At 41.8% G+C, this 576,716-nt stretch overlaps 1 protein-coding gene and 16 non-coding genes across 26 annotated transcripts; 1 reads left to right on the top strand and 16 right to left on the bottom strand.

The window, feature by feature from the left end:
- Window positions 1–7,870: 7,870 nt before the first annotated feature.
- On the bottom strand, window positions 7,871–7,943 carry TRNAV-CAC (transfer RNA valine (anticodon CAC)). The gene has a single exon. It is a non-coding gene; the product is annotated as a tRNA-Val (tRNA).
- Window positions 7,944–11,391: 3,448 nt separating this feature from the next.
- Window positions 11,392–11,464, bottom strand: TRNAV-CAC (transfer RNA valine (anticodon CAC)). Its single transcript has one exon. It is a non-coding gene; the product is annotated as a tRNA-Val (tRNA).
- A 3,456-nt stretch (window positions 11,465–14,920) lies between these two features.
- On the bottom strand, window positions 14,921–14,993 carry TRNAV-CAC (transfer RNA valine (anticodon CAC)). Its single transcript has one exon. It is a non-coding gene; the product is annotated as a tRNA-Val (tRNA).
- Window positions 14,994–18,446: 3,453 nt separating this feature from the next.
- On the bottom strand, window positions 18,447–18,519 carry TRNAV-CAC (transfer RNA valine (anticodon CAC)). Its single transcript has one exon. It is a non-coding gene; the product is annotated as a tRNA-Val (tRNA).
- Window positions 18,520–21,997: 3,478 nt separating this feature from the next.
- On the bottom strand, window positions 21,998–22,070 carry TRNAV-CAC (transfer RNA valine (anticodon CAC)). The gene has a single exon. It is a non-coding gene; the product is annotated as a tRNA-Val (tRNA).
- Window positions 22,071–25,533: 3,463 nt separating this feature from the next.
- Window positions 25,534–25,606, bottom strand: TRNAV-CAC (transfer RNA valine (anticodon CAC)). The gene has a single exon. It is a non-coding gene; the product is annotated as a tRNA-Val (tRNA).
- A 3,457-nt stretch (window positions 25,607–29,063) lies between these two features.
- TRNAV-CAC (transfer RNA valine (anticodon CAC)) lies at window positions 29,064–29,136 on the bottom strand. Its single transcript has one exon. It is a non-coding gene; the product is annotated as a tRNA-Val (tRNA).
- A 7,021-nt stretch (window positions 29,137–36,157) lies between these two features.
- Window positions 36,158–36,230, bottom strand: TRNAV-CAC (transfer RNA valine (anticodon CAC)). Its single transcript has one exon. It is a non-coding gene; the product is annotated as a tRNA-Val (tRNA).
- A 3,474-nt stretch (window positions 36,231–39,704) lies between these two features.
- TRNAV-CAC (transfer RNA valine (anticodon CAC)) lies at window positions 39,705–39,777 on the bottom strand. The gene has a single exon. It is a non-coding gene; the product is annotated as a tRNA-Val (tRNA).
- Window positions 39,778–43,258: 3,481 nt separating this feature from the next.
- Window positions 43,259–43,331, bottom strand: TRNAV-CAC (transfer RNA valine (anticodon CAC)). Its single transcript has one exon. It is a non-coding gene; the product is annotated as a tRNA-Val (tRNA).
- Window positions 43,332–46,804: 3,473 nt separating this feature from the next.
- TRNAV-CAC (transfer RNA valine (anticodon CAC)) lies at window positions 46,805–46,877 on the bottom strand. The gene has a single exon. It is a non-coding gene; the product is annotated as a tRNA-Val (tRNA).
- Window positions 46,878–50,335: 3,458 nt separating this feature from the next.
- Window positions 50,336–50,408, bottom strand: TRNAV-CAC (transfer RNA valine (anticodon CAC)). The gene has a single exon. It is a non-coding gene; the product is annotated as a tRNA-Val (tRNA).
- A 3,457-nt stretch (window positions 50,409–53,865) lies between these two features.
- On the bottom strand, window positions 53,866–53,938 carry TRNAV-CAC (transfer RNA valine (anticodon CAC)). The gene has a single exon. It is a non-coding gene; the product is annotated as a tRNA-Val (tRNA).
- Window positions 53,939–57,390: 3,452 nt separating this feature from the next.
- TRNAV-CAC (transfer RNA valine (anticodon CAC)) lies at window positions 57,391–57,463 on the bottom strand. The gene has a single exon. It is a non-coding gene; the product is annotated as a tRNA-Val (tRNA).
- A 3,451-nt stretch (window positions 57,464–60,914) lies between these two features.
- On the bottom strand, window positions 60,915–60,987 carry TRNAV-CAC (transfer RNA valine (anticodon CAC)). The gene has a single exon. It is a non-coding gene; the product is annotated as a tRNA-Val (tRNA).
- Window positions 60,988–63,696: 2,709 nt separating this feature from the next.
- On the bottom strand, window positions 63,697–63,769 carry TRNAV-UAC (transfer RNA valine (anticodon UAC)). The gene has a single exon. It is a non-coding gene; the product is annotated as a tRNA-Val (tRNA).
- A 43,884-nt stretch (window positions 63,770–107,653) lies between these two features.
- MAMLD1 (mastermind like domain containing 1) lies at window positions 107,654–574,948 on the top strand. 10 transcript variants are annotated; one of them, XM_074278505.1, is made up of 8 exons: window positions 444,082–444,295; window positions 476,264–476,582; window positions 479,613–479,866; window positions 481,800–481,904; window positions 527,325–529,067; window positions 569,809–569,964; window positions 571,862–571,946; window positions 572,754–574,948. In XM_074278505.1, the coding sequence occupies exons 5-8, from the start codon at window positions 527,442–527,444 to the stop codon at window positions 573,770–573,772; spliced, it is 2,886 nt and encodes a 961-aa protein (XP_074134606.1). In that variant the 5' UTR covers window positions 444,082–444,295; window positions 476,264–476,582; window positions 479,613–479,866; window positions 481,800–481,904; window positions 527,325–527,441; the 3' UTR covers window positions 573,773–574,948. The 10 variants fall into 10 exon arrangements, with proteins under 10 accessions (XP_074134598.1, XP_074134597.1, XP_074134603.1 ...); XM_074278506.1 differs by lacking the exon at window positions 479,613–479,866; XM_074278502.1 differs by lacking the exons at window positions 444,082–444,295; window positions 479,613–479,866; window positions 481,800–481,904 and adding an exon at window positions 107,712–107,729.
- Window positions 574,949–576,716: the final 1,768 nt, after the last annotated feature.

The raw sequence follows: 576,716 nt of genomic DNA, 5'->3' as shown, positions 1-576,716 counted from the left end.
TTAGAACTCAAACATAGCTTTTTTTTTAAACTCTATCTCAGATATTTGTAGGCCCAAATGCCAAAAATTAAGAAGTCTTGGGTTAGAAAACCATAGAGACATAGACTTTGTTTTCTTCACTGTGATCCACTGAACACAAGGGATATAGAAAAGAAAAACTAATTCAGGAAAACACATCCATCTTTTAAACCCTCTGAAATCTTCTCTCCTAAAATAAAAAGTAGACAGAAAGGGAATTGAAGTAAAGGACCTCATGGATTACATTAGCCCAGGAAGGATGAAATTCTTGAAGACACAAAGATAAACAGTTCTGTTCAGGAGTAAAAATGGGATTTGTCTGAAGAGATAAATGTGGATGTACAGGGAGCCCATTATCTAGCTTACATTTTTAAAAGACGTATGCAGAGAATGGAAGCAAGGACAGGTAACCAGCGTGGTATGATCTTATAAAAATGCTGTTGGAAATGCTGACGTTCAGAATGAGCTTTAACCATCAAGAAAAGCTAAGTACAATAAAAAAGCGATTAACCCTCTCCCAAAATTATATTGGGAAAATGAGGATTGACAATCATTGTAAAATGATGTTAATTGATGACTGAGAAAAGGCAGAACTCATTAATTCTGTTTTGCTTCTGTTTGCTCCGCCAAAGAATATGATGTAGGCATTGGAAGTGCTAGAACAAAATCATCTACAAAGAAATCAATACCCAAGATAAGTAAGATGGTAAGAGAGTACCCAGCTGCCCTTCTTGAGTTTAGATCACTTGGCCCAGATGAACTACATCCTCAGAGACTGAAAGAACTAGAAAATGTGATTGTGAAAAGGTGCTTCAAGATCACTGAAAAGCAAATGGTGCCCTTGTAAGAGTGGGGTCAAAATTACACCATCTTATTTTAGTTTTTATACTTTAATTAGGTGAGAATGTCTGTATCAGTCATAGGCTTGAGATTAAATGTGAAAAGTCCTTCAAATTGAAGTAATATGTAAAATTATGTTAAGATCTGCTGAGGAAATTTGGCCACATCTCAAGAATTGTCTATAAATTATTAAGGAAGTTGAAAGGGGAGTTATTCAGAAGTTTGGATCAAGCATGGCATTCAGCTAACCTGGGTCAAAGCCAAAATCAAGTTGTTGTTTTTTTTAATTTGGCAGAGTGGATACATGATGGTACTATTGAGAGAAATAGTTAAGTCAGAAGGCGGATCTGGTTTGGGAGATAGTAAACTCAGTTTGGATATTTATTTTGAGGTGCCTGTAGCACATTTTTGTGAAGATATCTGTAGACAGTTGAAGAGAGAGCTCTGATGGTAGAAAGAGAACTCAGGGGTTGGGACATTTGGGAGTCTTTCTATTAATAGATATGATAAAGGTATAAGAATGAATGAATGAAATTGCTAAAGGAAGTGGTGTAGAGAGAAAAGAAAGCCAAAGAAAGAATTTCAGAATTAGGGAAATTGGGATTGGGAAAGGATAAAGGTGTTGAATGAGACAGAGGACTTAGTGACTCTGAAGTCATTGAGAGGGAATGTGTCTAAATGGAAGAGGAGGTTGGTAGTGTCAGTGCAGATCAAGGAAGATGAGGATTAGGGGGAAAAGCTCATTGGATATGATTAGCACTTCACTGATGACCTTTGAGAGACTACGTTAGTAGAACGGTAAAGTCAGAAGCCAGACAAGCAAGGGGGAGAGATGGATGAGTATGGTGAGGAAATAGAGGCATCATGTGTAGAATTTCACAAAATTTTGCAATAAAAGGGAGGAAAAAAGTGGACTGGTAGCTAAATGAGGTAAAAGAGTCAAAGGAAGCCTTTTTTCTTTAAAAAAAAATATTATGGATACACCACATATGTAAATTAGTGAATAATTGCTTATATATATGGCAGATCAGGCAGGAGATGGTGAGGGCCTGATCTAGAGTGGTGGCCATATGAGTGGAGAGGAAAGGAGATAAATGCGAAAGATCAGGAGATGAAATTAACATAACTGGGTATTTGATTAGATATGAACTGTGAATGGATACTTAAGGAATGACTCCAAGGCTATGAGTCATAGCCTGGGTAGCTGGGAGCAGGGGCATATTGAGGGGTGTGTGGAAAATGAAGATTTCTATTTTGGATTTGTTGAATTTTAGGTATGGATAGGACATAGGTACAGATGATCAGCTGGAAATTGGAATGTGGAATTAAATTACAAAATGGAAATTAAATCTTAATATATGTATATATTTGGAGGAGTCATTTGATTAGAGATAATTGAACACATGAGAATGAGTAAGATCACCAAGAGAGTATAGGGAGAAACAAAGAGATAGAAGGTGGATAAAGATCCTGTAAAGGAGACTGAGAAGAAGCAACAAGAATAAAAGAGAACCAGGAGAGACTATCATTGGAAGTTAAGAGAGGCATGGGCAATAAAACTCAAGAATGGCTGTTCCAAAATGTCAGAAGCTTTAGTAAAGGTACAGGAGGATGAGGATTAAGAAAAGGCCATTGATGAGAGAGATAAAGAGACAGGCAGAAACAGAGATAGAAAGAGACAGAGAGAAAAACTACTATAGCAAAGAAGGAAGAATGGAATCAAGGGTGAAGGCAGAGATCAATCAAGAATCAACATGTTACTCTGAATTCAGTTCCTCTAGGTCTTAGTTAAACGGGGATAGCTTCTCTTCCAATTCATTAATGGATAGAGGCTGATGGAACTGGTGGGCACATTATTGGATTTGGAGTTAGGAAAACCTGAGTTCCTATTCTGTCCCTGAGACTTAATAGCTATGCAACCATGGGCAGAGTACTTCATTTCAATTTAAATATCAAGACTAGAAATTATTTTAAATGACTTAGAATATTCTTATTATTTTTCATTTACATTTTATTTTTTGAGACAGAGTTGGAGGGTGATTATGAAGGTATTAAGGGAAAAAGGAAAACTCGTGATTTTTCTTATTCTTCTTAAATGATTGCTTTTTGCAAGGGCCAATGTTGAAAATTTACCCATGCATAGGTTTTGTATATGAAAAGCTATAATAAAAAATAATTTTCTTTAAAAAAGAAAATAAACCATATTTGGGTTGAATTAGGATAGTTTTTTTAAGTTTATTTACATTTATTTTGTACTCAATAATTGGTTTTGTGAATTCTGAATAATACATTTTAATTTTACCAAGCCAAGGAACTGTGGCATTATATATTATATTTGGAAGAGTTTTGGGATGTTTACTTACAGTGGTGGATCACTAGAGATGACTTCTTGCCTGGCCAATTCAATTACCTGATATATTTCCATCAGTGTTTTTTTTGGTGAGGTCTTGTCAAAACTGCCTTGTATAAATTAAAACCTCATTTTTTTTGGATAATGTTAAGGCTAGGATTACAAATGTAATGCATTCAGTCACAACAACCTGATAAAAGTTCTTGCAAGGTTTCAAAATTGATTAGAGGGATATAGAACACTTGATGAATTTTAGTAAAAAACATCACTATATTTGCCATTTAAATAATCAGTTTTAAAAGTTTCATTGGTGTTCAGTTCTGCTTCAGCAAAACAAACAAATGATGGGGGATTTGAGTGGATGTTTCAGTCCATTGAAAAGAGGCTCCATGTCCCATAGGGGAAAAAAATCCTAGTAAAATGCAGAACTTCTGGGTGCTTAAAATTAAATATTTGGTACTTCGTAATTATACTACCCAGTTTGTTTAAAAAGAAAAAGCCTGTACCCCAAACACCCTATCAATGCTGGGTAACGGTAATGGAACACAGGACCTATTGCAGGTAGCATTCTGTGATCAAGGTTCTTTTCTGTTTCATGTTCAGCTTATTCATTGTTTTTTATAGAACAATAATATTCCACTGTTTTTATATCCCACAACTTATTCAGCCATTTCCTAGTTGATGGGCATCCACTCATTTTCCCATTCTTTCCTATGACAAAAAGGGCTGGTTAAAATATTTTTGTACATGTGGGTCCTTTACTCTACTGTATGGTTTCCTTAGGATACAGACCCAACAGCAGCACTGCTGGATCAAAGGGTATGCACAGTTTGATAGCCCTATGGATATAGTTCCTAATAGTTCTCCAGAATGGTTGCATCATTTCATAACTCCTCCAACAATGCATTAGTGTCACAGATTTCCCACATCCCCTGCCACATTTATCATTAACTTTTTCTGTCATCTGAGCTAACCTGAGAGGTGTGCAGTGGTACCTCAGAGTTCCCTTAATCTTTATTTCTCTGATCAATAGTGATTTAGAACATTTTTTTCATATGACTATTAATGGATTTAATTTCTCCTGAAAATTCTCTTTAAGTATCCTTTGATAATAAAATAGATGGCTTTGAGTACATGAAATTGAAAAGCTTTTACACTCACAAAAAAATGAATGCATATAGGAAAAGAAGGGGAGTGGAGAGCTGAGGAAAAAATCTCTGTACACAACGTTCATAAGGGGTAAATAAATAATAGGAAAAAAATCTCTGTACACAACGTTCATAAGGGTTAAATAAGTAATAGGAAAAAAATCTCTGTACACAACGTTCATAAGGGTTAAATAAGTAATAGGAAAAAAAGTCAGACCATTGGTCCCACTGGGACTCGAACCCAGGACCTACTGCATACTAAGCAGATGTGCCAACCACTACACTCCGGACCGTGGTGCGATGCTTATGCCTATCTTAGGTCCTTAAGAGGAAATGACCATTGGTGACCAACGTTCCATATCGTTATCGTCAGTGGACGTTCCAAAACTGCTGCTTCGGGCATGCCTTTCAGTGCTTGCTAATCAAGCAGGAAACATTTATTAAGCACCTAGTATATGCTAGGTACTGTCGGAAGGCTGAAGATACACAAAGAGGAAAAAGATAGTCCCCAAACCCAGGGAACTAACAATCTAACAGGCAAGATTATGCAAATAGATATATACAAAGGAGTCTGTCTGCCCCTTGAGTCATAAATAAATAACAGGGAACACACTTGAATTAAAGGGCATAGGGAAGGCTTCCTGTGCAAGGTGGGATCTTGGATGGGGATTAAAAGAAGGCCAGGGAGGTCAGAGGTCAGAGCAGAGCAGACAGAGCCTTCAAGGCCCATGAGAGCTATGAAAAAGGTAGGACCTCTTTCAGAGCAGTCACACATGTGGAGCGCACAATCACTCATTTCCATGATGTTTTTTGACCCCATCCAGGGTTTCTAGGAAGAGATGCTTGTCATGTCAAACTCTAGGCCATTTAACAGATGAGGAAGCTGAGGCACAGGTCACATTATCAGATTCAGAAAACTATTGAGTATCTGGGCTGGATCTACCCTCAGGAAGAGGAGTGCTTCTGACTCCAGGCTATCCACAGCCCCAGGAATTGCCTCCTCGGTCTAATACAATATACACAATATTTGTACAGATAAATTGATTAAATTACTTTAAAAAATAAAGGACAGAATAAATATCTAGAGTTCAGGATAATAAAAACAACATTTATTTAATATTTAAATGATCTAACATTTAAAATATGAAAATAATGCTTCCAGAACACGAAAATTCATTTGGAAGAACACAAGATAGCAAAGGAAGTAAAGAAAAGAGGTAGGAATGAAGGGATGCAAATACCTCCAGGTTTCAAACTGCATTATGGAGCAGGAGTCATCCAAAACATTTGACATTGGTTGAAGTGATAGAAAAATAGATCAGTCAAATAGAGTAAAAGGTATTAGAAATCATGCCATTCTGTAATACAGTGCTTGATAATCAAAAACCTTCCATTTGAAAACATTTTCCTATCTGATGCAAATTGCCGGCAAATCTGAAAACCAACAGGGAAAAAATTAGGCTCCGACTAAGATTACAAATTCAATCATTGTTAAACATGAACAAATGCCCGGAATATTGAAGGTTATACCGTAAAAATTAGAAGAGAAGGAAATCATGTACTTGTCACTGTTTTATCTTCTGCAAGAAAGTCATTCTTAAGCAAACAAGGGATTGAGTGATTACAAAATAAAATAGATTTTTAAAAAAGGTTTCAAGTCCCTTATTTGTAAAGAGGATTAGCAGTTTGGGATAATTTTATCTATCCCACAGAGGTGCTTTAATGAAGGATTGAAATAAGGCTAAAATTTATATATATTTTTTCAATCTTAGGTTGTTTTTTTGTATTTTCCGTTCTGAAGTTGATTGATGCATCCTTTCATTGCTCTTTCTCCATCTGGTTCCAGCGTATCAGGAGAGTTGGTGATCTCTGGAGGAATGCTATTCAGGCTCTTTTTTTGATCATTGCCTTGAGGTAGACCTATAATTTTTAAATCATCTCTTGTGTATCTATACTCTAGGTTGGCTTTTTTTCCAATGAGATATTTTTCGTTTTCTCCCATTAGGTTCATCCTTTGTAGTTTGTTTGACTGATTCTTGATATCCTGAGAAATGAATTAGCTTCCATTTGCCCTATTCTAGTGCTGAAGGTGGGATTTTCTGCAGTTAGCTTTGGTTTCTCCTTTACTAATTAATTACTTCTACTTTTCAGGGTGATGTTTTCTTCAGGGGATTGTTTGACATTTGCTCTATTGTGTTTCTTAAGGGATTGATTTGATCAGTGCATGGTTTGTCCCTTTGGCTGATTGTGTTTTTCTTTCTCCCGGAATTGCCTTCCTTTTCCAAACCGTGGAGGGTCTCCTGCATCCCTCTCATTTGTTTTCTGATTGTTTCTTGTACCTCTCTTATTTGCCTTTTTGCAATCTCTTCACAGCACGTCCAAGAAGCTTCTTTCGTTTGGAGACCTCTTCACAGCTCACTCTCTGAGAGTTCTTCTGAGGATGTTGTCCCTCTCTGAGTAGTTTGTTTCTTCCCTGCCACCCCAGGAGGTTTCCCCCGGCCCAGGCACATTTCCGTTTCTTGCTCCTTTTCTCTCCTTTTCTTTGGGCATTTCTTCTTTTTGTGCTATTCTGGTCCACTGTTGCTCTTGGGGAAAGGGGTCCCTGTCCTAAGCTTCCTGTGAAGTTGGCTTAGCCTCAAGCACAGGTGGCTTTGTGCTTAGTGTTTTCCTCCCAGCAGGGGGTAGTGCTCCTTGCTCTTTGCAGGAATCAGGCTGCTGTCCCAGAATTTGCCTTCGGGCCTAAAACTGGCGCCTGCCCCACTGGTGTGCTGTGCTGCTGCTGATCAGTCCTTGTAAATCTTTCCAGGCCTTTGTAAAATCAGCTTGTGCCTCATTTTTATAGAACAATAAGATTCCGATACTTTCACATCCTACAACTTATTCAGTCATTGTCTAAGTGACGAGCATCTACTCATTTTCCCATTCTTTGCCATGACCAAAAGGGCTGCTGCAAATATCTTTGGCACCTGTGTGTGCTTTTCCCTCCTCCATGATTTCCTTGGGGTCCAGACCCAGTAATGGCACCGCTGGCTTAAAGAGTCTGCATGATTTGATAGCACTTTGGATGTACTGGCCAATTGCTCTCCAGAATGGTGGATTGAGTTAGACACCAACTCCACCAGCAATTTACTAATGTCGCAGGTTTCCCACATCCGCTCCAACATTCATCATAAAGTTTTTTTCTGTCATCCGAGCTAATCTGAGAGATGTGCTGTGGTACCTCAGAGTTGCCTTAATCTTTCGTTCTCTGGTCAGTAGTGATGTGCAACATGTTTTGCATATGACTAGAAATGGATTTAATTTCTCCTGAAAAGTCTCTCTTGGTATCCTTGGATAATTAATGAGATGATTTTGATTCTATGACATGGAACAACTTTGACACAAACAAAAGGAATGCAGGTAGGAAAAGACGGGGTGTGGTTAGTTGAGGAAAACCAATCTTTGGAGAAAAAGTTTAGAGAGATTCCATAGCCACGTTGCAATTTAGAGTAATGGGCGAAAAATGTATGACCCTTGGCCCCACTGGGAATCGAACCCAGGACCTACTGTGCGTGAAACAGACGTGATAACCACTACACTATGGAACCTGGTCTGGCGGGGGGGCATCCATTCGGTCTTATGGAACTTATGCAGATTCAGGCCAGCCATTACATATTCCTTGTCCGTGGCCGTTATACTTGGGCGTTCCAGAGGGACGTGGAGTGTTTGTTAAAGAAGCAGGAAACAGTTATTTGGCGCCTACTCCATGCTGGGCTCTCTGGCTGAGCCTGGGGATACACAAAGAGGAAAAGCACAGTCCCCCATCAGAGGGAGCTCACACTCTCACACTCTAACGTGGGAGACAATACGGAAACCGTTATGTACAAAGCAGTCTGTGTGCCAGTTGAGGGGGACATAATCAACAGAGGGAATACACTGAAATTAAGGGCCTTAGGGAAGGCTTCCTGTGGAAGGTGCGGTTTTGGTTGGGGAGGCCAGGGAGGTGAGAGGTCAGAGCAGAGGAGGGAGAGCCTTGCAGGCACCTGACAGGCTAGGAATAAGGCAGGATTCCTTTCAGAGCTGTCACTCATTTCGGGTGCTGAATCAGTCATTTGCGTGGTGCTTTTTGACCCCATGCGGGCTTTCTCGGCAGAGATACTGGAGTGCTTGTCACGTCCTTCTTCAGCCCCCTTGGCAGATGAGGAAGCTGAGGCACACAGGCTCAGGTCACAGGACCAGTGTCAATCAGCTAGTAAGAGTCTGAGCTGGAGCTGCTCTCAGGAAGAGGAGTGCTTCTGACTCCAGGCTATCCCCTGCCCCCAGGGGTTGCCCCCTCTGTCCAGTAAAGCATACACACACAATACTTGTAGAGACACAGTTGCCACATTCCCTCAAAAAATACAGGACACTTTAAATGTTTGGAGTTCATGGTAACAGAACCAACATTTATTCCACATTTTAATGCTCTACCATTAGGGGTTCTCAAAGGACGGCCCGCCGGCCAGATGTGGCCCGCTGAGGATGCTTCTGCGGCCCTCCGGCTTACGGCAAATGGGCTGAGGGGCGCACACAGACTGTGACTTTTTGTTTGTCCTCTAGTCCGGCCCTCCAACAGTCTGAGGGACAGTGAACTGGCCCCCTATTTAAAAAGTTTGAGGACCACGGAATTTATTAGTCTATGAAAAGAATGCTTCCAGAACATGTGATAGCAAAGGAAGTAAGAAAAGAGGTAGGAATGAAGGGTTGCAAGGACCTCCAGGTTTCAGACTGCATTATGGAAACAGGAGTCATCAAAAACATTTGATATTGGTTGAAGTGATAGAAGAGAGATCAGCAAATAGACTCACGACCAGGCATTAGAAATCGTGCCATTCGTCACACAGTGCTTGATAAATCAAAAACCTTCCATTTGAAAACATTTTCCTGTCTGAGCAAAGGCAATCTGAAAACCAACAGGGAAAAAATTAGGCTCCGACTAAGATTTCAAATTCAATCCATTGTTAAACATGAACAAATGCCCGGAATATTGAAGGTTATACCGTAAAATTTAGAAGAGAAGGAAATCATGTACTTGTCACTGTTGTATCTTCTGCAAGAAAGTCATTCTTAAGCAAACAAGGGATTGAGTGATTACAAAATAAAATAGAGTTTTTTAAAAAATGTTTCAAGTCTTTATTTGTAAAGAGGATTAGCGGTGTGGGATAATTTTATATATCCACAGTGGTGCTTTAGACAGTGGTGTTTTGATTGTAGGATTAAATAAGGCTAAAATTTATGTATTTTTTTTTTTCAATAGTGGTTTTTTTTTTTTTTTTTTGTATTTTCTCGTTCTGATGTTGATTGATGCATCCTTCCATTGCTACTTCTCCATCTGGTTCCAGCATATCAGGAGAGTTTTCCTTGGTGATCTGTGCAGGGATGCTATTCAGGCTCTTTTTTTGATCATTGCCTTGAGGAAGACCTATAATTTTTAAATCATCTCTTGTGTATCTATACTCTAGGTTGGCTTTTTTTCCAATGAGATATTTTTCGTTTTCTCCCATTAGGTTCATCCTTTGTAGTTTGTTTGACTGATTCTTGATATCCTGAGAAATGAACTAGCTTCCATTTGCCCTATTCTAGTGCTGAAGGTGGGATTTTCTGCAGTTAGCTTTGGTTTCTCCTTTACTAATTAATTACTTCTACTTTTCAGGGTGATGTTTTCTTCAGGGGATTGTTTGACATTTGCTCTATTGTGTTTCTTAAGGGATTGATTTGATCAGTGCATGGTTTGTCCCTTTGGCTGATTGTGTTTTTCTTTCTCCCGGAATTGCCTTCCTTTTCCAAACCGTGGAGGGTCTCCTGCATCCCTCTCATTTGTTTTCTGATTGTTTCTTGTACCTCTCTTATTTGCCTTTTTGCAATCTCTTCACAGCACGTCCAAGAAGCTTCTTTCGTTTGGAGACCTCTTCACAGCTCACTCTCTGAGAGTTCTTCTGAGGATGTTGTCCCTCTCTGAGTAGTTTGTTTCTTCCCTGCCACCCCAGGAGGTTTCCCCCGGCCCAGGCACATTTCCGTTTCTTGCTCCTTTTCTCTCCTTTTCTTTGGGCATTTCTTCTTTTTGTGCTATTCTGGTCCACTGTTGCTCTTGGGGAAAGGGGTCCCTGTCCTAAGCTTCCTGTGAAGTTGGCTTAGCCTCAAGCACAGGTGGCTTTGTGCTTAGTGTTTTCCTCCCAGCAGGGGGTAGTGCTCCTTGCTCTTTGCAGGAATCAGGCTGCTGTCCCAGAATTTGCCTTCGGGCCTAAAACTGGCGCCTGCCCCACTGGTGTGCTGTGCTGCTGCTGATCAGTCCTTGTAAATCTTTCCAGGCCTTTGTAAAATCAGCTTGTGCCTCATTTTTATAGAACAATAAGATTCCGATACTTTCACATCCTACAACTTATTCAGTCATTGTCTAAGTGACGAGCATCTACTCATTTTCCCATTCTTTGCCATGACCAAAAGGGCTGCTGCAAATATCTTTGGCACCTGTGTGTGCTTTTCCCTCCTCCATGATTTCCTTGGGGTCCAGACCCAGTAATGGCACCGCTGGCTTAAAGAGTCTGCATGATTTGATAGCACTTTGGATGTACTGGCCAATTGCTCTCCAGAATGGTGGATTGAGTTAGACACCAACTCCACCAGCAATTTACTAATGTCGCAGGTTTCCCACATCCGCTCCAACATTCATCATAAAGTTTTTTTTCTGTCATCCGAGCTAATCTGAGAGATGTGCTGTGGTACCTCAGAGTTGCCTTAATCTTTCGTTCTCTGGTCAGTAGTGATGTGCAACATGTTTTGCATATGACTAGAGATGGATTTAATTTCTCCTGAAAAGTCTCTCTTGGTATCCTTGGATAATTAATGAGATGATTTTGATTCTATGACATGGAACAACTTTGACACAAACAAAAGGAATGCAGGTAGGAAAAGACGGGGTGTGGTTAGTTGAGGAAAACCAATCTTTGGAGAAAAAGTTTAGAGAGATTCCATAGCCACGTTGCAATTTAGAGTAATGGGCGAAAAATGTATGACCCTTGGCCCCACTGGGAATCGAACCCAGGACCTACTGTGCGTGAAACAGACGTGATAACCACTACACTATGGAACCTGGTCTGGCGGGGGGGCATCCATTCGGTCTTATGGAACTTATGCAGATTCAGGCCAGCCATTACATATTCCTTGTCCGTGGCCGTTATACTTGGGCGTTCCAGAGGGACGTGGAGTGTTTGTTAAAGAAGCAGGAAACAGTTATTTGGCGCCTACTCCATGCTGGGCTCTCTGGCTGAGCCTGGGGATACACAAAGAGGAAAAGCACAGTCCCCCATCAGAGGGAGCTCACACTCTCACACTCTAACGTGGGAGACAATACGGAAACCGTTATGTACAAAGCAGTCTGTGTGCCAGTTGAGGGGGACATAATCAACAGAGGGAATACACTGAAATTAAGGGCCTTAGGGAAGGCTTCCTGTGGAAGGTGCGGTTTTAGTTGGGGAGGCCAGGGAGGTGAGAGGTCAGAGCAGAGGAGGGAGAGCCTTGCAGGCACCTGACAGGCTAGGAATAAGGCAGGATTCCTTTCAGAGCTGTCACTCATTTCGGGTGCTGAATCAGTCATTTGCGTGGTGCTTTTTGACCCCATGCGGGCTTTCTCGGCAGAGATACTGGAGTGCTTGTCACGTCCTTCTTCAGCCCCCTTGGCAGATGAGGAAGCTGAGGCACACAGGCTCAGGTCACAGGACCAGTGTCAATCAGCTAGTAAGAGTCTGAGCTGGAGCTGCTCTCAGGAAGAGGAGTGCTTCTGACTCCAGGCTATCCCCTGCCCCCAGGGGTTGCCCCCTCTGTCCAGTAAAGCATACACACACAATACTTGTAGAGACACAGTTGCCACATTCCCTCAAAAAATACAGGACTCTTTAAATGTTTGGAGTTCATGGTAACAGAACCAACATTTATTCCACATTTTAATGCTCTACCATTAGGGGTTCTCAAAGGACGGCCCGCCGGCCAGATGTGGCCCGCTGAGGATGCTTCTGCGGCCCTCCGGCTTACGGCAAATGGGCTGAGGGGCGCACACAGACTGTGACTTTTTGTTTGTCCTCTAGTCCGGCCCTCCAACAGTCTGAGGGACAGTGAACTGGCCCCCTATTTAAAAAGTTTGAGGACCACGGAATTTATTAGTCTATGAAAAGAATGCTTCCAGAACATGAGATAGCAAAGGAAGTAAAGAAAAGAGGTAGGAATGAAGGGTTGCAAGGACCTCCAGGTTTCAGACTGCATTATGGAACAGGAGTCATCCAAAACATTTGATATTGGTTGAAGTGATAGAAGAAGAGATCAGTCAAACAGACTCAACGACCAGGCATTAGAAATCGTGCCATTCCGTCACACAGTGCTTGATAAATCAAAAACCTTCCATTTGAAAACATTTTCCTGTCTGATGCAAAGGCAAATCTGAAAACCAACAGGGAAAAAATTAGGCTCCGACTAAGATTACAAATTCAATCATTGTTAAACATGAACAAATGCCCGGAATATTGAAGGTTATACCGTAAAATTTAGAAGAGAAGGAAATCATGTACTTGTCACTGTTGTATCTTCTGCAAGAAAGTCATTCTTAAGCAAACAAGGGATTGAGTGATTACAAAATAAAATAGAGTTTTTAAAAAATGTTTCAAGTCCTTTATTTGTAAAGAGGATTAGCGGTGTGGGATAATTTTATATATCCCACAGTGGTGCTTTAAGACAGTGGTGTTTTGATGTAGGATTAAAATAAGGCTAAAATTTATGTATTTTTTTTTTTCAATAGTGTTTTTTTTTTTTTTTTTTTTGTATTTTCTCGTTCTGATGTTGATTGATGCATCCTTCCATTGCTACTTCTCCATCTGGTTCCAGCATATCAGGAGAGTTTTCCTTGGTGATCTGTGCAGGGATGCTATTCAGGCTCTTTTTTTGATCATTGCCTTGAGGAAGACCTATAATTTTTAAATCATCTCTTGTGTATCTATACTCTAGGTTGGCTTTTTTTCCAATGAGATATTTTTCGTTTTCTCCCATTAGGTTCATCCTTTGTAGTTTGTTTGACTGATTCTTGATATCCTGAGAAATGAACTAGCTTCCATTTGCCCTATTCTAGTGCTGAAGGTGGGATTTTCTGCAGTTAGCTTTGGTTTCTCCTTTACTAATTAATTACTTCTACTTTTCAGGGTGATGTTTTCTTCAGGGGATTGTTTGACATTTGCTCTATTGTGTTTCTTAAGGGATTGATTTGATCAGTGCATGGTTTGTCCCTTTGGCTGATTGTGTTTTTCTTTCTCCCGGAATTGCCTTCCTTTTCCAAACCGTGGAGGGTCTCCTGCATCCCTCTCATTTGTTTTCTGATTGTTTCTTGTACCTCTCTTATTTGCCTTTTTGCAATCTCTTCACAGCACGTCCAAGAAGCTTCTTTCGTTTGGAGACCTCTTCACAGCTCACTCTCTGAGAGTTCTTCTGAGGATGTTGTCCCTCTCTGAGTAGTTTGTTTCTTCCCTGCCACCCCAGGAGGTTTCCCCCGGCCCAGGCACATTTCCGTTTCTTGCTCCTTTTCTCTCCTTTTCTTTGGGCATTTCTTCTTTTTGTGCTATTCTGGTCCACTGTTGCTCTTGGGGAAAGGGGTCCCTGTCCTAAGCTTCCTGTGAAGTTGGCTTAGCCTCAAGCACAGGTGGCTTTGTGCTTAGTGTTTTCCTCCCAGCAGGGGGTAGTGCTCCTTGCTCTTTGCAGGAATCAGGCTGCTGTCCCAGAATTTGCCTTCGGGCCTAAAACTGGCGCCTGCCCCACTGGTGTGCTGTGCTGCTGCTGATCAGTCCTTGTAAATCTTTCCAGGCCTTTGTAAAATCAGCTTGTGCCTCATTTTTATAGAACAATAAGATTCCGATACTTTCACATCCTACAACTTATTCAGTCATTGTCTAAGTGACGAGCATCTACTCATTTTCCCATTCTTTGCCATGACCAAAAGGGCTGCTGCAAATATCTTTGGCACCTGTGTGTGCTTTTCCCTCCTCCATGATTTCCTTGGGGTCCAGACCCAGTAATGGCACCGCTGGCTTAAAGAGTCTGCATGATTTGATAGCACTTTGGATGTACTGGCCAATTGCTCTCCAGAATGGTGGATTGAGTTAGACACCAACTCCACCAGCAATTTACTAATGTCGCAGGTTTCCCACATCCGCTCCAACATTCATCATAAAGTTTTTTTTCTGTCATCCGAGCTAATCTGAGAGATGTGCTGTGGTACCTCAGAGTTGCCTTAATCTTTCGTTCTCTGGTCAGTAGTGATGTGCAACATGTTTTGCATATGACTAGAGATGGATTTAATTTCTCCTGAAAAGTCTCTCTTGGTATCCTTGGATAATTAATGAGATGATTTTGATTCTATGACATGGAACAACTTTGACACAAACAAAAGGAATGCAGGTAGGAAAAGACGGGGTGTGGTTAGTTGAGGAAAACCAATCTTTGGAGAAAAAGTTTAGAGAGATTCCATAGCCACATTGCAATTTAGAGTAATGGGCGAAAAATGTATGACCCTTGGCCCCACTGGGAATCGAACCCAGGACCTACTGTGCGTGAAACAGACGTGATAACCACTACACTATGGAACCTGGTCTGGTGGGGGGGGCATCCATTCGGTCTTATGGAACTTATGCAGATTCAGGCCAGCCATTACATATTCCTTGTCCGTGGCCGTTATACTTGGGCGTTCCAGAGGGACGTGGAGTGTTTGTTAAAGAAGCAGGAAACAGTTATTTGGCGCCTACTCCATGCTGGGCTCTCTGGCTGAGCCTGGGGATACACAAAGAGGAAAAGCACAGTCCCCCATCAGAGGGAGCTCACACTCTCACACTCTAACGTGGGAGACAATACGGAAACCGTTATGTACAAAGCAGTCTGTGTGCCAGTTGAGGGGGACATAATCAACAGAGGGAATACACTGAAATTAAGGGCCTTAGGGAAGGCTTCCTGTGGAAGGTGCGGTTTTAGTTGGGGAGGCCAGGGAGGTGAGAGGTCAGAGCAGAGGAGGGAGAGCCTTGCAGGCACCTGACAGGCTAGGAATAAGGCAGGATTCCTTTCAGAGCTGTCACTCATTTCGGGTGCTGAATCAGTCATTTGCGTGGTGCTTTTTGACCCCATGCGGGCTTTCTCGGCAGAGATACTGGAGTGCTTGTCACGTCCTTCTTCAGCCCCCTTGGCAGATGAGGAAGCTGAGGCACACAGGCTCAGGTCACAGGACCAGTGTCAATCAGCTAGTAAGAGTCTGAGCTGGAGCTGCTCTCAGGAAGAGGAGTGCTTCTGACTCCAGGCTATCCCCTGCCCCCAGGGGTTGCCCCCTCTGTCCAGTAAAGCATACACACACAATACTTGTAGAGACACAGTTGCCACATTCCCTCAAAAAATACAGGACTCTTTAAATGTTTGGAGTTCATGGTAACAGAACCAACATTTATTCCACATTTTAATGCTCTACCATTAGGGGTTCTCAAAGGACGGCCCGCCGGCCAGATGTGGCCCGCTGAGGATGCTTCTGCGGCCCTCCGGCTTACGGCAAATGGGCTGAGGGGCGCACACAGACTGTGACTTTTTGTTTGTCCTCTAGTCCGGCCCTCCAACAGTCTGAGGGACAGTGAACTGGCCCCCTATTTAAAAAGTTTGAGGACCACGGAATTTATTAGTCTATGAAAAGAATGCTTCCAGAACATGAGATAGCAAAGGAAGTAAAGAAAAGAGGTAGGAATGAAGGGTTGCAAGGACCTCCAGGTTTCAGACTGCATTATGGAACAGGAGTCATCCAAAACATTTGATATTGGTTGAAGTGATAGAAGAAGAGATCAGTCAAATAGACTCAACGACCAGGCATTAGAAATCGTGCCATTCCGTCACACAGTGCTTGATAAATCAAAAACCTTCCATTTGAAAACATTTTCCTGTCTGATGCAAAGGCAAATCTGAAAACCAACAGGGAAAAAATTAGGCTCCAACTAAGATTACAAATTCAATCATTGTTAAACATGAACAAATGCCCGGAATATTGAAGGTTATACCGTAAAATTTAGAAGAGAAGGAAATCATGTACTTGTCACTGTTGTATCTTCTGCAAGAAAGTCATTCTTAAGCAAACAAGGGATTGAGTGATTACAAAATAAAATAGAGTTTTTAAAAAATGTTTCAAGTCCTTTATTTGTAAAGAGGATTAGCGGTGTGGGATAATTTTATATATCCCACAGTGGTGCTTTAAGACAGTGGTGTTTTGATGTAGGATTAAAATAAGGCTAAAATTTATGTATTTTTTTTTTCAATAGTGGTTTTTTTTTTTTTTTTTGTATTTTCTCGTTCTGATGTTGATTGATGCATCCTTCCATTGCTACTTCTCCATCTGGTTCCAGCATATCAGGAGAGTTTTCCTTGGTGATCTGTGCAGGGATGCTATTCAGGCTCTTTTTTTGATCATTGCCTTGAGGTAGACCTATAATTTTTAAATCATCTCTTGTGTATCTATACTCTAGGTTGGCTTTTTTTCCAATGAGATATTTTTCGTTTTCTCCCATTAGGTTCATCCTTTGTAGTTTGTTTGACTGATTCTTGATATCCTGAGAAATGAATTAGCTTCCATTTGCCCTATTCTAGTGCTGAAGGTGGGATTTTCTGCAGTTAGCTTTGGTTTCTCCTTTACTAATTAATTACTTCTACTTTTCAGGGTGATGTTTTCTTCAGGGGATTGTTTGACATTTGCTCTATTGTGTTTCTTAAGGGATTGATTTGATCAGTGCATGGTTTGTCCCTTTGGCTGATTGTGTTTTTCTTTCTCCCGGAATTGCCTTCCTTTTCCAAACCGTGGAGGGTCTCCTGCATCCCTCTCATTTGTTTTCTGATTGTTTCTTGTACCTCTCTTATTTGCCTTTTTGCAATCTCTTCACAGCACGTCCAAGAAGCTTCTTTCTTTTGGAGACCTCTTCACAGCTCACTCTCTGAGAGTTCTTCTGAGGATGTTGTCCCTCTCTGAGTAGTTTGTTTCTTCCCTGCCACCCCAGGAGGTTTCCCCGGCCCAGGCACATTTCCGTTTCTTGCTCCTTTTCTCTCCTTTTCTTTGGGCATTTCTTCTTTTTGTGCTATTCTGGTCCACTGTTGCTCTTGGGGAAAGGGGTCCCTGTCCTAAGCTTCCTGTGAAGTTGGCTTAGCCTCAAGCACAGGTGGCTTTGTGTTTAGTGTTTTCCTCCCAGCAGTGGGTAGTGCTCCTTGCTCTTTGCAGGAATCAGGCTGCTGTCCCAGAATTTGCCTTCGGGCCTAAAACTGGCGCCTGCCCCACTGGTGTGCTGTGCTGCTGCTGATCAGTCCTTGTAAATCTTTCCAGGCCTTTGTAAAATCAGCTTGTGCCTCATTTTTATAGAACAATAAGATTCCGATACTTTCACATCCTACAACTTATTCAGTCATTGTCTAAGTGACGAGCATCTACTCATTTTCCCATTCTTTGCCATGACCAAAAGGGCTGCTGCAAATATCTTTGGCACCTGTGTGTGCTTTTCCCTCCTCCATGATTTCCTTGGGGTCCAGACCCAGTAATGGCACCGCTGGCTTAAAGAGTCTGCATGATTTGATAGCACTTTGGATGTACTGGCCAATTGCTCTCCAGAATGGTGGATTGAGTTAGACACCAACTCCACCAGCAATTTACTAATGTCGCAGGTTTCCCACATCCGCTCCAACATTCATCATAAAGTTTTTTTTCTGTCATCCGAGCTAATCTGAGAGATGTGCTGTGGTACCTCAGAGTTGCCTTAATCTTTCGTTCTCTGGTCAGTAGTGATGTGCAACATGTTTTGCATATGACTAGAGATGGATTTAATTTCTCCTGAAAAGTCTCTCTTGGTATCCTTGGATAATTAATGAGATGATTTTGATTCTATGACATGGAACAACTTTGACACAAACAAAAGGAATGCAGGTAGGAAAAGACGGGGTGTGGTTAGTTGAGGAAAACCAATCTTTGGAGAAAAAGTTTAGAGAGATTCCATAGCCACGTTGCAATTTAGAGTAATGGGCGAAAAATGTATGACCCTTGGCCCCACTGGGAATCGAACCCAGGACCTACTGTGCGTGAAACAGACGTGATAACCACTACACTATGGAACCTGGTCTGGCGGGGGGGCATCCATTCGGTCTTATGGAACTTATGCAGATTCAGGCCAGCCATTACATATTCCTTGTCCGTGGCCGTTATACTTGGGCGTTCCAGAGGGACGTGGAGTGTTTGTTAAAGAAGCAGGAAACAGTTATTTGGCGCCTACTCCATGCTGGGCTCTCTGGCTGAGCCTGGGGATACACAAAGAGGAAAAGCACAGTCCCCCATCAGAGGGAGCTCACACTCTCACACTCTAACGTGGGAGACAATACGGAAACCGTTATGTACAAAGCAGTCTGTGTGCCAGTTGAGGGGGACATAATCAACAGAGGGAATACACTGAAATTAAGGGCCTTAGGGAAGGCTTCCTGTGGAAGGTGCGGTTTTAGTTGGGGAGGTCAGGGAGGTGAGAGGTCAGAGCAGAGGAGGGAGAGCCTTGCAGGCACCTGACAGACTAGGAATAAGGCAGGATTCCTTTCAGAGCTGTCACTCATTTCGGGTGCTGAATCAGTCATTTGCGTGGTGCTTTTTGACCCCATGCGGGCTTTCTCGGCAGAGATACTGGAGTGCTTGTCACGTCCTTCTTCAGCCCCCTTGGCAGATGAGGAAGCTGAGGCACACAGGCTCAGGTCACAGGACCAGTGTCAATCAGCTAGTAAGAGTCTGAGCTGGAGCTGCTCTCAGGAAGAGGAGTGCTTCTGACTCCAGGCTATCCCCTGCCCCCAGGGGTTGCCCCCTCTGTCCAGTAAAGCATACACACACAATACTTGTAGAGACACAGTTGCCACATTCCCTCAAAAAATACAGGACTCTTTAAATGTTTGGAGTTCATGGTAACAGAACCAACATTTATTCCACATTTTAATGCTCTACCATTAGGGGTTCTCAAAGGACGGCCCGCCGGCCAGATGTGGCCCGCTGAGGATGCTTCTGCGGCCCTCCGGCTTACGGCAAATGGGCTGAGGGGCGCACACAGACTGTGACTTTTTGTTTGTCCTCTAGTCCGGCCCTCCAACAGTCTGAGGGACAGTGAACTGGCCCCCTATTTAAAAAGTTTGAGGACCACGGAATTTATTAGTCTATGAAAAGAATGCTTCCAGAACATGAGATAGCAAAGGAAGTAAAGAAAAGAGGTAGGAATGAAGGGTTGCAAGGACCTCCAGGTTTCAGACTGCATTATGGAACAGGAGTCATCCAAAACATTTGATATTGGTTGAAGTGATAGAAGAAGAGATCAGTCAAATAGACTCAACGACCAGGCATTAGAAATCGTGCCATTCCGTCACACAGTGCTTGATAAATCAAAAACCTTCCATTTGAAAACATTTTCCTGTCTGATGCAAAGGCAAATCTGAAAACCAACAGGGAAAAAATTAGGCTCCGACTAAGATTACAAATTCAATCATTGTTAAACATGAACAAATGCCCGGAATATTGAAGGTTATACCGTAAAATTTAGAAGAGAAGGAAATCATGTACTTGTCACTGTTGTATCTTCTGCAAGAAAGTCATTCTTAAGCAAACAAGGGATTGAGTGATTACAAAATAAAATAGAGTTTTTAAAAAATGTTTCAAGTCCTTTATTTGTAAAGAGGATTAGCGGTGTGGGATAATTTTATATATCCCACAGTGGTGCTTTAAGACAGTGGTGTTTTGATGTAGGATTAAAATAAGGCTAAAATTTATGTATTTTTTTTTTTCAATAGTGGTTTTTTTTTTTTTTTTTTTTTTTTTTTTTTTTTTTTTTTTTTGTATTTTCTCGTTCTGATGTTGATTGATGCATCCTTCCATTGCTACTTCTCCATCTGGTTCCAGCATATCAGGAGAGTTTTCCTTGGTGATCTGTGCAGGGATGCTATTCAGGCTCTTTTTTTGATCATTGCCTTGAGGTAGACCTATAATTTTTAAATCATCTCTTGTGTATCTATACTCTAGGTTGGCTTTTTTTCCAATGAGATATTTTTCGTTTTCTCCCATTAGGTTCATCCTTTGTAGTTTGTTTGACTGATTCTTGATATCCTGAGAAATGAATTAGCTTCCATTTGCCCTATTCTAGTGCTGAAGGTGGGATTTTCTGCTGTTAGCTTTGGTTTCTCCTTTACTAATTAATTACTTCTACTTTTCAGGGTGATGTTTTCTTCAGGGGATTGTTTGACATTTGCTCTATTGTGTTTCTTAAGGGATTGATTTGATCAGTGCATGGTTTGTCCCTTTGGCTGATTGTGTTTTTCTTTCTCCCGGAATTGCCTTCCTTTTCCAAACCGTGGAGGGTCTCCTGCATCCCTCTCATTTGTTTTCTGATTGTTTCTTGTACCTCTCTTATTTGCCTTTTTGCAATCTCTTCACAGCACGTCCAAGAAGCTTCTTTCTTTTGGAGACCTCTTCACAGCTCACTCTCTGAGAGTTCTTCTGAGGATGTTGTCCCTCTCTGAGTAGTTTGTTTCTTCCCTGCCACCCCAGGAGGTTTCCCCGGCCCAGGCACATTTCCGTTTCTTGCTCCTTTTCTCTCCTTTTCTTTGGGCATTTCTTCTTTTTGTGCTATTCTGGTCCACTGTTGCTCTTGGGGAAAGGGGTCCCTGTCCTAAGCTTCCTGTGAAGTTGGCTTAGCCTCAAGCACAGGTGGCTTTGTGTTTAGTGTTTTCCTCCCAGCAGTGGGTAGTGCTCCTTGCTCTTTGCAGGAATCAGGCTGCTGTCCCAGAATTTGCCTTCGGGCCTAAAACTGGCGCCTGCCCCACTGGTGTGCTGTGCTGCTGCTGATCAGTCCTTGTAAATCTTTCCAGGCCTTTGTAAAATCAGCTTGTGCCTCATTTTTATAGAACAATAAGATTCCGATACTTTCACATCCTACAACTTATTCAGTCATTGTCTAAGTGACGAGCATCTACTCATTTTCCCATTCTTTGCCATGACCAAAAGGGCTGCTGCAAATATCTTTGGCACCTGTGTGTGCTTTTCCCTCCTCCATGATTTCCTTGGGGTCCAGACCCAGTAATGGCACCGCTGGCTTAAAGAGTCTGCATGATTTGATAGCACTTTGGATGTACTGGCCAATTGCTCTCCAGAATGGTGGATTGAGTTAGACACCAACTCCACCAGCAATTTACTAATGTCGCAGGTTTCCCACATCCGCTCCAACATTCATCATAAAGTTTTTTTTCTGTCATCCGAGCTAATCTGAGAGATGTGCTGTGGTACCTCAGAGTTGCCTTAATCTTTCGTTCTCTGGTCAGTAGTGATGTGCAACATGTTTTGCATATGACTAGAGATGGATTTAATTTCTCCTGAAAAGTCTCTCTTGGTATCCTTGGATAATTAATGAGATGATTTTGATTCTATGACATGGAACAACTTTGACACAAACAAAAGGAATGCAGGTAGGAAAAGACGGGGTGTGGTTAGTTGAGGAAAACCAATCTTTGGAGAAAAAGTTTAGAGAGATTCCATAGCCACGTTGCAATTTAGAGTAATGGGCGAAAAATGTATGACCCTTGGCCCCACTGGGAATCGAACCCAGGACCTACTGTGCGTGAAACAGACGTGATAACCACTACACTATGGAACCTGGTCTGGCGGGGGGGCATCCATTCGGTCTTATGGAACTTATGCAGATTCAGGCCAGCCATTACATATTCCTTGTCCGTGGCCGTTATACTTGGGCGTTCCAGAGGGACGTGGAGTGTTTGTTAAAGAAGCAGGAAACAGTTATTTGGCGCCTACTCCATGCTGGGCTCTCTGGCTGAGCCTGGGGATACACAAAGAGGAAAAGCACAGTCCCCCATCAGAGGGAGCTCACACTCTCACACTCTAACGTGGGAGACAATACAGAAACCGTTATGTACAAAGCAGTCTGTGTGCCAGTTGAGGGGGACATAATCAACAGAGGGAATACACTGAAATTAAGGGCCTTAGGGAAGGCTTCCTGTGGAAGGTGCGGTTTTAGTTGGGGAGGTCAGGGAGGTGAGAGGTCAGAGCAGAGGAGGGAGAGCCTTGCAGGCACCTGACAGACTAGGAATAAGGCAGGATTCCTTTCAGAGCTGTCACTCATTTCGGGTGCTGAATCAGTCATTTGCGTGGTGCTTTTTGACCCCATGCGGGCTTTCTCGGCAGAGATACTGGAGTGCTTGTCACGTCCTTCTTCAGCCCCCTTGGCAGATGAGGAAGCTGAGGCACACAGGCTCAGGTCACAGGACCAGTGTCAATCAGCTAGTAAGAGTCTGAGCTGGAGCTGCTCTCAGGAAGAGGAGTGCTTCTGACTCCAGGCTATCCCCTGCCCCCAGGGGTTGCCCCCTCTGTCCAGTAAAGCATACACACACAATACTTGTAGAGACACAGTTGCCACATTCCCTCAAAAAATACAGGACTCTTTAAATGTTTGGAGTTCATGGTAACAGAACCAACATTTATTCCACATTTTAATGCTCTACCATTAGGGGTTCTCAAAGGACGGCCCGCCGGCCAGATGTGGCCCGCTGAGGATGCTTCTGCGGCCCTCCGGCTTACGGCAAATGGGCTGAGGGGCGCACACAGACTGTGACTTTTTGTTTGTCCTCTAGTCCGGCCCTCCAACAGTCTGAGGGACAGTGAACTGGCCCCCTATTTAAAAAGTTTGAGGACCACGGAATTTATTAGTCTATGAAAAGAATGCTTCCAGAACATGAGATAGCAAAGGAAGTAAAGAAAAGAGGTAGGAATGAAGGGTTGCAAGGACCTCCAGGTTTCAGACTGCATTATGGAACAGGAGTCATCCAAAACATTTGATATTGGTTGAAGTGATAGAAGAAGAGATCAGTCAAATAGACTCAACGACCAGGCATTAGAAATCGTGCCATTCCGTCACACAGTGCTTGATAAATCAAAAACCTTCCATTTGAAAACATTTTCCTGTCTGATGCAAAGGCAAATCTGAAAACCAACAGGGAAAAAATTAGGCTCCGACTAAGATTACAAATTCAATCATTGTTAAACATGAACAAATGCCCGGAATATTGAAGGTTATACCGTAAAATTTAGAAGAGAAGGAAATCATGTACTTGTCACTGTTGTATCTTCTGCAAGAAAGTCATTCTTAAGCAAACAAGGGATTGAGTGATTACAAAATAAAATAGAGTTTTTAAAAAATGTTTCAAGTCCTTTATTTGTAAAGAGGATTAGCGGTGTGGGATAATTTTATATATCCCACAGTGGTGCTTTAAGACAGTGGTGTTTTGATGTAGGATTAAAATAAGGCTAAAATTTATGTATTTTTTTTTTTCAATAGTGGTTTTTTTTTTTTTTTTTTTTTTTTTTTGTATTTTCTCGTTCTGATGTTGATTGATGCATCCTTCCATTGCTACTTCTCCATCTGGTTCCAGCATATCAGGAGAGTTTTCCTTGGTGATCTGTGCAGGGATGCTATTCAGGCTCTTTTTTTGATCATTGCCTTGAGGTAGACCTATAATTTTTAAATCATCTCTTGTGTATCTATACTCTAGGTTGGCTTTTTTTCCAATGAGATATTTTTCGTTTTCTCCCATTAGGTTCATCCTTTGTAGTTTGTTTGACTGATTCTTGATATCCTGAGAAATGAATTAGCTTCCATTTGCCCTATTCTAGTGCTGAAGGTGGGATTTTCTGCTGTTAGCTTTGGTTTCTCCTTTACTAATTAATTACTTCTACTTTTCAGGGTGATGTTTTCTTCAGGGGATTGTTTGACATTTGCTCTATTGTGTTTCTTAAGGGATTGATTTGATCAGTGCATGGTTTGTCCCTTTGGCTGATTGTGTTTTTCTTTCTCCCGGAATTGCCTTCCTTTTCCAAACCGTGGAGGGTCTCCTGCATCCCTCTCATTTGTTTTCTGATTGTTTCTTGTACCTCTCTTATTTGCCTTTTTGCAATCTCTTCACAGCACGTCCAAGAAGCTTCTTTCTTTTGGAGACCTCTTCACAGCTCACTCTCTGAGAGTTCTTCTGAGGATGTTGTCCCTCTCTGAGTAGTTTGTTTCTTCCCTGCCACCCCAGGAGGTTTCCCCGGCCCAGGCACATTTCCGTTTCTTGCTCCTTTTCTCTCCTTTTCTTTGGGCATTTCTTCTTTTTGTGCTATTCTGGTCCACTGTTGCTCTTGGGGAAAGGGGTCCCTGTCCTAAGCTTCCTGTGAAGTTGGCTTAGCCTCAAGCACAGGTGGCTTTGTGTTTAGTGTTTTCCTCCCAGCAGTGGGTAGTGCTCCTTGCTCTTTGCAGGAATCAGGCTGCTGTCCCAGAATTTGCCTTCGGGCCTAAAACTGGCGCCTGCCCCACTGGTGTGCTGTGCTGCTGCTGATCAGTCCTTGTAAATCTTTCCAGGCCTTTGTAAAATCAGCTTGTGCCTCATTTTTATAGAACAATAAGATTCCGATACTTTCACATCCTACAACTTATTCAGTCATTGTCTAAGTGACGAGCATCTACTCATTTTCCCATTCTTTGCCATGACCAAAAGGGCTGCTGCAAATATCTTTGGCACCTGTGTGTGCTTTTCCCTCCTCCATGATTTCCTTGGGGTCCAGACCCAGTAATGGCACCGCTGGCTTAAAGAGTCTGCATGATTTGATAGCACTTTGGATGTACTGGCCAATTGCTCTCCAGAATGGTGGATTGAGTTAGACACCAACTCCACCAGCAATTTACTAATGTCGCAGGTTTCCCACATCCGCTCCAACATTCATCATAAAGTTTTTTTTCTGTCATCCGAGCTAATCTGAGAGATGTGCTGTGGTACCTCAGAGTTGCCTTAATCTTTCGTTCTCTGGTCAGTAGTGATGTGCAACATGTTTTGCATATGACTAGAGATGGATTTAATTTCTCCTGAAAAGTCTCTCTTGGTATCCTTGGATAATTAATGAGATGATTTTGATTCTATGACATGGAACAACTTTGACACAAACAAAAGGAATGCAGGTAGGAAAAGACGGGGTGTGGTTAGTTGAGGAAAACCAATCTTTGGAGAAAAAGTTTAGAGAGATTCCATAGCCACGTTGCAATTTAGAGTAATGGGCGAAAAATGTATGACCCTTGGCCCCACTGGGAATCGAACCCAGGACCTACTGTGCGTGAAACAGACGTGATAACCACTACACTATGGAACCTGGTCTGGTGGGGGGGCATCCATTCGGTCTTATGGAACTTATGCAGATTCAGGCCAGCCATTACATATTCCTTGTCCGTGGCCGTTATACTTGGGCGTTCCAGAGGGACGTGGAGTGTTTGTTAAAGAAGCAGGAAACAGTTATTTGGCGCCTACTCCATGCTGGGCTCTCTGGCTGAGCCTGGGGATACACAAAGAGGAAAAGCACAGTCCCCCATCAGAGGGAGCTCACACTCTCACACTCTAACGTGGGAGACAATACGGAAACCGTTATGTACAAAGCAGTCTGTGTGCCAGTTGAGGGGGACATAATCAACAGAGGGAATACACTGAAATTAAGGGCCTTAGGGAAGGCTTCCTGTGGAAGGTGCGGTTTTAGTTGGAGAGGTCAGGGAGGTGAGAGGTCAGAGCAGAGGAGGGAGAGCCTTGCAGGCACCTGACAGACTAGGAATAAGGCAGGATTCCTTTCAGAGCTGTCACTCATTTCGGGTGCTGAATCAGTCATTTGCGTGGTGCTTTTTGACCCCATGCGGGCTTTCTCGGCAGAGATACTGGAGTGCTTGTCACGTCCTTCTTCAGCCCCCTTGGCAGATGAGGAAGCTGAGGCACACAGGCTCAGGTCACAGGACCAGTGTCAATCAGCTAGTAAGAGTCTGAGCTGGAGCTGCTCTCAGGAAGAGGAGTGCTTCTGACTCCAGGCTATCCCCTGCCCCCAGGGGTTGCCCCCTCTGTCCAGTAAAGCATACACACACAATACTTGTAGAGACACAGTTGCCACATTCCCTCAAAAAATACAGGACTCTTTAAATGTTTGGAGTTCATGGTAACAGAACCAACATTTATTCCACATTTTAATGCTCTACCATTAGGGGTTCTCAAAGGACGGCCCGCCGGCCAGATGTGGCCCGCTGAGGATGCTTCTGCGGCCCTCCGGCTTACGGCAAATGGGCTGAGGGGCGCACACAGACTGTGACTTTTTGTTTGTCCTCTAGTCCGGCCCTCCAACAGTCTGAGGGACAGTGAACTGGCCCCCTATTTAAAAAGTTTGAGGACCACGGAATTTATTAGTCTATGAAAAGAATGCTTCCAGAACATGAGATAGCAAAGGAAGTAAAGAAAAGAGGTAGGAATGAAGGGTTGCAAGGACCTCCAGGTTTCAGACTGCATTATGGAACAGGAGTCATCCAAAACATTTGATATTGGTTGAAGTGATAGAAGAAGAGATCAGTCAAACAGACTCAACGACCAGGCATTAGAAATCGTGCCATTCCGTCACACAGTGCTTGATAAATCAAAAACCTTCCATTTGAAAACATTTTCCTGTCTGATGCAAAGGCAAATCTGAAAACCAACAGGGAAAAAATTAGGCTCCGACTAAGATTACAAATTCAATCATTGTTAAACATGAACAAATGCCCGGAATATTGAAGGTTATACCGTAAAATTTAGAAGAGAAGGAAATCATGTACTTGTCACTGTTGTATCTTCTGCAAGAAAGTCATTCTTAAGCAAACAAGGGATTGAGTGATTACAAAATAAAATAGAGTTTTTAAAAAATGTTTCAAGTCCTTTATTTGTAAAGAGGATTAGCGGTGTGGGATAATTTTATATATCCCACAGTGGTGCTTTAAGACAGTGGTGTTTTGATGTAGGATTAAAATAAGGCTAAAATTTATGTATTTTTTTTTTTCAATAGTGGTTTTTTTTTTTTTTTTTTTTTGTATTTTCTCGTTCTGATGTTGATTGATGCATCCTTCCATTGCTACTTCTCCATCTGGTTCCAGCATATCAGGAGAGTTTTCCTTGGTGATCTGTGCAGGGATGCTATTCAGGCTCTTTTTTTGATCATTGCCTTGAGGTAGACCTATAATTTTTAAATCATCTCTTGTGTATCTATACTCTAGGTTGGCTTTTTTTCCAATGAGGTATTTTTCGTTTTCTCCCATTAGGTTCATCCTTTGTAGTTTGTTTGACTGATTCTTGATATCCTGAGAAATGAATTAGCTTCCATTTGCCCTATTCTAGTGCTGAAGGTGGGATTTTCTGCAATTAGCTTTGGTTTCTCCTTTACTAATTAATTACTTCTACTTTTCAGGGTGATGTTTTCTTCAGGGGATTGTTTGACATTTGCTCTATTGTGTTTCTTAAGGGATTGATTTGATCAGTGCATGGTTTGTCCCTTTGGCTGATTGTGTTTTTCTTTCTCCCGGAATTGCCTTCCTTTTCCAAACCGTGGAGGGTCTCCTGCATCCCTCTCATTTGTATTCTGATTGTTTCTTGTACCTCTCTTATTTGCCTTTTTGCAATCTCTTCACAGCACGTCCAAGAAGCTTCTTTCGTTTGGAGACCTCTTCACAGCTCACTCTCTGAGAGTTCTTCTGAGGATGTTGTCCCTCTCTGAGTAGTTTGTTTCTTCCCTGCCACCCCAGGAGGTTTCCCCGGCCCAGGCACATTTCCGTTTCTTGCTCCTTTTCTCTCCTTTTCTTTGGGCATTTCTTCTTTTTGTGCTATTCTGGTCCACTGTTGCTCTTGGGGAAAGGGGTCCCTGTCCTAAGCTTCCTGTGAAGTTGGCTTAGCCTCAAGCACAGGTGGCTTTGTGCTTAGTGTTTTCCTCCCAGCAGGGGGTAGTGCTCCTTGCTCTTTGCAGGAATCAGGCTGCTGTCCCAGAATTTGCCTTCGGGCCTAAAACTGGCGCCTGCCCCACTGGTGTGCTGTGCTGCTGCTGATCAGTCCTTGTAAATCTTTCCAGGCCTTTGTAAAATCAGCTTGTGCCTCATTTTTATAGAACAATAAGATTCCGATACTTTCACATCCTACAACTTATTCAGTCATTGTCTAAGTGACGAGCATCTACTCATTTTCCCATTCTTTGCCATGACCAAAAGGGCTGCTGCAAATATCTTTGGCACCTGTGTGTGCTTTTCCCTCCTCCATGATTTCCTTGGGGTCCAGACCCAGTAATGGCACTGCTGGCTTAAAGAGTCTGCATGATTTGATAGCACTTTGGATGTACTGGCCAATTGCTCTCCAGAATGGTGGATTGAGTTAGACACCAACTCCACCAGCAATTTACTAATGTCGCAGGTTTCCCACATCCGCTCCAACATTCATCATAAAGTTTTTTTTCTGTCATCCGAGCTAATCTGAGAGATGTGCTGTGGTACCTCAGAGTTGCCTTAATCTTTCGTTCTCTGGTCAGTAGTGATGTGCAACATGTTTTGCATATGACTAGAGATGGATTTAATTTCTCCTGAAAAGTCTCTCTTGGTATCCTTGGATAATTAATGAGATGATTTTGATTCTATGACATGGAACAACTTTGACACAAACAAAAGGAATACAGGTAGGAAAAGACGGGGTGTGGTTAGTTGAGGAAAACCAATCTTTGGAGAAAAAGTTTAGAGAGATTCCATAGCCACATTGCAATTTAGAGTAATGGGCGAAAAATGTATGACCCTTGGCCCCACTGGGAATCGAACCCAGGACCTACTGTGCGTGAAACAGACGTGATAACCACTACACTATGGAACCTGGTCTGGCGGGGGGGGCATCCATTCGGTCTTATGGAACTTATGCAGATTCAGGCCAGCCATTACATATTCCTTGTCCGTGGCCGTTATACTCGGGCGTTCCAGAGGGACGTGGAGTGTTTGTTAAAGAAGCAGGAAACAGTTATTTGGCGCCTACTCCATGCTGGGCTCTCTGGCTGAGCCTGGGGATACACAAAGAGGAAAAGCACAGTCCCCCATCAGAGGGAGCTCACACTCTCACACTCTAACGTGGGAGACAATACGGAAACCGTTATGTACAAAGCAGTCTGTGTGCCAGTTGAGGGGGACATAATCAACAGAGGGAATACACTGAAATTAAGGGCCTTAGGGAAGGCTTCCTGTGGAAGGTGCGGTTTTGGTTGGGGAGGCCAGGGAGGTGAGAGGTCAGAGCAGAGGAGGGAGAGCCTTGCAGGCACCTGACAGGCTAGGAATAAGGCAGGATTCCTTTCAGAGCTGTCACTCATTTCGGGTGCTGAATCAGTCATTTGCGTGGTGCTTTTTGACCCCATGCGGGCTTTCTCGGCAGAGATACTGGAGTGCTTGTCACGTCCTTCTTCAGCCCCCTTGGCAGATGAGGAAGCTGAGGCACACAGGCTCAGGTCACAGGACCAGTGTCAATCAGCTAGTAAGAGTCTGAGCTGGAGCTGCTCTCAGGAAGAGGAGTGCTTCTGACTCCAGGCTATCCCCTGCCCCCAGGGGTTGCCCCCTCTGTCCAGTAAAGCATACACACACAATACTTGTAGAGACACAGTTGCCACATTCCCTCAAAAAATACAGGACACTTTAAATGTTTGGAGTTCATGGTAACAGAACCAACATTTATTCCACATTTTAATGCTCTACCATTAGGGGTTCTCAAAGGACGGCCCGCCGGCCAGATGTGGCCCGCTGAGGATGCTTCTGCGGCCGTCCGGCTTACGGCAAATGGGCTGAGGGGCGCACACAGACTGTGACTTTTTGTTTGTCCTCTAGTCCGGCCCTCCAACAGTCTGAGGGACAGTGAACTGGCCCCCTATTTAAAAAGTTTGAGGACCACGGAATTTATTAGTCTATGAAAAGAATGCTTCCAGAACATGTGATAGCAAAGGAAGTAAAGAAAAGAGGTAGGAATGAAGGGTTGCAAGGACCTCCAGGTTTCAGACTGCATTATGGAACAGGAGTCATCCAAAACATTTGATATTGGTTGAAGTGATAGAAGAAGAGATCAGTCAAATAGACTCAACGACCAGGCATTAGAAATCGTGCCATTCCGTCACACAGTGCTTGATAAATCAAAAACCTTCCATTTGAAAACATTTTCCTGCCTGATGCAAAGGCAAATCTGAAAACCAACAGGGAAAAAATTAGGCTCCGACTAAGATTTCAAATTCAATCATTGTTAAACATGAACAAATGCCCGGAATATTGAAGGTTATACCGTAAAATTTAGAAGAGAAGGAAATCATGTACTTGTCACTGTTGTATCTTCTGCAAGAAAGTCATTCTTAAGCAAACAAGGGATTGAGTGATTACAAAATAAAATAGAGTTTTTAAAAAATGTTTCAAGTCCTTTATTTGTAAAGAGGATTAGCGGTGTGGGATAATTTTATATATCCCACAGTGGTGCTTTAAGACAGTGGTGTTTTGATGTAGGATTAAAATAAGGCTAAAATTTATGTATTTTTTTTTCAATAGTGGTTTTTTTTTTTTTTTTTTTTTTTTTTTTTTTTTTTTTTTTTTTTTTTTTTTTGTATTTTCTCGTTCTGATGTTGATTGATGCATCCTTCCATTGCTACTTCTCCATCTGGTTCCAGCATATCAGGAGAGTTTTCCTTGGTGATCTGTGCAGGGATGCTATTCAGGCTCTTTTTTTGATCATTGCCTTGAGGTAGACCTATAATTTTTAAATCATCTCTTGTGTATCTATACTCTAGGTTGGCTTTTTTTCCAATGAGGTATTTTTCGTTTTCTCCCATTAGGTTCATCCTTTGTAGTTTGTTTGACTGATTCTTGATATCCTGAGAAATGAATTAGCTTCCATTTGCCCTATTCTAGTGCTGAAGGTGGGATTTTCTGCAATTAGCTTTGGTTTCTCCTTTACTAATTAATTACTTCTACTTTTCAGGGTGATGTTTTCTTCAGGGGATTGTTTGACATTTGCTCTATTGTGTTTCTTAAGGGATTGATTTGATCAGTGCATGGTTTGTCCCTTTGGCTGATTGTGTTTTTCTTTCTCCCGGAATTGCCTTCCTTTTCCAAACCGTGGAGGGTCTCCTGCATCCCTCTCATTTGTATTCTGATTGTTTCTTGTACCTCTCTTATTTGCCTTTTTGCAATCTCTTCACAGCACGTCCAAGAAGCTTCTTTCGTTTGGAGACCTCTTCACAGCTCACTCTCTGAGAGTTCTTCTGAGGATGTTGTCCCTCTCTGAGTAGTTTGTTTCTTCCCTGCCACCCCAGGAGGTTTCCCCGGCCCAGGCACATTTCCGTTTCTTGCTCCTTTTCTCTCCTTTTCTTTGGGCATTTCTTCTTTTTGTGCTATTCTGGTCCACTGTTGCTCTTGGGGAAAGGGGTCCCTGTCCTAAGCTTCCTGTGAAGTTGGCTTAGCCTCAAGCACAGGTGGCTTTGTGCTTAGTGTTTTCCTCCCAGCAGGGGGTAGTGCTCCTTGCTCTTTGCAGGAATCAGGCTGCTGTCCCAGAATTTGCCTTCGGGCCTAAAACTGGCGCCTGCCCCACTGGTGTGCTGTGCTGCTGCTGATCAGTCCTTGTAAATCTTTCCAGGCCTTTGTAAAATCAGCTTGTGCCTCATTTTTATAGAACAATAAGATTCCGATACTTTCACATCCTACAACTTATTCAGTCATTGTCTAAGTGACGAGCATCTACTCATTTTCCCATTCTTTGCCATGACCAAAAGGGCTGCTGCAAATATCTTTGGCACCTGTGTGTGCTTTTCCCTCCTCCATGATTTCCTTGGGGTCCAGACCCAGTAATGGCACTGCTGGCTTAAAGAGTCTGCATGATTTGATAGCACTTTGGATGTACTGGCCAATTGCTCTCCAGAATGGTGGATTGAGTTAGACACCAACTCCACCAGCAATTTACTAATGTCGCAGGTTTCCCACATCCGCTCCAACATTCATCATAAAGTTTTTTTTCTGTCATCCGAGCTAATCTGAGAGATGTGCTGTGGTACCTCAGAGTTGCCTTAATCTTTCGTTCTCTGGTCAGTAGTGATGTGCAACATGTTTTGCATATGACTAGAGATGGATTTAATTTCTCCTGAAAAGTCTCTCTTGGTATCCTTGGATAATTAATGAGATGATTTTGATTCTATGACATGGAACAACTTTGACACAAACAAAAGGAATACAGGTAGGAAAAGACGGGGTGTGGTTAGTTGAGGAAAACCAATCTTTGGAGAAAAAGTTTAGAAGAGATTCCATAGCCACATTGCAATTTAGAGTAATGGGCGAAAAATGTATGACCCTTGGCCCCACTGGGAATCGAACCCAGGACCCTACTGTGCGTGAAACAGACGTGATAACTCACTACACTATGGAACCTGGTCTGGCGGGGGGGGGCATCCATTCGGTCTTATGGAACTTATGCAGATTCAGGCCAGCCATTACATATTCCTTGTCCGTGGCCGTTATACTCGGGCGTTCCAGAGGGACGTGGAGTGTTTGTTAAAGAAGCAGGAAACAGTTATTTGGCGCCTACTCCATGCTGGGCTCTCTGGCTGAGCCTGGGATACACAAAGAGGAAAAGCACAGTCCCCCATCAGAGGGAGCTCACACTCTCACACTCTAACGTGGGAGACAATACGGAAACCGTTATGTACAAAGCAGTCTGTGTGCCAGTTGAGGGGGACATAATCAACAGAGGGAATACACTGAAATTAAGGGCCTTAGGGAAGGCTTCCTGTGGAAGGTGCGGTTTTGGTTGGGGAGGCCAGGGAGGTGAGAGGTCAGAGCAGAGGAGGGAGAGCCTTGCAGGCACCTGACAGGCTAGGAATAAGGCAGGATTCCTTTCAGAGCTGTCACTCATTTCGGGTGCTGAATCAGTCATTTGCGTGGTGCTTTTTGACCCCATGCGGGCTTTCTCGGCAGAGATACTGGAGTGCTTGTCACGTCCTTCTTCAGCCCCCTTGGCAGATGAGGAAGCTGAGGCACACAGGCTCAGGTCACAGGACCAGTGTCAATCAGCTAGTAAGAGTCTGAGCTGGAGCTGCTCTCAGGAAGAGGAGTGCTTCTGACTCCAGGCTATCCCCTGCCCCCAGGGGTTGCCCCCTCTGTCCAGTAAAGCATACACACACAATACTTGTAGAGACACAGTTGCCACATTCCCTCAAAAAATACAGGACACTTTAAATGTTTGGAGTTCATGGTAACAGAACCAACATTTATTCCACATTTTAATGCTCTACCATTAGGGGTTCTCAAAGGACGGCCCGCCGGCCAGATGTGGCCCGCTGAGGATGCTTCTGCGGCCGTCCGGCTTACGGCAAATGGGCTGAGGGGCGCACACAGACTGTGACTTTTTGTTTGTCCTCTAGTCCGGCCCTCCAACAGTCTGAGGGACAGTGAACTGGCCCCCTATTTAAAAAGTTTGAGGACCACGGAATTTATTAGTCTATGAAAAGAATGCTTCCAGAACATGTGATAGCAAAGGAAGTAAAGAAAAGAGGTAGGAATGAAGGGTTGCAAGGACCTCCAGGTTTCAGACTGCATTATGGAACAGGAGTCATCCAAAACATTTGATATTGGTTGAAGTGATAGAAGAAGAGATCAGTCAAATAGACTCAACGACCAGGCATTAGAAATCGTGCCATTCCGTCACACAGTGCTTGATAAATCAAAAACCTTCCATTTGAAAACATTTTCCTGCCTGATGCAAAGGCAAATCTGAAAACCAACAGGGAAAAAATTAGGCTCCGACTAAGATTTCAAATTCAATCATTGTTAAACATGAACAAATGCCCGGAATATTGAAGGTTATACCGTAAAATTTAGAAGAGAAGGAAATCATGTACTTGTCACTGTTGTATCTTCTGCAAGAAAGTCATTCTTAAGCAAACAAGGGATTGAGTGATTACAAAATAAAATAGAGTTTTTAAAAAATGTTTCAAGTCCTTTATTTGTAAAGAGGATTAGCGGTGTGGGATAATTTTATATATCCCACAGTGGTGCTTTAAGACAGTGGTGTTTTGATGTAGGATTAAAATAAGGCTAAAATTTATGTATTTTTTTTTTTCAATAGTGGTTTTTTTTTTTTTTTTTTTTTGTATTTTCTCGTTCTGATGTTGATTGATGCATCCTTCCATTGCTACTTCTCCATCTGGTTCCAGCATATCAGGAGAGTTTTCCTTGGTGATCTGTGCAGGGATGCTATTCAGGCTCTTTTTTTGATCATTGCCTTGAGGTAGACCTATAATTTTTAAATCATCTCTTGTGTATCTATACTCTAGGTTGGCTTTTTTTCCAATGAGGTATTTTTCGTTTTCTCCCATTAGGTTCATCCTTTGTAGTTTGTTTGACTGATTCTTGATATCCTGAGAAATGAATTAGCTTCCATTTGCCCTATTCTAGTGCTGAAGGTGGGATTTTCTGCAATTAGCTTTGGTTTCTCCTTTACTAATTAATTACTTCTACTTTTCAGGGTGATGTTTTCTTCAGGGGATTGTTTGACATTTGCTCTATTGTGTTTCTTAAGGGATTGATTTGATCAGTGCATGGTTTGTCCCTTTGGCTGATTGTGTTTTTCTTTCTCCCGGAATTGCCTTCCTTTTCCAAACCGTGGAGGGTCTCCTGCATCCCTCTCATTTGTATTCTGATTGTTTCTTGTACCTCTCTTATTTGCCTTTTTGCAATCTCTTCACAGCACGTCCAAGAAGCTTCTTTCGTTTGGAGACCTCTTCACAGCTCACTCTCTGAGAGTTCTTCTGAGGATGTTGTCCCTCTCTGAGTAGTTTGTTTCTTCCCTGCCACCCCAGGAGGTTTCCCCGGCCCAGGCACATTTCCGTTTCTTGCTCCTTTTCTCTCCTTTTCTTTGGGCATTTCTTCTTTTTGTGCTATTCTGGTCCACTGTTGCTCTTGGGGAAAGGGGTCCCTGTCCTAAGCTTCCTGTGAAGTTGGCTTAGCCTCAAGCACAGGTGGCTTTGTGCTTAGTGTTTTCCTCCCAGCAGGGGGTAGTGCTCCTTGCTCTTTGCAGGAATCAGGCTGCTGTCCCAGAATTTGCCTTCGGGCCTAAAACTGGCGCCTGCCCCACTGGTGTGCTGTGCTGCTGCTGATCAGTCCTTGTAAATCTTTCCAGGCCTTTGTAAAATCAGCTTGTGCCTCATTTTTATAGAACAATAAGATTCCGATACTTTCACATCCTACAACTTATTCAGTCATTGTCTAAGTGACGAGCATCTACTCATTTTCCCATTCTTTGCCATGACCAAAAGGGCTGCTGCAAATATCTTTGGCACCTGTGTGTGCTTTTCCCTCCTCCATGATTTCCTTGGGGTCCAGACCCAGTAATGGCACTGCTGGCTTAAAGAGTCTGCATGATTTGATAGCACTTTGGATGTACTGGCCAATTGCTCTCCAGAATGGTGGATTGAGTTAGACACCAACTCCACCAGCAATTTACTAATGTCGCAGGTTTCCCACATCCGCTCCAACATTCATCATAAAGTTTTTTTTCTGTCATCCGAGCTAATCTGAGAGATGTGCTGTGGTACCTCAGAGTTGCCTTAATCTTTCGTTCTCTGGTCAGTAGTGATGTGCAACATGTTTTGCATATGACTAGAGATGGATTTAATTTCTCCTGAAAAGTCTCTCTTGGTATCCTTGGATAATTAATGAGATGATTTTGATTCTATGACATGGAACAACTTTGACACAAACAAAAGGAATACAGGTAGGAAAAGACGGGGTGTGGTTAGTTGAGGAAAACCAATCTTTGGAGAAAAAGTTTAGAGAGATTCCATAGCCACATTGCAATTTAGAGTAATGGGCGAAAAATGTATGACCCTTGGCCCCACTGGGAATCGAACCCAGGACCTACTGTGCGTGAAACAGACGTGATAACCACTACACTATGGAACCTGGTCTGGCGGGGGGGGCATCCATTCGGTCTTATGGAACTTATGCAGATTCAGGCCAGCCATTACATATTCCTTGTCCGTGGCCGTTATACTCGGGCGTTCCAGAGGGACGTGGAGTGTTTGTTAAAGAAGCAGGAAACAGTTATTTGGCGCCTACTCCATGCTGGGCTCTCTGGCTGAGCCTGGGGATACACAAAGAGGAAAAGCACAGTCCCCCATCAGAGGGAGCTCACACTCTCACACTCTAACGTGGGAGACAATACGGAAACCGTTATGTACAAAGCAGTCTGTGTGCCAGTTGAGGGGGACATAATCAACAGAGGGAATACACTGAAATTAAGGGCCTTAGGGAAGGCTTCCTGTGGAAGGTGCGGTTTTGGTTGGGGAGGCCAGGGAGGTGAGAGGTCAGAGCAGAGGAGGGAGAGCCTTGCAGGCACCTGACAGGCTAGGAATAAGGCAGGATTCCTTTCAGAGCTGTCACTCATTTCGGGTGCTGAATCAGTCATTTGCGTGGTGCTTTTTGACCCCATGCGGGCTTTCTCGGCAGAGATACTGGAGTGCTTGTCACGTCCTTCTTCAGCCCCCTTGGCAGATGAGGAAGCTGAGGCACACAGGCTCAGGTCACAGGACCAGTGTCAATCAGCTAGTAAGAGTCTGAGCTGGAGCTGCTCTCAGGAAGAGGAGTGCTTCTGACTCCAGGCTATCCCCTGCCCCCAGGGGTTGCCCCCTCTGTCCAGTAAAGCATACACACACAATACTTGTAGAGACACAGTTGCCACATTCCCTCAAAAAATACAGGACACTTTAAATGTTTGGAGTTCATGGTAACAGAACCAACATTTATTCCACATTTTAATGCTCTACCATTAGGGGTTCTCAAAGGACGGCCCGCCGGCCAGATGTGGCCCGCTGAGGATGCTTCTGCGGCCGTCCGGCTTACGGCAAATGGGCTGAGGGGCGCACACAGACTGTGACTTTTTGTTTGTCCTCTAGTCCGGCCCTCCAACAGTCTGAGGGACAGTGAACTGGCCCCCTATTTAAAAAGTTTGAGGACCACGGAATTTATTAGTCTATGAAAAGAATGCTTCCAGAACATGTGATAGCAAAGGAAGTAAAGAAAAGAGGTAGGAATGAAGGGTTGCAAGGACCTCCAGGTTTCAGACTGCATTATGGAACAGGAGTCATCCAAAACATTTGATATTGGTTGAAGTGATAGAAGAAGAGATCAGTCAAATAGACTCAACGACCAGGCATTAGAAATCGTGCCATTCCGTCACACAGTGCTTGATAAATCAAAAACCTTCCATTTGAAAACATTTTCCTGCCTGATGCAAAGGCAAATCTGAAAACCAACAGGGAAAAAATTAGGCTCCGACTAAGATTTCAAATTCAATCATTGTTAAACATGAACAAATGCCCGGAATATTGAAGGTTATACCGTAAAATTTAGAAGAGAAGGAAATCATGTACTTGTCACTGTTGTATCTTCTGCAAGAAAGTCATTCTTAAGCAAACAAGGGATTGAGTGATTACAAAATAAAATAGAGTTTTTAAAAAATGTTTCAAGTCCTTTATTTGTAAAGAGGATTAGCGGTGTGGGATAATTTTATATATCCCACAGTGGTGCTTTAAGACAGTGGTGTTTTGATGTAGGATTAAAATAAGGCTAAAATTTATGTATTTTTTTTTCAATAGTGGTTTTTTTTTTTTTTTTTTTTTTTTTTTTTTTTTTTTTTTTGTATTTTCTCGTTCTGATGTTGATTGATGCATCCTTCCATTGCTACTTCTCCATCTGGTTCCAGCATATCAGGAGAGTTTTCCTTGGTGATCTGTGCAGGGATGCTATTCAGGCTCTTTTTTTGATCATTGCCTTGAGGTAGACCTATAATTTTTAAATCATCTCTTGTGTATCTATACTCTAGGTTGGCTTTTTTTCCAATGAGGTATTTTTCGTTTTCTCCCATTAGGTTCATCCTTTGTAGTTTGTTTGACTGATTCTTGATATCCTGAGAAATGAATTAGCTTCCATTTGCCCTATTCTAGTGCTGAAGGTGGGATTTTCTGCAATTAGCTTTGGTTTCTCCTTTACTAATTAATTACTTCTACTTTTCAGGGTGATGTTTTCTTCAGGGGATTGTTTGACATTTGCTCTATTGTGTTTCTTAAGGGATTGATTTGATCAGTGCATGGTTTGTCCCTTTGGCTGATTGTGTTTTTCTTTCTCCCGGAATTGCCTTCCTTTTCCAAACCGTGGAGGGTCTCCTGCATCCCTCTCATTTGTATTCTGATTGTTTCTTGTACCTCTCTTATTTGCCTTTTTGCAATCTCTTCACAGCACGTCCAAGAAGCTTCTTTCGTTTGGAGACCTCTTCACAGCTCACTCTCTGAGAGTTCTTCTGAGGATGTTGTCCCTCTCTGAGTAGTTTGTTTCTTCCCTGCCACCCCAGGAGGTTTCCCCGGCCCAGGCACATTTCCGTTTCTTGCTCCTTTTCTCTCCTTTTCTTTGGGCATTTCTTCTTTTTGTGCTATTCTGGTCCACTGTTGCTCTTGGGGAAAGGGGTCCCTGTCCTAAGCTTCCTGTGAAGTTGGCTTAGCCTCAAGCACAGGTGGCTTTGTGCTTAGTGTTTTCCTCCCAGCAGGGGGTAGTGCTCCTTGCTCTTTGCAGGAATCAGGCTGCTGTCCCAGAATTTGCCTTCGGGCCTAAAACTGGCGCCTGCCCCACTGGTGTGCTGTGCTGCTGCTGATCAGTCCTTGTAAATCTTTCCAGGCCTTTGTAAAATCAGCTTGTGCCTCATTTTTATAGAACAATAAGATTCCGATACTTTCACATCCTACAACTTATTCAGTCATTGTCTAAGTGACGAGCATCTACTCATTTTCCCATTCTTTGCCATGACCAAAAGGGCTGCTGCAAATATCTTTGGCACCTGTGTGTGCTTTTCCCTCCTCCATGATTTCCTTGGGGTCCAGACCCAGTAATGGCACCGCTGGCTTAAAGAGTCTGCATGATTTGATAGCACTTTGGATGTACTGGCCAATTGCTCTCCAGAATGGTGGATTGAGTTAGACACCAACTCCACCAGCAATTTACTAATGTCGCAGGTTTTCCACATCCGCTCCAACATTCATCATAAAGTTTTTTTCTGTCATCCGAGCTAATCTGAGAGATGTGCTGTGGTACCTCAGAGTTGCCTTAATCTTTCGTTCTCTGGTCAGTAGTGATGTGCAACATGTTTTGCATATGACTAGAAATGGATTTAATTTCTCCTGAAAAGTCTCTCTTGGTATCCTTGGATAATTAATGAGATGATTTTGATTCTATGACATGGAACAACTTTGACACAAACAAAAGGAATGCAGGTAGGAAAAGACGGGGTGTGGTTAGTTGAGGAAAACCAATCTTTGGAGAAAAAGTTTAGAGAGATTCCATAGCCACGTTGCAATTTAGAGTAATGGGCGAAAAATGTATGACCCTTGGCCCCACTGGGAATCGAACCCAGGACCTACTGTGCGTGAAACAGACGTGATAACCACTACACTATGGAACCTGGTCTGGCGGGGGGGCATCCATTCGGTCTTATGGAACTTATGCAGATTCAGGCCAGCCATTACATATTCCTTGTCCGTGGCCGTTATACTTGGGCGTTCCAGAGGGACGTGGAGTGTTTGTTAAAGAAGCAGGAAACAGTTATTTGGCGCCTACTCCATGCTGGGCTCTCTGGCTGAGCCTGGGGATACACAAAGAGGAAAAGCACAGTCCCCCATCAGAGGGAGCTCACACTCTCACACTCTAACGTGGGAGACAATACGGAAACCGTTATGTACAAAGCAGTCTGTGTGCCAGTTGAGGGGGACATAATCAACAGAGGGAATACACTGAAATTAAGGGCCTTAGGGAAGGCTTCCTGTGGAAGGTGCGGTTTTGGTTGGGGAGGCCAGGGAGGTGAGAGGTCAGAGCAGAGGAGGGAGAGCCTTGCAGGCACCTGACAGGCTAGGAATAAGGCAGGATTCCTTTCAGAGCTGTCACTCATTTCGGGTGCTGAATCAGTCATTTGCGTGGTGCTTTTTGACCCCATGCGGGCTTTCTCGGCAGAGATACTGGAGTGCTTGTCACGTCCTTCTTCAGCCCCCTTGGCAGATGAGGAAGCTGAGGCACACAGGCTCAGGTCACAGGACCAGTGTCAATCAGCTAGTAAGAGTCTGAGCTGGAGCTGCTCTCAGGAAGAGGAGTGCTTCTGACTCCAGGCTATCCCCTGCCCCCAGGGGTTGCCCCCTCTGTCTAGTAAAGCATACACACACAATACTTGTAGAGACACAGTTGCCACATTCCCTCAAAAAATACAGGACACTTTAAATGTTTGGAGTTCATGGTAACAGAACCAACATTTATTCCACATTTTAATGCTCTACCATTAGGGGTTCTCAAAGGACGGCCCGCCGGCCAGATGTGGCCCGCTGAGGATGCTTCTGCGGCCGTCCGGCTTACGGCAAATGGGCTGAGGGGCGCACACAGACTGTGACTTTTTGTTTGTCCTCTAGTCCGGCCCTCCAACAGTCTGAGGGACAGTGAACTGGCCCCCTATTTAAAAAGTTTGAGGACCACGGAATTTATTAGTCTATGAAAAGAATGCTTCCAGAACATGAGATAGCAAAGGAAGTAAAGAAAAGAGGTAGGAATGAAGGGTTGCAAGGACCTCCAGGTTTCAGACTGCATTATGGAACAGGAGTCATCCAAAACATTTGATATTGGTTGAAGTGATAGAAGAAGAGATCAGTCAAATAGACTCAACGACCAGGCATTAGAAATCGTGCCATTCCGTCACACAGTGCTTGATAAATCAAAAACCTTCCATTTGAAAACATTTTCCTGCCTGATGCAAAGGCAAATCTGAAAACCAACAGGGAAAAAATTAGGCTCCGACTAAGATTTCAAATTCAATCATTGTTAAACATGAACAAATGCCCGGAATATTGAAGGTTATACCATAAAATTTAGAAGAGAAGGAAATCATGTACTTGTCACTGTTGTATCTTCTGCAAGAAAGTCATTCTTAAGCAAACAAGGGATTGAGTGATTACAAAATAAAATAGAGTTTTAAAAAAATGTTTCAAGTCCTTTATTTGTAAAGAGGATTAGCGGTGTGGGATAATTTTATATATCCCACAGTGGTGCTTTAAGACAGTGGTGTTTTGATGTAGGATTAAAATAAGGCTAAAATTTATGTATTTTTTTTTCAATAGTGGTTTTTTTTTTTTTTTTTTTTTTTTTTTTTTTTTTTTTTTTTTTTTTTTGTATTTTCTCGTTCTGATGTTGATTGATGCATCCTTCCATTGCTACTTCTCCATCTGGTTCCAGCATATCAGGAGAGTTTTCCTTGGTGATCTGTGCAGGGATGCTATTCAGGCTCTTTTTTTGATCATTGCCTTGAGGTAGACCTATAATTTTTAAATCATCTCTTGTGTATCTATACTCTAGGTTGGCTTTTTTTCCAATGAGGTATTTTTCGTTTTCTCCCATTAGGTTCATCCTTTGTAGTTTGTTTGACTGATTCTTGATATCCTGAGAAATGAATTAGCTTCCATTTGCCCTATTCTAGTGCTGAAGGTGGGATTTTCTGCAGTTAGCTTTGGTTTCTCCTTTACTAATTAATTACTTCTACTTTTCAGGGTGATGTTTTCTTCAGGGGATTGTTTGACATTTGCTCTATTGTGTTTCTTAAGGGATTGATTTGATCAGTGCATGGTTTGTCCCTTTGGCTGATTGTGTTTTTCTTTCTCCCGGAATTGCCTTCCTTTTCCAAACCGTGGAGGGTCTCCTGCATCCCTCTCATTTGTATTCTGATTGTTTCTTGTACCTCTCTTATTTGCCTTTTTGCAATCTCTTCACAGCACGTCCAAGAAGCTTCTTTCGTTTGGAGACCTCTTCACAGCTCACTCTCTGAGAGTTCTTCTGAGGATGTTGTCCCTCTCTGAGTAGTTTGTTTCTTCCCTGCCACCCCAGGAGGTTTCCCCGGCCTAGGCACATTTCCGTTTCTTGCTCCTTTTCTCTCCTTTTCTTTGGGCATTTCTTCTTTTTGTGCTATTCTGGTCCACTGTTGCTCTTGGGGAAAGGGGTCCCTGTCCTAAGCTTCCTGTGAAGTTGGCTTAGCCTCAAGCACAGGTGGCTTTGTGCTTAGTGTTTTCCTCCCAGCAGGGGGTAGTGCTCCTTGCTCTTTGCAGGAATCAGGCTGCTGTCCCAGAATTTGCCTTCGGGCCTAAAACTGGCGCCTGCCCCACTGGTGTGCTGTGCTGCTGCTGATCAGTCCTTGTAAATCTTTCCAGGCCTTTGTAAAATCAGCTTGTGCCTCATTTTTATAGAACAATAAGATTCCGATACTTTCACATCCTACAACTTATTCAGTCATTGTCTAAGTGACGAGCATCTACTCATTTTCCCATTCTTTGCCATGACCAAAAGGGCTGCTGCAAATATCTTTGGCACCTGTGTGTGCTTTTCCCTCCTCCATGATTTCCTTGGGGTCCAGACCCAGTAATGGCACTGCTGGCTTAAAGAGTCTGCATGATTTGATAGCACTTTGGATGTACTGGCCAATTGCTCTCCAGAATGGTGGATTGAGTTAGACACCAACTCCACCAGCAATTTACTAATGTCGCAGGTTTCCCACATCCGCTCCAACATTCATCATAAAGTTTTTTTCTGTCATCCGAGCTAATCTGAGAGATGTGCTGTGGTACCTCAGAGTTGCCTTAATCTTTCGTTCTCTGGTCAGTAGTGATGTGCAACATGTTTTGCATATGACTAGAAATGGATTTAATTTCTCCTGAAAAGTCTCTCTTGGTATCCTTGGATAATTAATGAGATGATTTTGATTCTATGACATGGAACAACTTTGACACAAACAAAAGGAATGCAGGTAGGAAAAGACGGGGTGTGGTTAGTTGAGGAAAACCAATCTTTGGAGAAAAAGTTTAGAGAGATTCCATAGCCACGTTGCAATTTAGAGTAATGGGCGAAAAATGTATGACCCTTGGCCCCACTGGGAATCGAACCCAGGACCTACTGTGCGTGAAACAGACGTGATAACCACTACACTATGGAACCTGGTCTGGCGGGGGGGCATCCATTCGGTCTTATGGAACTTATGCAGATTCAGGCCAGCCATTACATATTCCTTGTCCGTGGCCGTTATACTTGGGCGTTCCAGAGGGACGTGGAGTGTTTGTTAAAGAAGCAGGAAACAGTTATTTGGCGCCTACTCCATGCTGGGCTCTCTGGCTGAGCCTGGGGATACACAAAGAGGAAAAGCACAGTCCCCCATCAGAGGGAGCTCACACTCTCACACTCTAACGTGGGAGACAATACGGAAACCGTTATGTACAAAGCAGTCTGTGTGCCAGTTGAGGGGGACATAATCAACAGAGGGAATACACTGAAATTAAGGGCCTTAGGGAAGGCTTCCTGTGGAAGGTGCGGTTTTGGTTGGGGAGGCCATGGAGGTGAGAGGTCAGAGCAGAGGAGGGAGAGCCTTGCAGGCACCTGACAGGCTAGGAATAAGGCAGGATTCCTTTCAGAGCTGTCACTCATTTCGGGTGCTGAATCAGTCATTTGCGTGGTGCTTTTTGACCCCATGCGGGCTTTCTCGGCAGAGATACTGGAGTGCTTGTCACGTCCTTCTTCAGCCCCCTTGGCAGATGAGGAAGCTGAGGCACACAGGCTCAGGTCACAGGACCAGTGTCAATCAGCTAGTAAGAGTCTGAGCTGGAGCTGCTCTCAGGAAGAGGAGTGCTTCTGACTCCAGGCTATCCCCTGCCCCCAGGGGTTGCCCCCTCTGTCTAGTAAAGCATACACACACAATACTTGTAGAGACACAGTTGCCACATTCCCTCAAAAAATACAGGACACTTTAAATGTTTGGAGTTCATGGTAACAGAACCAACATTTATTCCACATTTTAATGCTCTACCATTAGGGGTTCTCAAAGGACGGCCCGCCGGCCAGATGTGGCCCGCTGAGGATGCTTCTGCGGCCGTCCGGCTTACGGCAAATGGGCTGAGGGGCGCACACAGACTGTGACTTTTTGTTTGTCCTCTAGTCCGGCCCTCCAACAGTCTGAGGGACAGTGAACTGGCCCCCTATTTAAAAAGTTTGAGGACCACGGAATTTATTAGTCTATGAAAAGAATGCTTCCAGAACATGAGATAGCAAAGGAAGTAAAGAAAAGAGGTAGGAATGAAGGGTTGCAAGGACCTCCAGGTTTCAGACTGCATTATGGAACAGGAGTCATCCAAAACATTTGATATTGGTTGAAGTGATAGAAGAAGAGATCAGTCAAATAGACTCAACGACCAGGCATTAGAAATCGTGCCATTCCGTCACACAGTGCTTGATAAATCAAAAACCTTCCATTTGAAAACATTTTCCTGCCTGATGCAAAGGCAAATCTGAAAACCAACAGGGAAAAAATTAGGCTCCGACTAAGATTTCAAATTCAATCATTGTTAAACATGAACAAATGCCCGGAATATTGAAGGTTATACCATAAAATTTAGAAGAGAAGGAAATCATGTACTTGTCACTGTTGTATCTTCTGCAAGAAAGTCATTCTTAAGCAAACAAGGGATTGAGTGATTACAAAATAAAATAGAGTTTTAAAAAAATGTTTCAAGTCCTTTATTTGTAAAGAGGATTAGCGGTGTGGGATAATTTTATATATCCCACAGTGGTGCTTTAAGACAGTGGTGTTTTGATGTAGGATTAAAATAAGGCTAAAATTTATGTATTTTTTTTTCAATAGTGGTTTTTTTTTTTTTTTTTTTTTTTTTTTTTTTTTTTTTTTTGTATTTTCTCGTTCTGATGTTGATTGATGCATCCTTCCATTGCTACTTCTCCATCTGGTTCCAGCATATCAGGAGAGTTTTCCTTGGTGATCTGTGCAGGGATGCTATTCAGGCTCTTTTTTTGATCATTGCCTTGAGGTAGACCTATAATTTTTAAATCATCTCTTGTGTATCTATACTCTAGGTTGGCTTTTTTTCCAATGAGATATTTTTCGTTTTCTCCCATTAGGTTCATCCTTTGTAGTTTGTTTGACTGATTCTTGATATCCTGAGAAATGAATTAGCTTCCATTTGCCCTATTCTAGTGCTGAAGGTGGGATTTTCTGCTGTTAGCTTTGGTTTCTCCTTTACTAATTAATTACTTCTACTTTTCAGGGTGATGTTTTCTTCAGGGGATTGTTTGACATTTGCTCTATTGTGTTTCTTAAGGGATTGATTTGATCAGTGCATGGTTTGTCCCTTTGGCTGATTGTGTTTTTCTTTCTCCCGGAATTGCCTTCCTTTTCCAAACCGTGGAGGGTCTCCTGCATCCCTCTCATTTGTTTTCTGATTGTTTCTTGTACCTCTCTTATTTGCCTTTTTGCAATCTCTTCACAGCACGTCCAAGAAGCTTCTTTCGTTTGGAGACCTCTTCACAGCTCACTCTCTGAGAGTTCTTCTGAGGATGTTGTCCCTCTCTGAGTAGTTTGTTTCTTCCCTGCCACCCCAGGAGGTTTCCCCGGCCCAGGCACATTTCCGTTTCTTGCTCCTTTTCTCTCCTTTTCTTTGGGCATTTCTTCTTTTTGTGCTATTCTGGTCCACTGTTGCTCTTGGGGAAAGGGGTCCCTGTCCTAAGCTTCCTGTGAAGTTGGCTTAGCCTCAAGCACAGGTGGCTTTGTGCTTAGTGTTTTCCTCCCAGCAGGGGGTAGTGCTCCTTGCTCTTTGCAGGAATCAGGCTGCTGTCCCAGAATTTGCCTTCGGGCCTAAAACTGGCGCCTGCCCCACTGGTGTGCTGTGCTGCTGCTGATCAGTCCTTGTAAATCTTTCCAGGCCTTTGTAAAATCAGCTTGTGCCTCATTTTTATAGAACAATAAGATTCCGATACTTTCACATCCTACAACTTATTCAGTCATTGTCTAAGTGACGAGCATCTACTCATTTTCCCATTCTTTGCCATGACCAAAAGGGCTGCTGCAAATATCTTTGGCACCTGTGTGTGCTTTTCCCTCCTCCATGATTTCCTTGGGGTCCAGACCCAGTAATGGCACTGCTGGCTTAAAGAGTCTGCATGATTTGATAGCACTTTGGATGTACTGGCCAATTGCTCTCCAGAATGGTGGATTGAGTTAGACACCAACTCCACCAGCAATTTACTAATGTCGCAGGTTTTGCACATCCGCTCCAACATTCATCATAAAGTTTTTTTCTGTCATCCGAGCTAATCTGAGAGATGTGCTGTGGTACCTCAGAGTTGCCTTAATCTTTCGTTCTCTGGTCAGTAGTGATGTGCAACATGTTTTGCATATGACTAGAAATGGATTTAATTTCTCCTGAAAAGTCTCTCTTGGTATCCTTGGATAATTAATGAGATGATTTTGATTCTATGACATGGAACAACTTTGACACAAACAAAAGGAATGCAGGTAGGAAAAGACGGGGTGTGGTTAGTTGAGGAAAACCAATCTTTGGAGAAAAAGTTTAGAGAGATTCCATAGCCACGTTGCAATTTAGAGTAATGGGCGAAAAATGCATGACCCTTGGCCCCACTGGGAATCGAACCCAGGACCTACTGTGCGTGAAACAGCCGTGATAACCACTACACTATGGAACCTGGTCTGGCGGGGGGGCATCCATTCGGTCTTATGGAACTTATGCAGATTCAGGCCAGCCATTACATATTCCTTGTCCGTGGCCGTTATACTTGGGCGTTCCAGAGGGACGTGGAGTGTTTGTTAAAGAAGCAGGAAACAGTTATTTGGCGCCTACTCCATGCTGGGCTCTCTGGCTGAGCCTGGGGATACACAAAGAGGAAAAGCACAGTCCCCCATCAGAGGGAGCTCACACTCTCACACTCTAACGTGGGAGACAATACGGAAACCGTTATGTACAAAGCAGTCTGTGTGCCAGTTGAGGGGGACATAATCAACAGAGGGAATACACTGAAATTAAGGGCCTTAGGGAAGGCTTCCTGTGGAAGGTGCGGTTTTAGTTGGGGAGGTCAGGGAGGTGAGAGGTCAGAGCAGAGGAGGGAGAGCCTTGCAGGCACCTGACAGACTAGGAATAAGGCAGGATTCCTTTCAGAGCTGTCACTCATTTCGGGTGCTGAATCAGTCATTTGCGTGGTGCTTTTTGACCCCATGCGGGCTTTCTCGGCAGAGATACTGGAGTGCTTGTCACGTCCTTCTTCAGCCCCCTTGGCAGATGAGGAAGCTGAGGCACACAGGCTCAGGTCACAGGACCAGTGTCAATCAGCTAGTAAGAGTCTGAGCTGGAGCTGCTCTCAGGAAGAGGAGTGCTTCTGACTCCAGGCTATCCCCTGCCCCCAGGGGTTGCCCCCTCTGTCCAGTAAAGCATACACACACAATAATTGTAGAGACACAGTTGCCACATTCCCTCAAAAAATACAGGACTCTTTAAATGTTTGGAGTTCATGGTAACAGAACCAACATTTATTCCACATTTTAATGCTCTACCATTAGGGGTTCTCAAAGGACGGCCCGCCGGCCAGATGTGGCCCGCTGAGGATGCTTCTGCGGCCGTCCGGCTTACGGCAAATGGGCTGAGGGGCGCACACAGACTGTGACTTTTTGTTTGTCCTCTAGTCCGGCCCTCCAACAGTCTGAGGGACAGTGAACTGGCCCCCTATTTAAAAAGTTTGAGGACCACGGAATTTATTAGTCTATGAAAAGAATGCTTCCAGAACATGAGATAGCAAAGGAAGTAAAGAAAAGAGGTAGGAATGAAGGGTTGCAAGGACCTCCAGGTTTCAGACTGCATTATGGAACAGGAGTCATCCAAAACATTTGATATTGGTTGAAGTGATAGAAGAAGAGATCAGTCAAATAGACTCAACGACCAGGCATTAGAAATCGTGCCATTCCGTCACACAGTGCTTGATAAATCAAAAACCTTCCATTTGAAAACATTTTCCTGTCTGATGCAAAGGCAAATCTGAAAACCAACAGGGAAAAAATTAGGCTCCGACTAAGATTACAAATTCAATCATTGTTAAACATGAACAAATGCCCGGAATATTGAAGGTTATACCGTAAAATTTAGAAGAGAAGGAAATCATGTACTTGTCACTGTTGTATCTTCTGCAAGAAAGTCATTCTTAAGCAAACAAGGGATTGAGTGATTACAAAATAAAATAGAGTTTTTAAAAAATGTTTCAAGTCCTTTATTTGTAAAGAGGATTAGCGGTGTGGGATAATTTTATATATCCCACAGTGGTGCTTTAAGACAGTGGTGTTTTGATGTAGGATTAAAATAAGGCTAAAATTTATGTATTTTTTTTTTTTCAATAGTGGTTTTTTTTTTTTTTTTTTTTTGTATTTTCTCGTTCTGATGTTGATTGATGCATCCTTCCATTGCTACTTCTCCATCTGGTTCCAGCATATCAGGAGAGTTTTCCTTGGTGATCTGTGCAGGGATGCTATTCAGGCTCTTTTTTTGATCATTGCCTTGAGGTAGACCTATAATTTTTAAATCATCTCTTGTGTATCTATACTCTAGGTTGGCTTTTTTTCCAATGAGATATTTTTCGTTTTCTCCCATTAGGTTCATCCTTTGTAGTTTGTTTGACTGATTCTTGATATCCTGAGAAATGAATTAGCTTCCATTTGCCCTATTCTAGTGCTGAAGGTGGGATTTTCTGCAGTTAGCTTTGGTTTCTCCTTTACTAATTAATTACTTCTACTTTTCAGGGTGATGTTTTCTTCAGGGGATTGTTTGACATTTGCTCTATTGTGTTTCTTAAGGGATTGATTTGATCAGTGCATGGTTTGTCCCTTTGGCTGATTGTGTTTTTCTTTCTCCCGGAATTGCCTTCCTTTTCCAAACCGTGGAGGGTCTCCTGCATCCCTCTCATTTGTTTTCTGATTGTTTCTTGTACCTCTCTTATTTGCCTTTTTGCAATCTCTTCACAGCACGTCCAAGAAGCTTCTTTCGTTTGGAGACCTCTTCACAGCTCACTCTCTGAGAGTTCTTCTGAGGATGTTGTCCCTCTCTGAGTAGTTTGTTTCTTCCCTGCCACCCCAGGAGGTTTCCCCCGGCCCAGGCACATTTCCGTTTCTTGCTCCTTTTCTCTCCTTTTCTTTGGGCATTTCTTCTTTTTGTGCTATTCTGGTCCACTGTTGCTCTTGGGGAAAGGGGTCCCTGTCCTAAGCTTCCTGTGAAGTTGGCTTAGCCTCAAGCACAGGTGGCTTTGTGCTTAGTGTTTTCCTCCCAGCAGGGGGTAGTGCTCCTTGCTCTTTGCAGGAATCAGGCTGCTGTCCCAGAATTTGCCTTCGGGCCTAAAACTGGCGCCTGCCCCACTGGTGTGCTGTGCTGCTGCTGATCAGTCCTTGTAAATCTTTCCAGGCCTTTGTAAAATCAGCTTGTGCCTCATTTTTATAGAACAATAAGATTCCGATACTTTCACATCCTACAACTTATTCAGTCATTGTCTAAGTGACGAGCATCTACTCATTTTCCCATTCTTTGCCATGACCAAAAGGGCTGCTGCAAATATCTTTGGCACCTGTGTGTGCTTTTCCCTCCTCCATGATTTCCTTGGGGTCCAGACCCAGTAATGGCACTGCTGGCTTAAAGAGTCTGCATGATTTGATAGCACTTTGGATGTACTGGCCAATTGCTCTCCAGAATGGTGGATTGAGTTAGACACCAACTCCACCAGCAATTTACTAATGTCGCAGGTTTTGCACATCCGCTCCAACATTCATCATAAAGTTTTTTTCTGTCATCCGAGCTAATCTGAGAGATGTGCTGTGGTACCTCAGAGTTGCCTTAATCTTTCGTTCTCTGGTCAGTAGTGATGTGCAACATGTTTTGCATATGACTAGAGATGGAAGTAATTTCTCCTGAAAAGTCTCTCTTGGTATCCTTGGATAATTAATGAGATGATTTTGATTCTATGACATGGAACAACTTTGACACAAACAAAAGGAATGCAGGTAGGAAAAGACGGGGTGTGGTTAGTTGAGGAAATCCAATCTTTGGAGAAAAAGTTTAGAGAGATTCCATAGCCACATTGCAATTTAGAGTAATGGGCGAAAAATGTATGACCCTTGGCCCCACTGGGAATCGAACCCAGGACCTACTGTGCGTGAAACAGACGTGATAACCACTACACTATGGAACCTGGTCTGGCGGGGGGGCATCCATTCGGTCTTATGGAACTTATGCAGATTCAGGCCAGCCATTACATATTCCTTGTCCGTGGCCGTTATACTTGGGCGTTCCAGAGGGACGTGGAGTGTTTGTTAAAGAAGCAGGAAACAGTTATTTGGCGCCTACTCCATGCTGGGCTCTCTGGCTGAGCCTGGGGATACACAAAGAGGAAAAGCACAGTCCCCCATCAGAGGGAGCTCACACTCTCACACTCTAACGTGGGAGACAATACGGAAACCGTTATGTACAAAGCAGTCTGTGTGCCAGTTGAGGGGGACATAATCAACAGAGGGAATACACTGAAATTAAGGGCCTTAGGGAAGGCTTCCTGTGGAAGGTGCGGTTTTAGTTGGGGAGGTCAGGGAGGTGAGAGGTCAGAGCAGAGGAGGGAGAGCCTTGCAGGCACCTGACAGACTAGGAATAAGGCAGGATTCCTTTCAGAGCTGTCACTCATTTCGGGTGCTGAATCAGTCATTTGCGTGGTGCTTTTTGACCCCATGCGGGCTTTCTCGGCAGAGATACTGGAGTGCTTGTCACGTCCTTCTTCAGCCCCCTTGGCAGATGAGGAAGCTGAGGCACACAGGCTCAGGTCACAGGACCAGTGTCAATCAGCTAGTAAGAGTCTGAGCTGGAGCTGCTCTCAGGAAGAGGAGTGCTTCTGACTCCAGGCTATCCCCTGCCCCCAGGGGTTGCCCCCTCTGTCCAGTAAAGCATACACACACAATACTTGTAGAGACACAGTTGCCACATTCCCTCAAAAAATACAGGACTCTTTAAATGTTTGGAGTTCATGGTAACAGAACCAACATTTATTCCACATTTTAATGCTCTACCATTAGGGGTTCTCAAAGGACGGCCCGCCGGCCAGATGTGGCCCGCTGAGGATGCTTCTGCGGCCGTCCGGCTTACGGCAAATGGGCTGAGGGGCGCACACAGACTGTGACTTTTTGTTTGTCCTCTAGTCCGGCCCTCCAACAGTCTGAGGGACAGTGAACTGGCCCCCTATTTAAAAAGTTTGAGGACCACGGAATTTATTAGTCTATGAAAAGAATGCTTCCAGAACATGAGATAGCAAAGGAAGTAAAGAAAAGAGGTAGGAATGAAGGGTTGCAAGGACCTCCAGGTTTCAGACTGCATTATGGAACAGGAGTCATCCAAAACATTTGATATTGGTTGAAGTGATAGAAGAAGAGATCAGTCAAATAGACTCAACGACCAGGCATTAGAAATCGTGCCATTCCGTCACACAGTGCTTGATAAATCAAAAACCTTCCATTTGAAAACATTTTCCTGTCTGATGCAAAGGCAAATCTGAAAACCAACAGGGAAAAAATTAGGCTCCGACTAAGATTACAAATTCAATCATTGTTAAACATGAACAAATGCCGGAATATTGAAGGTTATACCGTAAAATTTAGAAGAGAAGGAAATCATGTACTTGTCACTGTTGTATCTTCTGCAAGAAAGTCATTCTTAAGCAAACAAGGGATTGAGTGATTACAAAATAAAATAGAGTTTTTAAAAAATGTTTCAAGTCCTTTATTTGTAAAGAGGATTAGCGGTGTGGGATAATTTTATATATCCCACAGTGGTGCTTTAAGACAGTGGTGTTTTGATGTAGGATTAAAATAAGGCTAAAATTTATGTATTTTTTTTTTTCAATAGTGGTTTTTTTTTTTTTTTTTTTTTGTATTTTCTCGTTCTGATGTTGATTGATGCATCCTTCCATTGCTACTTCTCCATCTGGTTCCAGCATATCAGGAGAGTTTTCCTTGGTGATCTGTGCAGGGATGCTATTCAGGCTCTTTTTTTGATCATTGCCTTGAGGTAGACCTATAATTTTTAAATCATCTCTTGTGTATCTATACTCTAGGTTGGCTTTTTTTCCAATGAGATATTTTTCGTTTTCTCCCATTAGGTTCATCCTTTGTAGTTTGTTTGACTGATTCTTGATATCCTGAGAAATGAATTAGCTTCCATTTGCCCTATTCTAGTGCTGAAGGTGGGATTTTCTGCAGTTAGCTTTGGTTTCTCCTTTACTAATTAATTACTTCTACTTTTCAGGGTGATGTTTTCTTCAGGGGATTGTTTGACATTTGCTCTATTGTGTTTCTTAAGGGATTGATTTGATCAGTGCATGGTTTGTCCCTTTGGCTGATTGTGTTTTTCTTTCTCCCGGAATTGCCTTCCTTTTCCAAACCGTGGAGGGTCTCCTGCATCCCTCTCATTTGTTTTCTGATTGTTTCTTGTACCTCTCTTATTTGCCTTTTTGCAATCTCTTCACAGCACGTCCAAGAAGCTTCTTTCGTTTGGAGACCTCTTCACAGCTCACTCTCTGAGAGTTCTTCTGAGGATGTTGTCCCTCTCTGAGTAGTTTGTTTCTTCCCTGCCACCCCAGGAGGTTTCCCCCGGCCCAGGCACATTTCCGTTTCTTGCTCCTTTTCTCTCCTTTTCTTTGGGCATTTCTTCTTTTTGTGCTATTCTGGTCCACTGTTGCTCTTGGGGAAAGGGGTCCCTGTCCTAAGCTTCCTGTGAAGTTGGCTTAGCCTCAAGCACAGGTGGCTTTGTGCTTAGTGTTTTCCTCCCAGCAGGGGGTAGTGCTCCTTGCTCTTTGCAGGAATCAGGCTGCTGTCCCAGAATTTGCCTTCGGGCCTAAAACTGGCGCCTGCCCCACTGGTGTGCTGTGCTGCTGCTGATCAGTCCTTGTAAATCTTTCCAGGCCTTTGTAAAATCAGCTTGTGCCTCATTTTTATAGAACAATAAGATTCCGATACTTTCACATCCTACAACTTATTCAGTCATTGTCTAAGTGACGAGCATCTACTCATTTTCCCATTCTTTGCCATGACCAAAAGGGCTGCTGCAAATATCTTTGGCACCTGTGTGTGCTTTTCCCTCCTCCATGATTTCCTTGGGGTCCAGACCCAGTAATGGCACTGCTGGCTTAAAGAGTCTGCATGATTTGATAGCACTTTGGATGTACTGGCCAATTGCTCTCCAGAATGGTGGATTGAGTTAGACACCAACTCCACCAGCAATTTACTAATGTCGCAGGTTTCCCACATCCGCTCCAACATTCATCATAAAGTTTTTTTTCTGTCATCCGAGCTAATCTGAGAGATGTGCTGTGGTACCTCAGAGTTGCCTTAATCTTTCGTTCTCTGGTCAGTAGTGATGTGCAACATGTTTTGCATATGACTAGAGATGGAAGTAATTTCTCCTGAAAAGTCTCTCTTGGTATCCTTGGATAATTAATGAGATGATTTTGATTCTATGACATGGAACAACTTTGACACAAACAAAAGGAATGCAGGTAGGAAAAGACGGGGTGTGGTTAGTTGAGGAAATCCAATCTTTGGAGAAAAAGTTTAGAGAGATTCCATAGCCACATTGCAATTTAGAGTAATGGGCGAAAAATGTATGACCCTTGGCCCCACTGGGAATCGAACCCAGGACCTACTGTGCGTGAAACAGACGTGATAACCACTACACTATGGAACCTGGTCTGGCGGGGGGGCATCCATTCGGTCTTATGGAACTTATGCAGATTCAGGCCAGCCATTACATATTCCTTGTCCGTGGCCGTTATACTTGGGCGTTCCAGAGGGACGTGGAGTGTTTGTTAAAGAAGCAGGAAACAGTTATTTGGCGCCTACTCCATGCTGGGCTCTCTGGCTGAGCCTGGGGATACACAAAGAGGAAAAGCACAGTCCCCCATCAGAGGGAGCTCACACTCTCACACTCTAACGTGGGAGACAATACGGAAACCGTTATGTACAAAGCAGTCTGTGTGCCAGTTGAGGGGGACATAATCAACAGAGGGAATACACTGAAATTAAGGGCCTTAGGGAAGGCTTCCTGTGGAAGGTGCGGTTTTGGTTGGGGAGGCCAGGGAGGTGAGAGGTCAGAGCAGAGGAGGGAGAGCCTTGCAGGCACCTGACAGGCTAGGAATAAGGCAGGATTCCTTTCAGAGCTGTCACTCATTTCGGGTGCTGAATCAGTCATTTGCGTGGTGCTTTTTGACCCCATGCGGGCTTTCTCGGCAGAGATACTGGAGTGCTTGTCACGTCCTTCTTCAGCCCCCTTGGCAGATGAGGAAGCTGAGGCACACAGGCTCAGGTCACAGGACCAGTGTCAATCAGCTAGTAAGAGTCTGAGCTGGAGCTGCTCTCAGGAAGAGGAGTGCTTCTGACTCCAGGCTATCCCCTGCCCCCAGGGGTTGCCCCCTCTGTCTAGTAAAGCATACACACACAATACTTGTAGAGACACAGTTGCCACATTCCCTCAAAAAATACAGGACACTTTAAATGTTTGGAGTTCATGGTAACAGAACCAACATTTATTCCACATTTTAATGCTCTACCATTAGGGGTTCTCAAAGGACGGCCCGCCGGCCAGATGTGGCCCGCTGAGGATGCTTCTGCGGCCGTCCGGCTTACGGCAAATGGGCTGAGGGGCGCACACAGACTGTGACTTTTTGTTTGTCCTCTAGTCCGGCCCTCCAACAGTCTGAGGGACAGTGAACTGGCCCCCTATTTAAAAAGTTTGAGGACCACGGAATTTATTAGTCTATGAAAAGAATGCTTCCAGAACATGAGATAGCAAAGGAAGTAAAGAAAAGAGGTAGGAATGAAGGGTTGCAAGGACCTCCAGGTTTCAGACTGCATTATGGAACAGGAGTCATCCAAAACATTTGATATTGGTTGAAGTGATAGAAGAAGAGATCAGTCAAACAGACTCAACGACCAGGCATTAGAAATCGTGCCATTCCGTCACACAGTGCTTGATAAATCAAAAACCTTCCATTTGAAAACATTTTCCTGCCTGATGCAAAGGCAAATCTGAAAACCAACAGGGAAAAAATTAGGCTCCGACTAAGATTTCAAATTCAATCATTGTTAAACATGAACAAATGCCCGGAATATTGAAGGTTATACCATAAAATTTAGAAGAGAAGGAAATCATGTACTTGTCACTGTTGTATCTTCTGCAAGAAAGTCATTCTTAAGCAAACAAGGGATTGAGTGATTACAAAATAAAATAGAGTTTTTAAAAAATGTTTCAAGTCCTTTATTTGTAAAGAGGATTAGCGGTGTGGGATAATTTTATATATCCCACAGTGGTGCTTTAAGACAGTGGTGTTTTGATGTAGGATTAAAATAAGGCTAAAATTTATGTATTTTTTTTTCAATAGTGGTTTTTTTTTTTTTTTTTTTGTATTTTCTCGTTCTGATGTTGATTGATGCATCCTTCCATTGCTACTTCTCCATCTGGTTCCAGCATATCAGGAGAGTTTTCCTTGGTGATCTGTGCAGGGATGCTATTCAGGCTCTTTTTTTGATCATTGCCTTGAGGTAGACCTATAATTTTTAAATCATCTCTTGTGTATCTATACTCTAGGTTGGCTTTTTTTCCAATGAGGTATTTTTCGTTTTCTCCCATTAGGTTCATCCTTTGTAGTTTGTTTGACTGATTCTTGATATCCTGAGAAATGAATTAGCTTCCATTTGCCCTATTCTAGTGCGGAAGGTGGGATTTTCTGCAGTTAGCTTTGGTTTCTCCTTTACTAATTAATTACTTCTACTTTTCAGGGTGATGTTTTCTTCAGGGGATTGTTTGACATTTGCTCTATTGTGTTTCTTAAGGGATTGATTTGATCAGTGCATGGTTTGTCCCTTTGGCTGATTGTGTTTTTCTTTCTCCCGGAATTGCCTTCCTTTTCCAAACCGTGGAGGGTCTCCTGCATCCCTCTCATTTGTTTTCTGATTGTTTCTTGTACCTCTCTTATTTGCCTTTTTGCAATCTCTTCACAGCACGTCCAAGAAGCTTCTTTCGTTTGGAGACCTCTTCACAGCTCACTCTCTGAGAGTTCTTCTGAGGATGTTGTCCCTCTCTGAGTAGTTTGTTTCTTCCCTGCCACCCCAGGAGGTTTCCCCGGCCCAGGCACATTTCCGTTTCTTGCTCCTTTTCTCTCCTTTTCTTTGGGCATTTCTTCTTTTTGTGCTATTCTGGTCCACTGTTGCTCTTGGGGAAAGGGGTCCCTGTCCTAAGCTTCCTGTGAAGTTGGCTTAGCCTCAAGCACAGGTGGCTTTGTGCTTAGTGTTTTCCTCCCAGCAGGGGGTAGTGCTCCTTGCTCTTTGCAGGAATCAGGCTGCTGTCCCAGAATTTGCCTTCGGGCCTAAAACTGGCGCCTGCCCCACTGGTGTGCTGTGCTGCTGCTGATCAGTCCTTGTAAATCTTTCCAGGCCTTTGTAAAATCAGCTTGTGCCTCATTTTTATAGAACAATAAGATTCCGATACTTTCACATCCTACAACTTATTCAGTCATTGTCTAAGTGACGAGCATCTACTCATTTTCCCATTCTTTGCCATGACCAAAAGGGCTGCTGCAAATATCTTTGGCACCTGTGTGTGCTTTTCCCTCCTCCATGATTTCCTTGGGGTCCAGACCCAGTAATGGCACTGCTGGCTTAAAGAGTCTGCATGATTTGATAGCACTTTGGATGTACTGGCCAATTGCTCTCCAGAATGGTGGATTGAGTTAGACACCAACTCCACCAGCAATTTACTAATGTCGCAGGTTTCCCACATCCGCTCCAACATTCATCATAAAGTTTTTTTCTGTCATCCGAGCTAATCTGAGAGATGTGCTGTGGTACCTCAGAGTTGCCTTAATCTTTCGTTCTCTGGTCAGTAGTGATGTGCAACATGTTTTGCATATGACTAGAAATGGATTTAATTTCTCCTGAAAAGTCTCTCTTGGTATCCTTGGATAATTAATGAGATGATTTTGATTCTATGACATGGAACAACTTTGACACAAACAAAAGGAATGCAGGTAGGAAAAGACGGGGTGTGGTTAGTTGAGGAAAACCAATCTTTGGAGAAAAAGTTTAGAGAGATTCCATAGCCACGTTGCAATTTAGAGTAATGGGCGAAAAATGTATGACCCTTGGCCCCACTGGGAATCGAACCCAGGACCTACTGTGCGTGAAACAGACGTGATAACCACTACACTATGGAACCTGGTCTGGCGGGGGGGCATCCATTCGGTCTTATGGAACTTATGCAGATTCAGGCCAGCCATTACATATTCCTTGTCCGTGGCCGTTATACTTGGGCGTTCCAGAGGGACGTGGAGTGTTTGTTAAAGAAGCAGGAAACAGTTATTTGGCGCCTACTCCATGCTGGGCTCTCTGGCTGAGCCTGGGGATACACAAAGAGGAAAAGCACAGTCCCCCATCAGAGGGAGCTCACACTCTCACACTCTAACGTGGGAGACAATACGGAAACCGTTATGTACAAAGCAGTCTGTGTGCCAGTTGAGGGGGACATAATCAACAGAGGGAATACACTGAAATTAAGGGCCTTAGGGAAGGCTTCCTGTGGAAGGTGCGGTTTTAGTTGGGGAGGCCAGGGAGGTGAGAGGTCAGAGCAGAGGAGGGAGAGCCTTGCAGGCACCTGACAGGCTAGGAATAAGGCAGGATTCCTTTCAGAGCTGTCACTCATTTCGGGTGCTGAATCAGTCATTTGCGTGGTGCTTTTTGACCCCATGCGGGCTTTCTCGGCAGAGATACTGGAGTGCTTGTCACGTCCTTCTTCAGCCCCCTTGGCAGATGAGGAAGCTGAGGCACACAGGCTCAGGTCACAGGACCAGTGTCAATCAGCTAGTAAGAGTCTGAGCTGGAGCTGCTCTCAGGAAGAGGAGTGCTTCTGACTCCAGGCTATCCCCTGCCCCCAGGGGTTGCCCCCTCTGTCTAGTAAAGCATACACACACAATACTTGTAGAGACACAGTTGCCACATTCCCTCAAAAAATACAGGACACTTTAAATGTTTGGAGTTCATGGTAACAGAACCAACATTTATTCCACATTTTAATGCTCTACCATTAGGGGTTCTCAAAGGACGGCCCGCCGGCCAGATGTGGCCCGCTGAGGATGCTTCTGCGGCCCTCCGGCTTACGGCAAATGGGCTGAGGGGCGCACACAGACTGTGACTTTTTGTTTGTCCTCTAGTCCGGCCCTCCAACAGTCTGAGGGACAGTGAACTGGCCCCCTATTTAAAAAGTTTGAGGACTACGGAATTTATTAGTCTATGAAAAGAATGCTTCCAGAACATGAGATAGCAAAGGAAGTAAAGAAAAGAGGTAGGAATGAAGGGTTGCAAGGACCTCCAGGTTTCAGACTGCATTATGGAACAGGAGTCATCCAAAACATTTGATATTGGTTGAAGTGATAGAAGAAGAGATCAGTCAAATAGACTCAACGACCAGGCATTAGAAATCGTGCCATTCCGTCACACAGTGCTTGATAAATCAAAAACCTTCCATTTGAAAACATTTTCCTGTCTGATGCAAAGGCAAATCTGAAAACCAACAGGGAAAAAATTAGGCTTCGACTAAGATTCCAAATTCAGTCATTGTTAAACATGAACAAATGCCCGGAATATTGAAGGTTATACCATAAAATTTAGAAGAGAAGGAAATCATGTACTTGTCACTGTTGTATCTTCTGCAAGAAAGTCATTCTTAAGCAAACAAGGGATTGAGTGATTACAAAATAAAATAGAGTTTTTAAAAAATGTTTCAAGTCCTTTATTTGTAAAGAGGATTAGCGGTGTGGGATAATTTTATATATCCCACAGTGGTGCTTTAAGACAGTGGTGTTTTGATGTAGGATTAAAATAAGGCTAAAATTTATGTATTTTTTTTTCAATAGTGGTTTTTTTTTTTTTTTTTTGTATTTTCTCGTTCTGATGTTGATTGATGCATCCTTCCATTGCTACTTCTCCATCTGGTTCCAGCATATCAGGAGAGTTTTCCTTGGTGATCTGTGCAGGGATGCTATTCAGGCTCTTTTTTTGATCATTGCCTTGAGGTAGACCTATAATTTTTAAATCATCTCTTGTGTATCTATACTCTAGGTTGGCTTTTTTTCCAATGAGGTATTTTTCGTTTTCTCCCATTAGGTTCATCCTTTGTAGTTTGTTTGACTGATTCTTGATATCCTGAGAAATGAATTAGCTTCCATTTGCCCTATTCTAGTGCTGAAGGTGGGATTTTCTGCAGTTAGCTTTGGTTTCTCCTTTACTAATTAATTACTTCTACTTTTCAGGGTGATGTTTTCTTCAGGGGATTGTTTGACATTTGCTCTATTGTGTTTCTTAAGGGATTGATTTGATCAGTGCATGGTTTGTCCCTTTGGCTGATTGTGTTTTTCTTTCTCCCGGAATTGCCTTCCTTTTCCAAACCGTGGAGGGTCTCCTGCATCCCTCTCATTTGTTTTCTGATTGTTTCTTGTACCTCTCTTATTTGCCTTTTTGCAATCTCTTCACAGCACGTCCAAGAAGCTTCTTTCGTTTGGAGACCTCTTCACAGCTCACTCTCTGAGAGTTCTTCTGAGGATGTTGTCCCTCTCTGAGTAGTTTGTTTCTTCCCTGCCACCCCAGGAGGTTTCCCCGGCCCAGGCACATTTCCGTTTCTTGCTCCTTTTCTCTCCTTTTCTTTGGGCATTTCTTCTTTTTGTGCTATTCTGGTCCACTGTTGCTCTTGGGGAAAGGGGTCCCTGTCCTAAGCTTCCTGTGAAGTTGGCTTAGCCTCAAGCACAGGTGGCTTTGTGCTTAGTGTTTTCCTCCCAGCAGGGGGTAGTGCTCCTTGCTCTTTGCAGGAATCAGGCTGCTGTCCCAGAATTTGCCTTTGGGCCTAAAACTGGCGCCTGCCCCACTGGTGTGCTGTGCTGCTGCTGATCAGTCCTTGTAAATCTTTCCAGGCCTTTGTAAAATCAGCTTGTGCCTCATTTTTATAGAACAATAAGATTCCGATACTTTCACATCCTACAACTTATTCAGTCATTGTCTAAGTGACGAGCATCTACTCATTTTCCCATTCTTTGCCATGACCAAAAGGGCTGCTGCAAATATCTTTGGCACCTGTGTGTGCTTTTCCCTCCTCCATGATTTCCTTGGGGTCCAGACCCAGTAATGGCACTGCTGGCTTAAAGAGTCTGCATGATTTGATAGCACTTTGGATGTACTGGCCAATTGCTCTCCAGAATGGTGGATTGAGTTAGACACCAACTCCACCAGCAATTTACTAATGTCGCAGGTTTTCCACATCCGCTCCAACATTCATCATAAAGTTTTTTTCTGTCATCCGAGCTAATCTGAGAGATGTGCTGTGGTACCTCAGAGTTGCCTTAATCTTTCATTCTCTGGTCAGTAGTGATGTGCAACATGTTTTGCATATGACTAGAAATGGATTTAATTTCTCCTGAAAAGTCTCTCTTGGTATCCTTGGATAATTAATGAGATGATTTTGATTCTATGACATGGAACAACTTTGACACAAACAAAAGGAATGCAGGTAGGAAAAGATGGGGTGTGGTTAGTTGAGGAAAACCAATCTTTGGAGAAAAAGTTTAGAGAGATTCCATAGCCACGTTGCAATTTAGAGTAATGGGCGAAAAATGTATGACCCTTGGCCCCACTGGGAATCGAACCCAGGACCTACTGTGCGTGAAACAGACGTGATAACCACTACACTATGGAACCTGGTCTGGCGGGGGGGCATCCATTCGGTCTTATGGAACTTATGCAGATTCAGGCCAGCCATTACATATTCCTTGTCCGTGGCCGTTATACTTGGGCGTTCCAGAGGGACGTGGAGTGTTTGTTAAAGAAGCAGGAAACAGTTATTTGGCGCCTACTCCATGCTGGGCTCTCTGGCTGAGCCTGGGGATACACAAAGAGGAAAAGCACAGTCCCCCATCAGAAGGAGCTCACACTCTCACACTCCAACAAGGAAGACAATATGGAAACCATTATGTACAAATAGTCTGCCATTTGAGTCTGAAATAACACAGGGAAAACACCGGAATTGAAAAGATATTCGGAAGGCTTCCTCTTGGAGGTTGGATTTTTGTATGACCTTAAAGGGGGCCAGGGAAGTTAGAGGTCAGAGTCGTGCAGGGAGAGCCTTGCAGGCACCTGACAGGCTATGAATAAGGAAGAATCCCTTTCGGAACTGTCACTAATTTTGGGGGCTGGTCAGTCATTTCGGTGGGATTCCTTGAGAGAGATACTGGAGTGTTTATCATGTTCATCTCTAGCCCATTTGATCGTTGTATCCTGAGGCATTCAGGGTCAGGTCACATGACCAGGGTCAGTCCCTTAGTATGTATCTGAGCTGGATCTGCTCTCAGGAAGAGGAATGCTCTAACAATGCATATTTTGGGTCACTCTGACCTCTTTGAATCAGCAACCTCAGCAGCCCCTGTATCTCATAGTTATCAGGGGAACTGCAGAAAATACTTTCCTGTTCTTAATTCAGCACATATTTCTGACCTCTGTGTCCTAGACCTCTTGGCCCCCAACAGTTGGAAAACAAACAAAAAAAAAACAGCAAACAAGGGATTGAGGTGGTTACAAAATAAAAATAGATTGTTTTTATGATTTCTGTTTGTTTATTGAAAAGATACTTAACTGTTTGGGCTAAATTTTATACATACCACAGTTTTGCTTTAAGAGTGTAATGAGTATGTGTCATTAAAATAAACTAAAATGTATTTTCTTTTCTTTCAAGAATATCTTTTTTATTTTCCTTTTCTGAAATTAAATGATGGATTCTTTTGCGGACCATTTCTCTGTCTGGTTCCAGAATATCAGGGCAGTTTTTAGGTAGATTTATAATTTTTAAATCATCTCTCTGGGATCTATTTTCTGGATTGATTGTTTTTCCAATGAGGTATTTTTCATTTTCTTCAATTTGATTCATCCTTTGTAATTTGTTTGACTGATCCTTGAATTCTCATAAAGGCGATAGCTTCAATTTGCCCAATTCTAGTTTTTAAAGTGTGATTTTCTTCAGTTAACTTTGGTTTCTCCTTTACCATTTCTTTAATTCTACTTTTCAAAATGTGGTTTTCTTCATTGAATATTTAAATACATTTGGCCTATTGTGTTTTTTTTAAGGGTTTGATATGTTTTTGCATTTGGTGATTTGTAATTACGTTCCTATTGCAAGGTGTTGACTATGTCCTGCACACTTCATTTCTTTTTCTCATTTTCTCTTCTGCCTCTCTTATTTACCTTTTCACAATCTCTTATTAGTACTTCCAAGGGCTTCTTTGACCTTAAGACTAATTCCTTTTAATCTCTGAGTTTCCTCTGTGAGCATTTTCCCCTCATCTGAGTTGGTGGCTTTGATTTTCCCTGTCACCATAGCAGCTTTCAATCAGTAAAGGTTCTTTTCTGCTTCTTGTTCAATTTCTTTCCCTTTCTTTTTCCCATTTCTTCTTTTTTAAATTTTATGATCCAGCTCTGCTCTTGGAATAAAGGGCTCTTTATCTTAATCTTCCTATGAGGTTCTGAGCCTCAGCCTTAAGGACAGGTGTGTGTTTGCCATTAGTGTTTTGCTCACAGCATGGGCTAATGCTCCATGCTCTTTTCAGGAAACAGACCGGTCTCCCAGAATTTGCCTTCAGGCCTAGAACTGGAGCCTGCATCACTGGTCTGCTCTGCTCCTGAGCATCAGTTTGTGTATATCTTTCTAGGGTATTCTATTATCAGCTTCTTTACAATGTTTTATGGACCCCAATATTGCCTTACTTTCATATCTCACAATTTATTCCGCCATATCTTAGTTGATGGCATGTACACATTTTGCCACTCTTTGCCACTACAAAAAGGGCTGCTACAAACCTTTGTGCACGTGTGTGTGCTTTTCCGTGTTGTATGATCTCTTGGGGTCACAGACCCAGCAGGAGCACGGCTGGATCAAAGGGCCTGCACAATTTGATAGCACTTCACCATAATTCTCTCTACAATGGTTGGCACATTGCCCTCCAGAATGGTTGGATCATTTCACACCTCCACCAAGAACGCATTATGTCCCAGTTTTCCCGTATCCCCTGCCACATTTATCATGAACGTTCCCTGTCTTCTCAGCCAATCTGTGAGGTGTGGAGTGGTACCTTAGGGCGTTCTTAATCTGCATTTCTCTAATTAGTAGTGATGTAGAGCATTTTTTCCTATGAAGAGAAATGGTCTTAATGTCTTCTGAAAATCGTTCATCTCATTTGACAATAAAATAGTTGCTTTTGATTACATTAAATTGAAGGACTTTTATAGAAACCAAACAAATGAATGTAGTAAAAGCAGGGGACTGGTTATCCGAGGAAAAAAATAGTCTTTGTAGAAAATGTTTATAAGTGTTTGCAATCCAGTGTAGTCAGACAAGTAACAGGGAAAAAATGTGAACCTTGGTCCCACCGGGGATCGAACCCAGGACCTACTGCGTGTAAAGCAGCTGTGATAACCACTACACCATGGAACCCAGGTGAAATCCTTGCTTGGCTTTGACTCTTTAATAGGATCTGCGCCTCCTTGCCGGACGTTCCATACCGTTATTGTCAGTGGACGTTCCAAAGCTGTGCTTCGGGCATGACTTTGAGAGCTTGTTAATCAAGCAGGAAACATTTATTAAGCACCTGTGTACTATGTACTAGGTACTGCCGAAAGGCTGAGGATACACAAAGAGGAAAAAGATAGTCCCTGATCCCAGGGAGCTCGTAATCTAACAGGCAAGACAACAGGCAAACAGATATATACAAAGCAGTCTGTCTGCCCATTGAGTCACAAATAATTAACAGAGGGAACACACTGGAATTAAGGGGCTGAGGGAATGCTTCCTGTGCAAGGTGGGGTCTTGGTTGGGGCTTAAAGGAGGACAGGGAGGTCAGAGGTCAGGGCAGAGCAGGCAGAATCTTCCAGGCTGCTCACAGCTTGGAATAAGGCAGGATCACTTTCAGAGTTGTTACTCATTTGGGGTACTGAATCAGTCATGTCCATGAGGCTTTTTTGGCCCCATCTGCGGTTTTCATGGGGGACATACTGGAGTGCTTGTCACGTCCTTCTCCAGCTCCTTTGATAGATGAGGAAGCTGAGGCACATAGGGTCAGATCACATGACCAGTGACAATCAGCTAGTAAGGGTCTGGCCTGGATCTGCTCTCAGGAAGAGGAGTGCTCCTGACTCCAGGCTATCCCCTGCCCCCAGGGGTTGCCTCCTCAGTCTAATAAAGCATACACAATCCTTGTAGAGATACATTGACCAAATTCTCTGAAAAAATAGAGAACAGTGTCACTATCTGGAGGACAGGCCAACAGAACCAAAATGGATTTATCATTTTAATGCTCTCCCAATCAAACTACAAAAGTAATACTTTCCAGAACTTGATCCATTAAGATGAAAATTCATTTGCGAGAACAAAAGATAGCAAAGAAAATAACCAAACAAGGGGAGGAATAATGTGGGCAAGTACTTCTAGTTTTCAAACTACATGATGAGGCAGCAGTCATCCAAACCATTTGATACAGGTTAAAAAATAGAAAAACAAGTTATTAAAATAAACTAAATAAGGAAGAATTAGAAATAGTGAAAGTCAGTAACCTAGTGTTTGATAAATCAGTCAACTTACAATACTTTGGAAACAACTTTCCATTTGATAGAAATTGCTGGGAAAACGGAAAAAGCAGTGGGGTCAAAATTAGGTTTAGGCTAATATGGTATAAGATGTTCTGCAATTAATTCCTAATGGATGCATGACCTGAGTATTAAAGATTATACCATAAAAATTAGAACAGAACCAAATCATGTACTTTCACAGTCTTGGATTGCACAGGAGATAAATTCTTAAGCAAGGCGGGGATTGGGATGAGTACAAAAAAACAGAATAGATGATTTTTTTATTTAAACTTTTCTGTTCTTTTAGTGAAAGGGTGCGTAACTGTTTGTGGTGATTTTATACATACCACAGTATTGCTTTAAGACCAATGAATGTCACATTAAAATAAGACTGAAATGTATTACTTTTTAAATGTTTTTAATAACAGCTTTCTATTTTCCTTTGTGGAGGTGATGATGGATTCTTTCAGGGACTATTTTACCATCTCGCTTCAGTATATCTGGGCAGTTGTCCTTGACGTTCTCTGCAGCAATGCCATTCCAGGTATTTTTTTTTCAGGACCTTCAGGTAGACAAATAATTTGAAATTGTGTCTCCTGGATCCGTTTTCTAGGTTGGCGGTTTCTCCAGTGAGGTATTTCTCATTCTCTTCCATGTTTTTTCATTCTTTCTGGTTGGTTTGACTGATTCTTAATGTCTCATAGTCATTAGCTTCCCTTCACCATTTCTAGTTTTTAATGTGTCATTTTGTTCAGTTAGCTTTTCTGTCTCCTTTACCATGTGATTAATTCTGCTGTTGTTCAAGGTGTTGCTTTCTTGTTTAGATTTGGGCAATTTTTTTAAAGGATTGATTTCTTCTTTGGATTTCTTTGCATTTGGCTGGTTGTATTATTTTTTTCAGCAATAGCCCTTTTGTTTGAAGCTCTTGACTCTCTCTTGCGTACTTCTCAGGTCTTTTCCCATTTTTTCAACTTGTGTTAATTGCCTTTTTACGGTCTTTTTGGTGCACTTAGAAGAAGCCTCTTTACAGTAAAATTCATCTAATTCTCTGAGATTTCCTTTATGGGCAGTTTATCCTGGTCTGAGTTGATGTTTTGTTCTTCCCTGTCACCATAGTAGCTTTCTATGGTCAAGGTTCTTTTTTGTTTTTTTGCTCATTTTCTTCCTCTTTCTTTTGGTATTTCATCTTCTTTTTACTTTTATGGCCCAGCCCTGCTTTTGGGGTAAAGGGGTACCTGTCCTCAACTTCCTGAGTAGCTCTGAGCCTTAGCTTTGAGAACATGGGCCTTCAAACAAAGTATTTGGTTTTTGGCTCACAGCAGAGTTAGTGCTCCTTACTCTTTCCAGGAAACAGACTGGTCTCCCACATGTTGCCTTATGGGCTTGACCTGGAGTCTGACCCTCTGATCTGCTCTGCTACTCTACAGAAATTCAAGTCAATCCTTCCAGGCCTTTCTTAAATCAGCTTATTCACAATGTTTTGTGGACCATAATATTCCATTACTTTCATATCCCACACCTTATTTGGCCATTGCCTAGTTGTTGAGCATCTACTCATTTTCCCATTCTGTGCCACTACAAAAAGGGCTGCTACACACATTTTTTCATGGGTATCCTTTTTACTCTTCTATGATTTCCTTAGCATAATGACCCAATAGAAACATTTTTGATCAAAGGTCTTCACAGTTTGATAGTCTTTTGGCATTGTTCCAAGTAGCTCTTTAGAATGGTTGGATCATTTCACAACTTCACCAACAATGAATTAATGCTCCAGTTTTCCCACATCTCCTGCTACTTTTGTTATGAACTTTTTCTGTAATCTTAGCCAGTCTGTGACATTTATAGTGGTAACTCAGAGTGGCCTTAACTTGCATTTCTCTAAACAATAGTAATTTAGAACATTTTTTCCTATGACTAGAAAGTCTTAATTTCTATTGAAAATTGCCTGTTCATATCATTTTTCAATAAAATAGATGATTTTGATTACTTGAAATTGAACAAGTTTTACAGGAACTAAATGAAAGCATCTAGCAAAAGCAGAGGATTGATTAGCTGAGGAAAAATCTCTGTAGAAAACCTTTGTAAGGATTTGATAAGGTCGTTACAGTTTAGACAGAGAAAATTTAGACCAGTGGTCCCACTGGGAATCAAACCCAGGACCTACTGGGGGTAAAGCAGATGTGATAGTCACTACACCATGAAATCCAGTACCATGTTGCACCCTGCTTTAGCTCCTTAAGAGGACGTGCATATTCGTGCAGGCCATTCCATTGTTGGTTGTTGTCAGTGGACAGATATTACTGGTTATTTGGACATTACTTTGAGTCCTTGTTTATCAACTAGAAAACATTTATTAAGTGCCTACTATGTGGTCAAATGAGGAACTGCATATGATTGATCACTGTATGAAAGAATGTTCAAAACCACAATCTTTTTTTAAAAAAAAATTATAACTTTTTATTGACAGAATCTTTGCCTGGGTATCCCTTGCACTCACTTCTCTTCTGACATTTCCTTTCCCTCCCTCCACCCTCTCCCCTAGATGACTGGCAGTCTTATACATGTTAAACATGTTATAATATATCCTAGATACAATATATGTGTGCAGATCAGTACAGTTCTCTTGTTGTACAAAAGAATTGGATTCAGAAGGTAAAAATAACCTGGGAAGAAAAACAATAATGCAAACAGTTCACACTCATTTCCCAGTGTTCCTTTTCTGGGTGTAGCTGATTCTGTCCATCATTGATCAGTTGGAACTGGATTAGAGCTTCTCTTTGTCGAAGATATCCACTTCCATCAGAATAGATCCTCATACAGTATTGTTGTTAAAGTGTATAATGATCTCCTAGTTCTGCTCACAAAATCACAATTTTGACGATTTCCCTCATACCTAATAAATTGGCAAAGATGCAAAAGATGGGAATAATCATTTTTGGAGTGGTTATATAAAGACAAGACAACAATGCTTTGTTGATGGAGGTAAAAATGAGTATAGCCATTCTTGAAAGCAACTTAGAGTTATGCAAATAAAGTGGCTAAGATGTCCATAACCTTTGATTCAGATATTTTACCCCTGGGCATATACCTCACAAAAGTCAATGTTAAATAAAAAAGCTTAGTTTAATACCAGAGTATTTTTATATTATCGTAGCATAGCATAGTATAGCATCATATTACATGCACACATCCCACTTTTTGTGGTAGCAAAAAACTAGAATAAAAATAATGGAACATTATTTAACATAATGGAGTTTTACTGTGGTATAAACATACAAAGACTTAATTGGGCTGATATAAAGTTAAGAGCATGAAGAAAATATTCACAATAATTACGGAAACATGAATGGAAGGAACAACAATCACAATCAATAGAAAATGAATGCTGCAGAATCACAAAGAACAAGCTGGCCCTAAAGATGAGCTGTGAATAAACGCATCCCCTGATCCCTCCCCAGCACAGGTAGTAAGAGGTCCCAAAGATGTGAAACATTTTATGGGCTGTTCACTTGTTTCAATTTGTTGATCAGTTTTGATTATTTTAAAAAAATTCCTTAAAAGGGATGCTTGGCTCTTTTGGAGATGGGGGTGGGTGTAGATGGCAGTTATGTAAAAATAAAATAAATAAAAATTTATCTTTTCTTAAGATATATTTTATTTATTTTATTTTTACATATCTTAAGAAAAGATAACTAGGACTGCTGTGTTTCGTGTTCAGTTTACATTTCTGTTGCTATAGCTGCACAACCCTGTGAAGAATGTATCACAAAGAAAAAGACCAGACCCCCCCCAAAAAAAAAAACTAGTCAAAAGAGTTCAATCATTTATTAATGCAGAAATATTTATTAAGTGCCTTCTATGTTGTAGGTATTGTGCTAAGGATTGAGAGTATAAAGACAAAAATGAGACAATCTCATTGGAAGGGAAATCACATAAATCATGTGATATTACACAAACTTGCCCAGTTTGGAGGACTAGGGAAGGATTACCTGAACTGAGACCTGAAATTCCAAGAGGTAGAGAGAAGGAAGAAGTACAACAGAGGGGTAGAGAAAAGCCAATATAAAGCTACAGGGAGGGAAGGTGGAGGCCACTGCAATCCTCTAGCTGATAAGGTGTTAAACTTTAGGGGTGGTTGTGTGAGTGGAGAGAAAAGTACCTTTTATTTCATGCCATTTGTTTTTAATAATACAGTAGTTGTTTTTATATCACAGTGTTTTCAATAAACCTTTTCCCCAAAAGAGCCTTTCTTTGTAACAAAGAAAAAAATGGTAAGCAAAACCAATGGCCATAGTACACGTGTAGGACACTGTATTTTAATACCCTTAATATTATCGTTGTTAATACCCATAGCCTCAGTTGTCCTACCTTTCCTTTCTTGGACCAAGATTGGTCATTACAGTTACTGAGTGGATTTCTAAAAATGATGATCAAATCACCTAATCATTTTTTTCCTTTTTTTCTCCCTTTTCAAAAAGTTTGGGCATGAGTATGTAGATGCAGCTAAGTTTCCATTAGAATGTGCTATGGAATACCACATATTCATGTATTTTAAAATATTCAGATCTACCACTTATCTTTTCAGCCAGATGTCACATTATATAGTCAAAATTTAAGCTTCATATTCCAGCCAGTGATTCCCTGCTTTTGACCACATAAAATAACACAAAACTTATATACTACACATTTCACTAATAAATAGGTTTACATTTATGACAATCTGTATTCTGGAAGATAAGAAACCTTAATGAAGTATTTTTTTATTTTCAAAACACATGCATAAATAATTTTCTTGAGTTCCAAATCTTTTTCTCCCTCCCTTCATCCCAACTCCTTCCCCTAGACAGCAAGTAACCTAATATATGTTAAACATGTACAATTCTTCTATACATATTCTTTTTAAAATAATTTTTATTTATCAGATATATGCACGGGCAATTTTACAACATTGACAATTGCCAAACCTTTTGTTCTAATTTTTCCCCTCTTCTCCGCCCCCCCCCCCCGCAGATGAGAGGTTGACCAATACATTTTAAGTATGTTAAAATATAAATTAAATACAATATATGTAAACATGTCCAAACATTTGTTTTGCTGTCTATACATATTCTTAAAGAAGTATTTTAACAAATTACTCTGTTTCAAAACAAAATGTCCAAAGTTGGTAGTCTCAGTAATATGGAATTGTAAAGCACTCAGACTGTATTTTTGTCTTGGCTCATCTTAGACAAGTTGACGGGTCACTTTAGTCTGCCAGTAAACTGAGTCAGCCACATTGACTGGTTAATTCAGTCAAAATGATAAACCCTTTGCTTCTGCACTTAAGGTCTCAGAGGTCCATAAGTAGTCCAAGGACATTTTTCAACTTTCCCCCTAAAGCTGCAGCTTTCCTGACCCCTACCAGGGATTACATTTACATATTGAAGGGAAGCAGGACAATAGAAGAACTCTTTTTTTTTTTTTTTTTCTCCCTGACTCAGCAAGAGTCAAACAAGGAATTATAACACTAGTGAAAGGAATTGCTGGTGCTGATGGTCCCTAGACACTCCCAATTGCTCTGGGGAGATTTTCCAAAAGAGATCTAAGTGTACACAATTATCCTACCCTTAGTCAGTGCCCCTGGGTAGCGTGAAATGGACAGCAAAGGAATGGCACTACAAAGATAAAGTGGGATTCTTCTTGGCTCAAAACAGTCTTTTATGTAGTATGAAGCCAGAGATGCAAAGGCACCAATGACTAACGCTATTAGGCAGAGTAATTTCTCTTAGGGTGAACAGTCCTTCCATTCTGGTCAACTGTTTAAATCATGTTGAACTCTTGTAGGCCGTTAATTAAACTTTCATTGACTATCACTTAACAGGGCATGTGGCTTGGATGAAAAGTTTTGTTTTTAAAATTTTCAGATTTAAGTGTTGGTTTTACTACAGTCAAATTGCTTCCCATTTTTCATCACCTGGTATACGGGCTTTATTCTTTGTATAACAGGATCATTTTAATATGCAGTCAAAACAAAACCCCATGCTCATTCATTCGTTTAGCAGATATTTAGCATAACCTTACTGTATAAAAGATAGTGTGGCAGGAAGGCGAAGGATACATGGGGGTAGACCCACATATTAAGGATGGCTATGTGGTCTAGTGGGTAGAAGATGGGACTGAGTTCCAGTGCTGCCTCAGGTACTTATTAGCTATGTGCTCATGAACATGCAAAATGAGCTTACAATTCTTGTACTATCTACCTTGCAGAATGATTGGAAGGAAAGCACTAATTTAAATGTGGGCTGAAAAGTTCAAACAGAAGGAGAGAGATCACTTAGGATGAGGGAATGAGAGAAGCCTTGGGGGGGGGGAGGTAGCCTTGGAGCTCTACTTCTAAGAATGGAAAAGACTTTGATGGATAGAGAAGAGAAAGGACATTCCTAGAACAAGAAACAGTATCAGTAAAAGTACCAGGATAACTGCTAAATAGATATAAAAGGTGACATCATAATTAGATTAGAGGAACAAGGAAGAAACTCCCTGCCAGTCTATGGATAGGGAAGAATTCATGACCAAAGGATAGAAAGAATTGTGGGGGGAAATGGAAAATTTTGATTATATGAAATTTAAAGGATTTTACACAAACAAAACCAGACAGTGAAAACTAGAAGGGGAACAATTTGGAAATAATCTCTGTAGCAAATTTCTCTAACAAAGGTTTAATATTCAAGATATGTGAGGAACTGATTAAAATTTATAATAATAAGAGACATTCTCCAATAGGTAAATGGTGAAAGGATTTTTTTTGGAATGAAAATAAGTATATTTTATTGATGACTTATTCCCACTTCTCATTGACAATGAAGTGACTGAGACCATAGGCTATTTATGTAAGACAAAACTCTGCATGCTCTTTATTACATTAAACCATTTAAGAGATTAGGTTTTTTTCTTCCACGAAGTGTAGAAGCCTTGTTTCCACTGTAAAAAGAAAAAGTTGTAACATCACATTTTACAAGTTTTAAATCTGTCAATAGTATATATTCTACTACAAACATGGCACTTGCACATTCCATACTTTTTAAATGAAATCATATAATTAAAAATCCTAATGAAACAATTGGTGGCCTTAAAAATATTTGGATTAAAAAAATGATAGTAACTTAACATTTATTTTTTTTAAAAAGGCCACCACAACTTAAACTAACCATTTGCTTTGTATTTTTTCTTTAGCATTATACATCTTTAAGCAATTTAGCAAAATTGGCTAAAAAAAAGGTTTCATAAAAGAACAAAACAAAAACAACAAGCAAAAAAGGATAAACAACTGAGAGTAATGATATCTTATAGACTATTGGGTTATCTCTAAGTAAATTAGTTTTCAAAGGAAGAAATCCAAGCTATCAATAGGCCGAGTACCACAAATCAGCCATTCTGGAAAGCAATTTGGAACTTTACACTCAAAGTCACTAAACTGGACATAACTTGTGACCTAGTGATTTCACCATCAGGCCTATATCCCCAAAGTTCAAAGAAAGAACAAAAGGATTCATATGTACAAAAAAATCAATAGCATCTCTTTTGTAATAGCAAAAAACTAGAAACTGAGTGGATGCCCTCCTATGAGGGAGTTTCTAGGCAAATTACCATACATCATTTGCATCACTATGCAGCCTATGAAATGATGAAATGTATTATTTCAGAAGAAGCTTAGAAACTTTTATGAACTGATGTATAGTGAAGTAAACAGAACAAGTTATATAACATTATAAAGAAAAAATAACTTTGAAAGATTTAAGAACTCGTCGATTCAATGACAAATTTTGGTTCTAGAGGACCAAAGACAAAATATGCTACTCACTTCCTGATAGAGAGGTGATAGGCACAAAACGCAGAATGAGACACATATTTTTGAACATAATGTGAGAATTTGTTTTGCTTGACTGTACATATTTATCATGAGGATTTTCCTTTTCCTTTGCTCAGTTGCAGAGGGTGGAGGAAAGAAGAAGGGGAGTGACAAGGAGAGAAAAAATAAACAATTTTTTAAAGAAAAAAATTATAACTACAATTCCTTTCCACAGTTATTTGGCTGAGGACAAGTTATTTAGAATTTAATGCTTTTACTCTACCCCTAATACTTCTCCACACATCTTAAACACTAATTTAGGAAATAAAAATCATGGGCAACATTCTTCTAAGGCATTTCTGCACCGATGGAGTGGGTAATGATAAAGTGCTAGAAGGAAATGCCTTTGATAGTTTGTCAGTGTGGTCATCTTGTTTAATTTGGCTGTATCTCCCCAAATTCCCCATTCTATTTGTCTAGTGATGGTTATTACACCAGGGGCACGGAGGCAAGAGTCAGGTCCTCCAGCATAATACTGGAATGATCATAGAGAAAAATGAGAAATCAGATGAGATTTCTGGCAGTCTTACAGAACCTCATTTGACCTCAGAATGAATATACACTTGGAAGGTGTTAGAGGTATAATGTTCCATACAAACACTTCACTTCCTCCTAGTGTAAATAGTTTATCCCAACAGAGAAGAGATTTGGAAAATGATACAATTCAAATTCATTTATAATATTTCAACTGTTGAATCTAAAAAACTAGGAATATTGTGATAGAGACAGTCTATTCAATCTAAACAGGCAACTGTGAAATGAAACCAAATTCCCCACCACCCCTTCTGCCTTTAGGTGTTGCAGGTATTGTGGAGAGGAAGGTGTATTGGATTAGAAATCAGAACATGTGGGTTTCAGCCCCAGCTCTATCACTCATTAGCTGTATGATCTTAGGGAAATTTCTTTACTACTCTGGCCTTCTACTTTCTTTCTGTAAAATGGAGATAGTATTTATACTGCCTATTTCAAAGGGTTGTTATGAGGATCAAAATTTAAAGCACTTGGCAAACCTTTAAGTGCTATATGAATGGCTTAGCAGCCTTTATTGTTGTTGCTGTTGCATCCACCAACATCAATTTACCAAGTTCAATAAGCTTTGTTAAATATCTAAGGGCGAATCACGGTGTCCGATGCTGGGGATTCCAAAGCTAAGGTGAACCAGTATCTGCCTTTAAACTTCTATTCTCCATATATTCTAATTGAGTGCCTCATCATGGCATGGAGATGATCCTGGGTGCTCAAATGTGATGACTGCAGAGTGTAAGTTTTGACACATTCATCAACGAACCTGCAAAAACTTGAGAGTATGGGCCATTTGGTTGGCTCCTCATTTAAAGATGAACCTAGCCAAATAAATCAGAGCAGACTGGCCAAAGGGTTAGAAATCTTTCAGATCCACCAGCTCTCCAAGAATATCTAATAACTCAGAGAGGTCAAAGTCTGAACTTATGGAGAGATCACTGCAGGAAAGAAATTACAGATTTGTTTGTTTACTATTGAGGAATATGCATCCTGGGGAAATGGTTCACACTGCACTTTTAATTTGCAAGTTGTCCTTCTCGATGGTCTAGAATAATTCCTTCCCAGAAAGGGTTTGGGGGACCCTGGGCTAGAATTAAAGGGTATTCTTCATCAAACACAGAAAGGTGGTAGTCCCTGAGAAGGTATCTTTAAAGGTGCCAAAATTGATAGGATCTACTCAACGGAGCCCTAAGGAGAAGCAGCTTGTGGCTATTGGACCTGGAAACAACAAATGATGGCAATGTGACGTGAGTCCTCTTTACATCTTTGACCCCAGAGTAGGCTGCATGCAAGAGTCCTTTTTCCTATTAACTGTGTTAATGCTAATGGCTCAGATTTATTATGGGGACCAGTGATAGTGTTGAACATATTATCATTCAATTGATGAACATGATGTTCCTAATGCTGCTCAACTAGTCGCTATTCTCTATATTCCTTAAGGGGGTCATCACTTCCAAGACATCCATTCTAAGCTCTCCCTTTTTGGCAGTTTCTGCCACTGTTTTGTCGAGCTTGCCCCAAGGAGACAGAGAGGATGCTGCCTTATGGTAGGACTCACCCCTTTGTCCCTAATTATGAGGCTCACTGTTGATTTATACCTCTCTCTTGGTTATCTTCTTTTTTCCATTTGCCTCAAAATCTCTTCCCTAGGTCCATGTCTTCTCAGTCTCCCAGGTGCCTGTTGTTCCAATAACATCTAACTTCCTCTTGATGTAAAACAAGGGATCTTTTAAAGTACCAAATACCCCAGATAAGACCCAGCATAAGATTCCTATATCCTTTCACAGAACATTTCTTTCCACCCATAGAAGCCTTTATCACTAGAACCCACTTCCACTATTAAAGCCTGGCCTTCCTCCTTTTCCTCCTCCTCTTCAATACTTCTTCCCATCTTTTCACCCATTCCCCTGAAAGTTCTTCCCTTCCTGAAACAACTAGGGTCACCTTCCCCTCATTCTAACCCTTCATTAACCTCATGCCGATCACAATTTTATTTCTCTCCTTTCCTCCTTCCTTTCTTCCTTCCTTCCTTTCTTCCCTCCTTCCTTCCTTCTATTCTTCCTTCCCTCACTCTTTTTTTCTTCCTTCCTTCCTTCACCCCCTCTCACATTCTCTCTGTGTCTCTGTCTCTGTCTCTCTCACACACATACACTCTCTGTCTCTGTCTTTTTCTCTCTCACACATTTCACTTTCTGTCTTTGTATGTCTTTTTCTGGTCTTCCCTCTAAGAATGTTTCACATGCCATTTTATTATTAAACCTTCATCTCTTTTCTTTTATGGCTAAACTCAGATTTTTAGAATGAGTCATCTTGGTCTGTATGCAGAGCTCCATTGCTCTTCTGAACCCATCATTCCAATCCCTTTTTTAGTTTCGGTAGATTCATAATAGTCTTGTGTTATTTAAATTTTCTTTTCTTTGTATTTGAAGTCTGTCCTAATTGCTTGCAGAAACTTGTTTCTGAACTGAATTGTTAAATTTAACTGCTATGTGTTTTAGAGTTTGCAGCCTTGAGCTTTTTCCCAGAAGAGATCAATACCTTTTTGCAATTGGTATTTCATTCTTGATGTTAAGTACTGGGCAGTTATCCTTTATTATTTCCTGCATTATAGTATTAAGGGTTTTTTTGTCCTGTCATATTCTTTTGGGAGACCTATCATCCTTATATTCTCTCTTTGAATCCTGTCTTCAAGATCAGTATGGTTTGCTTGCGTTAATATTATTTTTTAGACTTCCTTTTCTTTTGTATATTTGTACTCCCAAACTATCGTTCTGTCTTTGCTGTTTTGTTTTTTTTTTGTTTGTTTGTTTTTGTTTTGTTTTGTTTTTGGTGAAACTTGTTATTACAGATTCTAGGTTTTCTTTTCTGCCCATTATTTTGCTGTGCACAACATAAATTTTGCTCTCATAATTCTCATTTCTCTTTCAAATCACTCAGAAACTGTGTTATGATTGCATGTTCTCCTCAGATTCCACAGGGTCTTCTGTCTGAACATCAGATCATTTTCCTTTGTTTTTCAGTATTTATTATTCAAAGATGCTTGAACTCTACTTGTGTCCAAAGTCTTTGAATCTTCTTACTCCTGAGATCTTTGACAATTTTAAGTTCCTTCCCCCCCTTTTTTCCCCCAGTCATTCACTTTTAACTCTTTAACTCCTTCCCCTCCAATGTTGCTTTTCTTGGGGATGAATATCAAAATTTCTTAGTCTTCTCTGTGTAATTCTTGCTATACCAGCCTAGAACATTGAAGAGGCTATCAGTTATCTGTCAGCCTAGAGCTGGATCTCTGCTGTACAGTAAAGAGGGAGGGGAGAAGGGCTGTGGGGTTGGATTTACTTGTGAGTTAATATGGGTCAGCTAGTGCTGCCTCCCTGCTAGGATGGGATGTGGGCAAAGAGTGCTGAGTTTGCTCACTGTAGATGTCAGTTCACATTATTTTTGTTTTGTTTGCTTTTGTTTTTAACCTTCTTTTGGATTCTGAGTGTCCTGAATCATAGAGATATCTGAAGTTTATCTTTGGTACATAATTTCTGTTTTGGAGAGATTTGGGAAGTAGAGAGAATAGAAAAAATCTCTAGGACTCCATCTTGTTTATTTCATGACCCAGAAGACCTTACATATGTTTTTCTTGAGTAATTATGAAATTTCTTCATTCTTCCTGTTTTGTGGCTATCAGTCTTTTGTTATGCTTTTTATAATAATGATCATTGACTTGGCTCATTTGGCTACTCTTCGTTAAAATATTGGCATTTCCAGGATGTCATTAGTATTCATTATAATTTTTATTAAAATCTTGACATTGTAATAGTTTACAATATTGCCATTGTAATTGCAGTGGAATAGAAGATTTGAATTCAAGACTGTCTTTGATAACAAGGAATGTGTGGTCACTATATATGTAGATATTTTCCAAATTAAATGGCTCATCTGGATCACCAGTGAGTATTGAAAACTTAGAATAGGAAAAATATAAGAATGCTAGCAGGCTCTTGTGGAGAAATACTGATTCTAATAAGCCAAGAACCAAAGGAAATCTCTTTACTCAAAGAAGAGCTAAAACATGGGAAAAATTACCAAAGGCAATAATAGAAACAAATGGGATGAATAGGGTGGGTTTTTTTTTTTTTTGCTTTTTTTAAAAATAGTTAGACAAGCATTTGGAAGAAAATTATACTGTGCCAGGACTAGCAGCTCTGAGAGGAGGAGACAACTCTCAGCGGGCTCTCTGGCCTTGTTCCATCCTAAAATGTCCTATTTTTTCCCTTCAGAATAAGTTAATGCACTTGCTCACTCTTTCTCACCCTGCCTTTGTTCTAATTTCATAAACCCAGTGTAAAGGAAAAGTTTTCCTTAGACTTTTGAAATGATTTTCAGACTATCACTCTTTCATCATTCAATCAGCAAAGATTTATTAAGCTCTTCATATGTACCAGGTTCTGTGTGTGCTAAATTCTAAGGATACAATTGCAAATAAATAACATGGCCCCTGCCCTCAAGGAGATTATATTTTATTGGAAATGATAATGCATAAGTGATGTTGGAAAAAAAAAGTGGATAGGGAAGATGGTACATTCCTGTACATGGCCAGAAAGTAAAGTGGAGGCTTGGGCCCTTATTTGATAAGGCAAAAACTTACCTATCCATGCTGGGAAAGAAATGAAGATGGTGGTCTGTGTTGGGGGCGGTAACCCCCTTTGATATTTCTTGTTTAATCTCCAACTTCCTTTGGGCTAGTGTTGGTGTTCAGTCCCCATTCTAATGATCTGAAATTCCTTTCTGGGGAGAGACTGAAGGAGATAACAATAGAGAATTTTTGTCTTATTTACAACAACAGAGAATTCTTGTATTATTGACAAATATCTTCGAAACCTCTTGATAACATCTCTGTGCAAACATTGTTTTGATGACTCTAGTCATCATGTATGTATATAAGGAAGGCTGAAAAATGAAATATTTGCATTTGGTATATACCAGCCAAATGCCGGTCAACTGACGTCCCCCTTTTCAGGCATTTTGGGTCTTCCTGAAGGCCAAATGCCTGTCTATCCCTTTACTATCAATAAAGACTTTGTTTCCATACAGCAATAAGTAGCGAATTCCTTTGCTGCCGAATCAGCCCTTGGTTACTTTGGGGAAAGGAAGGAGAGAGAGAAAAGGAACTGACCCATGTCGGTTTAGAACCTCAGTTTACTCCTCATCAGTCTGGACTGAGAAAACGTGATGAAGAGCTGTACAGAAAGTGGTGTGGAGACCTAGACCTTTATTTTGTTGTTGTTCAGTTATTTTTCAATCATGTTAGATTCTCCGTGACCCCATTTGCAGTTTCCTTGGCAAAGGTCCTGGAATGGTTTCCCATTTCTTTCTCTATTTCATTTTATAGATGAGGAAACTGAGGCAGACTGGATGAAGTGATTTGCCCAGAGTTACCGAGATAGTAAGTGTCTAAGGCTAGATTTGAACTTGGGACTTCGACTCCAGGCCCAGAACTCTATCCAACATAGGTGGCAACCTAGCTGCCCTGAACCCTGATAAGATAAACGAAAATTAATCTATTGGATCTAGTACACCCATTTCTGGTACCAAATTGCTCTTCAATTTGTTTAGTTATTCTTGTCATATAAAGAATCTGTTTCCCAGCAGTTAGTGTTCTTGAATATATGGAACCACAAACCCATTTTAAATGTTTGGCTCCAGGTCTTGTTGGTCTAATATATTCCACTGATTACTTTTCTATTATTTAACATAGAACCAGATAGTGTAGATATAGTTTTGTAAGGTAATTTGAGATCAGATGTCTAGGGCCTCCTTTCTTCTTCTTTTTTTTTTTTTTTTTACATTTTCCCTTGATGTTCTTGAGTTTTTATTCTTTCACTCATTATGATTTATTCATTCAGTTAATTGTCTCAATTAATATCCTCTTGATTCCCTGGGGTTTTCTTTGTAAACTAGCATATTGTTTGCAAATAGGGATTATTTTTTCCTTTCTGTGTCCTTAATTTTTTTTAACTTATTGCTATAGCAAATAGTAATTGGGCATGTTTGTTCTACCTACTTGATTGGGAAGGATTCGTTTATTCATTAGAGATATTAGTTTTAGGTAAATTAACCTAGCCATATATAAGAAATATGGTGTTACTTATTTACTTTTTAATTGGTCTGTTTGTTTTATAATAAAGGACTTGTATTTTTGGAGCCTTTTCTCACACCCATTGATAACAGCATAATAAGTAACATTGATATTATACTTTGAGATTTGCAAAGTGTTTTACACAAATCCCTCCAAACAGCCTTGTATATTGGGGCTATTATTATATTATCCCATTTTACAGATGAGGAAACTGAAGCTCAGAGAGTTACCTAGATACTAAGTGGAAGCTGAGATTTGAATTTCGAACTTCCTGATTCAAAGTAATTTGTTTTTATGTAATTTTGCTAGCAGTTTTTCAAATCTTTGCATTCCTGTGACAAATATAACTTGTATTTATATATATATTCAGAATGATTATTTTGACATCACTGTAGCTTTATTGCTCATGATATATTTAATATTTTTTGAAATAACTTGTATCAGTAATATTGCTGTGTAGTTTCTTTTTTGCTTTTTTATTCCTACCTGGCTTGGGTATTAGGACTATATTTGTCTCATAGAAGGGTTTTGGTAGAATAACTTTTTGTGTTTTTTAAGGCAGTTTATATAGCAAAGAGATTATTTGTTTTTTAAATGTCTGATAGAATTCACTTGTATATCCATCTGGACCAGATTTTGTTGTTGTTTTAGAGTTCACTCATGACTTGCTCTTTTTATCTTTTTGATATGGGATTGTTTAGGTTCTTTATTTCCTGTATGGTTAACTGGGGTATTTTCTATTTTTGTAAGCATTCATCCATTTCATTAAAGTTTCCAGTGTCTTTAGTATGTAATTGTGTATGATACTTTCTGAGAGTTTTATTTATTTCATTTCCTTTAGGAGGCCCATATCTCCTTTTAAAATGTTATTAGTTTGATCTTCCTTCTGTTTCTCTTTCTGTCTCTATTCCCCTCCATCTTTCTCACAAAAGTGTCTTTGTAATATTCCGAAGCCCTTTCTTGACTCTGATAGATCACTGTAGTGCAGTGGTGGGAGTGTGGTAGTTGGAGTCAGGGCCCTGCCTATGTTTAAATCCTGGTTCTAACCTTTATGAGCTATGTGACTACAGGGAAGTTACTTATCTTTTGTGATCCTCAGCTTCTCCTTCCTGTAAAATAGTCTCAGTGTGAACTGAAGAACCTGGCTCCCTTGGGTTATTTTAAGTGTCAAATAGAGATAATGTATGTAAAGTACTTTGTAAACCTTAAGTGCTTATAAACACAAGCTATTATTATTATTAAAATGAAGAGAATACCTAGAATTATGGGATTTTAGAGCTCAGAGGGACCTTCAATACCATTTAGTCCAAACCTCTCATTTTTATACATGAGAAAATTGTGATCCTGACCTCACAGTGTTATTGTAAGCAAAGGGCTTCCTAAGTGTGAGCTATTATTATCCTCATTCTCTTCCTATTATCTCAGTTTTACAAACAGAGTAAGGAAAGACCATGAAAATAAAAAAAAAAAAACCACAACAACCTAAAACTTTAAAGGTATAGGATCCTAGCTTTAGAAATGGAAGGAACTTCAGACGCTATCAAATCCAACTCCCTCATTTTTCAAATGAGAAAACAGAATTCTTCAAGGTTACACAGAGAGTAAATAAATGAACTGGTATTTGAATCCTGATCCTGTGAATCCAAGTTTAACTCTCTTTTCTGCAGTAGGATCACCATTCTGTATGTCAATAATGTTTGATCATCATTCTCACCCAAAATTTGTTATTGAGTATCTAACATTGTATACTAAGCTTAATAGTCTTGAGATGTGACAAATATCAGTAAATGATTTTAAATATTCCTAGAGAGCAATTAATAATAATAATAGCTAGCATTTATATACATGTAAGGTTTTATAAAAACATATTATAAATAATATCTCTCTTTCTCCTCACAGTAATCCTGGGAAATAATTGCTATTATGATCCTCATTTTAAAGGTGAGAGAACTGAAGTGAACAGAGGCTTGGTTATTTGCTCATCATCACACAGCTAGTAAGTGTTAAAGTCAAGATCTGAATTCAGGTCTTCTTGACTCCAGACCCAGTGTGTACCACCAGCAAAAGTAAGGAGTAGATAATGGAATATTGACTAGACTGAAAGTAATATATCCAAATGAATCCTTGTACCATTTTAAAGCGTTTTATAACTATTGATAAACACTGTGGTGTAATGATGAGAGTATAGTACTTAGAGTCAGATGGCCTACTGATGTTTAAATCCTGGTCCAACTGTGTAGACTGTGGGCAAACCACTTAATTTCTTACTTCAAAATTAGCTACCATGGGAGAAAACCCACTTATTTCAATTCAACATCTTGTGGTTGTTTAGTCATTTCAGTCATGCCCGATTCTCTCTGAACCTCTTTGGGGTTTTCTTGGAAAAGATACTGGAGTGATTTGCCATTTCTTTCTCCAGATCATTTTATACATGAGGAAATTGAGGCACACAGACTTGTGACTTGTTCAGGGTCTAGTAAATGTCTGTGACTGGATTTGACTCTAGACCTGTTGCTCTATCCACTGAACCACCTTGCTGTTCCTTCAATTCAGCTAGCAATTATTAAATGCCTACGTGTGCAAGGCACTGGGATCAATTTTGGGGATAGAAAAACAAAAAAGAAACCAACCAACCAAAAGAATTGCTGCTCTTAGGTAGCTCTGCAGTCTTATTACAAGATTGTCCCAAACAAATATATTTCTGAAACTTTTCTTTGAAAATGACCCTTGAAATCTGTAGCATGTTCTTGCCTTGTATACCAGCCATTGAAAAAGAGAAGTTTCGGAATTATTTTGAGGAGTCACATTATCATTGTCATAAGGATACACCGTCCAAGGGCATTGAGAAGGCCCTGGATTTAGAGTTGTACAAACTAGATCTGAGTTTCCCTTCTGTTTCTTAGTTTTTCCTGTTACCTTGAACAACTTACTTTGCCACTCTGGGTTCCAGCGAAATGGGAATATGTGGGGGAAGACTCCATAACCACCTCTGATATTGTATCATATATGTATATATTGTATCATATGGTACATTGAATGTCAACACTCATTTGGATAGTAAGTTCTAGTCTGTTTTTTTTTTAAAGGCTTGGTGCATCTGTTTATGTGAACAACAAGATGGACAATAAGATATTTTCTCCAGTCCTCATTGACTACAAAATCCCCAAAGAGGAAGTATGTGCCAGTATTAGAGCAGTAATAGTGAAATCCACAGTCCATGAAGGCAAGAAGCCCAAAAGAGAGACCATGGGCTACGTAGGAAGGGCAAACTGGCCTAGTTCAGAAACAGAGCAATTTAAAGCTTCTCTGCTAATTAAAAGTGGGATTGCACCTATAACTTGAATGAAATATGAAAATCTACTCTTGAAAAACAATATGATGCACCCAAACACAAATACAAAAAACTGAGCAACAAAAGAACAAATATATGGAAAAAAGCTGAAAGTACCAAAGGGATAACTCTTAACTGGGACAGGAATCAGGAAGACCTGAGTTCAAATTCACTCACTTACTGGCTGTGTGATCCTGAACAATTTACTTAATTTATGTGTAATCCTAGGCCCAAAGCCCATTGATATGGGACCCTCTCTTTAATGGTAGAGATCAGTGTCCCAGGTCAGGAGCCAGGTGGAGTTGGCAAGAGGGGAGCACAGAGGAGGGGTCTTCAGTTCTTGTTCACTTCTCTTCAAGTCACTTTGGACCCTGCAATCAGGCTTCCTGGCTTCCAGTTATGAAACCTGATTGAGACTGTCAGCTCCTCTCATCCTTTCTCAGAATCCTCTCCTTCAACAAGCTGAAGTGAGGCTGGCCTTCTCAATCTTTCAAAGGTGGAAGTCAGAATATTCTAGAATGGCTGCAGGGCATGCAGTGACTCGAACTTGAAGTGAATTAAGGAGAGTATTCCATACTAATGAGTTTTGGCTCTGGAATTATATGTTTGCCTCAGTTTCCTCAGCTATAAAATGAGACTAATAATCCTTGTCTGGCAAGGTTGTTGTGAGTATCAAATGAGATGATATTTTTAAAAGGCTTAGCACAGTGCCTGATGCTTATTATATATATTATTATATATCTATTATATTATATTATATTATATTATATTATATTATATTATATTATATTATATTATATTATATTATATTATATTATATTATATATCTTATTATATATCTATTATATTATATATATATATCTTATTATATATCTTATTATATATCTATAAATGCTTATTCTCTCCCCCCTCGCTCCCCAAGATTTCAAGAAGGATAAAACTTCATAGAAATAAAATTTGAATATCTGGAAAGTATTCTATGCCCACTAGAGATCTCAGAAGAGAATGGGAATAATGTAATCTGAAAAGCAAAGAAGCTCAAGGTGCAACCCAAAATGACATATCCTGCAAACCTGAGGCTATTGATGATTTTTTAAAAAAGATGAATATTAAATAAAAGAGAAACATTTAAAACATTCCTTAAAAAGAAAACAAGTTTGATCAGATTATTCGAGGAATAAATACCCCCAAACAACAGAAATATAAAAATGTTAAATAAATATAGACATCAAGGGAAGAACAAGAAATGAAACAAATTACCATAACTCTGAGACAGTAAAAGTAAAGTAAAAGTAAAAAAAAATTAGAAAGATAAAAACATCTCTTGAGTTAAAAAACTGAGACAGCAGCCAGCCCTTTTAAGAGATTTATTTTTAAAAGTATAAAAGAGATCATGATGGAAATGGAACTTAAAGAAATAAATATGACAGTAAAGAGGAAAAGGCCTAAAACACCATAGACTAAACCCTAAAGCTCCTTAACAGGTAAATCATTGTATTTTGTGAGACTAAATTTCAGGTTGGAAGGGTGCATAAAGGGGAGAGGAGAAGTGAAGGGGAGAATAGAGGGGAAATGTATCATGTACCCTAATTGAGTCTTTGAATAAACACCAAAGGGAAAAAATAGCTCTTGTAATCTCTCAGAAAGAAGAATCACAAGAGATGGCAAAATGAGGAATTTATTTATTTGTTTCACTTAATGAGTTTTATATTTTTTTTCAATTACATGTAAAGATAATTTCCAACATTCCCTTTTATAAGATTTTGAGTTCCAAGTTTTTCCCCTTTCTTCCTTCCCTCCCTAAGACATCAAACAATCTTAGATTATACATGTACAATCATTTTAAATATATTTCCATATTAATATAATGAAAGAAAAAATCAAAACAAAAGGGAAAATCTACAAGAAAGAAAAAACAAAAAAGGTAAAAATAGTATGCTTTGATCCATAATCAGTCTCCATAGTTCTTTCTCTTAATGTAGATGGCATTTTCTATTCCAAGTCTAATGGATCATTGCATTGAAAATTATACAATCTTACTGTGACTATATATATATATATATATATATATATATATATATATATATGTAGTGTTCTCCTGGTTCTCTCACTTCACTCAGCATCAGTTCATGTAACTCATTCCAAGCTTTCCTGAAATCAACCTGCTTATCAGTTTTTATAGAACAATAGTATTCCATTATATTAAAATGCCACATCTTATTCAGCCATTCCCCAATTGAAGGGAGTCCTCTCAGTTTCCAGTTCCTTTTCTGGAACTGACAAAAAGGATGCGACAAACATTTTTGCACATGTGGATCCTTTTCTCATTTTAATGATCTCTTTGGGATACAGGCCCAGTAGAGATCACTGATGGATGAAAGGGCTTGCACAGTTTGCTAGGCCTTTGGGCATAGTTCCAAATTGTTCTCCAGAATGGCTGAATCAGTTCACAATACCATCAACAATGCATTAGTGTCTCAGTTTTCTCACATCTCCTCCAACAATTATCATTATCTTTTCCTGTCATCTTATAGGTGTTAGATGGTATCTCAGTTGTTTTAATTTGCATTTCTCTAATCAGTAGTGATTTAGAGTGATTTTCATATGATTATAGATGGCTTTAATTTCTTCTTCTGAAAATTGTTCATATGCTTTGACTATTATCAATTGGGGAATAACTTGTATCCTTTTAAATTTGACTCAGTTCTCTATATATTTTAGATATTAAGCCTTTTTCAGAAATGCTGCATATAAAAATTGTTTCCCAGCTTTCTGCTTCAAAGGAAGGAATTTAAATAGGTACAAAGGGGGATGTCTTGACCCAATGCAGGGCAGAAATCCTATTGAAGCACACTCTCATGGAGAAAGAGATATATTTTGTAATGGGAAATGGGGACCTAGCAGTATGTCTAATCTGCAGGGAGTTGGTACATAGGGAGATTCTGTTCTCTAAGATAGTCTCCTGTGCCTTTATGACTGACATCCTGCACTAGGAGAAAAGAAATCAGAGCTCTTAGGAACAACTGGCATCCCCAAGGGTTGGGGGACATAGACCCAGAGAAGAGACTACATTGTAGATTGGAAAGAGATCAGTCATGGGGAGGGTAGGGGATAGAAATGGACTCTACAATTTGGGACACAGGGAAATTTTAACCATAGGCAATGCTTCTATCCTCATTATTTCCTGCATGAATTTATATTCTTAAGAGAGAAAAATGGCCCCGGGGGGAAGATCTACAAAGGCAATAAATCAACAAGCATTTATTAAGCATGTACTATGTGCCAGGAAGCTAGGTGGTATAGTAGATAGCATGCTGGGACCATAGTCAGAAAGACTCGAATTCAAATGTGCCCTCAGACCCTTACTAGCTGTGTGAATCTGGGCAAGTCACTTAACCCCTATTTGCCTTAATCCTCTAGAAAAAAAAATGGCAAATATCTCTGGTATTTGCCAAGAAAAACTCCACAGACAACATTGGTATGCTATTATCCAGGGGAGTCATGAAGAATCCGACATGACTGAAGAACAACAATATGCCTGGCATTGTGAAATAATATAAATAGAATTGGTTTGAAGAAGGAGCTCAAACTTGGTACTTTAAAAGCTTCAATTCCATAAAGAACACAAAATAAAAAACAAACAAACAAACAAATAAGTATATAGACCGTGCAGTGGAGAATAAAAATTCATAATAGATAAGAAAAGAGAATTAATGAAGAGAACCATGTAAAGAAATTCTTATAATAAGGTACAGAAAAAAGAAAAAAAACCAACAAAAGTAGTTGGACAGGAGATATAGAATTAATCATATAATCTAGAGGGGGAAAAAGAAGGAAAAGGGAGAGGAGAAGAACTAGATAAATGGATAAAAGGGAAAAAAAAGAAAAATCAGTAAGTAAAACTAAAACCAGTGGTGGTGGTGGTGGTGGTGAGGACATTGAGGGAAAAGTAAGAGTTTATAGGTATAGGATTACTTTAAAATAGTTTAAATAAAACTTCCATAGGAAAATAATACTGAGTTAAAATGAGTACACCCCCCAAAAAAAACCAAACAACTGCAGACACCAATGGAGGAAAATTTAAATTAGGTTTTATTTTAAATGTTGATTATTAAATAACCCATTAAAAAAAAGAGTAATAGATGAGAGAAGAAAACAAAACATCACAATCTGACACTTACACAAAACATCTAAAAAGCAAAGACATACATAAAATAAAAATGAGAGATTGGAACAAAATTTACTATTCCTCAGATAAATTCAAAAAAGCAGAAGTCACAATTATGCTATTAAGCAAAGCAAAAAACCAAAAATTCACAATATAAATAGAGATAAACAAGGAAATAGCATTATACTAAAAGAAACCATAGGTTTTTTTTTAAAGCATTATCAGTATTAAACATGTATGCCAACTGGCATTGCATTTAAATTCATAAAAAATTCTAAAAGACATAGATAGTAACATAATTGTAGTAGAAAAGTTGAATATTCTTCTTGGAAAACCTAAGAGAAATTTAAACAAAAAGAAAAATATAGAATTGAACAAATTATTGGAGAAAATAGAATTAAAATTTTTATTTTACTTTTTGAATGAGACCACTAAAGATATACATACATATGCATATATATGTACATATATATGTATGTATAAATGCACTGCCTGTCAGTTTAAAAAATGATCATGCATCCAGGCATATAGAAATTACAAATAAATGTTAATAGGTGGAAATACTAAATATGCACTTTATAGACCATAACACATTAAAAAGAATAGTAAATTTAGGTAACAAATAAAAGCAGAAACTTAAATTCCCATTTAGAAAATCCTAAATAAGGTCAAAGAACAAATCACAGAAACAGTAATGGTGAAGTCATAGATAATGATAATGATAAGACAACTTTTCATAGTTTTGGGGGTGTGCAGGTAAAGCAATGTTCTGAGGAAAATTTATATCCCTAAAATGTACTTTAATAGAATAGAAAAGTAGATTAATTTGTTTTTTAAAAATTCAAAAGTCAACAAATATACCAAAATAAGCCCAAAAGAGGAAATCTTGAAAATAAGATTAGCAGTAGATTAATTGGAAACCAATCCATTATAGAACTGATAAATAAAACAAAAAGCTGTTTCTTTGGAAAAAAACTAATAAGATTCATAAACCATCAACCAACCTGAACAAAAGAAGAGGTGGCAAATCAGTGAAACAAAAAAGGGAAGATGAAACAACCATAAAACTAAAAGCAAGAAGAATCATCAGAACCTGCTATGCATAGTTATATGCCAGTATAACTGCTCTCACAAAAGAGATAGAAGAATAACTTAGAAAATACAAAGTACTGAAAGTACCTATAGGGCAAATAGAGATCTTAAGTGATTTAATCTTGGAAAAGGAAAGAGAACAAATTGTAAAGGAACTACCATGGGAGGAAAAAAATCTTGAACCTAATGGATTTATGGGAAATTTCTATCAAAAAATTTAAAGAACAATTAATAACAATACTACACAAATGATTCTCAAAAATTGAAAAAGAAAATACTCTACTAAACTTTTTAAAAAGATAAATAAAATCCTTATACCTAATCTATATACAAAACACAGAAGAACTATAGACCAAGATCATTAATGAATATGATAAAAATTTTTAAAATAAAATCTTATCAAACAGACTAGAACAGTTGATCCAGAAAATCGTTCTTTATGACCAATCTGAATTATATCCGGGATGCAAAGAAGTTTCAATATTAGCAAATCAATCAGTTAACCTAATTAATGATATTTGTAAAATTCCTAAACCACATGATTATATCAATAGATTCAGAAAAAGGCTTTGACTAAGCACAACATTCATATGTGTTAAAAAAAAAAAGAAAAGAAAAGCCTTACAAAGTACAGGAATAGAAGTATCTTTTATAATATCACACAAGTCTCTATTTAAAACCAAATGCAAGAATTATTTATAATGAGAAGGTACTAGAAGCTTTTCCAATAAAGGCAGCAAATAAAGTGTGCCTTTTCTTCCCCAAATAATTTGACACAGTTCTAAAAATGCTAGCAATAGTAATAAGACAAGAGAAAGAAATTAAAGACATAAATATAGGCTAAGAAGAGACAAAACTATCCCTCTTTGTTGATGACTTGACAATTTACTTGGAAAATCCTAGGGATTCAGCATAAAAGATTAATTGATGCAATTGATAGCTTCAGCAAAGTTGCAGGCTTCAAAATAAAACTATAAAAATCAAAAGCATTCTCCTATAATAAAAACCAAATCCAAGAGTCAGTAATAGAGAGAGAAATACCATTTAAAATAACTACAAAATACATCAGATATCTGCAAGCCAGTCTACTAAAGCACACTCAATATTTGTATGGATTCAGTTATAAATGCTCTTTAGTAAAAACAAACACACAAACCCAACTTAAGAAGCTGGACCATGGTAATAGGATAAAAATGATGATGCTACTGAAGTTATTTTTTAGCTTTAGTGCTATAAACTAGAGAGAAAAGTGCATTTACAACAAATTATGATCAAATGAGGAAATTTCAGAGTTCGTGAACATGAATGTGGAATATTTGGGGGTGAAGGCAACATCTAGGGTATAACCATATTTGTGTGTAGCTGTGGTGAGCTGGTCGAATAGGTCATGAGAAATGAATAGGTTTGGAGGTTAGGGTATTTTTGAAGTCCTCTAGGATGAGGATGTGATTTAGAGAGACTGAGTCAGTCACTGAGCTCATTGATAAAGGAAGGAGTGTGTTTTGGAGTCTCTGTAGACAATAGCAACCACAATCTTGACTGGACGTAATGAATGGACCTCAAAGGAGGAGAGCTTAGAGTGATATTGGTAGAGGAAGAGCTTGGACATGGCAGTGGGGAAGCGAGGAATAATCTAACTACCCCCCCTCCCTTACCCCAACCAGTAAATCTGAATGAATGAAATGATAACCAGTGCTAGAATGGGTAATTAAGGAAACTGTGATATCAGGGAGGAAGCCACATCTCAATGAGTGCTTACAAGAAAGAGGGAGTGGAAAATGAAATGGTTGAAGATGAAATCTAGTTTGTTACCTATGGAGCAGGCATTCTAGAGAGCATGGAGGAAAATGTAGGTAGATTTTGTGTGTGTGTGTGTGTGTGTGTGTGTGTGTGTGTGTGTGTGTGTGTATGTGTGTGTGATGGGGAATGAGTTAAAGGGCATGGGAATAAAGGAGCAGTCAAAGCAGGATGGAGAATGCAGGAGTTTGAACAGTTGAAACTGGTATTCAGAATCACTGGGATGTGGGTATGACTGGATGAAAGTATGTTGATCATTGAGGAATGACTTCAGACAAGTTATCAGCTTGCATATGGCAGGCTGTATGTGGTTGGAAAGGGAGTGGGTTGAGACTATGTGGAGGGTGTCCAAGCCTTGGCAAAGTAGGCTCTGAAAACTTGCAGGTGGCTGAAAATAATGTCAGTCTGGAGAGGGCAAAGCAAACCTGCAGACTGCCTTCTGTAAGCATTATAGGGGTCCAAGCAAGGCAGGTCCTGGGGAGATTTCATGCATTTCTAACTCTAATTCCAAGAGCAGGGAATTAATACAACCATTCTGGAAAGCAGTTTGGAATTGGCAAATTGGCTAAAATATCCGTACTCTTTAATTTCGAGATTCCTCTGCTGGGCATATACTCTAAGGAGGTCATTGACCAAAAAGGAAGTCTACACTATGGTATTGTATGCCAGAATATTCATAGAAGCACTTTTTGTGGTAGTAAAGACCTGGAATTGTGGCACATGAATGTATTGTAAGAAACAATAAAGACAAAGCAAAACAATATACACAATATGAATGAAAAGAACAGTCCCAGAAAAATTGAAAACGAACGTTGTATGTAACCTTATAAAGAGCAAGCTTGGCTCCGAGACAGAGATGTGAGATGCTTTTCTCCTGCCCCCCAAACCCCTCCCACTCCTTTTCCAAGGTAGGGGCAAGGTCCGTAGGTATGGAATATTACATATTATGTCAGATTCGGGAGTAAACGTCTTGACCGGTTTTGCTGATCTTTTTCTTTTCCTCTTTTACATTTTTAATAAACTACATATACCTTTTGACCCAGCAGTGCTACTATCAGGCCTATATCCTAAAGAGACCAAAGAAAGAAAAAAAGAACCCACATGTACAAAACGATTTATGGCAGTTGTCTTTTCAGGATCAAACTAGAAACCAAGAGGGCATCCATCTATTGGGGAATGGCTAGACGGAGAAAACTGGGAATGCTTGTATCACCTGAAAGTAAAATGGGAACGATTTATACCATAGCACCAGCATTCTAAAGAAAAATAAATTTCAAAAAGTTAATAACTCCAATCAAGGAAATGAAAAACCAGAGGTTTCCAGAGGGCAAAGATAAGATGTTCTATTTATCTCTTGACTAAGACATACATTTGCTTGACTATCATATTAGTTATGATGGTTCAATTGAGGGAGATTTTGGGATGTGGTGAGATGGAATGAAACAAATGCTTGTTAATTTAAAAGACAGAGTAAAATTTCGAAAAATCCTTGTTATAAGGGATAGTTCTCTGAGAGAGGCAGGGGGAAGTCTTCAAGGGGGAATCTAGGTTCTTTAAAAATAAAAGACATTAAAAAAAACCAAAAGACATGAATAAAATCTGTTAAAACAAAAAAAAAAAAAACCCCTGCTTTATAAATTGTACCTCACATATACTGATATACATTTTCATCTTTTTGTTTTAAAATTTTAATAGTATTTTATTTTTTTTCCAAATACATAGTTTTCAGCATTCACCTTTGCAAAACTTTGTGTTCCACATTTTTCTCCCTTCCCCCTCCCCAAGGCAGCAAGCAATCCAATATAGGTTAATTCTTCTAAACAGATTTCCATATTTGATAATGACATACACAAATTAATATTGGCAAGCAACTAGTAGTGATGGACCCCTACCAAACTGCTGTCACAGTGCCTCCTGGAATGGAGATAAACTAGCGTCTTAAAGGCTGTATCATTGGGATCCAAACTCTAGCATGTGCTTCTATGCTCGAAAAGCTTCAAGCCCAGACTAACTAACTGATGGATTGCATACCTCCTTTTGTGGTCCAGCTTAGCTATGTTTACAGAAACTTATCACTGGGCTGGTCAGAGTATGATGACTTTTTTTTAAACACAGAAACTCTCAAAGACCATCTACTAAATCTGTAATAGAGAAATTGTGGGTCAGCATTGGAGAAGAAAGTCAGTCAACAAGCATTGAGCTCACTGTGTCAGACATATGACTACATATATTATTATGTGCAAAGACAGTGCCTGTCTTCAAAGAGCTAATATTCAAATGGGGAGACAGACAACATGTGAATAATTACGCTATAATACTGTATATGTCTTGTATACACTTGATAAATATAGAAAGAAGGAAAGCATTCTGAAAAGTGAGGCGCTGGAAGGAGGGGGACTGGGAAATTCTGAGATCCTTCAGAAGGCTCTTTTTGAGTCAAGTCTTCACAAAATCCAGGAAACTTAGAGATAAAGATGCAGGTAATTCCAAGGACAGTCAGTAAAAAGTCTTGGAGATGGCAATCTTGTGTAGCTGCATGATGGAGTCTGTGTATAATAAAGTGAGAGAAGACTGGAACAATAGAGGAGGAACTTAGGTTTGATCCTGGAGAAAACAGGGAGCCCCTGGAGTGAGCTCACTGAACATGGGGATGACGCTAGAAAAATCATCACAACTCAATGAAGGAAGAGTTGGAGTAGGGAGAGACTTGAGGCAGGAAAACCAGTTATAAGGCCATTGAAGTAGCCCAGCTGGGAGGATTTGAGGGAAAAGATAATGACTTCTGCTTTAGCTCTGCAGAACTTAAGATGCCTACAGGACATCCAGTTTGAGATTTCTAAGAAGCACTTATGACTATAACTCCAGAAAAGGATTAGGGCTGGATATGTAGATCTGAGAATAAAATAAGAAATAAGCATTTATTAGGCACCTACTATGTGCAAGGCACTGAGCTAAGTGCTTTACAAATATCTCATTTGATTCTTATAACAACCCTATCATATTATTATGCTCATTTTGCAATTGAGGAAAAGGAGGCAGATAGCAATTAATTGACTTGCCCACGGTCACAGAACTAGCATCTTAGGCCAGATTTGAACTAGATTTTCCTGACTCTAGGTTTAATCCATTGTGCCACCCACCACAATTGAACCCATGGGAGTTGATAAGCTCACCCAAAAAGATAGTATAAAGTGAAAAGAAAAGAGAGCCCAGGGCAGCCCCTTGGAGTATACCCCAAATTAGTGGGCTTGACTAGATTCAGCAAAGGAGTCTGAAAAGGGAATGGTCAAACACATAGGAGGAGAATCAGTAGAGAGAAATGTCATGAAAACTTAGATTGTTGTTGTTGGTCCTTTGTCACCGAAGAGCACCATGCCATCAGGGAGGTGATACCATGACAGGCAAATGAATTGGACTGAAGTGAGGGAGGCTGGGCAAGGTCACCTGCCTCACTTTCCCCTCCAAAGTCCTCGGTGTCCAGTGGCCAGATAGAGATCAGGATGACTGGCGATGGCCCCGGAGACAGTGGGAGACCTGGGCCTTTTTAAGCTAAGGTCTTTAACAGGTCTCAGTTTGTCTGAGTCAATGCCCATTCAGTGATGAAGGCTTGGTAAGAACTGAGGCAAAGAATCTCTTTCACCTAGTCCAAAAATATTTATGTATAACACACACACACACACACACATATAGGATGGGGCTTGACCTGGGACCTCTTGGTGGCCTATCAAGGAGAATCGGAGTCCTCTTGGTTTGAGGCTGTTAAGGTTTGTCCTTTGTTCTCAGAGACAACCATGACATCAGGGAGGTGATGCATGGCATGCAAGTGAGTTGGATTTGAAAAAGTTTTATACAACAGTGTCAAAGACTGAAGAGAAATCATCTGAAGAAGGATCAGGAATGAAGAAAAGTCATTGCATTTGGAAATTGTGAGATCACAGGTAACTTTGCAAAGGGCAATCTCTGTTGAATGATGAGGTCAAGTCAGATTGCAGAGGGTATAGAGGAGAGAGCAGAATAAATAGAGGTACCTAGTGTATGCAACTTTTTCAATGAGTTTAATCAAGAAGAGTAAGAGAGACATAGGACAGAGAAGCTAGCCAGAATGGGAGGATCAAAGTAGGATCTTTTTGAAAAATGTGGGAGACATAGGTATGTTTAGAGACATGAAGGAAAGAACCAGAAGATGGGCAAAGATTGAAGATAAGAGGGTGGAGGATAGTCTAGAGTTGAGTTGGTTCACCAAGGGGTTGAGAAGAGAGCTGAAGAAAGAAGAGCATAGCTAGTGTAGGGATGATGACCTGGGAAAGAACTGAGAAGAGGAGAAAGAATGGAGGTTATAGTGAGTACAAAGATCAAGATTAAGGGTTGTAAGGCACAGGGAAAGATGAAAGCACACAGGATAACGAAATCAGATTGTTAAAGTAGTCATCATATAATCCTGTCTATGGTTAAGAATCATGGGAGCATGATTAGAGCAGCTAGTGTTTTAAGCTGCATTTTCATAAATGAGCATGTGATGATATCCATTGACCAGAAAAAGAAAGATAAATCCTCAGATTGGAGCCCAGGCTCCAAATGAGTAAGGATGACATCGGCTGAAATCCAAGGATTTTAGAAATGCCAAGTGAGTGTGGGGCAAGAGCAATTGCACAACATAGCATGAATTTCTTATGGCATTTCTTAGGTTCTTTGGGGTTTGTGCTTGATCTGGAGCAAAGTGGATATAGCATTGCCTAGTTTGGAATGGCATGATTTTAGCACTGTGCATGTAAGATAATTTTACCCATTGCAGTAAGATAGATGGGAGGGAAAGGAGCTGGAAGACCACTGAGAAAAGAGTAGTGTTTGAATTCCTAGATGACTTGAATGAGGGATTTGACTTTGGGGATGACAGAGAAGTAATATATAAATGAGTTCATTGTGAAATGAGGGATTTAGAGAGAAATTAAAGTTTTCCCTAAAGTTTTTTTTTTACTAAAGGTGTTTTTCTCTCTCTTCACAGTGGAATTTTCTCCACTTACTCCATCTCTTCATATTATATAGAACCCCATGTGGAGAAGTTGCCATAGGGAGCTCCCTTCTTTGATTGTGGGCGGCTTCCCCTAGGAAGGTTTTTCTAGCGCCTTTAGTCACTAATTTTTTTTTATCAAACTCCCAAGCTCACAGAAAAGTTAAAACTAGAGTCTGGGTCCAATTTAGAAACATGCTCCTGGGAGAACTCATAGCCCACACTTTGTCCATTAATTTGTAGTTAATTTCTTGATTTGTAGTTAATACTTAGAAAAGAGAATGAATGTGATCTAGGGTAAGTAGCTGAGAAAGGGGTTCTTTGGGATGGGAGGATGGACAAGAGGAAAGAACTTAATGGTGGGTGTGGGCCAAAGCAAGAACTCCATAGTTTTGTTGAGTGGCTCTTAGGAGCAACTTTTTCAGACCAGCCCTTTCTCTTCTTCTAAAGTATTGAAGTAGATATTTAAAAGACAGCATTTTTTTTTCAGGAGATGTCAATGCTCAAATCATCTTTGGATCTCGTCTTTGCCTTTGAGGGCACTTTATGATGTCCACAAAATGAAACAAAAAATACTGGTCTCATGAGTTTGGAGTTCAAATGGCATTGGTAATCCAGTGTTATCACTCATCTAATTTACCAGATGTGATTCTAAGTGATTTTTGGATGTTTCTCAAAGGCTGTGGCATCTGAAGTCCCTTCCAACTCTGAAAGGCTGTGATACTTCAATACACAGGTTACTAAATCTCCATTTTTAGTATATTTCAGATACTAAAGTATTATACTTAAAATATCCATCATGGAATACATAATTTTAAAAAACCCTTACCTTTCCATCTCCATTTAGTCTGTGAAGTTTCGAGTACTTTGTTCAGGAAAACAAAAACATGTTGCTTCATGTATTCCCTCATCTCATTTTACATCTTGCCAGTGTTTCTGTATTGAAGAATTTCTTATCTATTGATAAGAGAGGCAGTGTAATATAGTGGATAAAGTTTGGGGTTGGAGTCAGGAAGAATTGGTTTCAATTCTTTTCTCTGTTCCTTACTAGCTGTGTGACTGACTGTGGGTCTAAGATAACTCTCTGCAACTAGAAGTCATAGAAATGTCAGGGCTTGAGGGATTTACTGATAAAACACTCACCACTCTGTAGACTCTTTTACAATTTACAGTCTTCACTAAACTGTTGATGGGGTGTACTGGCAATGAATAGAGTAACAACAGTTTTAATAAAGAAAAAAATCTCTTTCAAGCAGCAAAAGCTAGGATTTGAGGGAGTTGGTAAAGTTTGTGAGCACTTCTTAGACTTTGTAAACATCTAAAGGATTTTAAAATGGGTTCTTATTATTAGGACAGGAATTTTGTTCTGGGCTCACTTTCTGAGGATAGGAAAGAATAAAGCAGGGTGAGAAGGAAAGCCAACAGGGAGGTTGTTTTGGTCTAAGTAAGAGCCTCAGTTTTCTATTGTGTCTAATGAGGCTGTTGGAAGAAAAACTGGACTTTTCATTTCTGACATCTGTGAGTCTATGACTCATTGATCTATCTATTTAAGGAAAAGTAGCACTTCAAGGTCTGAGAATGCTACCCACTCCAAACCAAACTGCACTAAGTGTTCATTTTCTCTTTTATGCCAATATTTGTCATTGATGTATTCTTTTTTCTTCTTGAAAAATAAGATTTGATTTTATTTTCAGATTTGAATTCTCTCCTTCTCCCCTGCCATTCCCATCTCAATTGAGAAAACAGAGACTCCTGTTCCAAACACACCTAGTCAGACAAAACAAATTCCCATACCAACTGTCCGTCCTCCTACCCCCCCCCAATGCCTCAGTCCATACTCTGAGTATATCACTTCTCTTTTAGGAAGTGAGTAGTGTATTTTATCATTAGTCCTCTGGAATTGTGGTTGGTCATGGTGTTAATATTGATGGATTTTAAAAACTTAGATCCATAAAACTTAGAGCTGACAAGGGCACTTTCGAGGCCATCTATTTCAAGTTCCCTCTTTTTGTTCATGAGGCCGGAGGAAGGCAAGTGATTTCTCGAAAGTCATCCAGGTAAGTCAGTAGCAAAATTTAGATTGTCTGAATTCAAATCCATTGCTTTTTCCTGTTATAGGAGTCTCCCTTCCACCTCCTTTCTCCTGGCCTCAGTCTTTACATCTGCAGTGAGGGATAATGGAGGCTTTTGTGTTTAAGATCCAATAGCTGGCAACAACCATTGACTTTCTAAAAATTACATGGAAGCAGAGACGTTCTCAATTTGGCTTCCTCTGTGCCTCTGAATTCCTCCTGGGTAAGCAATTAGAACCGAGGGGTTACATAAATCTTGTTCTGACAAAAGAGGCTTCAAACTCCAAAGTGGGACCGGTAGATGGCGCCATTTGGTAATCAGAATCGGGTGTGTCTTCACTGGCTAGCTATTCTTCTCCAACCCTTTCTTGTGGTGGTCAGCTTGAATCTCATTATGCACAAGAAATAGGCAATAAATTTAAGCCAGAGGGATTTTCCCCCCTTTTGTTTCTGTGAAAAGACTAAGCTGCAGCACAAGAGAAAATTTAGAACCAGACAGAGAAGGCAGGCAAGAACTGGACCAATTCATTGCCCCCCTCCCAATGGAAAGGATTTCCATGTTCCTTAGTTGGGAGGGGGGGGTTATCTCCCAGCTTATCACTCACCTCAAATGTCAGCATAGTACAGTGCCCGGCAGGGTAAACTGACAGACCCTCACCAGTTGCTGCTCAGAAGCAAAAACTGGTCAATTATTTAATTTTCACTTTTCATTTACTGCTCAGGGCTGAAAAAGGAAACATAGAGACTGTGCAAAATGAAAACAAAAAGCAAGTCTGGCCAGGGCAGACACCCCCACTGTACTGCTGTGATCAGCTGGGACTCAGGTATCAGCTTGTTGTTGTGATTATTATCGATCACCGGCTCAATCTCTTCCTGCAAGAGACCCCAGGCCAAGAGCAGCACACCTTCTTCCTTCTTGTCTCCCCGGCAGCAGTACGAAAGCGGTCCTGGGATTTACTCTGGCCTTTGCTGGCAGAATTTCTGTGAGGGGGGAATAATCTGTAGGTAAAGGGCCTGGCGACCTATCTGTGATGACTTTGGTCAACTTTCGGGGCAGTTCTCTATAATGTTTTCCGGGACCATTTGCTCCAATATCCTTTTGCAGTTCATGGAATTTCCGGATATGTCTTTTTGTGATTATACCTGTCCGAGAGGTGAATGTGATTAAGTCTCAAACCTATTTCCTTGACTTGAGATAGGAAAGAATCATGGTAGGTTGGGTTTATATAGAGCTTTAAGATATACTCACCACAGAAAGAACTATTGTGTGTAGTGGAAAGTGCAAGGGTTTGAGGGACCTTCCTCCTGCTAGACTTGCTATGAGACCTCATCTGTAAAATGAAAGAGTTCATTAAGATTTGTAAAATGAAGTGCATCAAATGTGCATTGCAAGCCTTAAAGTGCTATATAAATGTGATGTTTTCATTAACATTACATTCCAGGGTTAGACACATATTTAGTACCTACACTGTGCAAGGCACAAGTCCATAGTCTTAATAATGAGGGCCTGAATTGATTTAATTAAGCTTCATCTGCTTTTGCCTCTTCCTCTCCCTTTGGGAGGCGAAATGATGAACCCACAGTACTCTATGGAGTCAGACCTCTTTTTGCCAACAGTGTCACCTTCCCAATCAATAACTGTTGTTTTAGGAGCCTCTGTATTTTGTGATTTTTTTCTCCCTTTCATTTCTAAACCATATATCCCATAAGCTCAGTCTAAGATCCTGAGAAGGGATAGCCAAAGGCAGGCCTATCCCACTCTCATTTCCCACCTGACTGGGGAGAATGAGTTGCCACCTTAGTAGCATGGGGAGGTTATCCCCTCCTCGTGAGTGGATGGGACTCCTGAGGAGAAGGTTGCAAGTAACCCAGTGATGATCCACCTAATATAGCCTTTCCAACTTCTTACCAAACAAAAAGCCTATTCAGGACAGTTAAATTAGGGAAACCAAAGGGTTGAATCCTGACAACCTTTTAAACTGATCTTGACAGGCAAAATGTTGACAGGTTAGAATATCGGACTAAATATAAGAGTAAATGTCATTTTATTTGGAGGTCCAAAAGTTAATATTACCAATATAAACTTAGGGGGGAAAGGTCATGCTGACTACATAAATAATAGCTTGGGGGGTGGGTTAGTAGTTTCAATATTGAAATCAAAAGCTGCATTAAGAGAGACATAATAAAGGGAACTAATGGGATGGCAGTTCCCCCTCCTTCATCCTAGTCAGACCACATCTGGAGTACTGCGTTCCCTATCTAGTATCACATTTTAGGGATGACTCTGATAAGCTTCAGACTGTCAAAAGGAGGACAACCAGGATAATGCAGAGCCTTGTGTTTAGGCCATATGTGGCTGCTGTTGTTTATCCTTCATTCTCGAAAAGGACCTTGGCATCAGGGAGGCCATGCTGTGATGTGCCAGTGAAGTGAAAGTTCGAGGTCACCTGCCTCACTTGCCCTTCCAGAGCCATCTGGGGCCAGATAGAGATCAGGACAACTGGAGATGGCCCCAGATGCAGTAGGAGATGCCATATTGGGGGATCAGTCGCAGGAACTGGAGGTATTCTTTCTTGGAAGGAGAGGTACATGATAGTGATTTCCCAGTCTTTGAAAGGTTGTTATATGACAATCTTTGTTCTGCTTGCCCCAGGGGCAGTGGATTGAAGTTGTGAAGAGGCAGATTTAGACTCCATGTAAATGAAAACTTCCTAAGAATTGGGACTGTCCAAAAGTGGGACAGTCAGCCTCTGGAGGAACTTTCTACCTGTTACTACTGGTATTCAGGCAGATGCTAGATGACTATGTGTCGGGTATGTTGCAAAAGGGACTTGTCTTCAGTTAAGAATTGAACTCAGCCTCTAAGTTACCTGGGGACCCAGAGATTCTTAGAAATTTTAGTGAGCAATCTTATCCTCTCTGTCCCTATTTCTTCAGTAGGCCTTGGGCCTTCTGGTTGTAGTGGGATAGGTCGGGCCACACACAATGACAGGATAAAGCCAGACAGAGACCTAACGCTGTGCCCTCGTACCAGAATCACTCGAAGCTCAGTATGTACTCAAAGAGTATGTGAAGAGAACACCGAAAAACACCTCAAATGTAATGCCGTTGAAAAGGCTGTCCTCAGGGACCCATCTAATATGCCTGGAAGAAATTATTTTCTTTAAAATATGTTTTAGAACTGTTGGAACTCCCCAGGGGCCCTCCTTTTGTTTAGGTTGTAATCACCAACCACAAGCACCTGTGGAGGCCTGCCTTACTCCAAGGAACAGCAACCCCTCTCTGTGGGCACTTAGAAGGGCACTAGAGTCAAGGCCAAGGGTGTACCTCATCCCCGGTCAGGGAGCAACCCTTAAACTTCCATGATGCTGTTCTGGCTGGCATCCATAGATGCATTTGCCAGTCTCCTAGTCCAGAGACAGACTCTTCCTAGTTTGATGCTGGATGGTGACTTGGGCCTAAGTCTACAGTCAGGGTTTTTGTCTCTGTCTGCCTATCTAATCTAAAGCTCTGGATACTGCTCTTCCTCTTGCCTGCCTACTCTAGCTTTGAACCATGGCCATTTTGGCCTGAGGCCGTAAGTCTGTCCCGGAGAATCACTTTTTCAATTTGTGAACTGAACTCCAGATTCTGACAGCTATAGGATTGTTGATCTCTAACGAGAGACTGTACCCTCTAGACCAGAAGGCCGCCATTATTTTTGTGTCGTGAACACCTTGGGCAGTGTCTAGTGAAGCCCCTGGAGTCCTTCTGAGAACCATGTTTGTACATGCATAAAATAAAATGCAGAAGATTGTAAAGGAAATCAATACCGAGCTAAGAATCCCCGGTCTGGAATGCTTCATTGTAGGACCTCTCCCAAGTCTACGACCTCACAGATGATATTCTTCTTACTTTTACTTTTACCCAGGCTTCTTCACCCTACCCCACAGGTTGAGCCTGGCTTTGGGCACGGCCTCTCATGACCAGCTCATGGTTTGTCTTCATGATATGATAGCATTTTACTTCCAAAAGGATGAATGTATTTAACTCAGTTTATTCCATCCAACTACGTTGCAGTTAGAATAGGTGTTTTGTTGGCAATTTTAATGAGTTGGAGTAGATTGACTGGCTTTGGAAACTCTGACAAGTGGTGATTTAGGACCCTGTTATTTCAGGTATTATTTTTTTGTCTGCTACCAAAGTTATATTGCTTTCTTCTTTACCTGGGGAATACTGATGGCTAAACATTGAAGGAGGGGCTAGACGGAGCTGCCATGAGGAAGGAGGTAGAGAAGTTGAACATCAGTTCAATTATAGTTCATTTATTCATTAAATATTTATGGAGTACTTAGTGTATAGAAGTCACTGAGTTCGATGCTCCGTGGGATACAGTGAAATATCAGATAGGGGCCTTGCCCTTGTGAAGGTCGGTCAATATTGGCTGGTCATATATCACAGATCTGTGATTTGACTAGTAGGTTAACTCTCTCCTAACACTTGGCTATGACTTAATAATTAGTCAACAAGTGTTGAAGAACTACTGTGTGCCAGGCTAAAATACTGGGGATATAAAAAAAAGGTGACATTCTCTGCTCTCAAAAAGCTTTTGTTCTAATGGGAGGGGAGATAACATATAAAGAGGTTGGTATGAAGATCTCTACAGAGTAGGTGGGAGATGATCTCAGAGGGAAGTGACTGGCAGGAGGAGAGAGGAATGCAGAAAAGGCATCTCCTGTAGGCCTCATTTGAGCTGTGTCTTGAAAGAAGGGGCAGAAGTGACACGCTTTCCCACGTGACATGGGAATGGAGGAGTATTGTGAAGAATCCAAGTAAGCCAGTGCTGCTGGATTATATAGTGTGGAAACAGAGTTAAGTGGAAGAGAGCTGATTAGAAAGGTGGGAAAAGGCCAGCTTGTAAAGGGCTTTAAATGGCAAACAAAAGACTTTTATTTGACCCTGGAGGTAATGGGAAGCCACGGGGAGCTCATTGACCAAGGGAAATCACGTGGCCAGACTCATACTTTGGCAATTGAGTAGAAGATGGATTAGACTGGGATGAGACTTGAGGCAGAATTTTGAGTCTGGATGACTGATGCCATTAAAGGAATAGGAAAGTTGGCGACATGGCAGAGTTTAGGAGGAAGAGCTTGCTGTGCAACTGGAATTTAGTATTTTATATTAAAGAGGTTCCTGAGGGACAGAGTCATTAGATACCCAGGATCACATAGCTGGTGTCAGAGGCAGGAATTGAACTCACCTCTGGCGTTCTTTTCACTGTTCTCTATCTAATGCCTTTGGATCTGGTAGAGGATAAAGTATTTACACACATAATTATAGGACAAAACAAAAGACAGAATTTAGGAAGGACTCCGTGAGTTTTATGAGCAAAGCGCTCTAAGAGCTGGAAAGAGGAAGAGGTCATTTGGAGGCCAGAACAAATAGAGAAGACTTCATGGAAGAGGGGACATTTTTACTGGGTGGGACTTGAAGAATGGATGGCATTTTGACAGATGGAGTCGGAGGCAGAGATTCCAAGGTCGTTCTTTGAAATGGAAGGCAGCAACTGCTTTAGTCTCAGAAAAGAGCTGCCGTGGGTGTCATCTCTGTGTCAGGGCCTGAAAATCCTATTCAGGGCTACAGTGCCCAAAGTGGCTCAGCTCCACCTGCCTTGGGCTTAGGGCTTGATGGCAGAAGGCAGGAGAAGGAGAACCAACCCCACAATAAAGTGGAAGCAGAGACATAAAACGGGAGCAGGTACTGTGGCATCTTACTTTGGAAGGAATCTTCTAAAATGGATGCAAATGACAGCTCCAGCTGCCACAGTATCCTAAAAGACAGACGCTTGGGAAGAACTTTGGAAATAGCAGGGGTGTATTGGTTCCCTCAAATGACAGGCACGAGAATTGATTTTTTGCTCTATGTTATTTATGGTAGAAGTTGGGCCCCACAGGTAGATATATGGAGATAAAAGCAATTAAAAAGGCTTTCAGAGGCAACATTTCCCACAAAGAGAAGAATGATGTGGATCTGAAGAAACTCTGAGGATGGCCCCACAGCAGTGAAGTGGCAACCATAAGGGATGTTTCCAGAAGGAAGGGAGAAGTCTATCTGACACAGAAAGCAGATCCCTGAAGTGTGGCAACTGGAACCTATCAATTCTGTTCACTTCAAACACATTTATGATGTGCTAGGAAAGTTCATTAAGTGCCCAGTCAGGTACGAGAAGTGCAGAGAGAACAATTAACTAGTCCTTTACCTCAAGGAGGTCACATTCTATTAGGGAGTGGGGGATAGTGTGTGTCTAGGTAATTAGAAAATCCATAAAAAGTAAATACAAAATAATTTCAGGGGAGAGAAGAGCACTAACTATGGAAAGTTAAATCAGGGAAAGCCTCATACAAGACTCATACCTGAGCTGAGACTTGGAAAAAGTAAAGTTGAGAAAGAAACATTCAGGCATAAAAAGGTCAACTGGTGCAAAGATTTCAAGGTGAGATCTGGGATATTGCATTTAGGGAACGTCAAGCTGTTTTGGTTGGAACATAGAGTGCACGAAGAAAAGTGTGAAATTGGTTTGAAAAGATAGGCCGGAGCCTAACTGTGAAGAGTTTTAAATGCCAAATTGGAATTTGTATTTTCCTCTCTGGAGAATATAAACTCCTTGAGGGTGCAGATTGTTTTGTTCTTATCTTTTTCTCTCTAATGGGGAGCCATGGAAGCTTCTTGAGCGGGGACTAATAGAGCATTTTGCTTTAGGAAAATCAATTTTGAACACATGTGGAAAATGGATTAAAGAATAGTGAGCCTGGGAGCAGGGGGACAGATTAAGAGGCTATTGCAGTAGTCTGGCTAAAAAGTTCTGAGGGTCTAAACTTGGGTAGTGACCATTTGAGTGGAGAGAAGGAGCCAGATATGACAGATGTCATGAAGAGAGAATTTATAAGACTGGGAAACTGTTTAGATCGGAGGGATGAGAGAAAGGGGAGAAGCTAATGGAGAGAGATGAGGGGGAACTCTGCTGACCCCAGCAGAGAATGGATATTGTCATTAACTAGTTCGTGATTAGCAAACTGTAGGACTTGGAAAAGTTCCCTGCTTTCTTACACCTGAGTGATGGTTAGGATCAGTTCTCACAGATAAAGTTATCAATGGCTATATTTTGAGGATATGTCTGCAGACTGTAGGCTGGTCACAGAAATGTTTGCCCAGTCACATGACATCCTGGCCACTTGGTAAATATTACATGCAAGTAACATTCCTTGAAAATAGTTCCAGGATAAGGAATAAATTCATTTAAGGACTTTGTGCATTGGAACTTGCATATCTGATGAGTCAATATTCATACAGCAGACCCTTGCTGAATGGCCCATGGTAGAAAAATGCTGAGGGGTCTACAAAGGTGCATAAAACATGATTTCTGACCTTAAAGAGTTTAAAACCCAATAGTGGAGGTAAGATGGACATAGATAGCTATAATAAAAATCAGGATGTATTAAGCACCATCAGAGAGTCAGGTGCTTTGGAAGTCAAACAGGGAGAGAGAGACAGAAACAGAGACAGAGACAGAGACAGAGCAAACAGGAAGAGAGAGCAGGACAAGGGAGAGACAAAGCAAACAGGAAGACAGACAGAGATAGAGGGAACATTTTGAATTGGGCCTTAGAGCGTGGGCAGGGATTCAGGTGAGGAGCGCTTTCTGGGTGGAGATGACAGACGGGGAAGGGTAGAGAGGTGGGAAAGCATAAAATGTTTTTTGGAAATCAAATGGTCCTGTGTGAAAGCAGGATCGTGTCTCTATGTGGGAGGAGATGATACAAAGGGGAAAGAGAATCTGGCACCAGAAAATGCGAGACCTTGAGCACCAACTGAAAGAATTTAGACTTTATTTGGGAGGCATCACACATTTGTTAAGCTTTCCCAAGATGACTCCAGAGTAATAGGCCAGGGTAAGTGAGAGAATCGGCACTGCCATTGACAAAAAAGGGAATCGGGAAAAGAAGCTGGCTTTGGCAGGTAGATGAGCTTTATGGCATGTTGATTTTGAGGTACCCTTGGCACATATAGGTAGAGACAGCCAGGAAGTGATTGAAAACACAGAGTTCTGGGGTCTGTTTTACCCTCACAACAAAAATAGTGTGGGCAGCAGCAATGAAAGCTTCCTTGAAGGCCGCTGCCCATAGTTCAGAATTTGCCACTTTTTCCCAGAAAAGTTCAAGGATTATGCCAGTTGTGATGTAGGAAGGAAATAATTGTCAGAGCTTGCTTTTCTAGAACACTTTGAGATCTGCAGAGTTCTCCACAAACTTGATTTCATCTGGACCCCATGGTAATCCTGAGAAGTAGACACTGTACTCTATCATACTCTACATACATACATACATATCTACTCAATCATACCCTACATCTGATTATCCCTATCTCACAGAGGAGGCAACAGGTCCAAAGATCCTTGTTTTGGGCTTCCCAGAATTTTGCTTTCTCTATTTCTCCTTAAAAATAGTGCATTGATTTCTATGCGTTTTGTAGACATTCCCACCGGGTGCCTGCAGTGGAGCACCTGGGGAAAGGAGGGACATCTGTTCCCAACTTCTCCGACACTGGCATCCCTTGAAGCTCATTCCACAGTTGTTGACCTTCAGCTGCTGGCTCTCTGAGAAGATTCCATGCTGGGGTTCCTTTTTCAAAACACGTTTGTATTGTTTTGAAACCATGGTATATGGTGCCAGGAGAGCAAAGAGAAGCTGATCCCCACACAACAGGCAAGAGCCGAAAACTGGGCTCCCATGAGTCAGCTTTCTGGGACTCCAAGGCAGGAAGTTGAAAGCGAGGAGACGAGTAGTGAGTGGATTTCTGAAAAGGGTAGGAAGAGAAACTGGAATATTAGTTTCTTTCCAAGGCTAGAAACTGTTTGCAGCAGATTTCCATTTAGAGTTAATAATAGGAAAAATCTAAGGGAGACACCGATAGGAAGAAACAGGTGCTGAAACCATTTGATGTATGAACAAGACCATGACATGATCTCAAAAACTCTGGGTGTTTATGGGTTATGGGTTAAAAAACCTGCTACAGCTGGCTATTCATAGTCGTTTTGAAATGTATAAGGCTACAGCATCTGGTCCATTGTTGTCATTCTTAGATTCTGAGCCAGCCACAGTCTTAAGTCTCTATGCAATTGTTTCCTGCCGATCACTGAAAAGGCTTTGGGTGTTGCCAGACTCTCTAAGGACCTTTTTTTTATTATTATTTTTTTCCCAGAACACTTTTTCCCAGCTAAATCAAAGGGGGCAGGGACCCCGAAATGATATAAAGAGGAACCATCAATGGTGGAGCCTGTAGTTGCCCTGCCAGAAGGGGCATAGGAAATGAGAGCATGGATTTCACTCCCCACCTCCCCTAATCTATCTGACTTTCTTAGCCTTAGTCACCTTTTGGCTTTGCAGCTTTGGGAGGCAGGTTTTTTTTCCAGAACAATCAGGCTTCCCAGAGTCTCAGAGTTGGACTCCCATCTTTATAAATGGCATTCTGCTGGAGGATGCTTACAGCGACTTGATTTCACTAGATATTGATCTAGATGAAGTCCAGTGAGGACTCTGGGTGTTGTGGAAAGCAATTAGCAGAGGGTGTAGCGTATGCTCAAGGTGAACAGTGTGTACTTCAGGGTGGTCAGGCGCTTAGGAGCCAAAGGGGAAAGGAGAGACACAGATCCTTGGGCATTGGTAAAGGGATACAAATGCTTACAATTCTGCTGGATTGTTAAAGAAAAACAACAAGTTTCCTTTGGGCTGCTGGTGGTTAATAGAAAAATTCTCCACTGAGGGTCCATTAACTTGTTTTTTTTTTAAGACTATATTGATAACTATTTCAGTATAATTAGTTTCCTTTGTAATGCTGTGTATTTCATTTCATATGTTAAAAAACATCATTCTGAGAAGGGCTCTGTAGATGTCAACTAGACTGCCTGAGAGGCTCATGACAAAAAAAGTTAGAAAGATCTGGTGTCTTTCAAACCAGCTATGGAAAGACCAATGAACAAGGGATGATGGTTACAGAGTGTGCCTTCTGGACACATGTTGCTGTGCGATGGAGAATAAAGGAGTTAAGTGCCTGAGAAGTGCGTTGGGTGTGAGGGTGTTTTTAGTGGTCGTGTGCCAAACAATGGAGGGGTATTTGAGGAGAACTGTATAAGGAAGTGGTGCTGTGTCCCGATTGCTATTCTTCCATCACTTGGCCAAGCAGCATATACTAGCCGGGCGAGAGCTTTGATGAAAACTTTGTCAAATCCAATTCTGCCATGTATATGGTATCCCAGTTGTGTGGTTTGAGCTCTTCCTAGTTTCTGCTGAAAAATACAGTTTCCGGAGTGGGAGGAGGACACATGATTACCCTGGGCACTAGTCATTATGATGTGATGCTGTGAAATATGGCAGTATATACGCCCTTCATTACTGGCCCCTTTTCAGTCAGTTTCTGGTGTCATGCTATTTTTTTTCTGAGTGGTACTTTGTAGTGCCAATTAACTAGTTAAGTGAAACAGTTTGTCTGCTGATTTGAAGTCCTTGTGGCCTAGAGAGATTTTGAGAGAGCTTCAAGGGCAAACTGTGGTAAGTAAAGTGATAAGAGGCAAATATGTTGGCTCATCTCTCAAGGCTTCCTCTGAATGCCAAGGGAGCCCCTTTATGGTTCTGTTATCTCATTATCCTTCACTGGCTAGAGCATAGAGCCAGAACAAGGTGCCTCAAGTAGTCCTCTGCCAATCTGGATGGAGAAAGAAAACTAACAGCACATGTCAGGCATGAAAGAAGTCCCAGGACCTCTCAGGGTCACAAAACTCTGCACATGCAAGGTATGTGTGTGTGTGTGTGTGTGTGTGTGTGTGTGTGTGTGTGTGTGTGTGTGCGCGCGCCTTTTAATAGTTCTCCATGTAGATCTACTAATAGTTTGGGATCTGAGCAAAGCAGACTTGGCAAGCTGTGTGCTTTTGAGATTCATTTTTTTCTCCATGCCAGATTTCTATAACTATCTCAGCTGAGGAAGCAGCAGAGAAATGAACAAATAATGTCTTAGCTGTTGGATATTGTGTGGATTCAGTAGGAAATTCCCTATACTTTGCCAGGTCAGGTAGTTTGGGTTTTTTGGTTTTTACTTTTTTCTGGCATTCTTTTCCTTGTATACAGGAGACTTCTATAAGCATCCCTCTTTTAAAGGGGAATTGGTTCCCAAGGGGGAGAAAATTAGTTCCTTCTTACTAATGTGGGAGTAATGTGTGTTTCAGGTTCCCTGCAAATTGCCAGGGAGTACCAGCAGTTTGTGCCTAAGGCCAGCCGGGGAGTCTGGGACTGAAACACTCCTCTGTAAAGAAGACAGCAGTCCATAGAACAATGGATCATGCTAGAAAGAGGGCCAAAGCTGGGGAAGTGATGCGCCGAACCAAATACCAGCAGCATTTGAAGACTGTTATAACAAAGGCAGACTGGGCATTCCGATGGTCCTGTAGGGCTTATAGGATCATCAACAAAGCAATCAACAAACAGGGATCAACACCTGCTATGTGTTAGGCTCTGTGTTGGGTGCTGGGGATGCCAAGGGAAAACAAAATGATCCCTGTCCTCAAGGAACTTTTGTTCAATTGAGGTATACATTTAAGTGTATTATATGCAAAATATCTATAAAGCAAATGGAAGATGATTTGGATGGGGCCGAGGCACTAATGGCTGGGGGGATTGAGAAAGGTATCGTGGAAGAGGTGGTATCTGAGCTGAACTTTGAAAGAAGTTGGGGATTCTAAGAGGTCTACGTTCTAGACATGGGGAGTGGCCGGGGCAAGAGAGATGGGAGATGGCCCATAAAGCCTGTGAAGATGGCTAAATCATAGGATTTAGTAGTGGAAAGGATTCTGGAGATTCCCTAGTTCAACCTTCTCATTTAAAGTGGCTGCCCCAAGGTCACATATCTAGTACGTAGAAGAGTCTGGATTTGTAATTACGTCCCCGACCTTAAACACAGTGCAAGGACATAAGTGTAAATGGGGAGCTGCTGGGGAGGGGACGTCCTTTTTTGTGTAATTTTACTTAGGGAACCCAAACTTGGACACTTAGTGCACTGGTTCTATCTCCGCCCCCCTCCACACTCAGCTATCTGCTCACAAAAGAAGCCATGATTTCTAGAAAACCGGGAGATCCCAGAAGCTCATGGCACACTAGCAGCTTTCACATTGCTGCCCTCTACTTTAGTACACCTTTGAGAGCCTACGTAATTGCACTGGGTTTTCTTTCTTTCTTTTTTTTTCAGTCAAGGAGGTAAAAATCACATCAGAGCTCTATGTTTGATAATGATGTGCAGAGTCAGCAAGGGAGGCCTTTGCTTCCCCAAGGCAACTAAAGCCAGCAGTGTCGTGGGGGCATATTTTAGAAACCTTTCAGGTTAGATTGAAAATTGCTGCAGAGCCTTTGGATGGAAGTCAGGGGAGACTGACTGGTCTATAGCCAGAATGGGCATCTCATTCACTGTCACAGAGTCACCATTTGCCCAGCTCCTCAGCTCAGGAAAGCGTCAGCATTTCCATGAACATCTTGGGGTCTATAAAGACTATGAGGGTCTTTATAGCTTGAACGTGAACGTTTGGTTGGGACTGGGCTCGGGCCGAGGATCGTGTCAGCATGGACAGTTTGAAACGACTGATGAGTTTAAATAAAAAGAAAAATCGCTCAGCCCATTGGAAGTTTTAAGGCATTCTAGAATCACTTCTTAGAAAGTTAGAGTTTGAAGAGACCCTCTAGTTTAACTCTCTTTCTTTATATGTGGGGAAACTAAGACCAAGAGAGGAGAAAGCTCCTGTTTCCTATCCTGGTGCTTTCCAATGTATTGCTCGCCTAGGCAGGTCTGGGTTGTGACTCTAGTCTATTAGTTGCCTCTCCTTACAGTAGGAGCACATGTGCTAGAATGTATGGAGGTACAGAATGGAGGTTGGTTTTGGCCACGAAACATACTGATAGTGAACGGGCAACGTAAAGATATGCAATCAATCACTCAAGAGCATGTCTTAAGAGCTCAGCACCATGCTAAGTACTTGGGACACAAAGAAAAGGAAACAAAGTTCCAGCCCTCAAGGAGCCCACACTCTAATGGAAGAGACAAGTAAGGGATGAGAGGAAGTGATAGGATTCTGGTGAGCCATCTGGGAATATCTTTTTCTCTCAAGCTTCTTTGGTTAGGAGAAATCTAAAATGAGAGAGAGAGAGAGAGAGAGAGAGAGAGAGAGAGAGAGAGAGAGAGAGAGAGAGAGAGAGAGAGAGAGAGAGAGAGAGAGAGAGAGAGAGAGAGAGAGAGATTGAGAGAGATTGAGAGAGAGATTGAGATTGTAGCTGGTCAGCTTGGAGTACGTACTGGAAAAGAGACTTCATCCTCACCACGTGTCCCCACTGTTGGGGACTAGAAAAGGCAGCCATATACCAAGCTAGGGAAAGGAGACTGGTTTGGAGAGAGTCTGGTCATCCATATCTACTTTTGGAGTCAAATTGATCTAGTTACCTTAAGGTACAGCCCTCTAACTTTAAGGTTCTTGCCCAAACCAAGAGTGTTGTAGGATCCCAGAATTATACCTGTAGAGCTGGAAGGAATCTCAGAAGATCATCTGGTCCCACCCATGATCTTACAGGTGAAGAAACTGAGGCTGGCAGAGTTGTGTATGTGATCTTATATATTGGTTAAGTGGGGATTCGGGTTCAGAATCCGCTGGCTGTGAAGTCAGTGTTCTTCTCCCAAGCAGACATGAGTAGAATATTAGCAGCTCTCTTGGAGATTGCCCCAAGACATGGCAATGGAGGAAAACCAGGCTTGGTGGCGGCGGCGGTGGTGCATGCATAGGTACGTGTACGTGCATGTATTCTGCAGACACGCTTACGTCAAGTTCCAGAATCCCCGTCATCTTAGGACCCTTTCGGGGTCATCTAGTCCAAGTGCAGACCGGATACCCAAATCCTTTCTATGGCCTCACCACTGTGGTCATTCTGCCCGAATACCTCCAGGGACAGGAAATTCCCCAGCTCACTAGGCAGGCAGTTAGTTCCATTGTTGGAAAATCATAATTGTTAGGAAGTTCCTTATATTGAGCTGAAACCTACCTCTTTGTTACTTCTGCCAATTGATTCTAGTTCTCCCTCTGGAGCCGAGCAGAATAAGGCTAAAAATAAGTCAATAAATGGGAGCTAGCCTGGTGTGGGGGAAAGAGCACTGGAGTTGGGCTCCAACCAACCTGGGCTCAGCTAGTTAGTAGGGTGACCTTGGGCAAGGCGCTTCTCCATTCGGGTGCCTTCCGGGACTAAATCCCCTGATTCTTTGTCTTCGTGGCTCTCTCTCCCACTTCAGGATTGCATGTTCTCCAGCATTGTCAGAAACATAACCCTTTCTTTACAGGCTGATTTAACCTCATCAGAATCTTTCACACATCCTATTTCTCCAACTTATGTGTGGGAGGACAGACTGTCTTAAGCTTATGGCAAGGAAGCTCACTGTGGTTTTAGATAGGGTTAGGAGAATCCCTTTCCTTCCCATTTCCGAGAAGGAAAAGGGCAAGTTTTCTCCCCGTGGCAGCTTCTGCACATATCTTGACTCACTCCACTGGGTCGGGGCGGGAGAATCTGGCCTTTCATCAAAGGAAAATCTCCCACATTAGCGATCGACTAAAAGATGTGCATATTGATCCGTTCAGCCATACCAGAAGAGGAAGTACGACCAGGCAGGCCCAGCTGAGAGAATCCAGTAGGCTGTTTGGCTCTCGAAATGCTGAGCCACAGAGACAGTTAGGTCAGCGATGACGGCCACGAGCGTGCTGCTCCGAACATCACTCCTCCCCTTCCTAACGTGTTCTTTCTGGGGACGGCCAGAGACAAGATCATCTGTGAAGAGTTAAACCCCAGTGACTGTGGGCTCTCACCACATGACAGGACCACAGCAACAGATGAAGCAGAGACTCCATCATTTCCTAAAACTGCTCCCTTTGTTATTTCAGGAGGTTTGGATTCCCTTTGAAGGAGGCCTGTGGGCCCCCTTTTGGGGCCTCTTTCCCTTAGTCTTTGTAATACAGGCATTTTCTCTCTGTGGGATGAGATCTCTCAGAGGGGAGCAGAGAAGTACCTCTCCTTTCACAGGGAGGCTTTTCTCGCCCCTATTTGGACGTGTCCTTAGTGGGCTCTGGCCTCCTCTCATTAGCCACAGGATTTGGAGCTGGAAGAGATCAGTGAGACGATCTAGAGCAGGGGTTCTTCACCTTTTGTGTGTGTCCCAGCCTCCCGGGGCAGAGCAGTGAAGCCTGCTGACCCCTGCTCACAATCCTGCTTATAAATACATGAAATAAGATACAGAGGATCGCAAAGGAAACCAAGGGCGAGTGAAAATAAAGATGTCATTTTTCCTCATCCAAGTTCACAGACCCCATGAAATCCATCCATGTGGCCTGCGGAGGTCAGGGACACCAGGTTAAGAAGCCTTGATCTAGTCCAATACCCTCACTCCACACACTAAACAGGGGCCCCAGAAGGACAGTTGACTTGTGGGAAGTCACACAGGTACAAACAGAGCTGAGCTTTGAGCACACGCTGCCTGCCTTCAAATTCCCAGCCCTCACCATTGCAGCACACTGCTTTCAAAGGTCTTGTGCTTTTGCAACATGGCTAATATGGAAATAGGTTTTGCATGACTGCACGTGTATAATCTCTAGCAAAGTACTCGCCTCCTCGAGGAAGGGGAAGGGAGGAGAGGCAACGGAGGGAGGGAGGGAAGAAAAGAATTTGGAATCACAATTTTTAAAAAGTGTTAAAAACCTTTGTACATGTAATCGAAAAGAAAAGAAAATCAGAGACAGAGACAGACCCAGAGACGGAGAAAGAGATGGAGAGAAGGGGACCAGAGACAGAGACAGAGACAGGGACAGAAGGCGGGAACAGAAATAGAGAAAAAGCATACAAAGAAAGAAACAAAATAAGGGAGTGATAGAGATAGAGACAGAGAAGAGAAGGGGACCTGAGAGAGACAGACAGACAGATAGACCCATACACACACACACACAGACATGCACAGAGACAACAAGAGAGACAGAGAAAGACAGAAAGAGTCATAGCGGCAATATATAGAAAGAGAGACAGAGGAAAAGGGAATGAAAAAGAGTGAGTAAGAGAGAGGCAGAGAGACAGAATCAGACAATGAGAGACAGAGAAAGGAAGAGACACAGAAACATACACACACACACAGACAGAGAGAGTCAGAATCAGAGAGAGAGACGAGAAAGACAGAGACAGAAACAGAGACAGAGACAGAGAGACAAATAGAGAGAGATACACAGAAACTGAGAGAGAAAAAGTCACAGAGGCAAGAGAGAGAGAGAGAGAGAGAGAGAGAGAGAGAGAGAGAGAGAGAGAGAGAGAGAGAGAGAAGAAGAGAAGAGAAGAGAAGAGAAGAGAAGAGAGGGGAAGAGAGGGGAAGAGAGGGGAATGAGAGACAGAGATAGAAAGAGAAAGAGACAGAGAGAGACAGCAAGAGACAACAAGACAGAGACAGAAACAGAGAGACAGTCACAGAGACAAGTTAGAGATGGAGGAAAGGGGGATGAGAAAGAGCAAGCAAGAGACAGAGAAACAGAGAGAGTGAGAGACAGAGTCAGAAAGTTATATCCATAGAGAGAGACAAAAACAGGAAAAGGGAGAGAGTCAGAGAGACAGAGACAAAATGAAAGAGACAGAGAAAGAGAGGAGAGAAGGACCAGAGAAGAGACAGGGACACATGGAGACTGAGAAAGAGACAGAGAAAAAAAATTAAGAGACAAGACAGAGAGAAATAGACAGACAGAGAGATAAGGCAGACAGAGATAGACAAAGAAAGGGAGAGAGGCAAAGCAAGAGAGTCAGAGAAAGGGAGAAAGACACAGAAAGAGACAGAGACACAGAGAGACTGAGAAAGACACAGAGAAAAAGTTACAGAGACGAGACAGAGAAAAAGACAGAAAGAGGGAAAGGGAGAGGGGGAGAAAGACAGAGACAGAGACAGGGACAGAAAAGAAGACAGAGACAGGGAAACAGACAGAAAGAAGGGAGAGAGAGACAGAGAGAGGAAAAAGGGAGAAAGACGGAGTGAGAAAGAGACAGAGATAAGAGACAGAAACAGAAAAGAAGAGAGAGAGACAGAGAAAGAGAGAGAGAGACAGAAAAAGAGAGAGACAGAGAAATGGAAAGACAAAGAAAGGGAGTGGGAGACAGACAGAGGTAGAGTTAGTGAAAAAGAGACAGAAAGAGATGAGAAGAGAGTTAGAGAAAGAGGTAGCAACAGGGAGAAAGAGAAAGAGATAAAGTGAGTGAGACAGACACACACAGAGACACTCACAGAGACAGTGAGACAGAGACATACACAGAGACAGAAAGATAGAGACAGAGATAGAAAAAGAGACAGAAAGAGACAAGATAAAGAAATCAAGACAGAGGAAAAGGGGATGAGAGAGAAAGAGAGAGAAAGAGAGAGAGAGAAACAGAATGAGAGACTGAGAGTAAGAGACAATGAGAGGTAGAGAGACACAGACATACAGACACAGAGAGAAAGAGACAGAGACAAAGACACGAGTGAGAGACAGAAAAAGAAAGAGATGAGAGGGGCACCAGAGAGAGACAGAGATAAAGAGAGATAGAGTCTGAGTAAGAATGAGACACAGAGAGAGAGAGACTGAGAAAAAGACAGAGACAGAGATAAAAAGTCACAGAGACAAGACAGAGAAAGAGAGGGAGAGAGGAGAGGGGTATGAGAGACAGAGACAAAGTGAGTGAGAGAGATGAGTGAGAGAGACAGAGACAGAGACAGAGTAAGAGAGTGAAAGAGACAAAGACAGACAAAAACAGGAGAGGGGGACCAGAAAGAGACAGAGAGAGATATAGACAAAGACAAAAAAGGGGGACCAGAGACAGAAACAAAATAAGTGAGTGAGAGAGACAGAAAAGAGAGGGGAACCAGAGAGGGAAAAAAGAAACACACACACAGAGACACACACAAAGACACACAGACAGAGTCACAAAGATGAGGGAGAGCGAAAGACAAAGAGAGACTGAGACAGAAACAGAGACAGCCCGAAAGAGACAGAAAGGAAGAGAGACACACAGAGAGATAGAGAGACAGAAACATAGTGAGTGAGTGAGAAAGAACGAGAGAAGGGGATGAGAAAGAGACAGAGAGACAGAGTGAGTGAGAGAGACAGAGACAGAGACACAATGAATGAGAGAGATAAAATGAGAGAGACAGAAAGAGAGACTCAGAGAGTGAGACAGAGACAGAGAGGAGAAGGAGACTAGAGACAGACAGAGAAAGGGAGAGATACAGAGACAGAGAAAAACACAGAGAGACAAAGTCAGAAAGAAAGAGTCATAGAGAAAAAGAGAGACAAAGACACGAGTGAGACAGAGAAAAAAGAGAGGGGGACCAGAGAGAGAGTCATAGATAAGAGAGAAAAAGACAGAATGAGAAGAGAGGGGGGTGAGAGAGAGACACAGAAATGGAGAGACAAAGAGACAGAGGGAGACAGAGATGTGGGGAAGGTGGGAGGGAGTGAAATGGTAGGGGAGGGATGGAGGGAAAGACAGAAAAGGGAGAGAGAGAGAGAGAGAGAGAGAGAGAGAGAGAGAGAGAGAGAGAGAGAGAGAGAGAGAGAGAGAGAGAGAGAGAGAGAGAGAGAGAGAGAGAGAGAGAGAGATACACGCAGAAACACAGAGACAAAGAAAGAGACAGAATGAGTCATAGAGCCACGACAGAGAGGAGAAGGGGATGACAGAGACTGAGACAGAGACAGAGGAAGGGAAGAGAGAAACAGTGACAGAGAAAGAGGGGAGAAGAGAACCAGAGACAGAGAGAAAGAGACAGAGACAAAGTAAGTGATAGATAAAGAGACAGAAAAGAGAGTGAGACCAGAGAGAGAGATAGAGACAGAGAGATGCACAGAAAGACAGAGCAAAAAATAGATAGAGTGAGAGGAAGGTGGACCACAGAGAGACACAGAGAGAGATAGAACCAAAGAGACAGAGTCAGTGAGTAAGAGAGACAGAGAAGAGAGAGGAACCAGAGACAAAGAGACAGACAAAGGGAGAGCCAGAGACGAAGTAAGTGAGAGAAACAGAGAAGAAAGGGGGACCAGAGAGAGACAGAAATAGACAGACACAAACACAGACACAGAGACTGAGAGACACACACAGAAACAAAGTCAGAGACAGAAAAAGAGACAGTCAGAAAAAGAGACAGAAAGTGTCACAGAGACAAGATAGAGAAAGACGAGACAGAGAGGAGAGAGGGATAAAAGAAAGCAAGCAAGAGAGAGAAATGAAATGAGAGAGATAGAGAAGCAGAGATAGAATGAGAGGGGGAGAGAGACAGACAGAGACAGAGAAGAGAGGGGAACCAGAGAGAGAGAGAGAGACAGAGACAGAGAAAGAGAGAGTGAGAGAGAGACAAAGACAGAGACAGAGACACAGAGAGACAGAGAGAAAGAGAGAAACAGAGACAGAGAAAGGGAGAACCAGAGAGAGCCAGAGACGAGAGACAAAGTAAGTGAGAAAGAGACAGAAACACACAAAGAGGCAGAGGGAGAGACAGAGAGACAGAGATAGACAGAGAAAAATACAGAGAGTCAGAAAGAGTCATGGAAAGAGAAAAAGAGAAACAGAGAGGCAAAGACATGAGTGAGAGAGACAGAGACAGAGAGGAGAGTGGGACGAGAGAGAGAGAGAGAGAGAGAGAGAGAGAGAGAGAGAGAGAGAGAGAGAGAGAGAGAGAGAGAGAATTATAGAGAAAAGATAACAAAAAGGGAGTTAGAATCAAAAGTATCAGTGAGATTTACAGGAGGAGAGGGTAGTTTTGCCCATCAGCTACAGTGTGATTCTCCCTACAAATTTTTTTATTATAATTTTTTTTGACAGAACCTATGCCTGCGTAATTTTTAACAGTATTGTCCCTTGCACTCACTTCTGTTCCGACTTTTCCCTTCCCTTCCTCCACGCCCTCCCCTAGATGGCAAGCAATCTTATACATGTTAGATATGTTATAGTATATCCCATATACAATATATGTGTGCAGAACCGAACAATTCTCTTGTTGCACAGGAAGAATTAGATTCAGAAGGTAAAAAAATAACCTGGGAAGAAAAACAAAAGTGCAAACAGTTCACACTCATTTGCCAGTGTTCCTTCTCTGGGTGTGGCTGATCCTGTCCATCATTGATCAACTGGAACTGAATTAGATCTTCTCTTTGTCGAAGATTTCCACGTCCATCAGAATACATCCTCATACAGTATTGTTGTTGAAGGGTATAATGATCTCCTGGTTCTGCTCCTTTCACTCAGCATCAGTTGATGCAAGTCTCTCCAGGCCTCTCTGTATTCATCATGTTTCTCCCTACAATTTTAAGAGAGAGCCTGCATCTGCTCATACTTTGTCCGGTTCCCTAGGCCCACACTCCCGCAATCTGCCCTACTGGGCCCTACTTAATGCCATATAGGGGCCTGGCAACACTTAGGGTTCTGGGGCTGATTTAGCCCTTCAGGCACAGAAAATCAAAGTTCTCGATCCTCATTCTAAGGTAGTCTTAGAATTGTGAGTAAAACCTAGAGATCATGTGCCTCCCCTTTTTTTACAGATGCAAAGACTCGAGTTTTACGTGATTTGCCCAGGTTTATAAAGAGTCACTTTTGGATCTCAGCTCTTATCGGCTCCTTGATTCAGCGCTCTTGCCATGCTGTCTCCTCATAGCCTAATGAGTTGGGATCCCATCGGCTTTGCTGCTGGCTTTCCTTTGTGTGGATGGTCTAATTCCAACAAGTGAGCCTTTGCTTTGTTTCCCCCAAATGAGCCCTTACTTTGGCTTTTTCCTTCAATTCCTGGGTTCGCATGATTATAGAATTAGAGAGTTGGAAGGGACCTTAGGAGCCATGAACTGTACTCAGCAAGGACTCGCCATGATGATGCACACAGCAAATGGTTATTTAGCCTTTTTGGAAGACTTCTACAGAGGGGGGAAGCCTCCACCTCTCCGGGAAGTCCATCCCACTTAGCCATAGCTCTCATCGTTAGGAAGTTTTTCTAAGTTTTTAGTAAGGCTCCATTTCTCCTCTTTGCAGTTTTGTAAAGGCTCTGTCTGGCTTCCCTTACTCCTCCTGGGACCGGAGTCCCATCTTGGAATTCAGCCCTCCTAGTTCTTCCTGCCAAATCCCTCAGATACAGCCATTTCTGCCCACGTTCTTCATTTGTTAGCTCCTTTCAGTCTTCCTTTACACCTACTGCCTACTTACTTCTTCCTGTCATGGCTGACTGTTGGGATTTGCCTCAGTGGGTCCGCCAAACTCTGGGCTCTGGCCACCCACAATTTTGACTATAATACAGTATAGGCTGAGGCCTGACACGTGTTGTCAACTTTATAGTATTTCCTCTGTTTTCTCATGAGCAGGAAGAACTAGTGCTGAAATGGGACAGGTGCCGGGGTGGGGCAGAGGAAGAGTTTGGCCTCGCACAGTGAGACAGTACACGATCCCACAGATACGGAAGAACCCGCTTCTCATTTGAAGAATCTCAGAGCTTCAAGGGCCCTCAGGGTCATGTTTTCCAATCCTCAGGTGACAGAGAAGAGACGATCCCCATCAAAGGCACAGAAACGATTCCAACAGATACTCCTGTATTGGGATGTTGGGGGTGGAGAAGCTGTTTCCTTGAACCAGTAGCTCTTTTTTACTTCTTTTTCATGCTACACATCTAAGGGATGTGTTGAGATATGTCCTTCAATGGAAGAAACTGAAATGAGCGTCAAGTGCGTAGGCGACATTCACCTTGTGTGCACATATAGAAACACCCCAAATGTCTTCCCGGTACTCTTCCAACACCCCCCCACTTTTTTTTAGCCAAGTTGCCCCAGGAGCTTCCAGTTAGCTCTGAGAACTTCAGACACCCCTTTGAAATTGGGCATCTATCCCTCTCCAAGTATCTGAGCTCCACAGCATGGAGCAAATAGGAGCCTGCTGCTTGTTCCCTAACAAATGATTACTGCCACCTCTTGGGCTTTGGTGTTTACTGTGATGTTGATGCTGTTATTTTATTCCTTGGTGTCCAACGTCCTCATTAATATACTGCTTTGTGCTTCCCTGTGGAAATGAAGGCAAGTATGCTCTGTGCATATGCATTCACAAAGCTTTATTTAGCCTGGCACCTGCCCCCTTCCCCAGCATGTGAGTTTAGCATCCATGCTGTTCGTTTGCAACTCTCTAGAGCTGAAAATTCTTAGAGGGAATGCTCTCTCTCTCTCTCATCTCTCTCTCTCTCTCTCTCTCTCTCTCTCTCTCTCTCTCTCTCTCTCTCTCATCTCTCTGTCTTCCTCATCTCTCTCTTCTTAATCTCTCTCTTCCTCATCACTTTCTTCCTCAGCTCTCTCTCTTCCTTATCTCCCTCTTCATCTCTTTCATCTCTGTTCCTCATCTCTGATCCTCATCTCTGTTCCTCATCTCTTACTTCCTCATCTCTTTCTTCCTCAGCTCTCTCTTCCTCATCTCTCTCTTCCTCATCACTTTCTTCTTCATCTCTCTTCCTTATTTCTCTCTTCATCTCTTTCATCTCTCTCTTCCTCATCTTTCTCTTCATCTCTTTCTTCATCTCTCTTCCTCATCTCTCTTCTTCATCTCTCTTCCTCATTTCTCTCTTCTTCACCTCTCTTCCTCATCTCTTACTTCATCATCTCTTTCTTCCTCAGCTCTCTCTTCCTCATCTCTCTCTTCATCTCTCTTCCTCATCTTTCTCTTCTTAATCTCTCTTCTTCATCTTTCTCTTCCTCATCTCCCTCTTCCTCATCTCTCTCTTCATTTCTCTCTTCATCTCTCTTCCTCATCTTTCTCTTCTTAATCTCTCTTCCTCATTTTTCTCTTCCTCATCTCTTTCTTCATCTCTCTTCCTCATCTCTTTCTTCTTCATCTCTCTCTTCCTCACCTCTCTTCCTCATCTCTCACTTCCTCATCTTTCTTCCTCAGCTCTCTCTTCCTCATCTCTCTCTTCATCTCTCTTCCTCATCTTTCTCTTCTTAATCTCTCTTCCACATCTTTCTCTTCCTCATCTCCCTCTATTCATCTCTCTCTTCATCTCTCTTCCTCAACTTTCTCTTCTTAATCTCTCTTCCTCATATTTCTCTTCCTCATCTCCCTCTTCCTCATTTCTTTCTCTTCCTCATCTTTTTCTTCCTCAGCTCTCTCTTCCTCAGCTCTCTCTCTTCCTCATCTCTCTTTTCCTCATCTCTGTCTTCCTCATCTCTTTCCTCCTCATCTCTCACCCTTATCTATTTCTTCCTCATCTCTCTCTCTCTCTCTCTCTCTCTCTCTCTCTCTCTCTCTCTCTCTCTCTCTCTCTCTCTCTCTCTCTCTCTCTCTCTCTCTCTCTCTCTCTCTCTCTCCCATTCCCTTTTGTACTGAAATAGCCTATAAGTCCTGGAAGCAGCAAGCACAATCAAGTACCTGAAAAAAGGTGTCTACCTGGCTAGGGTTGGGCCACCCCAGTCCTCCCCCCCTTCCCATAAAGGAGTAGTGGCTTCTTGGGCCATAAGTCTTTCATTGTAGGTCAAACCAGAAAGAGTTCCAACTGGTGACTCACCAGTAAGGGATCCCATCAGCATGCCACCCATGGCGGGTAGTTGGAAGGCGTGTGAAAGCCAAAGCCAGAATCACACTCGGGGAGAGTGCAGATGTCCTCGTTCTGCCGCTGAGCAAAACAGTGAGCTCCATTGCTTTCCCTGCCCACGCGCTCCTAGCAGGAGCTGCTTCTTGGGCTTAATGAGTTATGAGAAGGGTGTGGTACCATCCAGAAATAGCATTCAGACAGCTGTGTCCATGAGCCAAGTAACTCAATGGGGGAATTGTTGGGCTGCAGATTTTGAGATAGGAGATAAGAGTTCTAATCCTACCTTCTTCTAGCCTCGAACCAGATAGCCTCAAAGTACATTGTCCATCCGCCTTTTAGGCAGGTTAAGTGTCAGGGCCCAGTCAGGTAGGAGAAAAGGGCCCTAAAAGTACTCTGGGCCTATCAAAAGGAAGTTGGGGCAATCAGAGGATGTCAGCCTTACTTGGTCTCTGACCAATCTGTACCTTGGACCCTCTTCACTCTGGCCCATTCTGTGATTAACCCTGACCCAAGAAAGCAACGACCCCCCACGTAGCCTCAGCCCCTTGTTCATGCCTATCCCTATCACCCTACAAAGAGACTGCGTGATGTAGTGGAGAGCATGACTGAGAGTTAAGAGACCTATATTCAAGTCTTATCTCTGCTGCCAGATCACCAGCAGGTGACTTATGGGATAGTGGAAAGAACACCGGACTTGGCGTTGGGAGGTCTGAGGTTGGATCTGTTGCTTTCTATTTATGAGACTCTGGACAAGTCACTTGAGCATCCTGGCTTTAGTTTATCTCCTCTATAAGATGAGAAGGTTACTTCTAGCTCTCAATCTTGGAACAAGACTTTGCCCTAAATTGCAATGCCCTCTGCTTCTGGTTTTTTATTGTCTTGACTGGACCCCAGCTATTATGATTTTCTTTGAGTGGTTTCTTATGCCATGGTTAACCTTTACCTTCTAAGCCTCAGAGAAATGGCAGTCATTCTCAGGAGCTTCAGTTGTCTCCCTAACATCATGGCGATGATCCACAAATCAAACCAGTGGAGGAGAAAAAAATCAGTTTTCATTTCCTGAAAGAGTCCAGAAGATGAAAGGACAATTAAATCGATGGTCATTAGATTTAGAGGGAAAAGGGACCTTTAAGATCATCTAGTCCAAGACTATCATTTTATAGGCCCAGAGAGGTGGCCACCATAATTTCCAAAGAGCTCTGTCAAGCCCTCAAGAGCATTGAGAGGAGGCCGGCTGGCTCGGTGAAGGGTGAAGAATCTATGTTCCAAGAAGATTGGAGGAACTGGGATTGGGTACAGAGATCTAACAGCTGTCTTCATGAGGGCTGACATGAGAATGAGGGCCTGAGATGTTTCTGCTTGCCCTCACAGGAGAGAACTAGGAACCATGAGTAGAAGTTGCTTGATGCTGGGGAAAAAAAGTCTCCCTCTGTCCACAAAGTGATCAGGCTGCTTTAGGAGGCCATGGTGTTTATCCCACACAGAAGATTTTCAAGCAGCCACCCATTAGGTGTGTTGTTTGGTTGTTTTTTTTTTGGGGGGGGAGACAATACAACTTGGTGTCATTGGCCCCCAGTATCCCTTCAGACTCCAACAGTCTGTGATTGTGTGACTCAAAGCTAGGTACTCTGACTCCAGGTCTCCGTCTGCCCTGTGGTGCCCGCCCAAAGAGCAGAAATCCTATGCAACAGCTTTGGAACAAATTTAACAGCCCTTGACAAAGGAGAGAATGTCACGTCACATACCACAGCACTCAAGATTTCTATTTCAATTATAGACCCCATTCCTGCCCTGCACCCCTGCAACCTTAAACGAGCGGGGAAGCAGGTCTGCTGTCTGGAGTTGGTTCACAAATAGAAGTCCTAATGCCTTCGAGTTGAGTAAGTGTGGGGCCAAGCCAAGGCCAATGACAGAAAAAGGAGCCTTTAATCCACATGGCCATATGTCTGCGTCCCTGAAGATTACACGTGTGCAGATATAGACACATGTGCAGATCCACACATCCGCACACTTTAGCTGTGTGTACAAATAGCTAACAATGTTCATTTTAAAACCAAACTGTAAGTCGTTTTAAACCCAGACTAACATTTTGCATCCACAGAGCTTTGGCTGTGCTCTGTCTCCTCGAGAATCCCCCTCTCTCTCCGTCCCCCCCCCCCAACATCAGCCGCGTTACAGGCATGGAAAAAGTGTCTTTGTGCAAGCTGGGAGTGGGAGGGGGAAGGGGGAATGCACAATATTTAAATGACCACCCATGCTCATCTGCTCTGCAACTAACCAAGCAAACAAAGGCCCAGCTGTTATGATAGTTGGGCAGAGTTGGACCATGGGCCTCAGAAACTTCCTTCAATTCCCATTGCAACAGCCCTGCCATTGTATGAGGTTGGCCCTGCAGCCTGGCGTTCAGGGAGGGAAGGGGGTTTCTGAGAATAGCCTCGGCCTACCTGACAGGGGTGCTGGGAGGATTAATGAGAGAATGACTGGAGAGCTCATTGTCCTCTTTGGAGAAAGTCTTCAGATCAATTCAGAACATGACTGTTGTGATTGTCCACTTTCTCTGGGCTGCTCTTTAAAAGCAGCCTTTCCCATGTGTGCCAGCTTGCCTGTTTGAAGAGCAGTCTTGAGCCTAGTTGCTCACGCTCTCCCAAAGCTCTCTGACTTGATGTTAGGCAGAGGTGCAATGGTTTCTCACTGTCTTTCCCTATCCCTCTCCCCTCTTCTCTTTTCTCCTCCCCTCCCCTCCCCTCATTAATAAAAGCAAACATTTTATTATACACAATATAAGACCAAGAAGATAGTAATATAAAGCCATTAACTTGTTGCATGTAGTTTAAAAAATATTCAATACGCTCGTTTTGTCTTTAAACTTTTGTTCTCTGAGGTATTTTTTGTTTGGTTGTTGCATTTTTCTTGTTCGCATCTCTATTCACAACCTACTAGAGTCAACCCCCTCTCCCCAAAAGAATCCTTCCCTGGTTCATGTAAATCGCATCAACATATTGGGCCTGTCTGAAAATGGATGTCTTGATTCTGCACCTCTCGTCTATCACTTCATCATCATCTGAAGTCATAATTGGTCAGTGCTTTGATTAAAGCTGTAAAGCCTTTTAGAGTTGTTTTCCTTTATATTATCGTGGTCTTCTTGCAATTGTACAATAACAATCCATAGTATTCACATCACAATTTGTTCAGTCGTTCCCCAGCTGATCAGCGCCTACTTCGGTTCCAATTCCTTGCTGCTATAAATATATTTTTGTACATATGGGTCCATTCCCTCTGTCATTGGCCTCCCTGTATTATATGCCTGGCAGTGGTTTTGCTGGATCAAAGTTAAGTAACTTTGGGGGCATATTTCCAGATCTTTTCCCAGAAGGTTTGGATCGATTCATGTTCCACCAACAGTGCATCAGTGTAGCTGTTCCTCCCAAAATGGCTATTTTCTTCTTTCGTCATCTTTGGCCAGGCTGATGTGTATAAAGCAGAATGTCAGAGTGTATTTCACTTATTATTAGGGATCTGGAGGATCATTTCATATGGTTATCAATAACTTGCATTTCTTCATTTGCAAAATGCCTGTTCCTATCTTTTAACCATTCTTATATATCTATATGAATATGTAAACTCTTTTTTGATACTAAAACTTTATCAAGGATATCTGCTGCAAACTTTTCCCCCCTGGTTCACTGTTTATCTTTTACTTTTTAACAGAATTTACTTTTTTTTCTGCAAAAAATTTAAAATTTTGTATACTCAAAATTGTCCATTTCATCTTTTCTGATTACAACTCTAATTGTTTAGTTAGGAAATCTCTCCCAGTCCATAGTGATCAAAGGCGAAATTTCTATTTTTTTGTCATGTGAATTTTAAAATTTAGGTTGTATAGCCAGTAGAAGTTTAATTTAGCATGTATATATATGTGTGTGTGTGTGTGTGTGTGTGTGTGTGTGTGTGTGTGTGTGTGTGTGTGTGTGTGTGTACGTGTATATAGGCATATATATTTGTCTAAACCTACTTTCAACCCAACTCCTTTCTAGTTTTCCCAGTAGTTTTTGTTAATTGGGGAGTTCCTACTCCTGTAAGTTAGTGTTCTTCAATTTTGCTATTGAATACGATCTATAGGCAGATGCTGTGTTAGTCACTGGAGCTATAAGGACAAAGAATGAAGTTCAATTGCTTCTGGGTCACCTATACCTAATTTGTTCCATTGATCATCTTAATGATTTTTCAAACCAGTGCTCAATAGTTTTTAAAGTTGATTTCTTTGTAATATACATTACTTTATGAATTATGTTGGGAGAGAAAAATCAGAGCAAAAGGGGAAAAAACCCTGGAAGGGGAAAAAAACAGATGAAAGAAGTGAACGTAGCATGTGTTGATTTGCATTCCATCTCCATAGTTCTTTTTCTGGAAGCCGATGGCATTTTCTGTCCAAAATCTATTGGGATTGCTTTGGATCACTGAACCAACGAGAAGAACCAAGTCTTTTGTGGTTGATCATCACACTTTCTTGCTGTTACTGTGTGCAATATATTTCTGCTTCTGCTTGCTTCACTCAGCATCAGTTCATGTAAATCTCTCCAGGCCTTTCTAAAATCAGTTTATTTGTCATTTTTTACAGAACAATAATATTCCATTATCTTCATATACCACAACTTGTTCAACCATTCCCTAATTGATGGGCACCTCCTCATTTTCCAATTCTTTGCTACCACAAAAAGATTTTTTGCAAATGTGGGTCCTTTTCCCTTCTTTATGATTTCCTTGGGATACAGACCTAGTAGTGGCAGTGCTCAATAATTTTGATGATTCCTACTTTGTAGTCTATAGTTTGAATTCTGGTACTGTTACATCATCTTCATTCTTACTTTTTTCATTATTTCTCATGAGATTCTCAACATTTTGTTCCTCCAGATGAATTGTATTATTTCTTCTGTTGCTGTAAAATAACACCTTGGTAGCTTGGTATGTTACAAAATCTATAAATTAATTTAGGTTCTGTTATCTGTCACCTTTATTATACTGGCACAGACCAACTGTAAGCAATTGATGTATCTCTAATTATATAAGTCTGTTTTAATTTTTAAAAAATTCTTGTTGTGATATATTCATATTAGTCCTGAGTATGTCTTGCTTTATTGACTTCAGATAATTATACTTTTTAGCTGATTTGCATTAATTTTTACCTCAATATCCTTTTTCTGGGTTTTTTGGTGAGAGAAAAACTGACCATTTTTATGTTTTTATTTTCTGTCTACTTTACTGAAGTTATTAATTGCTTCAATTACATTTGAGTTGAATCCCTAGGGTCCTCAAAATAAGCTATTCTTATCTGCAAATAGACATAATTTTACCCCAATTTTATTTTTCTTTATTTGTTGCTATAGCTAGCATTTTTAGAATTGTAGAAAATAATAGTGGTAACAGTAGACATGCTTGTTGTGTCTCCATTTCAGTTAATTTTAGCTCTTAGTTTTAGACAGATAGCAAAATTCATTTATTCCTATGTTTTTTGGTTTTTTAAATGTACATAAGTGTTATATTTTGTCAAAAGCTTTTAATATACGTACTGATGTAATCATGCTTTTCATTTTTGTTATTACTATATTATGTTTATGGTTTATCTAATTTTGAATCATCCCTGCATTCTTGGCATAAATCAAATCATCTTGTGAATAATCTTTTTTAATATGTTGCTGCCACCTCTTTGTTGACAATTTAGCAAATAGAACAAATAGTTCAATAGATAGAATGCTGGATCTTCAGTCAGGAAAACTTGAATTCAAATCTGACTTCAGACACTTAGCTAGCAGTATGAGCTTAGACAGATCCGTCAGTCAATTAAAAAGCATTTATTATGTACTTCCTTTGTACCAGGCACTGCGCTAAATTCTTGGAATACAGGCAAAAATAAAGACATATTTTAATGAGGGAAGACACATAAAAGGAAGCAGAAAATTAGAAAACACAGTGATGGGGGGTCGAGTGTATGTGTTACATGGGTTACGTGATATTGGGAAGAGACTTCTCTAAGGCAGAGACTTGGTGAAGAAGTCCAAAGAATCAGAGGTGGAATCCAGAAAGGAACGAAGATGTGAGTATGGTTGACCTGGGTGCTATCCTTAAAATGGAAGATCTGAATAGAACAGACCTATCAGAAACAGAATGAATTTCCAGAGTGAGAAGCTGCTGTGATATGGTGGAGAAAATAGTCTAGAAAGTTAGAAGTAGAGACTGTAGAGATCATCTAATCTCTGTCTGCCTCAGTTTCCTTATATGTAAAATAGATATAACAATAGTACTTACCTTCCAGGGTCATAATTGCAAAGCATTTTGAAAACCCTGAAGCACTATATACATGCTAGCTATTATTCAGATTATTTTTTCATCACTATTTTTGCATCAGTATTCATTAGAGCTAGATAGTGGTTTATTTTTTCTGTTTCTTTTTTTACCTCTCTTTGGCTTGGGTATCAGAAGCATAGTTGTCTCATAGATGGAGTTTGGTAAGATGTCTTCTCTATTTTTGAGCAGTTTGGGGGAGAGATTGGTGGTGTTCCTGCCTTTACTTATCCATCTTTGCTCCACCTCTCCCTTTCCCCATTTTTGAAAACAACTTATATAATATTGGAGCTAATTTTTCTTAGAATATTTGATAGAATTCACTTGTAAATCCAGGACTGAATTTTTACCTTTTGGTGGTTAGTTATTTTATGGCTTGTTCAATTTGTTTTTCTTAGATTAAATTATTTAAAATCTTTATCATTGTCTTGTTAATCTTGGTAGTTTATACTTTTGTAATATTCATCAATTGTATTTGTTATCAATTATTTTGGCATGTATGTGGGCAAAATAGTTTCCAAAAATTATTTTCTATCCTATTCATCTATTGTGACTTCTTTTTCATTTTGGTTTTCCTTTTAATTATAATAGCTTGTTTTATTTTTTTAGTCTATCAAAAGAGCAGTTCCTAGTTTTATTTATAATTTTTTTGTTTTCATTTTATCACTTATTTGGTTTTCAGAATTTCTATTCTTGTGTTTATTTAGTTTTTTGATGTTTTCTAGTTTTCTTTTTTCTTTTTCTTTTTTTTTTGTCATATGCTTAGTTCATTGATCTTTTCTTTCTCTCTTATGTTGATGAAAGGGTTTAGAGATGGACATTTTCCCCTAAGGACTGTTTTGGCTGTCTTCCCAACGTTTTACTATGTTGTCTTATTGCTATAATTTTCTTTGGTAAAATTATTTATTGTGTCTGATTTATCCTTTGTGCTATTTCATTCTTTAAAATTATATTGGTAGTCTCTATTGAAGTCTGAATACTCTCTCTAGATTGCCCTCATTGACTATAATTTAAATTGTACTGTGGTCAGTAAAGGATGTGTTTAAGACTTCTGCTTTTCTGTATTTGTTTGAATTTTTATGCCTTAATACAGGGTAAGTTTTAAAAGGTACCATATAAAGCCAAGAAACATGTGTGCATGTGTATATGTGTGTGTGTATACACACGAACATATATTCCCTATAATTCTTATTTATTAGTTGCTAGAGTTTACCATTTCTACCTTTTCTAAAAGACCTCCATTTCTTGTTTAACTTTTTGTTAATTTGTCTAGGTCTGATCAGGATCTCCTTTAAGTCTCTAACTATTGCCTTACTTTTTGTTTCTCCCTATAGTAATATTCACTTGTCCTTTAATTACTTGCATACTATGTGGTTTGGTGCATACATATGCATGTATGTATATTATATGTATATATATATATGTACATACATACACACACATATATAAAATATAAGCTCATTATCTCTGGTCTCTATAAACAAAATGTAATCTCTCTGTTTATATCTCTTAACTATGTATGTCTATTTTTACTGGTGCCTTGTCTGAGATCATGTTTGCCACCCCCTGCTTTTGTTTTGCTTCACCTGAGGCACAATAAATTTTATTCCAGCTGCTCATTTTTTAAACCCTGTGAGTCTTTGTTCCTAATGTACTGCTTGGTGACTTCCAGTTGAGGTGGTGATGTGAAATGCAGTAGTAGAGCTCAGGTTTCTCACACATATCCAGAAAATATCTAAAAAGGGTCCTAGATGAAGCATAGATAAAGAAAACTAATGAGAAGTAAAAGGAATTTCTTCTAGGCTTTTAGGATTGCAAAGAAAAGATGACCAGAAGCTGGTAGAATCTGGGAGAGGGATTACATTAGGCTAATTTGTATAAGTCTTGATGGAAATTACAAGGCAGCATAAACTACAATAATCAAGACCTGAAGTTGGATCCCAGCCTTGGCCTTTCAGAACAGAAATGAGGGACAGATCCTTTCTCATAGATCACTGCATAGTCTAGAGTACTGGAAATCACAATGATAAGAGAGAAGTATAGACAGATTACTCCATTCAAAAGATATTAGTGTTGTTAGATTTCTTCTTTTTTCTATCATTTTCTTACTCTTTGCCAAGAGGTGTATTAGAGGGAAAGAGAAGAAGAATATGAGAGCATATGATGGAGGAAACCACAGAAATAAGAGTCATAACACCAGATATGAATGGAATGGGCTCAGCTATAAAACAGGAGAGCACAAGATTGGATTAGAAAGCATAATCCAACTGTATGTTGCTTAACAATTAACATCAGTGACTCAGTCAGAATTTGTTATGCTTCAGACCTATTAAAAAAGTAGGAGTAACATTCATGTTTTCAGACAAGCAAACAGTAAAAATAGACATGACTAAAAGAGAGAGAGATTATAGAGATATTATACTTAAAGACAACAGGTAATGAAATAATATCAGTACTTAATGTATGCAATGAATGGTATAACATCTCAGTACTTTATAGAAAAAGCTAATTGAATAATGGAGAGAAATAAGCAGCAACACTGTAATAGTTGAGGAACTTAATGTGTCTCCTTCACAGATAGACAAATCTAATGAAAAGATAAACAACAAAGTGATATATAAGAAGTCTTGGGAAATTACTGTATAAATATGGGAACAAATATACACATTTTAAGCTATGCATGTCACCTTTACAAAAAGTCACCATTTATGATTGCATATCACAAACAAATGCAGAAAAGCAGAAATATTAAACCCATACTTCAGTGACCATATAACTCAATAAAAATTAAAACCAGGAAAGATCCTTTAAAGAGAAGATTCCAACGTAAATGGATACTCAATCATTTAATTTTAAGAACAATCATAGAAATGATAATTTCATCAAATTAAATTATATCAATGATGCAATATGCCAAAGCCAATATCAGAAAAAAATTATATCTCTAAATATTTTCATTAACAAAGGAAAAAAAAAGAACAAATTGGGCATAGAACTTAAAAAGAGCCTAGAAAAGCAACAAACAACTCCAAATAAATGACTGAACACCCCCTCCAAATGGAAATTCAGAAAATTAAAGAAGAGCTAAATAGAATTCATAATAAAAATTCATAGAATGTATAAGTAAAACTAAGATCTGTTTTGTAAACAAATGAAATATATAAGCTAGTAGTTAATTTGATCTTTAAAAAGAGAGGAACACCAAATTGCCAATTTCAGAAATGAGAAAAAGAATTCACAACAAGTGAGAAGGAATCATTAGATACAATTTTGTTCAAATATAATATGCCAACAAACCTGAAAAATGGATGAATATTTACAAAAGCAAAAAATACTCTGATTAACAGAATGAGAAATAGAGAATTTAAATAAACTAACCTCTTTTGCATGGCTGCGCATGTATAACTTATATTAAATTGTTTGCCTTTTCAATAAGAGTGGGGGAAGGAGAGAATTTGAAACTCAGAATTTAAAAAATTGAATATTTTCCTTTCTCTCAATTATATGTAAAAACAAACTTTTACATATAATTGGGAAAAATGAAAATATTAAATCACTAAAAGTAAACTAACTTTAGAAAAAGAAATTGAGCAAGCCATAAAATACCAAAGGGGGTGGGGGGTAAATCCCAGGACCATGCTGATGTACAAGTGAATTTTTTTGAATAAAGAACAATTAAGTCTAATATTGTATAATTTGTTGCAAAGCTAGAATAAGAGAAGATCCTACCAAATTCCTTCTGTAAAACGAATGACTAAATTAATTTATAAAAATAATATCTTAGCAATCAAACTACTTAGCGCTTATTTTATATACCTAAACAAAATTAATAACAATTAATTTGGAAAAACAAAAAGTCAAGAATCTCAAGAGAAACAGTGGGGGGGGGGAAGTGAGAAAGAAGTAGACTTTGAGGAACTATATCTTAAATTATACCAAGAAGCATTGGTCATCAAAACTATATAGTATTGGTTAAAAAATAGGAAAGTTGATCTGTGAAACAAATTAGTTGCAATCCAGCATAGTGGCATGTAATTCAATAAACCCACAGATTTAGGTAAAGATTCACTGCTTATGGCCAATGTAGAAATTTGTTTTGTGTGACTTTCTATTTGTAATGGGCTTTATATTTCTTGCCTCCCCAGTGGCTGGTTGGGGATGAGGGAGGGAGAGAATTTAGAACTTAAAGTAAAATTGAATTAAAAAATTCTTCTGGAAAACTGAAAAGAAGTTTAGTAGAAATTAGATTTAGACTAACATCTCACATTATACACCAGAAAAATTCCAAATGAATACTTGGTCTACATATAAAAAGTCATATTATAAATAATCATGATCTATTAATATAATATTAGTGTCCTTTAAGAAACCACAAAAAAAAAAACTTTCAGAGAAACCTGAGGGGGCTTGTATGAATGGATATGGAGTCAAATGAATAGTAGTGGAAGAACGATTTGTAGAGTGACTACAGCATTGTAAATGGAAACAAATATGAAAGATTTAAGAACTCTGATTGATGGAATGAGCAGTCACAACTACTGAAGACTGATGGTGAATTATACTTTCTGCTTCTTAGCAGTAAAGTGTTAGACTAGAGATACAGATTGGAACACTTTCAAACATAGTCACTGGGTGGATTCATATTACCTAATTATAATTGTTACAAGAGAGGATTGGTTTTGTTTTTTTTGGTGGAGGATAACGCTGTGGGGATGATAATCAAGGGCTAGAGTGTTAGTGATACCAAAAAGCATCAGTGAAAATAACTAGGTGAGAAAAGAAAGGTCAGAACAGAACATAGACAAACTTGGAAGTGTTGGAGCTATGTTACATTAAAGATTTATCTAAAAATTAAGTGATAAGTAGTAGAGAATCCATAACATATACATTTCTCAAGTTATGTTCTTTTTCTAATCAAATAGTCATTTTTGATATTTATAAGTTCCTAATAAAAAGAAAAGCCAGTTTAAAAGTAAAGTCTACTGCTTGCAAACCTGTTTTCTAATCCAGTTGATTATCCTCTTTTATTTTATGGGTTAGTTCATCCCTTTCACATTCATGGTTTTGATTACCTAACAATCACATTTATCCCCCCTACTATATTATTCTATTTGGATGTGTCTGCTCTTCATACCTCCCTCATTTTCTCACCTCCTGACAAAAGTAATTGCTCTCCATGTGTCTTAAGGCACCTTGTCTACGCCTGTTCTTGGCACAGGATGCCCTATGACCTCGGAGTTCATCTAGCTCCACCCATCCATAATCAATAATTCACTGTACAATATATCTGAGGTGTAGTCTCAGCTTTAACTTTAAGGCCCCTAGTGAAAGAGAAATCCGGTACCTTGCATGGCAGGCCATTCCACTTTGTTGTTAGGTAGTTTTTATTACATTGAGCCGTTGCTTATGTAATAATAGTTATTCATCTGCATTTGTCTGTATTCATCTATACCTCTCCAGAGAAGGGTATATTTGATCTGTCTTTGCATTCCTAGCGCCTAGTATTCAACAAACATCCTAAATGTTTGTTAGGTGTCTTCTGTATGCAAAGATCTTGTACACAGATGCTTAGTAAATGTTTGTAGAATTGAATAAATCCTACAAATGGGAAACATTCTTTATTTTCATTTATTTTTGTGCAAGAACTTAGAGAAAACACAGCTTCACCTTTCTGGTCACAATTCCCCATTTGAACAAAATGGCTTTTTGGATTAGCTAAGTTCTAAAGTTCCAACTCTAATTCTATCTTTCTGATATTAAAAAAACAACAACTTAAGGTTTCCCACTTTACTTGTAGTGTAGAATATACAAAACTAAATGCAAACCATGTTATTATCTGTCTTCTTAAATTAACATATTTTTACAAGAATGAAATGATGCATGTGTTAAAAAGTTGGCATTTTGTTTCTAGTCTTGGCTGCATAATTTGGTCACAAGACAAATTGCACAGTATCTTGGCATAAGCTAAAGCACTCTAGGTGTGTTAGAGGCACATTTTCCCTTTAATTCAACGGAAGACTCGATTGCCCTTTCCTTTTAAAAGGCCAGCATTTTGCTGCTACTGAGGAATGGGGACATCCACCCATCTTGGGATCCACAGCTAGAGACTTCCTGCAAATATCAGCCAGTCAGGGCTTGCTCAAGGAGGACCATTCTGACCTCTGAACATCCTCTACAAACACAAAGGCGTACAGGAATACACAGATGCAGAGGTTAATCACCTATTCAGCTCCATAATGTGATTTCCTGTTTCCAGCTGCCCTGTGAGATGGAGCTGGCCATTAGAAACATCGATGCCAGGTGGGCCCCTTCCTTTAGGCCAAATTACTGTTAACTACATTTCAGAAAATGTGGCCTTTTTAGGAGAGAGCTAACGGCTCTCTGACTCATCCCTAGTATTTCCAAAATTGTAGCCTGAGAACCTTTGGGGGTCTTATTTGTTTCATATGGAAATCCATAGTGCGCAATATAGTAATAAATGGGTAAATAGGGCCAATCTACTGGTAATGAGCCTTTCTGTTTTTTACGTGACTGATCTTCGGACAGCAGACGCAATTTATTCCTAGGATTGTACTCAAAGCCCTTCTAGGTTGGTAGGAGCTGCCACATTCTTTGCTTCCATAGTTTTTGAAATGCCAAGGTCACTTTCCAGCCACCATGAGGCATTGAAGGGGAACTTACATCATAACTGAAAGCTTAAATTCATATAGCACTTCAGCATTTACAAATCCCTCTATATACATCAACAGAAATATCATCATCATCATCATCATCATCATCATCATCATCATTATTGCTGTTGTTGTTATTTCATACAGGCTGGGGTCAGTGGGATGGAACAAACAGCTTCATCATTTAAGTGAAAGTGCTCTCTCCAAAGTTACCAATGATCTCTTTTTTTAAAAAAATATTTTTGCAAGCATTTTAATCTATCCCACTGCCCTCTCCTCTTTAAGCAAATAAAAAATGAAAACTAAAGCCCTCATTATAAACAGGCAGAGTTTAACAAAACAAATTCCCACATTGACCATGCCTGAAAATGTTCATCTCCTTCTGCTTTACCTGCTTCACCTCTCTGGTAATAGCTGGTCCATCAGAGTTTATGGTCTGCCAGCCTCCAATAGTCTCTCAGCTACCGGAGTAGGCCAGCAAAGGACCAAGGTCAAACAGACCTGTGGAGCTCTGAGTGGTATCTTACTCAGTCACAGTGATGGAAATTTGGGAACTGTTCATCGGGTTTCTTCTTCTACCACTGTTATTAAGGATAATTTTGGCCTTTGGTAAGCATTTCTTTAGTGCCTACTGTGTGCTGGGATATTGTGCTAAACACTGAGGATATGAAGAAAGGGAAAAGATGGTCTCTGCTCTCAGGGAGGCCTGGCTAATGAAGATAAAAGCTAACTTTTGTAGAGCACTCATTCAATCCTCACAACAGCCCTACGACGTGTGTACTGTTTTATGTAGATAGATCAGCTGAGTCTGAATCTTCATGACCCTATTTGTGGTTTTCTTGGCAGAGATCCTGAAGTGGTTTGCCCTTTCCTTCTCAAGATCATTTTTCCAATGAGGAAACTGAGGCAAACAGGGTGAAGTGATCTGCTCGGGGTCACATAGCTAGGAAGTGTCTGAGGCCAGATGTAAATTCAGGTCTTTCTGACTTCAGGCCCAGAATTCTATCATTTTATTGTTTTTCAGTCATATTATAAACATATACCTGCATGTTGACCAATATAGTTATATTACATATGTTTCCAGTTTCCAGAGGGGACTCTAAGGTACCGAGAGATTAAAGTGATTCACTCAAAGTCACATGACTAATTCAGCATCTGAGGCAGGATTTCCTGCATGCATTCTATCTACTTTGCCATCAAGCTATCCATGTAGAGATGAAACTCAGCAATATGGTGAACATATTGTTCCTCAACCTGGAATCAAAGACACTTGTGACGTCATTGCTGGGTATTGGAGCCTGCTGACTTTTGCAATCTAGTCTGAGAACCCAGTCCATTCTTAGTGGCTTTGTCAATGTTACAGTGGATATTCTGATTTTCTTCCCATTCCTTGTGAAGGAAATGGAGTCCAATATTAGAATGTATGTAGAATGAGCAAGAAAAACCAAGTGGGACCAGCATATGAGTAGACCATAGATCCCATCTTCCCCATCAATGAATACAATTCATAGGATTCTTATCCACAGGTCCTGGGTCACATGTATATAGATGAGGCAGAGGGACACACATTTGCTCAGAGATTAGACTGACGTCAGCAAACTGTAGCTAGCCCGCAGAGCTAAGCAGGTTTTTCATATTTTAAATAAAGTTTGGTTATATTGAAAAATATAAACACTTTACATTTTAGAATGTAAAGTTTTATCATATTTAAAATTGTAAACATTGTTTATAAAAATGTAAATTCTTAGGTCTGGGTGTCCAAAAACAGATGGCAGGCTAGAGCTGCTCTTCAGGCCACAGTTTGCCAAAGCCTAGATGAGAATATCAACCTCTGCCCTGATATCTCTGCTTTGGGCGTTACATATTTATGATAAGATAGTGAAGTCCAGAGAACCAACGTCATTATCCTCATTTTATAGATTGGAAAGGTGGGGAGGGCCTTGAAAGTGAAATGACTTGTGTAAGATCACACACCTCCAAGGTGTCAGCAGCATTCAAATATGGGTCTCCTGACTCCAGGTTCAATATCTGGCCCACTCTACTTGAAATACTATGGAGGCTTCTGCCTATGTTGAATTCAAGTAAAGCCAAAATATAAGCAACCCACAAGTAGAACTGAGTCTAGGTGGAGTCTTTCCTTTTTATACTTTACAAGGTTCAGAAAAATGGGAAGAGGTAAACTCATGCACAACACCCAGTAATCCTCCCATGATTCAGATTGTCAATTCTGAACCATTTTGATTTGTTGTCAGATTTTAGGGTTCTTCAGATAGTGCCATTCTCGTTAGCACCGATGTCCTCTGCTTTTCACCTGTCACTGAGGTGAGGTGACAGCACAAAGGAGCCCTCGGGCCTCATGAAGGACCCGGCACCAAAGAGCATGGTTTCCCAAGGTGAAAGAAAAGGACGATTGCAGGTGTGACCAAAGAGGAAGAATCTTCCAGGCAGGTCACATGTGTCTAAAAGTACCTGGCTGAGGCCTTGCCTGAAATTAGCAAAAGCTGAGGGATTGAGCTGAAGAGGTCAGCTTCTACAGGGCCTTCAGTCTTAGGCTGTGAATTGGGGGTGGGGGGAGGCTTCATGCTTTCATTCCAAACTTCCCTTTGGTAAATGTTAATGTCTCATGGGCAGCTGTTTAATTGGGCAGGGTACATGCAGGCATTTCATCAGTGCCATGTGATGACAATAAAGGTGCCCCCCAGAGATGTTGGAATTTGAGAGGAGAGGAGAAAAACACTCCTTGTGGCTCTCTCCGTGACCTTATTGTCTGGCACCTCCAGTTAGCCTATTAAAGTCGAACTGGAATTCTCTGCCTTCTTATCACTCAGGGTTTGGTTACAACAGTGGGCTTCAAATCTCTTAACCTCACTTCCTCCCCTTCTTCCCCTCTCATTGTTAATATTCAGGGCTCACTTTTCCTCTAGCCTTCAGAATGTCCTGCAACCGTGCTTGCAATGAATTTTTTTTAATCAATAAGGGCCATAAGTGAATGGACTTTTAAAGGGAAAGACTCCTTTGGCTTCCATCCCCGGGTTCAGATTTATATTCTGTATTTTCAGTGTGCATCCTAAAACACGCCAAAGCCCCCCAAATCATTGCTGTGAATAGTTAATGAAGTTTTAGGGGTGCCAGGCTCTCTATTGAGCAGTGTGCAACCTGTGAAAACGAAGCTACATTTGGGTCTCAACCAAATCCTTACATGTCTAATAAGAACAAACACATTAGTGGCATTTTCAGAAAGGCAGATGCAAGGCTGCATCTGTTGCTGGAGAGATAAGGTTATATTTCTCCAGATTCAAAGATTATTTTTCTATGTTTTGAATGACTTGGAATGGAGTTGAAGATTATGCTATCAATAACATTGAAATTCATCTTCATCAAGAATATTATTTTACATAGAGTAGACAGACAATGAAAAAAACACCACAGGGAGAGGGTTTGCAGCATTCTGGAAGAACACTAAGCTAGGAGTCTGAGGAGCTCAGTTCTGGGCCTCCCTTGGCCGGTCTTTGACTCTGGGTAAGTCATCTGACTTCTGTGAGCCTCAGTTTTCTTATCTGTAAAGTCTCTAAAATATCTTCCACGTCTAAGTCCTGTGAAGTTCAAGGCGCCATGGAGAGGTCAAGAGGCAAGTGTGAGTAGAGTTTGAGTGGTGGATTTGGTGCCCGAAATATTCGGGTTTAGATTCCACATTAGATACTCATTAATTATATGCCCTTTGGCAGATAAGCCATTCAGACTCTCTGAGCCTTAGAATCCTGCTTAGGGCAACGAGGATGACAATAAAAGTGGTAGGAGCAAATGGAAAAGGTGTGGGGCTATACCAATGGCAGCCGGTATTATTATTATCATCTCTATGATGTCGGAGCTTTTCTCTAACCCAGTTGACAGTGCACACACACTACTGTTGGGATCTTTCTTTCACCTCATACCAACTAGTGTGCCTCCAACTTCGGTTGACTCCCTCTGGAGTAGCTTGCTGTAGTTATGCTATATGAAGGTCAGGTTTTGAAACGAGAGAGCCTTGGGCTCCCATCCTCATTTGGCCATTTACTCTATCTGTGTCTCTGAACCAGTTAACTTTTGGGTGTCGATTTTTTCCACTTGACACTAAAGATGGGGCCAATAATATTTGTAGTCTCTACCTATCAGGAACGTTGTGTGATAAAAACATTTTGGAAACCTGAAGGTTAAAATGAGAAAAAGCGCTTCTTGAGCACTAATTATATGCCGGGGACTGTGCTAAGCTCCAGGAACAGAAAAAAAAAAAAAAGCAAGATGGCCTCTATTGACAAGGAGTTTTCATTCCAATAGGGGAAAAGAAAACAACACATAAAAGGGTGGGTGGGAGGGGGGGAGCCTACATGGTGCAAGGCAGCTCAGTATGGAGTATTTGGAGCAGAGTAAGTAAAGCAGAGGAAGTAAACCCTGGGGCTGGGACTTGGGATGAGATGGTGGATCCCGGCAAGGACTTCCCAGGCATCGTCAGCTTCAGGGTGGAGTCGGCCTTCAAAATCTTAAAGTGTTTAGAAATCAGAGTTGTTATTATTATGAAGGGGTTTTTCCTGGCCTTTTTGTGTGTTTTGTTTTTCTTTGCAGTTTGTTTTTGCTTCTTACTTCCAGTTGGGAAGTCAGAGAAATACTCAATTCTGGGAAGCTTTAGGGGACTGCTCTGCAAATTAAGCTCCCTGGGCCTCCTGTAAAGGGTCCCTTTAAAAAGAAGAGACACAAAAGAACTGTTTCATTTGAGTGAATTTCCCACTACTTTGTGAAACTCATAGAGAAATGAGTCCCAGATCAATACTCAGACAGCAACAATAGGGCTCCCTCTCCCCCCTCCGACAGATCAGAAACTATATTTTTGCCTGAATGTCTCTTAAACGCTACTGTCTGATATCATGAACTCCAATCAACATGTAAGTATTTTGGAATTTGAAAGAAAATAAAGATCAGACCTGACAGTTGAGAGCTGAAATTTGATACTTTGGTCTTTCTGATAAACTGACAGGCAGTGAAAATTGCCCCCCCCCCCTCCTTTCCCCCCTTCAGGGAGCTGGGAGAGGAGAGGAGCGAGAGACTGTTTTTGGTAGCAAGTCAGAGTATGATTCACAAAGGCGTGTGCTTTATCCAAATGGATTGCTTTGCCCACTGTATGGCACTTAGCTTTCCTTTCTGGCAGGGGTTTTGTCGTTTGTAAATGGCTGGGTTTTGTGTACCTGAAGACTATACTACGGCTTTTATTAGCGTTCCTTTTCTTTCCTTTCTCATTCTTGGGAGAAAGGGGGATCTGGAGGAAAACTAACCAGAGAGAAGATTAGAGACTTGGCTCAGAAATCAAATTATAGAAATCCTATGCAAAAGTCCATCTCTGATGCCTCATCATGATGTGGCGGTGACCCCCAGGCTCTGGAAGGCCGTGCCAATGGCCCTCCAACTCTGACGGGGCTTATGAAGCTGAAAAGGCTTCACAGAGACCCAGCAGCACACTGTGTGTCTGTGGTCCGAGGAGCCAGCCTTGCAAGGGCACAGAGGCTCATCACCCGGTCGGCCATCATCAGTGGCCATGAGGGGACCAACGGACTTTTTCCCCCTAAAGAAGCAGCTCATTAAGATTGTCTATTAAGCCCTGGAAGAGTCATCATTTTCCTCAATGGTGGGATTATGGGTAGAAAAGAACAACTTTTGCTACTAAAATGGCAGTTTTCTGATCTATGTCTATGTGATCATAATAATAGCAATACTAGCAAGCTTTTATGCAGTACCCCCCTGTGCGCCAGCAACTGTGCTAAGCCCTTTACAAATAGTATCTCATTTGATACTTCTTGTGAGGGAGGTGCTGTTATTATCTCCATTTTACAGTTGAGGAAACGGAGTCTCTAGACCTAGTTCTTTGTATATGTTAAATGTAATGGAGTAATTATCAGGAACTACTGGATTGCGGTACTTCTCGTGGAGCCCCCTCGTCCCATACTTGGGGTCTTGGCTCAAGGACCTCCATGACCAATCCACATTACTGGCATCTACATTGGAGACGACCGCTGAGTGAGCAAGAATAACCACCCGCTCAGTGGGCTTTAAAAGGACAAATGACTTCCACTATTGCTGTTTCTTCTACTATTTCAAATGTATGACTTGTCACTCTAACAGCTCTCTGTTGAACTTCCTGATGGTGGGGGTGGGGTGGGAGAGAGAGATTTTTTTTTCCCTCTCCCTCCCCAGAACTAGCTATGCTGACTATACACACAAGGCATTAAGTATATGTGTTTGCTTAGGTGAGCCTACAGCTGGATCTCCAGTGCCTAGCTTCCTCTTCTATTTGTATTTCTTTCCCTGAGCGTGTGACCAAATAGCAATTTGGAGATGGACATCTGAGCTTTGGATGTTTGGGAATCTCAGCGCCGACCTGAAGCAAGTGGGCCTTTTGAGGGAGGATCGCTCATGGGATCATCTTAAAACCTGAAAGCCCAAGCCATGACTTGACCGTCCAGAAGACCTGGCCCCGGAATTGCTGCTCAGATGGAAGTGCAAGCCTCCTGAAAATCTTTCTGGGAGAGTACAATGGAGGTAACAGCTAACGTGGGTTTCTGTATCTATGGCCTTCTCTGAGTCCACTGAGCTCTCATAAGAGGGGAGCGTTTTTTCCTTAAAGTTAGCAAAATAGGTGTTGTTTCTGCTTAATCAACATAGATGCTGGTCCTGGAGCTCAAGGGGACCAACTGGGAGCATCTGGTCAGACGTGTCCTTTAGTAAGGGGTGGCGGTATGAGGCTAAGCAGAATGGGCCGGGACGGAGATTCAGCTCCCTGGGAAGTACCCCAGCCTGATCCGGGGCTCCCTGGGTTACGCCCATCACATATAGAGATTCTATCGCATTGAATAAGTTTAACTTTATAAAACAACAAGCTTTCTAATAGCTGATGTGAGAAGATTTCAATGGCACTTAAGACAAAATTGAGAAAAGCACCTTGACCTCACAGGAAGGGGTCCTTGAACTCAGCTAGACCAATACCCTTACAGATGGGGAAACTGAGGGCCAGGAGGGTAAAACGACTTATGTAATCTCAGCATGCCGGAACCCAAGCCCAGCTCTTGGCTAGCAAGAGAAAAACATGCAGAAGGAATATGTGCTGAGACTAACACTATTTTTAATGCCCTCGGGGACAACATTTTAAAAATTAGTTGTTATGACTTTTTTTTTATGTTTTACATCACCAGCATTTTCCTTCTTCCCACCACAGGGATACATTTTCAGTATATCTCAAAGAAGAGAAAATTTGAAAAGAATTGAAAAGATCACTCATAAAAAGATAACTTTAGAAAGTACTAGCAGCTTCCTCATCCTTATAAAAATCTTTGAGACTGGTTTAAATGGGTATTGAGGGTATCCTTGATGAAAATATGAGAATAGAGCTGTAGTTTTTTCATGGTTTATTTTCTATAGAAGGCCATATCTTTAGAGTCACACAGATGACTGAAGTGGAAATAATATACTATTCCACTGTGTTGATTGTCCATTTTTTAAAAAGTATTTGACTCCGTAAAATAAAATGCAGCTTGATGGGCTTTTGTCAAACCAGGACTCTCTCCTACATGTTCTATTGTTTTAAGACTTGGTGAGAAAAGGAACGGTCATTTTCTTTAATAGCTTAAGTTTTCTTTGGTGACCTGATGAGCAATAAGATGAAATGAAATGGGAAATGTGGAGATAAATGCTTTCGTGAGGTATTCCCCAATATCATAGAGTATGTCTTGCAAAAACTCCAACTGATAGAAGGATTCCCTGTGCGGGGCAAGTTTCTCCAAATGCTCTAATTGGTACATGATATGTTTTCAAGGTCCAGAATGCCATAAGTTTCCTCAGTGAATTTCACAATATTCAGAATATATCGATTCATTTGCTTGCACTAGAAAAATAAAGTGGATGAAAAACATCTGGGCTGAAATCCAGTTACTGTTATCAACAGATAGAGGGATAAGGAGGCCCATAAAAGAGCAGTGGTTGAGTATCACACTAGCAATGAAACCCCATAAAATTTTTCAGGACCATAAGAGCAGGGGAAGGAGAAAATATCATAATGTCTGGTACTTAGTAGATGTTTAATAAAAGTTTGTTGGGGTAGTTAAGTGGGGTAGTGGATAGAGCGCTGGCCCTGGAGGCAGGAGGACCTGAATTCAAATGTGGTCTCAGACACTTAGTACTTACTAGCTGTGTGACCCTGGGCAAGTCATTCAACTCTGGTTGCCTTGCCCCCTCCCTCAAAAATAAAGGAAAAAAGTTTATTGAATTGAATAAAAGACTTCTTCAGGGAGGCAAGCTGGTCATGTTTTGAGATTGTAAGAAAACTGATGGATAATCTGAATACTCCAGTGATACTTTCTAAACATTAAATGAACCAAAGGAAGATTTCTGGTGCATTATGCAAATTTTCTCTGGCTATTTATAGAAATACATTGATGAGAATTTCCCAGGACAAGAAGGCAAGAGGGGGTTGGTTTAGCCATTTTGCATCAACTAGTTGGTAAAAGCATGGATCCATTAATATATTGGAAGGAAGGAAAGAAGGAAAGGAGGGAGGGAGGGAGGAAGGGAAGAAGGAAGGAAGGAAGGAAGGAAGGAAGGAAGGAAGGAAGGAAGGAAGGAAGGAAGGAAGGAAGGAAGGAAGGAAGGAAGGAAGGAAGGAAGGAAGGAAGGAAGGAAGGAAGGAAGGAAGGAAGGAAGGAAGGAAAGATAAAAGAAAGTATTTGTTGTCATTGTTCAGGCATGTCTGGCTCTGTGATGCTGTGGATCCTGCCATCCATAGGTTTGGCGGTTTGGGGGCAAAAATACTACACTGGATTTTCCTTTCCTTCTTCAGTGGATTAAAGCAAAAAGAGGTCAATTGACTTGCCCACGATTGCACGGCACAGCTAATAAGTGTCTGAGGTCACATTTGAACTCAGGTCTTCCTGACTCTGGGCCCAGTGATGACTCTATCCACTGCAATGCCACCTAGCTGCCTCCTAAAAAAGGCATTTATTAAGTACTTGCTGTGTGCCTGGCCCACCGTGTTACATTTAATAATAAAAGAAAGGCAAAACCAGTTCTTGCTCAGGGAGCTTACATTCAAATAGAGGAAGACAGTACCTAAAAGAGAGAGGCAGCCAGAGAAGAGAGTTTTGTTCTAGGGAGATAGAAGGATGAGAGGGTGGATTACTGAGCATGATATGGAGCTGAAGCATAATCTGCCATTCGGGGCAGTAGCTACCGGGGGCTAAGTAGGCTTGTTTGTTAGCACCAAGGCAACAATCAACTGGATAGTGCCCCAGATCAGGAGCCTCAAAAATATGTGGATTAACTTGGCCACATACTGGGGCAGGTATTCAAGAAAACCTGGGAATGAAGGTCCAAGTGTGTCAAGCAAGTCTAGTGTGAGGGTTCTGATCCAGATGTGGAGGACCAGAGCAGCAGCAGCAGGAGCAGGAGCAGCAGCAGCAGGCATTGGATGAGCCAGCCAGAGTGGTTAACTGGATGGGATGTGAACCTGAAGGAGGAAACCATTGATAGATGTAGGTATGAGGCAGGTAATGGGAATGAGGTGGTAGTGAGGCTGTGCGGGAGGGAGGCATGGAGGAGAATGAAATGCTGTTAGAACCAGACTGATAATGGGTTGGAGTGAGGAGGAGCCCAGAGGGAGAAGAAAGCTCCCCACAAATATGCCTGGGTCTAAATAAAACCATAGTGATGACTTTCACTTCACTGGTTTGTAACTTTCAGAAGCCGAAAGTCCCTTAGGCCCCAGTCTTATTGGAAACAGATTTAGCGTGCCCTACATCCTAGATCCAGGAAGTGGAAAGAATGCCTGCTATATCATAAGTGAAGCTACTAGAGTCAGCACCCAGGGAAAACCTCCAGTCGAGGGGGTTTTGCAGCTTGTACCACCTATTAGCCTGGCTCTGGCTTCATGCCTTCGGAAAGTCAGAGCAAATTTACGTTTCCAGACTCCGTTACACAAATCAAGTCTCGTTGTGGCTGAAACGGTTTTTGGTCGGGGCCGATCCGGACCTCTGCTCCTTGGATGACACCGGGGAGTAAGCAGGGACTGTGTTTATGGAACCGGTGAACCTCTGGCTTTTTGGGTTCCTTCCGTCTCTAGCACAGCAGAGCATAATCCAAATAGAATGTTCTGTTCTATACAGGCCATCTATGTGGAAGAATCAATAATGGGAATGTAAGCATTGTGTTATCAAACTGGGAAGACTGTCATTTCTCTGCGGTAACACTGTCGCACAGTGTGCTGATGTGTCACCAGAGATATAAGCCACCTCCGCAGACTACAAGCAAACACAAAAGCTGATCTGCGTGCTGCTAGATTTCTTCTTCTTTTTTAAACAAAAGCTTGTCTTGTCTGGTGTCTCTCCCTTCTAATGTATATTTTCACCTTGGGGAGCTCCCAATATTGATTTATCAAGAAAAACCATAACCCAGAATATATTAAACATGGTACTTTCTTTCTGAACTGGCAGCGAATGTATTTTTAGCTCTTTAGTGAAAGATAAAGAGCCAGCAACCCTCACTCCTCCTTTTACAGATAGATTTCTTGAAAAAACAAAGACAATACTATATGACTGTTGATTTCCCACCGTGTTAGCAGTTGTGCCAGTAACATAAGGTCGGAGCATTTACATGTGGAAGGGCCCTTAGAGACCGGAAAATCCAGCCCTTTCGTTTTACAGAGGAGGACACTGAGACCTGGAGAGGAGAAGGGACTTGGTCAAGGTCACACACGACACGAGAAGCAAAAGTATTTTTCGTAGCTGGGGCTGTGGAATTCCCACCCAGTCCCCCTTTTTCCTGTACTCAGATGCTTCTCCCTCTCTCCTGTCTTGGCTTTTTTCCTAAGCGAATCTGAAACGGTCATGCAAAATTGCAGACTCAGACACTAAAGATGGCATGTTGTTTTATGAAACGAGTTAGAAATGTAGTTATTCAATTCCAAGGGAATCTAAGGGAAAAGTGAATGTGAAATGACTCCCACCTGCATCGATTGTCACCGAAGAGGCTGCTGCTCCAATTCTGGCCAGCCCGATGAGTGAAAAATAGATGGCTGTCATAGGACCAGTTTCTCAATATAAACCCTGGGAGTTCCTGAGAGTGAGAAGAAAGGCCTGTGTGTGTGTGCATGTGCATGCATACCCAAGTGCACATGCATGCATGTGGACACACATGTGAACACACGTACATTCTGAGTGTACACTTGTGTGTGCCTTGTGTGTGTGTGTGTGTGTGTGTGTGTGTGTGTGTGTGTGTGTGTTTTCAGGGTGGGGAGGAAGGAAGAGGCCGGAGATGACACTACTGAAAACAAAGAAAAGCCATGGACAGACTCTTGAGTGGCAGAGATGGTCCAGCTTCAGGCTACCCCCTCTCCCTTTTCCTTATTACTAGATGCAGCTGCACACACCTGCTGCATGAGGATAGACAGTCAGGCCCAGGTAACTCAATAAGAAGCCCCGTGTATACATCTATACACGCAGATTCAAAGACCAAGTTTATAGTTTTTAAAGCTTTTCTTTGACATGATAGGCATATTGGAATTTAGGTAATAGGAGACATTTCTCTTTTAAAAAAAGGAGATGCCCAGTCCACTGAGGACAAAATGATCTCATACTCTCCTTTCCCGGGGGACCTTTCACACTTTCTGGTTATTTGTGAGATCTGCGGGAGATGGGCACCTGGTTCAGTCACATACTGCACAGAGGCCCAGCTCACTGAAGTTGTTCATCCTTACCTATTAATGTGGCTACTGATACACCAACTGGAACTGCTTTCTCTCTAGAACCCTAGGGCCAACCTCCTTAGTGTTTGTTTAGAGTATAGGGGAGTGCCCATCTTCAAACTAGAACCTCCGACTCTTTCCGGGATCTTAGTAAATAGAAGAAGTACCAGTAGGTCTGGGTCTGGCCAGGAGACATCCTGAAATCCTGTCTGACTCATGAAACTTTTCACATGGCCAAGAGCCTACAGATTTGAGTATAGCCTATTACTAATTTATGAGCCTTAAATCCCACCGTGGTACCTTTAAAAGAAAAGATCTCTGGTTTCCTTTAAGGCAGCCTGGACTACATGAAAAACTACTAGAGTCCAGATGAAAGGGCAAAAGAGAATTTGTTGACTAGCTCTCCCCAAGAAGCCTTTGAAAGGTCAGTTTTTACCAAGCTGCAAAACGATGAGTTCAAATGGATGGGGGAAATACGCATCATCCCCCACAACACTGGCTGTGGGATTGTCATCATTTGCTGGGATATTCAGGCTGCGCCGCTGAGATTTGCTAATACTTATTAGTTCTGAGTTTGTCATACTGTTCCACCGGATGTGGGTGCTTGGAGTATATTACGTTAAATATTTCTCACATTGGTTGGAAAGGGTGGAAGCTGGGGTAGGGATGGGGAAGGTTGGTCCTTAAAGTGGTGATCCACAAATACTCTCCCCCCCCCACCACTATATTTCAGAAGACAACATTATCCTAAGGGAAGTGTTTCTTTTACTCATGATCTGTGGAGTTTCATTTGCTTCTCACTGTTAAAATACCTTTAGCCACATATTAACATCTGGAGGAGCTGGGAGATGGAAAAGGAACAGGGGAAGAGCGGAATGTTTTTTGACATTGTTTATGTGAATTTTCTAGTTTTTTTCAAGAGGAGACAAATGAAATTAGTATAGTTAAAACACTCCATCATTAAAAAACAAACAAAAAATAAAAGAAAAACCTCCTAAAACCACATGGTGATCAACAGAATCAAGTCCTTCCATTTCCCCCGTAGCATAATCGAGATTATCTGTGACTAGAAGAGTAGAAGGGTCAACATAGAGAAAACCAGATTTATCTAAGTGAACAGGAACTGGCTTGAAGCCGGGTAGATATTAGTGCTCATTGCTGATTCTTAGCATTTGAATCCAAGCTAGTATCCGAGGTCTTGATTGAAAGTCCAGCAAATGCTTGGCGGTGACTTCGATTTGAACAGACTGTTTAATGGAGTTTCTCATGCTCTTATAGACAAGATAACAAGAAATGGGTTAAATAATAGTTCAGTTAGGTGGATTCAGAAATGGCTATGTTAGACTCAGAGAGTTGCCAAAATGGTTGAGTAGTAACGTGAAGAAAAGTCTCTAGTGGAGTGCTTTAGGGTTCTGGTTGACATTTTTGTTAATAATATAGCTAGAGGGATAGACGACATCGTTATCAGATTTGGATATAGTGTAAAACTATCAAGGATGGCTTGCGTGTTGGTTGTAGAGCAAAGATCTTAAGGGTTAGAGTGGTCGACTGAATCTACTGGGATGAACCAGGGATAAATGAAAATCTTCTCTTTGTGTTCAAAAATTAAGTTCGAAAGCATAAGGTCGGAGAGGTATAGCTAGATGGCAGAGATTCTGAAAAAATCTTGGGGTTTCAATGGACTAAAAAACTCAACTTGGGTCAGCAGAGTGGTATGAGTGGCATTGAGGTCTGGCTCTGTGTTTTTATTGATGTAGGGCAGGATTTCTTCAATTTTTTCCACTCACAACCCCTTTTCTCCCAAGAAATTTTTATGTAATCCCGGGTATATAGGTATATCAAATCGGTACTCAAATCCAAATTTACTGATAATAAATCATAAACAAATTTATTTTCAAACAATTCTTTGGTATACATATAATTTTACAATGTATTAAAGACAAAAGCAAATGTGCCTACTGACGAGATGGCTGTGCTTGTTTACTTTTACATAAAATATTAAACCTAAGAGGAATATTTGATACCTTTTACTGTTGCCAATTTTTTTGTCACTGCACATGGGGTTGTGACCCACAGTGTAGAGAAGTCCTAGGGAAGGAGATTCTCTGCACTAAAGCAAAGTTGGCACTTTGTCTGCAACTTCGAGTCTTCGAATGAGTGAATGATTTGTGAAGTGTTGACTTTATGCAAAGCACTGTGCTGAGGTCTGGGAATACACATAGAAAAGAAAGAGCGAAAGGAAGGCAAATAAGCTGCAAGTCAGATAGGGAGGTCTCATGGTCCTCAGCATAGAGCAGAAAATACCTCTTCTTTAGTGTCCTTTCTATGCGTAGGGATACGGCTGTTTTCGCCATCGACTCACTGAGAGTGCCGTGGACTTTAGTGACAAGAATCTTTATTCTGGGCCTTTGGAAGCTGTGGCTGCCTGGTGGCACACCTGCAGGAGCAGCTGCCAGGCTGCATCCCTCCCAAGGGTGCTTTTCAGAAAAATGGCTGAGGCCTGGGAGATCAGAAGCATTGCTACTCCAAAGGGACTTAGATTCAGGGTCCTGTTAGGTCTAGGGTCACCTAGAACTCAGAGAAGTTGTTTATATGCCCAAGATCCTGCAGTCGATAGGGGCCACCAGCTGGGCTTGAACCCAGTTTTCCTAGCTCCCCTCTTTTCTCCCTCCCCTACATCATATTGCCTCTTCCAGTGTCATGTGATAAAAATTAAGAGAGACAAAAATTTCCAAGACTAGGGAAGTCCCAGTCCATCTGTGTTTTGACCTGGTCTGAGAACCTTAGGAATATGATGTTCATTTTGGGTGTAACATTTAATGAAGGACACTGCTAAGCCAGAGACCCCCCCCCCACCTCCAAGGCAGCTCACGCAGGGATTTGGGCTTCTGATTGGTGAGAGTTGTCCATATTTATCCCAAACCCGGACCTTCCAAACTGTTCTGGCCCCCTGCATCCAACACCACTGCTTATATTCTTCCAGCCTCCCCACTATCCCCTCCCCCGGTTTTCCTCCTCTCACTCGTGATGCAATATCAAGCCAACGCTACCCATCTTGGAAAGGCAAGCCAGTATGTTGCCCTGTGGCTCTAGTCACCATCCTTGTGACTTTCCACAACAAACAGCCCTCCCTGGCCACCAGTCCCCTACATAGGCTGTCTTCCTCTGTTAGAATGTCAGCTCTTTGAGAGCAGAGACTGCCTTGTTTGCATGAATTTGTATCTCTAGCACTTAGCACAGTTCCTGGCACATAAGCACTTAGTAAATTTCTTTTCATTAATTTTCATTGACTGTATTAAGTGGAAGAGAGATTGTTCTCCTTGACTCCAGAGGACAGAATGAAGTGCAATGGCTGGAAGTCATCCTGAAGTGGATTTTCTATCTGAAGGAAAACTTTCCTGACATTTGGAGCCATCCCAGAGTGGAATGGAGAGTCTAGGGATGTAGAAGGTTAACACTCACTGAAGATCATCAAACGTAATTTGCATGACCATTTCTGGAGGAGATTCTTGTTCATAGATTGGGGTCCCTTCTTACTGAAATTCTTTGATTCTAAGATAATAATTGGAGAGTTCAGATTAATCTCCCAAGATTTTAGGCTGTTACCAACTACACGAGAGCTGCAGCAGCATCAGTTTGACTCATCCAAGAGGGCTTCATTACTAATGTAACGGGATGTCATCACAATGCTATCTCACCAACAACAGTTCCAGAACATGGACTCTGTGGGGAGCATTATAATGAATTGGAGTGGAAGCTTCCTGTGAATACAGACTGTGCTCTCTCGTGATTTCCGCCAGTTCCTGGTACATGGCTGCTAATTTTAGGAAGGAAAGTGGGACAAGATTGGTGGGGCATATAAGCCACGAATGAAATCAGGAAGTCCTGGGGCTAGGCATGGTCATAACAGAGATGATACATAGAGGGAAATGCAGTTAGGTAAACAGAAGTCAGAATCTTGTGGGAGTAATGGCAGACATGAATATGTAGGTGATGGGCAACCTAGGGAAGGAGCTTAGCAGAGATAAGAGTCAGAAGGCAATCAAGAAGCACTTTCTAAATGGGCTCAGCAGAGTAGCAGGCTTGAGCCGCCTGGCAGATGGAAAGCCAAGGTGAGAGGCAAGCACCGTGGATAGTTCCAAAGGTAGCTACTCTTGGGTCAGAGAGCTTAAGTAAATGCGACTCTTTTATCTGGGAATAGACCAAGAATTTGTTCTCTCTTAGAGACAGCTACTTTTTGATCTTAAAGAGCCAGTGTCTTTAAAACTAGGTGCCATTTTCCAGTCAGACTAAATTCTTACCTGGTTGTCTGTGTCAGTGAGAAATGTCACAGTGAGGTCGATTTGATTTTACTCTGTAGCATTTGGATCTCATAGCTCCAAAGCCTACCCTCCTGGTGTAATATCCGGGCTAGCTTTCTGGAGGGCCTTGGAACTAGCCTTGGTCTCAGCAGAATAATCACCATGAGAATAGTCAGGAATAAAAGTCTTTATTGTCCCCTTCACAGTCTGTGTCTGTCATAGTCTGACCCAGTCTCCTCTGCCAGCCTGACTTCTTAGTCTGATTTTGTCCCCAGTTTAAATACCCTATTACAATGACATCAATTCCTGTCATCGGGGGGAGGGATTGGAGGGAGGGGGGGATAATTTGGAAAAATGAATACAAGGGATAATATTATAAAAAAAATTACTCATGCATATATACTGTGGAAAAAAAATTCTAAAAAAAACAAAAAACAAAAAAAAATGACACAAATTGTAGAACTATTACATCACCATGCTAACTACTAAGTATATGTAAATTAGATAACCATTGTCTCATCAATTCACTGAGTTAACACCTTGTTTCAAGCCTACTTCTTTCAAGTTCCACGCTCTACATCCTGGGATCCCGAGGTCTCACCTCATTGGAATCTCTCTTCTCTCGAGACTATTGCTGTGGAACAGGTATTAGAACTTCTTTGTTCAGTCAACCTCTGAATGCCTCAAGTACCAACTCTGGGTTGGATGCCATGGGTATTATAGGCAAGAATAAAATATGATTCATATCCTCAGGGAATGTATAATGAGGCACATATAGCAGCGATTACAGAATGTGGCATTAGAGGAAAATGTAATGAGCGTAACAGGTAGTTGTGAGTGCTCCTTAACATGGGCCGTCCTCACCTCAAGCCCAGACTACTAGAATTACCTCCTAACTGATCTTCCTCAGCACCAGTCTTTACGCCAATCCATTTTGTCAGATTTACCTATAAATGAAACATTGCAAGTCCCTTCACCTATGACATGATTTTCAGACCCCTCACTAGGTTGGTCACCCTCCTCCTGATGAACTCCGGCTTGCCAGCGTCCCTCTTAAAATGCTCCACGCTTTCAACTGGTGGCAAGACAGGAAGCCTTTAAACAAAGGAACTCTTCAAGTTTTGTCATGGTTTAAGGCTCGTGCTCCTTTGTCATTGATATATGAACAGATTTCTATCAAGTAGCTATTATGTGTTTTGCCGACCATTTTTGAGCAATCTAGAAAAACTGAGAGACAAGCTTCTTGCCTTCACGGTGTTTCAAATCTAACTGAGAGGATTAGATTAATGTATACAAAAGAATCTGAGAATAGTTAAATTGCATAGTACCAAATCTAGGCATCAAGTTTATGATTTTCACCAAAATTTGAGGTATATCAGACAAGAGTCTACCTAGCCTGCTATATGTACCATGATTCCCCATAGCAATTAAGATACTGTGCTTGTCTGGGCTCCCTGACAAATTAGAATGCAATCAATACACTTATAGCTTTCAAAGCTCAGGTGCTCAGTGGGTGGAAAAAAGTTAGTGATTCCAGGCTGGTGTTTGGCATACTTGCTGAGCAAAAGTAATAGACCTTTATGTCCACTATATCCCATTCCTGCAGGAGCCAATCACTTTTAGCATCACTGGAAACATGTACACTGCGATTCCCCGTGACAATCCACCAATCTGTCCCTTTGGGGACCTGTGGGAGAATGGTGGCATACGCCACACCAAACCATCAGCCTTTAGAATCACAGACTTTCCATCTTCTAACATGGCTTGGAGAGCCAAGCTTCTCCCTCACATCAGATTTGGCTCCTTGAGTAACTTCAACAAAGTCATCTGTGATCCTCATTGAGCTTCAGAGGGTAGGGCAACAATGGCTTGGAATGCATTCTGGGCAGCAATACTGAAAAAAGATATTTTTTGTCTTCTACCTCTTTGGGACTAGACCCATGCCTAAAGAAAGGACCTCAAAAGGCTGAGCAGCTATTGTAATGATGGGTTGAAGTGCTTGGGATTCCAAGGCAGAAAGGGCTGAAGAAATATTCTAATAACTTATGTTGAAGGAGATTATGAAAACACAGATTTAGCCAGTACAGTCTAATTATGGATAACTCAGGAATTATAGCATCTGATAATTCAGCCTGACCTGCATTGCTAAAGAATCCCAGAGTCAAATTACCTCAAAGTTGGAAGGGACTTTAGAAGCTGTCTAATTCCAATCTTTACCCAGGGCGGGAAGGCTTGTCTCTACCATCTCCTGATGCTTAATTCTCCAGCATATGCTTGAACTTCCCAATTGATGGGGAACTTTGTTTCACAAGGCAGCTCATCCCCCTTTTAGATGGCTAATTGTTAGAAAATTGTGCCTTAACTTGAGCCAAAACCTGCCTCTCTGGAACTTCACCCCCCCCCCCACCAATGGTCTAGGTTCTGCCCTCTGTACCCATTCAGAACAAATGTATTCCTTCTTCCATGTGACAGCCCTTTACATATTTGAAGATGGTAATCATGTCCTCTCCACAAGTCTTCTCTTGTCCCAACGAAATGGAATTACTTTCATTTGAACTGAGACCATGAGTTTCAAATAGTGACAGGCTCTTTTGGAGAACAGCTGCTGATGCTAATCAAGGGAACATTTCAAGGGAACTCAGTGTGGGAAGAACTGTCCACTCTGAATTGGTCTTTTCAGCCACACCTGCACACACAGATTATAATCACTGTTAGTAGTATCATCCTTCAAAGGGAATACTGAATAAAATCTCTCTCGCCCTCCTCTTCCCCTCCCCACTGAGGAAGACCGAGTTCTCAATCCCATAACACTTTATGGCTGCATTTCCACATAATGACAGAATAGATTCAGAGCTGTCCCCTCTGTAACTTTCGAGGAAATTGATTGGCCACGATCTGCCTATACGATGGCATGATTGGTAGGCTTGATACTTCCCCGTCTCTGCCAATCTCATCTCTGTGTAGGCAGGCTACTGTGGATTGATTAGACTGGAGGTTACAGTCAGAGCTGATTCAGTTCAATGAATTTATGGGCATCCACAAGGTGCAGGATACATGGTAGTGAAGCGTTTCTGCTGTTGTGCATGTGGACAAGTCTGAAAAACAAGGCTTTGACTTTCCAAGTGCACATTTAGCCTAGATAGCTAGTGATCAAAATAAGTTTGACGCTCGAGACGTCGCCAAATTCTCCTTTGCGGGGACATGTGATGTGCCGTTGAGGCAATGGATCCGGTTTCATGTTTTCAAGTGCTGGGGAAAACTCACAGATCGGAAGTAGATTATGGGTCCTTTAAAGAATCCAGCCACATATGCAAAAGCCTGCAGTGCTTTGTAGTGTAAGATCCTAGGTCTTGCTGTCATTGAAAGAGTCTGAAAGTGTCTTAGTAAATAGCATCGATTAATTAATGAGTACAACAACAACAGAAAAAATTTCAGTTATCGATTTCCCATACTTTTATCTTCAAGGCTCTTAAGAAAGAACTGTAATTACAAAGGGGGTTGCTTCACCTTGCAGTAAACTTGCAACAAACCCAAGGCAATATAGTCTCAAAGATAGACCTTTGAGCTGAAGACCTGGATCAGGGAAAGTCCTCAGAGTCACTGCTCTAGCAAAGGAGAAACACCCCTCCCTTACATCTCTTTTAATGAACCATGTTTCTAACACTATTTTAGAGCAATGTCCCCAATTTAGAAGAGGTGAGAACTGTGCCTTCAGATGCTTGAGCAGGCTATTTTTATGGCAGTGAGAATGTCTTTGCAAAGTCACATGGATGCCATGTGGTTCATTTAATCCGATAGGAGGAATGGGAGTGTTGTTGATGAGGTCCATAGTTTGGTGCAAAATGAAACACTATATTTAAAAGAAAATATGTACCTATGACCCTAGGAGTGGGGCAGAGATTCCTTGCACTGGTCAGGTGGGTGTAGCAAAGGACTTAAAGATTTAAGCAGGATCAGATTGGCATGTGTGCAGAACTTACTCAAGTTTATATATGTTCATATGGCCAAAATATGGGGCTTGGAGAATATTTTCTCTATCTACAAAAGAGCCAATCCCACAGTTGTTGCTGGAAATAGTGTGGCTTCTGATTTAAGTTGCCTTCATTAGCTACCATTTGCCTACCCCTTCCAGCAAACATCTGAACAGGAGCCCTGGGCGAGGTGAGGAGAAAAAAAATACTTTATATCATATAGATCTTAGCTTTAGCAAAAAAAAAAAAAAAAAAAAAAAAAAAAAAAAAAAGAAAGAAGAAAGAAATTTTAATAGAGATCGTGAAAAATCCTTATCTTCCAGCTCTGTGGAAGGCAAACACCTTTTAACTTTGCCATTTTTACGTGAAAAGCAATCAAACTCTTATCCTACTATTTGCGTTGCCATGTGTATTGTATAGAGAGGAAAGCAAGGAAGAAATATTGTTCTGTGTTGAAGCATGTTGACTAAAGATTAATTCAGTTTTAACTAAATAGGGGGCAAGGGACTCTCCATGTTATACGTCTTCCAAATTTGATCCAGAGTGGCTCTTTTTCCTCACTTAACTCATTTTGGGACAGGACTGGTCACATAATTTCTCTGATCTGAAATTTCTTTTTCCTTTCCAAACAAATGCTTCAGGACTTTTAACTTACTTAATTATTAGTTACAAGCTATGATGAACAATTCTTTAATCACGAATGTGTGTGCCTTTTATAATGAAAAGACAATGGTTTTATGGCTAGGCTTAAGTATTTAGTTGTACAGCATAAAAAAGTAATACTAATACGGGGGGTGACTTACAGAGACTGCTAGGACTTTGACCTTGGTAGAGGCTCAGATGTGTTTGCTAGCTAGTCCTATGTGATGTGCTAGGCACACAGCAGGAGGGGGGGGCACTGACTTCAGAAATGCTTATGGACTGAACAATAATGGCAGCTGACATTTATATTCAAACCTTCGATTCAATAAATATTTATTAAAGACCTAGGTGCAAGGCTTGAACATCTTCAAAGCACTTTACATTCTCTGGTTTTATCTTCATAATAAGTCTGTGACATCTTATTATCCTTATTTCAGAGGTGAGGAAATTGGAGATCAGAAAAGTTCAGTGATTTCTCCATGATCACAAGAAGTGAGATTTGAACCTTTTGGGGGCTCCATGTCCAGTACTTGGTGACTTGGCTTGACTAGCTAATTTTTTATAATAGCTTTTCCCCCCAGATACATGCAAAGATAGTTTGTTTTTTTGTTTGTTTGTCTGTTTTTGTTTTTTGCTGAGGCAATTCAGGTTAAGTGACTTGCCTAGGTTCACACAGCCAGCAAGTGTTATGTGTCTGAGGCCAGATTTGAACTCAGGTCCTCTTGTGTTCAGGGCTGGTGCTCTCTCTACTACACCAATGCAAAGATAGTTTTAAAAATTCACCTTTGCAAACCCTTGTTTTCCAAAATTTTCTCTCTCCCTCCACCCTCCCCAGGACAGCAAACAATCTGATATAGGTTAAACACGTGCAATTGTTCTAACCATATGTCCATATTTATTAAACCGTGTGAGAAAAATAAGATCAAAAGGGGAAAAAAAGCACGAGGAAGAAAAAACAACAAATGACAACAACAAAAGGTGAAAAGACTATGTTGTGATCCACATTCAGTCCCTACAATCCTCTCTCTGGATGCAGGTGGCTCTCTCCAATCCAAGTCTATTCATCTACTTATTGAAAAGAGCCACGTTCATCAGAATTGATCATCACATAATCTTGTTGTGCTGTGTATGATGTTGTCTGGGTTCTGTTCCCTTCACTCAGCATCAGTTCATAGAAGTCTCCACAGGCTTTTCTGAAATCAGTCTGCTTGTCATTTCTTATAGAACTATACTATTCCTTTGCATTCTTGACTAACTTATTTTTAAAAAAATGTTAGTTTCCCTGCTCCCTTTTGGTCAAAAATTGAGTTTCCCCCTTTGAAACTTAAATAAGAAATTGACCCTGTCTTAAATTCTTTATTTTCTGTTATATCTTACAGTTATGTTCACTCCCATGGTTTTTGCATGTCTCTGTGTTAGTATTCCACATGGACTCTCATATTAGATCATAAGATCTTAGGAAGTAGTGGGATGGTACATTAGGTAGAGGGCCAGGCCTAGAGTCAGGAAGACCCAAGTTCACTTAGTAGTAGTATGATACTGGACAAGTCACTTCACCTTTGTTTGCCTCTATTTCCTCAACTATAAAATGGGAGTAATTACAGCCCTTTCTTCCCAAGGTTGTTGTAAGAATCAACTGAAATAATATTCGGAAATCACTTAATGTAGTATCTGCCATAGAGTAGGCTCTATAGAAATGTTAGCTACTATAATGGTTATTTTTGTTATTATGCTCCATGAAGTCAGCTATGAAACTATAATTTAATCACCTCTCTTTCCTCTTTGCACTAAGCCCAATGTATTACACACAGTAGGAAGACAAATGGTTGTCGAATACCTGAATGAGTGTATGTAATGACATGATCCCATCATTCCCCCCCCCCATAAAATCTAGTCTATTCAACAGGCTCATGTATTTTCCCTCAGAGAAATCCATCTGGTAAACACAACCTTTCTCAAGAAGAACAAGAAGCCATGTGCTTGGCTTTGCGTATGTACCGAACAGAATAAGACCACATGTTTGTTTGTGACTAGGTGGAACAAATGATCTAGATGACATATAAAGCTTGTCACCCAGTCATTTCTGCTTGCTCTTTCAAAGCTTGCCAGGCTCTGGGTTGTTGCAAAGAGCTTGCCCATGGAGTTTGCCCACAGAGAAATTTTTTCTTTTATATGGACCACAAAAAATGAGGCTAAAAGGTTTTGCTGTCTCCATGAATGAGAGATGACTTTGATTCTCATGACATCATTGTGTGAAAAATGACATCCTGCCTACTACAGTTTTTCCTCCACTTTCCAGAGTCTTCCTCATGTCCTTTTCTCATGGGTCCATGATTCCTTTCCCTGCTCTGTTCTTTCCCAGACCATGACCTCTTCCCTGACTATCCTTTTGCCCCAAACTGAACTCCACACAAAATTCTTCTCTCAAATCTTTTGCCCCCTTGTCCTCTCTCAGATTATGTCTCAGCAAAGCCCAAACCTGGATCACTCTCACCATCTGCTTCCTTGCCTTCTATTCACATGTGGCCAAATGGAACTGAAGGAAATCATGGGTCAACTATAAATTTATATTATCTAATCTCAACCGGACCCTCACTGCAGCAAGGCAGACATTCTGTTCCTCCCTGATCTGTTCCATAGCAGCTGTTGCAAACCTTTTCATCCTTCTTTAAGTCTCCTAGAGGACCCCCTCCTTTCACTCCCTCAGCTGAGGACCTTGCCTCATAATTCACTGAAAAAATTAAGTCCAGTTGTTAAGAGCTCTCCCTTCTCCCTTCCTCCTCATCTCACATCATTCATACATCTTTCCACAATTATCTTCTCCTATACTCTAGTTTCTGAATTAGAGGTGGCTCTTCTCCTTGCCAAGGTCAGCCCTTCTCTACATGTGCCTTTGATCTCATCCCATCCTATCTTTTCAGTAAACTGCCTCCACAATTCCTTCCTCATTCTTTCAGTCTCTATTTCTGTCTCTCTGTCTCCTACTCTTTCTCCCTCCCTCTCCCTCTTCCCCCTCTCTGTTTCTGTCTGTCTGTCTGTTTCTTTCTCCCTGTATCTCTCTGTCTCTGTGTGTCTGAATCTGCTCTCCGTTTCTCTGTCAGTCTGTCTGCCTCTGTCTCTGTCTCTGTGTGTGTATGTGTTTTTCTCTCTCTTTCTCTCTGTGTGTCTCTCTGTCTCTGTCTCTTTCTGTGTCTGTGTCTCTGTCTCTGTTGAGTCTGCTCTCTGTGTCTGTCCCTGATTTTGCTCCTTTGATCTCATCCCATCCTATCTTTTCAGTAAACTGCCCCCATAATTCCTTTTTCATTCTCTTTCTGTCTCTCTGTCTCCCTCTTTTTCTCTCTGCTTCCCTCCCCCTCCTCCCCCTGTTTCTGTCTGTCTTTCTCTCTGTATGTTTCTCTGTCTCTGTCTTTCTATGTCTCTATCTGTGTCTATTTTCTGTCTCTGTTTCTTTGTCTCTCTTTTTCTATTTCTTTCTCTGTCTCTGTTTCTCTCTGTGTATTTCTATCTCTCCCTCTTTTGTCTCTCTCTGTCTTTATCTCTGTGTCTCTTTGTGTGTGTATGTATGTGTGTGTGTGTGCGTTCCTTTCATCTCTCTCTGTCTTCCTTCTAGCTGTCCCATCACTCCTTAGTTCCCTTGCTGGTTCCTACTAATTGTGAGTGTCCCTCAAGGCTCTGTTGCTGATATGTCTCTGTTTTAACTCTATGCTATCTTCTTGATGACCTCGTCAGGTCCCATGGGCTCAACTATCAACTCTATTCAAATGACTTCCAGATCTATAATCTCTTTGCTGATCTTCAGTCATACAGCTTCAGCTGCTTTTTGGATATCTTGAATTGGTTGTCCTGTAGGTATCACTTTGTCTAAAAAACAACTGATTGATTTGGCGATTTGATTATTTCATGTAAAGCACTGGTCCTTTTGACATAGTGGATACAGCCCTGGGCTTGGAGTCAGGAAAACCAAGATTCAAATCCTGCCTGACACACTTATCATCTGTTTGACCCAGCATATTCCACTTAGCCCTCTGGCCTCATCTGTAAAATGGGAATAATAGCCCCTACCCAGCAGCATTGTTGGGAAGAGCAAATAAGAAAATGGATATAAATAGATGAAAGGTTTTTTGCAGATCCCCAAAATCTATATAAAGTTGAGCATCAATGTGGTTTAATAGATGGAGATCTGGCCTTGGAGGTAGTAGTGTCTGTTTCAAGTGCTGCTTCTGACAAATAGAGACTGTGTAACTCAGGGCAAATTAATTGCTTAATCTCTCAATGCCCCCAGAAAACTTTCTTGGACCACAAGTTGCAAAATAGGTGCTGGGACATATTGCTAAAAGGATTTTCCACAGTGGAACTTAACCTATACCCATGTAAGGGCAGATCTGTGTAACTAAAAAATGAGCTGTTATCATTAGTATGCTTTTTTTTCTTTACAGTAACACTGAGATGGGTGCTATTTTTTCATTTACCGTGTGCATTTTTTATTTATTTGAAATTTAAATACGAAATAGCCAAAGAAAAAAGACATGGCCACGTATGTACACAGAAGAACATTAGAGAGGACTCAAATTAAACAATAAATTTCCATGTCAAGAAAGCGAATATGATAAATACTGTACATTATGTTCAGAGCTGTCCATCTTTTCTTTGATTTTTCATTGATTTTATCTTATTCTTTGCTGTGCACTTTTTGCTTTATTTTCCCCCCTTCCTTTTTACCTCTCCTCCAAGAAGGCTGAAATTAAACATAGATATATGTATATGTGTATCTATACACATACACATATACATATAGATACGCTTATACATACAAACATATATATACATACATACAAATATAACTAAATAGATATTTATAGTACACGCACATATTTACATATATTCATATGTATCTGTGTTAGGCTGTACTCCACTTGTTTGTCCTCTTGTTTCTCTGAAGGTGGATAACATCTTCCTTCATAAGTCCAAATCTTTCCATATTTTTCTAAATCAACCAATTTATCATTTCCCATACCACAGTGATATTCCAGCCTTACATTGTCTAATTATTTTAGTCTAAAACAAAATTGATTCATTTGGCTGGCATATAATTTCCCTCTTTTTCTCCTTTGTCTATTTTATCTTTAACTTTGAGATCATGATTATTACCCCTGCTTTTTTTAACCTAATAAATTCTACTCCTGATCTTTAGTTTATGCTTGTGTCCTGTCCCTCATGACTCCTCTGCTTTACTTCTACATACTATTTTGTTCTCCTATTACTTAACTTCCCCCCTCCAAGGATCCTTCCCTTATCCTCTCACCACACTTTCCCCCTTCACTCTTATTTATGTCTGAATTTAGAAATTTTTAAGCCTCCCAAATATATATGTTGTTCCTACTTCACCCCATTCCCATTAATCTACACACCTTATCATCTTCCCATTAATCTATACATCCTTCTTTATCCCCCCCCACTTTATCCTATTCCCTCATCCTCTTCTTTATGAATTTAGATTTTTTTATTCCCTTCTAAATGTATGTGTTGTTCTCTATTTAACCCTGATCTGGTGTGAGTAGGGGTCCCTCTAAAAATCCCTCCCTTATCCTCTCTCTTCCTCCCTATCACCTTACTCTCTTATTTCTTTCTAAAATGAGAAGGTTTTTTTTTAATTTTTTATTATATATTTTTTAATAATATTATCCCTTGTATTCCTTTTTCCAAATTATCCCCCCCTCCCTCTACTCCCTCCCCCCGATGACAGGCTATCCCATACATTTTACTTGTGTTACAATATAACCTAGATACAATACATGTGTGTAAATACCATTTTCTTGTTGCACAATAAGCATTAGATTCCGAAGGTACATGTAACCTGGGTAGATAGACAGTAGTGCTAACAATTTACATTCATTTCCCAGTGTTTCTTCTCTGGGTGTAGCTACCTCTGTCCATCATTGATCAACTGGAAGTGAGTTGGCTCTTCTTTATGTTGAAGATTTCCCCTTCCATCAGAATACATCCTCATACAGCATTGTTGTTGAAGTGTACAGTGATCTTCTGGTTCTGCTCATTTCACTCAGCAACAGTTGATGTAAGTCAAATGAGAAGTTTTTTATACTAGATATGTGTGTGTATGTGTGTGTGTGGTAAAAATTGGTCCTTTCTCTCCCAATTTTTCCTCTACCTCTTTTAATTGATTTTTAAAAATCTTTTTTGCCCTTTTCCAAGAATTCTTTTTTTTTTTGGGGGGGGGAGGGAGGAAACTGAAACCAATTCACAATTTTCTTTGAGGTTTTGCATGTAGCTGTTATAACTTTGTTGTCTTCTTTTGAGTTTCTGTTTTGACCTTCCCTGTCACCCTTTTAGCTTTCCATGGGCAGGTCAATTTTTGTTGTCTGCTCATTATCCTGCCTGTTTCTTAACTTTTAACTTCATGTTAAAGTTGGGCCCTGCTTCTGGGGTAGAGTGGGACACTTTCTCAAACTTCAAGTTTTTTGTGCTGCTGTTTTCAGATCTAGTTCTGGGGGTCTGTAAGTTTTTAATTTTTCCAAAGTGGTATGATGTATGGCCAGCTGTGGTCACTGCTATTCAGATCTGTTCTCTAATCTGTGAACAACCAGAAGCATTTTTTTATACCCTGGAATTGTGGCCAAGGTTCCTACTCCTGCTATTGCGTCTCCTTCCCTTAGGACTGTAACTCAGAACTGGGTATGAACAATACAAGAGTCTTGCTTCTAGTTCCAACAAAGGGTTCCCAATAATCTCCTTCTCTCCCTTATGTTCTGTGGGCTAAGAGCTCTGGAAGGCTTGATTCAGTCACTCCCAAGCACTGCTGGCTTACCAGGCCCAGCCTGCACTGGTATAACCTGTGCTGGGCTGTGCTCCTCTCACTCCAGTGAGACAAATCTTTCCTGCTGACCTTCTGAATTGTCTTGGGCAAGAAAATTGTTGTACCCCCTTCTTTTGTTGGTTCTGTTGCTCTAGAATTTATTGTAAGACTTTATTTTAACACTGTTTGGAGGGGAATTTGGGAGAACAAGATGAGTCCCTGCCTCTTTACTCTGACATCTTGGCTCTGTTTCTCCTCTGAAATATTTTGGAGGGAAGAAAAATGAAAAGAAACAAAAAAATCAGCAAAACTGATCACTGCATTAAAAGTCTGATAATGTATGCCATGTGTTATATTCATATACTTCCCACCTCTGCAGTGAAGTAGGATGGAAGCATCTTTTCCTATCTCTTCTTTGGGAACTACGCTTTTTCTTTGTAATTTTGTCATATTCACTTTCAATTGCTGTATGGTTTTTCCCCATTTACTGTGATCAGGAAGGGAGAAGAGGGACTAGTGTTCATGATATCCTCAAAAGAGGGAAAAGAAGGTCATTGAATTATTTTTAATATGCACAGAAGAAACAGAAGGAAGTTCAGAGAAAGATACAATCACAATAGCTTTGAAACTAGTGCATTGAATTGATTCAATATATTAAAAAATTAGCAAGGTCTACATACTAGATAGCCACAGTTTTCATATGTATTCTGATATTTCCATCTATGCTCTCAGAGAGTCGGTTCCCTTTCCTGGGCCCCATTTCCTTTATCTGGAAAATGATGGGGTTAAACTAAATAATCTCTCTTTTCCATCTCTTCTAGCCTGAAATCCTGTTTCTATAACAATTAGTCTCTGAATGTCATCCATACTAGATAGAGTTCCTTATTTGGGCAGGCTTATGAAGCTAGCTCTCCATTTTCCTCTGTCCCCACTGTACCAAATTTACATATAAACCCTCTGCTGAAAACTGAGTCCCTGCTCTGTCAGTTTCCTCCTCCAGTGGAGACCATTATCTAATGCCATCTGATGGGGGTGGGGAAGCAATTCAATGTAATTGCAATGTGTCCCTGAGTTATTAGGAGAAAGGGACATCAGGGACCTCCCAGAATACAGGAGGAAACCAATAATGTGTTTACCTTGGCCACACAAAGTACATTTTTGCCCCCCAAAAAAGGCAAAAAAGAGAGATATATTTCCCTGATAGGCTGAGATCCTATTCACAGTGAAGCTCTTGGAGAGTTGCTCATGAAGGTTCCATTTGATCTAAAATGCTGCTCTTATAAGGCTTGCTGTGTGCCCTAAAAATATTGCCCAGGGAATCCCAGTGAAGTAGATGAACAGAGGGAGGTCAGAGGTAAGGTAAAATTTAACAATATCATGGAGTCCAGCCCTGCTTCCATTTTAGTGAGGGGGAAACTGAAGCACTAGAGACAGATTTTTCTAAGCACATGCATGGGTAGAGCCAAGACCACTGCTTAGGCCTCTTAACTCCTGCTCCAGTATTTCTTGGGCAAGCGACAGTTTATAAAACAATTGTCAGAGTCTGAATTTGTAAGAGTGATAGATTCAAATACCCAAAGACAGGCGAAGGTGAGACAAGACCACTTACGGCCATGGAGTGCAGCGATGGTAGATGGTCTGAGACTCATCTCCCCATAGTGAATTTGATATGTGGATATGGGGTTTAGCTTTGCTGCCCCACATTTCCCCCTTCTTGTTCCATTCTTTCTAACAGTGGATAGCCTGCTGCATTGGGGAGGGATATATCTGGAAATGAAAATGATGAAAAAAATCACCATAAAAGTGAAACAAAGAAATCAAATGAAGGCTTAGAACCATTAAAAATAAAACATATCCAACCATCTCTTTAAACAATACCATCTGTGCGACCTCTTTCATGATTGCCAACTTTGGTTTATTGTACTATGCAGTGATAAAAGAAAGCAACCCAGTGAGGTAAGGAGTATTATCCTCATTCGAATAATAAAGAAAACTAGGACAGATTGAGATTATATGACTTGCCCAAGGTCACACAGTTCATTTTCTAAGGCAGGAGTCAAACTGTGGTCTTCCTCTTCTTGGCCATGTGGATTTCAGCCTTTGCCATGGTACCTGCTCTGGTGCAAGATACCAGGAGCGAGGCCAAGAAAGAAACTGGAGTCCAATTGTGAATAGCCTTGAATGCCAAGAAAAGAAATGAGCATTTTATCTTAATGATGGAGACCCAGCAAAAATTTTCTAAGGGACAAAATGACATGATCAGTTCTGACTTCCCTTATACAACAGATTTGAGAGGGGGACAATTAAAGGACAAGGTGATCGATTCGAAGGTTACTTACATTTGTGCAGGTAATGTGTGTTGTGGTATTTTTCTTTTCCCTTTTGAGATGTGCTGCTGATGCTTTGGGCATCTTTTGAACATTACTCTCATTTCCTGGTAACTTCTCCCACACTGTTCCCCTCTCCTCCCCCAGACTCATTAAAGCCTCTCATGACAAAGGTAAATACTTTTAAGGAAAACAAATTGATAAGTCTCCTAGTAGCTGCATTCATTGCCTAGCACAGCTGTATCAAAAGGAAGGAAATGCGTTTTATCATTGCCCCTCTTGGTACTCTGAAATCAAGACTGATCATTGAATGAATCTGAATTCTGATGTTGTTAATATTATTATCCTTTCCATCATTGTGGTCATTGTATAGTTTATTCTCTTGGCTCTGCTTACTGAACCATCTAAATTTATTCAGATTTTCCCATGTTTTTCTGAATCCTTCGTATTCATCCTTGCAATATTTCCACACATTCACACGCCCAGTTTATTGCCCAATTGATGTGCACTCATTTTGTTTACAATTTTCTGTTTCCCCCAAAGTGCTGCCAGTATATATGGAACTTTTTCCTTTTGTTTGTTTGTTGTTGTTTTTGTGTGTCATAAGGGATGACTCGCTGGGTAGAAGTAGAGTTACATTCAGAAATGAAGATGATAAAGAAACAAAAGATATGAATACAAATGAGATAAAAATTTTTTAAAAAACTGTATTTGCCTGAGGTCCTGCAAGTCTAATGAAAAGGGCTTTAAACTGAAAAGGAAAGGGAAAGGAGAAAATTGCATTTGTATATGAACCAAACTATGCTACCAGAATTATAATGTAGGAGGCATAGCAATGGACATCCAGAAATTTGCCGGAGTTCCAAGAGAGGAGATCGCAGGAAAAGCCAGGGCATCAAAGGCCTATATATAAATGCACCCAATGCAGTGAACAGCCTAAGACAAGGAGACAAGCTGAACATCATAGCCGTCACTGAGACTTGGGGATAGACCGTGGCCGGAATGCATCTTTGGATGGGTGTATTTCATTCCAAAATGACAGTGTAGGTAAGAAAAGAGGGGACATGGAGTAGCATTGGCTACTAAGAAGAGGCATTTGAGGAAATCCAGGACCCAGGAGGAGAGGTGCAGAGCATTTGGCTGAGGATTAATGGAGATAGAAACAACACGGAGAGTCATCAGAGTTTACTATAGAGCCTGGCTTCTTAAACTGTGGGTTGCAACCCCCCATGGGATTTAGTATATTCAGTATAACTTAATGTGGGAGTTGTGAAATGATGATTTACTCTCAGTAAGTATTTGATTTGCCTACTTATTTTATATGCCTATAGACATAGAATCCCATAAAAATGTCTTGGTGCCAAGGGGGTTATGAGTGGAAAAAGTTGAAGAAGCTCGCTCCCCTCCCCTCCTCTTCCCATAAACCATCTGGTCAGCAAGATCATGCCTTGTGAGGATCAGCCAGAAGGAGAAATTGAAAATGTTTGGCCCAAAGCATAGAAAACCTAGGGAGGGGGTGCCCTGGGGGTAGGGAAGAGCAGAAATGGGACATGAGAGCGGCCTTCAGATATTTCAAACTGTCCCATGGCAGAGCACGAGACTGGTTTGGCTTTGCCCCGAAAGGCAGGAGTAAGACCAGCAGACATGGAAACTTCATGAAATTAGGTTTCAGACTCATCTAAGCAGATGCTCCCCAACAATGAGAGCTAGCTCAGAGTGGAAAGGGATGGATGCCGTGGGATGAAATGGCTTTCCCATCACTGGAAGGCTAAATGACTACTTGTTGGAAATTGGGTAAGGGGATTTCTCGTTCAGGTGGAGGTTGGACTCGATGGCCTCTGGGGTCCCTTCCGGCTCAATGTTTCAGGTCATGGATAGCATGGAGAAGGCTTTCTGGTGTCCTGAGGCTCACTTCAATGAGTACAATATGATTTGTATATGGGCACATTTGTAGAACCTGCCTATCAATGGGGAACCCTCCTGTCTGAATACCGCATATGCCACATCTTTCTTGACAAACACCTCAGATGAACATATGTCTCTCTGCTTTATGCCCCACCTGATAATAGTACTCAGCAGGTCATTGCCAAAAGTTATCTCCATAGTTGCAGCTGTCATAGGATCTTGTAACAGATGCCTGGAATACGATTTGTTTGAAGAGAGCCTTTAAAGTCGAGATTTGTTCTACCGAGTCTAATGGTTTAAAAAGAAATCAACAAACAATAGAAATCAGGGAATCCTTTATTCTCTGTACTTCTCCATCAGTTGTGCAACTGCAATTGTTGTGTTCTGTAAAAGTCAGCTGCAAAAACCTTGTTCTCTTCTCATGTTTTTTTTTTCCTCCTTAAGGATATCCTTGATGTGTATACAGAGCATTCTTTTTTAGATATGCATTTTCTTTTTTGGTATGAACATCAACAAACATATAAAAAAAAACCCTAAACCGGAAACGAGGATTGTATGTGAATTTGTGAACTGAGTAGACATGAAATTTATCATGGTAGTAACAAAACTACCTTTATCTGTAGTGCCTTGATTCTGCTTTCTTCTTTATATTTTATTTCTTTCTTCTCTATATTTTCAAAAGTTTAATTGATGATCTTTCTTCTGGTTTTTTTTTCTGTATGACCCCTATACACTAACTCCCCTTACCCTGCCAAACAGGACCTTTTTATAAAGATTTCATACAAATTAAAATGGATTCATAACAATTGCCAGTTGATAGTGTCTTTTTGGTTACTTTTTTTTTTTAAATAAAAGTAACCTCCCCCTTTTTGAAATATCTTGAGTAACTTGAAGATGGTGTTGTGTCCAGTCTGAATGATCTTTTTTCCTGTTTGCATTTCATTGGAGAAGGCAGTATGATGTAGTAGACAAAGAACTGGCCTTGGAATCAGGAATACCAGTTCCAGCTCCAACACAAAAAGTCTGTGTTCCCCTGGACAAGTACAGTTATTTCTCAGTGCCTCAGGCAACTCTCTAAAATACTGAGAATATACCATTCTGCACTGGTAGAAGAAATGTCCTCTGCAATGGGAGTTGTTTATACTGATCAAATCACGAATCTAGGGGGAAAAACATGTATCTAGTGAGATCTAATTGTTTTTTCCCAACTTCATCTTTGATTAGTCTAAGCAGCATAGTGTCCGATAGTACATTCTATATTCATCTAAAGTATTTGCATAGTCAGTCACATATTGAAGACTCTAAAAGGGGACTCAAATTCTTTCCTATTTATCGTGTATATGTAGCTTGTTTCTACATAGTTATTTACATTTTGCCTTTCACATTAGACTGTGAACACCCTGAGGTCAAGGGACTGTCTTTTTCTTCTCTTTGGATCGTCAGAACTTAGCCCAGTGCCTGACACACAGGAGGTGCTTAACATGCACTTATTGTCTGATTTGACTGGATGAGAATGGAGCTTTAGAAATTCTGGCAGATCTTTTCCATTTGGTGTCTTTTTTGTGTCCTTCGTCTTCGCTTATGAATGCTTTTTGGGTGATTTAGTGTAGCTGGATCTCATATTTTGTTTATTTGCTATCTTGAAAGGTGATTTTTACTCTTAATCTTCTTTTACCCCCTGATGTAATGTTTTGCATCTGAGCTTTTAGTCCAGAAATTGGGATAGTTCTGAGGAGATAGACTGTATTGCCTCTCTGCTTTCCATGATCTTTAATTAGGGCTTCCAGGCCTGAAATCCCATGGGATGTATTCCTTGAAACCCCCTTCCTATGTCCAGGCACACATTTTGTGGGATTTTAGCCCTGAAATACAACTTAGGAGGCAGTTACTCTGTGGAATTGGAGACTCAAGCAAAGAGAAGAGACTGAGTGAATGTGTAATTGTACCATCCTGAAGCACAGGAGCAAATAGCAGCCAGTAGCCTTCATCTGGGCTACTGATAGAAGACTGAGAGGAGAAGGAGGCAGAATAATTGGGTCTTTTCCACTTTCTGCTCCCAAAAGGAACAACATATGTCTTTCTGTAGATTGTGTTTCCTTCTTGCCTATTCTTTCAGAATGGCTGGTTACCTGACTGTCCTGAACATGGGTACATCAAGTATTTCTTTTAATCATTTGTTTCCATCATGGTTAAATGTTTTACTTTAAAAGGTACACTCTTCCTGTGCTCTGCTAGCTTGGTACAGTGTTCAGATAAATTGTGAAGGATTCAAGAAGGATTTTGTTTGGTAGGTTTAGATGGCTGAGGTCCACTGTGATCTGTGAATCTAAGAATGCAATGAAGCTGCTGATTGTCTACCTTCCCTCCCACCCCAAGGCCAGGGTCAACCTACCCCTGTAGTTCTCCTTTCCAAAATTCCCTGGTTCCACCATCAAGTAGCCTCCTGATGGAGCTTTTTTGTATATAGGCAAATACTTCACAGAATTTCAGCTCTTGCCCTGCTTATCAAGCATTATGGGAAGTATATTTGGATCAATAGTGTATTCATTTGCACACATCCTGTATTTACTTCTCTGTGAACATGTGAACACCCTTCCCAGAGAAACAGAAGCTCCTGGAGGGCAGAAACTGTCTTGCTTTTGTATTTGTATCCCCGGCACTGGACACTATAAATATTTGTCGATCGATTCTCTCAGGCTCGCCACTCTTGCTTCCCTTGACTGCTCTTTGTCTCGGTACAGAGATTAAAAGGCCATTGGCAGTGGGGGGGGGGATCTTTGGGATTGCTACTTACAGTGACTATTTCACATGGTGACTATTTTGCATCAATTACATTTTCCTAAGAAATGATTATAGAGCCAATAACTTTACTTTTCCTTTTGCCATCTCTAATTTTTTAGTGTCAATGGCTTGTTTAAACAAGTTGAGTTCGAGCAGCTGTAATCACATGAAGTGTTGTCTTCTCATCCATATCCTTTCTTCCAATATGGTATTTACTTTGACCTTTCCCCCTACCACTTGATGATCTGACTTCACATAGACAGCTGTTTCTAAAATGACCGCTACATCTGTAATCAGTTTCCTGTCTGTTAGGATAGAGCCAATTTCATTTTTCCGATGTTGTTAGATACTCGCCACATCCAGTCAGTGTCTTCTACTTTTATGTAATTCAACAAACAATGAATGCCTGTTATTTTCAGGGCACTGTTTTGGCATCATGGGTGCAAAAACAAAAGTGAAAAAGACCCTGTTCTCTCAGAACTTACATTCTCTTCCTCAAGAAAGTATTCATGATGTACAGTTCTGAGGCACATTGCAAATAGCCTGAATAGTTTCTTGATCCCCAAACATATTTTTACAACATAGTTTTCTCTGTTTTCCCTAGGGCCCATTTGCTCTTTGAAGTCACCCAGTATCAAAGAATATGTTTACTTCATGGTGAGACCGGGTTGGGGGGGGGGGATTTTCATATTCTTTATAGAGATTCTCTGCTTCTTCATCTTCTGCAATGGATGTTAATGAGTAAACTGCAGTTATCTTTTGGAAAGTCTGTTTACTTATGCTTCTTTTAACCACTCCAAAGCCAGAAGTTCAAATGTCCTATGACATGATATTTCTCGTTGCTTTTGAGATAATGGCAAAACCCAACTCTGTCAATGTCTTTATTCATTTCTCTGAGGAGAACCTGCGAGGTGTCTCTGAGCACCTAGCTGCAACTCCATCATTTCTTCTGATTTCATTTATAACAGGAATAGAGCCGCTATGTAGGCTAGGTCTTTCAGTAATAAGCCACTTCTTTGGTCTGTACTCAATTTTATATTGCATTCAACTTATGATTAAGACTACCAGCAGTTAAATTAAATGAAAGTCTGTAGATGGTCTAGTGATGCCTTTGTGATTCTTAGTACCTTTTGCCCCCTTTAAAGTGGAAAACAATTTTAATAATTTATTTTAACATGTTTATTTCTCAGTAGCCATATTACCTTCCCTTGAAAACAGTTAAGCAAGATTTGCTTCTATAGTGATTGCAACTGATACTTGTAATTGAATGCTTTCTTAGTTTAACTTTTCTTAACAGAAGGGAAGGAAATACTTCATACCATTAGTCATCTGGAGCCAATATTGGCTATTGTACTTGACCTGAAAGCTGTTCTCTTCGTTTACATCATTGTACACATCGTATATATTATTCATTTCGATTCTTCGTTTTTTTAGCTCTCTATAGTTTCATATAATCTTTGCCATACTTCTCTGAATTCTTCATATTTGCAGTTCTAAATGGTACCATTCTATTCCTTTATAGGCAGATGCTATAGTTTATTTTCCCCAAATCCCCCTTTCATCACTGCAGAAGCAAAAAGGGGCTGCCCAGAATTTAGAGCTACCTTGTATTTTTATCTGTTTCATGGCTTACTACATCCAAAAAAATAAGCCTTTGGTAGTCAGCCTCTGCTTGCACCGATAGGTAGGTAGGTGGGCAGGTCCTCAAATAATACAGTCTGGCACTAAGTCTATAGTTAAAGCTTTTTCCAGCTGAAGAGGGTCTGGTGGAAGATGTACTCCACTAGTATGGCCTTTGAGAATCCACCTTCTTGCTCCCCTGAGGAAGCAAGTTTGGACTTTAGAAAAGTAAGTACTTTGAAACTTGAAAATTTTTCTTCATGCAAGTTGCTGTTGCTATCTTATTCTTCTTGTCTTTTTTGATGGTCCTTGTAGAAGTGGTCTGTGGACAGGTTGCTGTTATGCAACTGTGAATTCTTACATTTGAAATGTTCTCCTAATGCTTGCTCACGTGAATAAGATAATGGATTTTAGCCATCAAACCGGACCATTGAGATGCGTATTTATCTTCTGTAAACTTGCTGAAAGTATTTTGGGGTCACTTCAACAGAAGAGAGGATGATAAGAATAACGTGTACCTTGTCCTGTTCTGACATGATTTTTAATTTCTTTCACCAGGTCTCTATATTTTTTAAGCTTTTCAATTTCTTTTAGAGTTGGGGGTTATATATATTTACTATGGCAACATCTATTAAAAATGTTGTTCTTAAATTTATGCCTGGAAAGTTGTGGATAATAGTTCTGCCTTCAGTGATATTTCAGTTCCAGAACAGTTGGGTTTTTTTGGCTGAATTTTCAGTATTTCTTTGGAATCTGTATTTGTAGTATGGGGATGTGTTGTCTGTTATCATCACCACCATTTTATCCTCATATTTTTCCTTTCTAAAAACAAATTTTATTTTTTTCTTGCATCTTGTATAAATTGCTCTCATTACCTCTTCTCTTTTCCCCCACCCAGAGAGCATTACTATGTTACAGATGATATTTTTAAGAAAAGAAAAAGAAGAAGAAAAGGGGGGGAGAAATCACACAAATTATTGTGTATAATATATTGAAAAAGTCTGAAAGTATATACCATGTTTCACACTTGTGGACATTTCACCTCTGCAGTGAGGGGAGGTGTCTTCTCATAGTGCCTTCTTTGGGATCATACTCATTTTTTTGTAATCCTGAAACATTCACTTTTAATTATTTTGTGGTTATTATGCTTTCTTTTCACATTGTTGTAGTTATTATATGTGTATATTTCACTAGTCATCAGTTCATTTAAGTCTTTTCATGCTTTTCTGTATTTATTATTTTCATTATTTCTTAACAGCATAGCAATTCTCCATCCATATACCACAATTTGTTTAACCATTCCCCAATCGATGAGTTTTGTTTTCAGTTTTTTACTATCATAAAAAAGTAAACTTTCTTCATATTAATTACCTTCTTGGGATATGTGCCTAGTACTGGAAGCTGTGGATCAAAGGATATGGACATTTTCATTACCTTATTTGCATCATTCCAAATTTATTACAAAAATGATTATACTCTTAATTTCTACAAGGTACTATAGTGTCCATCTTCCCACAATGCCTACAATACTATTTCCAACTTTTGTTATCTTTCTTATCTTTTTGAATGAAGTTCAGATTGGATAATCCTGGAGCAAGCCACTATCCTACCATTGTTCCTGTATATTTAATGTTCTATGGATTATCAACTATGTGAAGATAACTGACTTTTGTAGTTGAATAAAATCATTAAGATGTAAGCTCATCCTTTGTAGAATGACTTAAAACATGTAAAGGACAGGGCAAAAAGAATGGTATACATTGTACCCTTTGCTTTTCTGGTTTTTATTTCATTTGCTACATCACTTTATGTTGAAAGCTTTTGTTACATGTAGTTTGGAGATGAAGAATATATACATTGTACTCTTTGATCTTCTGATGTTCATTTCCTTTGCTAGTATATTGAAAACTTTTTGTTACATGTAGCTTGGAGGAGAGGAATATATACATCGTACCCTTTGCTCTTCTGATTTTTATTTGCTTTGCTATGACTCTATATATTGAAAGTTTACATAGTACCCTTTACTCCTTGGATTTTTATTTCCTTTGCTACTATGTTGAAAGCTTTTTGTTTGATGTAGCTTGGAGATGAGGAACATTGGCTATGGTGATATCTATTAAAATGTCATTCTGAAGTTTTTATGGATCAACATTAAATTGTCCACAAGATCGTGGGAAACAGGTTGGTCTGTGATGATGTTTTACTTCCAGTGCAATTTTTCAGTTGAGTTTTCTTGAACATTTTCAGGTCTATATTTGTAGTATAAGTCTTTATTTACTGTTAGTCCATGAAGTAAAGCATGGTTTTGATATAAAATTATACTTATCAAGTCATATCTTGTAAAGTGTGTGGTAAGTGCTAAATTTTTCTAGCTTTCAGTGATGTTATACATTTTCTTTCATTTCCTTGTACAATCTACTTTGATCATAATCTCAGAACTCTTTGAAGATGATAATTTTTCTGTATTTCTTGTAGCAATGACTTGGTCTCCTCTCTCCATAAACAAATCCAACCCTTTTTAAAAATACTTCTTTGTTGACATATTGTTGACTTTTTACTCCAATGGAGCATTGAGTGATTCATTTATTGAATATTTACTGTTTATAGGCTTTATCTGGAGGTAAACCACTTTTTATTAGATTCGACAAATCCAAAGAGATTTTGTACTTGTCATGAACCTTTACTATTGCTTGTTAATATGATTTTTGCTTGTTATTTCTGTAGCTTTCTGGCCTTTTTGACCTATGCCCTAAGAATATCTATTAATCCCCTTTATTTGGGGGGTGGGGAGTAGTGGTGGTGAGGAAGCGTTTATCTTTTATGTTGCCTTAGGTTGATGGATCCTTATTATTATTATTATTGTTGTTGACAGATAAATCTACATGCTCAGATAAGCCCTTGAGTCAGCATCATATTTAGGCTCATGACAATAACACAGCTCCTTTGATGCTTTAGAAGCAAATGATTCTTTAGTTCTGATTCAAATCCTGTAGGATTTGAGACTGGAAGGGACTTCCTGGCTTCTTGTTATTGTTATCAGTGGTGGTGGTAATTAGGAGAAGTATCATGGGACAGTGGCTGGAAGACTGGGCCTGAAATCAAAGAAATATGGGTTCCAATCCCATTGCTGGCACTTAGGCAAATCATGGAAGTTTTCTATATCCAGCTTTTTCACCTGTAGAGCCAGGCAGTAGGACTAAATGAGCTATAGCTCTATAGCTATAATCCTTTGAATTCTAAGTGAAACCTCGAAAGGGAATCAAACAAGCATTAATGGTACTTTATGATTTGAAATAAATTAATTTAAATGTAAATAATTAATAAGAAATTTTAGTTATTTGTACTATTATCTAACTTTTTAAAAGAAGGCATAAAAGTGTCATACATTTTTGAAAGATTTACTTACAGAATGGTAAAAATAAGGGAAAAATTAAGTGTAGGCAGTTAAAAATCAGTTATAATAAATCAGAAAAATAATTATATGAAAAGTTCATTCCTTATTATGCTCAAAAAGTTATCGCACTGTCCATACCAACAATGTTTCTACTGGGCTTATAATTCAAAGAGATCTTAAAGGAGAGAAAGGGACCCACATGTACAAAAATGTTTGTGGCAGTCCTTTATGTGGGAGCAAGGAACTGGCTACTGAGTGGATATCCGTCAGATGGGGGATGGCTGAATAAGTTACGGTATATGAAGGCATTAGAATATGATTGTTCTATAAGAAACTATTGGCAGGATGATTTCAGAGAGGCCTGGAGAGACTTACATGGACTGATGCTGAGTGAAATGAGCAGAGCCAGCAGATCATTGTACACGGCAACAACAAGATTATATGATGATCTATTCTGATGGACGAGGCTCTTTCTAACAATGAGATGATTGAGGACAGTTCCAATGATGTTGTGATGAAGAGAGCCATCAGCACTCAGAGAGAGGACTGGAAGAACTAAGTGTGGACCACAACATAGCATTTTCACTCTTTTTGTTGTTGTTTGCTTGCTTTTTGTTTTCTTTCTCATTTTTTCCCCTTTTTGATCTGATTTTTCTTGTGCAGCAAGATTATTGTATAAACATGTATACATATATTGAATTTAACATATATTTTAATATGTTTACCATATTTTGGATTACTTACCATCTAGGGGAGGGGGTAGGGGAAAGGAGGGGAAAATTTAAAACAGAAGGTTTTGTAAGGGTCAATGTTGAAAAATTATCCATGTATAGATATTGTAAACAAAAGGCTTTAATAAAAAAAGAAAAGTTCATTCTTTGAGGAAACAGTCCAAATGAGTTTATTATTATGTAGGTGCTTATGTGTGTTTGTATATATCTCTCTATATATACACACACATATACATAAAATGTGTACACACAAATACACACATATACATATTTATCAGTTACAGATCTTTTGAATTTTTGTAATAATGTGATTTTGCACATATATGAAGGTGGAGGATCTAATCATTTCCTATCATCATGGAAGAAGCTGATATATCATCTGTGTCAATAGGGAGGCCAGATAGTGTATAGGAAAGAGCCTTGGAATTAGGAGAGCTGCTTTATAATCCTGGCTCTTTGGGCAAGTCATACAAGTTCCTTTGCATAAACCTTTGTGAATTGACAAAGGACCTGACTCTTGATTCTTTGCCACTTCTGCAATTTTATAGTTTTGTGGTTCACTTTGAATTATTTTACAATAGAGATAGTTTTGAATAGACATGTCATATTACCTTAGGGGGACACCCCCCCCAACCAGCATCATCTTGGCTGAGTTAGTGATGCACTTTGTGGCTGGCTACAGAACCATTAGAACTGTCCCTGCCTCCAATGGAGACAGGACTCCTCTGCAAGGTCCTTGACCTACCAGATATAATCTATGGGGGCTAGGTCCACATCCAACCAGCAGGGAGTCTAAAAAATGGCAGAAAGAAATTAACCTCCTCCCTGGGATCAGAGCTCACCTACTCTGTTTGCTCTTGCTGACTCCCTGACCTCCATAACCTTTGACTCACACTGCCCGCCTTATACCTATGGTATCTGACTCTGCCCTACTTTCACCCCCCCCCCCCGCCTCGACCTTGACTTCTGTTGGAATAGATCTTTAGTATGTGACAGACCCCTCTCATTTAGCTGTACTTGCAGCCTTTACACCTGATGGCCAGCCTGTTGCTTTGGACCTTCTATCCCTTTCCCATATGGTGGCTACTAGTATGGCTGAAACTGAGAAAAAATGACCAGGTCTAGGAAAGAAATACATCCTATGATGCATGTAACATCCTAGTGTTGTGCCAAGAGCAACTCGGCTAACTGCTAACTAGCTTTCACTGTGTTTTTTAACCAACCCCCAGAAAGTCTCCAGGTCCTCCACTAAAATCCCACAAGCTGATGACCAAGGATCCACCCTCTCCCATTTAGTCCCAGCATCCATGACTCATCTATCATCTGGTATATTGCTGCTTCTGAGAAAGTTTCCAGGGGGGCTACGTAGGTGAAAGAGAGTTTCTCGCTCAGCATATTCCTAATGAGCTGGGTGATTCAGAGGTTCAAACAACCGGTGTGCCTGTATTCAGCACTGCAGGTATCAAATGAGAAAATGGAAAACAGCAACATTTCTGTGGCTGCAACAGATCAGAAGCAAAGGACATTGGAAGGGGAAAAAAGAGAATATTGGAAGCACTTGTCATGAGCTGGATAATAGATCTTGTGAGCGTAGCATGACTAAGATAAACAAACAAGGTCACCCAGGGGTTGATCTGACTCTTTGTGAAACCAAATGCCACAAAAAGCAAGACTGCTGGGAGACTTCTGAAAGAAGAGAGGAAGTCGAGGAGACAGAGAGTGAGTGACGTGCTATAACCAAACAGAGTTTTCTGATGGCAGAGGAGATTGCATTCCTTGGCTTGGTGGTTATGGGTAGTGCTGACTCTACATTAAGTGACTTACTTGACAGGGAGGATGGTATGAAGCCAGTGCCAGCCTCACTGTGGATGACTTTGGTAAGCAGCTGCCATTATGACAATGTCCACTGGCAGAGAGACCAGATGTCCTTGACTATTTAAGGAGCTTCCAAATGAGGAATGATGGTGTTTGGGCTAATCAGGAAACAGCGGACGTGAGAAAAAAAATGTGTTTTCAATAGGCCCAGGGTTCTAATTGAGTTTTCTGCTCTTCACATCTTCTTGAATTTTTTTTGTTATTCTGAACTTGAGAAAAACCAGTAAACACGAACTTCTTCACATATATATACAAAACTGCAGCTTTCTCTTGCATAACAGCTTGGGTTGTTTTTTTTAAAGGTATATAATAAATTCATGTTAGTTTCAAAGCTGTCCTGTTTATCTGTGTCTCCCTCTGAAATTTCTTCTGTTTTTTTTCTGTGTATTTTAAAAATGCTTCAGTGCTTGTCTTTTCTCTCTTTCCTTTTTTTTTGAGGTATCACTGTTTTATACCCTTATACCCTATACCCTATCCATTTTCCCCACCTAAAATAAAATTTTTATTCTCCTTTATACCAAATAAGTATAGTCAAGTAAAATATATAATGTAATACATATTCAGTCCCATGGAATTTTATTTTTTATAAGGTTGCACTTACTGTATAAATTGATCTTCCAGTTCTGCTTAATTCACTTTGAATCATTTGATATAGATCTTTCTAAGTTTCTCTGAAACCATTTTATCATTTTTATGACACAACAGTATTCCATTGCCTTCATCAACCATAACTTGTTCAGCCATTCCCCAATAGATGGGCATCATCTTGGTATCCAATTCTTTGTTACTATGAATATTTTTATACATATGAGTCCTTTCCTTCTCTCTTGGATAAACTAGGACAATCCTAGAAATGATATCAAAGTAAGTATGAATCTTTTAGTGACTTTTGGGGCACAGTTCCTAAAAGCTTTCTAAGCTAGCTCAATCTATTCACAACTCCACAAATGGTACACCAGTTGCCTATTTTCCCACAGCTCTTCCAACAATTGTAATTTTCTTTTTTTATATTTCTATTTTTTTAATTTTTCCCCCAAATTTATTTTATTTAAAGAAACAGAATAAGAAAAAAACAGAAAAGGAATACAAAACAAAAGAGAACATTGTCATGTGCCCAGCAGAATATCAGGAAGGATTCAAAATATGTAACAAGAAATAATAGTTCAAGAGGGGAAATATATATATATATATATATATATATATATATATATACATATATATATATATATTACTAGAAGAAATTATAGTCTTGAGTGTACATCTTTTCTTTACTTCCTTTTAAATTATTCTCTGCTTTTTTTTTACTTTATTCTTTTTCTCCCCTTTCATCTCCCCCATCCCTAAGCAGGCCATAGTTAAGAAGGGATATATTTAATATACATATGTAGACATGTACATATACATACACACACATACCCATCACGTAGACACACACATACCCATCACGTAGACACACACGTCTTTTCTATTCCTGCTGATTTTTTAATTAAATTTTGTTCCATAAGTTGCCTTGCTGTTATCTAATCTCCCTCCACACAAAGATCTCTCCCCTGTCTTCTTCCTTCACCCTTTGTTTTCCCATCCACCCATCCCTCCTCCCTTATTTCTTTATAGATTTTGGAGGGTTCTATCCCCATCTTAATATATGTTCAGTGTTGCCTATTTAACCCATTCCCAGTGTGAGTAGGTTTGGGGAACTATGAGCCCAGCTCCCCTCTCTAACATCTCTATATCTATTCTTCCTCTTCACCTCATTGGTATGACATAATTACTGTTTTTACCTTAACTCTGTCCCAGTCTTTCCTTTGAGTTGCCCTATTATTGATGTCAATCTGAAACATATGCTATACATTTCCCATGTTAAAAAAAAACAAAACAAAACATAAAACATTTGTCCATGTTACGTTCCTTGAAATTGATGTTTGTTATTGGCTCTTATATGCTAAATTTTCTATTAAGTTCGGGTTTGGTTGATAGAAAGTCCTGAAAATCTGCAAGTTCACTGAATGGACTTATTCTCATTCCATATCATAGATAATTTAGCAGGAAATGATATTTTTGGCCCCAGGCTTAGTTCTTTTGATTGTCAGTACATATGATTCCAGGACCTGCGGTCTTTTATTGTGGCTGCTGATAAGTCCTGTTCAATTCTAATTGTAGCTCCATTTGAAATTTTTTTTTTGTTTCTGGCAAAATTTTTTCTTTGATCTGAGGGTTTCGAAATTTGGCCATAATGTTACTATGTGTTTTCCACAAAAGATCTTGGTGAGTTGGTGATAGTGGATTTTTTTCTCTTTTTATATTCCCCTCATGTCCTATCCCTTCCACACAATTTTCTTGATGTATTTCTTGCATTATTGTATTAAGATCCTTTTTTTGATTACAACTTTCAGACAATCTACTAGTTCTTATATTTTCTCTTCTTCATCTGTTCTCCAGATCTGTCATTTTTCTTCTAAGATATTTCATACTCTGTCTATTTTTTCATTCTTTGTAATCTGTTTTGTTATTTCTTGATCATCAAGGTCTTATATTAGAGAAACCCAATGTAAAGATTTTTTCCCTATATCTGCTATAACAATCTTGGACAAAACCATTCTCCCATAATACATGTCATAGTATAAAAACATTTCAAGACCTGTACATAACAATATATATTCTTACCACTGGTCAGCTAAGGACTATAGGAGAAATTGTGAAAATGACTTGATTCATATGAAGGCATAAAATACTGTCATATAAGGAGTTTAAAGAAATCATTAAAGACCTAAAGAAAGGTCTTTATTATATCAATATCTAGATGGCATATATAGTAGAAAACTTGAACCTCGTATTGCCCAAAGATAACATAAAACAAAAATGGAATAGAATCTAGAAAACAAAAGTATACCAGAAGTTCTTTATACTTTTAAACAGTAACTGAAAGCAAAAACCAGAACAATAAGGCTATGATCAAAACAATAGAAAGGATAAAATAAACAGCATCAATCTAGAAGCAAAAAGCAAAGAAATTAGAAGAAAAAGACATTTCTGAAAAAAGAGGGTCTCAAGAAATTATGACCGTCTCTATGATCACAAGATTCAAACACAAGCAAAATGGAAGCTAGATCAAATGTGAAGTACAGTACTTATACTCTCTTAATCTAATGAAATATGGAACAACTATAGCTCATAAGGTAATGGAAACTTTAGTTTCTCTACATAACTGGAAAGTGACTAGTATGAATAAAAGCCATAATTATTGGCTCAAATGCTTCACTCAGGTACAATATTTATTAGCAAAACATGTTACCATTTTTCTCTTTGATGAAAGCCTGATCCTGTCTTTCTTAACAGAGGGCAATCCATATTTATTACCAAAAGATGAAAACATCAGTGACCTCTCCAAATACAGACTTAATTGTATGTTTAAGTACTTCATACAAAGCATTCATAAATTGTTGTACTCAAAAAATCTATAAACGTGAGAAAACAACATATTGGCCAAGGAGCAAAAACTATATGCCAAAAAGTCCCTTGAGAGTAAAGAGCAAACACATTTGTCACGTTGGTGATTATTGAACCAGGTTGCCCCAAAGTGCTATAACATTTATACTGCATTTATTGATTTCTATAAAACCTTTGACTCAGTTCTATACTCATGGCTTAGTCATATACTTCAAACAGGAAAAAAAATTCAGCTCTTAAAATGGAGAAGTTTATGATAGCACTTCAGCACAGGTAATTGCCATTAGAAATTACACTTAGTCAATTCTGATGGACGTGGCCCTCTCCAACAATTAGATGAACCAAATCAGTTCCAATAGAGCAGTAATGAACTGAGCCAGTTACACCCAGCGAAAGAACTCTGGGAGATGACTGTGAACCACTACATAGAATTCCCAATCCCTCTATTTTTGTCCGCCTACATTTTTTACTTCCTTCACAGACTAATTGTCCGATTCTTTTTGTACAGCAAAATAACTATTTGGACATGTATGTATACATATATTGTATTTAACTTAAACTTTAACAAATTTAACATGTAGTGGTCAACCTGCCATCTGGGGGAAAGGGTAGGGGGAAGGAGGGGAAAAGTTGAAAGAAAAGGTTTTGCAATTGTCAATGCTGGAAAATTACCTATGCATAAAATTTTTGTAAAAATAAATAAATATTTTTTAAAATACACTTAGGTTATTATTATTATTATTATTATTTTCTTGAGGCAATTGGAGTTAAGTGACTTGCCCAGGGTCACACAGCTAGGAAGTGTTAAGTGTCTGAGATCAGATTTGAATTCAGGTCCTCCTGACTTCAGGACTGGTACTCTATCTACTGCACCATCTAGCTGTTCCCACTTAGGTTATTTGTGATGTCCTAGAACTTATTTATCAATGCAGATTAGTGAGATGATTGAAAATGTGTAATATCAGTCAGTAAGTCAGGGGTTCTCAAGCTACATCCCGTGGGCCAGATGTGGCCCTGTGAGGACGTTCATGTTATGGCAAATGGGCTGAGGGGCGGAGACAGAGTGTGAGGTTTTGTTTTTACTATGGTCCCGCCCTCCAACAGTCTGAGGGACAGTGAACTGGCCCCTTATTTAAAAAGTTTGAGGACCACTGCTATGTCAACAAGAATTTATTAAACACTTTCTGTGTGCCAGGAATTATGTGAAGTTCTGGGGATATAAATGAAAGGGAAAAAAAGATAGCTTCTGCCCTCATGGAGCTTATCTTCTAATTGGGAAAAACAGAATATAAAAGAAGAGTAGAAAATCAGGGAATAAGACCAAGGTATCCAGGCTAAGGACAGATGGTTAGGTCCAAGGAATCAGGGAAGGTGTCTGGGACCTTTATTCAAAAGGGAAGTTTCTAGGGGGAATTAACCAATAGGAGATGGAGCCCACAGGAGCAGAAACTGTCCATTTTGTCATTTCTTATGACACAATAGCATTCCATTACCTTGATATACCATGATATTTTTTTGCCATTCTCCAACTGATGGACACTCCTTTGATTTCTACTTCTTTGCTGATGCTAAAAAGAGCTGCCATGAGCATTTTTAAACACATGGAGTTATTTCATTTTCCATGATCTTTTGTGGGGCTATAAGCTTAGTAATGGTATCGTCGGAACAAAAGATATGCACAATTATTCTTTGGATATTATGACTCTGCCATTCCTACTTTTTTCTTTTATTGCTCTTGAGATTCTTGACTTTTTATTCTTCTAGATGATATTTTAAATGATTCCTTTAATTATATAAAATCTAGTTCCTCAGTAGTTTGATATGACACTAAGTCTATAAATTAATTTAGATAGTATCAAAATTTGTCTTTATGCAGGGCAGCCAGGCGGCGCAGTGAATAGAGCACCAGCCCTGAAATCAGGAGGACCTGAGTTCAAATCTGATCTCAGACACTTAACACTTCCTAGCTGTGTGACCCTGGGCAAGTCACTTAACCCCAACTGCCTAAAAAAATTGTCTTTATGGGCCTGATATTTTAACAATTTTACTAGTTATTTTGATTAATATCGTTGTTGAATTTGTAAGTCCTCTAAAACATTACATCGCCTGCACATAAAAATCATTTTGCCTCCTCATTGCCTCTACTCATCTCACTTTCTTGTCTTACTACTATAACTAGCATTCTAGCTTTTTATCAAATAACTTTCCACAAATACAGTAGACATCCTTGCTTTATCCTTGCTTATGCTGAAAAAGCTTTTAATGTTTTCCCCATTGAAGATAAATGAAGATTCCTCATTGGCTTTAAACAAAATTACTTTTATCTAGATGAACCCGGGTCGATTTATATTTCTTTTAAACGGGTTTTCATATAAGTTTGTGCCTTTTTGTTATAGTCTTTTTTGTATGTTTAATGGCTGATTCTAGCAGTTGAGTACTGAAATTCCAAAGTAGATTAGGACACACGCCTGTTGCTTTGTCTCAAACCCACGTTGGGAACTTACAGAGCTCAGATCAGAAGATCATCATATATATATATATATATATATGTATATATATATATATATATATATATATATATATACATATATATATATATATATATGTATATATGTATTCTCTGTATCACACCATTGGGGAACACAGACAACTTGCAGGTCCTCAGCCTGAGTTATATCTGGGAGTTTATAATAATACAACACTCAATATTTCAAGAAATTAGTAGCAGTGACTAACCCCCCCCCCTAGACATTGTATGTCAATTGTAAAACAAATCTGATCAGATCACTTAGAAGAAGAGGGCAAAGTGGGAATAGGGGGCAGGGGGGGAATCTATCAGTTATCTCCTGAAAGAACACCTTAAATGAAAACTCCCAGGAATATACTAGCCAAAGTCCAGAGCTTCCAGGGCAGAGAACAAATATTGTAGGCCTCCAGAAAGGAAGATCAAATACCAAGGAACACACATAATTTAGCAGCCACTCCTATGGAGGAGTAGAGAGCTTGGAATACAACATTCCAGAAGGCAAAGGATACGACTTACAGCTAAGAATAGCTTTTCCAGTGAAACTGAGTATAATCCCACAAGATAAAAAAAAAATGGATCTTTAATAAAAGAGAGCAGAGGGGTGAAACATACAGTCCATGGGCTTCGTTGAAGCTTGCCACATTCTGGAGTAGATTAAAATGTAATCGGGAAATATGTAACAAAATAAATAAAAATAAAATAGAACATAGATAATGTCAATATGTGGTTTTCTAAGCCACAATGCAGTCCACAGGGATCCTTTCCTATGTTTTAGTGTTCCCGATTTCTATTTGGGTTTAACGCCACTGAAATAGAAGCATTCCTTATGAAAAGACCAGAGCCACACTGAAACTTTGAAGTGCAAATTCAGGAGTCAGAAAAAACATAGAAAAGAAAACATGAAAGAACAATTATAAGACTCCAAACAAGAAAAAATGACTTACATTCTAACGGGGAGATGATACATGTGTTTTCTCTGAACTTTATATCATCAAGGGTCAAGAGAGAGTCAGTCTACTGTTTCAGAAGGCTTGGGAGTGATTTATGTCTTGATCTTAAAAGAGAAATAGAAAGGGAAGGGAAAGGAAATATACTAGGGAACAGAGAGGAAGGTAAAAAAAACCATCATAAACATTTGAGTTGTATAAGTAAAAGTCCATACAAATAAGGGGAATGAGAAGGGGAGAGCATATGACTCTTAAAACTTCATTCTCAGCTGAACTGGTCAAAGCCTGGAATTCACATACACACAGTTAACTACAGAAATACATTTTACTCAGTAGAATGATAGAAAGGAGAAGGGGGGAAAAGAGGGAAGGTAGATTAAGGAAAGTAAGATTAAGTCCTAAGAAAAATAAATTCTATCTCTGGATATACAAAAATATTAGTAGCAGCTTTTTTTGAGGTGACAAAGAATTGGAAACTAAGAAGTTATCCATCAATTGGGGAAGAGCTGAACAAATTATGATATAAATATGATGGGAAAGTATTGCGCAGTAAGAAATTATGAAGATGGGTTCAGAGAAACTTGGGAAAACTTTTGTGAATTGATTGAGAGTTAAGCGTGCAGAACCAGGAGAACAATTTATATACTGACAATATTGTAAAGTCAAACAACTTTGAGAGGCTTAGAAACTCTAATCAGCATACTGGCCAACCAAGATTCCTTAGAACTAACAAACGTGCTACCCATCTCCTGATATAAAGGACTCCAAAGTGCCAAATGAGTGCCGCTTTCTTTTTTGAACATGGCCAATGTTTTACATGACTGTATATTTGTGACAGGGCTTTTGTTTTTCATTCTTTCTCAGTTAGGGGCTAGGAGAAAGAGGTGGGTGAGAGAGGCTGATTTTTGCTAATTGAAAAAAATAAAATTTAGTAAAAAAAAAAAAATACAGTTATCAAACTATTAGAATAAACAAGTTCACAAACCTCAGTTTAGGAAGTCCTGCTTTGCACGTTGTTCAGTTGCTATTTCCAGGATTGAGTTATTTAGATTCTCTATTTCTTGTGTTCTTAGCCTATTTTGAATTTTTGTAAATAATCCTCAATTTTGGTTAACTTTTCAGTTTTGCTGGCATATAATTAGGCATAAAAGTTTCAGACAGTATCCTTTATTTCCTTTTCCCTGTCATGGAGTCCCTTTCATTTTTGATTTTAGTAATTTAGTTCTCCCCTTAGTTAAAAAAAAAAAAGTTAAATAAACTATTGGTTTATTTCTTTAGCTGTAAAAATAGCTCTTATCTTTATTATCTGAATAGTTTTAAATTTTTTGTTTGTCTCTATTTTATAATTTACATTTTAAAATTCATTTGTTGATTTTTCTAGGTCTTTTTTAGTTGCATGTTCATTTCATTGATCTCTCTGTTTTGTTGATTAAAGTATTTAAAGAAAAACATTTCCCCCCAAGGACAGCTTTTTTTTGTATCCAAGGAGTTTGAGTATGTTTTCTTAATCCTATCATTTTCTCTCATGTTATTATTTATTGTTTTTATGATTTGTTCTTTGACCCACTCATTTTTTAGAATTACATTTTTGAGTCTCCTTTTAAAATTAAATCCTTCAAACTCTCCTTGTTAATTTTTATGGAATTAACACATAAAGAATGTGTTAATATTTCTCCTTTTCTGTTTGTGAGCTCTTCGTGATCTAAAACATCATTTTCTGTAAAGATGCCACATAAAGCTGAAAAATCACTCAGTAGTTGGCAAAGTGTAATTGTATCTAATTTTTGTAAAATTTTATTCAGCCCTTTAACATCTTTATACACATAACATTTTTATACACATATATGTATATAAATATATGTATAAATGTAGATATATGTATATGTATAATTTTTATCAGATTTATATAGGTCCAAGAGGGGTAACGTTGAAGTCCTTAGTAATTATTGTTTAGTTTTTGTCTAACGTATTATTATTATATTAGACAATTATTGCTTAGCTTTTCTTCTGCTTTGACTTTCTTTTCTACCTTATATCTCTTTCCTTTTATGGCCAAACTCCTAGAAAAAGCCTTCTGTACTGATTGCCTTCCTTTCCTTTCCTTCCATTCACTGCTCAACAACTTCCAGTCTGGTTTCTGACCTCACCGCTCACCTGATACTGTCAAGTATCTCTCCAAAGTTACCTGTGCTCTCTAAACTACCAAACAAGATGAGATTCCCTCAATATTCATTCTTCTTGACCTCTCTGCAGCATTTGATATGACTACCCACCTTTTCCTTTAAATATTCTCTCTTCTCAGGGTTTTGATGAAACTGCTCTCTGGGTTCTCCTTCTTCCTGTCCATGTGTTCCTTGTCAATATGTTTTGCTAGAATATCGTCTGAACCCTACTCATTGATTATGGGTGTACCCCAGACCTCTCCTGTGCTCTCTGTTCTTTTCTGACCATTCTTTCAAATCCGCTGATCACATCAGACCCCCTGGGTTCAATTATCATCTTCATATTAATGATTCCCATGTAGACATATCCATCCCTAGATTCTCTCCTGAACCCTAGTGCTACATCACCTTGATGTGGAGCAGAACTTTTAACCACCCCATCGGTTGTCAAGAATGACGTAGAACTCGAGCCCACCCCGTTCCCATCGTCACACGCTGAGCTAGGCCGGATTCCTAGCACTGTCTTGTCAACATATCTAAATGCACACCCACCTCCTCCTGCCCTATGGGGCAGCTGCTCACACGGACACGACGTGCATTTGAGTTTGTTCTAAACTAGGATCCTCCCTATCTTCTTCCTAACTCTCTACATCCTGCCCTTCCTTCCTTTTCCCTCTGACTTTTAAAAAGCCCCCTTTACTCCCTCTCAGTCCATTGCTGAATCATTTTTGATTTTGCCCATGACCCTTTCCATGTCAATAAAAAGCCTCTGTGCCTAATAACATCTGATGTGAATCCTTCACCTTCTGAACCGCTTTGCCACAAGCTGTTACTTCTTCAACCTGGTGGACATTTTCAGGTGCATGCCCCGTAGCATCTCCAAAACATTCTCTTTCCCCACCAGGCTCATCCCTCTGTAGAACTTTCCTATTTGCATCCTTCCCTCTCCCTGCCCTTCATAGTCATCCAATCCATTGCCTAGTCTTGTCAGTTTCACTTCTACAGCTCTACGACATCTCCCAGATGTCCCCTGTTTACTACTGCTTCCTTCGGCACCACCCCAGTTCAGGCCATTAGCATTTTGACTATTGAAATAGTTTGCAGATAGTCTTCCTGCCTCAAGTGTCTTCTCTCTCCTAGTTATCCTCCACACAGCTGTTAGAGTAATATTCCTAAAGAAAATGTTTGACCATGCCACTTCCCCATTCGATAAACCTCAGCCACTTCCTATTGCCTCCAGGATCAAATGCACACTTCTCTGTTCAGCACTGAAATCCCTTCACAACTTGTTTTCAATGTACCTTTCCAGGCTTATTAGAAATTATTCTCCTTAACACATCTGATGATCCGATCAAATCTTCTTTTCTGATTTTCGCCCCTAATTCCGTCTCTATCTCTGTACTCTTGTTTCCTTCGTGCCTGGAATGCCCTCCTCATCTTCATTCTCCTTCAAAGCACAGAGTAGGTATTTAACAATGCTTGTGGATCGGTGGATGGATTTTCTTTTAAGTCTCTGACAGTATGCTAGCATATAAAACAGAGTAAACTAATATGTTTGGGATTGCTGTTGTTTCGCTTTCTATGGCACCTTGAAACATAAGGTCTGAGATCATGATTGCCACCCCGGTACCGCTGCTGTTGTAGTTTTTGGATTCAGCCAAGAAATGATGGCTTCTACTCTAATCCTTCATTCTTAACTCTTTGCAGATCTTTAGATGGAAGTGTTTTTCTTGTAAATGGCATATTATCGAGTCTTGCTTTCTGATCCATTCTGCTAACATTCTTCATTTTGGGGGCAAGTTCACCACCTGTCTTATTTGACAGAAGAGGCGCCCCCGACTCTCTGGCTTTCTATGTGAGCACTCAAACCACTGCACCATGCTGCCTAGACATTTTACACTGTCTTTCTGAGACAGCCAGTTTTCTTCAAAGCACTATCCTCAAAATAACTTGGAAAAGAAACTCAGATTTCACGATGGTTTCCCTGGCACGTTAAATGTGGCCACAAGGCGTGGCTTCATCTTGACATCTGTGGCTGCTATCAGGAAGCTGCTTGCTTACAGAGAGGCAGGCCTGCCTTGGCCTGCCGAGCCACTGTAACTGATAGAGGGTTGCAAGCTGACAGCTGCAGGCCTGATGTGTCCTGGGCTAGACATGCTGACAGCAGTGGAAACAGTTTTAAATTAAGCATCCTTTCAAAATAAGAAAGTTTTCAAAGCATCGGGACACATTTTCACCCATTTTTTAAGGGACGAGATAAGGTTGGGGAAGGCCGCTGGGGTCAGTGGGAAGGTATTACTGCAGCTCACAAATCGGAGTTCTGTGGTTTTCCCATAATGTCTGTGGTTTTCCCATAATGCCTCAGGAACATAGGCCAAACATTCTCCAATTCCTCTTTTACAAAGTCCATTGTAGACCCGGGGTTTAATGTATAGGTGGGGGCAGGGATAGTGTTGTGGTGATCATATATATCAGAGATGACGCTCAAACCCTAAATTTTGGAATGAGAGAGCTTTCCCGAACAAAACTGCCAAGCAGCTCGTCACCAGTGGCCGCCTGACAGACGTGTGGCCCGGGAGAGGCCAGGGATCTCTAGGGAGTGAGAGGTGGGTGGAACGCTGCCTTATGATCAACACCCTGGCTGAATGTTTTCTCTCCAATCCCCTTTGGCTCAAAGGAAGGCACTGAGTGTGCTGATTATCCTTGGATTCTTGGAAGGCTGGCTCTGCACCTGGGATGTGAGGGACAGGAAACAGGAGGTGAGCTCACAGAGATGGGCCAACACACACAGCCTTGTGTAGAGGCTAGGACATTGTTTGACAGTTCCTGTGTGTTGGCTCTTGAACTAGCCTTTATAAAGGATCCCAAGATCCCTGCCCCCAAGGAGCTTTCCCGGTGGGGAAAATCTCACACACACACACACACACACACACACAGAGTCATGCCATGTAAGGAAGTGCTAACAACTGCTGTTTATACAAGGTGTCCCCCAAATTTTAGTGCAGTTTTCAATTCTACAAAGCTTAATATTATAGGAAGGCTTCTAGGACATCCCACATACCGCTGTAAGGTTTACAGAACACTTGACATGCATCACGCTATCCCTGTGAGCTCGCCAACACAGGTGTTATTTTTATTCTCATTTTAATCATAATAATCATAGCTAACATCTATATAATACCTCCCGTGTGTCAGGTACCATGTTCAATGCTTTATAATCACTACCTCATTATTATTTCCATTGTACAGCTGGGGAAACTAAGGCTTGGAGAGATGCAGTGTCTTGTTCCTAGGCCCACAGCTCACAACTGTCAGGGGCAGGATTTGAACCTGGTTGTTTTTCCTTGCAGTATTGCATCCGTCACATTGCCACACTGGCACGGGGCAGAATCTCCTTAGCTGCAGTCAGCACTAGAAATCCTCTGTGTCTGACTCGCTCAAGTCAGATTCCCTGCAGATTTACCCCCGTGCTGTTTGGCTTTTTCTCAATCCTCAGTCCCCCTGCAGCTTCTGGATACTTCTCCATGGCTCTTCGTGACTTGCTTTCTCTTGGTTTTCCTCGTGACCTGTCTGAGGGTTCCTCCTCTGTCTCCTTTGCTGGCTTATCGTTTGTATTTGTCCCAATTGTGAGTATACCCCAAAGCTGTATCCTGGGCCCTCATGTCTTTTTTTTTCCTATTCTTTCTCACTTTGTGATCTCATCTGGTGCCCAGAATTCAATTATCAAGCCAGCCCCGCTGTCCTGCCTCCATCCATCCAACAAGCGGTTCGGTAACATCACCGACACTCCATCTCTATGACTCATTGGTTGAGCTTCTGAGAATGAAACAGACTGAGAGGAAATTGATCTGGTCTCAGTTTCCTTCTGAAGTTTGGGTTCCCATCCTGCTAGAGTCCAATTCAGGAGAGCCTCTTCTCCCAATCTTGGACCCTTTAAGAAAGGGCAGGAAATCAGCTACCAGGACCTTAGAATATCAGGAGGCCAGAGAAGGCATTGGAGATGGGCTGAGGGTGTGGTCTCTGGCCCAGGGACTGTATAGATGGAGGTGGAAGACCAAAAGATGGCGAAAGGTGGGAGGAGGCCAAAGCCATGACCTCGATTTTTTTCCTCATGTCACTGGAGCTGTCCCACCTGACCCATGATCCAAACAGTTTCGTTACAGGGGCTACTTCAAAAAGCTTTTATTCAGGTTGATGGTGACAGCTCTCAACAGATGATATCTAGATTGTAGGATTTAGAAGTAGAAAGGACCTTAGATATCATTTAGTTCACACTTCTTACTATTCAGAGGGGAACCCGAGTGTTAGAAAGGGGAAATGATTTGCCCAGGGATACGCAGCGGCCAAGTTGGCATTCAGATTCCCCACCTCTGTTAAAATAAAAACGAGAAGAAATCCTGTTCCTCTGAGGGCTGGCTGGCAGGAAGCCAGGGGGCTGTGAACAACAACCAGCTTCCCTTCCAAAATGGCTTCCCCAAATATCCCAGAAGGGCAAAGACAGTAATAAATGCCAGCTTCTTTTGCTCTTTCTCCGATCTGTATCAGGACTGCCCTCTCAGCTTAACACCAGGTTACAGGACAAGAACTAGAGGACAGTGCTTTGGCTCTGAACAGTTGCCAAGCTCATCCTCTTCCATATCTCCCTGATCCTTTCCAAGCCTTCTGGAAAGGAGACTTATCTAGAGAGAGTGTAAGTCTTGTCTCCCAGTCAGGTAAGGAAATTGATGACTCAGCGGCCATTCTGAGGCCTTGGCTGGCCACTGCTGCCAAGTGCCAAGTCATCGATTTGATTTGACCTCCCTGCCAGACCAGCAACTGTTCTATTTTCTCCACCCACAAACTTGTTTTCGCCCCTTCTGCAGGCATCCTGACAGCTGGAGATGCCAGGCATTTAGTCTGTTGGAGCCCTTCCCTTTCAGTGGGGACCCTGGATGCTGCAATAAGACATAGGTATGTGGATGGAACAGGAATTCCAAACAGCACGGGCTTCTCCCGAGTCAGCTGGGATGCCTCTATCCTTTTAGAAGAGAGCTTAACACCCACCAGACAGAACTATCCATCTTGAGCTATGGAAACGTTGACCCGTATTTTCCAAAACAGCTTCTAGATGATCTGGGGCTTAGTTTTCCCATCTGTAGGGTGAAAGGGTTGGATTAGTTGATCCAGACAGTCCCTTCCAGTCCCGACACTGTTCCGTAATCCCTCGGGCCACAGCAGTCCACCTTCAGAAAGGAAAAAAGGAGCATTTATTCAACCCTTCATGATCCTTAACCAATCCTGACTTTTTTCCTAATTTTAAGGATGTGTCATTGTATCGTCTTCAAAAGTCACCGTGGTCAAAAACTGCATCTCTTTCTGGCCAAGGTGGCAATGAGCTTTTCTATACTTGGCTAAGTTAGCTCTCCGAACAACAGATCTATAGTCTGTTGCTGGGCCCCGAGCCTTCCCAGTTTAATTAGGAACTGCCAGAGCTGATGATGTCCTGACAGGGTCTGGTAGAAACCGGGGTCATCTTCATGCCATGGTTCAGGGATTTGCTGAAGAGTTTGTAGATTTCTTTTAGATGAACGGACCCTTCAGGAATGAGGCCTGAGGGCCATTCCTAGATTTAGCCCATTTCCAGAATCGTTCCTCCTAGCTTCTACTTGGAGGGCTACCGAAATCCTCTGATTTCTGAAGAAATTCTTTTGAAAATTTGCTGTTGGATCTCTTTGTGTGTGTACACATCTCTATTTGTATATGCACAGATGCACACACGCGCACACACACATACCTACCTACCTACCTACTTACTAACGGATGCATACTGAAGCTCAGAATACCAAAGCTTGAGAGATCTGCCAGCCTTGGCTTCCCCAGGAGCAGGGATTACAGGCCTGTGGGTCACCACCCCTGGCTCCCTTGTCTATATTTTTAAGCATTTTAATAGTCTAATACTGCACAATTTATCAGCTTTCTGCCCTGCAGTTGATCCACTTGAGCAGAAAACACCAGACAAGCCATTTTTTACTGGGGCCAATGTCATATGTTTAAATTCTAGGCCCCCAAAGAAAACCTGTCAGTGTGGCAGATCTCGTTATTTCAGCCACAGTCTTCTCTATATTAACAGTCTGATCCCTGCACAGTTGAATGCATTTGTGCCCTGCAGTTGATTCAATCTTATAGAAACACCAGATAGACCATTTTTTTTATTTTCTAAAAATACAATTTCGTTTTTAATTAACAAAAATTCATTTTCAGATAGACCATTTTTACTGAGGTCAGTGTCATATGTTTAAATCCCAGGCCCCCAAAGAAAACCTGTCAGCGTGGTAGATATTTTAGCTACAGAGTCAGTCTGCTTGATCACCACACAATCAATTGTTAAGACAGTGCAGAGTAGTGAACAAATCATTGTGTACAGTGCAATGAGTTTTCACTTTATAAATTGTGCCAACGAGCTGAGGAGGGAACCAATTTTCTGTTGAAAATAGATGTCTTTAAAAGAAAGAAGAAGAAGAAAAAACGATCATTGGCCACACAAAATTAACAAATAGCTGAACTTATTTTCTAAGAAATAAAAAGCTTTTGCCTAACCTGCTTTTCAAATTAAGAACAGGGAACACAAACTCTCGACTTCACCAAATACAGCAAAAAAAATTTCAAAAGCCTCAGCTCTGTTGCACATTAAGGGAGAGAGCATAAAGACAGGAAAGAGCAAGTATTATGAGGAAATGGGAGAGATGGGAAAAAGGGAGGGAAATAAGATGAGAAGGGGGAAGGAGGGAGAAAGGGAGGGAAACAGAGACAGAGAAAAAGAGAGAAGGACAGGAGAGAGACAGAGGGGAAAAAAAGAAAGATACAGAAAGAAAAAGAGGAGAGAAAGAGACAGAAAAAGAAAGAGGCAGAGAGGATCAGACAGAGAGAGGATAGGAGAGAAAGAGACACACATAGAGAGACAGACAGAGACACAAAGAGACAGAGATGGAGAGAGAGAAAGACAGAGAGAAAGAAAGAGCAAGAGAGGAGAGAGACAGAGAAAGAGACAGGAGAGAAAGAGACCCAGAGACAGATAGATAGGGACAGAGAGAGAAGGACAAGAGAAAGAGACAGAGAAAAATGGGAGAAAGAGACAGACAGAGAATGATAGAAGAGAGAGACAGAAAGAAAAAGAGACACAGAGGGGGGTGAGGAAGAGAGGGAGAGAGAAGGAGAGAGAGGGAAGACACAAATAGATGGACATATGAAAAGATTAAATGAGAAGAGAGACTTGAGGGAGATAATCTCAGTAGAGCTGAGATAAAGGAATATATGAGTAAACTGCTTTTTCATACCCTCCTATTGGTTGTATTGGTTGTGGCTGTGGGCTTTTGGATCCTGTTAGCACCGAGTTTTGACCTCTGATTCTTTGAGCAGATGTTTTTGGTTGCAGTCTACCAAAAGAGGCATAGTCCCCAAATACTAGCCAGAACATGATTATGGCCAGAACAATTCCAAGAGCCAAAAAAATCCATTTTTATGAAATTGATTGACATCTTGTAGACACCCAACTTCTGCTATAAGGAAAAGTTCTACATCAGGAAATTTCTTCACGTGTGGAATTTTTAGTGAAATATTTATTTATTATCTCCTGTGTGTACAGAGTTGAGGATACAAAGCCAAAAATAAAAGTCATCACACCCATGCAACTTTCATCATTTGGAGATATCTTCAAAATGATGAGGCGTATATAATTAAGTTTAAGTGACTTGCTCAGGATCACACATAGTTTGTAAGTGTCTTTGAGGTCTTCCTGACTCCAAACCCAATTGGGTCGTAAACTCATTTTTCTGTGTGCTCCATGAAAGCATCCTTAGAATAACAGCAACAATAACTAGCATCTTTATATTGCACCTACTGTGTGCTAGGTGCCGTGCTAAGCGTTACAAGATGAATATTCTCATTTGATCCTCCCGACAACTCTGAGTGGTAAGTGCTATTATCACCCCCATTTTACAGTTGAGGGAACCGAGGCAGACAGGTGAAAATGACTCAGCTAGGAAATATTTGAATCCAGATCCTCCTCATCCAGGCCTTAGCACTCTGTCTTCTGTACTATTTGCTTGCCTGTAATTCATGTAGCACACAGGACCACAGCTATACAGAATGTACCTCAATCCATTCCCATGGGGTTTTTATTTCTTCTGACAATCTCTATGTTGTGGAATCTTTTTGTCCATATAGGTTGGAGATTGAGTTCTTAGCATGGCAGCATCGATTAAAAATGTTGCTCTTAAGTTTTTATGGGTCCCTGTTGTGACTGAGTGGTTGTGGGCAGCAGTTTGGTCTGTGAGGATGTTCTGGTTCCAGCAGTTTATTGGTTGGTTTCTCCACATTTAACATCTGTATTGTAATGTAGGGATATGATATCGATCAGTCCCCAAGAGGCAACTTCTTGCTACCAGGTCACATCTTCCTAAGTTTCTGATAAGTGTGCAATTTTTTACAGCCCATTCTTGAAGCAATTTAGAGCAGGCCCTGTCCGTGTTTGTCCTGAGGGCCTCAGGATGTGCTAAGAAAAGAAGGCATGAAATGTTTCTGTGACCTGGGTTAGTCCAGAATCCTAGCCTAGTGTCAAGTAAGAGCAAGTCTCGGGGGTGGCAAATATCCTCCCCAAACCCCTTCAACAAGTGCTTGGAGCTTATTGTGGCATACAGTATGAGATATTGATCTAGATCCCTAGTTTCTGCCAGACCACGTTCCAGTTTTCCCAGCAGTTTTTATCACATAGGGAGATCTTACGTCAATAGTTGGCATCCTTGGGTTTATTGAACTGTGCTACCATGTTTAGTTGCCTCTGAGTCTTGTTCAATAGGGTCCATTCCATTCATTTTTAACCAGTATCAAATTGGATGAGTATTACTTTTTAGCATAATGGTCTGTCCAGGTTAAAAAAAAAAACACCTTCATTCCTACTTTTTAAATCATCTCCCTTGAGATTCTTGGTCTTTTATTCCTCTAGAAGAATTTTGTTATCATCTTTGTCTAGATCTAGAAAATAAACACTTAATAATTTGATTGATGTGGCACTAAATCTGTAAATAATATGTCAGATCATCATTTTATTATATTGGCACAGCAGAGCCACAAACAATTCATTTCTCTCTATTTATTTGTCTTCCTTTATTTCTGTAAAAAGTGTTTCGTGGTAGTATTCATAAATCCTCTGTATGTGTCCAGGTAGATAATTAAAGTAATTGATAAGACACTAACAAATACCTTTATGAGGTGAGAATACATCTCAACCAAAACATTCATCAGAGGTGTGAATTGTGGACCAAGACATTTCAACTGAGTTTGTTTCAATTAGTTGAGGTTTGATCATGTCCTATGGGGCTCCGATAAAGCCAGGAAGCTAGTTTTGAATCAAAGGTTTCAAGCTTCTACCAGGTGAGTGGTAGAAGTCTCCACTTGAACTCCTTTTAGAAACAGTTTTTCCCATTAGAGGCCAACAAAACTTATAACTTAAAAAAAGACGAGTACTTACAAGAAGATAAAATACCCAAATTAGCAAGAATAAGAAATAGAAACTTTTAGGAACACAGTCTCAGACAAAGAAATTGACTGTGTCATCATTGATGAATTTGCAAAGGGGAAAAAACACCACATCTAGGCCCAGATAACTTTATAAGTAAATTCTTTCAAACAAAGAACAATTAACTACAATATTGCTTAAGTTGTTTGAAAAAATTAGGCAAGATATTCTCCTAAATTCCATTTGTGAAACAAATATGATCTTAATAACTAAAAGGAAAATTATAAATCAAGAGCACTAATCAATAGCAATACAAAATATTGAATAAAATATCAGCAAAGAGGCTACAGCATATTCAAAAGATGATTCACTATAATCAAGTTAAATTTATCCTGGAAAGCAGGGCTGGTTCAGCTTTAAGAAACCTCAAAATGTGATAGGCCACAGTAATAAGAAAAACAACAGAAATCACACGATGATATCAATAGATATAAGCTTTTGACAAAGTACAACACTCATTTATGTTAAAAAAAAATACTAGAAGCCAAAGAAGTTGGTGGGAAAAAAGGGATTAAAATCAATACTAGCAATAATATACTTGGTGTGGTCCGATCCTTCTCTGTTCCTGTGCCCTTTACCCAACTCACAGCTAAGTGACTAAGTCTTACCCTTCCTTTGTTGTTGAATTTTGTTTTGCTTTTGACTATTTCTTCTCAATTCTTTTTCTAAATTTTTTCTAAATTCTCTTCCTCTTTTCCTTATTTCCCTCTGGGTTTTGAAATATTTCTATACTGAACTCTCTATGTATATGTATACATATGTTCAATCATCCTTCTTCTAGTACAGTTAAGAATGACATTCATTGGAAATATGTTTGGAAGAATTGCACATGTTTAACCTATATTGGATTGCTGCTATCTTGGGAAGGGGTGGGGAGAGGGAGAAAAATTTGGAACACAAGGTTTTGCAGATTTGAATGTTGAAAACTATCTTTGCATGTATTTGGAAAAATAAAATACTATATAAAAAAAGAGTGATATTCATGAGAAGATCCAACTTCCAGTTTTGCACGTTCTTCTGGTGGTCCCAATTATAAGAATTAATAAATTCTTTCTTCTTCTTTCTTGTTTCTTCCCTTGTGTGTGTGTGGGGGGCATGCACCTCCCCCCCCCATAATATCACCTTGGTTTTTTATTTGTTCAATTCTATTTGGACTCTGAATTTGTATTTCTTTGCTCTTTCCCTCTTCAAGATAGTGGGGTTTAGAAGGGACAGGGAACTCCTTCCCCTCTATTAGGATGTTAACACTTGATCCTTTTTAGCCCATTCAAATTGCTTATTTCCTGTCATCTTTTTCCAAGATTCTTCCAAGCTCTGGTTTTCTCAACAGGAATGTTTATATGTCTTCTATTCTATTAAAGATACATTTTCCCCTATAGAATTATACTCAGTTTTATAGCACAGCTTTCTTGATTATAAACCTTTTTTGCCTTTTGATGTATAATATTACTTATTTCCTTTGAAATTCTCGATCTTTTGTTCATTCTGATGGATTTTGTGAAATTTCTTTAACTCTAAAAAAGTAATCCTTTAGTAGCTTGGTGTTTAACCTGGGTTTTCCAGGATCCTAAGGCGGCTATATGTATAGATTTCAGAGGATCTATGGACTTGGGGAAAATCACATCTGTATTTCAATATAATTTGTTTCCTTTGTAATCCTATATATTTTACTTTAGGCATTTTAAAAACATTCTGAGGAGAAGTCCATAGGCCAGAAGGATTAAGTTCAGGGAGCTAAAAAAGGGCCATTGGATCTGACATATTATATTGGTCAGTGGAGAAAGTGGTGTTCTATTTGAGGAAAGAAATCAGAAGCCACATTACATGAGGCTGAGAAGTGAGAAGAAAGGGAGGATAGTAGAAATGGCTTTTTTCTGGAAGTTTGATTGCATAAAGGAGAAGAGATTATCAAATAAAAGATTGAGGAAGCATAAGGTCAAATGAAGACTATTTTAAGGATGGAGGAAACTTGGGCATGTTTGTAGATTCTAGCAAAAGAGTCAGAAGAGAAATTGAAAAGTTGAGAAAGGTAATGATTGGGGAGGCAAACTTCTGGAGGGAATGGAAAAGGATGGCAGTAAAGGGACAAGTGAAAGCCTTGACTTTGGCCAACCTCTTCAGCAGAGATTGGGGCAGATATTGAGGGGGGGATGATGTCAAGGAGTTTTTAGGTATAGGGCAGGGGAGCTCACTGTAGTAGAATGGCATTGTTTTTCATTAAATTATGAGATGAGGTCCTCTGCTGAGAAGGAGAGAGAAGGGGGTATTGTGGGAGGTTTGAGGAGAGAAGGAAAAGTTTGGAACAGCTGCTCTGGGGAATGTGACAGTCCATTAGGAAAGGCATGAACTGCACCTGTTTTCAGGACTAGCTAATTCCTGGCTTTACCATCCCGTATGAAAGTTTTTTGTGTCCTGAAACTTAAATCCCATCTCCACCTAGGCTCAACATCTCAGTATTTTAAGATTACTAGATTGCCAGCAGGGATAGCAAGTCAGCCTAGCCCCTCTGAAGCAATAACCTTGTTCCTCAATCTTTGCTGTGTACTTGAGAATGCATTTCGCCTTTAAGTCACATGCCATGTAACAACCCAGGAGTCACCTGGGGGGAGAAAAGCACCATCCTGAAATAGTCTCTGTGAGTGCCAAAGATTTCTCTAAGTCTGGGACTTATCCCCTGGAGAGCTTACCATTGATCAAAATGTTTGTGATGAGACCTGGAGTGATGTGGGTACGCCAGGAGGATCATGACCATTAGCCTCTAGCTAATACTAGTGAGACACTAAGGACCTCAGTTTACCTTGAGGGTCAAGTGAAAAAACTAGATACAGGTCCAGGTATATCCTGTAACCTCTTTGTGACTTCCTTCCTGAGAATGAAGGTACTGGTGCTGCCCAGATTTTCCAGATTTCACACCCTCAAAAAGAATAGGATCCAGCCAAACAGGACCACTAGCTGTCTCTCAAATCAGACATTCTATCTAGTCCTAGATAGGTACTATCTAGTACCTCCAGAAAGTCTTGGGAACTAGCCATCTCTTATGCCTGAAATAGGTCTCTTCCTCTCTTTCTCTCTGAACCCCTACTTCTACCATGATTCTGCTCTCAGTTAGGCCTTCTGCAATTGTCCCGGTTTATGTTCCTCTCCTCGGACTACTCTGTATTATTCTTACTGGTGAAGATGATGTTATCTTACTAGTAGAACGTAAGCTCCTCAAGGGCAGGACCTGCTTAGTTTTTCTCTGTCTACTTGGGGCCTGATGCAGTGCCTTGAACAGAGTAGACACTGAACGAATGTTTATTATCATTGAATCTCCCGCCCTTCGTGCAACTTGATGTCAGAGATTTGAGACTCGGTTATTTGGGGGTGCCCTGACAGTAGCATCTGCCCCAATCACCAGTTTCCCTAATGTCCACCACCCTTCTGTCAGTCCCTATTTGTCCTTGCCATCAGGGCATATAAGACAAAAGGCAGTTCAGAACCTGTTGTATAATTTAGCATGGACCTCCTCAGGTGTAACAGGATCTCACTTCCCGCCTCTCCATGATACTTGCCTGACTTGAGTCCCTGGATGCTAGCATTTATTTGTTCAACTATCAAGCATCTATTGAGTACTTATTGTATGCAAAACCATGTGCCGGGTGTCAGAGAAGATTTGATATTAATTAAGACACAACCCTTACCCTCATAGAGCTCATGGATGTGATCCAAACAGATAACTACAATTCATAATGTCAATGTAGATGAGTGCTTTAGAGAGTTACAAAACAAAGTGTTATGTTAGATCTAGTGGGAAGAAAATGACTGTGTGTGTGTGTGGGGGGGGGGAAATCAGGGAAGGCTTCATAGAGAAGGTGGTGTTTGGTTGGGCTTTAAAAAATAAATGGGAGTTCAGTAGATGGAAAGACCATTAGAGGCGTGGGAACTAGTCTGAGAAAGGACACAAAGATGGACCGGTACCATACATGTTCAATGGAAAAGAACTTGATGACTTGTGGAGAAAAATAGGGTGGGGATAGAGGAATTGAACTTGACGCAGGAGGCCAGAAGGAGCCCCTGAAGGTCTTGGAGCATAGAAGTGACAGACCAGAGGCATAAGAAAATAGCTTCAATGGGAAGGGTGGGTAACACAGTTAATTAAACTGTGGGTTGTGGCCCCTGAGGGAGTCTTGTAAGTGAATGTGTGGGGGTCACAAAATTATGCCTTATTATCAGTAAATGTTTGATTTGTATACCTGTTTCCTATACCTGGAATCACATAAAAATTTTCTTGGGCAAAAAAGGAAGGAGAAGGAAAAGGGATGGCTCCGGGAGACATTTTTGTACAAATGAGGAATTCATAAGACTCGGTGACTGGCTATGTATGAGGGAGGTAGAAGGATCAAAGATAGCGGGGTTGTTATAAATCTGGGAAACTGGGTGAATATTTGTGTTACTGAGAGAGGTCTGAAGGAGAAGCCAATCTGGGGGAATGGTGTTCTTCCTTGAACTTCCCTTTGAGCTTGCCATGTTCTGTTTGTTTTGGATTCCTGCATACTGCTATCACACAATCAAAGAAACAAAATTGGAGAGCTTGCAGAGACCTCGCTTTCTCGTCTCTTCCCTCTGTTTTGCTTTGAATCCGTCCCCCTTCGCCAGTTTACTTGGATGTTCTATCCCGTCTGTCCCCTTCCTGTTGCTCCCTCCAGTTCACTCTGTAGCTCGCCCACCCCCTAATTAGGAGGAGTCCCACACCTTTCCCTGTGCTCAGCTCCTCCTCAGTCCTGTCCTACTTTCTCCCACAGCCATGCAGGCCATCTCCCCCATGCCTGGAATTCATTCCTCCTCCTCTCCACCTGTCAATCCTTCTCTTTCTTCATGTTTGAGCTCACATTCTACCTCCTCTAGGAAGCTTTCCCTGGTTCCCCACTCCACCCCCGATACCGAGGGGAGAGTCATCTCTCCCTCCAAAAATTGTCTTACAGCACTCGGTTTGGATCACTCCTTTGTCCTTATCACAATATCCTTCACTTGAGTCATACTTTATTTGTGGTTTTGGCACAGTGGAGACTTTCTGAGGACAGAGGCTGGGGTGTTCTTAATCTTTGCATTCTCAGGACCGAGTCTCGTCCGTGAGTTAAATGATTGTTCTTTTGGCCTTGCCCTTGTGCCTAGCAGACATTTACTATCTCCTAGGCCCCTGGCTCTAATAGACTCCCTAGTCCTGCTTTCACACCCACCTTTCTTCAGGGAAATATGTGCTTTTCTCGGTCAGCTTCTCCTTAAAAAGAGCATATCGGTATTTCCTAAATCTGAGGTGTTGGGAAAGGTCGATAGGAATGAGAGCTGATATTTCAAAGTACTTTACATCTCTTATCTCTCCAGAACCATGGGAGGTAGAGGGCCACTTTACAAGTGAGGTACTCAAATGATACGACTTGCTTGTGTAGCTTGTCAAGTCCCCCCATTCCCTCCCTCGTCGGGTCCTCTTGGCATTCCGTCAGATGCCCCCTTCTGGAAAAACTAATTCCCTAAGGGAGCTCGACTAACTTGAGGGTCATTGAGAAAGAGGGTAAATAAAAAACACGAAGAGGTCATTTCATGATGGTTGTTTAGTGGTAACCTTTCCAACTCTCAGCCTGCTTCAGAGCCCTAAACTTGAGTAGAATAAACACCATCAAGGAGCCTCTTGGGACAAGAGGAGGAGACCAATTCGGTTCAGTTCAGTTCAACCAATATTGATCGGGGCACACCGGGTACCGAGGGTACAAAGATACAGATAAAACAATCTTGGCTTTCCATAGGGAAAAAAAAAGATAAGTATAGTAGGGCGACTAATGAGGCAAAAAGCACTGACATCTAAGAATGGGGAAGGATTTCTGGAGGAGGGGCCATCTGGGCTGAGCCTTGAGTGAAGACAAGGATTCTAAGAGCTAGAGATGAAGAGTTTGTTCCAAGTGTGGGGAATGTTTTGTGCTAATGCATAGAGGTGGGAGATAGCATGTTGAAGTCGGGGAATGCCTGGTAGGTCAGTTGGGGTGGAATACAGAATGGGTGAAGGGAACTCATGAAATAAAACTGTAAAGGGTTTGTGGAGGGCCCTAAATGCCAGCTTAAAGAATTTATATGATTCTCAAGGCAATGGGGAGCCATGGAAGTTTGGTGGGGAGGGCAAGGGAATGAGAGATCTCTGTTTTAGGAAGGTAATTTTGACAGCTGTGAGGATGATAGATTGGAGAGGGGGAGACTAGAAGCAAGAAGATCAAGCCAGAAGACCAGTCATTTAGTCAAGCAGTGGCGGTTCTTCCCACCATTTGGCAACTTCAACCTACATTGTGGAACACAGAGAGATTCACACGGACATCTGTCACCATTATCACATGAGAATCACTGCTAGGATTCAAGAGTCCCTCACTTACCTTGTGTTCCCCACACTTCGAACTTCATTGAACGTCAAACATCTCATCTTCTTGATCTCTTCCCCGAGGAAGACAACCATTTGAATCTGGAGGCCCACCCTCTGTCGGATGTCGGGCCACGATCACTCTGAGCTTCACTCAGCAGTTTGGCAGCACTGGGGCTCTGAACAGACCGTGTAGGCGTGAATGCTTTGCCCATAATGGCAGGCAGGCTCAGTGTCTGTTCTTAGATCAGGGAGCACAGAAAACTAGAGAATGCTCAGCCAGAAATTGGCTCATGAGCCCCGACTAGCCTTTTGAGCCCCCCTCCCCGAGGCTTTCATTTAAGTAGGGAAAGAGCCCCGTAATGATACCAAAACATGTGGCCCAGCGTCTTCACTGCATCGCCAACCTTGGGAATAAAATATTTTGAGTAATTGGAAGAGGAGTTGTCATAACAAAGATAATTATAATGAGGCTTAATGCAGCGACTTTGTACTGGGGCACATCAGTAGAGAGCATTACGAAGGATGTGGAACAGCTAAGAAAACAGCAGCCCATCTTGGAACCTTCATTCCCTGCTGTTGAGGGAGATGCTCAAGTGGTGTACTTCCCAACAAACACATATCCTTGTGGCAAATATTTCTCCCTCTCATAGATCTCCCATTCCCATTTGTAGATCTTCTCAAGTGCTGACATTGCTGTCGACCTGAGTTCAGATGGAAGAAGCTGGTGTCCCAGCGCTTGCCCTGGAGCTGCCGGAGGGAACATCTGCTGCTAATTGAAAACAAGCTAGGGGCAGTGGAAAGAACATAAGATTGGGAATCAGGAGACCTTGGCTGTGGTCCTGCCTCTGTCACTGGGGGACTTTGGGCGATTCATTTAACCCATGTGGTGGAAAGGACTCTCTGCTCAGTCACAAGAAGCTTGCTTCTAGTCCCAGCTCTGCTTCTGCTTGTGAGACTTTGAGTGGGGGGAGACCTTTCCCTCTCTCTACCTCAGTTTTGCCTCATCTGTATAAAGGGATTTTTACAAGAGCCCGGTCCCTTTTCAGAGCTAACATCCAGCAGTTGAAGTCTTTATTGTTGTTTCTCTTCTATTTGGATTTGGATTTTATAGCTCAGGTAAAAAAAAAAGTCTTAACTTGCCCACAGAAGCAGGATAGCATAAATAACTACCCTTTTGTTTGTCCAGAAAGCAGCCTTTTTCCCTCAGTGTTAATGGATTTTAGACCTAGCCTGGAAATACTCAGGAGAGAGAGAAATTACGGGGTCAACCTATTCCAGAAAACATTTAGGTTTGTTCTGTGGCCTGTATTTTTCTGGAGAGTAGCACTCCAAAAAGGAGCAAGGAAGAGAAGAAAACCAACTTAATTTTGGACTCAATGGTGACCCCCCCCAACTGCCCTCTAGTCACATTGTACTAGATGCAAGACAGCCCCCAGAATCTCTATCCCCGGTAGCCTTATGGTACTTCCCATGCTGGGAATATATGGTACAGTAGAAAGTACACACGTTTTAAGGGGGGGGGGGTGGAGCTCTAGATTCAAGCATCGCCTTTATCATTTATTTCCTGTATGATTTTGGGCAAGTCATTTAAACTCTAGGAACTTCAGTTTCCTCATCTATAAAATGAGGCCATTGGACTAAGTGACTCCTGAGGGCTCTTCCAGCTCTAAATCTATGGTCTTATAATCTTTTCGTCATTTACTTAGTTTTTTTTTCTTTTTTTTTTTAGAACTAGATTCTATGGCACTTGGTGCATAGATACATCATGTTATTTTTTTCTTTGTCTATGGTGCCTTTAAGCAGAATGTAATTTCCCTGTTTGTCTCTTGACGTTATCCATTTGTATTATTGTCTTGTCTGAAATCATGATTGTAATGCTTGCTTTTTCAGAGTTGTTTAAAGTATAATATATTGTCTTCTGTGCTCCCATTTCCTCTGTGTTATGTGCAAGGCCCTGTTTTAGGTGGTGGGAGAAAGAGGGAATGCAAATATAAACAAAACATAGACCCTAACCCAGCCCAGAATCTAGGAGGTGGAAGAAGACTTGGCCATAAATAACCACACCCTCATGACCATAGGATAGAATTTCTACCTTGCACTGGTTGAAAACTGAATCTTAATAGAGCCAGAGTATCCACAAAGAAGAAGCAGGAAGGAAGGAAGTAGAATGTCCCTTCTAAAGGGCAGAGGCCATTTCTCCTTTTAATTCCCATGTGCTTTTGTCCTTAGTGAGTACTGAATAATTGAATTGAACTTCATTAAGAAAATGACATCTCAGAATGCTGGGAAAAACTGATGTTGGGTGCCAAGGCTCAAGACTTGATTCTTACAAGGAAATCATTCACACTCTAGCTAATCCAGTCATTTTCATAAGTTCTTAAGCATTAGAGAAATTAAAATTTAAGATCGGATTCACCTGGTTCTAAAACTGTATGCAAAGCTTCCACAAATAAATAGTGAGTAGGGATTTAATAACATCATAGCTACCCAGTTCTAACACGTATTTGATAAAGGAAGTTGGCTGGTTATGTAGCCAGAGCAAGTACTCTAGGTCTCGGGTTTAGGCTGTGGGCTTTTTTGTTCTTTCTCTTTTGGCCAGAGACATGCGATTTATAGAAGAGACCTAGGGAGTAGATGCTGTTTGTGGAAGTTCCTGGGGACCTCAGTCACATAGGGTTTGACTCCACAAGTGGCAGGTGGCGTCCACCAGCTGTGGAGTCAGAGATCTCTTCCCCCAGTGGGAAGGTTCTTTTTCATAGTTAAAAGAGGTAGAAAATGGACAAGTTGATGTCTCAAAAATGGGTTAGGAAGCTGGGCAGCCAGCCTATGCTGATTTCCCCCACCACCACCAAAGCAAAAAAATAAAATGCCTGCCTCCTCCTGAAAGGAAATTTCTACTCAAGAAGTACCATCGGGTCATGATGTCTTCCTTAGAAGCATCACGATCCCAGCTCTTCTTCATTGAGGGATCTGTGAACTCAATACTGAGACTAGTTTTCACGATGCAGATCACAACCAGATCTGTGTTTTCTCATCCTTAACTATGCTTACACATAAATCCTTCACAGAAGGTCCACCTGATGTACCAAGAGCCTTTCTCATGATCACTTGATATGTTGTGGTTACCAAAGGGCAAAGGGGCGTCCATTGCATGGCTAGATTTCCTGCTCCTCTTTTTTCCCTTGTGGCATCCTTTGTGCTGTTATTCCTTCTTTCTGGTAATCTGTTGCTGCCATAGTTAAGACGACTGGTTCCTGTCGTGTGCCTCTCCTTTGGGTGCCCACCACGTTAATTCTTGGAACACGGCGGTATTCCAGTATTCCATGACTCATAGCCATTCTGCAGCACCAGAAGACTTTTACTCATAATGGAGAATCATTTCTTGATCCACGGTTACTCTGTAATTGCTACATTTGTTCAATAAATGAATGAAATGTCTGCTGTGTATAGAACGATCTCTGTTCCAGGCAGAGTTGGAGATAGAGAGATGAATAAGACATGGCCACAGCCTTCAAATTTACAGACTGATAGGCGTACCAGGAACGACACCCCCATGTAATTTATTTTATACATTTAGTGAGTATCAGCTGTATGCTGAACACAGTGTTGTGGAGTTAGAGAGATATATTTAGGTATATACACATATATGTTATATATGTGTGTGTGTATATTATATATCAATCTATCTATCTATCTATCTATATATATATATATATATATGCACAGACACAACATACTTTCTTATTCTTCTTCTTTATATATTATTGTTCAGGCTTCTCCAACTCTACCTGACCCATGGACAATTTTCTTGGCAAAGCTACAGGAGTGATTTGCCATTTCCTTCTCCAATATGTCCCCATTCTATAGATGAGGAACTGAGGCAAATAGGGGTAAAATGACTTGCCTAGGGTCACACAGCTGGTAAGTGTCTGAGGCTAGATTTAGACTCATATCTTCCTAGCTCTAAGCCTGGCACTCTGTCCATAGCATCACCTAGTTGTCCTTCTGAAACTTAAAGTCTAAGACAATCAAAAAATAAAATTGTGTATGTTTCCAGGAGGGCAGCTAGGTGGCACTGCAGTGGATCGAGTCTGGATCTGGAGAATGAAGATACTTCTTTCTGAATTCAAATCCAGCCTCAGAAAATGATTAGCTGTGTGATCCTGGGCAAGTCACTTCACCCTGTTTGCCTCAGTTTCCTCATATGTAAAATGAGCAGGAAAAGGAAATGGCTAACCACACCAGTAGCTTTGCCAAGGAAACCCCAAATGGGGTTATAAAGAGTCAGATGTGACTGAAAATGACTGAACAATAAAAATGATTCCATGAGAAACAAGTAGAAACAGACAGTATCTGAACAATGTCTTATGAAAGAACTCTGAACCTAGAATCACCGAACCTGAATTTGAATCCCGGCTCTGCCACTCTTGTGCTGTGTAAACTTTGGCTAGTCCCTTTATTTTTCCCGGTCCCAGTTTCTTCATGTGAAATTGAAGGAGTTGGATTAAATAATCCTACAAGTCAATAAGCCCACATCTAATGTCTCTTATTATTCCCTTGTAAAGTTTGATTAATACCTTATATTTTGAATGCTTATCTATTTAAAGCTATGCCATCCATTTGCCCCAACCCAGTGAGCCTTGTTGTGAGAAAGATTTAAACAAAACCTACCAATGCAGCCACTAGGCCTGCCAGTATGTGTACCATTTTGCCTTCATAGACCTCCACTTGGCCAAGGAAAGGAGAGAGGTATATTTCTTCACCTTTTTTTTGCAAAGCCAAGGCTGATCCTTATGATTTCATAGCCTTCAACCTTACTTTTGTTTCCATTGCGGTAATCGCTGGGTATATTGTTTTCCTAGTTCTGCTTATTTCACGTGGTGTCACTTCATATGTCTGCTTAGCTTTGGATCACTTTTTGATTGACAAACATAGTGAATAGAGATGAGACCTCTGTTCCTCCTCACATTGCTCCTAGGCCAGCCTTTTACTGAGGATGATTTACCTCTTCTTTTTGAAACCAGTTTAGAGTTAAACATGCGACCCCTGCACAAACACATTAGCTTAATTGAGATGAAAATGACTGCTCTTTAAAGAACTGTATTCTAATAAGACAATGTTTTCTAGTTTGCATTGTTGTGGGACTTCAGGCTGGGGAGACCTTAAAGATCACCTCGTTTAATCCCATTACCTTTCACACGAGAAACTATGGAACTCGGGAGGCAAGAGACTTACTTGTCCAAGATCACACAGTTAGCCAATGACACAGTCAGGATTTCAACCCAGGTCTTTGAACTCCAGCTTCAGGCCTCTTTCTACTCATCCATGCTGCATCTTTTAAAAAGAAAAATAAGGTGGGTACATAGCTACATAAATGATCATATGACTTCTTATCAAACTGTCATTAAGGACAACAACCAAAGGTCCAGTTGGCACCAGAAGGCTTTCTATCAGTCACCCCAGCATAGATCAGAAGTATCCGAAAGTGATGAAGTCAAAAGGTATGTACCATCTGCAAGCCTGTGTGCTCAAACAAGGTGCCATACTTGTGCCCGGCCTGTACCTCTGAAGACTGCAAGATTTCCGTCCCTCAATATAGAGAACAGGGACTTAGCAGTCTTCTGTAGCTGAAAGAAAAAAAAAAGGAAGAGGGCTCATCATCCAACTCTGTTATTAGGAATTAATCAGCAACAGCCTTGATCGTCAGTGGCCAAATAGGATCAGAGATGTTGCTTCTAAACTGTGTTTGGGAAGTTTGTCAACACTAGAGTAGAAAATCTTCAAAAAAGATCTTTATCAAAGTGTCCCAAATAGGCATGTGGTGGTAATAATTAAGCTAAAAGAAGTCACAAAAGGAGCAAAAAATCCTCTCATCTCATACCCATCTCCAGATTACCCTGCCATTGTGGTGGGCCAGGAAACATCCCATTAAATCTCACCATATTCTTGTGGTGGTGGAAAAAAGACTTGGGACCTGAGGGCATCTATTTCCATTCCATTTTCTCAAAGAAGAAGGCAGTGGGAAGATGCAGTCTTCACCAGAGGCAGGAAAGCTAGCTGGCTTGAGGCTTAAATCCCCCAATCACATGCTCTGGAACTTCCATTCTCCTGCCTTCATTTTCCTCCTGTGTGAAATGAGGAAGGAGTTGACTGATGATTTCTGATGTTCAAAGATGCATACTTCCCTGAAAGGGGGTTTGAGGAGCAAATTACAGGGGTATTACTGATAATTAGGAGGCATATGAAATTGGATAAAGGGGTCAGAGGTGCTGGAGGTGATTAGCCTCTTATGGTTGGTTCTTCCTAGATTCTCCCTAGAAATATCCCAAGAGTGAAGCCTTATTAAGAGGGCAGCAAAAAGCAGACCAACCTTCTTCAAATGAGTAAATTTTTTTCTTGTATGATTCCTATGAAGAAAGGAAGAAGGAAGGAAAGGAAGGAAAGTAAGAAAGGGAAGAAGGAAAGGGATAGAGGGAGGAAGGAAGAAAAGAAAGAAAGAGAAAGAAAAAGGAAGACAAAGGAAGAAAAGAAAAAGGAAGGAAGGAAGGAAGGAAGGAAGGAAGGAAGGAAGGAAGGAAGGAAGGAAGGAAGGAAGGAAGGAAGGAAGGAAGGAAGGAAGGAAGGAAGGAAGGAAGGAAGGAAGGAAGGAAGGAAGGAAGGAAGGAAGGAAGGAAGGAAGGAAGGAAGGAAGGAAGGAAGGAAGGAAGGAAGGAAGGAAGGAAGGAAGGAAGGAAGGAAGGAAGGAAGGAAGGAAGGAAGGAAGGAAGGAAGGAAGGAAGGAAGGAAGGAAGGAAGGAAGGAAGGAAGGAAGGAAGGAAGGAAGGAAGGAAGGAAGGAAGGAAGGAAGGAAGGAAGGAAGAAAGAAAGAAAGAAAGAAAGAAAGAAAGAAAGAAAGAAAGAAAGAAAGAAAGAAAGAAAGAAAGAAAGAAAGAAAGAAAGAAAGAAAGAAAGAAAGAAAGAAAGAAAGAAAGAAAGAAAGAAAGAAAACGTAGTAGCTGCTGTGCCAGGAACTATGCTAAGTGCTTTATAAATATCATCTTATTTGATCCTAAAAAGAACCCTGTGAGTTAGGTGCTTTTATTATTCCCATTTTCCAGTTGAGGAAAGTGAGACAGTGTGGAGTTAAGTAATTTGCCCATGCTCCCATAGTAGATGTCTGAGGCCAGGAGCAGCTGGAGTCTTACACAGGAAGACTTAGATTCAAATTTCTTCCTTAGACTCCTGTTGGCTGTGTGTCTCTGGAGAGCTGCCTTAATTTTGTTCTGTCTCACTTTTCTCAACTGGAAAATGGGAATAATCAAAGCATTAAGCTCCCTGGAGTGTTGTGAGGAGCTGGAAAGAAAATGGAAGAAAAGCACTCTAAAATCTTTCGAGTGCTCTAGAAACATAAATGGTTATTCCTGTGGCTCTTCATGTCTCCTCTTCCCTCGTCCCCAGTCCAACTCCATTGGGTTGTACCTTGAGAAGCATTCCCCCACATTCCAACAAAGAGTAGGATCGGGGTGATAATAAGGAAGAGAAACAAAAGAGTTTGGAAATTCATTCATTCAACTCCAGTCCTGATTTGTTCATCCATTCATACACAATTCATACATGGTTGTGGATTCCAAGGTGAATCCCGGAGCCACAGACCACGTTGTTCTATGAGCCCGTGTAACTTAACTCTGTCTCCCTCTTCAAGAGACTCGGTTGTGCAGGGGGCAGCCTCACCAGCAGTAGGCCCAGAAGGTTGGCTCCTTTGATCTACTGCCTCCACCCCCAGAGTCCTAGAGGAGCTGGGGCTCCCACTACTCAAGTCAGTGGCCCACCATCACTGATTTCTACCCACATCACTCAGATGCTCTGGCTTCCTTCACTGGTGGACTTGTTGAGTGACAGCTTGATCGGCCAGTGACAGGAGGCCCAGAAGAAATACTTCTGCTTGAGCAGAAGTCTGAGGATGCCAAGGAAAAATGGAAGCACCACTGAATATTCCCAGCTCCTCTGATTGCCGACTTCTTGGTAGCTCGAGGTTGAGATTTGAGATAAGGACTGTACCCATTTTACAGCTTAGCAAAGCCCAATTTCACAGTTGGGCCAAAGCCCCATTTGAGTATTGGCCTTGTTTTTGTAGGCGGTGGACTTTGGGGCCCGACTTGTTTTCTTGTACTTGTTCACTTATTTTTAGATCGGCTCCCACAGCCTTTCTACTCCACCCCTCTGACTTTGCTGAATGAGCGCGTGCCTAGGGTAAGTGATAGGCATATTAGAGAAAGACAAGCAGACATACTGAGTGATCTGGAAGATGGCTGATAAACAATTTGTTTAGTGCCATCTATTTATTATCATGGTTATAAGTTGCTATTTATATTTTAATCCCCTTGGAGACAGTTGCGTGAATCTTCCGAATGAGCTTTGGTATATTTACTGGCCTCACAAACAAGAAATAATCCTTGTTATCCCAGGCTGGGCTGGGCAAGGCGGACACCAGAAGCCAGTAGAAAGCACTGGGGTACCCTCCTGCCATCTTGGGTACTACCGCCAGTCACTGCCACTGCCCCTGGTATGCAGGAGGAAAGACAAAGGGGATGGATAGATGTCTTGGACCTAATAATGGACTCTAAAGAGTTGACACAAGTAGGGGCCACCATAGAATTGTAGGGATCTAGGGACCTATTTTATGGATAGAAGGCAAGTGACCACCCCAGGTGGCACCTAGGATAGCTCAAGTCAATTCCCTCCCACCTGAGGTCATAAAATCCGCGTTGACATCCCTGATACTTTCCTGGTTTGGTCAGCAGAGCGGGGAGAATGGGGCTCAGAAGGGCCCCGAACCAAAGGAAGGTGAAAGGCCTCCCTCTGAGGAACCAGTTCCTCTGGGAATGTCACAGTGCTGAAGTTCATAAGGGAACAACTAAGGATGCTCCGCTGTACCTCATGGACTGGTGGCATGTGAGAGTTTAAAGAGACAGCAAGGAAATGATCGGCTGTGGCTGCTTAGATGGGTGGAAGCTAGCACTTTGGTTTGATTTGGACCCGGTTGAGCCTTCAGAAGCAGAAAAGGGCAAAGCTGCAGACAGGGGAGAGGCGAGCCAGAGCCCTCTCGGCTCTGTAAGTGGTGTTTGTTTGGCTCACGTGCTGGCCCATCGGTGGCCTGGGTATGGGCAGGGAAAGGTCAAGGGTGGTTTGTTTGCAAAACCCTGTGAGCCTGCCTGAGTTGTGAGTGCCCGGCTTTGCCTCCGCTCTCAGGAAGGAAAGTGGGGGTAAGCTCCACTGAGCAGCAATAGCATGCTAGGCCTAAGATTTGCCCATCCCTTCTCATTCATCATCTGTCAGCTAGCATGGGAAATGTGGCAAGAGCCATGGGCTTGGAATCCCAGAACTGGGTTCAAAGTTCGCCTTTGCCACTTACAACTTTGGGGAACTTGAACAATGCCCTCAGTTCCTAGTCTCCATTTCCCTAGCTACAGAATGAAGGGATTGAGTTAGAGGGCCATGGGGTGGTGGAGATCCATGATCTCATCTGAGCCCCACAGAACCCTGGAGAGGTAAAGAACTATGGACGCTAGTACCTTCACTGGTACAGATAAAGAAAGCACCCCCCCCCAGTCATATAACTACCAAATGAGAAAGGAAGGATTTGGATTCCGATCCTCAGGACTATTGTAGCAACTCTGCTCTGCCGCCTCTTTTCCAGAAAAGCCCGCTTGGTATCCCAGATTCAGCACTGATTGGGGGTTCCCAAGCCACGAACTCAGACAGATTGAAGCCTGTGTGAGCCCAACCCCCCCACCCCCATCACATTGATGCAGTGCCCACAACAGGACTCTCTCCACATCTTCCAGTCTCTCATCTTTCCGGATCTCTTCCCCAGCAAGCACTCACTTGTCCAGCTCCCTCAGAATCGCTGCCGCTTCTCACCACTCTTTTCCTTCCCTCGATCGATAGGCATTCATTAAGCCCCTACTATGTGTACCTGATGTGCCAGGCACTGTGCTAAGCTCTCAACACCAAGTCTTCTTGTTTTCATATACCAGTCAGACTCCGCCTTGCCTACATCCTGTAGAGCAGCCCCTTCCTACTACTCCCTGGCCCTCCCAAATGCCCTTAGGAAAATCTCCTGCTACAAATAACCTGCACACCTGCATACCTCTCTCTGCCTCTAATCTGCGCCTCTCCGTTACCAAACACTCATCACATGGTGGCTGTCCTTGCATCTAGCTGTCAACCCAGTAGAATGGCAAGTGTGTGATAAATGGGGAATCAGTTTCTGCCTCAGCTGTGTATCTTCCAGAACTCCCTCAAGGCTTGTGTTTCTCTCCCCTGCCTTCTTTTCCTTTCTTTCCCCTCCCTTGGACTCCCCTCTCTTCTCTTCATTATGATCCCTGCTATTCAAATTGGATTTTGTGGATGATGAGCACTTGAGATGATAGGGTAAGAGGAGCAGAATGGCAGGTTTGGTGTTTCCTTTGGCTCTCCCACTCCTGCCCACCTGCCAACCCCTCAGGAGCATTCTGTCCTCCTTCCATACTTTTCCTTCCTGCTTCTTTCTTTTCCCTGTAGCTTTCTTCTTTTCTTCTTCTTCCAACTCTTCATCTTATACTCTTGCTTCCTTCTGCCTGTCCTCTACCTCTTCCTCTTTCTCTCCTTTCTTTCTCTTCCCCCTTTCCCTTTTCTTTCTCCTTTTCTTCTTTCTTTTTTTCCTCTTTATCTTCTCTTCCTCTCTTCCCCTTCAGTGCCCAATGGTAGGATATACCAGCAGGAATCGCGCCTGTTTTCTATTTTCTCACCTCAGTCCACCCTCAAAACAGATCGTGTATTTTGATGAGTTTTTGGAACCATGCCTTTTAAAGTGAGCTGAGGACCTCCATTCACAAGAGAATCAGTACAGTGTATACAACAGACACAGTACCAAATGTGATTCAAGAGACCCAAATCAGAGTTCCTGGTACAACAGTTATTAGTTTGGTGATCCTGTAGAAGTCTCTGAGACTCAGTTTTCTTACCTGTAAAATGGGCATGGTAGTGGTTGTACTTCCCACCCCACAGACTTGTAAGGCAAGTATTTTATAAACTTCAAAACGCTAAAGATGCAAGAACTGACACTATTCATCTGAACTCTCATGTTGGGATTCTGCCATCACCGTTGCTCATCTCGGAACCTTCTCTATTTAGTCTGCTAAAAGTTGATGTTCAGGGATCATATCGATAAAGACTTTGCAAAGCTGCTAAAGCTCCCTCTGGTTTTTGCCAGAAATAACTCCTGTTTTCTCAGCTTGCTTATGTGAGAGGCCTGAAGGACATATGTGTACATAAATTGCTTTCTCTTGAGGCTCAGATAGATACCTTCAGCAAGTCTTAACCTCCTCAGGTTCTGATAGTCAAAGATGCCCTCAGTTCCTTTGAAGTGGGCCAACCTCGAGCCTTCCCATTGGTTGGGTGACTATTTGCTTTGTCAACAGAGTCATAGGAGGTGCATTTTCAACCTTTGCTTTTGTTGTTTTCCCTTTCTTGGGGCACAACTGGAACAGACTGAGCCGGAACTAGGAATCCTGGCACCTCGGGCAAATCCAGTTGAGGGAGGAAGCTGAATAGAAAGCATTATGAACTTGGATTCTATTGCATTGGGAAAGGAGGCGGGCCATCCTTCAGAGAATTCAGGCCTTCCTCCTCAGAGGAGTCGGAAGGGAAGACGGTGATCCTCGAGAGAGGAACCCCACGGTGATGGCAGCTGGCCCATGTAGAAGCGTGCCGGCCGAGGACATTGGCCACTGTGGGAAGGAAGTGGACCTTCCCAAGGAGGAAGCACATAAGCCCTCGGCTCTACTGAGATGCACAGACCTTAGGCAAAGGTTTCCCTGCCTGTGAATTTAAAATCCCGAGTTCTAATCTACTTAGAAATGGATTACATCGTAGGTTGGGAAGATTCCCTCTAAATTTCTCATGGTATTAAGGGGAGCTTAGAGGGGCCTTTGAGAAAAGCAACCCCAAACTTAGCCTCTCTGTTTCATATGCAAGGCTGAGGTGGCTACATCTCTGTTTTATGTATGGCTATAGCACAGTGTGCTCTGAGGGTGATTGATTGGCATTCATATTTATCTCAATTAACATCTCAGGTCCATTTGATAGATAAATCTGAGTTCATCATAATCCAAAAGCAAATATTTGCCTTTAATATCTCTGATTTATGTGTAGAATACAGTGTACTGCTCATTCCCCCTTAATTATGATTTTTTTTGGAAACTGCTTCCAGGCAGAGAGTCAAAGCCTGCTGTGTTTTATATTATACTCTGCAACTCATTTTCCTGGGTTGTGGGCTGTGTTTTTTTTTTAATAAAGCATCTAATTAATCCATGTAATCTGGATACTTTGTGTTTAAACTCCGTGTACTCATAAAACAAACTGAATGAAAATGTAGCTAATTTGTCATATCAGAGAAAATGGAGTTTGGGAAGATATTTTCCCCTCTGAATACTTCAACAAATATATGAGCAGCTCACAAAGGCCAGAAAGCCAGGCAATGAATGAAATTCCAATTAGGGGAATGTTTAAAAAGCTATTAATGCCTCATGGAAAATGTTAACAGATATTCCAGGAAGAAGCGGTTCTGTTAACATATCACCAAGTACATATGCTTGTCTACCCTCCTTCCTTAATGACAAAAAGCCTTTACGTGAAAAGAGGCTCATTTCTCCCAAAAGAATACAGTTTCTGGCTCTGGGATGCAGTCACTGCCCTTCTTCCACTCCAAAGAGGGACCGTCTTGAATGGAAAAGAAAGGCAAAGAAGCCACGGGCAGGCTCTGCCCACCTCCCGGCGCCAGAAATTCAATTTGTGATACGTGCAAAGAGCCCAGGAACCCACTGCCTACTCCTCCTGATCCTAATCCTGCTGCCCTGGCACCGACGTACCATCTGTCTGTCGGGTAAATGTCTTTGCCTCAGTTTCCTCCTTTGTTACATGATGGAGAAGGAATTAATAGAGGAATTCTGTAAGAGTGTATTAATGGACACATAGGAAGTTGCTCCAGGAAGGTTAAAGTCCCACTGTCCTTTGCTCAGACCGCATTTGTTGTGTTGTATTCTGTTCTGGGCCTCATGGCTGGGGATATCCCCTGAAGTTACGAAAGCAGATGAAGTGTGTATAGGAGAGGAGGACTAGGATGACTAGAGGAACCGGGTGATAGGTGGGGTGCCCCAGGTAGAGTCTTGGGGGAGGGATGAAGGAGTGGAAAATGCATTGATATTTGTCATTCACATAGACTCTCTCTCTCTCTCTCTCTCTCTCTCTCTCTCTCTCTCTCTCTCTCTCTCTCTCTCTTTCTCTCTCTCTTTCCCTCTCTCTCTCCATACATAGATAGATATACATAAGATTTTATATTTATATTTAGAGAGAGAAATGGATGGATAGATAAAAATAAAAGAATATACAAGTTTTATTTTATCAAATCTCTATAGGTTTTTTCATTTTTCAATTTTTCTTTTCTTTTTTAATTTTAATTATTTCTTTTTATTAATTAAATAAGTGTCGTCTATTTTTCCTCTCTACCTCTTTCTCCAACTTTACAAGGAAAATAGACAAACAAAACCTTTGTAACAAACAGATTTGCAGGGCTATTAAGTATTTAAGTTCTTCTGTTTGACCCCCCCCCCCAAAAAAAAAAGATATAACTAAGGAGAGTGGGTCAACAGCATTTATGAAGAGCATGCTAAGAGCAGGAGGTGGAAGGGAAAGGTCCATTCGAGCTCTTTGGGACAAACTAACAATTAGGGCTGTTCCAGTTTTGATGGGGCTTCTTCCAGAGGCGGTAAGTTTTTCCTTAGTGGAGGTCTTCAAGGGATTCCTTTGTAGGAAAAATACAGCAAGGAGCAGAGGACAGGTGAAATTCTCTGATTTTATGTCTATGACAATAAACTGGTTTTGAACATCTTCCAATCTGGGACCTAGGGGAGATACAAAAAGAAACTAATCCATCTCCTGTCTATATCTTGTTCCTCCATAGCTTTTCCCACGTAGTCTCCACATTAGAATGTGACCTCCTTGAGGGCAGGGACTGTTTTCGCCTTTCTCTGTATACTCTTACGCACCCCACCCCAGCTTGGCAAAGAGGCAGGCACTTAATAAGTGCTCAGTAAATGTTTGTTGACTGATTGAATAAATCGAGTCACCACTAGCTTGGATTTGCTTAGACTCTACTAGGGGAAATGTCTTAAAAGCGCTCTTCTAATCTCCTGAGATGGTAGTGACTGATTATCCCAATTAAAAATAGGGGGACCCAGTTATGCCCACAAAACTTCAGCAAACTGGTCCCATTCTATAGGCATTTACCCCTCCCCTAACCTTCCCCACCACACCTACAGGCCCAAGGCCTTCTCTCTCTCTCCTATTGAGGTGCAAATATCCCTAATGAATCATGAAAGGAGGGACACTTGCCAGGTTATTTATGGCCAACTGTAGAAGTCGCATTTCTCCAGAGCTGAGCTCTGTTCAGCCAGATGCCCCAACAGCTCTCAACTACGAATGCCTTCGGATTCACTGTAGCTGCTAACAAAGGACCCAAGAGCAATTTTGAAAATATTACCATAGTCAGCCGACTAAGATGCCTCCAAATGGAAATGTCGGACCCTCATGGGAAAATGTGGCTTTGACTGTGAAGCTTTCCCAACAGACACATTATAAATCTGACATGTCACCAAGTGACTTAGAGAGAGAGAGAGAGAGACAGAGAGAGAGAGAGAGAGAGAGAGAGAGAGAGAGAGAGAGAGAGAGACAGACAGACAGACAGAGACAGAGACAGAGAGACAGAGAGAGAAAGACAGAGAGAGAGACAGAAACAGAGACAGAGAGAGACAGAGACAGAGAGAGAGACAGACAGAGAGAGAGACAGAGACACAGAGAGAGATAGAGAGAGAGAGACAGAGAGACAGAGACAGAGAGAGACAGAGAGAGAGAGACAGACAGAGAGAGAGAGAGACAGAGAGAGAGAGAGACAGAGAGAGAGAGACAGAGAGAGAGAGAGAGAAAGACAGAGAGAGAGAGAGAGAGAGAGAGAGAGAGAGAGAGAGAGAGAGAGAGAGAGAGAGAGAGAGAGAAAGGGAGAGAGAGAGAGAGAGAACTATCCAGGTCGCTTCCCGTGAAAGCCATTAACTGTTCAGACACTGGCTTGGGTAAAAATATACGATGAATGTATGTTTATTCTATGTTTAGCTGACGACAATGTTGCAGACACACTAGCCAGTTCATGGAAGGGGGATTATATTATTTAAAGTGGAGCTTAATTTGGAAAGTCTCACATTTTATGCAAGCTTGGCAGTTTGGGTGGCTGAGAAATAGACCCTTCTTAGAGCCAGCTACTTCTTAGACCTTCCATCCCTCCCATCTATGGGATGTGGAGCATATAGTGATCCCTTGGTGAATACATGTTAAATGGAGGAATGAATGGACAGCCTTCTTGCCCTTTCCTTCCACTATCAGGTTGAGAACTCTAGATTTGGTTTCTCAACTTTTTCAGATGTCAGAGTACCGGTGAATTTTACTCTGTGGTTTCAACATGCCAGTGACCCAGTCCATCAACACCAGCATTTGAGTACCTACTCGGGTGGAGCGGGCAAAAGAGTGTCTTCATGAAAGCATATTGAAAAATATGATGTGTTCCACAAAGGGATGGGAGTCTTATTATTTCAACACACTGTATGGAATTAGAAAGAGAAGTGAATATGAAAGCAGAAGGAGACGCCATTCTTTGTCTCAAGGAGCTTCCCATCCAGCATCGAGTCTTGCTTTTCTAAGTTCTAGGATCATTTCATAGATAAATTATTTCTATCATTTGAACTTTTTAAAGTCTTTTATGATTCATGGATTTAATTCCTCTCTCTTACCCTGGCAAGCCACTCAAGCTTTGTGGACCTCAATTTCCTCATCTGTAAAATGAGAGATTTGGACTCAATGCTCTTAAAGGTCCCTTCCAGCTCTACATCTAGGATCATATGATCTTTGGATACAGTGGAAGCAGTGAGCCTGGGTTCCAATCCCATCTCTTCCACTAAGTTGAGTGTGACCTGAGCAAGTCACTTAATATGTGAGGGTGTCGAACTAATTGGCATCTTAGCCTGCCATCTGGCTTACCTTGACAGATTTAGCAACCAGTCCTATCACTTCCCAGCAAATAGAGAGAGAAGAAATGGAAGCGGTGTCATATTTTATATTCTTGGGCTCAAAGGTCATTGCAGATGATTACTGTAACCATGAAATTAAGATACTTGCTCCTCAGAAGGAAAGCTTTGGCAAATCTGGACAGCATACAAAGAAGCAGAGATGGCACCTCACCAACAAAGGTCCATATAGTGAAAGCTATGTTTTTTTTTCTGGTAGCGACATGTGGCTGTGAGATTTAGACTGGAGGGGGCAGCTAGGTGGCACAGTGGGTAGAGCACCAGCCCTGAATTCACGAGGACCCGAGTTCAAATCTGGTCTCAGACACTTAACACTTCCTAGCTGTGTGACCCTGGGCAAGTCACTTAACCCCAGCCTCAGGGGGGAAAAAAAAAGAGAGATTTGGACTGGAGGGAAAGTTGAGCACCATGGAGTCAGTGTTCTTTAATTGTGGTGCTGCTGGAGAAGACTTTTGAGAGTCCCTTGGACAGCAAGGAGATCAAATCAGTCAATACTTAAAAAAATTAATTCAGGCTATTCACTGGGAGGTCAAAAACTGAAGCTGAAATTTAGCATTTTGGACATATGATGAGAGACAGGAAAAGACCCTGATGTTGGGAAAGATTGAAGGCAAAAGGCAAAGGGATAGCAGAGGACGAGATGGATAGAGACTGTCATAGAAGTAACAAACATGAGTTTGGGCAGACTTTGGGATATAGTGGATAGAAGGGCCTAGTGTGCTATGGTCCATGGGGTCCCAAAGAAGCAGACATAATAAATGAACTAATGAATGATAACAAAACAAGGAAAGAGGTGGGAAAAGTGGTTCTCTGCTCTTCTATATAGATGGGGAAGTTCAAGACTACTTCCATTTATATTTCTTTGGGTCTTCAGACCCAAAGGATGAACTCAGAAAGGTAGAAGGCCAGTGAATAGCCCGAATTACTTTTTTTTTTAAGTATTGACCGATTTGATCTCCTTGCCGTCTGAGGTACTCTCAAGAATCTTTAAACCTCTCAGAGCATCCTGACTAGCTTTGTCTACATGTCTTCAAAGGTCCGAGGTGTATCTTGAGATCTCCTCTCAATTTAGAATAGAGTTTTAGGCGACAGTCCGTTTCCCCCAGGAGTTATGCTGTACCAGAGCTTCTGGAAGTGTCTGTGTATGGCTATAAAATTGATTTTATTGGCTCTCAAAATAGCCCATAGCTAAGCAGATGATCAGTGACCCATTTCAGTTATTGAAGCCACTAATGTAATTGGAACTGATCATTTCCCCAGTGCAATGATTCTGATCAATTTAAAGATCCGATCGGGGTAATCCTAGTTTTTGTTGCCTCTAGATTTAGAGCAGAATGGAATGGAGGCCATCTTGTACAGATCCTTCATTTTTCCAGTAAGAGAACTGAGACCCAGGGGTTAAGTGGCCTGCCTACACTCCTATACAAGTAAATGGGAAAGCTAGGGCTTGTTTGAATTTAAGGCCCCTGTCCCTTCTGCTCAATATTGCCTTTCAAGGGGTTTTATACAAATACTCTTTTCTCCTCAAATTTTAGACTACCAAAACCAAGTACATTTTTAGGTCAAAAGGGGAAAACAAAAGCTGCCTTGACTCAAGTCCTTCAAGTAAGTGTCTGAATGTACCTTCCTACCAATATGCTTGAACAGGCTGCCCTTGGCTGGGGGATTCTTACGTAGTCAAACAATCAAACTCGGTACTTTCCATTCTGTACCCAACATTCCACACTGAATGGTTCTTAGAAAATAGTCAAGTGTTAATTTGCAAACTGATCTTTGTCATGGCTTTTCTCTCTCCATTCTATTCCCGATTTCTTCTTTAGAAAACTGAGGCATAAAACGATATCTAATTAAGACCATGGAACTAAGCTAGAATTCTGGTTTCCCCTGAGCCAGCTGCCATCTTGTCTAACTGGTATCTCTGACCTAAATATTTGTTGAGTATGGAAAATTAGAAAGATACTTATTTTAAATGATTTCAACCTCTCAACTTCTCACTGAACTTTATCCCACATATATGCCAAATAATAATAGTAATTATACTACTACTAATAATAATGGGGATTTATATAGCGTCTATTCTCCTTAGAAACTATGTAAATATTATTCCATCTAAAATAAACATCATTAGTATAATATGTACTTCTTCAAGAGAAATAAGATTAGGATTTGTATATTTAAATCCATTCTTCCTTTTCTGCTGCTCCTGATTCCAGCATTATAATTCTTGAGTGAATGAAAAAGTATTTATTAATCACTGACTATGGGTCAGGCATTGGAAGCTATCATCTACATATCCTCCATTGGTTGTTATCTCCTTTCAGCATAGGATCATAGATGGTTGGAAGAGATCTTAGAAAACCTCGAGTCCAGGAATTCTTAATGCAGGGGGTCTAAACCTGGACAAGGGAAAAAAAACACATCTTTATTTTTACTTAACTTTAGCTGAAATTTCAAACTTCCTTCAGTTATATAAAAAACATGATTCTTAGAAGGAAGTCTGTAGACTTCACAAGACCGCCAAAGGGGAGGCCATGACCCAAAAAACGAACTCTGACTCGCCTCAGTCCCCCTCATTTTACAGAGGAAGAAATGCAGGCCCCAGAAGGTACAGGTACTTGGCTAAGGTCATGCTACAACAGTGCAGGGATGTGACCCCAGGCCCATCAATTTTTGCTACTTGCACTCATGTTTTATCATCATTATCGAGTATGCCCTTCTACCTGGTAAGGATATTTGGATCCAGGCAGCCCGTGGCACACTTCAACTGCTCATCTGACTCACAGCAAAGGGAAGGGGTAGGGAAGTTGTTCTGGAGGCCATGGTTGTAAACACAAGTCCCTCCCCATAACATTTTGAGACTCGCTGATGTATCGTTGAAATTTACTCCTCCTTTACATCCAAGCTGTGGCAATGTTATAGGTAAACGTGCCTCTGGCTTTTTTTTTCTTGATCTCAGAGGAAAGATGTAGGAGCGATGGAAAGGCAGATTTTGACTTGGTATGAGGAGAAGCTTCCTTAAGCAATTAGAGCTGTTTAAAAGTGGAATGGCCTGACTCACGAGGTAGTGAGAGTCGTCTGCATGTAGTATTTCATAAATCTATCACAACTTGAGCTCAGATCTTGCCCCCACCCAGAAGTTTTAATGAATGAAAGCATTTTTAGCTCAAGGAAACTCTCCAAATATAGCTCATGTCTCATCCCCATTAAGATTCTCATCCCCACATGGCATAGTCTTCATGTGACCCAAAAGGAAAACATACATTATAGTTTGGGTGCATTTACTCCAAGAAACAGAAAGATCCGAGACAGAATATTGAGACTCTCCAAAGAGCTGCTCACTGCCAGGGACCCATCCGTCAATCTCACTGCCAGTCCTAGTCTTCTGCTTTGTTAAGGGGGCACACGGCTTCACACGTTTGCTCTTCCCAAAGGGCCTCCTAAGGCATGGCAGCCTTTCTCCTCTCCTCCTTCCTGGGTTTTCAACATCTGTAATCCAGTAAGTCTGAATGCTTTATCAGGGCAGTGCTCCCTGCCTCCTGTCAACAGTAGAGAGAAGGATCACATTAGTGAGTTCCAGGCAGATTCAGGGCCTCCACATCACCACACTCTCCCATTGGAGGGGCCCTGCCAATGGCTTCTCCCATGACTGGTCTTTGGCAGGTCTTTCTCTGATATTCCCAGAGTTTTTATAATCCTTACTCTGTCCCTCCCACTCCTGAAAGGGATGGGGAGTCTGCTCCTACTACTAATTATCTTAGCTAGCATTTATATCAATAACACTGTAAGATTTGCATATATATAAAATCTGATTTGAGCCCCACAACAATCCTGGGAGGCAGGGGCATTTTACAGTTGAGGAAACTGAGGCAGACAGGGTGAAGTAACTTGCCCAGGATCACACAGCTAGTGGGTATCTGATATAGGATTCAAACTCAGGACTTCCTAACCCGAGGCCAGAACTCTCTGCATCCTAATTGCCTCACTACCTTGCTAGCCTACAAAATGATCCTGTTCTTTTGATGTCACATGCCTCTCTTTCTATAGGTTCTCACATAGCCTTCTTCTCCAGTGCCTCCAGCCTATGATCCTAGGTCCCTGGCAAACCTGTACTCAATAGAACAATTTCTGATACTTGTAGGTCACTTTTCATCCTGTATGCTCCCTTTTAGCAGCCTCATTTCCCTCACGGATTGAGCAGTTATGAGTGGAAAGGAAAGAAATGTGAAGTAAAAGGTTATGGTGGGACAACAAAGCTCCTTTTGGCTGTTTGGCTCAGGATCCAAGTTGGATATTCCCTGCTGGCAGCTCTGGATTGGCCCTTGGAATTACCCAGAATTCCATTTTCCCTTCTACACAATCTCTAGCATTGGTTCATCCATCACATCTCTAAATAGTCTGTCCTCTCTCCAGAGTTACTGCTTGTTTTTGCACAATTTTTAAGTTTCTTTTTTAATATCTCGCTGATGCTTTTTGTTGTTTACACCACAGTGATTTCCTAATATATATCGCCCCCCAGTTTGTTCAGCAATTACCCAATCAACCCATTTTCTTTGCAGTTTTTGCTAACCCTGCCCAATTCTGCCATGGATATTTTGGTACATGGGTAGCCCCTTCAGAACTTCTGGCCCTGGCCCTGCTGTAGCCTTTTGAGGAGTTGGTCCTCTGTCTCGGTCCTTGTCCCCCAGTCTAGGGTTCTTCTTAAACATCAGTACCCCTGAATTCAGTTATTCGGATCACCCCAGCTCCATGACTGAGGCTTCCCAATTCATCAACAGTTTGGGGGAAGGGATTTTTGCTACATAACTTTTACATAAATTAGCTCTTGTCATGAGTACTTTCAAACTACTATAATTATTATGCAACAGCTATTTGCTCTGCTTCCTAAGGTGCTCAAGGTACTCTATAAAACCAGAAGAAGTGTCTCAGAAATATTTCAAATGTTCTTTCTCCTTCAAAACAAAGCAGTGACTAAAGAAGATAATAGCCTTCTAACGTGTCCTTTCCCCCCATCCATCCTAATCCTGGTTAAAAAACAAAATAATCGCTGCTTAAAATCCTTCGATGCCTCCCTATTGACTTCCAAACAAAGTGTAGACTCCTTAGCCTGGTGTTCAAAATCCTTTTTGAGATGCTTCCAATCTACCTTTCCAGCCACCACTTCACACTTGTGTTTGTCACACCTCCTACTTTCCATGTCTAGAGAGATCCAGGCCATTGTCAGGGGTCTCAAGCCATCATAAATAGAGGCACAAGAATCTGTATTTCAGGGAAAGGAATAATTACTTTTTTTTAATTTAATGATGCTTTTCTAGCTTTTCCTAGATAAATAAATAGCTATTGAAAAAAAATCTTGGGGCAGCTAGGTGGCACAGTGAATAGAGCACCAGCTCTGAAGTCAGGAAGACCAGAGTTCAAATCTGGCCTCAGACACTTAACACTTCCTAGCTTTGTGACCCTGGGCAAGTCACTTAACCACAATTGCCTCAGCCAAAAAAAATTATTTTTAGGCAGTGTCACGAATAACATAACCATGATAAGGTCACTGAAAGGCCTCTGTCCTTTACCTGTGAACTCTGAGGTATCCTTCAACCTTAAGATTCTTCTTGGCTCCACTTGGTTCTGACTCTGTTCTTTAGCCAAATAAAATGTTCCTGAACACCTTCCTTTGCTTTCCAGATGAAATATCTCCTCTACAACCCACTGTATCCGCTAAAACATTACCCTTCCTTTAAGGCCCAGGTGAGATTTGACCAATCTTGCATAAAGGTTCTCCAGATCCCATACCTTCTTTATAGTAGGGTCACCAGATGTTACAGCTAGTAGGGACCTCGAAGGACATCTATTTCAGCCTATATTGGATTGTCCCCTTGATAAGAGTCCCTTTAAAATTTTTTCTGAAGATTAGTGGTAAGTAAGATAATTCTTTCCTGAGAAATCCCATTCCACTTTTGGACAGCTCTATTTGTTAGGATCTATTTATGAAATCTGCCTCTCTGCAACTCCCACCTATTATAACTTGTTCTGCCTTTTGAGTCCAAGTAGAATAAGCCTAATCTTCTTCCATCTGATAGATACTATGGCTCCCTATTTAATTAAGTCTTCCCTTCTCCAGGTTAATCATCCTCAGGTCCTTGGGCCACTCATCATATGAAATAACCTTGAGGTCCTTTCCTCCTCATCCTGTTTGATGTCCTATGGATGCTCCCTAGCTTATCCATGACCTTCTTAAAAGGTTGGGCCCCGAACTGAATACAGTATTCTAGTTAGAGGCTGGCCAGGGTAGAGTACAGTAGATTTGTTACCCCCCTCATCCTGACCATTGATATAGTCTAAGATCAGATAAACTTTTTTGTCCACTATGTCACACTATTTACTCTTATTACTTATTATTATTATTTCTTATTACTCAATAAGTAAGAGTACTTATTGAGTACTCTTATTAGCTTATCCACTAAAATCTCTCAATTCCCCCTCCAAAAGAAACGGTTTTCCAGCCACATTTCCCATATGCTGTACTTGTACTATTGATTTTTTGAACCCAAGTGTAGGACTTTACATTTACCTCTTCTGAACTTCATCTTCCTGGATTCAGCAGCCCATCCAACTTTGCTGGATCCTATTTCTGTCACAAAAGTCCTTCCCAGCTTTCCGTCCACTGCAGCTTTAATAATCGTGCTATCCTTGAAGGCTATTAGCTCTTTGCTTTTGTTTGCGCAGCTATCCTAGGATGATGTTGTATCTTCCACAGTAATTTCACTCCGTCACTTGTTGAAATACTTTCCAATTCTATTATTCTGCAATCGCTCAGGACCTACCGCACTCTTTTTGTGTATAAGAGATAGTCGGTGGGTGTTTATCACAGAATCATACATTGTCAAAGTAAAGGTTCCTTGCTGATCATCAATAGGGTGATACAGTAGAAAAGGCCTTGGCCTTAGTCCAACATGCTCCATTTGACAGATGAGGGAAACTGCAGGCCTTAGAAGGGAAGTAGCTTAATCTTTGTCCTCCCTGAATTTTCATGGGACTTTGTACATTTCTTAGGGTACTCATCACCTCCTACTTTGTGTTAATTATACTGTAGGTGTCATAAGTCTCATCGACTTCATCTCTTCCCATTAGTTATACCTTTGTGACCACAGTACAAATGACTTGTCTGATCTTTGGTTCCCCCCTCCAACAAATGTGGGAATTGGGTTTGAGGACCCCTGAGGCCCCTCACTTCCCACTCTGAGATCCTGGGACCAGGCAGGCGGCCCAATGTTCCCCGCTAAATGTAGCCCCTTTCCCAGCCCCACCTCATTTTGCCCCATTTGGAAACCACAGAATGCTGGGAAAGGGCTCTTGTTTAAGAAAAGGAGAAAACAAGCCAGTGACCAATTTTTAGTGATTAGCTGTGAGAAGTGGGTCCTTTTCTCTTGAGTGTGTGCATTTCTTGCTGTCAGCAAAAGCTCAGGACGCATTAACCATGTGATTGGTATTCCTCTCGAGCAGGCAGACATGCTCTGCACCATGGTCTTCTCAAGAGGGCTACGTGCAACACAATGCACCATGGGCAGCGTGTGGCGGCCTATTAACAGCCCTTGTGCTAAACTGGGAGCACAAAGGGGCATTTTTCAAAATGCCCTAAGCTTCCCAACCCTCATTTCTCTCTCTTGTCAGGAGGGTTTAGGAGGGCTCATTAGTGCGATCCTGACTTTTGCCAGTTGACTATTTGGTGCCCCCCAAACGCATTTTTTAAAAAACTGGGCAAAAAAAAAGATTTGGGCTCCCAGTGCAACACCCAGGCATCTGAATTCACAAACCAGATCAAGGAGGGCCTAGGGATTTGTGCTGCACAAAGATTCTCTGCTTTAGAAAAGGATTCTCCACAGGACTTCTTTAGCCACAGAGCATCCCTGGGGCATTTACAATAGGCAGTTGACAAAAACTTGATTTGTCTGAAGCTCTTCAGAAGCACCTGATGTATACAGGGCAGTACATCTGTACTGATGTTTGGCAGGCCTTCACTTCCCTCCCTTGGTTTTCAACCCCCTGGGATTGGTTTTGCTTCACAAAGCTTCAGACTGGTACAATTTGTCTCCTCTCTCTGTCTCTCTCCCCTGTCTTGGTCTCTCTGTCTCTATCTCTTTCTTTCTCCCCATCTCTGTCTCTTTGTTTCTGTTTCTGTCTCTTTCTTTCTTTCTTTCTTTCTTTCTTTCTTTCTTTCTTTCTTTCTTTCTTTCTTTCTTTCTTTCTTTCTTTCTTTCTTTCTTTCTTTCTTTCTTTCTTTCTTTCTCTGTTTTTCTGTCTCTGTCTGTGTGTCTTCTCTTTCTCTCTCTTTTTCTGTCATTATCTTTCTATTTCTTTCTCTTCCATCTCTGTCTCTCTCTGTCTTTTCTCTTTCTCTCTCTCATCCTCTCTATTTCTTTCTCTCTCCATCTCTGTTTCTGTCTGTCTATCTTCTCTCTTTCTATCTCTGTCTCTTTCTCTCTTCTTCTCTTTTTCTTTCTCCATCTCTGTCTCTCTGTCTCTGTTTTTCTATCTTCTCTCTTTCTCTGACTCTTTCACTCTCTATTTTTTCTTTGTCTCCATCTCTGTCTCTGTCTTTTCCTCTCTCTCTCTCTCTCTCTCTCTCTCTCTCTCTCTCTCTCTCTCTCTCTCTCTCTCTCTCTCTCTCTCACACACACACACACTGCCACCAATTTGCTCTGTGACCTGAGGCCAGTTTTTTCCCCTCTCTTGGGCCTTTATTTTTTCCAATAAATATTTCATATGAAGAAACTGTGCTACAGAGACATTAAGTGGTTTTGTACCCCCCCACACACACCCAGTCTTCCATTTAGGAAGGACCTGAGGTTGGATTCAAATTCGGGTCTTTCAAAGTCTCCAGGTCCAGTCCTCTGCCTGCTGGTGAGATGACTGCAGATTCAGCATTGGGAGGACTGCATACACACCTTCCCTTTGTAAAATGTACTGTATCCTGTCAGCTGACCACCCTGGCCATCTCTTTGCCAAACCCCGTCTTGCTGCTTCCTCTGGACCACAGTCTTCAGTGATTTCATCTATTCACTTTTCCATTGGCCCGAGGGCTGTGCTGTTCTGATAGTTGGGTCAGCCACCTCAGACCCATGGTTCGTTCTCTAACCAATCCTAGAACCCAGAACACCCCATCCTAGCCATCTCTTCATCCATTCCCCTTCGCCCCTTCCCTTTCTTGGCTCTGGGAATAATTCAGTACCACCATTACTCCCAAGAGAGTGTGCCAGTGGGCTTTCCTAGGGCTCTACCCATCTTCACCATGACTTCAGACCAGAGCACTTGGGCCCAGACAACACTGTGTCATTTTCTCCTCCTAAAATGTAGATTCCTTGAGGGCAAGAGACTCTCTTGCTGTGCTTGCATGCCCATGGATTCGGCACCATTAAGTAATAAATGTTTTTCATTCATTCCCCCCGCCAAAAGCTTGGCCCAAACAATTTCTATAGCACGTTCCAACCCCAAAGTCACCACACTGTGTGCCAAGTCGTGTTCTTCAAACGTGATTACTATAATGTCCCCCAAACAGGCTAGTCTAATGCACTGTGGAGGTTACACCGGATAGCTCCTTAGTGCCAACAGACAGACACTTAACTTTCTGTAAGTGTCCTGTATACTTCAGTCTGGTGAAGCCTCCGGACCCCTTCTCAGAATAATGTTTTTAAATGGATAAAATCACACACATAAAATTAGAAAGAAAAACAATTAAATTGAACTAAAAATATAATCTTTTTTCTTCTTCCAAGTTCACAACCCCTTACTAAAATCTATCCATGGATCACAGATTTAAAAACTCTTGCTTTGGTTTAATCCTCAAAGAGTAACAGGCTCGAGGTGACTCATGGGAGGTCACATAGCGATTCAGTAGCGGAGCCATCTCTGGGACCCAATGTTCTTGCTTGAGGCTTTCTCCTCTACACCAGGTGGCTTGTATAGCTGAAGCTGTTTTCCATCACAGCCCCCATCCTTCTTTCTGGGAAGAACTGGGAAGAACTCTGAGTTCTCAGTTATGTAAAATATAAAATGTTATGTAAAAATGTGAAAATTATGTCTACTCAAGAGCAGCATGTCTCTTTTTTTGTCAATGTATCCAAACAATATGAAATCAATATTAAGTGAGGAGAAAAGGATGATGGGCCAGTTTTCAGCCTAGAGAATGTTATTGATGATAACTGACATTTTTATATCTCTCAAAGGTTTCCAAAGTCCATCCATTTGAGCCTTACCTGCCGGGAGGTGGATGTTTCAAAAATTATCTTTTTCAGAACAAGAAAACTAAGGCTGAAAGGTTAATCTCCCGAGATCATGCGGCTCGGAATCTATCAGAGAGAGAGTCAGACTCAGGATTTCTTGACTCTAAGGCCAGCCCAGTAGCTGCTACACCAAGCTGCCCTCAGAGTACAAGACTGTATTTTTATAGAAGGTTAGAATATTGTGAGGTCTTGAAGATGTGAGTTCGCCTCTTCACTTGAGGCAGTACCGTTGCGCAGCTGGAATACAATTCTTACAGCCAGGAGACTTAGGTTGAAATCCAGCTTCAGACATTTATAAAATGTGTCAATGTAGACACAACAAAGTATCTCGGTTTCCTCGGCTGTAACATAGAGCTGGTAACATTTGTATCATCGACTTTATGAGATTATCAGGAGAGAGCAGTTTAGGAAGCCCTGATAGTGAACAGATTTTTGGTTTTGGCCATGCCCTTCCTGGATCGCTCAGGTCCATGGGATGTATTCCACAAAGGTGCTAAAGGGGAGGAAAAAGGCCCATTTATCTTTTAACTCATGAAAATTGTGGTCGAGTCCCATGATGTCTATTCATAGATGATCTATCCATTGCTCCAATGGAAAAGTAATTTGGACCTCTATTAAGGGCCCATTTAAAAAGTTGTTCTGAAGTCAACCCCTCAGCCAGCTTGTGCTTTCTAGGGCTGGAAAGGTTGTAGAATCAATAACCAAGGATGTATTAAACACTTCCGTGTCAGTCACTTGATGGTAGGAATATAGAAACAATTGAATACAGAGTTAGTGGAGCTTATTGAGTAAGGGAGGTGACGTGGCCAGAATTACACTTAAGGAAAATCACTTTGGCAACTAGCTAGAGGAGTGATGAGAGAAGGGAGAAACTTGAGGAAGGAAAACCAATTAAAAGGCTCTTGTTATAGTACAGGTGAGATGTGATTAGGGTAAAACCAGGAGGCAGTCACGTCTTGTGAGTACAAAAGAGGGACAAATGGAAAAGATTTGGCAATAGATTGGATGTGTGAAGTAACGGAGAGTATGGAGTCAAAGATTACGCCGAGATTATGAGCCTGAGGGAGAGAGAAGAACCGCAGGTGACCTTAACTTAAGTAAAAACTTTCGACAAAATGGTGGGTTTCGCAGATGAAATAATGAATCCACTTCTGGATGTGTGAAGTTTAAGACACCCATAGGATATGTTGTGTGAAATATTCAATAGGTAGGTTTTAGATGCAGGATTTAGATTGGCAAATTGAGGGGTGCTCTGGGCTTGGTGGTCTAGCCAAATAGAGAAAGTTCCTCTCTGCCGGATATCGAGGTGTGATACAGAATGAGAATGGGTAATTATTGCCTTCCCCTTCCTAAACAAAAATGCTGATCTTGTCTTTGGATTCTTAAAAGGAACAAGGGAGAGGGATAAGCATTTATATTAGCAGTCTGCTGGGGGCTAGGCACTGTGCTGAGAGCTTTTTATAAATAGCTCATTTGATCCTCATATCAATCCTGGAAAATGGGTGCTGTTGTTATCCCCATTAGAGGAGGAAAAACTGAGGCAGAGAGCAGGGAAATGACCTGCCCAGGGTCACAAAGTAAATGTCTGAATCTGGATTTGAATTCCAATCTTCCCGGCTGCACGTCCAGCACTTTATTCATTGTGCCACTTCCTCGAAAGAAGAAAACATGCTTGAGAATACATATTTGCTACCAATCCTGCCTTGGACACTCAGGCGTGGGACCACGTGGCAAGTCACTTTCAGCTTTAGTTTTCTCATCTGAAAAGTGGGGATAATAATAAAGCACCTATCTCACAAGGTTGTTGTGAGAACCAAATCAGATGGCATAGAAAGTGTGTACCAGCCTTAAAGTGCCCTATAAATGCCAGCTGTTGTTATGATGATGACGCCACCTTGGGGGCTTCAGCAAAATTAAGGGAAGCCCTCTTCTTCCTTTGGCTACCTGGTTGTGTTTATAAGCCAAGGGGAAGGAGCTATTCTAGAAGAAGCATGAAACAGAGGAGATGGCAAATAGCCATGTGTTCTCAAAGAATGGCGTGTGTGATGGGACCAAAGACACAGCTAGAGGTTATTCTTGACAAGAAAGATCAGGGTCTATATGAAGGCAGAAAGGGAATGGGGTGAGACCCCAAACCTACCCTTAAGTCTGGTGCTGAAGGCAGTCAAGCTTGCTGGGGGCATTCTGGAAAGCAGTCTTGGTCTGACTGTGGCCTCCCTTCCCCTTTCTGTCAGCTTGCCAGCTTTGTTGGGTGTGGGCTCTCTAGGAGCGCTAGGCAAATGAATGAAGTACAACTGTTACTGAATCATGTCAGGCTCTTTGCGCAAAGTTTTATGTATTTTCGAGCCTTTCACTAAAATCATTATTCTCAGCAAATAAGATCCAAAGTGCTACAAAAGCTTATTGGCAAAAGCCTCATTCGTTTGTTTGCACGCGTGAAGTGCCATCATTATAGAGTGGTAATGCCTTTATGAACACCCATAATCACATACTAAAAACCAGAAGTATGGTTACTTTTGATTACATGAACTGATAATTCTATGGCTCCCATTAAGAGGAAAAGATCTAAAATTTCCTTGCTATGTTTTCCTTCCAAATTTAATAAGACATGATGGCTTTAGCTAAAGATTCTGGATTGACAGATGAAGACAAAGACTCCATGGACTCGCTGTAGTTCTGAGGATTCAAAACATTAAAAGAACTCTCTGAAGTACATGGACAATTCTTCAGGAAATAATTTTAAAACCCGAGGTTTTTTTTTTTTTCAGAAAATTTTTTTTTCTATTAAGTATTTACTTTCTCTCCTTCCCCCTTTGGAAAAAAAAGAAGAAAAAAACAAACAACCCAAGATTATAGTAAATATACATACTTAAACAAAATAGGTTACCCATAATAAAAAAAAGAAACAAACTGGCTTTGTACACGAACCAAGTCTAATATTATTAGCAATGTTCCATACCTGCAGCCCTCCCATCTCTACAAAGAACATAGGGAGTTACATTTTCATATCTCTTAATTGGCCTCAGCTTGATCACTAGAGTTTCATAGCAGTGAGTATCAATTGTCTTGTTCTTCCATGTTGTCCTCATTGGGTATATTGCTTTCCTTGCTTATTAGTTCATATGTCTTGCCGTGTTTCTTTGTATTCATCATATTTGTCTTTTCTTGCAGTAGAGTAATATTCCATTACATTCATTTACCGTGTCTTTCTTCAGTCATCCCATAGTTGATGAGCATGTAATTTGCATTTTTTAAACAATACACCAAAGGGGGACTATCAATCAATATCTTGGTTTACATGGGACCTTTATTTTTATTTTTGACCATCTTGAGGTCTGTGCTTCTGGAATCCCCGCACTAATGAATATAGGCATTTTAGTCCCTTGTCAAGCATATTTCCAAATGATTTTCCAAATGGTTGAACCAATTTAGAGCTCCACTAACAGTGTATTAATGTGTGTTTCCCCCTGACTTCTCTAACACTGACTATTTGCATCTTTCATTGTCTTTCTCACTTTGCTGCACATGAGGTAAAATCTCACAAGTGATTTTTATTTGCATTTGTCTTATTGATTTGGAGTGATATTTCACATGATTGTTAATAGTTTGCAATTATTCTTTTGAGAACTGTTTGTAAAGGATGGCTTTGGGCTTATGTGTATTTATATCTTAGATAGATGCCTCATTAGAGATATTTGATGCAGTTGATTGCTTATCTTCTTGTTCTAGTTAGATTAGCTATGTTCATGCAAAAGCTTTGAAATTAATGTAATCAAAATTATATTCTGTCTTTTGTGGCTACCTCTACCCCTTGTTTGATTAACAATTTCTTCCTCTTTATAACTGTGAAAGGTACCTTCCCTCATGATGTTTTTATGGAGTGACCTTTAATATCCATGTCCTGTGTATATTTTGAACTTGTTTTGGTAGGTATGCAGTTATGTTGGACTAAACCCAATTTTTGCCCAACCGCCTTCCAATTTTGTCAGCAGATTTTGTCAAATAGGTATTTCTTCCTCCAGATACTTAATGTCCTCAGGTTTGTCAAATACTAAGCTATTGAGTCCAATTGCTCTGATGCTTCTGTAGCTAATCTGTTCCACTGTTCTGTTTTCCAGTTTTTTTTTTAACCATTGCCAAATAATTTGCTGATTACTGTTTTATAGTATAATTTGAGGTCCAAAGGGCTACTGTTCTTTCATTCCAATTTTTTCCATTATTTCCTTTGAAATAATGATCTTTTATTCCTCAAAATGAATTTTGTTATTTTTGTGTTGCTCTATAACATATTCCTTTGATAGTTTGATTGATATAACTAAATCTGTAAACCAATTGAGGTAGTATTGTCATTTTAATTATATTGGTGTGGCCTAGTTAGGAGCTTTCAGTGCCCCATCAATTATTTAAGTCATTCTGTTTCTTTTAAGAAATGTTTTATAATTTTATATATAAGCCTCTGCAAACTGACCCTCAGAGATTTGATTCATTTTGTTATTGCTATGTAGAACTATATTAGGGGTGACTAAGTGGCACAGTGGATAGAGCACTGACCCTGATGTCAAGAGGACCTGAATTAAAACCTGGCTTCAGACCAGGTTACTTAACCCCCAAAGGAGGAGAAGGAGAAGGAGATGACGATGCTATTGATTTCTTTGGATTTATTTTGTATCCCACTTTTCCAAAGCTATCAACTACCTTAATGAGTTTCTTTGCTGATTCTCTAGGATTTTCTAAGTAAACCATTCTGTCCTCAGTAAATAAGGATCATTTTCATTCTTTTTTTTTTTTTTTACTATCTTTAGTTGCCTTGATTTCTTTCTCTTGTTTTATTACTGTGGCTACATTACTACAACTGACAGGAAGTGGGGCATCCTGGCTTTACTCTTGCCTTTATTAGAAAAACTTCTAGATTTCCCCTCTGCATATGATACTTTTAGTTTAAGATATAAACATATATACTACATATATATGCATTTTTATCATGTTGAAAATTTGTCTTTTTATGCCTGTGCCTTGTATAGTTTTTAACAGAAATGAATATTATACTTTGTTAAATATGTTTATCATCTATTGATATAAGTGCTTTTACATGTCTTTTGGTTTTAATATTAATTGTATTATTTTAATAGTAATTGTATTATTCACCTTATTATCAAAAGAAATTGATCACCTTGACTTTGGGTTAGATTGCTAAGTATCTCTGGTCTTCCATGTCCTCACCCTTTTCAAGTAAGTCAGATAGTTAGGAGTTACTTTCCTTTTGGGGAGGAACAAGATGTCTCAAGTCCGGATTTTAGAGCCATTCTTCATTAGTCCTGCTGCTTGTATCCTGAACTCAGTGCTTGGGAAATTTTAAAGAATTTGAAGTTCATTAGGTTTGCAATTGGACCCACCCTCATAGTCTCTCCCTAGTAAAGATTTTGCTCCAAATTTTTAAAAAATGTTTTGATGTCTATTTTTACATCGTCATTTCCAGATATCTTCCCTCATCCCTTAGTGAGCCCTTCTTTTTTTTTTGCTGAGGCAAATGGGGTCAGGTGAGTTGCCCAGAGCCACACATCTAGGAAATGTTAAGTGTTTGGAGACACAGTTGAACTCAGTTCCTCCTGACTTCAAGGGCTGGTGCTCTATCCTCTACACCACCTAGCTGCCCCTAATGAGCCCTTCTTTTCCAAAAAGATCTAGCAAAGCTAACACATAACCACTCCTGACATGCCTGCAACATTCACATCCATGCTCATGATTGTCATTGTGTACACTGTCATCCTTTTTTCTACATACTTTAGTTTATATCAGTTCAAGCAAATCTTTTCACATGTCTGAATTTTTCACTTTTTATAATACAAGATTATTGTAGGAGATGTATGTGCCACCATTTATTTGGCCCTTTCCCAATTCATGTGCAACCCAGTTTGCTTCCAGTTTTTTTGTGGGTGAAAAAATGACTGCTGTGAATATTTAGATAGTGATAAGACTTTTGATCTCATTGAGATAAATGCACAATAATGAGATTTCTGAGTCAAAGGGAATTACCAGAGGCTGTATAGATCATGGAAAGAGCCTGTAACATTTACCTACCTGTGTGACCTTGGGCAGATCCTATGAACGGTTGAAAGACTTTCTCATATAATTGAAAATTTGTCTTCCATGATGGCCAGACCAAAATATAGAACTATCAACGAAGTATTAATTTGTTTGTCTTCTTGCATTTGTTTCAAAATATTTCCCAACCCGGCCCTCAAACCCTAGAAGAAGATGCATGACCAGCTGACTGTAGACCAGACATCTTTTGCGTTTGTCCCATATCCCCAACCAAACAAATTGATTTGAACGGAAAGAAACATGAATCAGAGATTTTTTTTCCCTGTTACGGAGCACAGAGGCCAGTTGCTATCTGAAATATCCCATGATCAAGTCAGTCAAATTGTATAGTTTAGACCTCTCTAGGGTTGAATTATCTCCCATGCTCCCGCTTCATCCTTTCTCAGTAATTGGCTAGGCCTGCCCCCAAAGAAGCAGTGCTTCTAGGGAAGGTTTGCAGGGACTCAGCACTCTTTTAAGTTTGTGTTCCAGGACTCCAAAACACATGTTGTAAAAAGAGCCTGGAGTTTTCACTCATGGCTGAAATGTTGGGAATCCCCTAACTTTGACTCAGAAGATATTTAATGTACATTTATTTCTCCTCATTGCACTGATATGTCCTGATACCCGTTAGGAGTGTCACATTAATACCATGAACATGGTCATAGTACCATATAGAGCAAAGATTTTGGTCCACTCTCCGTTTGATTCTTAAATCCTTTTGATTTTTTTCCTCCTTTGTGCCCTTACAAAGTTACCTATGTGAGCAAACTATTCCAGCAAGCAATCTCAGACCCTCATGTTAACCTGGAGCCGTGGCCAAAGGAGAGCAAGCGAAGCCGCTTCAGAAGTGAATCTGTTGGCCATTTACAGCGTCTGGAGATGGCTTTTGGCTGGGGTACTTGAGCAGAAGGGAAGCTGGTTGCTTCTACTAGAGGGAAAGAGTGGTTAGAGCCTTCTTCCCGTTGTTGGGGTTAGAAATAGCAATGAGAAAGGAACTAATCCAGTTGGCCTTCTCAGGGTTGGATGACCTAGAACCTTGCTCCCTGTGAGAATGTGGTACCCTTCACTGGTATGGTGACCAAGCTTCCATAAGGAGTTTTTAATGCTAGCTAAGGGAAGGCTAGAGCCTGTTCCCCTTTAAAATGGATGAATACACAGTCGTGTATGTAGCAGGCCCCGACAGAGGGGCAACCACTGTGACTCAGGCACACTCCTGCATAGGCCTGCTATAGTATTTCCAGCCATTCTCAAAGGACTCATTTTTAGATAAATCAGAAACGGGTGGTTTTCATTATAGGAAAATGTGGAAGACCTGCCCTTCATTGGGCAGCTTCCCTGACGGAAGAAGTGGGCCCACTGTTAGGATATTAGAGACATTTTACAAACAAGTCTGCACATTCCCATTGCAAGTGCCAGTTTGCACATGTCTATTAACTATTTACTATGTGTCAGGCAGCATGCTAAGCTCTAGGGTACAAAGAAAGGCAAAAATAGAGTCCCTTCCCTCAAGGAACTCAGTCTAATAGGGGAGACAAGGGGCAAACAACTACACACACACACACACACACACACACACACACACACACACACACACACACTACACAACAAGACATGTGCCCTACAGGGGAAATGGGAGGTAATATTGGAAGGAACGCATTAGCAGAAGCGGGGCTCAGAATTAGGAAAGGCCTCTTGCAGAAGGTAGAATTGGAGTTGAGTCTGGAAATAAGATAGGAGGTAAGGAGGGATAATATTTCAGGCACAGGAGATGCCCAGTGTAAAGGCACAAAGTCAGGAGATGGAGGGTCATGTACGAAGACCAGTCAAGAGGTCAGGATCACTGATGAATGGAAGAAGTTGAGGGGAGCAAAGCAAAAGGAGATTGCAAAGATATGATGAAGCAAGGTGTGAAGAGCTCCAAAAGATAAGTGGATTTGGGGGCAGCTAGGTGGCACAGTGGATAGAGCACCAGCCCTGAAGTCAGGAGGACCTGAGTGCAAATGTGGCCTCAGACACTTAACACTTCCTAGCTGTGTGACCCTAGGCAAGTCACTTAACCTCAATTGCCTTAGCAAAAAAAAAAAAAAAAAGATAGAGGATTTAATATTTGATCCTGGAGGTGACAGTCAGTTTATTGAGGAGAGGGCCACATGGTCAGACCTGCACTTTAGCAAGATGCTTTTGAGAGTTGAGCAGAGGATGAACCAGAGTGGAGACCAAGCAGCATATACAAGAGGGATGGCCTGAAGGGAGAAACAAGACTTGGTGACAGACTGGATGAGGTGAGTGTGAGTGAGGAGTCTCAATTGACAGCTAGATTGAAAGCCTGGATAACTGGGGAAATGGTGCTCTTGACAGTAATAGGGAAGTTAGGAAGAGGAGAAAGCTTGGGAGGAAAGATACCGAGTTCTATTTTGAACAAATTGAGGTTAAACATCTATGGGACATCTACAACGTCTGGCACATAGTAAGTGCTTAATAAACACTTGCTGACATAGAATTTAAGATGTCCAAAAGGCGGTTGGTGATGTGAGACTGAAGGTCAAGAGAGAGATTAGGACAGACTCTGTGTTTAGGCTATAAAAGGCTGGGAGTTAATAGTTTATTTTCATTAATTTCTGCAATTTCCATCTGTTTTGAGTTTGTAAAGGGTAATGCTGGTTGAGATATTTAGGGAGTCCTCAAATGAGGAATTAAATAATCATCGCATGAGCATTTGGTTCCTCTAGACCTTACCACATTAATTAATCTGAAAGTCTGCTTCTGTGGTGGTCTGAAGAAAAGGAAAAGGGTGCAATTAGGTTCCCAAGAAGACCGAAGAACTGGAGGGAACAAGAGGCTTTGGGCTCTGAGAGTAGTTACGCTGTCACCTTGCTTTTGTTGGGATACTTCCAACCACTCAGCCCTTCTGGATAGGTAAAAAACCCCTAGATGAGGCTTTCCCTCTAAGGCCTCAAGGGAAAAGCTGACTGAGAATGGGCTAGGGAGTTTCTGCTCGGGGAGTGATCATTAGAATTGGGGGGGGCTGTATATTTTGGGAGAAAGCAGATTCCCTACAGCAGTCCCCTTTTGGTCCATATGGCTTTGGGTCCTCACCCAGGGCAAAGTGGGAAAACCCAAATAGACGGTGACTTAGAGGCATCCTTTTTTCTTATTAACTTAATAAACCCAATCAAACATAAACAGGTCTGTATACAAAGAATAGAAAGCAGATTATGTATTATGAAATATGTATATAAAGTTTTCTTAAAATGTCTATGAAATTTAACATTAAATTTTACACAGCTATACTGCTTCTCAGCCTCCCCTTCTGAAGCTCCTCTACTTGTGAATCTTAAAAAAAATAGTTCTTTTGATGAATGCTCTTTTCTTCTTTTTTATGTGTACCACCAAGCTCCCATACCTGAAGTCCTCCCTTTTATCATGAGCACAATCAAACAAAACAGATCCATATTCTGCCTGTTCTGAAAATATCCATCTCCTCCATCTCTAGTCTGTTACCTCTCTGGCAAGATATGGAAGGCCCGTTCATCCTCAGGCTTCTGAACTCATGTTTAGCCACTACTTTGATCAGAGCTTGTAAATCTTTCAAGGTTACTTTCCTTTACTTTTCCTTTCAAGTAACCTTGAAAGATTTACAAGCTCACTTTCCTTTACATTATTATAGTCATAATATAAATTGTGCTCCTGGTTCTGTGCATTTCACTTCGTCAGTTCATAGGAGTCTTCTCAGGTTTCTCTGAACCCATCATTTTCCTTATTTCTTATAAAATAAGAAATCCATATATCATAATTTATATCCTATATCATCCATATATCCTCATTTGTGTAGCCATTTTCCTATTGATGAGTAGCTACTTTATTCTCAGTTCTTTAATATGACAACAACAGAAAGGTTCTCTAAACATTTTGAAACATATGGATTCTTTCCTTCTGCATGGCTCCTCTTTGGGGACATATCCCTAGTGATAGGGTTGCCGACTCAGTGTGCAGTTAAGGTATTTGGGAGCTGGGATTCCAAAATGTTTTCCAGAATGGTTGGGCCAATTCAGAGTTCTTCTAACAGTGCATAAGCGTGCCTGTCCTCCTATAATCTTTTCAGTAATTATCATTTTCGTCTTTTGTCATCTTTATCCACCTGATGGCAATTTCAGAGTACTTTTAATTTGCATTTCTCTTAGTAGTGACTTGGGGTATGGTTGAAATATGATTACTGATAACTTCCATTTCTTCATTTGAAAATTGCCTTTTCAGATCCTTAGATCATTTAGACAGGTTGTCCCAAAATTTTTAGTGGAGTTTAGTGGCGGGTGACTCCTGTCCTCAGGGAGACTGCCAGTCTATTAACACACAGACAGACTTTGGGGATATTCTGTATGCTAAAAATGTTCATTTTTGTGTTCTTATATATTTGGAACTGTTACCTATATATCTTGGTCCCTTATCTTGGTATATGGTGTAAGATGCCGGCCTCCAACTGATTTCTGCCAGACTCTTTTCTTGCATTCTGAGTAGTTTTGTTGAATGAATCCTTCCTTATCTTGGTATCTGGTATTCTTGAATTTTTTTAAACACAGTGTTGATATGCCCAATTGCTTTTAGATTTTCTTAATCTGGTTTACTGGCCGATTTTTTTTTCTATTTTCAGCTATTGCCAAATCATTTTAACGATTACCGCCTTGTGGTAGAATTTGAGACTTGGTACTTCTAAGCTACCTTATTCCTACAGTGTTTGGACACCCACATTGCAACTGTGACTCAGCAGCCTCTATGTTTGGAATATAAAAAGAAGGCTGGGTGTTAATAGCTTATCTTAATGAATTTCTGCTTATCAAATATGTTATTTCCCTTAAGATTCTTGACCTTTTGTTCCTTCAGATGAATTTACTTTGGGGCTTCTTTTTCTCAGACATGTGAGGTGATAGGATATCTTTCTTAGGGATGTCATTACTGAAGAGGGTGACTAGAAGACAAGGTTCATCTGTTAAAGGCGGGTGCACTGATGGAGAGGTGTTAATGTAGTAGAAGACCTTGGTAGGCCTATTGGGCTATTGTTGTTTGTCCCTCTCGGAGAAGTCCAAAATGATACCACTGTGTTAGAGTCCAGTTACGGTATATCTGACTGTGGCTGATCAGACTAGTACCAGCTTAAGATACTCTGCCACAGGTCGGACACAAATAGTTCCTATTGAACTATGAAGGGTGGACTCTAACTTTATGTATCTCATGTTTTTTTTTTCAGTTCTACTTTGCTCATAGAGCACAGCACCTTCTCTGATGAGGGCACACCATGCTGGGCGGTCCTGGGCCAGTATCTCCCATGTCTCACAATCAATTCTAAAGTTCTTAAGAGAGACCTTGAGAGTGTCCTTGCATCGTTTTTATTGACCACCTTGTGCATATGCTCTGTGTGACTTCTCCATAAAATAGTCTTTTTGTCAAGTATACATTTGGTACTTGAAGAATGTGGCCAGCCTAATGGAGTTGTACTCTCTGAAACAGGGTTTGAAAGCTTAGTTTAGTTTGAGAAAGGACCTCGGTGTCTTATCCTGCCAAGTGGTCTTCAGAATCTTCCTAAGACAATTCAAATATTAGAAATTCAGGGTCTTGGTGTGGCGTTGGTAGGTTGTCCAGGTTTCACAGGCAAACAGCCATGAGGTCAGCACAACGACTCTATAGACCTTCAGTATGAGTCTAATCCCTCTCCTTTCCTACACTTTCCTTCAGAGCCTCCCAAACTCTGGAGCTAGCTCTGGCAATGCATGTGTCAATCTCATTATCTATGTGGACATCCCTGCAAAGTATACTGCCAATACAAGAGACCTTATCCACAGCATTCAAGACTTCTCCATTTGCTGTAACCGATGGTTCCACATATGGATGGCGTGGTACTGGTGCTGAAGGGACCTGTGTTTTCTTAGTGTTCATTGTTAGGCCAAATTTAGCAAAAGCGGCAGAGAATCAATGCATGTCACTTCTCATGTCGCGTCTCAGCTTCAGGGGCTGCATTGAGTGTGCAATCATCAGCAGACCAAAAAATCATGTTCTAACACTCCCTCCACTTTGGTTTTGGTTCAAGTTGAAGAATTTCCCATCAGTATGGTAGCTGCCTTTGATGCCATGTTTGTAAGCTCCATGAGAGCAAGAATCATATCTTACATAAAATTTTCACTGCCTTCCCCCTAGTATAGCGCTCTGTACCCAACCAATATTTACTAAATATTTGTTGAATAAATGAAACTGTGCATTGAACGAGAGTTAAATGGGACAGTTGGTTTGGGGATTCATCAACATTACTGTAAATGGGTTTCCAAGGCTGAGGCAGTACTATTCCAGAATTGAGTAGACTGTAGCTTTCCAAAGCGAGGATTCCTTGAGCATGCCCAGAAAGTTCCTGAGGCTTCCACTATGATTATATTTGCTTTCCCAAAGGGAAGAACTGTGGGGGGGAAGGGGAAGATGGAGATCTTCTGATTACCAAGACTTGTAAAAGTTTTCAGCCAAGGAAAGGAAGACCAACTACTTCCCCACCATGATTCCCTGGTGATTTGAAAGCATTCAGCCAGCCTCCCCAGTCAACAACAAAGGTATCTTGTTGGTTCAGTTTGGTTCTTCCCTGAGAATGGGAACCAACTGTGCTTCTGTATCGATTACGTGGCCTAAACATGACAATTTCCATCACCGCCCAGCTCCACTGAGCTCGGATATAGGCTAGAGGCCGAGGAGGGGGCTGGATATTGCTCACCATCGCCTTTCATGGTGCAAACCAAAATAAACATGTCCTATATAGGAGTCAACAGATTAAACAGCTTTTAACGATGCATTCATAGCAGGACTAGGCTCAGTTTCTTCCCATGACAAAGTGTACAAAAAGTAACAGTTTTCACTTAGAAGTCACCTTTACAAACTCACCTTGCTAGATAGCATGTGAGTTTTCCCCTTACTTAGAGGTAACAGGGACTCAACAATGCTTTAGGAGCAGCAACACCTAAAAATGGGGATTCAAGGTCCTCAGCAGACATTTGGGCAAGCACGAGAACACCAAAAACAGCAAGGATAGCAAAGCAGAGCAAAAGCTTCATTAGTAAAACCAGGAAACCCTGCTTATGTCATACCCATCCTGGGAGCTTCACCTGTGACTCCCCAGAACCTACAAGAGTCACCCTGTCCTTCATTCTCTTCTCAATCTGATACTTGACCTCACTTGAATTTCCACAGTATAGGAGTGACCCATGCCTGAGTAGGTAGGGTTCAAGAGAAGCTCCTGATAGAGGAGGCTTGGTGCTGTGGAGAGATGCAGAGTTAGTGATGCTCTTGGTGTGTTACCCACATCTCCTTGCTCCCATTCTAGAAGTTTCTTCGGAGGTCTTCCAAGAGGTTTCAACCCCCTTCTCTGGGAAGGAGAGTGCTGAGTGGGAAAAGAGTTCTGAAAGGGAGATACTTGGTTTGGTAACTAGGGGAACCCAACCTATCCAGAAGGGGAGGGCAGCAGGTAAACTTTCTTGGTGAATAATTGTCCTACCAAGCCAGTGTAGAGAGGTGGTATTTAGCTAGAGCATTAAGGAAAAGGGAGAGCAAATACTGCTGCTAGTAAATGTAAGCCTGGCTGTGACCCTCTTGCCTCTGGGCAGATTTGAATTAGCTGTGAGAACAGAACCATTCAGGTGCCATTCAGGTGTGGACAGCACCAAACCTTGTCTTCCATGTGTAAAGTTTTTCTATTTATTTTTTTTTTGAGACTGGGTCTTCCTATCTCACCAAGGCTAGTTGGGCGCCCATATGTCTACTCCACTCCCAGTGATTCACAATATTGATGCCAAACTTAATGTGGATACCTGATCTGCTTTAGTGCTATCGTAGCCCAGAACTCTCACACTCAAAACGTTCTACCAGCCTCCAGCGTGTCAGATAGCAGGGCCTATAGCCATGCCTCTGGCACACCCAACTCGGAGGTGTTTTCTGCATGTCCCCACTGTGTTGCCCCCGTGGATGGGCAGCTGGGATGGCTCATTTGTGTCTTCTCGTCCAGATGTCTCCGATTCTGTGGCTGTCCGTGCTCAGTACCCGTTGTGGAATCAGGCCCGAGTGGGTCAATCGGCTGGAAGAGTGAGCCTGGGCTGCCACAGTATTCCAGATACAGCCTAGACTGCATATCTAACAAGAGAGCTGAGATTTCACCCTAACCCTCTAGAGACATGTTTGAGAGTCCCAGACATAACACATGGGACTTTCAATCAAACACACTTTGATGTTAATAGCGCCAGTGCCCTTGCATTATTCCAGAGATCAGATTGTTTGAGCTGAAAAATAGACATAGACTTTTTTCTACGCGTTGTCATGGGACTCACATAGCACTTTGCATCTGTCTTTCTTTGATACTTTGATGAATCTGTGATTTCAGTAGTTGTGGGTACCCCCTCCACCAGTACAGATTACAACTCCTTCTTATCTAGTGGGATATTGGTCTCTGGTTTTTCTCATAAATCCCTCACGGGGGATCCCTCAGCATATCATAGACCTTACTCGATTTTTCTTTCAATATCTCAGGGCTACACTGGTAGTTCGTAGACCCTTTATCTGCAGAAGCAATCCATCTCCTTTTACAGTCAAACACATCCTCACTGTTGCTTCTAACATGTTGGGCATCATTTATTGTACGGGGCCTCACTAGATTGGGTTTACATTGCCCTTTGGATTACTTAAAAAGAAAGAACTCACAAAGAATACAATTATACACAACTGTATTATCTTCTTATTGTTTGTGCTGCATTATAGCTCTTGGATAGTATTCTTTTATCAAGTTTTTATTAAGCGCCTACTATGTGCCAGGCACCATGCTAGTGGCTGAGAATAGAAAGATCAAATCTAGACAGCCCCTTTTCTTCAGGAGCTTGTGTTCTTTTCAGGGAGACAACATATCCATAAACAGGTATATTTAGAAGCAATACCAAATAAATGGCAGGTAATTAAATAGAATGCCATTAGTCTAGGAGGGCGCTTAGGTCTTCTGAACTGTTTGGGTGATATCCACCCCGTCAGGGACCAAGGCTTATTTCCCTTTGTATAACAGCTGACATTTATTTCATGCCTTAAGGTTGGCAAAGCCATTTCTTATATGTTCTCTCATTTGATTTTCACAACAGCCCTAGGAAATAGGGACTAATGTTTTTCCCATTTTCCAGTTGTGGTGACCGAGATCGAGACGGGTTCTATGACTTAGTCAGGGTCACATGGCTGGTGTCCGTCAAGGTTTTCCAACTCCAGGTCCGACCCTCCATCCGCTGTGGCACCCCTGCTACTCTTTGTATCCTGTGCCGGTGCCTAGCACAATGCTTTGGGCACGGTAGGTGCTTCAGAAATGGTTATGGAATGAATAAAAGGATGAAAGAATTGTGACTTTGGGTAACGGGAATGGTCCCCGTTATTGAGTGTCAGTCTACTACCCATTAAACAATGTGGCCTTTAAAGCAAGTTGACATTTGAGCATTCTTCCCCAGAATATTCCAGCCTATTTACCAACTGAGAAGAGAGCTGTTGAATCTTGGTTGGTGATAGCCTTCTATGGGATTCTGGCTGCTGGTTTTCAATTACTCAGTCTTGGCGGAGATTCAAAGGCAAATGCTGCAAAAAGGAGGGTGTGGAGAGCTTGACCAGCTGAAAGGAAACAGGAGAACACACACTTTTGATGAGGAAGAACCCAATAACTGAGGTCTCTCTGACACGCATCATTAACTATTAATAGAGAGTCATTATTTTTTGTGGATTTGTCAAAATTGCCTTCTACAACCGGGTTTCTACAAGCCTTCCTAATTACCCATTCGCTGCTTGGAGGCACATTTGTGAATGCCAATCACTTATTGCCAATTTACATAATCAAGGAGGGCTGTTGATAACATGGAAACACTTTAGAGCAGTGAATTAGCATTTTGCTCCTGATCATTTTATGCAGTGACTTGACAAGTCCATTCCCATCTTAAATAAACTTAATCTTTTGAGTCCCTGAAAACTGGCAGGGCAGCTAAGCAGATTCCTGCGGGTTTCCTTCATCTTCTCTAGTGACAGCCCAAGTTAAGTGCTCTCCTCTGCCTTTAGAGGTTTTCAGATAGCAAGCAAAGGAGATGCTCGCTGGGCTCTCCATATTGCCACTAATATTTTGAAGGTTTTTTTTTCAGCACTGATTCATTCAACAAACAAGAAAAGTCTGTGTTCGAGGCCTTATGATAGGTGCTGATTTAGACCAGTTTCCTTCCCTCAGGGAGGTTATGGTATATATAGATTGATATATATAGATAGATAGATAGATAGATAGATAGATAGATAGATAGATATAGATATAGATATAGATATAGATATAGATATAGATAGATAGATCTATAGATCTATATATATATATACATTACATGTATATGCCACGTAGACATATTTACAAAGCTTTGATTTATATGTAGAATATATCATTGTTTGCCAAAAAGAACTCTCTGAGTTTCAAATTCTTCAGATTGTAAATGCTAAAACATTAGAATTATCATGTCTAGACCCAGACAATGTGAAATGATGGTCAGCATAATTTTTTTGGGTCAATACATGTAAAGATAGTTTTCAACATTCACCTCTGTTAAGACCTTATGTTCCAGATTTGTTCTCCCTCCCTCTCTTACCTCCCTCGTCCCCAAGACAGCAAGCGATCTGATATAAACACATACAATCCTTTGAAATGTATTTCCATATTAGTCATGTTGTGAAAGAAAAATCCGAACAAAAGGGGGAAAAGCCATGAGAAAGAAAAAGCAAACAAAAACAAACCGAAAAAGGTGAAAATAGCATGGTCAGCATAAGTTTTTACATGATGCAGTTAACTTGGTGACACTGGCCAAATCTCTCTAATTGTGGATTGTTTTATGGTCAGTCAAGCCAGCACAATAACCTTTGCCCTCTCTCCCTCTCAGGGATGCTGGGAGCATGGCAGGGAGAAAAGCTGGAATTGGAAAGTTCTGGCTTTACCATTTGGTGGCTGTGTGAATTTGGGACTTCACCTTCTGGGGCCTGTTCCTTATACGAGAAATGAGATGGTGGGCTCAGATAACCCCTTTTTCCCACCTCTCTGATCTTGCGATCCCAGTCTTTAACTATATACAGATAGGTCATCCTCTCGCCTTTGAGGACCTCAACTCTTATGTCGTTGACACTCCTTGTGGTTTGATGGCCATGAGACTCTTATTCTGACTGAGACGTGTCTGCCTGGCACCATCAGCACTGGGTCAGATATCACGGTTTGCCATCGCCGAGTGGGTGGGTGAGTAGCAGCTGGAACTTTGTTGCTTATACGCTATGAGTCAGTTCAGTTGTAAGCTGGTTATGTTTATGAAAATATAATTCTTTCTCTTCTTTGCCCATTTGTAAAGTTCCTCTCTCTTCTGCTAAATGGTAACAGGAATGAAATTCACACTTTTTAATTACAAGGGTGATAACTTAATTAAAAACACATACAAGATTACTTGGCTTTCGGAGTTCTCTAGCCTTATTCATTTTGGCATTTCCTTTTCTCAGATCACCCTCTTCAGATGCAATGAAATATGTAAACAGATGACTAAGGATATGTGTTACTAGCTTAATGAGCATGAAATCAAATGGTTGGAATAGGCAAGCTTCTGTGTTCGGATGGCAACCAGTCCCTGTATCCACAGGGCGATTTGACCAACTTAAAGGGAGTAGATGAGGAGGATACTAGAGACATCATTTACTTGGACTGCTGCAAAACATTTGCCATCAGCTCCCAGTGAACGAGATGGAGATTCAGTGGCCACATCACCCGATGATTAAGTGGATCCGAACCTAGTCAAACAGACGGAGACTTAGAGGGAGGTATCCAGTGGAGTGCTCCAGAGATCCGTCCTTGGCTCCATTCTTATTTTGTTTTAAAAAACCAACGGCATTTTATCTTTGACCCCATGTTTTAAAAAATCATAGACTTAGCAGAAGGAATGTATAATATATAAAATTTGCAGATAACACCAAGCTAGGAAGACTAGTTTAAATGCTGGGTAACAGTCAGAGTCTGAAAAGATGTTGACAGGCTAGAAAAGACACATCTAACCAGATGAAATGTAATAGTGATAAGTGGAGAGTTCTCTAATTGAACTCAAAAGTCAGTCTCCCAAGGCCAGGATTGGGGAGTCCTAGCCAGATAATTATTCATATGAAAAAAAGGCCAGAGGGTTTGGATGGACTGCATCCTCAACATGAGTCAGTGGTGTGACATGGTGGCCAAAAAACTCCCCTCTCTGGTCTTTGACGTTGCTTGAAAAACATAATAAGGTAGGTGATAACCCCACGCCTCGGTCAGACGGCATCTGGAGTGTGGTGTTCGGCCCTGCCAATCACATCTTAGGGAGGGGATTGACAAGCTGGAGCATCCTAACTGGTTGAGATGCTAGAGAGACACCATCACACGAAGGTTGATTCAAAGAACAGGATGGAAAAAAATATTTCCAGAGGATGCGATAACCATTTTCAAGTATTTGAAGAACTGTATTCAGAAGAGGAGCCGGACTATTTCAGTCTTGGCCTCAGAGGGCAAAACTGGAAGTAATGAGTGGAGATTGCAGGGAAACAAATTTCTTCTCTGTCAGAAAAACCTTTCTGATAATTAGAGCTGCCTAGAGGTGGCGTGTGCTGCCTCTGGAGAAAACGAGCTCTCCATCACTGAAGGTGTTCAAGCAGAGACTGTGTTCCCCTTCCTTGGGGGATATTCTAAAAGGAATTCCTGCTCAGGTCTGGGTTGAACTAGATGGCCCTGAGGTCCCTATTAGCTCAATGTAGTATTCTGTTGTGTTATTCTGTTGTTGCTGTTGGGTCATTTTGGTTGTGTTCAACTCTTTATGGCCAGTACTGGAGATATTGGAGGAATTTATTCCAGTATCCAGAGATACCGGAAGGAATATTTCCTTCTCCAGCTCATTGTACAGATGAGGAAACTAAGGCAAACAGGGTTGACTGACTTGAACAGCTGGGAAGTGTCTGAGGCTGGATTTGAACTCACAAAGATGAGTCAGGAGACCTGGAGCAATGGCGCCACTTAGCTGTCTTTATGGTATTCTACCAGCCTCTTGATGTTGAACTGTAGTTGGAAAAAACCCAGCTTTTCAAGTAGGTAATGGATTGAGCACTGGACATGGAGTCAGGAAGACCAAAGCTTTAATTTCACCAATAAAGCTTATTAGCTGCATGATCCTGAGCAAAACAATTACCCTCTCTGGGCCTTAGCTTGCCCATCTATTAAAAAAAAACTCATCTTCCTGAGTTCCAATCTGGCCTCAAACACTTACTATGACCTGTTTGCCTCAGTTTCCTCATCTGAATAATGAACTGGCAGAGGAAATTGCAAAGCACTCCAGTATCTCTGGAGATACCAGATAAAAGCCCAAAATACAAAAATGTAAAAAAAAAAAAAAAAAAAAAAGCCAAATGGGGGATGAGAGTCAGTTACAGCTGAAATTCCTGAGCAGGAACAACAGTCTCAAGACTTTGAGATGAGTCTTGAAGAGAATAAGGAATGCCAAGGGGCAGAGGTGAGGAGGGAGAAGATTCTGAACATCGGGCACAGAGCATGACAAAGGTATGGACGTAAGACCACGTACATGCCTAGAATCGATCTAGAAAGGTAGGTTGGAGTCAGATTGTGAAAAGCTTTAGATGCTGACTAGAGCCATTTGTATTAAGATATGGGCTTTTTTCTGTATAAAATAATGAGGTTGGAGTAGATGATCTCAATTCCCTCTCGCCTAAAATGTTCTGTTCTCCTTTGTGGTAACTATGTGTCTTCCCTGTATGGCTACCACCTGGGGTGAGACATGGACAGTGTAAAACGATATCGAGGTCTTGGTGTTAGGAAGCCATAAGGTCAAATGATCCAAATCCCTAAGTTTCAGGAGAGATGCAAAACATCCAGAATAGGACAGAAACAAGATGGCCAGAATCCAAAGGATCCAAGCTAATGGCCAAGAAATTGCTACGGTTGAGTATGTTGACTAGAGTCAGGACTGTGGTCATCATAATAATTGTGGATGGCTTTCCTGGAATTCATGGGCTCAGAACCAAGGAGAGAACCTCTCGAGTTCTTGTTCCAAAGACTCTCTGTCTTTTATCCTGGGCCAGCCAGGTTCTACATAACTTTCCCTGCTCCACACAGCCAGTTCTCCTGGACTTGATTCTATTAGGCCACTAACAAAGCCCATATCCAAGGGAAGGGATACATTCTTGGGCCAGATTAAGAGTCCTACTGGGAAGTCCACTTTCCTGAGGGACTCAGCAGATCGGGCCTGAACTGTCTTCCTGCAGATCATAAACAAGGGCTAGCCCCTAATATTTGCCAGAAGAGAAGAGAAAAAGCATCTCCAGTCCAGATTGTCCCTGTCCATGAAAAGATAGGGCCTTAAAGTTTCTCTGGCTTGACGCTGCCATTTGTGATACTCATTATCACACAGAGGCCATTTGGAGCCCCACCGTGGGAGGACATGGCTTTCTCATGAAGGCCCAAAGAATCTTCATGTGATCATGTACTCTAAGAGATCCCAGCTCTGCTTGATTCAGAGCTTGAGGTGGTGGCAAAGGCTGGAAGGGGTGGCTGTCTGCACACGTTTGAATTAGCATGCCCAAAATAGGAACTCTTGGTGAGGGCAAATTGGACCGAGCAAATCTTCAACTTTTTATAGCCAGTGACAATGATGGCGATGACCTCATCAGCATTGGGCCGTCCGTCTGTATTCTGTCTCGTGAAGAGTCGCCGACATTTATAAATGTCTGTCGCGCTGTGAATGTGAGAGCGAGCTCGCTGTGTACCAGAGGACTTTGTGCTGGGCACCGAGATATTGGAAGCTAGAGACTTTCCTTCTCTGGCCTGGGAATCGTAATGAGTTTGCACAGTGGGCACTCTGAGCCAAGGGTGTACACACTGAGTAGTCCAAGGTACACGTAAAGAGGGGTGGCGGTGACGGCTTTGGTTCGTGAGCAGAAATGTCCAAATGAGCTGAAGAACTGAATGGGGATAAAGGGAAAAAAGCCTCACGTCTCTGTACCTGGCAGGGCTACTTCAGGGAAGATGTGTATTTAGGGAAAAGCAGGTTAATATGGGTAGTCTGCTTCTAAAAATGGTACATTTGCATACTGCTGCAATATCATTTCAGTGTATCCTTTTTCTCAGAAAACAAGCAGTCCTTGTTTGGAGTAAAGGTAATGGATCCAGTTCCGTGCCACTTACCCAGCCTGGCTTTGCTCTGGGATTTGTTTCTCAAACTCAGCTACCCAGCCATTGTTAAGCCCGGGGTGGGATGACATCCAGAGCATGGCCAGACCCTTGGCAGTTTCCATGGGGAGCAGGACTTCCCCTTCCCCGATTCTCCACCCAGAAAAGTAGCTCAAGTCTATGTTATCCCCCTTGGGAGAGCCTCGTACTGGTTGGAACCGCATGTGAGGAGAGGAATACAGAGGCAGTGAAGCCAGGAGGGGTGCGCTGCCAAAACCAGACTGTGGACACAGACGCCACGCTGGGTTACTGGAGCTTCCTCTCCAGGGAAGACACACCGACATTTTGCCATGTGTGAATTCAAGACTGGATTTCCAAGGTGGATTGGTGTGGATGGATCTAAGTCCTGGGCACTACCTCCCTACATACATACACACACACACAGTATTCCCCTATACACACATACATACTACCCCTTTACACACAAACTATTCCCTTATACACACACACACACACACACAAAACTATTCCCCTACATACACACATACATACACACTACCCCCTTACACACAAACTATTCTCTTATACACACACACACACACATACACAACTATTCACCTACATACACACATACATACACACTACCCCCTTACACACAAACTATTCCCCTACACACACACACACACACACACACACACACACACACACACACACACACCAGACAACAAGGAGACAAAAGCCAAACGCCCCCAGCCCCTCCCCACCACCTCACCTTTTGGCCAGTTCTTCGGAGTGTGCATGAATAGAAGGAGTTGTGTGAAAGATTTGCTTGGGGTGATGAAATAGGAAATCTAGAAGTTGCCCTGAAGGAAAGCTTTGTCCTGAGGATGAGGAAAAGATGGAACCAGATAAAGTAAGCCACTGCAGAGTTTGCGAATCAGCACTTTTGTTCAAGATCCTTTGCAGTCAGGGCTGCTGGGATGGCAGCAGTAAGAGAGAAAAGGCTGAAGCCTCTGTAGGCTCTCTTGTTCCTTCTAGAGAAGGTTTCCATCCCCTCACAAGAGGACACGGACATCAAGAGGGCCTGATCACAAACAACTGAAGGTCCTTTCAAGCTAAAGGCTTTGCCTAGGCCAGGCAGGGAGCCCTAAGTCACCTGCCCTGACTTCAAAGACCCTCAAAAAGCTGCCAGAGGCAGTACTGCCAATCGCCCCCTCCCTTTTCTTGGCTTACTGTACTACCAAGGGTAAGGAACTTAACCCTTCAACCCCTGCTGGGACATCGCCTTACATCAGCCTTAGATAACACCCGGCCACTCTAGCCGAAGGCCTCTTCACTTCTTTTCCACTGGCTTCCCAACGCCCAATCCCATGTGTCCAGACGCTCGTTCTCTCATGTTGTGACCCACAACGGTGACCTTGAGATTGTGCTACCCTCTCCTATCACTGGCTGGATGGCCCAGGGGTGGCAACTTCTTTAAGATGATCTCAGTAAAAGGCTCACAATCATCGCCTGGCAGGAAGACCAGATGGGCACTGTTGTGGCAAACGGGGGGAGTGTATAGAAGGATGCTACTTCCTCAGGAAGGCATATTCTCTTGAACTATTTCATCGGGTGTGGAGAAAAACAAGCTGGGAACTACAGAGGGCTTGCTTTTGAAGACTAACTGACCCATGCCAAGATTACCCCCCCTCCCAGCTCTGATCTCATTAGCACCATGCTCTAACTTGAAGGGGGTATAGGATAAGGAGACTATGATCCCACACTAACCAGAGCATTATTGGAGTTCTGTGGCTTCAGCCAGTTACAAAGAACTTGGAGAGGGCCCAAGCCAAGCTATAAGAATGGCTGCAGGGCTGCATGCTAGAGCCTCCCAGGAAAGAATGTGAGCTATTTAGCCCACAGAAGAGAAGGTAAAGATAACTCTGAAAAAATAGATACCGACTTATTGGCCAAATGGGGAGGAGCTGCCAGTCGCTATTTCTACCGAAGGCCGGAGAGGGGGGAAAGGGCTTAAGGAGCAGCTGTGGAAATCCGAATTAGGCTCCTGGAAAAAATTCCAAGTCTAGAGGTTGAGACACTACCAAACATTGTCTTGGGAGAGACTGGGAGACTGTAGGCTAATTTTCTCTAGGCATTTTTTTTTCCAAATGAAGTAGTCAGCTAACTATTTGGAATAGGAGTGGTCCTGACTGGCATCAGTGAAATGGATAAGATGATCCTCAACATTTGAGATATGTTTGTGTCCAGGATTGGGATGAGTGGGGGTGGAGGGTAGGGAGAGGCCCAACCAGGGATGGTATGGCTAAGAAATGCTCAGGGACTCTCATTCCTTCCAGATAAAAATGGAGAAGCAAGAAGACTGAAAGGGCCGGATGGCAATTGCTATTCACTTGAATATTTATCAAGTGCCTGTTTAATAAGAGACTGTTCCGTGTGGAGGGTACAAAGACAAAAATGAAACAATCCTTTCCCTCGGGAAGTTTCTGTTCCCTTAGGGAGGGGGCAGGGAGATCACAATATGTGTGAAGAAAAGTAATGGCAGAGTAAGTTCAGGAAGAGGAAGAACACCGATAATACACACGATCTGAAAAGGCTTCATACAAAAGGTGGCGTAGGAGCTCAACCTTGCTGTTTCTCCATGGGGACGGATGCTATCTGACCAATGGAATGGCAGTCTGACACAGTCAAGTCCTTCCTCAGATACCTAGTAGTTGTGTGAGCCTGCGCAAGTCTCTTAACTTGTCTCAGTCTTTGCAACTGTAAACTGGGAATAATAGTAGCACTTCCTTTTTGAAGGTATGCTGAGAATTAAATTCAATAGCTCATGTAAAGCCTTTCACAAACCTTAAAACATCATGGACATGTTAGATATTCTTTTAAATGGTTTTCATTTGTAATTTGGAGGAGAGAAAGGCTAAAAGCAATAAGCTGGCTAGTAGGCTTAGCAATGGCCTAGGCTACAGGTGATGAGGGCTGAACCGAGGCAGTGGATAGACAGAAGAGGACAGAATCGAAATACATTTTGGGTTGACGATTGGTTATGAGGAAGAGGACATAAGGGAGAGGGGAGAGTCAACAATGAGTCTAAGGTCAAGAAGCCAGTGACTGAAAGATTGGAGAAATCCTTGACAGAAACAGGGAAGTTAAGTGGAAGGCTGGGTTCTGGGGAAAGATAATGATTAGTTGAGTTTGATACCTACAGGGCATGCTGGTGGAAATGTCCAGAAGGCATGTGGTGATGTGAGATTAGTGTTCAGCAGAGAGATAAAAGCTGAAAATATTAACGTGAGAGTCATCTATATAGAAATGATTATTGAAGCCATGGGAGTTGATGAGATAACTAAGAGAGGGAGTGTAGAGGGTTGGAGCAAAAAATACTCTCCCAGGGTGCTTTGTGGGCACTCTAAGGTGATGGGATATATTTAGGTCAAAGAGCATACAAGAATAGCCCTGGGACCCCTTAATGCAATTTCAAGCTTTGCATGTAATGCTTAAAACAACTATGAAGGGGAAAAACCAATAAACTAAATTATCATATTCCTGTGCCTTAAAGGCTCTTTTGCAGAGTTGTTTTGAGGAAAGCACTTTAACAATGTTGACATTGGTGGTGGTGGGCGGAAAAGAGGTGGACTACGGTAGACATACCCCTGTCGAGGGTATCCTCGAAATCTTGAAAGAACTGGAGGGCAGGAGCAGCTCCTTGAATGGATTTTTTTCTGAAAGATTTCTGAGAAAACCTGGACAAGATTCCCAGAGGATAAGAAGTCACAGAGAGGCTGTGGCAAAGGCAAGAACATCCATGCTGATGAAATCGTGGGTCCGTTTTACTTTATTGTGAAGTGTTTTGAAAGACCCGAAATAGATTTGCAGTTTCAAGCAGGGGTTCTTCACTTTCTTGTGTGTCACAGACCAGTTAGGTGACCTTTTTCCCTCCCTCCGAGTTTGCCGATGCCAGGTTAAGGGCTTCTATGTTAAAGAGAAACAAGAGCAAACCAGTGACCTAGGCACAGAGAAAATAACTTTCAGGGCAAGGAGCATTTCTTTGAATTGATCTCAGCTCTTGCCTGATGACCATGGTGAATTCTGACTCCTCCTCTCAGCATGGTTGTCTGTCCTTGACTTGGATTCCTTATTTGAGGTGGCAGAAGGGCATCCTCCCTCACTTGGGGCCTGCCTCAAGCCTTGGTCACCTGTTCAGAGGTCACGGCAACCCAAGTTTTCTGTGACTACTTCTGCGTCTTCATGAGCAATGGCCCCCAATGATGTCACTTGATTTTGTGTGAGAATCTAGTGGATCATGTGGGCCTTTTCAGGCACGCAGTTTAGTCCACTGGAGGGTAAAAACTGCTTTTGCTCTCTCCAAGCTGATAAATGATCTGATGAGATGCCTCAAATGCCTCTCTTTTGTTGAACGTTTGTCATTTTTCACTGATGTATGGCTCCCCACTCTGGCGCCACTCCCCCAACCAAACACTTGCATTCACAGGCTCTGGCCTCGGGAACATGGCCACTACTTTTCTTCCACTTTCAAGGGGTTCTTGAGAAACTGGGATTCGACTCCACCAGTACCCTTCCCACTGACTATTAATTAGTAGCCTCAATTACCTTTGAGAAAAGGGTAATTACTGAGAAAGTATAGCAAGAACAGTTGATACAAAACATACCAGCCCTTCCCCCCCCCCCCCCACCAATGAGAGCACATTCTCCTCTTGAGAGAGTGGATCAAGACTTAGAAAGTACCATGACACACATGTGGAGAACACTTAGAACAAAGGAGAACATGAAGTCCTTTTCTAGGTTGTTAGACACAACCACCTGTGGTTGTTATTTGTCCTTTGTTATTGAAGAAGATTGGGACATCAGGAAGATGATATCATGTGATGCAAGTGCATTGGAATTAAGGGAGGGCTGTGCAAAGTCACCAGCCTTCCTTCTTCTTCCAGAGGCATCTGCATCCAGTGACAAAATATAGATCAGGAAGACTGGAAATGGCCCCAATACATTGAGAGACCTGGGCTTTTTAAACTTCAGGTATTTTCTGGGTCTCAGTTTGACTGTGGCCACACCCTTCAGTGATTAAGGCTAGGTAAGAAATGAGGTAAAGAACAGCCTCTTTGACCTAATCAAAAATTATTCTGGGAGGCAAGACCCTCAGGGTTTCTGTCCCAAAAGAGCCATCTGGGTCCGATGACCTAGTGAGGCTTGAGCTGGGAACTAGTGTAGGCCCATCAATGAGAGCCAGAGTGATTTGGATTTAAGGCATGGTCTTTAAGAAAGAATTCTAATCTGTAAATTCCAAGATATCTTGGAAGGTTTCACCAATCAAAATTTATATTCCTGGGCAGAGCACCAATAGGTAAGGGTGTGAGACCTTATGTGGACAGAGGAAGAGGAGGAAAGGAAAGGAGGGTGAGAGGAAGGGAAGGAAAGAAGGTAGCACGAAAGGAAGGGAGAGAGGAAGGAAGAGAGAAGGGAAGAAAAAGGAAAGGAAGGAAGGAAGGAGCTGAGATGTCCAATTGGAATTTGTCAGTTGGGTCCCCAGTGGGGTAGCTACTATTCCTCACAAAGTCACAACTGATGACTGACAGACTGACTGAGACTGGTCAGAAACAATAGGCCTTGTCTCCCAGGCCTGTAAGCTTGTATAACTCTTCCAGAAATTTGAGTGAAAGTCTCTGTCAGATGGGGAAAGCTGAGTTTTCCTCCACAACTTCAGTTTTTTTTGCATTTTGTTCATTGACATTGGTCATCATTATCAAATAACTTACTTAAACAGATTACTCAATTCTAAATGAGATAACTAACAAATTACTTCAGTTATAATTAGTAAGTTAGTCAGTTGGTGAGCCACATTAAAAAGGTCATATTGTAAAGTGGTTGAGATTTTGATTTCTCCCCATAACCCAGGCCCAAGGAAACCATTTGGGTATAGTTATTTGACCAGAAGTCCCCCAACTGGGAATCAAATCTACTATGGAGATCACAAAGCTTTCTGCTGCTATGGCTACTATAAGCCTCTTTACTTCTTTACTGTTGGGTAGGCCTCAGGGGAGCATATCTTGCCAGGATATTGGCCCCTGTCCTTCTCTGTTCCCCAAACTAACTAGCCATGGGAGCTCCCCTACTTCTCTGCCTCAGAGAGGGGATAACAGTACCGTGAGCTTCGAGGTGCGAGGGGGTAGAAACAAATCTCTGGTCAGTACCCTAACGTTACAGGAATGGCCTTATCTGTTATGTTGAAGTCATCCAACACTGCATGGGGTCAAATCCCTGGCAGCAGCAATGAGAAAAATGTTTTAGATGAGAAAATAGAAAATTTGAGAGGAAAAGCTTCCAGGAGCTAAAGGGGGAAGGGGAACACAAGAGGAGGAAATGAAAAGTGAGTGATAGGATAGAATAGAGCAAGACAAATTGTTAGGAACCTGCCTGCTCAGCCATCCTTGACAATATCGTAAGTTATCAACTGACATCCAGTTACCTTCTAGCTGTTTGGAAGGGAGGAGGAGAGAATGGGGAGAGGGAAAGTAGGGCCAGTGATGGCAGCCATAATAAGCTGCCCCTTTCCTCCTTGGCTGTGGGGAGAACAATAGGTTTTAGGAAAGTGAGACCTGAATTAAGTCCTATGAATGTATTAAAACTCCGGCCTTCTCTTCATTAAAAAAAGATTCCGTCCTTTGGATTCAAAATGGCCTTGCCCCCTTGCAAAGAGTTGGTACAGACTTGGAGTGGAAAACAAGTTATATTTAGAGTGAGGTCACCTGAGTTGGCAGTTTTGACCCTGGCACTTAACCTCTCTGTGTCTTTGGGGAAGTCACCAAACTCTCCGAACTTTGCTTTTTTCCTCTGTAAACTGAAGAAGGTTTTCTGTGATAATTTTCAAGCTTGAAATCTGTCAATAATAGTTATTAATAGCAGACATTTATATGCTCCTTTAAGGTTTAGAAAGCACTTCACAAATATGATTTCATTTGATACCCACGACAATCCTGGGAGAGGTAGGTGCTATTATTCCCCCCATTTTATAGATGAGGAAATGGAAGCAGATCCATTTGAAACTCACGTCTCCCTAACTCCAGGTCTGGTATTCCTATCCACTGAGCTACCTAACTGCCAAATCTGTGATCCTCCAACTTTCTGAATGAGCCCTCAGAGCAGGGAGTGCACAAAGGTAATAAGTTGCCTCCAGTTCTTTCCTTAAGAAGAGGAACATGTGACCTGCCTGAGAACAAAGAAAAATGAGGGCTTGAGATACTGTTATTGTGGGGCCACTTCCTCTCAATTTAGCCCCTTGCGCTCAATTTCCTATTAAACTGAGGAATCTTAAGCTGGGTATTTCATTTGCTTAAATGCCTTCATTTTGGGGGGGGGGGTTGGTTTTGTTTTGTTTTTTGTTTTTTATTATAGCTCTTTCTAGATACTACCTAACCAACTCTCTTCCTCCTACCTTTTAACAAAGAACAACTAATGAACAACTCAGGAAGTTAGCTCTTAGCATTTGCAATATTTTTCACTCTTCTGTGTCTCCAAGAAAATGAAGACAGTCCATTCCTTATTTCTTCTCTAAGACTAAGACTGGTGGTTTCAACCACACAGTGTTCAAGTCAGGGGTTTTTTTTTCTTCATCTACACCATTGTAATTAATACATAGATTACTCTGATTATGTTTTCTTGATTCTTTATTATTTCATATAATCGGTCAGTCACAAGCTTTTCTTTTTTGTTGTTTTTTTTACAAGTTTTTCTTAAATGCTTACTATGTACAAGGCTAAGTTCTGAGTGTAACCAAGGGAAAAAGCAGAGTCCCTGCCTTTGAGGAGGTCACATTCTAGGAGATCAGTAAGAGAAAGACTTGGAAATAATTATGTATATACATATGAGATATAAGCAGAGTAGGTAGAAATCCAGTTAGGCCCTAACCACCCCTTATCCTCCTAGCTTTCTTTTAACAAAGAAAAGTAGTCATACACAACGAAACAACACACGAACTGTACCTCCTAGCATTCAGAACATTTTGTACATAGGCTAGCAGGCAGTGAGTTTGGAACTGAGGCTTGGAAGAAGGTGGAAGGCAGAAAGGAGGAGGGAAGACATTTTAGCTTTTGGGGGCAACCAGTACAAAGGAATGGGCATGGGAGATGGAATATCATTTTGAGGAATTGTAAATAGGCTAGCCAGCCTACCTGGATTGTGGAGTGGATAGAGGGAAAGAAAGTGAGAAGACTAGGGAAGTGAGAAGAAGCCAGGTTTTGAAAAGCTTTCAATTCTAAAATTCTCATGGTTCTTATTTCTTTAAGTACAAAACATCCATGTCCAAATACATTCGTGTACCATAGTTTGTTTGGGCCTTCCCCAATTAATGTGCACTCACTTCATTCCCAGAACTAAAATGTGCAACTTCAAATATCTCGCTAGAAATGGAAGCTTGCTTTGTGGCTTTGACTTCCTTGGGGTATGTGCCTGGCAGAGGGGTCTGGGGATCAAAGGATATAAACAACCTAATGAGTTATGTTAAATAATTTCCATTTTTTCCACGATAGTTAGACCAAAGGACAGTTCCATCCACTGAATTGGTGTGCCCACAACTGTTAAATATCTCTGATCTTTTGTTGTTTCATCTGTGTCTCGCTTTCCTTTCTCTTCCGTTGGAGAGCAGTGTCAGCCTTCTCCTCCTGTCTGGGGGCAGCAGATGGGAGGCCTTTGGGTCTATGACAGGTATTGATTGATAATCTATTTCTATCTTCTCTTCAGGAAAGCTCATGTGTCTTATATCTTTAGGCTTACTGTTAAGGCCCAACTTACAGAAGTCATTTTGATGGATTTGTATGTTTCCCCAATACTCCATTGTTTGATAGTCCTGATTAAATCAATCTCTGTCTCCTTCCCTCCCTTTTTTTCTCTCCCTCTTTTCGCCCCTCTATTTACTCCATTTTTTTCCTTTCCCTCTCCCTCAAACCCCTGATAGATTTGAGGTATTTCTATCTCACTATCAAAAGGGGCATGGAGGATGGGAGATTTGAAGATTAGGAAGCTCAAAAGGGATGCTTAAAATGGAAGAAAGACTGAGTGATGTACTAGAAAACTGAAATGGAAGTCAGGAAATCTGGCTTCACCACTAACTATCTGTATGAGCACTGATTCTAGATTCAGATTCTGCCTCTGAGTACCCTGTGTGACCCCCGCAGCATATCCCTGAACCTCTATGGGCCTCAGTTTCCTTATCTGTAAAAAAGGGGAGATGGACTATACCAGCTCTAGGAGCTCTTTCAGGATTCCGGGACCTTTATCAGTCTGGCGCCCGACTATCCTCTTGGATGAAATGAGGTCCTTAAACTCGATAATCTCAAAGACCTCTGCCAGCTTGGACATTCTCAGATTGAATAGACATTGTCATATTTAAACTAGGTGGTACGGTGGAATCAGAGGGTCAAGGTGTAAATATCCACTATGCTTCTGACTCCCTACGTCACCTTGGACAGGTCCCATGATTTTCTAAGGCCTGAACTTCCTCATCTGTAAAACTAGGGGATTGAACTAAATTGCCTGAGAAGCCCCTTCCACCTCTCTGGCATTCATCTCTCAAGTGCTTCCCCTTGAAGCTCTATTTCTGCCGAAGCCAGAAAGTTCTAGGTTAGGAAGTCGAGAGCCCTACTCTGGACCCCCCTCTAAAAGACAAGTACCACCCTGAGCATCCTCTCCTTGAAAACGATTGAAGCTGTCTGTCTTCTCATTACTCAATCAGGCAAGTGGCGTAGTAGTTCTTTGTACGGGGGAAGGTCCCTCCAAATGTCATCAGGAGTGAATGTTCATCGTTTCCGATATGCGTCTCTGTGGTCCTATAGCGCCTGTGTGAAGTCCCCTTGCCTCCTTTCACTCAATTGTTTTACTCATCTTGGAAGCTCTGCTCTGCAAAGAAACAAGCTTTCTCTTTAGCAAAACTACTTTTCAGATGAAGTTAGCACAATCTGACAGATGAGTACTGCCACCTCATTAAAACAGGGTCCTGGTACAGTGTGTGTGGGAAGTAGTCTCAAAATAAGCGGCCTTTAGGGACGTGGAGCCCATTGCTTGACATTCAGATATGCTAGCAACCACACTGGGAGTTCACCTGCCCTGTTTGCAAGATTGCAGAAGGAGAAGGGAACAAACATTTATTAAGTATCTACTATGTTCCCGACATTGTGCTAAGAGCTTTGCAAACATTACCTCATCTGGTCCTCACGACAAGCCTGAGATGTAGGTGCTATTATTATCCCCATTTTTACAGTGGGGGAAAACAAGACGCACATCAGTTAAATGACTTGTCCAGTTCACGAAGCTCAAAAATGTCGTAGGCTGGACAGGAATAGTCATCAAGCCCGTCCAATCTGGTGGAATGGGTGGGTGAGGATTTTTTTTCCCCCAACAGCTATAAAGGCCGACAAAGCAGGCTCAGCAAAACACTTAGAGCTTGGTCCCATATCCAAGGTGCTGAGGGCATCCACTGTACCCCGGGACGTTGCCAACGGTCTCTACTTTTGTCTTGGCCTTTGATGCCTCATTTCGATCCAGTTACACATAAGTCAAGACCTCACTCCGTGATGCCGGTGGCCTTCCCAGAGAACAAAGGATGGATGACAATGACCAGGAAGCAGAGAAGTTTAGCATCTTTGGAAAGGGCAGAGGCCTTTGATCTCTCTTGAGAAGCTTTGTGGAATAATGAGATGGAGTACTGCTCATGGAGACCAAAGATTAGCCTTTTGAGCATTGAATGCCTCATTTATGACCTCTGTGACCTCGAATAAGTAATTTTGCCTTCCTATATCTTGGTTCCCTTACCTGCAAAATAGACATCCTGAAGTGCACTCCTTATGTCACAGGGTTTTGGGGGGACCTCAGATAAGCTAATGGATATAAACTACTTTGTGATATAGAGGAGATAGAGGGCCAGCCTTGGAATCAGGACCTTCTGAGTTCAGGCACAAAAGTTATGGTACCACTCAAGTGTCCCTAAGGAAACTCTAAACCAATAAATGATAGAAAAGTGGATGTTCTGCACCATTGAGGGAAGTTTTCATGTCAGAAGTTCCCTTTCCTGATGAAATCATAGGTCTACCCTTTGCAGGGGGGAGGGAGGTGGGAAGGAAAGTCAAGAGTCATCAAGGTAACCTAAATTCAAATGTCACTTAGTTGTATCACCCTGAAGAAGTCACTTCACCCAGTTTGCCACAGTTCCCTCATCTGTAAGATAAGCTGGAGAGGGAAATGGCAAACAACTATAGTGTCTGCACCAAAAAGACCCTAGATGGGGTCACAAAGAGTCAGAGATGGCTATAACAATTGAACTACAACTTCCAGAAGAAAGAAGATTCAGCTGCAGAATTCCATCCAAGGTGGTGGATTAGTTTATCCTTCTTATTTTCTGTACACAACATTCAATCTCCCACCTCCATGCCTTTGTATACGCCGTTTCCTTATACCTGAAATTATTCCTCTTTACTTCAATTTCTTGGCATCTCTAGCTCCCTTCAAGGATCAGCTCATGTACTACTTCTGGATTCTTCCTTGCTGGAGGCTCTCTGACCAAATGCAAATTTGTATTTTTTTGGTATATATTTTGTTTTGTATAAACTTTGTATATATTTTATACTTATTTAATTGTTTCCATTTCCTGCTTGAGGACAGGGACCAAGTCATATTATTTTTTCCTTTTTAGCTCAAATATCTAGCACTGGGCCTGAAGTGAAGCAGACGTGCTCAAGTTGAACTGAGTACTCTTGTACTTCTGGAACCTTGAGTCGAATGACCTCTCCATACACTCCCTTCTCATTCTGGGCACTTCTAGTCGATCTCTTTCCATAAGTCTCTCATAGGGGATCTCCTAATGCTGAAAATCCTCTACCAGTTCTCTTAATATCTATGAAGAGGCAGAGAACATCAGCTTCAGAATCAACCAGGAAAAACCTGGACTTTAATCCTCCCTCGGATAGACTTGTATGTCCATGGGCATTTTCTTGAATGTGGCTGAGCCTCAGTTTCTTTCTCTGTAAAATGAGGATACTATCTGTAATAATCATCATGCAGATCCTTCATAAAGATCAAATGAGACAATACCTGTGAAACACTTTGCAAAGCTTAAGAAGGACCAGCTATGAGCATTGTAGGGAATACTGATACCTCTGTCAAGCTCCATATCTCTTGCCTCTTGTTTCTCCTTTTCTAGTCTTCCATATCTTTTATGCCATATTTTTACATGCAGATAGTCACTGATAATGTGAATGTGTAATTTATAAATACAGTGACACCATTGGGAGGATATTGGTGTGAAAAGAATATGTTTTATGACAATGAACAATTCATTTCAATACAGCCTGCCCTCATTTCCTATTCACTTCTGGGCCTAGGCCATTCTCCATTATAATGCTTTTCCAAGCTATCTCTCTCTCTCTCTCTCTCTCTCTCTCTCTCTCTCTCTCTCTCTCTCTCTCTCTCTCTCTCTCTCTCTTTCTCTCTCTCAATCTCTCTCTCTCTTTCTCTCTCTCAATCTCTCTCTCTTTTTCTCTCTCTCAATATCTCTCTCTTTCTCTCTCTCAATATCTCTCTCTTTCTCTCTCTCAATGTCTCTCTCTCTCTTTCTCTCTCTCTTTCTTTCTCTCAATCTCTCTCTCTCTCTCTCTCTCTCTCTCTCTCTCTCTTTCTCCTCTCTTCTCCTCTCCTCTCCTCCTCCTCCTTCTCTTCCTCCTCCTCCTCCTCCCCTCTCCCCCCCTCTGTCTCTATATATGTATATAAATATACATCGGTGAACTAGTTTGATGGGTTGTTGATCCAATTGAATTTATAGATCTTCTTATAATAAATATATCTGGTACCAAAGACTTTCAATCGACATGTCGTGGTTTTCCATTTGATTCACAAATGAAGATATCACTATAAAAATAGTAGCAGATCTATCCCATTTCGTGTCTGGAGTCCTCATTCTGGTTTAATCTGCAAATTCTCACAGTATGAACTAGCCTTAGCTAGATCTCCTGCCAAGTCCTCAGCAGGTCCTCTTTCTCCTCCACTACTTTTTGATGTTTTGTGAAGCGATATTGCTCATAGCCTTCCATCAACCATTGTTATCCTTGGCTGCCATATCTCTCCACTTGGCAAGAGATTAAGTGTTTGTTGACTGAGGCATTTTCTTGAGATCATTCGTACTCCTTGTGGTGGGGACTGTTTTCATTGGTTAAACTCCTCTAAAAAATGCGAGTCACTGTCTTTAATTTTGTGCTGTTAGCAACTTGTTTAAACAGGTCAGGCTGGAGCTCCCATAATCATATACAGTATCTTCTCATCTTTATCTTTTCTTCCAATTTGGTATTTTGTTTGACCTTTGCTCTAACCAGTGAATGATCTGACTGTACACAGACAGCTGATTCTCAAACTTCTGCTACAGATGTTTCCTGTCTGTTAAGATATAGTCAATTTCATTTTTATGATGTCGGTTGTCACCACTCCAATGCCTTCCCGTTCACTTCTTTTTTAAAAAATAAAATCATATTGATATCTTTTGTTTTTACGTCACCTACACTTCCCAACATAGCTTACCCTTCTCTCCCTCACCTACACTTCCCAACATAGCTTACCCTTCTCTCCCTCCCTGAAAGCCATCTTTTAATGGAAAGAATAAAAAATAAGAGGAAAAAACAGTTCAGCAAAATTTTGACATCATACTTAACACTCTGTACCCAGAAATCTTTACCTCTGCAAAGAAGGGAGGGGCTACCTTTTCAGATCTCTTCTTTGGAGCCAAGCTGGGTCATTATTTCCCACTATTCACTTTTAATTGGTTCCTGGTCTTTCTATTGACTTTAATGTAGATGTGTGAACTTTGTTTTCCTGGATCGGCTTACTTTATTCTGCATTAATTCATTTAAGTCCTCCCCTATTCCTCTGTACTCATTATACTAATTTTTTTCCATCACAGTAATATTGCCTTAAAATCTCATATCACCTCATCTGGCCAGTCCCCCTAGTTGATGGACGTCCGCTCGATTTCCAGGTTTTACTACCACAGCAAAGGATGCGCTAACCGTTTGAACATATCTAAGGTTCTTCTTCTTATCACTTTGCATGGAAGTCTAGCAGAAAGATCTTGGACATTAAGGGTGTGGAGGTTTCAGTCCCTTTCTTAACATAATTCTAAACTGTTTTTCAAAATGATTGAACCAACGCCAGTTGTCTTCTTAAGGGAGATATTTATGGTGCTATCATGGAAAGAAGGTTGCCTTTGAGGCTGGAAGCCCTGGCTTTTAATCTCAGCTTCGTCACTTGCCACCTATATGATTTTGGTCAAGCCTCTTCATCTTTCTCCATTTTCTTTTCCTCCTCTGAAAATGATGATTGAACTAAATCAGGGACTCACAGAAAGTTAGCACTGGAAAGGATCTCAGTGACTGTCGGTTCTTGTCCATCCACAAAAGGACTCCCCGCTATAACATAGCCAACAACAAGTATAGTACTTTTACATCTTTTTACGTCTTAGAGAATTCAACCCTTGAGGATCTCCTTTCAGCTCTAAATCCTATGGTTTTGAAATGTCTTTGTAGTTGGCAATCCTTTGATGTCCTCTTCGGCCCCTAGTGGAAGGTAAGTTCTTTGTGGGCAAGAACTGCCTTGCTTTGGTTTGCTTTGGGGGAGTTCCTTCCATGTCAACTTCTAGCATAGTATGGGCCAGCCCATAGCAGACACCAAGAAATCCTTCTTGGTTAGAATTGAATCTTCCTAACTGTTGATCCCATTATTTTGCCACATGGGTTTCCACAGTGACCTTTTTTATTTGCCTCTTCAAGGAGTCCATGAGCAATCCTCCCATTTAACTCCGACTTCTTTTTGTCTTTGAGTTTAATTTGTAGTGAGATAGTTAATGTTGCTGGAGAATAGTGACTAAGTCATTGGTCTTTGGGCTTAGACCTAACATTTAGACTCTCAGTTTTAGAGTATCAATTAATGTTTTGGGGACAGTCTAAAATGAATGAATCACACTGATGATTCTGCTGACTTTTCTGTCACTTTGCCACCAGTAGTATGAAAGGAGAAGGAGAGCACGCAGGACTGTGGAATATACTGTATTTTTAGGGACAGGGAAGAAAATAAGCATTTATACGGCCCCTATCACATTCCAGTCACTATGCTAAATACTTCACAGATATCTCATTTAATCTTCACAACAACCCTGTGAGGTGGGTACTGTGATTTTCTCCATTTTGCAGTTGAGGAAACTGAGGCAAACAGAGATTAAATGACTTACTGGCGATCATGCAATTAAGTGTCTGAGACTGGATTTGAATGAACTTAATTCTTCCTAACTCCAGGCCTAGCATTCCCACCTAGTTGTCTCTTTTTTAATCCATTTTATGTATCCCCAAGGCAAAAATGAATGTATTATCTAGTGAGCAGTCATTCCCAGAAGACTCCTGTCATCTGGGAATGATTTTTTTCTGTTTGGCTGCGTTATTCTCAGATAGTAGATAGTTATATTGTCTGCTGCTCGTCCTTCATTCCCCAAGTTTCCCATTTAGTACACTATCTACTGGACCTTGTTGTCTGTTGATACTGATGAGGCAACATCTCCGAGTAAAGTCTTTGTGGAAGAACAGTACATGTGATATTGTAAACCTTGAAAAGTTGCTGCTGAGCAGTGTGTCTTGTTCCTTAACGCAACCCCACCTCACAAAGTTTTTCATGCACATTCATTTGTTGCCATTCCATCGTGCAGCACTGTGAAACGATCACATCTAGGTCGTACTCTTCCCAAAGCTTGCTACTTCAGCCCACATTGATTTCCCCTTCTCTTAACAACAGTCTGCCTAATTCTGCCCAGTATGTGATTAGGTATCGTCTTGTATTGTGCTCTGTGTTCCAGGTATCCAGATTGTAAGTTTCTTGAGGATAGGTGCTTTGGCTTTATAGCTGCTTTAGCACCCATAATAGTGACTAGACCCATAATAGATGTCAAGTCCAAAAGTAGGTCATTGGTTTGTTTTTTTTTTAACATCTTAGGAAAAGGTGCAACATTTAGATTGAGGAGATCGAATTTCTTGCCTAACCTAAATACTGGATCTAAACAGAATAAAATTCAGTTTCAACTGCTCTGAGCATAAAGACCATGAAGACTTGGATTCCGAGAAATTAAATACACTTTTCATAAAGTGGGAAAATATTCCTGATTTTCTGAGCTGTCGAAAGACTTCCTATCAGACAAGTATGGGAAGACTTATATGAACTGATGTCAAGTAAAATAAGCAGAATCAGGAAGACAATAGGCCAGTGTAAAGAAAAGAGCAATAAAAAAAAAGCAGTTTGTAATAGTGATGAACAAGTTTGGTCCTGAAGAAGAAAGAGCTGATTCTAAAGTACCCAGAGTACAATAGCTATGGAACTCACCCATTTTGGTGTTTCAGAGGATGGCCTAGTACCCCAGGGGATGCCTGTCCTGAAAGAGTCACATGGAGCATGTGCTGTGCTGTCCCTTCTTTACAGTCATAGGGGACTACTGCTGTGAAGTGCCAGACTTAGTTGGTGTGTTGGTTACTTTTACTCACCTGCTTTCCTCCCCTCTTTTGTTCTTTATTACAAAGGTGGTTTCTTGGGGAGGGGAGAGGGAAGGATCCATTTTGCAGTGAGAATGATGGAAAAGCCAAGGATGTCTTTTTAAAATTTTGCAAAAGTTTAAAAGGTAGTGAACTGAGGCAGGAGGTGGCATTGCAGTGGATGGAATACTGGGTCTGGAGTCAGGAAAACTCATTTTCATCATTTTCATGAGCTCAAATCTGGCCTCAGACACTGACCCAGGGCAAGTTACTTAACCTTGTTTGCCCGAGCTCCTCATTTCTAAATGAACAAGAGAAGGCAGTGGCCCAACCCCTCCAGTATGTCTGCCAAGAAAACTCCAAGAGTTGAACATGACTGAGATGACTGAACAAGGAGTGCGATTAGACTTGTTCTCTTTGGTTCCAAAGTGCAAGACTAGAAACAGGCCGTGTGTGACATGGTGGCTAGAGTGCTGATCTGGAAATCAGGAAGACCTAGAATCAAATCCTGTCTCTGACACTCATTAGTTGTGTTAACATGGGTGAACTAATTAACCTCTCTGAATCTCGGTTTCCTCGTTTGTAAAATGGAGATTCATAAAAGTCATAGGATCCTCAATCTAGAATTGGAAGTCACCTTAGAAACCATCTAATTCAACTCCATTTTACAGATAAGGCAACTGAGGTCCAGGACAGGTAAGTGATTTGCTGAAGGTCACACAGAGGCGGAGGTGGTATTTGATCCATGGTCCTCTGGGAGTCAGGGTTCTTTCTACTTTATTCCACTTCCAAGGACTGATTTATTAAGGTCCTACTTATGTGCTGCACACCATGCTGGTAGGCACTGGGATGTCATGACATGGCCAAAAATGACAGTCCTTGCTCCCAGGGAGCTTGCATTCTATTCGATTTCCAAACCATCATCTTGAACCCTGAGCAGCGGCTTGCAGGCTACTGAAGAGGAGTGCATTCTGACAAGGAAAGATGGAGGCTGCACCCCCAGCACAGAGTGGTGAGCACCACCTTCTCTCTTGCCCTATCCCTTGTCACTTCAAGATTTAGTCTCCTGTCAGTAGCCCACATTTACTTTTCTACTACCTTCTGATCGTTCTCTGTGTGAGGAAGCTGGGCCTCGTTTCCCTGGCTAGGACTGTAAGCTTTTGTTGAAGGGTAGGAACCCAACTTTCTTCCCTTGCATCCCTAGGAGGATGAGCAGATTTGGAGCTGGAAGGGACTTTGGAAATCTAGTCCTGAAGAAATCCCACTTTAGTAGAGAAGGCCCATCAGGGGAAGTAATCTGTCCATAGTAACAAAGTTGGGTTCTCTACCTGATCCAGATCCAGCGCTCTTTTCACACTCCAAAGCTAACTTCATAAATCCCTGTTGGCAGTCACAGCCAACTAGCATTTATTATAGGCCTACTGTGTGCCGGGCACATAAATAAGGTACGACATTCTCTGAGTGATGTGCCCCCCAGATTGTCACAATCCTTCAAGGGAGGTAAAAGCTAACCATGCGAATTAATCAGTCTTCCCCTGGTATATTTCTCTAGGAAGAAGCCCATATAATTCATTATGTGACTGACTAGTGGCGGAAGATCTAACAGTTCATTATAAACAAGAGTTTGATTTTTTTTGATTGAGACACAGGAAAAGGCCAAGTTTAGCATCTGACTTCCCAAAGGAAGTCACAAAACAAGGAGGGGACCTGACTCTTTGACCCTGAGGCTCTGTCTTTAGCCCGTGTGGCCACAGTTTGCTTTTTTATTTGTCTGTTCATTTGTTTCTGCTTGTTTGATTTATTTGTTCGGTCCTGTGATTGCACCGATTCGGGGAATTCCCCATAAAGGAACTCTCTCTGCTAATGCAAGTCACTAAGTGACTTGCCCAGGGTCAAACAGCTTGTGCGTGGCCAAGGCAGGACGGGAATCCAGCTTTTCCTGCTGCTCCCCAGCTGTATGCACTATGCCAGGGATGTCCAACGTGCTTCCCCGTAGGCCCCCCTGGGTTAGAATGAGATGAAAAGTGTCATTGGGAAATATTGAACAGAATTGATAAAAGTACAGCACAACATAGAGAATGTTCATTTGTAGTTTTTTAAGTTACCCTGTGGTCTGTGGGGATCCATTTGACACCATCATACTGTGCTAGACTGCTGCTCCTTAGTTAAATAAGTTCTCTTTACCGCCTTTTGAAAAATGGAAAAATCTCCAGTTTGAGATTGTTCCCTCCCCTCACCAGGTTCAAGAACTTCCTGAAACCTACCCATATGCAAATAGTTCCTGTTGAGAGGAGATATTTAGCCTGTCAAGGGAAGATTAGATAGTGGGGGTAGCATAAAAGCTGTCCTCAGAGAGTTGAAAGGTGATCCTGGGGGAGAGGAATCAGACTGCAGCAATGGCAGGGCCAATGGGGACAGGGAACAGGGAATCACACTGCAGCCCCTTAGAGGGAATGAATGACGCAAAGCCAAAGGCTCATGGTCGGGGCTGCACGTTTTCCTCTCCTGATAGAAGTATCCATAGGTTTGGACAAGGAGGAGGCCAAGTAGGGCACAGGGACTTCTGAGAACAGATGTCCAGGGCTAGCCTTCCCTACAGTTAGGCTCTGGAATGACTTTTCTCCAGGACTCCTCTACCTGGCCTCTGGTCTAGAGTGTGCAACTCCATCTGGGTTTATTTGCCGGTGGTTTGAGGCCTTTGCTGGGAACGCTGGTTCTTCTCCTTCTTTTCCCCTCTACCCTCCCTTCCTCCTCCCTACCCATCTTTGCGTACTCACACCCTCTTTCCCTTCAAGCTCTGAATGCCCTAGCTGAAAGTTCAGTTTCAGTTTAATTTCTCATCAGGTTTGGTGGTACCTTGGAATACAGGAGGAAAAGAGCCCAAGCTTCAAGGTCTGAAGACCCAGCTTTGGGCCCAGCTGTGTCCCTTTGGACCTCAGTTTCTTTCACCCATAAAATGAAGCGGCGGGATTTAGCTGACCTTGGAGGTGTCTTCTGGCCGTGGCCCCGATTCTGTGAGCTTCCCGGCTCTTCGCCCTTTACCCCGGGCCTCTCCTTTTCACATACTCTGTTAGCCCTTCTCTACTGGTCTTAGCCTGCTGTTAGATGACAGACTCATTGAGGGCAGTGGTCAGTATCACATCATTTCTTTGTCTCAGCAGCACTGAGCATGTACTTTATGAAACCGAATTGCTTTTGCCAAATTAAATTTGAGTCAACGCCTATTCTTTCTGTCAAGTACTGGGGCAATCTGGCTGCTTGGTGATTCATTTTATTTGTGTTGTAAATGTTTATTTTATGGGATTTCATGTGAAATTGGAATTAATTAGGATGAAAGCTGGCTACAAGGAGAGGAGGAATTACAGAGCCACAGTATCTTGAATATAAACCCTCAATCAGTCCTGGCTGAAGCCGCCCGGCCATATGCAGGCATGTGCACTCTGTTGAACCGGGACTGAGCTCCAGCGCAGGGTCTGATTTCCTTATTTAGGGCCCTTGTGCCTTTTCGGGGAGAAGAGAGAGGTGGGTGCGGGCCGACCGACTGCTCAGTGCATCGCTCTTCTCAGAGGTTTTCTGCCTTGTGTTTGTGAAACGACTGTTTTGTGCGGGTGTTAAGTGAACCATGCCCAACAAGTTTGGGCTAATGGAAGGCTTGAAGCGTGGACAATTGGGGATTTCCCCAGGCAGAGAAAACCGCTTCTTTGCAGCCCATCGCTTTAATCAATCAAGGAGGAAAGGGATTTGGATGTGAAGTAATGAATGTCAATTTATGGACATAGTATTGATCTGGGACATTTAATGCTCTTGTTTCTTTATTTCGAGTTGACCTGAAAGTCAACCCTGTTCCGCTCAGCATTTTTATTGGCGTCGTGGACAAAGGCATAGGTGTTGTGCCTGTCAAAGTGGCAGATGACTCGAAGTGGGGAGGGATAGCCGACACACCGGACGTCGGGATCCGTGTGCCGAAAAATAAATCTCGACGGGCCAGAATTACGGGTTGAAACAAATACGATGAAAATGAATAAAGACAAATATAAACTCTTAAGCCGCTCAAGTATGGGGATGAGAAACCCTGGCTAGACAACAGGCCGAGTGAAAAAGCTCCAAGGGGTTTTAGTAGACTGCAGACCAGCATTAGAGGTCAACAACGTGGCAGAGCAGAGACACAGCATCCAGGACTAGGGAGGTAATGACTTCCCACTCCGGCCCTCCAGCCTGCCCTGGTCATCTCATCTCATGGCTAGAGCATAGTCCTCGGTTCTGGGCCTCATACTTTGAGGAGCATGCATTACCAAGGTGGAATATGGGGGCAGCTGGGACAGTGAGGGGACCATGGGGAAGTGAGAATGTGGAGGAGTCCTGGACAGAGAAGAGGAGACTTTGGGAGGCAGGGGAGAAAATTTCCCAGGGAGGGGAGGGGAGAGGATGATAGCTTTCTAAGTGTTTGAAGTGATGTCTTATGGATGTGGGATCAGGCTTGTTCTGTGTGCTTCCAGAGGGAGAGAGGAGTGAAAGTTGCAGAGACAGATGGGAGCTCCACTACAAGGAGAAACTTTCTGTGAGTCGTCCAGAAAGAGAATGGGCCACCTCAGGAAGGAGGGAGTCCCATCCCCCAACTTGCCCCCCTCCTCAAGTAGAGGCTGTCTGCTCACATCCCAAAGGAATTCTGCCTCCTTCTGGGTAACCTGATGGCCTTTTAAGGTCCTGCCTACCCTGAAGTGGATTGTTTGGGATTTCCAAGGTGGATAGTAGCAAGATGATAACGAGTCTCTTCGCCACCTCAGAAATACAGCAGAGCATCTTCTCTGGGGCAAGTGCGAACAAGCCAGAGATGGATAGTGGAAATGCGAGCCACGGGACTGCTACACATGAGTTGATGTGGTTCCAAATGTCTCTATTTATGTTAGGGTCGAACCAGTTTTCCTTTCGCTGGGTCTCAATCGCCAGCTCCCTAGACGTAATGCTTTGTTTAGCTATTTCCTAGTGCTGTTTCTTAATGGGCTTTATCTTAGATTGGAGATACTGTAATTTCCTACCTGCCTCTGTTTTTCAAGCCAGGGACCCCTTCTCTCCCTCTTATTGGAGAGTCATAGAGAGGTTAGGGTACACGACCCCTTAAGTGCCTATTTCATTTAGCACAGTGCGTTCTTGCCTTTTTTCCAGATGCAAAAACCAAAGCTTCCCTGAGTACTTTCTGCCCAACTTTGACTCACTCGAGCTTTCAAGGAGCTTTTTGGAACTGCCCTTTTTCTCTGGGGAAACGTCCCCAGGACCACCTTCTAAAGTGATCACTTCCTAGGCCCTTGTCATAAGCACTAGAAAAGGAAAATCCAGGCTTTCCTGGCTTACCAGTGTTAAAGAATCCCAGTTAAGACAAAGTAGCGAGAAAGAATTACAGGAAGAAGGCTGTGAGAAACCACAGCTGGCTATACTGGGAGGGCAAATCCTGGAACTGTTCTTGCCCCAGTCTTGTTCCCACCGCCCCCTGGGCCTGGAACAGTTTGGCCAGAACCCCTTCTTCTGCCTCTATTGTTCCAGTGGTTCAATTCTCATGCTTCACTTCACAACTCGACTCGACTTCCTCCATGAAGCCTTTAGATTGTCCCCCTGCCTTGCTGCCCACCCAAGTGATCTCCCACGTAGAGGGAAAAACAACCTAGCATGGTAGGAAGAGGGCTCCACTTAGGGTCATAAAGGCCTGGATTTTGGCCTTCCATCAGATACTTAGGAGCTATGTTACTTTTGACATGCCAGTTCACCTCCTTGCTTTAGTTTCCTCATCTATGAAATGGGGATAACACCTACTTCCTAGGACCATAGTGAGACTCGAAGGATCATGGAGACTGAGCGTTTTGCAAACCTTAAATGACTATGTATAAACGTCAGCCACTATTTGTATCGTGCTGTCATCTCCAGAAACTGCCGATGGATCGCTCTCTGGTCTAGAGGAGAGCCGCCTTAAGTCTGGCCCAGACAAGACTCTCAGTCTCTCGAGTGCCGCCCTCTTTTATCCTCCCAGAGACTGGCGTGGGATAACTCAAGGGCTTCTGGGAAAAATTATTTCAACCAATGAACTTGCTCCTCCTAATCATGCAAGCTCCTCCCCAGCAGTTCAAAGGGGTAAAACTTCCCCCAGAGGCTGGAACTAGAGAATTGTCAAGTACCGACTTAGCACTTAGTAAGAACCTAATATCTCATTATCTCATTAGTACTTAGTAAGAACCTAACAACTATTATGTCTCCGGGTCCTTCTCCTGAAGCTTTTCTTTGGATTCTCATTCTACCTTATGTCAGAGTTATTTGTGTGCCTTTTCTTCTTCCTGTTAGATAGTAGGTTCTTGGAGAACAGGGCCTAGGTTAGCTCTGTCCTTCCTGTTTTTCCCCCACTTTCCCCTGCCCACCAGGAGACTAGTGCAGTACCTGGCTACATAGTAGGTATGTGATAAATGGGCATTTGTTCAATTGAATTGGTTGCATTGACTCCAGGAGAGGCTGTTGGGAATTACAAGAACCAAGGAGTTCTTGTAATTCTCAACTGGGTTTGTGCCGTGGGTCACAGAGAATTTCTCATGCTACTTGCCCAGGAAAAGCAAAGCAGGCCAATCTCTCTCTAACTACCGCTCCAACTGAGGGTAGTAGACTGAGAACAGGACGAGGCCATTCCCATTAAGAAAGGCAGGTTGGCTGTGGGGAGTTGGAGGGGATGTAGACATATGAATGGCCATGGTGGTCTTTTACCAAGAGCATCCTGCCCCATCCTGAAACTCCTAATGCAGGTGTCCACTTTCTTTGCTTGGTCCAGCCGTTCCAGGTCGCTTTTCCAAATAAGACCTAACTAGGTGAGACTCATTCAGAGTAACGTGGTTTGCTGTGTGTTTGGCTGCCCATGTTGTTGTCGTGCTCATTTTACGGCTAATAGTTGGGCAGATGGACACACATTCTGGGCTTCTTCCGGCTCCATCTGAAATTTTCTCTAAGGGGGCTCGGCTTAGGTACATCCCATGCAGATCACAGGGCTCCAGGTAAAGTGTCCTTGACCCGCTCCTCCAAGGGGGTCATCTACAAAGAAGGCAGCTTGGGGTAATCCAGGAGTCCTGAACCTTCTTTGTGTCATGAAGCCCAACAGCAATCTGTGGAAACCTACAGACACCTTCTCAGAACATGTTTTTAAATGCATAAAATAAAATATACATAGGATAACAAAGGAATATCATATGAATATTTTTTAGAAAAAAAATTCAGAGAACTCAGGTTTAAGAATTCCTCCTATAAATGGAAAGTATCCTAGACTCAATACTTGAGGCCTGAGCTCTCAGAGCCTCATCTTTCTCATGCATAAAATGGGATTACGAATCCTTGTACTATTAATCTTCACACTTCCTTCATTGTTTTCAGACAAGCATTGCATTTAAAGTACAATGTAATACGGAATTATAATGATGATTACAACAACCAAGTAAGGCATATTTACATCTCTGACTGAGATTTATAATCTACCTGCCTCCTTTCAGTTTGAATTTCTAGCTTTAACAAAATCTGAAGAACCTTCATTGCTTAACTGATTCTTTCCCCATCCTATTTCGCTTCATTTGATCCCGGTGGTCCAAGTGCACAACTTGTCTCTCTACACCTTGTCTGTTCTCCTGGAATACTGACCACAATTGCTAGTGGGAATGTCCCCTTGACAAGGTGAAGAAACCAAATAGATGATGACAGCTTGACTCTCCAGTGATGGAAGCTTGACTCTCCAGATGGACCGCCTTCTCCGAATCCCCCAGCCTCTTCTCCGAATCCCCCAGCCTCTTCTCCGAATCCCCCAGCCTCTCCTCCTCACTGGTCAGTTAGCCAGTTTGGGAGCGATGGGCAAGGCTTGGGGATTTTTCTCATTAACCTTTAAGCATACTTTAGTAATAAAGCCTCTTGGGAAATTAAGGAGAGGAAGATCAGATTACAGAAGAGCCTTACTAGTCGGAGGAGAGACATTCTAGAGGTTCCCTGTGAATGGGGAAATCCTCAAACACTGTACCTACACATCAGAAAGAAAAGGAAGTAATGGGGGGGGGAGGTTGAAGATGGTAAGATAATCATATAAGAATAGGACTTTGATTGCGCAGGTGCAAGAGTATAACTCTCCTCTTAGTAGGGAATTGATAGAGACTGGAAAGGAACATGAGAAAGTGAACTGGGGAGACTGGAGTAAAATGAGGAAGGAGGAAGTCCACACCTTTCTCAGTAAGGTTGATTTAGATATTGGAAACCCATGGCACTCGTGCCAAAGGCAGCAGAGAAGATTTCCAACTTCTAAGGTCCTCAGCGCAACTGTAGAGCTGGTCATTTATCTTTGACACCTGACCGGCTTTGTTTTTGAACCGCACCCTCTTCTCTTTGCCATCCTTCAGACCTCACCCTCTCCTCTTTGCCATCCTTTGGATACCTGGTACCTTCTGAGTGTCCTCTGGCTGTCCAGAATCCTCTTACCCCCTAAGTCTTAGCTTTTGGGGCATGGCCCAGATCCCCGCCCTTTAGAAGGATTCTAGATAGCAGAGAATAGCAGCAATGGAAGGAACCTCTGAGCACATCCAGTTCCACCCCAAACTGCTTAAGAACTCCCTCTACAACATCCCTGACAAGTAGGCAGCAAGCCTTGGCATGGAGATTGCCGGTGAGGGGGACTTCCCACCACTCAAGGCAACGTGCTTCATTTCCGGAGAGCTCTGTTAGGACATTTGTCTTTACATCAAGTCTCCATTTGTTTCTTTGCAGCTTCTACCCACTGTTCCCAGCTCTGTCCTGTGGGGCCAATCAGAATAAATGGAATCCTTTTTCCATTTGACAACCTTTAGATGTGTGGAGACAGTTATCGTGTCTCCCTTAAGTAGGTTATTCTCCAGTTCTTCGACCAATCATATGGCATAAACTCAAGGCCCTTCACCACAGCGATTGCCTTCCTCAAGATCCACTGATCTGATGAAGGGAAAGCACAGCAATTATTTTCGGATTCTATGTTTTTCTTAGTTCCTAAGCATTGGCTAGCATTGGTTCTCTAACTTCTAGTATCATACTGTGGGAGGGAGGGAGGAAGGGAGGGGAGGAAGGAAAGGAGGGAGGGAAGGAAGGAAGGAAGGAAGGAAGGAAGGAAGGAAGGAAGGAAGGAAGGAAGGAAGGAAGGAAGGAAGGAAGGAAGGAAGGAAGGAAGGAAGGAAGGAAGGAAGGGAGGGAGGGAGGGAGGGAGGGAGGGAGGGAGGGAGGGAGGGAGGGAGGGAGGGAGGGAGGGAGGGAGGGAGGGAGAAGGAAGGAAGGAAGGAAGGAAGGAAGGAAGGAAGGAAGGAAGGAAGGAAGGAAGGAAGGAAGGAAGGAAGGAAGGAAGGAAGGAAGGGAGGGAGGGAGATAGATTGCTGGAGGGTGGTTTTCCATTACAAATATGGTAGTGGTAGATTTGGAATCAGATAAGCTGGTTTCAAGTCCCAACTCTACTACTTTTTTAGCTGTATGACCACAATCTAATATCTCCCCCTCTCTGATCATCACTTTCCCTCATTTGTACAATGACTGAGTTGGACTGGATGACTTATCTGATGCCTTTCAGCTCTACATTCTGAGGATCAGCAAGCATTCTCCACCCCAAACCTTAACTAGTCCATCTTGAGTAAAATACAGGCCATGTCACTGTTTCATAACCTACGGCCACAGACTGTGTTTTCCCTCCTTGGCTCTGTAGCACAGAGACTGGGCAGGATTTCCTCATGAGGAGTGACGGTTATTTCACTTCCCCTCTATGGGGGTGCCATGGGTGCCAGTTGCCTATTTCCAGCTGCAAGGGGGGCCTGGGTGAACTTGTCAAGGATTAACTCAACCATATTTAGTACAGAAAATCCCAGAGAAAGGAGGGGAGAAGGATGAATTTCTATTGATCCCCTTCAAGCACAGACCTTGGCACATAGAAAGCATTTGATAAATGCTCATTGTTTGCCTGCCCTGTTCACTTCTAGTCCATGGTCCTGAAGCTTCTTCCTCTTTAAACTCCTCCAGATGTCCAGATCTCTGACCTTGGTCCTTAGGCCTTGTGCTTGACTCCCTTTTCAGGGAGTCAAGGCCTGGAGCTTCCTGTCTATTGTTGCCTCTTCTGTCTCTCAGGATCCGGGCCCACTCAGCTGGCTGCTTATAACCCTTTTGCTGGCCTTTTAGGACTCATGATTTGGGGCACTGGAAAGGACTTGGGAGGTTAGCTCATCTATTCCCCTAAGTTTACATATGAGGACACTAAAACTCAGAGAGAGGAAGTAGCAACGTGGCCTGATGTTTGGAGTCAGAAAGACCTGGTTGGAATCCAGTTTCCTTGTCTATAAAATGTGAATAATAAATAGGCCCCACCTTATAAGATGGTTTTGAGATCCAAATGAAGTCATTTATGTAAAGCACTTAGCATTTTGCTAACTAGCATTAACTCTTAACTAATGCTAACTAGCTAACTAGTATTGTTGCCCAAAATGTCACAGATAAGAAACAGCAGAGTCAGGACTGGAACCTAGTGCCAGACACTATGCTAAGCAGTGAGGAGAGAAAAAAAAGCAAAAACTGCCCTTGAAGGAATCCAAGTGGCAAATTCGAAAAGCCAGAGCATTCTGGGTAAGTGGGGGGTGTGGTCACTGAAAAGGCACAAGATGGAGAGTCATGGGGAAGGAAGGGAAGATAGGTCAGGATTGTAGAGTACAGAGGGCAATCAAGTGAGGAAGACTGTAAAGATAGGAAAGGGGCTGAATTGTGAAGAGCTTTCCTTGCCAACAAAGCATTTTCTATTCCATCTTAGAGATAACACTTTACTGAGTGGGATTGGGGTAGGGGAGCACCACGGTCAGACCTGTGCTTTAGGAGAATCACTTTGGTCATGAGTAAAGGATGGGATGGAGTGGAAAGAGACTTGAGGCAGGGAGACAGAAGAGATGACTATTGTAGTAATGCAAGCATGAGGTAAAGAGACCCCAAACAAAATAAGTCAGTGGCAGTGGGCGGAGAGAAGGGGACATGTAGGAGAAATGTTCTGAAGGTAAACTTCTTTTTCTTTCTGCCACACCGTATCCCTTGGCTTGCATGGCACTCTCCTGATCCTCGTTCCTCTTCCTGACTCCTAACCACCTACACTTTGGTGCGTTAGTATAAAGAAAGAGTCATTATTTGGGGTTAGTGTGGGTTGACACAACACGGGGAATGAGCGAAATGATTCAGAAGTCTGTGAGTGTATAAAGTTCAGCATTTAAAAAAATCATTTCACTCCCTTCCGCAAATCAAGCCGTTCTTCATATCTATTTTCTCTGTGACTGATCTTGGTAATCGAGTCTTGGTTTGGCTTCCTTATATCCAAGTCTCTCTGCTGGGTTTCTCCCATCAGAATGCAAGAGCTGCCTCTATCCCCAAGAGCACCCAGATGGAATTGTTTGTCCTAAGTCAGAGTGGGGTACTTGGCTCATTGGATTTCATTCCTTTTGCTGCTGTTTCTTCTCCAACTCCAGGCTGCTGATCAAGGAAGCCATGTGTGTGTGTGTTTGTTTGGGAGCCGTTCTGATGAACATTTAAGACCCCTGTTCATTTAGGAGACTGGATGGGAATTGTGATCTGTCTGCCTCTCTTTCTTGGGCAGGCAGGCACTCATTGACGATGTATCCGGCCTCAGATTTTCCAAGAATACGTCCCCGGTAAAATAACAGTTCAGAAATTCCTGCCCCATTGTGTCCCGCTTAAAAATCTCCCAGAACCTCAGAATTGGAAAGGATGTAAAAGTCATCTCATCCAGACTATTTTTAAAATGAGAATTTATACAAGAGGGTTCTTAACCTGAGGGCTATGACCTTGCTTTTTAAAAATATTGGGAGATATTTTAATATAATTGATTCCTTTTGTCATTCTATATATTTAAAAACCTTATTCTGAAAAGTTTCCCTAGAGTCCCAAAAGATTCAAGGACTCAAAACAGGTGAAGAATCCCACCATTTTCTGAGGTCCAGCATGCTCGAAAGCCTCTAGAGCGACCCCCAAAACAGAAGGAGCCAACATTTCAGGGCCAGCATTTTGCCCATTGTGCCATCTAGCTGACTACTGGGTCATTTTGAGCCTACAGACTATTCAAGCCCCCGGCTCTTTTTAAGACAAACTGCTCTCTAGTCATACCTCTTCCATCTTAAATTTGAGAAGATAATTTGTTGGAACCTGGGTCAGATTTTGATATGTATTTCCATTTAAGTTTCATCTTCTTAGAGTCAAGTCAACATATTAAGTCTCAAGATCCTTTCGGACCCTCGTTCATCAAGGCATTCCTTCACCCAGGCTGGATGACCACTCATTTAAGTAGAGGAAATTCTTGGTCAGATCTGGATTGAATTAGATGACCGCTGAGGTCCCTTCAAACAGGATATCCAAGGACTGCAAGAGAGAACTCTATATTTTAGGAAGGTATTCCTTAAATAAAGCCTGCCAATAATCCAATTTTAACCCTGTAACTTTGGTTCGTTTTCTTTTTCTCACTTGAAAAAACTGATTCCCAAGCCAGAGACCTTTTTTGCTATAATATGTGTTGTGTTGTTTTTCTTCAAGTCATGCAGTAAATCCCTTCCTCACTTTTCTCATCACCCTTTAATGTCATTTTCTCGTATGCGCATCTTCTTTTCTCCAAAATTGATACTGGTCATGGATTCTGGGTTTTGTTTTTCTTGACGCAAACATTTCTGCTTCCCTTACTCTGTCAGTCAGGAAGCCGTCGTCTTCCCCAAGAGCATGTGAATGAAATTACTTGTCCCGAATCAGTATTCGCTCATTATTTGGATCCAGTGATTGTACACAGGGAAGGTTGCTTGTTTTTTAGGGGGAAAAAAGTATCTTGTCTGAAATTTGCTTATTAAATCAACCTGTGCCCTTGATTTTAGTCCTTTCTACTTAATCTGATACTTTACTCTAGAGATGAGTCCTCCAGTCTTTCCCTTCCCACTGACTTTTCAGCCTCTAAACATTCTGGATGCTTTCCAACACCATCCTTTTTATCAAAACTCATACATTGGCCCGTTAACCCCAGTCCCCTATTCTTTCTCCTCCTTTGACTGGCGAATTTCATGAAAAAAATATTCACCTATCTGGGGGCCTCCACTTTTTTGCCTTACTCTTGCTTTATTTCCTTACAAATGGACTCCTGTCCCTCCCACTCTACTGAAAATGCTCTTTTGAAAGTTACCAAACGTCTGCTTTGGGCAACTCCAGTAGTGCTTCTAAAAGTCATACTTTGACTTCCCCATTGCATTTACTCGTCTGCTCCAAAGGATGCTCTTCTCCTGTCCCGGATTCTAAGATGCCATACACAACTTTTCCCTCTTCTATCTCATGAAGAGTTCTTTTGATCTCCATCACTAATGCTACCTTCTTTTCTTAAGACCTTAATCTATATTTTCTGCAAGGGTCTATCCCCGGATCTCTTTCTTTTCATTGTTACTTACCTATTATATTAGCCACTTACCAGGTATTCTTGTGTTTGCTCTTTCCCCTTTTATATTCCATCCTTTATATCTCTGTCCGAGAAGTCTTTCTTAGGCATCTAAGTGATTTCATTAGTCCTCTCATCAAATTTTGCTGCTGGCTTCCTGTTGCCCTCTGAATTCAGTTCAGCATCCTTTGCCTGGAACCCAACACTCTCTATAAGCTGGTGACTCCTTCTCTGGCCAGCCTTGTCTCATATCACTGCTTTCTACATAGTCTGTATTCATGCCAGTACTGTTCCCTGACCTCCCTCTGGGCCTTGTACCCTCTTCTCTCTGGGCCTTTGCTTGTGCTGCTCTCTCTGCCATGTTTAAATGTGCCATTTGAATGGAGTGACCTCATCTCACCTCAATCCATCTCACTTGCTACCTCTTCTAGTCCAGAAAGTTAGTAATGAATGGTGGTTGCTTGGTTGGTTGTCATCCTTCAGTCTCAAAAAGGACTAAAAGGACATCACTGTGTCAACTGTGGCTGAGCTTGGGATGCTCTCCACAGGTCGGACACAAATAGTTCCTGTGAACATTTGGGCGTTTCTCCAACTTTGCACAAATTCAATTCTGCTTTGCACATTTCATCTTTCTTCTGGGCTACTTCAATTCTGTTTTGCTCATGGAGCACCTTTTCTGATGAGGGCACACCATACTGGGCGGTCCTGTGCCAGTGTTTCCCATGTTATACAATTGATTCTAAAGTGCTTAAGAGAGACCTTGAGAGGGTCCTTGCATCACTTTTTCCAATAGTCTTGTGAGCGCTTGCTCAGTGTGAGTTCTCCATAAAATGATGGTTTTTTGGCAAGCGTACATTTGGCACTCGAACAACGTGGCCAACCCAATGGAGTTGCACTCTCTGCAGTAGAGTCAGAATGCTTGGCGGTGTAGATTGAGAAAAGACCTCAGTGTCTGGTATATTATTCCTGTGACAGTCACGGGGAGGGGGGGGTCTCTCTCTTAGTCACTGCTGTCAAGATTCTTGCCAGAGTCCTCCTTAATAAGCTGATCCTACACCTAGAAAAAGGTCATCTACCCAACAGTCAGTGTGGCTTCCGAAGGGGTCGAGCAACAGTTGATGTGATGTTTCCTGTCCGACAAGTCCAGGAAAAATTCCAGGAGCAGAACAGAGGTCTGTATACAACATTTGTAAATCTGACCAAGGACTTTGATACCATCAGTCATAAGGGCTTATGGAAAATGATGTCCAAATTCAGTTGCCTGGAGAAGTTCATCAGTATGGCACATCAATTTCATGATGGCATGCTTGCCCGGGTTCTAGGCAATGGGTGATGTTCTCAAGCTTTCACCAGCAGAGCGAAACAAGGCTGTGTGCTTGCTCCCCTACTGTTTAGCAGGCTGTTTATAGCCATGTTGTCAAACGCCTTCGATGAGGACAAAGGCAGTAATGAATGCCCTCTTCTGCTACCCCCAAACTCATTCTAGGATCTCATTTTGCATGTTGTAGTCTTCAAATGAACTTAGGTATTATTGAGTACTGTAGTCATTTGTGCTTCTATCGCAGCCTCCTAAGATCCCTCCATGGCCAGAGGGATCTTCTTCCATCTCCCCCAGTGCAAAGCACACTGCTCTGTCTATAGTAGGTGTTTAATTGATGTTTGCCAAAGGTGACGTTGAATGCTGTTCCTAATGGTACTATCACCATTTAGAACAAAGAAAGTCAGCGGCATTGAGCAAAGTGGTCATTCTGGGCGTTGCTCATTCTGGGCACCCACCTGTGGAGCTTTCTCCAAAGACAAGATGAAGATAGTAATGTTTTCATCAGAACTAGTAAAACCACAAATCTGAAGAAAATGGAAAGCTGGCAGTAATGCCTTCTTCCTCGATCTACCTATATGTCCAGTAACTATTTGAATACTTGACATCTCAAAGCACCAAGGACTAAACACTCAGATGAGAAACAGTGTATCTCGGGCCGACTCCATCGACAAACAATGGAAATGTCTTTGGGCATATCTGAGAAGTGACCGAATTGCAGGCCCTCAGCTTAGTGAGCGTAGTAAATGGAAAAGGTCCCGGAGGGGAAAAGGTATCAATTGTGGGAAAAGGCAACATATGATATTATACCTATGGTCCTTTGTTGTCTTTCCAGAGATGTGACCACAAGGAACATTTGATTTCCAAAGCCTTTGTATTTAAAGCACATATCTTACATGGTGAAGAGAATCGGGAAAGATATTTATTTCTATTTGCTGGAGAACGTACACGGTCGATACTGAAGTGCATGATTTATTCAAGTTGGAGCATTTAGCCCAAGTCATAGTTGTTTTTAGGGAAGTCAAATGAGCTGCCTGTTGATTTGGCAACAGCTATAAACTGTTCTAAGTGGGGGCCGTCCTTCCTTTGTGGGCACACCTGATAGAAGAACGGAGGAGAGTTTGCTCCTACTAGTCCAAGAATCCACTGAAACCGGTACACGGTAGTTCATAGGCTAACAAGCCCGGGCAAGGAAGATGGTCGCTCCCTTGATAGAAATCTCATCTTTTAGCGATCTGAGCAGTTTCAGAGGTTAAGTTTGCAAGGTCGCTAGATAATATTGTCCACATTATCCAATGGCCTCAACTACAGAGATACTGAGATTGAAATGTGATTTTGTTCCAGCAAACACAGTAGAAGGCAAATTGAAAATGTGTTTTGTTTGAGACTTATTCCCCAGTTGGTGCCATTTTTCCTTTATAAATCACAATTTTTGAAATCTGGTTCTTTATAAGTATTCTAACTGCAGTAGATGATGAGCCTCGGTAACTGTTAGCATGCCTTTTAAATGCCTCTCTTATTCCTCCTCCCCTGCTCACCCCCACTGGGAGCAGTTGACTTGGCACTTGGCCAGGCTCTCTCGAGGGGAGCATTATATTCATTTTACTCCTTCACATCTGACTTAGTAAAGAGCATAAGGAGCAAAAGCAGAGCTGCACATCTTGGTAGATGTGGTCACAATACGGACGCCTGGCTTATTTCAAGGCAGCCAGCATTTATGGAGTACCTACTATATGCTGGCCACTGTGTTCGGTGCTAGGTGTACAGAGATGCAAAGGAAATGCCCTCACCCCTGCCTTCAAACCATTCTCCTGGGGCAATCCAGCAGAAATGTGCAAATATTAAACCTAGAGAAAGCTTTTGGGTGAGGGAGGGATGCTGTGCTAACAGCCAGGGGACCACGAAAGGCTTCCTAGAGGAAACGACCTTGGAAAGGACCTAGGAGAGCAAGCAGTCATCTTGAAGGGAGGTAGAGCATTCCAGACATGGAGGCCAACTGATAGAAAAACCAAGCAGTCGTAGATAGAAAACTGCAAATAATAACAATGATCGGGATGATGATAACTAGCAATTTACCTAACTCTTTCAGGTTAGTGTTAGTGTAGATGGGTGAGGTGGGGGGGAATGTAAAGTCAGTCTGGAACAATGGACCGAAGCCACACTGCTGAAGGCTTTTTCAAAGGAGTCCACGTCTGGAGTCAAACTATCTTCAGTGGTTCCCTTTTGTCTGGAGAATGAAATACAAATATTTTAGCCTGAGCCTCTGAGAATCACTTGTTTCCTTCAATCTAACAGCTCAAGTCTCAACTCCAAGCCACATGAGGCTTTTCCTGATTGCCCCTCCTCTTACCCCAAGAGAAAGTAAGTCACTTAATGGAAAGGACTGTCTTGGGTTTGGGGGGAAGGGGGTTTGGCTTTGAGTCTCTATCATCTACTACCATGCCTTGCAAAAAGAACAGGAACTGGACTCTGATTTCATTAGTAAAAGACCTCCTGAATTAGGAAAATTGCCCACACCGAGGCAGGTCAGTACTTTTTCGGAAACTTAGTTTCTAGTTGCCTAGAGCATAGAGGAAGGGAAGTGATTTGCCCAGTGTCACACAGCCAGCATATATCAGAAGCAGGGCCTGACCCCAGATCTTCCCGGCTCTGAGACTGGCTTTCTAGTCCCTACAATATTCCTATCTATCAGCGTCCATTTAATAAATGTTAAATTGAATCGCGATCGAGTCTGAAACTGAACGGCTAATATGGCTTCTGGATTGAAAAATACCTTCCAGAGTATTCTAAAGTAAAGGATGTCCATCCATTATTGCTCTGTCTCTAAAAACAGATGTGTTTGGTCACATAGAGAATTTAGTAGGGATGTAGTGGAGCTGAGTCAAGGTGTGTGTGCTGTCAATTCTGCTAGTTACTCTTCTTCTCATTCAGGGAGAACTGACTAATGAGAAATCTTACTAAGACCCAACAGTGCAGGTTTGCTTACAAACTATGCACAGAAATAGTTCTTAAGTAATGAAGACAGTTATGGTTCAGGGATGTTTATTTAGCAACATGTGTCAAATTTGTTTTCCTGATATCTATTAACATTATTTGCTAATCTTGTCATTAGCCAGAGGTGAGCATTTCCTTGTTTTCACCAGCATATGACCTAGTTTAAAAATGATTCATTGGGTAATTTTTTTTAACATGGACACTTATTTTTTAAGCACAATGCAGTTGTACTTAATTATTCCTAGAGTTTGCTGTCATCTTCCTATTCCATTCTGGTCCCTCCTTTTTATCCATTGCCAGTGTCTACTGAAGAGAGATGTGCTGATGGAGCAGCTTGTCCTGGTTGTCTGACCAGCCACTATCACAATCTGTGTAACAGGCATTCTTCATCCACTTGGCTTTTCCCGTGTGGATTGTGAATTATATCTGATAGGTTGTATAGCATTTTTACTGACTCCAAATTTCTCCCTGAAACAAATCCCTATCTTTAATGCTGCTCAGCATATGCTGAGATTGGGATATAATAGCACAAAAAGGTGAAGTTAAAATGGGATCTCTACCATTGGAAGGAAGACCCACATGAACAAAGGACTGAAAAAACACTTTTAAACATTTAGTGGGTTCCAGTCACTACTCCAAGTATAGGTGATACAAGTTCAAAAAGGTGCTAGTCACTTCCCTCGAAGAGATTATATCCTAAAAGTGGGGGAAAAAACTTATGTAGGAGATTGGAGGGCAAGAGAGAATTCTTTGGTCTGGGAAGTCACAGGGATGATGAGTTGATCCATAAGGCGGTCATACCCTATTGGCAGTCAGGTGTGCTGGACTTGGAGTCAGTAAGACATAAGTTCAAATCCTGCCCCAAATATCTAATAGCTGTGTGCTCTTAGGTGAGGCACTTAACCTCTCCTAGCCTCAGTTTCCTCACTTGAAAAATGGGGAGAATAGTAATATCTACTTCCCATGGTTACTATGACAATGAAATAAGATAGCATATGTAAAGCACTTTGCAATTTTTAAAGCACTATATAAATGCTATTATTATTATAAATAAAAGCAATAATAATAATTGCCATGCCCTTTCCAGAGACAGTGGTAATAGTGATTTGATTACAGCGTCCAGAACAAGAGTTGGAAAATGTTGGGGCATGAGGCAGCAAGGCAAATGGCCATATGGTCCAGATAAATGGCCATTGACCTCATCTGGATCAGGCCAGATGTAGTATACTCATTCAGTCCCCCAATCAAGAAGTTCGATGACGTTTCAGCGTTTATAGGATTAACTGTTTCTGCCATAGGAAGGGTGAGGTGGGGGTGGGGATGAACTTCTGGATCCCGGAAAATATGGAAATATGGTCCTCTAGCAGTCAGGCGCATTTGTTTGGCAATAGCCACCTGTATCGATCCACCGACACTCAACAGGGCAAATGGCCTCCCGAATTAGGAACAGTTCCTGACTGACAGTGATTTAAATGGCCCAAACCAAGTCATGGGGGCTTTGCTATGATGGCATGTATGTCTTTGGGAGGGAAGTTCATTTAAATTTAATTTGTATTATCTCCATGAGGGAGACTTAAAGACCACCTGAAAGAAACAAATGGCTTAGATTTGGTTTGGAGATTAGTATTTCTCATGGAATGGGACATTACTGGGTTTTTTTTTGTTTTGTTTTGTTTTTGTTTTTGTTTTTTTTTTGTTTTTTTGCAAAGCTGTTACTTGTTATTTTTTAAGCCATTTTTCTAAAAGGGAGTTGGGGAGAACTTGTGATGAAAACACATGTCTGAGAGCAAATTGCTTTTGTCCTCAGTTCTTGGGCTATTTCTACCTAGTGCGGTAGGGACGACTATTGTCCTTGAAGGAGAATTTAGTCACAGTGGGATCAAGAAAAGGGGAAAAAATCCTTTGGTTCTTTCATCAAGACATTTGCCTCAATTGCCACATTTGGGGCTTCATGAAATGGAGATAAATGAGTCTAACTGGTTGTTGTGAATTGATATGACCCAGAAGAATCTAACTGTAATAAACAAGTAAGAGTCTTGTGGGGGTTGATTAGTCTTTCTTGCTGAGGCAGGATGCTGAAAGAGAGAGCACAAAGGCAGGGGGCCACTTCCACATCCCAGGTCTTCAGAAGCCGGGAGAGCAGCAGCAGTGAGCTGTGTGGCCTCGGGACTGCGAAGGGCTTTATCATGACCTAAGACAAATGACTTGCCTCTCTCTTCTCTGGCTCAGTTAAACCAACACACCATGAAAGCAGAGAGCAAGTTAGTGGAAATGAACGTTGTTGTTGGCCATTCGTGGGAAATTGGGTTTTGGACCTATTTGGACAGAAGAGCATTCTGGAAGGTAGAAGTTCCCATAATGTTAGTTTTAAATATTCTGTTGTCCTGGGAGCAAATAGAAAGCAGGAAAAGATAAGATGGGGCAAATCAGTTTCTGACCAGGTTGGCGTTTTTGAATTAATTGACTTCTATGACCAGCCAGCCAAACTTTGCCTATTTTTTATTTTCCCTGAATTTAAGGTCTAAGGATATCATCAAAGAAAAGTATTGATGGTGAGAGGAGAGGGAAGAGATAAAAAAATGGCTGATAACATAACAAGACTAAGGGCGATTCTACAGACAGCCTATATGTTCCCTTGATCTCGGCACAGTATCGAGAGATCTAGAGGAAGGCCCTCAGTACATCTGGTGCACCCCACTTGGGTGGATTTACTGGAAGACAGGAAATTTGTCTCACACAGGCTGGGCCTAAGCATGTATAGGTTGCATTCTGTGATACTGGAAGGAATGCTAAGATGGATAAAATCCTAGATCCATCAAAGAAATATTTCTCAAGATATTTTAAATCCTAGAAAGTAATAAAAGTCTCTGATACTTTGATTAATCTATGATTTTTTTTGGCACAGCTCCTCCCCCAATTAGTACAAGACATCACCTTCTTCACATCCTATCGTCTTGTGTGATTCTTGTTCATGTCTTCCTATAATGACACTCCTTAGTGTGGCCCCAACCAGATTAAAATGTCACTGGAAATTTTTAAACAAAATACATAAAATATAATAAGATGTAAATAATGTTGCTTTTTTATATACTCCATTTTTTCCAGTATGGATTTTTTGGTTGGGTAAATTGGATGTCCTAAAACTGGGATGTTGAGAGGAATGTAACCCTTGACACTCTCACTGCTGCAGAAGTAGCTGACAAAGAGATCCCTGCATTGTCCTAGGAAACAGAAGGAGGTCTGATATGTAAAGTTTAGTGGAAGCAGAGAGGAGTGTCACGAATCTGAGATGTAAGAACGGGTCTAGAACTGCCAATCTGAATTATGTCATCGGATCAAGTGGCTGGGGTATGCGGTTTAGTGACAGCATTATTTGGTTTTTCCAGGAGAGCCAAGATTCTTAAATTGTAGGTTGTGATCCCATATGGGGTCATGTAACCAAATGTGGCAGGTGGCAAAAACTTTGATAACAGTAAAAGGTATCAACTAGTCAGCCAAGATTGAATTCTTTCCATAAAAATACATAAGCACATCCATCTCATTCTTATGTAGATTTGTTTTTTATCTTTATTAAATGGTAAATTCTACGTATGGCCAAGAATTATTTTCAAATAAATTTCTTTATGATTTATTATCAGTAAATGTTTGATTTGTGTACCTGTTTTATATACCTTTATACCCGCTGTCACATAAGAATTTCTTGGGTAAAAAGGAGTCACAAGTGGGAAAAGTTTAAGAAACTCTGCTATAGAGGAACAGAGAGTGTGTTACTTGGAGTTTGGGGGGTGGAAAATTTAAGTAACAAGTATGAGAGATGAGACAAAGCCTGGGAAGAGGAATGTTCAGTTTCAGATCTCTTCCTCTATCATAACTATGTTATGTGAAGGATGTTTTAAGTAAGTGAATATGCTGAGTTAAATTTCTAGTTTGTTTACTCCCATAATCCCATACCAGTATGAGGAAGCTGTGATGCCATGTCCAGTCTAGTCCTGAAGATGGCAGACAGGGCGGTTAGAGGACTGGAGGTCATTGCAGATGAGGATTGGTCAAAGATGCCTTTAGAATTTGGGAATGTTTATTCTGAAAAATGAAAGACTTAGGGGAGGCATGAAAGGCTATCCTGTGAAAAAGGGATTCAATTTATTCTGCTTGGTCTCAAAGGGAGAACAAGAGATGATGGTCAGAGTTGCAAACTTCAAATAAAGGAAAGCTTCAAAAAGAGAAATCTGAAATCCGAGTAGACTTTTTTGGGTAATGAGTATCTCTCTACACACACACACACACACACACACACACACACACACACACCCCTTCAGTGGAAATATTCAATGTGCCTACTTAGTTATCAGTAATTCTTGTTCAGATATGGTTTTGACCAGCTCACTTTAAGGTCCCTTCCAATATCGACATTCTGAGAGTTAGTGTCTATCGCAATTGTATTAGCTATCATTGCTCCTGGCTCTTCTCCCTAACATAGGGTGTTTGGAACTATTAGCATCCTGAGAGACCTAATCAATGTCTTTGCCATTGCTCTGGATTCCAATCAAAAGTCTTTCTAGTGTTCCGGGGTTTGAGGCTATTAGTACAGTACCAACTATGACTCCATGCATTTGGAGAGCCTCTTACCATCAATAGAGACTCCCAGACTTTAGGCACGGCATCTAGTAGGCATACAAGACTTTAAAAAGCATTTGAGTACATAGATAGCATGAGTGTTTGGGGTAATATGATGCTTTCTGCAGGACTTGTTGATTTTTTTTAAACTTCTACATATAATTAGAATTTTTGAATTGGAAGGAACCTTAGCAATTCATCTCTAATCATTTAAAGTTGGTGGATTATGTACTAATTGCTTTAATCTTACCCCTCTGATAAATAAGTATTTCATACATATTAACCTGGAAAATATAGATCATAAGCCATAAGGTAGTTAGTCATAGTTATCTTAGGAGCTAATACTGTTCACTTTATAAAGCCTGTCTTTATAAAGTGTTTCCATTCTTTTTTCTCAAAAAATATTATGACAAACATTGTTGAAAGCTTATAAGCAATTTCTGGTCAAGATGCCGTCAAGAAATCCAGAGAGAAACTATAATAAGCGACTTCTTCATTCAGATCTATACCTTCCAAATCAACTAGAAATCCAAGGGCAATAGGAAAAGAGGCTGTCTACAAAGCCGGTACCAGAACAGGCAAACAAGCCTCCCAACCCAACCAGAGACTGGCCAAAGATAGGTGCTCAGAGGCAGCAAGAGCTGAAAGATCCGGGAAAGTTAGAAAACCCCAGGGTGGGCAGAAAGGCCAAGGATGGGAATTTTGGAAGCCCTGGAGAACAATAGCAAAAAATATCTATAAAGCAATACTTAGACCAAAGCAACTCAGGCCCAGGGCCAAGATACATGAGATACTAAAAAGGGCCTTGAAGATTCAGTGCTCTCTACCTCAAAGATCAAGAGGGTCTAATTCTTGGAGGCAAAAGTCATTGAAAGAACACAGGGGACCCAAGGAGAACCCAAGCAGGGCCAGCCATCTACCTAAAGGCACAAAGCAGGGGACAGAGCCTGGCTCTAGCCCAAAGCCCTAATTCAGGAGCTAAAGATGGAGAGAGAAAGAAATCAAAGAAAACACTGACCAGTAATAAAATATATTATAGATTTAGAAATCCATCCAAAGAAGGAGCAAGTAACTACAATAATTGTAAGCAATGACTGAAAGGTTAAAAAAAGGATGAATATTTAATAGAAATAAAGCAAGAGTTTTAAAAAATGAAATAAAAGCTCTAGAGAGAAGAAAAGAAGGTAAATAAAAAGTTTAGAAGAGAAAATGGTAAACATTACCAAAATAATAACACACTCTACAATCTACAATAGATGATACAGAAATTGATGATTCTGTGAGACATTAAAAATATTAGAACAAAATTAGAAGATTAAAACAAAAGAATAAAAGGTAAAATATCTTACATTAAAAACAACTGGTCTTGGAAAACATCAAAAAATAATAATTCAAGAATCATTGGTTAGCTGAAAATCATGACTTAAAAAAAAGCCTGGATACCCTATTTCAAAACAAAATTAATGAAAAGTGTCCAGATTTATTAGAAATAGAGGGCAAAGTGAAGATAGAAAGAGTCCTGAAAGGAACCACAAAGAAAAAGTCCCATTTCACTCTTCTCATATTGGCTAAGATGACAGAAAAAGATAATGATAAATGTTGGAAGGGATGTGGAAAAACCAAGACACTAATGCATTGTTGGTGAAGTTGTGAAATGATCCAACCATTTTGGAGAGGAATTTGGAACTTTGCCCAAAGGACTGTCAAACTGTGCAGACTCTTTGATCCAGCAATACCACTACTAGGTCTGTATCCCAAAGAGATCATAAAAGAGGGGACGGGAAAAACAAAATGTTTTTAGCAGCCCTTTTTGGAGTGGCAAAGAACTGGAGACTGAGTGGATGCCCCTCGGTAGGGGAATGGCCGAATAAGGTATGGTATATGAAGGTAATGAAATATTATTGTTCAATAAGAAGTGATAAAGAGCTGGTTTCAGGGAAAGCCTGGAGAGATTTACATGAACTGGCTCTGAGTGAAATGAGCAGAACCAGGAGAGCATTGTCCACAGTGACATTAAGACTGTGCGATGATCACCTGTGACACACTTAGCTCTTCTCAGCAATACAGTAATCCAAGACAATTCCAATAGACTTGAGACAGAGAGAGCCATCTGCATCCAGAGGGAGAACTATGGAATCTGAATGTGAATAGGAGCATATTATTTTCAACTTTTTGTTTGTTTGCTTTTTCTTTCTCATGGTTTTTTTCCTTTTTGTTCTGCGTTTTCTTGCACAACATGACAAGTATGAAAACAATTTTTAAAGTATTGTACATGTATAACCTATATCAGATTGCTGATTTTGGAAAGGGGTGGTAAGCGAGGAAGGGATAAAAAAATTGGAATGCAAAATCTTACAAAAATGAATCTTGAAAACTATCTTTACACATATTTGGAAAAATAAAATACTATTGAGAATACAGAAAAGAAAAAATCTTGGAGAAAAAAAGCAACAACCCTATAAGGTAGATGGTCCTTTCATCATATAGAACTAAAAGTCCAAACACTTCATCTTACAAATGAGGCAACTGAGATGTAGAAAATGTCCGTGCCATGTGGAGTCATATAGCCATTATGTTTCTGACATCTTTCCCCTGCCTTGAGTGCCTCATCTTTGCCTCTCGAAATATTTATCTCCCTTTATGACTCAGCTCAGGTACCACTTGCTTAATGAAGCCTTAGGTGATATCCCAAACTGTTAGTTCTCTCTTCCATCTTGATTTTCCCCGTATTATCTTTCTTTTGTGCCTATGGGATCCCCTGGTAGGGGATAGAATGTAGATAATGTAAATAGAATGTAAGCTTCTTGAGGGCGAGGCCTGTTTTGTGCTTTGACTTTGCTTCCCTAGAATTTAGCACAATTCCTGGCACAGAGCAAGCACTCAACAAATGTTTGTTGAATGGAAAAGGTGTTGACCCAGATTCCTCTTGTGGACCAATGCTACCTAAGTCTTGCCTTTTTGCCTTGGGAGGCTCGGGGAGTTGCGACGTAGTAGAACAGGGCAGCACTCCAGTTCCTCCTGGAATGATTTCATTTCATGAACCCGCCTATTCTTTTTCTTGCTTTTGCCTTCTGCTTTGGGTTTGGGGAGAAGGGAAGGTAGTTGGGCAGGCAATTTGATCAGAGTCAAGATAGCTGCTCCGTTTTGAAGATTTTGCTGATAGCAAATGATAAGTTGATTCAAGAGGGGCAAAACCATTTTTCTGCCATTTCAAGATGCCCAGGTGGCTCTCTGTGTCTAGAAAAGTTAGGCAAGAACAGCTTATTTGGTCCCATCCATGTCCATTTTGTATCACACCCACACATTACTAGCATCTTGCTGGCATACTTGCTTTTCCATTCTTTCCAATGGTGAGTTATCCTATCTAGTACAGACTGTTCTAATATAGAATGGACCCATTGGGGACAGTAGTCATTACTGATTTGGGTGACTTATTTGATTAGGGACTGAAGCCAGAAAGGGCTGGGACCAATAGTTTTCATTGTTAAACATAGAAGTATCCTTTTAATAAAAAAAAAAATCTTGAAAATTTAAATTTAGAATGTACAATTTCCTATTTGCTAAATTGGAAACATCAGATTATATTCTGTTTTGCCCAAAAGGTTTATTCTGATAATCCTGTTTGACTGTGATTGTGGGAGAGCGCATGTTTATGGAGCCCAAACTCCCCTCCTTTCACCGTGTCTGTATAAGATTGATGGGCAGTATGAGGCATTTGCTGACATAATGCTCACTTAATTCAGAGATTACCTCACCAGGTCTCTATCTTGTCTTGTAGCCCCTTTCCCCACGCACAAAGACAAATGTGGCAGTACTGACTCAAAGGTCTCAGAATTACAGTTAGTCCAATATTTTTATAAGGCACCATCATTAAACCAGGAGCATATTTCAATTCATCATGAAAGAGTTATTGCCATGAACTTAAGGGTGACTAGCTTTCTGCTTAACGTGTCAAAATCCAGACAGAAACACTTGTTGAATTAAAGCTTAATATTAGCAGCTTATTAAACACCTACTAGGTGCCAGGCACTGTGGTACGTATTAGGAACACAAAAACAAAACCAACTCTGCCGTCAAGTTTACGTTCTATTGGGGGAGGACAACATCTATGTACCAAATATATACCGAGTAAAATACAGACTAGTTTTAGATGAGAGGAGAACATTAATACTTGAGAATCTGGAAAAGCTTGGTGTGGGAAGTGGCCAGAATCTGAGCCTCCAAGGAAACACAGGGGAATATGAGGAAGAGTATTCTAGGAATGGCGGGGTGCTGAGAGGGACAACAATCAGAGACTGCTGTGTAAGGACAACAATAAGTAGGCCACCCTAGGTCTACCAAGGGTTCTGTTCCAATAGTACATGCTTTTAAAAAACAAATTGAATTTAACTTAAAATGCATTTTTTGGGGATGGGAGTTGGGTGGGAAAAGTTATATGTAATCAGTCTGGAAACACAGTTTAAGAATGGGACCCTCTTAACAGTCATGTGAAAATTAGAGAATCCTTCTTAGAATAACATCCTTTTTGGGGGAAATAGTATTTCCCCCAATTACATATAGTTTTCATTATTCATTTTTTATAAGATTTTGAGTTTCAAATATCTTCTCCCTCCCTTTCTCCGCCCCTGTCCAAGACAGCAAGAAATCTGATATAGGTTATACATGCACAGTTATGTAAACATATTTCCACATTACTCATGTTGTGAAAGAAGAAACAGAACAAAAGGAAAAAGGTACAAAATACAAAAAAAAAAAAAAAAAGTAAAATGGTAAGCCTTGATCTTCATTTAGACTCTATAGTTCTTTCTCTGGATGCGGAAAGCATTTTCCATTTTGAGTCTTTTGGAATTATCTTGGATCATTATATTGCTGAAGAAAGCTAAGTCCATCACAGTTGATCATCACATATTCTTGCTGTTATTGTGCACAATGTTCTCTTGGTTCTGTTCACTTCACTCAACATCAGTTCCTTTGAGTCTCTTCAGGCTTTTCTGAAATCAGCTGGCTTGTCATTTCTTACAGCACAGTAGTATTCCTTACATTCATATATTACAACTTGTTCAGTCATTGTTCGGCACCCCCCAAATTTCCAGTTCTTTGGCACCCCAAAAAGAACTGCCAAATACATTTTTGCACATGAAGGTTCTTTTTCCTTTTTATGATTTCTTTGGGATACGGACCTAGTGGTAATATTGCTGGATCAAATTACACAGTTTCACTGCCCTTTGGGCATTGTTCCAAATTGCTCTCCAGAACAGTTGGGTCAGTTCACAACTCCACTGACCATTAATGCATTATCATTCTAATTTTCCCACATCTTCTCCAACATTTGTCACTTTCCTTTTCCGTCATATTAGACAATCTGATGGGCAAGAGGAAGTACCTCAGAGTTGTTTTCATTTACATTTCTCTAATCAATAGTTATTTAGAGCATTTTATGTAGATATAGACAATTTTAATGTCTTCATTTAAATACTGTCTGTTCATATCTTTTGAACATTGATCAACTGGAGAACAACTTGTGCAGAATACCATTCTTAAATAATTGAAAGAAGTGCTAACTTTCAGTTAGAGGTTCATGAACATAAAGATGCCATTTTTCCTACCCTAATTCGTAGATTCCTTAAAAGCTATCCATGGGTCCTGAAAGGTAGGGAATCTCAGATTAAGAACTCTTTAGTTAAATTCAGATTGTGAAAAAGATCGCCAAACAGATGGCCTTATATCTTGGCTTTGAGATGATGGAGAACCACTGAAGCTTCTTGACTAGGGGAGAAGTTTGGTTAGCACACAAAAGATCTCATCTAAAGTTCAGTTGTTTCTCCATGCATTCATCTGGAGCTTATGAAGAGAAGTTCATCTTTGAAATGATATTCAAGACAAGTACTCTTTCTGTGGAAGTGTATCGGCCAGTACAATCTGGTTTCGGCCCTCCTATTAGGCAAAACATTAGAGTTCTCAAAAAAAATCTTGGTTTGCCGGTTTCCTCAACGCCACGTTTGGTTTCCTGCTCTGTTCCATCTCTGTGGAAAATTCATTTTGAACGCCTTTACTCATAGTGAAGACCTACAGAGAGTACTGTTGAATGGGGATGGTAACCTGATTTAATCCAGTGTTGTGCTTTCCTCACCCAAGAGGGAAGGAAGGAAAATAGCCCCGCTAGTGTGTACCATTCCAGAAGCACTGTGTGACTGTCTTATGTGATTCACTCAGGAGTGTGTCTTAAGGGAGTCACCAGATTTTGTAGTGTGTCAGTGGTGTACAGAGGTAGGTGATGCATTTGCCAAAGTTCCAGAGCCCTGTAATTATCCAGGGACTCTGGGGGGACAAATGCAAAACAAAACAAAACAAAAACAAAGGTGGAGAAAGATATAAGGCAGATCCACCTTGAGAACCAGAGAGTAATGTCAGAGGCATGCCAGGGTGGTTAAGACTCTTTGTAGCTCTTATTTATACTGTTTACCTTGCCTTCTGAGAAGGATTTCATCCTTTTTATTCCAAGGCAGTGGGGGTTAAGTGACTTGCCCGGGGTCACACAGTCATCTCAAGTGTCTGAGGTTACATTTGAACTCAGATCTTTCTGCCTCCAGGGCCTATGCTCTACCCACTGCAGTGCCACCTAGCTGCCTCAGATTTTAAATGGATTTTCCAGATGGCAGGGGCACCAGTTCCCTTACCCCCACCCTACAGGGATTACTGTATTATTCTCATTTTACACATGAGAAAACTGAGTCAGACAGAGGTTAAGTGCCTTCAGCCAAGGTCATACAGCTAGTGAGTGAGGATGGATTTGAACTTATGTTTTCTTGATTTGGGGCCCCTTGCTGTATCCACTGCACGTGGCTTTCATTCTAACATGCTCAGCTGGCCACAGGATCACAGGATTCAGAGCTAAAAGAGGCCTTAGGGATCATCTGGCCCAACCTTACTTTTTCCAAATGGGGAAAGTAAAACTGAAAAAGTGGAAGGGACTTGCCTAAGGTGACATAGGTTGTAAATAGCAGAGCCAAGATTCAGACTTACCCTCCAACCCCATTATAGTCCATCACCAATAGAATGAAGGCCCCTGAGCCATAACTAACAATTCTGGTACCCGAGACAAGTATTATGAAAATTTGCCTTAAGTCAACCTTTTTTTTTTTTTTTTGCTGAGGCGTTTGGGGTTAAGTGACTTGCCCAGGGTCACACAGCTAGGAAGTGTTAAGTCTGAGGTCAGACTTGAACTCAGGTCCTCCTGACTTCAAGGCTGATGCTCTATCCACTGAGCCACCTAGCTGCCCCCTTAAGTCAATTCAAGTCAAGGAAATTCAGTTGAGCAATCGGGAGAGGACTTCAGCTAGAGACCCAGATCCTGGACACAAGGCTTCATAATAGGAGAGGCTCAGAAAGGCCATGAGTATGTTTCTGGGAAGAGGCAGTAGGGTGGGGCCAGTCCCAGGAGGAGTTCACAGGAAGTATGGAAAAAGTAGCTATCTGGTAGCTTCCAGTTTAAACAAAATTACTCTAACTAAATGTAACTGTACTTCATTCTACTGAAGGAGCACAGATATTGCCAGCAGCCTGCTGAATTTCAGCATCTTAGGGCAAAGCCCCAGTTGCCTCACCCAAATCATGGTTCAAGTCAGTCCTAAGTTATCAGAAGCAATAGCCGAGCATCAGCATTTCCTTTGGAAACAGGAAGGATTGTGCCTCTGTGTTCCTGCCCCCTCCTTTCCATCTTCCCCCTAGAGCCCTTTCCTAGCCCCCAAAGGGGAGAGAGATGGCTGGAGACATCAAGTCTGGGAAGTTGACCCTTTCCACCAGCGAATTTGAAAGAGGCCCAGGACGTTGGGGGCTGGATGCACTTGCTGAATTTCTATGGCTCCTCTGAGGATGTTAAGTAATACTAGGATATGCTGGGAGATGGTGGTCAGCCCAGTGATGGGGGTGGCAGCGGGAAGAGCCATCCAAGACTGTGCTGTTAAAACAAAATGTAAATACAAGTCTTTGCATTAATAAAACAATAAATGAAATTAATAATTTACTAGAGCCAGGCTTTCTGGTTTTTAAAGCACTGGAAGGATGCTTCTCTTCAAACCGAATTGAAGGACAATTACTGCCCACACAGATAGGACCCAGTCTTTCTATGGTGTGGCCCACTTTCCCCCATCAGGCCAACAACAATCCCAGCGAACTCGCAGCCAAACTGAATTTCGGGGGGCTTTCCCCCTTCTTTCTAATGAGATTGCTTCCTTCCCTGCTGTCTTGCTGTGTGTTCAGATGGTGCTCCAGTGCTTTATCTGACCTTGATTGGTGTTTGGGGAGCCAGTTAAATAGATTACAGAGGGGTTACCTTGACAACTGTCTTTGCTGATTTAGCAATGCAGTTCCTTCTTGGGCACAGAACTCTCTTCTCGCACAGCGACTGTGGAATTCCACTGACTTCATATTAATCATTTACACAGTGTTCCACACAGGACGGGCTAGAAAGCCTGCCATGATTTATTTCATCTTACCAACTCAATGCTGGGGATGGAGATGGCTTCCCCATTTTGAAATGCTGGATGTGGCGGAAAAAAATGAGAAATCTCTTTTGGTTTCGGTCCCCCCTTTCCACTTTTGCAATGTGAGAATGGGGAACTGCGTTACAGTGGGGAAAGGGCTGCAGCTCCGAGTCCAGGACCCCTCGTGCAAATCTCTTGGCTTTTCCCTCTTATTACCCACATAGCCTCACCCATGTCCTATGACCTTTCTCGGCCTCGATGTCAATCTCGGACTACACACCTCCTTAGGGGACCTTCTCTGGCAAAATCAATCATTTCTAATTAAGAGAAGAGACAGACAGAGACAGAGACAGAGTGACAGAAAGAGACAGAAAGGAAGAAAGAGACATATATAGACACACAGAGAGAAACAGAGACACAGAGACAAAGAGACAGAGAAAGCAATAGAGACAGACAGAGACACCCAGAGAGAGATAGAGAGATGGAGACAGAAAAAACAAGAGAGAGACAGTGATGGAGAGGGAAAGTGAGAGACATATAGACAAACAAAGTGACACAGAGACAAAGACAGAGAGAGGGTGTGTGTCTTTTCAGGGCCATACTCCTTGAAGCCATGGGTGTGTAATACATGCTAAATGCTAGCTATTGTTCTCTTGGTGTTCTAACTTCATTGGGCAAAAAGCTAGTGGTGTTTTGTATACCTGAGGCAGGGCTCCATGGAATAAAGCGCTTTGAAATATTCTGCCTAAAAAGGTAAATTGCAAAGTCTCTGATAAGAATTAATACCTGTTTACTATCTCATAAGGCTGAGTGCCAAGTAGGGAGGACCCCCTGGTTTCATAACCGAATTTGATCTGTATCTTAAGAACATCTTTCTTTTTTTTTTTTTTTTTTTTTTTTTTTTGAGGCTGGGGTTAAGTGACTTGCCCAGGGTCACACAGCTAGGGAGTGTTAAGTGTCTGAGACCAGATTTGAACTCGGGTCCTCCTGAATTCAAGGCTGGTGCTCTATCCACTGGGCCACCTAGCTGCCCCCATCTTAAGAACATCTGAACTTCTCATAGGTAAGTAATCAAAAGAGGTGAAGAAATAATTCTCAAATGAAGAATTGTTAACGATATGAAAGACTGCTTCAAATCAAAATGACTGGGGTTTTTCCTCACACTCTTCAAATTGACCAAGATGACAACAGATGGAAAAAGTCATTGTTGGAGGGGCTATTGGGTACGCAGGAATACTTATCAGGGAATCATAGTCTTGAAGCTAAAAGTCACCTTAAAAGATATTCAGTCTAAACTGCTTCACTTTACAGATGAGAAAACTGAGGTGAAGAAAGATTAAGTCTCTAAAGTGATTTTTGAACTTAAGTATTCCTGATTCGAGGTTCTGTATCCTATCCAATATTCCACCTGACTCTCAGAATTTCAACTTAAAAATCTACTGATTTTTCCATTTAAAATGATTTTTTAAAAACCTAATTATAACCTTGGTCTGATGGAAAATCAACCAAAAGATAGCACTGTTCATCCTAATGTGCTGAGTGACATGTTTTTGGCAAGTGCTTGGGTTAGGTAAGCAGAGGAAAGAGCAGTTCCTCTGCCCGCTCCCACCCCCACTTTCTTGTATCTCCTCTGTTCTTCAGAGATAAAATCTGTCCTGAATTTAAAATGCTTCAACTTAATAAGCTCTCCTATTCTAAATAGGATATGAGGTATTTTTGGAAGAAGTTTTGATCCAGTGTTTCAGGAAGAGGTCTCAAACAAAATAAATTCTAGTTCTGCCCTAATATATCATCGGTGGAACTATGAATTGTATTTGACCACTCTGAAAAGCTATTTGGAATTATGCTCCAAAGGTTACTAATATGTTCATCTCCTTTGAGCCAGGGGGTCCTACTACTTTACCCCAATAAAATGAAAGGCAGATAGAGGTTCCATCTGCACCCAAATGTTATGACGGGATATTCCCATGCCCTAAGAAACAACAAATGTGGGAAAATTCAGAGAAGTGTTGGAAGACATTGAAGCCGACCCAAAATGAAGGCAGCAGGATCAGAATAGTATACATGGCCACAACAATGGAACTAGAAAGAACGACAAAAAAATCAACACGATATTGTCCTGAGCCTGCTTAGTTCCCCAGGTTCTAAGATCTGCTGCCCCCAGTTTCTAATTAATTTATCCCCTTGTTGACGCTGCCACCTCTGTTACCACCATAACAGAATGCCCAGTTCTAGCATCTGTCCCATCTTTCCTTTCTCCCTCCTGTCTGCTATACATTCCAAACTACAAGAGCAAATTTTCCAGGGATTATTTACAATAGAAAAGATTATCAGAAACAAGACACTGTGGTATGAGCACTAGAGGAACTTAATTACTTCAAGGATGTGTCATTTTGTCAAGTCACCACTCCCTCAGTCAGTGTAAGTGGCGACTCCTCTGTGCCTCAGTCTTTGCAAGCTGTGGTAGCTGAAAAACTCATCACTCTGTGGCCAACCTGGTGATAATCCCCCTTTTATCAGCTAGGCTGATCCCTAGAAAATAAACACAGTCCATCATCAAGCCCATATTCAAGACTTGGGGAGGGCCTGCCAGAGCTTGTGATCCACAGATGTAACCTTTGATAACCCAAGGTCATCTATACAGCATAATATGGCATCGGAGGAGAACTTTGGGAAACGAATTCAAAGGTAATATAAAAGAATATCACCTGATTCCAAACAGGCTCTAAGACTGCTAACATATTCCAGCAAGTTAGGTCCATGAGTCTCTCTAGTCTGGGAGTGTAGGTCTTCCTTTTGGTTCCCAGAAGAGAGTAATAACTTTCCTCCCAGAATTCCTTGCTGACCTGGGCTTCGTCTACCCCGGTATTCTCGACTGCGCTCCTACCAATGGCTTACAGCTTTTGTTGTTTTGTCTGTAGCTAACAAAATGCTACCTTTCTGCCCAAAGGGGGGGCCAAGGTAAAATTATCCAATGCAACGAAAGCCCATCTCGAACCTTTAAAAGGACCACAGCACCCTTCAAAGTATAGCAAGAAGAGCCGATTCCCAGTGGATATCATGTCCGGTGCTCCATTTTGGAATCATGAATGTGGGGTGTTTGTGGTTTACTTGGAAAGAGATAATGAAAAGAAAATCAGTTTACCTCTCTGGGCTTTATTGTCCTTGTGTGTAAAATGAAAGGGCTGGGCTGGCTGATTTCTGAGGTCTAGCTCTAAATCTCGGATCCTATGAGCCTCTTCGAGACTGCCTTTTAATAAGTCATCGTCATTTACAAAAGTCATCTCTTGTCTAAAAACAAACCACAAACTCAGCAGTGAGCAGATCTTGACTGAGAATATGGAAAAGATTGAGAGGCAAGCCGAAAAATAGGACCTCTGAGGAAAGGAACTGGGATTCTTTGTCTTGGAGAAAAGGAAGACAAGGGATGGTTTTAGTCCGTCTGTAAGAGCAAGAGTGTTCACTGCCAAATCCCGAGTGCTCCCAAGTGCTTCCCTTGCCACCTAGCAACTGGCGTGGGGTTAGGGTGAGCAGCTTCCAGCTGGGGCAGTGCCCCCAAATGCCTCTGTGTGGTTATGACCCAGACACAGATGTTCTCCATCCACGGAGGACAAAACTGAATGGAAATGGGTGTAAGTAGCATTGTGAGAAATTGATGTTAGTTGTGAAGAACAACTGCCAACCCATGAGGATCGCTTCCCCGGAGTACTTGTGCGCTTGCCTTTGGTGAAGAACTTTAAAAATAGGCGCGATTCTCCTCTGTCTAGACTGGGTTGAACCAGGCTTGTAATTAGCCAACTGCCCACATGCTTGGATCATTTCAGCTTGGGGTTAGCCAGGGAGTGTTGTGAGGCAGGCAGGAAGCTAGGAGCTCTTTCCCCTTTTCCTCAACTGGTACCATAGAGGTAGCTACAGGAAAGGGTTAAGGGGGCTTGCTTGCCTCAAGGCTCCATTTAGTACCTTTTCATAGGAGGAAAGGACTCAATAATTAGAGCTTAAAGAGTTTATACTTTACAGATTATATTCATAAGAACAGCCCTGAGAGGTAAGAAGCATGTCTGATTATTCGACTTTTCCAGATAAGGAAACTGAGGCTCAGAGATAGGGAATGGCTGGCCCAAGGTCACATAGCTTGTAAGTGACAAAACCAGGCTTTAACCCCAGGTCAAGCAATCTTCCTCATCTAGATGACATCGAACACGTTCTTTTTTTTTTTTCCTTTTCTTTTTTTACTTTATTTATGCTTTTTTGTTTTTCACATGAGAATCATTTTCTGGAATTTCCCCCAATCTAGTTTTTCTGAGTAAGAAAAGTAGTTAAAGAAAATTGACTGACAAATTAGATTTGCATCTGACAAGCGTATACAACATTCAGTTCCATTAACAAATGGACCTCCTTTTTTTTCCCCCCAAAAGGACCACCTCCCTTTCCCTAGAAAATTTTAATAGCTTATTTTTCAGGATTAGTCTGATTCTTACACTTAATCTCAACCTGGCTTCTCTTCACTGTATTCATTTGTAGTCGTTGAGCATGGTGATCTCCTGGTTCTGCTTACTTACTCTGCATCAGTTCATACAGATGTCTCCATATTCCTCTTACTTGGTAGCTAATGGAGAAGGGATTTTACAGCTTTCTCTAGCTGACCTAGGGGAATTTATAATCATAAACGGCTTTTTGTATACCCATCAGCACATCCAGATGCAAAGTCAATGATTCAATAAACAACCCAGATATTTGGTGACTTATCCTGAACCAGCAACGTATTTAGAATTTTCATTGATTTTCTCAGTCATCATCTTTTCATAACAATCACGTATAATAATAATTGCATTTCTATGCCTTAAGTTTTCTAAATTGCTTTATGTTATCTCATTGGAGCCTCACAACAACTCCGTGAGGTGTAGGCTATTATTCTCATTTTACAGATGAGGGAACTGGGGTTGAGAGGGAGGAAGTAACTTGCTTAGGGGAACATGACTATTAAGTGTTTAAGGCAAGATTTGAAAGAGCACGTTGTTAATTTCCATACGTATTCATATGTTGCGAAAGTTATGTTTCAAGTGAAGAACAATTTTCTTAAAAAATAAATTTAATTTATACTTTAACATATTTAACATGTATTGGCCAACCTGCCATCTGGGGGTGAAGGGAAAGAGAGGAAAAATTAGAACAAAAGTTTTGGCAATTGTTAATGCTGTAAAATTACCCATGCATATATCTGGTAAATAAAAACTATAAAAAAAATTAATCGGCATCTTTTGTCTCTACATTGCCTAGATTTTCTCTATATACCTTCTCTCCTCCCAAGATTTCCCAACCCACTGTCTTTAGCCTAGAACTAAACCTTATAACAGAAGTTCTTAACCTGGGATTTATAAAATTATTTTTTAAATCTCTAAATTTCAGCACAATTTGTTTCATTTTAATCTTATGTGTTCTGTTTAATATATCTAAAAACATTATTCAGAGAAAGGAGCCAAAGGGTTTTGCTAGACTTCCAAAGTATTTCAGTTTAAAACTTTAAGACATCCTGCTTCATAACAGATGATTTAAAAAAAAAGAGAGAGAGAGAAAGAAAAGCAGCAAAATCAAAGAAAATATAGAAAAAACCATTCCATTATATTCCCCCCTCCTCCACCTCTGCAAAGGGGGAGTAAAGTGTCTTTCCATTTGTTTTCTTTGGGGACCAACCTTATAATTTCTCAGTATTCGTTTTTGATTATTGTGCAGTTTTGCTTTCCATTTGCATTGTTGTAGCGAGAGTACATCTTGTTTCCTTGGCTCTGCTCATCTCACTTTGCATGCATGTCTTCACGTAAATCTCTGGATTCTTCATGTTTATCATTTCTTATGGCATAATGATATCCATTACTTTTATGTACTACAATTAAACAAAATCCTTGTAAACACGTCTGGGTTTAGTCTCCATGTTTTTTTTCCCATTTGTAATATAGTCTTTGTAACACACATTCACATGAACACACATATACCTTCAAACATACACACACACACACACACACACACACACACACACACACACAAGTTTACCTCAGAACTACTTCTATTATCCTTATTTCTCAGGCTCAAAATTTATATGTTATTTTATTTTTTTAGGTTACGCATGTACATTCATTTTTACATATTTATATATGAATCATGTTGGGAAAGAAAAATCAAAACAAAAGGGAAAAACCACTAGGAAAAAAAATGAGGAAAAAAATGAAATTAGTATGTGTTCATCCACATTCAGTCTCCATAGTTCTCTCTCTGGATGCAGATGGCATTTTCCATCCAAAGTTTGAATTTCTTGAGATCACTGAATTGCTGAGAAGAACTGGGTCTCATCACACTGTCTTGTTGCTGTACACAATGTTTTCCTGGTTCTGCTTGCTTCACTCAATATCAGTTCATATAGTCTTTCCAGGCTCTTCTCAAATCAGCCTGCTCATCATTTTTTTCATTATTAATAAATTGTTTTTAATATTACAAACATTTCTTTTTCTTTTTTTTTTCATTTTTAAAGTCTTGTATTTTCAAACACGCATAGTTTGCAACGTTCCTCTTTGCAAAACCTTGTATTCCACATATTTTCTCCCTCCCTTCCCTCCACCTCCTCCTTTAGATGGCAAGCAATCCAATGTATGTTAAACATGTGCAATTCTTCTATACACATTTCCACAATTATCATGTTATATAAGAAAAATCAGATCAAAAAGGGAAAATATTAGAAAGAAAACAAAATGTAAGCAAATAACAACAAAAAAAGAGTGAAAATGCTATGTTGTGATCCACACTCAGTCCCCACAGTCTCTGCTGGGTGGAGATGGCTCTCTCCATCACAAGATCATTGAAACTGGCCTGAATCATCTCACTATTGAAAAGAGTCACACCCATCAGAATTGGTCATCATATAATCTTCTTGTTGCCCTGTACAGTGATCTCCTGGTTCTGCTCATTTCACTCAGCATCAGTTCATGTCTCTCCAGGCCTTTCTGAAATCATCCTGTTGGTCATTTCTTACAGAACAATAATATTCCATAACATTCATATGCCATAATTTATTCAGCCATTCTCCAACTGATGGGCATCCACTCAGTTTCCAATTCTTTGCCACTACAAAAAGAGCTGTTACAAACTTTCTTGCACATGTGGTTTCTTTTCCTTCCTTTACAACTTCTTTGGGATACAGACCCAGTGGTTCAGGATCAAAATCTTGAATTCATCCTCTGTTCTTTCCTCTCCCAGACTCCCTGCAACCAGTCACCAATCCTGTCCATGCTCCCCTGGCAATATCGCTTGCCTTACCTCTAGGTAATGTCCCAACTCCCCATTTGAGCATGTAGAGCTCTTCATCGTCTGACTCTAATTTTTTCTGGCTTAGTTCCCATTATAACTTTTCATAAACAGTACTGCTTATTCTACCCAGACTGAGCTACGTGCTGGTCCCTAAACTCGGCATTTCATCCCCAGCCTCAGTGCCATCATCCAAGCTGTCCGCCATGTCTAGAATGCCCTCCTCACTTCTGCCTATAAGATCCCTGGCCTGTTTCAGAGCTCTGACAGGAAGTGTTTCCTGATTTCCCTGGTTCTTAGTGTTCTTACCCTCCTGAGATTCCTTTGTAAGTAATAGAGATATTTGTAAGTAATTCTGATGTTATTTACTGATCTTCTTATACGTTGTATCCCCCAGTGGAATGTAAGATTGAAAACAGAGACAGTTTTCATTTTGTCTCGGTATCCCCGGTGCCTAGTTTGTACAAAAATCTGTGATTTCTTCAGAAAATTTCCAGACGCTCTAAGTCCTATCCTAGCACTTCTCAAACTTTTTCCACTCAGGACCCCTTTTCATCTAAAAAATTTTTACATGACCCCAGGGGAGGGATGTCTAAAATGTGTATACAAATAAAACATTTACTGATAATAAAGCATAATTTCCCAGCCCCCACATTCAGTTAGGAGACTCCATATGGGATCTGGGACCACAGTTGAAGAACTGGGTGGAGAGTTGCCTGAGGCAGAGAAAGGCTAAGTACATTTACCCAAAGTCACACAGGTAGTGTTAGAGGTGACACTTGAACAGGGGTCTTCTGTCTCCAAGTCCAATATGTCAAGCTTCCCCTATCCTTCCGATCCTCATACCAGTGTTTTGTCCCCTCCTCTCCATTCTCTCCATAACCCTGGAGTTCAGGTCCTGTGACCTCTCACCTGGACTATTGTAATAGCTCCTTAATCGCTTCTAATCTCTCCCTCACCAGCCAACCAGCCCTGAACACATTTGTCCCATTGCACACCAAATCAGGCCACTCCATTACTCAGTGGCTCTCCATTCTCTACCCAATGAAATTCACACTAACCTGGCAATCAAGACCCTCTGCAAGCTACTTCTGATCTATCTTTTCAGCTTCCAAGAGGCCCTAGAGGAATATATGTCCTGGGCCAGGGAGGAGTTGATACCTGGATTCAAATCCTGCCTCTGACACTACATGTGCTACCCTAGAAATTTCACCTCTTGGACCTCAGTTTCCTCATCTGGAAAATGGGAACTATAATAGCTATTGCATTTATGTCAGAGGATTGTTGTGAGGCTTCAACAAGGTGAGATATCTGAAGTGCTATATAAATGTCAGCTACTGTTTTATAAGAAGTTGGAGACCTTCCAGAGGAGAATGGAAGGCCTTCTAGTAACTAAAGAGAAGTCCTTGTAAATCAAACTCTCTTAGGCTCAGTTGAAAGAATTTGGGGTGCTTCAGCTGGAGAAGAGATGATCTAGGGGCTACTTGAAAGCTCTCTACAAGTATCTTTTCCTTTAAAAATGTTTATTGATGCCTTTTGTATTTCTACCGTTGTCATTTCTGAAAACTCTGGCTGCTCTATGCCCGCCCAGTCCAGTGAGCTTCCTGGGCACCAGAGAAAGACAGCCCACTCATCGGAGAGAATATGTACTATTCCTTAAGCATGGGGCCTCCTCCCCCCCTTTCTCCTAGGAAAGGAAGAACAGCCATATTTCTTCCACTCTTTTCAGGGCTGAGATTGGTCTTTATAATCAGGCAGCACTTTCACTGATATCACAATCATGGAGGAGACTCTTTGCCTGCCTGATTTCACTTTGCATCAGTCCTGTCTTCCTGGGGCTCTCAGACTTCCTCATTTTTGTTGTCTGTTATGGTAAAATAAAATGGCAATAGGTTCATATCCTAATTTGTTGAGCTACTTCCTAGTTACGGAATGCCCACTTTGTTTTCAGTTCTTTTGCTACCACACAAAAAAGCTACAATGAATATTGTGATGTATATGGGAATCCCAGTGCCTGTTCCTGACCTCCTGTAATACATATGCGGGCTGGGGGTCTCATAGTTGAAAGGCATGGGTACAGATGCTCACCACGGTGTCTGACTGGAAGGCAATGGCTACTTATGTTCACTAGCACAAGTCTGTGGTGAGGGGCATGGGTACGTATGCTCCCTAGGGGGTCTCTGACAGGAAGGGCATGGGTACATATACATATACTCAATGGGGGGGTTTCATAGTGAAAGGAAAGGGTATGGATGCACGCTAGGGGGTCTCTGACAGGAAGTCCATGGATACATCTGCTCCCTAGGGGGTCTCTACCTGGAAGGGCATGGGTATGTATACATATGGTCAATGGGGGGTCTCATAGTTGAAAGGCATGGGTATGGATGCTCAGTAGATGTTCTCTTACTGGAAGGACATGGATTAATATGCTCACTAGGGGGTCTCTGACTATAATGGCATGGGGATATATACAGATGCTCAATGGGGGTTGTTATTGTTGAAAGGCATGGGTATGGATGCACGCTAGGGGGTCTCTGACTGGAAAAGCTTGGGGATATATACATACATGTGATCAATGGGGGGTCTCATACTTGAAAGGCATGGGTATGTGTGTTCAGCAGGTGTTCTGTGACTGGAAGGGCATGGATACATATGCATATGCTCTATGGGGGGTCTCAGACTTGAAAGGCATGGGTATGAATGCATGCTAGGGTGCCTCTACCTGGAAGGGCATGGGCATGGATTCTCAATGGGGGTCCCCAACTGTCATTAGCACATCTCTGTGTTGAGGGGTTTGGGTACATGTGTTCACTATGGGGTCTCTGACTGGAAGGGCATGGATTAATATGCTCACTAGGTGGTCTATCAGTTGATGGGCAAGGGTACATATATTCAATGGGGGGGGTCTCCAACTGGACTGCATATGCTCCGTAGGGGGTCTTTGGGTACATATGCTCACTAGGGGGTCTCAGAGTTGAGGGGCATGGGTACATATACATATGGTCAATGGGGGGTTTCATACTTAAAAGGCATGGGTATGAATGTACAGTAGGGGTCTGGGGGCCTCCGTTATGTGTACATATGCTCACTAGTTGAGGGGCATTGGTACATATGCTCACTGGGGGTTCTCTACATGGCACAGCATGGGTACATATACATATGTTCAATGGCGGGGGTCTCAGATTTGAAAGGCATGGGTATGGATGCTCGGTAGGTGTTCTCTTAGTGGAAGGACATGGATTAATATGCTCACTAGGGGGCCTTTCAGTTGATGGGCATGGGTACATATGCTCAATGGGGGGGTCTCCAACTGGAGTAATATGCTCACTAGGGGGTCTGTGACTGGAAGGTTATGGGTACATTACATACTCTTGATGGGGGGTCTCATAGTTGAAAGGCATGGGTATGGATGCTCCGTAGGTGTTCTCTTAGTGGAAGGACAGGGATTAATATGCTCACTAGGGGGCCTTTCAGTTGATGGGCATGGGTACATATGCTCACTAGGGGGTCTGTGGGTACATATCCTCACTAGGGGGTCTGTGACTGGAAAGTCATGGCTATATATACATATGCTCAATGGGCGGTCTCATAATTGAAAGGCATGGCTACATGTGTTCTCTAGTTGGTGTCTCTCGATGGACGAACATGGGCACATGTACTCCCTAAGGGGTCTCTGAGTTGAGGGGGATGAATTTGGATGCTCTCTAGGAGTTCTCTGACTGGAAGGGCATGGATTAATATGCTCACTAGGGGGCCTTTTACTTGCTGGTCATGGGGACATATGCTGAATGGGGGGGGTCTCCTACTCAAATACCTATACTCACTAGCATATCTCTGTGTTGAGGGGCATGGGTTCATAGACTCATAGGGGATCTCTGAGTGGAAGGACATGGGTACATATACATATCCTCCATGGGGGGGTTCCTCGTTAAAAGGCATGGGTATCGATGCACGCTAAGGGGTCTCTGACAGGAAGTCCATTTGGTCTATTTACTCACTAGGGGGTCTCTGCGGTGAGGGTTATGGGTACATCTGCTCCCTAGGGGGTCTCTACCTGGAAGGGCATGGGTACATATACATATGCTCCATGGGAGGTCTCAGACTTGAAAGGCATGGGTATGGTGCTTGGTAGGTGTTCTCTTACTGGAAGGACATGGATTAATATGCTCACTAGGGGGTCTCTGACTGGAAGGGCATGCATATGGATGCTCACTGGGGGGTCTCCAACTGAAGTACATTAGCTGCCTACGGGGTCTCTGGGTACGTATGTTCACTAGGGGCTGTTTGACTAGAAGAGCATGCATATGGATGTTCACTGGAGGGTCTCTGAGGTGAGGTTATGGGTACATATGATCCCTCGGGGGTCTGTACCTGGAAGGGCATGGGTACATATACATATGCTCAATGGGGGTGGTCTCATAGTTGAAAGGCATGGGTATGGATGGACACTAGGGTGTCTCTCCCTGGAAGGGCATGGGCATGGATTCTCAATGAGGGGTCTCTAACTGGAGTATGTATCTCACTAGCACATAACTGTGTTGAGGGGCATGGGTTCACATGCTCCCTAGGATTTCTCTGACAGGAAGTCCATGGGTATATCTGCTCCCTGGGGGGTCTCTACCTGGAATGGCATGCGTATGGATGCTCCATGGGGGGGTCTCCACCTGGAGTAGGAATGCTCGCTAGGGGGTCTCTGGGTACATATGTTTCCTAGGGGGCTCTGACTGGAAAGGCATGGGTATATATACAGATGCTCACTGGGGGGTCTTATTGTTGAAAGGCATGGGTATGGGTGCACGCTAGGGGGTCTGTGACTGGAAAACAATGGCTACATATGTTCAGTAGGGGATCTCAGACTGGAAGGGCATGGGTATATCTATGCTCATTTGGGGTGTCTCATAGTTGAAAGGCATGGGTATGGGTGCTCGGTAAGTGTTCTCTGACTGGAAGGGCATGAATTAATGTGCTCACTAGGGCGTCTTTCAGTTGACAGGCAGGGGTACATATGCTCAATGGGGGCTCTCTAACTGGAGTACCTATGCTCACTAGCACATCTCGGTGTTGAGGGTTATGGATACATATGCTCCCTGGGGGGGTCTCTGATTGGAAGGGCATGGTCACGTATGCTCACTGGGGGGTGTCTAAGTTGAAGGGTATGGGTACATCTGCTCCCTAGGGGGTCTCTACCTAGGGGGCATGGTTCCATATACATATATTCAATAAAGGGTCTCATACTTGAAAGGCAGGGGTACTGATGCTCCTTAGGCGGTGTCTGCTTGGAAAGTCATGGGTATATTTGCTTACTAGGGGGTCTCTAAGTTGAGGGTCATGGGTACATAGACACATGCTCAATGGGGGGTCTCATAGTTGAAAGGCATGGGTATGGATGCTCGGCAGGTGTTCTCTTACTGGAAGGACATGGATTAATATGCTCACTAGGGGGGGTCTTTCAGTTGATGTTCATGGGTACATATACTCAATGGGGGGTCTCAACCTGGAGTAATATACTCACTAGGGGGTCTGTGGGTACATATGCTCACTAGGGGGTCTCTGACTGGGCCGGCATGGTTATATATACAAATCCTCAATGAGGGGGTCTTGTGGTTTAAAGGCATGAGTATGGATAGGGGGTCTCTGACTGGAAAGCAATAGGTACGTATGTTCACTACGGAATCTCTGAATGGCAGGGCATGGTTATATATCCATATGCTGAATGGGTGTTCTCCAACTGGAGTACATATGTTCACTAGGAGGTCTCTGAGGTGAGGACTATGGGTACATATGCTAAATAGGGGCTCTCTGATTTGACGGTCATGGGTACGTGTTCACTAGTAAAGTCTCCGACTGGAAGGGCATAGGTATGTATACATATTGTCAATGGGGGGGGGGTCTTATACTTGAAAGGCATGGGTATGGATGCTCGGTAGGTGTTCTCTTACTGGAAGGACATGGATTAATATGCTCACTAGGGGGGTCTTTCAGTTGACGGGCATTGGTACATATGCTCAGTAGGGGGTCTCCGACTGGAAGGGCATGGGTTTGGATGCTCAATGGGGGGTCTCCACCTAGAGTACATATGCTCGGTTGGGGGTCTCTGGGTACATATGTTCCCTAGGGGGTCTCTTACTGGAAGGGCATGGATTAATGTGCTCACTAGGGCGTCTTTCAGTTGACAGGCATGGGTACATATGCTCAACGGGGCTCTCTGACTACTTACTAGGAGGTCTGTGGGCACATATGCTCACTAGGGGGTCTCTGACTGGAAAGGCAAGGATTAATATGTTCCCTAGGGTGTCTTTCAGTTGATGGGCAAGGGTACATATGCTCAGTGGGGGGGGGTCTCCAACTGGAATGCATATGCTCACTAGGGGATCTTTGGGTAGATATGCTCACTCGGGGACCTCGGAGTTGAGCGGCATGGGTACATATACCCATACTCAATGGGGGGGTCTCATAGTTGAAAGGCATGGATATAGATGCTCGGTAGGTGTTTTCTTACTGGAAGGACATGGATTAATATGCTCACTAGGGGGTCCTTCAGTAGATGGGCATGGGTACATATGCTTAAATGGGGGGGTCTCCACCTGGAGTAATATGCTCACTAGGGGGTCTGTGGGTACATATGCTCAATAGGGGGTCTTTGACTGGGAGGGCATGGTTATATATACATATGCTCAATGGGTATTCTCCAACTGGAATACGTATGTTCACTAGGGGGTCTCTGAGGTGAGGACTATGGGTACATATGCTAAATAGGGGCTCTCTGATTTGACGGTCATAGGTACATGTGTTCACTAGTAAAGTCTTTGACTAGCAGGGCATAGGTATGTATACATATTGTCAATGGGGGGTCTTGTTGTTGAAAGGTATGGGTATGGATGCACACTAGGGGGTCTCTGACTGGAAAACAATGGCTACATATGCTCAGTAGGGGGTCTCTGACTGGAAGGGCATAGGTTTGGATGCTCAATGGGGGGTCTCCACCTAGAGTACATATGCTCGGTAGGGGGTCTCTGGGTACTTATGTTCCCTAGGGGGTCTCTTACTGGAAGGGCATGGATTAATGTGCTCACTAGGGGGTCTTTCAGTTGACGGGCATGGGTACATATGTTGAATGGGGGTCTCTGAGTTGAGGGGCATGGGTACATATACAAATACTCAATGGGGGGTCTCGTACTTGAAAGGCATGGGTATGGATGGACACTAGGGTGTCTCTACCTGGAAGGGCATGGGTATGGATTCTCAATGGGTCCCCAACTGGAATATGTAAGCTCGCTAGAGGGTCTCTGACTGGAAGGGCATGGATTAATATCTTCAGTAGGGCGTCTTTCAGTTGATGGTCATAGGTACATATGCTCAATTGGGGGTCTCTGAGTTAAGGGGCATGGGTACATATAGTCAATCGGGGGTCTTATTTTTGAAAGGCATGGGTATGAATGCTCACTAGGGGGTCTCTGAGGTGAGGTTATGGGTACATCTGCTCCCTAGGGGGTCTCTACCTGGCAGGGCATGGTTATATATACATATGCTCCAAGGGGGTTCTCCAACTGGAGTACGTATGCTCGCTAGGGGCTCTATGGGTACACATGTTCACTAGGGGGTCTCTGAGGTTAGGGTTATGGCTACATATGCTCAATAGGGGCTCTATAGTTTGAAGGGCATGGGTATGTATACATATGCTCAATGGGAAGGCATCGGTATGGATACATGCTAGGGGGTCTCTGACTGGAAAACAATGGCTACATATGCTCAGTAGGGGGTCTCTGACTGGAAGAGCATGGGTACCCAACCTCAATGGGGGGTCTCACAGTTGAAAGGGATGAGTACTGATGCTCCCTAGGGGGTCTCTACGTGGAAGGGCATGGGGATGTATCCTCTATGGGGGAGGTCTCTCAGTTGAGGGGCACGAGTGAATAAGCTCACTAAGGGGTCTCTGATTTGAGGGACATGTATACATATGCTCACTAGGGGGTCTCTGAGGTGAAGGACATGCGTATGATGCTGGCTAGGTGTTCTTAAACTGGAAGGGCATAGGTATATATTCTCCATGGGGGGGGTCTCATAGTTGAAAGACATGGGTATGGATGCTCCCTAGTGGGTGTCTGACAGGAAAGGCATGGGCATATATGCTCAATGGTGGGTCTCATAGTTGAAAGGGATGGGTATAGATGCTCAACGAGGTTCTCTGATTAGAAGTGCATGGGTACCTATGCTCAGGGTGGGGGTCTCTCAGTTGACGGGCATGGGTACCCAACTTCAAGGGGGGGTCTCATAGTTAAAAGGCATGATGCTCCCTAGGGGGTCTCTCACTGGAAGGGCATGGGTATGGATGCTCAATGAGGGTCTGTAACTGGAGTACATATGTTCACTAGGGGGGTCTCTGACTGGCAGGGCATGCATATGGATGCTCAATAGGGGATCTCTACCTGGAATATGTATGCTCCCTAGGGGGTCTGTGGGTACATATGCTCACTAGGGGCTCTCTGAGGTGAAGGGCATGGGTACATATACATAGGCTCAATGGGAGGTCTCATAATTGAAAGGCATGGGTATGGATGCTCAATGGGGGGGGCCTCTCAGTTGAAAGTCATGGATCCAGATGCCCCCTAGGGGGTCTCTGAGTGGGGGGGCAGGGGTATGGATGCTCGTTAGGTGTTCTCTGACTGGAAGGGCATGGGTACCTATGCTCAGTGGGGGTCTCATAGTTGAATGGCATGGCTACATATGCTCACTATGGGGTCTCTACCTGGAAGCACATGGGTATATATGCTCACTAGGGGGTCTCTGTGTTGAGGGGCATGGGTACATATGCCCACTAAAGGGTCTCTGAATTAAAAAGCATGGGAACATATGCTCCCTAGGGGGTCTCTGATTTGAAGGCCATGGGTGCGTATGCCCACTCATCTCTGATTTTATGGGCATGGACATTTTAGTCACAGCACAGTTCTGATTTTTTTTCTTAGAATATTTGGACCAATTTACATCTGTCCCAATGGTATAGACATGTGCCTACCTTTCCATAGCTCTTAGGTCTTTTGTCATCTTTGTCACGCTAGTGAATGTGAGATGAAGTCTTAGAATTCTTTTGGTTTATGTTTCTCTTAATTATTTCCTTCCAATAGTTAAAGGAGAATGATTAGATTTGCCAAACTTGGCTCCAGAAGGCAGAAACAAGAGTAATAGGCAGAAGTTTCAGAGAGGTGGATTATGGATTTTTTTCTTTTAGGGAAATTTTCCTAACAATTAGAACCATCCCAAAATGGAACAGATAGTTTTGAAAGAGTAGTGGCTTAGGAGCCATGGAGGCCTTTCTCCAATAGCTAGATGACCATTTGTTGGGAATGTTGTTGGTACTATTGGATTAATTCTTATTCTTGTTCTTCTACTTTTACAGACTCATAGCTGGAATGGCCATTTGAGAGATAAGGAAACTGAGGCCCAGAGAGACCAGTCACATAGATAGAAAATAACAGATCCTGGATCTCTGACCCAGGTCCTCTGATTCCCAAATCCAGTGCTCTTTTTACTTTGCCACAAAGTAGTATAGACTTGTGTTGCCTTATCCCACTCTTTGGATTTGTCTTTCCCGACTCTTTAGGATTGTTCAAGCACTTTTTTGCCAGCCAAACTCCATTTTGGCATTTTGTTTTAGCTTCAAAGATATTATTTTTTTCTTCCCCCTTAAGAAACAGCTTGTCATAAAGGATAGAATATCTTCTTCATTCACAGTAGACGGAGACTACCCTAGAGTTTTTGTTATCCAGTCATTTTTCAGGCACGTTTGACTTTTCATTACTCCATTTGGATTTTCTTGGCAAAGATACTGGAATGGTTTGCTATTTCCTTTTCTAGTTCATTTTACAAATGAGAAAACCGAGGCACATGGAGTTAAGTGACTTGACCAGCGTCATCCATCTGTCTGAAGCTAGATTTGAACTCAGGAAGATGAGGTTTACTGACTTCTGTCCCGGTGCTCTTGATGCTGCAGTGTCACCTAGCTGCCTATCTTAGAATAGGGTAACACAGTTTTCCCATACTCTACTTGGTGACAGACTGTAAAACTTATCCTACAAGGTGTTGAAAGCTAGATGAGGGCCAAGAGGAGATTAAGGGCTATGGCCTGTGTTCTGGATGATCGGTTGGCTACATCCTTGATTCTCTATGTTGGCAGGGCCCATGGATCTAGTCAAAGCAAAAGGTTGCCCGTGTTAGTAACTTCATCATTTTGGAAAAAGGGATAAATGAGTAGCTTTTATACATATAGGAACTCAGAGGCTAAACCACTGCTAGTTAGTCAGTCAACAAACACTGATTGATTTTTAATTGTAGTCCAAGTGTCTTAGAGTTGACACCATGGAGAGGTACCAAAAAAAAAATAGACAACACGGTGCCTTTCTCCAAGTAGCTTTCAGTATTAGAAGCAAGGAGCTCCACAGATTTTTTTATCCATGCTGAGTGCTCGATAACAGGCTACTTCTTCGCTGCATCCAAGGATATTAATGTTTTTAAATTCAACACAATTATGTACCTCACAAGTACCAAGGAAACTGCCCTCAGAGGAGAAAGTTCAAGAATAGAAAATGATGTATGGAGAGCATCGGGCCATGTGAGGTAATGAGGCATAGTGGATAAAGTGTTGGATTTTGAATCAGGAAGGTCTAGGGTCACATCACGCTTCCAACATTTCTTAGCTATGACTATGGACAAATCACTTTATCTATCTGAACCTCAGTTTCTTCATCTGTAAAATGGGGGTAATGATACCCACCTATCCCAGTACCTTTATCATCAAAGAGTGAGAAAGAATGCCATATTGACTCATTACATGGATAATGTATGTGCTCCATTTATATCATTGTGATGACCCCCAAAACTCAAGGAAGGCCCTCCATAGTAAATTTAGGGGAGGATGAGAACTAGAGACACAGAGGATGAACAAGTGGTGGATGGCTATTAAGTAGTTGAGTCAAGCAACAGAACCCTTATTCATATCAATAAACTCCTCTTCTAATTTCAAAACCAGGACACTTTCTTTCTACCACATCATCTGGCCCCAGGTTACTTCCGTAAAGAGCAGTATACTCTTTGTGACCTTATCGATCTCTTTATTTGTGAATAAATGCTTGGTAGGCACACATGAAAAGGGACTACCTTGGAATTCTCTGAGAAGAGGGATTTGTAGGTTCTTCTTGAAGACTGAGTTATCAGTCTAGTTTATTTTGGACCTAAGTAACCCAGCAAGACTAGAGAGCTTTCCCTCTGGGGATCCTAGGTCTTAAATGTAGATTTGAATATGTGAAAAGCAGGTCTCAGGGGACCATTGGTTCTAGCTTCACTTACCCATAATCCTTTGGCAGTTGAACCAACTTGTCTTCGGTCCTCAGCTTGACTTAGACCAGCTACAAAGAATGTAGCCGCTACCAATTCTGAACTGCCAAGCCATTCCAGTGAGTGTTCAAATAGCAGTCCATGAAAGAGCCCCCATTTAAAACCACAATCCCAGCTCCCTCAACATGAGCAAAGCTCTTCTCCTTGTTCTTTATTTAAAGTCAAGCTGGATTTGTCATGTGGGGCCCAGCATTTGGCTATGAAAGACACAACTGAGAAGAGTGTCTGCTTTTCACCTTTAAACAAATAGCTGCTGTCCTTGTGGGTTAAAATGTGAAAGTTCCCTCTCAAAATGTCAGGGAATTCTAGGAAAAATGACAAAACCCAGCACTTTATAAACATGTAATTGTGCGATTGCTGCTCCATGCCATGACATTCTATAAATACCCCAGCTCAGAACTGGGGGGGCCCCTATAAATAGCCTCAGTTAATCACCGGAAATAAGTTTTATTTCTTGAATTATAATGGAAGAAATGACATCGCCCCCATTTTCCAGTTGCAGGGGCTGATCAGCATTTTGATGGCATCTTTCCTTCGGTTTCGGCCCCATGCGAGTCTATAAATATATTGTAGCAATAAGGGAAGTGAAGGAAGAGACTTAATCACTGTTCTCAGAGAGAGAGCAGGGAAGAAACAATTACTGAAGAGAGGGAGGAAGGGTGGGAGGAAGTGTTAAGACTATTAGGGTAAGGCCTTTCTTCAGGCAACTAAATTGGATAGATAGATAGTCATTGGAATCACCGAGGGCTTGAATCATATACTGATTAAGTCTTTAATCAGTATATGATTCTGGACATTCTACTCTAATTTTCATAGAATCACAGATCTTCAGCTTTGGAAGGGGCCTCTGAGGGTTACGCAGTCCAGCCCTTATCCAAGGCTTGTCTACAGGCTACAGAATCCCTGACCAGAGTTCTCCTAGCTTCTGCTTAAAGACTTCTGGTGGTGCCTTCTGAAGCTCATTATGTTTTGGGACAGCTCAAGGGGTTAGGAAGTTTTTCCAAAAGCTCAAATTCACCTCTCTGTAATTTACTATTTGACTTTGCTGCTCATTGCTCTTGGTTCAGCCTTCCAGAGCCCAACAGGAGTCTAGTCTCTCTTCCAAAAGATGGCCTGCCAGATATTTGGAAGGAAAGTAGCATGATACAATGCAGAGGATGATGGGTTGGAAGTCAGAGGACCCGAGTTTGAATTGCATCTCTGTCACTTATTACCTATGTAACTGTGGACAGCTGACTGAACTTCTCTGGACCTTGTAAAATGATGGCGCTGGATTTGGTCAACCTCTAAGGTCCCTTTTGGCTCTAACACTCTGATCCGATGACTCTTCCTCTAGCTCTACTTTATCTCTTTCCCATGCTCAAACATCCTCAGTTTCTTCAAACCACTTTTGGTGGCCTTCTCCCCAGTCCTTTTACCATCCTGGTCATCTTCTCCTAGATGGAGGCTGATTGTCCTCTCAATGTATGTTGCCCAGATGTGGTCTGAGAGGCAGTGGGGCCAGCAGAATTAGTACCTCTCTGGTCCGGGACTAGATTTTTTAAATTAATTTTATAATTATAACTTTTTTGACATTACATATGCATGGGTAATTTTTTACAACATTATTCCTTGCACTCACTTCTGTTCCGAATTTTCCCCTCCTTCCCTCCATCCCCTCTCCTAGATGACAGGCAAATCCCATTCATGTTAAATGTGTTACAGTATATCCTAGATACAATATATGTGTGTAGAACCGAATTTCTTGTTGCACAGGGAGAATTGGATTCAGAAGGTAAAAATAACCTGGGAAGAAAAACAAAATGCAAACACTTTACACTCATTTCCTAGTGTTCCTTCTCTGGGTGTGGGTGATTCTGTCCATCATTGATCAATTGGAATTGGATTAGCTCTTCTCTATGTTGAAGAAATCCACTTCCATCAGAATACATCCTCGTACAGTATCATTGTTGAAGTGTATAATCATGTCCTGGTCCTGCTCATTTCACTCAGCATCTAGATTTCTCTTAATGAAGCCCAAGATTGTATCAGGGATTTTTGGCTACCATGTCACTCATCCTGAGTCCTATTTAGTGTTGGGTCAACGAGGACTTAAGTGCTTACCATGTGCCTAAGCCCCAAGGATACAGAGAGAGGAACATACATGACGTCTATCCTCAAAAGAACAAATAATAGCAACCAAAACAACAAAACAAAACAAAAATTCCACATCCTGCCCCCAGATTTTTGTGCAGATGGGAGTTTTCCCTCATGAACGAAAGCAGTCCAAAAGGATGTAGCCCCTGAAATAGGCCTCCGCAGGTAGAATGCTCTGTCTGTCTCTGGAAATCGTCAAGCAGACAGTGGATGGCTGCTTGTCAGATATGTTTTGTTTTAGTGTAGATTAGATGTCTCTGAGGTACCCATTCACCTCTCAGATGTTCACATTCATTTGAGATGCTGTATAGCCAAGTCACCCCAGTTTAGCTTCTCTGAGGCCCCAGCTAGGGGAACGATACATTCTCTTTCTCAGTGGCGACTCATCTGGTCAGCACCAAACCAGACTGAGGACCACTGGGGCTAACGGGTGGCAGAAGGAAAAGAGTCTGAGTCTTAAGGCCAGGTGGGCACATGGGCAGGGTGGGGGGACCGCCTCCACTATGCTGGGTCCAGGAGGTCAGTGGCTTGCATACACATTTGACAAATGAATAAATGAATGAATGAAAAAATGAATACAACAAATAAAATATTCAGTTTTGCAAAGACTAAGAAAAGTTGGTTTCAGATATGAAGTCAGGAATATTTCTCATTGACCCATCAGGCATTGCTGCTGAGCACATTTAGGGCCCTAACTTCTGTTTATAAGGTCCAAAATTTAGGGCAGGAAGGCCTTGTGTTGTGTTGTGTGTGTGTGTGTTGTGTGTTTACAAAAATGTATAATCTAGAACTTGGAGTCTGAGATGATAAATTCAAGTCAATTTGTGTAACTCCAGTGGGGGGGCGGAGTTGGGTTTATCCAAATGTGCTGCTAAAAATAAGGGACCTGATAGTGCTTTATAGCTATTTATCATGCCTTCCTCTCAAATAGATCCTTGGGCTTGAATAGATGCCACCAAGGCTGGGCTGGGCTCAGGTAGTTTATTCCCTTGAGCCTGGGGCAAAACCCCATCAAGCTTCTCCATCTTGGCTAGGAGGAACAGTGACTGTGGCCTCAGTTTCCACATTTGTAAAATATAGAAATGAACTAGATCTCAAAGGTGCCTTTCAGCTGTAAGTCCTATAAATAGTTTTCTAAGGTTCTCAAAATATTCTTATAGATACAATCTCTGTTGTAGTCCTCAAAATGAACCTTTATTTTCATTGGTGAAGCACTAGGTGTTGAAGTTCTTGGAGGTCCACAAGCTCTTGTGAGCTCTTGACCTTGAGTCCATTTTGGAAATCCAACAGCCAACCACTCCTATCCACTGCTATATGAAAAGGAAGGCAGAGAAGAGATTGTTTCATAGTAACTTCCAGCTCTCAATTTTAGGATTCAAGAGAGGAGGCAGCTGTCTCACCCCCTTTGAGAAGTGACCAAACTGAAGCATTAAGAAGGCTAAGGTTTTTGCTCCCAGGGAAGCTGTGTTATAGGATGTTAACATAATGGTGAGCAAAGTGAAGGATTCATTCAGTCTCATTATTTGGTATCACATCAGTTGTAACAAAAAAGCGTGTCGGTCAGAATCTTACAACCTCAGACTTCTGTGGTTCTCTGACCTCTCACCCAGGCAGGCCCTATGGCCAAGTGAAGGGCTCAGAAGTGCTTTCAAGGATGCAGCAGTCACTAACCTTGTTGTAAAGTCATTGCTGCCTAATTCTCCAGTTTTCTGTACGTCCACATGCTCTGCCGGTTTACGGCCTGAGCCAACACACAAAATTTCCCCAGGAACACAAATCAATACAGAAAGGCCACTGAGGAACCCCGTATCCCCAGAGTTTTCCTGCTTCACTGAGAAAAGGTTCCACCTGGCTCTCTCTCTTTCCTTCCTTTGTGGACAACCAACTCTGCAAGAAGCAGAGCAATGGGCCAGCCTATAACAAACCCCAATCCAGAAGAATTGGCTCTCTCTGCTTTTATCTACTTCCTGCAGACAGCCTCAAAGTAGAAAAGAGAATAGGCTTGTTTTGCTTATGGCCGGAGGGCAGAACCTATAGGTAGAAGTCCTAACAAGGCAAACTTAGAAGAGGTAAGGAACAGACTTCGTCATAGAGGTACCCTAAAGTGGAATAGTGTGCCTTGCGGGCTGGGAGGTTGGAGAGCCTGAAGCAAAAGGTGGATGACCATTTTGAGGGTGTTTTAGAGAAGGGATCCTTGTTCAGGTACAGCTCAGGCTCAGGGTCCTGTCTGAGATTTTGTGATTCTAAGCTGGGCTAGTACTCTCCCTGACGTTATTGCTGGCAGTGGCTGCCTTCGGCCACCACCCTTCCATACACACACATTCACATATTAACTACCCTGCCTGTCTGAATGTGGTAACGACATGGGATTGGGTAGAATTGAACCAGTTTATCCAAACTGAATTTGTTCAAACTGATCTGACTGTATAGACACAGTCAGGATGAGACTCTGGATGTTCCAACATGTAATATTGCCAGATACTCATATGCCATGGATCTTTTTTGCATATCCCTCAAACTGAGATGCAGTTTTCATAAAATTGCACAGAGAATCTGCAGTCTGATGGGGCCTCCTCTTAGTATAACTCCTGACTCCTTAATTTAAAAAGCGCCCCCCCCCCCGTCCCTGCCCTAGACCTTCTGTAACATTCAAGCTAGAATTCCAATAAATAGCTCCGACAGGGATTGCTAACAAAAAGAACAATATCTGTGAGAAGTCAGGGGGACCATCTTGACCCCATAGTATTTAGGGAACTCTTTCGTCCCTTCCAAGGTTGATTATTAGCCAGATACTCTGTGTGCTTCTAGAAGGGCAAGTCAATCAAGCCTCCTGACAGCCAACCCTTCTGCCTCCTCTCTCCTTCCTGAAAGGCAAACAAAGACTTGGAATTACCTCTTCTATTCTGTCAATTTGAAGGGATTTGTTGACTTCTCAAGAGATGTACATAGTATCCACTCTGACAGGGGGATATAGTCCTTATTGATCATGTCAGAGCTTAGCTACTTACCACTGGGAACAATAGAAATCCTTTTGCATAGAAAATCCATAGGACCTGTGGAATTAGGGGCTTCCCTTGGATTTGATTGCTATCTCGCAAATCTAAGCTTTGTTTTTTAAAATGAAGTTTCTAGCCCTTCTAGGTGAGAAGATGATATAAACAGATGACCTTCTGGTTACCTTGACAGTGTAATGGTATATTCTTTTGTCTGTATCCAGACCCAACCGGCGGTGTCCCCAGAGAAGTCGGGGTGCACACTATTTCTCTGAATGGCTAGAATCGTAGATCGCCAGAGTCGGAAGATAGCTGAGAAATCGCCCTTTCCAAGCCTTTCATTTAAAGTTAAGGAAACTGATTATGGGGAAGTGCAAGGAACTTGCCCATGGATGGTAGTCCATGGCAGAGCCGGGCAGAAAACCATGGGCTCTCCATTCCTTGTTCAGTGCCTTTTCAGGTCACTTGAATTGCCTCTGGCAAGGCCTCGGAAACATGATTGTTTGGGCCTTGGAGACTCAGACCATTTGAAATCTAGAAGTCAATTCTTAGTTTAGAACAACTACACTACTTCTTAGTACAAAAGATCCGATAGAAAAAGAACTTGGAGTCAAAGTTCTCTGGGATCACTCGATTATCAATCACAATCTCTCAGTAGGTGCCCCGCACCGTGCTAACCTGATTCTGTGTCATGTGACCTCAGGCAGACCACTTAATCTTTCCCAGCCTGCATATTCCTCTCTGTAAACCTAGGAGAACTGGACCAGATGAACTGGAAGGTCTCTTCTAGCTCTAAATCTAGGATTTTATGGCTTTACTAGGGTGGCTACTCCTACAGCCCTACAACCCACCATCAAGGGATCTTGTGAAGAGCAAATGAGAATATCTGTAAAGGGCTTAACACAATGCCTGGCACATAATATGTTGCTTCTCTTTCCCTTTCTGCCTCTGAACAGAGAGTTTCTTAATAATTCATCACTGAGGGGCCTGTTCCCAATTTCACTGGTCTAGGCCTTGAATAACAGACATCTAGACCCCAGCTACTTCTACTGTGGGTTACCACCCCATATGAGGTTTCACCACTGAATGTGGAGGTCAAGAAAATAGGATTCAGGGGGCAGCTAGGTGGCACAGTGGATTGAGGACCAGCTTTGAATTCAGGAGGACCTGAGTTCAAATCTGTTCTCAGACACTTAACACTTCCTAGCTGTGTGACCCTGGGCAAGTCACTTAACCCCAGCCTCAAAAAAGAAAGGAAAAAAAAATAGGATTCATTATCTGTCAAAGCGTGGTTTGTATACCTATTTTATATACCTTATATACCCAGGGTCACGTAAAGATTTCTCAGGTGAAAAGGGGTACCGAGTGGGAAAAGTTTAAGAAACTCTGGGCGAGACTGTCACTGGGCCTGAACTCAAAACCGTTCCCACTTGGAACTATCAGGGCCTGTGTTCTTCTGGCCTAGCCTTCAAGAACACTGTGTCTCTTGGTTCTTCTCCACATTATAATGAGACATCAAAGGAAAACTTTAGTAGAAATTTCGGTCGCTGCAATAGTTACCAAGTGGGAGAGAATATTTGTCAAATGCTTAGCACGGGGTCTGACATTTAGTAGGCACTTAATAAACACTTATTCCTTTCCTTCTTTTCAGAGTGGACACAACATTTTTTTAAGCTGGAATTTTCCCTTCCTTTTCAAGGTAGGCTTTGTACATCCTCAGAGAGGTCACTTAAGAAACCTGTCAGCTTCATCTAGCAAAAATGTGAACCAAACTCTGGACTTGGCTTCCTACCTAATTACAGTTCCCTCAGAAGACTCACTGGAGATCCAGTGGGGACTTCCATGAACTTCCAACATTTCTCCCTCCTCTCACCCCCCCCCCACTCCCAATCACCTGGTATGTCAGAGCTCAGCTACTCACCCTTGGCAAGAATAAAACTCATTTTAGGGAGGAAAATATGGAAGGCTCCTGGAGCTTTTTAAAAGCTAACAGAGGCTCTTGTGGGATCTCAGAGTCCATTTGAAGTCCCAGCACCTTCTCTGGGTGCCATCAGAGAGTCTGGGGGGACCTGGAGAAGAAACAAAAAAGAATGGCCTGGAAAGTCCTGGAGATTGCATAAAGCACCCTGGCTAGTATTCTGTCCCATTCAGCAACTCCCTTTCATTATTCCCTCCACTCTGGCCAAGCTCTTCATTCTCATTCAACCTGATGTACTCGAGTTAGGAAATCCTAATGTCTCCAGAGGAACAGCTGCCTCTTTGTTCCCTTTGTTTGGAAATTAGTTTAGGGAGATCAGTTGGCAGATTACAAAGCCCAGAACAGATCTGCTGAAATCTCTTCCCTTTCAGATTGGATTTCTGCTCCTCGGAGGCAATCCTTGCTGTTTCTTTACAATGATATACAATGATATATTTTTCCTTAAGGAAAAGGCTGGTTCCTGCAGATAGTGTCTGTTTAGAGACCACTCCCGGGTCTCCAAGCGCTAGATTAGGATCTTTGGGGAGACCTCAAAGCCTCACCTGATAGGTCTCAGAGCAGGTTGCCATATCCGCAGGCCACGCTTAGCTGGGAGTTTCTTTGGGGAGGGGAGCACAACCTATGGCGCCCCACCCCCTCCCCCAAACACACTTACTCCAAGATTTCAAGGTCAGAAAACTGTCGCCTCCCCCTGGGGTGATCTCTAAGCCTGGAAGGGGAGAAGGACTATATTCAATCACTTCCCTAACTCTGGGCACTTGAAATCTTCATCTGGGGCTCTGCTTTGTGTACCACTTTCACTGGATGCCTGATTATTTTCAACAGTCTTCTAGTCACACTCATTTAGGAGAAATGGAGGAGATAAAAGGGAGACACAGCTCTCTAATCCCTTGATCAGACCGGCTCCGTGCCTCCAAAGAGCACACCTCGGAGCTTTCCACTCATCTTGCCGACTAGGGCTGCTTTCCCACGTGGTTTCTGCGTGTGACTTTGGCAGCCCCGCGTTTTCATGCCAACTCTCAGCAAGGCACATTTCTTAGTCTTCACTGGGAAGCATTTCCCGTTTACATCTACAGTCCCGTTATGGGACCTTCGGCGAATAGACGTCCACCCTGTCCTTGATGATCAGGATTAGTGCTCCAGCCAGTTTAGAAATAAGGAGACTTTCCATTAGTTTGAGATCATCCCACTTTTAGCCCCACAACCTTTCCCCAAGTTGTGTCCCGTGCTCTAAAGGCCTTTTCTTCCCCCTGCCCCCAACCCTACCCTGCCATGACTTCTGCCTTCCTTCAGTCAAGAAGCTGCCCATAGGCTTGCCTCCTCCATGAAGCATCAAGGAAAGAATGGCAGCTTCAGCCAAACTCCGTTCTAACTCGGACAAGGCCGCTTGCTACTTTTCTCTAAGCTCCCGGGGAGTGCCCTACAAAGGTTTATCTATGGCCCTTCTTACACAGAGATGCACCGTGAAACTCATCTCTGTCTTTTGAGATTTTCTTCCCCTTCTCCATCTACGGGATGGGGGGGCACTCCTTCCTCCACCACAGTTGCCCTGGATAACTCCTGTTCCCAGCAGCCCAAACCCCAAAGCCCCTGCCCTAACCCCTTTAAGATAGAATCCAAAGTAGTCTTTTGTGCAAAGGGAGGGCTCTCAGAGTCGTCAAGCTCCGTAGCTTACCCCTTATTTGTTCATTTTAGCTCCCACCCCCACCACAAAGTTGTTTCCTGGATTGGGAGAGGTGAATAAAACAATTGCAGAGCACAAAGCTTTGGAGACCTTCTAAAGGGTTGTTCTTGCTTTGGTATGGTGTACAAGCTGGTACTCTGGGGTGCTCCATAGTGAGCCTAGAAACAGAAGGCTTTCTTCTATTCACATAGTGAGAGCAGTAAAAAAGGGAAGCTGGTAGTACAATTCTATAGAAGAAAATAAAAGGATAACAGGAGAGCTAATCTGTGCCTAAAAAATATCCAACAGAATGCCTCAGCATTCTCCCCCAGGGCATTATTCCTCCTCAGAGCCCCCATTCCTGCTCCTTACCCCTCCCCATCATTCTGGACCCAAAGCCCCCGTCTCAGGGAGCAGCTCCATCCGGGACCTGGAAGGGAGGGGGGGAGGGGAGGAGGACGGGGATATGGAGAAGGGAGTCTTTGTGTTGTCTGGCCAAAGGTGAAGGAGATGAAGCTGGGTTACCCCTGCTCAATCTCTCAACAGTGTAGAGGGGGAAATGGGAAGCTGCTGTCTCTGAATGAAACTTGGAGCCCATTTTGCCATGAGAACACGGTTAAATGTGATGGTTAGAGTCTGTAGGGTCATGAGCACTGTAGGGCCATAGGATCATAATCTAGAGCTAGAAGTTCTAGTCCAGCATTTCTTAAATTTTTTCCACCGGCAACCCCCTTTTGCCTGAGAAATTTTTACATGACCCTGGGTAGAGATGTATATAAAATACGTACACAAGTCAGTTACTGAGAAGACATTATAATTTCATAACCCCACATTAGTTACAAGATCCCGTATGGGGTTGTGACCCACAATTTAAGAAACTTTGATCCAGTCCAGTTTCCTCAGAGGTTTAACAACCTGTCCAACATTACACAGCCAGCAAATGGCAGAATCTAGCTTTGAATTCAGTTAGTCCAGTACTTTTGGTTCTAAATCCAGTACTTTTAGAACCATATCAGCTCGGTGCTACTGCAGTGGATAGAATTCTGGACTTGATAGAGTCGGGAAAACCTAAGTTTGAATCTTTGAATCCTTTTTCAGACACGTATTAGACATTGGGCAAATCATTTAACCCATTTGCCTCCATTTTCTCATCTGTAAAAGAAGGAAAATACTTCTCAGGGTTGTTGTGAAAATTAAAGAAGATAATATCCGGGCTGCCCTTTGCAAAATACTATAGAAATGGTAGCTATTATTATTGTCATTATTAGGTAGTTTATGGGTTAAAAAGGCCCATGTTGACTGACTGAACGCAACCACTATGTATAACTGTTTCTATGGGGAAATGCATTTGAGTTCTTAGAGAGTGACTTACAAACAAACCTTTGGAACCCAGCCCCTCTGGGAGTTGGGGCCACTTGGTGAAGTGCTGTGTACACAGGACATAAAAATGACCAGCAGGATTACTTCACCCATGGTGTAATGATGGGGCTTTCTAATGGGTTCTACCTGGGAACCTCACTCCGGCTTGAAATCTAGGATCTTAAGTTCTGTTTTTGGTCTGGAGATTGCTTTGTGTTCATTCCTTATTTCGAGGCCTCAGATTGCTTGCTCACCTTGGAAAACACCATGCTGGTTTAGCGTAGTGTGCTCATGAAGGAGTAGGCAGGATGTAGAGAATGATGCTTTTGCTTGAGATCTCGATGATGACGCAGCAGCGGTGAGTGGAGAGCGGCCAGCCTGAGAGCACAGAGCAAGCAGCAGGCTTTCTCTCCTGAGTTCTGCTCCATCACTGGCAACTCCAAGTGCAAGAAAACCCAGAGAAAGCAAGCGTCAGTGCAGCTACTCACTCGATCATATACTCACTGTTCTGATGCCAGGAGGCTTCTGCCCTTTCTTATGTTCACAGAGACTCATCCCCCAAGCCTTGTGAAAGAGATTGGGATCAACAACCCCGGTCCATCTGAGGATAATGGCAGACATCTGTTGTCCTAGGTGGTCCACATTGCTTGCTCAGCGTTATTTAGACCACACACACAAACCACACACCCCCATCCCTTATTCTAACCAAGCATGTCACAGGTCCTCTTGCAATCACAACAGGGAAAACTAAAGCAGAAAGTAAGGGTGACTCAGTGCCATGTCCCTGTCTTTAGGGAAATAGACTCCAAACTGGCCCATCCTGCAACCGGTGGGTGAGGGACATCGTTTTCATTCACCAAAAATGCATAAAACAGCTGAAGTTTCACCTCATGCTGAAACAAGCCAGCAGAGATGGCAAAAGGTGTCAATAGCTAATGTTGGAGGGATTGTGGGAAGACAGGCCCCCAACTGGGGGAGCTGTGAAATGGTCCCCCCATTCTGGAGAGCACTTTGAAATTGTACTGAGTTTCTCAAATGTCCATTCCCTTTGACCTAGAGATCTCATTCCTAGGCTTGCTCTAAAGAGGTCAAAGATAGAAAAATCCTTAATAGATCAAGATATTTTGGGACAACTTTTTTCATATTAGCAAAGAAATGGAAACCAAGTAGATGCCCGTTGACTGGGGGATGACTAAACGAACTGTAGTACGTGAACATAATGGAATATTACTGCTCTTTAAGAAACTATGACTATGAATCATGGGAAGACTAATATTGCAAAGTGGAATCAAAATAATGTCCACAATCACCATAGGTTCTATTAATCTTTAATAGCTTAAAACTACCCTAAGACTTTTGAGGCACCTTGTAGAACAATGCAAAGGCAAAGAAGAAGAAGAAGAAAACCAGAAACTAAACACTATGTAATTATAATGCTCAGTTGAGCTCAGAAAAGAGAGGTGGGGAAATGCATCCTTTTCTTTCCTTTGCAAAGTAGATCTTTTTCACACTGTAGGTGTGGAACATTGGCTATACCATTAAGATCTCATTAATGGGTTGGTTAGTTTTGCCAGATAGCTTTCTTTTCTTTTTTTAAAAAATTCTGTTACAAGGGATGGCTCGCTGGATAGCAGAGAAAGGAGGGATACATTTGGAAGTAAAGGCAATATAAAAACAAAAGGTCCAATTTTTAAAAATAGAAATTTAAGTATATTGCTTCATTTAATCAACAAACCTTAATTACCTGCCAACTGCACGTCAGTCACTGTGCTAAATGCTAGATATATAAAGAAAAAAGTGAAACAGTTCCTGCTCTAAGGGAGCTTTTATTCTATAGGGGGAAGCCCTAGATATAAAGGGATAAAGGTAGAGACTAGGCCCGTGATTTCAATGACATGGGGAATTCCTAGATGAGGAATTCTTCTATCAATGCTAGTGAGCACTTCTCTCCAATTTACAGGCTTTAGTTGACCAGAGTACAAAAAAATTAAGTCACTCAACCAAGGTCACACAGCCAGTACTTATCTGATGTAAAATTTGTAGTTAGGTCTTCCTGGCTCTCAGGCAGTTCTCTCTACTCATTACATCACATTGCATAGAAAAGTCCAAAGAGTTAATTAGGAGGTACAAGCACTCACAGCTTTGGAACTAAAGAAAGGCTTCATGCAGAAAAAAAAAAAAGATGACACAGGGCAACTAGGTGGTGCAATAGATGGAGCACTGGTCCTGGAGACAGGAGCACCCAAGTTCAAATCCAACTTCAGACACTTGATACTAGCTGTGTGACCCTGAGCAAGTCATTTAGTCACTTGTCAAAACAGGGGGGGAAAAAAGTAAAAGACATGTGTTGAAGTAGAATTGGGATTCTAAGAGGTGGAATTGAGGAAGGAATACATGGCAAAGCATCTTAAACTGTGAATCCCAACTCCATATGGGATTACATAACTGAATTGGGGGGGGGTCACAAAAATTTCAAATATTCTGCCAAGATTTAATTCTTTATAAAAATAAAGAAGTAATCCATCTCACAGTATGCAAATTTGCTTTCATCTTTAATAAATGGTAGAATTATATATATATATATATATATATATATATATATATATGTGTGTGTGTGTGTGTGTGTGTGTGTGTGTATACCAAAGAATTGTCTTAAAATACATTTCTTTATAACTTATTACTAGTAAAAGTTTGATTTGTATACTGATTTTATATACCTATACACCTGCGGTCACATAAACATTTCTCATGCATAAAGGTGTTGTGAGTGGGAAAAATTCAAGAAGCTCTGCTCCAGGAGATAGCTAGAGAAAAGTCACAAACAGGAAGTGGAGGATCATATATAAGCAGTAGCGAGGCCAGTTTGGCTGGAAAGCTAGACCATAGAGTTTAGGAAAAGGAATGATGCATAACCAAGTCAGAAAAGTAGGTTAGGGCCCGGTTATAAAAGGTTTTAAATGCCAAACAAAGGAGTACATATTTGATCCTAGAGGTACTACAAAGTAGTTAGGAGTTGCTATTGGTCGGGGTATGTGTTGGAAGGGTGACAAGGGCAGACCTGTATTGTAGAAAAAAACACTTTGCTGATTATGTGGAAGATAAAATGGAGGTGGGAGAGCCCAGAAGCTAGGAGGTCAAGTAGGAGATTCTTGTAATAGTCTTGTCAAGAGCTGATGAGGGTCTGAACTAGGATGTGAGCACTAGGGTGGTAGGCATGTAAGGAGAGGAAGAGGGATCAAGGTTAATGGGGAGGCTAACAGATAGATGGGATGAGGGGAAGTGAGCAACTGAGGGTGATGATGAGGTTGTGAACTTGGGTGACTGGGAGGATGATGGTTCCCCACCCACTAATAGAGAAGGATGGAATGGGGATTAGTCTGGAGACAAAGGCCATAAGGTCCATTTTGGACATGTTGAATTTTAGAAGTTCATGGGACATCTTGTTCAAAATGCCCAACAGGGAGTCACTGATACAGCTGGTATTTAGAAGAGAGTATAGGGCTATCTAGTCTGATTTATACCTCAATAAGATATGTACAACTAAAAGCAAATGTTCTAACTTTAAAAAAAAATGGATAGAGAATGGAACATGCAAGCTATATACCAGGGAGATTGACTTTTATTCCAATTGGATGAATTCCTAACTGACTGAATAGCCGGACTTAAAGAGTTGACATTAATGGCCATGTAAACTCAAAAAGTCTCCCTCCAGCAGAGTGTCCCTGGGATTTGAGCTGGATCCTATTCTGTCTACCATTTTTATCCATGACTTGTAGAAAGACAAAGATGATGGCTTATCAAACTTACAGATGGCATAAAACAGGTATGGATACCTAACACACCGGATGATTGAGTTAGGATACAAAAAGGTCCTGATGAGAGAACACTGGGCTAATAATAAGATTAGATTGGGAGCGGATTTTAAAATCTTAAACTTGGGTTCAAAAGTGACCTTCATAAGTTAAATATGGGGTAGACATAGTGACATGGCAGTTTGTTGTGAAAAAGATTTGAGGGCTTTAGCGGACTGCAAAATCTGCGTCATTCAACAGCATGATAAGGCAGCCAAAAATGCTAACAGGGTCTTGAGTTGCATTAAATAAGGTATGGCACAGTAAAGAATTAGAAACAGTAGATGCCCATCTATTGGGGAATGGCTAAACAAATTATGATAAAGAATATAACCATGCTGTAAGAAATGATGAATGCGATGACTACAGAAGAGTACAGAAAAACTCAGTCAATAAATATTTATTAAGCACCTACCATGTTCCAGTCATTGTGCTAGGCTCCGGGGATACAAAGAAAGGCAAAAGACAGTCCTTGCTCTGGAAGAAGTCACATTCTAATGAGGGAGACAATATGTAAGCAACCAGACACAAATGAGAGCAAGTAGTCAACAGAGTGAAGGTATTGGAATTAAAGGGATCATCAGGCAAGGCTTCCCATAGAAGGTGGTATCTACATAAACTGATGTAGAATGAAGTTAAACAGACCCAAGAAAACAACATTCATCGTGACTACAATAGTGTACATGGAAATAGCCACCAAAAAAATTAACTCAATGTTGCAATGTTATTAGAAACAAATAATTATCGCTCGAAATGAAGAGATATGAGAAAATACCCCAACCCATCCCTCTGCAAACATATTTTCAGACTTTTGCAGTGTATTGATCAATTTCACCAATTTTGTCTTCTTTCTGTCTTTAAACTATATTACTTATTATATGGGATGGCTCCCTGAGAGGGGAGGAAGAGGGAGTGGATTTTGGTGAGGTAAAAAACAAACAAGCAAACAAACAAATAAACAAAAAAAAAAAACAGATATCAATCAAAACTTTTTTTTTATAAAAGAGGGATCGCTTACAGATAGAAAGAGACATCCATCTGACTGTTTTCTGTACTAGTACCAGATGGCTTCTATAATAACTATTCAGCTCTAGGCCCCACATTTTAAAGAGGACTTTTATAAACTTGAGATGTCCAGAAAAAGTCAACTAAGAATGGTAAAAGGTCTTGAGCTCTTGCTATAGGACTCTGAGCTGAAGGAACTGGGGGTGTTTACCCTGGAGAGAGAAAGAGTAGCAGTCTAAGTATTTTAAGCTCTTGAAGGAATGTCTTTGGAAGGATTAGACTTGTTTTGTTTGGCCCAGGAGGGCAGGACTAGGAGCCATGGGTTGAAGTTGCAAAGAGGAAAATACAGAGGGAATTGAGGGGGAGGCCAGGGACTGCCTCACAATTAGAGCCATCCAAATGAGGAATGAACTGCCTCGGGACACAGTGGGTTCTACCTCCTTGGAGATCCCTCTGGGACCAAATGGAACTAGTTTAATCCCCCTGCCACATGATAACTTTTCAAGTATTTGAATATATAGTAGCTGGATACAGTATTTGAATATACATACCCCATCAGAGCCTTCTTTCCTCCAGGCTAAACGTCCCTTCTGATTTCAAATGAAGAAGTATAGCCAAAGTATAAAAGTAAAGACAAAGAAGAAGTGTAGGGATAGAGGAGGGAGAGTTCTAGGACTATAAGAGATGGCTAGCGAAAAGGTATGGAAACAGGAGATGGAGTGTCATGTGTGAGGAATAAGAAGAAAACCAGTTTGTGTGGATGGTAGAGTTTAGCAAAGTGAATGATGGGGAGCGAAGCTGTGGGCTCTAGCTCTCTCATTTCCAAGTCACCCTCCTGTGACTGAGGGGATTGGGCTGCATTGGAAAAGAATCCTGGTGCTGGTCAGTTAGCCCAGATGAGATACCCGTTCTGTGACTTGCTACCTAGGATATATACAGGAGGAGCCAAAAGCACTTTGCATGTATTACCCAGACCGATATTATTACTATCCTTCCAAAAAAAAAAAACCTGAGACAGGTATAAAGAACACAGAAAAGATTAATTTAAGGATTGTAGAAGACTCCTATGAATAATTATAGTTAACATTTGCATAGCACTTGAAGGTTTGCAAAGACTTTACATAAGTTATTTCATCTGATCCTCACAACAACCCTGTGAGGTACTCACTCTTATTATCTCTATTTTACAGATTAAGACACTGAATCCTAGGTTTATTGGTGTAAAAGAAAGCAGATTCCAAGGAACAATATACACATTAACCACATCTATGTAAATGAAGACAGCTTTAAATGGCAACAGAACTCAAAAAAGCAACAGACAGCGTTGGCTGTGACTTAATAAATTTCCAGTACATCCCCAGCTATTCTTTAGCAAGTGGAAAATGTCTAAAGTGAGCTTGCTCCTTACTGCCACAGCTCCCCTGCTGCCGCTTCCCATGGATCTTCCCTGCTGCCATTATTTGGTAGATCTCTTTGCAGATATACCAGTCTATCTAGATCCTAGCAGATGTGCTTTCCTGACCCCCCCCCTCCTGTCATTCTCCCTCCTTTCCTAAGGAATTCAGCATCTGGTTCACACTCATCTCCTTCTATTGGAAGATACCAATATTCACCATCAAAGGCCCCGCCAACATCCTGGCTTCCAATCCATCAACCTTTGCCAATCCCAAGTGGCCCCACTGTGGATAAGTTTCAGTCTCCTCATCTGTAAAATGGTAGGATTGAATTTCAAGATCTCTAAGGCCCCTTTCACTCCAAATCTATGATCCTTTGATATACACCTTCAGTCCATCTTGGTCACACATTGGGACCTTTGGTCCTACTGTTGCCCACAAGTGATCTTCGATGATCAAGTTCTCTAAAATTCCCTTTGGCCGTGACTTCTTATCCTTCTATCTATCCCCTTGCCTCACTTTTCCTAAACCTATTCTTCATCCCCACTCTGTCCCATTTCTTCTGAATTCTTTTGGAAGGAAGAGCTCCCAGAGTATCTGTTTTCCACATTCATTTATAAGTGCCAAGTGTGATCAGGATATTGTGCTACATACTAGAAGGAGATATGGAGAAATAATTTTTCCCCTCATGGAGCTTACAGTCAGTCTGTTTGTTCTATTACCTAGCCTCCCATCTGTAATTACGATAAGCATTTACTAGGCCCCACAAGGTACTGTGGCATACATTAGGGATCTAAAGAGAAAAATTAAAAATAGCACTTTCTCTCAAGACACTTCCATTCAATATGTATACAGATAAATAAAAAGACAATTTGAAGAGAAAATCCTGACAACTAAGGGTTCCAGGAAAGGATTCGGGGAGGAGGTGGCACTTGGGCAGAGCCATCAAGGAAGCTGAGAACTCTAAGGACAGTTTCAGCAAAGACATGGAGGCAGGAGAAGAAAAGCCAAGTTTAGGGCACAGCAAGTAGACCAGTTTAGTTGGAACATCAAGTAAGGAGAAGGATGTGAAAGATGCTCAGAAAAGTTGTCTGGAGTCAGATTGTAAAAGGTTTCAAATGCCAAACAAAAAAGCTTGCAGTTTATTCTATAAGAAGATAAGGAGCCATGGAAGATTCTTGAGCAGGGTATTTGATCCTTTTCTACAATGAAGGACAACAACCAACCAGTCTTTTAAGGAGAGATCAGAAAGGGGAGAGGCTGGAGCCTGGGAGACCAACCAGGAGGTTGTGGGAATAATCTAGGAAAAGGATGCCAAAAGCCTGACCTTGGGAGTGGCCATGTGTGTGAAGAGAAGGGGGACAACACATGTGAAACATTCTGGAGATAGAATCAAGAAGACTTGGCAACTGATTGCACGTACATGAAGGGTGAGGGAGAGGAGAGATTTAGGGGTGACATTGAAACCACAAACCTAAGTGCCTGGAAATTGGGAAGTCTGGAGAAGGACCAGGTTTAGGGGGGAGGAGAGCATCCTTTCTCTGCTGTTCCTACTTGTTAACCCACTGGAAACATTCTATGGAGGCTCCCAGGATTTCCTCATAATGTGGCGAATGATCTGATCAGGCTCGATTCCTTTTTTTGGGGGGGGGGATGCCATGCTTAAACAGGCAAGGAGCTGAGGAACAGCCTGGCAAGGGGAGAAACCACCCCTAAGTGATTGAGAGCCAAAGTGATTTTCTCAGATCCCTAGAGTTAATAACCTTCAGCTGGTGCAGAAAAGGCACAGTATCATTTAAACTGAGAAATATTCTCTTCCCTCCCACAGGGGATGCCCGTGTAGGTGTGGAGCTGTAGTCAGGGAAATTAAAATATGCAAATTAAAAAATGCAAATGAAAAAGAGAGGCATTGCTCACCAACGGTGCTCTAAGGGTTTTCTTGAATAGCAGCAAATTAAAGAAATGCTATGTAATCAAAGTTTATATCAAGCCTTAAGAAAGAAAAGCTGCATTCTCTCTAAATATAGTGACAGTGTTTCAATTTATGCCTTCTTGTCTTGAAATTGTGTACCCATCACTAAGCCAGCACCCAGACGCGACACAGTGAGATGTGTATGTGTGCACGTCCAAGTTAGGGAGGGGGGCTTCACCTTTTTATTCCTATTTTCTAGCTTTAATTAACAGATTACAATTAACAGAAAAATGTAATTTGCACTGCAAACTTTTTTTTTTTACCTATGTTCACTCTCAGTTTTTTCTGCTTTCCCTAAACTTGAAGTTAATTCAGTCATAATTCCCCAGTCGGTGGGAAGTGGCCGATGCGACTAGTAAAAGTTAGGAAACTAACCATCTTGCTGTGCAGCATCCTCCTTCCATAATCTCTATCCCTCTTCCTCAACAGGAAGACTATGATCTAAGGATAATATCATTTAAAGCACATAGTTCTAGAACTCCCCTAACTACTCACAATTTCCCTGGTTTGTAGTATGGTCCTAGTGATTATAATTTTAATAAATTTAATTGTACTTAAATTTTATAAGGATTTAAATTTTCATGTCTTGCATTTCACACTAGAGAACCAGGCTCCGTTAACATTTTCATATTCTAATAGCAAGATCTTATTGTGAATTTAGAGCCAGAAGACATGTTCTTGGTATGTCACTTAACGCCTCAATTTCCTCCTTTATAAAAACAAGGGAAATTGGACCAGATGACCTCTAAGGTCTCTTCTAACCCTAGAGCCTATGGTCTCATTATCTGCTTTTGCTTGTTGTCCAGTCCTATCCAACTCTCTGTGACCCCATTTGGGATTTTCTTGACAGAGATACTAGAATGGTTTGCCATCTCCTTCTCCAGATCATTTTACACCCGAGGAAACTGAGGCAAACAGGATGAAATGATTTGCCTAGGATCATAGGGCTAGTAAGTATCTGAGGGCAGATTTGAACTTAGGTCTTCCTGAATTTAGACCTGGTGAGACCTAGTGCTCTATCCATTGTAGCGCCACCTAGCTGCCCTATATAATAACAGGGAACTAAACCAAAACATAATTAAGGAAATATTTGGGGGGGGGGGGGTTGAGGCAATTGGGGTTAAGTGACTTGCCCGGGGTTATACAGTTAGGAAGTGTTAAGTGTCTGATTCAGATTTGAACTCAGATCCTCCTGACTTCAAGGCTGGTAGTCTATCCACTGCGCCACCTAGCTGCCCTGATTTTGGTTTTCCTTTCCTCGTCGATATTAAACTTTGAAGCTTTAGCAATAGATGGATACCAGTAGAGATTATCTTTTGATCAGGACTTTGAATTTGGGCAAATTACCAGAGGATCTAGATGTGGTACCTTTATTCATAAATACGTACAAAAGTAGCCAGTCAAATATATGGCGAACAAGGAGAGGAGGATCTGATAACTGATGTTTCTCAGTTATGTTAAAATTAAAAACAAACAACCTCCATGATAACAATGACTGTTTACGAACTACTTTCTATTTTATTTTCTGATCCCGAACATGTAGTTCATCTAAAAACATTTCTGAAAACTTCTCGATTTCAAAGTTAAAACACACATCAACTTGTTGTATTCTAATGACCAGTAAAATAAACATTTAGACCACTTCTCCAAGACGTGCTTTGATTTCCAAAGATCCACCTTCATGACAAAGTATCACACACAATAAATCTGGTCAAGTATGTTTAGAAGCCTAGCACACTTAGGTCAAATTGCATTAAAAGTCTTCCATAGCTGGAAGTTGGATCTCTATGATAGGCAGCTATCAAATTTCTGGAAGGCCACTGAGGTATCACTTACTACATAAGAACAGTACCATGGGTTGTTGTACTGCCTAGTAACCTGAAAGGGTTGAAAGGTCCTGTGACCCCCAGATGAGAGGGAGGTTACTGATGCATCAGACATTGGGTTTTCCAGTAGTGAGGATGGGTTGGACCCATCCAACCAAATAAACAGGCTTCTCTTTTACAAGGGGCACCCTCCTGAGAGGTGGCTGCTTGCCCTCAAAAGTACAGCCTGTGGCTGTGGAATAGAGCAGATCTAGGTGGCTCATACAGGGAACAAATTCATGATTTTGTTCTCCTTTACTCTATCATCCCCAAATAGAGCCAATGATCAATAGAGGATAGTCATTCGTTTTATGAATAGGTTTATGGATTTAGAGATGGAAGGGAATTTGGAGGTCACCTAGTCCAACTCCCTTAATTTACAGATGAACCTGAGGCCCAGAGAAGTCATATCACTTGGGTGAGGTTCCAGGCAGCAAGTGGCAGAGTCTAAATTGCAATGCAGATCCTCTTATCTCAAATCCAGTGTTCTTTCTACTGGACCACATTAACTTCCCTTGGGAAAATCTAATACATGAAACAATATTGTTTAGCCATGCCAAGTCTGGCTACATCTGAGCAGCAATAATGCCATCCCACACTTGTTTGCTTACCATGCCAGTAGGCTATGTCTTCCTTGGGGGAGAGGGCTCTACTCTAAGCAGACAAAAATGTCACTCCCTTCCTAGTTGCCCTTGAGCTCCTAAATGAAGTCCATCATAGATGACACTGTGGGAGTTGTGCTTTGATGATCAAAAGGACAAAAGATAGAACCACATGTGTCTGTTTGCGAGAGAAGAGATTAATTTTCTTATTATCCTAACCAGTCTTCATTTACAGTAAGCTTTTTTGTTCCTTGAGAGACTCTCTTGTTGTGAATATTATACCTGCAAATGTGGCTGCCCAGTCTCAGACTGGCGTGGTTAACTATTGGCTATGAGAGAAAGCATTAGATTAAAGTTGTCAGCATCATCCCTTCCCCTTCACATTCACCTAGCATGTTTTGTTAAACAGAGAGAAACGGATCTAACTCGGCTTTGAACTTAAAATCACTAAATTGAGATTACTTCTTAAATTTTTGTGGTCAGTTTTTTTCTATCTTCATAACATCCCCAGATGGATCTTTACTTTGAGGCACTGTGATATAGTAGAAAAATACTGGCTTTTGAGTCAGAAAATCCAGGTTTTAATCCCAATTCCACTATTTACTAACTCTGAGCCTCAGTTTTCTCCTTTGTAAAGTGCAAGAATTGGGCTAGGTGCCTCACAGGTCCCCTTCAGGTTGGACGTTTCTACGAGTCTATGTTCTGTCTCACTTAGCATTGACGGTAGGGGCTATCTTTGGATTTCTGTTTTACACCCAGCCCTTAGGACACATAGTAGGAAGTTAGAAAATGTTTCACTGACCTAGCTTGATCATAATAATCATAATTTGTCATCAATGTTCTATTTCTTATTTTCTCTTCAATTTTTAATAAGTTCCCACAAGATCCCACTCCACTGTTCCAATGTGATATGGAGATTCCTTTCTACTAGAAGAGCACAGGATAAAAAGGAAAATATACCAGAGGCCATTTTATATCTAAGGAAGAAATTCTAGGAGATAAAACAAATAGAAAAGATCCGTCAAGGTTCCTATTACAAATTCATGTCTAGCAATAACAGTGGAACCACCATTTTGGATTCTTATCCAACTCCCAATTTACTCACTTCTTTTTCCAGTCATGATAAGGTAGTAAAATAAAAATGGAAAGAACAGCTGTATCGACCAACTATGTGCAAGTCGAAACTAGAGATTTCATCACCATGGGTTCCTTGAGAGATTAGTTCTCACTATATAGGAGGCAGGGGAAAATAGCCTTATTTTTCACAAATCTTACTCCAGAAGAGGCCAGTTGGGTCACTCTTGCCCCAAAGGAGGCCACAAACAAAACATCAAGAGCTACCAACTTGAGTGTTCATGATAGCTATGATATCTTTATAAGAATAATGTGAGCATACATCAAGGTCATTCTTAATGACCATATGAGAAAGAAACTCGCTATATTCTATAGCAGACCACATCTTTACCACAAATGGCTAAAAACTGCAGAGGATACAGCTATCAAAAGTATTGAATTTGGTAGAACAAAATGCTTTCTTAAATGTCATCTTCCAATCAAGTATCTCTCCTGCATATGTTCAAATTATATATGATTCCTTGAAAATTTAAGAATAGAGATAATTTTGATTATTAAGGCCTAACAGAGAGACTAACTTTGGATAGAGCCCAATATCTTTTGAATGATGAGGTCATAAGACAGATTGCAGAGAACTGGGAAGAGGAAAGGAAAGGACGAGGCTATCAGTAGTGTAATTGTCAGGAAGAACAAGGGAACAAACATCTGGTGGGGGCGGAGGGAGGAATGGCAGGAGTTGCCATGTTGACCTACTTGTTTTTCTACCTTGAATAATATTGTGGAGAGTAAAGATACAACAGCAGATGTAGATCAGTATCACAATGTGAGCATCATGATCCCATTATTCTCATCTGTATGTATTCTCTCTTTTCCTCTCCTTCCTGCCCCTGTTCTAGTATTTATCCATCTACCCCCTCTACTCTTTTTTCCAAGACTTAAACTGCTCTAAGGTGCAGGTAGTACTCATAATTCCAGTACAAGCTATTGTTGACTCCATTCTGCAGGCTGGAAAGTCCAGCTAAATAACAATGTGACTAAATCAATAACTTGTCTCATGTTTCCTCTTAGTGAATAAGTTGAGCTTATTTAAAAAAAAACAACAAAAACAAAACAAAACAAAAAAAAAAAACTACAATCCCTGATAATTTTCGCTAGCATTACCTGAAGTAATTTGAACCAAGAAGGACAAACTAACATGAATTCGGTCATTTTTCAGTCCTAAAAGTGGTTGTTCTCTGGGGATAGCATAACCCAGCACCTCGTAGATTCTCAATAAATATTTTTGAATGGATAAATAAATAAATAACTATCCATTGGATGATCACATAAAAGCCTGAAAGTCCCAAATGCAGAGTAATAAATTACTTCCTAAAAAAAGTAATTGGGCTATTTAGAGTTATTTCTTAAACTTAGCAGAATCTTTTTTTAATTCAGAACTCCTTATGATACAGATTTATATAAATAATGGGTCATATCATAATTTCCCACCAAAAAGCAGCAGAACAATTCCATGTATTAAACCCTGTCCAATGTAGTCAGTTAGCCTATAGCATGGTTGTTAGCTCTCATTCCAGACCTAGTTAGCAAGAAACTATTCTGTCATATATGGAACTGGAAAAGCACAAAAGATAGCTTCATCACAGACAAGAGCTTGCCTAGATTGATGGATCACAGTGGCCTAGATGAGTACTTTACTATTTACTTCAAGAACTGTGACTTCATCATTGTGGCTGTTCCTTCTACTGATATAGATCATAAGCCTTCTATGATTTGGCAGATATCTTCAAGAATTGTGACCCCAAAATTTAACCTCTGGAGACCAAATCTGGTGGTGGTGAGCTCTTCGAAGTTAATTTTGTCTCAGACAAAAGGTATCTATCCATATGATAAAATCCAAAGCCTTTATAATTTGGTAGCACCTGGAAGAGTTTACAATGTGATGGTCTGGTTTTTAAGGATCCAGGACCATCTCTATGCCACAGTGAGGCATCCAAGGAGGATATCAGTGGAAGCTAAGTCCCTTATATGAGAAAAATGAAGATTCGAGGTAAATCCAAAAAGTGTGAGAGCAGCAACTTTAAGATTGGAACTATTAAGTCTCTAATAAAAAGCCCTCATCTTTAAATAGTACAATTTATGCTTTTTATGAATATTCTCACTGGATATACCCCAAGAATACTTTTACATATATTTTATTAATAGCTTTTATTTTTATATTGCCTACATTTCCCATTGTATTCCTTCGGATTACTTCCTGACAGCCACCCCTTAAAATAAAGAAGAAAAAATAGTTTAAAGAAGATAACCACCATGTCAGAAAAGTCTCATATATGTAGTATTCTATACCCATAGTCCTCTGTCTCTGCACAGAAGCAGGGGGCGGGAGATCGGGGAGGAAGTACTTTTTTGTATCTCTTCATCAAGGTCAAACTTGACCATTATCATTTCATAGCATTCAGTTTCATTGTTTTATTCTTTCTGTTGACATTTGTGTAGTCATGTATGTTATTTCCAGGTTCTGTTTACTTTACTTTGCATGAGTTTATATGTATCCCTTACTTCTCTTAATTGTAATATTGTAATTGTATTGTCGTCTATCACAATCGCATAGCACAATTTGTTTAGCCATTCCCCAACTGTGAGCATCTACTTTGTTTCCAGTTCTTTGCTGCTACAAAAAAAAAAAAGTTCTGCTAGAAATATTTTTGTGTATATGGGCTCTGTCTTTTTGTCCTTAACCCTTAACCTTGGGAAATATGCCTAGTAATGGGATTCCAGTATGAAAGGAGAATGGACATTTTAGTCACTTTCTTAGCATATTTCCAAACTGGTTGGACAAATTCACATCTCTATAAGAAATGAATCAATATGCCTGTCTTTTCTCTAACACCCTGGAATAGTGTGAAATACTACTAATACAATCAAACGTCATTCAATCAGAATAGTGGGGGAGGGCAGAGAGGAGGGAGAAGATCGTCATGAGTTTTAATGGAAAGAATACTGGACTTTGACTCAGGAATCCTAGGTTTCAATTCTCATTGTGCTACCAGTTTTATGATCTTGGAAAAATTATTTCACCTTTCTGAACTTAGGTTTTCTTACCTGTAAAACAGATAATAACACCCGCCTTGCCTGACTCATAGGATTGTGGGGAAGACGAAGAACCAAATATTATAGAAATAGCAGCTATTGTTAATAAAAGGGCTGGGGTGAAATAGTAAAAATCTGATGTATATATGTGTGTATGTATGTATTTACACATATATAATGATATATGTTTAAGAAATGCAGTTTTATGACTTTGAAATACACACAGTAGCATAAGGTAACAGTACACTGCCAACTAGCTTTAAACACATAGTTAAGAATAATTTATAATTTGCTTGTTGTTATGCAAATAGGGTGCCACTTAAAGGGGATTTTTAAGTACTTGAAAACAGTGGGTTTTCCAAAGTAAGCCTTACCATCTTGCTTCTTCTATTCATTTTCTTAACAAATGCTTTTTCATAGGGCAAAAGGCAAATTTCAGCCCAGCCCCATCTGAATGATCACAAATTCCCAATGAATAGAGAGGAAATGAATGGGGTTTTCTGTACTGTGTTCGAACCTGAACAGCTTATTGGCTTCTATGAATTTCTTAATGGCTGGTGATTTGGAACAGTTAAAATGCTTCTTTTGAGTTAAGAGTCTCTTGATCCAGGGATTTGAATCAATGGGGGGTAGTAGGGTTAGGGTGGGGGTGGAATAGAGTTCCATTTTCTTTCTTAAAAAAATATTTTTTGTTATTCTGAACTTGACAAATACCGACAAGCTCGAACATTTCTGTATATAATGCAAATAATAACAGAAAAATAGGATTATATAGGAAACTACAAATCTCTATTATTTGCGATTTGTTTTTAAATATTATATGTAATAAATTTAATACATTAATTTCAAAACTGTCCTTCTTATCTGTCTCCCTCTGAACTTCCTTCTTTACTCTTCTGTTCTCTTGTGAATTTTTAAGATACTTCCATGACAGCATCTCCTTTTTTTGCTTCTTTCTTTGACGTCATTCATCTCTTTGCTTCTCTCCATATTCCCCCCCCCCCAAATTAAAAAAGCCTTTCTTTGTAATAAAGAAGTATAATGAAACAGAAGTCTACACATTGGCCCTGTCTGAAAATGTGTATCTTATTCTGCACCTCTAGGCCATTGTCTGTCAGTATGTGGATAGCATGCATCACTGGTCACCTTGACTAGTCATTGCATTGGTCTTAGTTATTAAGTCTTTCCAAATTGTTTTTCTTTGCAGTGTTGTTGTCATAAAAATTGTTCTCCCGATTCTGCTCTCTTCACTGTGTTTCACTTTGTATAAGTTTTCTCTGCTTGACAAAAGCAATGGCTTTTCTCATTTCTTATGCCTTCTTATTGGACAATAACATTTCATTATGTTCCTGTCAAAATTTATACATCCACTTCTTGATTTTATGGCTACTCCCTTAGTTTTTGTAACAGCATAATGTTCCTATAAATACTTTTGAATATGATTCTTCTCCCTTGTTCTTTTGTCTTTTTGAGATAAGATATTGTAAAGTGTTTTACACACCTTAAAAACACCTTAGGTTATTATATTCCTATCAGTAGTATTGCCATGTCAGAGGATATCCAGTTTAGTAACTTTTGGGGTATGGCTCCAAATTTCTTTCCAAACATGGAGACCAATTCAGAATTCTACCAACACTGGTGCTCTTATCCCAATGATTGTGATTTTTGTTTGGTTATTTTTGCCTATTTGGTGGGTTTGAGATGGACCTTCAAAGTAGTTTTAATTTACATCTTTCTAATTATTCAGGTTTAGAGCAGCTTGCACATGGAAGTTTGATAGCTTGGACTTCTTTCCTTAAGAACTGTCTGTTGATATCCTTTGACCATTTATCTATTTGGGAATGGCTCTTGTCCGTATATCTTTTAATCGGTTTCTGATGTTGTTCGAATATCAGACATATATCAGAGAAACTTGTTGCAAGGATTTTTTCCCTCAGTTATATTATAAATCTAACCATATTAAATATTTATGTAAAAGCTTTTCAATTTTATTTAATCAAAATTTTTCCTCTCTTTCCTGTGATCCTTTCTATCCCCTCTTTTGTTTAAGAACACATTTTGTTACCCTTGGGTCCTGTTTCCAAATGGAGTTTATTTTGGGATCTGGGGTAAAATGTTTGTCTAGCCCCATTTTCTTGCAGATAGTTTTAAAGTTTTCTCAGCAGTTTTTGTTTAATGACCAGTTCTTATCCAGGAAGTTGTTTCTTTGAGTTTATCAAATACTGTAGTATTATGTTTGTTTGATTCTGTACTTAGTCTGTTCAATCAATCTATCAATAAACATTTTACTGACTACTATGTGCCAAGAACTGTGTTATGTACTGGGAATACAAAAAGAAGAAAAAGACACTCTGTTCTAATGGAGCTTACAATCTAATCAGGGAGATAACAGGGAAACAAATACACAGCAAATTAGGTAAATAACAGAGGAAGGGTGCTAACATTAGTAGAAGTTGGAGATTAACTTTTCTTTTTATTAATTAGTCCCAAAATAGTTTTAATGATTATTACTTTGTGGTATAGTTTGAAATATATTACCGCTAAATCCCTTTCTTTATCGTTCTGTTTCATTATTTCCTTTGAGATTCTTGACCTTTGGTTCCTCCTGATGAATTTTGTCATCATTTTTTCTACTTCTATAAAATAACCCTTTGGTTATTTGATCAGCATAGCACCAGATATGTAAATTAATTTAGGTAGTATTGTTAATTTTATCATATTAACACAATTCTTCTGTGAGCAATTAATATCTCTCTAGTTATTTACATCTGTCTTCTATAAAGAATGTTTTCTAACTTATATTCATACAATTTCAGTCTTAGTAGCTAGGTTTCAGTCCTGATAGGTAGAATCCTAAATACTGGATTGAGCTGGATTTTGCTGTTAGGGTATAAAAAAGCTGATGGTTTATGTGAATTTATTTTATATCTTGCTACTCGTTTGAAATTTCAATTAATTTTTGGCTGAATCTGTAGGGTTCTCTAAATAAACCACATTATTTGTAATGTTTCAATGATGATTTCTTTTCTTTGTTGTTCATGCTTATTCCCTCAAACTCTTTTTCTATTTTTATTGCTATAGCTACCATTTTTAGCATTGTATCAAATAATAGTGGTGATAATGAACATTCTTGCTTTATCCTTATTCTCCTTTGAAAGATCTTTAACATTTCCCTGTTACATATAATGTTAGCCCCAGATTTTAGGTAGATAATATTTGCCATCTTAAGAAGTCCACTTATTCCTATGCTTTTTAGTGTTTTTTTTTAAAAGAAAAAAACAGGAATGAATGGTATTCTGTCAAAAAACATTTTTGTACATCTATTCATTCCTTGTTATTTTTATTGATTTTGTTATTAATATGATCTATTATTTTCATAAGTTTTCTAATATTGAGCCAATCCTGTATTCCCACAAAAAGATTCAACTTGGTCATAGTATGTAATTTTTTTTAGTATATTGCTATGGCCTCTTTGCTAGTATTTTATGCAGGACTTCAGGGTCAATATTCATTAGAATTATTGGCTATAGTTTTCTTCCTCTGTTTTGTCTCTCCCTGATTTAGGTATCAAAATCATATTGTATCATGGACAGAATTTGGGAGGATCCCTTCTTCTTTCCTGTTTTCTTTTTTTTGCAAACAGTTTATATAACAATAAGATTAATTGTTCTTTGAATGTTGGATAAGATTCACTTGTAAATCCACCCAGTTTGGGGTTCTTTCTCTTGAAGAAATCATTTATGGATTGTTCCATTTCTTCATCTAATGCTGGATTATTTATATTCTCTTTCTTGTTCTGTTCTGTTAACCTGGGTATTTTATATTCTTATAAATATTAATCCATTTCATTTAGGTTATCAGTTTTTCTGACATGTAATTTAGCAAATTAGTCACTAACAATTTATTTTATTTTCTCTTCATTTGTCAAAAATGTTCCTTTTTCATTTTTGATATTAGTCATTTTTGTTTTCCTTGCTTTAAAGATAAGATTAGCTAACACTATATTACTAGTGTTTCCCCCCCCCCAAATAACCAGTTTCTAGATTTGTCCATTCAAAGTGAGATCTTTTTGTTTCAATGTTTAATTTTTTTCTAGCATTGTTGTATTGCTATGTAGTTGGGTTTTTTAATCAGTTGCTTTTTTAGGGTTTTTTTAATTGCATGCCCAATTTATTTATCTGTTTTTTCCCTCTTTTTTGATGATGAAAGTATTTAAAGATATGAATGTTTCCCTAAGTACTCCTTTGGCTGCATCCCAAAAGCCTTATTATGTTGTATCATTAAAGTAATTTTCTTTGATGAAATTACCTGTTGAAATTTGTTATTTGTTCTCTGACTCACTAAATCTTTCAGGTTCAGTTAATTGAATTTAATTTCCATTTAACTTTGCATCCTTTCTTTAGATGCACTTTATTGATTACCATTTTATTGGGTTGTGGTTTATAAGTAAAATACTTAATTTTTCTGCTTCTCTATATTTGTTTATGGGTTTTTATGTTCTTGCATAGGTGAGAAATATTTTTATTCTTTCTTATTCCCATTCAGCAATTACTGGAGATTTACCATAGCTAATTTTTCTAATATTCTATTTAAAACCTTAATTCTTTTGTTGTTGTTTATCTTTTTGTTAAATATGTCTAAGTCTGAAAGGGACATATTGAGGTTCCCAACTATTACAGCTTTCTATTTCTCCCTGTAATTCAATTAACTTTTAAAAAAAAACACTTTGATATTATACATTGCATTATCTATGATGCCTTTAAGCACCATATAGTTTCCCAGTTTATCATTTTAAACCATGACTATTTTTACTATTATATTTCCTTGGATCATGTTTGCTACCTCTGCACTTTAGGGTTCATCTAAAGAGTAATAAATTCTGCTCCAATTCCTCATTTTAACAACATGTAAATTTTGACATTTCAAGTGTTCTTTTAATCACTATTTTGTTGGGTCGTGCTTCTAATCCATTCTGCTAGACATTTTCATTTTATTGGTGATTTCATCCTATTCGTATTCACAGTTATAATTGTATGGCATGTGTTTCCCTATATCATATCTCCTTATATTTTCCCCTCTTTGCCTCCTTCTCTTTTCTTTACAAAAGTAGGAAATAGGTATGATTGTGATCAACATTAGTACTATACAACTGAAATGGCTTGCTTTCATACCCCTGTACTCTTTTTCCCTTTTCCATTAGACTGTGAACTCCTTGAAAGCAGGACCTAATTTTTTTTTGGGGGGGGGGATATTCCCAACATCAGCACAATGCCTTGCTCTCATTAGGTGCTCACTAAATGCTCGTTGATTTGATCTGATTTCTTCTGGGTATGCTTCTTGGGTTTCCTTTGTTCTGTAATATTTCTCATGTGACCCTGGGCAAGTCACTTAACCTCAACTGCCTCTTCAAAAAATAATTAAATAAATATAACATTTCTGCATAATATCCAGTGTTTTCTTTCGCCTCAGTTCACAATTTGGAACTTCGTGCCAAGGTTAGACTCTGATTCTTCCCATAGTCTGGATGGAATGGTTTGGTCCTGTTTAGTCCTAATCTCAATTACTTAGAATCTTGCCACTGATTTCTACCTCTACTGTTCCCACAGTAGCAGCTGGTTTCTGGTACCTTCTGGATCACCTGGGTTCAGAGAATTGCTTTCTTAGGGGTCTTTTGGAGAATATCAGATAAGATTACTAGAGGATTCTGACACTCCCCTTCCCTAAAACACTTTGGTGTTCTCTTGAACGTCTCTAGTCAAATTGCTACAGACTTTCAGGCCCTCAGGGTATCAAGGTTGGAGTATTTCCTGTTCCTATATTTTGTGCCTCTTCTCTCCCCTCCCCTTGGATACCCCTGGTCTGAGCGTAGGTTGGCTTCCACTAGATATAGAAGGTACTGGCAGCATTCAGTCAAAGATACCTCATGAGTAGAGCTCAGTCACCTTCCTTGTCTACTGTCAGTATGGAAAACTTCCATGCACATCATTAGGTTATCAGGTGATATTATTGAGTAATATTCATGTTGAATTGATAGCTTCCTGGTACTGATAGTGAAACTCATAGAAATTGGTCAGGATACAAAATTCAAGGTAGCAAGCTGGATGGTTAAGGATAGGACAAGTTGAAGTCCACTAAATTAACCAGACTAGTAGCTAGCAAATTTCAAGGCACTTCAGTTGATGGAGGAAAATGATCCTGGAGCAACCATATCAAGGGGAAAGAGCAAGTGGGACAGATCATGGAGAATCTCACCTGAATTGCAACTGTGGTACTAATTATTCTTGCTGAGTAGCTATCTTTTATTATAGCTTTTTATTTACAAGATATATACAAGGATAATTTTTCAGCATTGACAGTTGGAAAAACTTTTGTTCCAACTTTTCCCCTCCTTCCCCCCATCCCTTCCCCCAGATGGCAGGTTGACCAATACATGTTAAATATGTTAAAGTATATGTTAAATACAATACATGTATACATATCCGTGCAGTTATTTTGCTGCACAAGAAGAATCGGACTTTGAAATAATGTAAAATTAACCTGAGAAGGAAATCAAAAATGCAAGTGGACAAAAACAGAGGGATTGAGAATTCTATGTAGTGGTTCACACTCATTTCCCAGAGTTCTTTCGCTGGGTGGAGCTGGTTCTATTCATTATTGAACAAATGGAACTGATTTGGTTCATCTCATTGTTGAAGAAAGCCACATCCATCAGAATTGATCATCATATAGTATTGTTGGTGAAGTATATAATGATCTCCTGGTTCTGCTCATTTCACTCTTGCTGAGTAGGTATTAACCTCAGTTATTTCTTTGCAACCAAAATCGTACCAAGGTTGGAAGTTGCTTTCCTGGGACGAAGTCCCATTTGCTCCACCATAGTTACGGCTCTGATGTTGACCCTCTCATGTTGACTAAAGGTAATTACATGAAAAGAATACAAGGCCAAATTGGTAGGTAAAATCTGATCCTCACACAGTGTTTTCACTGTTTGGGTCATGGCATTAGAAGATCATGGAAATAGACTTTTAAAATATCTTATGTGGTTTGGTTAAGAATTCTCTTAAATGTATTTCTACTTCAGAGAGAACCCTTGCCTCTTTCTTGCAGCAGTAAGTTGCTACCCTAAAAGATGGTCAAATGAACAAGATGTTAGAGGGAACTTCTGGGTGGTTTTTTGTTTCTAGTAAGAGTTTAGGCTTTCTTACAGACATCCAGAAAGCTAGGCTACAATTGAAGGGGAACTGGGTTTCCTTACTAGGGAAGCAAAGAAAGGTGACAGATGGAGCTTTGCTGGCCTTTTGGTCTCTGCCACACTGCTCTTGCTGTCTCATTCTTCCAGAAAAGCCAAAAAGGTTTGAGAGAATTCTAGATTAACTGGATGGTAGATTGTAGGATAAGGCCATCAAGAGAACATTTCGCCAAAACTGAAGTGAGTCCCAGCACATTTTCTAGGTTAGCATTTCTATTATTAAGTATAACTAACATTCACATAGTGCTTTAAAGATCACAGTCATGTGGGGCAGCTAGATGGTACAGTGGATAAAGCGCCAGCCCTGAAATCAGGAGGACCTGAGTTCAAATCTAGCATCAGGTACTTAATGCTTCCTAGCTCTTTGATCCTGGGCAAGTCACTTATCCCCAATTGCCTCAGTAAAAAATAGTCACAATCATGTGTTATTTCATTTTCGTGTCCTGACAACCCTGTGAAATGTGTACTACAGGTATTATTATCCTCATTTTAGAGAAGAGCAAACTGAGACTCAGAGAATTTAAGTGAGTCAGCCATGGTCACATAAATAATAAGTACCAGGTCTTTTCACTCCACCTTCAGCACTCTCCTCTTCTCTACTGTACTACTGCCTTTGCCTCCCCATCCAAGATCAAGTTGATACTCAGTGATTCTAGAAATATGATTCTTTCCTCTCACTTCATCTTATTTCCATGACCATTTTCTTCTGTTTGAACTTGTTGGCTATAGTGAATAAACCCACTTTCTTGACTTATTTCATTGACCTTTTTCAACTTCCATTCTTAGAAGTGAGAGATGTCCTCTGTGAGAGGAAACACTTTTCCTCAAAGGCCCTCGGGACAGCCCTGTGAGTTTCATCTGTGGTGTTTTATCTCCAGGTTCCTGGCACTGTTGTGTAAACTAGGACCCAACTTGATTCTATCACGCTCCAAATAAAATGGAACCAGCATCAGTAGGATAGAGTTAAGGCTGAACTGGCCAGATGGAAAGTAAGACGAAAAAGGAGGCACTAAGTGGTGTGTATCATATTGCAGAGAGCTTAATCTGTGTTATGGAGTTAGACCAGAGATGCGGCCAGAGCTAACCTGTATCTGGTATTCACAGTGTCTCTGACTGCTTCCCTCTGTAGGCCAAAAACTCATTCGGGGCTGGTACAAGAGACAGACAGACAGAGACAGAGACAGAGACAGAGACACAGACCGAGAGACATAAAGGAGGGAAAGAGGTGGGGAAAGGGTGGGAGAAACAGAGAGCGGGAGAGGACAGATAGGGACATTTTCTTTTCCATTTCCTGTGTTTTCTGTATTTCTTCTGAGTGCTTTAATTGATGACGTCAAGCATTCTAGTTTCCCTGGACAAATTGGTTTTCATATATTAAAAACAATTACATAAGCTTGTTTCTTACCATTATGTGGTAATAGGCAAAAACCTTTTTAGGGGCCATAAAAATTATCTGAATAGATTTTGTGATTAAAAATTGGGATTATTTAAGGTTTCAAACTTTTTTTTTGTTTCTCAAAATACATAGCAATATTATTTGGGAATTCTGAGAAAAGACAAGTTGATGTTTTAAGTGTGACAATTTTTAAACCTTCTAAAAATATAGTGTTGACTAATAAAAAAAAAAAGTCGGGTGTTCCTGATGATTTTAAGTGTTATGATTATTAAATCCCCTAAAAATATAGTGCTGAAGAAGAAAAAAAGTCGGGTCTTCCTGATTCCAAAGGACTCACCTAACTGCTTCTGATACTTACTATACATGTAACTAGATAAGTCTCTTACCCTCAGGGACTCAGTTTCCTAAAGTTGAAACTGAGGATAAGGATACCCCAAATATGTCCCTTACAAGTATTATTGTGATTCTCTAATAATACTGACTGCTTCTGGGCCAAAGAGCTGAGATTTTCTGCCCTCTTCCCTTTTTTACTATAGGACTTCTCTACTCTGTCCCCATATTTGCAGTCTGAGCTGGGAGGGGGGATCCTAGGAGGATCCTGGCCTCTAAAAAGAGGGACTAGGCTCCCTCTTCTCACATGCTTCTGCTTGTTATATTCCTTTATTCCAGCACCCTAGAAATGGTTTCGTAAAGTTCACAGTTTGGCTTATAACTAAGGTTTCCCCAAAGCAAGGTAGAAGGGAAAGAGTTGCAAGGTACTGAATGTATCATACAAATCAATTATAGGACAGGTATTTGTTTTACACACACACACACACACACACACACACACACACACACACACACACACACACACACTGCTCAACATGAGCTCTCAGAAGTACACACTGAAAGTCTTAAGTAAGGGACAGTAATAACATGTTTTGTACTCTCCTTGTAAGTTGATCCTTAAGCCTTCTCTAAACAGAAGGCATTTTGTAGAACTGCTGAATAATTTTTACTTTTTACATTTGGCCTTGGCTCTGCTCTATCCCCTTCCTGATAGAGGTATTTGGCAAGCTGGGCCAATGTGTGGGCTTATCCCATCTGCTTTAAGCCCAATGGAGTAGTTCCCTATCCAAGCTGCTGGTCAGCCCAACCAAAGAACTCAGGAGCACTGATGCTCCCACACTCAGAAAGTGGCCTTCAGACCACCCAGATCACCCAGGAATCAGACAAAGAAAAACAAGCACAGAAGAAAGAACCCCCGATTCGTGCTCGGGCTCCCCTAGCCAGGCCCTGCTACTTAATGGCCTGGCTGTATGCTCCATACTTTGACCTTTCTGCTGGAAGTTGGGAGGAGGAGGTGAAGAGTGCCTCCTATCCCCACCCCCCACAGAGAAGCCACATGGAAAATGCCAGGAAGAAGATAGCCAGGGGGCAGAGTCATTCCCCTATTAAAGTCTCATTGAGTCATCAGCTCTTCCTGCTCGATGGCCAGTAAAGGAGTGGTTTTGTCACTCCCAAAGCAACCTTCCACGCTTCTTAGGAAGCAGTTGGGCCTTTGCCATCGTACCCAAAACATAGGCCAGGTACTGAGCTAGCCCACATAGGTGACCAGAAAGGATAGTTTTGCTCGGACCATGTTCAGTCTCTAATTATATAAAGAAAATCCTTTGGAAACCTAAAAACTATAGAAATGGGAGCTACTGCTATTAGAACTAGCCACTTCCCCTGTGAATAGCTGAAAATAAAATGATCACAAAACAATCAGAAAATTGAGAACAGTCTCAGGAAGAAAGAGCTCAAGCTAATAAAGGATAAACAAAAGGAGTCTGCTTCGCTCCCAAAGCTACCTCAACTCATCCCTATCCTTTAAGGCCTGCTCAGATGCCACTTCCTCCTTTCCAGATTGCTCCCGAAAGGATGTGATCTCGTCCTCCTCGGCATTCTCAAAACCCTTTGTACAACTCTTCTGCACTTCTCGCATCCGGGCTTGCATTATGCTTCACTCCTCTTTGTCCAGGTCTTAGCTCCCTACTAGACTGTAAGCTCCCAGACATCTGAGTCCGGGCTCGTTCTTCTTTGAATTCCTGCAGTGCCTCACACATAGTAATAACTCATATTTATACATCTGTGATTGTGATTGGATCTTTGGCCTCGGGAGGAAGGATGTGACGACATCCTCCTATAGTCTCTGCTATCAAGTAGGTTGAGGCTGGTGCACCATTTGAGTTTGAGAGTGCTGAGCTACAATAGGGGTAAAGTATCCTCATTTGTCCATACTAAATCCAGTTCCATTGGGGTGAGTACTCAGAAGGGAGTCGGGAGTGAGCACCACAATACCTGTGGAGTGGCAAACTGGGAAAATAGAGGGTTTTGCCATTCCAGCCTTGATGAGATAGGAAAGCCAGTCTCAAAAACAAAAACCCAAATCTATGAGGTAGGTCATTATTATTGTTATTTCCTGATTATTACTATTATTCCCATTTGACAAGTGAAAAATCTCAAACTCAGAGAGATTAAATAATTAACTTACCCATGGTCACACAATAAGTATCAAGGGTAGGATTTGAATTCAGGCATCCCTGTTCTTAAGGCCAGTACTTTGTCCATTGTACAATGCTTTCAGGAGTAGCTAATTATTATCCCCATTTTTAGCCTTAGTAAGATGAAGTAACTTGTCAGAACTTAAATCCAGATCTCCTTCTAATGATTATTTTTACTTCATCAAGCTACCTCATATGGTATCAAAATCTTTGTTTAATGAGCAGCCCATGCTATGGCAAAACTCAACATGAATGGATTTTGTAGACCTCCTCCCCCATCAAAGGGAACCAGACTCCACCTGGGCAAAGTCTGACCAAAGTGACATGGTGAACGGGGCTGGATGCAAAATTGTAAAATAATCAACGCTTCTTTGGGGACTCAGCATCTTCCCTTCTGTGCCGCTTTCATTTCTGAATCTTCCTCTTGTCCATAATGCCTGGAGCATTGTGCTCTCTTCAGCCTCCTATTGCATTACACCAGTTCTAGGCTTTTTCCCTTTCTCCCACCACCACTCTCTAGTCCTATTCTCACTCCCTCTTTGCCCGACTAAAGGTTAAAGGTTAAAGGAAGCAATCTGGCTAACAACATATAACCAAGATATGGATGGCCAATAAAAATTCAAGGTTCACCCCAAAGTCGGAAGGGGAAACTCAGAAGTCAATCAGTAAATAAGCATTTATTAAGTACCTGCTATATGCTGGGCACTATGTTAAGTGGTAAAAATACAAAAAAAGACAACAGATGGTTCCTGCCCTCAATGAGTTCACAGTCTATGAGAGAGACGACAAGCAAATCATACAAACAAGCTACATACTCAAAAATGGGGAATAAGTAACAGAAGGAAAGCACACATATGGAGAGATTGGGAAAGACTTCTTGTAGAAGATGGGATTTTAGCTGAGCCTTGAAGGAAGCCAGCACATAGAGAAGATGAAGGATAGTATTCCAGGCACTGGAGACAGCCAGAGAATACACATGATGTAAGGAGATTGGAGCAGGGAAGTCAGTATCACTACATTGCAGACCCCTCAGTCGATCCTTCCATTCCCCCTACTTCTCATCCTCTATCTCTTCTGCCCTTTCTGGCTAAACTCCTTGAAAAGGCCATCTATAGTAGGTACCTTTCTCTTCTTTCTTCTCACTCTCTTCTTAAGCCTTACAATCCAGCTTCTTATGTCATCACTTCACTGAAATTGCTCTCCACAAAGGTACCGGCGATCTCATAAATGCCCAATCCAGTGACTTTTTCTGAATCCTCATTCTCCTCGATCTCTCTGCAGCTTTGATGTTATTGAGCACTCTCTCTTCCTCAATTTTCCTCAACACTCTCTTCTCTGTAGGTTTTCAGAAGACAGATCATGGTTCTCTTCCTGCCTATCTGATCACTACTTTTGTCTCCTTTGGTCAATCCTCATCCAGAACATGCCTTCTCATCATAGGTATCCCATAATTCTGTCTAGGACCCTCTTTTTCCTCCATACTAGTTCACTTGGTGGAATCTTTGGAGCTCTGCTGAAGAGTTTCTAATCTACCTAACCTGCTCTAATCTTACTGCTGACCTCCAAACGCACATCTCCAACTTTTTTGGACGTCTTAAACTCACCGTATCCAAATGAAATTCATTATTCTTTCCCCTAAACCCAGCCATCCTCCCTTTTATTATTGAGGGTAGCACCATCCTCCCAGTTCCTCAGGGGACATCCTGGACTCTTCACTCTTTGTCTTGATAGCCCCACCCCACCCTACCATATTCAATCCATTGCCGAGGCCTGTCAATTTCACCTTTGTGGCGTCTCTCAAATGCGCCTTCTTCTCTTCCAACCCTGCCACCATTTTGGTGCAGGCCTTGACTACTACAATAGACTGCAGGCTTGTCAGCCTACCTTAAGTCTCTCCCCATCTTACATTCAGCCACCAAAATGATTTTCCCAGAATGCAGATCTGAGCTTGTCGGTGTCCCCCTCCCTAAATGCCAGTGGCTCCCTATCACCTGCAGGATCAAATAGAAAATTCTCTGATTTGGCTGCAGAGCCCTTTATAAGGCACCTCCGTCCTTCCTTTCAGTTTTCTTCTGCCTTAGTCCTTTCACACACACTCTTCAATCCAGTGACTCTGGCCCCTTGGCCATCCATCTCTGAGCCTGGGCATTTTCTCCATGCCTGGACTTCTCTTCTTCCTCCTCTCTGACTATTGCCTTCTTTGACTGCCTTTAAGTCCCAAGTGAGATCCCACCTTGTACAGGAGGGATTTCTCAATCCATCTTCATTCTAATTCCTTTCCTTTATTTTTTCTGTCCTTTGTCTCTTGTTTGTTCATATTCATTTGGTTAGATTTTAAGCTCCTTGAGGGCAGGGACTATCCTATCTTTTGCCTCTTTTTGTGTCCCCAATACTGGGCACAGTGCTTGGCACACAATTGAGGCTTAACAAATGTTATTTACTGACTGACTGGGGGTGAGGAGGATTGAGGTCTGAGAAGACTGGCACCTCGTCCAAATCTCTCATTTGACAAATGAGGAAACATGACTTCACCACAGAGATTTTCAAGCTGACTCTCCCAGGCCAAGTAGTAAATCAGAGGTCTGGGAATTGAACCCAGGTTCTTGGACTTCAAATCCACTGCTCTTTCCAACTCGAGGGACTCTCTAATGGGAGGCAACAAGGACTAGACATGATGTTTTTGACCAGTGGGAGGGAGTTTCTATTTTTCTTTCTTTAAATGCAAGTTTTACAGTTGATTTAAGAAGCCAGGGGCAGCCCTCCTCCCCAATGTGATTTCAGATTCACACGTATTTGTCCCACTTCCACTCTGTGCAAAGCATTGTCCTAGGTGCTGAAAAGACAAAGTTAGAAATGAGACTGCTCCTGCCCTTAAGCAGCTTATATTTGAAGGTAGGAGGAGTCCCCTCAGTTTCATAAATCCAAAGTTAGATGGGAGAGAAAGAGGAAAGGAGGAGATCAGGAAAAGAGCTCTCTAGGATAGGCTTTCTTAAACTTTTTTTGCCAGAGAATCTTTTACATGACCCTCAGTATATAAAATAGGCATGTAAATCAAACATTTACAGATACTCTGAGACCCCATATGAGGTTGTGAACCCCAGCTTAAGAAGCTGGTCTCTAAGAGTTGACAGAAGGAAGGGAGGGATACTGCAGGGCTCGGCCAGGGAAAGAGCACATTCTCCAGCAGGCCCACCACCTTTGCAAAATCAGGGAGAATGGGGCCGGAATGTCTGTGGAAAACAGCTGGTTGCTCAATTTAACTAGAATGGAGATCATGAGAAGGGAAATAATATGAAATAAAAATAGAAGGGTGGGTGGGAACCCGCCTGTGGAAGGCTATAAATGCCAGGCTGAGGATTGTGTATTTTATTCCAGTGGCAATAGGGAGCCACTGAAGATTTGGGGGAAACCTTTATAAAGGTTTCCACTGTTGCACGGAGCTAGTTTCCCAGGGAAACAGCATTCCAAGTAACCAGCAGGAAATGGGGAGGTGGGCCTGGCTCTCCTCTGGGCTCTACCCAGAGTGCTCCACACCCGCCCCGCTGAGCAGGCACTTGTTCTCTTTGTGATGTTTGAATTGAGTCAGAAGTGTAATGCTGAAGTGTAATTTTTGGCCTGGGATTTTTTAAACTATCAAAGGAAACAAGACCACATTATGCACGAGTCGCTTGCCAGATTTCCTTTCTGAAAATCAAAGCTTGCTCTTTTTTTCCGTTTTAAGTTCAAGATCCTCTTTTATGCAAACTCCCCTGATCACCACGTATAATTTAAAACCGATTTTATAGAACGGGTTTGAAAAAAATGCTCACAGTCTAGCAGAATGGGTAGAAGTTAAGTCCTTACTAATTATGCTTCATTTATAAAGTGATAAAGCCCCGAGAGGCAGGGTCTCTGATCCACTGCAGACTTCACTAGAGTTGTGTGAATGGAGTCACTGAAATATCACTGGGCATAAGCTCTCTAAAAGGAGGTCTTTCATGGGAAAGCAATGCCAGCTGCTCAGTTTGGCAACAGCGATGCCTTAGCTTACAAGAAAACTGCTCTGTGGAAGAAATGACTCCGAACCCCAACAAAAGGCAGGGAGGTTTAGTGGGAAGAGCCTTGGACTTGCCTGGTGTTGGGAGACCTGAGTTTGAAACCTGGTTCTGACCTTTAGTACTGATGGGACCCCAGGCAAATTATTTCACTTCTCTGGACCTCAGTTTCCCACATTGTAAACCGAGAATTACAAAACTCTCCTCACAGAATAGGTAGGAGGAAAGTACTCTAGAAGCCTTAACATACTATTTCAATGAGGTATTATTAAAAATATAAAGGTTTTAGAAGGACTAAGAATTTTAGGAATAGGAACATATTGATTGGATTTCTTCTCCTGGATGCCATAGTTACTATTGGGCCCTTCCCTTCCACCAAATAATAATGATGATAATAGTAATTCCATCCTAAAAAACAAACAAACAAACAAACAAAAACCATCTTACTCTACCTGGTATATAGGAGGTGCTTATAAAAATTGAATGAATGGATGGCTGAATGAATGAAACTCACCATGAGTTTCTGTGTCTCCCTGTTTTTGAAATTGTATTTCCCATTTTCTTGTTTTTGCCCAGACTGTTGCCAGGGCCTGAAATTCACTCCTTCCTCATTTCCACCTTTTCAACTCTCTAGCTTCCTTCGAATTTGATTTCCAGTGCCACCTCTTACAAGAGGCATTTCCTGACCTTCTCCCACCCTGCCTCTCCAATGAAATTATTTCCTGTAACCCCAGTCCCAAAGCCCATTTGGGAGGGATTTTCTCCTCATTGGCGGAGAACAGTTCTCTGCACCTGTATAAGGGGGAAGGCTGAGTTGGTGAGAGCAGGAAAGAGGAGAACTCATCTGTTTTTCTTTGAGACGCTTCACATTCTGCAGTAACTTTAGGCTTCAGGAAGCAAGATGGAGGAAGCCAACTCACCAACTCATACCTGTATATGTATTGTTTTCTTCCAGTGAAATATAAACTCTTTGAAGGCGGAGATCATGTCACTTTTGTTTTTGTACCCCCGGTACCTAGTACGGTGCCTTGTACAGAGTAGGTCCCTATTTTGCATAGAGTGGGCACCTAATAAATGCTTGTCAAGGCTGTAGAAAGTGAATAAAGCTAATCTGATTGGTTGCACAGCATGTAGAAGAATTCAGGGAAGAATGAAATTGGAGGAATGAGTCTCAAGGTGTCTAGTAAGACGCCTCTACCGTTTGACATTTTTATCAGTGATTTCAATTAAGGCATAGTTGGAATGTCCATTCGCATTTGCAGACGATGCCAGGTCATGAGGGACAGAGTCAGGATCCTAAAATGTCTTAACAGAGTAGAACAATGGATCAGATTTCCCAGGATAAAATGTAATGATGGCTAATTTAAAATCTTAACACTTGTGTTCAAAAATAGACTTTGCAAGTTCAAGATTGAGGAGATGTGGCTAGGATAGCAGTTCATCTAAAAAAGATTTGTAGGTTTTAGTTGACTGTAAGTTCAGTATGAGTCAATAGTGTGATATGACAGCCAAAAAAGTAAATGCAATCTCAGCTTGTATTAGGGAAGGAATAGTTGTACTATTATATATTCTGTTCTGGTACAAGTATATGCAGAGTGTTGGGCTGACTTCTAGACACTGTCGTTTAGGACACTCATAAGCTAAAGCTTGCCCAGAGGAGAAGGATCATGATGATTAAAGGACCTAAAGCTCATACCATAGGAAGATCAGTTGGAAGAATTAAAAAGTCCAAAGAAGAGAAGATTTGATGTGGGTGCTATTTTTGCTGTCTTCAAGTACTGGGAGCTCTGTCTGATGCTTGGGTCTTCCCTGTTTTTGAAATTTTATTTCCCATTTTCTTGTTTTTGCCCAGATTGTTGCCAGGGCCTGGAATTCACTCCTTCCTTGAGGCTACATCCAAGAGTAATGGATGGAAGTCATCGAAGGGTTGATTTCAATTCTGTGTAAGGAAAAACTTCCTGACAATTAGAACTATCTAAAAGTTGAACGGATCATTTCAGAGAGGAATAGAGTAGCCCTCACTTAGCTCTTCATGGAAAAGATGGATGATCTCTCCTGTCAGGCATATTGAATAGGGATTTTTATTTGAATAGATCTGGATCAGATTAGCTGATCTCTAAGGTCCCTTCCAAATCTACCACTATGATTCTGTTGCCCCGTAGCTTCTCAGCTGGGATATTAGAAGAATGACCATGTCGTTCAGAAATGGAGCAGTTGAGGAAAGCAGCATTGAGCAAGAAAAGGAGAGAAGACATCATGTTGCAGTGAAAGGAGCATCAAACTTATAATCAGGGATCTACAGCTTAATTTCAAATAACTCACTGTGTGAGCTTGGATGAGTTAACTTCTCCCTGAGACTTAGTTTCCTCTTTTATACAATGACTGGAGTAAACTAGATGATCCTCAAGGTCTTTCTCTGACTCAGTGAGGATGGAAGCAGAACATTGTAACATGAGAATGAGCCAGGAATTGAGCAAAATTAAAGCATTTTTCCCTTGACAAAGCTCTGATGAGAGAAACCACAAAGACATTCTGCAAGTATTGGAAAGCTGGAAAAATGAGCCACTTCTGTCCATGAAAACTCTTCTTTTCTTCTTCTTCTTTCCCCAAGGGAGGGGCAGGAGAAACCTCAGCTACTTGGTCTTTGGCTCTGCCTTCCTCCTTTGACTATGAGTAGAATAATTCGGGATCTATTCCAAGACCTGAGTTAGTCAGGGTGATGTGGTGACCACAGAAAAAGAAGGGCCTCCATTTTTCCTATCAACTAGAATTTTGTGGACAATTTCAAATGATAGGTCAAAAAAAACTGACATGAAGTAGTTCACAATCAGCTTGGTTTTCTTATAATAAGACAGTATGACACATATCCATGCTTCTGAGCCAAGAGGTGTGGAGTATCTATTCTTTGTCTTCATCCTGCCCTCCATTCCCTTTGCCTCTCAGTTCTTTCCCGGGGATGTCACCCCTGCCTTGATTAGCCTCTACTTATTTTCCCATCTCCTTTTTTATTGATTTCCTTTGAAACAATTGAATTTGACATTATCCTCTGTTCTAGAATCCCTTGCCTCCTGGTACTGTTTCTGATCACATCCTGCTAAACCTCAATCCTAGAGTATTCCAACCATCCTCTCCCTTTGCTCTTATCTGTGTGCTGCTGGATAGAGCTGGGGAAGATCATGAAAACATGTTGATTGGGTTCACTACTAGTTTATGTTTATCTAGCCTCAGACAGGCCATTGTTATAGCAAGGCAACTTTATACTCCTTCCTGATAAATTCATTCTATAGCTATCCATGAAAATGATTGCAAAAATTTTCCTTCTTCACATCTCCCACAGTACCCATCCTCCCCATCCTCTCCATGCTGAGAAACTTGCTTTGTACGTCATCCCAAAATTGAGGCCATTTGCTGGCGGTGCCCCCATCTCAACGTCTATCTTTCCTCATTATCTCCTTCTTCACTCTGGTTTCAGATGAATACATGGCCCTTCTCCCTGTCAAAGTCAACCCCTCTATATTCCTTGATCCTATTTCTCCTATATTCTCCAGCATATACCCCTTCTATCATCCCCTTTCTCAATTCCAACCTCTTCATGAGTAGTAGCTCTTTCTCTGCTGCCCACAAACATGCTCATGTTTCCTCCATCTTTAAAAAAAATTGCATTTGCTCCTATTACCCATTCTATATCTCTCAGTACTGTCTTTCCTTTGTGTCTAAACTTAAGAAAGATATCTTTAATCAGTCCCTCGATTTTCTCTCCTCTCAGTCTTCTAAATCCTCGGAAATCTGGCATCTCACTTTGTAACGCAACTGAAACTGCAAAAGTTAATAGTGGTTGATCTTAGTTGCTTCAAAGTTAATAGTGATCTCTTAGTTGCTAGTTCTAGTGGCCTTTTTTCAATCCTTGTTCGCATTGATCTCTTGAGAGCATTTGAGACTTTTGATGATCCTTTCCTAGTAAATACTTTCTTCACTCTAGGTTTCATGTCACTGCTCTTTTTGCTCTTCTCCAAGGCAATTCAACAAGTTAATAGGCATTTATTAAGCACCTATTATGTGCCAGACACCGGTGATGTGCCAGACACCGGTGATGTGCCAGACCGGTTAAGACCTGAAGATATAACAAAAGGGAAATAGTCTCTTTTCTCCAAAAGCTATATTCTTTATCCTCTCCATACCCTCCATTCCCTTTGTCTCTCAGTTCCTTCCTAAGTTGACACCCCTGTCCTGGTTATCCTCTGCCTACTTCCTCATTTCCATTCTTATTGGTTCCCCTTGAACCAATTAAATTTTACATTATCCTCTTCTCTAGAATACCTTATCCTGCTCTTCTCCTATTTCTGATCACACCTTGCTAGACCTCAACCCTGAAGTATTCTACAGACATTGATACGTGTATTGTATGATAAATTGGAAATCATCTCGGCTGAGAGGCCCTACTATTAAGGAGGACTGGTGAAGGTTTCTTTAATTGAAAAGTGAAGGAAACCAAGAGGGTTTTACACTTCACAGAAGTGTGGAGAGTGCATGGAGAACAGCCATTAAAATTGCTTATAGTGAAGAACATTGTCCACAGTGACAGTAAGAGTGTGTGATGATTAGTTATAATAGATGTAGATCTTCTCAGCAATACAGTGACGCAAGACAATTCCAGTAGACTGGAGATAGGAAATGGTATCCACATCAGGAAAAAGAGTTATGGAGAGTGAATGAGGATTGAAACTTACTATCTTTACCTTTTTGTTTGTTTTTTCTTTCTCGTGGTTTTTCCCTTTTGCTCTGATTTTTCTTTCACAACAAGACTAATATAGAAATAAGTTTAAAATGATTATACATGCATAACCTATATCAGATTGTTTGCTGTCTTGGGGAGGAAAATTAGTAAGGGAGGGAGGGAGAAAAAATTGGAATTAAAAATCTTACAAAATAAATTGTTAGGATTACTAAGTGAGAACTCAGGTTGTCTGGACAGTGACAAGGTGAGAATTCAGGTTTTCTGGACAATTACAAGGTGAGAACTCAGGTTGACTTGATAGAGGGGGCAAGCTCATTGGCTGGGGTGGTTCTTCCCAGAAGCCCTTGCATTATCCCACACCCACATACATATATATTCATGGACATCTTTATTAATAACTATGTCAATGTAATTGTTTCCTTGCAATCCCATGTAGCGAGCTGTCGTCTCTAGAAGCTGCCGGATTACTCTCTGGGAAGAGATCTGCTGTGTCTACTCAAATCTCTCAAACAGATTCTTCTTCCTGTAGTGAACCGTTGTCTCCAGGCAGTTGCTGTTAACTCTTGTCCTTAGAAGTGACTTCCCTTCCTGCAGAGAGCCCCGTCAAGCCTGATGCAATGCAGAGTCTTTTTCTTGAACCCTGGCTCTGAATCTCCTCCAGCTCTTATCCTTCTCCAGGCCGATCTGCTCTCCAGGCCCAATATTGTGTCTTTTATCCTCCCAGAGAATGGGCATGGGATAATGCAAGGGCTTCTGGGAAGAACCACCCCAGCCAATGAGCTTGCCCCCTCTATCAAGTCAACCTGAGTTCTCACCTTGTAATTGTCCAGAAAACCTGAATTCTCACCTTGTCACTGTCCAGACAACCTGAGTTCTCACTTAGTAATCCTAACAATAAATGTTGAAAACTATCTTTACATGTAATTGGGAAAAAAAAATCAAAACAAGTACCTGTAGTTGGATATATAGTATCACAAGTGAAGAACGGTAAAAAAAAAAAAAAAAAAAAAAAAAAAAATCCAGGTCTCTGGATTATAAATGCCTGGGGAGAAGTGAAGTACAGGAAGCCTGGAAAGGCAGGAAAGGGCCCCGTAATGAAGGATTTTAAGAGCCCAACAGGGGATTATGTGTTTGATCCTGGAGGAAATAGGGAGTCGCTGGAGTTTATTGAATGAGAGGTGCAGGGTGACAGGGTCAGATTTTTGATTTATGGAAATCATTTTGTCAACTGAGTAGAGGATAGACTGAAATGGGGAGAGACTTGTGGCGAAAAGACACACCAGCAGCTTATTATAGTGGTCCAGGCATGAAATGATGAGGACCTTACTAGGGTGATAACAGTATGAGAGGACGGGAAGACACACAAGAAATGTTGGGAAGGTAGAATTGACAGGACTTGATGATTGGATATGGAGAGCTATGTATGAGACAACATAAGGACTAGAGGACAATATCTTTCCTAGATCATCATCCATGTTATATCCACTAACCATAGGTATGCCCCCAAGGCCCAATCCTAGTCCCTCTTTCTGTTTTCCCTCTGTATCATCCCACTTGATGGTCTCATTAATTCCTTTGAGTTCAATCATTATTTTTATGCAGATGATTCCAAACCTACATATCCAACCCTAGTTTTTTAACCTGAACTTTCTTCATTAACTACCTCTTGTATATCTTGAACTAGATGTCCCATGGGAATCTCAAACTCAACATCTGTTTAAATAGAACTCATCTCTCCAAACGCACCTTTATTCCCAATTTCTCTATTATTGTTGAGGGTACTAACACACTCAGACACCCAGGCCGGCAAGCTCACTTTCACTTACCCCATCTATTCACTCCATTTTCAAATCCTGTCATTTCACAGTATCTCTCATATGCGTATATCTTGTTTTATTGTGCTTCACGTTATTGCTCCTCGTAGATATTGTGGGTTTTGTTTTGTTTCTTATCCAATTGACCCTTTGTGGCAACTCTGTATCAAGCAAACATATTGGAGCATATAAGACTAAGCACTTAATTGATAAATGTGTATATTGCGACTGTTCCATCAACCAGCCATTCCACCATCTCTCTCCTTCTCCTTGCGTCTCCCTATTCCTCAAGTTGCAAGAATACTGAAGAATATAACATAAGTATTAGTTGATAAAACAAAGGCAGAGTTTGAGAGGACTGAATTTTGAATTTTCCAGTTTTGAAAGAAGTTCCAATGTGTATAAAATGCTATCAAATAACATCACATGCTACAAAGAAATCTTTCATGAAAGGAAGAGCCAATCTATGTTGTTGTCTTATTTTAATAAATTGCCCCAGCTACCCCAACCTTCAGCAACCACTATCCTGAGCAGCCAGCCATCATCAACATCAAGGCAAGACCTTCCACCAGCAAAAAAAAAAAAAGAGAGAGAGATTACAACTTGCTGAAGGCTCAGGTGATTAGTATTTTTTAAGCAATAAAGCATTTTTAATTAAGTTAGGCACATTGATTTTTTTAAACATAATACTATTGCATACTTAATAGACTGCTGTATAGTGTAAACATAACTTTTATATGTACTGGAAAACCAAAAATTGCAGGAAAGTCACTTTATTGCAATAGTGCCTTTATTATAGTGGTCTGGAACCAATCCCACATTATCTCCAAAGTGTACCTATATAGTCCCTTTCTCTCCACTCACCCTGCCACCACCCTAGATAAGTTACTCATGTTGGCTGTTGTTTTATTTTATTAGGGTTTTTTTGTTCAGAACTTTAAAAAGTCAAAATGAGCCTTTTTATGCACACAGCAGAATACAAAAAGAGGATTCTAAATGAAATATGGAATCTCCATTTAACACTATTTGCTTTCGAAAACAATATTGTACCTGATAAATTCTATACCTTTACCTTCAAAGCTATCCTTCCTGTCTGTGCTTCTTTCCAGAATGGTTAAAATAGTTCATAGCTCCACCAACAGTACCTTAGTGAATCTGTTTTCTTCTATCCCCTTCAGCATTGTCATTTTCCTCATTTATCATCTCAACATCCATCAGAATTGTTTTAAGTGGCATTTCTCTGATTATTAATTATTTAAAGCATGTTTTCGTATGTCTCTTGACAACTTGGATTTCTTTTTCTCAAAACTTCCTATTCATATACTTTGATCTCTTAATAATGGAAGAGTGACTCTTGTTCTTGTAAATTTTACTCAGTTTCCTATATATCTTAGAAATGTGAACTTTATCAGAGAAACTTTTTGCAAAGATTCTTTTCTGAGTTTTCCACTTCTCTTCTAATTTTAGCTGCATTGGTTTTGTTGGTGGAAAACCCTTTTAATTTAATATAATCAAAATTATCAGCTCATATAAACTTCTCTATCTCCTATTTGGTCATGAACTCTTCTTCTGTTTCTAGATCTGATGGATAATTTCTTCCATGCTCCACTAATTTGCTTATGATGCCATCTTTTGTGTCCAAATCATCTATTCATTTTGAACTTATTTTGATATATGGTTTGAGATGTTGATTTATACCTACTTTCTATCAGATTGCTTTCCAGTTTTTCCAACAGTTTGTGTTGAATAGTTTTTTCCCCAAAAACCTGGGATCTATAGGTTTATCAAGGTCCAGTAATTTAAAAAAAATTTTTTTACTCAACCGGTTTTCCAGGTTAGTTGTTTTTTATCTCTCTTACATTTCATTCTGTTTTTCTGTCTTTTTATTTGGTCTACTATTTCTTTATGTCTCATAGAATTGTTGATTTCTGTATTGTCTGTTCTAGTTTTCAGATAATCCACTTCTTGGGTAAGGTTTGTCATTTTCTCTTCTAGGCTACTTAATCTTCTAATTCTTGCTTCAAGAGTTTTTATTTCTTGTTTCATTTCTTCTAGGAATTCATTTAGTCCTCGTTGAAAATCCATTTTTCCTTTGAGTCTCTGCTTATAATTTTTATGGAGTTCCTTTTACATGGTAGAATGATATGGAATTATATAATTTTGGATATTAATTGGTGTTTTATTTGATGTTCTCATCTCTCCAGTTTCAGTTTCTGAATTGAGACTTTGTACCATTGTCAGACTCTGTCCCACTGATAAAACACTGGGGAAGGACACTTAGCCCAGGGTCCCCTGGGTTCTTTCACTGGCTTACTTACACTTACACTTTTGCTTCATGGGATCAAACTCTCTTGGTCTTGAAGGTTCAGGGCACCGGATTTACTGGGCACTCTCTGGATTTCCAGGATAAAATATTAGGTACCTCAGAGGCCCTAGGCCTGGGCTGTGTTGGTCTAAGTATTGTAGTACCACCCTGGTCAGCACCATATTGGTTGCTGTTTACTTGGGTTATTCCCCTGGGGAATCAAGGTGTCTTCCTTGAGATTTTCTGACCACCTGGGTGGGATTTTCTCAGATGACTCATCTTTGCTTTTGCTACCTTTAGATACAAAACCTACACATGTCCTGTTTCTTTTTGTGTTAGCATTTGCTTGACTTGATGCTCCCTCTTCTAGTGACCTATAGAGTGGAAGAAGTCACTAGTTTCTCACTGAATTTCTTGATCATTATTCAGTATGATGCAAACTTTAGGATTTTGGTGGAGTAGCCACAGGAGAACTGGGAGGCTTGACTTGTTCAAGTGGCCACCTTGGCAGGAAGTCTTCAATAGCCTTCTGACTATTCTCCCTGCCTCAAGTCTCTCCCCACTGCAATCTGTCCTTCTTCTCAGGTGCCCAAGTGATTTTTCTAAGAAGTAGGTCTGACCCTATCATCTCCATCTCCCAGGTACCTCTAGGATCAAATATAAAGTCCTCTCCTTTGCCTTTAAACTCTTTATAAGCTGGTCCCTTTCTATCTTTCCAGGATCCTCATGCTTTATATTTTTTCTGCACTGTACAATCTGGGTACATCGTCCTACTGGCAGTTCCTTGAACGTGACCCTCCGCCATCTATCTCCGTGCCTTTATATTGGCTGCTCCCAGTAACTGGAATGCTCTGGGCCCTCACCTCCACCTCTTAGCTTCCCTGACTTCCTTTGAGATTCAGCTCAAAGCTCAAATTCTTTAGAAGGTCTCCCCTATTAAAATGTGAGTTGTTTGGGGCTAGGGACTGTTTTCACATTTCTTTGCATCCCTGTCGTTTCATACAGTGCTGTCACGTGGCACGCACTTAATAAAAACTTGCAGTCTAGCTAATTGAACAAATAAAATTGTCGTGATCTTTCAAAGTTCGTGGAAAAAGAAATTCAGAGAGGGACACCAACAAGTAGGGTGCCTTTATTACTAGTTTATTATATTAATGAATGCTTGTTGACCAAGACATTTTGAAATGACTGTTTTGGATTCAAAGAACAAGAAGAAATGCCTTCTCTAAGCACTGTCTTAATTTACATTATTACAGTTTTATAAGTGAGAAAGCCGAAGCTCTAAGTGATAAAATCATTTTTTATTGTCACCTAGTTACTAAGTATTAGCTTTAATCAGGGCACAGTGATGTTTCTACTACATGAGGACTTAACCCAGGTCTCATGACTTCCATTTCAGCGAGATGAAGCATGTCCCCAAATCAACTTTGTAGTTCATAATGTTAAAAGAGTATAATAATTAAGATGACCTTAGTTAAGTTGGAGGGAGGCTCTGGCCTTCCATGGAAGGGATTCTGAGATACCAACTCTTGGAGAATAAATGGAGCCCTAGAGATATCAGGATAAGGCTGTTTCTGGGGAGGCAAATGCTCAGGGGCAGGGCCAAGAAGGGATTATCTGAGGTGAGATCATGTGGGGAGAAAGTGGTCATCTGGCAGCTTCTTGTTTTAATGAATTATTCTTTCTAAGTATTAAGCTTAGTTGTGTCTATACTCCAATTCCTGTCGAAATGTAAATGTAATGCATTTTGAAATTATATAGCCTTTTAAAATAATTTTCATTTTTATGAATTTAGATTTCAGCATCCTGGGGCAAAACCCTGCCCTAGCAACAGCTCAGTCTCAGAGTAAGAAGTCATCTAACTGTATATGTACCAACAGTCCCACTGCTCCACACACCTCCCCCACCTATCCTATACAGAGCTTAAAATACCCACCATTAAAATCACTACTGTGGTTTATGATGTTAAAGGTCTATGTTAAAATGTAAATGTAATCTAGGCTGGGGTCTACATTGAGCCATTAATAGCCTTAACAGTGAATTTGTCAGATGAGCTTGTAGTACCTCTGAGGGCACTAAGGGGATAAAAAAAGAGGGGCCAAATAAGTTTTGATGGAGAAAGGAGACTAGAGGGACAAGGCTGCAAGACTGGCTTCAAGACACCATAGCGGGGAGCCCTGAGAATCCAGGGCAGAGGGCGCCAATAACAAATCAGTCAACCAACAAATATTCATTGAGTACCGGCCATATGCCCAGTATTGTGAGACGTGCCCTGGGAGGCACAGAAAAAGGAGTCATGGGCTCTCCCCTTGGTTGGAGAGACAATAGTAACACACAGGGAGCAATAATGAGCAATCCTGGGTAGGAAGTATTTGGTTCATTGAATGGTAGAACTGAAAGAGACTTTAGAGAGAGCTCATCTAGTCATAGACTACTTAGACTTAGGCCATTAGATCTAGAAGATCCAACTCTTTCATTTCACAGATGAGCCAACAGAAACCTACTGCAGATTACAAAGCATCATGGGCAAAGATAAGTGCTAGATTGTGCTGGCTGTGGAGACAGTGAGTACTGGAAAAGATCCTGAGCTCACAAAGTGGCCTAGCCAAGAGCGGAGAAACTCTACTTAAAGAGTCCTGGAAATTCATCTGTGGGGCAGTTGTTAAAGAATTTCCAGGCGAGGCAGCCCAAGGTCATAGAGAAGTGGACTAGAGCCAGTGAGACCTTCAAGTATCATCAACGTCACTGGCTGTAAATCTTATCTCTAACATGTACTCTTCCAGTGTGACTCTGAGCTAGACACTTAAACTTCGTGAACTTCACTTTTCTTTATTGTAGTTCCTACCTTGAAGAGTTGTTGTGAGATTCAAATATGATTTATATATATACTATAGGGGGCAGCTAGGTGGCGCAGTGGATAGAGCACCAGCCCTGAATTCAGAAGGACCTGAGTTCAAAATTGGTCCCAGACACTTAATACGTCCTAGCTGTGTGACCCTGGGCAAGTCACTTAACCCCAGCCTCAGAAAAAGAAAAAAAAATCATGTGTGTGTATATATATACATACATAATATAATACATATTATATAAAATATATAATATATATGTATATATATGTGTGTGTATATATATATATGCCATTGCAAAGTTTTAAAGCATTGTAGAATTCACTTTTATTATTATGTTCCCAGTAAAGGGCTCTTATTCAGGCATTCAGAGGAAGGCCCATCAGACTGAGAATCACAGTCAGGATAGGAAGAGATGATGACTGATCACTTGGAGGAAGGAGGGGAAGGGATCACCATGGGTCACTTCATTTGGAACTCAAAACACACAAATGTTACCAAACAGGGGTTCTAGTTTAAGGATCAAGAATATCCCAGGGAATCTGGACAGGATGGAGCAGAAACAATGGATTCAGAACAATCTAGACTGGGCCTGAGCAAGTCACTTCATTTATCTGGATCTCAGTTTTTTTCACTGTCAAATGAGATAATTGGTCTCCAAAGTCCTTCCTAGCTCTAAATTCTGTGTGCAAATGGTCCTATTTGTCCAATCTTCCTACAAATTCAAAAAAAAAAAAAAAAAGAAGAGTTCTGTTCTATAGGTATAGTGATCTCAAGAGTGGTCGGATTTCCCAAGCGACTTAGAATTCAAACCTGGACAGAGACATTAGGGGTTGGATTTGCATAGAGAGGAAGGAGGGGAGGGGGCCAGCAGGAGCAAAGTCTCTCAGGCTCCTGGAACAGTGAGAGGACACTTTGAGCAAATGTCCATTCTTAAATGACATTGGACTCAAGCTCCAAAAGCAACATGAGTTTATTAATGGATAATTCATGCCCTGAAAGAGAAACTTAGCCATGGATTTGCAACGTGATACAGTAACAAGAATGATTTGGAGTGTTTACAAAGAGGCATCATTCTGCAGAAGAGGAAGGCAGAAAGAATAGTAATCACTTCGTGTTACTTGGATATAACACTTGTTAGGGCGATACTATCAAAGGGGTCCCAAGGTTTTCTAGGGAAGCCATGTGCTGTAGTGAAAAAGCACTAGAAGGGATTCAAGGGCTTGATGTTCTGGTCTTATCTCTGTCATGAACTCACTGAGTGAATTCCATCACTTCTCAGGGCCTCAGTTTTTTGTGGTTTTTTTTTTCACGAAGTGAAAAAACACAAGTGTTTCTTGAGCACCTTCTATGTTCCAACTGTTGTGCTCATTACTGGGGATGAGCATACAAGAAACAAAACAATACTCACCTTCAAGGAGCTGATATTCTAAGGGGGACAAGGGACAATAAGTGCCTATATAAATATATACAGAATAAATATTAAAAGAATAAGTACAAATAAACTACAGGTTGGTATGGATAGGAGGAAGACAGAGAGAGGAGAGAGAGAGAGAGAGAGAGAGAGAGAGAGAGAGAGAGAGAGAGAGAGAGAGAATGAGAATCTATTAAGTGGTTCTATGTGTCAGGCACTTTCTAAGGCTCTCAGAGTGCAAAGGAAGACACATATGACAGTCCTTAATATGAAGGAGTTTACATTACGATAAAGGAAAACACTAAATGAAGAGAAGCTGGAGAGGGCAGATGGAGGTAGGGTATTTGTCATGGCATGGCACAGAAATATCTTGGAAGTGCAACAGAGGCCTGCGTCTGGGTAAGGTAGAACTAATGCTGGACCATCAGAACCTAGGTTGGTTCCTGAGACAGGGTCCAAAGTTTTCTTGGGAGGAAGTAAAAATGATGGCCCAAGTCAAGGCTGTTTTGATACAATAGCAGTAATAGGTCAGGACAGATTTCATGTGGTAGGCAGGGCATGAATTGCTCTTGAAGGAAAAAAGAGAGGAATTCTATAAAGTGAGGAGGTAATACTTTCCAGTCATGGGAGATGGCCAGTAGAAAGGCACCGAGATAAGAGATGGAGTTTTGTGCATGAGAAAAAGAAAGAAGACCAATTTGGCTAGACTACAGAGTACATAGGAGGGGTAAATAACATACTGGGAATCAAGAAAGATTCATTGGGGTCACTCTATAAAGGGCTTTAAAAATTGAGTAGAAGAGTTTATTTTTGATCTCTGAGGCAACAGGATACTACTAAAGTTTATGGAGGAAGAGAGGGATTTGGTCAAGTCTTAAGGCAAATCACCTTGGCAGCTGAATGGAAGATGGATTTGACTTATCTGAAAAGGAGACATGAAGCAGAGAAACCAATTAGGAAACTGTTGGAATCATCTTAGCCAGAGTTCTTGATGTCCTCCTGAATTAAGAATGGATGCGAGAGATGTTGTGAATGTAGAAATAACAGGATTTAGCAAGTGATTATTTACGGTGGGGCAAAAATGAGGAATTGAGAATAATGTTGAGGTTACAAACATGAGAAACCTGAAGAATGACAATGTAGTCAAAAGAAATAAGAAGTTTAAAAGAGGGGTGAATGGGTAGATGGAGATAAAAGTTCTCTTTTGGACCGAATGAGTTTGAGGTGTCTCCAGGACGTCCAGTTTGAAACATCCAGTAACCAAATGGTAATGTGTTGTTGAATATCAGGGAAGGAATTGAAACTGAAGATATTGATCTGGGAGTCATTTTCATATAGATCATAATTCAACAAAGAAGAGTTTCTCCTGTAAAAGAAGTTGGTAAATGATTCTTTCAGATTTTATGGTAGAGTTTTGGTCTTTTTTCCATTAACAGCTCTCACGTTAGTTCAAAATTTTCTTGTTTATTCCTGAAGACTTCCTAGCTCATCTCAGGTTTCCTTGGGGGTTTCGAGTGGTCCCAGTGGTCAAGAAGCAGCAGAAACTACCCATGATTCATAAGTATGTAGCATTTTGTTATGTCCTAGAATATCACGGAATTAGCAGTCCCTCACAGTCCAGGTGTCAATGAATAGAATGTAGCATCCACTTGGAATCTAGTGAATTCTCTTCTGTAATCTGTCACAGAGACTGAAGCCAAGTATCATTCATTTTTCTAAGTTTTATTTATATAACTTTCCTAATGTTAACCAGATCATTGATGATGAGCCATGGATATGTCTTTGAAAACCATACATACAGACTCTGAACTCTAGGCCCACTTATCCTGAGTTTCAGAAGTCCTAGTCCATTTCCATATCAGGAAGTTTCAAAACTATATCATTTGGAAGTTAAATAATGCAATTTCACATTTAAAAACCCTAACAGCATACTAAAATAGAGAACTCTCTATGTTGAAATATAGCAACCAGATTAATAATGATGATGATGGTGGTGGCGAAGCTGACGATAATGATAATAATGACAATAACAATCATGATACAGATTGCCAGGAGAAAATATCCTGGATCTCAGTAATCCACTTGCTTTTTCTGGTAATAACTGGTAAAATATAATATATAATATATACCAGATATTATATAATATAATAAATGTTTCCTCACGCAGAGCAGAGCCATTGGTTTGGAGATGAAATTTAGAGTGTCCACAATGTAATTCAATGAAAATTTCAGCTACAGATATCTTCCCATCTTACGTTAATTTGACTTGAAGGGTATGAGAGGGACATCCTAGATTAATGTGAAAATTTCCCATTCCAAGGGCAAGGAGCTTCAGAACCATCTGTCTTTGAGTGCACCGTGCAGTATGGGTCTTATTCTCTTCTCCCCATTATATCAAATAGACCAATATTTGTGAAGATCAGATAAAACCAAATCAACATGAGAATAAAAGAATAAAAATCACTTATCAAGGGGGACACATGGCCTCTCAGGATTCCCAAGGTCAGATAGATGACCAATACAAAGGTGACTCCTGAAGGCTCCTCTCCCCCAAATGTGGATCAAGAATGATCCAGTGCTGGGGGGAAGCAGAGCATGAATTGCCATCTGTGCTAAAAGGGTGGGGAGGACTGAGGAAGTGATTTCACTGGGCTCTGACCACCTCCACTACCACACTTTGTGTCTGGAAATCCTCAAGATTTTGGCAATAGTTAGATCTTTCAAAAAGCAAGAGATTCCCTAGAGTCACATAGTTAACCTTCTCCCCTTCTTTGAGGCACCTGCAAAAGGACATCTGCTAGAAGTATTTGCACAATAAGTTACAAAAAACAGGTGCGTCAAAGAACAAATATAGAAAAAATATAGTGGTACATTTACTGGAAAACTGCAAAATTAGTGATCTCCAACAAAAGTCCATACCTGACCTTTATTCAAGTCAGGGGAGATTTTAATGAGTAAATAGGAGTGCTTCCACTCACCATTCTATGGTCCTCTCCATTATATGGGAAGCTCTTTGAGGGTAAGGACTGTCTTTTGCTTTTTTGCTTAACACAGTGCCTGGTGCATAATATATGTGCTTAATAAATGTTCACTGACTGACCTGGCTACACTATCTACACATCTAGTGATGATGAAGGATTGAAGAAATTTCTCCGCACTATGTCCTTACCCTGGGCAGCTTGTTGGCTCAGTGGATAGAGTATTGGGCCTGGAATCAGGAAGACCTAAATTCAAATCCAGACTCAGATACTTACTAACTGAAACCCTGGACAAGCCACTTAAGCTCTCTTTGCATCAGTTTCCACATCTGTAAATTGTGAGTGATAACAGCACCTACCTCACAGGATTGTGGTAAGGATAAAATGATATATTTGGAAAATGCTTGTCACATAATAAGTGCTATCTAAATGTTAGCTATTATCATTAATAATGTAAATTCCAAGTTGCTACTGAGATCACCTTGGCCGTTGGGTGAAGAATGGATGGTAATGGCAAAAGATTTGAGGCAGGAAAACTAATTGGAAGGCTATTCCAAGGTGAGAGGTCACGAGGACCTGAACTAGGGTGATGGCTATGTGAGTGGAGGTATATGAGACATGCTGTGAAGTCAGAATGACAGGACTTGACAATGGCTTGACTATGTGAGGTCACAGGGAGGAGACAAGGGAGACACCAGAGTTACCTGCGATACTGACAATAGTGAGGGTGAAATTCAGAGGAAGAATATGAAATAAGAAAATATGAAATATACCTAGGAAATATCCAGCTTGAGATGTCTAAAAAAAGCAGTCAGAGATGCATGACTGCAGTTCAAAAGAGAAAGGAAGGCTAGATATATAGACCTTGGAATTATTTGCATAGAGATGATGATTAGACTCATGGGAAAAAATATTATAAAGGGAAAAGAGCCTGGGACAGAGCCTTGGGGCATTCCCTTGGCTAATGGGAGTGACATGCATGGAGATACAACATAGGAGATTGTGAAAGATCTGAACGAGGGAGAATCAGGAGAGAGCAGTGTCATGAAAACCTAGAGGGGAGAGAGTATCCAAGAAGAGAGCAACAATGAGGCCAAGGAGAATCAGGATTGAGAAAAGTCCAGCCGATCACTGGTAACTTTGGAGAGGACAGTTTCAATTGACTGATGAGTCAGAAGTCAGATTGTAGATGTTTTAAAGAGTGAGAGGAGAGGAAGTAGAGGCACTGGATGTCGATCTGCCTTCTCAAAGCGATTAGCTGTGGAATGGAGGAAAGAGAGAGGAAGATAGTTTGTAGGAATGGTCAGAACAAAGGAAGAAGTTTAAAGTTGGAGGAGACAGGTGTGTTTGAAGGCAGCACAGAAGGATAGGAAGAGCTTAAAGATAAGAGAAGGAATGGGCATGGGTAGAAAGGGCAGTCTGCTGAAGAAGAAAGGTGTGGATGGGATCAAGGGCAGGTGTAAAAGTGTTTGCCTTTGCGAAGCAAAAGGCTGCCTCTTCACAAACTAGAGTGAAGGGGGAGAGAGTAAATAAAAATGACTGCATGGTTTAAGATGAGAAAGAGGCAGAAGGTAGAAGGAGGAGGTCTCAGAGGATGGATTCAGTTCTTTCAAGGAACCGTGAGTCAATGTCTTCACCTGAAGGGGTCAGGGGAGGAAGCCTCCCATGAGCCTTAGGGGATACAAAGGTTTAGAACAGCTGCTGTGGAGAGTCGGACAGTGAATGTTTGCTCTTGAGGGTCTAGTTGAGATTAGGAAACATAAATTTATAATAGACTCAATCAGTGCATTTTATGATTTCCTTGAGCTCCATTCACCATTATGTGAATAAAAGTAAAGGATGTGTAAAGGTAGTGGTCATCCAGCAGGGCATAATCAGGGACAAGGGAGGAATGGAACCCAGGAGAAGAAGTTGATTCACCAAAGGGTCCAAATATGGGAGGAAGGGGTGTACAGCAAGTGATGAGAAAGCCTGGAAAGAACTAGAAGGTAAAGAAAATGGAGCTCACAATGAGACCAAAGAAAAACAGTTAGCAATTATAAGCTCTAAGGAAAGATAGATGGTAAAATATTCTGCTCAGTTAAAGGAATTTCAGAGTTCATAAACATGGAAGTGTACACTTTTGGACAATGGCAAGGTCAAGGCTGTGACTGTCTCTGTGCAGCTGAATTAGAGTGGAGGTTCATGGGAATTGAGTCAATTAAAGAACTAGGAAGTCAGGAACTGATACTTGAATGAGTATTGGTATGTTAAAATTCTCAGTTATGAGGACATTAGATGGGGAGGAGAGAAAGACTGTGAGCCAGACACTGAACTCATTGAGGAAGGAAGGCAATGTCCTGGGAATCTTAGATAAGAGCCACCAGGATATGGATTGGAAGATAAATTTGGATGACATGAGCCTCAAACTCAAAATATATAAAACAAAGTCCAGGTCGGGAGTGGGAAGGGATTTGCTCAAGGTCACATAGCTAATAAGTAGTGGAGTCAAGATATACCACCCACTGCTTTGTGTTATAGTTATTTGCATTACTAACCAGTTGTTTGCTTAAACTCACCTAGATGTTTTAGAAATTAACTCTTTAAATTCAGGCTAATACTACTTTCTTATGTGGTGTGTGTATGTGTGTTCTAAACCAATTTGTTTTTATAGAGGCCTAAGAATATGATTACAAGGGGCGTTATTACCAGAAACGTGATCCATAATTCAAACTCATCCATTTGGCCAAAGCAAAAATTGCCCTAGTGGGTCTAATAGAATTTAGAAGAAAATTACAATGGATTATGAAAACACATGATTGAAGACTCAGTATCATCAGATAATCCTGAATTCTTAGAACACTGAGATATATTGAAAAGGTTTTTTTCTTTTTTTAATAATAGCTTTTTATTTTTCAAAATACATGCAAAGATAGTTTTCCAACATTCACCCTTGAAAAACCTTGTGTTCCAAATGTTTCTCCTTCCCTCACCTCCCCCCTCCCCTAGACGGCAAGTAATCCAATCTATGTTAAACTTGTGTAATTCTTCTAAACATATTTCCACATTTGTCACGTTGCACAAGAAAAATCAGATCAAAAAGGGGAAAATGAGAAAGAAAAAAAAAAAGCAAACAATGACAACAAAAGGTAAAAATACCTTGCTTTGATCCATATTCAATCTCCGTAGTTGTTGAAACCTCATTGTTGAAAAGAGCCATGTCCATCACAGTTGATCATCACATAATCTTGTTGCTGTGTACAATATTCTCTTAGTTCTGCTCATTTCCCTTAGCATAGGTTCATTTAAGTCTTTCCAGGCTTTTCTGAAGTTAGCTTTTTCATCACTTCTTATAGAACAGTAATATTCCATTGCATTCATGTACCATAACTTATTCAGCCATTCCCCAACTGATGGGCATCCACTCCGTTTCCAGTTCCTTGCCACTATAAAAAGGGCTATGATAAACATTTTTACACATGTGGGTTCTTTTCCCTTTTTACTATCTCTTTAAGATACAGACCCAATAGAGACACTGATGGATCAAAGCATAGTTTGATAGTGCTAGCCCTTTGGATATAGTTCCAAATTGCTCTCCAGAACAGCTGGATCACTTCATAACTCAACCAACCGTGTCTTAGTGTCCCAGTTTTCCCACATCCCCTCCAACATTTATCATTATCTTGTCTTGTCATCTTAGCCAATGTGAGAGGTGTGAAGTGGTACCTCAGAGTTGTATTAATTTGCATTTAACTGATCAATAGTGATTTAGAGAATTTTTTTCACATAACTAATAATGGCTTCAATTTCTTTGTCTGAAAATTGTTCATAACCTTTGACCATTTATGAAGAATGGCTTGTATCCTTATAAATTTGAGTCAATTCTCTCTATATTTTACAAATGAGGCCTTTACCAGAAACAATGAATGTAAATTTTCTCCAGTTTTTTGTTTCCCTTCTAATCTTAGCTGCATTGGTTTTGTTTGTACAAAAAAAATTAATATAGTATAATCAAAATTATCCATTTTGCATTCCATAATGTTATCTAGTTCTTCTTTGGCCATAAAATCCTTCGAGAGGGTTTTTTCTTGTAGCAAAAGTGGAAATGTAACATTGCTTCCTTAGATCAGACTATAAGGAGAGACATGGGGGTCACAGAGGCAGAGGTTAAATGAAGGGGAAAACCCAAACATGGAAACAGATGAAGAAAGAGTCGTTTGAGAAAAGAGATTTGTTCCCAGGACATTGTTGGTGCTAAACTCAGATTTCAAAAGGGATGGTTAGAGGAATCCATATAGTGACTAAGATAAAGTCCACCATGCATTCCAATAAAGTGGCATGGGTCTTCAGGATGAACTCACAAGTTCAGGATAACTCCTGGGTTTGGAAAAGAAAAAAAAAAGAAAAAAGAAATTTCTTAAATACCTACTATCTGTCAGGCACTGTGCTAAGGCTGCTTCTACCCTCAAGGAGCTTATGATATAATGGGGAAAAAGAGTACACAAAAGGTAGCTGAAAAGCTGCAAAGAATCAGGAACCCGTATGACTGCAAGCTTCTCAGTAGAAAATAACACAGTAAAAACATTGGTGTAAGATTTCATTGGTGTAAGAACTTCCTGGGTAAGACAGTATCTTCTACTAATTCAGATTGGGACCATTTCTCCAGTATACAATCTTAAGGCACGTAGAAGTTGAGTAACTTGCCCACGATCACGGAGCTATTATCTGGCAGGGACTGGATTTGAACCCAGGTCTTTCTGACTCTAGGGCAGCTCTCTATCCACTATATCATGCTACTTTTTTGGCCAGCATTTATTAGGAACAAACGTGAGAATGATTTTATGTATGATTCATGCAAGAAAGAATGTAGTAATAAAGAGGAGCTCTGCTGAAATATGTATTTCCTTGAAGTAGAAACAATGAAAATTGGGCCAACTTCATTATCTCTTACCTCATAAAGCCTTTCATACAGAACCATAATCAACAAGCATAGCAAATTAGCAACATTCAGTAAGTGAAGGCAAGAGATGGCCTTGTCTGAAAAGGCTAGGCTTTCTGGAATCTAGAATGTCCAGAGGTTTATATTGTATCAAGTAAAGGAATGACAAAAATGTCATGGTTTTTAGGTTGGGAGAATTGACCAGAATAAGGTTTTGTTTGGGCAGCTCCGTGGTGCTGCAATGGAGAGAGTGCTGGGTCTGGAGTCAGGATGACTCTTCTTCCTGAGTGCCAATCTGGCCTCAGACACTGTGTGATTCTGAGAAAGTCACTTGACCCTGTTTGCCTCAGTTTCCTCATCTGTAAAATGAGCTGAAGAAGGAAATGGCAGACCACTCTTGTATCTCCACCAAGAAAACCCCAAATAAGGTCATAAAGAGTTGGACATTTATGACTGAAAATAACTAAACAAAGATACATTGGATGGGCTACTGTGAATTTCACATTTTGATCTCCCAACCTGACATGCTGCTCCCCATTTTATATGCAGCCCATACGCTATCTTCCTTTCTTATCCTGCCTACCAAAATCTTTCTCTTCCTTCCAGGCTTAGCTCAAAAGGCCTCCCCTGCTTCCTCCTAGCTGAGAATGTTCACTCCCTCTTCAAATTCCCTCTGGAGAGCAATTTCTCTGCATCTCTCCTTTGCCCCATCACATCCTTTCCTTGGTATCCTATCTATCTGTGTACATGCCACATCCAGGGTGGCTAGGGGACACAGGCAGATAAAGCACAGGGCTTGACAGTGGTCAAGAAGAACATAATTCAAATCCAGCCTCAGACACTTACTGGCTGTGTAATTCTGGGTAACTTACTTCATCCTGCTTGCCTCAGTTTCCTCATCTGTAAAATGAACTGGAGAAGGAAATGGCCAATCACAAGCACCTTTCCCAAGAAAAGTCCAAATGGGGTCACGAGGAATGAGCCATGACTGAAAGAAATGACTTAACAACAACATGTCATATCCACAGTGGTAGATCTGAAATCACCAGCCTCATCAACCAGCACAAATAAACAGAGCTTCTGCTGAAAAAAAGTTAACAAAAAAAAAAAAAAAAAAAAAAGTAATATGGAGTGAAGTAAGCAGAACCAGGAAAACAACATATATAACGACCATGGCAATATAAACAAAGACAACAGTAAAACAAAACTAAACACTGTGTAATTGTAATCACCGATCTTGGCTTCAGAGCAGAGATGAGGAAAAGAGCCTTCCTCTTTTCCTTGGAGAGGTGAAGGAGAACTGTATGTGTGGAATGTTGCATGCAACGCTGGTTGTGGTTAATGTATTGGCTACTTGTGCTTAACTGTTTTTTTTTCTTTGTTAAAAGGAAAGGCTCATTGTGTAGGGAGAGGATATATATGGAAATGACTGATAAAAAAACAAAAGGCATCAATATAACTTTTTTTTAAAGTTAGTGAAAAAGACCTTAGAAAAGTCTCTGGGGCTTCCTGGGAAAATAAGAGTATTCCCATGAGCTATTTATTCTTGCAAAGCTTCCTGGGATCTGCATAAAAACTTGGAGGTAAATCAGGAGTCTAGCTGTTCTCTGTGGAGCATGAAAACACTTTCCAAATGAAGGGGGAAGTTTATTTTATTCATAAGTGTGAGGATCGATTTTTAAAATGCACATACTTCTCAACTCAAACCTAAACATGTATTTACAGCTTCAAACGCTGGTTCAATAGTGGCTTGGGTATCCAGGTTCCAAAGGGGAACAGATTCCTGGGAGTACATATGGCTTACTTTGAAGGAGCAAAACTATAAAAAGAGTTGGCATTCCATTTTTATCATGATGGCCTTGGGTATCATTGAAGAGTCAAAAACCATGGAGATCACTCACAAACCCTGCTGTGAAACAAAAATGAGAAGTGGACTAACACCAGGAAAATCTTGTCCTTCCTATATAGTTTGGTCTTTTGCAACCATAGAGCTCTGAGACAAAGCAATGATTATTAATATTAATAACAACAATAATAGCTAATATTTTAGGGCACTTAAAGATGAGCAAAGCTCTTCATTAGATATTCTCTTGTTTGAGCCTTCTTTTTTTTTCTGAGGCAGTTGGGGTTAAATGACTTGCCAGGGTCACACAGCTAGGAAGTATTTGAGGCCAGATTTGAACTCAGGTCCTCCTGACTTCAAGGCTGGTGCTCTATCCACTGCGCCACCTAGCCTCCCCTTGTTTGAACCTTCTAACAATCCTGAGAGGTAATGACTATTATTATTGCCATTTTACATTTGAGGAAACTGAGGCAGACAGAGGTAAATTGATTCGCTTAGGGCCACAGAGCTAGTCAGCGTCTCCAGTTGGATTTAAATTTTGAACTTCCTGACTTCAGGTCCAGCAGTCTATCTGCTGCCTCTAATTAGGCGGCAGGGGTTCTAAAGGAAACTGGATTCTCCGCGAAGAGCTCATACATAGGTAGGCCAGGAAGGAGACAAGGCAAGAGAAGAACTGAAACGTATCCCCCATTTTTCTCATTTAAGTCTCTATTAGGTGGATATGGCAAGTATAATGATCTCCTTTTTACAGATGAGGAAAGGAAGGGCCTGAGAGAGGTTAAGCAACTTGGCCCTGGTCACAGAGCTAATGAGTAGTGGAGACAATTCAAAACCCAGGTTTTCTTCAGGCCAAATCCAGTGTTTTTTCCACTGTATACTATACTTCTTCTTTGCATATGCTAACACTTCTGAACTCCCACTTCAGTCACTCCAGGGCTTGTCACTGGAAAATTATCCAGATTTTCCAGTTTGCATATCTTTCAGAGACCAATGTTTAGAATAGACAGCTGCTGCTTCCCCTCCCCTTCCCCCTCCCCCTCCACATTTCCTCCCAATCCTGATTTCTGGCTCCAAGCGCTTTATGACTTCTGTCTTCGAACCTTTCGAGTCACTGTGCTGCCGATTCCTTGGGGTAATGGGCATTTCCCATCTGCCCAGCTTTCGGCAGCGGCATCTCTGCTGCCAGCAGGGCTGAGTACTAGGAATAGAGATGGACACTGGAACTTGCCTCCAGGAAAGAAATCAGCCACTGGTGTCAGTAGCTAAGGGATGGGTTTTAGATTAGTGGCCAGAATCAAAATGGGAGTAGTAGGCCGGCTCAGTCTACTTCCCAGGGCAGAACCAATAAAACAAGCATTTACCACACAAGAGTCAGAATCCCGAGTTGGAGGCAGAAGGCCGAAGAAATCTCAAGCCCGGGAAAAAAAAAAAAAAAGACAAATAACAAGACCACAAGATGACATTTAAGATTTCATTGCCAAACCGAGTTCCAGGGTATATCTTGGATTCGGTGGACATTCATCCTTAACTCTTAGTCCTTATTCATCTACAACCACAGTGCCAACAAATGAGAATTCATTCATTTGTTCATTTACCAAATATTTCTTGAACGAGGCCCTACTTCAGAGGGCTGATGAAGAAACCATGATCTGAGCCTCATGAAGCTTACAGTCTAGGAGGCAAGTAACACATAAACTATAGGGAAATAGATAGTGGTGGTGGTGGTGAATAAGAATAATACTCCATATTTCTCTAGCTTGTTCAGATTTACAAAATTATTTCCTCACAACAGATTGGCAGTATAAGTATCATAAGCCCCTTTTTATAGATAGCAGCAACTTGGGAGAGTGAATAGAGAGCTGACCTTCTAGCAGGGAAGAGGTGGATTCCAATCCTCCTTCTTCCATATACTGGCTGTGTAACCCTGGACAAGTCACATTATCTCTCTATATCCTAGGCAATTCCCTGAGATGGCATTGGTAGGAGCTTCCTTATCAGAAATTCCCTAATAAAAGTGAAATCATTGGTCCTCTTCCTATAGCCATCTTCCAGAGGAGGAAATGGGAACTCAGAGAGTAGAAATGACATGCTCCAGAGCCAGGACTTAAACAGTGATGTTTTCATCGTAAACTCAGAGTTCCTTGTACAATGAGAGGTGTAGACAAAGTGACAAATCCACATCTCTTCAGACCAATTTAAGCAATAAGATGCTCTTGAGTAAACATTCATATCACATTGCTTTTTAATGTAGCCAAAGGTCTCTTCAGGAGTATGAACTAGATTTATTCAAGATTTAGCCAATTAATTAATTAATCTTATTCAAGGTTAATATGCATTGCCCTTGAAGTCTTATTATTGTAACTACTTCGATCTGGGAGTGGATCTAGTTTTCAGCATAATGTTGGCTTCAGATTTGACATAGCATGTGGTACAATGGGGAAAGTACCAGACTCTCGGCAGCCCTGGGTTTTGGTCCTAGCTGTGCTATTATCCAACTGGGAAACCTCGATCAAGGGTCTTCCCCATTAGGGGCCTTGGTTTTTCCATCTATAAAAAGATGATGTCAAACTGAATGGCTTTTTTGGGTCCCTCTCTGCTCTAACATAATCCCCTTAGAGTATCACAAAGATTGTTTTAGGTTGCTGTAGTTGACAATGAGGCGAGATTTGCTTTTAAAGAGTGCCTTCTAAATATTTTCCTTAAAAATACCAGAGAAATCTACCTTTTCTTTCCTTCCAATTCATCTGTGAACCCTAAAGGAGAGCAAAAAAACCGTTAAGTTTTCTTGAAGTTAGAAATTAGAGGGGGTTTAACTTCAGGATCAGAGGTCAAGAACATAAAGTCCTGCCTAGGTTTCTCTGACTCCAAGTGTAGTACACTTTCCATGAGTCACACCGTCTTCCAATTGTCACTGATTTGGGGTTCATCGAGGGCTCTCTGTGTAAACTTCAAGGCTGTGACAATGCCTATTTTATATATACAATGGCATTAACCCCAGGTCAAATCCTGGCCATCGTCATCCACCCAGCAAGGTTTCAGCCATTACTTCACCTGGGAAGTGATGAAGACTGTGAGAATTTCTGTCTCTTTTTCCAGGAAAGTGACCCCAGAAAGTGTTGGCAGAGGAAAGGCTGAATCAGAGCAAATTAGCAACAGAGAGGGGAGAATTTAATCCAGGAGAGGACTGGGAATTTCATCAGGTCTTGGAGAGAACAGTCCAAGTTTACAAAATGTCTCTCTAATTTTCCCCAGATTAGCAGATGGATGTGAACGAAATACAGATCATTGACTTTAGTCCTTAGAGGCCCTCCAACAGAAAAGCCCACCTGATGTGGTCAGAACTTGGAGCTTCTGTAGGATGTTGTGCGAGAAGGTCTCTCTGGTTTTCACTTTTATATCTCTGGGTTACTTTCTTGCTTCCTTTTATTTACTCCTGAGAATGCTGTTCTGATCATCCAAGATGGGAGGAAAAAACAAATCATTTCCTCTATCTTCCGTCCTCCATCACCAAGCACTCATGCACACGTTCCAACACACACACATACACATAACGTGTTTTTTCTTCTCATATACATAGCATAATGTTCTTGTAATCATAGGTAAGAAACAGATATTTAAGTAAATATGGAGATTTGAAATAAGGTTACGAAGGAGAAAAAAATTCACGTCTAAGCAACATAGCAACCCAGTAATCAGTAAAATCGAAAAGAAGTGAAAATAGGAAGGAGCTTCTTAGTCAGTCGTTGGGTTTCATTTCCTTTTGGAAAAAAAAAATGAAAAAGCTCCTTAAAAATATTGATCAGTAAAGGTTCACTTTTTAAAGAGAATTTATAACTGTACATAAAAAGAAAGCTTTCAACTCTCCTCCCTTAGTCCCTTTCTCTTAAAAAAAGACCATAAATTTCACACCAAAATAAAGCTATATGGACAATCACTCATACACACGCACACACATATGCATGTACACGTGCACGTGTGCGCATACACACGCACACACACACTCGCAGAATAACTCTATTTAATCCTAGCGTGCCATTAGAAGAAATTAATCACAGCCATTAACTTTGGGAGTAAGAATAATGCATTAGCCAGGACTTTTCAGATCATCTCTAAAAAGAAGACTTATTTCCTTTTCGGAAATATGAGGCTGACCTGTGAAAAGATGAACAAGGACGTGCTCTCCTCACCCCTGTTCTGTAGATACTATCATCAAGAAGTGGACGTTGGTTGAAACTTTGCTGGATGGATGGCCACGGACAGGATTTGACCCAGAGGTCATTCTTCTATGTACAAAATAAGAATTGTTTCGGCCTTCAGGGAGTTTACAAGGAGAACCTTCAGTGAAATAAAAAATCAATGACTTGAGAGGCAATATGACTTAATGTCTGGCTTCTTAAACTGAGGTTCGTGACCCCCATGTGAGGTCTCATAACTAGATATGAGGGTCACAAAATCATGATTTATTATCAGTAGTTGTTTGATTTCATATACCTATTTATATATCTATATACCTGAGGTCATGTAAAAGTTTCTTAGGTGAAAAGGAGTCAGTCGGGAGTGGAAAAAGTTTAAGAAGCCCTAATAATGGAAAGTGTGATGGACTTGGAGTTAGGAAAATCTGACTTTAATTCCTACCTTTGGAAACTTACTACCCTGGAGAGGTGTGTTAAGGACCACACATTGATGGGCCTAGATTCCAGGTCTTATGCCACATTTACATAAAGATATAAAGAAGTAACGGACAAGACAAGGCACTATGTAATAGTTGTGAAACGAGGGGTATAAGTAACAGATCTTGGAAATGTAAATGAAGAGCAGTCTCATGATACTTCAGAGTTTCTCATGCTATCCTTGTAGACAAGTTGGAGTTGTGTTTTGCTGACAGAGGTGAGATAATAGTACATTTAAGAAGAATCAGAACTAGGACCGAAAAGTAGGACCATCTTTTCTCTTTGGCTTCTATTCCTAACTTTTGGAACTACTTTCTCCACCAGGCCATAGCAGCCTTCTCCTTCTAGGGCTCCTCCCCCTGATTGATCAGTTCCTTCCAAAAGCTCTGTTTTAAGGAAAGTGCCCAATCCAAACATATTCACTCTTTCATTCCTCCCCAGGCTCTGTTCTTGACCCTGTAGACATTTCCATCTCCTTCCCTAGCTCAGATTTTCAACTCTTTTATTATACCCTTTATGTCTTTCCCCATTAGAATGAAAGCTCCTCGAGTGCAGGGATTGTCTTAGTTTTGGTTTCTATTGATCTTCCCAGTTCTTAGCCGTGCCAGACTCAGAGTTGGTACTAATAAATTCTTGTTGACTTAAATAAAGTCTCTAGTAGAGCGTTCCAGGGATTTGTGCTTGGCCCTATCCTGTTTTGTTTGTTTTTTTAACTTATGAATGATTGGGATAAAGGCACGGATGGCATTCTCATCAAATTTGTAGCTAACACAAAGCTAAGAGGAATAGGGAATGTGGGTGACAGAATAAGACCCCCCCCAATTCTGAAGGCTTGAATGCTGAGCTGTGTATAGCCAATGGGAAATTTGATCAAGATATCTTGGATACAAAATAAATTCAATATCTTAAGAACAAGATCAGAAAGGTGTAGTTAGATGTGAGTTCATGTGAGAGAAAAAAGTGGTTCAGGATTATAATGGACTGCAAGGTCAATATAAAATATGGCCGTCAAAAAGCTAATTAAATCTTAGACTGCATTAACAGAGGCACCCTTTCCAGAATGAGTGAAGTCATTGTTTTGGCTGCCCTGTGCTCTGATCAGAGCACATCAAGAGTACTTGTACAGTATTTGGTCTGGGGCACCACATTTTAGGAAAGGCATTAATAAGCTGGAGCACAAGAGGAGAGTGATCAGGATAGTAGAGGACCTCGAGATCATTTCATAAGAGGACTGGTCGAAGCAGCTGGGGGAGCACAGGAAAGAGAAGATTCAGATCTTAGATTTCAACAAATATCAGGCATGATATTTGGAGTGTTGGGTCAGAGCAAAGAATAAGGGGTGGTTGTTACCAATTGGTGGATTTCCATTTGATGTAGCAACAACCTAAGAATTAAGGTTATTCAAAGGTGAAATGGGCTACCTCAGAAGGAGTAGTTCCCCCTTGCTACAGTCATTCAAACATTTAGTGAGGATGTCAGAAAGGGGATCTTATTCAAGTACGGATTAGACAAAATGGTGTCTAGAGTCTCCTCTAACTTGTAAGAATCTCTGCTTCTGACTCTGAACTCATTTATTTGTTTATTCAACAAATATTTATTGAACATCTATTATGTACAATCTGACCAAATGTTGTAAATCATTTAGCACAGTGCCTGGCACATCAGGCACTTCATGAATACTTGTTCTCTTCCCTACGAGCTCATTTTAGAAGATACTTAGACATTTTGTCCTAGCACTCTGCAGGGATACTCCTGTCAACAATTACAGATCACAGATGTCCAAGTCACCCTGTGATGTCATTGGTCCTCTTCGAAAACAAAGGATGATCACGGCCTAATCGTATCTATCTGTCCTGTGTGACTCTAGTCCACATTCTCCTATTAGTCTGCCATAGAGGGTCCAGCCAACATGTTGGAGGTTTTTCTATAGATAGGTTTCTTGACATTATGTAGATACAAATAAAGCACACGAGCTATCCATCAGGCATCCATTGCTTTTGCCAATGACCATCCCACATCCTTTGATGGTGTCCTTTACACTGCTTTGTTGTATGCAATTCAGCACTGGTAATAAAGCCATAACATATTTATACCTTCTACAACTCTCTACGTTGTTGCCCTTTGAGACCTGAAATTTGAATTCCTCTGAGATTATGATATTCCATGAGCTGTAGCTATACAGCACCAACACAAAAATATTGATGTTAAAAAAAAAAAAAGATGGGCTTTTGTTTCACAAAAAAACCTTGGAATCATGAAAATCATCTCAGTTTCTCAAATTCTATCCAATTTGTTGTCTTCCTCCTATTCAATTTTTGGCTTAGCTCATTTTCCATCTGCACGACCTGTCCAAGATATATGTACACATATTTGTTTAAGGAAGTATAAAAAAAGGCTATTGTTGCCCTCATGAAGCTTACAGTCTACTAGAGAAATAAAAACATATATACAAATAACTACAATGCAATGTGTTATTAAGAATAATAAGAGTACCATATCTTATTTCCCCAGTGGTGTAGTATAAGGTTTTAAAAATGCTTTGTTTAGGTCAACCTTACTAGGTACTTACTAAATACTTTTCTTCTAATTTACATATAAAAATGGTTTTCAACATTCATTTTTGTAAGATGTTGAGTTCCACATTTTTCTCCTTCCCTTTCCTCCCCCCTCCCCAAGATAGCAAGTAGTCTGATATAGTTTATATATATATATATAGTCATTTTCAACATATTTCCATATTAGTGATGTTGTGAAAGAAAAATCAAAAGAGAAAACCATGAAAAAGAAAAAACAAAAATCAAGGAAAACATTATGCTTCATTTTGAGTTCTGTCTCCCTAGTTCTCTCTCTGGATGCAGATGGCACTTTCCATTCCAGGTCTATCAGAATTGTCTATCATAGTTGATCATGACACAATCTTGCTGTTACTATGTACATGGTTTTCCTCGTTATGCTCACTTTACTCAGTATCAGTTCATGTAAGTCTTTCCAAGTTTTCTGAAAGCTGCCATCATAAATAGTATTTTATTTTTCCAATTACATGTAAAAATCGTTTTCAACATTCATTTTTGTAAGACTTTGAGTTCTACATTTTTTTCTTCCTCTCTCCCTTACCTCCCCCCTCCCCAAGACAGCTTGCATTCAGATATAGGTTGTATATGTACAATCATTTTTTAACATTTTTCCTTATTAGTCATGTTGGGAAAGAAAAATCAGAACAAAACAAAAGGTTTCACAAAGGTGAAAATAATATGCTTCAATCCACATTCAGTGTCCACAGTTCTTTCTCTGGTTGCGGATGGTACTTTCTATCCCAAGTTAATTGTATTTATCTTAGCTTACCACGTTGCTGAGAAGAGCTAAGTCTATCATAGTTGATCATGACACAATCTTGCTGTTACTGTGTACAGTTCTCACTTTCTCAGCTTCAGTTCAGGTAAGACTTTGCAGACTTTTCTAAAATCAGTCTGTTCATCATTTCTTATTCAGCCATTCCTTAATTGGTGGGCATCCCCTCAGTTTCCAGTTCCTTGCTACCACAAAAAGGGCTGCTACAAAACATTTTTGCACATGTGGGTCATTTTCCTGCTTTCATGATCTTTTTAGGATACAGTGGGACTCAGTAGTAATACTGTGAGATCAAAGGGTATGCGCAGTTTTAAAGATCTTTGGACACAGTTTCAAATTGCTCTCCAGAATGAGAACCCCCTTCTTTGCTCCCTCCATTTTATTTCACTTGATGGTCTCACCAGCTCCCAGGGATTGAACTACCATCTCCATACTGATCCTTCTCAATTTTACTCCTCCTTCTCCAGCCTCTCTGCTGGCTTCTAACCTTGCATCCTCAACTGTCTTTTAGACATCTCAAACTAGATGTCCAGTCCATATCTTAAACTCAGAATGTCCAAAACCAAACTCATTATGTTTCCCCTAAGTCCTACTCCCCCTTTCTAGCTTCCCTATTACTGTCTAGGGATAACACCATCCTCCCAGTCCTCCAGGCTCACAACCTAGAGATGATCCTCAACTCCTCACTCTCTCTCAGATCCCTCCCCCCCCATCCAATCCAGCTCCAAGACCACTGATTGCTTGACAACAACTGTCAAATACACACTTTTGTCTCTCCTGACATTGCCACCGCTTTAGGACATGCCCTCCTCACCTCACACCTGGACCATTGCAATGGCCTTTAGATGCATCTGCCTTAGCCCAACCCATAATAGGCCCTTAATAAATGTTTACTGCCTGGCTGAGATAACAATACACGATGTTATTTGATAAATGAGCCAGAGGTGAGCAAAACTTGACAGTTCTATGACTTTTAGATGATGGATGCAAAGCATTACCCATTGGCATCAGTTGAGTTTAATTTTTGGCTGAATCTAATAAATTGAATATCTCAGAAGGGCAATTATATATGCTTATTCTGCTTTCTGAACTTCTTGTCATCATACTGCATCGATTATGTTTCTTAAAAGTTACCTTTATTATTATTATCTCTTAAGCGCATGCCAGACACACATATTATTAACATCTTACTTATCCAAGCAACTTTCCACAATAAGGGAAATCTTCTAAAATGATTCCATTAAGGAGCCACATCTCCCTTTGGATCATAGGTTTCAGAATTAAGGGACTTTAGAGATCATCTACTTGTTTTAAAGTTAAGGTCATTGTGATCCCCACAGGAAGGGAAGTGACTTGCCCAACTAATAAGCTATAGAACTGGGATTCGAGCCCAGGTTCTATGAATCCAAGTCCATTGCTTTTTCTATTACAACTTGTCACCTATTCTCCTTTATTACCTAATATAGTCCTTATACTTTTAATGTGTGCATTGTTACTCTTCCGAGAATTGCCACTAGAATGGGGCAACTGGGGTTTTACCCTTAGATCCTTTGGCAGTTAGAAACAAATGAGCTTGGCATCCAGATAGCAAGAATAATTAGTTAAAACAAAAAGAACTTTAAAGCTTCCTCTCTCTCTCTCTCTCTCTCTCTCTCTCTCTCTCTCTCTCTCTCTCTCTCTCTCTCTCTCTCTCTCTCTCTCTCTCTTTCTCTTTTTCTCCCTCTGCCTCAGGGAAAATCCTTTCCTGCTGACAGTTGTCTACACTTCATGCTACTTGCCCTGGACATGAAAATGGTTGGTTATGTCTCTGACTTCTTCCATAAAATTCTGCTTTTGCCAGGATACAAGTTTCTAGCAAAATCAGAAAAGCCAGGTACATGGTAAAGAACTGATTCTGTTAGGGTACTACAAACAGTCACCTTAGAGAAATTTGGTCTGATCAGATGACTCTGATAGGCAATTTTTCTCAGCTTGAAGAAACAGGAATGTGACTATTCCAGTCTGTGAACTACATATTCTTGCCATCTTCTTTTGCTTTACAGTAATGAAAAACTCTTAAATGATTAAAAATAACTGACAGAGGGGAGTTAAATACATCAGACATTTACTTCTTTAAACATTTAATATGTTTAGAAACATGGTAAAGGAGAAGAGGATGAACCTTGGACAAGGATCCAGATGACTTGGCTATTTCCCAACTATATGACCATGGCTTGGGGCCTTCATTTTTCTGAGAGTCCACTGTTGCCTCACAAAATGGAAATTATAATCTCTCCCCTGTTCCCCTCATAGGCCTTTTGTGAGAACCAGAGTGGATAGCTTTGTACATGCTTTGTAACCTGGAAATACAGTGAGAAGGGGAGACATCAGAGCATCAGAGATAGTGAGAGGTTGGAGTTACAAAACAAATCCTCGGACCTTTAAAACCAAATGAAGGAGTTGTGTGATACAGTGAAAAGAGGGCTGTGCAGAGGAGGCTCATAAAGGGTAAAGAACTGCCTCCATTAGTGGACTGGAAAAAGTCACATTGGAGAGCTTTGGTCTATAGTCTGAGCATATGGGAATGAAGGCCTGCCCCCAAATTGGTGGCAGTAACAGTGGAGAGAAGGAGGTGTACTTAAGAGATGTTGCCAAGATGTAATCAACAGATACTGGCAAGAGATTGGCTAGGGATCAGGTGTGAGGGCCAGGCTTTAAATTTTATCTTTGCTACTTACAGCCTTTGGGGCTGGCTGGGCAAGTTCTTTTCCTTCTCCGAGACCTGGTTTTTTCATGGGAAAAAAAGAAGAGAATTGAACTAGATAGATGCTAAGTTCTCATCTAGCCCTAAATCCTATGCCATTCTCTGCTAGTGGACTGGAGCCTTATAGCAGCAAACATTTCAGGAAAATTTTGCATGCTAAATTGCAGAGACCAGGTGCTCCTCATTCTCAATAAGTTAGCCATTATGGGGAGATCAAGGAAGTTTCTGAGAAAAATTGCTGGAGGTTTGGAGACTGCCTGTGGAGTAGACCCCCCCCTGACCCAGATATTAACAGTCACAAAGGGTAAGTAAGGCAGGAAAAAGGGATTCCAAGGGTATGAAAGAGAAATCTTTACTTCTTGTTTACCTGCTGGCCAGAAATCACAGAGAAACTCGGGGCTAGAAAGGATCCCAAAGGTCAACCCAATCAATTCAAACCTGAATAAGTATCTCCTCTAAAACTGCCCCAACCAGTGGCTATCCACTCTGCTTGAAGCCCCCTAGGAAGTGGGAACCCACTTCCTCCCAGGCAGACCCGTCCACTTTGGATAACCCTAGTTATTATGGAACTCTTGTTTCATAGGAAGGTTTTTGCCACAGCAGCAAAAGCAGGTAGAAAGAAGCATGGACATCTGGTTAGGATGGTGAAGGTACCTCGCTTGTCCTAGAGGAAGTTCTAGGGCATCACAGACAGAAAGAGATCTTGTCTATAGTGCAAACTAGCTCTGGAGAGAGTCCTGAAGCTGGACCCTTATGGAGGCAGGAGATGTTCTGAAGGGGGAAATGGCACCCCTCCCCATACACCCATGTATGACCTAGGACATGGTGACTTCCTAAGAGGTAGCTCATCTGGCTCAAGTAATTTGACTTATTCAGAGCAATTAAACGCTCTTACTATCTCCATATCTTGGCTATCAACTTCTTATTAGCCACTTTGATTTTGTCCCTTCTGGTCAGAAGATTATTTTCCTTGGCAGAGAAAGAAGAAGCACCCGTTATTATTGTTCCATCCTTCCTGAAAAACAATCCTGTTTTGATGCTTTACTCTCCCCCATTATATCTAGAACCCTCTCCCTAAGTTTTCAGTTCATTCTGAACTTACGCACTCTTGACAAGATTATTAGAGAACTCTTCCACCCTTTTGTAATCATCTTCTGCTACCTTCCCTTGCTCCCATCTTTTTAACGTCTCAGGTGGCCAGTGAGTTCCCTATGCATCCACATTAGGTGACTGCTTTTTGAAATCACTGGCTAGCACTCCGAATATGTGCAGAGCTGCACATACGACAGAGCCGATCGAAATGCCCAAACAAATCTTTCTTTGGAGACATAGTCTTGATCTTTGCCAAGCCTGGATGTTTAATCAGATTTTGTTTTTGAGTACTGTTTGAGTTGCTAAGTAGTTCTTGCAAGCACCAGAAACTTAATACCTAGATTTCGCCTTGGTAATTCAGCAACATTTTCAATTTGCCATCATCTGGGTACCTTCTGGTTTGGCGTTTATCTGTGAAATTAACAGTGTGGAAGTTTCATACCCAGGAAAACTGGCCTCATTGGCAACCAAGAGTTCCAGCCTTCTGAATGACGTTTGCATCTTGGAAATCCAGGCAGGGCTTCCTGTTTTCTGACATTGTCGGGGCCACTTGTAGTGGAGCAAGTTTCGACTTGGCTGGTTTACAAACAGGACGATCTCTTGAGTTCAAGCACATGGCTACTTCTTTTTCTCCTAGTTTCCAACTAATAATAGCTCAGAGAAGTAGGTCTGTAAGAAGATGCTTAGTTATAAATTTGAAAGAGGGATCTACCTTAGAAAGTGAGGCATATATCACATTGAGGCAATTCCATCTCCTCCTTTTCTTATCAGGTTTGTAATGTGTGTACTTGATGCATGACTAAGTGCCAATTACATAATGCCTCCCTTGGAAGTTTGTGAAAGAAAATTCGGTGACTCTAGTGCCTTGAGTTCTTTTTTTAAATGCTTGTCCACACTGATTCATGTAAGAAGACTCACTCTATTTTGGGTCTGGTGCTCCAAAATCAAGCCCGGATATTCCATCGATCTCAGAACACGCTGTCTTCTTCAGTTCTCTCCAAGTCCCAGCTTCTTAAACTCTGGTCCCTGACCCCACGTGGGATCTTGTAACTAAATCTGGGGGTTGTGAAATTATTTATTATCAGTAAATGTTTGATCTGTATACCTATTTTATATACCTCTTTAGCCAGGGTCGTGTAAAAATTTCTCAGGCAAAAAGGGGTCATGACTGGAAAAAGTTTAACAAGCCCTGCTCTGAGTTACACATTTACCCTTAGGTGGAAACTACTTCCTTGAGGGGAAATTAGTAGTTCCTTCAATTAGCAATATCCCAATGGTGCAGCTTAGAAAGAATGGACATTGTAAGCAGCTCAATTCCTTTCTAATAAGTTCATGAAATCAGATGGGGAAAATTACATCTTCATTTTTACCAACATCTAAGAGCACGATTTCAATTATTTAAGAGCCTTATTCTGAGAAGGGGACTAGAAACTCTATCAGTCTCCAAAAGGAGCCCTTGATGCATGAAAAAGGTTGAGCAGGTCAGTAAAGATTTATTTAGCACCAACTATGTGCCAGACACCGTGCTGTGCACTAGGTTATATCTTCCTGTAGAATATGGGGTTTTAGTTAGGACTTCAAAGAAGCCAGGGGAGCTCGTAGGTGGAGATGAGGAAGGAGCGCACTTCAGGCAAGGGGGACAGAGAAAATGCCCAGAGTCAAGAGAGGGACATCAGGGGACATCAAGGAAGCCAATATTACTGGATAGAAGAGCATTTGGCAGACTAGAAAAGTCTGGTAAGAGGGGGCTAGATTAGGAAGGGCTTTGAATGCCATTTTGTATTTGTTCCTGGAGATGATTGGGAGCTCCTGGAGTTTATTGAGTAGGGGGTGACTTGATCAGACCTGATCAACTTCATTAATTGAATAGAGGATGGATTGCAATCAGAAGAGACTTGAGGCAGGCGGACCCACCAACAAATTATTATAATAGTCCAGGTATGAGGAGATGAATGGCGGCCATGTCAGAAGGAAGAAGGAGGAGTATTTGACAGATGTTATAAAGTCATAGACAGGCTTTGACAATGGATTGGGATACCGGGGGAGGGTGTGAGAGATAGTGAGGAGATGAGGATGACCCCTAGGTTGTAAGCCTGAGGGACCAGGAGGAAGGTGTTGCCTTAGCTAACAATGGGGAGGATTTAGGAAGAAAAATAATGAATTTGGTTTTAGACATGTTAAATTGAAGATGTCTACTAGACATCCAGTTTGAGGAATTTGAAAGGCAGTTGGAGATGTGAGATTAGAAGAGACACTGAGGCAGGAAAAGTAGTTTCGAGAATCATCAGCATGGAGATGGAAATTAAATCCAGGGTTGTTGATGAGATCACCCAGGACAGAGACCCGAAGAGTGATCTAGAGGAGCATCACAGAAGTCCCAACTCCAATTGGGCGTCATTTCAGTCCACACCTTCCTTTCTTCAGTGAGGACAAACTCTAACTTCCACAACAAGGTTGCTCTCAGCTGGATTTTGGCCTCCACCTAGGAAAGCTGATCTGGAGTGTCCCCTTGGATTACAAAATTCACTGTGGGCAATATGGTATGGAAAGAGCGGTGAATTTGGAATCAGAGCACTTGGGCTACTTACCACCCCTGTGGCCTTAAGCAAGTGATTTTCTCCATGCCTAAGTTTCCTTCTCTATAATAAGAATGGCAAATTTATTCAGCGTTTTAAAATGAGCAAAGCACCTTGTATACACAAACTAATTGGATCTCACAACATTTCAATGAAATACATGCTCTAGGTCTTAGTATCCTTATTTTACAAATGGAAACTGAGACTCTAGGAATTTAAGATGGCTTATCTGTGGTCCAACTACTGTTGCATCAGAAGTAGGCGTTAATATCTTCCCACCTCCATGCTCAGAACTCTATCTACTCTACAATGATATCTTATCCATCAAATGAGATTGTTGCATTAGACGTCCTCAAAGGTCTCTTCAGTTCTCAGGTTTTGTGTCAAGAAATCCCTGACTCTATGAGCCCTCAATCCCTTCTCCAACTGGTCAAGTCTCCTTGTTGTGGGCTCAGGCCCGCACACATTCTGGAACTTCTCTTGCCCCCAAACAGGAAGTTTGGAGCAACTTTTTGTTGAGCCCCAAATAAGGCTCACAAATCTTTCAACCCAGAATCCATTATTGGCCATTAGTGTTTACACTTTTACCCAGTCTCTTTGCTAAGCTTTTGACTTCTGTTAGCATGAGCCTAACCTGGGTCCCTAAGCCCTTGTGACTAATCCTAGTCTTCTAATGCCCCATCTCTGGGCCTCCTTCTCTGCTCCATCATTTGCCTCTGGTCTCTATCTGACTCTGTGATTCCTTGCCTTGTGCTTTCACTCTGCTTGACACCTACCAAGCAGGGCTGACCCATAGAGCTCCAACAACCCCATAGGATGAACTTTCTGGTAAAGTTCTGTATTTAAAAGCAAACTTGGGTCTGGTAGCCAGGAGACCAAGTGCTAATTCCTCCTTTGTCCTTATTGTTCCGTGGGGCTTTGGGTAAGACACTTCCCCTCTTTAGGACTCAGTTTCCTCTTCTATAATTTAGTTCAATTCAGCAAACATTAGAAACTTAGACAAGGTGATCCAAGATGCCTCGTTGAGCTCAGACGTTATATAATTCTCTAATTCTTCCTTTTCCCTGTGATCTAAAGTCAAGTTTCTGTTCCCCATCTGGAGCGCTGTACAGTCCCCTTAACCGGTACTTTGCCATTGGCATGTTGGTAACCCAAAAGCACTCTGGAGAACTTTCCCAAAAGTCATTTGCAAGGAAATGTGGTCCCATTTGTCCATCAAGGAAATAATATTTTTCTTTCAGCTATTTGATACCAATTGCCCATCCTACTGAAACCATGATACAGATATAACTAGAGAGCTAGGGAAGGTGGGGATGGAAAGCCACCTCTTCATGGCACACTCCCATGATTCCAAATATCTGCTGCCGAGAGAGTGAGACAGCATGACACAGTGGATAGAGGACTGGACTTGAAGTCAGGAACCCTTGATCTAACTCCTTTTTCTAACACATAACTATCCCCTACTCAATAAAGCCCATGGCTTCCTCACCTCTAGGCCAAGACCCGAAATCCTTTGTTTGACTTTCAGAGCCCTTCCTACCTGGCACCCCCCCACACACACACATAACTTTTGAGTTTTCTTAGGCCTCACTCCCTGCCACATAATCCTCAATCCAGTTCCATGTTGGCTCTGGCCACTGTCTGTGGTTGTCCCCCAGGCCTGGAATGCTCTCCCTCCTCATCTCTACCTGCTGACTTCTCGGGTTTCTTTTAAGCTCCAACTAAAATCCCATCTCCTACAGGAAGCCTTTCCTGATCCCTTTAACTCTAGTGCCCTCCCAATTTTCATGATTTCCCATTTATCCTGAATATAGCTTGTTTGTACTTCCTATAGCTACTGGTTTGTATTTTCTTTTTATCCTGTATATCGCTTGTTTGTACAGATCTGTTTACTTGTTGAATCCCCCATTAGACTGCGCGCTCCTTCAGAGCTATGTTTTGCCTGCTTCTGTATCCCCCGTGTATTGCACAGTGCCTGACACGGAGTTGGCAATTAAGAAATGTTGACTGACTGACTGACTGACTGTTTCCATGGGCAATTCATTTAACCTGGCCATTCAACTGACAGACAACTTGCTGGTAATTATTAGCCCATGGGGTTTCCACAATGAGAGTTTTGATGAAATCACAGATTAATTTTCTCTATTTCCATACCCCCTCCAAAAAAAAATTGTGGGGGGGGGGCACAATGACACAACTGACTATTAATTAGCTCCTTTAGAGAAACAGACCATTCTGTCCTGTAAGAAGAACAGAAATGCAGGTTATCCTTTGAGCTATCAGGAGCATACTTATTTACCTTCTGGAGGAATCACCACCTTCCTGGAACTTAGCACCAGAGCCATCAGAGCTATAGCTGAGCAATACAACTAAATGATCTCTGGGAGCTGAGAGGAGATTCCCTTCTTCTGAATTCTTCATCCGAGATCTGCAAAAGTGTGCCGTGAGAAGTCATTGAAGCTATTCCTCGAGGCTTCAAGGATGGTATATATGCCCAGAAATGCTATGAAACAGGATAAAGGAAGTCCTGAGTAGACTAAGGGTTTTTTTTTTTATTTTTATTTTTTGTCTCGCCATGGTAGAGGAACAGAGTCTACAACTTACAAATCAGAGCATGGGTAAGGGAATGACCTGACTTCAACTCTCCTCCACTGGGAACCAAATTGGTTGGACCCAGTCACCTTCTGAGTTGTCACATATCTCCAACTATTTTTCAAATATTCAGAGTTGAGCAAAACCCAGTATTTCTTTTGCCAAGCACCCTTTCCCTCAGCTTAGAAACCAGTGTGTATTTTGAGGGAAATTTAATCTACATGCTTTTGACTTGTTTACATTCAAATCATAAATATATTACTTCAGAGCTAATGTCCCCAAAGTATTTCAGGCCAGTTTACAAAGTAGGTTAAAAAATCTTTTTTCTTTCACAATACAAGGTCACCCAGCTCAAACCCCAGATGTTAGGAGGCCAATGGAATACTCCAGCTCTCTGAACATTGAGTAGGTTCTAAATTTAGCAAAAATAGTTTTCCAATTCCCAGTAATGGACAGTAATATCAAGCCATAACCGAACTCCCACATTGTGAAGGCATTCAGACTCAAAATCAGCTCCCTTTCTTTTTCTCTTGACAAATTTTTCTGATGCTCCCACTGGAAATAGTGAACTCTGTAGTTAAAATGGAAATACATTCAAGAAATGTACTTTTGTCTTTATTTTACTTGGCTAGAGGCGAAAGTGAGTCTGACGCCATCGTGCAGTAGAATAGACTAAGGGGAAAAAAAGAAAGAAAGAAGACTGCATGTTTATGTAGGGACATAAATATTACTAACAGAGCTCAGCACGGAATAAATTGGAGGGGTTTTTAATGGGGACGTGTCATTTTTACAAAGACCACTGATTGTTCGGATCCTCAGTGATGCACTAGGTGTGGCCATGGCTGATGAATTATTTGAGACGCCAAAGTAATCTCTCCCTTCTGTGAATTCCCACAGTACTGTTCATATCTGTCTTAATCATAATTTACATTAGTTCTGTGTATCTAGATCTGATTCCCCAATAGTACTATAAGATCCTTGAGAGCAAAGACCAGGTCCTCACCTTTGTGTCTTCAGCAACACCTAAGTCTTACTTAGTGTAGGTCTTACACATAACATGTGTTGTGGCTACTCGAAGAAGGTTTGTGCTAATGTGTGTTATGGGACACCTAAAATGTACCAGCTGCTAAAACCTCCTCTGGAAGATGAGATTATCTCTAAAGTCCTTTCTAGTTCTGATATTCTGTGGCTTCCTAAGCTTGTCCCAGTGGGGATAAATTTGAACCCCCTGCCAACTACTGATATTATTGTACTAAAACTACTGATATTATTGTGTGCTTTTTAGAAAAAAGAAAGCTGAGACTCAAAAAAGCAAAGTGACTTGGCCAAGGGTAGGCAGCTGAAAAATAAATGCCAAAGATGGGATTCAAAGGCAGGTTCTCAAATGGCCTAAGATGATTATATCCCTGAACTCTCAGTAAATAATCGATGAAGGAGTAAGTGGGCAAGTGAGTGAGTGAGTGAGTGAGTAATTATCTTACCTTTTCGTATCAGTGAAAGCTTATCTACTTCGTTTTAATGTGTGATTTCTCAAGTGCAAAAATGTTCTTAATGAACCACCATGACGTTCCTGGTTTTCACCTAGCCTGCTCTTCTTCAAGCTGATGCCCATGTTGGGGTAAACAAGCTGAACTGGAGTGCAGCTTTCATGGATGCGGGGCTTAAATTTTGCGAAGGCAATCATATTTTTTGAAGGCTTTCTTGGCCTCTCCTCAGGACCAGATTAGAGTGACTGAAATGGATGGGAGCTATCCTTAACTTTTCTAGTCATTGCCCAAGATTATATATCTGCCTCTATACTTGCTGTCTCTCCTGTTAAAATGTAAGATCCTTGAGATCCTTTTGTGTTTGCACCCCTAATACTAAATTGCTTGTTGATCAATTGATCTTTTGAAAGGCAGCATGGCATAACAGACCCATGGAGTCAGAAGTTCTAGATTGTAGTCCTCTTGGGACTTCAGTTTTCTCATCTATTTAATTAGTTGGTAGACTAGATAATCTCTAGGCATAATGATTTTCCTTTTATGGCATGGTGTTGATACAGAGGTAATTCAGGGGGATAGACACTTGACGGATAATGATAAATGCTGAGCTGAATAATAGCCAGATTACCATGGGACTTTAATGTAATTTAAAAGGTAGGCCATATGGATTAGTGTAAAGAGTACTGACTTTGGGATCAGGACCCTGGATTCGATTCCCACCTTTGACATTATCAGGTATGTTCCTATGGGGCGGCTAAGTGGCACTGCAGTAGGTAGAGCACTGGGCCTGGGAGTCGGGAGACTCCTCTTCCTAAGTTCGAGTACAGCCTCAGAAACTTCCTCGCTGTGTGACCCAGGGCTAGTCACTTCACCCCGTTTGCTTCAGTTTCTTTTACTGTAAAATGAGCTGGAGAAGGAAATAGCAAGCCACTCCAGTATCTCTGTCAAGAAAACCCCAATTGGGCTCGTGACACCCATGGATAAGTCACTTCAGTTGTCCCAGGCTCGGCTTTCCTGTCTCAAAAATGTAGTAAAGGACCCCAGGATTCAAACTATTGTATAAACTGTGAGAAGCTAATCCAGTCACTTGGATCTGATTTAGCATTTGCCAATAATTCTGGATTTCTGTGAATCAGGAATAGGTGTATTGCATCATGAAGGGAGCCCAGAAATTCTTGGAAGAGAGAACGTTGTCATATGGGTTCAGCGTTCTTCTTACCCCAGCGATAACCACAACAGCAACAACAATGGCAGATCCCTCATTACACAGTATTTATGGTGTCCAAAGCTCTTTCCTCATCATCCCCCTCTGTCATTTGCAATTCTACTACTCTTTGGTTAGAATGAGATTCTCCCTCTAGATCAAAAAGGCTCTGACTCAATATCTTGTCCCATTATTTTGTTCTTATAGTCATTATGACCTATAGTGGTAATTCTGCAAAGGATATAAATGATCCGGCCATCACTGACAATCCAGCAGTTTTCTAGAATGTCACTAAATTGTAGCAGAAGCTCATGAAGTGAAATGTTAAAATAGCCTAGAACAGACAATTTAAGGAAAGGTAGGAGAAATTAGACTAGGCCACTGGTTCTCAGATTGTGCCACAGAAGCTCAGGGTTTCATGCAGCACTTCGAAGGCCTCCCAGGAGTATGGGCATGGTAGCCATATTGGATAGTTGGCAGATGAGCCACTTCTCTGCCCTTTCTGAACATTGCTCCAGAGATTAGGCAATGAGGATAGGAAGGCACAGTTTTTTCCCCTGAAATTAGAGCATCCCCAGTGCAGTTTTCCCTTTGGGAGCTTCATGTAATGAAGTGTGGTGACCTGGTCAGAGGAGCCAAGCCAGGAATGCCTCCCAGCTGTCTTCCCATCTTCATGGGCTGGGAAATATTGTCAGTATCTGTCCATGTAGTTTGGAAGGGAGTCAGCCTGGATTGATGTTAACACTTTCTTGTGGTCTTCTTCAAACATGTCTCACAAAGACTGAATAAATTCACTTTGCCATCATAGACCGACAATTTAGTGATATAGTTTGGATGCTATTCACATGTGCTAGTGAATAAAATTCCCTTGGGAACAGAGCCAAGCAAAACTAATAGAAAGGGATTTGGTCTGAGTCTTAGGAAGCCCAGATTCTGGTGGCAGCTTTTTCACCAGATCTGTGTCCTTGCACATGGCTTTTCCTCTCCCTTAGCTTTGGTGTTCAAGTCTATTAAATAAAATTGGACAAGCTTAGATTTAAGATTCTTCCTAGTACGAATATAATATGACTCTCTGGTTCTAAGTAACTTCAGAGGCCCAGAAATTATAGACAAGAGGGAGTATATTTATTCTAGGCTTCTCCAGAGGGTAAAACAATCCCTAATGGGTCAAAGTTTGAGAAGAGGCAAAAATTGGTTTGACACAGGAACGAACTTCTGGTTTATTTGTTTTTTCTTGTTTATTTGGGGATTGGGGGGGTTGTTTTTTATCGAGACAATTAGAATTAAGTGACTTGCCCAGGATCATACAGTTAGGAAGTATTAAATGTCAGAGATCAGATTTGAACTCAGACCAGTACTCCATCCACTTTGACATCTAGCTATCCTGGAAAGAACTTCTTAACAACTAGAACTTCCCAACAGTGAAATCAAGCATGAAGCAGTAAGCAAATTGCTATTGAATGTGTTTGATCAGTTCATCAGATCATAGACTTACAGCTAGAAAGGACTTAAGTTTTTATAGGTATTTTTAAAAAATAGTAATAGCTTTTTAATTTCTCAAATACATGCAAAGATAGTTGTCAACATTCACTCCTGCAAAATCTTGGGTTCCAAATTTTTCTCCCTCCTTTTACCCTCCATCTTTCCCTAAACAGCAAATAATCCATTATAGCTTAAACATGTATAATTCTTCTAAATATGTTTCCACATTTATCATGCTACACAAGAAAAATCAGATCAAAAAGGGGGAAATGAGAAAGAAAAAACAAGCAAACAGACAACAACCAAAAAAAGATGAAAATACTACATTGTTATCCACATTCAGACCCTGTAATCCTCTCTCTGGATGCAAATGGCTCTCTCCTTCATAAGTCTATGGGAATTGGCCCAAATCACCTCATTGTTGAGAAGAGCCAAGTCCATCACAGTTGATCATCACATAATCTTGTAGTTGCTATGTACAGTATTCTCCTGGTTCTGCCCACTTCACTTAGCATCAGTTCATAAGTCTTTCCAGGCTTTCTGAAATCATCCCACTCCTCGTTTCTTATAGAAAAATAATATTCCATTATAGTCATATACCATAACTTATCTAGCCATTCCCCAATGATGGCTATCCATTCAGCTGAAAAGGATTTCTTAGATATAAAAGAATCCAACCTCCGGTTTAAAAAAAAATAAGTATTTTTAAATTTTGTTCAGACAACAAAAGTCCACCTTCTTACCCACCTCTCCTTCTGGCACTCCTTCCCCATCAAGGAGAAAAGAAAAACAAAACCCATTGCAAACTTTTACAGTTAATCAAATATCTACCTTGGCCATGTTCAAAAATAAACAATCTCCTGCACTCTGAGTCTTTAACCTCTCTCTCTCTCTTTTTTTTAATCTCTCTTTTGGGAGATGGGAAGCTGTTTCATTATTAGTCTTCTGGAATTTGTGATTGATCATTACACTAAATGAAGGTCCTAATTCTTTCAAAATTATTTGCCTTTACCATATTACCATCATGGTATAAATTGTTCTCGTAGTTCTGTTCCTTTTACTCTATCAGTTCATAAAAATCTTCCCAGGTTTTCTAAGAGTTCTTGCATCATTTCTTGCAGCACAATAGTATTCTATCCCATTTATTTACCATAACTCATTCATCCATTCACCAATTTACGGAACCCCCCCACAGATCTCCATTCTTTGCCTCCTTAAAAAGAGCAGTAGATATTTTTGTACAGCCTTGGAATCCCTCCCCAATCTGCCCTCTCTCTAACTTGCTTTCACTCTTCTCTCCTTTCCCTCCTATTTCCCTATAAAATGAAATCTACTTTTCTATGTGTTTGTATGTGTTATTCCTTCCTTTGACCATTCAGTTAAGAGTAAGCTAACTTCTTCACTCTATAAATGAGGAGACTGAGATCAGGAGAGATTAGTTTAATCATAAGAACTCTCTTTGCCTCAGTTTCCTTAACTGTAAAATGGAGAAATAACAGCATCTATCTGCCAGGATTGTTGTGAGGATCAAATGAGATAATATTTGTAAAGCACTTAGCACAGTGCCTGGCATGTAGCAGGCATTATGCAAATGCTTATTCCCTTTCTCCCTTTCCTCCTTTTGACTCTTTCAGACCTTTAAGCTCAGCAACAGAAGTGTTATAAGGTAGGCTTTTAAACAAATATGCTGGAATTCCCATGTTCAAAGGAGTGTTTTTCCCTTTAAACATCAAGTGGTCACCAATTTTTTTTTACCCAAATTCGACCCTGAAAACACAATGAAGTGTTATAAAATGGATTGGATGTCTCCAAGGAACACTGTTATATTTGGGGGCTGCATTCTGGACCACAAATCTGTGTCTCGACTAAATATAATCAGTAATGAGACAACTCTAAACCCCCAGTCATTAAAAATAGTTAAATTGTACTTAAATCAATCAGTCAATATGCATTTATTAAGTGCCTCCTATGTGTTGGGGTGCTAGAGATACAAAGACAAAAATTAAATAATCTTGATCTTCAGATAACTTCTACTCTATCCGGAAAGTCAATATGTACACATTAAAGTACAGCAGAGGATATTCCTTCCTGACCTTAATACCATGGTGACCCCACCACTGCTTTCCACGCCCTATGTAGAATGACCTAGGTGGGCTTACACTAGGAGCCCTGGCTACCTTTGACCATTTCTGTTTATTCTTCTCTGATCTTAGACAAGTGAGCATGCCATGGTAGATGTATGCAGGGCTGATACTTATGAGTTTTAAAAGGACTGATGGTCCCAAGAGGCTTCTAAAATGGAAGCTGTGATATCACTAGCATATTTGTGGCCCACGACAGAAGAAACTTCTGCATCAGAGAAGTCGGCCACTGGGAATATGATCAAGCTTAAGCTTGGCTGTTTGATCAGACTATGGTCAATGAAATGAAACAGAAATTTTCTGATTAGCAGTATTGTAAAACTGTTTTATGTTCTGATGAGACTTAAATACTAGCCTCCCAACTGTGTAACTATAGTTACAAGTTATGCTACTGAATTCTCTTTTAATGGTTCTGTTAATGAGCACTGTGATTCTTTTCTGCCTAGCATTTTTTCTATTTAAGAATAAATTACTAGGGGCAGATAATTGGTGTAGTCAATAGAGCACCAGCCCTGAAGTCAGGAGGACCTGAGTTCAAAGCTGGCCTCAGACACTTAACACTTACTTCCTGGCTTCCAGTGACCCTGGGCAAGTCACTTAACCCCAACTGTCTTAGCAAAAAAAAAAATTACTTGTGCCCTACACAATTCACATTTGTACAATATTTCCTTTTCTTATTACAACTTTGGAAAACCCATTAGACTTACAAGCCCCATAACATGAAGCAGTTTTATTATATTGCTAATCTGGTCATTTATATTTCGTTCAAACTAGTATGGGAACACTGTGTATAGAGAGAAGTGGATGGATACTGGAGATGTCTAGAAGGTAAAATTGACAGGACTTGGCGAGTGATTGCATATGTGAAGTGATGGAGAGTGAGAAGTTGATGATGACTCTGGGGTTGTTAACCTAGGTGACTGAAAGGATAGTGTTGCCATCCCCAGACACGTGGAAGTGAAGAACTTCTATATACTAGAATGCTAAAATTAGAGAGGAAAGATGTTGGGGTTGGTTTAAGAGGAAAGATAATGAGTTCTGTTTTGAACAGTTGAGTTTGAGGTACCTATGGAGAATCCATTTGAAATTGTCCAATAGAAAGTTGGTGTTATGCGCCTGGGGGTCAGAAGATAAACAGACTGAATATATCAATCTGAAACCTACACAGAGATGATCATTGATCCCAGGGTAGATGTTGAGTTCAACAAAAAGTTAAATATAGAAAGAAAAGAGGTTCCAGAAAAGAAACATGAGATACAGCCATTGTTAGGAGGTAGAATATGGTTGATCTGATATAGAGTGATATAGAGGAGTGAAGTCATAGGAGAATCATGGAGGAAAAGTGTCTCAAAAAACCCAGTGAAGAAAGAGTATCTAGGAGAAGGGAGAGAGTAACCAACAGTCTTTGCAAAGAGATTTAAAAAGATACACAGCCAAAGCAATTATAAGGGGAAATTTTTTATCTTTAGATGCTTACTTGCATAAAATAGAGAAAGAAAAGATCAATGAATTGGGCTTACAACTAAAAATATCTAGAAAAAGAACAAATTTAAAACCCTCAATTAAATGCCAAATTTGAAATTCTGAAAATAAACAGGGAGATTAATGAAATCAAAAATAAGAGATTCAGAAAGATGAGGAGCAAGAGAAGACCATCAAAATTTGGCACTTGAATCAGTGGTAACTTTGGAGATGATTGTTCCTGTTAAATGATGAGGCTGAAAGAGGCTAAGCAGTGAGACCAGGGGAAGAGGAAGCAATGAGTATAAATAGCATTTATTAAACACCTGTTATGTGCAGATCACTGTGCTAAGTCCTGGGGACACAAATAGAAAAGAAAAGCTAGCTCTTGACATCAAGGAACTTTCTAGAAGTGGAAGTGGAAGACTACACATATAGATTAGTGGCCAGGAAGGGGTATTTTAGTTTGGAAAGGTCCAATGTTGGTGGTAGCACTATAGAGGGAGGAGTAGGTTAACATACTCATTCTAAGGAACAATGGCAGAGTTGCTTCAATCAGTGGTTCCAGAATTGGTCAGAGTGGGCACATGTGCCTCTCAGCAAGACAGTGAAGAGTGTCAAGAAGATGGCAGAGGAGCAGGAGGTAAAGTGAAGCATGGCTGGGGTCTTCCTCAACTAGTGGATCAGATGTAGGAGTCATCAGTCAAGATAGCATTGGGATAAGAGCAAGATAGAAGTTCCTCAAATGAAAGCATTAAAATCTCCAGGCCATTCTTGGAAGTAGAAAAAGAGCCAGTAAATCAAAAGAAATTAAAGATTAGAGATATAAAGGGGTTAATTGGAAATCTCCCAAATATAGGAGGAAATGGGATATAGGGTACAAAGTGGGAGATGGGCTTCATCCAGGAAAAGGGCCACCTCTTCATCAGAGATTGTAGTAAAAGAAGGAAAGAATGGGGGCTGATGTTATGAAATTTTAGGATCTAAAGTAGGAAAGAAGAGTGACCTCATGGTGTATGACCTCTGGTTTGTTTTTTTTCAATAAAGTATAAGGAGAAGTCTTCCGCTAAGAGGATGAATGGAGAGGCAGAATGGAATGTTTTATATTTTTTTCTAGAGATAATTGGTTTTTATTATAGCTTTTTATTTACAAGATGTATGCATGGGTAATTTTTCAGCATTGACAATTGCAAACCTTTTGTTCCAATTTTCTCCCTTCTTCCCCCCACCCTCTCTCCCAGATGGCAGGTAGACCCATACATGTTAAACATGTTAAAGCATAAATTAAGTACAATATATGTATACATGTCCAAACAGTTGTTTTGCTGCACAAAAAGAATCAGACTTTGAAATAGTATACAATTAGCCTGTGAAGGAAATCCAAAATGCAGGCGGACAAAAATAGAGGGATTGGGAATTCTATGTAGTGGTTCATAATCGTCTCCCAGAGTTCTTTCGCTGAGTGTAGCTGGTTTAGTTCATTACTGCTCTATTGGAGCTGATTTGGTTCATCTCATTGTTGAAGAGGGCCACGTCCGTCAGAATTGATCATCATACAGTATTGTTGTTGAAGTATATAATGATCTCCTGGTCCTGCTCATTTCACTCAGCATCAGATCATGTAAGTCCCTCTAGGCCTTTCTGAAATCATCCTACTGGTCATTTTTTACAGAACAATAATATTCCATAACATTCACATACCACAATTTATTCAGCCATTCTCCAATTGATGCGCATCCACTCAGTTTCCAGTTTCTGGCCATTACAAAGAGGGCTGCCACAAACATTCTTGCACAGTATGGAATGTTTTAATAGAAAATAGGAAGTATAGATTCTCTGAGGAATATGATAAAGTATCAGTTAGGAATCTGTAAAGAAATTGTCATGCTGAACTGAGAATCAAATTGAAATTAAGTAATATACATTTATAAAGAATCCATGCAGCATGGTAGAACGACTTCCTCCAGCTTCATTCAGCAACACTGAGTAGGAGTAGATGAGGATGAAGACTGGGTGCGGTAAGCCAGAGTTGTGATTGGGCAAGGTACGAGCAGCAAAGAGACAATATGATATTATTATGTTTAACTCTAGAGTCAATCTGGGGAAGGAGGGAAATAAACAGTGGTGATGGCCCAGAAGAATGCTAAGGGCTAGGGACATTGAAGTCATAATAAGGATGAAGAGCAGATTTTGGATGACTGATGCATAGGAAGAGATGGAATGATAGGAGATTATGATCAGATAAAGGAATTTCAGAATTCTTGATCATGGAAATCCAGCATGATGTTGAGATCAGGAATGTGATTATCCACATATCTGACTGAGATGATATGAAGGAATAAGTCATGGAATGTTGACATTTCCCAGTATAAAGGCAGGGTTGAAAAGGAAAACTGAGCCAGTCACAGAACTCTTTGAGCAAGGAGAATAAATTGCCTACAAGGCTAATCTGTAACTATAATCAAGATCTCTGCTGGGTGAAATATCTGGATTAGGTGAACCTCAAAAGATGAGAGATTGCTAAGTTTTGATAGCAAAGGGAGGTTCTGATGTGGCGCTAAAGAACAAAGAGTATGCCAGTTTTCATCTAGGAACAGTGTGTCATAGTAGGTGAGCATAAAAAAGCACATTCAGTACTGGAAAGGATGGACATTAATGCCAGGTGTTTTGGAGAGAGCCAGTTCTCCATGAGTGTCAGAAAGTAAGAAAAAAATGAGAGAGAAACATGTAAGATGAAGAGCAGTTTGTCAAAACTAGATTGCTAATAGAATAGTGGTTCTAGAGAATGAAAAGTTTGTTAGAGAAAGAATAGATGGTAAGTGAGTTTGAGAGAATACTAACTCTGGTCCCAGATGAGAAGGAATAGCATTGCACACATAGGGGAAAGCCAGTGAAAAAGAAGAGTCCAAGCTAGGAGGTAAAGAATCATGTGCCAAGAATAGCAAATAAACCAAATGACAGCAAATAAACTGGATCATAAAGTTCATGGAGAGTAGTAAAGTGGTAAGACTGGAGAAATGGGTCCAGACTATGAAAAGCTTTCAAGGCCAAAGAAAGGAATTTGTATTTAATCCTGAAGGTAACAGGGAGTCACTTGAATTTATGGAACAAGGGTGTGATGGTGATGAGTCCTTCATTTTAGGAAAATTGCTTTGGCAACTGAGTAGAGAATGGATCGGAGTAGAGGGATATTTGTGACAGTGACACCATTTGGAAGGTTTTGGCAATAGTCCAGCTGTTAGGCAATGATGGCTTGCACCAGCATAGGACCTATACGAATAGAGAGGAGACGTATACTCAGTTCTCAACATTCACATATTTAACTTTTATGACTTCAAGCATTCACATAATTTTATTAGTAAACTCATTTTTCTCTTTCACATTGGCAACTGCATGAATTTGTATGTAGTAGAGAAAAAAAATTTAATTTATAAAGTGGCTGTTTCCTATCAGGCACTTTACTAGTCTTGTACATCCTGTAGTTGCAAAATAAAAAGTTCCCCATATATTCTATGCATATTTTCATTATTTCCATTTAAAACTCAAGTTTTGTGTTGTCATTATGCCCCGGCTGATCTGATTAAGCTGGTGTGTCCTTCATGATTTCCAATGCCATCCACCAGCCATCAAGAACAGAGTACTAGAGGTAATGTTAAGACCTATCCAATCTTGGCATCTTCCAACAGTAGCCACTGAAATCCCAGAAACCTCTCCCTTGGTTTTCACAGGGTAGCCAAATTAGAGAGGTTAACAATAGTGTGGTATATGGTAATGCCATCACCCTGCTATCTGATAATGTAGAAGATAAGATTCAGGTTAAAAAATGTTTTAGTTTTAAGAATTTTATTTGCTGTACAGAATTTATGGTACTATAGATTACATTTCTTTGTAAAAAGTGAATAGTGTCTGAACTCAATATGTTTTTTATTGAGGTGTTTGTATAAGAGGTCACAGACTTCTAGGGAATTACTGGGGAGAAAAGATGTTGTACATGTTACCAATTTTACTTTGTGAAGAGCATTTTCTGGATTATTTCATAGGTTATTTGATAGGTGATTTCTATGGGTTAGAAAAAGAACATATTGTCAGAATTAACATTTGTTATAAAGGTTTGTATGCAGAAAAGTGTATTTTCAGCAATCTATAATGAAAAATTACAATTTTGGATAGTCATGGGAACCTAATCCCCTATTTCCTATAGGTTCAGTGTATCAGCATTCACATTTTTTACTTTTATGAGGTTTTCTAGGAGCATTACTCCTGCGAAAGTAGAGGATTTACTGCATAGGAAAGTTATGGTGAAGTTTAAGATCAGAAGACTTGACAACAGATTGGATATGTGGATAATTACATCGAAAAATTGAGGATATCTAGATTGTGAGACTGGGAGAATGATGGTTCCCTCCACAGTTATAGGGAAGTTGGAAAAAGGGAGTGATTTGGGGGAAAAGAAAATTAGTTCTGTTTGAGACATGTTGAGTTTGAGGTGCCTATAGACTATGGCTAAAAGGCAGTTCGCTGGGAATGGGAGATTGTAGCTCCGGAGAGAAACCAGGGCTGGATATGTAGATCTGGAAATCATTTTCCTAAAACTGATCGTTGAACCCATAGGAACTGATAAGATCAGTAGAGATGGAGAGACAGAGGGCTAGGCATTAATACAGATAGATGGAGTCAAACCGATTGTATAGACTGATTCAAAAAGTAGTAGATTGTGGTTCATTGTCAGTGAGGCACATCTCCAATGGATTACTCCTGGTAGCTATACTTGAGCTTTTGTTGTGGAATATTTTTATCAATGATTTGGTTAAAGGCATAGATAGCATGCCCATCAAATCAGATGATACTAAGCTGGAAAGACAGCTAGCACAGTAGAAAATAGAATCAAGACCCCCCCCCAAAAAATGGAAAACATAAATCTGAATTTAATAAGATAATAACAATAATAATAATAATAATAATAATAATAATAATAATAGCTAGCATTTCTCTAGCACCTCCTGTGTGTCAGGGACTGTGCTAAGAACTCTACAGATGTTATCTCATTTGATTCTCACACCAACTCTGTGAGGTGGGTGTTATATTATTATCATCTCCATTTTACAAATGAAGAAACTGAGGCAAAACTGAGGTGATACAGCTAGTAAGTATCTGAGTTTAGATTTGAATTCAGATCTTCCCAACTCCAAGTCTAGCACCCTATCCACCTAGATGCCCAAGATGACATCCAGCAAGATTAAATATTGAGTCTTTCACTTGAGTCTAAACAAATAGCTTCTCAAATACAAGATGAGAAAAGTCTGATTCGACTGAAAGCTCTAGGGGGTCTGAGTTGCCTGCAGTCCCAATAGGAGTCAGCAGTAGGGATGGGGCAACCATAGAGGCTCCTCCTCCTCAGAAGACTTCAAGTGAAGAAGGCTGGATGACAAGTGTGTTGCAGATATCATAGAGCAGTTTTCTGTGTGGCTGTAGATTGTCTGGCTGGACTAGATTACCTTCCAACACTGAAATTCTATAGAATTCTTTGCTCAAATTCACTTCCTTCCACCATCACTCATTTGGAATCAGGGTACGGCATGAGCCCTGAAACCTCCAAATCGGTGTAGAGATAAAACAGTCCCGACCATTTTTGCTGTCCAAGTTCAACACACCCATCATGACCTGAGGAAGCACCAAGGAATGAAAGCTGCTAGAACTGAGCTTGGCCTAGGAAACACCAATGTCTGATATTGTAAATATTGCCACACAAAAGGTCCAAGTTCCCAATCGATGCTTCTCTAACACCAGCTTTCTTCACCAGTTAAGGAACTCATTAATCTCATTAATTTAGGAGGGGGAAGAAGTCTTTTTGTTTCTTTTCTCTCCTCCATCCAGTTGACTAGACATCTGGCTGTGAAAGTACTGACTAGCGAGTGACGTGGGTTTTGCATTGCCAGTAACTTTGCGCACTTGTCAGAAGGTGCTGCTGAGTCCCTGCCAGGTCTCTAGGACTTTTGGGAGTGGCTGGCGACACTTATGGGGCAAAATGAAGAGTGACAAAGCCATAGGCTCATCTTGTTCCCCCTTCCCCTCTCTCCTTGCCTTAGTAGTGAATAAATCTCTACTTGCCTCTCTGGATTTCTCACCTCTCTGGCTCACTTTGGCCATATGAGTGACATTTCTCCTTTTCTGCAGAGTCCTCTGAATAAAGCCTCCCTCCTGCTGATATAATAGGCTGTCTCAGCCTCTCTGGTGGGAAGCAGCTCTCACAACTGACTGATGATACTTCAGACATCCAAGAACTCTGCCTGAGAGGAAAGGAACCTTGGGTGTCCTCTCGCAGGAGGTATACGAATCAGTGGACAAGGGGACAGTGAGAGAAGTCAGCATGGGTCAGGTAAAGTACTCAGCTCTTAAGGAATAACATCTAGTGGTTATGAAATGTGTTCATTTCCAATACCCCTAACAATCACTCGGTAATCAGTCTATATACAATGACTATGGAGGGGGAAGGAGGACAAGGACTTAATGGTCCAGCTTGTCAATGAGGAAACAGCTCCAGAAAGGGCAGAGAGGATATACTTCATGCCAGTTTGGCTAACTCATGGAGATCCTAGTTGAGGCCTTTGGACGCCGCTAAGCTGAATCTCCAGCAGCAGCTCAATAAGGAAGAAGCAGAAGGAAGAACTAAGGCTGGCCAGTGGGTTAAGTGACAAAAATTGTGCGGAGGGTAAAGTTCATGACCAAGGATCTATTTAAAATAAATGTGTGTGTGCTCCCCACACTTGGGACAAGGTGTTAGTTCAATGTAGTAGGTAAAGTGTTGAGAGTGGGAAGAAAATTGGCATTAAATCCTGCCTCTGGCACTTAGTAGGTATGTGACCATGAGCAAATAATGATCTACTGCCTTCTGTTTCCTTATCTTTAAGATGCAGATAATAGCGAACAGTCAATAAATATTGATTAAGTACCTACTACTATATGTCAGGTACTGTGCTAAGCGCTGGGATAAAAATACAAATAAAATAAACACAATCCTTACATTCAAGGAACTTACCATGTCCTAGAGGAAGGCAGTAAGGAATAAGGAAGCTATAACAGGGCAAAAGAGAATACTAGGTGCGAGGCAATGGTAGAGAAGTGCAAAGAAGTCCCAAAACAGTGTGGCTGGTAGGAAAAGGAGAGAAGGCTGTGCTGAGTCCTTTCCTTAAATGGAGGTACTGGAGGCCATGGTCTCCAATCAGAGGGCTCAATCAGAAGGATGAGATGTAAAGATTAAGGCTAATTCAATCTTGCAGAATAATGAGTTTTCCCAATGTTGTTTCCTTCTTCGGCCAAATAGAATTCTTTTTTGCTCTCTTTTGATTAAATGCTTGTAGTGCTTCCTTTACAAAGATCTTGTACGAATCGAGTGATTATAATTAATATGAGACATTTTGCAAATTTTAAAACGTTTTCTAAATTCTGGTTATTAATATGAATAACAAGGGTAGGATGAAAGTCAGAGTTGATGGCATTGGGCCAAACTGGAAAATTCAAACAAGGTTTGAAGCACAAGGAAACAGTACAGATTTGGCATTTTTAAATTCCCACTGAGCAGCAATGTGGTCAAAGTATATGTGCTCAGGTCTCCCCTATCCTAAAAAACACCCTTCCCTACATACATGAATATACATATTTGTGTATACATACATATATATGTATATATGTGCACATAGAATACCTAAAATGTGTTTGCATATACTTGTGTATGTACACACACACACACACACACACACACACACACACACACACATCCCACTTCTTCATCATCCCCTCTCTCAATGCTCACATAACCCTCAACCCCTTATATCTAGCTTCTTACCTCTTGGTTCTATTGAATTTATCCCATCAAAGGTCACCAGTGACCTTCGGATCATGAAATCTGATGGTCTTTTGTCGTCCCTCATCCTTCTTAGCATTTCTGCAGGATCTGGTACTGTTGACTACTTCCTCTTCCTATCTACTCTCTCCTCTCTTGGATTCCATGACACTTTTACTGGTTCTCCTACCTATATTCCCAGTCTCTGGGCTTCCTTGCAGAATCATTGTCCTCCACCTGTCCACTAAGCACCAGTAACCCCTAAGGCTCTATCTTAGGCCCACATCTTTTTTTTTTTAATGTTGGACAAAACGAGTGATCTCATCATTCCATGATGACATCTCTACACCAAGGAATCCTCAGTCTCCATCTCCATTTCTAATGTCTGCCTTGAGCTGCAGCCTCCTCTCTCTAACTGCCTGCTCTACATCTTCACCTTGATGTTCCCTTGGCATCTTAGGCTCAACATGTCCAAAACTGAACTGGACATCTTTCCCTCTCAATGTGTCCTTCTTCCCAGCTCACCTATTTCTGTTAATGAAACAATTATTCATCCAGGCCCTGACTTTGGAGCCATATTTGTCTCTTTGCATTCTTCCCCCCCTTCCACTCCTGCCCCAACCAAGAGACTGCCAAATATAGATTCCACCTCTACATCTCGCATCCATACCCTCCTTTCTGCTCCGCTACTCTGTAGCTTAAGTCCCACTTGGGGATGGCTATTCATTGTAGGTGGGAGTTTTCCGACTTCTCTCTGAGTTTAGAACAGCTTTTTTTTTTAACCGAAGCTGACATCCTTGAATAGCAGACTTAGGAGTATTATGGCTGATGGTGATGTTATAATGAAAGTGGTATGATGTATTAAAAGAAAGATCTAGAATACAATATAGCTAAAAACTAAGAAAATCCTCAGTCCCTTGGGACAGGGGAACAGCAGGGACCAAAGAAGAACAGAGACTGTGGGCACTTTTGTTATGTGTTTACCTTTTCTGGTACTGGGTAAATTCTCAATTCAACTCAACAAGCATTTACTAAGTGCTTACTGTATGCCAGATATTGTACTGGACATTAGTGATGGAAAGATGAAAATTTACATGGTTTCTACCCTCTAGAAGGTTAAATTCTACTATGGCATGAAGAAAACAGAATAGAAATACAGAAAAATCATTTATAAGATGTGACAGGGGCAAAGGAAAGAAGCTATGAAACTGGAGGAAGAAAAGAACATTTTCTACTGAAGGGAGAGGTCTGCTGGTAAATGTTTAACAAGTAGCTCTTTTCAGTTTAATTTATATTAGTTGTATTTTCTTCATAACTTTCTGAAGTCTACTCAGCAAAACAATAAATCAAGCCCAGATTTGTAGTATTTGCTGATTTCTGAGTTATAAATGAGGACGCTTAAAATTTAATAATCCGGGACAGCTAGGTGGTGCAGTAGATAGAGCACCAGCCCTGAAGTCAGGAGGACCTGAGTTCAAATGCGACCTCAGACACTTAACACTTCCTAGCTGTATGACCATGGGCAAGTCATTTAACCCCAATTGCTTCAGCAAAAAAAATAATAATAACAATCAGTTCTTGTGAACTGATTCAAGCTGACTTCAGCACATTCTGGCTGAGGATATCAGGGGAGAATTCATGGAGGGATGATACCTAAGCTGAGCCTTAAAGGAAGAGCAAAAATAAAGTTATTGCTAGACTTAAGTCAGCATACATAGATAAGAATCCCTGGTGCTTTTTGTTTAAACCCTGAGTATGAAGAAAGCTCTGTATTAGAACCCACCCTCAGGAGGCTCAAAAGAGTTCCTTACTTTGGATATAGCATAGTGTTCACCTTCAGTGATCAGCTCTCCCTTCCTGCCTTTGATGCTAAAGTTGCCACCAGAACAATGGTTTAGTCCTGGGATCAGAAAACAAGGGGAAGCCTGTAGTGAAGTCTCATTGATCCCATATCATTCATTACTGAGGATGGTATTCCTGAGGAGTAAAGAAGCGGGGAGAAAAGGAGGAGGGATTGCAATGAGCTTCAACTAAAGACAGACAGCATTGGTCGGGAAACCCCCTTCATTGATCCTGACCTAGAAGTGTTGGAAGAGTGCAGGATGCTCCTGGTGCTGTAACATCCTTGCTGGGTTTCTTCCCTTTCAGAGAGACAAGGTGGAACTCCTCAGCTCCAAATCGGGTCTCATAATGAATGGAGTGGCATTTCACTCTGGCAGGCCTTTCCGTGCAACTATCTAGATTATAATCATAAAATTGTAATGAAAATGGGTTTTGTTTGCACTATTCTTAGGTCATCAACACTGATTCATGGCCTGCTTTCCCTTTCCCTCAATGAGATTTTTTGGGCATCAGGAGTAAAGCACTGAAATTGAAATGCTTTGAATTCTGTTGGATCACTTGCATGCTGACCTTTTTTAGCATGTTCTTGAATGGGACAGACCAGTGCATTCATTTCTCCCTCATCCATAGCTTCCGCCATGTCATTTGACTCTTGGATGACAACAGAATGGAGTGAGCTGCTGGATCTAGAGCTTCTCTCTTCTCACAGAGAACTCAAATATTATAAGAAGACTACTGGATGGGTATTTCAAAGGCCCAAATTCGAGTTCAGGCTTTGCCAGTTCCTTGCTGTGTTATCTAGGGCAAGTCGTTTTCCCTTTCTGGGCCTCAGTTTCCCCATCTATAAAATGAGGGGATGGGGCAAAATGATCCCTCTCAAGTTCAGCTCTAAAATTCTAGAAAGATGCAAAAGTACTATAGATCCAGCAAAGAGAACCGAGTCTTAAGTGTGGGAGGAACACACAGGCCAAAGGGGACGTGAAAAGCAAGGTTTTCATGTAGGCAGATTGAGTTTCAGTATCTAGGAACCTAACAGGTCTCCCCAGTCAGAAATGACCTTTCATTCCATGAGAATTTCTGGGTTTTGTAGTTGTCTTTCATACTTATCACATTTATTTTGTATCACAGGGGCGCTATCTGTGTCCCTGTGTTATCTCCCTTACAAGACTGCAAGTTCTATGAGTCAAGGACTGTGCCTTATTCATCTCGGTATCACCCTCAGGACCTTGCACATGTATCTGTGGCAGGGCTGGGAAGCGGGGGACATGGAGGGCGGGGTAAGCAGATTCCGAGCTATGGTCCTGGGATTCAACAGAGAGGAGCCTAACAGATCTGGCTGCTAATCCTAACTGCCCTTGAGTCTGGAATTTACCATTTTACTTAATATGGGTAACAGAGACTTCCAGAATCCCCCTCTTCCTTTAAGGCCCAAGTATCAACTCTTCTGCAGAGCCTTCTGGGAGCTGTTTAGCTGAAAGTATTCTCTCTCCTCCAGTCTGCCCAGAGCATTTTCTAACACCCCTTACTTTTTAATATACTTAGGGGTTTACCATTGGTTTTACCAATGCCCTCCCCAATAGAATGTAAACTCTGTGCTCTGGCATAGAAACTGTGGGCTTAGCTTAGGGCCTTACAATATGTAGGTGTTTAATGAATGTTCTGAATGAACAAATGAATGGCAGCCAGAAAGATGGAGGAGGGCAGCCATGAAGCCCTCCCTTCCCTGGCCTATGTTCTCTGGAGAATTACACTAATACCATAATGTAGTTAATAATCCATTGTCCTTTGGAAGAAGGAGCTGGGTGAATATCAGCCAAAATATGTTACATTTTGAAATGTCGAGGCAGAAAATCTAACTCTGCTGTCTGCAAGATAATGGGATCCTAGATCCAGAACTAGGCAAAATCTTAAACATCTTTAAATCCAAACATTTGACAAGGGAGAAAGCTGAGACTGAAAAAGGTCAAGTTATTTGCCTACTAATAAGAGATAGAGCTAGCATTTGAATCCAGATCTTCTCAACTGCAAATCTAGCTCATGTCCTTCATACCCTATTGTTTCTCTTCTAAGAGATCACACAGTCCCAGTTTTTGCCTTTGAAAAGGACCTCGGAAGTCCTCTCTATTAGACATGGCATCTTACACACAAGGTGACTGAGGCCCAAAGATATTAAATAACTTACCCAAATTCACACTGACATTAACAGAGGCGGAATTTGAACCCAAGATCTCAGATACTAAGCATTTTTTATAGCAGAATTAATGTTTTCTGGCCGCATCTTATTGCCATTATATCTCTCAATGACAACTTTAAAAGATTTTGTTGGTAAATGAAAAAGAAAAGGAGTGGTCTTTTGCTCCTGGCCTTTGTAGCTTAGAAACGATTCATTTGAACAAGTTGAAAGCCTACTCTGTGCCAAATCCTGTGCTAATTACTATGGGGAATCCAGAGAACAAGACATGGTCCCTGCCTATAAGGAACATACGCTCAAATGGAGAGATCAGAAATAGAGACAAAATATAATTAGCAGCATAATCATCATTGTTATTATTATAATAAAAATGGAGAGATCAGAAATAGAGACAAAATATAATTAGCAACATAATCATTATTGTTATTATTATAATATGAGACAGATAACGCAAAGTTCAAAGAGGAGAACGACCATGTCAGGTAGGGAGATGACAGAATGTGTCACAAAGGAAGTAGCGTATAGGTGAGCCGGACTTAGAATAAGTAGTATTGCAATGGTCCATGTATGTGGAAAAGCATTTCTGGCTGGGAGAGAAGGCAACAAGTAGGAGGAATGGCCAGCAGGCCAGAATGGCTGGAGCACAAGATGCATCGAGGACAATCGTGGGACATGAGACTGGAAAGGTTGATGGGAGCCAGAGGGCCTCAGGAATTTGAACTCAATTCCCCAGACCACAGGGACCTATGCAACATTAGCAACTGAGTGATGTGTGCAATTGTGGCTCTGTTTATTTGTTAAATTATGGTGAGGGAGCAAAGGGGATAGGAGCCTTTAATATCTTCTAAGGAATTACACTTATTAGAGGGGAAAGGCTATAAATTAGGACCTAAGCTAAAATCAATTTCTAGCTAATACATATCCTTAAAAGACAGATTGGTGTTTTACATGTGCATTGTATCAAAACTTTAATTAAACCCTTTAAAAATCAGACCTGGTCTGCATTAGTCTACTAATTGACCTGGCCTGGCACAAAGAAGGGTCTGCCAGAGAAGAGTATTCTATCTGGTGCCGCAGTGATTGTGTGTTAATAAAATTTATTTCTGCAGTCTTGCCCAGCTCCCTATTGTGTATTCAAGAAATGTGTGGGCTCACAGCCAGTCCTCACAAAGCAAAAACCAATAAAACCTCCCACCAGGCCAACGTGTGTGTCGGTGGGTGCATGGATGCGCGTGGACGTGCACATGCGCCTGCACACCCTGGCCTCCCTTTGGGCTGCCCTGCCATCTCAGGGATTAGATTTCATTTCATAACAACTCAAGTAAACCTTTTAAACTACCTGTATTGTCTTCAACCCCACAGAGAGTTTAAGGGCAGGGAAAAAGTTTCAAGTCTTCAGAGGGAAAACTGTATCCATTTTTTCAGACAGCCCCAGTGACACGGTATTAAGTTGCATTTAAAGGGTTTGAGACTCAACTCTTCTGGGTTTTAGTGAGCTCATTCAGAAAAAAAAATAGGAATCTGGGGCATAGAACACCTTGTTCTGGGTTTATCACCAACAGGCAGACTCAGAGACCTGGATTCCAGATTCTCTTTCCATTTCACCATCAGTTTGCTACAGGACCGGAGGCAGTAAGGGACCTTCAGGTGCCTCAATTTCCATATCTATGAAATAAGCTGAAAAATGAAACATTAGAGACTCCTTCAAGGAATCCATTTGCCTTTGCGTCCCCAGGTAGCAGATGCCCAGATGAATGAAATTTTAGTCACTCCTTTTTTCTCCCATAGAATCCATTTGTGGAAAGGCACCAGACTTTAATTCTGGAGATTTGGACATTAGATCCAATCTTCCTTCTCCATTGTCCCCAAATCAATGAGTGGCCTTGGTCGAGGGATTGAACTTCTTTGGGTCTTAATTTTCTCACCTCTAAAATGAGAAGATCAGACTCAATCTCTAGGGTCAGCCAGATTCTACCCTTCCATGATTCTTTAATGGACTCAAACACTTAAGCAACTAGGGTTGGGTTTGCTGCCTGGGAAAGCACTATCTCAGTTGGGGAGTCGGGGGAGTTAGGACATCATTCAGCTATCTTGGATATATCCGAACAGCTCGGAGCTGTTCCCTCGAGCTCCATAATTGTCTTTTTGGAGGAGACTCTCCAAGCATAAGAGAGTTCTGCTCAAGACTCTCAATGAGGCCAGTGATCCCGGCCTCAATTTCCCACAGTGAGAACACTCTAAACATTGATTTGGTCATGTTTCCAAAGAGAGGTTGGCCAGAATTTCTGGATCTTTTTCAGGAAATCATGCCCAAAGTGAGGCAGTTGACAAGTGCTTATCAAGTGCCTACTGTAAACTAGCTGTTAAAGACAAAAATGAACCAGTCCTTGTTCTCACAGGAGCTTCCGGTCTATCGGGGAAGATAACACATACATATATAACTTTCTCTAGAGTATATATAGACTAAATAGGAGGTGGTTGAGTGAAAGCTCAGTTGTCAGGATCAGGAGAGGGAGGCTTCGTGCAAAAAATGAAGCTTGAGCCGAGTCTTGTTCGGAAGGAAGTGAGAGATTTGAGAAGATGACAATGAGAAGGGAAATACGTTCTAGGCGTGGGGGACAGCCGGTGCAAAGACGTGATGATGCGACATAGGCTGCCGTGTGCAAAGAATAGCGAGAAAACCAGTTTGGTTATTCCATAGAGTGCAGGGAGTACAATGGGCAATCCAGAGAGGAGCCATTATATAATGAGACTGGAACAGTAGGTTGAGAAAGGCATCAAAAGCCCGACAGAGCAGCTGAGATTTTATCCTAGAGGCAATAGGACAGAGACTTGAGGGACAATAAAAATCTGGAGAGTGAGCTAGCAAAGGAGACTGAGAACAAGCAGTCAGCTGGGAGGAGAAGTAAGAGAGAACAATCACAAAAACGCAGGGCAAAAGGTGGCCAATGCAAGCAGAGAGGTCAAGGAGAATGAAGTATGAGAAAAGATTGGCATATTTGTCAATGACAAGATTTTTGATCACTTTGGAGGGCGACGTTTCAATCGAGTTGAGGTCAGAAGCCAAATTATGAGATATGAGAGGAGAAGAAGAAAAAGCAACAAGAATTGACAGGTTTTTTGAGTGCTTTGGCTAGGAAGGGGAAGAGATAGAAGTTGACAGCTTGAGGTATTATGGAGTCTAGTGAAATTTGGTTTGGGTTTGGTTTTTGTTCAAGGAAGGGAGAGATTTAGGCATGTTTGAGGGAACTATTAGATAAGAAAAAAAATGACAGATTACAAAGGAGGGAGATAATGAAGGGCAGGAATCGAGAGCACGTAAAAGGATGTGGGCCTTGGCAAAGAGAGAGGCCTCCTCTAAGAGAGAGCCTGGAATAAAAGAGAAGAGGCTAAACCAGAGGGGCTGAAACAAAGAGAAGGGGGAACGAAAGAGATCGTGATGAGTGGTTTCCGTTTACTCAATAAAATAGGAGGAGAAGTCTTCAGCTCAGAGGCTAATGGGAAGAGAAGGGTATAAAGTACAAGGGAAAAAACAGAATCAGCAGCTGTGGCAGGTATGAGAGGGACTCAGGGAGAAGTAGAGGAACTGATTTGTGGAAGCAAGTTTCAATAAGCCATTTGAGATTAGATAGCAGAAATTTGTAGTGCAAGGGGGCAGCTCCCTTGTATGACTCCCCCAGTTCCTTTTTTATGAATGGAAGCAAATGAGTGATATGGTAGTGTTGATCCAGGCTTGGGCTTTGGAAAGGCCCAACTGGTGACAGGACAAGAATTAAGCTGGAGAGCGGAAAGAGAAGAAAATCAAGTTAGGGTAGAGTGTATGGGTGAAGAAAGGACTGGAGGTGGAGATTGTGCTGAGGATAAAAAACTGATTTCAAGATACAGAAGGCAAAGAGAGAGATGGAATGCTAGGAGATCGAGATTGTGATAGATTTCAGAGGATCCATCAACCAGGATGGCTAAAAAAGAAGTCTGATTTTCACTAACTTCTACCAGAAATTGAGCATCTTCAATTATTTTAAAATCTGATTTTGATAAGAGGGCCATAGACTTCACTAGAATGCCCTTGTAACAGAGAAAGAGAGACAAAGAGAGAGAGACACAGACAGAGAAAGAGATTAAGGACCTGTGGGTGATGGTGAGCTCTAGGCTGTGACTATTCCGAAGTTTATGGCTGAGATAGAGTGGAAAAGCAAGCCATGGTATTGGAAAAGGTTAAAATTAGGGAGCATTAACCCGAAGGATGAAGTTGCTAATGTAAAAAGTTGAAGAGTAGATAATAGCCACCGTGATATAGTTTAGGTGTTCAACTTTGATAGAATATCTTTCAAAGGATGAGAGTTTGCTAAGTGATAAAAACAAAAGGAGAGTCTCAAAGCATCGGTAAGGGAGCAAGGAATATTCCTATTCCCATCCCAAGACCTGTGTGACGAGGTATGAGACAACAGACAGTCAGTGCTTGAGAAAATGGCCAGGGAATTCTCTGTCACATGGAGGAAGCCGGTTCTCTTTTTGTGTAAGAAGATTCAAGGAGCCTGAGAAGAAGGGTCCAAAATAAAGGGAAAGTTTTTTTAATTATAGGATAAGAATTCCAGAGGGCACAATGAAAGGGGTAGACAGATGGGATGTGGGAGAGAGAGGGTTGAGAAAGACAGGGAGGAGAAAGTGGAGTCAGGGGTAGTTTGTTAATGTTTTTTATTTAATAGTTTTTATTTACCAGATATATGCATGGGTAATTTTACAACATTGACAATTGCCAAACCTTTTGTTCCAATGTTTCCCCTCCTTCCCCCACCCCTTCTCCCAGATGGCAGGTTGACCAATACATGTTAAATATGTTAAAGTATAAATTAAATACAATATATGTATACGTGTCCAAACAGTAGTTTTGATGAACAAAAAGAATCGGACTTTGAAATAGTGTACAATTAGCCTGTGAAGGAAATCCAAACTGCAGGTGGACAAAATTAGAGGGATTGGGAATTCTCTGTAGTGGTTCATAATCGTCTCCCAGAGTTCTTTTGCTGGGTGTAGCTGGTTCAGTTCATTACTGCTCTATCGGAACTGATTTGGTTCATCTCATTGTTGAAGAGGGCCACGTCCATCAGAATACCTCCTCATACAGTATTGTTGTTGAAGTATATAATGATCTCCTGGTCCTGCTCATTTCACTCAGCATCAGTTCATGTCAGTCTCTCCAGGCCTTTCTGAAATCATCTTTCTGGTCATTTCTTACAGAACAATAATATTCCACAATGTTCATGTAAGGGGTAGTTTGTTATTAAGCAACTGGTATTTTACTACCACAAACACCATGGATCGAGTAATAGTTCAAATCCCATCATCAGTGACAGATGTTTTTATTAAATACATTGGTTGTATACATTAGAATCCCTAAGACTAGAGCAAGCAAAATAGTTAAGTTTGGTCTTTCCTTTTCCCAGAGCAAAGAATTTTCCCTTTTATCCCTGAGGGTCCCTGGTTCATGTGTTTCAAGTAGGGGACGATGAGAATGGCCTGGGTGTTTAGGATAGGGTGGGGAGGGAAGAAGTATATTTCAGGTGGGGGTTGTTGTTTGCTAGAGGTTCCAGGGTTTAACGTGGGAGAGTCTTATAAGATTTCGAGGTGGAAGGTACCTTAGCCATCCTATTATCTAACCCATAAGGGGTCTGATGGAGAACGAAACAAAGAAGGTGCTTTGCCCATCGCCACACACACGGTAAATAGCAGAACTAAGATATGTATGTACCCAGGAATTCCCAAAATAAATCGAGTGCTCTCACCATTGCCTATTGCCTAATAGACAACTATAACCGGCATTCTTCCCTACTCCCATAACCGCTGTATGCCTAGAGATGCAAAGGACAGTTCTCTTACTGGTCTGGAAAGCATTTCTCATCCTCGACCCCAGTGTTCGAATGAGTTTCTACTGTATTTCTGGGTCAGTATGTCATCATTGTGGAATGCAGAGGGCCACCCAGACCTCTTCAATGACTCCAGGCTTTGTCAGGGGTGATTTGGAGTCCCAGTACCAGGGACTGACCTAGCAGAGGCTGAAAGATCCAAAAGCACAATAAAAAAGCCAACAGAGGAATCTAGAGACTCAAGTTGCCCCCCTCAGGAAACCAAGCAGTCAGCAGCAGCCTAGAAGATCTGCCAGTTGTTTGAACTCCCAATCTCACACACATACACACACACACATACACATACAGTCTCCACCACAGCCTCCCCAAACTTCCTCTTCTTTGGTCAACCAGTTAAAACCATCTGCATTCTAAACTGAACCCAAGTCTGAGACAGATATTTGGAATATTATGTGAAAATACCTTCAAGTTGGGACAGAATTCTTCTCTTGGGGCCAACTCAAATACATTCTTTCATAAGGCCTCTTCCAGCTCTAAATCCTCTGATCTCCTTTATGCACATGTCTGTCTCTATCATCAGAACGCAGGTCGTAGTTACAAATTCAACAAACATTTCTCAAACCCCTACCATGAGCACACTTCTGGACTGAGCCCTGAGGATGATGAGGATGGCAAATGACGGTCCCCGTCCTCAAGGAGCTTTCCGTTTGCCGGGGGGGGGACAGGGAGGAAACAAGATATATAGACAGGAGTATAATACAACGTGGATTGTCCTGGTAAGAGGTCCAATGAAAGGGTTCCGGAAATATTTGAGGGTGGAAGACTTCCCCGAGGTCTTAAGGAACAGAAAGATTTTAATAGACAAAGGGAGGCAGGGAGAACGCAAGCCTCTCCAAATGAATGGAAGAACAAGATGGTAGGTCAAAGATAGGTAAAGTCTGAAAGAGTCATTAGAGCCAGGAGGGACCTCGAAGGCTGGCCATCTTTTACATAAGATCGAATATAGTTTTACCTAAGAGTAAACTTAGGAAAGTAATCGAGCTGCCCAAGGAGACTTCTAATGCCCAAGCTTTTAGAGTGGGATCTGAACCCATGACTCCAGAGTCCAGTTTATCTGGAATATGGAATCTTTGGAAGGTGGAGGCAAGGGAAAGAGCAGGTAATGTGAAACAAAGCTGGGAAGCTAGGATTACGGAAGAGTTCAAATGCTAGGCCGAAGAGTCTCAAGTTGATCCTATAGGCAATTGGAAACCACCAGATTGGTCATGAGAATTCCGTGATTTGGGGAAACAGTGATCAAAGCAGATTTCTTACCACGGAGCAGGATAGCAAGCTAGAAAGAGAGACAAAATAACAAGGCTACTGATTGGTTTGGTCTGTGGTGATCTGGTAAGGAGAAACACAGTTTTGTTTATCTGGAAATCTCAGTGAATAATAATGATGGGCTTTTATCCAAGTCTTTAAGGTTTATAAAGGATTTTTATAGATATCTCATTGGAGACCTCACAACAGCTTTGAGCGTTAGATGGTGTAGCTATTGGAATCCTGGTTCTATAGATGAAGAAATTGAGGGAGGCATGTGGTATAGTGGAAAGAGAAGGGGTTCTAGAGTCAGAAGCTGGTACCTCTTAAATTAGATATGTGTCATCTGGGTAACTTTGGGCAGACCGCTTAACTGCCTTGGGCCTCAGTTTCCTTGTTTGTAAAATGAGGGGATTGGGCAAAATGTTCTCTTTAACAGATTCTAGATCTCTGATTCTTGGCTCATATGTGCCATTCTTAGATTCATTTATGGTAGCACAGCTACTGAGCATCAGAAGTGAGATTCAAAGCCAGGATTTCTGACTCCAGGCCCTATACTGTAGTCATAATGCCACTCTAAGAAAGCACTTGTGACTGGATTGCCATAAATAGGATCTGAATCCTAATGAGAATTTATTATGGCAGATGAGAAGGCCCAGGACAGAGTCCCTTTAGATTAGATTCTGTTAGTTTGAGAAGAAAGATTTGAGCTTGTCCAGTAGACAGAATTCTGTCATTGGCTTTAGCTGGCAGAGGAAATATTCCCTTATATGCAAGGGAGACAGAGGGGAAATTTGGAAAATATAGGGCCATTTACAGGAATTGTCTGTTCATAGAGCCCTGGAGATAGCTATTTATATGAAGAGGCCCCTCCTTCTCCTTCCACCAATATCACTGGCTAACTGAGCTGTCCATCAGCTATAAACCAGACAGCATTGATTTTAAATGGTTGTCATGCTAAGCTTATTGACCTGATACTGATAGGCAGCTCAGCCATCCAGTGACGCTGTTCAAATTAAGGAGAAGGCAGGGTCTCACCGCTCAAAAGTCATGTTAATATTGATGCTTACTGTTTCCTTTACCACCCTGTTACAAATTGGGGGTGGAGGGGAGGGTTGGAGAATAGAAGGACCAGCTGGGGCCCAGTTATATCCAAAGGAAGGAATGTTCCCAAGTGTCTCCTACCCTACTGAGCCACTTTTTACATTTGCTTATTTAAGACTCAAGTTTTGGAGCGTCTTACATAGCGCTCTTAAGCATACGGGAGCAACACGGTATCCTGGGAAGATCATGCCCAACCCCAAACATACTTGCTCTGTGACTCTGGCCAACTCCCTCTCCCTCTCCATGCTTCAGTTCCCTCCTCTAAAATAAGGAAATCAGACCATATAGACTTGGAGACCTTTTCAATATTGGTTCCAAAATCATTACATGATTTAACTTTTTTGACTTATTCAGCACTCCTCTCTATTATCTTATTTTAAAACTTAGATGTTTGCACCATTAGTCACCAGACCCTCTTACTCAGAAAATCTCCTGTATGTTATAATCATGACAAGGTAGCAACAGGATGGTGAAGAAGAGAAAGTTAGAAATTCTCAACTGCTGTCAATTAAGAGGCTACCTTGTTTGAAAAGTCCAGCTCTTCCTTTCTGGAGACCTTCCTTCTGGATCTTCCTTTCCATGACCCCTTCCAGTTTTGGAATTCCAAACCCAAACCTGAGGCTTCCCGTACTCCCCGATCAGTAGAGCTTAGCTTAGGAGCCCTGACTTCAGGAGTATTGTCCTTCCTCTAAGGCCATGAGATGGACCATAGGCCAGAGATTTTAGGTGGGAAGGGACTTTAGAGGTCTGATCTTTACTTGACAGGTGGAAAAACTGAAGTCTAAAAGAATTAAGCAAATGACTGATTTTCTCACAAGGACAGCTGAGATTTGAACCCAAATTCTCTGGCCACAAATGCAGCATCCTTTCCATCGTCCCAATTAAATTGAAGCGATTCCTCATTGCTTAGACGGCCAGTAGCTTGCTAAATAGCCGGACTTTTATTCCCCTGGGAATCAGTGGAAAGAAGTCATCGCTTGTCCATTTCATTTGGCGATGTTAAATGGAAGTGAGCATTGCTAATTTCACTTTGGGGTGGAGTGAGGAGTCTGCTCAAAGAATCTCTTCAATATGGGATATAAAAACAAAGTGAAATAACATGGAGGCCAACTCAATTTTTCAGTCCACAGTTGAATTTAAGATTCTAATCCAGAATCTAGCCGCTTTGTTCATTCCCCCTCCCCGCGAGTATGCTGCTTAGGAAATCAAGCAATGAGAAATACCCATAAATACCCCAGAAACACAGATGGGAAAGAAAGAAGAAGGGGAAAAGAAAAGGAAGAGACTTCAATCAGGGGAAAGAGAAGAGGTGCATATGGTAGATATAGCTAGTTACCTTCAACAGTGAACCAACCTAAGGCCTTCAGGGCCTGCTTCTCCTCCCCCCCTCACAGGCTGTCTCCCCCCACTCACCCCCCAGTAGCTCTAAATATAATGACTTAAAGGAAAGTTAAATATCACTCCTTCCAAGCACCTAGACTCCTATGGTCATTATAGGTGTTCCTGTAGGAATTTAGCTACATCCATGTTTTTCTTTCCCAGCTTCCCATTTGTTTTAAGATGCTTTCATAGAGGTCCTCTTGGGTTCCATCCCAAAAATTCATTTATTCAGCAAACCTACAACTTCTAGGTCCTGAAGCAGACATCATCCTTTCCCTCAAGGAATTTACAATCTAATAAAAGAAAAAGACAAGACAATAAATAAGTTTAATATAAAGAAGAGATTTTGGAAAAGAGACTAAAAACAAAGTATTCTGGGAATGATGTGCTTGAGGCTACCAAGAATTCATTGCAGTGAGAGTGAAAATAGAACATCTAAGAGCCTTGGCCTTAGTATCAGAAGGTCCCGATTTGAGCTTGGGCTCTCCTCATTGTGGCTGTGGGACTACAAGTCCTTGAACTTCACTGGGACTCAGTTTCCTTATCTGTGAAATGTTGCTAGTAATGCTTGCCCTATTGACTTCAATATAATTTTTGTGAGGAAATAGCTTGTAAAGTACCATAGAAAACTGAGCTAGCATGAATTTAATGCCCTGTAATTTTTAGACAAGCTGCCATTGAATTATTTAAAAAAAAAAAAAAGGCAATACATACTTCCATAGCTTCCTAGAATTCCAGCCCTTCTAGAATAATAGTGTATATGTCTGTGTGAATGAGAGAGAGACCGAGAGACAGAGACAAAGGCAGAAAGACACACACACACACACACACACACACACACACACACACACACACACACAGAAACAGAGACAGGCACACAGAGAGAGAAAGAAACAGAGACACAGACAGAAAGAGATGGAGACAGACACAAAGCAGAGAGAGTCACAAAGACAGAAAAAGAAAGAGACAGAGACAGAGAGACAGAGGTACATGGGTACATGTGTGTACACACACACACACACACACACACACACACACACACACATACACACACACAGAAACAGAGAAAGAGACAGAGAGAGCTAGAAAGAGACAGAGAGAGAGAGACAGAGGCAAAGGCAGAGACCGAGGGAAAGAAAGCCTGCATTCAAACAAGAAAAGGAAGATGTGAAGAATGCTGCCCTTCCCCCGCCCAGAGAATGCCTGAAGTGTGAGTTCAGCTGTTGGAGCCCCTGCGGGGGTCGTACCCTTCTCCCACTAAATTCCCAGCAAACATGGGGAACAAAATGCTAGGACCCCGGCCTTCCTAAACTTCCCAAATGGAGCTCCGAAGCCCCTCCGGCAAATGTTTTTCTTCGTCTGCCTCTAACCCTGGGTGCAGGCCGGAATGCCCTCCTTAACGAGGGACATCATTCTGTGACTCGGTTTTAGTGGCGTGGTGGCATGGTGGCGTGGCGGTGTGGTGGCGGTTGCTGCTGCTGCCCGCCCGCCGCCGGTGCTGTCATTGCTCTGGTTGTCATTGACGTTGTTGTTATTGCTTTACAGAAAGCAAGCAGGAAAGTCAAATCCTACCCACTGGCTCAAACTCTATATTGAGAGGGAACCTCCTCCCTCAGCCCCCACACACTGTGCCCCAGAAAACCATTAGTCAACAGAGAATTAATTAAGGCCTCTGTCAGTCCAATAATACGATGAGTAGAAGAAAGCTTAGAAATATGATCTGAGCCCCTGAGGACCCGAGCAGAGTGTTGCTGAAAGGACAGGATAGAAATTATTTGCGTGCATTCACTGTAACATTTTGGTGAGAGTTCCCCTCGACAGTTTTACACTTTATAGAACAAGTCCAAGAGAGAAGCGTTCCGGCTGCTGCTTCAGGTGGGCGGCGGGGCCTGAGTCAGGGCCTACTGGGCCTTTCTGGAGTTTGCCTTGCCTGGATCGGGCCCGAAGTGAGGAAAAAGCTATATACCAGGAAGGTAGCCCACTGACATCCCAGAGCCAGTCCGGAGGCAAGCCCTTGTTCCCCCACCCCCCAGAGCACGGCTTCCAGACACAGCTGAGCATTTGGTGGGTGTGCAGAGCTGAGTGCACCCTGACAGGAAACCAAACCCTGAGATACTTTCAGAAACACAGGCAAACAAAGCCCCCCTGGACTGGTACCGGCAGGTGCAGTTTCTGTCCCACTATTAGCTACTGTGGCTTATCCATCGGGGTGGAAAAACTAAAATGGGGCTTGTGGGGAGAACTCGAGCATCTATTTATATGAGCCAGTCTTCTGCTAAGTAAGGGGAAAAGGCCTTGGAGCAGCTGACAGAGCTGCCCTAGAGAGCCCAGACCAAAGCCAGGACTCTAGGCTGCTCACGGAGCCTTATTGACTCTCATTTAGCATAGATTTCTAACAAGCTGAATGTTCTGTTTTCCCAGCCCACAGCATGTTAGAAACAGCTGAAGGGGGAAGTGAGGCAACTGCTGGATCAGTAAGAAGGAACAACTAAGAACAGCCTGCCAGGGAGACAGGTTGGCAAAGTCAAGATCAGCTGCAGAACTGTGCTGGATATTAATCGTACCTCAGTGAAATCATGGATGCTCTTAATGACTACCCTCCCCACCCCCAAGAAAGCTATACTATCTCAATTTGTAAAAAAAAAAAAAAAAAAAAAAAAAAAAAAAAAAAAAAAAAAAGTGGTGCATTTTCACATTTTGGCACTGGAAGATAAGTATTAGCTATCTAGAAAATTCACTTTCTGGGGATTCCCCTCATGTTTTCCCAAATGCTAGAAAGATGAAAGGGTTAGCATCTAGTTCTGCACTTGCAGTAATTAGGAAAAGATAACCCGGCCTACAGGTGAGAAGGTGCCTGGGCAAAAGTGCACAATTTCATTTTTGATCCAAGAAGGCTAACAGCCAAGCCAGGGTCCATGTGATCAGTGAAATCGGGGGACCCAGGGAGAGTCATGAACAGTTTGCCCCAGTCCAGAGGCATCAGGACTGGGGTCAAGAGGGGAACCACCAGATTACACAGCCTCATGGGTAAGCACCCACTGAGAAGGTATATTCGGGAGCGGACATGGTATCTTCTTAGATGCCTTCTCAGAGAAGCATAGGCAGCAACGGCTTATTAAAAAGAATAACTCTAGCACTCTGAAAGCTTACAAATGTTTTCCTCATGACAACTCTAAAGAGCATATCAGCCAAATTTTATTCTCATCTCTATTTTTGAGATAAAATATCTGAGGCCCTGAGAGATCAAGTGAGTTGCCCGTGATTTTGTAGCCAGCAAATGTGAGAACCTGATCTCCTGATTTCTGGATTTGAAATCATGACCAGAATTCAGATCCTTGCTTTGCCGCTTACTGTATTCATGATTTCGGGCGAGTGCTCTACTGGGTTCAGTGTTCTTAACTATGAAATGAAAGGGTCCAGTCAGATGACCACTCAGGGCCCTTTCAGCTCTCTAAATGTAATATCTGCAAACTCCAGGACCAGTACTTGTTCTTTGGAAACTTGTTGCCTCTCAGTGACAGTGCCCCTCCAGCTAGGGTTTTAAGGCTTACAGAGTACTTTCCCATAACCCTTTGGGGCAGGTAGCACAAGGATTCTTATTTTACATTTGAGGAAATTGAGACCAAAAAATTAAAAATGTTGTCAGCTAGTAAGTCACAGGGCTTGGATTTGAACCTGCATCTCCAGGGTCCAATAGGGCTATTTGCACTCCTCCCGGTCCATTTGTTTGAAATGAATTGAGTAGTCTTCATGTTCAAATATCTGTGACTGAAAAAATTTGTAGTCACCTGGTTAAAGGTACCATTTCAATGGAACACTGGTGGTTCTGTAGAATTTCTTTATGTGCCCCATTTAGACTTCAGCAGAGTTGAAGGGGCAAAGCCAGAAACAATGAAATATAATAGAGAGGCCCTTTCATGTGTAAATGAAACATTCTGCATCTTGGAAAGGGGCTAAGCTTTTGAATAGCTTCCATGAAAAGACCAATAAAGACAATGAACTTGCCCCAGAGCACAAGCTGCCCCAAAACCTTTGTCCTTAGCCAGTCATTTGCATAAGACCCCAATGGAAAATTGGGAAATGGAACTGGCTGGTCACCATAAGTAAAGGTGGGTTCCCTCCTTGAGGAAATACTACTCTGGACCAGGAAAAAAAAAAACAAAAAACACTATCCAACACGAGAGGCTTTATGTCTTCCACCTCTTAGTGACTAGGTGGTAAACCTCAGGCCCTGAGGTAATTAAAGAGGGAGAGATGTGTGTCAAAGCTAGAGTAAAAGTGTCTGCCCAGATGAAAGAACACTAGCGCTCAAGATGAAAAGAACCCAATGCTAACCATTTAGGCTAGAGGGTAGAGTGGGAAGGATTGCAGCTACCCATGGAAGGGCCAGCCCACTTCATCTGCCCATCCAACAAAATTGACCTGCCATTTGAAGAGCGGACCCAATGGCCAAGAAACCTTGGCCCTCTCTGATCAGTTTAAAAAAACAACAACAACAAACACACACACAAAACAACCTTTCCCACAATCCCAAAGTAGAATAGACAGTTTCAGGACATAGTAGATTCCCCCTCATTAGAGGCCTTTAGAGGGAGGCTGTAAGACTACTTGGCCAGGGGTATTATGGAGGATGTTCTTCCCTAGGTCAGAGTTGAACTAGTTAACTACTAAGGTCCTTTTTGGCTCCTCAATTCTTGGTTTCTGGGAAATCACCAGTAGAAAAGTATAGAAATTTACAGAGGACACCGAAGTAAAGAGAGCTAGAATGAGGATTCGCTCCTGACCAGCACAGATGAAGAGATAATCCAGTTTGGATTCCACAGTATTCCCCACCCAGATAAACATTTAATAGGAGGCAAGGATCAGAGCTCCAATTTGAGGAGCGAAAGGTATTTTCAGTGGCCATCTAGTCTGAACCCTACCCAGAAGCACCTCCAGTGAGGAAGAATAAACCACCCCCTGCGAAAATCCATTCCATTCTGTTCGACTGGGAAATGTCTTTCTTACATCCAGCCCAAATTCACCTCGTAGCATCTTCCACTCCTCCCTACCTAGTTCTACAGTCTGGGGCTGAACAGAATAAGCCTAATCCCTCTTCCACAGAGATCTTGTATCTACCAAGTCTTCCTTTTTCCAGGCTGACCACCACCAGTTTCTTCCACTGATACAAAGACTTTCACCCTTCTGGTTGCTCTGTTCTGGAATTTTTTTAGTCTCTCAGGGTCTCTCTTTCTTACACTGTGATGAGATGTGACCACGACAGAGTACAACAGGATGTCCCTGTACACCCACATTCTTATTCCCCAAAGCTCCGTCTCTTTTGATCAGCCCAGGATTGCACAACTCTTCATCTATTTCTTCTTTCTGGCTAGGTGGTTTGTAGTATACTCTGGTAACAAAATCGCTTTCCTTCCCTGATCTTCCCCTAAATGCTTTCCACCGTTCTGCTCTCCTCTTGTTGTCACATTTCTTCATAAGTTATACCTATTTCATATAAAATGCCCTCCCCACCATTGTCACCTCTTTCATTTGTCCTCCACATAAGATTTACACATCCAGAGCCAAATTCTAGTCATGCATTTCACAGCACTGAGTCTCAGTGATACATATAAGGTCAAATTTACTTCCTTGTGTTATGAACTCTAGCTCCTTTTGTTTTTATGCCCTTTGGATACTGGTGTAGAGACAGTTAAGACAGGGGTTTTATTACTAACTCTTTTGGGGAGGTTCTGTCATCTGGGAACTTCTGGCTGCTTTACCTGCCATATTTCCTTCACCGTAATTACTCTCTGTGGTAGTAGGCATGGTAGGTAGACAGAGGCGGTTGGCAAGAGTTTTCAGGCTGGACTCTAGGCCCCCCAGCAGGAGGTGCTTTTTGCTCTTCTCAGTAAAAACTTACTCAGTTTGGGCTCCCAGTTCCACAAAACTAAAGGGGAGAGACTAGATAAAAGAAATCCAAGGAAAAGGCAAGATATATTCTCTCTCCATTTAGGTGCCCTTTTTAAGTCATAAGGACAGGGTATTCTGCTCTCTGTTTTATACCACAACAAGGAACTCTATGTGATGTGTAAATGATTAGAAGCCAGTGAACCCAAATGTTTCTTGAGATGATTAAAATCAAACCCAGATAGTAATAAAACTGGCTGTACAGGAGTGAGTCTATGTAAAAGGCAGCTTACATGACCTTAGATTATCCTAGGCATCTACTCTTATTGTACTATGTCCTTCTCACAGAGTTCCTGACTGGGGAGGTCCATCATTCAAAATCCCAGGTGTATCTAGCCTCTTAGAATAATAAATAAATAGAGTAGGAGATTTAGAGTTAGGACATTTGACTCTCATCCCTGGGCAGATTATTTCACCCACCTGGACTTCATCTGTAAAAAATGAAAATAAAAATCTCCATAGTACCTGTCTTCCCTAATGTATATAAAATGCCAAAGAATTATCACCTCTTATTATTATGTGCTCACATATCACTTGTGACCTCTGGCCAGGAATTCAGAGACCAGTTTCCTATACTCCCACGTAGAAAAATGGTCTCAGAGCAGGCCATGGGAATCCTCAGTGACAAGGAGCAGAAGGGGATAAGCTTAGGGGAAGAAAAAGATCCAGTGGGTGATATGATTCATCCCCTTCCCTATAAAAGCGCATATTTGAAGTCCAAGCAAATCCCATCCGTAGTACATGGTGTGGAACAGAAGTGATGTAGTCTTCTTCCGGCGACTGAGGCTGGAAACTGGAAAACCACAAATTGCCAGCCAGCAGGAAGTAGCACCCCATACTTTCAGAGTTCTGAACAGGAAGGGACAAATGAATTGTCTGCATCCGAGACCACAGCTTCCAGCAAATGGATAGCTAGCCATAGGGGAAGTTATGCTGCATTTGATCCATCCCATAACCCCAGGAAACCACAATTTGGGAATCAATAATTGCTGATAAATCGCTAAGCAATACTAAGCAGATAAAAGTATCCATTTCATCAGCAAAGGGTCCTGGCCTAGGAAGAAACCCCCTTAGTGAAAAACAAGAATAGTTTTTCAGTCATTGATGGGGCAGAAGATATTGCTTGCCCAGGACTGGTTCGTGAAATGGAATTCTTACCATTAACTCTGAGCACCATTTATACAGGAAAATTTAAAACCTATTCATATCATAAGATTTTCATCATCTAAAAAGCTAGAGGCCAAAGGTGGACTCTTGTTCAGATCTTCATGGCCCGGTTTCCTAAGACACATGAAGCAAAATACCTAGGTGTTGCTTTGGAAAATGGCATTTTTCCTACTTTTGCTCTTCAGGAAATAAAACTCCTTTCAAATTCTACTCTAGCTGTGGAGACAGAGTGATGATACTGGCAATGGGAACTGAAACAGGAAGGTGGGGGAAAGGAAAGGAAACAGTAGCGCCATACAAGCATGTCGTATGTTGTGATCTTGCAAAGGCTGGTGCCTAACAGCGATACCTAAGAAGTACAGATGAAAATCTGTAGCTTAGGATTCTGGGTGAGTGATAGATCTCGATTTGTATGGCCTTCACTCTTACTCAGTCCCATCAAGGTAAAACCACAACCACCTCAAGATCATGAGGAGGCCATTTGCTAACCAGGACACATCATTTCATTTCCATAGCCATTTGTGATTCAACTAATGTCAACTGATGCCCACATGTGTGTGTCTTATTTAGAATTGAGTCTCACATTACATACGATGTAGCAAAGAGATGGAGATTTGATTGCAGAAAAAAAGCACACTTTTGGCCTTCTCTGAAACTCCTTTCTTTGAATGGCACGTACATGACGATACCGTGTAAAGCCAAGGTATCGCTCTCTTCCTCTTGGCGACTGCTAGCGTACCATACCGCAATTAATCAAACTAGTCCCGACAAACATTTTTTCAGGGACTACTATGTGCAAAGTCACGTGGCAAGTATCGAGGACCCAAAGACAATCCCTCCCACAGACAGCTTACATTTACATAATAAGAATTAAGATATAGCTCATCTGAGCCAGAAGCACAGAGATATAACTGATCGGAAACAAAATTGGCTTTTGTCTTCTCCCTTCTTCTTTCTCTTCTTCATCAGTAGTGGGGAGAGTTGTCAAGGAGTGACAGAGATTAGATCAGACTGGTAAATGGAAGGTAGATCGCCGGGCCGTGAATGGAGAAGAGGAAAATGTTAGGGACTAGCTGTGTCTATTTCATTGTTTTCTCTAATTCTCTATCTCATTGTTTTCAACTAATGTCAACTGATGCCCACAGTCTCATCTGGTCTGTGCCTTTCCCTGCTCCATGATCTCTGTCTCAATGTCTGTGATCCTCACATGCACCAAGCAATGTCTGCTTGCTATTACTCAGGTCCCTTCTTGGAAATGTCTGTATTTAGCCCTGGCCAGAGTAACACGTTGTACCCTAGTCTCCTCAGCATGGCTGATCACCTTCTGAGAAGTACTTCAGATTTTCAAAGTCACAGGCACTTGGGGAAACTCTGGGTAAATATCTTCTGGGGGATAAGGCTTCAGGTGCCTCAGGTTTCTATGGCAATGCCTCTCAGCAGGGAGATCCCAAAGTTACAGATGATCGTTTAAGAAAAATGGAGAAGGCAGAGCACTAACAACCAAAAAGATCAGGGAAGACGTCTTGAAGAAGGTAGCCCAGAAGCCGAAAACCGAAGGCTTCCAAGAGGCGGAGGTGAGTAGGGAGAACACTCCAGACACGGAGGGACAGCCTGTGGGAAGGCAATGAACCAAAAGAGAATTCTCTTCTCTTCAAGAACTCAAACCAGGGTGCAGCAAAAGCACAAGGTGACTATGTACTGTCAAATCACCATAATCCAAGCGCGTGACAATAGTGATTGAACAGTTGTGCTGGCAACTAATTGAACTCATTAGCGAACCACCTACCCAGCTCCTCCACAGTTGAAACAGTGGGACAGAAACTAGCTTTCTGATTTTGTTATGATATGAAACAGATCTTCTGCTCTTCGGTTTGTCAGAGCAATATGCATTAAGGTCAGCTCCGCTGGCTCACTCTTGGACTGTTGGGATGGCATTCACTCATACACTGAAGCAAAGGGCTAGTAAACCAAGAAGCCAATGAGAGAACAAGAAAAGGCTGTATCTAAGGGGAGGATTACAAAGGGAGCCACTGGCCCGGATAGGAGCTCCACCAAGAAGAGGCTCTCTCTCCCACCTCCTCATGGGTCTCTTCAGTCCTTGGGTCCCATGGCTCCCTCTTGCTTCAGTAGCACATGACAAACTTCTTCCCTTAATCCCATTCCTTTTTGCCTTTGGTTCTTTTTTCTTCTCCCCATACTCTACTCACTGAGGTTTGCCTTCACCTGGGCGTGTTGCATATTACTTATTTTGTGCCTATTGGATCCCAGGCCCATATCCGAGAGTTCATTCTCATTGGGCCCCAGAAATAGTTTAGAGTACATAACGGTGTAGGCCGGGGGAGGTTTTGTACTCAGAACCTAGAATTCTCCAAATGGGCATTCCAGGGCTCTCACACCCCTATTTGATCATGAATTCGGAGAGTTTGAAGAGCCCTCATGTCACCCAGTTCAACCCCATGCTACAAATGTGTTTTATTTAAAACTGCTCAAGTGTATGGTGTCTTGTTGGACTTCTGCTGTGTTAGCTAGTCCCAATAGTTTCTGGAAACACCAGGCAGCATTGGTATAGTTAAAAGTAGGATCCGAACATGAACTGAACAAGTGCTTATTTCTCTAAGTCTTCATCTGTGGGAGGAAGTTGGATAGGATAAGGCAGAAAGGGAGCCTGGAATCCAATCCTAAATCCTGGCTTACTAGCTATGCAATGATTGGCGAGTTACTTCCCTTTTATGAGCCTCAGTTTTCTTATCTCTAAAATGGGGAGAAGAAAACCTGTCTAATCACCATGTAAGAGGGTTTTCTAAGACTCCTGTGGGATAATGAATGTAAAGTGCTTTGCATGCCTTAAAGCATTATGTAAATGGTTCTTATCTGGAAAACCTGGATTATTAACACATTACTACCTACAACACAGGACCATTTACTAGAAAGAAGTTTCTAAGACTTAAAGTGCTAGAGAGATAATTTTTATTATAATCATCTAAACTGATTGTTATCCCAGCCAAAGACTGGAAATTGGCTATGTTAAATAGGCATGTTTGTTCACAAGAATTGTAAATGGATTGAAGTGCCCCAGGAATAGCAACTGTACATTCTTCACATTTGGAGCCAGCGTGTTGCCTATGCCTTTCGGAAAAAAAAAATCTTGTTGAAAGAGGAGTTGTAATTAACAAGTCCACAGTTGGCTTTCCCTCTGTAACCCCCCACCTTCCAACTCGGAGAGGGTCTTTCAGCTACTGGGTAGAAGCTGGCATTCATCCTGATTGAGATCATTCCCTAAATTATTAATCCACCCCAGCTTAAATGTACACATGTCCATTTCTCATTTGAATCTAGGCTTTTGATGGCCTTACCTATGTCATCCCCGGACCGGCATTCATGTTCCACAATGAGCCATGGAGAGAAAAATTGACTTGTATCCACAGTGTTCTGGTTTCATGTCCAAATCAATGCAGCCCATTCTAAAGCCCTTTAATTAACTGTCCTCTAATGAAGGCATTTTTTTTTTCCTTAAAGCATCTAAAAAAAAAAAAAAAAAAAAAAAAAAAAAAAAAAAAAAAAAAAAAACACGAGATGTTGCCAGAAAAATCACAATCAATATTTTAACAATTTTACATTCATTTCCAATGCACTGCTTTAAAAATACTTATAGAAACAAACATCCCCAAGAAAATTAAAACTGTTTAAGAACATGGTGCAGAAAAATCATCCAGCTAATTTCCTAATGATTCTCATCAGCCTCAATCAGGCAAGAAGTAATTCCTCCTCTCGAAAGGGAAGTAAGTTGTTGGGTTTTTTATTTTTTTTTTTACTTGAAATTTACTTACCTTTTCCTGTCTGTGCTTTACAAACAACTTAGGTACCATACCACCCTCTCCATTTCCTAGATTTAAAAATGGTGGTACAAAAGGTCTGGGGGGGGGGGGAACCTAACACAGACACATTAGGATTCGGACCCTCAGCTGTGTGCTTTATTTATTTTCCTCTTCTAAGGTCACTATCCCTTCAGAGGATCTCTATTAATTAATATATATCTGCTAGTAGTTCCATTTATCTAAATCTCATGTAAAATGGGGCAGCTAGGTGGCGCAGTGGATAGAGCACCAGCCCTGAATTCAGGAGGACCTAAGTTCAAATCTGATCTCAGACACTTAACACTTCCTAGCTGCATGACCCTGGCAAGACACTTAACCCCAGCCTCAAAAAAAAAAAAAAAAAGTATTAGATTCTTCAGAGAGATGAAGATGCAGACTGAGGGGGAAAAAAAAGTAAAAAAATAAAAAATAAATCTCATGTAAAATAAAGCAAATCAAAGAAATCCTGCAGGTCAGGACCTCTGACCCTCACAGAGCCAGTTAGCAATAGGTTAGCTGGTTCACTGTCTTCTCTTCCCCTGTACGAGACATAGAAGATGGTTTTGGAATAGTTACTCACTGTTCCTCAATCTCCTTCACAGTACAGGAATATCTAGAGATTTATGGTGGGACTCAGACAAACTTTAACAGCCTACATACTTTTTGAAGACCTTAAAAAACTTGGGTTAAATTTCTTACTAATATTTACAAATACTTGAGGGATCAAAACAAAAATCCAAATGAACAAAATAACTTTTCTTCATCCAAAACGTCTCAGAGTATCTCAGGATCACAGAGTCTCAGAACTGGAAGGAATCTCAGAGGCCATCTGGTTTCTCTACATCTTTCACCCTTTGGTCCTTGTTTTGTCCTCTAGGCTGAGGCAGAACAAGTTAAATAAATGAATGGAAAATAACATCTAAGCGCTTGGTATGCACTCAGCGTCCAGGGTACAGATACACAAGCAAAACCATACCCATCGTCCGGGAGTTTAATAGTAGGGGAAGGGTACCCGAGGAATAGCCTGGGGATCTGGGAAGATCAACGAACATAGCCATAGGTGAGTTGAATCATGGCACATCCTTTCTAGGAGCAACAGCAATATTACCTTGATGATGGCTCCAGAGCTAGAAAGGGGTAGGAGGAGATAGTACTGTGCTGTTGCAGGGCAGATGGCAAGAAATGGAATGTGACTAGAGCCAGCTAAATATAGTGAGCTTAATAAATGTGTACCGATGTCTGACATACACACATTCTCCAGTGCCTGTGTCCTATAAAAAGTCCGACATAGACACACTGGAGAGAACAGGAGAGGGTTCAGAAGACGTTGTGAAGGGATGAAGCTCTAGGGGAATGCGATATCCCCCGGTCCCCACTCCAGTCCTTTGATATTCTCCACGTCCGAAACCTTGGGCAGACGACAACACAAGTTGGCACATTCGACTTCTTCAGAGACATGCACACGCCAGGGGCTTGGGAGAAGCAACAGAAGAGGGGCTACCGCATCCGACAGAGGAGAAGCTAGAGACACCCCAGAAAAACCACCTAGAAATACTGGAACCATGCTACAGGGTCACCAAGAGGTCACACCTGCTACTCTACTTCAGTCTCCAGCTCATTCCCTGTCTCCAAACGAGTAGCTCTGAAACCAGCCAATATAATGGGCCAGTATAAAGACACTCTCCTAGATGTTCTGGTTTTTCTTGCTTTTATCTGCTGCCTACAAGCAAACTCATAGTCCAAGAGAAGCTGGCACTGTTTCTAGGGCTATTGGCAGCAACTACAGTCTTCCAGCACCCACAACTCAACCAGGTTACCTCCATGATTGTAATTATACTTCAATGGGGAAGCACGAGCATTACACACTGGGTTTTTAACTCTAGACCTCACCGGTTATACATATGGATATTATGGCGGCAATGGATGTCCATATATTCTTGGAGATCTGTGATCCCTTGCTCAGCAAGGGTAGCAGCAATCGCATTCTTGCTGGCTTAGTAGGAGCTCTAACATTGAGGTGTCTCCCCATTTAACTGCTACCACGTATTTTGAGGAAGTTGTTCCCAGGCTTGGTTCCATCTTGCCTCCAAAAGGAACCTCTGACTGCTAACAACCTCCTGGAGAAAGAAGGCCTGGACTTTGGTTGTGGTGGTTGGCAGCTTCTTAAGCTTCAGTAGCGTTTATCAACCCTGACATTTGTCTTAGTAAATTTACTTTTTTTTTTTTTTACTACTTAGTCCAAATATGTGTACTCTATTCTCCATGGTTACCTGTACATGGGTCACATGCTATTTCAAAGATACGAGGAAGTTTCTCAAACAAAACACACAATCATAGGAAGACAGCTTGGGACAACAAAAAGATATTACATTAGGAGCCAGAAGACCCAAACTGTAATCCCAGCTCTGCCGCCATTGAAAGGGGAATGGGAGGGAGTTACTCTCAAGCCTCAGTTTCTTCATCTAGAAAATGAGTACTTTGGATCAGATGATCTCCGAAGGACCTTCCTGTTCCAATATTCTATTAGAGGTCATGTGACCTTATTAATGTTTTATAAGTTTACAAGGAGCATGGCTATAAATTACTGGACTTCAGAAATCTTAGAATAACTCAAGTGACAATTTTGCAAGGCAACATATTTTACTTGACGATGAACCATTCAGGGCCTTGAATAAACGAAACGCAGGGTCAACCCATGGCACGCGGTAGACGGATCTTCTTTTGGGAGGTTTTGCTGCTTCTTCTTGCATATTGCCCATCTGATCATTTTCTAGGACAGGAATTCTTGAGCCTTGTTTTGTTATACCCCAAGATGTTTCCAGTTATCACAAGAGGGTCTCAGAAAACAATCTTTAAATTCTCACCGTGTGATTCGGGATAATTTCTGAGTTGTACAGAGAGATACAAGGGTGAAAAGGAAAGAGCATTGGACTTGTGGTCAGGAGACCCTTCACCTATCTTGAGACTCGGTTTCCTTCTCCACAAAATGGGGCTAATTCTTCTTTCCCGGTCTACTTCATAAATTATTGAGAAGAAACATTTAGCAAGTCTTAAAGCATTATCAAAATCATTATTGCTCTGGATGCTGCCCTTGTATCTCTAATTATTTAAAACATAGTTCTTAATGGAATCTGTGTCTTAAGCTATAAAACCCAAAGGAACTTTTTGTGTCCATTTCCTTGATACCTCTTTAAATATACTCATCCAGAAGTCTAGGGTCCTGGGAAGTAGTATGCTGTAATCGCCAACCTAAGTTTAGGGTTAGGATTCTTGCTGCCCCCCCTCAAAATCCCCCCCATGAAAAGAGGCTGACTGAAAGACTCTAGAGAAGTAATAGACGGTGCTGGGCCTCCTTCCAGAGTTTGTACCTTCAAGGTCTGATTGCCTTCCACTGTGTATATCTCCCTGGATAGTAATACCTGTTGGGATCCTCCTCTTATTTTATATTCCTTTATGTAGGTCTGTCTGCCTTGCTTTACATAATTGGTGTGTTCCTGAAAGGTGTGTGAATTTTTAACTGTATTGTCAGTGCACTAGGGGAGATCATGCTTTAAAAGAATCCTGACCTGAATTCTTTTGTAATGCAAAAAAAAAAAAAAAAAAATCCACTAACTTGTCTTTTTTGTAAGTTTGGAAGCCTTCCAAGCTTCAAAATTTCCTGCATCTTGTATGTGTTAAGCACTCTACTAAGTGCCTAGGGATAGCCAGTCTCTTCCACCTTTTGACCAAATGAGGATCTTGTGAACTTTGCAGGGCCAGAGGATTTGGACTTTTTCATAGGCATCCTAGCAGTGTCCCTAAAATAGAAGCGACTGGCAGAATTGTCTGTATTGGCAACAGAGTCCAAAGTAGACACCCTGAGCAAAGGTAAGCTTCTACTCTACCAGGAACCCATCAGAAAAGTTACATCTTATTTATGGGAAGTTCTTAAGCCTGAGCCCACTTGCCCCTGGATCGGACCTATACTTATGGGAGAACATAGCACATATTTTTGAAAAAATCTTTTCTATCAATTGTTATACCAATTTGATGCCACTTGTTCTTACTGAAGCACCCCCTTTCTAACAGCTATTTAAGTCTGGTTGACTAATTGATATCAACTGATAATCATAGAGGAGGAAAGAACTCTGCGGGGGGGGGGGTGGTCATGAGTTAAACTACTAGAAAAAACTCAACCTTTCAGGACTTTCAGGGAAGAAAGTAACAGCTTAACTCTGAGGACCCTATCTGCTACTGCAAGTTGGGGTTAGGAGTGGGAGCCCAGAGACCACAGGAGCTGATAGCCAAATGCTCCAGGGAAACTGAGGTCTCGTCTCTTCGGGAGTATCTTTCAATGATGATTGCCGATCTTGGATCTTGTCCCCGTCCTCCCACAAGCTCACCACAGGAGGTCCATTCAACATTCTAGGGACCTTGCTCACTTTCTCCCAACATCATGAGGTTACCAGTAGAGCACTCTGGGCCATCCCCTTGCTATCCTCATTCACACTATATAAGGAGTCAGTCCATCTTCTCTTTCCATCATACCATTCTGTGATCTAATGTACCTCTACAATTATTTTATATTATATATATATGTGTGTGTTTGTGTATGCATATATATATGTATGTATGTATGTATATATGTATATATATTATATTTGTTTAGGTAACATATAAGTATGTAAAGATCAAATACCAAGTAAAAGAAGTTAGCTAAAAATAAGATCATTCAGGAAGCCACAGGGCACTCGCAATCCTGGAGATCAGCTTGGCTTTGAGGAGATGGGCCTTAAACTGACTTGAAGGAAGGAAGTAATTCTTCAAGATAGATATGAAGAAGAAATGCTCCTTGGATAAGAGATGACCAAGATGAAGGCCAAGTGTGATGGAGAGAAGGTCAGGCTGGGAAGGGAAATAATGAGGCAAAAAAAAAAAGAGAGACAGGTTGGGACAAGTTGGAAAGAACTTCAAGAGAAGATTTTGTTCTATCCTAGAGTTGAGAGGGAACCACTGGAGTTTCTTGGAGAGGGGAACAGAATGGTCAGATCTGTGCAAGAGAGAAATTGGAATGGAAAGACACTGAGGGTAGCTGACCCATTAGGAGACCAGGCAAGAGATGGTCGGTGCTAAACTAAAGTAATGATTGTGTTGGGAGCAAAAGAAGCCAATTGGAGAGATGTTTTAGAGGTAGAAGAAGCAAGATTTGATAACTTTGGATATGTGAGGTGAGGAAGAATGAGAAGGAGAGGATGACTCCAAGTTTACAAACTCCAGAGGGTGGGAAATGGCTGTGTTCTCACTAGAAATCGGGGAGTGCAGGAAAGGGGGCAGTATGGGGGTCGGGGAGGGAGGACACCGAGTTCTGTTTGGGACGGGTTGAGTTGGAGATGCCCCCAGATATCAGATGATTTTAACATGAGCCACATGGAAGCCAGCAGAGTTTTTTAGCCAGTTTCACTAAAATGTGAGCACTACGCAGTCATCGTGGTCAATTCAGTGGTCCTCCGAGCTCTCGGAAAGAATAGGAAATTCCACCCTAGTGAAAGGGAAACATAGATTAGCTGTAACTTGGCAGTGAAAACTTGTTGTCTTCGGGTGTCATCATACAAAAGGTTACAGGGAATAGGCAAAAAGCCTCAATGCAGTCGTTACTTTCGAAACAGCCAATACAAACAGCTTCCTCTTTTTTCTCCTATTTGAGTAATGCTGTGTGACTGTTTTTACCCTGACTGAATATTCTCCTAAACTGGGCTGGGAGGCTGCGGGTTACAGGTTATGAGTTGGACAGTTCAATCTGCTGCTCAAGTAGTAAATGATTCCTGTACTGTCAAGCCAACTGGGAAGCCACGCCCCCTTCAGGAAACTGAAGAAAACACTAGAAAGGAAATAGTGAGGCCCAATATCAGCCCATGCAAAAACCGAGGGGATTTTGTTTTTGTTGTTGTGAGAATTGCAGAGCCATCCCTTGGTGACATACATAGCCGCGCTAACAGTCGGAGAAAGGTCTATCTAATTCTGAACAGCGTTGGGGGATGGGGGGGATGGGGGTAGGGAAATGTCACTCTTCCTATTTCTTCTCATCAAATGGATTCAAACTCCCTTGAATGGTACTCCAGGAACTCTGAAGACTACCTTTCCAGTCTTATCTCATGTCACTCTTCTCTATATTCTCTACTCCAGTCAATTGGCCAACTCTTCACTTTGATCAAAATGTTCTCCCTTCTTATCTTTGCCCGTTTGTCCATAAAACATCCTCTCTACCCGCATTTTAAAGATCGATTCAAATGCCACCTTACCTGAAAAACTTTCCTTAATATCTTCATATCTTCACTGGTAATAACTTTCATCCTCATTTATCACATATTTTTGTAATGCACTTTTTTTTTTCCTGAGACAATTGGGGTTAAGTGACTTGCTCAGGGTCACCCAGCTAGGAAGTGTTAAGTGTCTGAGACCTGAGTTCCTCCTGACTTCAGGGCTGGTGCTCTATCTACTATGCACTTCTTACATAACATGAAACTAAACAAATCCAATAATAAACTTTTTTTTGGATTTTATTTTTTAATTTTTTTATTATAGCTTTTTATTTACAAGATATATGCATGGGTAATTTTTTTCTTTTTTTATTGTAGCTTTTTATTTACAAGATATATGCACGGGTAATTTTTCAGCATTGACAGTAGCAAAACCTTTTGTTCCAACTTTTCCCCTTCTTCCCCCTACCCCTTCCCCCAGATGGCAGGTTGACCAATACATATTAAATATGTCCAATAATACACTTTTAAGTGTCTACAATGTTCAAGGCTTTGTGCCAGGCACTTGAAGATGCAATGACAAAAAGAAATCAATCCCTGACCTCAAGGTGGATTGTTGTTGTTTATGTATTCCCTTAGAGAACTCCAATTTTTTTTTTAGTTTAGTTTCATTGAATTTTTTATTCCATTCGCATTTAAAGTAATAAAAGTTAGGTTTAGAGTTTCCTCCATATAGTTCTAGTTTTTTCTACCTAATAGTTTTATTGTGTCCAATTATGTGTAAACATAGTTTTCAACATTGATTTTTGTAAGATTTTGAGTTACAAGTATTCCCCCTCCCTCTCTTACCTTTTTCCTCCCAAGACAGCAAGCAATCTGATATAGGTTATATGTGTATAATCATTTTAAACATATTTCCATAGTAGTCGTGCAAAACTCAAATTTCTAAAAGGACAGGGAACATGTCTTCTCAAGAGGAGCACCTCCCCCAGGACCCAAGCACCCAACTGTTGATTTCCAAGCCTCTCTAATGCCTCTAAAGTAGATTTGATACCTAAGCTATCATCAAAGTCTTCCCAATTGTGGTATATTTTGTATTAGGTACCGACAGGGGGGACAGAACTGTAAAACCATTAGCTCTTGGGCACCTAGGATGATTGTTCCCCATTAAAAAGTTCAAAGGAAAAATTATGTTCCTGGGTAAAATGAATGCTAGGTAAAAAGCAAATGAAGAAAAATCCCCCACAAAACCACAATTCGGGGGGAAATCTTCTGTGACAGGAATAAAGGCCACAATTCTTCCTCTTCTATGTTGGTCAGTGAAAGGTTTAGCTATCTTGTTCAAACCAGGGGGGGATGCGGAGAGTTCAGTGTTTAGCCTCTCCTCTCTTCAGCCCTCCTCTCAGCCCCCTCCCCAAATACCTTCCAGATATTTGACCGATGTAATTGTGGGGTGGGTATCCGGGCATTTCAGCCTGCTTTCAGTTGACCTTTCCAAACAAACCCTTGGTAGTGCTGTAAGCGATTCTCCCCTCAAGGCCAGTTTTTAACCTAAAAATCATAGCATGGCAGTGCTAGAGAAGAGCACAGGGGTCAGCTAGTCAATCTTATAAAGGAGGATGCAGACCCAAAGATGAGAAGAGGATTGATATAATAGGATGTCAGGTCTAGAAGAGACCCTACAGGTAGATTATTTGCCCTCTCCCCCTCCCATAATTGTAAAGAGGAGGAATCGGAGGCTAGTGGAGGAGAAGGGGTTGAGGATGGCAGGATGCCCATGCCGGAATGGGAGGTTCAGTGTCTGACTCCCTCATCTACACGGCTCCAGAATGGGGACGTTACCTGTTCCAAGTCTCACCTGTACTTTAGCTAGTGACTTCTGCAAAGACTAGAGGATCTCCTACAGGGAAAACGAGGAGGTCCCCTCTCCCGGCTCTGGGTGGGACTGGCCTCCCTGGGATATCTATGTGCTTTAATGGGAAAGCTTCAATGTTGCTTCAACCCCTGTCCTTGGGCAGATGTTCTTTCCAAACTCTCACTCGGCCAGCTCTCAAGCTTTCTTTACACAGCTCCAGGAAAGTCAACTCGCCTTCTGGCAGATTTATAGATAGAGGCTGAAAAGTCAGAAAGTCAGGAGGCCAGCTACACAGTTCCCAGCCTAGTAACCCGGATTTTCCTCTGGGGGTGAATTTTTAACTAAGGGAATTTCTCCTCTTTTTTCCTAACTAGCAGCAGGTCCCCCCTGAAAAGGAGACAGTCTGGGCGTCCCCAGAGCCAAAGAGAGGATTCCCTGCAAGGTCCGGGTTACAGGAAGAGTTCCATTCCTTCTTCATGCACACAAGTTCGGGTTCACTTAGGAAATGAAATAACCACCATAAAGACATCAATAGCTAGAACTGGCCAGGAGACGTAGGTCTCTGTCTCTGTCTCTCCACACACACACACACACACACACACACACACACACACACACACACACACACACACACACATTCTAGGCTTTTACTCTTTGCTATTGTGACCCAACCACTCCCTCCTTAAATGTATAATTTCTGGCTTCCCAAGGGACATCGGCTTCTTACAAGAGTGAGAAGAGAGTTCCAAACGAGAGGGGGGGGGAGAGGGGAAGGAGATAGAGGGAAGGGGGGAGACTGAGAGAGAGAGAGAGAGAGAGAGAGAGAGAGAGAGAGAGAGAGAGAGAGAGAGAGAGAGAGAGAGAGAGAGAGAAGGAAGGAGGGAGGGAGAGAGAGTGACTTCTCCTTTAAGGCTGGAGCAGCTTCTCAGTTTGTTCGTGTGCTTGTGCGTGGGGGGGTGTGGGGGGTGTGGTGTGTACCGTGTCTCCTCCTCTCTGAGTGACACAGCAGTGAGAAATGCCTATCAGTAACTTAAACCCCAGAAACTCCACCTTCTGAGCGGGGAGGCTGTGGGCTGATGGAAATGTAGTGAACAGATTGAGACAGACAGTGAATCATTAGCAAACTGCAACGCCAGAATGAACTTGTCTGGAACCTAAGAGGAGAAAGGGGGGAAGGGGGTGGGGGCACGCCATCCGCCAGTCCCTTGCTCGGGGTTTGCAGCTGGGGGTTTTGTCACATACAAAGCCAAAGTGGAACTACAAGCTGGTGGATCACCAGTTCAAGATGCTGCTGGTTTCTCAGCTGATAGAAGCACCGCGGATGGAGCCCCACATTACGGTAAGGACCTTGAGAGCATTCCGAATGAATAAGCAGCACAAAAGTCCTGGCTCTTGAAATCCTTCCTAGTAGCGACTTTTCCCGAGGCTCCCTCTCCCCCCCCCATTTGTTATGTTCCGAAGCACCGGTTGGGGAGGGGGCGGGGGGAGGGGGAGCTCCCAAAGTTTGCTGGGAGCCTGACTGCCCGAGTCTCCCGGCCAGGGCTGCCTTTAGGGGCTTTCACCTGCCAGCCTCTCCGCTAGTTAGGTGCTCCCGGGGGTGGGGATCTCGAGCTAGTTAGCTCTCGCAGACACTTCAACCTGCTAGCGAGGCTCTTCTCCCTCCGGAAAATTCCCTCCCCCTTATGCCAAGCGGGGAAAATGGGGGGGGGGGAGATTCAGGTGATTGCAGCCATCGAGGGAGGGAGTGGGGGGCGGCCAGCGCGAGGACTTTCTCCGGGAGGCAGCTCCAGTGCAGCGCTAGTTATCTCAACTAGAGTCTGGATTCACTTCTGTGCCTGTTGGGGAGGGCAGGTGCCTCCCGGGGGGCTCCCCCCCGCCCCCCCGCCGCCCCAGCGTTCAGCTCAAATCAGCAAGTGGCTCCCGGCCCCTGGTCCGGCGGTCCCCGGGAGCCTCCACGCCCCCTCCCCTTCTCTTTCTCGGAAAGGCGGTCCCGGCTTGGGCTCCCCCTCCCCGAGCACCCCACTAGAAGGCTCAGGCGCCCCCAGTTGGATCCCTGCCAATCCGGCGCGGGGATTCGGAGTGCGGGAAGCTCCCCCCAAAGATACTTTTTTTTTTTTTTTTTTTTTTTTTTTTTTTGCTGCTGTTAGCCTCGTACATTGTTCTCAGATGCAGTATAGCTGAAAATAGCCTGGGATAGCCAGAGATACTGGCCGATTCTGATCCGAGATTAAATGCTGACTGAACAGACACTAATAGGATTAGACTACCAATAAACTTAGCCCTGGAAGTCGTGATTTCCCCGTGTAAACAGGAGGCTGCCCAACGGCGGCCGGCCGCTGAATTCTTGGGGGGCTCCCACGTAAACTTCGCTCACGCCGAGGTGACCGGCCGAAAGCCGTTGGGAGCGGGGGGCGGGGGGGCCGGGGACGGGGATCAGGTGAATCCGAAGGAAGCGAATCGCTGGCACGGGTGTAGCTCCAAAACAAAAAAGCCCCCAGCGCGAGCGAGCGGCCCCGGCTCTTTTCGGGCGGCGCGAGCAGGTTAGTGGCTAGCGTCGGGGAGCGAGAGCAAAGCGTACGGAACACGGCAATATTGGAACAAAAGACGTAGCCGAAGTCTCCCGGAGCCCGAGTTCTGGGGAAGAGTTTGGGGGGAGGGGGGCGCCGTTTTGGCTCGGAGCCCTCGAAGGGAACGTGAAGCCGGGTGGACCCCCGTGAGCGCGGCCGAAGCTCCCTGGGAAATCTCCAGAGTCGGAGTGAGAGTCTGTGCCCGGCGCGGCGATTGGGAGCCGGGGGGAGCAGCCCCTGTGTAAACAAGTCTCGGGGCCACTCGTTCCGCGATCTCCATTGTCGCCGGGAAGATTCCCCTGGCCTCCGGGCTTGCCCGCGGGGCCCCCGACTTTATTTTTCTGAGGCTCGGGGCCGCGGGGAGCTGGACATCCCACCCCGCACCTTCCCTTCTCGGCCGGCTCCACCTCCGCCCACAGCTTGGCACTCAGCACCGGAGCTGAACGAGGGACCGGGCTGGCATGGGCTCGCCGCGCTTTCGAACTGGAAAGGCCCCGGGGGGATCGAGGAACCCAACATTTGGGTGCCGATCACCGGTCCCGGGGAGAAGCCCCGCTCTTGGCACGGTGCCAGGCCCGGGGCTGCTCCCCAGTTTCCTTAGAGATGTTGCCTGGGCAGTAGGTACCTAGCTCCTTTCCTATTCGAAGGGCTCAAGGCTCAGGGTTCCTAGGAGGCAGGCACTTTTTTTTGTCTTAGTTTTTTTTCGATTCCCCCCTCTCCCTCTTCCTCCCCCCCTTGCCCTTCTGAACAATCTGTTTAATAAAAAGCCCCTTTGTTTCCCAGGAGGTTGTAGTGAGGGGAAGGGGGGAGGCGGCAGGGGGTGGTTGTCTAGAAGTAGCTTCTGAGACGCTCCAGGGGTGTGTGTGTGTGTGTGTGTGTGTGTGTGTGGACCATTTCACAGGAGCCCCCTAGCACGGTCCAGGGAAATTCGTGAGCCTCACTGTTAGATACTGAGCATGGCAGTTTGCTCCGTTTCTCCCCGTACAGTTGGCACGGCACCTTTTAACCCAAACGGGCACCCTGGTCGTGGCCCTGAAGCGAGCTGCCTCGCCAGTAGGGGGCACTGATCCTGCTCGCTGTGGCTCTGGTGCACTGCTAGGAGGCTCCGAGTGCTTTTTCACAACTACCCCGGTCCTCTCCCCCCCCTTCCTCCTCCTCTTCCTCCTCCTTCCTTCCCCGCCCCCCGCCCTTCTAGGAGGCGAGCTTCTGCTGCGCGGCACCGTCTCTTCGCTGGCCCCGGGTTTGGGGAAATCTCTTGTGCGTGTCAGTGGAACGGGGTGGGGGCCGGGGAGGGGGGGGAGTCGGTGCTTTCTCTCGCTTTCCCCGCCCGGACCCTTGACCGGCGCCAGAGCTGTGGCCACACTGGCAGCTCGCGTGGCTCCTCGCTCGCCTTCCTCCTCATGGATTTCAAACTCCCCGAGGGCTTTCTTTGGAGGGAGCCGTGGGGCCGGGCCGCCTCCCTTACACCTGCCTCGCCCCCGCCCGCGCCTCGCCCCCGCCCGCGCCCCCCCCCCCCAGCCGCCCGTCGGAGACGGTGTCGGGGAGCAAACTTGAGGAAGAGAGGCACTTTGTAAATCCGGGCCGTGTTCGACCCGAGATGCGAACCCACTCTTCAGGAAGTGTTTGTTGAAGGGAAGCCTGACAATAAGAAGAAGTGACCAATAAGGAGAAGGGGGCGGTAGCCAGAACTCCGAGAGCTCGGCTGGGCTCGGGCCGAGGGAAGAATCCGGCGCGGAGCGGGCCCCGCCCCCCGGGGCTGCCCCCGCCCCCGCCCCTGCCCCCTCTTTCTCCAGTTTCATCCCATGGAAACATTGCTGCTATCTGCTCCCCTCCCATGGCTCCCCCGCTCGTCTCCTCACTCTCCGGCCTCCCCTCCGCCCCCCTCCCTCCTTCTCCTTCCTGGAAGATGGTTAGCGTAGTGGTGGCTGGACACTGCCCCGGCCTGGGAGAAGCTCCAGAGACCCCCCCCAGCCCCCCTCCCCCAGGCAGGGCCCCGACCACTCCAAGGGAATGCTGGAAGTGTGAAAGGCCGGGCTCCGCCTGCGCCGCCCCGCTTCGCTTTGCCTTTCTGCAGCTAGAGAATGGGGCCATAAAGCTGTTGATGGGAGCTAGGGAACATATGGTGCCTCGGGGAGGGAGGCGTCGGAGTGGCCTTGAACCTGCCCCTCTCTCGGGCCGCCCGTGTACTGCCAGGCCCGGGCGCGAGGCGGCCTCGTCCCCTTAAAGGGGCACGCCACCTGGCTCCCGGAGCCTCGAGTTTGCCCGGGAGCTAACTTTTCCCCCCCTGCGCGAGAACGCCGCCGCCGCCGCCGCCGCCTCGCCCTGTTGCTTTGGAAGCTCCTGAATGGCTCCCTCGCGTCCCAGCTCCCCATGTGCTGCCGCCTCTGGGTATGTGCGGAATCCCAGCATCTCCTCACCCAGCCAGGCGGGGATGCTGGCCGTGCCCGGGAATGCGGCCACTCGGGCTGTTGACGGGGAGAGAGAGTCAGGGGCTCGCCGGGAAGTCTGTGGTTCGAGCTGACTCCTCATCCCATTGAAAGGGGAGGGCTGGGAGGGGGGGATGGAAAGAACAGTAGCTTTGTTTCTTCCAGCATCTCCTTAACTTCCAGATCATCATCCCCTCCTTCCGGCTGTGCCCATTTTCAGTGACTCTGCTTTGGGAGGGGGGCAAGAGAGTTTGGGGTTGGTGGAGACAAGGGTGGCGGAAGAGACGAGGAAACTCCATGTTAGGAAGGCATTAGCAAAGGGTGACTTCTAATGTTTTCCTGCCACTGACGCTGAGAGTGACACAGATGTGTGGGCTGAAACAGGAACGTCACTGAATTTTTAAACTGAACCAGGAAATAGCCTGTTGCTCAGGGAAGAAAAATAAATGCAGCCCATCTCAAGGTGGGAGACTGAAAGCTAACCGCAGTAATCCTCTGCTAGCCCTGAGCCTATTGACTGCCCCCCCCCAAGACTGATCCCAAACCACCTTCTAGTTGAGGTGCAGCATTTCCAGTGCTGAAATGCACCTGGTTCTCAGTCACCACTTAGAAATCCTTTAGAAACTTGAGTACTGGGGGGAGGGGGGAGAGAGAGAGAGGAAGAGACACAGACACACAGACAGACAGACTGAGGAAGAAGAGACGGGGGAAAATGGGAGGGGGGAGAGAGAGAGAGAAAAGGAGGGGGAGAAAGGGAGGGAGAACGAGACAGAGGGGAGAGAGAGAGAGAGGGAGACACACACACACACACACACACAGAAGGCTAGGCAAAAATTGGCTTCAGGCAACGAGTTTTTGGACTCAAAACACTTAGATTATCTGGACTGCTCTGTTTGTCGTGAGCCCTACCCCCTTACATACTTTGTAAATTGTAAAGCCTCTTTATAATTGGGGAGAGAGCGTTTTTCCCCCCTCTTTCTGCTGCAATCGTGTAATTAAAGGGCATTGGAGTGCCTCTTAGGTTGTCGTCTTGGCCCTGAAACCAGGCAACTATATAACTGTGGACCAGGCATTTCTTTTACTCTGAGTTGTTTCTGCATTTGTAAAAGAAAGGGATTTGAACCATTCAATTAAGTTCCACAAACATTTAGGCACCTGAGACACAAAACAAAACACAAAACCCCCCAAAACACAGCCATACCGAAAATGGGCTTCACTTCCAGGAGGTGGAATTCTCCCGGAAGATCCAGCAAGTACACAAGTTGTATATTGCCAAGTAAATATAAAGTAATTTCACGAGCATTAACAGCTGGGAGGAGGGGCTTAGGGAGGCTGCTTCCGAGCTAAGCTGGGAAAGAACCCTTACGGCTCTAAACTTTCAGGCCATCTATGAATGAAATCAAAATTTTCAAAGCTTTTGAAGTCGGTTTGTTTGTTTGTTTGTTTCTGTTTTTACTGGAGAAACTGTGACCTAGCAAAATGGAAACTCGGGGAGGGGATCGAAGAGAGGAAATACAGATTCGAAGCAGGATTTAGGAGAAAGCAAGGGATAAAAAAAATAAGTATAAAGTTTTTGTTATGCTTGTCCTTTAAAATTCTGACTTGGGCCATGTGGACTGCCTTGATCAGTTTTTCTTATAACAGGTTAACCAGCAGCCAATTGCTAAGTTTACCCATTCAGATCATTCCAATCACTTTAAATTATTTGCATGTCAGTCTTTTTTTTATAATAGTTTAACCAGTAGCCAGTTGCTAAGTTTACCAATTCACATCATCCCAATCACTTTAAATTATTTGCATGTCAGTCTTTTTTTAATAACAGGTTAACCAGCAGCCAATTGGTAAGTTTACCCATTCAGATCATCCCAATCACTTTAAATTATTTGCATGTCAGTCTTTTTTTTTTTTATAATAGTTTAACCAGTAGCCAGTTGGTAAGTTTACCCATACAGATCATCCCAATCACTTTAAATTATTTGCATGTCAGTCTTTTTTTTTTATAATAGTTTAACCAGTAGCCAATTACTAAGTTTACCAATTCACATCATCCCAATCATTTTAAATTATTTGCATGTCAGTCTTTTTTTTTTTTATAATAGTTTAACCAGTAGCCAGTTGGTAAGTTTACCCATTCAGATCATGCCAATCACTTTAAATTATTTGCATATCAGTTTTTCTTATAATAGTTTAACCAGTAGCCAATTGCTAAGTTTACTCATTCAAATCATCATAGTCACTTTAAATTAAATGCATATTTCTAGGAGCAAAAAATGTTTCCATATGACAAATTTGTTTTCCGTTTATTTAAGCAACACTTGAAAGAATCAACTGCCCATTCTTCCCTCCCTGTTCAGACAAGGGTGTCTGAACTCACTGCTAGATCGTATCTGGTAGTGTGGCTTGGTTTGTATGTTGTTTTAATACATTTTTATCTGTGCCTTTGTTTTTACATCACGATCATTTCAAACACTCCAAAGCCCGAACCCTCCCTTGTGAGAAAGAAAAAAAAAAAACAAAAAACAAAAAACAACTAAACAAGCAATTAAAAAAACCACCTGATGCAAAATCTTCTCTGACACTGCATATAATATTCTGTCCTGGTAGTCCCCCACCTCTCTTTTTCCAGGAAGGAAGTGTATTTCTCCTGCGGGACCTTCCTTCATTGATTTTCCCCTTTACTTTCTTATGGTGATCTCTTTTCATTTCCTTCATTATAATTGTATGTATTGTTTTCTTGGTTCTGTTGATTGGGCTTTGCATCTGTTCATATACAAATCTTCCTAAAGTAGAACCGGTTCCTCCTCTTTGTTATTTCTCACTTCACAGTAATATTTCCCTGCATTCATATGCCATAGTTCTTTCAGCCATTTCCTAGTTGTGTGTGTGTATGTGTTTAATGACATCTCCAACTTTAGGAAACTCAGGACCATGCAAGGTTTTGCCAATCGCCCTGCTTTATATGAATATTGATTGGAAGGGGGCTGGGGACTCATGTTCTAAAGAAGGAGCTTTTATCCCCCTGAGTTCTTTAGCAATTATCTTGCTGCCATAAATGTTGATACACACAGAATGGATGTAACTAAAAAATCTCCTTAGCCAAGCAGAAAAGGCTGACTGTTTGTTGGAGCAGAGAGAATGCTGAGAGTGTGAATAGACAAACCCATATGTCGCTGGTGCGCAAGATAAATGATGGCCGAACAGGAGTCGGTTACTATGGATCAGCACAATAAACCCATTCCCATCATACACCTCTCTTAATATACCAGCTTCAATGCCATTGAGGGGTAACCTAGGTAGCACCAGTCAACTGTAAGGTTTTCAAGTATTCTCTTACACATCTCAAAGCACGGTTGGAACACGGTTCTGATTTTTTCCAACATTAAGTCCCTAAAAGTCTGTGGGACTTGGAGGAGAAAACTGCAGCAAAGTGAATGAACTGGAAAGAACTTAATGCAAATACTTATCTTGTTTAACACCTGTAAAAGGAGCAAAGCAAAAGGAAGCCTTAACTAGGGCTTCCAAGGAAAACTAGCCTGAACTTGAAGTAACTTATACTTATATAGTACTTTACATAGAGTATTGTTCATCATACAGTCAAACTAACTTAGAGTTATTGATGTGTGGTGTGTGTGTGTGTGTGTGTGTGTGTGTGTGTGTGTGTGTGTGTGTGTGGAGAATTTCATGGGAGGGGAGTTGCTGCAGAGTAGAGAACAGAAAAAATAAGCTAGTTGATTTATATATTTTTTTCTTCCTTGCTTCTCACAGCCCTTTCTCCCTCTCAGAGATTCATTTTATAACTTTGATCTTCCCACCCCAAATCTGACCTCCTAGTAATTTCCAAAGCAGGCAGTTAAGATGTCACATACCAAAGCATATCCCCTTGAAGATCTTGCATTGTATGAGGGTGATCTGGAAGGTCCAGATAAATTTTGAAAACATATCTCTTTTCCCAACATTAATTGCTTCAGAAAAAAAAAAAAAAAAACTAAAGAAAGTTTCTGGTCAGGGGACAGAGAGAGTAAAATTTTATTTTTATCAATCCACTCATTTCTAGAAGTTTTCTCTGGCAAAATTTTCAGTGGTCTAGCTTGTCAGAGCTTTTTTATCGGTTAAGAAAAACAAAACAAAACAAAAAAATGCGCAGGTGTTTAGTAAGCTTTGAATAGGGAGTCCCTAACTCTTTTCAGCAAAGTAGATAACCCGTCTCTAGGTTGGTTGGTTGAAACTTGGACTAGATTTCCCCCTACAAGCAATAGAAATGATTGCAACTTTACCCAAATAGCATGTGTAAACACGAGTTACCATGTGTTTCTATGAGAAAATTGCTTTCAGTTATTATGACAAGAGAGATAGAGGGGTCTGGTGGCAGTTTGCAAGGTCTTTGGTGGAGAGATGTTTAACACTGCAGAGTGATTCAACTTCATAAGTTTGTATTAAGGAAAATGTCTAGCATACAGATGGATATATTTCTAGACTAATCCTCAGATGTTTGAATTGGGGACTCTTCTGAATCATCTAAGGAGAGTAAGAACTTAGCAATAATCCCTTACTAGATTGGGATATAGTAGAAAGACTCCTTGACCCTCAGAAAACTTGATTTTGAGATTCTACCTTCATGATTCACTTAGGTACAGGTGTCTTCATCTCTACTTCAGTGTCTGTAAAATGGGAACAATCCCTATTTACCTCCTTCCCATTCCTTCGCTATCTTATTCACTTATGATTGTGAGTTAACTTCACATCTTGTTCCTTCGACTAGACTGTGAGCTCCTTGAAGGAGCAAAGAGGAACTTTGCTTAATAAATTTGTAATAACAGATTTCCTATAGACCTTCACCATTTTTTCTTATTCTATCTCATGTAATCCTCGCAACAGTCCTGTGAGGTAAACAGTAGACATCATTATCCTCATTTTGTAGTTGGAAAAAAAAACTGAAGCTCAGCAGAAGAGCTTTTTTTATTTCATAGGATAATTAATTAATTTCAAGCTAAGGGGCTGTACAGTTCATCTCAATCCGGCCCCTTATTTTAAAGAGGCCCGCCCATGGACACAGAGCTAGTAGATGGCAGAGATGAAATTGGAATTCAGATCCTCTAAAACTCCCAGTCTATCACTCTTAGTCTTTCAGTCTTTGTATTTTTCACGATGAATTATGCATAGTATGAACTCCATATTTGTTAACAATCTCCAATCATAAGATATAAATTGAAGACTCAATACAAGGTTATACAAACACTCAGATTCAATTTTACTATAATTGCAACTTGCACGGGGACAGGTTTTTTCCCCCTATTTTTCTGAGAATACCTGGTGACCAAAAGGCCACTGCAACCGCCACATGTCTCTTGAATTCAGGAAGAGACAGCTGGAGTTTCAGACTGTTACAGTCATGCTATGGATTGACCTCAGCAGGGGAGGTTGTTAACTGTGTTATTGTTTCATTCTGTGTCACTCAATCTATTGAGTGGATTTGGTGTTTAGAACCCAGGGAATCCACTTTCCTACACTGTCCACCTTTGGAGGTAATGTATAATCCTTTGGAGAATGGAGGATGGAAAAAGGCCAGCTCCAGTTTTATGTGGCAAAACTAAAGCTTTAGGTAATCTCTTCTACACTGCTTGGGGGTCTTCTCTCTACCCCACCCCGCCCCAGAAAAAAAAAAAAAAGAATTGTGGGACCTCTAACAAACTTGTCGTCCCTGAGGTAAAATATGATAGATGGATTTATGTAATATTAAAGAAAATCTTTTTTTTTTTTGGTGGGGGGCAGAGTTGGACTTTGTTTTTAACTCTGCTGGAAACTTGAAGATGTGTCATAAGTATTGAAAATCACTGCCTCCCTGGGGAGACCCCACAGATCTTTGGTGATATTTCCCCATTTGGAGATGCTCAGACCCAGTCTCAAAAGTCTCAATCTCTTTCCCCTACTCTCCCTTTAGCCTGTCATCATATAATATCATCTTGAGAAAAGTGCATTGCAAATCTTAAAATGTGATAGAAAAGAGCTGTTGTTTATTAACATATCCCCCCACTGATTTCAAGGGCCGAGGTGAGGCAAAATTCCCGATTCTGGCTCTTACGTGGGGAGACCAGATTTAGAAGCACCTTTAAAATTTGATTTTAAATTGATAAGGGAGGACATTGGCCCTTGACAGGTGGTTGAGTCTTGAGAATGATGATACTAAATGTAGCAGAAGCCTAGCTCTCCTGGGAAGAGAAAAGAATAGAGTCGAATTTGGAATCTTCCTGTAATGGAATCCTCCCTTTATGAATTTGGCCTTTCCTTTTTTTAACACTTAGGGCAGCTGAGGGGCACGTCGGGGATTCAGAATTGGAAGTTTATGGGTTAGTTGGAGAAGGCATGCTGTAATTTAAAACTCGTTTGAAAGCAATTATTCTGGGGGCCTAGACATTAGTGCTTCAGAAAAGACTCTGGCTTGTCTTTTTTTTTTTTTAAGTTGCTGTCTGGAGCCCCAGCAAGGAAGGCCCACTCACAGTGGCCAGTACCATGTAGGGGCCGAAAATGTCTGAGCGTGCATTTTTGAAAGGTGATTTCATTGTTAACATTGGCTTCTGGAAACACCAATCGATTTTTGAACAGGAAGTTTAGACTTCTGACTTGCCAGTCTCAGGTGTTTCATTCTGAATAACTGGCATGCTTGATGCCATGTTTTGTGAAGGGGACCCAGCATTTCTAAGCTGCTTGTCTGTCAGAGATTAATTTAACCTCTAATTACTACATTTTCTTCACAGTTTGCTGCACATGAGCACATTCTAACAAAAGCACTGAGAAATATGCCATTTGACTTACCACTACTCTGAAATTAATTTGGGGAGATGGAGTCAAATCTGACGCACTCGATGTTGCCATCGGAATTAGAAGTGAATAATCTAGTTGCTTCCAATGAGATCACAGTGGCAAGATCTCGTTAACTGTAGACATAGTCGTAGAAATGAACCCTAAGGAGGGAACCGTACAGTAGAAAGGAGATACCTTGGCTGCTGCTCTCAGACAGCGGCCCAAATGGGCCACACGCATGCCTTTATCATCTGTTGTTCTCCAAGAATTCTGGGTGGTAGGATAAGACTCGAGACCTTCTTCTAGATCTGTACCGGTGCCAAGACATTTAGAATTGGAGGCCTCCAAGGTTCTGACACTTAAGGACAGCTGGCATTTATCAGGCACTTTAAAGTTGGCAGCATGTTTTATAAATGTACAGCCTCCATTGAGTTTCACAACAGCCCTGCAAGGTAGATAGTACGGTTACTGTACTCATTTCATAAATGAGGAAACTGAGGCACAGAGATAATAATGTGACTTTGAAGACAGTATGGGATAGTGTAAAAAAAAATACACTAGCTGTGGAGGCAAGGCCCATCTTCAGATTCTACCGCAAACATTTACTATCTGTGACCATGGGCATGCCACTTTTTCTTTCCAAGCCTCAGTTTCCCTCATCTATAAAATGGGCAGTTGGACAAGATGGCCCCTGAGGCCTTCTGCAGCTTTGGTTTTAGGATCTTATGACTTGCTTATGGTCACACAGCTAGGAAGTGCCCTGTCTGATATTCAAACGCAGGCCTCTGACACCAAGTCCAGCACCAGGCCAGGCTGTGTGTGAGTCTGGGAATCTGGCCCTTAGGCCCAAATTTCCTGGAGCCTCCCAGCAACCAGATCTCTTAGAGGGATGTGAATGAGTATGGAGGGGAGGGAGATGAGTGAACTTTATTCTAGATCGACACTGCTATGGTGCTAGCTAGGTTCACTTGAAGAAGGGCCCTTTCCCCCCAGGATTTGAGATTCCTCAAATCCACAACAATAGGCCATTCCTTCATTAACATTTGGCCCCTCTGGAAGTTGCCCTGCCCCTAAGTCCCCAAATTGTAGCAGGTGACCAGGGACCTGGAAGCCAGCAAATAGTTCTTGGCTCTGGGAGCTTTCCTAAGCCAGGCTTCTCACAGACACCTACCTAATCCTGTCCCCGACAGATAATAAGCATGAGACTGAGGGGCACAGGGGGCTGGAGCCATAGGGCAAAGGTGTCCTAAATTAGACCCTGCTAGGAATTGCCTCGTCTAGAGCAGGGCCCCTTAAACTTTTTCTATTTTCGTTTCCTTTTTGCTCGAGAAACTTTTACATATATAAGTATATAAAATAGATATACAAATCATTTATGGATAATAAAGCACAATTTCACAACCCTGACATTCAGTTATGAGACCCCATGTTGGGTCATGACCCCCAGTTGAAGAAGCTGGGGTCTAGAGTAGTTGTGAAGAGCACTTCTTGAAACTGGAAAGAAGCAGGATGGATTATTTTCCCTGAACAAGACTAGGTTTCCTGGCTTTTCCCAACTCAGTCTAGTTCAGCTGGCATTTATTTAGGTGTCAAATGTCATTCCTAATGCCGGGAACACAAAGACAAAAAGCACTACCGGACCTCAAGGAGCTTTTGTTCCATTGGGGGAGAAGCAAAAACAAATAAGCAAATAAAAAGTATTATAAAATTAAGAGTGATTCCAGGGGGAGGGGTGAAAATGGGGGGGGGGGGAGGAGAGAGAAAGGGCTCAATTTGTATTGCCATATTTAGCCTTACAACATCCCACTTAGGAATTTGTGAAATGACTTGGCCAGAAGCCCCTGTTCTGACCCCAGAATCCATTGATTTTTTTTTTTTTTCCCCTCTTGGGCTCAATCTGATCTGCAGTGTTTGACCAGCCTTTGGCCAAATTGTGACCTGGACTAAGGTTGTCTTCCAGGTGTCTGGCCTTCCCTGTGTGTGTCCTTCTCTCCTCCCCTTCCCCCATGGACCTTGACCGGTTCTCCTAACTAAAATTCCAATCAGAATGGGTTTGTGGCTGGCTTGGGAGAAACAACCCTCAACTCTGTTGAAATCCTTTGATTTCCTAGCTATCATACCCACAGTGCCACATTAGCTTGGTTCCTTTGTAAAAAACAAAGATCAAAAATAAAATCTGCTCCAGCAGGATAACAAAACTGATCAGATGTGTAAAGAAACTCCTGCTTCCTAAGTTGGGAAGGCTTTGTGCCTTCAGCAGACCACTTTGGGAGATGGCAGCAGTTTTTAGTCAATCCAACAAGTATACAGTAAGCACCTACTCTGGGGAAGGCATTCTTCTAGTCTTCTTGAAGACCCCAGGTTAAATCCAGCCTTAGACACTTTCTAGCTGTCTAACTGGTTAGATCATTTGACTAAGGCTAGGGAGAATTCTACCACCTACCTCACCGGATTGTTGTGAAGACTTCTTGGGATAAGGCTGTGAAGTGCTCTGCAAACCTTAAAATTCATGTCACCTCTTATTATTCTAAATAGTTCAGATAGGGAGGGGCTGAGGAGTGTAAGGGAGACTCTTTTTGGTATTCTGTTGTTTTTCCACCCATGCCTGCGGGGCCATTTGGGGTCTTCTGGGCAAAGATTCTGGAGTGCTTTGTCTTTTCTTTCTCCAGCTTATTTTACAGTTGAGGAAACTGAGGCAAACCAGGATAAAGTGACTTGCCCAAGGTCACCCAACTGGTAAGTGTCATAGGCTGGCTTCGAATTCCAGTCTTCCTGACTCTAGGCCCAGTTCTCCTTCCACCAGGGAAAATACCCCCTGCCCAAGAAGAATAAATCCTGCCCCTGATCCCAAGTAACTCTGTGGGTTGGGGGGCAAGCTGTACTGGTTAGCACCCTTGCTTTCTCTGGAACTGATTGATGGGTTCCCTAAAAAAACAGCAGGGGGAGGGACATGTTGGACAATTTGCATTCAGCACTTTGCCATCCCCAGGAGTTCTTCCTGTTCCCACCTCTTGTTTTTTTTTGTTTTTTGTTTTTTTTTTTTTTTAGAGAAAGTGAGCTAGTCCTTGAGGGAGGAGACTTTCATTGACGTCCTGCTTCTAGCTCGGCCTCTGTTCCATAGAAGGCACTTAAATGTTTCTGGATCACGTAAATTCAATTTGCAACATTCTAGGAGTCTTCTGCAGTCCCTGCACTTCTAAAAAGGAAGAGGTGGAGAACATGGAATTCTCCAAAGTCTGAAATAAAATTTAATTTTCAGCCATTTGACCCTTAGCAGAAAAAAAAAGCAAACTCTTTATATACTCGGTAAATGTCACGAAATCATACAGAGAAAATATAACCTATATGCAGCATGGCTTAGTATAAAACAAAACAAAACAAAATCAACACTGTATTCTAGTGCCCAGAGACCTCAACTCTGCCTCTGACTTTGCTGTGTGACCTTTTCCTCTCTAGGCCTCAGTAATTCCATATGATAAATAGAAATGTGTACCTCATATTGGCCACCTGTTTCTGGCTTTCCTGTGGTTTCCAGATTTTTCTCATTGTTAAAAGACAAAAACACATTTCACAAAACTCTTTATTTCTCTTAATGGAAATTTAAAAAAATGAAATCATTTCAAATAGCAAGGACCTCACCCTTATTTTTTAATCTTATCTATTTAAAAATAAAATCTCATCGGTCTAGTTAAATTGAAAAGGAATCAACTTTGTGGCCCTCTTCAGATATTTCAGGGAATCTGGGAATTTGTCGAGTCCCCGAATATTAAAGCAGGGAGAAACTTTAGAGAGAAACTATTCTAACTCCCTTATTTTCTAGAGGAACAAACTGAGTCTGAGAGAGGGAAAACATAGCGAGTCCCCTCCCTTTTGCCTCTGGATTTTATGGAGGAGAAAATTGAATGGCTCCCTTGGTTGTTAAAGGCACTATGTACGGAGCTACCTCTACTCCTCCACTCTCCCATCCCCCTGAAAAAATCATTCTGAAAAGCTCTGCAGCCACCAGTACTCCCAGCAGAAAGAGTGCTGAACTTCAGCCTCTGACACTTGTTGCCTTTGTTCCTTTGGACAAGTCATTTGACCACTCTGGGCCTCGAGCTCCTCATCTGCCAAAATGAAGGTGGCCGCCACTTCCGCGGGGTACTACTGGGATCGACTTTGATCTCTGGCTGCCAAAGAGTTGCCAAACAAGAAAAGAATGTTTACTCCTCCTCTTTCTACAGGAGGCCTAATGGGAAAAATTGAGTTTGATGCTCCTGAATTGAAATAGGCCAGAGCCAGTTGTTTTAGATCTTGTCACATTCTCTACTCAATGGTTTTGCAGCCAGGAACTCTGACCCTGTTAGCCTCGTGTCTAGGGCTGAGGCGCTTATGTCTCTGTGAACCTCAGTTTTCCCTCAGGAGTGGGGATAACTTTATCAATAGTACCGCTACCTCCCAGGGTTCTTGAGAGGAGAGTGATGGAAGCTGCATAAATGTCATCTGCTGTTATTATTCAAATCCAAACTCAGAACCTACAGTGCAAGTGGTCTAATTGAAAAGAAAACATTGTTTTTGAATAGCAGTGAGGTCCTTAGAGAACTGCTGGAAATCTTTGTCTTTTCAGTAAATAGACCTGTTTTTAAGACTAACTTTATATACGCCTTTTCCCTCATCTTATTCCAACCTCAAGAACAAAAAGCCAGGAAACCCATCCTTCATTTTCGTGTTGCCTTGTCTCAAAGAAGCCCTTAGTCTTCAGGCTGTTGACACCCGTGAGTATACTCTGTTACTTCGTCAATCTTTTATCATAGAAAACTGTCAACAACCTCTAGCTCCTAAGGCCTTACACAAGTTCCCCTGCTTTAACTATCCCATGTTCACTGGCTCTGTGCAGATTTTGGTTTTGATCTCATCTCCCCTTTCCCTAGCTTTAGGGGGCACTATTTAGAAATTTGCTCCCCTTTAAGGGAAGCACAGAGATATGGCAGCAGGGGTGCTGGGCCAGAATCCTGGATTACTGAGTGACATTGGGAAAACTGACCTCTCGGTGCCTTAGTCTCCTCATCTCTAAAATGGGAATACCAATTTTGATATATAGGATTTCAAGGATCACTTGAGGGTTATTATCCTCTAAGGGATATATACAGATCCTTGATTTCATTGGTGGGGGAGCCCATGGTGAGGAGCTTCCTCTACTAAAGTGGCTTCTACGCTTCAAAGCCAGTTGCCTAGAGCACCGAGAAAGCGACTTGCCCAGGATTCACATAGTTGCCCTGGTTAGAGCAACAACTGGATCATTTCTGCCACTGTGAATCTTGCATTGAGATTCCAGAACTGCTATTCTCAGGGAAGGGACAGAAAATCCGGTAATACTGACACTAATATTCGGAAATGGGGTGGTAGAGAGAGTGCTGGACGGTGATACTGGAGATACTAGGCCTAGTCCGGACCAGCTCCTTGACTGGACAGATTGCTCTCATTTCTGTGTCTGTTTGCGCCTCCGTCCAAATCCAGGCTACTTAGTCCCTGGGCAACTTTCTGAATGCATGCGGGCCTCAGTTTCCTCCCCCAGTGAAATGAAGGGATTGTACTTGCTGGTCTCCAAGATCCCTCCCCTTTCTCTGGATGATCTCAGAAGCATAAAAATCCTTTTGGCTTTCTAATTCATTGAAACTGAAATATTACACATCAGAAACCTGTGGCATTCCTGTGACATTCTGAGTCCCTCCCCACTCCACAGCACACAGAGGTGAAGACACAGGCCCCACGCTCATCCAGCTTGTGTGAACCACGATTCCAAGCCAGGTATCTGAACTCCAAAACCAGCGTTTATATGCTGCTTCTGAGGAAAAACATTGGGTTTTGTGGAGACAGAATGGCAGCTGTGGGGGGTGGGGGGGAAGTGATTCCTTCCATCAGTTATTTTGGCTATCCAGTCCCAAAACAAAACCATCCGCCTAATTGTCTTTTCTTACTAAAGGGATCGGGGCTTTTGGCACTGTTTACTGGGAGAAGTTTGGTCACAGATGACTGTGGATACTTGATATCTCCCATGGTCATGCGTGTTAAAATGGAAGTTGAGGCTATGCTACAGGAGTTAGGGAAAATGTGATTAAACAAGACTCTTCCTTCTGAACAAATTCAACATAACTCTTGTATGTTGACCCATGGACTCTTGAAAAACTCAGAAAAGTTGCCTCTGGGCACCAAAGCAAAGCTGCCTTTTAGAAAGGACCATTGATAACTAACTGTTGTCCCAAAGAGCCTTCCTTCTTTTGGCAGGAATAAGGATTGAATTGATTTATGTAGGGTGAGAATTTCATACCGTGTAAGCTTTTGATATCACGACCTGGACCTGCACAATACCACTGAAAGTGTTGTTCCTGGCGACAAGCAATACCAGGGTTCAAATCCCATCCCATGGCTTACTGGTTATTTATGGGCAAGTATATCAAATGGAATGATTTCTGTAAAATGCTTTGCAAACTTTTAAATATTGGTTTTTCTTTTTTCTTTTCTCTCTCTTTTTTTTTTTCTTTTTTGCTGAGGCAGTTAGGGTTAAGTGACTTGCCCAGGGTCACACAGCAAGGAAGTGTTAAGTGTCTGAGGTCAAATTTGAACTCAGGTCCTCCTGACTTCAGGGCTGGTGCTCTATCCACTGCATGGTTTTTATTTTCTTATGATGAGTATTCCTTTTTGGTTTTCTAGAGGTTCTGTATATCGAAGGCAGGCACCATAGGTTTCCCTAATGTTGAAGATGGCAGAGCTAAGCTAATAACTTCCCATGTTTTCCCACACATACTCTCACCCCCGAGTTTAAAGATGTGACTTAAGTGAGATTACACAGTGACTCAAAGACGTAGTCCAGACCACTTTTTAAAAAAACTAAACGTGGTTTAGATGGAGTAGGTTGGGGCTAGTTACTCCGACAACTTGATTACATTGTAAAACCATAGTAGCAAAAGTATGTTACACTGTTATTTCTCCTTTTATTATTAATCTCATCTCTTTTATTATATTAGTCTCACTTCACTTTTAATGAATATAATCGAAAATGGATATTATTGGCAACTTAATTTCAGAGACTGGCAGAAAGAATTATTCCACTGATAACAACTCCAAATGAATAAATATGCTTCCAGCGGGTGTTGGGTTCACTAATACGAAGATCTAGTCTAGAATCTGGGATGGGAAATTCAGTGACTTTGGGGAGGGTTCTCAACTCCTAAAGCTCCCCAGCTCCTCACCTCCTCAATCTGACTGGACAGTGGATGAGCTTCTACCCTTATCAAGTGGAGGATGTCAATAGCTCTCAATTCGAAGCCCTGCCTCTACACTGGCCAGTCACCTTTTCTGACACAATCCTTCCACACCTTCTCTGCCTTTGCAATTCATAAAATGTCAATATGAATAGTGCCTGGCTCCTCTAGGGATGTCCACTTTTCCATTTGATAAGGCTCCCATATTGAGAATATTCAGTTTTCCTGCCATCTAGGAGAGGGGGTGGGGGAAAGGAGGGGAAAATTTGGAACAAAAAGATTTGCAAGGGTCATGTTGAAAAATTACCCATCCCTATGTTTTTAAATAAAAAGCTTTAATAAAAAAAATTTTTAATTAAAAAGAGAGAGAGAGAGAGAGAGAGAGAGAGAGAGAGAGAGAGAGAGAGAGAATACTCAGTTAGATTTGGTTGCCAGTGGTCTAAGACCTGTCTCATCTTCCTAGTAGCCTCTGCTCCCTGGTCTCCCACTCCACCCCACTGGACTGAAGGTAGTTTTGTGAGTCTGAACATTTTGTAGTTTGCCATGACCAAAAGAGTTACCCAATGGCCAGCTTTTTTATAGTAGCATTCACAATTGAAAAAATCTGATTAGAATAGATGAATAGGCAGGCTGTTTCACCAACAGAACTTTTAGAATGCTAAGTTGCCTTTTTTTTTTTTTAAGAGTCATAGAAAAGAATCACTATTGGATATTAAGACTTCAAGGACTTTAATTAGAGGGCTAAGATTATGGTCCAAAGAGCCTGCTTTGAAATGTCTTAATTTTTAAAGTTCCAAAAAATTTAAATAGATCTTAATTCATTGATTCATTCATTAAATTAAAAATCATTCAATCAAAAATTAAATTAAATCATTCATTACTGATAAGTCTCTCAAATGATTGATCTATACAACGCAAGGGTTTGTAGCTCAGGTGCAAGGTGTTAACATCTATGCCATTCTCAGAAATAATTTTAAAAGTATGTTCATTGATGGCAGCAGCCTCAGAAAACTGCGTGTGTTGCAATGAAATGGTACTTGCCCATAATGATCTGGTCCAAAATAAATATCACAAGAATGGGTAAGCAGATTTGGGGACAAGGAAAAAAAAAAACAAACCAAAAATTATATAAATCAAGGGAGAATACTTGAACAAGCTAGGGAGAAAGGAGGCTGAAGGGATGGAAAATCAAAAGTACAACATCTCTCCCACATCCAGAGCCACTGAAAGCATACAATATTGTGTGATGTACTGGGTTTTAGGCAAACGAGTTCCAGTCTCCTAAAATGTTAGGTACCATTACCTCTCTTGATACCTTTTTCTTTTGGCTGGGAAAGGAAATGCTCTAGGCCTGCCTTGAGGACCTTAGCTCCTTAGCCAACCTAGTTGGAGCCACTATCGAAACTAGAGAGCCCTTAGTAAAAGTTGCAGAGATTCATGCATGCTAAACAAATAAATAACAACAACAAAAAAGACAAGGTTGATACGAAACCTTGACCTACAGCTTTATCACCAAGGGAGCATCAGGTTAGTCATTTTACTAGTCTTTTGAATTATCCTACTAGCCCTTTTTCTTCCCTCCTTTTCTTTCCAGTTTTTTCTGGACAGCTAACCGGGTGGAAAAAATGAGACTTGATTGATAGGAAGCCAGAACAGAATCCCTTATAAAAGGGTTTGTGCAGAAAAACTGTCACATCACAGAAGTCTTCCATCTAAACAAGGTTTTTTTATTTTTATTTTTTTTTGCCATGGCAAAGCCAGACTCTCTCCCTTAGCTACTAGTATGCCTTTGGGAGGGCCTCCCAGCTTCAGCCCACTCCCTTTTCCAGTTTATCCTTACTTAGGGCCTTTTCTCTCAACATCACAAAGAGCCTTCAGTTCAGGTTAGCCCTAAAGACTTAAGTAACCATCTTAAGCTTTTCATTTGCAGATGAGGAAGAGAAAGTCTTCACACCTCAGCGTTTCCCTCTGTGAAATCAGTTGATTGGCTCTTTCAGCTCTGACCTTCTGTGGTTCTAAAAAGCAAAGAGCAATTCACCCAAATTGCAATTACAAGACCACACCAAAAAAAAAAGGCAGGAAATAATATTTTTGTGCCTTTGATTCAATTTAATTTTTTTGTTCCACTTAGTAGTGTTTGATTTCCCCCCTCCCCCCCAGTTACATATAAAGATCATTTTCACCATTCATTTTTTTGGTAAGATATTGAGTGCTAAATTTGTTTCCCTCCCTCACTTTCCCTAGACACCAAGAAATCCACGATAGGCTATACATGTATAGTCGCCTTAAATACATTTAATTAATTTAAATTTAAATACATTTAAAATTAATAATTTAACTTCCTAATTTCTTAGGAAAATCACATCCATCACCAGTTCAGGATCTGTGTCGATCGGGTTTTTCAAACCCTGTGAACAATTCTGCTCTGGTTCTTGTTGCCCATCTCTTGACTTTGCTTATGTATGGAAAGACACAGCAAATGACTCTGATAATTATTATCGTCGATAAAGTGTTGGCAAAGGCTTTGGTGGTCATGTTGTCTGAGCCTCTCCTTTTATAGACTTCAGGAGCGAGTTCTTAGGCTCTAAGAGTTCTAGATCCTGTGATGGGAAAGATTTTGGGTTCAAATGAGAACTATTGCCTCTCCGAGTCTAGAAGCAATTGATGGCATGTAGTCCAGCCCTTGCTTGAATCAGGAATCTGTCCCTGCAAGCTGGTCATCTGACCTCTGCTTGATCACTTCCAGGGACAGGAAATGCACTATCTCATACAACAGCAAGAGAGAGAGAAATGAAGGGACTTGGCCCACTTTTTCTTTTCTTTCTTTCTTTTTTTTTTTTTTTTCCAAAATCACACTGGGAATGTAAAGGATCTTCCTACTCATTTCTCTGCTGTCTGTTCTAAGAGGCTTGGGAGAGGAAAAAAAGGGGCTCTTCTTAAGCGAGCACAAGGAATGGCCAGAGGAGTGCTCCTGAACCCATTTTGGTTTTGTAACTGTCTTGCTTTTGTGGGTTTGACTTTTTCCTCTGCCTGAAGTTCTCCCTGTTGCAAGCCAAGGCCATATGGCTTCCCTTCCCCTAGCAGGTGGAACTGGCTATTACCCTGAGGGGATCCTAGTGAATGAGGCCAGCTAACTCCTGACCACTAAGCTCTGGATTCCTTCTACAAAGGGAGTGGCTTATAAAGGAATAATAATGATGATAATAATCATAGCTCACATTTATAGAGTGTTTACTATGCGCAGGCCTCCCAGCTAAGTGCTTTACAGATTTCATCTCCTTTGATCTTCACCACAGCCCCGGGAGGTTATTCTCTTTGTCCCCAGTTTACAGTTGAGGAAACTGAGGCATACAGAGTTTAAGTAATTCGCTCAGGATCACACAGCTAAGGAAGTGCCTAAGAGGCGTCTTCCTGACTTTGGAGGCCGCTGGTGGCTCAGTGGCTAGAAAACTAGATCTGGAGTCGGGATAACCCCAGTTCAAATCCAGCCTCAGGCACTTCCTAGCTGTGTGACTGTGGGCTAGTCCCGCCTCCTTCTCCATGGCTGGCAGGATGGATCCACTGGAGAAGGAAATGGCAAACCACCCAGTATCTTTGCCAAGAAAACCCCATGCACATTTGGCCACCGGCTCACGAAGAAGAGTCCAACTGGCCTGCCACTCCATCTTTGACCATCCTGGCGGGTCCCCTGCCTTCTCCACTCCTCCACTAAGACCAAGGCTAGTCCCGAGGTCCTCCCGAGAGCCAGCTAGGCGGACGGTCTATTTTGGAGGCTCTCTAGAAAGCATGGTATATTTTGGCACCCCGATTTGAGGGCTCTAGAAAGCAGCACACTAACTTTTAGGGCCCAAATAGGGACCTCCCGAAGGACAGCACAACTTTCTCTACCCACTCTGCCCCCGAGATGTCCCAAACTCTTATTTTTCTTTCTTCTGTCCATGGGCTTAAGCATTCTGGGGAAAGGGGAAAGAACCCCGGATTCCGAATTTGGGCTGCTCACTGACAGTGGTGGGGTAGCCTACCTAGTCCCAAATGCACAGGTGACAGATTCACAGTGCTCATTCGCTTAGGGGAAGAGGTTCCAGACACAGTAAAGGCATGCAGGGGACACCAGGAGCGGTCGGTATGAGAGAGAATTGGGGGGAGCAGTAGTTGGATTGACCAGACTTAGCTAGAGTCAGGAGAAGGGCTCCATTAGAAGGAAGGCACTAGGAGGGAAAGAGCTTAGCTCCCAGTGGGCTTGGGTAAGTCCTGCCTGAAGAGAATTTAGCAGAGATTTTCTTGGAAGCAGATGTTTTAAAGGGGGAAATTTAGCCACCGCAGCAAAGGCTCAGAGGGGGAGGGGTTGGGAGCCGGCCCCAGCAGACGGGGTGGGTCCCAGGCCTGCCTAAAGATATGTTAATCAATATCCCCAAAGGTCCAAGTTACTCCCGCGTTGGGGGATGGACCGGGATAGTTGAGAGGGAGAGTTCCTTACAATCTGTGTAGTCTGGGAAAGTTCCCGTCAAGGTTGTCTCACAGGTTGTTGTCAGTCTTTAAAGATGCTAACTAGAATGAACAATAGAGTCTGACCCTCACTTTATTCTGTATGGAGAGGATCGGGGCTTCTTCCTGCGGGGAGAAAAGCGAGTCACAACACTTACCATCTGTGTGATCTTGGGCAAGTCACTTGCTCTCTGAGCCTCAGTTTCCTCATCTAAATAATGATGCTCTGTAGGGTCTCTTCTAACTTTACTACTATAATTTTATAACTCTCAGCCTCTAATATTAAAAATAGGTGGGCTACCTGCTTCCCATATGGATAACCATATAGGTACAGGAAGCAAGAAGAATGAGGACTGTATGTTTCTTTGGGGGGGGGGCAGGGGGTAGCACCCACTGTGTTCAACCATCTGTAACACCCCTGGGCCTCCACCGTTTGTTTTCTGGAAGTACTGGTCGTTAAATGATAAATGGCAAGTTTGCCAATGATTAGATTTTTTTTTTTAAGAGCTGGGAGGGCCTTTGGCAAGATAATCTCCCCCCAGAACCCAATATGAAGCAATGACTTGCTCAGGATCACACAGAAAGTCAGTAGCATAGCCATGACTAGATTAGAATTTCCTCACTCTGCTTCCCAAGTGTTTTTTCAGTTTCCCAGAGCAGTCTGGGGATGCTGCCCCTTGATGGTGCTGGCTACCCCTGCCCTTGGAAGGGCCCTGTCTAAGGTTGATAGTTTTCAAAAGGACCCAGTCAATACCCTTCCCCTTCAAAGAGAACCAACAGATCCTTCTGTCACTGGAAGGTAGAAGTGATTGTAGGCAGCTTAAAGCCCCCCCCCCCCCCCTCCAACCCCGGGTTATTTGCATTTTCACTGGAATAAAGGCCTTTGTATTCCTTGGAGGGGATAAAGTTTTAACGTAGAAGGTCAGGCCTCTGCTGGAGAGGATTGCCTTGGGGCGGGGGAGAAAGGAATTCTTGTGTGTTTTCCTCCCCTTTCTTCCAGCCCTATTCAGCAGTATTTTCCCATCAAATAACATGTAGCCATTCTAGAATCCTCCTGTTCAAAGAGGATTTACTGGAGCGAGGCAGGAACTTTTATTTGCTGGTGAGCTAATGGTATTTCTGGAGTCCTAACTCTAGGAATGCAGGATGGCTGCTGGAAAGCAGCTTGGCAATCAGAAGCCCTGGGTTCAAATCCCATTTCTGCCCCTCCAGCCCTGTGGGATCTTGGGCAAGTCTCTGCTTCTCTCCGAGCCTCATTTTCCCCATCTGTCAAGTGAAGAGGGTTGGACTGGCTGGTCTTCCGGGTTCCTTCTAGCTCTAAGTCTGTGATTTCATTATGGTGAAACCTATAATGGCCAGCAGTAGCCAACACAGAGGGTCCTCCTTATGTCAATTGGGCCAATCCAAGGGGGTGCTGCCTCCTTCCACATCCGAGGAGAACTCTGGGGCTAAGCTTGGCCTCTGGTACATTCTGACAACCTCTCTTCCCTCCCTCATTCTCAGTCGCTCTTTTCATCCTTTACATTGCATTTTTATTTCTTTTTTTTTTTTTTTTAAGCTTTTGATTTTTCAAAACACATGAGTGGACAATTCTTCAACATTAGCCCTTGCAAAACCCTGTGTTCCAATTTTTGCCCTCCCCTAGATGGCAAGTAGTCCAATACATGGTAAACGTGGTGGAAATATATAGTAAATCTAATGGAATTGCATTTTTATTTCAAAAAGTTTCTTCGTAGTCATCTTCCTCTAAAGACTCAGTCTAGTCGTGTGGATTCAAGCCATGTCCCTGTGAAAGAATTCGAGAATACCCATAGACATTTCCAGTCAAGGGTGGGTTTTTGCTGTGGGAAGCCTGGCCTGCCATCCTTTAGAAATCAGTCAACACTGGTAAGTGAGAACAGTGAGCGGAGCCCTGGGCTGAGACCGGGGATACCAGGACAGAAATGAAACCGTCTCTGCCCTCAAGGAGCTTCTATTCTAACTGGGAGCTAAATAAGCTTGTAGAGGCTGTATACAAAATAAACCCAGGAGAGGTTTTGTGGCAGGGAGAGCACTAGTACCTAGGCTGAGCTTTGAAGTCAACCAGGGATTCCAAAAGGTAGAGATGAGAGGAAAAGCCATTCTAGGAATGAGACACCCACTTCAGGCCCTCACCACCTCTCAGCGCCATCTTAAACAGTCCTGATTCATGCCCTTCTTCCCATTCTACCTTGAAGTTATTTATTCTTTTGATTCTATTTTTCTATTATTTTTATTCTATTGATTTTTATTTGTTTGGCATATTCTTACTTAGGTATTTGCCTCCCCTCTTAGAATGGAGAGTTTTTGTGCTTAGAGATCTTTTTTATTCATCGTATTCTTATTCCGGCGGCCTGGGACAATGCCTGGCAGTAGGTTCCTAATAAATTCTGCTCACTTGGATGGTTGATGAGGAAAATCACTTTGGCAGCAATATGGAGGATGGGCCAAAATGAGGAGAGAAAATGGAGGGAGACCACTTAGGACACCATTGTTGTGGCCCTGGTAAAAGGCAATGAAAGGCCTCCATTAGGGTAGTGGCCGTTTGCATATAGAGAGAAGGATTGGGTATAAGAACTGCCAGGAGGGTCAAAATGGTAACTGCCAGATTTGGCAACTGATTGGATGTGTGGAGCAAGGGATAATGACGAATTGAGGATGACTTGAGGTGGCAAAGCTAGGGGGACTGGACGGATGACTTGGCTTTCATTAGTAACAGGTAAATTCTGACGAAGGGTAGCCTTCAGAAGAAAGATAACGAGTTCTGTGTTGGACCAGTTGGGTCTGAGATGCGTATAGGACATGACGGGCAATGAGTGAGAGAGGACTGGTGTTCCCTTGAGAGATCTGGGCCTCCCAAGATGAGAAACTGCTATGTGGTAGCTCTTTGGAGGGACAAAGGGGATAGATAGGTAGAGATCCTCTAGGCTGGTCTCTCTTATTCCCAATCAAAAGGCTCATTACACATAGTTGTAAGTGGGAATTAATTGTTTCTTTGGGGATCCTCAAAACAATTTGCTATACCTTTCTTTCTGTCTTGTTGAGTGGTTCTTAGCCAGAATTGGTGAAAGGCATGGACCTGTCTTTGCTCAGTGAAGTTATTTTTTTCTAGGATGCTATCCAAACCAGTTTTTCCTAGTGTTTTGTTTTTTAAATGAGTCGTACTACATATATAGTAGTATATATGTATATATGTACTACTATATACTGCATATATATGTATAGTATGTATATGTATATGTATAGCAGGGACATGAACAACAGATTTTCAGGTTTCTGCCCAGGCTTAACTGAGCATCCCTAGATACCCGCTGTTCTTGGCTTTGATTATGATTCACCAAACAGTCTTCTATAGATACTTAGTATATATCCAGTCTTCTTCTACAGACACTTAGTATATATCCAGTCTTCTTCTATAGATACTTAGTATATGTCCAGTCTTCTTCTACAGACACTTAGTATATATCCAGTCTTCTTCTATAGATACTTAGTATATGTCCAGTCTTCTTCTACAGACACTTAGTATATATCCAGTCTTCTTCTATAGATACTTAGTATATGTCCAGTCTTCTTCTACAGACACTTAGTATATATCCAGTCTTCTACAGACACTTAGTATATATCCAGTCTTCTACAGACACTTAGTATATATCCAGTCTTCTATAGATACTTAGTGTATATCCAGTCTTCTTCTACAGACACTTAGTATATATCCAGTCTTCTACAGATACTTAGTATATATCCAGTCTTCTTCTATAGATACTTAGTATATGTCCAGTCTTCTTCTACAGACACTTAGTATATATCCAGTCTTCTACAGACACAGTGTATATCCAGTCTTCTTCTACAGACACTTAGTATATATCCAGTCTTCTTCTATAGATACTTAGTATATGTCCAGTCTTCTTCTACAGACACTTAGTATATATCCAGTCTTCTTCTATAGATACTTAGTATATGTCCAGTCTTCTTCTACAGACACTTAGTATATATCCAGTCTTCTACAGACACTTAGTATATATCCAGTCTTCTACAGACACTTAGTATATATCCAGTCTTCTATAGATACTTAGTATATATCCAGTCTTCTTCTACAGACACTTAGTATATATCCAGTCTTCTTCTACAGACACTTAGTATATATCCAGTCTTCTTCTATAGATACTTAGTATATGTCCAGTCTTCTTCTACAGACACTTAGTATATATCCAGTCTTCTTCTATAGATACTTAGTATATGTCCAGTCTTCTTCTACAGACACTTAGTATATATCCAGTCTTCTTCTATAGATACTTAGTATATGTCCAGTCTTCTTCTACAGACACTTAGTATATATCCAGTCTTCTACAGACACTTAGTATATATCCAGTCTTCTACAGACACTTAGTATATATCCAGTCTTCTATAGATACTTAGTGTATATCCAGTCTTCTTCTACAGACACTTAGTATATATCCAGTCTTCTACAGATACTTAGTATATATCCAGTCTTCTTCTATAGATACTTAGTATATGTCCAGTCTTCTTCTACAGACACTTAGTATATATCCAGTCTTCTACAGACACAGTGTATATCCAGTCTTCTTCTACAGACACTTAGTATATATCCAGTCTTCTTCTATAGATACTTAGTATATGTCCAGTCTTCTTCTACAGACACTTAGTATATATCCAGTCTTCTTCTATAGATACTTAGTATATGTCCAGTCTTCTTCTATAGATACTTAGTGTATATCCAGTCTTCTTCTACAGACACTTAGTATATATCCAGTCTTCTTCTATAGATACTTAGTGTATATCCAGTCTTCTTCTACAGACACTTAGTATATATCCAGTCTTCTTCTATAGATACTTAGTATATATCCAGTCTTCTATAGATACTTAGTATATATCCAGTCTTCTATAGATACTTAGTATATGTCCAGTCTTCTTCTACAGACACTTAGTATATATCCAGTCTTCTTCTATAGATACTTAGTATATATCCAGTCTTCTTCTATAGATACTTAGTATATATCCAGTCTTCTTCTATAGATACTTAGTATATGTCCAGTCTTCTTCTACAGACACAGTATATATCCAGTCTTCTAAAGACACTTAGTATATAGCCATAGTACTCTTCTTTCAGCGTTTGCTGCTTTTTACTCTTTCTCCATCGGGCCCTGTTCCTGCTACTTTAAAATCCGTTGACAAGGCTCCTACCCCCTTTTTAAAAAGTGTTCTATGGTTTACAGAGCAGTTTCTTCACAGCGGCCCTAAGAGACAGGCTAGGCAAGCAGTAGTAACCCCCCTGGGAGAGTCCCGGTGTTCTTGCACAATTGTGGCTTTTTGCTATTTCCTCTGCTGCTTGCAGAAGCCCCTACTACATCTGAGAGCCCTATCACAGGGAGTTTGATTTGGGGGTTGGGGCAGGGGAAAGCATTCTTTGTGATTCAAGTCAATTGGACCTTGCTGCTGGCTAGTTCAGCCATCTCTAAACACCGGGAGAGACACCTTGTTTTTTTTTTTTTTTTTTTTTTTTTTTTTTGTGGAGGTTCCCACCCCCTTATCTCCCAGCATGGGGCCTAGCTCTCCAGTGATACACGGAGATCCCAGCTGTCGGTAAGGAAACCCTGTGGCTAGGATGGATTCCACTTTGCATGAGCCATTGGCAGGCCCAATTTTGAACCATGAAACTTGGAGGAGCTTTGGCCTGAAATGCTTGCTCAAAAGACAAAGAAAGAAAGGGGGGGGGGGGAAGCCAGTGGACTCTATGACTTGGTTAGCATGAATAAGAGACTTTAAAAGCAGCTTTTGGATCCTCTTTTTTTCCTCCTTAGGGGGAAGGCAGGTACCTAGGAACATCTGAAGGTTTGAGGGGAAGACAGTCACGTGAGCAGGAGCACTAATTTTACAAGGTGTTTCTCCTAAGACTTCTCTGATCTCTTTATCATAGGAGATAGACTTCAGAATTGGAAGGGACCTTAGGGAAGTCCTCTGCTGTAGTATTTTTCCCATCTGGTCTGGTCACAGAAGGCTCTGTTTGAGGCTTTTAAAAACATCTAGGGAGGCAGCTAGTTGGTGCAGTGGATAGAGCACCAGCCCTGAAGTCAGGAAGACCTGAGTTCAAATCTTACTTCAGACACTTAATACTTCCTAGCTGTGTGACCCTGGGCAAGTCACTTAACCCCAATTGCCTCAGCAAAAATAAATAAATCTGTGGAACCCAGGAATTCTAGTATGAGGAAATCTGGAGGTGGGAATATTTCCAGGATAAAGAGCTGGGAATGAGGTGGGATTGGAGCCAAAAAAAACCTCAAAAAACCAGCGAAAAGTTGTTACATATAGTGAGTATTGTTCATATGTCACTGGCTAGTTAGTGTTTTTGAGTAGCGAATGTTGCCTGCAGTTGTAGCTTCTCATGGAAGCTCTTTTCACATGGCTCATAACCCAGTTTGGGAAATGGGCTTTGGAGATTGCATCACCAAGCATTGACATAGGTTTCCCTGTGACTTTGAAATATGGTCCCTTTGTGGTCATACATAATGGGAAAAGGAAGTTTGATGGTGGCATTAAGTGAAATAACTTAGGCAAAACTATGAAAAACATTTTGGTCAAGGAATGAGAGCCATGGCAGAGGGTCCTCTGAGTCACCAGACAGACAGTTTGCCTTTCGAGTATTCAGTTACTTGCAGATTACATTGATTTTTATCAAGTGTGTACAATCAATTTTAGATTTGAGTGCTGTGAGAGAGCTTCCGCTTTTCCCTGTGGCCAAAGGTACTCTGTACTGCTTGCTCTAGTTTGTTCAATGTATTTTTAACTTTGCCTTTTCATCAGCTAGATGTCTTGGGAAAAAAATGGGTTTTTGCCTGCTCACCTGGGTGCGGGTAGACTGTTGGACATCCGTAGCACATACCTCTTTGAAGTACCAAGTCTATCAGTGGGTAGACTCAGGAAGGCCCCTGAGTGAGACCTAGAATTGTACCGTCTCCTTTGGGTTTGAACCTAACTTAGATGCTACCGTCACCATTCATCACTTGGGCCGGGAGGGAGGGGGGGGGGGAGATCACCCAGTTTCAACCTTTTTACAAGCCTACTTTGGAAAAGGATTAAAAAAATAATATAATCGGGGAGTCATTAAATCTGTAGCTGATTCTAAGGTCTTCTTTAAAGATGGTTTAAGCACAGAATTTCTAAGTTGGAAGAGACTTCAGAGGTCATGTAGACCTCTGTATACCTGCACCAGAATAATCCCCGCTACCGCCTTCCCAACACAAGTAGTCATCCAGATTCTGTTGGAAGACCCCCCACTGAGGGGGAATCTCTCTCCTTCCTGTATCACCCCAGTTCACTTTTGTCATTCACTCCTGTTCAACTCTTTAATGATCCCATCTGAGATTTTCTTGGCAAAGATACTGAAGTGGTTTGCCATTTCTTTGTTCAGTTTATTTTACAGATGAGGAAACTGAGGCAAACAGGGTGAGGTGACTTGCCCGGGGTCACACAGCTAGTAAGCATCTGAGGCCGGATATGAACTCGGGAAGAAGAGTCTTCCTGACTCCAAGTCCAGGGCTCTACTTCAGTCCACCTAGCTGTCTTTACTTCAAGCAGAAATGTGCTCCTTTGAAAATGATGCCCGCTGTTCCTAGATGTGCCCTCTGGGACCAAGCAGAATAAATCTGATCCCTTTAATCCACACCTGCCTTTTGAATTCTTCAAGCCGGCTATCTTGTATTCTCTGAGTCTTCTCTTCTCCAAGCTAGATAATCCCATTTCCTTTAGCTGATACTCAGATGGCATGATCTCCAGGTCCCTTACCATCTAGTGGACCTTGAAAGACTAAGAGGAATGACACGGGCGGAATGTAGGGGAAGTCCCTTACAGGCACAGAAATGAAAGACTATGCGCACAGAATAGAAGTGGGAAAGCATGAGCAAGTTACTCGGGCCAAGCACTGGGAGGGGAATGATGGAGACAAGGCTGGAAAGGTATCTTGGGAACCATGGAAGACTTTGCATGAGCTGATTATTTAATGTTTGCAAAGGACTTTGAAGAGAAAAACAGAGTTCTATGAGTGTCTGACTTACTATTGTTATTCTCCTCCAAGGACAAGAGGTAGGGATTCTCCGGGCCATGCCAAGTTGTGATTTGGCTTTTGCAAGTACAGGCAATAAAACGAACATTCTAAAATAATCCAAACCATTTTACTGGTCCAAATACCTTGATTTTTGAAACACTGATGGATTTGTACACTGCCAGTGAAATGGCTGTCTGTATGGCCCTTGGACCCAAAGAAAATTACCCTAGAAGAAAATTACCCTAGCCTTTTATTTGCATTTGCATTCAGGGTAACTTCCAATGAAACCCATCAATACATATCTATCTATGTTGTAAGATAGAGCCAATATATCATCTGTCTATAGTTTAGTGGATAAATAGGGAGGAGCTTGGAGATTCAAAGAGGTTCCCAATTTGTCGATGTTTGCCCAGAGACAGTCAAAATCAAAGCTTGAACTCCAGATCTCATTAACTCAAAGCCCATCACTTTACCCAAGACCCCAGCCCAGCCCTTCTCCCTCCTAAAAAATGTCTGGTTTCATTCTGAGCTCGAAACTTGCAAAAATGTACCCCAGGTAGTTCCAAGAAATCGTTCCCAGTAATTGAAATAGAAATGATTTGATGGCAACTTGAACTGGATGTGTTGGGGGCCGTAGCCCAGGCACCCCCATGAGGTTCAGGGCTTTCCCTTCTTCCAACCCAGCAAATCCAGTATAAATTTAGACTGCTTGGCTTGCAGCTCTCATCCACTTAAAAGTTCTTGGGAGGGAGTTACATAAACAAGCAGATACATGAGGGAATGCTTCATACCAATGGATATGATATGACAACGAAAGAAACCAACCTTTTTGAGACTGAGAGTTTACTTAGATTCTTGGTTGTGTGGGAGTTTCCACTAAAAAATCCAGTGAAAATTATGGGCTTCCTTGTCAATGTCTTGTCCAAGGGTATCTGTACTTTGATATGAGAAGGCATTTTCTTCAACCTTCTGGGAAGAATGTTTTCTATTTCAACATCATTCACCCAGATTGTTTTTTTTTTTAACTTGGAAGTAGGTTTTCCCTTTTTTTTTTTTTTTTTTTTTTTTAATATCATACTCTTCCCCAGAAGGAATCAGCATTTTGGACCTTGTTAATGCAATCGGGATACATGGGCTGCCTTAGAGGTGTCAAAGACCTCATTGCCAGGACCACTATTCCCCTTTAAATGTGAAAGGGCCACAGCCTCCTTGGAGGAATTGGGCCCTGCTGAGCAAGGGGGCCTGAAATCCCCAGCATTAAACCCCCAATCTGTCTAGCTTTCTAAAATGGCTCACCTCTGCAGAAATCCATTTTTACACATTCGTTTGTATACTTGCACTGGTTTGGGTTGGATTAGTTTGGTTTAAAAAAAAAATAATCAATGAGAGCCCATGAAATCCTTGAGAACAGGTACCTTTTCATTTTTGCCTTATAGTCCCAATGTCTTATACATAGTAGGCACTTAGTGAATGTTTATTGAATTGAATTGAATGACTGCCCGTGTCCTTCCCTCCCTCCCTCCCTCCTTCCCTCCCCCCTCTCCCCAGCTGTGTTTTGTAGATATTAAGAGATTGCTTCCCCCCTCCCCCTAGAAACTAGGCCTGCACTGTAAGCTAGAGGGTCACATTGCAAGAGTAGCTCATGGTATATTGCCTGTGGTCTGGAATAATCTTGCTAACTGCAAGTCCATTTTTGTCATTTGGTTTCTGCAGAACCTCTTAGGAATCACAAATCAACTGGAGAAGCTCTATCTGGGGTCATTATAATGACTCGCCGATAAATGTACAAGTTCTGCCGGAGGCTGTCCCGAGGCTGGCTGTTATGTGTCTGGGACGTTGTCACTACATCACACACTTCCTCGATTTCAGGATTGCCCTCTAAGCCTGTCTAATGGGATTCTCTGTTGCTGACCCTGGCTTACTCTGACCTACTTCCTTCTTCTGTCCCAGCAAGCTGTCAGCAGCTATCAGAGCACCAGAAGCCGAAATCACCGGGCACTGAGGGGGAAAAGCAAGGATGTCGCTGGTGAATGTAATTAGCTTTGTTTAACTGGCTTGTTTGCTTTGTAAATCCCTAAATTTGACAAAAAAATGATGTGAAGATAAAGTCAGTCATTAAAAGCGTATGATTCAGAATCTTATGGAAAGTCAAGAGCTTTAAAATAAGCACATGAAAACATGTTGGAAAAACCAAATAGATTTTCAGTAAGAGAAATCAGAAATGCTTATTCTGGAGACAAGACTTCATTTGGCTCCAAATTGACATCCCTAGGTTTGGTTTGGTTTTTTCTTTTAGCTCATTGAAAAAAAACTCGTTGTTGGGTTCTATCTTCATATACAAGTACATACAAGTACACAAAACACATAAAGAGGTTTTGAATTTCCATACCTAACATTATTAATACACACAGACACACACACGTTTAAGGAAGAGTGTCCTCCATAGCTATTAGGTGAGAGTATTTCAAAATTCTTCTGACTTCTCCCTCTGTACCATTATTATCTATCACCTTCACAGCCTTTGTATCATCTTGATCTTTCACCTTATCAACAAGAACTTGCCTTCCAGTTGCTTCAAACTAACTCCTCAAACTCTTCTCTCCCTCTCTTACCTCCTCCAGACTGTCCCACTCCATCAATCCAGTCTTCAAGCGTATGTTGCCATGTGGCTGTTGCTTCATTTCTGACATTTCAAAGCATGGTTGGGTCTTGCTCATTCTAACTCAACTCTCCCTTTCAGGCATATCTCACTCGTGCCCTCGATTTTAAGCTTCTTGTTCTAGATTCATTCTAGAGCCTTCTCTTAAAGCTGCTTTAATTCCATCTTCCCCTTCCCCTCTAGGAACTTGTCATTTGTGCCATCTTGGATGAGGCAAAATGTCATTTTAAAATCTCAGCGCTCCTCAGTCTTTAAAATCCTCGGTCCTGGTCTCTTTTTCCATTCCCTCTGGACCTGGGTTTTCACAGCAATATCTTAGACTAATTTCTTAGACTTTTCTGCTTTCCTATTCATATTCAGGGTCACCTCCTTAGGAAAAACTTGACCAATCAAGTGGATGAGAAAAAAGACAGATTGCTGGCAGGCAGGGCTATGCTGACATTATTATTATTATTATTATTATTATTATTATTATTATTATCATTATTATTTACCTAGTTGTACAGCTCAGTAAGGGTGCTCAGAAAGATTTGGTTGATGATAGCAGTAAGCTTTTACAATAGGACATGTTGACAGCACAAATTCCTTCTGCACAGCTGAGCTCTAATACTTTGCTTGGCTTTAGCCCGAGTCTTGAGTATAAGCCCATAATCATTTGAGAGCTGGGCTAGATTTTAATGGCTAGCAGAGTCTCAGACATCAAAGGGAGAATCCTCTAACTTCCAGCACGCCAAGATATAATCTGATAACACGATAGATTTCTTAAATGAATGTAAAATGAATGTCCAGACTCTCCAGAGATTTCTCTAGCATTTTAAAGGTAAAGATCTATCAGGCCATTAGAGTTCAGATATAGCCCAAGTTAGCCGGGCAAGGGGATCCGACTGTCCCTCGACTGAACTGAGGCACAGAATGAGCAGATCACCTTTTTTATGACACCGGTTCCAGGGGCTCGGAGCTACTTAAGAGGGACAAATGGAAAGCGGTAGAGGCCAAAAGAAAAAAAAAAAACCTAAGGGGCGAAGAGACTCAGGCAGAATGAATGAAGCATGATGTTTGACTCAATGGGTGAATTCATGTCAGATTTGGCCCTAGGAGCTTTCTACGGGTATGCCCTCATTCCCAGTCATCTGGGTATATGACAGAAGGAAAACACTGGAGTCTGAGCGTGAGTCATAGGATTGTGGAGCGGCAGAGCCCCAAGGGGCCTTGGAGATCACATAGTCCCACCCCCTCATTTGATGACTCCAGAAAACCAGGGCCCCCAGTAAGGAAAGGCCTTATTCAAATTCACCCAGGTAGGAAGTGTTAGATTCTGTTAGACAGAAAGAGATAGGTTTTCCGACAACTTCCCTGTGCTCTTCCAAGATGTCACACTATCTCTGTGAAGCACACAACCCTGATGTTGTTTTTTTTCTTAGCTCAAGGAGGTTTAATCTTCAACCCCAGAAATATGTTTGTGTTTGATTGAAAATCTGGAGTTAAATATTTATCTTTCAAGAAATCTGAGCCAACAGGGCCATTGAAGGTGTGGAGGGAGTTTTGATCCTGATTGTGACATTTTTTTCCTGCTTCGAAACGGTTTACCTGACAGTGTAGAAGAAGCCCAGCCGAAGTAGACAGAGTAGAGATCCAGGAGTGATGATACACAGCAGTTCTCATACACTTGAGAACATCTCAAGTTCACTTTGTTAACTGAAGCTTAGCTCAGCACAAGCAAACAGGAGCAGTGACCTGACACAGAACAGGCCTGAAGCAAGTCTTGGGCCACTTTTCTTAAACTAGCTCCCTCCTCCTCCTCCTTTATTGAAATATCAGGAGCCCCAGTGAGGCGTGCCTAATGACACATGCATTTCCAATGAGGCCCCAGCCTGTTTCTTTAGGACTCAGGGAAAAGAGACTGACTGGATTGGGGAAAGATGTCTGTCTTATTAGCATTTGGGGTTTATGGACTGAGTATTTTTGAGCTGTGGGGTCAAGCGATTTAGTCTGACACTAATGGCGAGGGTTTATTAAGCCTTCTGTTTTTCTGTCTTCTTCCACGATAGCCCAGAAATGCATAGCTGGTCGCTTGCTAAATAGGTTAACAGTATGTTGAAAGCGGGCCATGAGAATCCACATTCATAGTTTTGAATGCGGAAATTGGCGTCTGCTCCCAAACAGGATTGTCTAATAAAAATATTAGTGTTAGCTTTCCCTTCCATCTCCTTTTGGAGCCCAAAGCTCAGCGTCCTCGTTGCGTTTGGGTTATGTTTGTCCCAACGTAGAGTCGAGGAGCTTTATGAAACGACGTTTCTGTTTTAATGTCTGTACGCTTTCATTGAATGAGTTCTCAAAGAAAATTTGCTGGACCCATTTCAGAAATGTGTAGCTATATCTGCCTGTTCTTTTCTCTTTCTAAAGCAGGGCCAGTCTAGCCAATTGGGAACGAAGAGGCAAACGGATACAAATGAAATTGTATCCTGCAAAACCGTTGGTAGCAACCACACTGACTTGATCTCCTTTATGGAATAACGTGGCAAATATTTGCATTTCTAAGACTTGAAAGAATTTGTTCAGGCATAAAAGCAAGTTTCTAGAAAGGTCTAAAGGCCAGAAGACTACTGGTCTTGGAATTCAAATTTCATCTCTGAAACTAGTAACTATGTGACCAAAGGGTAAGTCATGAATTTCTATGAGCCTCAGTTTCCTCATCTGTGAAATGGGGAGAAGAGTACCCACATCACAGAGTTGTCCCGAGGATCAAGTGAGATGATGTATATAAAGTGTCTTGTGAACCGCATATGTGAGTTATTACTGTTTTTAAGTAGCATTTTCAGAATGTGTTTATGTTATTGTAAACCCGCTGAGATCAGTGAAATGGATTTTAAAAGACAAAATTAACCCAGCAACACTTTTTTCAGGGTTTTTTTTTTTTTTAACAAAAACAGTATTTTTGCTTTGGGCGGTCTACCTCCTCTGTCTTCTTATTAGTCCCCAAGTCAATGCTTCTGTCTGTTTTTCAAACCACACGTTAAAAAAAAACCCAAATGACTTCATTGGGTAACTTTTCCTATTGATACAATCTTGTTTTGTTGGAAAGGTAGTGCGTAGGGCTAGGAGGCAAATATGGTACAAACCTCAAGATGTCCCTTATTCAGGTCACCCCGTAAGAAGAACTCTTCCTGCCTAGGAGGGAGAAGACCCAAACTTGTTTCTACTCTGCCACCCATTCCCCGTGTGACCTCAGACAAATTTTATTTAACAATCCTGGGGCCCGGTTTCTCCCTCTACAAGTATTAAATATGAAAAAGAAAACACCCGATTTGGAGTCAAAAGTCCTGGATTTAAATTCTGTTTCTATAGCTTACCCGAGTAAGACACTTTTCTCTGAGTCTCAGTTTCCTCATCTATAACGCCAGGGAGTTGAACTAGATGACATCTTTCCAACTTGAAGTCCATGGTTCTCTGTTTTCAGAGTTGTTATAAGGTGGGGGGGGGAGGGGTGAAAGCACTTAAGTGCCATACAAATGGAAGGCCCTTAGATTAAGATCTAAAGCTAATCCTTCTTTAAATTGGTACTCAAGATTCCTAGTGGTTTATCATTGGTGGCTTCTCCAGTGAGAGGGAATCTAAGATGGTCAGCCATACAGAGAGGAGGAAAAACACCTTATGACTGCAGTTGAACTCCACCATTTTACAGATGAGGAAACTGAGGAGAAAGGGACTTGCTCCAAGGTTACACAGCTAGTAAGAATCAGAGTTAAGATTTGAACCCAGATCCTGACTCCAAACATGCAATCTTTTCACGTTTGGATTTTGGAACCAGTCCATAGGCTTTCAAGCATTCACTACCAGGAAGTCATCTTTTCTCATTAGGTTTGGTAGTAATCCCATTTGGGAGTCTCTCCCAAGAGTAAATATCCATTCTAAGAAACTTTGAAGTTGTCAGAGACCTGGACTGTCAAAGCTAGGAAAGGTCATCTAGTTCCCACCCCCTCGTTCTGTAGGTGAAAACACAGAAAGAGGAAGGCACTTGCCCAAGGTCACCCAGCTAGTGAGTGGCAGAAGTCAGAGAAGCAGATCCCAGGTCTTGGACTACTCTGGGCCATATGCATTGGGTCCATCCTCTCCCTTGTCCTGCATGCCACTGTTGGTTGCTAGCCATTTTTAACCATTTACCAAAGTTTGAGGTTCTCCTATCGTGCATGGAGTTAGAGAGCTACTTGTACCTCCTGCAGAGGATGACAATTTGCTGAAATTCTCCCACAAACCCAATTGCCTTCCCTATTCCAGCACTCCCAAGGAAGCCAGTATAGAAAGGGGCAGCAGGAAGAAATCACCTTCAAACCCCCCTTTTTTATATGTTTTCTGGAGCAACGTACGACACGTTCAAGTGAGGGTTCAGAAGGGGAAGGGTTGGAAGAGGTAAAATCCTTGGGTTTACTTCCATTTCACCAAGGTGAATGCAAATGGGAATTGGCTGATTTAGGAAGTAGGGAAGTCGAGGGGCCAGTTGGAACAGGATTATTGATGGTTTTAAACAATTCTAACTCAATTTAGACACCCCTTTTCTCCAGGGTACTCCAAGTGTTTTTATATCCTTGCCAGCCCTAGAAATGTGTGTTTGCTGACCTGTGGTGAGTGGTCTGAGACCCTTGGAGCCCAGCCAGACTGATCCTAACCAACCATCATTTTCTTGGTCTCTCATTTCAGGTTTGTGATGCTCTTTTTTAAAATCTGCTAAAGCCTCAAAGTTTACAATTTGACTTAAGATTTTTAATTTGCTCCATTAAATATACAATCACTTTCGAACCTTTCATTCTACTTCTCATTACCTGAAAATCAGGAACGTTTTGAATTGTGTGAGATTCCTTTATGTCAGAGGGCAGATTGTGTGCTGTTAAAGTCAATGAACATTTTTTTAAAAGGTTTTAAAATGGCCCACGGTGTAGACAGGATGAATCCAGTTTTGTCATAAGGGCCTGTGTGACAAGCTTGATATTTTCTGTACTGCTGTCATCTCCTTTCTGGGTGGTTGTCCTCTTTTGGCCTCCCAAAGTGGCAGAGAACATCACTCTCACTTCTCAGAAAGGGCAGCCATAAGCAGCTGTCCATTGCCCACTTAAGGTTGAGTGAGTTTTCAGGAAGTGGCCAACTTGAAAACACTTTGCTTTTGCCTGTAATGTTGATTTCTATAAGAATTGGTTCCTTGAATCAGGATTCCGTCTTAAGAACAAGCCGCTTCAAACTGCCCAGAGCTTGCCCTGGCTTGGAAGCCCTGGCAGTTTTGAAGCTAAAAAGAACACAGGTGTGTAAGGTTTTAAGCCACTCACCCCAAAACAGGAATCTGGAGGAAAAGGTCAAATGGAATAGCAGTTGGTGGGACACAAAAGGGGACAGACAAATCAGGGCTGGGGGCAGCTCCACAGAAAGACTTGGTGAGTTGTTTATTGATTACACAGGTCACTGGTGAAAGGTCAACAGTTTCACGGTGTCAGCAGTTAAAGAGAGAAAAAAGGCCTGGGGAGGTCACTTTGCAAAGCAAGGCAGTTACACTGAGGCAAGGAACTGGTCAACCTTCTATTCTCTCCCAAGGTTGAAAGCCCTTCCTATTTCTTTCCCTCAATGGAGTGTCGTTTTTTTGGCCCTGGGTTAGATGAAGTGGCAACTGCTACAGCTGATGCTTTTACAATTGACTTTGTAAATCTACATATGATGTTCTGAGAAATTGACATATCTATTAACAGGAGATTATAATTAGATGCCTAGTATCCCTTGCAAGTGGTTCCCTTTGATGCACAAAAATATTGAACAATGGGTTATGAGTTTCCAAGCGCTGAAATGTTCTCTGACGATAGAATTGGCCACTTTCTCGGCCTTTTTATGCTCCATTTTGGAGTCCTGTGATGCCTCATTCCAGGGAGTTTGTGTGAGTCTCAGGTTTAATTGGGAATGTCCAGGGTTCCTTGTGGTCTTCAGGACAGGAATGGTGTCTAGATTCAGAGAATCATAGACTGTCAAAGCTATAAAAAGAATCTTTAGAGAATATCTAGTCTAATTCCCTTATTTTACACTTGGAGAAAAGAAGGCCCAAAGAACCATTTGTCCCAGGTCACACAGGGATTAAGTGGCAGAATCTGCATTTGAGACCGAGTCATTGTCATACTCCATGTTACCTTTTTTATTGCTCCTTATGAGAACAGAGGTTTTCTTCTCTTCAGCATCTAGTACCTGGTAGGTGCTCAATAAATCTTGTCTAGTTGAATCAGATCACTGTAGAAGTGACTGCAGAGCTGTTCCATTTTGCAACTATTTGTTGCTCTCCTTGGAGGGTTATACACTTATTCTACAGATGTTCCCATTTCTCAAACCATTTTCTGGGATTCTGCTTTGGGAACTGTCCTTTTTAGAGCCTCCTTCCATTCTTGGAGATCTCCCTAATAATGGCAAATATTTTTCCTCATTGGAAATAACCAAGTCACTTGGAACCCAGCCTGGCGAATAAGGGAGGTGACTGAGCTGGGAGATGATGAATTTTAATCGAAAACTATTTCATTGAAAACTCCCTGAGTAAGACCATTTGTCATGAAGAAGCCAGATCTTTGGGTTTCCTAGACACTCTCTCAAATGGTTGTTCCTAAGCTTGAATGATGTTTGCTGCTTTTACCTAGACCACTGTAAGCTGTATCTTTGATGCAGTTCTGTAGGGAGTATGTGCTCCTGTGTTTTCAGACAGCCAGTGTTGCTCCTTGAAGGATCTTTGCAGATGACCAGGGACCCACATTGAAATTGCCGTTTGTTGGGCTTTCTCGCTCACGTTTTCCAGCTCTAGAATTAGTCATCGGCAGACCTGATGTGAAAATCAAATGGCTGCTTTCCTCTAAGGTTGTTTATTCCCTTCCTTAGGTGTGACTTAGGTATGTTTTGTTTTCTGCGATGCAGAAAAATGGTTGTACAGCCAGGTGGGGAGAGTTGGAAAAATATACCAGCTGCTAACTGAGGATCATTCTTAACAAGAGTTTTTAGAATTCTTAACGCTTGACCCAGCCCTGGTCACCATTTATATCAGTGACTGATAAAGGCCTATCAAATGTGTGGCTGACAACAAGCTGGAGAGGATAACTAGCAGATTAGATAGCAGATTCAGGATCCCCAAAGATCCTAATCAGCTAGAGCACTGGGCTGAATCTACTTAGAATTTTGTGGCCCCCCCCCAAAAAAAAAAAAAGAAGCCTGAGGAGAGGAGTCCTGATTACTTGTGACTAGGCAGCCCAAAACTAATAACTTTGAGGTTTTGTTACTAGAAAGTTGCATACAGAACTACAGAGGTGGTAGTTCTGCTGTTCTCTGTTCTGCCAGAGCTCTGAGGGCCACATCTTAATAAGGAGTTGGAAGATCCGGAGCTTGTCCAGAGGACGTGACCAGGAAACCATGCCCTGTGAGGACTTGAAGTATGTTTTACTTGGAGAAAGAAGTGACTGTCAGGTGTGAGTAGGAGTAGACTTATCCTGGGTAACTCCAAGGGACAAAACTAGGATCAGCATGCTTGCAGTGATGGAAAGTTGCAGGGGAACAGTTGAATATTCAGCTGAATATAAGGTAGGACTTTCTAATGGTCAATAGAATGGGATGCTTTGCAATTTAGTGAAGATTATTAGTAGAAGAGTTTAAGCAAGGGCTAGACCAGAGGCATCAAACTCACCAGGCTGAGTGGCCTAGGAACCAAAATACTTGGGAGAGAAGTCTGTCAGATTAAAATTAATTAGGCGGTGTTTAAGAAAATACCTAAAAATTGAGTAGAACATCGATAATGTCAATATGTGATTTTCTAAGTCAACTTGCAGTTTCAGGAATCCTCATGTACCGTTTCTATTTGAGTTTAACACCACTGGGCTAGATAAGCACCTATCCGAGAGGTTTCCATGGGAATTCTTATATGTGGAAGGGCTTGGCTGGATAAGTTGTAAGGTTTCTTCCTGCTCTAGCAGTCTATCATTTTCTAGGTGAAGGAGAGACAACCTGTGACCCTGGTACATCCCTAAAGATATTGCTAAGGTCTTCATCCCATGTGCATCGCTTCTTTTCTCTTGTTCTTTTCATCTCCATATTTTCTCATGTCTTCCTTATCCCCTCCCATGGAGTCAGATCATGGGTCATTTATAGAATTATATAATGTAATGAGAGGACCTCTGTGTGGGGGACAGAAGGGTGTGTGTATACAAGGGTAGGCCTAATAGTCCAGCTGGCCATGAAGGATCTGGCACGTACCCCTTGTCTCGTGGGCAATGGATATAGGGGTCCAGAGTTCCGGCAGCCAGAGTTAGCACTAGCAAGCAGAAAATGTTGATCCTAGGACAGAAGCTATTTCTAGGGAGTAAATAAAGTCTCTAGAGGCTAATGCAGTTTGTGAAAAAAGTTGCAGTTGGTCAGTGATTTTATCTGGACAGATTCTAGAGCCTAAGATTTGTATTCTAGAAACTCAATCGTCAAAAAGAAGAATTTTATAGACAGAAAGTGTTTCTGCTTTATGAATCTCTGTCTTGGTAAATATACATACATATAGATATAGATATAGATATAGATATAGATATAGATATAGATATAGATATAGATAGATATAGATATAGATATAGATATAGATATAGATATAGATATAGATGGATAGATGGATATTCCATTTCCAATCCTATGTTTCAGTCCAAACCAAAGTGATCAGGATTTATTAAATATGTACTCTTTATCAGGCATTATGCTAGACTCTAGGAATATGAGAGACCAAATGAAAAATAGTCTTTCCCATCAAAGAGCTTCCGGTCCACTGGGATTGCAACATGTGACCACCTAGGAGCATGCATGATCATTTCAGGAAGAAGAGGGATCAGAAAAGACTTTCTGTTGAAAGCTTATGATCTGAACTTTGAATAAAACTAAGGATGGCAGGAATTGGAGGTGGGCGGGCAGTCTAAAGGCATGGAGGCAGGAGACTTTAAGGCACCATAAGTAGACCTGTTTGGCTAGAATACAGAGCGAAGGGGAGTCATTTGTAATCAACCTAGAAAAGGAGCTTGGGGGCAGTTTGTGAAGGACTTTAAAGGCCAAGTTTTAGAAGCCTCTATTTTCTGGAGGAATTAGGGCCCACTGAAGGTCCTGGAGCACTTTTTACACTGTAAAGAGAGAGGATTAGGTTTCTAGGGAGGTAGAATTGACAAGATTTGACAACTGATTGGATATGGGGGAGGGGAGGGAGAGGAAAAAGTCAAAGACAATTGATATTTTGGAGCCAAGTAACTGAAAGGACAATGTACCCACAAGAGAAAAAAGGGAAGTTCGGAGGAAGAGTTGGGTTTAGGGGTAGGAAAGGGGGAGGTGATGAGTTTCATCTTGCACATGTTGATTTTGAGTTGCCTATGGGATATCCAGATGGAAAGGCCCAACAGGTGACACAGGGCGAGAGCTCAGGAGACAGATGAGGGTTGGATTTATAGATCTGGGGATTATCTTCTTCAGAGAGATGATGATTGAATATATGGAAGCTGATGAGATCACTAAGAAGAGAGGAGGAACCAGGACAGAGTCCTTGATCTGTGCCTTTTTTTTTTTTTTTAAATCTGTTCCTTCTACTGGCATAGATCCCAACCTCTCCACAAGTTAGGAAAAGGTCTTTTATAAACTGACATGGCTAAAAAAAAATTAATTCCCTGGTGGCCAACCTTCTGCTGTTCTGTTTCATGTCAACTTATGTAAAGTGTTTGTGATCCCCTTCATAAACTATATTTCTTCTCTCAAGTGTGTGCTTATCTGGAGCTGGTTAGCACATGGGCTTAACAAAGCCAGGGTAGTGGAGGGTTTCCAGGATGAGCAGTAGTCAGAAAGTATCAGAAGTAAAGAGATCGTAGAGGCCATCTAGTCCAACCCCCTCATTTTAAAGAAGGGGAAACTGAGGCCCAGAAAGAAAAGACTTAGTTAAGGTCACATGATATATGGTGGAGCTGGGAGCAGGACCTAGATCTCCTGGCTCCTGACCCTTGTATTCTTCCCATGACTCCATGTGCCCTTACCTGTTTTATTCTGTTCTGTGGCCAGAGAATGCACCAGGCAGTTCAGAATTGTGTCTCCCTAGGCCCAGAAAAGGCCCGCTCAGGCCTAGTTCAGGAGGATAGTCCTCGGACTATCACAAAACAGTTTTCCTAATTAAAAAAAAAGCACAAATCTAATATTTTTCTCAGTGGAGTCATTTGCCTATGTGAAGTATATACATATCTGCCTCCATTGAGGTCCTTATCCTAGTGTGTGCTTCACAGCTTGGAAGAAACCTTTGAGAATCTAGAATAAAATGAGAGTCTTGATAGTATTTCAGTTTGAAACAACAAAAATCGTTCAGGAAAATAGAAGTGGGTACATTCATCTTACAGCCCAGAGGGGCCCTAGGAATATTCCAGCAGTGAGCCGTGGGGTAGAAAAGAGGCCTTGCTGGATGTTGCTGATCATAAACTTGAATGCAAATAATGTGGTTGGGGTTTTGGAGAAACAGGCAGTGGTTATCGTGTTAGTAAATGTCAACGGGCATCCACCATAATCTGTGGCCATTTATTGGGGCAGGGTGTTAAAAATGGAAAGGACTTTAGCAAGTCTAGTCTAATCTTTCCATTTTATGGATGAGAAAATTGAGCCTTAGGGAGAGGAGAAAGCAGGAAAGAGAACTAGATTTGATGCCAGAGGACCTAGGTTCAAAGCCCAGCTCTGCTGCTCAGTACCCATGTGACATCGAACAAGTCCGTTCCCCTCTCTGGGCTTCAGGTTTCAGGAAAATGAAAGGTAGTCGCTAAGGTCTCTTCCTCGCTCTAAACCTTATGATCCCATGACTTATCCAAGGCGTCAGAGGTAGGGACAGAACTAGACCTTAAATATAGATCTCTGGCCTCCCCTTTCAGGGTGATTATTTACAATATCACAACACTCTGAACTAGAGCAGGAAGGAAGGAAGCTCTTTTTCCCTAATATAGCGCGGCTGTCAGAATTACAAGAAGTGTATGTTGGTTAGGCTGATTTTCTCAGTATGAGTGAGAACAGGGATTCCAAGGGCAGGGTACAAAAAGGAATTCCCATTCAATAAATGTCTTTGGTCCTGGTCCTTTTAAAGGCTAATGTGACATATTTCCACTCGCCTCCTTTAAAAATAGTCTGTGGCCCAGATTCTGAAACCAGCTTAGGGATCTTTACTGTACTTCAAAGGGCCACCAAAGTTCTAAAAACAAGGGACGCTGAAAGCTTTTGACAACACGGTCTCTCTCTCGTTGACTTTTGAGACCCAAGGGCCGCACATCACCCAAATCTCGAGTACTGGTTAGCAGGAGTTGCAGCAGACATAATAGCTGTTAGCCTGCTCTATTATGCCTCCAGAGGAGTGGCTTGCTTAATCTCTGAAATTAATAGAGCAAAGAGGAAGCTGCTTTTAAAGAGCAGTGGGTCTGTTTCCTTCCTGTTAATAGAATTGGGAGCCCAGGGCTCTGGGGTGATGTCATTTCACATAACTAGAGGGCTTTTACTTATAAAATTCCAGGCCCAGTACATTTTCGGTAAATCACCTTTATTTTGGTGGCCCCGGGGCCCCAGGGTGTGTGTTATGGGTGTGGAGGGACTGTCCTGAAATCATGCTTCATTTTTTCTGGTCACCCACTACAAAAAACCCGTTTAGTGTCTAGGCACTGGTTTGAAATGCTCTCTCTTTCCCTCCCCTCCCCTCTGTCTTTGTCTCTGGCTCTGGCTCTGGCTCTGGCTCTGTCTCTGTGTTTGTCTCTGTCTCTGTCTCTGTCTCTGTCTCTGTCTCTGTCTCTGTCTCTATCCCAAACTCATAACCCACCAAGAACTAGGTTATTCCTAGGAGAATTAAGAACAATACAGTGTAAGCTCCCTGAGGGCAAGGACTAAATATTTTTGACTTTATATCACCAAATATAACACTCTGCCTTATACACAATAGTTATTTAATTAATATTTGAATTGAAAATGATCCTATGTATGAGCCTGCAAAGCACTATTTTCAAAGTGATGAATCCATTGTGGATTTTTTTTTGGGGGGGGGCAATGTGTTGTTTTTTCTTAACAGACCAAAATGTCTCCATCTAGATTTTTCTTATTAAGACTGAACACTCTCTGAAATTTTCAGAGGTGATTTATATAAGAGCTACATAAGGAAATTGGTCTTGTTATTCTCTATCTCTTGACTACATGGTGGATCTGTGACCTTATCAATGTCAGTAGTCCCTCCAACAATACAGATCATAACCTCTCCGTGCTCTTTCATCCTTGATGAATCTTGTATCTTTGCTCTCAGAAATTTCTCACAGGTGGTCTACCCAATATGCTGGGGGCCATGCAGCTTCTAGTTCTTGACATGCAAATGGAATATTCAGGCCACCTGTCAATTTATCTGTTGGTCCCCTAACCTGCCTACCTTTGTTTTTGGCCAAACATCTCTGATGACATACTTTGTACTGCTTGTTTTCGGCAGTTCTTGGATGATAACACATCCCTCGGGTGCTTCTCATTGCCTTTCGGGTGACAGTATTTTTAATGACACATAAAGTTGTTTCATGACAACTCATGAAATTACTTGATGCCATGTTTTTAAAAAGGTAGTTCTCAGCTTGATCAATCAACTTAGCTGGCACATGTGACTCCAAATGACTTTTGGCTGTTTCCAGAAAAAAAAATAAGATAAACTCTTGAGATGAAGGACTTCCAGGGCTTAAAATAGTCCATTGACAAAGAGGCATCAATCCTGTGGTGATCTGTACCCTGCTTCTTAAACTGTGGGTCACAACCTCCCATGGGGTCTCATAACTGAATATGGGGGTTATGAAATTAGGAGTTATTATCAGTAAATATTGGATTTATATATCTATTTTATATACCTATATACCCGGAGTCACGTAAAAATGTCTCGAGCGAACGTGACTGGAAAAAGTTTAAGAATCTCCATTCTGTGCCATGGCAACCTCATTGAAATTGAGGTACAGCCTCCCAAGGGGATGACTTTAAAGGGAACTATACCTATTTAGGTGTGGATAGCCTTTTTGGTTTGTCAGCACACCAGAATAGTGCAGTGTGCTGCTGCTGTTGCTGCTGCTGCTGCTGCTACGTTTGGTGCACAGCCAAAACCATGGAGGAGGTGCCACTTGGGCTTTCCTCAGTGTGGTCAAATTTTAGTTACCAGGCAGTTTGTTTTTGCCTTGGGAAAATGACCTGGTGCTGAGGAGGGATTTTACCACACAAGCCGAATAATGGAGATTCCCTTGCTCCTACTATTGACTAAGGGACCAAGATTGACAGCTCAATGGATGACTAGGCCATCAACTTGCCAAGAAAGCTACATTTTTCTCAAGTTATTACAAGGCAAAATATGAGAAGCACAGAGAGGGAAGCTTGGGAGGAGTTGCAGTCTCATTTTCATTAGGTTGTCTTCGCTGTACTTTTGATATTTTGTTTTGCTTTCTGTTCCTCCTACCCTTGGTAATTTCCATGGATGATACCCACATTTCCCCCACCCCCAACTCCCCACAGTGAAATCATGTGCATTTTGAAACATCATATATCCCTTGCTCTAAAATTATCCATTTAGACTTAGAATCATTTAATTCAAGTCAACAAGCATTTATTAGGTCCCTGCTACTATGTGCTAGATGGTAGGGATCCAAGGGAAAAAAAAAAAAAAAAAAGAAAGAAAGAAAGAGTCCCTGTTTTCAAGGTCCTTGTATTGGGATTGACAGTCTACCTTTAATTGAAAGAATATTGATAACCTTATTCTTTAATTTTTTTGTTCTCAAAAATCACCATAAATCCCAAGTTTTGAAATGATAAAGATTATAGAAGCCAAAGGATGCATCTTCCCAAGCCAGGCCTGTGGTTTATATGTGTTGGTGCTATGGATCTGAATCTGGAACTGAACTTGATTTCTTGGGAACCTTGTGATCTTTAGCAAATCATTGCTTGGCATAGTTCATTCTGCTGGATGGTAAGCTCAATGAGGGTCCAGAAAGGGTCTTAGCTTGATATTTTTTCAGCACAAGGCTTAGCAGAGGACAGGTACTTAGTCTTGGTTCATTTTCATTGAATCAGAAGATACTATATGTGAAAGTTCTTTGAGAACTGGAAAATACTGTCCAGAGATGCCATGCAGAAGGCATTTATCAGAGTATATTACAGAAATGATGCAAATGTCTTCTTTTCATTCATTTATATGTATGCCTTTGGAAATGAGAGTTTCCGTCCTGGCATTTAGGTGTAGATTCATTCACAGTCAATGAAGTAACTCATCCCTATGCTCCCTTGCGATTTGAACACAAGGCAATACATTTTCCCCATAGGGGGGTTATTTCTGAATCTCTCCCCAATAATTTATTACTTAATGTTCTGGATAGTCTTTAAGTTATTCACATCCAAGATGGGGGAATTACTGAGCCTGTATTAACATCATAGCCGGTTCCTCAGATTTCTGAACATAAAATGAAGGAATTCTTCTTTTTCCTTTCATGGCCAGTAGTTATAATTTACTCATTGATTATAATAGAATGGAAGATCTGTGAGAGAAGGGAATATTTTGTTTTGTATCTCTAGTTCTTAGCACATTTTAGGGGCTTAATAAAGGCTTGTTCTTTCTGTTTAATTTGGGTATCCATTGTGCCTATCGTTTGCTTGGTTCTGCTTATTTCACTTTCTGTGAGCTCATATATATTTTCCTATGTATTTCTGAATTCCTCGTTTCTCATCTTTTGGGGTGATAGGATATTCTGTTACAGTCAAGCCTAAGTCCTTATCACTTACCACTCTGATCAATGGGCACCTACTTTGTTTCCAGTTTTTTGCTAACATAAATAAGCACTACTATGAGTATTTTGGCAAATATGGGGCATTTTTATTTCTATCTTTGAATTCTTTGGGCTACATGCCTACCAATGGAATCTCTGGGTCAAAGAGTATGGCCATTTTAATCATTTTGGGGGGGAAATTATAATTTGTTTTCCAGAATCCTTGAGGCATTCACAACTCCACCGACAATATATTAACTTTCTTACCTTTTCACAATCCCTTGAACATTAAGTCTTTGTACCTTCTTCGGTCATCTTTTGTCAATTTGTTGGCTAAAACATCAGGGTCGTTTTGATTTACGTTTTTCTTTTTATAAGTGACTTGAAAAACAAAATTTTTAATAGTTTGCATTTCTTTTGAGGACTGTGTGTTCATATCCTTTGGACGCTTATCAGGAAATTGTTCTTGGTCTTATGTTTGTTATAATGCTCTATATATCTTGTATATCAACTCTTTATCAAAATATTTTTCATAATGGACAATGCCATTTCTTATCATAGCTGCATTGATTTTGTTCATGCAAAATCTTTTCAGTTTCATGTCAATAAATTCCCCCCCTTGTAGTTGATTTGAGGATTTTCCCCCTAAATATAGATTAAAATCCATCTATTTTTTTCCAATGTATTTTGTATGCTGTGACCTTTTATATTTGAATGGAGTTATCTGTTTGGTACTTATTATATGGTGTGTGATATAAGATGCTAGTATAAACCTTTCTTTTTGCCATTTGCTTTGTAGTTTTTAAATGTCAGTTTCTGTTGAAGAAAGTATCCTTTAAGTAGTTTATAGTCTCAAGTTTGATGTGGCCCAACCATGGATAGTGGATATTTTTCTAGTTATTTATCTTCCTTTATTTCTTTGAAGAGTATTTCATAATTGTACTTATATAAATTATGGTTGTGTCTTGGCAAATGGACTCTCAGATATTTTATGTACTTTGTAGTTATTTTAAAGGACATTTCACTATCATTTCCTCCTGGTTTTGTTCTTGTTATGTAGAAGTATTGATGATATTGTGGAGTGATTTATTTCCTGCTACTTTACTAAAAGTATTAGCTCAGTCTCTTAACGGATTCTCTTGGGTTTTCTAACTATATCATTATGTTACTCAAAATAAGTAATAATTTTATCTTTTCTTTTCTGGTTTTTATAACTTTGATGTGACTAAATCTTGAAAGTTTTTCAGAATTGAGCACAAGTTCTATTTACAAGGCTCTTACTCAAACTGGAATGATTTTGATTATCGGTCCAACAAGGGACTATGAATCTGTTGTCTGAGGGTTAGCCTCACTAAATTTAGAAAGGTTCATTTATCATTTGAAGGTTAATTACCAGAGTTTTTTCTTTCTTTTTGGCCATAAAATCTCATGAAGACAAACTTACTTCTATTTATTAAGGCATTGGGAGAAGAGGTAATCCTAGATCCTCCATCAGTGGAGTCAGTGACCACAAATGAATTATGAGATCATACATTTTATAAAGTATATATGTCATCTCTCCAAATAGAGTATAAGTTCTCAGAGAAGAAAGATCATCTTTTAATCTTCTTTGTATACCCCACAATGGCTAGCACATGATCTCATCTTGCCCCACCTATGATGGCCATTTGGTAAATGTTGCTTGGATATCCAAATAGTTCTAGTCAGAAGCAGAATGTGTTGTTCCCAAGTTCTTTAAATTCATTCAGATTTGTTCATCAATCCATCTGAATGGAAACATGAGAGTAAAAGAACATAGTCAGTTTTGGATCCTGCATTTACTTGTACATATTGGAAAGATTTTCCATGCTTCTGGAAGCTTTATACCAAAGTATATCTTCTCAAAAATAAAGGGAGATGGCACAATACAATTTGTATGGTATCTGTATTTTCTCACATATAATCTCCTCTTAAAGGCTTGGTGTTTGCATTGGCTTTCAGTGTTGCTGTAGCTCTGATCTGACTTTTGTCACATCATCTTCACTTTAACTTCTACCTCTCCCTGTCCCCCTTTCCTTGTACTTCTTAAAGTTTACACACAGTCAAGTGTATTGAGGTTTTTCGGAAATTTTCTAACTGATGCTATTGAACCAAAAGGGCTTCTCATGAGGGGTTATTAATATTATGTCCAGATGGTTTTAAAACACACTGGTTTATCTATCTAGGGAGTCTAGTTACTTGGGTGACTTTCTCTGTATGTCTGTGTTTGTGTTTGCCAAGGTGATCTTTATCCCTAGGGCAAGATTCATGGATCCCACTTCACTTTAAGCCACCTAAGGACTTAGGTACAGGAAGCACCAAAGAGCTGGGTAATGATGATTCCATGATATGGCTCAGCAATGGCTGGGTATGTTTGACAGCATTTTCTGATGGCTATTGTCTCGGGCATGCCTAGGTCAGAGGTCACTAGATCATCCTTGGACATTGAGAGCCTTATCTAAAGACAGTGAAGAAAATGTATATAGTTATAAGCTTTGGGGAAAGAGGGGTTTACCCCACAGTCCCAGTGAACTGGGACTGGTAATTAGTCTGGAGGTATGTGGAAGAAATACATGTCCTTGGAGCTCCGGTGTGAATGCAAAAGAAGCCTTCTTACCTTCTGAGAAAGCCTTAATATAGTAGATGGTCAAACTACTGTGAGGAGTACTGTATTTATGATGCAATTATGAACTTTCTGGGTCAAGTGCCTGCAGATCGTGTGCATGTTTCTATTTTGGGTGCTCTCCTGCAATGCACACAGCTGTTCTCAGGCTTTTCCACGACAGTAGGATCCTATTAGGATTAGAAAAATCTAACTGGGACACAATGGCCAAGAAGAGGCCAAATCTTAGGACCTCCATTTTTGGTGATGATTTCCCCATCACCTGAGGGCTAGACATTGCCTCTCCATGCCAAATTTCCTTAACATCGGTAGCCAAAGTTATGGGGTCACAGATTTAAAGCTCAGAGAGGTCTCAGAAGTGATTTTAGCCCAGCTCCTTCATTTTACAGATAAGGAAACTGAGAAGCAGAGAGGGGAGTGGCCTGCCTTGAGTCACATAGGGAATAGAGTTAGGATTTGAACCCAGTCCTCTGACTCCACAACTCATGTTTTGTATTGCATGATACTGCCACTCTGCGGATTCCAAAAGGGGGCTCCTCAGAAGAGACAAAGAAAGACAGAGACAGAGACAGAGACAGAGACAGAGACAGAGACAGAGACAGAGACAGGGAGAGAGAGAGAGAGAGAGAGAGAGAGAGAGAGAGAGAGAGAGAGAGAGAGAGAGAGAGAGAGAGTGTGTGTGTGTGTGTGTGTGTGTGTGTACTATGTAAGTCTTAAGGATCTTTCCAGCTCTAAATCCTGTGATGGATGTGCTAACTACCCTTGCCTTGTTGGACCTGACTCCCCCAATGATTTTGTAGATAGTGAAAATGAAGCCGCCCCTTCCCTGAGCTCAGGCTCATCAGCTCCATCCTGAGCCTTCTCGTTTTCAGATTCTTCACTGTCATGGTCGTGAGTGGACGTCAGTTCCACAGACAGACATTTGTTGGCCACACACTGCCTGGAGTGCTGAGTTTCTAGAACCAGAAGAAAGTATTTGTTCCAAAAGTTTATGCTTTGGAATCTCATTCCAACAGCCTTCCTGTGTGTGTGTGTGTGTGTGTGTGTGTGTGTGTGTATGTAGATATATATAGAGAGATGTTTTCTTTCACTTTAACGGGCTATTAAAGCAAATGACCAAAACCCAAAGTCTGAGCTAAGGCCACAAATGTGGCTGGACTGTTTGGTCTTAATTCATGCACACCCTTGGGAGCTCATCCCTCGGCCACCCCAACCTGCTTCTTTGCTTTCGTTTTTCCCAGCTCCCAGCAGGTGTCTGGGTCATGATGTCCTAATTCTGTTCTCAGGCAGTTCTGTAAACTGTGGATGGTAACAGAACCCAGTACAGACAAGCCACTCTCGACAGCACGACCTTGGATGAGGGCCTCAGGTAAAGAGCCTTTGCCAGCCAAGGCTCCCATTTAGCTTACGGCAGCCCAGCTCCTAAAATCTAGCCCAGCCGGGGAACGAGAAGTTGCTCCTTGCCCGGTGCTGGAAACAGGGAGGACGTAAGGCTCGTGTCAACGAGAGGCAGCCTGGTGGTGAGAGAATAGGGCTCTGGACTCCGGAGTGGGAATATCTGGGTTCCTTTGCCAATCTGCTCTTTTTGCCGGTCCCCTAAAAGGCAGGGATCGGACTCGGTGGTTTCTAAGGTCCCTTGTAGTTCCAGCATTCCTTGCTTGTGTGGCGGCTGGTGTGTGGGAGGGAGTAGACAGGACTCCACTTCAGATGTGGGTTAGGCCTCCAAGGAAACTTCCTCCTCTGGGAGCCTCTGGCTCCCTCCTCCTCCCACCATACTATGCAAATGATTTCACAGCAGCACAGAGGAGCTTTCTGCAGTAAATAATTCCCATGTCTGTCCTAGGTCACTAACCCATCAGACACCATGTGCATCTCATCCCGTCACCCGTGTCGCACCAGGCTGACACACGTCAAGGGATGATGAGAGCACGCCTTCCTAATGGTGTTCTGAGATGAGCGAGGTTCCTTTCACAGGTGAGAGGTGCAGGTGTTAGGGTCCCCATTTTCTACCAGGAGAGGCCGTGGCTTCTGAGAGAAGGGAGGCGGTCGCCCAGCATCGCCCAGCATCGCCCAGCAGAGAGACGAATCCAGGTCTCTCCCAACTCCAGTGATTTATTCATCATGCCCTACAGTTTCTTGGCTTCCATCCCTGAGCTAGAGCAGTAGAGTAGTAAGCAGTGGGGCGGGGGGAGGGGAGGGAGGACAGCGGGCTTGGGGATGACCTAAGCAAGGTCTGAAAACTGGGCCCAGCCTGCCACACAATAAACACACAACTTGCTCATCGCAAAAGAAATCCCCTTCAGCCATGGGCAGCAGAGTTAGGCTGGCATTAAAAGATGTCATTTCCATGAAATCTGACTTGCAAGCATCCATCTTTACAACTCCCCACGCTGGGGCAGCCTGGGTGGCTGCCTATGTTGCCCACCCATGGAGTGAGCTTCGGGAGGAAGGATAGTTCCCCCCTGTTTTCTAGGAGAAGGGGGTAGATTGGGGGAATTTGGGCACAGATGGCAAAATGACTGGCCCAAGAACTCTCAGCAGGGTTCCTACAAAGGCAGGCTAAGGATGCTGCGTAAGCTTCTGAATCTCAGGCCAAGAGAGCTTTCCTTTGAGCCAGCTGCCTCTCAGACTGTACAAGTGAAAGCTACAGGGGCAAGGCAGAACTTAAAAAAAAACTAATTTAGAAAGTTATTTCCTTTTGTTTTCAAGGGAAAGCAGAATTTACATGGTTTCATTTTTATGTAGCCACAGCAGTAAGTACTCTTGCCTTGACTTTTAAAAAACGTTTTAAACCACTTTCATTCCTAGCTACAAATGCTGGTAGCTGCTTGAAAATTCTATTTCTTTTGGTCTACCTCCTGCTCCCAAACCCCTTCCCCCCCAAAAAAAACCTTCTTGATAGAAGGGCTGTCTGTCAGGAGGGTCACAAATTCTCTCCGGTGGAAATGTGGCAGCCCTAGCCACACACCTGACCCAGAAGAAAAGGGCTCCATTCCATTAGATCAAGGAGGACAGGTCAAGTCCTCACAGCCTGGTTTTCAGTCTGAATTTGGCCACTAAGTTGTACAGATAGGTCTCCGTACTCCACAGTGTCTCCAAATTCAAAGTAGGGATTTGGTGATTTCTCTTTGGTCTGTTTACCAGACATGTGTTGGCAACTAAGGGGTTCCTTTTCTTCTTTGGCTAGCCTCGGTTTCCTTATTTATAAAATGGTGGTGGTAGAGGTGACTAGCTGAGTGGGAGGCAGAAACAAAAGAATACTGGGCTTGGAGGCAGAGATCAGAGGGCAAATTTTAGCTCTGCCACTAACTATTTGTATGATCTGAAAGAAGTCATTGAACTTTTCTTGGCCTTGATTGTCTCATCTATAAAACTAGGAGTTTGGACTAGATCGTCTCCAAGGCCCCTTCTAGTATGAAATTTATGATCCTGTGCTTACTAAAGTCCCTGAAATCCTATGATTTAAAGAGATGCTGTGGACCATGGTCCAGCTCTGTCTGACGCTGCTTCCAAGATCGTAGCTGTGATCAGATTGTTTGTGCTGGGCTCCGGGACCGTTGCGTTTCCCTCTCTTTTTGGAAGCCTGCAGGTGGGCTCTTGGGCTGGCTTTTACTCAGCAAGGGTCCTTCTAAGGGAGAGCCTGAAGCCATCTCCTGTGGAAGTGAGCTCAGCTCTCTGTGCTATGGTACAGAATTCAGCCCGGAAACTAAGCTACCTATTTACCTCAAAAATTATTTACTGTGGCCTTGTGGTGCTGAAGCAAACAACAGAAATTACAGGGCCCCCTCTCCCAGTTTTAGCATCCCTCAGGACTCCGGTAAGAAGAGTCGAAAATACTGTTGTTGCTGTGTTTGCCCATCAAGGAAGCAGGGACTCTTCATTCTACATTTAGGACACTGACCTCGGACCGATCTGCCTAAGCTACCTCCATGGAGCTATCTGCCAAACAAATGAATCCCATTTTAGACGAAACCTTTCCAAACAGCAAAGTAGGTAGTTGGTATTTGGCCTTTATGCTCCGTGTCTTTAAAGATCAGACTGAAGGAGAACTACTGAGCTCATCTACCCTCTGCAGGAATCCCTTCTACAGCAGATGGGCTATTCGAATACTTCTAGAGTCAGGGACCTCACTACCTTGCGAGTCAGCCTATCTCATTGTTTGCTAGCTCCGATTTTTAGAAAGTCTTTCCTCACATGGAGTGCAAATCTGGCTCTCTAGACCTTCTATTCTTTGATTCTAGCTGTAGCCTCTCTCAAAATGTCTACTCTCTTTCCCATACTCTAGTCCTCCAAATAGCTAAAAACAGTTATGAGTCTCCTCAAGCCTCGTCTCTTCTAGATTAAATGTACCAATTCCTTGGGCCGATCTATGTAGGACGGTTTCCAGATACCTCCCCATCCTGGTCACTTTCTTCTGGACAAGGTCCAATTGGTCAATGTCCTCTTGAAGCTAATGTATAATACTCTAGGTGTGGGCTAAACTGTTACTTCCCTAATCTAGAATGGGCTACTTCTGTTAATTCAACCTCATCCTGCATTCACTTTCTTGCCATACCACAGAGTCATGCTGAGCTTCAGTCCACTCAAATCCTGAAGTCTCATTCACATGAACGGCTATCTATCCATCCCTCCCTCAACCTGATTTGAGGAAAGTACATTATACCCATCCTTGGTGAGATTTTGCCTTCTTAGATTCAATCTACCATTAAGATCTTTTCGGATCCTAGGTCCAATATATAACGAGAGGCAATGGACATGTAGTGGTTAGAGAGCCCCCTTCAAAATGAGGGACAATTGGGCTCGGTCCTGCCTTTGACCCTGATGTGGGACAGCTCACTAGATCTCCCATTCTGTAGGTCAATGGTGTCAAATATCAGCAAGGCCACCGGACTATCTGTGAGGATCCCGGTGGGTGTAGATTGACTTAGAAAACCACATGTTAGCATTATCTATGTTTAATTGTATTTTCATTTATTTTGTTAAGTCATTTCTTAGTGATGTCTCTGCCCTAGGCAACTCTGAGTTGCAGAGAAGGTTCCAACCTACATTGGTAGAGAGTTTTCCTTACCCTATGCTAGTGAAATCATGGGCCTAGTGCCTAGTGCTTATCCTAGCATCGTCTAATCCATCTTAGGTCATCGGCAAATATGTAAGTATACCATGTGTGTCTTGAGGCCATTGACCAAACAAAAGCTATTGCTTTGGCTAAGTCTGAGGACAGTCCCTTATGGCAAACCACACTAGAAATCTAGTGGCTTCCATACCACTCAGTCATCAATAGCCTTTTGGTCAATCATTCAGTCAACTAAAAATCCACCTATTTTATCATCATCCAGCTCATGTTTCTCTATCTTGCTCACAAAGTTATGTGAGAAACTTAGTATATTTAGATTTCAGCAAGCTATTTGGCAATGTCTTTTGGCATTCCTCTCTAATAATTCTACTTTTTAAAAAAAAATTTACGGAAATGAGGCTACTTTGGCAATTCTTCCTCAAATTTAATCAATTGAATTCCATCTGTATTAAGCACCTGTACAAAACAGGTCATAGTTCTTGTTCTCTGGGATAATCTAAGACATTTTTTCTTAGGGAAAACATGTTGGCTTACAGATATCACTGCTTTCCCCTCAAAATGTATATGGAACACCAATTAAATGATTCATTCTAGAACAGTATACTGAGGATGAACACTGATTTACTTCTCTAGTTTTCAGAATCTATCTTCCTCTCTTTTTTTGTTGGTAAACTGTGATATTTACCCATCACCCATTCTCAGTAATTCCTCAGAAATTACTGACAGTGTCTAGCAAATGAATTGTTCAGATGTAACTGATCCTAGCCAGGAGAGTTGAACTCAGTTAAAACAGCTGGATGTTCCCCTGTTATCTTGAATTGATTTCACAGAATCCCAGAGTTGGTTGGAAAGGCCTTCAGAAACCGTGTAGTCCAATCTGAACAGGAACCAGCTACCACCTGTAACATCCCCATTGAGTGGTCACCTGATCTCTACTTGAAGACCTCTAGTGATAAGGAGCTCACTGCCTCCCAAATCATCCCGGTCCATTTGGGGACAGCTCCAGTTATTAGGATCGTGAATCACACACAGACTTAAAACTGGAAAGTACCTTAGAGATGATAAAATCTAATCCAGTGCCTCATTTTACAGATGAGAAAACTGAGGGCCAGAGGGATAGGATTGGGATTACAATCCAAAACAAGGATTCTTTCCACCCAGCATGCTGCCTCTCTATAGTTTTTTCCTTGCATTGGGTCAATTCTGCCTCTGATCCCTGTATAGGTTCTTCCTTGCATTGGGTCAAATTCTGCCTCTGATCCCTCTTAATAATATTTCTTCTACTCTTTCCCAATAGAAGATTATTTCTATTGATAGAGAAGCAAAAATCATCATACAGTAACTTGCATCTTACTGGAAGGAAAATCTTATAGCAAATGTGTCTATTTTGAATTGGTACCCTGTCACCCAGCTGAAATGGCCTATGTGTTCCCTAGGAATTCTGGATAATTGAGGCAGATTTGCAAAAGAATTTCAAGTAGTTGCTGAGGGCAACCGAGTTGGGGTTCCTGTTAGTAAGACATCCAAACCTTGGCCCTTTTTTCTGCCGCAGAGACAAAGTTTTTGGCAACAGTCATGTGGCAACTGTAAGGAAGTGCCATATAAGGCTTCCCTCCCCCCCAAAGAGGAACTTCCTTCGGTTCAGCGAGACCTTCCGTGATGTCATCCTAAACACTTTCCATGTGTCCATATAGGAGGAGAGTTCTGAATACATTCAAAGCTGTCATCATTTTTGTTTGATTTTTGTTCTCCCCACGGAAAACCAAATTCCGTTTTGGTTTCTTGGTTTTGCTTTTAATGAAGTAGCCCCATTTTCGTGACAAGCTCTTTGCTGAAGAAAGCAAAAAAAAAAAAAAAAAAAAAAAAAAAAAAGAAGGTGTCTGCTAAGCTCCACGGACATATACATTTGTAATATATTGTACGATAGCACATTGTATTATAACACATCGTATAGATGTCAAGGGGCTTTTAGATCCTGAACTTGTGTCCATAACACAATGTCAGCAGGCTTTGTTTTAAGAGAGCTTGCTATTCAGAACTCCAAACCTGTCTAAACACAGAGACCACGTGGTTTGTAATAGAGCGCTGAATTTAGAGTCACGGGCCCTGGGATGCTCAAGGAGCTGTGCCATTGGTGAGCTGGATGACCCTGGACGGTACATTTCGTCTCTGTGGGCTGCAGTATCCTCCTTGGGAACATTAGGGGTTTGGATTAGATCAGGGATTCTTAACCCAGGGTAGATGAATTTGTTTTTAAAACATATTTGGAGAACTCTATTTCAATAGAATTAGTTTACTTTGCAATCCTGTGTGTTTTATTTCATGTATTTACAAACATCTTCCTAAAAGGGGGGTCCAGCGGCTTTCCCAGAATGCCATGGGGAGTGATGACACACACAAAAAGGTTAAGAACCTTTACAATAGAGTCTCGAAGGTATTTCCTAGCTCTAAATCCTATAATCCTGTGATAAATTGGGGATGGGGGAAGGGAAATTATTCACATTACAAAGAATTTACCGTGTGCCTTGTACTCTGACACTGTTCTGTATTCTGTGTGTCATCACTCCTTTTGTTCAGTTCTGCTCATCCTTTAGAAACCTAACTCAAGCAATAACAACAACAACTAGCATTTATATATTTCTTTATGGTTTGTAAAATGCTTTATAAACCTCATCTGATTTGATCCTCACAACACTCATTCACCCCTGGGAGGTGAGTGCCATTATTAGCCACCTTTTACAGATGAGAAAACCGAGGCAGGCGGAGTTTAGATGATTTGCCCAAGATCATGAAGCTAATGAGTGGCTGCTGGCTTTAGATCCAGAACTCCATCCATTGAATCACTTAGCTGTGTGCTCAATGAAACCTTCTCTGATCTTTCTACCTTACTCTCCTGGGTCAGTAATGATCCCTTGGGATTTCACAAAGCACTTGGTTTTTTTTCTCTCTCTCATTCACATATTATGTCATAATGTGCTTTATAGTTAACTTCATTTGTGTCCTAATCCCCTCTTTGACTTTAAGCTTCACAAGAGCTCATATTACATCTTACCTAAATTGTTTGGTCACTGTGTGAGGTATAGTGCGCCCAGTAGGCATTTAAAGAATCTGGGGTTTTTGAACTATAACTTATAAAAACCTGGATTCACACTGCACAAAACATGTGATAATTTGGACGCCATCTCATTTTCAGGCTTTCTCCCCATTTTACAGATAAGAAAACTGAGGTACAGAAATGTTAACCGATCCATCCGTGATCACAGAGCTAGAAAATGTCCAGCGGTCAATCCATAAGCATTTATTAAGTACCTTCTGCGTGCCAGGTTATTAGGCTAAACATTGGGGAGAAGCAAAAAATGGACCCTGCCTTTAAGGAGTTTCTATTGAATGACTAAGAAAACATGTCTGGAAATAGATATATAGAGCTATATGCAAGTTACATTTCAATTCGATGAAAGGTTACCTTGGAAGAGAAGGGGAAAGGGAAGGAAAGATAGTGACTGCTGGGAAGGAACTGAAAAGGCTGCCTGCAGAAGGTAGTGGTTGAGATGCTGAGGGACTAGGGTCCAGGACAGGTCAGGCTTTCTTTGAAGGAAAAGGTTGGGAAGGCTGCAAGGGCCCACCATAGTGGGGGTGGAGGCGTCTCTGGACAAGCTAAGGACATTGAGTTCCCTGTGGGAGGCAAAGGGAGGAGAAGGTGCTGGAAGGGGACAAATTTTGGCTACTTCACAATTTTCCTGAGGGCATCCTGTCCTCTTGTTTCCATATATGGTAGTAAAATTAGCAACATGGTTGAAATATTCCATCCTTGAAAAAAATACCATGCTGTTGTCTCTTATGGAATATTATCCCAGCTGAGCATCTCTGGTCAGCGGCATGCTGGATAGCTGCAGAGTTGGAATGAATGGTCTGTGTATATTTAGCTGGCTGGCTCTTTCAGGCAAGAGACTAAACACAGAATATGTTTTTCAAAGAGGATCTACTGCAGAAATAATGTGAAGGGTTGACGATTTTGCCCCTTCCACCCCTCCGGGTTGATGGGTCCTTGTTATGTACATATGCCAGGGGCCTTGTGGTCCGTCGCCAGTGATCTGGGAGTTCCTGTTGACGTGACTCCTTGGATGGGGGTCAGCCCAGATTAGTTCTGAAGCAATTAAGTATTGTCTTGTGAAGGTCTGTTCGGCTCTTCCCTTGTCCTGTAATGCCTGAAACAGCAGTCCCTTTGGGAAATGGGGAACTGGTACCCCACTCTAGTTTTGGAAGGAATAAACAGCAAGAGCTGGGGGCTCATTCAGACCAGTTTGCAAGGAACTTAGAAATTGAAAAGCTGCCGGGGTTGTATTTAGAGGGGACAGATGAGAATTCTCATGGGATAGGATTCCCTTTATGGGATCATGGATTTAGAGCCAGAAGGGACCTTAGAAGTTGTTTAATTCAACCCCCCCCATTTTACAGATAAGGAAAATGAGGCCAAGAAGGTTTAAGCTACTTGTCCATGTTGCACAACTAGCGAGTGAGCATCTGAGGCAGAATTTGAACCCGAGGACAGCACCCTGTCCATTGCCCAACACTGTCTCTTGCCTAAAGCTACCACACATGGCAGCTATATAATGCTCATGATGATAATGATAACGCTCGTTTCTGTAGAGCCTTATCTCATTTGATGCTCATATGCTAGGTAGCACAAGTATTAATATCCCCATCTTCCAGATTACCTGAGGAATGAAAAGATAAAATGGGCCACGGTCACGTAGCCAGTAAGTAACAGAGCTGAGTCTTCTAATCCGCACCTCTGGACCCCACATCTCCTGCCTTTTCTACTATGTTAGACAGCGCTTCTTCCATCTCTTAAAATTCTGTGACTCTGTAAGGGAGCCCAGATCACATAGTCCATCCACCCTCTCAGCCAATGAAAGATTTCCTCATGAGCACTGTGTTCTAACTACTAAGCAAAGGATAATATAGATGTACAGATTGTGCAGTTGCTCTGATACCCATGAAGTATGGAAAGAACTAGAAGAAAGCCTCTGGCACAAAGGATCAGAGGGCATGGAGGGGCTGCCATCAGCACCAGTGGAGGAGTTGCCCACACTGGGGAGGACACAGATCCACTGAAGTCCAATTAACTAAGTATAGGGAGAAGGTCTACAAAAGGCATAGAAAAGAGGGTCCTTGCCTTCCAGAAGTTTACGGTCCAGTGGAAGAACCCCCTTCCCTATACAAATGACTAGAAACCTATTTCCAAGAATCATATAAAATGAAGTACATAAAGGCATAGGTCTATCCAAAAGAAAATTTTTAATTAGCTTAGCTTTCAAAGGGCACTTGGGATAGGTACCACACTCAGGGAGTTGTCAGCACTGATATTTGGATTTCCCACACGTGTATTTTCTTCTCCGATTTCCCCATCCTGGCGGTACAGGGGCAGTTGTTGTCGGCCAATGAGGTCTATTCGTTGAACTGCTAAAAATTCAGTCCCTACTCTTATCTGTTTTGTCATCCTTCCTCCCCCTCACCCCCATCCCAAGATCCACAGTGGTGCCCACAATATATCTAAGTGTGCATCAAGGGCTTTGCTGAGAGATGAATGGGCTTATGAGGAATCAGCAGATTGTTGGCAGCTGGGGAGAAGTTAATGGCTACAGTGCAAACTGCTTTGGGATTTCCCTTTGCTGGGCCACTACGGCCCCCATCCACTGTGGCCTATGTGTCGCAAAAGCTTTTGGAGATAGTCAAGTGGTTCCGGAGCATAAAGTGAGATGCCACGTGGGAGCCAGACCAGGGAGAGCTTTTCAACCCCAACCTAAGTGTGAGCAGCTTAACTGACCCACCCTTCCACCAGTGTGTTTGCTCAGCTCCTGGCATTATCTCTGTATTAGGTAATGGAAGGGAAACATGTTGATTCTGCTTGCGGACAATGGCATCCCCGCATGCCAGTGATCCCCTCGTCTCCTCAGGCTGGTATTTAATGCAGAACGTTGGATCTCTAGGAGAATTCTGGCCACGGCAATATTAATACTGCTATTTGATTAAAACTCCTAAGCTTTTTGTCTCAAGGCCTCTGAAATTTTGGACTCTGTACCAGGTCTGTGTTTATCCCTTTGGTCTATTGTTATGGCTGGTAGGTAATTTGAATGCCTAGTATAAATCATCCCAAGATCCCTAAAAGGCCTTGGAGTTTGCTAAAAGAAGAAGTATCTGGTACATGAGGAAAAAAAAAGAAAAAGCAACAGCCTTCTCTATGTGAGCATGCGGTAAAGCCTTCCATTAATGCTCCCATCTATCTTTTGGATGGCCCGCCTTTCCTGACACTCTCCTGACCAGCTGATGCCTCCAGGTCCACATTTGGTGGGGAGCTGGAACTGGCCGGCAGAGAGCCTGGTATATGGTAGACCCTTCCTCTCTCGGTTGAACGAAGGGACTGTCTGTTAAGACGGGATGGGTCGAATACGAACGGAGACGATCCAAGAAGCTCAGTAAGTTCATTGCTTCGGAAAGATCACGGCCAGAGAAAGACTTTTAAAAATATACCGTAAATGGGCTTTTGAGTTTAGGGCCTGGGGAAGGTAGGGCTGGAAGAGTTTTTCTGCCTCTTGGGACTCTAAATAGACCCCAACTGAGGGACCAAAAAGAGATGCTTGTACCCCGTGAAGATGACAGGTGCCTTAGAAATGATTTAGCCTAAATTCATCATCCTACAGAAAAGGAAAAAGAAAAGCCTAGAGAGGAGAAGAGGTTGGCTCAGATCCCTGGAGTGAGTAGGTAGCAAAGCCAGAAATGCAAGATCGGTCTTATCTAGTGCTTTTCCCACTTTATTCAGTTATCTGCCTGCTTGGAAAATACTGGGACTGACACCTGATTCGGAACAATCCCTGCGTGCGGGTCATCTGTGGGTCCTTCCCCTCAGCTTAGGCCTTAGGCGCGTCGGACACTGGATACAGACATTTGCAGAGGCCTCTGGTTCTCTGCACTCAGACTGGCGTTGGGAGGACTCTTGGCCGAGTTGTTTCTTTTCCATAACTAGGGCTCTGAGGCAGAAAGGTCGAAGGGCAGGGAGCAGGGAGAGGTAGCAGGAGAGCTACAGTGCTGCTTGCAGGAAGTTGGAGGCATTTGTGTCTGCCAGAATGAAGTTTCAGCCTTCTTCCCAGCCGCCTTTAATTATGGAGGGTTCAGAAGAGGAAATAGACCATCTTAGAGGGGCTCAGAATGGAAGCAATATGCTTTATTCTCTAGTCTCTAAACTACCTCTTCTACTATGACAGGCTTTGGCAGTCTTGCTGCCAAGCCAATAACTGGGGTTGGTAGTTTTCCAGGCCAGAACTTGGCACTCGAGGCCAACACGTGTTCTCGTTACATAAGCGTGTGGCCATTAAAATAGTGCACGGGTTGGAGATGAATTGTTGTTTTTAAAGGAATTTTGCTTTAAAAGTCCATCTGGCAAATGATTACGGGACGTTAGATGAACGTTTTTGTTGGTGTGTCCTGATGGGTAAAGCAGAATGCCCACTGCCAGTAGTGAATTTGAACCTTTGCATCATATCTTCCTGAGGGTCTTTTAATTTCTGGGATTTTGTAACTGAATGGCATTTAAACCAGCCCTTCAACAGGTTCTTAGAGATGGGAAATCTCTGCTATCGGCCCAGACCCCAAGTAGCCATTTTATTTGGGGGGGTGAGGGCACGTGGAAAGAACACTCGGATGATACTCCGACAGAAGTTTCCATGTTCAAGCAGTCCAATCGTGAGTCTTCTTGAGTCTCTGAGTACAGCACCAGAACTCTGGCTGTTCAGCAGTCTATCTCCGCTCCACCTCCTAGTAACCCTTTCCCATATTCTGCTTTTCGGCCGACTGGACTACTGGCTGGTCCCCAAACTCAGTAATCTAGCTTTGTGCACACCTTTTCCCATGCTGCCTTCCCATCTCTGCCTCCTCTAAAGCTACACTAAAGAGCCTCTGTGAATGTTCTCTCTGTGACTGCCTCCCCAACTTGCTAATTCTCTCTCCTTCCTCAAATTACCTGGGTGTTATAATTATCTGTGCACATTATAAGCCCACAGTGGGATATAAGCTACTTGAGGGTAATAACTGTTATTTATTTTTTTTTTACCCCTGCCTTCACTGAAGATATCTCTTGTTAGCATACCTTGCCTTTTTTTCCAGTCTTGGAGAAAATGGTTTCTTTCCTCTTGAAGATGGGCCTTTGACCTCTATCCGAAACCCCATCTCTTCTCGACTTACTCCATAATTGATTCAGTCTATCCCTCAGCCAACACTTCCATTATCAAACTTGCCCAGGTCTTCCCTCTATTTAAAATGAGCGTGACTGTGAGCACCCCCCACACACCAAAAACCCCCTCTAGTTGATCTTGCCTACCCCTTCCAGGTGCCATCCTGCTCTCTTTTCTTTGCTTTCAAAATTCTGGAAGAATGATGACCCTGTGACAGCCAGTGAGGGCACATGTGGCCCGCCATCCCTTTGCAACCTTCTGTTTCTTGGGCTTCCATCTCTCTGCCACCTATTCCCTTCCTAACTTCCAGTGAAATTCAACAAATATTTATTAAGGACCTACTATGTGTGAGGCTCAGTGCATGCTAGACTCTAAGGATTTTGGGGTAAACAAAACAGACCCTGCCTTCAAGGAATTTCCAATGGGTAAGTGGGGAAGGGAGAAGGGGGAGGAGGTGGGATAGCTATGCCTAAATAAGTAAATACAAAGCAAAGCAAACTGATTTCCAGAGAAGAGGTCTAAAAGCACTGAGAAAATGGCACCAGACTTGTGCTTTGAAAGAAGTCATAGTTGTTGTGTTTTTTTTGGGGGGGTGGAGGGGAGATGTCACTTCCTGAAGCCTGATTTCGGCCTTCTCCTCTGTACTGGAAAAAGCTCCAGTGACCTTTTCTCAGACCTTCTCTTGTTCAGCTTCTCTGCATCATTGGAACCTATTAAACATCCATTCTCGACACTCCTCCCTCGGTTTCTGTGACACTGGATTTTTCAGAAGCTCCTCCTACCTCTCAGAAATGGTGTGTGTCTATTTTTTTTCCTCCTGCCCCTTAACTATGGGTATCATAAGCTTCTATCCCTAACTCCTTCTCTCTTCATCTTCTTCCCCTCTGAGGGGAAAAAAAATCATTACGTTTAGAACAAGAAACAGACTCCATTCCCTCCCCAAAGAGAAAGGACTAGATTTGACCAAACTCTGGACAGGTGATCAGTGATCGTTCAGTGGATGTCCCTTGGTCTTTCTCATGCTTTTAACAAAACAACACTTCCCTTTTTCTTCCTTACCAAATTCGTACCCATAACAGATCATTTCCACTGGATTTTATTTTTAACTTGGAACTATATTTTTACTGTCTGCTTATAATCCCTCCTCATTAGGCAAACCACTTTAGAACATAAAACCTCATTTGAATGAGTCAGTTTCTTACTGTGTCTGAGCCTTCTCTCTTTCTCCATTTTCCATGAATCCCAGCTAACATTTATTTGGCACCTAACTACCTCAATTCCCTCTTCCCGCCATGACAAAATCCATACCTGCCTCTTTGCTGTAAATGTAGGCTGACTTAGATAAGGACATGATGGGTAAGAGCCCTTCCGTGGGACTTTTGGAAAAGTCAGGTGGCACGTTTTGTGTCATTTTGCAGACAGCCACAGTTCTGTTGTTACTCACTTGGAGCCACTGGAACACAGGAATATATCCAGGCTTTTTTCCTTCTTGAGGCCTTGGTTCCTTGGTCATACCACCTTCTAGCTGATGAAGTCACTGGATTGAGTGAGCCTTTGTCATGGAAAGCTCCCTCTTGGTAACAAAAGACTTGTAAAGGGGGTGTCTGAACTTATTCTGAATGAGAAATATTACAGAGATGACAAAATCTGGAAGGTAGAGACCAGGCCATTCAAGGATTACTCAAGGGGCATTTGAATCTGGGAGGGGAAGACCCTCAGGGTTTCTAGCCAAGGAAGGAGGGAAGGAGGAAGAAAGGAAGGAAGAAGGAAGGAAGGAAGGAAGGAAGGAAGGAAGGAGGAAAGGAAGAAGAAAGAAAGGAAGGAAGGAATCTTACAACTGAATTGAGTGACCCTTCCTTGCTTCCTTCTTTCCTTCCTTCCCTCCATCCCTCCCTCTTTCCCTCCCTCTTTCCCCTCCTTTCTTCCCTCTGTCCCTAAGTCCACATAGAGTATCATACCCTTACCTACAGATGCTATTAAAAGCACTTTTTTCCTCTCTCTCTCTCTCTCTCTCTCTCTCTCTCTCTCTCTCTCTCTCTCTCTCTCTCTCTCTCTCTTGGTCCCAGGCCAAGCACCATTTAGTCATTATTTGGGTGCAGATTGACTCAGTTTGAATGTCATTTCTGCTTTGGCCAGAAACCCTGAGGATCTTCCCTCCCCAGATTCATTTATTTGTTTATTTATTTAGAGGGGTTTTTTTTGGAAGGGGGGAGATTAGGTGAAAGAGGAGATTGTTTGCCTCAGCTGCTACCCAGCTTTAGCCACTGAATGGGTGCAACCCCAGACAAACTGAGGCCTGTTGAAGACCTTAGTTTAAAAAGGCTCAGGTCCTCCATTGCATCTGGGGCCAACTCTAGACTTCTCGATCTCTATCTGGCCACTGGCCCCAGATGGCTCTGCAGGGGAAAGTGAGGCAGGTGACCTTGCCCAGCTCTCCCTCACTTCAATTCAATTCACTTGCACATCTGGGCTCTTATGATCCTCTTAGAGAACAAAGGAAATCTAACTATCAACCCAGAGATTTAATTTGTTGGCAGAGGGCAAAATTGAAAGTCATGGGTGTGGGATGAGGGGGAAATGAACTAAAATGCCCTTTGTGGTCCCTTCTCTGCTATCCTAATGGAAAAAATTTCAAAAAGATGGATTAGATAGACTGTAAGAGCAAATTTCCTTACAAATCTCTCCCAAAGTGTCACTGATTGGTCTTTCTTCTCCTAGCAAGTCTTGGTAAAGAGGCTGTGTCCACTTATTGAGGATACTAAATTGAGGTCCCCAGAGGTTAAGTTACATAACCAAGCAGTATTAGAACCCCAGTTCTCAACTCCAGGCCCACAGAGTATTGCCTGGCGAGTGGCGAAAGCCTGGAAGCAACTACCCCCACCCCACCTTGCCAGCTAAATGCGGAAAGGCCTAGTGAGCCACAGATCCCTTCTGAGACTGTAACTGGGTGCCCCCCCATGTCATACAGGAACACCCCAGTGAAGAAGGTGAGGCGGGGGAGAGGAGTCTGGAGAAAGGCAGATTAAGAACAAATCAGGGAATCTCCGAGCCTAGTCTCCTAATTCCAGGACCCATTGTCTTTATGAAGCATGAGGCTCATCCTTTATTAAGAGGTTGGGGCTCAGTGAGTATATTCTAAGTGTTGTTTGTTCTGGCAAGAGCCATATGTGGAGCCTTGCTATCACACAGCTGGCTGTAGCCTGGGAATTTGGTCTGATATGGCTCCAACTTGGCTCCCCTCCAAAAGGGTTTAGTTACCAGAAATACCAGCAGGACTTGATCCGAGTCCTGGCTCACCTGGGCCTGTGGCCTACAGCTCTGTGGCTGGTGTCCGAGTGGGGCTCCCCTGGAAATCCAGGAGTGAAATTCGCCTCGATTCCTTTTTGGTAGATGGAGCTGCAATCTCCCTTTTGATCAAAAGAAAGGATGTCTGCAAATTACTCTATCTCTCTACCTCTCTATTGCCCAAGAGAGAAGCCATGGAGTCTCCTGATTGGCTGTAGAAAAGGTTCCATGGGGTATTGAAATTAATGGACTATAAAACCAACAACCCCTTCCATAAATGTAAGCTATTATTATCATAAAATGATTCTGTGGAGATGAAAAGGCAGGGAAAGCGAGGCAATTGGCAGACCGAGCTCTAAGCGGAAAGCAGGGGACTGCAGTTCCTCATGGGCCCACGCCCGATTCTCTCACCAGAATAAAAGACCAGGGCCCTTCTGTTTCTTTCAGCATCTGCTTCAATTATATCCCATCCTAAGAATCCTTTCCTTCTGCCTGTGTAAGGTTCTCACCAAAGCCAAGAGGTAGCCGTTCTCCCCATTTTACAGACTCTGCAGAGGGTTACGTGACTGATGCCATTGTTGAACTGGAGTTTGTCCAGGAGAGGGGGAGCGACTGGATGAAGAAATTCACAAGGGGCCATGTGAGGATGGGCTTAAAGGAATTGGAAATCCTTCACCTAAAGAAAAGAAGAATTAGGGATGGGGGTGGAGAATGTAACAGCTGTATTCAAATATATTCCAAGCCTCATTGTCTTTGTCAGAAGGCTTAGCCTTGTTGGCCTTGGCCCTAGAGAGCAGAATTGGGGGCAGAGACACAGATTTGGGCTCGACTTCGGTGGTGATTTTCTACCAATTAAAGCAGACTGAAATGAAAATGGACTTTTTGGGGGGAGTAGAGTGAGTTTCCCGGTCCCGGGGATTTTCAAGCAGAGGCAGGATGATGTAGAGGAGCTTCAGGCTCTGATGACCTCTGGGTTACCCTTCCACCACTTGCAATTCTAGGATTCTGTGACTCCCAAGTCCATTGTTCTTTTTGCTAAATCAGATTACTTCATTAAACTTGAACTGTGACATGGCAGACCTCCCTGTCATTCAGGATATGCTAGAATACAGTCATATGATTTGCTTGAAATCTCCCAGTTCCATATCGTCCAGGTCAGCCCTGAAGCCTTTAGCCCACAGCAGGTGGGTCCCGGGCCAGGAGAGAAAAGCCTGCCTTAAATTCTTATTCTTTCTTATTAGGAAATATGTTTCAGGAATTGTGGCCAGACCAACACACTTGATATTCTAGGAGGAAAATGGGATTGCTAGAAGTTTGCTGATGACTAATCGAGAGGCATACATCTGTACAACTAAGTTCCAGCTGGTGGGAAGACATGGAGGGGGAAGGGACAGTAGTAAATAGCATACTACTCTCTCTCTCTCTCTCTCTCTCTCTCTCTCTCTCTCTCTCTCTCTCTCTCTCTCTGTCTCTCTCTCTCTCTCTCTCTCTGTCTCTCTCTCTCTCTCTGTCTCTCTCTCTCTCTGTCTGTCTCTCTCTCTCTCTCTCTCTGTCTCTCTCTCTGTCTCTCTGTCTCTCTCTCTCTCTCTGTCTCTCTCTGTCTCTCTCTCTCTCTCTGTCTCTCTCTCTCTCTGTCTCTCTCTCTCTCTCTCTCTCTCTCTCTCTGTCTCTCTCTCTGTCTCTCTCTCTCTCTTTCTTCTTCCCTTCTTTCCTTTCTCTATTTCTCTCTCTCCCCCTCTCCCTGTCTTTGTCTCTCTGTCTCTCTGTCTCTCTGTCTCTCTCTCTCTGTCTCTGTCTCTCTCTCTCTCTCTCTCTCTCTCTCTCTCTCTCTCTCTCTCTCTCTCTCTCTCTCTCTCTCTCTGTGTGTGTGTGTGTGTGTGTGTGTGTCTCCCCTTCCTAAACTGGAGATGCAATGGTGAAATCCAAACCCTGTGGGAGAGTATATCCTTCAGTTCTAAAACCCTGATTGACAGAGAGGGCAAACTGTGGATTGAAAAGACTGTGCATGCTCTGGAGGGCCAAAGCCTCTTTGGACCTGATTAAAGTTCCTCCCATTCAGAAGTGGTATTGTGATGCCCAAGAAGTATTAGACCTAGGCCTGTATAAGCTAACCGAGGCCCAGATTGTTCTCTGGGTTTCTTTCCTAGAAAGCTGTGGATTTGCACCCCCTTCGGGAGGGTGACCATTTCCAGAGTTTTAATGTAAGGCTCCTACCACCATAGGCTTTCTCCAAATGAACTTGGGAGAGGAGAAACTGGAGGAAAATCAGCCAATCAGTCACTAAGTATTTATTAAGAGCTTACTATGTTGCTAGGCATCGTATTTGGTGGCAGATACAAAATGAGGCAAATGAGTTCTTGCCCTCAAGGAGGTTACCGTCTAGGTTAGGCTTTGGCGGTCATTTCGTTCCACTTAAGGTTCCTGTCATTTGAGTCTGGCCAGCCCTGTGAATAGGACTACAGGTTTCATTGTCTCCATTTTAAAGATAAAAAAACCTAAGAGTCCAACGGTTTGTTGCATTTTCTGCACCTAAGTAAATAAAGGACATGGGATTTGAACCCAAGTCTCTGCTGACTTCAACTCCAGCCTCGTGGCCATTGGACAAAGGTCTCCCTGCTATCCGCGTGGCCGGGCCTACCCAGATGCCGTTGCATTCACCAGGTACCATATAAAAAGTCCTAGGTTTGGAAGCTTTGCTTCTAGTCCTTCCTTTTGACACTCACTAGTTTTAAGAGGCTGTTCAGGTCATTCCTTCCCCAGAACCCTCAGTCTCCTCCACAGTAAAATGATGGAGTTGGACTCGGCCTATTAAACCAGAAGGATGCCTGCAGAGACATACTGACTTAGAAAAACTACATGGTCACATCGCCTGGGCCTAATTGCATTTTTACTTATTTTGTGAAAGAGTTCCCAATTATATTTTAGTCTGGTTCTAACCGCACTCAGGAGCATGGCCAGCAGATATTTGCGCAATTGAGGCATCTGGCCTAGATGGAGAGAGGTCCCTTTTCCTTCTTAATCTATGACCCTATAGGAAGGGACTTAGCTTCCTTAAATGGGCCAGGCTTCAGGGAACTACTGCAGCTCCCCTGGGATTAACTGTTGAATGCAGAGCCTTTTCTTTCCATCACCCGCTGGATTAAAGGAAAGCCTGGCTTTTATTCTGGAGCTAGAATGGCTCTGTGTTAAATTGCCTAGCCCCCTCCCAACACCAATTTTTTCTGTCTTTTGGCCCCTGTTTGCAAAATCTCCTGCTCCTGGTTCCTCACTCACCTGTCCTGCTTATTGTTTTGTTTTCTCCTCCCAGCAGATGGTTGGGGGTTGCTAAAGAGAGCAGGTGGTATCCTCATGCTGGGTCCCACCCATAGGCCTTAATTTATCTAGTTTCCTGATTAGGGGGAATAGGGAAAGGGGGGGGACAACGGGCAGTACATAAGGAAGGCTTTGTGCCCCTCCACTGTCTGCTCGCTTCCACTATTTTCAGATGGTTTTTGGTATATTAGAAGTCTGTCTGGTCAGGAGAGTTGAAAAGGAGGGATGGCAGAACAAGGCATGAATCGGAAAGTGGCTAATTCCAATTATGCTCTTTATTTCACGTACCTAATCTCACTTCTTTCATTTAATAGCCTCTCGGTAGTTTGCTGACACAAGCCTAGAAGGAAATGGATGCCGTTCCGCTCGGGCCTGTGGAAACAGTTAATCGAGAGCAGGTTTTTTATTTTGCTTTTTACCAACTCTAGGCCCCTTTGATTGACATATGGGTAGACAAAGATTGATTGATTGATTGATTGATTGGCAGGGTTTGAATTACAGCGGCTCTCAAATAACTCACTTGAAAAGTAGATCACTACTTCTCACAGTGGACCAGAGTTTAGGAGCTGAGAATTAGCAGCCTTCATTGTGGGGAATGTTCTTACATGTGTCCGTGTTAGAGGCTAATGTTTCATTACACATAGCAAGCACTGGGGAATAGAGATATCGTTGGGTGATGGATCTCCACTTCCCTTCCCTTCTTCAGCTTAAGCCCTTGCGAGGGGACAGGACTAACTCACCCTGAAATTTAATTGGGCAAAAATAATACCTTGTAATAATGATAGGAATATGCTTGGGGGGGGGTGCGTGCCCGCTTTGTGTTGTAAAATGGGGTACGAGATTTAAGACTTGCTAATAATCCACAAATTAATCGATTCTGTTATATTTAGGGGCAGGTGAAATTTGCAGTAAAGTCAAATGTCTTGTTTGAGCAATGTGCTAGCTTGTCAAACCCAGGGGGTATATTCTTGGAGAATAATAATTATCATAGCTAGCATTTATATATGTAAATACATATATACATATATATAGCCTAAAGGATTATGAAGTACTTTACAATAGGATTGCCATTGTGAGGGAGGAATGTGTAGTTATTATCTCCATTTTCCAAACGAGGAGACAGAAGTTAAGGAGAACAGAACTATGGAATCCAGTTCTCCTCCTCGCAATACTAAAGGAGCAAGAGAATCTCTTAGACTAAGGGAAGGAATCTTAGAAACTGCCTAGACCACTACCTTTTCCTCCAACGCCATATTTTATGGAGGAAGAAAGTAAAATTCAGAGAATGGATTATAGTGGACCTATAACCTAGAGAAAGAGAGCTAGAAGGACTCCAGAGAGATAAGATATCCTAAGCCCATTAGTTCATGGAAGGAGCTGTTTTTGCTTTGTTTTGTTTACTGGGGATCGATTTCCCACCCCCCCATGCTGCAAACCAAGGGGAAGCAACTTTGGGGGCATAGATGGTGATCTGGGGAAGGGACTTTGGCGATCATGAAGGCCACCAGCCATCAAGTTTTCCCAAGTGGGGAACCTAAACGTTTCGCTGTGTCTTCGCCTTCTTGGTGGTATTGGATAACATCATGGGAAGAATTAGTAATAGCTTTTCCTTTCTTCCATGATCTCTCAAGTCTGTGAAATTCTGAGGAACTTCTACTTACCAAGAGAATTAACTGCCTTGTCACCGGTATTTGCCCTCCTTGCCCAGTCTAAATCAGGTCAGATGGAGAGGCTGCTGATCGAGCCCTTGATTCCAATGTTTTGTAGAGAGTTGACAATGACGGTGATGATAAATCACCACCTCAGGACAGTGTCAAGTTTCTGTGAGTTACAGAGGGCTCCTAACCATCCCAGGGAAGGCCTGTCTCGGTTTTTGTACAATGAGTCGTCTTTCTCTCTCTGAGCCTGGACGGACCCAGGGTACCAATCCAGGCTGGTCGAGCACAAAGAATACTATCTTCTTCGTAGCACCTAGTGCCTTCCCTGGGATAGAATTATGAGTAGGATGCTGTTCCCAAGTGTTTTCAAGACTTAGCCAAAAACTCGATGCTGCTCCGAGCTGGTGATTTTTTCATCATTGTCTTCATCTAGGTGGTAAGATAGATAGAGCTCTGGATCTGGAGCCAGGAAGACCAGAGTTCACATCTGGCTTCAGATGCTCATAGGTTGTGTGAACCAGAACAAGTCACTTTACCTTTCTTAGCCTCAGTTTCCTCATCTGTAAAATGGGGATAATAACAGCACTTAGGACCCAAGGTTGTTGTGTAAAGGATCAAATGGGTCAATAAAGTATTTTGCAAATATTAAAGCACTGTCTAAATCCTTTCATCACCATCCCTGTTGAAATCTAGCTCTTTACCAAGATTTACCACAAAGAGAAAGAAGGGACCCTAGAGGTAAGTTAGTCTGAAGCATTCTGGATGAGTGGTGCTCCAGACACTGCATGGAGATGCACAGAGAAGGATAACACATTAATTCCCCCAGGACATCCAGTTGCAATTTAGGAGTGCTCTAATTACTAGGAAGATCTTCCTGATGTAGAGCTAAAATCTGACTCCCAATAACTTGTGCCTAGTTTTGCCCCGTGGGGACAAAGAGCACCGCTCTGACCCCCTCTTCCACAAGACAGCCCTTTGAATACTTCAAGTCCAGTGCTGTGCCCTTCTTAAGTCTCTTCTTCTCTGGCCCATGATTCCCAGTTTCTTCAAGTTCTCCTCATGCAGCATGATTTCCAATCCCCTTTCCATCTTGGTCATCTTCTTCTGGGCACTTTTAGCTTCAAAGTCAGTACCCAGATGTGTACACAGACACTTCAAATGTGATCTCCGCAGAACAAAGTATAGCAGGACCATGACCTTCCATGTTCTAGACACTGCTTTTCTATTCAAATTGTTCTTCATCATGGTGAAACAGATGGAGGAAAGCTCCAGGAGCCTGGCCTAGCCAGGCTGCTGACAGTGGCAGGCAGGAACGCTGGTTGGTAATCTCTTCCAAGGGACAGATGGGGAAAAGCCCTCGTTTCCTAAAGTTCCTAGAACTCCTGAAGTTAGAAATGCCCAGTTCCTGACCTCAGAGTTAAGGTCTTATGTAGCCAGCCCAAAACCACCCTTTAGTTCCTGGAGCCATAGTGACAAGAGATACGAGAATATAGTGGAAATGAGCACTGCTCTATGAATTGGAGACCTGGGTTTCACTTCTAGCCTTACTACTAACTCCCTGTGTTGTTATTGTTGTTGTTGAGTTGTTGTCGTTCAGTTGTTTCAATTATGTCCAACTTAAGTGACCCCACTTGGGATTTTCTTGAGATCCTAGAATGCTCTGCCATTTCCATTGGCAGCTCATTTACAGGTGAGGAAACTGAGGCAAACAGGCGAAGTGACCTGTCCAGGGTCACACAGTTAAGTGAATGTCCAAGACCAAATTTGAACTCTGGAAGAGGAGTCTCCCTGACTCCATCCCGGGCTCTGGATCCACTGCAGCGCCACCTAGCTGCCCCTAATTACTTGTTTAGTAACCTCAGGCAAATGACTTCTCTGAGGGCCACAGGTTCCTCCTTTGTCAAATGAGGTGGTAGGCTACATGAGAATTCTTGTCTCTACCCCCTCTAGGATGTTCTGTTTCTACGGTCCTTCTTAGAAAGTCAGAAAGGATGTTATTGTTTAAACAAGCTAGCTCTCCGAGCCCTGAGCCACTCTTGGAAGTGTCAGTCCTCCCAAATGGTGTGGCTACAAAAAGGTACAAAGCATTTCTTGAAATCTGTAGGTTGGAATGGAAAATTGCCAGATTGGGTTTGCTCCTTTCGTGACTGCTCTCGTTGGGGCTGCTTGAAACCCTTGGGGCTGATGTGCAGATAGCTCTCATCGAAGCTTGTCTAAGCCACAAACACTCAAGTATGGATGGCTGAGTACAGCAAACACTTTGCCGCTGGCAAATGCTGACCACTTTGGGTTGACAGTGTGTGGTATTTTTAAAAACGAGGCAATCAAGAGCAGCAGTAAACCTTGGGTCAGTTTAGTTAAACCCTTGCTCCTCGCTTCCCTCCCCTTCCTCTGTGCTTCCCCTTTCTGTAGTAATAAGAAGAGCTCTTGTTGCCATAATGCTTTAAGGTTTACAAAGCATTTTTCCTACAACAACTCTGAGATGGAGGTAATAATAATTAGTTGACATTTTTATTGCTCCTCGAAGGTTTACATATATTATCTCATTTGACCCTCACAGCAACTATATAGATATAATATATAATGGTAACGCTGTCTTAGAGGCCATGTCTCCAGTAGTCACGGCGGGGAGAAAAGTGGGGGAGAGCCGAGAGGGCAGAGAAAGCTCGGACAGACAGTGCAGTTGGCCAGTGACTTGGGCTCAGAGTTAAACAGGAGGAAGGGAGCAGGTTGAATTATCTCAGGGAAATTGCAGAGCTCTCCCAGGCTTCTGCTACAAACAAGGGCCCATCTTGATTTTACCAGTATCGTATGACTCCAAATCGCAGAATACTAGTGTCTGAAGATTTGGAATTGAGTATTCCACAGATGGCAATGGAAAGGCACATGGTGGGTGGAAGCAGGCTGTGACATAGAACCAATGAGAAACTTCAAAGAAGGGTCATACGGAGCTATCGGAAGGGAAAGAACGTACTGGGGTGGGGAGGAGAAGACTAGTTTCACGGCGAGACCCAAGAGCCCTCTGCTCCGCTGGCACCCTCTCAATGGCAAAATACATCCAGTAACTCCCCACCCCCAATTCAGCATATTACAAACTTAAACAGAGAGATGGACAAGAGTTGTTTGGGACCCCCAGACATGGTCGGGCTGAGATCTGAGTTGTTGGCAAGAGCAGCAGTCGGGGCATGGGTCAATGAGATATGTTAGCACAGCTGAATTTCCTAAGGAACAGCTAGAGAGGATGAGCTTTAGAATGTGGAGTTCAAATTCATCACTCGGTGAGCTGGACCGTAGAAGTGTTGACTCATTGGCAGTCAGAGGGCCTTCCTAGCAGGGGTAGAATCTTCCCTTCCCGGGACCCCTTTGCAAAGGTTAGCCAGTGAGTCAGGGCCTTTTTTAGGACTCAGTCAGCTTCTAGGATTCCCTGCTGTTCTCAGCTCTCATTTCTTGAAATGCAGGGACGTCCTGATTCTGTGGGATAGGGGGATTTTCTTTGTGGTGTCGAATCCCAGCATCTGCGCATAAACTGTGTTGATAATCACATATGTGTTTGTATGCTGACCCATACCACTGTTCGCAATCCAAACCTGGTGCCAACTACAATATAGACATTTCTTAAATCTTTAATAATGATAATAAGAAGAAATCAATTTTATTATAATGTGATAACAATAGGATTTCGGAATAGTAATGATAAATCATTAATGATAGCTGGAGGATCTCCCCACCCCCCCCAAAGTTCCATAGTGGTAAAGGAGACCCCAAGTTGCAGGATCTGGGAGGTTTTGTCATCACCCAGGCATTTTCAACCCACGTGATCAAGCAGCCTAAAGAAAAAAACAAAAAACAAAAAAACAAAAAAAAAAAAAAAAAAAAACAACCTTGAAGTGTTCTGGTCTATGTGAGGAGAGGCACAGTGTCCAGAACTAAAGAAGGGGGATAGCTTTGTTGTCCTGTACCCAGATCAGCTCACAGCTGGTGTGTTCTGTTCAGTTCTGGGAACCACATTCTAAGAAGGTTATTGATAAACTGGAGTACATCCAGAAAAGGTCAAGCAGGTTGATGACTATCTCCAAATACTAGAAGGGTTGTCATGTGAAAGAGGGATTAGGCTCATTCCATTTGACCCCAGAGAACAGAAATAGGGACAATGTGGGGGGAAGCTAGAGAGAGGTACATGTTGGACCAAATGACCTTTGAGGTGCCCTCCACTGTGCTTCTGGGAAGCCACTGGCGTCCTCAGCAATCAGCACTTGGTGTCCTCATACTGCTGCTTAAGAATCCTTTTTTTTGGGGGGGAATGATCCTCCACAGGAGGAGAGGACAGCCCCCCCCCCCAGATTGTTATACTCTGTAAATAATTACCAGCTGGCCTGATGATGACTGACAGCTCAGTCAGTGCCATTGATGGAAACAGGAAAAGGGAGTGTCCCAGGATGATCGGTGGCGCCCCATGAGTACAAAATCCCTATAACACGACCCTGATCGGGGCCCATCATCTTTTTTCCCTGTCTCTCTCCGCTTGATTTGCGCTTTTTTTCCTGAGAAAACCCTTGTGTCCAAAGAATTCGAAAGAAGATATTCCAGCTGATGAATATCAGTTGTTTACATATTTGGTAAGTTGCAGAAATGGGAAGAGAGAATCGTTTTTCTTGTTGAAATTAATTTCATTGACATCTTTTGCTTTTCCATTGCCTTCTTTTCTCAGTAAGTGCATCCCTCCCTCTCTCCCACTCAGAGAGCCATCCCTTATAACAAAGAAGAAAAAAAGAAAGGAGAAAAAAGCAGTTCAGCAAAACTAATCCACACATCAATCAAGCAGGACAGTATATGCAGTGTTCCATATCCATAGTCATCCTCCCTCCTCCCCCCCCCACCACACACATACCCCCTGCAAAGAAGGGAAGGAAGTGCAGAGAATGATTTTCAATAGACCCAAAATGAAGTGCTGACTTCACTGATATTGGCCATTGTGGAGGAGGTAAAATTTGCCTAGCAAGCAAGCCAGGCCATGTTAGTGAGCCTGAGCCCCTCGCATGTTGTGCTGGCCACTCGCAAAAGAGGTTACAATATAGATCTGAATCCAGGGTCTAGTTTACTACATGAGCTGTTTCTTAAAGAGCGAAATCGTGCTTAAGAAAATCCAGTACGCTAAAATATAAACTTGTCAACTTGATAAAGTCAGCAATGGTTTATCCACATAACAAAGAGATTCTTGGCTTTATGTAAGGCTCTACCCCGAGTTCTGTGAACTATGTTTGGAGGTACCCTTTGCAGGGATTCTCAGTGAAGAGTCCAAAGTAGCAAGTTCATGGGTTCATATGGTCAGGGGATTATAAAATTTAAGTTGGCTAGGAGCTTAGAGATCATCTGATACACCTCCCCAATTTTACTGAGGAGAAAAATGAGACCCAGAAAAGTCCATGCAAGTGGATTATAAAGAGCACTAGAGATGCAGTGTGCTCTTTCCACTTAGGCCCATGATGGGCTGAGAGATCCATTCTCGAGTAGAGGTTAGAAAACTACCTGTAGCTAGAGACCTCTGAAATTCACCACGAGAGTGTGCTGGGTATTGCCAAGTAGATGTAGTACTGGCATTGGAAATGCTTTCCCAGGGGGACCTTTGAGTCACCCAGCCAAGTGAGGTTGTATATTGTATACGGAGCCCAAAAGATGGCTCCCCTTGCCCATCCAAGACAACCCAACTCCCAAATACCTCCCTACCTATTAGGCTGATTCTGACTTTCCACCATAAGCTTTGAGTTGTTGTTGTTTTAATTAAAATACAAACTGGGGGTGGGGAGAGAACCTAAAGAAAGGAAGCTGGAAGCCTGGCCAAACCACTTCCCAATTTGATGAGGGCTCATCCTGCTTCTCCATGCCCAAAGTGAGGTGCCCCTGTGGTATAGAGTGGAATGTTTATTTAGTTAGCATCTCTGTCATTCTATCCCTCACCCAGCAGAAAATATAGACAGCTTTTGCAAGGGAACTAAGGGAGATTTTTTTTTCCTGTATACCTCAAAGCGTAGGAAGTTAAAAACAAAACGTTCATAATTTATGCCTAGTAGATTTCGGAAAGAACAGTGCAAACAATTAGGATTTTTTTCCCCTTCTTTGCTAGCATTGTGAACAGGGCCTGTGCATTGGTGAGCCAGACCACCTCCAAGAAACCTTTGCCTTTTTTTTTTTCATTCTATGACTAAAACCATAAAAAAGTTCCCATATTGTCATATTTTCAAAGTAGACTAGAAATAATGTTGAGTTCAAAGCTGAACTTGGCCCAGATCAAAAGGACTGTCTTTGTTCCCTAATAATTTGAGGGGAGGGAGAACTATCACATGCTCTGCAATGAATTTTAATGATTGTTTATCAAGTCATATGAGATCACATTGGTAGCTTTGTCTACTCTGCTCTTGCTTTTGCGAATGAATTTGAACTTCTGCAGTGTGTAGAAAATTGATGTTGGTATGAAATCATTCATTCCAAATAATACTAGTTGTCGTGATTGTCCCCCTTCCCCACCCCCCACCTCCAAAAGCAAAGCACTGGACTGGGAGTCAGGAAGCTGGGTTTGAATTTTGGTTCTGTGATTTACTGTGTGACTTTTGGCGGGTCAGAGCTGCGCTCTGGGCCTTAGTTTCTATCTCTTTAATGTGAAGGAGTTGGACTATCATCCAGCATCTATGAAGTGTTTACACTGTGCTGAGTTCTGGGGTTACAAAGAGGGTTACAAAGAAAAGGCTCTCCCTTTCCCATTGTAATGGGGGAAAGAGCATGTATATGAATAGGTACAGACAAAAGAGGAATAGGTGAAGTTTGCACTTGCGGAGGGGAGAGTATTTCAGTCACCGAGGTGGGAAATGGGGTAGCATGAATGAGGAACAGCAAGTAGGGTGATAGATCTGGACTGTAGAAAGTGTAGAGGGGAATAATGTGCAAGGAAGTTTAAAAAAAAAAAAAAAAGGAGGAATGAATCTGTGTTGTGCAAAGTTCTAAATGCCAAACAGAAGAGTATATATTTGAGGCGGGAGATATTAGGGAGACACTGGAGTTGACCGAATTAAGGAGAGTGGCCTTGCCGGACCTACGCTTTAGGAAAATCACTCTGACAGTCGAGTAAAGAATGGATTGGATTGGTGGGCAATTTGATGCAGAATGACCAGGCTCTTTCAGTCACTTAGACAAGAGGTGAGGAGAACCTGAACTAGAGTGGCGTCCGTGTGAGTGGAGGGAAAAGGAGGTATTTGAGAGATGGACAGGGGGAGAAATGATAGGAGTTGTCCACTCAACCTCTACGGTTTCGTTTAGTTCTTACAGCCTAGGATCTCGTATTGTCTTCATTATTAGAAGAAGAAGAAGAAAAAAGGAAGGGGCCAAAGCGATTTGAAAATTATGCAGAGTCACAAGGAAGTCTCAGCACAAGAAGGAACCCCAAAGCCACCCAGTCCAACTCTTTCTAGTGGGCCAAATCCTTTCTCCACATCCCTGACAAATGGTCTTCTCGTGACCTGTGGTATTGAAGACTCACTGTCTTTCCAGGCAACACATCCCATAGTGGTTCACAAGCTCTAGAACTAGAAAGTCTCCTTAGACATCCCCTCCTGACCGATCCCTTCATTTCCTAGATGGGGAAACATGTCCAGAGAAGAAAATAGACTTGTCTGCTCTGAGAGAGAAAGTGGCAGAGCTGAGATCTGAATCCAGATCCTTGGGTTCCAAATTCAGAGTTCTTACCACTGAATCATCCTGGTTCCTGCTCTACTTGTAGACAACTGTAATTGCTAGAAAGTTTTCCTTTCTATTATACCCAAATCTACCCTATCTGTAAATGTCCACCCGTGGCCTCTGGACCACTTCTTATGATAAAGTTTTTTGTGTTTGTTTTGTTTTTAACCATTGAAGGAAATACTAAATTCCAGTAGAGGTTAGTAAAAATAAAGATGGATTTTTTTCCCATACAAATTCATTGGCCCCCTGAAATCTATCCACGGGCCCCAGAACCCCTGGTCTAGAAGTACCCAGGAATGGCTGATTAAGGATCTGCCAAAAACAACAGATGGAGTTTAGTTGACCCAGAATCCTGTAGTGCTGATTTTGGAAGTCAAACCAGAACAGTGAGGCGTTTGCAGCAGTTACAAACACATGACCTAAAATGGCAAGTGTCTTTGTGAAATTCTCAACTCCGTTCTCATCAGAACCATTGCAGAGCCATGTCAATGTGCCTATTTTGGCCTTTGGCCTTCAAGCAGGGCTGGAGAAAAATAGAGAAAAGGATCAGGCCCACCTCTGGCAAAGAGCATAGGAATATAGCATGGACTCCAATGAGTCCCAGATCATGTGACAAAAGAGAAGGAAACACTGCAGCAAACCTTTTTCTTTTTAAACTGAGAGAGAAAAGAATATCTGGATAATTGGCCTATTGGCCTATCCACTACTTAGCTTGAAAGGCCAAAGCTCAGAGGGTTCACTTTTCTTTTTCTTTTCCCTCTTCTCTCTTTCTTGGCTTCCTCTATAATCCTTCTTTACTAAGGCCTTGTTTCAAGTTGGTCAGCATTTGAATTGTACTGCTAGGGCTCTGTGAGGTCCAAGTTTTATGACTAGCATTTGCAAACCCTCACCATAAAGTTGGAAACAACACATTTGTCTCTAAAAGATTTCTAAGTATGATCAAAGGAGCCTTTGAAAGTAAGCCCGAGAAAGGCAAAGTACTACACTATATCCTGAAATTTCTGGCACCATAGGGCCTATATTTTAGCCCCTAGAGACAGTCGGGTTACCCAAGATCCTTGGCTTATAGTGAATCATCTTTGTTGTCCCAAGATTTGGAGTGTTCCAAACCTCAGTGTTTTGAACCCCAAAGAGGAGAAATATCTCATGGCCCATGACTGGTGTTTGTTTTTTAGAGGGTCCCTCTTGCTGATAGAAAGGTATGGGGTTGGGGGTAGAAGATAGAGAAAGAAAGGCATGGGGCAGTACTTCCTGGGTTTTAAGTTGGATTCTCCTGTTCCAGAACAGGTTCCAAGACTATATGTCCTGCAATAAAAATGAGAGAGAACTATAGATGGTACCTATTTGCCCTCCCGCCTGCGGCCTGTTTCTTGCTCCCAGTCCATTGCCCTTACCCCAACTTAGCAGTGTCTCGCTACGGTCCCAGAAGCATTTGCTTGTGTGACTGGGCCGATCTTCTCTGCCTTCAGTGAAGCTCTTTATTCTAGAACTGTGCACAGATCAACCACTCTCTCTCCTCCTGCTAGTTGGCAGTCCTGCCCACAGAGAACTTGGAGATGTTTCAGGCCCCTTTGTCCTGGATTGGCAGTCTCCTCTGTGAGAGCCTGATATCCTTTAGAGGTGTTGCAGGTTTGGGGAAAACTCTAAGCAGTCATTTCTGGACTGCAACCAGGTGTGTGTGTGTGTGTGTGTGTGTGTGTGTGTGTGTGTGTGTGTGTGTGTGTTTTTAAAAGGGAGAAACCTACTTCTTGAAGCTGTGAAATAAGGAGACTAAAACTTCCTGACCTGGGATTTAGACACAGCTGCTTGTGAACTCTGCCTGGGAACTCTCCATATACCAATCAGTCAGTCAGTCAATAAACATTTATTAAGTGGACAGGTGATCATTTAGAACTCCAAGCCCAAATTAGACACGCAAGGGGGACTGCTGCCTGCCTTCTCTATTGTTTGCAAGTGTACCGTCTCCATGCTGTGAGCTCAGCTTTAAGTATAAGCTAGTCAGAAAAGAAGCATGGGGATCATTAGGTCAACCTCACATTTCCTTGTAAGACTGCCTTTTTTTAAAGAAAAGTTATCTAAAGCTATGTTAAAGAGGAAGCCTGTCTAATCTGAGCCATCCTACCCTTCCTTGGCATTTAGCTCCATTTCAAATTCTCTCTCCTCCTTTCCTCTTGATTAATCAGGACACAGGTAGTCTATCTCTCTTCCCCCACACACACAATTGTCCCTTTTCACTTGTGGCTATGGTGTTAATCCCATTGATATACAGGGTGTGGTTATTAAAATGATAGCCACAGAAAATTGTATTTAGGAAGGTCTGGCCTGGCATGAGGAATGAAACCAGTGAAAGAACCATTGTGTTCGGGGAGCATTTTTCAAGAGGTCTGGATGAATAATTCTCTCATTTAAATGGACTGAGTGACTAATGTCTTCACTTTATTTTAAAGTCCAAAGCTTGGTAGTGTCCTCCAGATTAAAGATTTTATCTATTGCTTGGTATTTGTCCAGTAGTCGCTCCCACGACAAGCATTGGTTGGGTACCTACTATGTGCCAGGCACCGAGCAAGGAATGGATCATGCGAAGAAAAATTAACTAACCCTTGTCTTCAGGGGGTTTACATTCTAATGGTGTGTTGGCCTGGGGGAATAAGGAAATATAAGACAATTTGAGGAGGAGGAAGAGAAGCTGACTAGCAGCTGGGGGAGGGGAGATGGGGATGGGAGATGGGTACCCAAGATGATAGATGCAGGAGAGGGGATCTGATGTCTGTCCGAAAGGAAGACGGGAATCAGAAGAGGGTGAGGCGAGAGGCAAGTGAGTGCCGGGCACCGAGGGACAGTCGGCCCCCGGGCAAAAGCGCCGAGCCCATGCGGGAGATGCAGGGCGATTGAGGAAGCGTCTTTGAAGGAGACGGTTTGAAAGCTTAATGTCCATATTGATATGTCACTTAGAAAAAAATTGGAACATGTGTCGCTTGGAAGATTATTTCAGACATACTGGCTCTGAGGAATCAAAAAATATCTTAGATTTTTCCTAGTTAGCTCTTAAATGTCTGGCTTTGGCAACGGCTCATCCAATTGATGATTTCTGCCTCGTTTCATTGCACTCTCCCATTAATTGGGCAAAGAAGACTTTTTACATAACTATTTGGCATGCTTAATATGTAAGGGGCTTAATGCCCGATTTGAAATGTAATAAAACCGTTTAGGAGAAAAGGAGACAAAGAAACAAGCTGAGAAAATATTATCCAGCTCCGGTATCTGCTCGCTTTAATCAGGGCGGGGCCGGTTTACCTTTAAGGTCTCCTTTCAGCAGCTGGCTTCTGTTGGAAGAGCCCCGTTTCACTAATTTCCTTTGCTGTTCTGATGTGCCAAATACTTATTATCTTTTTTCTTTCAGTCCCAGGGATCCATTAAGAGGAAACTGGAAGGAGACAACTTTCCTGACAGCAGTTCGTTTGATGACCTTTACCCTCATGACATTAAGAGACCTTGCCTTGATGATGTTACTCTTTCTATGGGACAAAGTACCAACCCCAGTAGCTCATGTCCAGAGATACAGATGTCGCCATTTTCTCTGGATCATAATTCTTCATCCATGGGCATGGCTGACCATTCGGCCCTACTGGAAAATAATCAGATGAACGATAATGACATTGGATCTTCGTTCAGCATGCCACCAAATACAGAGGTCGGACAGAAAGGGCCGATGGGCGGACCGGACAGTATGGCTCATTATGATGAAAAAGGAAACAGTCTGCAGACTGTGGATCAGGAGCTTCAAGATCTCCTGGAAGAGCTAACCAAAATGCCAGACCCTTCTCCTAATGATCTCGATCTGGAAAATATTCTGGGGAGCAAGCCAGAAGAGCCACTCGGGATAGTTTCTGCGCCACCCACCTTGAGGAGCACTCCTAAACCTTCTCCTCAAACGGCTCACCTGGAGAACCACGTCACCAGCAAGGAGTTTTCTCCTAGCTGCGGCCAGACGGTGACGAGCGGGTCGCCTCAGCTGCGGCCCTCCTCGGCAGGAGCGAGCTACCCGGCTCATCCTCCCAGCAAGCCTACCACCTCGCCCGTTTCTTCGACAACCCAGACGAAGTGCCAGCCCCGGAATATGCTAACTGGCTCCTTACCCACCTTGTCTGGACCTCACTGGCATCACGCCCACCAACTGAAGGCCCTGGCAGCCAGCAAGCAAGTATCTTCTACAAAACAGCAAATGCCAACATCCAGCTGGTCTACTATGGCGTCTCCGGGCCTTTCTCCACCATACCCACCGGGGTCCTCACCACACCAACAGCCGTACAGCCCTCAGAGCATCATGGTGTCTGGAATATCATCCACCACTCTGCCGGGGAGCAACCTCCAGACCTCTCCCACCGCCTTGCTTTCCAATCTGTCCGTCAGCGGCAACTCTAGCGGCGGGCCCTCCGGGCCCTTTGGTTCGGAGATGATGTCCAGTCCCATTCTCACTCAGCAGCAGCAGCAGTTCAGCCCTCCCAATGTCATGCTTTCCAACTTGACCTCCCCGGCCATCCCTACTACCAGTATCAAGAGTCCTTCGAGCAGCCTGGTCTCGAGCATGGTCACTACCAATCCATCCTCGCCGTACCGGCCAGACAAGCTCTCCAGCCCGGCTCTGCATCAGCAGTCCTTCAGTCCACAGGGCGCTCTGATCTCAAACATCAGTAACCCCGCGGGCATGCAGCAGCCACAGCCGCCGCCACCGCCGCCGCCGCCACAGCCGCAGCAGCAGCAGCAGCAGAACCCGCTCTATAAGACCATGAGCAACAATCCGTCGAAAAATCTCAGTGTGATCCTACAGCAAGCTTCCGGTGGCTTGCAGTCCGGGCTGGTGAATGAAGGCCCTGGAAGTCAGGAGCCCTTTTCCTTTGGCAATACCAAGCCCCTGTCCCACTTCACTTCTGAGGCAGCCCCCCAGAAGGTGGCAACCATGACCGCAAGCTCAGGGCAGCAGTCCCTGCTCCACTATCTGCAGCAGCCTCCGCAGGCCTCCACTCAGCAGCTGCAGGCCCAGCAGCCCAACAGTACACAGTTTTTGCTACAGCAGATGATGCAGCAACCGCAGAGGACCCAACGACATATGTCACCTGCCTCTTTGCCTTCTCAGCCTAGACAGGTGAGAGAATCTCAGGTTGGCTTTTGTTAGTTTCCTGCTGACTTGGGAAAATGTTATATTCTATTGTGGCCTAATTATGGAGAGCGCATCTAGGTATCCTGACCCCAAGATGGGGCTTGATATGGGGGAAAGCATATTGAAGCCAGCCAGTTGTGTGTGTCTGACTAGTTTTTAGAGTTAATGAGGTCAGAGTTACCGATTCGGGCCCCCATTCAGGTGAGGCAGCTTCCCAAGTGAGAGCGGTTCGGCACCCCCTGGCCATAGATGGGTTATTCTAGCTAGCAGGTGCTCTTGCTCATAAGGGGATTGATTCAGCAAACCTAACAACACCACTGGAAAAAATTACTGTACAAGAGATACGATCATTTATTTGTTTAAACTTTGCTGCCATAAGCATTCGTGCCAGGGTGCTCTTCAACCAGAAAAGTTATAAATCAGGTTCACTTCAACAACAGACTTTTATGAAACTCCCACTATGTGTTAAGAACTAGGTGCTAGGGATGCAAAAAATGAAAGTGTTCCTGCCTTCAAGGAGCTTACATTCTATGAGGGGAAACAACCTTTTAGGAAATATGAAATATATGCCAAGCAAATAATACAAGGTCAATTTTTCCTAGTGGGAACCCTAGCACTTGGTAGGGGTGAGAGCAATCAGAAAAGGCTTCTGGGATGTGGCAGCACTTGAGCAGAGCTTTAAAGGAAGCTAGAAATGTTAAGGATCAGAGGTGAGGAGGGCATGTACTCCACAAATGAGCACCAGCTAATAGGTTTGGAGGTAGGAAACGTGGACTCAGAAAGCCAATTTGACTAGATTATGAGTGCACAGAGAAGAAGGCCCAAAGAGATTAACGGGATCCCTGATTTCATTAGGATGACTATTCCTTCCATCAATTAAGATTGTAAGCCTTATTATTCTCTGATACATGGTTTTGTTGGATCGTGGGATACTTGCAAATGTATTACTCAGTATCTAGCCTTCTGGTGATGAGGGAGCCTCTGTGCACTTAGCAAGACCAGGAGTAGGACAGTAGACGTGTAGTGTGTTGCCACAACTGTCCCAGAAGCCTCTCTGGCTTGGTAGGACCAGCAAGAATTTAGATTTCCCTGAATAGCCTTTGGAAACTCAGGGTCATTTCAGCTTACCTAGGGGCCTCCAGAGGAGCATGTTGCCTCAGACTATTCCTGTTCTTCCCCAATGAAGACACTGATTCTTTTTTACCGTCACCTTGGGGAAAACTTGTTGTCTCCTTCATCTTGAGATTTCTTTAAGAGATGATCTATCAAATGAAGCCCAATGAAAGGAAGGATAGTTGAGTCAGACCTGGCCTTTGTTAGAAGAGGTGATTCACAGAAATTTTCTTTTGATGAAAGCAATTTCAGGCATTCTTCTGTAATTTTCTTCTGTAATTTCTCCTTCTGTAATTTGATTTAAATGCACACAATGTGATTTAGAAGATGACATTGAAATGCAGTTATCAAAAGAAATCACATTCTCCCTAGATTTTGCGTTAAGAGCCTTCAGCTGGTTCAATGTTCTCATTTTACAGAAGAGAAAACCGAGGTCCTGGGAGGTGAGCAGATTTGCCAAGAGTCACACAAATTCACAGAGCCAAAGTTCTAGATTAGGTCTTTGGACTTTCAAGTCTAGCCTCCTTCCCACCATACTAGGCTGTTCTCTTCTTCCCATGTCTTTATTTACTCAGTAGCGCAAAGCGTGTTCTCTACCACCAAATCACATAGCTCCTAGCCTCTCCCTCACGTGGCAGCCAGTCATCTCCAGTAGCTGCCTAATGGTGAGAACTGTCACAGAGTAGAGGGGACCACATCCAGGCCAGAGGGTTCTCACTCACTGACGCTCTTCAGGCCCAGGATGAATGACTGTTTTCCAGGAATGCTGCAGTGGGGATTCCCACTTCACTCTAGGTTGGAATAAATGGCTTTTGAGGTCTCTTCCAGCTCTGAGGTTCCATGTGAATGCAGGATTCTGCAAGGATGGGTTGGGAGTGTCCTCTTTATAACGGAAGGACTAGGTCTTCCCCCCTCCCGCCAAGGGTGTGAGTTGCCCATCTCCACCTCAAGCTAAGGTAAGCCACCAGGGCTCAGTTAAGAGCTCAGTGCTCTTCTTTATGTGGGTGGACAGAGTGGGGAAGCGGAGAACCGCTGGCTTTCCCAAGATAGCCCTTGGGCTCTGTTCTGCATCGTGTGGAGTTGTGTGAGGTGGTCCCTGCAGAACCCAATCCAGAGAAGCATTTATTCAGTGCCTGCTCTGGGCAAGGCATTGCCAATGAGTTGCCTACCCGACTGCGGACCCCTGAGGCTCTTGCCCAGTTCCCTGATTTCTCTCTCTAATAAATGCTTGTCAACTGACTGACTTATTCCCTCCTTTTCGCTCCATTACCACCTCTGTACTGAGAATATTATCCTCCTAGTCAAAGAGTACCAAGAAAGATTCCTGTCACGGCATGTCAACATCTCCTGTTAACTGGCCAGACTTCGGGGTTGTGTGATTTCCCCACGTAACTTCCCAGGCTTCCGTGCTTGGTCGTGGCAGCTTTTCCAGAGGAAGAAAAGAGAGGGAGGGGAAGTGGGGGGAGGGGTAGACAGAGAGAGGCAGAGACACAGTGACAAAAAGACAGAGAGAGGAAGAGAGGAGAGAGAGAGAGATATGAGAGAGACAGAGACAGAGACAGAAAGAGAGACAGAGAGAGAGAGAGAGAGAGAGAGAAGCATATTGGAGACAAATTGGGAGAAAGTGGCTAAGAGAAGGATAATTGAGGCATGGTTATAGATGCTACATGTTTCTCATTCTCCCAGTGGTTCATTGATTTTTACAAGCCCAAACTTACAACAGTCATTACCCACTAAAGGGCCTTCCTTCTCAGGTGATTACAACTCCTTGAGCTATCTGTGAATGGCAGGCGCTGTTGAGAGGTTGAACATTTGTTTAAAATCTGTACAGTCATTTCTCAGAGCAGATTCTGAATGGAAAATAGAAAGCAAATCCCTGGGAAGGAACAGTTTGACATAAATGAAAATTCCAGCCGTGTACAGTAGTCCGTCTTTCGCTATAGAATGAGGACATTGCATCTTCAGGGAATTTCACTTTCTTATCAGGTGACTGATTTAAGTGAAGTCACTCAAAAAAAGAAATCAAAGTCATTCACGCCCATGCTTACAGGAGAGAGCTCTGGCTGGGGGGAGGGGGGGGCATTTCCAACCTATAAGGTGCTATGAGACTCTGTCCTTGTTGGTCTGACTCTTGTGAAACCCACCCTCTGTCCCCTGAGTGCTGAAAGCTGATAGTCATTTTTAAAAAGCAAACTTGAGTGCAATTCAATTTGCTCTGAGACTTTTAGGACACCCCTTTCTCCACCAGCTCAGCCCTTTAGAGGACTGGAGCTACCCTAGGGTGTTGCAAAAGCAGGATTAAGAAACACCACCTTGGATTTTGCACATGGTAACCAGTGATTAAGAGTTACAATTGCTCAAAGACAAAAACACAGAAGCCCAAAAGGAAATGAACACTATCCTAAAGAATGTTGGGGGAGGCGGGGTCCGGCGTCAGCCTCCTGTGTTTGTGTATCCGTGATGTGTATTGTGTAGATACATAAATATATATATATATATATATATATATATATATATATATATATATATATATATATATATATATATATATATATATATATATAAAATGTTATTCATATATGTCTGCATGCAGAAAAATGTGTGTTTAAATATATTGTGGAATATCCCCATTCCTTTGCCCTCCAGAGTGAGAGAAAGGTATGGCTTTGGGGTGGAGAAGAAATATGGGGAGTAACCGGTTGGGGAAAAAAAGTGAACCCAAAGTATGCAATCTGACCTTTGAAGGACAGAAAGAGAGGGGCACAGGAAGGGTTTTAGCTGCAAAGTAACACATGCAAGGATAGAGCATTTTGGTGTTTTGACTGGGAGGAAGAACAGGAGAGGCCAGATAAAATCCCCATAGAATACGGGGCTGTGTGTGATGCCACGTTATATCTTCAGTGACTAATTAATTGCATCCCTTTCAGTCAGTCAGTCCCCCAAACCATCCACTGACCAGACAGCTGGTAAATCTGAAGAACCCCTCGTCTTCACCTTTCCCCAAACCCTTCCTTCCCTACGGAGGGAATGTTGGCAGCCGTTCACGCGAGCACAGTCTGTATTGGGGGATACCAAAAAGGGTCTTACCGTTAATATTGCCTCCAGGAATGTACATTCTGAAGGAGGATGTCAAAGGGGGATTATAGCTAATGATGATTTACCTGTACGCTGTATTTTTTATTTGAGAGGAAGAAGGGAAGGCCAAGCAATAATTTAAAACCTGGAACTCTTTTGGATTCCCCAAGCATTGGAAATAGTTTGGCGGGATACAGTAAAAAATTCCTCCGGGCCACCTGTTATTTCAAAGCTTCCAGTAAACACCATTCTCCTGGCTGGGTGCACCCCTGCTGACACCTAACACGATTGGCAGTGCTCATGGTCAGGAAAAATAAGCAGAGGAAGGGCAAATCCTGTCCCCAGCTGCTCACTTGTACCCCTTACTGCTCCTTTCAACTGAAAAGGAAGTTGGGCACAAGCAGTCACAAATTTGGCCCAGCTGGTTTGGCTTCTGCACCCATGGTGGGATTCCTGAAGGGAGAGGAGGTGAAAGTTCAAGAATAGGCCTGTTTTTCAAATGTGGAAGAAAATGATGGCAGGGATCTTTTCAGCCGCTGCTAGCTTCTGCACCAAAATTACCTGGTGTCTTTTTTTTTTTTTTAAATATACCCATGTATATACATGTTGTCTCCCCTGTCTAGACCGTAAGCTCAAGGGCAGGAGAAGCTGCCCTTCTGCCCCAAAGTGAAGTACCAAGTAGTAAGTGCTTGATAAATGTCTCTCAATTAATTCAGTGCTCTACTGATGGCTGAGGGTGAGGTTGCTAATAGGAAACAAGGAAAGAAAACTTTAGAAAAGTCATTTCTGCTCTCTGGACCTCAGTTTCCCTGTGTGCAAAATAAATAGGTTGGACTAGATGTCACAGTCAGATCTGTGATCCTGTTTGAGTCTACAAAAGGACACTTTTTAAGTCACAGGGGAAAGTCTTAAGTTCACCGAATTGCTCTTCAGTTCAGTACATTTTGAAGATAAAAGTTTTAGTCACCTTTGTGTAATATCCTGTAGACCAAGCCACTGGTTGATTGAATGTTTTACTTTGAAAATAATGATTGGGAGATTGCTTAGACCCAGCTTAAGTTGGGAGAGCCAGATGGGTCTTTTAGTCTCTTAAAACTCATGGGCTGTTTTCTCCCTGAAGGGAATTAGAAGGGAAACCCATGTTCCTTTTGGGGCTTTGGTTTGGGCTTTACTAGTTAAGCAGACTTATCAGCTTGAATTAATGTCATCTTAATTAACATTACAAATTGACTTTTTTTTTAACCCTCATACCATGCCCTCCTACTGAATAGAAAAATGAGAAAACCAGCTTGCTTCATATGGAGAGAACCCCCTTTTCATGGTTCATTCTTGACTGGTCTGAAGAGACCTCACACGGGCTTTTTTCTGTTCTCAAAAGTGCTGTTTGAAAACCAGCAAAATTAATCCCCGCCCAAGACGTTAGACCAGTTTCAGGAGACCCTGGGAATGCTTTCTCTGTCACTCCATGTTCCTTTGTGCCTTTTTTGTGTATTTATTTTTGATAGAAGCAAGGGAAAAATGTAATTTTTTTTTAAATTTACCTTCTAATTCCCTAGAGAAAAAAAAAAAGAAGCAGATTTGATTTCAAAGGCTAATGCTGATAATAGCATAATGTCAGAGCAGAGACCTTTGAGAGAATGGAAGAGGAGCATGCTTTTGAAGGCAGAGCACCAAGCCCTTCAGCTAATTAAGTGCCTTTCTTCCAGAATAAAGGATGCTAGTGAGGAATCTGCTTTAGAAAAAGCACCAATGCTGAACCTGGCCTTTGACCTCTATATAGCTTGTTTTTATGTATGTGAAAACATCTTCCCCAGTGACTGCTTTTTTATATTTATATTTACACTAATTTGTCCATCCGCCTCACTGTTTTACATTGGCTTATTTGGTAGAGGTGGAGGAGGGACTACTCAGTAATAATAATAACTAGCATTTATATAGTGCCAGGCATTGTGCTAAGCACTTTACAAATATCATCTCATTTCATCATCTGATGCTCAAAGGCAAGTGTTTTAGGGTTGAAAAAAAATGTTAGCTCTCCCGATTTGTCAGGAAATGTAGCTCTACAGACCGCGGGACTTGGGAAATTCAGTCTTTGAAAAGACTAGTTTGACTAAGAATCTGATATCTTATTTTTTAGTTTAGCAGGGGTTTTTTTTTTTGTCTTGGTTTTTTTTTTTTTTTTTGGTTTGGTTTTTGTTTTTTGTTGTTGTTTTTTTTTTTTTTCCTATCAGAGAGACATCAGTGATCCTTTACTTCAAAGCCATTTTACTTTTTTCAAGAGGGAATTTAAGATGGGTCTGGCAGTCAAATATTAACCTTTTAAACTTCAACCTCTATTTTTTTCCTGGCTAGAGAAAAAGAATAAGGTGAAGTGTTGAAATTTAAAGCCATTTCACATTGTACATATGCTTCTGGAGTTGTCATCATCCGTTATGCTAAAGATAAAAATGTGAATGGAAAAGCCATCCTTATTCTAAATGGAAAAGTCAGGAGAGATGATGGGATAACCTAAGCAGAGATCTTGCCAAAAATCCAGAAGCTTCACAGTCATAGAGAAAGTACCAAACTTGCGTTTACAGCTCTGATGCTTTCTTAGCTCCTGCATCTCAGTTTCTCCATGTGTAAGATGTGGATAATAATACTTCATTGACTTTGTAAACCTTAAAGGTCTAAAGCTCTGTGAGCTATTATTAAACAGTAGGGAGAGAGTTTTTATGAAATTTTTTTGATGATTAAGTCTTAATGAACTTGTTAAATTAGCCACTAAAATCCAACCATTTTCTGAAACCTCCTCTTAGGCTGTTTGGGTTTCTGAAGACCAGTCATAAAATTTACTTAAGTTGGGGTAGGGGGAGAGAAAGGGTGCAAAATTAGGCCTTTCATAATATATTTAAGAAATGACTTTTACTTAACAGATCCTAAGAAAGGGAGGAAAATTTGGCTTTCAGATTGCAGGGATGTACAACAGAAGAACGGAAATGACTTAGTGGCTAGAGAGCTGACTTTAGAATAAAAAAGATTCGAGTTCAAATCCCACCTCTGACACATATTAGCCATGTATGCTGAAGCGAGTCTTCTCTTGGAGTCCCAGGAATCTCTCTAAGACTATCAGTTGTAGAAAAGGGCCAGTAAGAATTTCTCCTTGGGAGGTCTGTTCCCCCCACACCCTCTACCCCATTTTAATTATCATTCCCATATGAACATGTATATACATATATGGATATTCTTCCACATGCACTTGCATGAAAGTAATCTGTGGCACTCTACTAGTGACAATGACTTCAAGAAGTGGCAATGCCCTGCAAAGAACACAACCCTTTTTCCCCCTCTTAGCTCAGTTCAATTCAACTACTAGCGCAAAGCACGGAGGAGAAAAACACACAAACAAAAACCAGCCCCTACCTACCTAACCAAGCTTATCTTGGACTGGAATCGGTGCTTCTCTCATGGAAAGCCACTTTTCTGCCGCTATATATATATATATATATGTACAATACAGATTCATACATAAACACATATGTGCATCCATGGATATGTAAATATAGAATGTATATATCTCTATACACCCATGTATGCATGCATATATAATATATGTTATATATGTGTATATATATGAAACTGGAAAAGGAGGTGGGTCAGTCATGTCATGGAGTGCAAGAGAGGAATAACAGATGGGCAGCTAGAGTGCTGGGATGGTCTCCATGAAATATTCAAAGACCCAGAGGAAGCCCTCTAGCATGCTGGTTAAATCCATTATGGAGAATTTACAAAAGGACATAGACAAGATTTGCACAAGATGAAAAGGCATGGATGGTTTACACTGTACTCATGGAAGCAGTGTCCATGTCAGTGACGTGGCAAAGCCATTGAAAGTTGTAGCCCCTGGTTGTTCTCAGTGATTGATTGAATCAGGGAGGTAGAAGGGAGTTCATGTGTGACTATGGCAAATTTAAAAGATCAGTGCCAATAAGCAGGTCTTGTTGATGTCAATTTAGCAAAGCCCCAATTGTTCAGAGGATGGACTAAAAGGCTATGACAATACCAAGTGTTCCTCTAACCTCAAGTGTCATTTAGGAGCACTGGAACTCACACTTGGTCCAATGGTCATCCCGACTCTGGTTCTGTTTCTGAAAGCAAGAGCTCTTGCAAGATATGTCATACATGAGAACATGACCTTAAATTCAAGAATTCAGAAGAAAACCAGAATCCTTCCAATTTTCTTCATTTAGTGACAGAGTCATCTGAACCCTTCTTACATGTATTTGGGCTTGCAACTATACCACCATCTCTCAGGATGACAAGTTCCCTCAGCTGATTTTTCCCGTTTTGTCATGGAATAAATACTTTACTTTATTCTACTGTGAATTCTTTTCGTTTTGAAGGGGGAAACAGAGGGTGAAATAGACTCCTCAAATTTTAGAGCCAGAAAAGAGCTTAGAGATGATCAGATTAGTCACTCAACAAGCATATCTTAAACACTCAGTATCTGGCCATCAGTATTTATTAAGTGCCTACTAGACAGCTAGGTGGTGCCACAGTGGATAGTGCTGGGCCTGGAGGGCTGACTGGTTGGCTGGTGTTACTGAGGACAGAGAGCTGGCCCTAGAATCAGAAACTATCTTCCCAAGTTCAAATTTGGCTTTAGACCTTCAAATACTTCCTAGCTGTGTGACCCTGGACAAGTTATTTAATCCTGTTTGCCTCAATTTCCTCCTCTGTAAAATGAGCTGCAGAAGATCATGGTAAACCACCCCAGGATCTTTGCCAAGAAAACTCCAAATGGGGTCATGAAGAGTCTGAAAAATGACTGAATAATAAATAAGTGCCTACTGTGTGCCAGGTTCTGTGTTAAGTGCCAGAGATGTAATTAAAAACAAAAACGCCCCTGCCTAAAGGAGCTCACAGCCTGATTAAAAAAAAACAAAAAAACAAAAAACACAAATACATTAGGACATATAGAATAGATGGAAGATCATAGATTTTTAGAGCTCGAGAGGACCTTAAAGGTCATCCAATCTACCTTCTCCCCAATTTACTAGAAAACTGAAGCCCAGAGATGTTAAATGAATTACCCAGGGTCTCTGGTTCCAAATCTAGCATTCTTTCTACTATACTGCACTAACTCAAGTAATCCAGGCCCCTGTTTTTCAGAGGAGTGAGGTCCTGATGCAAGCAAGGAATTTGCCCAAGGTCACACAGTTAGTTTATAGCAGACTAGATATTCTGACTCCTGAGCCAGTGAGTGACCTTTCCACCATATCAATATTGCTTAATGTTCAAATCTCTTCAAGAGAAGACCTTCTTCTTTCTGATGCAAATCAGAAACAACATCCTATGTTTGCCTGAGTCTTTATTTTATTTATTTATTTATTTGTTTTGCCCACAATGAGGTATGCTTTTTTTCTGTGCACCAGAAGGACAGATCATGCCATTTCCCCACATCAAAAGTAGTGAGATTTTTTTTAACGCTGAAAGCAGTATAGAACTAGCAAGGGACTTCCCCAGCCAGGGCTTTCTCTGTGGCTGGGTGTGCTCACAGATGCCAGTATTTTCTGTATATTACTTGAAATGCCCTGCAAAGAACGCAACCCTTTTTCCCCCTCTTAGCTCAGTTCAATTCAACTACTAGCGCAAAGCACGGAGGAGAAAAACACACAAACAAAAACCAGCCCCTACCTACCTAACCAAGCTTATCTTGGACTGGAATCGGTGCTTCTCTCATGGAAAGCCACTTTTCTGCCGCTATTTTGTGTGGGCTTCCCATTTTACCAAGGTTTCGTGTCAAATGTCCTTCTTGTGTACCACATATGGGCTGAAAATACATTTTTTGAAAATGAAAGGAATTAAGGTACAAAATTCCAAACCTGAATTTAGTTGTGTCTGCAATGGCAAGGGAAAGTCAGAAACTGAGAACATTATCTCTAATACCATGGAAAGACCATTGAACCTGGGTTTAAATGCCAGCTCTCAACATTTAACAGTTCAAGTCTCCAATCTCTCTGAGTTTCATTTTTTCCTCACTGTAAAATGGGGATAATTATACTTGCATGGACTACCTCCTGGGATTGTGGTGGGGAAAATGCCATATAAATATAAGATGGTACTCCATCATCATTATCAACATTATTATTATTCTCTGCATCAGTAAGGTTTAGCTGTTGCTATTGAGGAGCTTAGAGCCCAAATCACTTATCACTAATCTTAACCCTTCATCCATCCAACTGACTTGCCATTCTGCTTTTCTTTCTTTTTGTGGGTGGAGAAACAAATGGGAAATCCAATGGAAAGGCTTAGGTCATGTTTTCTCATTCCTAATATGCCACAGAAGTTCTTGTATCACCTATTCCTAAGTGGATGATTGAGTAGAAAGGAAGAGATACATACTCTATCATCTGCATGTCCGGGAGAGTTGAGTAAATGTCATAAAAATAGGTAGTCAATTCCTTTTGTGAATTCAAGGCTACCACCAAGATCAGAGAAGCAGCTAATGTGGAAGGCCAAGAAACAGAGCACGTCTCCATCTTGATCATTTTGCTAATGATGATATCCAGGTAGCAAAGCTGTGAAAGGAATGTTTTATAGCACCAGCTCCTCCTGAATGGAAATAATTTGTGATTTGCTCTGTGGCCCTTAGCCGTTCATTAGGAACTCTTTCAAAGATAAATTGTGGAACATGGGAAAAGAAAGAGGGTTCAAACTTGTCTTTCTAGTTTTCATCCCTCAGAAAATTGTTTTAATCACTTATTGATCCCTTTCTAGTTAACAACAATATTTTGTTGCCACATGTGAAAGAGGAGAAACTTGCTACCTTGGATTTTTTAAGTCAGAGATGAGGGTTATTAATACTGGTACAAGAGTATCATGGGGACCCTTGGAGTTTTCCTTACTTTATCATTTTTTAGACTTCAGTGAAAAATGCATGACATGGATTACTGTACATTTTTAATACCTAGAAATAACTTTCCTGGTAAAAAAAAATGAACTCAATTTCTTTCTCTTTCTGGTCATTTTGGAGAAATTTCTCTGTGTGGGTGGGGGAACAAAGCAGTGACTATAAACAGGAACTGATATTGTCTCAGTGTCTGTTTCATGGCTTCTCTAGTGCATGAGGATGATTCACAGTTTACTGATTCACACAGGAGCTGGACAAATGGTGCTTAGGAAGCCGGGGAAAGTGAGGCCTTGTGGGGGAGCCAGTGTGCTTGTAGGGACAATGACCAACAGCCACGTTAGAAAGTCTCAGCCACAAATAAAGAGAATTCCCAGGACCTGAGGTTTGAATGTGAAAGCCAATGTCAGATTCTCTTCCGATAATAACTCATACCTTCTACCAACTGATTGCTGAGAATTTCCTTTTCAAAACCTTGGGATTTTTTTTCAAGCACCTCATACAATTATTACATTGATAGAAATTCACATTCAAAATGCAGTCATTCTTTGCATCTTCAAGGGAAATCATGTTCTTCATTGTATACTCAGAACTTGCATCAGCAAAAATCCAGGCTCGAAGGACAAAACACTCCCATGTCCGTTAGGTATCCTGAGGTGGCTTCCCTAGTAAACACTGCTTGGCCCTTTGGCTCCTCTGGTGTTACTGGACCCAAGTGGCCTTGGGTTCAGAAAGGGAACTAAAACCATATTCATCACTTTTACTCTGCTCTCCTCTCATTCATCTTTATTCCTTTCACTCATGGTTCTCTTTATGAGAGCAATAGGACTAGCAGGGCTCATAGCTGCCCCTCCAAAGGAAAACTATGACCTCCACCTGCCATTACAAGTACAATAGTAAGAGCAGCAAATTATAAGAGTACCCCAAAGACCGCCCCCCATGGAATTGCCAACCACTACTCTGAGGACTTTCCTTCCATTTCCAGACAGATCAGTGTCCTCTACCCTGGTGTCACCCAGAGATTCCCAACATCAACAGAACCATGTCATTGTCTATGTAGAGGGTCTCCCAGAGTATTTTTTTTATCTCTTGTATTTCCTTCTGATGAGGCTGGTATCAAATTCCCAGGTTTTGAAGGCTAAGTGGTAAGCCTATATCACTTTCTCATTTTAAATGTTTCAAATGTAATTGGGAAAACATTTGGCTGTAAATGTATTTTAATAAGCTGACAAGGACCAAAAGGCTGGTTGAAAGCAACCTTTCCCAAGCTAACTACTGCAGAAGCACACTTTGGGGCTTGAGAAGTTGTTGACAGAACCTAGAAATATTTGTTGGAGAACCTGAAGTTCTAGACTAGCCCCTTAGATAAAGGAGGACTTGGAGAAATTTGGGTATAAAATAGAGAGAATTAAGTCACTGTATATCCCCCCAACTACCACCTAGTAAATATTTTGATATATGATTTCATATTTAGTATTTTCGAAGGGAAAACGTTGCCATCATGGAGTTATTCTCAGTCTTTCTGCATCACGTGGAAGACAGTGTGAGAAACTGGTTTGTACCCACTGGTAGACACAGATTTTCACATTCTTTGGGGTTTTCCTTGTAGGTGTTTTTTTTCTTTGCTAGTAGCTGCTCCTTTGTAAGCTCCATGTAGGTTTTGCTATGGAAATGTGCCATTTGGCAGAATAAGTATATCCCAACCCCCCCCCCCCCGAGATCGCCCATGATTTCCTTTATTGCTCCATTGATTGCAATAAGGAGCAAAATGAGGTTGCAAAGTGCAGCTCTGGACAGTGGCTTTGGCTCTGGGCTCAGTGACCATTGGAATTAAGCTGTCTGGACTGTATTTCTCCTTCCGGCTGACTGGACAGTTGGGTTCTCTCTAACTCTAACATCACCTGTGGCCATGCTCAAGGTAGAGCCGTAATCCAAGCACTGGTTTGCGCTAAGACCCCAAATGACAGATAGTGTGGCCTCCAGAGCTAGGGAGCCTGATTGGCACTAAGCTGTTCAGGCATCTAGAAAATCCTTTTGGGACCTGTTAGAGCTAGATTGGCATCAGCATGTGTTCTGTGAGAACACTGGTCTGGGGGCACCAAACCAAGACCATTAGCAGCTCAACCACAGGAAAGAAGTACCTGAAGTAAAATGACTCTCAGCCTTTGCACAGTAAGTCTGTCCATTGCTCTGCTCTCCCTGAAGACAGTGCTAGATCAGGGTTGGAAAGCCAAAAGGAACTCTCTTAGATGTCTTATCCTAGAATGACTCTTAGAGACTTTTGGTTTCTGCTTTATAATTATTACTTTCAAGAATCAAACCTCTATCCGTCGTCGGAGTTCTTGAGTAATGTTCACATTTAGGAAGCCCATGCCATCAATTGCTTTCTAGAGACTAGTTCTGCACATTTTCTATGTAGGAATTCCACTGGGGTTTTGGTGTTTTTATTTGGTTTTTTTGCTTCACCCCAAACCACCAAGTATCCAAGTCCATATGGCATATTAGACAATTTATTATCACATTATTATTAATTATATATTGACATTGTCTAAATAGACGATTTGTTGCTCAGATGTTTATAGTATTCCATTAAGGGACAACAGGTGACTGTTGAAGATTAACGGGAACGGGGACATTGTGATTTTATCACGTCTTGACTGAACATGACTGATAGTATACAGTGCAGAGCGATTTTGAGCTTCACTTTCAGAAGAGTTAGCCTGTCGATAAGGAAAATTGCAAGCAAGATTGAAACATGGACAGTGCTTCAGAGTTTAAATTCTTAAGCATTGTGGTCTTTCTTAATGATCCCCTAACTCCCTAGGTAACATTAAATGGATCCCTTCTCCGGTCTGGACCTCGCTTTTCTAAAATGAGGGAGTTGGTTAATGACATTTAAGGTCTTGACCTTTAACACTAATATTCCATGAGCCTTACTGAAATGCGGCACTACTTTGTTGTTGATTGTTTGCTTTAATGAGCTTCTCAGATCTTGTTTTGTCTTTATTTTCCTATAAGTGTAATTAAACTGAGTATTATTATCTTGGAGCCAAGGAAAAGTTGACAGGATTGGTCTTTCTAGGACACATTGCAGTGTTTTGGCCAGATGTATATCCAGGACAGAGTTTTTAGCTTGAAAGGTTATGTTCTAAGTCTTTCTTTATAGCGAATCCTGTTAAAACTACATGAATGTTTTCAAGAAAGGGCCTAGACAAAAATCCTAGTAGTAGTACTAAGTAGTAATAGTGGTCATTGTAGTTGTGGTGGTGGTAGTAGCTAGCATTTATATAATGCGTTAAAATTTGCAAAGCACTTTACAGATATTATCTCATTTTATCCTTATGACAGCCCTGGGAGATAGAGGTGCTATTATTATCCCCATTTTCAGATGAGAAAATTGAGACCAATAGAAATTAAATAATCTGCCCAGAGTCACACAGCTAGTAAGAATCTGAGGCTGGGCTTGAACTCGGGTCTTCCTGACTCCAGATCTAATGCTCCATCTACCTCATGATTTAGCTGCCTAGTAAGTGAAGAGCATAGTCCTCTCCCCCTTTCAGTGCCCCTGTCCCAGCCTCCAGGAATCCTTCTGTTGACCCTATTGCCAGGCCACTTCTGGACTTTATGCTCTTTATGCTAATCTTTCTTTTGCCTCTTCCATCAATCACACTCTCCCTCGGATACAGAAATCCAAGCTACAAGTCAGCAAACATTTTTTAAGTGTGCTACATATGGGGGAAAACATATAGCTTCGATACGACACGGGCCCTGTCCCAGAATCATGGCATTTCAGAGTTGGGTAGGTTCTCTATGGACATCTGCTCTAATCTTTATCTGAACCAGAATCCTTGCTGTAAAATGCCTGAGGTTTTGTAACATGTGCCTGAAGATCTCTGGTGAATGGCAACTCTTTCCCTCTATTTGGGGTTAGCTCTAGTTGTGAAGTTTTCTTCCATCCTAAATCTGCCTCTTTACAAAGAGGACTCGTTCCTCCTTCTTTTCCGAGGTCAAGAAGAACAAACCCAAATCTGGTTCCATGTAACAGCTTTTCAGATACTTGGAGATTTCCACCATGTCTCACCTAAGTCTTCTTTTCACCAGACTAAACTTCCTCTTTCTTCAATGGATCTTTACAGGCGTTATGGTCCCAAAGTTGTTGTTTTTTTTTTTTCCCAAAAAGTTTTTTGACATCTTAGTTACTCTCTAGATTATCAGTCTTTCCTAAAATGTGGCACCAAGAAACCACCAAGCTGTGGTTTTGAGTCCTGGCTACTCAGCCTCTTTCAACACGGCCTAAATCCGAATTTGTTTCCTTGGTTCCCACATCACATTGTTTACTCATATTGAACCTTAAGCTTACTAATGTCTCCAGGTCTTTTTTCAGATGATCTGCTGTCTTGTCAAGCCTTCCCTACCTTATACTTGTGAAGTTGCCCTTTGAAACCTGTGTCAGATTTGTCTCTATTAAATTTGACTATACATTTAACCTAATGTTTTAGGCTATAAAGACACCTTTTGATCTCGATGTCCCAAGTTTTAGCTATCCCTCCTGTCCTTTGGTCATCTGTACATTTGATAAGAATACTATAGATGACCTTATCAATGTTATTGTTGAAAATTTTGAACAGCTTTGAAGAAATACTTGGGCCATTCCAATGTAGACCTTATAAGAGCCTACTTTTCAGGGTCTGATCATTCTTCTAGTTCCAAATCCACCTAACTGGTTTTTCATGGGACTCCTATCTCTCCATCTTGTACATAAGAATAGCATGAGAAACTTTGTCAATTGCTTTGCTAAACTCTAGATAAACAAGGGTTGGCGAAGGATTTTAATAACTGGAAAGAGTGTGATGTAAAACCGAAAGGCATCAACAAAAAATATCTTTTTAAAAATTCAGGAAATCTTGGAACTATTTCAATGAATTTTCCTATTGTCCCAGTCTAGTAACCCTTTAAAAAAGAGAAGAAAGAAATGAAGTTAATCTGTAATCTGATAAGACCTATTCTTTGATGAAGCCATATTGGTTCTTTGTGATCACCATTTTGTTTTCTACATGTTCACTAACTATTCCCTTAATAATGGTTTAGACTTTGCAAGGGATTGACATCGAGCTCACCAGGCCTGTCATTTGTGGATGTTGCTTTCTGCCCTTTTGTTGAAAATCACAGCAATATTTGCCTTTTTCCATCCTTCTCTCCTGTTTTTCACTGTCTTGCAAAAATCACTGACACTGGCACCACAATGTTAATCCACCACCTCATTCACCCCCGGGGATGTTGTTGACCTGTGTCTGCTGATTTGATCTCATTATTGAAGGGAGCTGGGTATTCTCTTACTATCTCCCTATTTATCTTGTGTTTTGTCTCCATATTAGCCAATTTTGTTCTGTCCTTTCCAAACCAAAGATCATGCCTTAGGGACATCGTGTTCTCCAAGAGCTTAAGGGAGTGTCAATGGAAAAGACAGATGCGCAATTGAATGTAATACATAATAATATATGATTAAGTGCTTTAGTGAGGGGAAAGGTCCAAAGGAGAGGCTCCTGGGGCTGGGGGTGGGAGGTAGGGGTGTCCAGGAAAGGTTTCCTTAAAGGGGTAGTATTTGAATTGACCTTTTAAGAGGGTATAGCAATTCAACAGGTGAAGGGGAAAAAAGGCATAAGGAAAGAATAACAGAAAACAAAAGCCCAGCGTAAGAAAGTATAGCTCCTCATGCCTTATTCCTCCCATTCTACAGGGCTTTCTTGGAGACAAGGCCTTAAGCCAAGGAAAAAATATTTTGAGGTAGACAGGAAGGCCTTATATCCATTCATCCATCAGTGACTGCTAACCATGTCTTGAAGCATTAACTTCTCATACTTTTTATGGTTGAATTTTCTTTGCCTTCTGTTCTTGGAAGCAAATGCTATTCTTTAGTAAAATCTGCTCGAGCATTTTCAAAAAGAAAAGACATGACTTTTCATTGACATATGCTATATCTCAAATCCACCAAAAATCAGGAAATAACACTCTCTGTCTCTGTCTCTCCCAAATTGTTCTTTTGAGTCTCTCTTTTCTCACCTTAATTGATCCTTTAATTACCTGATTGGAACTCCCCTCATCCAAGTTCGGATACATCCAAATGATACTTGCTGCTCCAAAAAGAATGACAGGTTGTAACTAAATTGACTTTCTTGCTCATAAGAATAATTCTTGGAGTTTTTGAAAAGCAAAACAAAACCCTTGTGACCCTGGGAGGCTTTCTCAAGGACTACAGGTTAGGAGCAGAAAAGGTAGGGACAAGTTACTGATTGGTGATGGACTTTGATTATAATAGAAAGATCATTAAGAGAGCTCTCTTGCACTTGATGTAACCCAAGAGTTTTAGTTAAAAAAATTTAAAAAGGGGAAAAAAAGCTGGAATTACTATAATTCCAGGTAGTAAGGGAATAAAAAACTGAGTGACCTTCAATTGATGCTCAATTCCTTTTTAACCCGGTGTACTTTTTCTGGAAGAGGTAAGATCTGAAGCCCGCTGATAGAGTTGCACCAGCTGTAAGTTGTCTGTGTGCATGGGTCTATTTGGACTTCCCATTTTAACAGGTTTCTCTCTTCCTTCAGTGAGAAAAAGAAGACAACAACGATTCATGACTGGGGTGAAGAAGGGAAATGACAGAGAGGAAAATGACATACGTATCTGGTCCAGGAAATAGAAAGTAACCACAATAAACCTCAAACTATGATGAATTAATTCATTGGGCTGTGAAAGGAATGCTTAATGGAAGTCCCCAAAGGCCTATTCTTGTATTGTTTGTTGGAAAAGGTGTTTATGAGATCATTCCTTATATATGTAGTATACATTTTTTTTTCTGGGAGAAGAGAGCAGCAGCCAACTATATTTTCCTTTGGAAATTGTGGCTGAGAAATAAAGACACACCTAGGGTGTGGTGACTGGGCCTTTTTTCCAGGGTGCTAACTTCTAAGGGAATGTATACTTACTCCCTCGGAAGAACATCCTTTCTCTCTGCTGTAATTCAGAAGCCACCTTCTCCATGCCTCCTTGCTCTGTGTATTATGAACTCAGTCATTTGCCTGGCCCCTTCAGCCTGCTCCAGTCTCATCACTGTGGATTCCCCTCTCTTTAGACATGCTTTCCCCAGCACAGGCTGGATGGCCTTCTTCTCTTCCAGCACTATTCTATTCATAGTTAGATTGCCTCTGGATCACTTCTCACCCCCCCCCCCCACTCCTGCTTTTTCTCTGGGTAAAAGAATTCTAGTTATAGTTCTGTTAGGAAGGATGCTTTTCATGTGTCAGGTGAGGTAAGCAGCCAGATAACCCCTTCCCCGAATCGCTAGTAGACGATCGACAAAACAGACATAGGCAGAATTCTCTTGATGAGCATTAGGGCAAAATCAGACTGTATCAGCTTGGCACTAGCCTTCATTCTTTAACCTTTTATTATTCCACTCACTCTTGGGGAGAGAAAGGTTTATATGGTTCTTTCCCCTTCTCTTGGTGTCCCCATTACCGTCCCAGTTAGGGCAATCGGCCTTGCTGATTGTGAAGAATCTAAAATGACATGAATTCATTTGCAGGTTGTAACTTCTGTCCCAGCTAACTAAAGATCTTGGGGTGGGGTGTTGTGAAATGAAAAAGTAAGGTTATTTAAAGAGTAAGTGAAAAAATTTCAGTCCTTTAATTATACTAGTTTGGGCTAATTTAGAATATGTTTCTCTATTAAAGAGAAAGAGAAAAATGTTCCCTAAATGTCATAGAATGCCAGGGCTTAAAGAGTCCTGAATGGTCATCCAAATCCAATCCTTTCATTTTAGAGGAGGAGCCTGTGGTCTTATGAGGGTCAGTAACCTGGCCTAGGTCACCAAGCTAATCAATGGCAGTGTTGGAATGAGAACCCAAGTTGCTTTCTTTGTTTCTTGCTTTCTTTCTTTCTTTCTTTCTTTTTTTTTTTTTTTTTGGTGGAGGAGGCAATCAGGTTAAGTGACTTGCCCAGAGTCACACAGTAATTGTCTGAGGCTGGATTGCTGTATCTGAACTGGAGTCCTCTTGACTCTAGGTCCAGTGCTCTATCCACTGCAGTGCCACCTAGCTGTCCTGAAACCAAGGTTCTTTGATTCCCAATACAAAGTTCTGTCCACTATACCATACTGCTTCTCTGTTCTAAACATTTAGCCTAATTCTAGCCACTGTATATTTTAAAAGGCAAGAGCCCTGATTTTAGTTCTATATTCAGGGCCTGACATTTTGCCATATTTCCTCTGTCAGTTCAAGAGCAAAGATTACCCTTCCACCCACAACACATATGTACAGTCACCATTTCACATTTCTCTTGGCCCTATTCATATGTATTTCTCCAAAAACACAACCCTTTTGGGCAGATGTAGGGAGGAAGTTCTATAGGGCAAATTAAGCAAATTAAATGAGGTCATCTGATCTGATATCATTGGGGTTAGGGGCGGTACAGAAAAGTGGCCATGAGTTTGAATATATTTAAGGAATATGATGTCCATTTATTTTCCTCTAGATTGATTGAATATGTAGAGTATTTTCAGAAGGTAGCACTGTAATAGTGGGTAATAATAAGAATATTAAGAGTTAGCAAGCATTTATCTGACGCAAGGATTTACAAAGTCCTTTATATAGGTTATCTTGTGTGATTCTCACAAGATGCTTTTATTAGCCTCATTTTAGAGAGGAGAAAAAGGGAGGCTGAAAGTAGTTTGCCCAGAGTCACCCAGCTAAAAAATATGGGAGATAGTATTTGAACTCAGGAGTTCCTGACTCCCAGTCAGTCCCTAACTTCCTGCAGAGAGAGCAGGCCTCTTCCCAAGTTCAAATCTCACTGGGACCTGTCACAGAAAAGCTTTACTTCCATAGCGAGCTGGCTTCAAGGCCCAGAGCCCTGGCTTCATGACTTGCCTGCGACACATACTGGCTGGGCCAGATTGGGCCTAAACCTTGCACTAGGCAACATACCGAGGCTATTTAAGGGACAGAGAAGGTACCATCAGTATTCATAGAGGTAGATACATTTGGGAGTTCCTTCCAACAATGGAATAGGTCCCCATCCTAACTTATTTTACAAATTTAATAAGCTACTGTAGAGAATATGTCATACCTAAAAGAGAGCTGGAGACGGTCAGCACTCAGTGGTATAAAATTCTTTTCGTCTGTCAGCGGTGATTGGAGGGAGGAGAGTGTGGAGAATTATCAGCTGTTCTTTGGAGAGTAGAAACAAGAAGTTCTCTTCTGTGTTTCTGTGGACCCGGCCTGTATGTTTCTCTGTTTCTCCTCAGCCCCTGTCCCCAGCTAAGAGGTCCCCAAACAGCTTATACAAAGTTAGGGAGCCCGAACGGGACAGAGAGGGCGTTCACTCTCCGGGGCTGTCTATCTGAACGTAATGTGGGAGACCCATATATTGGATCAGAGCAATATAAAGGGATTTGGGAGGGCTTTGGAAATGGGTGAATAGGTACATAGCAAGGACAGATGACTAGCATGGACTCTGCCCCCGGCTATGTTCCCTAATGATCTAGACGGTACTAGCTTAAGTGGTAACTGGAGCTGTGGGTGGAGAGAGGTGGAGATTACAGGGCAGAAAGAATAAGCAGTCCTGTTCTGTGCTCAAGGATACTGAAGCAGAGTAACCTAATCTACCTGTCCTGCTGGCTTAATGGACGAGGGGCTCCCTTGCTAAATCGGGGATTACGAATTGGAGTTCCACACAAGGTATAATAGTGGATTTCCAAGAGATCGTACAGTACAAATGAAAAGCCCTAAAAGGGGAAGCAGGAGTCCCGAGTTCTCCCAGTTCTGCCCTTATCTCCTTGTGTAACTTTGGACAAATGAATCACTATCTCTGACCTTCCCTTTCTTTATCCATAAAAATAAAGGGGTTGGAATAGGTGATCTCTAAAATCCGTTCCGATGTCTAAAATGCTGGTGCCAGGATGGTAAACTGAGGAGTAGGAACTGGGAGAGCTCGGTGGACCTAAGAGAGAATACGGAATGTGAAGGAACCCCGAGGGAAGGAAGAAGGATAACCAAAGGGATGATTACGAGAGGAGAAGGAAAGGGAACACACATCATCTGGCAGTGGAAATACCAACTTTGTTATTTGTCTGAATTTCAGCCTGTGGAGTGAGAGGGCAGGTTGAAGATTCTGAGCCATGGAAAGATTGTCATTCCTGACCAGAACACAGCGAGTAAACAAGGAGCAGCTGTGCTCACCGGGGCTAGCAACCAAATCCCAAGTCACATAAATAGAGAGATCGGTACTTGGTCCTGCAGCCTCGACACAGCCTTAATCCTGTCCGACAGGAGTCCCTCCTGGAAAAGCAGTTGATTTGTAGCAGAAAATGGGAAAAAATGATGCTTAGGTGCCAAAAGACCATTTTCCTCCACTAAAGTTTTGATGATTTCATTTCAGCTTGGGCTGTCCTTTTGAAATAGCATCTCATTTTCCACTTGTGTGACTTCCACTTATTTTAAAGGAAATCTTGTGTCTCTCATTTGATCAATTTCCCTGAATATGGCAGTTGGATGTCTCCCTAGAAACATTCATTTCGAGATACAGTGCAGCAGTGGGTCAGGAATGTTTCATCTGCTCAGTAGGGGCAAGAAAACTGTCACTGAAGCTTCACAGCTCTCAGTCTGGAAATATTTTACCGTTTGGACCAAGTTAGGGAGATAGACTTGAAAGGCGAGAGAGACACAGAGACATGGAGATAGAGAAAGAGAGACAGACAGAGAGAGACAGAAAGAGACAAACAGAAAAGATGCAAATCAGAAAAGAGGACAGGAGACAGAGATGAGAGGGGGAAAGACCCTCAGAATTCCTCTCCTTTGCCAAAAGTGGTACCTAGCCCAAGAAATCATCAGCACTTCTGACCTTCAGATGGACCAGCTGGCCCAAGAGCAACATTGGGCATACCATAAAAATACCTTCTAAAAAGCCAATCCTTTTGTTTTGTTTTAAAAAGGCATGGGGGTGGGGCAGCTAGGTAGCGCAGTGGATAGAGCCCCAATCCTGAAGTCAGAAGGACCTGAGTTCAAATTTGGTCTCAGACACCTAACACTTCCTAGCTGTGTGACCCTGGGCAAGTCACTTAACCCCAATTGCAGAAAGAAAGAAAGAAAAGAAAGAAAGAAAGAAAGAAAGAAAGAAAGAAAGAAAGAAAGAAAGAAAGAAAGAAAGAAAGAAAGAAAGAAAGAAAGAAAGAAAGAAAGAAAGAAAGAAAGAAAGAAAGAAAGAAAGAAAGAAAGAAAGAAAGAAAGAAAGAAAGAAAGAAAGAAAGAAAGAAAGAAAGAAAGAAAGAAAGAAAGAAAGAAAGAAAGAAAGAAAGAAAGAAAGAAAGAAAGAAAGAAAGAAAGAAGGCATGGGGGGAGACTATTAAACTAGTCTATTCATTTAACAAATGGTTATTGAGTGACCTCTGTGTGTGACTATCACTGTGGTTGGTACTGTGCAGAGTATAAAAATAACAAAAGACATGGTTAGTTCCTGTCCTCAAGGAGTTTACAATCTAGTTCCTTATTTATTAGGATAGATTTTTCAGATTGAATCCTATTTATTGATTGATTTATAAATTACCAGGGTTTTTTCCTTACCTTTTTATGCTGATAGCTGTGATGAGGGAGAAAGGAGGGGTGGTATATTTCCAAAGCAACTAAAGAGCAAGTTACCAGTTCAGTATAATCCTTTGATTCATACCTAATTCTGAGAAATGTCTAAGCCATTTAGGACTTGATTCTAGACTATAGGCGATTTTAATAATCTTTGATGGGCAGAGAGCTCTGTTCGTGACATTTAAACTTTGGGGGGAAATACCTGACTCTTCAATTTGATTAAATAGAAAGCAATTTATCAGAGAAGAAAGCAAGATATAATATTTGGCCAACTTGGAAAATATTTCATTCCGAGAGCTAAAGACTAGTTGGCTCCCGGTATCCTCATGATATATGGAGAGTAACTGGTTTACAAAAATATAGAGCTGAATTTCTCTTTAAGTGCCCTGTTAGACTTTTCACTGCCTGTTGGTAAATTGTGGGATTTGTCTTTCCTGTCTGGGTCATTGCTTTAGTCTACTGGGGGAGGAAGTTGGTGGTGCAAGGACAGCGTAGTCATTTTTCCACGGGCTGAGAAAGTGGAGAAATTGACTGATTTGCTCAAGTCCTCCTAAACTACAAGCTATGCTCACTATCAATTCTTTCAGCCACGAGGATACCAGCTAGCACCCAAGAGCTTAAATTTCTTAAGTATTGACCTGAAAGACTAAACTACTTCCAAAAGTAGCCAAGGAATGTCTTGGATACTAGAATTGGACCACGAGCAAGTTTGTGGATAACAAAAGAAAACGAAAACCATGGCTTGACCAAAGGCCCATGGATTGGGAAAGATGGCCTCCTACCTTCCACCAAAGAATTAAGGAAGGAAATGATAATGGTGCCCAAACAGAAACCAAATTCTTTCCCTCATACTCAGAGAGGGATGGATGTGGGTGAGAAAAAAACCTTTGTTATTCAGCTCCTTCCAAGAGGATAGGTTTAGGATGAATATTGCAATGAGGCACTAATAAATGCACTAATAAATGTCTCTTTTAACTAGGAGGCCTAGTCCATAAAGACCTCTTCAGACATTTTTATATATCTCTGAATTTATGTCACGACTCCTTAATTCTCTGCCCCCTTGCCTTCATCTGGTTCAGTGAAAAGATCAGTGATTTGGGAGCCAGAAGACCAAGGTTCAGATCATACTCTTGCCACTCACAACCTGGGTGGTCTGAGCAAGCCACTTCAGGATTTTAGATCTCAATTTCTTCCTCTCTAAAATGAAGGGGTTGACTAAGATGGCCATCCCTTCTAACTTTTGAGCCTGTGATTCCACCTTCCTATTATCCCTTTCATTTTCCTTCTCTCCGTCTCTCTACTTCCCTCTCTCTCTTTTCCCTCTCTTTACTTTTTTACTCTGTGTGTGTTTCCCTGTCTCTGTCTCTCTTGTACCCATCCCTCTCCCCATCATGTCTATACTTCCACCCCTACCACTGTACATTGTACTTTTCTTTACTCTGTGCCCTCTTTCCTTTACCTTGCCTCCCTTCTCCCTTTCTGTGTTTGGTCCTTCTTTTTTCTCTCTCCTCCCTCTTTAATAATTCTCTATTCTTCTTCTCCTTCTTCTTCTACTCTTCTGCCTCCTCTCTCTCCTCCTCCCTTTTTTTCTTCTCTTCCTCCTCTTGTGTCTCCTTTTCCTTTCCAACTCTCTCTCTCTCTCTATTCTTTCTTCTCCTACTTCTCTCCCTCGTTACTTCTCTTTAGAGTTCTGTCTTATGGTTGGTCATCAGACAAAAGTGGATGACTCCAGCGAAACTTCAAGTCCCCCAGAGCTAGTGAAATTACAGTGGATGATTTAAACTTATTAATGCTTTCTTGCCTCCCTTCGTAAGCTGAAAAACCATACGTCGGCTGGGTGAAGATGAGCCCGATCGTTAACCCGTTAAATAATTCATAATGTGAGAGTAGATATCAACCTTTCACAAAGCAGATCAGTGACCATGGGGCCAGCATTCCCTTTGCCTCTTTGGACCATACCCAACATGGGAGAGCTATAGTGATATCATCCTGTGGGCTTCCACTGGAAGCTACTCGACAGCAATCTAAGGACAGTTACCTGTTCCTAGGCCAAGCAGACAGAAAGGTAGGGACTGACTGGCCTTAAGCTCCCTCGAGGGGTCTCCAATGAAACCATTCCCACTGTTTGCTTACAGGACAAGGGCCACCGAATGAACTTACTACACTTAGGGTCAATATTGCATAAAAGCTCTGCTTTTTTCCTCACTTACATAGTTACAGGGGTAGAAAGGCATTTCTTAAACTTAAAAATAATTCAACTGCTGACAACCCTTCCTTGGTCCCCTGTGTTGCTTTTATGCCCCCCCAGGATGTGATTTTTATTATGCTACAAGCAGCCCAGGCTGGGGTTTCAGCTATTCAAGTCTTAATTCTCATCTCCCAGATAAGAGCGGCAAAGCAGATAACATTTAGGAGATAAAGACTCTGTCTGTGTACTGGGAGTAGAAAAGACTAAAGGAAGAAGTAGAATACGGGGATGTTTAACTTGTCCAAAGCACTGGGAGATCAAATGGGGTGATTCGTTGTAAAGCACTTAACTCGTTGTCCACCATGTAGTAAGCACTATATGTTAGCTACTATTATTAGCTATTATTTTCTTGGAAGTTCTGGTCACAAAAGATTTTAGTCAAATCTTGACACGTGTGCTGCCTAACCTGGTCCTCCACTCTACAAATCCAGCTTTGTACATCCAGAGTGCTCCTGAGGTTCTTGGAATCTCGGATTAGGCCTGAGCCCTGTTGGAGTGAAGAGTGGACTCCAGGAACTAGGGCGGATTCCTCTAAATGGACATCATAGAATGATAAAATGTCTGAGCTACCAGGAACCTTAGAGATCAGCTGGTCTAAGCCGGCCATTTTACAGAGAAGGAAAGAGGCCCAGTGAGGCAAATAATAATACTAACAGCTAATGTCTATAGAGAACCATCTTGTACATGTGATCTCCATTAGGTTGCACAATTAGCCCATAGGGTAGTTACTGCAGGTATAATGCTCCCATTTTACAGATGTGGAAACTGGGACTCCCAAAAACTATGTGACTTGTTTCTACAATCCTATAGCTAGTAAATGAGAGAGAACAGGATTCAGATCCCTGTCTTTATGATGCTAAGGTCTGAACTGTTCCCACTATTTCACTTTGCCCTTCAAAGTCATACAGGTAGGTAAAAAATGGAACTGAGATCCAGTCTTGATTTACAAGATGAGAAAAACTGAATCCAGAGAGAGAAAGGGACATGTTTGAGATAGCACAAGAAAGTGGCAGTTGCGCTGATTTCATTACTTGCCCAGTCACAATTTCTGTGGATTCATGGGCTAATAGATGAATTTGCCTCTAGGTTCCAATTATCCAAGGTCTTCTGTGTCTCCTCTCTTAAGCTCTCTGGGTCTCCTTGGCTTCTAAAAACCAAAGGACTTGGGCTAATTTATCCTGAGAGTTTTTTGAGTTTTGATTCATAAATTTACAAATTGAAAGACAGGCCAAGGAGTGTAGCTTTATTCTTCAGAGGAGGTACTAAAGCCTAGAGAATTCAGGTGTTATGACCAAAGATCTCACAGTAGCAAGTGGTAGAGCTGGGCTTCTCCCTACCACTGCACCTTTCCTTTAGCATCCTAAAATTGAAAAAAAGATCCAAAATAATCTTGCCTCCGGAGAAGATATAGGGAACTGGGGAAGTCGGAGAAATGTTTAGTACCATTCTTTTGGATTTTAAGGAATGAATGTGGACTTGAACTGTTACTTTTATTAAAATATCCCTGGCCAGAGTGCCAGTCAGAAAGACCTAAATTCAAATGCGGCTTCCTTTAATTCTGTGTGGCCTGGGCAAGTCACTTAACCCTATTTCCCTCAGTTTTCTCATCTGTAAAATGAGTTGGAGAAGGAAATGGCAGAGCACAACAGTATTTTTGTCCATATGAGGTCACAAAGTGTTGAACATGACTAAAAAGACTGAACAGCAAATTGAAGTGGGACACTTAGAGTTTCTGTTCTGCTCTGTAGGTAATCTCTAAATCTGTGGTAATAATACACATGTGTGTTAATGCCGGGTATGAATGTGTATGTTGGGGGGTGGCAAAGTAGAAGCAAAATGCTTGACCCCCCCCCCGATAATATATAATATAATATTGATAATAATATGAAGCTACTAGGTACTTCTGGGCCACAGTCTGAAAATTATCTACAAATAAAACCAATTAACTGCTTTTAATTATTTTTTTCATGGTTAAATGAGATTCTTATATTTATATATATGTATATATATATATATATACACATATATATACATATATATGTATATATGTCTATTGGTGAACAATTTTAATTTTAAATAAACCCAAAGTCATAGAAAATAAATGATTTAAAATTAGCAAGGAGATTTATGGGGGGGAAAGCCTAAAGAAATATCAGGGGTGAAAAGCAGCATTTCATGCTTGTATCCCACGTTACCTTGCTCCAAGGACAAATCAGAGCTTGATGAAGTGAAGCTCCAGATGGCTGGTGATCTCAAATCTGTAGTAATGAAATGACAAAGAAAAAATGAGCCATATACAGTTTATAAATAGTTGGAAAGCTGAGGATAGATGTTTTATGAGTTACATTGACTTGGTATGAATATTGTAGCCCTTTTTTTGGTGGGTCATCGAACCAAAATATTGCCTTTTCAAATGAGAATGATTGGAAATGAGGCTGTCTCCATTATCCCAATTTTTAAGAGTTTGTAATTTGGCTATAAAGATTCATCTAGAGCTCTTTCCTTTTACCAACTTGCCTCTCACCTTTTTTTTGAACTTGCCAATTTGAAGAGTGTCTGTTTTAAAGCTTGTTTGGAATATAGTTCATGAATAACAACCATGTAGCTGGAAAGTTAAAACAAAAACAATCCCTAAACCAAGGTAATCGCAATCATAATAATCACCAGCATTTTAAGGTTTTCAAAGCACTTTTGAGTATCAGCTCAGGACAGTTCATTAGCATAGTGGATGGAGTCTGGGGGAACTGAGTTCAAATTTGGCCTCAGGCACTTAAATCTTGGCAAGTCACTTCACCCCAATTGCCTCACAAAGAAAGAAATGAAAGAAATATCATCTCATTTGAACTTCAAATCCTCTGAAGTAGGTTGCCATTATTATTATCATCATCCACATTTTATAATTGAGGAAACTGAAGTGGCTGGAAGTTTAGCAACTTTCCCAGCATCATATAACCTGTGTTTGAGGCCAAATTTAACCCAGGTCTTCTTGACTCCAGGCTCAGGATACTATCCACTGCACCACCTAGTTGCCTTTGCTGTTTAGTTGCTTTCAGTTGTGCCTGGCTCTTCATGACCCCATGTGGGGCTTTCTTGGCAAAGGTATTAGAGTGCTTTACCTTTTCCTTCTTCGGCCCATTGGACAGATGAGAAAACTGAGGCAAACAAGATTAAATGACTTGCCAGGGTCACATGGTTAGTAAGAGTTTGAGGCTGGATTTGAAATTAGGAAGATGAGTCTTCCTTACTTCAATTTCAGCTCTTTATCCACTGTAGCGCCACCTAGTGGACAAGCAACCTTTTAACGCCCAGAAACACCCAGACAGTAATATCATTCAGACCAAACGCTTAGATTTGATATGGCTATTTTAGTTTCTATTGGGGATGTTTAGTGTTGATACCATTGAGTCTTACCAAGGAAATCTTGGGAGAAAGGAATCCCCAAATCCGAGTTAGCCATTCTGTACCTGACCAAGAATTCCATCTGTAGTCCTGTACTACCTTTAAGGGTTGACTTTTCTCCTCATTCCCCGTGTTACCTGGGCCAAGTTTACTTCCCATTTCACATGGAAACACTTGGAGACTTTTCTACCCCTTGTTGGAAGAGGGTTTTCCTTTGTGCATTTCTTCTCTTTTAGAGAGGTGGTACACTGTTCTCAAATTTCTATGTGGTTGCAATCATATAATTCTGATTTTGAAGGCTTTCAACCATATACACGTTTAGTATTAGCTGCGCAATTGACCCCCAAAACACTCGGGTGGCATTCTTAGGCCAAGCACAAACTTTGTCCCTCCCTTCTAAACGGGAGAACATAGGTTGTTGCACCAACTCTACAGGACCCTGAGACTTGCAATAATGAGAACTTGGGTACTGATGTATTTAGCCCTGTGATTTCCTGACAACCTCTCTTTGTAAAACTGAGTATAGCCTGAGATCCGATAAGGTTAAGGCACTTGCCTGTGGTCATAGGTCCAAGTGAAAAATATGCCATTTAAACCAAGGTTTCATTGACTTCTAGTGAAGTCCTTCTTTCACTCTACCATACTGCCTTTCACTATGGACTATGGATATGAAACTATGGACTATAGATATGAAACAATGACGCAGTTTAAAGAAGAAGCTGATGTAGGGGACCACATCATTTTTCAAATAGGCTTCTCAAAAAGTAATTAACAAAATGTCTGTAAATGTCTGGAGCCTGAGAGTGTGGATTGGAAAGAGATTTGGAATCAGAGGAGCTGTATGATATTGGACAAATCATTTCACTTCTCTCTGCTACAGTTTCCTCTCCTATAAAATGAAGAGGGTGGACCTTGAAAGTCCCCCCTCAATCCACAATCCCATGACTTCAGTCAACGATGTTCAAGTAACTGATTGGCCAAAGTCAACTGCTCTTGGCCCCCACCTCCCAGATCCGTTAGTGTGCATAGACAGACACGGCACCCAAGCAGTCATTCTATCAGTCATTCTATTCAGTCAAGTCAGTGACAAAATAAGTCAAAACAACTTCTTGGCTAAGCAACTGATTTACTTCAATTGGGTGCCGTATTCCATAAAGTGAGCCGGAAAGTCGGGGGACTCGGCTATCTCTTCCCAGACATGTGTGCTATAGTTACAACTTCACCGGCAAATGGATTGATGCTGTGATCCTTGTTAGGACACAAGCTAGCATAACAGATTACTCCAGTCGAAGGGTATTTGACACAAATGAGAAATGTACATGTTGCTAGAGCCAAAGCAGTCGAGTTGAGATAGGCCGGAAAGCCACCAGCCAAAACTATATCGAAGAGGAATGCGATTTAAGATTGTCTTCCCAAATTTATGGGTCAACTGCCCTCCCGTCAGCCCCAAAGTCTCACATTAAGAGTTGGAATGTTAGGACGGTAGAAAGAGCCAGTATGTGCTTTGGTAGAAGATTTGAAGCAGACCATGGACTTATAGCTGTTGCATATGAAATATAGCTAGTGTACAAAATGTCTGCATCTGTTTTCAGAGAAAATGGATGCATTTGAAGTGATAGTGATCAGAGAGCAGTCACCACAATGAAGAAGCATCTTAAGCCTGTGCCCTTTAATGGCAGGTCTGGTTGCAGGCAGCCTTTGTGTGAGAACAAGTAGTGCTTTCCACTGGGAGGCTAGCGATTTGGGTTTTTTTTTTTTTCTTTTCTCTGTGTGCTCTCCAAGGCCCAGTGCTTTCCATCTGCTCACCCTTCAGGAAAATAACCCTAACAAAGCAGACAGCAGGGCATTCTTCCACTGAAGATAGAGTCTGTTACCAGTTCTGCCCTGCCCTGCCCTCAGAATTATCTAAGAGAAGAAGAATCATAACAATAACAACAGCAACAACAAGAAGAAAAGCTAACAGTTATGGAGCAATTTAAGGTTTAAGTGCTCCGGAGCTGTTATTTCATAAAAACTTAGTGTTTAAGTAGATACCATTGAAAGGAAGAAATCCCAAATCTCTATAGAGTTAGCCATCTAGTCCAACCTATAATGGTTAAGGATTCCAATTCCAAGTGCCTCCTACTCAGAGGATGTTCTAACTTTCATCAGAGACTATTTTTTTCATCCCTTCCTAAATGGCCTCAAAGTCACCTGTTATAATCGAGACGAGGGCTTCTTAAAATTTATCCACTAGCAATCTCTTTTCATTCCGAAAATGGCCACACAATCTCAGTTCTATAGGTATATAAAATAGGATTTACAAATCACACCCCCCCCACATTCAGTTACGAGACTCCATAGGGGGTTGCGAACCAAAGTTTAAGAAGTTTTGATGTAGAAAAGCAGTGTTCTGGGCCTCCCAAAATGTGGATTGCCCCCCAGATCATTTCTCTTTGACTCTGGTTTTGAATAAGGGTATATCTGTTGTCCTGGGAGTTTCCAATATTTACAATCAAATCGTGAAACCAATGCTCTAGTCAGAAGATGCCAGAAAACAGCCCAACTGTCCCACCTTGGTTCCTGCTTCCACTCCATAGCAGGCTCTAGACTCCTTTGCCTGGCAGACAGAGAACTATGGGAGAAAAGCAGAGCTGGATGGGGGAGGGAGGTAATTAGCTTGCTGATTCCCATCTTCCCCTGGGGCTGGGAGGTCATTATTTCAGTTTTCAAAGAGCCTCCCTTCTAGCTCCTACTAGACTTGAGTAAACAAAAATTCTGTTAATGTTAACTGAGCTCCCATTTAAATAGACTAGGTGACAGTGTCAGTTCAGCTTTGCAAATAAGATCCCCAATATTTATAAACGCAGACAGATCATTCAGAGTTGACTAAGTTCACTGAGTTGTTTTCTTTCTTTTCAGACCCAGGAAAGCCTCTTCTCCCAAGCTGCTTAGTACTAGCGGTCTTACAATTGGCCACTGAGAGCTGTTCCCAGTGGTAAATGTCGCCACTGTGAAGATATTTTTATAGCTTAAAACACTTTTTGGAGAGGGTGGTTTCAGTCAGAGCCCCCATGAAGCACCGATGGGCTACAGTCTAAAGAAATCCGAGGGTCTCCAGAGCACCTGGGGTGAGGGAAGAGTCCCCTTTGGGCATAAATTTAGGAACTAGGGAGCAGATTCTCTTGGGCATGTCCTTTACCTGGCAGAACATTAGGAAACTAAAATAGAGGCTTGGCCAGAGCTGGTGCCCTTGGTAGTGCTGAATTCTGAACAGTCTACCTTTTGATGCATCAGAGACTTAATCCTCTGTGGGGTAAGTCCCCTAATGCTGGAGTAGTGTAGGAGGGACTGATAGGAGAGCCGGGAGACCAAATGGTTGAGCTTGACTGGCTAGTGCCTCTTGAAGCAGGCCGTATTATACAGATATGATAGACGTACCCCCTGAAAAGATGTACCTAGCTTTTCTCAGTTACATCACTTCAAGTAGACTTTTTTTTTAAATTCTGATTATAATCAGGTTTGTCAAGTGTTTTTCACTCTGTTTTTCCCTCTCTGTATCACTTGTTTGACTAGTCTTTCTGACTTAAAGCAATCTTGTGACAAATCCTTTTTATAAAGTGAAGAATCCTTTTGTGATGTGGTCACCCATCCCTCCCCTTACTCCCACCCTCCTATATCTATTTAGGTCCTTTCTGGCAGGAACAAGACTACAATTCTATTTGGGCCACTATTATTATTATCCCTAATAATAGCAACTACCACTCACATTTCTGTCATCCCTTAAGATTTATGAAGCACTGTCCGCACAGAAGTCATATGAAGTAGATGGTACAAGTGTTTTCGTCCTCTTCAACAGGGTTGGACACTGAGGTTTAGAGAGAGAAAATGGTTTTCCCATGGTCACAGAGCTGGTATGGTCGGAGTCAAGAATGGAACGATAGGGCCTTCAATCACTCTACCACAGTACCATTCTACTCGATTGAAATATACAAAACTTCAAAGAGAACCAAAGAAAGGGTTTGTTGAGATGGGGGGGGCATACTTGTACTATTTGTGCAGCACTAGAACAGTCTTGTGTTCACTTTCCAGGTTGGTATGGCAATTCCACTCAAATTAGTAGGTTAAGCTCGGTGTTGTTCATCCTTTGTTCCCAAAGAGGACCAATGACATCATGTGAATTGGATTTACGTGAGGCAGAGCTGGGCCAAGTCACTGGCCTTATTGTCTCCTCCAGTCTTTGAAATTCAGCGACAAGTGAGGGTCTGTCTCAATTCTTACCTCACCTCACCCTAAGCTCTGGAGGACCAGATGGAGATGAATTTAACTTCTAACTGGAATGATTTCTTTAAGATCCCCTGCACTCTTAGGTCATTGACAATATTCAAATCAATCCTGCCTTTGAAGCCTAGGATCAAAGTTGTGAGGGTCTTCAGATAATGTCTAGTGCAGCCCATACATGAGCAGAAATTCATTTTCTTTTCCCCTCTAAGTGTTCAGTCCTTAACTTTGGGGAACCTGTGATTTTTCCAGCCTGTAGCCCATCGGTAATAGGTCCTTATAAAGAGGAGACTAATCATATTGTATTAAGGAGAGGCCCTACTTTGGCACCTTTTCTTGGCCCAGTTATCCCAAAAATTATCCACGACTATGCCAATGGAATCCAAGTTGCATACGAGCTGTAGCAGATTCGTACTAAGGTAGAAAGGCTTTAGGCATGGGAATGGTCAGGTCCCCTTTAATATTTGGTCCTGGATTCCCATGTGTATATTTAAAATGTAAATCCAAACAGAGAAACACTGGCTTCTGAATTGCAGGAATTTCCTCAGGATTTTTGCAGTGTCCACAGAGTCCCCGGAGCTGATTCTGTAGCAGGACTTACTCCTGTGTGTTTATTCATGAGATGAGGCTTCCACAAGGAAGAAAAAAAAATCACGAACAGGTGGTATAGTGGAAAGACTGTGGATTTGCAGTGCTGGAGAGGTCCTGAGTTCGAACAAAACACTCCTCTTGAGGCCTCAGTTTCTTCATCTATAAATGAGCGGGTAAAAATCTGTGCACCATGCAGAAGTAAAAAATCAAGATGGAAATTCTTTCCATACATGCGACAGGACAGAAGTTTGATTTATCAGGGCAGGGTCTTTCAAAAAAACAAAATACTCTGCCATTAGTGGAAAACTTCCTGCAAAAATCTTCCCAGATTCTACTCCAAGCCAGATCCTCTGCATGTGCAAGTTGATGACTTCCAGATAGACTTTGTTTCCTATTTTTAAAAAATCCAGAAATTCAAAATTCAATGTTTACAGAATAGCAAAATTGAGAGCTGGGGAGAGCAGTTGCTGGCATTACAAAATCATTCACCACAAGGTCCCCTTAGCATCTAAATGTCTGCCTACAGATTATTCGCTAGAGAATTCAGACTACTGTCTGATATTCAGCAACATCTCCAAAATAATGCCCTCAAAGTTTTCATAAACAAGATTTGGATCCTTTCTGCTAATCCCTGCACCCTATAGCCATGCCCCTCATGGTTCCCCTTGGATCATAGCATGTAAGGTTGATAGATATCATCTTGGATCTCACGGCTCAGAAATGGGTAGCGATTTAACCAGCATCACAACGTTAGAGCCAGAATTTGAACTCGAGGTCTTGTGACCCCAAATGTAAGGCTCTTTCTGTTATACAATCCCGCTCTCTTCACTTTCTCTCTCCTTATCACAAAGTCTTCAATTTAGTGCTGAAAGGAACTGAAAGTCAGTTAGTCCAGTGTTCTGTAAAAACAAATAAGGAAACTGAGTCCCCCAAAAAGAAAGTGACTTGCTTGTGGTCACCAGGGTAAGAAAGGATTTAAACCCAGGTTGTCAGGGTCCAAAGCCAACATTCTCTTCCAATGAAATACATATGCTCTTATCAAAACAGTGAAGGCTATAATAACATGGACTATACAATATGGTAGAAAGAGCTTTGGCCTTTGGATCAGGAGATCTAGGCTGTCCCATTTATAGCTCTATTACCTTGGGGACACCATTTCCTCGTCTATTATTAATGACTACACTTTATTCATACTGAGCCTGTGCTTCATCCAGCAAGGACATGTTAAACTCTTTGTAGTTTAATCAAAGGGAAGGAACTTTGGTTAAACCACTATATACAGAGCAGAGATTACAGCAGCCCCCCCCAAAAAAAGTAGGAGCTTCATTCCTACTAGGAATGAAAGACCCTCCGTCAAGGATTTTTTAGGGGGCATTAAGTAGGTGAGAAGTTTGGGACAGAGTCAAAGGGAATCCCTGATATGGCACCATGCTGAAGCCAGATTGATGGCTCCAGAGGGGAAAGTGAGACTGATGACTTTGCACAGCCCATCATTACTTCAGTCCAAATCACTCACATGTCATGGCATCCCCTCCTGATGTCCCCTTTGAGAATGGAGGAGAAACAACAGCCCGCTGAAGACAGCCCTAATAGCAAACCCAATTTGAGACTTTCAAAGAGCTGAGTTTGAGGGGCAAGGCAGGGAGGTTATCAGGAAGAATGATTTTTAATTTAGTCATCACACATGATACAGATAACATGCACTTAGATAATTTTTTTTTAAATTTAACGATTTTGTTTTTATTACAAATCGAACATTCAGTGACTAACATGAACATTCCATTTACAAAGAATAGAAAAATGGATCACTTAAGAAACCATGGCCGATCCACACAGCTTCTTGGTTTGCTGGTTTTTTAAGTGTTGTCTCAGTTTAGCACAGTAGTACCAATACTGCCTGCCCTGTCTGTCATGCTCTTAGAAAATTGAGAACTGAGTTTATATTCAAAAATCTTCCCTCCAAACCCCAAAAGAAAATAACTTTGGGGTTGTCTTTTTTTTCCCCCATAGCATCCCTTAGTAGAAAAAATCCTGAGTTGATAACCTCTCCATGGAAAGGAAATTTTCACTCCTTTCCTTGACCCGGATGTCTTTGCCTTATGTAATGATCACCTACTGAATAGCCTGCTGAAGTATTTCGGTAATTGAGACCACTTGTCTGGCCAGGACGTTGGAGAGGGGATTCCTGGTCGAATCTAAATTAGAATTGATGGCCCCTGAGATTCCCACCAACTCCGAGATTCTGCACTTCTGAGGCGTTACGGTCGTATTTTTAGTTCCTTAAAAGCTTTGTGGAGAAAGCACAGACTTGCAATACACATTAGATGTCACTACTTATATGCCTGCTGCCTTGATTTTTGTCTAGGAATTTTCATTCTTCTCCAAGCTGGGCTTCCTGTTATTTCGTACAAATTTACCCTCGTCAGTCAGTCTCATCTCGAAACATCCACTTTGTTGCACTCCCTCATCCATGTGGGAACACCCATCATTTTTAGGGACTTTGAGTTTATAGGTCACCTGTGCAGATGGTATTTTCCTGTCCATTTTAATAGGGAAATCGAAAGGTGGACATTTCAAACACTGGTTGCTTTGGTTTGACCGCAGACAAGAAAGGGAATTTTTTTTGTTTGTTTCTTGTAAAGCAAAGAAAGACCAATCTTGAGGCTCATTAACCTTTGTTACAGATAGCGGAGTTTTCTGGGCTACATCAGAGAACTATTCTTAGTATTGACACTTAACAGGGTGTTTTCTCCTGGAAAAGAATTCAGTAGTTCCCACTAGTGGTGGTTAAAAAAAATCCAATACCTCATCCCTCTATATTTGTGTGTCTCTCTGTGTTTCTTTCTCTCTCTGTCTCTCTCTGTGTGTCTCTCTGTCTCTCTCTGTCTCTCTCTGTCTCTCTCTGTCTCTGTCTCTCTCTCTCTCTCTCTTTCTCTCTTCTCTCTTCTCTCTCTCTCTCACCCCTCTTTTTCTCTCTGTCTCTCTTTCTCTCCCTATCTCTCTCTCTGTCTCTGTCTCTCTCTGTGTGTCTCTCCCTATCTCTCTCTCTGTCTCTCTCTGTGTCTTTCTCTCTTTTTCTTTTGGCTTGGTCTAATCATGTTTTACAAAAATAAGAGATTTTGCATTCATTCCCTGTTTTCCCATGAAAATGATTTCATTCTCATTCTCCTCAAGGTAAAGATTGTTTCCTCTAGTGGATAATGAGAAGTACAAGTTCTTTCTGAAATGGAGAAATCCTCTCTAGGCATTGGCTGGGGAATCCTACTGAGCCATCCTCACTGATGGTCCTTCCCCGCAACAACAATTAGTCTCTTTTCCTGGTGAAGTGGTTGGATTAATAATGAAATTTCTCCTTCTTGGCAATAATAACACGATGGGAAAACGCTCACGATTTTCCAGGGGAAGTTTAGACAATCTTAAAATTGGGCGGACGGATTAGTAAGGGAGACATTAATGTTATGACTTGCTAATGCAATAGCCCTGAGCTAAGCATCAACAGGATTGTCCTTGCCTCAAACTCATTTGCTTCAGTAAGCACAGACAGTTTGCACACTGCAAGACAAGTTAGGGAAAAATTGAAGTGATGGCAGAGATGTGGGTGGTACATTTTCTTTATTGCCAAACTTCCGAACAAAATTGTCTACACCCACTGTCTCTACTGCCATACCACTCATTCTCCCCTCTGTCCCTTACCCTACCCCACCCCCAATTGTGCTGACACTTCTCTCAAAGATCAGCCTCAGAGACCTCCACTTGGAGCTTATACATCACTTTGCACTTCTCCCATACACTATTAGATTATAACTGGGTCTATCCTATTCCTTAAATATAAGATTTGTGAGGGCAGAGACTGGACCTGCCATTAACTTTATATCTATTTCTGGACCTAGCACTGTGCTCACCTAGTAATCCTAACAATTAATGAATGTTTATTTGAATTAAATTTCAAAGTATTTTCTATATACGGAGCATCCCAGAAGTCTCAATGCAGCTTTAAGCTATTAATGCTTAAAGCTATTTAAATTTAAAACTGCACTGGGATCTTTGGAACACTGTGTATTACAAGGCTTATTACATCTTTGATCTCCTTCAACTCCTCTCTTAGCCAAAAGAGAACTCATGAGGGTAGGGATTTGCACAGAGTAGTAATATAATCGGTTTTTTGCACACAGTAGGTGGCTTATAACTGGTAGGCTGTTAGCTAAATGACTGAATTAATGAATGAAAAAATTGCAGAACTAAACTCCCTTTCATTACCAGTGTTTTGTCTGATCACCAAAGCGTTTGAAGCCAAAAGCAGGAAATGTATCTTTATTTTCTATATTAATAGAAATCAGGAGCAAAAAAAATAAAGGACAAGGATGGTGCTAGAACAGGAATATAGACTACAGTAGATAAGAAAGTTATCTAGTTGCTGTGCTTATGACTATTCTGAAGCTTTGTAGAAGTGTATGTGTTTGCCTGTTATTAGACGTAATTCATATATTCCACTCACTATTTTTTGCACAATTATATTTATTTGTGTTGATTACGGGTTAGTAGACAGGTACCCCATTGGTGGAACTGTGTGGCTTAACCGTTGTGGAAAATATTTTAGACTCATTAAATTGTTCATATCCCTTGACCGAGAGATCCTACAAAGAAGCTCGGAATCTCTCTTTTGTATATATGCCAAGGAAGATAGAAAGGTCACACATATCCAAATAGTCCAGGCAGTACTTTTAGAATTAACAAAGAACTAGAAAGAAAGTAGGTGCCCTTCAGTTTGGAAATGACTGGACAAACTGTGATATGAAAGTAATGGAATATTATTACATCATAGAAAATGGTGAAGAATTTAGATAAACATGGGAAGATTTGTACAAACTGATGTTGTCACTCTGGAATTCTTAAAGGCTATTGAGTTCCTTGGAGGGATAATATAGGGTCCCAGCCCTATCTGGTAATTATTCTACTGACACACCAGGCTGAAACTATAAGTCAAATAGCGAAGTATTTAATTGGGACAGAAAAACAAAGGAAACAACAGGGGAGAGTCAAATAGAATCGTGCTCAACACTATCCAAAGCCTTGTCCTCCCATACAAAAGAGCAAAATCTCCCACTGAGTTGCATGCTAGCAGAGAAGGGTTCTTAGGGCCCTTTCTCAAAGCGAGTCCATGGAAAAACCCCTATGTTGAGGCAAGGGAGGGTTTAATCTTTAGAATTGTCCATGGCTAGAAGACAGCTCCTGCCTGAGTCCTCGTGGTTCTATTTCCCAGCAGCCAACTGTGCCTTTCTACTTTTCCTCCTGTAGCTCACAGCCCCTCTACCTTACATGGTTCTTGTTGAGAGTTGGAAACCTGAGGCTCTTTTTTCTTTCCTCTCTCTCTCTACAGCAGCCATCCACCCAAACTACACCCCATCATTGCACTGCTGCCTTTGAAGGGATGGTCATTCTTTCAGAGACCACCCTGGCCAACATGCCTCAGAGCTAGTCAACATATTTTGAGCTATGTTAGCTGCTCAGCCTCAGCCGGTTGGCACACAAATGAACCACTGGGGAAGGTTTAAGACTTCCAGACCAGCCCCATTCAATGAAAGATGCCCAGACCTTGCTGCTAGCTAAGTGAAAATGACTTAATGTTCTTTGCCACTTCCTAAGATACTAGAAACACCAAAGAGGAGGAACAAGATGTGGCAGCCTCCGTCAGCACACTTGACATCCACCTAGCACGGAGAAAATCATGGTGCCAGGGCCAGTGATTGCTTTGAGCTTTTAGACAAACTTGTTTTTACACATTTCTCTGTCATCCACTGTGCCTTAACACTGACAGTGCTCCACTAAGGAGCATTGAGTCATTTTGATGACTTTCACCATTACTTTTATTTTTTAAAAAAATTCTTTAATAACTTGGGTAATCTCTTGTATTTAAGCAAAAAAAAAAAAAAAAAAACAAAAAAAACAAAAAAAAAAAAAAACCAGCCTAGAGTATCCAGCTACTAAGCAGCAAATTTTAGCCACCATTTCCTTCTGGTCACTAAAAACATTGGTCATTTCCTGTTTTCTCTGTTTTCACATGCTTCTAATTCTCAGTGTCAAAAGGCTGCAACTCTTTTCTTTGGGCTTCTCTTTGATAACATTGATTCAGAAACAAAGGATGGGGGGCCTCCATTTGGAAAACAAAGGAAGCATGGCCTCGGGAAGAATGCTGGAGAGAATGTGCATGGTTCTTTTCTGCCAATGATAACAAACCCTAATAATGGGAAAGTTGGATATGAAAGCAGGAATAGTAATCTGAGTGTGGATGCTCTGTTTGGCTGCTGAATATACCTTCCAGAAGCAATGTGGCCTGGTGAAAAAAAGCACCTGACTAAGTGTCTGCTAACTAGGTGCCAGTTTCAGCTCTTAGCTCTGTGACTACCTCAGTTTCCCCATCTGTAACATGAAAGGTTTGGAGTAGAAGACTCCCACCCCTAAATTCTAGCTTTCTGTGATTTTTTTTTCTTCATATCTGAGTTAGAGAGTTTTTATCTGATTCCTTTCTTTCAGCTTTTTTACCAACCAGATGTTCACATTAACACTCAGATGTTGTGAAGTGAATCATGCTGGGAAGTGGTACTCGACATCGGCTGTTCAGAATTGATGAAGATGCCGAAAAACCTGGCAAAATCGTGGTGTGGGGTGTACACGTATCGTCAGGGTTACTGGCACTTGGGAATCTCTCCATGGTTGGACAAAGCCATTTGATTCCTTTGAGCTACTCACACTTGGATTTGCTTATCTCTTTTGATATAAGCCTTCCAGGGTCACACTTAAGAGAATTGAACTTGGAATCAATTCAAATCCTACCTCAGATACTTACTAGCTATTGGCGGTGTGACCCAAAACAAATAACTTCTCTGAGACTCAGTTTCTTCATCTGAAAAGTAAGAATAATATAGCATCTACCTCAGAGAGTTCTTAGCAGGTTAAATGCATTTAAAACACTTGGGAAGCCTTAAAGTATTACCTGAATGTCAGCTATTATTTATTATTTGTATTATTGTTATCATGTCTGCCATTGAATAAAATTCCTCAGTTCCTCTCCGTGTCCTTAACTTATTTTTCTTTCTGTCTTTTTTATAAGTTCCCCACCCCCGCCGTTTTCTCTTTGGTCAACTTTTCTAGACAGAGCTGTAACTGTGGCAAGGTGATTAGGATTTTAGTTTAATCTAAGCCATGTCTAGAGACCTGATCACGGAGGAAGGGCAGAGGTATCTTTGAGTCCCCTCAAAGTACCACTCTCCCTTCTCCTTTATGCTTTGACTCAACCAGGTACCAGGGAAGAGGGCTTCTTCAAACAGAACCTCGCAGTTCCCTATGGTCAGCTGATCAATATGCCTTTCTATCCCCATGCTCTAAAAGGTCCACTGGAGGCTGTAGTGGGACATAAGACAGGAAGTGGGCTGAGGTTGGGACAGAAAGGAAAACCCACTGCTCGTTAAAATGGTTTCTTTTGTAATCTTCCCCAACCAATTTTGTTCTTTCTACTTTCTTGGCAGGATGGGAATCCCGGCATTGCTGCCAGACTTCAGGAAGCAGGCCCTCTCCAGAGTGCAGGCAGCTCCATTCCGACAGCCACTCCGGCCACAGTGAATGGATGCATGAGAAACCATTTGCTCAAGCAGCAGATCCTACGCCGGCAGCATATCATGCAGGTTTGCATCATGTGGCTTCCATGGGCCATGTATGCCCGAGCCGTTTGACAGGCACTCTTTGGTTTATGCAAGTTGCACGGACGGGGTTGTAAGGGCAGAGGTGGATTGGCTTCCGTACACAACATCACAGCTCAGTCTGTCAGTGGTCTCAGTGTAGATCCCCGTGACCATCGTACCGGCCCTCCATTTACCAGCTTTCCCTCGTGGGGTGAGCGTAGAACTCAATGGTGGAGTTCTGAATTTTTCTTCCAGACCAGCCAGCTAAAGATTTTGATAAGGCTTTGGTGCCTCTTTGGCCAACCGATAGCTGATTCCTGTGTATTATAGCAGGGCTTCTATAACCTTTTTCTACTTGTGACCCCTTTTTGCCAGATAATTTTGTACGCAATCCCAGGTATATAAAATAGGTATACAAATCAAACATTTACTGATGATAAATCATAATCTGATGACCCCCACATTCAGTTACACGACCGCATATGGGGTTATGACTCACAGTTTAAGAAGCTGGGTTTTATAACAACTTATTGTCCTTTCTGATGGTACCATGTCCCTCCCTCTGGCAACTCTGAGATGCTTCAGGATTGTGTACTACTGCCTTCTCGCCCCTTCCGTTCTTGCTCTACCACTGGAACACAGCAGGTTCCCTGTCTAGTGTCCCAGAAAGTTTGAGGTTAAAGACAGGTTTCTGTCTAGATCTGAAGGGTAGGAGGAGTTAAAAGCAGAGAATGATTGGCAATGACAGCTTAGCTACTTACGGTACCAAACTGTTTATTCATGGATGAATGCATGATGACCTTAGAGATCAAAAACCAGACTAACCATTCTTCCCACATGTAGGAGACCCTTCTGTGGTTTTCCTTGACATGTGGTCAGCCAGTCTTTCCTTGAACACTTCCAACTTTCCAAGATAGTCCCATTTTTTGTTAAAAAGCTCTAAGATGCAGAGCCAAATGTGCCTTCCTATTGTCATCAGCAAGCCTTTATTGAATGCTTACTTTGTGCCCAGCATCATACGGGGTGCTTTTATGACACAAATAAATGTAAGAACCAGCTTCTGCCATCCAGGAGCTTTTGAGCTGGGGAAACAAGACATATGCATTTAATCTCATCAGTCATTAATCGAGTCAGTAAATATTTGTTAATTGTCTACTGTGTGCAAAGCCAAAGCTGAGCCGTATCTTCCAGGGGCTTCCATTCTACTCTGGGAGGAGTATAAAATATACCAGTAGATTAAATGAGTAAAGGGTAATTTGAGGTCTCTTAAAAGACTTTGGGAAAAACTGGTAGGAGGCAGCACCCAAGTTGAACTTTGAAGAAAACAAAAGATTTTAAGGTAACTAACAACCTCGGGATAATATAGGAGCACGGGCCAAAAAATGGGACCCTGATATTAACGGGTAGAGAAATTCTGGAGAGGGGAGCTTCTCTCCTATGGACATTCACTAAGTGACCTATGAGGGAAGCTATATTCCTTTGAACTTCTAGGATCCCTGGTTTCCTTCAAAGCCCAGCTTGGTCACTACGTCCTATTGAAGATCTTACCAAAATGACTTTTTGTCAACTTGTCCTTACTTTCTTGTATTCGTCTTCCAAGTAGAATATAAGCTTCTTGAGGGAAAAGATCCTTGATCTTTGTATCTCCAGAGGTGTCTCAAATTGCATCGCATTGAATTGGACAACTTAGATGGCTTCAGGGCCAAGGTGAAAATCACTGGCTGTCATATTGCCTTTCCCAACTTGATGTTTGGACGTCCAGGTGCCCATTCGTTCGTTCTCACGTGCACAGACAGTATCATAAGCCTCTCTTGTTTAGTGCTTCATCGGTATTGTTCCTCATCAGTTTTATTTTTTTAAATAGCTGTAATATAATGTGTCTTTTTCATTTTCCATTTAGCAGGAAAAGCAGAGACCAAATGTTATGGCAGTGCCACCTGAGCAGCGGACTCCCTATCTCTGCCAACAGATGAGTCAGTTTTCAAGTAAGAAACTAATCTCAAACTTTAGAGGGAACATAAGGTCTAGAAACTAGCAAGGCCTTTCATGAAATATTCTTGGTTGGACTCTCTCCTCCCTAAAGCTTGCTAGTGGCCCAAGTGGTATCTCAACTGAAAAAAAACATTTCCCCAAATGAAAATGTCCTGGTCAGCTCAAAAGAGAAATCAAAATAAATTCATCTTTTAAAGATTTCCAGGTAGCACTCACGTATAGTCCCTCCCACTCAGGAGATGGAGGCTGGTGGATTGCTTGTGTTCGGGAATTCTGAGCTACGTTGAACTAAAACCAGTCGGGTGTCCACACTGAGTGTTGTGGCAATATAGTAAGCCCTCTGGATCAAAAGCTCACCAGGCTGCCTAAGGAAGGGCAAACCAGCCCAGGTCAGAAAAATAGAGCAGGTTAAAACTTCAATGTTGATCAATATTGGGATTGGGCCTGTGTTCTTCCGGCCAGGGTGAGACAGGAGACCTAGTCTCAAAAACAGATAGGTACTTGGCAAAGGTCAAGCTAGCTGTCGTTCTGAGAGTAAATTCAAAGTACCATAGAAAGAATAGACTTAGGGGTGGGAGGGCCGGTGTATGACTGTTCTCTCCTAACTCACCTGGGCCTTGTGGTTCAGGTGACGCCTGGTTTTCTCCTACCCGGCACTTCCTCAGTAGTACCTCCATCCTCCTCCTCCTGCACTGCACCTGATGTAGGTCTTTCCTAGCCATCCCACCCATGTCGTGCCAGTAGAACCATATTTCTAAAGCAAGGATATCTCACTTTTGTGTGTTCCTTTCTTTGAGCAGCCATGCCACAGCAAATGCCTTCTGACTGTGGCCAACCCATACCGACTCCTCCAACTAATCCGCGCAGGATGCCATCCACATCTGGAATCCTTCAGAACACCATGACTCCCGGAATCAGTTCAACTACTGGCAACCAGAGCGCAGGGGGCATGGTCATGATCCCCCAGACCCCCGGGAAACAACAGGCCATTTTCCCGTCAGGCTCCGATTTTAACGTCTCCATGCGACAGAAGCAAACTTCGGCTAGTCTGAGCTCTGTCAGCCAGACGGCTCACAGCAGTCATTCAGCAGTCAAGCCTGGAATGGCTCTGCCTGGCTTCAGCACCGGCTCCTTAGCGAACCAATCCGCGAGCCCTCACCAGTTACGGCAGCCCAACATGGCCCGAATTTCCTCCATGTATCCGAGTTCCTCTCCTCAGGCGTGGATCTCTACAGTGGCCTCCAGAATGCCCAATCAGAGCCAAATAGACACCAGCATCCAGCAGTTCTCCACCAATCCTCTTTTCTCCAAACCAAATGTGAGATCCAATCTGACAGGTCAACAGTTCTCACCTCAGTCAGTGATCCCCCCCAATCAGATTGCCCCTGGGGTCAGGCAGATTCCGAAAGTGAATGTAGGCCAGCCTGCTCAGAGCCTCAACATGCTCAACAATCAGAGTCTGAGGCAGAGCCTGACCCGAGCCCCGTTGCCAGCCATGAATGTCATGAAGCCCATACCCCAAAGCGTGTCCACTTTCAACCCGATCAGCCCAGCCCAAGGCATAGAGCCCCCCAGCTATCCGGTCACCAGCCAGGCATCTGGGACCTTCAGCAGGATGGGGGCTCCTCCGGCAGAGCTGCCGCCATATGATTTTGGCACTCAGCAGAATGATCCCATTTTGCCAGACAGCTGCAGCGAGACAGACTTCATCGATTCCCTCATGAAAAGCGGCAGCAACAATGACGAAGAGTGGCTGAACAACCTGAGAATGATCGATGACATCTTAGGGCAGCACAATCAAAGTTCCGGTCACGTTTAATTCTCGGCGAGGTCCTCAGATCTGACACCCCCTTTCCCCGGCTGGGGCGTGGGGGGTGGGGGAACACCAAACGGGAAAACACAAACCCACTACAAACATACACACACACACACACACACACACACACACACACACACATACACACACCCCCCAAACAACCCCCAAGTACAGGCACATACCCAAAGCTAGCTTTTGCCCATTAATAAGTTGGAGCCAGTTCTTTACCTGTGACAAAGTTGAATTTTGGCCATTTTTCAAGTGACTGTATATATCCAAATTTTGTAAATGGTGTTTTCTTAAGCATTCGATATAGAAGTATTTATACTTCTCTTTGTGACAGTTTGTAAATAAATCTCTGGCTTACGTATTGTTTTATTCTAGAAGTTTTGCTTGTTACACCTTGTTACAAATATGCAAATCATTTTGTTAGTTTCCGTAATACTGTGTATTACCGCTTGAAACACGCGTGTGTTTGACATAACGTAAGATGAACTAGGGGTGGTGTTAGGCAAACTGAGCAAGTGCCAAATGGAAGATCGGGAGTACGAATGCCTTGGGACTTCTCGTCTCCTTCCCGTTTCTCTTTGATGCCTCTGATGAGCATGCTAAGTGTCTAGCATGGAGGAGAGCTAAGCAGTAACCTCCTCCGCCATGAGAAATACTGACCATCGATCGGAAGGAATATTTTAAGCCCGGGAGGGGCCGCCCCGTGCAAGTGTCCGGGAGAAGCTTGCCTTGCTCTGAATGATGACCTTGGAGAGACTGCAAAGCATCCTTACCATTCTCATTCAGACTGGAAGAGAGCCCGCCTCCGGTCTCGGCACCCCTAGTTGTGTATATCTGTAGTGTACAGGTGATTTGTTCCTGGTTATAAGGCCTTTCAATATGTGTTTGAATGTAAGAATTGGAATTGAGGAGAAGAGTTTATCGATATGAAGAGTTCATTTGAGATTTGTCTCTCTGATGGTTTCTGTCTGCAGCTACAGTCATGTATATTTAAGTGTCTGTTTATAGAAGAGCCACTGTATTGTAAATGCCTTAAAATGTTCATGCTTTGTGGAATCCTATTTTAATAGTCACATCCTACTTCAGCCATACATTTGTAATATAGCATCAGCTTTGAGCACAGGGTGGTTCTTCCTTCATGCCATAATAAACTGCCATGAGAGAACTGCACATTTGTGTTCATTTTGTTCTTTGGCGGTGGGGCTGCCGAGGTCTTAGACCCTTTCCGTGACTCCCTCCCAGCCGCTTTGGAGCTCCTGTGTGGCTCCTGACGCACAGGGAGAGAAAGAAGGGCCACACGGGCCAGCGTCCGAATCCCTTCCGATCCCGAGGGCTTACTGTTCTGCTGCCACACTTAGGGCGGGCACCCAAATGGCTTTAGTTCTGTGTAGCTCAGAGTACCAGTGGGCAAGTGCTAGGGAGCAGAAAAGCAACGTTGAAAACCTGAAATATAGCACTAGGCCCGACCCAGAGACTTCAAGCTTAGGCCGATAATTCAGCACACTCAAAATTCCGACACTGATAACAGCACGGTTGATGTCCCGCTGGGACAGTTGGTTCTGGCTTCCTTTCTTTTCTGTCTCTATGTAAATCTTGGCAGGTTACTTTACACCTTTTCTTTTTGGATCAGACCTGGGAGTTTATTAGTGTTTGGAAGCTCCTTCTACCAATACAGAGCAGCAATTGCCCAAGCTTGGAGCCAGAATTATAAGATGTTAGAGCTGGAGGACGGAATTCATTTATTTTAGGCCCTTTACAGAGAAGGAAACTGAGACCCAGAGTAGTGAGGTAATCTTCCCAGATCACACGTGCCATATAGCGGCAGATCCAAGACTAGAATGTGGATCTCTGATCCTATGTTTTCCTTTAGGAGGAAAAAGTATTTATAGGGTACTGGACATGGGAACAAAAGTCTGTTCAGTGTTAATCTCTAAGGTGGCGTTCTATAGAGATAGGATTCTGTCAGATATTGAAAAGACGCCCCATTTAAAGACCAGTGATGTTTCCATTGGAAAACCATTGAAAGACAAAACTAGGATCACCCTGCATTCCCTATATGGGCAAGCCTTTGAAAAGTGACATCATGTGATGATTCTCCCATTTCCCAAACAGCCCTTCTCCAATGGAGAATCTTTGGAATAAGCAGTCTCTGCTGCTTAATCAAAACATTGCAAAGGACAACTAAGAAACTCTGTCTTTCTCACTCACACTCTTAATGTCCCAAACGGAACACCCAGATCAATGCAAGGAGATGGGAGCGGGGGAGACTGGGGAGTGGGGGAGACTGGGCTGGGGGGAGCGGGAAAGTTTTGAAACATGGGAAACCAGACAAGTAGCTGAGGTTCAATTGCTTCTCTCACTGCTACTGGGCTCATCCTTTCATTTATCCATTAAACTACTGAACTGGGAGGGGGTCAAAGAAAGGAGCCCCAATGATGCCTTCTGTGCCCGGCCAACCCAAGCTGCTTGGAAGACAAAGCAAAAGAGTCAGTCGGTCACTGCAGACTGGATCACCACCACCTCCACAATCATTAACATACACCTCGAGCACAGCAAAGACCCCACTAGCTAGAGAAGCTTGCTTTCTTTTCATTCTGGGTTCAATAAAAGCAAACCAAGCAAGAGCATGGAAAAGATGAATCGCCATCACGTTGTAGGGAGAAAGGACTATTGACATTGCCTGGCATAAATACAGCAAACCAAGGGAAAGATGCAAGCCAGGCAATGGGGGAGACACAAAGATCAAATAAGGTTTTAGTGCCAGCTTTGAGTCTAGCAAGACAGAGGAGCACACATTAAAAACCAATACTACAAAAGATGAGGATTTGATCCTCAGCTTTGGATAACATAATCAGTTCTTCTTTTCCTATTTGCTGAACGAGGGACAAAGTCCCCAAATCAAGTCGATCCCTTGCCCTGGAAATTTATGCTGAAGAAT

The sequence above is a fragment of the Sminthopsis crassicaudata genome, chromosome X (assembly GCF_048593235.1).
Source record: "Sminthopsis crassicaudata isolate SCR6 chromosome X, ASM4859323v1, whole genome shotgun sequence".
In the NCBI taxonomy this organism is placed as follows: domain Eukaryota; kingdom Metazoa; phylum Chordata; class Mammalia; order Dasyuromorphia; family Dasyuridae; genus Sminthopsis; species Sminthopsis crassicaudata.
The sequence above is the reverse complement of the archived record's forward strand: the minus strand, read 5'-3'. Positions and strand labels throughout refer to the sequence as shown.

What these genes read in the sequence shown, in the direction of transcription:
- MAMLD1 (XM_074278496.1), top strand. Translation starts at nt 107,670, where the DNA reads ATGTCAGGCATGAAAGAAGTCCCAGGACCTCTCAGGGTCACAAAACTC. An exon ending in CAAAACTCTGCACATGCAAG is followed by an intron (nt 107,730 to 527,324) that starts GTATGTGTGTGT and finishes TTTTTCTTTCAG; the next exon opens with TCCCAGGGATCCATTAAGAG. An exon ending in ACAGATGAGTCAGTTTTCAA is followed by an intron (nt 571,947 to 572,753) that starts GTAAGAAACTAA and finishes TTCTTTGAGCAG; the next exon opens with CCATGCCACAGCAAATGCCT.